This window comes from Hyla sarda, chromosome 11 (genome assembly GCF_029499605.1).
Source record: "Hyla sarda isolate aHylSar1 chromosome 11, aHylSar1.hap1, whole genome shotgun sequence".
NCBI lineage: Eukaryota > Metazoa > Chordata > Amphibia > Anura > Hylidae > Hyla > Hyla sarda.
The window spans coordinates 29,386,113-29,840,173 of record NC_079199.1 but is presented as its reverse complement, the minus strand read 5'-3'; the positions used below and the strand labels follow the sequence as shown (position 1 = coordinate 29,840,173).

Below are 454,061 nucleotides of genomic sequence, written 5' to 3'. Positions count from 1 at the left end.
TCTAAGTGCTCTCTGTTGACACGTGTCTCGGGAATAGCTCAGTTTAAAAGCAAATCCCCATAGCAAACCTCTTCTACTCTGTGCAGTTCCCGAGACAAGCAGAGATGTCAGCAGAGAGCACTGTTGCCAGACAGAAAACAACAACTCAACTTCAACAGCTGATAATTATTGAAAGGATTAAGATTTTTCAATTAAAGTAATTTAACTTTTGACATGTTCTTGGGAGATGTCAAAAGTCTTGATCAGTCAGGATCTAGAAATGGAAGCATAGAAATGTGTTGTCAGATAAGAACCATTTGGTCCATCTAGTCTGCCCAATAATCTTAATCCTATCAATAGTCCCTGGCCCTATCTTATATGAAGTATAGCCTCATACCTATCTCTATCTTATATGAAGGATAGCCTCATACCGATCTCTATCTTGTATGAAGGATAGCCTCATACCTATCTCTATCTTATATGAAGGATAGCCTCATACCTATCTCTATCTTATATGAAGGATAGCCTCATACCTATCTCTATCTTGTATGAAGGATAGCATTATACCTATCTCTATCTTATATGAAGGATAGCATTATACCTATCTCTATCTTATATGAAGGATAGCCTCATACCGATCTCTATCTTGTATGAAGGATAGCCTCATACCGATCTCTATCTTGTATGAAGGATAGCCTCATACCGATCTCTATCTTATATGAAGGATAGCCTCATACCTATCTCTATCTTATATGAAGGATAGCCTCATACCTATCTCTATCTTATATGAAGGATAGCCTCATACCTATCTCTATCTTGTATGAAGGATAGCATTATACCTATCTCTATCTTATATGAAGGATAGCCTCATACCGATCTCTATCTTATATGAAGGATAGCCTTATGCCTATCTCTATCTTATATGAAGGATAGCCTCATACCGATCTCTATCTTGTATGAAGGATAGCCTCATACCTATCTCTATCTTATATGAAGGATAGCCTCATACCTATCTCTATCTTATATGAAGGATAGCCTCATACCTATCTCTATCTTGTATGAAGGATAGCATTATACCTATCTCTATCTTATATGAAGGATAGCATTATACCTATCTCTATCTTATATGAAGGATAGCCTCATACCGATCTCTATCTTGTATGAAGGATAGCCTTATACCGATCTCTATCTTGTATGAAGGATAGCCTCATACCGATCTCTATCTTATATGAAGGATAGCCTCATACCTATCTCTATCTTATATGAAGGATAGCCTCATACCTATCTCTATCTTATATGAAGGATAGCCTCATATCTATCTCTATCTTGTATGAAGGATAGCATTATACCTATCTCTATCTTATATGAAGGATAGCCTCATACCGATCTCTATCTTGTATGAAGGATAGCCTCATACCGATCTCTATCTTGTATGAAGGATAGCCTCATACCGATCTCTATCTTATATGAAGGATAGCCTCATACCTATCTCTATCTTGTATGAAGGATAGCATTATACCTATCTCTATCTTATATGAAGGATAGCCTCATACCGATCTCTATCTTGTATGAAGGATAGCCTCATACCGATCTCTATCTTGTATGAAGGATAGCCTCATACCGATCTCTATCTTATATGAAGGATAGCCTCATACCTATCTCTATCTTATATGAAGGATAGCCTCATACCTATCTCTATCTTATATGAAGGATAGCATTATACCTATCTCTATCTTATATGAAGGATAGCCTCATACCGATCTCTATCTTATATGAAGGATAGCCTCATACCTATCTCTATCTTATATGAAGGATAGCCTCATACCTATCTCTATCTTATATGAAGGATAGCATTATACCGATCTCTATCTTGTATGAAGGATAGCCTTATGCCTTTCCCATGCATGCTTAAACTCCTTCACTGTATTTACAGCTATCCCTTCTGATTCTACTGCAGAAACCTTACCCCTCTAATATAAAACAATGTCCTCTTGTGGTAGTTTTTCTTCTTTTAAATATCCTCTCATCCTTTAGTATTGATTCCCTTTATGTATTTAAAAGTTTCTATCATATCCCCATCTGTCTCTTCTTTCTTCCAAGCTATACATGTTAAGGCCCTTTAACCTTCCTGGTGAGTTTAGTAGCTCTTCTCTGAACTCTCTTCAAAGTATCTATATCCTTCTAGAGATATGGTGGGGGGGGGGGGATTTATCAAGGTTTTTTGTGTATATTTGTCACAAAAATGTTGCATGTGCGACTCTCAGTGGTATGTAAAAAACCCACACTAGAACAGACCTGGTTTACTAAACTGGCTTTCAAAAAGTTGCACAAAAATTGCACGGGTCGCAGAGATTGCGATAATACAAAGTGGTGTTCTGAAGTGAAATTTCACAAAAATGTCTACTAGCCCCACATTTATCACAGGCCCTGCACCATTTAATAAATTTGGTGCATGTACACTCCAACTACACCATCAAAACCTGTGTATAAAATCAGTGCACCTACACTGACTTTGATAAATCTCCCCTATGGTCTCTAGTACTGCACACAATATCCAAGTGATTGTACAGTGTTCAGTAAAGCAGCATGAGCACTTCCCTCACTACTCTACCCTATACACCCATGAGCACTTCCCTCACTACTCTACCCTATACACCCATGAGCACTTCCCTCACTACTCTACCCTATACACCCATGAGCACTTCCCTCACTACTCTACCCTATACACCCATGAGCACTTCCCTCATACTCTACCCTATACACCCATGAGCACGTCCCTCAATACTCTACCCTATACACCCATGAGCACTTCCCTCACTACTCTACCCTATACACCCATGAGCACTTCCCTCACTACTCTACCCTATACCCCCATGAGCACTTCCCTCACTACTCTACCCTATACCCCCATGAGCACTTCCCTCACTACTCTACCCTATACACCCATGAGCACTTCCCTCACTACTCTACCCTATACACCCATGAGCACTTCCCTCATACTCTACCCTATACACCCATGAGCACTTCCCTCGCTACTCTACCCTATACACCCATGAGCACTTCCCTCACTACTCTACCCTATACACCCATGAGCACTTCCCTCACTACTCTACCCTATACACCCATGAGCCATTCCCTCACTACTCTACCCTATACACCCATGAGCACTTCCCTCACTACCCTACCCTATACACCCATGAGCACTTCCCTCACTACTCTACCCTATACACCCATGAGCCATTCCCTCACTACTCTACCCTATACACCCATGAGCACTTCCCTCACTACCCTACCCTATACACCCATGAGCACTTCCCTCATACTCTACCCTATACACCCATGAGCACTTCCCTCACTACTCTACCCTATACACCCATGAGCACTTCCCTCACTACTCTACCCTATACACCCATGAGCACGTCCCTCACTACTCTACCCTATACACCCATGAGCACTTCCCTCACTACTCTACCCTATACACCCATGAGCACGTCCCTCACTACTCTACCCTATACACCCATGAGCACTTGCCTCACTACTCTACCCTATGCACTCATGAGCACTTCCCTCACTACTCTACCCTATACACTCATGAGCACTTCCCTCACTACTCTACCCTATACACCCATGAGCACTTCCCTCACTACTCTACCCTATACACTCATGAGCACTTCCCTCACTACTCTACCCTATACACCCATGAGCACTTCCCTCTTTCTACTGCTAATACCTCTACCTATACACCGATTAAGCACTTCCCTTTTTCTACTGCTAATACCTCTCCCTATAACATTGCCTACCTATCCTTTTCTGAAATATTTACCTCTAAATCCCTTTCCTCAGATACTGAGGTTAAGACTGTATCACATATTCTATACTCTGCCCTCAGGTTTTTACGCCAATGTGCATTATCTTGTGCTTATCCACATTAAACTTTAGTTTCCAGAGTTCTGACTATTCTTCTAGTTTACCCAAAACCTTTTCCATTTGCGTTTCTCTCCAGGAACATCAACCCTGTTACAAATTTTGTAACATCCTGATAATTGCTATAATGAGTGCAGAGGGTGCTTCTGTACAGTCCTCGACATGTTGAATTTGCAGTATATCTGTGGCTTACATGCCGTAGAGCAGGAGGTGTTTAGCAGACTGATAGAACCTTATATTGTAAAAGGCTCAGTATAACTTGTAATTTATTCATTTTAACTTCTGCATGTCCTAGGCTTAGGAGTCCAGTGGCCAGTCCAGTCAGTGATTGACAGCTAGCTCTGTACGAGTGTGCATAAAGAGATAGCAGGTGCTGATAAGAACCATCCACTATACTCTGAAGCCCAGGACATTCAGAATTTTAATCCTTTGCTTCAAATCGCTGTTTATAAATGGCGCAGCGGCACAGCAGGGGTATGAAGTGAGCTCATACCCGCTTGGTTCCGGCTGCTATCGGCAGCCAAGAACCGTGGTTAATGCCAGACATCGCCGATCAGTCCGATGGTCAGCATTAACCCTTTAGATGCTGTGATCAAAGTTAATTACTGCTTCTAACAAAGCACAAGGTAGCTGATCGGGACATCACGGGGAAATCGTGATGTCCCGATCAGCTGTACGGACAGAGGGAAGTTCCCTGCCATCCGATTGGTGCGCCAATGCTGCAGCCAGCCATTGCAGGCTGTAGCAATCAAGCACCAATAACGCAGATCAATGCTCTCCTAAGGAGAGGCATTGATCAGTGTATGCAGTCTGGAGATTGCATGTAATAGTCTCCTATGGGGACTAAAAAAGTTAAATAAAGCATAACATTTTTTTTTTATAAATATGAATTAATCCCTTCTCTAATTAAAGTTTGACTTACCCCTCCCCCCCATTCCCATTATTAAAATAAAATTATGTAAACAAAAATAAACATGTGGTATCGCTGCGTGATTAAATGTTCGAACTATTTAAATATAAAGTTAGTTTAACCGCACGGTCCAATAAAGTAAACCTAAAAAAAAAAATATTCAAGAATTAAGAAATATTTAAGTATTTTGGGTCGGTTGTTTTTTTATACCAAAAAAAAGTGCAGAAATACTCCCATGTCCTTTAAAGGGGTACTCCACCCCAAGACGTCTTATCCCCTATCTAAAGGATAGGGGATAACATGTCTGATCGCGGGAACCCGCCACTGGGATCCTCGCGATCTCTCCTGCAGCACCCCCCATTCATGAGCTGCACAGAGCGATCTTCTCTCCGTGGTTGATGACGGGCGATACAGGGGCGTCACACCCCCTCCCGTAGGCTTGCACTTAGGGGGGGGGGCTGTGACATCACAATACCCTGGCCCCTGTATCGCCCATCATCATCCATCGAGCGATCTTCGCCCCGTGCAGCTCATGAATGGGGGTGCTGCTGGAGAGATCGCGGGGGGGTCCCCAGTGGAGTTTCTCCTGCTGTATATTGTGGCTAGTTCCCTTTAAAGTTCTCCACATAATCCAGCCCTGTGAAAGGCATTTTGAACTTGTTGCCAGGTCTTTTATGATGTTCATTTTTTTTGCTTGGAAAGGGAAAATGTTAACAATATATGTATAGTCCAGAATTTTTATGAATTTAGAACCAGTGCCAATGTTCTGATCTTATGTGGTGTGTTTATTTTTTCCTTGTTAAGGGCATGTTCACACTGCCGTCAGGCTCCGTTATGTGGAGCTCCTTCAGCAGTTCCTTCAAGGTTAGTGGAGAAAAAAAAAGTGCAAGTACTATCTATTTTTCTCCGCTTAACTGCTTTAAAATGACTGGATCACCGACAGAACACATGCAAGTGAATGGGGTCTGCCTGGACCCGGCAGTAGCCATTTGCATCCAGACTGTTTCAGGGTCTGTTCAGCACGAGAAAAGAAGGATAATAAAACCCGAGCGAACCCTGTACGGGTCGGATGCAAATGCCAATGTGAACCTAGCCTTGGTTAGTAGTCTTGTTTTGTTTTGGTAAAAAATATTAATTGATGGGGAGAAAATAATTATGATTTGTATTATTATTGAACTATTTTTAATAAAACTACTACTATTGTATAAAAATAAGATACAAGTTGAATATTAATCTGTAATCTGAGTAATACAAAGAGTTAAGTAACAAAGGTCGTGGATTCGTGAAGTACCTAATGGTATCTCTGATATATCAAAAGGATGCGACAGGAGAGAATGTAAACTTGGTGGGGGCTCAGAACAAATTTATATGACCGGCTTTACTTCTGTTTTCTTCAATTTGCTTATTTCACCTTAAAATATTGGTTCTTTTTTTTGGCCTTGAATGAGGTATAGCCTTTACAAAAAAAATACAAAACAAAAACACAGATCTTGTGTCTTCTTCCTGTTTCTGAGTGGCTGATTCGCCAGGTCCTGCTCTGAGCTTGTCTTGGAAGAAGAAAAATCGGGAGCTGTGAGGTACCAGGGCTTGGCAAGTTTTTGTTTTTTTCCTCCAATCCCCCCACCCCCTCTTCCACCCTATCTTTAAGGGGGCAGCACTGTTATTTTTTATTTTTTTTATTTCTTCCTTCCAAATGCCTTAACATTTTTATTTTTTCATCAACATAGTTGTGTAAGGGCCTTTGTTTTGCAGCATGGCTGTTTTCACATTATATACCACTTAGAAGATCAATGCTGAAGATGTGCTTCCTACTTCTTAGCACAATCTTGTCAATGGCCTGTACAACAATCCCATCACTGAAGGGAAAAACTAGAGCATTCGCGTTGTTTGGACGTGTCTGGTCAAATGTCCTTCCATGTGTAGTGGTTTTTAATGATGATTGCTAAGGGAAATGTCTTGGTCACATACACGTCTATCAACAGCAATGTTCAGACAAGACCCCCAATATTTTTCTATTGGCCAAGCTTGACTAAAACTTTATTGGGGATTAGCTGTAGAGTTTATTGGTGCCATTTTGGTGTACATATGTCTTTTTATTCTATTTTTTGAAAGGGCAATTTTAGTTTAGTGTTTTGTGGGGTTTTAGTTTTTTAGTTTTTCCCAATATGCAAGATAAAAAATGCATTAGTTAAATAGTACCAATTATGTGTAATATATATATATATATATATATATATATATATATATATATATATATTTTATATTTCTTAACCAAAGGAATTTTTACTAGTAAAAAAAGTTGATTTATTTTTGTAATTTAAATTTATATATATATATATATATATATATATATATATATATATATGAATGAGAGAGATAGTGTGTACAGTATATGTAACATGGTGTATTAAATGGACATGCAACTACTTGATCAATTAATACACTGCAATACTTCTATATTGCAGTGTATTATACTTGCCAGCATAATGGATTCTAATATGCCCCCCAGCTTCCATGACAAGCCATCCACACCCCACAATGACATTGTGTCTTTTCCAACCTATTAGATACCATGGCCAAGTCTATGGAGGATGGAAGTAGAAGTGCCTAGACAGACAGGCTTCAGAGAAAAAAAGGACAGCTAAGAGACTACTGTAAGTAAGATTTCAACCCAGGGCTTTATCCAGTTTAGACTGCACACTACTGCTTTATCATGCCTTTCTTCCTGCTGCTGCTTTTTAGATTATGCTTAGAGACACAAGTGCATGATCCCCTCCTGTGTGTGTGCAGTATATAGCATACACTATAGAGCAGTGATCTTCAACCTGCGGACCTCCAGATGTTGCAAAACTACAACTCCCAGCATGCACGGACAGCCAACGGCTGTCCGTGCATGCTGGGAGTTGTAGTTTTGCAACATCTGGAGGTCCGCAGGTTGAAGACCACTGCTATAGAGGTTAGGTTCTGACCACCATCTCTGGGAAAACTAAAAATTACAATTGAAACTTACTGAAAAATGCCATGTACAAGTTATATAATGGTCGGACATAGTGCCATTATATAACTTGTATATGGTATTTTCAGGAAGTTTCAATTGTAATTTTGTGATCACCAAGAATACTTAGCGAATGGCGTCTCATATGCTTTGCAATGCTCATGGTAAAAGAAGTATGCAAAGTAGCTTGAAATACTTTCTTCTCACTGCCACCGATTGGAGGTAGCATCCCTTTATATAAATTGTCTATACTTAAAGGAGTACTCTGGGATATGAAAACTTATCCTAAGCATAGGGGATAAGTTTCAGATCGCAGGGGTCTGACCGCTGGGACCCCCCACAATTTCCCGTACGGGGCCCCAGTAGTCCGAGGGAAGAAGCATGTTCGATCACTGCACGAAGCATCGGCCGTCACTTCCCCCTCAATGTAGAGAGCTGGAAATTGCCGAATGCAGCGATCTGGCTCTCCCATAGAGTTGTATTGAGGGGGGGGGGGGGGTGTCAGCCGCTGCTTTGTGCGGTGGTCAAACAAGCCCCCTTCCCTCTGATGGACGGAGCCCTGTACGGGTGATCACGGGGGGTCCCAGTGGTCGGACCCCCTGCTATCTGAAACTTATCCCCTATCCTTAGGATGGGGATAAGTTTTCATATCCCGGAGTACTCCTTTAAAGAGCCTTGAAACATGACTGCGGATTACATGCCAGAATCTTTTCCAGAAGAGAGGGTTACTCCTATATTGAGGTATAATAAAAAAAATTATAATAATAATGTGTGGAGGGAAAAGGGACAGAAAGGAACAGATCGTGCCTGCTTAATAAAGATGTGGAGAATGTTTATGATTCTGCTTGGTGTCAGATTGGGTTAAAAAAAAAAAAATCTATCCTGGAAAAAATAATAATTTCTTGAAAAGTAAATTATATTGTACTGTTGACATTTGCATCAAAACAGCATTATTAAATCTAATTAATTAAATTACAAGTTTACTATTTAGTTATGTTCAGCTAAAATGTATTTAAAGAAATAATTATTATAGTGGAGCGATAATTCATTAAATGTCTTCTGCATCTCTGTATTGAGCTACATGTGTAGCAGTCAGCATGAGGCTCAAATCCTTATGGATTATTCCACTGTGAGTGGAGGATGGAGATTATCTAGGAAAAGCAGCTTAGTGATGATGTAAAACACAGAGAGCACAGACTGTATAAATTATGGTTTTAACAGAAACGATTTGATAGCTGAGCATATATCGCCTTGCAAGTTTGCAGTTGCCTTGAGCTTGCTCTTTGAAAAACCAAAGCACCATGTCTAAAGAGAAGCTGGATTCACTTGTGAAGACCATGGAAGCCATGCTGTCTGAGGTTGAGCAGCTAAAAGTGCACTGTACCAAGCAAACAGAGGAGGTCAACCAACTGGTGCACGACCTTCGGAAAGAGAACAAGGACCTAGCTCAAAAGTACAGTCAAATTACTAAAGACATGCAGGAAGCCAAGGAAGCCATTGGCCAACTTCAAGACACCAAGTTTGCCTTTGAGGCCAAGGAGAGACAAGCTCAGAAACTAAGCAGACAACTCTAAGGAACTAAAGTTCCTACAAGGTGGAAATTACTCCAGTGTTAATGAGCAAGTGGATGTCCCTATGGCCAATATAAAGGTCTGTTGAAATATCTGAAGATGTGAAGAATGGAGTAAAGTGTATTGCAAGTCCTGCTTTGCCAATAGCCTACACTTCCAGTTGTTCAAATGTGAAATATTCCATTCTGGATGCAAGGTTATATGAACCCCTGTTTTTATGAATGGACTGTGGCTTGTGAAGAAGCGAAGAGTCTAACCTGTATGAGTTTTACATTGTTTTCTCCAGAAACTTGTTTAATTAAAGTTCGGATAGTACTGAAGGACTACACAATGGCTGAACAACCTGGGGCTTCACTGTTTAAGGTGTTGAAGAATCTTGACGTGAATACATACAATGATAGGGAAAACTTTGGGGACCATTATCTTAAAGCCAAGGGTGCTGTCTGACACAACTAAGCTCCTTTGTCCATTTGATGCTTAGTATTAGAAATAAAATATTTTGTATTCTATTTACAATTATTCCGTGATGCCCCCATTGCTTATGTAATATTAGTCTTACATATTGAGTATTACAGTACAGACCTTTTGTTATCCATAATCTACTGCACATTTTTTCTCCCATATTTGTTTTCCTTTTTAGTATACTTTTATATACATATTTATCATTGTCAGTGCATCTGAATAATGTCTTTTATTGTTTGTGTAGAAAAAAAAAATGATGATTAAACTGATGTATGTCATTGTATTTTTCATTGGCAGCTACCTTTATATTGCTCTTTTGTATTGTGGGAAGACTTGTTTTAGGTGCTTTGTTTTATTTTTTTATTTTTTTGCTGAATTTATAAAGCCACCTTTTCATATTTAACTAACAGATTTTTGCATCAGGAATTATTTTAATGGGCAGACTAGCAGCAAAGTCAAATGCATCATTCATGTGCCTAGTATCTTAGGGTGATGGTAGACATTTCCATCAATGGTCAGTAACCTGTGATTTAGTATGTAAATTTTACAATTCAGAATACACAGCCACAACCTTTGCTCATTGGAATATCTCAAGACATTCAGTCAGACATCTCTGGACAGTGTGAGGGATAGAAGAGAAGTTGATGGGCTGGAGGGTGTAGATTTTAGGCTTTGACCTTGGCCTGGAAGATGGGTAGGAGCTAATGTGATTGACAAGAAGTGACTTTATATTGTATCTGAATTGAAAGGCTGAAGTCTGGAATCCCTTCTGAGCCAACAAGAAAAGGATTGCATGTAGCAATACGTAAGGGTACAGTCAAGTTTCCCTTATTGGTTGAAGTCTTTTAGTTTATGCCACTGCTAATTGTGTAATATTGTAACACATTACAAGAATGTGGAGGTACATGTAGCACATATTTTGAGGAAATTCAGATATGTAGATTATGCAATAAAGACACATTATAAGGCTGGTTTCTCGCAAGGTGTTTTCCTCCAAAAATGCCAAAGGTGATACATGCCTTTTTTTTAATTTTTTTTTATATTTTTTTTTTTTTATTGAACAGTTACCACATCCGAATGATGATGCTGGTGGTGGGGGTGGTGATTGGGAGTCCATAAAAAAAGGAAAATAAAAAAAACACCATACATAGAATGCTTAATTTCTGTATTTTTTATTTTATTTATTTTTTGTTCTTGAGTATAATTTTTTTTGTGCCAATTGCAGTTTTTTGAAAGCAGCATACTCTGCCTATTGCTTTTTTTTTCATCCAGTTTGTGCCATTCAACTATAAGCTGGAAAAAAAACTCATGTGTAAGGGTGCGTTCACATGTTCATATTTTTGCTGCTGATTTGCTGCTGCAGATTTTGCTACCCATTGACTTTAATAGCAAAATCCGCTACAACAAATCTGCAGCAGAAAATACGCAAATGTGAACTCACTCTAAATGTGTTTTTTATTCTGAAAATGTCCATCACGTTCTTCAATAAAAAATCCTAAAATCACAATATAAAAAAAAAATCACATAACTTCTGATTTAAAAAAATAATAATAATGACACTAATACACACTGGCCCAGATTTACTATTGCAAAAGTAAGCGAATTCTAGTACAATTTGATTTGTGGCAAACCCTCCACTTTATAGGCTTTTTTCCAATGTGCGTGAAAAAGGGGTGTGGTCTTGGCCAAAGGGGTGTTACTAATTTAAAGAGGCGTGGCATAAGATTCACCACGATGTGCAAAAATTCTGGCGCAAAATCCAGGTACAGCTTAAGCCAATTTATAGTTGGTCTAACCTCAACAGTATAAAGAATGCAGCAGATTTATCAAACAGCCTGAGCCACTGTGATAAATCTACAGAACTCTTAGGGTCTGTTCACACTGAGTAATTCTTCTTGAATTCTCCGCTCAGAAATAATTAACATCTGTTTTTGCCATTGACTTCAATGTATTTTACTCTGCACTGTTCACAATTCCATTCCGCTAGAAGAAAGAACATGTTCTTTCTTTCTTGCGGAATACGTGAGCAGAAGTTAATTGAAATCAATGGTAAAAATTTTCCGCTTTAAATCATTTTCGCGTAGGACTCGTGCAGAATTCCGCACAAAATCTTTACATAGTCAGCCGCCTCCTTCATTTTGTCATTTTCCGTGAAAATTTTTCAGCTGGACTTCCTCAAGAATTCCTCAGTGTGAACAAATCCTTAGACTGTGCAGTCTAAACTTACACTTTATGAGGTCAGTAAATCTGGCTCACTATTTTGGTAAATAAAAAACAAACAAACTGGGAGACACAGTTAGTTGTTTTGTGGTGTTTTACCAGCCCAAAATAAAATGCAATGAAATACCTTTGTCTGAAGAATCCCAATTCAACTGAATTGAGTTAATACTTTAACACCTTTTAACACTTTTTTCTTATAGCTTTAAAATATATTTAAATCAGAAAATACACTGCATGCCTAAAATGTTCTGATAGTTGCCCTAGATTGACCCCATAGCAAAATTCATAACGTGCCCATTTTGGTGCTAATTTTTACAATGTGTGTAAACCCAGCCTATTGTATGTTCTGATCATTTTTCCATGAAACACATTGTTTCTTTGTTTTATTTTCATTTTCCTTTGTCACTTTAATTTCTATTTGTTCTTTTGTAAATTAATGAAAAACAAGTCACAACAAACAAAAATAAGTTAATAAAAATAGTGTCTGCAGACATTATATACAGGCATCTTGTTAGAATGGTGCCACACACTTTCAATTTCATGTAGATCAAAGGTCAAATGTCTTTGTTTTTCAAATAATAATGAATTTAATGGCAATGAACAACACATTTATAAAACATAGAAAAGGCATTGGCCCTCATTTACTATTGCAAGCCCGACGTGTTTTGTCGGGTTGTGTGCCAGATTCTGTCTACGCCAGATTTTACGCCAGAATTGAAAAAACCCCGACTAACTCTCCATTTTGCTGAGAGAACCCGAAAAGGGGGCATGGCCATTGGGAAAAGGGGCGTGGTCCTGAAATTTTCACACAAAGACAACATATTTACTAAGGTTTCCACAGAAAATGTGGTGGATTTGAGCTGAGGAGAACCCTACAGATCAGAGCAGGTGTAAAAAAAAAAAAAAAAAAAAGCAAAGTGTAGGGAAAGTGGAAAATGTAGGGAAACCTTAGTAAATACCGTGGAAAAAAATTTTTAGGGAATTAACACCCACAAAGAAACCTACACAACACTCTTAGTAAATGAGAGCCATTGTGTGTTTGTGTATGTGTGTTTATAGATAGATATAATTTCTTAAGAAATTTAACTCTGTTTATTCGCAGAATTCCGCGAGCGGAGATTCCGTCTGGTGGCTGTCTTCACCATTGACTGCTATGCAGTGCTCACGGACTTCTGCGCAAAGAATGAACATGTTACTTCTTTGCGCAGAACAATTTCAGCTGCGAAATTCCTCAGTGTGAATGATCTCGCGGAAGACCCATTTACACTGATGGTAATGCTCACTGTGTGGAATTCCACTCGCGGAATTCCGCAGTGTGAACATATCATTAAACTTCTGACATGCCAGATATTGGGATCTTTGGGGGGAAGGGGTGTCTATGTGCTGAGACCCCTACCGACTTGTTATAATAAATAGGCGGCAGCAGCAAAGGGGATGAGGGATGAGCATAAATGAACAGGCACAGCACTCAACTAAGCACTGTTGCCTGTCTGTTTTATTGATTTGGAAGGGGTCTTAGTGCCTAGACCCCCACTGATCAAAACTTCTTGGGTGTTACTATAACATGTCTAATTTTTTTTTTTTTTTTTTTTTTTTTTAGTTGGATACCCTTGAAAATGTTTGTCCACCTCTAAGGATCATGCTTTTATAGCAAACATCTAGCCACTGAGTTTTTATGTTTGGAGCATTACCAAGCATATCCATACCTTCTCAATAGAGTAAAATGTCTCTAATCACAAGTCTGAGAACCATGTTAGGGAGGAAAAAACTGGAACCAAGGTCTGTCCAACAAAAAGTAGTCCAGGTGGAGCCGAAGATCACCCCTTTTTCCTTATTTTCCCACCACCTTGTTACAATGTAGCCTATAACCCTAAATAGTATGTAATCTGCATTTATTTTCAACAGCATAAAGTGAAGAGCGTGTACTCAAATTTTTGTTAGACCTTTATCGGTATGAACAACTTACACATTGGTTTATAAGCTTTAAAACCATTTCCAATGTAATACATTTTTTAAATCTTTCCCTCGCTCCCTGGAGCCCTTGACAGCCCATTATATTAATGTTATACATCATTAATCGAGTGTTATACATTCAATATGTAACATTTTTATGACTTGTTTCAAACTTAATTTGTAACTTTTGGCAGCAAACAGTATTTCCCCCCTCTCATGAGTTGCTATTTTCATTCCAACAGTATGTTCCAGAATATGTATTAACTGTTTGGTGGGGGTGATCTATTATGCAAAAAAAAATCCTAAACAGGCAAATCAGAACTGCAGCAAATGTATTAATTACATAAGGAATACAGATGAGTGAGCCAAGTCAAAGGAACCCAGTTTTGCTCAGAACTTTGGGGAAAAAGCAGCTCTCTGAAAACTTGAACTTTGCCAGGCTGGGTTTGCCCGGGTCTGGCAATTCCATTATTATAGGAGAAGGGATGAGGAACACATGACATTTTGGTGCCTGAATGCATAATAGGATGATGTAGTAGGAACACTGAGATGACATCAAGTAGTAGTAGCAGCATCAGCAAGCAAAATTTGTCCATGTCCAGGGGTTGTAGGTTTTTGGAAAATTATACGTCCGTTGTGCACTGGTTGATGTATTAGGAAATACGGCTCTATGTAAGTAGCTATCCATTGGCTTCTGCAGCAACCACTAGTCTGCCACTGTCTGCTGGTTACTACAACTACCACTAGTCTGCCACTGTCTGCTGGTTACTACAACTACCACTAGTCCGCCACTGTTTACTGGTTACTACAACTACCACTAGTCCGCCACTGTCTGCTGGTTACTACAACTACCACTAGTCCGCCACTGTCTGCTGGTTACTACAACTACCACTAGTCCGCCACTGTCTGCTGGTTACTACAACTACTTCTAGTCCACCACTGTCTGCTGGTTACTACAACTACCACTAGTCCGCCACTGTCTGCTGGTTACTACAACTACCACTAGTCCGCCACTGTCTGCTGGTTACTACAACTACCACTAGTCCGCCACTGTCTGCTTTTTACTACAACTACTTCTAGTCCACCACTGTCTGCTGGCTACTCCAACTACAACCAGTCCACCACCCTTGCTGCTACCAGCCAGACCTGGTAAGAAAAAGGGATTTTTTTTTTTTGGCTTTTCTTACAAAAGCTATTTCTTCTTCCCATTTTGGGGCACCTATCCTGTTGCAACTTCCAAAAGGGAGAATTTTTGAAACATTTGTAAAAACCCATTGTGCCTTCACTTGCCTGCCCAAATTTTTAAGTAATTTCTCCAACTTTTCAATGTTGAAAAAATTCTAACTCTCTCTGCAACATTTTGCAAACAGCGGGAGCCGGCATAACATGCCAGCACTAAGACCATTTTGAAATGTGCATTTTCATGGGGTCTCCGCAGAAACATTGAACATGTTCAATGTTTTTGCAGATGCCGGAATCAGGAAATTCTGCAGCCGGCACCGTGCAGTGGAATCTCATTGAAATCAATGGACCATACAGAATTCCGCACAGAAATTCTGCTGTGTGATCATGGCCTCAGGCTCCAGGGGAACTAAGCCTGACTAAACTATTAAATCCCAACTGTTTATCTGGGTGATAAAATAAAATCTTGATTAAGCCTATTTGTGTCTACAGTGTATGCTAAGTGCATTAAAGTTATTTTAACAATAATAATTGTTTAGGCCTTTTTGCTTATATGTCAACAGCTCATGTACATAGTCATAATACAGTGCATTTGGAAAGATTTCAGACCTTTTCACTTTTTTTTTTTTTTCTTTTTTCAAAACTTTATTTATCAGGTTTTACAGGTATATAAGTCACAAGTAAGCATAACATGCGGTCGGGTGACCTCACAGATTACAGTACAACCTATCAAATTTAGGTAAGGGAGAGAGGGAGAGGAGAGAAACAAACAGGGGATACCGACATGGAGAGGAAGGGAGGAGGGAGGAGAAGGAGCACAACCCTTAGATTAAATGTTTTGTCACAAATGTCAACATGAACCGTAGGTAAGTGGTAGCCGACAATGTCGAACCCAGGAGCATGTTTAGTGATCAACTAACTAAGAGGGTCCTTAGTAAGAGAACACGACCTAGTAAAAGAAAAATAGGGATAAAAGGAACAAAGTAAATAAGATAAAATCATAAAGCAAGGCGGAAATTGGGTATTTCTTCATCGGGCTGCTGATTGGTTACGGGCAATATATCGCAGCCATCTGTCCCACAAATGAATAAAGGACTGTTCCTTGCCCTGTCTGACCTTTTCACTTTTTTATATTTTATGTATATATATATATATATATATATATAGATAGATAGATAGATAGATATATGCATACATCGGAGGATGAGACAGCATCAGGAATGGACCTCTGTGCAAGTGGTTACCCAGGCTGCCAGCCCGGGGATAAAGTACACAAACTGCAGAATTCACTGCACCAGTCAGGTCTTTGATTATGAAGAAAGCTGGAAAATTTTATTCCCAAATAAAGTGCAACGATTCGGCAGCAGTAGTCTTTGTCAAGCATGGTGAATACAGAAAAAGTGCACATTGATTGAGAGATATATATATATATATCTCAATCAATCAAACAAATTTCATTGGTTACAGCACAAGTGTTGTGGATATAAAATCAATTCTAAATACACCTCCAAAGTGCATACATTGGTGTTAAAGGCTGTCAATCAGCATGATGTCAGATTGACATAGCAACCAAATATACAAAGTGAATCACTGATATAAAGTGTTCCATGCAGTTAATACTCCAGTATAGTCATCCCAACTTCATCATAATTGTGTGAGTGGCTAAAAAATAAACAAGATAATACCACAATTCAAATCAAGTTCCTAACAAAAGTGCAATTTCATGAACAAGATGCTGCAAAAAATAAAATATATATAAAATACATATATATTTCCCCATCATTCTGCACCAAATACTTCATAATGAGGAATTGGAAAAAAAAAAAAAAAGGATTTTAGGATTTGTTTGCAAATATATTAAAAATTAAAAATACAAGTTAGCATGGACATAAGTATTCCGTGCTATGACACTTTTTTTTTCACTAGGGCCTCCTATTTCTATTGAACATATTCAAGATATTTCTACACCTTGATCTGGGATCAAGATCAAACTTTCTGGCCTCAATTTTAAAGGGGCACTCCGCCCCTAGACATCTTATCCCCTATCCTAAGGATAGGGGATAAGATGTCAGATCGCCGCGGTGCTGCTGCTGGGGAGCCCTGGGATCCCCGCTGTGGCACTGCGCTATCATTACAGCACAGAGCGAGTGCGCTCTGTGCTTAATGACGGGCGATACAGGGGACGGAGCCGCGTGACATCATAGCTCCGCCCCTCGTGACATCACGGCCCGTCCCCTTAATGCAAGTCTATGGCAGGCGGCGTTACGACCGCCGCGCCCCCTCCCATAGACTTGTATTGAAAGGGGCGGGCTGTGACGTCACGAGGGGCGGAGCCGTGACGTAACGATGCTCCGGCCCCTGTATTGCGCGTCATTACATGCAGAGCGAACTCGCTCTGTGCTAAAATGATAGCGCAGTGCCGCAGCGGGGATCCTGGGGATCCCCAGCAGCGGCACCGCGGCGATCTGACATCTTATCCCCTATCCTTTGGATAGGGGATAAGATGTCTAGGGGCGGAGTACCCCTTTAAGTGTCATGTCTGGAGGGCATCTTTCAGTGGCTGGGACAGGGAAAATAGAAAGCTGGAAGGGTCAAGAGAAAACTGAATGAAACAGAATACAGAGGTATTCTTAATGAAAACCCTAATGCTCTTGGCCAAAGATTTCCCTTCTAACATGATAATGACCCTAAGCACACAGGCAAGATAACACAGTTAGGGACAACTCTGTAAATGTTTTTGTGTGGCCCTGACTTGAACCCAATGGAGAGACCTGAAAATGACTTCCACCGATAGTCCCCACTCAACCTGATAGAGTATAAGAGGATCTGCAGAAAAGAACGGCAGAAAATCCCCAAATCCAGGTGTATAAAGTTTGTGGCCTTATTCCCAAGAAGACTGGAGGCTGTAATTACTGCCAAAGGGGCTTTAAGTCCTAAGTAAAGGGTCTGAATACTTATGTCACTGCCATGTTTAGGTTTTTGCTTTTTTAATAAATTATCAAAAATTTCTACCATTCTGTTTTCACTTTGTCATTATGGAGTACTGAGTGCAAAATGATGGGGGCAAAATATAACAAAATTATGATTGGGGGGGGGGGGGGAATATAACAAAATTTAAGAAAAAAGTTATACACTTTCTGAATTTTCTGTATGTAATTGAAGACTCTGCTATAACGTTTAGACAGCAATGTCAGACATCATTCATAAAGGTATAATTTCCCATAAATACAATGCTACTGATTATATGTTACTTTAAGGCTGCAGTTTTAATCACTGCTCGTTGAGCTCTGATGCAGATCTTGCGTAAAAGGATTGAAATCGGCTTCTAAGAGATCTCCCGTCACGTTTAATAAGGATTATTTGCCTTTCATCCAAGCTTCCTTCCCTCACCAGATGTCCACATGTCCCATATATTAGATTTATGCCTATGAGGGTTCAGTTATAGAGGAAAAAAACTCCTCTAATGAAAAGGTCCCTTAAGGACAATTGCTCCTAGTCATGTTTAGTTTTTGCTAGCTAAGAAGCAAGAAAAAGAATGAAATACCCTAAATAGGTTTACGTTGCTAGTGTGTTTTTTTTTTTTCTTTCTATCTGTGTGGTCCCTCAAGTTACAATATTAATTGGTTCTGGGACGACCATTGTATGTTGAAACCATTGTATGTTGAGACCATAACTCTATGGAAACCTGGTAATTGGTTCTAAAGGCACCAAAATTTCATCCAAAAATAGGAAAAGGTGAGGATTAAAGAAAAATAAGTAGATAACTAATACAGATAATGCAAATCCTTACATATAAAAGTAAGAAAGATCTGCTGGGAGCTGTAATCACTGTCTATGTCAGTGTTTCCCAAGCAGGGAGCCTCCAGCTGTTGCAAAACTACAACTCCCAGCATGCCCGGACAGCCAAAGGCTGTCCGGGCATGTTGGGAGTTGTAGTTTTGCAACAGCTGGGGGTACCCTGCTTGGGAAAACACTGGTCTATGTAGAGGACAGGGGCTTCTTCAGGGTCCTGTACAGTACACAGTGTCCCAAAAAAGTAATATAGAGTCGCCCTCACCTGGTGTCCAAAGGAGCAGGTAACTGTGGCACAGGTAAAGAGTACAGAACATGTAATACCTTCCTGTACTGTAGGGGGGCACTACCAGACATCAGTCAGTGCATACGCTTCAGTAATACAGGGGTTTTACCAGTGAATGCCCATTCTGATTGGTCGGTTCTTCCAGTCATTGACACGTTTCACAGATCTGGACTGTCTGTAGCATTGTATGTTGAGTCTGGTTTGAAGGTACAATGGTCCAGAATAGACCATTGTATGTTGAAACTATTGTATGTTGAGGCCATTGTAAGTTGAGGGATCACTATAGTATAATGTGTAATTGAAATGCACAGTATGAAAAATGTTAAGTGAACTATATTATTTGCAAATATTACAGATGAATGCCAAATATTCACCTTCATTACCTTACAACAGGACTACATGAGTGTGATGCAAACAGGATGGGCTTCTCATCCAGCATCATCACAAGCTGCAGATTTTTCAGGAATGCAAATACCATACTAAACAAATCTCACCAGAATAGGTGTAAATCGCTAACAACTAATCTGCCTGCCCAATGGATCCACATGAGGCACAATAAAAAGTCAAATAAAAATACAGTATATAACCTTCAAGGCTATGAAGATAGATCCATAACTTTTAATGTGAAGTTAATTATATTGGGAGGCACAGTGTAGCATTCATTTAATAGCCAGCATTCCTATGTATCCTGTCTGTATTTGTGATATATAATAAGCAGTTTTTAAAATCAATTTACCCTGAATATCTATGTCAGGATTAAAATAAAGGAATTAAGTGGAGAACCTCCAATACATTTTAAAATGAAAGTCTATATTCCATTAACTCCTTTTAATAAAGTAAGAAAATTAAAGCACAGTAAATATTAAAACCACATGGCACCTATGGTCTCTTGTTCGACCCTTTAAACTTGGAACAGCAAGACAAATATTACTTAGAAGCGGGGAGTAAAGCATGCTGCCAGGGGCTTAAAGGGATGCTCCATTGGCCAGTGTTCCGGCTGCGTTTGGAACATTTAGTTCCGACCGCTGTGCGCGCGCTGCGGGGGTCGGCCATGCCCTCTCAATGCAAGTCTATGGGAGGGGGTGTGACGGCCGTCACACCCCCTCCCATAGACTTGCATTAAGGGGGGCGTGGCTGACTTCCGCAGTGCTCACACAGCGTTCAGAACTAAATGTTCTGAACAAAGCCGAAACACTGGCCAGTGGAGCATCCCTTTAATCTCTGTTGTTCTTCCCGACCAATAAAAACTTTTGATATGTCAAAAGGGGCAAAAAATATTAGCAATCATTAGGGGGAAAAAACAGATCCAAAGTCTTGGCCACTACCCTGAAAAATACCGTTCACTGACTGTTGTTAGAGGAATTCTATGTCTTTATGGAAGAGACGAGTTGAGGATGTAGCAATTGCTATGTAGGGAAGTGAAAGAGACTGTGTGCATGCAATATCTGTCTGTCTTCTTCCTCCAGTTGGTCCACACTGTGAAAGGTTAATCTAGGTTTGCTCATTATCTCTTGCCACCAATTAGGGGACTACTTGGGCTGAAGCCCCAGGTCTGACTGGCCATCACTTCCAGGATGCTGCTGCCACTTTAAGACAAGTAGTGGCTGCATCCCTTCTGGTATCAGATGTGCAGTCTGGTGTCAGCCAATGTGTCTCATTGTAGATTGGTGAGGATGGTGCTTGAGAACGGAGCCTAAAATGTTTGGCAGATTCTGTGCAAGACAATAATCGTCAGGAGAAGTCTTCATGAAGGTCTGGGCTGGATAGAGAAGAAAAGAAAAAGTAAACAACTCTTATCAGAGAAGACGTCCCTGTGAGTCACTAAATATAACTGTATATGTTTTTATTATATATTTTAAGTTGACAAATAAGTAGGTGTACTAAGTTTCATCATCGTTTCATCATTTGGACCAGGGGTCTCAAACTGTTGGCCCTACAGATGTTGCAAAACTTCAACTCCCAGCATGCCTGGACATGCATAGACAGCAATTGGCTGCAGCTAACGGCTGTCGGGCATGCTGGGAGTTGAAGTTTTGCAACATCTCAAGGGCCACCAGTTTGAGGCCCCTGATTTGGATGTATTGAGATTATTGGGAATATTGGTTTCAGTATGGTAGTAGTAATCCTTGTTGTATGGTGGTATTATTAGTATTATTGGTCTCAGTATACTATATTTGGTCAGTAACAGTATGATGGTAATATGTATGGTGACAATATTCCTCCTTGTATACTGGTATTATTGGTAATATTTGTCTCAGTATACTGGATTTGGTCAGTAACAGTATGATGAGAATATAAATGGTGATAATATTCCTCCTTTTATAGTGGTATTTTTGATCTCAGTTTACAGGATTTGGTCAGTAACAGTATGGTGGTAACATTTATAGTGATATTTGCTCCTTATATGCTCTTGTTATTTAGTAACTGTATGACTTTCAGAGGTACTATCTCATGCATAGGAAATTGTCTTATTTATTTATGTAAGTATCTGTGAGCACCAGAACCAGCCCCAGAATGCCCTAGTACAACTGCCCCCTCCATGCAGCATCCATCCTACATCAGTGAGAGAGACTAGATCACTGATAAGAACAGATACTACACTTGATCTTTGCCAACTCTTAACTGTTGCAACTACATTGTATGGTTACCCACTTGCATTAGTGAGAATATTATAGGAGGAAGCTGGGTATGCTTGGGCATGGTTGGGGGCGAGACTGGGGCTTGTGGGTCTTTTGGAGACCAACAACACCCGTGTTTTACCTTCTGTTAATTGCTGCTTTTAAAGGGGTACTCCAGTGGAAAACATTTTTCTTTTTTAAATCAACTGGTGCCAGAAAGTTAAACAGATTTGTAAATGACTTCTATTTAAAAATCTTAATCCTTCCAGTACTTATCAGAGAAAGTTATTTTCTGTCTGTCCACAATGCTCTCTACTGACACCTCTGTTCATGTCAGGAACTGTCCAATGTAGGAGAGGTTTGCTATGAGAAATTGTTCCTGCTCTGGACAGTTCCTGACATGAACAGAGGTGTCAGCAGAGAGCACCGTGGACAGACAGAAAATAAATTCAAAAATAAATGAATTTCCTCTGTATTATACATCATCTGATAAGTACTGGAAGGATAACGATGTTTAAATAGAAGTAATTTACAAATTTGTTTCACTTTCTGGCACCAGTTGATTTAAAAAAAAAAGTTTTCCACCGGAGTACCCCTTCAAATATTGTTGATCCATGTTTAGTGATGGCAGCTGTAAAAGTTAACATGGACAGAGATTAGGGAACCACTGTCACCCTAGGCGATGTAAGGATTCATCTCCCCTCATTCTGTGTCTGAGCAATAAGGCTTTTAGGTTCCTCTGAAGTGCTAACATGTTCTACAGTTCAGACTAAGGCTGGGTTCACATCACGTTTTCTCCCATACGGGAGCGCATACGGCAGGGGGGAGCTAAAAGCTCGCGCTCCCGTATGTCACCGTATGCGCTCCCGTATGTCATTCATTTCAATGAGCCGACCGGAGTGAAACGTTCCGTCCGATCGGCTCATTTTTGCGCCGTATGCGCTTTTACAACCGGACCTAAAACTGTGGTCAACCACGGTTTTAGGTCCGGTTGTAAAAGCGCATACGGCGCAAAAATGAGCCGACCGGACCGAACGTTTCACTCCGGTCGGCTCATTGAAATGAATGACATACGGGAGCGCATACGGTGACATACGGGAGCGCGAGCTTTTAGCTCCCCCCTGCCGTATGCGCTCCCGTATGGGAGAAAACGTAGTGTGAACCCAGCCTAAGGCTGGGTTCACATCACGTTTTTGCCATACTGTTTTCAATCCGTTTTTCTAAAGAAAACCGTATGGCAAAAAAACGGATGGAACAGTATGGGAAAAAGTAAACCATATGCGTTTTTAAACAGTATACTGTTTTTAAAAGTGCATACAGTTCCGTCAGTTTTTATAGAAAAAAACCCATACGTTTTTGAAAAATTTGTGCATTTTTAATGGGAGGGGTCTTGGGTGGGGACTTTAGCATTCAAATGCGCATGTGCAAAGTAAAAACGTATACGTTTTCCCCGTATGGAACCGTATACATGTGCGTTTCCCATTGACGTCCATGTTAAAAAAAAAAAACGTATGCGGTTGTAGTATGGTTTTTAAACCGGAGACAAAATCGTGGTCAACCACCAAAATTTTAAAAAACTTATGTTTTTTTTTGTTTTTTTTAATAAAAATGGACGGAACCGTATGCACTTTTAAAAACAGTATACTGTTTAAAAACGCATACGGTTTACTTTTTCCCATACTGTTCCATCCGTTTTTTTCCCATACGGTTTTTGATAGAAAACGTATGCGGGAACCGTAGTTGAAAAACGTAGTGTGAACCCAGCCTAACCAGTTTTTGACCCAGCTTGTGTCCTGACCTTGACTGTCTGTTGCCTGTCCTGACCTACTGACCATGAACAATCATAGAATATAGAATTCCTTCTGCCCTGACATTCTGTCAACTCTTACTATGAACTATTACTGTGATAACTCTGCTTGCCCCGACTTCAACCTGTCTGACTGTGCTTCTATTTTTCTGTATTAAAATTGTGCTTTGGATGTCCAGACATTGACTGTTGCTAATGGACACTAAGGTTAGAGACTCATAACTCCCATTATAGGCGTTAAAGGGTGAAGACCTAGTAATCATTTAGACACCTCCTTTTTAAACATTCTCTTTGGTTGAGCAGATATGTTTCATTTGTAAAAAAAAAAAAAAAATTATCCACTATTGTACCCTTTATTCTTTGACAAGTTATGATTATGCATGTAAGGCCATTCTTACACATAGCGATAAGAGCCTGTGCCGAGCACACACACTCTTTGCAGCTTGCACCTGGAGTTGCCGCTGTGAGTGCACAGTCTGTGAAGCGAGCGCAGAAGGAATGCTGGTTAGGACATAAATATACATCATTGTGCCCTGGTACTTAAAGGGGTACTCCGCCCCTAGACATCTTATCCCCTATCCAATGGATAGGGGATAAGATGTCAGATCGCCACGGTGCCGCTGCTGGGGAGCCCCGGGATCCCCGCTGCGGCACTGCGCTATCATTACAGCACAGAGCGAGTTCGCTCTGTGAGTAATGACGGGCGATACAGGGGACGGAGCCGCGTGACGTCATGGCTCCGCCCCTCGTGACATCACGGCCCGTCCCCTTAATGCAAGTCTATGGCAGGGGGCGTGACGACCGCCGCGCCCCCTCCCATAGACTTGTATTGAAAGGGGTGGGCCGTGATGTCACGAGGGGCGGAGCCATGACGTAACAATGCTCCGGCCCCTGTATTGCGCGTCATTACGTGCAGAGCGAACTCGCTCTGTACTGTAATGATAGCGGGGTGCTGCAGCGGAGATCGCGGGGATCCCCAGCAGCGGCACCGCGGCGATCTGACATCTTATCCCCTATCCTTTGGATAGGGGAAAAGATGTCTAGAGGCAGAATACCCCTTTAACACACCTTGATGTACATTTATATCTGATGTCCTTAAGGGGTTAAAGCTATTTTAGTATTAGCAGTTTAAGCACAAAGTATTTTTGATCAAATATATATACATTATACCTGAATAAACATAAATAATATATGAATATTATACATGTATATATCACTATTATAAACTACCACAATTACATCAAAACATTCAGCTGCACTGGAAGTCCCCAAGAGCACAGTGGCCTCCATAGTTCTTAAATGGAAAAAGTTTCTAACAATTAGAAGTCTTTCTAGAGCTGGCTGCCCTACCAAACTACCGTAAGTAATCGGGGGAGAAGGGCCTTGGTAAAAGAGGTGACAAAGAAACCAATTGTCATTATCCCTACAGTGAAGCATGGTAGTAGCGGCATTATGCTGTGGGGGTGTTTTTAGGGGCTGGGACAGGGAGACTGGTCAGGGTTGAGGGAAAGCTGAATACAGTGGTCCCTCAAGTTACAATATTAAAGGGGTATTCCAGGCAAAACCTTTTTTTAATATATATATCAACTGGCTCCGGAAAGTTAAACAGATTTGTAAATTACTTCAATTAAAAAATCTTAATCCTTCCAATAGTTATTAGCTTCTGAAGTTTTCTGTCTAACTGCTCAATGATGATGTCACGTCCCGGGAGCTGTGCATGATGGGAGAATATCCCCATAGGAACTGCACAGCTCCCGGGACGTGAGTCATCAGAAAGCAGTTAGACAGAAAACAACAACTCAACTTCAGAAGCTAATAACTATTGGAAGGATTAACATTTTTTAATAGAAGTAATTTACAAATCTTTTTAACTTTCCGGAGCCTGTTGATACTGTATATAAAAAAAAGTTTTGGCCTGGAATACCCCTTTAATTGGTTCCAGGATGACCATTGTATGTTGAAACCATCGTATGTTGAGACCATAACTCTATGGAAACCTGGTAATTGGTTCTGAAGCCCCCAAAATGTCATCCAAAAAATAGGAAAAAGTGAGGATTAAAGAAAAATAAATATATAACTAATATAGATAAAGCAAGTCCTTACATATAAAAGTAAGAAAGATCTGCTGGGAGCTGTAATCACTGTCTATGTCAGTGTTTCCCAACCAGGGTGCCTCCCATGCTGGGAGTTGTAGTTTTGCAACAGCTGGAGGCACCCTGGTTGGGAAAGAATGGTTTATGTAGAGGACAAATGGAGCCGCCCTTACTTGGTGTCCAAAAGGAGCAGCTACAGAACTTGTAGTTCCTCCGTGTACTGTAGGGGGCGCTACCAGCCAGCCAGCCAGCCAGCCAGTGCATGCACTTCAGTAATAGAGGTGATTTACCAGTAAATGCCCATTCTGATTGGTCAGTTCCTCCAGTTGTGACAGGTATCACAAATCTGGACTGTCTGTACATTGTATGTTGAGTCTGGTTTCAAGTTACAATGGTCCAGAAAAGACCATTGTATGTTGAAACTATTGTATGTTGAGGCCATTGTAAGTTGAGGGATCACTGTAGAGTTAAGATATTTTTTTATGAAAACCAGATCCAGAGTGCTCTGGACCTCAGACTGGGCCAAAGATTCACCTTTCAACAAGAAAATGATCCTAAACAAATGGAATGTAAACATTGTGGCCTCATCCCCAAGAATACCGAAGACTATAATCACTGCCAAAGATGTTTCGCCTCTACGTACCGAGTAAAGGGTCTGAATACTTATGTCGCTGCAAGATTCTAGTTTTTCCTTTTCAATTAATTAGCAAAGATTTACATAATTCTGTTTTGTCATTGAGTATTAAGTCGAGAATAATGGGGACTATTTTTTTTTTTTGCACGATTCTGCAACACCACAAACTGCATAAAATGAAGGGGTCTGAAAACTTTCTGAATGCACTGTATGTGACAGAAGATCTATTAATCACTGGTATGACAGATTTACATTTGTGAAGAAGAAACCAGTTTTGTTGCAGTTTTAAAATTTTAAACATATTTGAAAAAGGGCAGGGTGTGGGAAAGATTAGATAGAAATCTAATGATATTGGAATTTTAGATGACTGTGCAAATAGCAATTTATTTCAGATAAGTAAAAAATGTGTACATCACCTCCTTCACCCCATTATCCAGACTTCCCTTCTGTCTGCTGACTTGCTTTCTGACCCTCTCCTGGTAGTGACCTGGTATTGTATCTGATTTTGTTTCTTGTGCCATCTCCTGATTTTGACTTTGTTGCTGCTTTTTGACTTTGTTGCTGACTTGCCTGTTTGCTGACCATACCTCCCTCTGCATTTATGAACTTACTGTTGCTCAGTTGATGCCACAACCTCTTAGGACAAAGGGAACTCCAAGTAGGAAGGGAAAGGGGTTCAGGTAAGAATAATGCTACATTTTACTGTCCCCTACCATTCCAGAACAGAGGGGTGCTTAGAGAATAAGAGTGACCCCTTATACCTTTCGAAATGACTTGACTTTTGAACATTAGCTAAGTAGTAATAACAACAAAACAAAATTGAAAAAAAAAGCAAACTAAGAATGTATTATGCAATATCTGGCACAGTGTCTGGTCAATTGTGTTGTTGACATTGGTGGTGGGCCTAAACACTGGTACCATATCTATAATGACATGAATGATATTTTGGAATTAATGTTTTGAAATCAATAATTGAAGATATTACGGCTGGCTTATCCCCTTAAAGAGTACCTCTCATGATCTTGGTAAATTTTATAATCCTCCCAGTTCACTGCCCCCATCATGATAAACCACCCCCTGCCTTTATTTTTATTATTTGTTAGTTTTCTACCTTGATATTGCTCTGTATTTTCTGCTCAGTCTCAGTCAGATTCACAGACTGGGAAGGGGCGTTTCCCAGCAGGCGTGACATCATCTGAAGCCATACAGGGGAGAACTTCCTCCCTCACTCTGCTACACACAGCCCAGAGCAGTTCAGTGTGTGAGATGAGCTATGATTGGCTAAGGCTGCAACCCCTCCCCATAGCATTTCTTGCTTTTGGACTTCTGCCAGGCCAGCAGGAGTCCAAAGTCTGTGCAAGAGATGGGGGGAAAATGTGCTCTGGACAAGTAGGGAGACACCTAGTGGCAGCTTTTTTTAAACACAAATAAAACATAGAAAACTTTAAACTTTTAAACAAAGTACATTAGAAAGATTTTTTTATTTACCATAAGGAGTGCAATAGCACAAAATTGCTTAAATAAGAGTGCCCATTTAACCCATTAAGGACCCAGGGTACGTACCCGTATGGGTACGCCCTGGCTCCCTGGTGCTTAAGGACCCAGGGCGTATCTGTTTCAGGAAAAAAAAAGCCCCCCCAAAAAACATAGCCCATATGTGGATGTAAAGTGCTCTGCGGGCAAACTACAATGCTCATAAGAGAGGGAGCGCCATTGGGCTTTTGGCAAGAAAATTTGTCCGGAATTGAAGGCTACGTGTGTTTACAAACACATGGACCCGCAACATGTGACACCTTGTTACGTTCCTTGAGGGGTGTAGTTTCCAAAATAGTATTTTTTTTTTTTTGGCTGTTCTGGCACCATAGGGACTTCCTAAATGTGACATGCCCCCCAAACACCATTTCAGCAAAATTTGCTTTCCAAAAGCTAAATATGACTCCTCTTCTGAGCATTGTAGTGCGCTTACAGTGCACTTGATGTCCACACATGGGGTATTTCCATAGTCAGAAGAGATGGGGTTACAAATTTTGGGGGACATTTTCTCTTATTACCCCTTGTAAAAATGTAAAATTTTGGGGGGGAAACTGCATTTTAGTGAAAAAAAAAAATCATTTACACATCCAACTTTAACGAAAAGTTGTCAAACACCTGTGGGGTGTTAAGGCTCACTGTACCCCTTGTTACATTGCCTGAGGGGTGTAGTTTCCAAAATAATATGCCATATTTTTTTTTTTTTTTTTATAATATTTTTTGGGTTTTGCTATACAATTTATAGTAAAATGAATTATGTAATTACAAAGTACAATTGTTGTGCCAAAAAAGCCTGAAAATGGAAACAATGTCTGAAAAAAAGTCAAAAAAGGTCTGAAGTTATGGCTCATAGAAGGCGAGGAGGAAAAAGCGAAAATCCAAACTTAAACTGGCTATGTCTTTAAAGGGGTACTCTGGTGCTTACACATCTTATCCCCTATCCAAAGGATAGGGGATAAGATGCCTGATCGCGGGAGTCCCACCACTGGGGACGCCCGAGATCATGCACGCGGCACCCCGTTTGTAATCAGTCCCCGGAGCGTGTTCGCTCCGGGTTTGATTACGGGCGGCCACCGGGCCGGCGGCGTGTGACGTCACGCTCCGCCCCTCAATGCAAACCTACGGCTTATAATAATAGCTATCACGCCCCCTCCCATAGGCTTGCATTGAGGGGCGGAGTGTGACGTAACACGGGGGCGGAGGTGTGACGTCACATGCCGCCGGCCCGGTGGTCGCCCGTAATCAAACTGACTGATTACAAACGGGGTGCCGCGTGCATGATCACGGGCGTCCCCAGCGACGGGAGTCCCGCGATCAGGCATCTTATCCCCTATCCTTTGGATAGGGGATAAGATGTGTAAGCACCGGAGAACCCCTTTAAGGCCCAAAAGGCATTAAACAACAAAGCAAACAAATAATAACAAAATATAATGATATTGCTGCACGTTCAAAAAAATAATTGTTGATTTTTGGTCACATAACAAACCAGAAAAAATCTATATAAATAAACGATCAAGAAGCCCCATTTTTACCAAAATAGTACTGACAGATCATGGTCCTCACACAGCTCCATTGGTGAAAAAAAATAAAATTGTTATAGGGGTCAGAACATGGCAATGCAAATACAGTGATCCCTCAACTTACAAAGGGCCTCAGGGTACAATATTTTCAACATATAATAGTTTTTTTTCTGGACCATTGTAATTAAGATCATACTCACCAAACAATGCTACGGAGAGTCCAGATCTGCAGAACGTGTCAATGGCCGGACAATCTGACCAGTCAGAATGGGCCTGTATTACTAAAGTGCATGTCTGGTAGCGCCCCCCACAGTACAGGGAAGTACTACATGTTTTGTACTACTCTTTACCTGTACCAGAGTTAGCTGCTCCTTTGGACACCAGGTTGGGGTTTGCTCCATTTTACTTTTTTAGGACATTGTGTGTACTGTACAGGACCCTAAAGAAGCTCCTGTCCTCTACATAAACAGTGATTTACAGCTTCCAGCAGCTCTTACTTATTTTATTTTTAAGGACTTCCTTTATCTGTATATCTATCTACTTATTTTTGTTTAATCATCACTTTTTCCTATTTTTGTGTGCCATTTTGGGGCTTCAGAACCTATTACCAGATTTCCATAGAGTAATAGTCTCCACATACTATGGTCAATGAGGGGTTATTGGTGGGCATCAGTGTGATGTCCGCCAGTATCGGTGAGTCCCCAGCTGCTGATAGCAGCCAGAGCTCACCTGCTATGGAGCAAGCGCTGTTTGTGCGCTTACTTCATAGCCACACAGTAAATGTAAGGCACTGTGCGCGAAGTTACTCACTGCAGTGCTGTACATTTATAGCACATGTCCATGAGGGGTTAAGTCAGCCAGAGTAAGAGATCCCATTCCATCCTTTCATAAGCTGCAGACCTGAAGTATTCAAGCGCATCTGCATCTGGAGGATGCAGATACAGTTGAAGGATGTGGTTGTCTGGAGATATGGGGCCGTATACCCAATACACATACTGGATTATTCTACGCCGATAATACCATTGTCAAAGATTGGCAAGTATGCTATGATCCCTAAAGCATCAGGCAGAAGCTTAGATTCAAGGAGAATCTCCTGGGGTTCTATTATTCTTCTGTCATGAAGCATTGTTTATCTTCAATTCTACCAGCATGGAAAATAAAACAGACATCATCGTTACAAAGGAAATGTTTTATTAGTCACCAGATGAATGTTCGTCTACTAGTTAATTATATACACATGATCTCAGGACAGAGTACTACAGAAAATGTTGCAATGTCTGTTTATGAAATGGAGCGTAAGAACTGATTCTTTGCTCCACCATAGTCTTCAACTCCATCCATGTGCAGATACGGTTGAGAGTAGCATCCGCCATCAATGGACCCCCTTCCCTCCTTGTCACTCAGCATAATATGTCACAGCAGATGAGGGTCAACACAGAAGAGGAGGTGTTGCAATGAAGGCCCAGGTCGGATGTCACCATGCGCCACAAGCTCAGGAATGCCAAGCCCCCCTTGTGCACCAAGCTCCACATTTGAATAAACTGTAGACACGGAGCAAGGAGCTATAGATAGGATTTCCATCACTGTCACCTGCACTACAAGCTTGTACCAACAGGTTAGTGCAGGCAATACTGATGACAGATTCCCTTTATCTATCATTATTCTGACCCTGAAACTGAAGAAAGCCTTAATAGATTTTTTGTTTTACGTCCAAGTAAGCAAGACGGGCTCTTTTATTGTCCAACAAGTAGACACCACCAACGTCTTACTCTAAAAGAACTGATAAAACAATTTCTTGCTTACAGTTAAGTGCAGAGGATACTTTTGGCAAAAGTCCTAACATGATTCTTAGAAAAACTTCAGAATCCTCAAATAAGGGTCTTTACAAGACAGGCCCTCTCCGAGTAACTCTCCGAATTCCCAAACAGATTTAATAGCTACAAAAACAGGACCGAAAATTTTAACTGGAGTCATACAGAAGCTCAAAGGGAGAAAGGGGCAGATGTTTTAAAACAAAAGTTAAATCCCAAGATTGAAGACCATAATATTAAGAAGGGCTGAGCTTTTTAATATCTCAGAAAATTTAGTTTCAAATGTTTCCCAATAAATGACATTTTTACTCATTAAAGTCAATAGGTAGCAAAATCAGCGTGTACACATACCCTTATAGGGGTACTCCTCTGAAAAAAAATATATATTTTTAATCAACTGGTGTCAGAAAGTTAAACAGATTTATAAATTACTTCTATTTAAAAATCTTAATCCTTCCAGTACTTATCAGCTTCTGTATGTTGCACAGGAAGTTCTTTTCTTTTTCCTTTTTGTCTGACCACAGTGCTCTCTGCTGACACCTCTGTCCATTTTATTAACTGTCCAGAGTAGGAGCAAATCCCCATAGCAAACCTATCCAGCTCTGGACAGTTCCTAAAATGGACAAAGGTGTCAGCAGAGAGCACTGTGGTCAGACAGAAAGGAAATTCAAAAAGGAAAGAACTTCCTGTGCAACATATAGAAGCTGATAAGTACTGAAAGGATTAAGAATAATTTACAAATCTGTTTAACTTTCTGGCACCAGTTGTTTTAAAAAAAATAATGTTTTCCAGAGGAGTACCCCTTTAAAGTTTTAGGTTTGAGGCCTGGTAGAGACCTCTTCAGTAGAGGTTTTGTTAGCTTGAAACCGACTGGAGAGGATGTCCAGCACCGTTACTGTGTGAACGCGTCTTAGCTTGATGGCTGCGGCTTCACCTATTGTATAGAACTTGCATGGGAGTACCGTTCTGAAAGGGAGTATAAGTGTCCAATAGTATAAAGAGAGTGAAAAGAACACACTTAGCCATGTTGAACTTGCTAGTAGAACTTTATTCTATAAAAGCAAACATGGTACATAAGGTCGAAACAGAGGAGCAACTTCACAGCAACAGTTCCGGCGGCTCTTGCCGCGAGGTTGCTCCTCTGTTTGAGTCAAAAGTGAGAAAGACAGAACGTGGCGTGCAGCCTGTGCGCACTTGCTAGTAGGCATAAACCATAGTTAATTCCATGCCTTTTTTGTGCAAACTCATGCCCACTCAGCAAGCGCAGTGGAGAAAGGTGCATATTTTTGGAGCAAAGCGAGTGCTTGTGCAAAAATGATGCAACTTTAAGACCTTTTTCACCCCAAAAAAGGGCGAAGGCTAGGTTTAGCTCCGGTCCGTTCGGGTCTTTTTTTTTCTTGAGCAGAACACAACGGACACTGCTGGGTCACTTGAATGGGGTCCGTTGGGGATCCGATAGTTTAGTGGAGAGAAGAATTAGTGAAACACTTGTTGTTCTGACGGAATTGCTGACAGAACTCCAAATAACAAAGCCCTGAAACTGCAATGTGAACGAGGCCTAAAGAGGGCTCCAAAAACATTTCAGATGCCAAAAAAGTCAGCAAATTTTAGATTAATTCTGCTTCAGCTGTTTTTTTTTTTTTTGCAGCCTGTGAACATAGCCTTACCATAATTGTTGTAAAATAGTAAAAAAAAAAAAAAAAGAAAAATCCTGCACATTTCCACCCTATGTGAAGGTAAAGAAAAACACTCAAAGCCCTAATAAAAGTGTGTCTGATAGCTCTAATGGTATAATCCAAAAACAGCACCACTCTTGTCCGCAGGCTGTGTGTGGTTTTGCAGTTCTGTTCTATTTTAAAGGGGTACTCCGCCCCTAGAGATCTTATCCCCTCTCGAAAGGATAGGGGATAAGATGTCAGATCGCGGGGGTCCCGCCGCTAGGAACCCCCGGGATCTCACTGCAGCACCCACCTGTTGCGACTTCCGGCAGCGCTGGAGCCTCTCGTCCTAACGCCTCACGACCACGGTGACGGGAGATCGTGACGTCACGACTCCGCCCCCGTGTGACGCCACGCCCCGCCCCCTCAATGCAAGTCTATGGGAAGGGGCGTGACGACAGTCACGCCCCCTCCCATAGACTTGCATTGAGGGGCGGGGTGTGACGTCACACATGGGCGGAGTCGTGACGTCACGATCTCACATCACCATGGTCGGGAGCCAAAGCCTCCAGCGTTTCCGGAAGCCGCAACAGGTGGGTGCTGCAGCCGAGATCCCGAGGGTCCCCAGCGACAGGACCCCCGCGATCTGACATCTTATCCCCTATCCTTTGGATAGGGGGATAAGATGTCTAGGTGGCGGAGTTCCATTTAATGGTTTGGAGCTGAGTTGTAATCCCACACACAAACTGAGGGCAGGAGTGATGCTGTTTTTGGAACAAATTAGCTCTGTTTTTCTAATCCTGGCTAACCGTTTAATGTATTGTTCGGTTTGATATATAAATTAAAGTTCTATAAATATTTTATTATATAGTTTATTATAGTCTGTTGGAGTGAATTGTTGCATCTCCTCAGATGGTGCTAATAATCACAACACGGCAGTAGTCCTGCGATTCCTTTGTTTTGTTAGTCCCTGGGATGAGGACAGTGTTCCTCTCTGTAGTAATACTTCCTCATTCTCCTGTGTACTCTGTATAGCGCTGCCTCCAGTCCCATCTGTCTAAAGTTTCACTGTGATTTCTTTTTTCACCCTGGGCTACAATAAAACTAGTGCAGTGGGTCCCACCCAGAAAGGAACCTTGTGAGCTGCTGGGAAAAAGGCAAAACCAAACTAGGGGGTGAAAACACCTTTTTTCGGAATCCACTCTCCAGCGAAGCCCTGAGCGAGCCGGCTGCCTCCCATATCTGTGCTCTATACACTTGGCTCTTACTGGAAAAGAAGAAACGCAACAGATCTCTGGCGTGGAACATAAGCAAAAAAACATCTTAATACTGGTGGACGCTTGGATTTAAGCAGCAACAGGAGCCGGAGAAGTTTGGAATCGGTGGAAACTTAACAGCTGCTTTTCAGAACTCTTCCCCCCCCCCCCCCAGGCAGGCCCAAGGTAAGACGCTTACTATGTGAATACCAATGTCAAAAGTGTTACTGGGGTGCGAGACTTGTGCGTGGAGACTCAGAGAAGTAAATGAGTTGTATAAGCAAATACAGTGGTCCCTCAAGTTACAATATTAATTGGTTCCGGGACGACCATTGTATGTTGAAACCATTGTATGTTGAGACCAGAACTCTATGGAAACCTGGTAATTGGTTCTGTAGCCACCAAAATGTCATCCGAAAAAAAGGAAAAAGTGAGGATTAAAGAAAAATAAGTAGATGAGTAATATAGATTAAGCAAATCCTTACATATAAAAGTAAGAAAGATCTGCTGGGAGCTGTAAATCACTGTCTATGTCAGTGTTTCCCAACCAGGGTGCCTCCAGCTATTGCAAAACTACAACTCCCAGCATGCCCGGACAGCCGTTGGCTGTCCGGGCATGCTGGGAGTTGTAGTTTTGCAACAGCTGGAGACACCCTGGTTGGGAAACAATGGTTTATGTAGAGGACAGGAGCTTCTTCAGGGTCCTATACAGTACACACAGTGTCCCAAATGGAGCCACCTTTACTTGGTGTCCAAAGGAGCAGCTAACCCTGGCACGGGTAAAGAGTACAGAACTTGTAGTTCCCCCCTGTACTGTAGGGGGCGCTACCAGACACCAGTCAGTGCATGCGCTTCAGTAATACAGGTGATTTACCAGTAAAATGCCCATTCTGATTGGTCAGTTCCTCCAGTTGTGACACATTTCACAGATCTGGACTGTCTGGACATTGTATGTTGAGTCTGGTTTCAAGTTACAATGGTCCAGAGAATACCACTGTATGTTGAAACTATTTGTATGTTGAGGCCATTGTAAGTTGAGGGATCACTGTATCTCATTAATATAATTATAGGAGGATCAATATGAAATAATAAGCTCTATCATCTTTTTTGGTTCTCGGTGATGCCAATGCTGTGAGTGAATCGCCGCTTTAAGGCCAGGTTCACACACAGTATTTTGGTCAGTATTTTTTAGCCAAAACCAGGAGTGCAACTGATTTCTGTCCAGCTACTCTGGACATCCCCATAGACTTATTATTAAGCTGCAAGTGAGAGGTCGACGTGAGACTGGGAGTGAAGCACCTTAAGGGTCTGTTCAAACGGCAGGATTTCCACTTGCGGAATTCCACCTCAAATTAAATCCCATAGACTTCTATGGGATTCCGCGCTCCCATTCACACTTTTGAATTTCCGCTTGCAGAATTCTGCCTCAAATTAACCTCTTAAGGACATGGGGCATATGCATACGCCCTGCATCACGAATCCTTAAGGACGTATGGCGTATGCATACGCCCGTGGGAACTCCGGTTCCCGCCGCTAGCCGGTTGGGGACCGGGATGCCTGCTGGAATAATTCAGCAGCCCCCCCCCCCCCCCATGTCGGCGATCGCAGAAAATCTCATGTCAATTCAGACATGCGATTTTCTGCTATTCTGGGCTGATCGGGTCTCTGGTGATCATCCTGAGGGATAGGCACAAGGTTGCAGTGCTGCGATCTCCTCCTATCCCCTGCCATTGGTCAGAAATGAATTCTGACCAATGGCAGCGCATGACAGGGGGTTACCATGGAAACCCCCCCGCTCTGCCCACCCCTTGATGTCGGGCAGAACGGGGGGAAAAGATGGCGGTCTGTACCTGAAAAGAAGATGGCGTGGGGACCTCTGATCTCCGGAGACTTCCAGTGGAGATCACGGGGCAGGTAGGGAGCCGACGGTGGGGGGGGGGGGGGGGGAGTTAGGCAGCAGTAAAGCGATCTTTACTGCTGCCCTCCTAGTGGTTGCCAAATTGCAACTCCCAGCATGCCCAGACAGCCAAAGGCTGTCTGGGCATGCTGGGAGTTGTAGTTTTGCAACATCTGGAGGGTCACAGCTTGGAGACCACTATATACAGTGGTGACCAAACGGTGGCCCTCCAGATGTTGCAAAACCACAACTCTCAGCATGCCTAGACTGCCCAGGCATGCTGGGAGTTTTATTTCTGTAACATCTGTCCCTTCAGATTTTGCAATTTTCATGAAAATTTTGAAACTTGCTGCTCTACTTTGAAGCCCTCTAATTTTTTCAAAAAGTTTTTTTTATGATGCCAACATAAAGTAGACATATTGTATTTGCGAATCAATATAAAATTTATTTGGAATATCCATTTTCCTTACAAGCAGAGAGCTTCAAAGTTAGAAAAATGCTACATTTTCAAAATTTTCATGAAATTTTGGGATTTTTCACCAAGAAAGGATGAAAGTAACGATGAAAATTTACCACCAAAATATAGTGGAATATGTCACGAAAAAACAATCTCAGAATCAGAATATTCGGTAAAAGCATCCCAGAGTTATTAATGCTTAAAGTGACAGTGGTGAAAAAGAGCTGCGTCCTTAAGGTGAAAAAGAGCTGCGTCCTTAAGGTAAAAAAGGGCTGCGTCCTTAAGGGGTTAAAGCCCATATACTTCTATGGGATTCTTCACTCCCATTCACACTTCTGAATTTCCGCTTGGGGAAACCATGTTCACTTACAAATTTAAAGACATTTCAAGCCTTGAGCTGATCTCTTACCAGACCTTAGAGGTGAAGCAAAGAAATTAAAGACGGAATTTAAAGAAATAGTGTTTTCAAGGCAAGTGTCATCCTGTTTTTACCTTTGCTAGCAGTTTACTGTCTATATTCGTGTTACATTCCACTGCTCTGTGGTCAGTTTACATTGTTACTTTGAGTATGATAAATGTTTATTTGATTGATCTATTCAGAATCCTCAGAATTTTGTCAGTGTATTAAAGGGGTACTCCGGTGGAAAACCTTTTTGTTTAAATCATCTAGTGCCATAAAGTTAAAGATTTTTTTATTACTTCTATTTAAAAAATCTTATCAGCTGCTGTTATGCTCCACAGGAAGTTCTTTTCTTTTTAAATTTCCTTTCTGTCTGACCACAGTGCTCTCTGCTGACTCCTTTGTCCATTTTAGGAACTGTCCAGAGTAGGAGCAAATCCCCATAGCAAACCTCTCCTGCTCTGGACAGTTCCTGACATGGGCAGAGGTGTCAGCAGAGAGCACTGTGGTCAGACAGCATACAGCAGCTGATAAGTACTGGAAGGATTAAGCTTTTTAATAGAAGTAATTTACAAATCTGTTTAACTTTCTGGCACCAGTTGATTTAATAAAAAAAAACAATTTCCCACCGGAGTACCCCTTTAAGTGTAAGATTAGCCTAATCCTACTGACCTATAGCAGTTTCTCTCTGTTCAGTTGCTATATGTACCTATCTGTCCTTACTTGGTGCACTATTTCTATGGCAGAACATCTCCGTACACTTGGCTACTAGTGGAGTAAGCCACAATTTTAGCATATAGAGGTACACGACATGGAATGGCCATTAATTTGTACTTGTAAGACACACCTTGGCAGCTAGGGACCACATTACAAACCTGTAGCAATTCACAGTAAAACACATGGTAGTCGTCACTTACAGGAGGACATGGTGTAAATTTCCACACATTTGTACATTTCACAGATTTGAACATTTGTTGCAGAAATTTTTTACAAATGAAGATCAGTTCCATATATCTGGCAGAAAGTACATGGATTTCTGTAAGCCTTGTTTAGATGAATGGGACGGTCACAGTAATGTCTGGAAAAAATCCAATATATGTGAATTCACCTGGCGTATACGCAATGTACGCAAAATTTACGGCAGCGGGAAATACGCTGCGTATTCCTTGCTCACTATACACTATAATATACAATATAATACGCTGCGTATTCCTTGCTCACTATACACTATAATATACAATATAATACGCTGCGTATTCCTTGCTCACTATACACTATAATATACAATATAATACGCTGTGTATTCCTTGCTCACTATACACACAGGGCTTTACGGCGGCAGCCCTGTGTGTGCAATGAGTTTTGGAGGCAGAGCCGCGCTTCACAGACACGCCGGCACATGGCCCCGCCTCCAAAACACACTACACACATAGGGCTGCCGCCAGAAAGCCCTGTGTGTATAGTGAGCAAGGAATACGCAGCGTATTTCCCGCTGCTGCCGAAAATTTAGTCTACATTCAGACGAGTGGATCCACAGCGTATTTTACGCTGCAGATCCGCCGATGGACCCTACAGTGCTGTTTCAGATGTGCCTGCTCAGAGCGGCAATACGATGCTACGATCAGACACACTGCTGTGAGTCGCCGCTCATGCGCGGTGTACACACACACACACACGCATTCCTCCGAACAGGTACATCCAAGACACACTGTAGGGGTCCATCATCGGCGGATTTGCAACGTAAAATACGCTGTGTATCCGTCCGTGTGAATGAGCCTTTAGGCTATGTTCACGTGGCAGAATCCACATTGAAATCTGCATGGAAATTCTGTACGTGTTTCATACAGTGGGATTCTGCAGTCCAATTCACACAGCATCATTTTTCCTGCAGATGTTCTGCAGCTAAAATTACACATTCTGCAAAAATATAAGTCATGTCTTATATTTTTTGAGGAATTTGGTTTTGGAAGCCCATTGAAGTCAATTGGCCTTTTTTTTCCTCCATTAAATGCAAATTTTGGGCGGAATTTAACTTTAGCAATGAATCAAGGCACTTTTTTACGTGCACTGTGGATTAATGCGGAAATTCAGCATGAATTCTGCTCAAATTTCACATAGATTCTGAAAGATGCAGAATTTCAGCCAAATTAATGAAGCCGTGGAGTTCACAAATCTATGCATAATTTCTGCCATCTGATCATAGCCTTAGGGTATGTCCATCTGTAGTTGAAAAGCTGTGGACTTGTGCACGGAAAATCCTCAGCAGTTTACATAACAGGGGGATGAGATTTTAGCAAATGGCATCCACGTGCAGCAGGAAACTTCCATGCGCAAATAATCCTGCAGTGTGGATCCTTAAATCTATATCTTTTCAGGTTCTCCTAAAGACAATGCATGGATTTGTTTTGAATTTTTAAATTCAATAAGGAAAAAGAAATAAAACATCAATTTGCTGTAAATTAACTGTAAATTTGGCTTTGTTTGGTGAGGATTTGCCCCTATAAATTAAAGGGGTATTCCAGGAAAAAACTTTAGTTTTTATATCAACTGGATCCAGAAAGTTAAACAGATTTGTAAATTACTTCTATTAAAAATCTTAATCCTTTCAATAATTATCAGCTGCTGAAGTTGAGTTGTTGTTTTTCTGTCTGGCAACAGTGCTCTCTGCTGACATCTCTGCTTGTCTCAGTAGTAGAAGAGGTTTGCTATGGGAATTTGCTTCTAAACTGGGCGGTTCCTGAGACACGTGTCATCAGAGAGCAATTAGATAGAAAAGAACAACTCAACTTAAGCAGCTCATAAGTACTGAAAGGATTAAGATTTTTTAATAGAAGTAATTTACAAATCTGTTTAAAGGGGTACTCCGCCCCTAGACATTTTATCCCCTATCCAAAGGATAGGGGATAAGATGTCAGATCGCCGCGGTCCCGCTGCTGGGGATCCCCGGGATCCCCGCTGCGGCACCGCGCTATCATTACAGCACAGAGCGAGTTCGCTCTGTGCGTAATGACGGGTGATACAGGGGCCGGAGCATCGTTACGTCATGGCGCCGCCCCTCGTGACATCACGGCCCGTCCCCTTAATGCAAGTCTATGGGAGGGGGCGTGACGACTGCCACGCCCCCTCCCATAGACTTGTATTGAAAGGGGCGGGCCATGACATCACGAGGGGCGGAGCCGTGACGTAACGATGCTCCGGCCCCTGTACTGCCCGTCATTACGTGCAGAGCGAACTCGCTCTGTGCTGTAATGAGAGCAGGGTGCCGCAGCGGGGATCCCGGGGGTCCCCAGCAGCGGGACCGCGGCAATCTGACATCTTATCCCCTATCCTTTGGATAGGGGATAAGATGTCTAGGGGCGGAGTACCCCTTTAACTTTCTGGAGCCAGTTGAGATATATATATGGTGTATATATATTTAAAAAAAAAATTTCCTGGATAACCTCTTTAACCTGCTGCTCTTTGTATTTGTGGAAATTCACTTGCATGGCTCAGCTCTTCTTCATACTGACTTCCCACAATGCATTGTTTTCAGCATTATGGTATATGCTATAGGGGAAGTATAACATTACACATTGAGGACACCTATTTTCAGGATAACAAACAGGTGCTGGCTTTGTTCTTTGTATGGAAAATGACTACTGTGGTTTTAGATTTCTTAAGAATTTTGACCTTTTGTGTGAAGATTCTAGGAACACCTTTTTGTTTTTAGTATCCTGCTTTATGTGGTATCTAGTTTTAATGACATTCAATATTTATATATTTTTAAGAAATTTCAGAAGATTGCTTATTGTCTAAAAGGGGTATTCTTGCGGAATGTTTTGTTTATTCAAATCAACTGGTGCCAGAAAGTTATACAGATTTTTAAATTAAAAAATAATTAAAAAAATAATAAAAAGATGCCACCAAATACCATGCAAGAACAAAAATATATATCACTGCAGCAATAGTATTAAAACGTCATTTTTAATCTATTAAATGAATTACCCCTGTGAAAGGGCTTATTCATTTTATAGTTAGATTAAAAGTTACGTTTTAATACTTTTGCTGCAGTGATATATAGATTTGTAAATTACTTCTATTTAACAATCTTAATCCTTTTAGTTCTTATCAGCTGCTGTATGCTCCAGAGGAAGTTGTGTAGTTTTTTCTAGCCTGACCAGAGGGCTCTCTGTTGCCATTTGTCTGTGTCAGGAACTGTCCAGAGTACAAGCAAATCCCCATAGTGAACCTCTCCTGCTCTGGACAGGTCTTGACTTGTACAGAGGTGGCAGCAGAGAGCACTGTGGTCAAACTGGAAAGAACTACACAACTTCCTCTGGTGCATACAGCAGCTTATAAGTACTGGAGGGATTGAGATTTTTAAATAAAAGTTATTTAAAAATCTGTTTAACTTTTTTTTTTTTTTTTTTTTATTCTTTATTTTCATTTCATTTCCAGCATCATGTAACAATTCACACCAAATCAAATAACCCACACAATTATTAATCTACTTCTTCAAACCTGCTGAGAACTCCCAAAGTAAATTAAATTAACAGAGTGCCGCTTTCCCTCTGCCTGTTCCCTTTAACATTACTGCATGCTCATTTAAAAGGGACTCCCTTTCACACCTTTCATACCTTTAACTTTCTGGCACCAGTTGATATGAAAATATTTTAAAAATTCTGCAGAAATTAACGTATATACTCAAGTATAAGCCAAGTTTTTTTCAGCACGATTTTTCGTGCTCAAAACGCCCTCTTATACTCAAGTGAACAAAAAAAAATTGCTTCAGGCATACCGGTGGGGGTGGTGAGGGGATGGGCCAGGTCATCCATCGTCGCCTATCTACGCTGCAGAGACCATCCGAATTCCAGTTGGGAGGTTGAGCCGGTCCGGGCCGTCCATCTTGATTGGGAGGGCTCTCTTCTCCGCTCCGGGCCGGCCCTGGACTAGTGACGCTGCATTGACGACGACGTGCCGGGACATCCGTGCGCAGCAGATGTCCGTGACGTCAGGGGTGTCCCTGCATAGCGGCGTCAATGCAGCATCACTAGTCCGGGGCCGACCTGGAGCAGAGAAGAGGGCCCTCCCAATCAAGATGGATGGCCTGGACCGGCTCACCTTCCCCACTGGAATCCCGACTGTCCCTGCAGCGTAGATAGGCAACGATGGACGGCTGTTAGGCAATAGGGAAGGATTGACAGAGCTACAACTGGGGAGGTGAGTAGACAACAAGAGAGGAGGTCTGTATAATGATGGAGGGGGATGAGGGGAGGGTCTGGATGATGACAGGGGAGAGGGGGGATGATGGATGATGACATTGGGGATTTTCCACCCTAGGCTTATGTTCGAGTCAATAAGTTTTCCCAGGTTTTTGGGGTGAAATTAGGAGCCTCATCTTATATTTGGGTCGGCTTATACTCGAGTATATAGGGTAATTGCCCATTTACTTCAATAGAATTCCTGCAGCGGAAATTCTGGAGCAGAAATTCTACTGTGTAAATGGGACAGTGGAATCCAACTAAAATGTATTGGCTATAAATTCATGCAAAATTTAATGCAGAATTCCATGCAGAAATTCTGGTGTGTGAACATAGCCTTTAAGGTTTTCCACTGCAGAATTCTGCAAAAGGAATTTCAGCAATGGAAAATCCGCAATCAGGTTTTCTTGCTACCCATTAAAGTCAAGGGGGTGACCCTACAGTTAAATGGGTACTCCGGCGCTTAGACATCTTATCGTCTATCCAAAGGATAGGGGATAAGATGCCTGATCGCAGGGGTCCCACACCCCCGTGATCTTGAACGCCGCACCCCATTAAAATCAATCCCAGGAGCGTGTTCGCTCCGGCTATGATTACTGACGATCTCAATGCAAGCCTATGGGAGGGGCTTGACAGCTTTTTATCAACTTTAAAGGAGTACTGCAGCCATAGGGATAGGGAATAAATGTCTGATCGTGGGGACCAGACACGACCCCCCCCCCCCCTCAATCTCCCGCACTGGGACCAGCACTACCGCGGCTCTGCGCAGCTAAAGATTGTCGACCTCCATTCAGCCCTATGGGAGAAGCGGGGATGCACAAATGCTGCAAATAAATAGTGTATAATGATTGCCTTTTAGTGCTGCCTAGTATAGAATTTGTAAACTCCAAATTGGACAACAAAAAAAACTATCTGATAATGTTTTAACACTTTTTATACTCTAAGTAAAAGGTTAAGTAACTTTTGTATTGTTTTGCTTCTATTGATGTTCCATCACATATTTCAGACATCTTTGGAGGCACTGCTCATGACCAAAGTATACAGCCCAAAGGTATAGAAGAAAAAATGCCAAAAGGCACTGTATTTATCTGCTTCCAATAACGTGTTTCGGAGGGTATCTCCTCCTTCATCAGATTGGCATACCATATGTCAATCTGATGAAGGAGGAGATACCCTCCGCAACGCGTTATTGGAAGCAAATAAATACAGTGCCTTTTGGCATTTTTTCTTCTATACCTTTGTGCTGTATACTTTGGTCGTGAGCAGCGCCTCCATAGGGTCCATCTTTTTTCTGTTCTCTTTTCTACATGTTTATGGGAGAAGATTCCATCCTGTCCCATCTGGACCTTGGGCTTGCAGCTTGCTACTACCCACCACCTTCGCCTTAGTAAGCTTAAGGGGTTGATATGCCTGTTTTCTTCGATTTCTGGTGAGCGACCACCCTATGGAGTCTACGTCATTATTGTCCTGCCTTGGACTTTCTGGTGCTAAGGGTAATGCACGAGGCGCTGTCCTCTGTCTCCCTGTTTTTTTTTCTCCCTCTGCATATATTTCAGACATGTCTGATGTTTTCGTGATCTCATATACTCATTGTATGTTCAAACTACAGTGTGTGAACGGAATCTCCGCTCGCTGAATTCAGCGAGCGGAGATTCAGCCTGGCAGCCGGCGGTGGCAGTAGGACCCCGCGGCACTGAGCTGTCACCATTGATGGCTATGCAGTGCTCGTAGACTTCAGCGCAAAGAATGAACACGTTCATTCACTGTGCGGAGTAATTTCAGCGGCGGAATTGTCCGCCGCTGAAATTCCACAATGTGCACAGGTCTCGCAGAGACCCATTCACACTAATGTTAAGTTCACACCGCGGAATTCTACCGGGAATTCCGTAGTGTGAACATACCCTAAGATACACGGCAGATCTGCAGACATGTATGTGATTGTATCTAAATGGGACATGACAAAAACCAGGTGCTTAGTTTAAGATTAATGGTCTATTCACACTTAGAGTATTCTGTGCAGATTTGATGCGCAGGATTTTCTGCTGCAGATTTCAATGTAAACTGAACACAGCTTGATATCCTGCGCATCAAATCTGCGCAGAATACTGTACGTGTGAATAGACCCGAAAGGTTGTTTATATAGCTCTAGTAGCCCATAGATCCTCCTGGGGGTATTTTTGTTAGTTATAGACCCGAAAGGAACTGATTTTTTGAAATATCTACAACAAATCTTCCATTTGTGAGTATACCCCCAAGAGTAATGAGTTCTGTGGACTACTAAGGCCCGTACACTATAGCTCTGTGTATATCAAACTTGGACACAGGGCTCTTATTAGGCTAGAAGCTTAGCCAATAAAAACAAGTAATAAAGCTGTATAGATATAACTCACCACCTTCTTAATTTGCTTAATTGATGAAATATTTCCTTATAAAATATAAATATTTAGCTTGATAAGAGCCACTTTATAGTCCTGGCGCTCCGTGTCAGCCCCCCCCCCCTAGTCATGCCAAACAAAATAAATGGTCTACTGAGGGTGTTGTGTTATGGCTATATGGCTTTATTACCTGTTTGTTTGTTTATTGTAACATCCATAGCCTGAGGAAGACCCCTGTTTGGGCTAGAAACAGTGTTTTTATAACTTTTTTTATTTTTTTGTGTAAATAGTCCTTTACACACTCTTGAGATAACCCTCTTTTAATTTTTTATTTGTCTCTGGTTTTCTACTCCCCCAGATGCAATAGCTAATTTATCATTAGTGCCTTGCGTCAGCTTATTTTCTATTGTATGGAAGTTGTGTTAACTCTAAGGCGAGGTTCACACTGTAGAATTTCTGCCGGAGATCAAGCCGGCGGCACTAGGACCACACGGACTGCATTGCGGTCCCCATAGAGGTCAATGCATTTCTGAGCAGATCTCTCAAAAGATCCATCCAGAAATGCATTGCCTTCTATGGGGACGGCAATGCAGTCCGTGCGGTCTTAGTGCCGCCGGCTAAATCTCCGGCAGAAATTCTGCCCAGAGATTCCGTAGTATGAACCTAGTCTAAGGGTCTATTCCCACGGCAGAATTTCCGCTTGCAGAAATCCACCTCCAATTAAAGCCCATAGACTTCTATGGGATTCCGCACTCCCACTCTCACTTCTGAATTTCCGCAAGCGGAAATTCAGAAGTGGGAGTGGGAGTGCGGAATCCCATAGAAGTCTATGGGCTTTAATTTGAGAGAGAATTCCGCACCGTGTGAATAGACCCTAAAGCATTTTGCAGAGAGCCTCTCCTGATCACAGCCAAGCATTTTGTCATTGCTTCTGATAAGTTGCTGTGCCAATGTAATGCCCAAATGTCCTGCCGTTCAGAATGAACCTATTTGTCCTGCACCATCAAGGGGTTGAAGATCTGAAGACGTTGCCAAGTTCCCTTTTGGAGTAAATTCACATGTGCATAGATTTGTGAAATTCCCATTTAGATCGGTAGGACAGTTTCTGCATTAATCTGCATCTCGCTCTTATAATGGAAGACGGACTACGTAGCCGACACTAGTCTATAGTTAGGATCGTTGTTTTTATAGACGGCAGTAAGATAAGAGACAATAAAAGGAAATTCTGTTTCTATTAGAGAGTAAAAAGCTTTTCAACACTTGTATGATTTTCAATAGGTGTTGACATGTAAAAAGCTCCAAATGTTCTCTTGTGGTTAGTAAATCTAGTGTTAAAGGATACATTTCAGACTGACAGATCCTGTATGTGCAAACCTATAGAAAAAGCTCTTACCACATGATATATAGCCCGGCAAATGGTGTGTGTGTGAATACAATTTACCATTACTCCCAGTGCTTAAAGTTGCCTTTGAATCTCCGAGCCTTGTGTTTCATGTCCTGATTTGTATTTTTTGTGCAGATGTTAGAAAAGAAAATTACGTGTTTGTCCTAAGGGCAATTTTGTCTTCAGAGTAAGCAGATAAATGGCTGGGATTTTTAGTTTTATTTTTAGAAACCACAAAATAATTCAACATTTTTTTTCTTTTTTTTTGCTTGGGTCACATAATGGATATCTTTGGTGGTGGGGGGGGGGTTCTCTTGTTCTTTTTCCTCTCTAACATGGAAACTAGAGGATCTACACATAGGGTTGTCCACCTCATCCTCTGTATATAAATACTTGTAAAGTAGAACAGGAACCTACAGAAAGCATGAGGTCAAGGTAGATGATGGCACCAAGCAGATGATGTGGGTGTCATGATCTATATTGCAAATAGCAGGGGGTACCAACCAAAGAAAAAAGGGTCTTGGAAGCGCTGCTGTATAATCAGTACATGAATGACCATGAACGATGTACAGGATGAATCGGCTGTATTATCCTTATCAAAAGGACATTGAGTTTTGGAACAATATTTTGCCTTCCTCGGGTCCACCAGATTAAAACTATGGGATAATTCCTGCCTGAAACTACAGCGTGTGCATCTGTGATGCTTGGCCTTATTATCTAGATTGGTGGTTGTAAAACTTCTATGGGAGAAGAAAACCCAAACCAGCTAAAGATTTCTCTGCAAAACTCCACCCTGTTGTCTGTTTGGACTGTACGTTAAAAGACGTGTTGCGTTGTGTTGCGTTGTGTTATCCATAGTGACGGCGTATCTGTGGGTTGCAGTGAACCATCATGGGCAAATAAGATGTATCATTATGGAAAACACATTAACATTGGGCCAAAAATCATAGATGACCCAAATTGTTTACAGACTTTTTCTATGTCCAGTTATATAAGTCATAAACCCCACAAAGTCACCAATTCCTCAGACTCCACATGTCAGACTCCAATATATTGGTGCACTTGTTATCTGTTTTTCTGCTCTATTCAGTGTATTGTACAAGTTGCCATATGCTGTTTCTTCCACCCATTGTTTCCATAAATCAGTCAACAGATCTTTATATATTCCAATGACTCTCCCAGCAGATCGTTTCACGGGAAAGAAGGATCAGACATGTTGGATTTTAGATGCCCAATACTTTTGTTGTTTGGGAGATAAGCTGCCAGAGGGGTCTGGCAGCAGCCTACACCACCTTCTTTCATTAAGAACACATGCATGCTCTGCTAACCATTCATGTGTATGGCAAGATCAGGAAAAAGAGTTGTTTAAAAAAAAAAAAAAAAAAAAAAAAAAAATTTTATAGCCCATATAATACAGGGTGGGCCATTTATATGGATGCACCTTAATAAAATGGGAATGGTTGGTGATATTAACTTCCTGTTTGTGGCACATTAGTATATGTGAGGGGGGAAACTTTTCAAGATGGGTGGTGACCATGGCGGCCATTTTGAATCCAACTTTTGTTTTTTCAATAGGAAGAGGGTCATGGGACACATCAAACATCAGAAAAACAATGATGTGCTTGGTTTTAACGTAACTTTATTATTTCATGAGTTATTTACAAGTTTCTGACCACTTATAAAATGTGTTCAATGTGCTGCCCATTGTGTTGGATTGTCAATGCAACCCTCTTCTCCCACTCTTCACACACTGATAGCAACACCGCAGGGGAAATGCTAGCACAGGCTTCCAGTATCTGTATACACTGCTATATACTACTATATACACCGCAGGAGAAATGCTAGCACAGGCTTCCAGTATCCGTATGCACTGCTATATACTACTATATACACCGCAGGAGAAATGCTAGCACAGGCTTCCAGTATCTGTAGTTTCAGGTGCTGCACATCTCGTATCTTCACAGCATAGACAATTGCCTTCAGATGACCCCAAAGATAAAAGTCTAAGGGGGTCAGATTGGGAGACCTTGGGGGCCATTCAACTGGCCCACGACGACCAATCCACTTTCCAGGAAACTGTTCATCTAGGAATGCTCGGACCTGACACCCATAATGTGGTGGTCACCATCTTGCTGGAAAAACTCAGGGAATGTGCCAGCTTCAGTGCATAAAGAGGGAAACACATCATCATGTAGCAATTTCACATATCCAGTGGCCTTGAGGTTTCCATTGATGAAGAATGGCCCCACTATCTTTGTACTTCATATACCACACCATATCATCAATTTTCGTGTTCCAACAGTCTTGGTGGGATCTATCCAATAGACCAATAGCGTTGGTTTTGTTTGTTAACCACAAAAGTTTGCCTCATCTCCTTCAAGCACATCATTGTTTTTCTTGTGAAATTCCCAATAAGTTTGTGTCACATGACCTTCTTCCTATTGAAAAAACAAAAGTTGGATTCAAAATGTCCAACTTCAAAATGGCCGCCATGGTCACCACCCATCTTGAAACGTCCCCCCCTCACATATACTAATGTGCCACCAACAGGAAGTTAATATCACCAACCATTCCCATTTTATTAAGGTGTATCCATATAAATGGCCCACCCTGTAGTATGAATAAGTTAGCATTAGCAGTGTTTAATGTACACTGAATAATAGGGATAATCACAATAGCACATAAAACTTCTCTATACAATAAACATTACTAACAAATCTATATGTTATTTTCATACAAAAGGCCCACTATATAAAGTAAATAGTTTACAAACCTATTTGAAAAATTGTGAGTTCATGAAAAAGTCCTGAAAAAACCCTTTTAATTGTAATGTTGTTTTTAATATTACTTTATTTATCTAGTCTTCCCGCTGTTCAGCTACCAAGTAGTGCAAAGACTATTTTGCTTTCACAATTCATTGCAATCTTGGAGACTGACTGTTTATAAACACAGATCCTTGTTTGTCTATGGAAATAGATCACTGCATCTGGGGCCCTGAAATTTTTATTTAATGGGAGTTCAAGTTAAACAGCGGAAGCGTCTAAGACAGATCAAGCACCATTAAGATCATTTTGTAAATGCTGATTATATATGTGTGTGTGTGTATATATATATATATATATATATATATATATATATATATATATATATATATATATATATATATATATTATATAAATAAAATAGGCATCTTGAATGACCTTTTGGTCCGGCTTCAGGTATATTTTGGCCCTTGAGTCCCAGAAAGGGTAAAACAGACCATTGGCTTGTGAAACATCGAGCAGGTTTAATAGATTACTTTGGGGGTCCAGTGGGGCCCATGTAGGAACAAGGTTGCTCAAAAGCCGTTGATTTCAGTGATTTTGTGGCAGTAGTTATAAGGCTTTGTTTACATAGTACAGTTTTTGACAGCTATTTCCAGTAAAGAGAGAATATTTCTATTCTAGATGTTCTTTAGAATCCACTCCTAAGTAATCAAAAACTGGACCCCGTAGAGTATACCACATGGTATATGGTTTTTACCTGGATCTAGCTCAATTGAACGTAAGTCTGCCAAGCCCTGATGGATACCACCAGAAGGGGGCCTTTCCCGAAGCTTACGTTAAATGCACACTGCTTTAAGGAGTACAGTGGTCCCTCAACATATTATGGTAATCCGTTCCAAACGGACCATCGTTTGTTGAAACCATCGTATGTTGAGGGATCCATGCAATGTAAAGTATAGGACAGTGGTCTACAACCTGCGGACCTCCAGATGTTGCAAAACTACAACACCCAGCATGTTGGCGGTCCAGGCATGCTGGGAGTTGTAGTTTTGCAATATCTGGAGGTCCGCAGGTTGAAGACCACTGGTATAGGAAGTTGTACTCACCTGTCCCCGCCGCTCTGGACTGTCACCGCTGCCCTGGATGTCGCCTTCTATCGCCGTCCCCGACGCTTCGGCAAGGCCTTTACTTCCCCGGCATCCTCGCTCTCCGTCGCCGCCATCACGTCGCTACGCACGCTGCTCCTATTGGATGACGGGACGGCGTGCGCGCGACGTGATGACGACGATGGAGAGCGCCGGAGATGGAAAAGATCACGCCGGAGTTCCGAGGACAGGTAAGTGATCGTCAGCGGACCACACGGGGCACCGTAAACGGCTATCTGGTGGCAGCTGAAGCAGTCTGCGCTGCCGGATAGCCGTTTATGCGATGGCCCCGACATACAAAAGCATCGTATGTTGATGCTGCCTCTGAGAGGCCATCGTATGTTGAAATGATCATATGTCGGGGCCATCGTAGGTCGGGGGTCACTGTACTGTGATGTAGAACGATATATCACCAAAGGATAGGGGATAAGTGTCTGATCTGCCCGGCACTCTCTCCTCATGCACAAAGTGATCCATGCAAGGACACTGTTGCCCCCCGCACGAAGCTCAACACAGCACCGTTCATGCAGAGAGCCGTGCGCCGTGCAGGAGGTTGCGGTTGCCCCCACCCCCCCGTCCTCGGAGAATTTTCCTACACTACAATACTCCTTTAATGTAGTGTGAAACCAGCCTAACTTTCACAAACTGGAATAAAGAGAGCAATTGACATGGCCAACCACTGTTTCAAAGTCTACCAGTATGAAGCTGCCCCCTCACCTGCTGACAATGGGGTCAGAAGGCGCCATCATCCTGATTCACTTATCACTTAGTGGTCGAAAAACTCAAGACTTATTTGGGCTATGGAAATGTTAGGCTGTATTTTTGCACATAATGACTCCTCATTAAATGAATATTGCCTGTATTGTGCAGGTTCCATTCATTGACTACTAGGCGGGGCCCCTATTTGTATTGGACCCTTGGCTGCAGTACCAACCTGAACCATCTTATTAAGGTATATGGCAGGAAACCCCTTTAATCTTCTGTAAACCAAATAGCTAAAGAGAAAATCTTGGACTGAAGTTTGTTGAACTTGTGTAAAGTCAACAAAATCCTATTTGTTTTGGGATCTTTGTGTTTTTGTACAGGGACTATCTATGCTTGTTTGAGTTCAGTCTTTTTACTTGTGCCAGCATATGTTGTTTTATCTCTTTAATATCTCTTTATAAAGCTGTATCTTGGTAACTTTGATGCTCTTGTTTATATATTCTATATTGCAAAGCAGAGACGTCTTTCTACGCCAAGCTGTGATTTCCATATTTTGCACTGATGATAACAAACCATAAACAGATGTATGGGAATTGGATATATGGCTCTGCAGTTTTACATCATGTTGGGCTAAATTGTAATAAACCAGATCTGCCCCGAAAAACTATAATCAGCGCCTATTAAATTCATTATAAACTTTTACATTGTGGCTTCCAGATATTTGGTTTGTACATGTTTGAGGGTTCGATCAGCATGTGAATCAATAGCTGAATGCAAAAGTATTTTTATTTAGTTTTATGGTTTAGCCCCCTCCCCCCCTAAAAAAAAAAAAAAAGTAATATTCATGTATTTTATTATTATAATTCCTCACTGTTCCTTGGATGATACCAATATTTAAGGCCTGTGTAAACGGTAAGGTTGGGTATTGAGAATTTAGGAAAGTGGACTTTGTAAAATGTATTTGGTGGATTCAGTTTTAGGGTACGTTCCGTTCACACGTGTATTTTGCTGCAGATTTTCTTGATTTTGTTGACTTCAATGAGTAGCAAATCGGCTGTGGGAAATCTTTAGCAAAACGTATACAGGTGTGAACGCACGTCTAACAAGGTTTTTCTACAAACAACCTTTATCAACTACTTGGACCCCACCAATCACCAATTTGTTCCCAAATTAAATGGACTGGTGGTCAGACGTGAGCGCTACCCATCCATTCAGCTCTACGGAGGAAGTGGCAGAATATAGTGCCTGGCTATGTCGATCAGTCCCATAGAGGTAGATGGGGAGGAAGTACACACATGCTTGACCCCTTCTCCAATTTATTGGGGGAACATGGGACCAATGCTCTTGTTGGGGTTCCATGGACTGATCCTGCACCGATCAGACACTTATTGCTTTCTTTGTGGATAGGAGATAAATATTGGTGAAGAAGCCCCTTTAAGATGCCTTAGACATGTTGTAGTGTTTAGTAAGTAGCACAGATTTTATGCTCTTGTTGATGTTTTTATTTTTTTATTCCTTTATCAAGGATATGTTCAGGAAATTGTGTGTATGTATCCTGTCTGTAATCTTCCTCTATATGTAAATATAAGCATGTCTCTGTTCATAGCCTTGCCAACAACATCCATTGCTGCTAGCTACATTCAGAGAACTGAAAAACATTGAACAAGAGGACTATGTAACTCCATTGTGCTACTTATCTCCGAGGCTGTGGATCTGGTCAGACAAACTTCCAACATTTTATTTTTATATAATATTTAATACTTTTGTGTTGAATTTGGTACATTTACACCACCTCCACCCAAAACTGACACCATGACAACAACTTCACAGCTGCCATATCTCGCACTGAACCTGATTTTCAGCCTACTTTATAGAGCAGGTTTCCCAACCAGTGTGCCTCCAGCTGTTGCAAAACTACAACTCCCCACATGCTTGGACAGCCAAGGCACCCTGGTTGGGAAAACACTGGTCTAGAGCTACAGCCTTCATTCTGCAGGCTCTAAAGCTGAAATCTCAACTGGTTCCAGAAAGTTAAACAGACTTGTAAATTACTTCTTTTAAAAAATCTTAATCCTTTCAGTACTTATGAGCTGCTGAAGTTGAGTTGTTCTTTTCTGTCTAAGTGCTCTCTGATGACACATGTCTCGGGAACTGTCCAGAGTAGAAGCAAATCCCCATAGCAAACCTCTTCTACTCTGTGCAGTTCCCGAGAGAAGCAGAGATGTCAGCAGAGAGCACTGTTGCCAGACAGAAAAGAACAACTCAACTTCAGCAGCTGATAATTATTGGAAGGATTAAGATTTTTTAATAGAAATAATTTACAAATCTGTTTAACTTTCTGGAGCCAGTTGATATATAAAACAAAAAGTTTTTTCCTGGAATACCCCTTTAAGTGTAAACCTCTTATGACGACTAACAGAACAGTGATTGCAGCTCTAGACCATTATCCAGGCTCTACCTTTTTTCATTATATATATATATATATATATATATATATATATATATATATATATATATATATATATATATATATATATGATCCTTCGCCTAGGACGACATGGCCACACTGCCACTCCACTTCTGGGCCGGAGTGCTTTGACTTTTGGTTGTGTGACCTCGGTCACTGCTAAAATCGCCATTTTTCTTCTAGCCTTAGAAATTCTAATGTGATATTGTATATATCCTGTGTGTGATATATGGGATCAATGTACATGCAGTGGTACAGCATGGGTTGTCTGTTCCCAGGAGCAAAAGCAAGTGTTTCACTCCCAAGCAGTGCACTAGTGATGGTTGTGACAGTGAAAGGCTGTCAGGATAGGAGATCGAGATAGGAGGATGGGATAGGATGTCGAAATAGGAGGTCGGGATAGGAGGTCGGGATAGGAGGTTGGGATAGGAGGTCGGGATAGGAGGTCGGGATAGGAGGTCGGGATAGGAGGTCGGGATAGGAGGTCGGGATAGGAGGTCGGGATAGGAGGTCGGGATAGGAGGTGGAGATAGAAGGACGGGATAGGGGGTTGAGATAGGAGGACGGGATAGGGGGTTGAGATAGGAGGACGGGATAGGGGGTTGAGATAGGAGGACGGGATAGGAGGACGGGATAGGAGGACGGGATAGGAGGTTGGGATATGATGACGGGATAGGAGGTCTGGATATGAGGACAGGATATGGGGTTGGGATATGACAACAATATATGATGACGGGATAGGAGGTCTGGATATGAGGATGGGATATGGGGTTGGGATATGACAAAAATATATGAGGACGGGATATGAAGTCAAAAGCTTCCTCCTTTGTTTATTTTCCTCCCCAACAAGGATTAGGAAGGAAAAACCGGGCAACGCCGGGTACTCAGCTAGTATTTCAATAACAATACACTTGCTATAAATATAAAAATCCTACTTCATGTGTTACTTTTAGTGATGAATGGCATTGCCCATATTGGAATTCGCGATATTCGCAATAAAAATTCGAAATGTGAATATTTGCTCCCAACACTAGTTACTTTAGCTTTTCTTTGGCTGTATGGCTTTATCCTGTATTAGAGTTTTGAGCTCAGACAGGATACCCAGATGTTGTGACCACCATAATGATTGGTGGCATGGCTCTTTGTTTCCGTGGCATGGTTCTTTGTTTCCGTGGCATGCTTTGCTATCTCTGTAGCATACCATACGTAATTATTTACAGGAAAAGTGACTCCTGGCGTCAATGGACTCCCTGCTCCTATATAGTAGTAAACAGCGATGTATACACTGTATAGTGGGAAGGCTGGCTTATGCATGGGATGGGTCTGCTGACATCATGACAACAGAGCTCTCTGCTGACATCATGACCACAGTGCTCTCTGCTGACATCATGACCACAGTGCTCTCTGCTGACATCTGCTGTCCATTTTAAGAACTGTCCAGAGTAGAAGAAAATCCCCATAGCAAACACATGCTGCTCTGGACAGTTCCTAAAATGGACAGAGATGTCAGCAGAGAGCGCTGTGCTCATGATGTCAGCAGAGAGCTTTGTGTTCCAAAAAGAAAATAATTTCCTTGTAGTATTCAGCAGCTAATAATTACTGGAAGGATTAAGATTATTTAATGGAAGTCATTTGCTAATCTGTTAAACTTTCTGGCACCAGTTGATTTAAAAAAAAAAAAAAAAAAGATTTCCACAGGAGCACCCCTTTAATATGCATGAACCTTTCTTTCCATAGGATAAACTGGTTCCTCTATCCACTGACAAAAACATTAATTCTGGACTCACCTTTATATTTTCCTTTTCTTTTTTTTTTCTTTTTTTTTTTAGAGAATTGAAAGGTTTGGTAAATTTTTGAAAATAAAGAATTCCCCTAACATTGCTCCTTTAAAGGGGTACTCCAGTGGAAAACTTTAACTTTCTGGCACCAGTTGATTTAAAAAAAACAAAAAAAAAAAACATTTCCACGGTAGTACCCCTTTAAAGGAGCAATGTTCCTCTGATGTTAGGGGAATTCTTTATTTTAAAAATCTATAAAAAAAAAAAAAAAAAAAGTCAAAAATTTACCAAACCTTTCAATTCTATAAAAAAAGAAAAAAGGGAAAATATAAAGGTGAGTCCAGAATTAATGTTTTTGTCAGTGGATAGAAGAAGCAGTTTATCTTATGGAAAGAAAGGTTCATGCATATTAAAGGGGTACTCCGGTGGAAATATTAAATTTTTTTTTATTTTTTTTTAAATCAACTGGTGCCAGAAAGTTAAACAGATTTATAAATTACTTCTATTAAAAAATCTTAATCCTTCCAGTACTTTTGGGGGGCTGTATACTACAGACGAAATGCTTTACTTTTTAGATTTCTCTGATGTTATGACCACAGTGCTCTCTGCTGACATCTGCTGTCCATTTTAGGAACTGTCCAGAGCAGCATATGTTTGCTATGGGTATTTTCTCCTGCTCTGGACAGTTTCTAAAATGGACAGCAGATGTCAGCAGAGAGCACTGTGGTCATGACATCAGAGAAATCTAAAAAGAAAAGCATTTCTTCTGTAGAATATAGGTAGTATATAGCCCCTAAAAAGTACTGGAAGGATTAAGATTTTTTTATTGAAGTAATTTACAAATCTGTTTAACTTTCTGGCACCAGTTGATTAAAAAATGTTTTTTCCTCGGGAGTACCCCTTTAAAGTTAGTTAAAAACTACCCAAAGAAGCCAGAAAAATACTGGAAGAATTACTGGAAAAGATTCCTCTGGGTTGATTTGTTGACCATAGTGGCACCCTTGTGTCACCCTATATGTTTGAGACAACGTATGTGCCATGTCTCATAATGGTTATGGCAGGAAAGGGGCATGGTTGAACTAAAGGGGGCATAGCTTGAAAAGTAACAAATCTGGTACATTATAGCTTGTCTAGTCTATGTGTACTAAGTATGAGACAACATTAGTAAATTGCCCCTATAGGTTATGACTAAATAATGTGTTTGAACACAACAACCAAATATATATGGCGTTGTTTATAATATGGCTTGAAACTAGTTGACTGAAAAGAGATCAGGATAAATTGCCATCATTGGAAAGTTTGAAAGTCAATAAAAATGTTGTGAAAGATGTAAAATTTTTGCAGAAATTGAGAAACTCCTTCCTAACCCATTCCTAAACACTGCATTTGAATATATACCGGTAATCGTGTATACAGGGTGGGCCATTTATATGGATACACCTTAATAAAATGGGAATGGTTGGTGATATTAACTTCTTGTTTGTGGCACATTAGTAAATGTGAGGGGGGGAAACTTTTCAAGATGGGTGGTGACCATGGCGGCCATTTTGAAGTCGGCCATTTTGAATCCAACTTTTGTTTTTTCAATAGGAAGAGGGTCATGGGACACATCAAACTTATTGTGAATTTCACAAGAAAAACAATGATGTGCTTGGTTTCATGAGTTATTTGCAAGTTTCTGACCACTTATAAAATGTGTTCAATGTGCTGCCCATTGTGTTGGATTGTCAATGCAACCCTCTTCTCCCTCTCTTCACACACTGATAGCAACACCGCAGGAGAAATGCTAGCACAGGCTTCCAGTATCCGTATACACTGCTATATACTACTATATACACTGCAGGAGAAATGCTAGCACAGGCTTCCAGTATCCGTATACACTGCTATATACACCGCAGGAGAAATGCTAGCACAGGCTTCCAGTATCCGTATACACTGCTATATACTACTATATACACTGCAGGAGAAATGCTAGCACAGGCTTCCAGTATCCGTATATACTACTATATACTACTATATACACCGCAGGAGAAATGCTAGCACAGGCTTCCAGTATCCATATATACTACTATATACTACTATATACACCGCAGGAGAAATGCTGGCACAGGCTTCCAGTATCCGTATACACTACTATATACTACTATATACACCGCAGGAGAAATGCTAGCACAGGCTTCCAGTATCCGTATACACTGCTATATACTACTATATACACCGCAGGAGAAATGCTAGCAAAGGCTTCCAGTATCTGTATACACTGCTATATACTACTATATACACCGCAGGAGAAATGCTAGCACAGGCTTCCAGTATCCGGAGTTTCAGGTGCTGCAGAATGGGCAAAACAAAAATTGGAACAGGACCCTCAATTTATGCAGAAGATTTTGTTCAGTGATGAGGCAAACTTTTATGTGAATGGTGAAGTTAACAAACAAAACCACCACTATTGGTCTGACACTAACCCACATTGGATAGATCCATAGTGGCACCCTTGTGTCACCCTATATGTTTGAGACAATGTATGTGCCATGTCTCATAATGGTTATGGCAGGAAAGGGGCATGGTTGAACTAAAGGGGGCATAGCTTGAAAAGTAACAAATCTGGTACATTATAGCTTGTCTAGTCTGTGTGTACTAAGTATGAGACAACATTAGTAAATCCCTTCATGACTGATGGAACACACAAATTGATAGTATGGTATGGTATATGGGGTACAAAGATAGTGGGGCCATTCTTCATCAATGGAAACCTCAAGGCCACTGGATATGTGAAATTACTACATGATGACGTGTTTCCCTCTTTATGCACTGAAGCTGCACGTTCCCTGAGTTTTTCCAGCAAGATGGTGACCACCACATTATGGGTGTCAGGTCCGAGCATTCCTAGATGAACAGTTTCCTGGAAAGTGGATTGGTCATCGTGGGATAGTTGAATGGCCCCCAAGGTCTCCCAATCTGACCCCCTTAGACTTTTATCTTTGGAGTCATCTGAAGGCAATTGTCTATGCTGTGAAGATACGAGATGTGCAGCACCTGAAACTAAGGATACTGGAAGCCTGTGCTAGCATTTCTCCTGCGGTGTATATAGTAGTATATAGTAGTATATACGGATACTGGAAGCCTGTGCTAGCATTTCTCCTGCGGTGTATATAGTAGTATATAGCAGTGTGTACGGATACTGGAAGCCTGTGCTAGCATTTCTCCTGCGGTGTATATAGTAGTATATAGCAGTGCATACGGATACTGGAAGCCTGTGCTAGCATTTCTCCTGTGGTGTATATAGTAGTATATAGCAGTGTGTACGGATACTGGAAGCCTGTGCTGGCATTTCTCCTGTGGTGTATATAGTAGTATATAGCAGTGTGTACGGATACTGGAAGCCTGTGCTGGCATTTCTCCTGCGGTGTATATAGTAGTATATAGCAGTGCATACGGATACTGGAAGCCTGTGCTAGCATTTCTCCTGTGGTGTATATAGTAGTATATAGCAGTGTGTACGGATACTGGAAGCCTGTGCTAGCATTTCTCCTGCGGTGTTGCTATCAGTGTGTGAAGAGTGGGAGAAGAGGGTTGCATTGACAATCCAACACAATGGGCAGCACATTGAACACATTTTATACGTGGTCAGAAACTTGTAAATAACTCATCAAAGAATAAAGTTACGTTAAAACCAAGCATATCATTGTTTTTCTTGTGAAAAGTTTGATGTGTCACATGACCCTCTTCCTATTGAAAAAACAAAAGTTGGATTCAAAACGGCCATCTTCAAAATGGCCGCCATGGTCACCATCCACCTTGAAAAGTTTCCCCCCTCACATATACTAATGGGCCACAAACAGGAAGTTAATATCACCAACCATTCCCATTTTATTAAGGTGTATCCATATAAATGGCCCAACCTGTATATTAGAAGATTTTAGAAGCTCCTGTTCTTTCGCTCTGACCTGTCCACACCACTGGGAAGCAGCCAACGTTCTGTATTTCTTGGGCAGGTAAGACATTTACCATGTTCTTGTGGTGTCTACACAAACAAAATAGCTGTGCGTTCGCATTTGTCAAACATTTGCAAAGATGCCACATTATAAAAGAAATATAATGGGGGAGATTTATCAAAACCTGTGCAGAGGAAAAGTTATCCAGTTGCCCAAAGCAACCAATCAGATCGCTTCTTTCATTTTTCACAGGCCTTCATTAAAATGAAAGAAGCAAGCTGATTGGTTGCTATGGGCAACTGGACAACTTTTCCTCTGCTCAGGTTTTGATAAATCTCCCCCATTGTCTGCTGAACCGTGAGGTGCTGCAACAGGGGTTACAGAGGCACCGTGCGCACCAGATTATATATTTGATCATATAGGAAAGAAAACTGAATCTAACTTTTCTTGTTTCTTGTCACATTAATAAAATCTCGCTAAATAAGTATCTACCCGTTGCAGATCCCTATGTCCAGAGCCTGTATGGCAGCAAACAGAAGTTGTATCGCTCTCTAGTATATAGATGTTTGTCCTTCATGCATTGGTATAAAGCGGTGGTCTTCAACCGGCGGACCTCCAGATGTTGCAAAACTACAACCCCCAGCATGCCCGGACAGCCGTTGGCTGTCCGGGCATGCTGGGGGTTGTAGTTCTGCAACATCTGGAGGTCCGCAGGTTGAAGACCACTGGTGTAAAGGCTTATCAGGTGCTGTATGTATGGAGCTATCTTTTAGAAAAGCACAACTCGTTCTATTAAAAAAAAATCTTAATCCTTTCAGTACTTATGAGCTGCTGAAGTTGAGTTGTTCTTTTCCATCTAAGTGCTCTCTGATGACCCGTGTCTCGGGAACTGTCCAGAGTAGAAGCAAATCCCCATAGCAAACCTTCTTCTACTCTGTGCAGTTCCCGAGACAAGCAGAGATGTCAGCAGAGAGCACTGTTGCCAGACAGAAAAGAACAACTCGACTTCAGCAGCTGATAATTATTGGAAGGATTAAGATTTTTTAATAGAAGTAATTTACAAGTCTGTTTAACTTTCTGGAGCCAGTTGATATATATATTAAAAAAAAGTTTTTTTCCTGGAATACCCCTTTAAGTGTAAATCTCTCTCTCTAATGATGACTAACAGAACAGTGATTGCAGTTCTGGACCAATATCCAGGCTGTACCTTTTTTTTTATTATATATATATATATGATCCTTAGCCTAGGACGACATGTCCACACTGCCACTTCTGGGCCGGAGTGCTTTGACTTTTGGTTGTGTGACCTCTGTCGCTGCTAAAATCGCTATTTTTCTTCTTGCCTAAGAAATTGTATCGCTCTCTAGTATATAGATGTATGTCCTTCATGCATTGGTATAAAGCAGTGGTCTTCAACCTGCGGACCTCCAGATATTGCAAAACTACAACTCCCAGCATGCCCGGACAGCCGTTGGCTGTCCGGGCATGCTGGGAGTTGTAGTTTTGCAACATCTGGAGGTCCGCAGGTTGAAGACCACTGGTATAAAGGCTTCTCAGGTGCTGTATGTATGGAGCTATCTTTTAGAAAAGCATAACCTCTGTATGGACTCTGAGCTATACAGAGGTACAGAAAAGGCTACATGCACTAAAATGGAGTTATAAAGAGCCATTTGCATGAGACGGTATAATTGAAGGTATGACATCATTTTCTCATTTGAAGGAGACAAAACTTAAAGGGGTACTCCGGTAAAAGAAAAACATTTTTTTTTTCTTTTTTTTTTTTTAATCAACTGATGCCAGAAAGTTAAAGGGGTTATCCAGGAAAAAACTTTTTTTTTATATATATCAACTGGCTCCGGAATGTTAAACAGATTTATAAATTAATTCTATTAAAAAAATCTTAATCCTTTCAGTACTTATGAGCTTCTGAAGTTGAGTTTTTCTTTTCTGTCTAAGTGCTCTCTGATGACACGTGTCTCGGGAACCGCCCAGTTTAGAAGCAAATTCCCATAGCAAACCTCTTCTACTCTGTGCAGTTCCCGAGACAAGCAGAGATGTCAGCAGAGAGCACTGTTGCCAGACAGAAAAAAACAACTCAACTTCAGCAGCTGATAATTATTGAAAGGTTTAAGATTTTTTTAATAGAAGCAATTTACAAATTTGTTTAACTTTCTGGAGCCAGTTGATATAAAGAAAAAGTTTTTTCCTGGAATTCCCCTTTTAAGCAGATTTGTAAATTACTTATATTTAAAAATCTTAATCCTTCCAGTACTTATCAGCTGCTGTATACTACAGAGGAAGTTCTTTTCTTTTTAAATTTTATTTCTGTCTGACCACAGTGCTCTCTGCTGACACCTCTGTCCGTATCAGGAACTGAGCAGGAGCAAATCCCCATAGCAAACCTCTCCTACTCTGGACAGTTCCTGACATGGACAAAGGTGTCAGCAGAGAGCACTGTGGTCAGACTGAAAATAAATTTAAAAAGAAAAGAACTTCCTGTGGAGCATACAGCAGCTGATAAGTACTGGAAGGGTTAAGATTTTTAAATAAAAGTAATTTACAAATCTGTTTAACTTTCTGGCACCAGTTGATTTTTTAAAAAAAAAGACATTTTCCCCGGAATACCCCTTTAATGTGTATTTCATAACTCCTGTTAACTTCACTGTAATGCTCAGTATTCTGTGGATACATTTGGAAGTAATTTTAAGAACAAAAACAATGATTGTTCCCTAAGAAAATCTTTTCTTTTTTTTCTTTTTTGTGCTGTGGAAATTAGTTTAGGGGCAAAGCTGTAAATGAATGAATCGGAACGGAGAATTGTGCTTTTTATTAAGTGACTGCATTTTAGGGTCCGAGATGTGAACACAATGTTCGCCCCTGTGGGTCCTTGCTTGGTACAATGTGTATTGTTTATGTCCTTAAAATACCAAAAAAAAAAATTAACAAACCCAGAACAGTGTAATAACATTTGTGATTCCAGCATTGTAATGCAACATTCCCCCCCCCAAGATCTGTACTGATATCAAATCCTCTGCATATACTTATTCATCATGTAAATGCTTAAAGGGGTTATCCAGGAATATATATATATATATATCAACTGGCTCCAGAAAGTTAAGCAGATTTGTAAATTACTTCTATTAAAAAATCTTAATCCTTTCAGTACTTTTTAGCTGCTGAAGTTGAGTTGTTCTTTTTTTTTTTTTTATATACTTTATTCACGGATCCAGAGCATGTACAAAGCATATATGACAAAGGTGCATTGAAATCAGTCAGAATCTGGAACAACAATACAATGTCAGGATAATAGGTCAGAAAGTATCGTCTAGATCCATTTTTGTAATACGGAGGATTACCCCCAAAATATAGGAAATAACAAGTAACAACTGTGAAACAAAACCTCAAATCTCCCAAGGAAAGCTGCACCATCCCCACCCCGAGTACAGTGTCGTGCCCATGTAGGATACTGGCCACCTGAGGTCAGACTATATATTATGCATACAGAGAGTTCTAAGAGTGGGATCCCATAGAAAACCAAGGATGTAGAGGATCATACAACATTAAGATGATAGTTCTAGATTACCAAGAGTGCCCCTGAGAGCCTCAGTTAAATACCATGTAGTATGTTTAAAATATGTCATTATCCTGTGACGTTCGCCGGCATCAGGTAAGTATTGCAAATATCGTTTCCATTTATTAAAAAAGGTCTTTGCATGCAACTCTGAGCATCTTATGGACAACAACATCTCTCTATGTAGTACAGAATGATATTCCTTTAAGATTTCTGTGATTGTCGGCACGGTAGGTTGGAGCCAATGTCTAAGCAAGCACAATTTAGTAATCAAGATAAGTAAGTGTGCACCTTTGGGCATTTTGCCCCTATCAGGAGGGTTCGATTCTCTAACAGGTAGATAGTGAAAGAGGTATGGTTCTGGGGAGAACGGTAAATGTCTATCCCAAATAGTCAGTATAAAAGAGGATAGGTCAGACCACAATTTCGACACCTGCGGGCATTCCCATAAACAATGCCATAGGTCCGCACCCTGTAGTTGACATGTCGGACAATGCGTGAGGAACGGAGACGGGGGTGGTGCGCCCCTCCATTTAAATGCATACGTAGCCTTGTGTAGAATACGCCAATGAATTTCTCTTAGTTGTGCACTGGGGGTAGAGCCATTGACAGCCAATAAGCCCTCTAATAAACAGGGGGCGATATCAGAGTCACCAAGTTTAGAGGACCATTTGGCAAGAGCTGTGGCCCCCCCCGTACCTTTAACGCTATATCCCTGATGGTTGCGTAGATCAGCGAAAGGGAACGGTGGGACTGTGTGTTCCCCAACAATTTGTCAAAATCATTAGGTTTCTCTACCGTCGCATAACCTCTCACCACAGTTGAGTTGTTCTTTTCTGTCTAAGTGCTCTCTGATGACACCTATCTCGGGAACTCCTGCTCCGGACAGTTCCTAAAATGGACATCAGAGGTCAGCAGAGAGCACTGTGGTCATCACATCAGAGAAATCCAAAAATAAAAGAATTTCCTCTGTAGTATACAGCCCCTAAAAAGTACTGAAAGGATTAAGATTTTTTTAATAGAAGTAATTTACAAATCTGCTGGGAGTTTCAGCTACCGCAGCTCAAGCTAGACCCGGGTTACTCACCGTATACCCCCTCCCTTGTGAGTGTACCCTGTACATTCACTGGGGGGGAGGGGGGGTGGCAAACCTCCATCTGTTGCAAAACAACAACTCCCAGCATGCACTGACAGACCATGCATGCTGGGAGTTGTAGTTACACTATAGCTGGAGGCACACTGGTTGGGAAACACTGAGTTAGGTAACAGACTACCACAGTGTTTCTGCACCAGTGTACCTCCAGCTGTTGCAAAACTACAACTCCCAGCATGCATGGTCTATCAGTGCATGCTGGGAGTTGTTGTTTTGCAACATCTGGAGGCACACGAGTTTGGAAACACTGAGTTAGGAAACAGACAGTGTTTCCACTAGTTGTTGCAAAACTACAACTCCCAGCATGCCTGGACATCCGAAGGGCAAGCTGGCAGTTGTAGTTTTGCAACAATTGGAGGAGAACAGTTTGAAGACCACTGTGTAGTGGTCAACAACTCCAAGAATGCTTCAACTCCAAGAATGCTACAACTCCAAGAATGCTACAACTCCAAGAATGCCGTGACTGTCCAGGCATGCTGCGAGTTGTAGTTCTGCAACATCTGGCCCTTCAGATGTTGATGAACTACAACGCTCAGCATGCCTGGACTGTCTGGGCATGCTGGGAGTTGTAGTTTTGCAACATGCTGGGAGTTGTAGTTTTGCAACATCTGGAGGGCCACAGTTTGAAGACCACTGCTCTACTTTATTCCCATACAAGATTCTGTACGTCAGTGAAGTAGGGACTGGGAGTTGGGGGCAGGGGAGGAGGTGCCAGGCTGAGGCACTTGAACAGCTCAGCTCCGCCTCCTTGACCCAAACATGATTTCGCCTCCAGACTTAGGGAAATAAAAAGTCAATGTTAAAGGGGTGTTCCGCCCCTAGACATTTTATCCCCTATCCAAAGGATAGGGGATAAGATGTCAGATCGCCGCTGTCCCGCTGCTGGGGACCCCTGGGATCCCCGCTGCGGCACCGCGCTATCATTACAGCACAGAGCGAATTCGCTTTGCACGTAATGATGGGTGGTACAGGGGCCGGAGCATCGTTACGTCACGGCCCCGCCCCTCGTGATGTCACGCGGCTCCATCCCCTGTATCGCCCGTCATTACGCACAGAGCGAACTCGCTCTGTGCTATGATGATAGCGCGGTGCCGCAGCGGGGATCCCGGGGGTCCCCAGCAGCGGGACCGCGGCGATCTGACATCTTATCCCCTATCTTTTGGATAGGGGATAAAATGTCTAGGGGCGGAATACCCCTTTAAGAGGTTGGCAGCCACCATCCCCTTCAGGAGAGGTACAGCTTGCTTTTATATCCTAACAATGGTGTCTGTAGCAAATACAGCTGACAGATTCCCTTTAAAGATCTATGAAGAAATGAGTGTTCTACCATCATTGTCTGCTTTATACAACCTCTTTAGGTTGGTTTCATACTTACTTTTGTATCTTTATTATAGCCGCAAGACCCAGCCCGACTGAATGTCTAGTGACCCGGACTGACAGCCCATTTGATCAGTCAATATGCTATATAAAGTAGGGTTAAAGCTATGCAAAATTTTCCATAATACAACAGAAACAAGCGTATATAGATCATATAATCTCAATGTTTATTGATATATATACAAAAACATGCATTTAAAAACATTAAGACACAGAAATAATGGAGAAATAGTGGTTCAATGTGATGAACATATATGACTCAAGGGATAACCCAATAGAGAAAGGGAGGCCTAAGTAATATGCAGCATAAATAAGCCTAATTGTAAACTGATATATATTTAAACATCAGAAAGTGCAATGCTACATGGATTGTAATAGCACCATGCATGGGTCGCTTAGTGCTTCAATACGCAAAATAGCTGTCCAGGCCTGAGGCTGACATCACAAGATAACATAGAATATACACATACCCCGGAAGAAGTCTGGTGACGAAATGTCGGGTGCTGGAGGCCTGCTACCCCTAGCCACTAGGCAAGTTACTATGTGTATATTCTATGTTATCTTGTAATGTCAGCCTCAGGCCTGGACAGCTATTTTGCGTATTGAAGCACTAAGCGACCCATGCATGGTGCTATTACAATCCATGTAGCATTGCACTTTAACTTCTGATGTTTAAATATATATCAGTTTACAATTAGGCTTATTTATGCTGCATATTACTTCTCTATTGGGTTATCCCTTGAGTCATATATGTTCATCACATTGAACCACTATTTCTGCATTATTTCTCTGTTTCAATGTTTTTAAATGTACCGTATATACTCGAATATAAGCCGAGGCCCCTAATTTCACCCCCAAAAACCCAGGAAAAGTTATTGACTCGATTATAAGCCTAGGGTGGGAAATACATCCCCCCCCCCATGTCATCATCCAGACCCCCCCCCCTTTCATCATCAAGACCCCCACCCCCTTCATCATCACCGCCTGTCAATCCCTTCATCAGTGGTCTTCAACCTGCGGACCTCCAGATGTTGCAAAATTACAACTCCCAGCATGCCCGGACAGCCATTGGCTGTCCGGGCATGCTGGGAGTTGTAGTTTTGAAACCTCTGGAGGTCCGTAGGTTGAAGACCACTGCGGCCTTTGTCATCATCCAGACCCCCCTTTAGTTTTCTACTCACCTCCCCTCAGTGGGAAAGAAGGGTGAGCTGGTCCAGGCCATCTATTCTACAGGGCCCATCCGATGGGGAGGGTTAGTCGTTCCGGACGGTCCATCTTCCCCGGGGGGGGGGGCCCTCTTCTCAGGCCCCAGACTAGTGACATTGCCTTGAGGACGACGCACAGGGACACACATGAACGTCCTTGTGCGTCGTCATCAAGGCAACATCACTAGTCCTGGGCTGGGCCCGGAGATGAGGGCCCCCCCCCCCCCCCCCCGGTGAAAATGGACAGCCCGGAACGACTAACCCTCCCCACCGGACGGTCCCTGCAGCATAGATGGCCCGGACCAGCTCACCCTTCTTTCCCATCGAGGGGAGGTGAGTAGAAAACTAAAGGGGGTGTCTGGATGATGACGAAGGCCGCAGTGGTCTTCAACCTGCGGACCTCCAGAGGTTTCAAAACTACAAATCCCAGCATGCTGGGAGTTGTAGTTTTGCAACATCTGGAGGTCCGCAGGTTGAAGACCACTGAGAAGGGATTGACAGGTGGAGAGTTCACTCGAGTATAAGCCGAGGGGGGGGGGGGCGTTTTCACTACGAAAAATCGTGCTTAAAAACTTGGCTTATACTCGAGTACATACGGTATATTTTTGCATATATGTCAATAAACTTTGAGATTATTTGATCTATATACGCTTTTCTCTGTTGTATTACGTATTTAAATGCGTATGATCTTACACCATTGGCGTTTTTTGTATATTAAAAGTTTCCATAATAATCAAAGTTTTTGCTTTAGAAGACTTTAAAATATACAATCCTGAAATTTTAGGTCTCAACAATATACATTATTTAGGTGAGAGATTGCACTTTTACTAGAAGTACATTTTTTCAAGTTTAGGCATATTCCTTCCGACATGTGGGAATAATTACTACAGGAAGGATGTGTTGTGGAGGTTAGACTGTAGCATTGTTGGTAGATAATTACATCACCATGGAGCTACTGGGACTGCCATTAATGTAATTACAATATGAGTTACATTCCACTAAAGTTATAGGTTTATATGATATAATGGACACGTTGAAACGTCGTACACATCCCAACACTTTACTAAGGCCTGCAAATGATGATGGTGCACGATCACACAGAAAGCTTAATGAAGCTATGAAACATGTTTTATTAGGATGTATTTCCATGTTTTATTGGCTAAATGTTCTCTTGTTGTATAAGTGGGTTATAAATTGTTATATAAATAATAGAATAAATGTATTTAAAGGGGTACTCCGGTGCTTATACATCTTATCCCCTATCCAAAGGATAGGGGATAAGATGCCTGATCGCGGGAGACCCGCCGCTGGGGACCCCCGTGATCTTGCACGCGACACCCCGTTTATAATCAGTCCCCAGAGCGCGATCGCTCCGGGTCTGATTACCGGCGACCACAGGGCCGACGGCGTGTGACGTCACACCTCCGCCCCCCGTGTGACGTCACGCTCCGCCCCTAAATGCAAGCCTATGGGAGGGGGCGTGACAGCTGGGGACACGCTCTGGGGACTGATTATAAACGGGGTGTTGCGTGCAAGATCACGGGGGTCCCCAGCGGTGGGACTCCCGCGATCAGGCATCTTATCCCCTATCCTTTGGATAGGGGATAAGATGTCTAAGCACTGGAGTACCCCTTTAATAACTGGGGGCTCATCCCTACTTCCATAACAGCCATGGTACAGTGCACATAGACTTCTTTGGGACTTTACTGTATTACTTTGTGTCTGCAATTTCAGATGTTTATTCTGTTTATATGAATCCATGCTACATTTAAAGAGTACCTGTCATCAAACCATATTTTTCCAAACAAACTCAGATTATATTCCCGAACTACTCCGAACACCCCTCCTGCCCTTAAAAAAAAATTCCGAGCTTTAAAAGCTCTGTATTATACCTTTCCTCTTGCTCATATTGTGTGAGCTCCCGGCAGGAGAAAGTGGGTGTTCCCCAGCAGGCGTGACATCACTGAAGCCTGTGAGAGCTCTGCCTCACTATGACCCGCACGCACTTCCTGAGTTTGGTCTCCTGCCAGGACGGGAGGAGACCAAACTAACTGTTTGACTTGCAGCAGGGAACAGAACAGAACCACCTAGTGGCAGTTTTCTGAATCACATTAAAAACATATAAAGGTTGAAAATGTTTACAGCAAGTAAATAGCAAATATATTAAAGGAACAATATATTAAATGTTTAGTTTGGTGACAGATACTCTTTGAAGCTTTATTAGAGAAGCAAGAAGAGTTGTGTTCTATATACTTTGTGTGCTTCCATAAAAGCTCCACCACGCGCTTGAGACAATATTTAGAAATATGTATTATGTCTAAACATATGTCACTAAACACCTTATATGTGGGACTGCAGCCAGGGTTGTACATGTCATGTCTATATACATGGTTTACACACAAACACTTGTAAAAGCTAAGTTTAATGTCATCTGATGACCTTCATTTCATGATAACCTTTCCAATATAGTCCGTTTTAGTATGTTCTTCAAAAACATATCCGTTAGACATTGTGGATGATTAGAATGAGTAAGGTTACAATCATTGCATTTAAATTTCTTTTTTATCATCTATATATATTAAAGGGGTAGTCCCGTCTTGAAATGTCATGGATGTGTGTCACTAGGATATAGCATGCAACTCTTATCAGTGGGGGTACAGTCTCCAGGACGTCTTCTAATAGCACAGCTGAAATTAACAGCATGTATTTATTGTCACATATCCATTAATTAACATAACTACTAATTACACATACACATTCATTTACATAATAATACATCTTAGAGTGAATAATTTCCATGTTTGTTTTTTTAATACTAAATTGTACCTACCTGTCAGATCCTGCAATAAAAGAAAAAAATAATTGATATGTTACTCAGTACCTAATCCTGACTATGTACATCTAATATTTATGCCTCTATTACCTATATTTATTATTTAAAAAAAATACCTCTTTCCATTAGCCTAAAGTGTTAGAAATCCTCTCAGGGGAAGGGGGAGTGTCCCTCCCTTGTGGTGGTGGTTGGTGTGTGCTGGGAGTAGGCATGTCCCTCATGGTGATGGGAGGTGATTGGTGTGTGCTGGGAGTGGGCATGTCCCTCATGGTGGTGGGAGGTGATTGGTGTGTGCTGGGAGTGGGCATGTCCCTCATGGTGGTGGGAGGTGATTGGTGTGTGCTGGGAGTGGGCATGTCCCTCATGGTGGTAGGAGGTGATTGGTGTGTGCTGGGAGTGGGCATGTCCCTCATGGTGCTGGGAGGTGATTGGTGTGTGCTGGGAGTGGGCATGTCCCTCATGGTGGTGGGAGGTGATTGGTGTGTGCTGGGAGTAGGTATGTCCCTCGTGGTGGTGGGAGGTGATTGGTGTGTGATGGTAGTGGGCATGTCCCTCGTGGTGGGAGGTGATTGGTGTGTGCTGGGAGTGGGCATGTCCCTCATGGTGCTGGGAGGTGATTGGTGCACCTGCTCATGCAGCCTTGTCCATGAGGCATTTCTTGGCCATGACTCATGGACAAGCCTGATGCTGCTACAGGACTGGTTAGTATCCCAGTAGGTATGGTGACCCCTTGTGGTGGAATTTTCAGGATGCGTTTTCTTTTTTAAATATTAAAAAAACATTACAAAAGGTCTTTAATTTTCATCAGTAACAATCAAAAAGTTTTTGGATCTGACAGTGCCCATTTAACATAATATAGAATGTGGAATGAACCTGTAACAGTTCACAGGCAATAATCAGGTAAGTGTTAAAGCGAAGTCTATAACAAGATGTGTAATATGGCCCCAAACTTGATAATGAAGATCTACAAACCGCTCAAAAGGTGTATACCACTGTAAAGTTGTAGTTCTTTAAGTAATTCAAGCAAGTAATAGTTGTATACCACTGTAATGTAGTAGCGTCATGCCCCCTCCCATAGACTTGCATTGAGGGGGCGGGGTGGGATGTCATGAGGGCGGGGCTATAACGTCACGAGCTTCCAGCTCCAACGCTCTGAACAGTTTGTTCCAAACGCTGAGCAGCAGAGTACCCCTTTAATTTTAAGAAACCAGATGTATGTTTTCTTGTTTTCCCATGAAAGTTCTTCTTTCAGCTTTGATGTTGCTAGCGCTTACTGTATATACCCTGGAGGGAGGATTTGTCATAGTTCTCAATTATTTTAATAGGCCAAACAAAATGTCAAAGAACAACTAAAGTGTGGGCTGTGAATACGTAATCCATCGTAACTAACAATAACTTAGATAAAAGGCGTCCTATTTCCTGCCATTGTGATTCCCATGTTCATTGCTCAGTTCTGTCAGAAACTACAAATAGCAGAGATTGTTAGGGATTAGTTGTGACATTATTAAGTCGTTTACAGTTCTTTGTTATTTTAAAAGTAGTTGATTTTTACATTAGGCACCGTACATTGAAATCTAGAGTAAATTCATGTAAGAAAACCTCGTACTATTCCTCAGGGATTAGTAGGGAGCTGTTCCCGTACTTAACACTTTAAGCCTTAAATAATTCTTATAAGGGTGAATTTAAATTAATTTTTATAGAAAAATTTAGTTATTGTAAATGTAGTAAATCCAGCAGTAAATAAACCTGCAATTTGGACTAGTTTAGAAATTGTGTGTAAATAAATATATATATATATATATATATATATATATATATATATATATCTCTTATACACACACACACTATATGGACTGGTAAAATGTATTTTTATGAATGCTACTAGCAGCCAGAGAGTGTTTGGATCATGTATTCATATGAAGAACCTGGTTTTGATCATCTTCTTCCTTGTCTGGACTGTGTTGCTTTTGGTTCTGTATCTCTTCAGCCTATTGTTGTTGAGTTGCATCTCCCATTTGTTTTGCCAATGTATAATTGTAGAAGTGTCCGGATCGCTGCAGAAATTCTTTAAATGACTTTTTGTGTCTTTATGTTCTATAGAAAAATGCAAAAATGCAGCGTTCAATAGCATAGAAGTCACATCAAAGAGAGTGCATGTAACCGACACAACTCTACCATTTAGTTCCGAACGCTGGGTGCAGGAGTCGTGACGTCACGGCCACGCCCCCTCCCATAGACTTGCATTGAGGGGGCGTGGTGTGACATCACAAGGGGCGTGGTCGTGACATCACTACTCCCGCACCCATCGTTTGGAACGAAATGGTCCAGATGTTGGGGCAGTGGAGTACCCCTTTAATATAGTACAGAAGATGAAAACTGCAACAAATGGTGAAGTCAAGGCTGGATCCTTCATATACAGAATTGTATTCTTCTGTTTATTTGATACATGCTATTTTTTTCGGATTGGAAAGGGAGGGTAGCCTTTTCAGGCCCCCCAAAAAAAAAGCATAAAAAAAGGCATGTACAAGGGCCACTGCTCTGAGACCAGGCTACTGTGTCTGCCTCTAAATGAAAATACATTTTTTACGATTTTTTTTTCTGCCTATGAGCGACCCATGAAGCTTCTTCTATAAAATGTAATTTTCAATTGGGTGTCCCACAGCACATAGCCTTTGTTGATAGTGACCATATACAGTGAAACCTCTTATCTCTTTGAGAAAACCACCCACACCAAATGTCCTGTAACATATTTGAGTCCTATGTGTATTATGTATTCTCTAACGCTGCACTCACACCTCATTTTCAGCCTACTGTTGCCGAATCCGGCTGTGGTAGGGGAAAACCTGGTGCTACCGTACCCCAGCCGGACCGGTGCTGAAATCCATTTACTTTAATGAGCCGACTGGAGTCAAACGGTGACTCTGGTTGGCTCATTTTTGATCCATGGGCGCTTTCCTGACCAGACCTAAAACCATAGTATACTACGGTTTTAGGTCCGGTCACAAAACTGAATACGGGTTAAAAATGAGCCGACCGGAGTCACCGTTTGACTCCAGTCGGCTCATTAAAGTAAATGGATTTCAGCACCGGTCCGGCTGGGGTAAGGGAGCGTCCGTTTTTCCCCCCTCCCGGTTTTCTCCTCCCCCAGCTGGATCCGGCAACTGTAGGCTGAAAACGAGGTGTGAATGCATCCTAAGAAGACCACCTTGCAATTATGAGTGGTCCTGATGGGGCAGAGACTTCATAAAGAATTATGGTGAAGGCCTTAGGGCATTTGCACCTTTGGTGTAACCTAAACCTAATCTACGTCCTTCAGTACCGAGCCCTTGCCTTGTGTGGTAAGGTGTTTTTGACTACACAACCATTTATTTTCATTCTATTCAGCGTATGGTTCCTGATCAATCTCTAATTGTAACCTTATACTTAGAACATTATCTTTTTCTTTTTTAGACTCAGCTCGACAGTTTAACGAACATCTGGGACTATTTGTTGGAGAAGACTTTCTGTATAACCAAATAATTCAGACACAAGCCAAAAAAAAGCAATGTTCCTGAACCTGGCAGGCCTGTAAAACTAGGATTTTGCTCATAGCTTGGCATGAAACGACCTGCCAATCTGCATGTTGGCGCATACACGGAGCCAAAGGCAAACGTTTGGGAAGAGCAGGTAAGGAGCTTGCACCTACGTGTCAGTGGGTTTCTTCTTCTGAGAACAATAGTGCTGGTTAAGTATATCTATGAATGACCTCAATGAGCAGTCTGAGCCTCTCTGTATAAATACTGTCAATACCTCATATACACACAGTCTGTGCGCCCACTACATCTGCTTACAATTATTATGCATCGCCAGTCTATGGCTTTTGTTTTGTCTGCAGAATGAAATAATTAAAGGATTTTTCTAATGGTATTTATAGGTTTTGTTATTTAGAATTTATAGCATTTTGCAGTGATCTCACATTTGCTTACATTAAACATTGATTCCTAAGCTACACAAACACTGCAATGTATATGTTCTCATACAAACTCATTGGACGGTTATCATAGTCCACATATTAAAGGGGTATTCGGGGCAAAAACATTTTATAAGATGTCTGATCGCGTGGGGCCCGCTACTTAGACCCCCCCGCAATCTCCCTGCAGCGGGTGCTGAATCTCCAGTTTTGGAAACCTCCGGGACTGGGGACGTGACGTCACGCCACGCCCCCTCCATTTATGTCTATGGGAGGGGGCGTGACGGCAGTCACGCCCCCGCCCATAGACATGAATGGAGGGGGCGTGGCGTGACGTCACGTCCCCAGAGGTTTCCAAAACTGGAGATTCAGCACCTGCAGGAAGATCGTGGGGGGTCTCAGCAGTGTGCCCCCCGCGATCAGACATCTTATCCCCTTTGGATAGGGGATAAAATGTTTTTGCCCCGAATACCCCTTTAATACTACTGAATATTTTTAGGACTTTATGGGAAATGGGTTAGCTGTCTCAGTAAGGTTCCACTCTTTTTTTTCTTTTTTCTTTTTTTTTCTTTTTTCTTTTTTTTTTTTTCTTTTTTTTCTGGACACCTTTGTGCTTCTAGTGCAGCTTTCTCCTAATATTGAGGGAGATTTATCAAAATTAGCAGCTAAATAGATTCCAGCTTTGATTTCCTGGAATGTAATTTGTTGCTATGGACAACTGCTCCACTGTTTCTCTGCACAAGTTTTAATATATCTCCTCCTATTTGAGTCAATTATTTAACTGTTAAACCGAAATCTTTATAATTTGACAGGTAAAATGAAGAATCCATTATCGCTTCTTACCTTTGCTTTGGTACTGCAATCTGTTTACTCGGTAAGTGTGACTTAAATTTATGTTGTGATAATTACTAAAGAGTTATATTGTCATTCCCTCCCCCCCCCCCCCTACAGTGCAATACATTTACACTATTATGGGGGCAGCCATATTGCTTCTGATCAGCCCGGTAATAGCATTTAAATGCTGTATACCATTCTGTATACTGCTTGAATGTTTTCTCTACATGACAGGAAGTGTCCTCTTACTATTAGTCTTGTTGCCAGATTGATATTTGCAAGATCTTATGATACAGTGGTTCCTCAAGTTACAATATGAATCGGTTCCAGGACGACCATTGTATGTTGAAACCATTGTATGTTGAGACCATAACTCTATGGAAACCTGGTAATTGGTTCTGAAGCCTCCAAAATATCGTCCAAAAATAGGAAAAGAGTGAGGATTAAAGATAAATAAGTAGATAACTAATATAGATAAAGCTAATCTTTACATATAAAAGTAAGAAAGATCTGCTGGGAGCTGTAATCACTGTCTTTTTCAGTGTTTCCCAACCAGGGTGGCTCCAGCTGTTGCAAAACTACAACTCCCAGCATGCCCGGACAGCCTTCGGCTGTCCGGGCATGCTGGAAGTTGTAGTTTTGCAACAGCTGGAGGCACCCTCATTGGGAAACACTGGTCTATGTAGAGGACAGGAGCTTCTTCAGGGTCCTGTACAGTACACGCAATGTCCTAAAAAAGTAACATGGAGCCGCCCTCACCTGGTGTCCAAAGGAGCAGCTAACCGTGGCATAGGTTAAAAGTAGTACAGAACATGTATTACCTCCCTGTACTGTAGGGGGCGCTACCAGACACCAGTCAGTGCATGCACTTTAGGAATACAGGGGTTTTACCAGTGAATGTCCATTCTGATTGGTCGGTTCTTCAAGCCATTGACATGTTTCGCAGATTCCATAGCATTGTATGTTGAGTCTGATTTCAAGTTACAATGGTCCAGAAAAGACCATTGTATGTTGAGACTATTGTATGTTGAGGCCATTGTAAGTTGAGGGATCACTGTATATGGAGCCAAAAGAGAACGAGAAGAAGAAGCGGTGCACTCACCAATCCAATGCTGTGCTGTTTATTCGTAGTTACATAGGCAACATGCGGTCAGATGGAACGGCAGGGCAAGAGGTGTAGCGGAGCCCTGTCCGTTAACTTCGGACGGGGCTCCGCTACACCTCTTGCCCTGCCGTTCCATTTGACCGCATGTTGCCTATGTAACTACGAATAAACAGCACAGCATTGGATTGGTGAGTGAACCGCTTCTTCTTCTCGTTCTCTTTTGGATACATTATATACCTGTACTCGTACAGCATGAGCACCACCATATATCCAGCGTGAGTGAATGGAGCGCTACATTACTGACAGAGTTAGTCCCTGAGAGCAGTGCCAGGTTGCTCTTGTTTTAGAAGTTACTGTATATGGAGCATTGAGAGAAAACTGCAAGGATATAGGGATGTTCTATCGCTCACTATACAGCAGTACAGGGTCCGCCACTGTGGTTGGGGGTCATCCTATTAAAATGGTTGGTACCCTAAAAGGCAGGGACAGAAGGGAATAGAATAGAGAAAAAAAAAGCTATGAAAACACTAATGCCTAAATGCAGTGTGTGTGTTGTGTGTGTGTGTGTGTGGTGTGTGTGTGTGGTGTGTGTTGTGTTGTGTGTGTGTGTTGTGTGTGTGTGTGTTGTGTGTGTGTTGTGTGTGTTGTGTGTGTGTGTGTTGTGTGTGTGTGTTGTGTGTGTTGTGTGTGTGTGTGTATTGAGTACTAATGTTGTAAAGTTGCCAAATTTTTGCTAGTTCTTCCAGTGTTTTTTTTCCCCACCTACTGCTCTGAACTCCCACGATGTAATATCATTTTATTCCAGTAGTTCAGGTAATTGCTTTGCAGTTACATGTTTTGCCAAAACGTGAGATCATTTAGCCTGTGGACAACATGTATACATTCCCACAGGTGTTTCAACTGTAAATGCTAATCTATGGGGGTGTGCAGCAGCCTCTCATCTATTACTGTCTGTGCTTGAGGCACATTGTGGCGGATTTGTTGAGAAACCAAATTTGCGTATGTGTGTATATACACACATTGGGGGAGATTTATCATAGATTGTGCAGAGGAAAAGTTGACCAGTTTCCCATAGAAACCAATCAGATGGCTTCTTTCATTTTTCAGAAGCCTTTTCAAAAATGAAAGAAGTGATCTGATTGGTTGCTATGGGCAAATGGTCAACTTTTCCTCTGCGCAGATTTTGATAAATCTCCACCATTATCTTAATTTGAGCTGGAAGGAGTACTCCACTGTGGATAAACTTCTTCCCTATCCTACCTATCTTAAGTGTCTGATCTTGGGGAGGCTGACCTCTGTCACCCAGCCCCTATTCCCGATTTATGCACACCCGTGTAAATGCCCTTAGTGCTTTGTGTATTTTTACAGAAATAAGGTAACACTCACCTAACTGCAATATATTTTACAGGCTAGAAGGCATAAAAGACAGAGCGATTTCTGGGACAACTGGAGTGACTGGGGAGAATGCAGTCGGTCCTGTGGTGGAGGAGTAAGTTTCCGAGAGCGTCAATGTTACTCTCGCAGGTAGGTTACCATTTCCAACTGTTTTGCGTTCTTCCTCTTGTCTAACCTTTATTGCGATATTGAAATAAATATAGGTAAGACGAGTTTGAGTTCTCAAATGATTTCATTACTGTACTTTCCTAGTTCTGTTGTAGAGGGCTATGGACAAAAAAGATAAGCAGAGCTTCCCATAGAGTAGTATTGTATTGGAAGGTGTTGCAAGTGTTATTACATTGAATAATCTGCTCACCTTTGGCTGTTATGTTTTCCAAGACACAACAACTTATGGTGTATTGGGGTGTATGGATATTAGTGGTGCTGCCTCCCGGTAGTCGGCGTAACGGATCCTCCGGGCCGGAATGTAGACTGTAGGTAGAGGAGTGTAGAAATAATCCCGGGTACCTGGCGCGATCCCCTGTAGAAGGACAAGCATGCGATATTAAAAGGTAATATTTCTGGCTAATAAATATTACCTTTTTAATACCACCTGCTTGGATTAAGTCCTTCTACAGTGGATCGCGCCAGGTACCCGGGATTGTTTCTACACTCCTCTACCTATAGTTCTATTGTAGGCGGAGGACCCAAGTCATGTGATCTGCTGTCAATACCCAATACACAACGCTGGGTATAAAAGTCGACCCAACAGGTCTTACTGTTTGCGTATAGCTTTTTCTAGTACTGTTGACTCTTGTTCTTCAGTACTGCACGTGGGAATCTCCTTTTGGGACAATCGCTACTTTTAGATGTGACCCTAAAAATAAGCAGATCACAAAGCACCTCACTACCCCCTAATAGAGACCTCAGCTGTTATCTAAACACCTACTGCCAGATTTCCTCACAACTGCCCAGCAGCACCAGCCTAGGAGAAGGGATACATAGCATAGAGCCCATTCACATCAATGGGAGCTGAGCTGCAGTAACCCAGCACTGCCACTTCCCCAGCTTCTGGCTCCATACTTTATTATGTACATTTGAGCGCACAGCACACCTATACAGCTGATTGCACAGGTGCTAGGTTTTGACACCCCACCAATCCACTACTTATTGCCATTAATTAATTTTGCCAGAAAACCCCTTTAATTTTGGAGCTTTAACCATATACTGTATCTAGGTATTCTGACTAAGGCAGATTATTTTGATGCCCCCTCTCTGCCTCGAAATAAAGGTGGGCTAAAACAATAAAGCCATCATAATATGGAGCCATTTTAAATAAAGGTGGAATTCCATAAATGGTTATTGAAAATGGTTCCTTTATATGACCTTTTACATCAAGAAAGAGTTCCTGGGAAATCTCAAATATTATAATTTTGCCTTATAGACCAGTCAGTAGACCACAGTAGAATTTTATGTTCCTACTCCAAAATCTGCATTAATACTAGATTATAGATTTCTCATTTTTTTTGCTAATTCCTGATGTGTTCTTGAAATATAATCCAAAAGTGAAGGTTTGCAAAAAAGTCCCCAATAAAGGACCGTCCTAAAAGTTTTTAAAACTTGTCTCTTTTATGTTTTAAAGAGCCACACAATAGTGCTAGAACACTCAAGATAGCCTATGCCATTGTTCAGTGTGCGAGTCATGTTATTCAGTTTCGACAGCACGCCCAGGTGTCCCCATACACCTCAGAGGATCTTCTAAAAGGGGTACTTCAGTGGAAAACTTTTATTTTTTTTAAATCAACTGGTGCCAGAAAGATTTGTAAATCACTTCTATTAAAAAATCTTAATCCTTCCAGTACTTTTTAGGGGCTGTATACTAAAGAGAAATCCAAAAAAGAAATGCATTTCCTCTGATGTCATGACCACAGTGCTCTCTGCTGACCTCTGCTGTCCATTTTAGGAACTGTCCAGAGTAGAAGAAAATCCCCATAGCAAACATATGCTGTTCTGGACAGTTCCTAAAATGGACATCAGAGGTCAGCAGAGAGCACTGTGGTCATGACATCAGAGGAAATGCATTTCTTTTTTGGATTTCTCTTTAGTATACAGCCCCTAAAAAGTACTGGAAGGATTGAGATTTTTTTTTAATAGAAGTGATTTACAAATCTGTTTAACTTTCTGGCACCAGTTGATTTAAAAAAAAAAGAAAAGTTTTCCAGGGGAGTACCCCTTTAATTGGAAGCCTAGTTAGCTCTAATTCCAGCACTTGAATATACTCCATGTACCACTGTACCAATAACATTTCTGTGCCTGAGCTCCCTTGAGGCTTCATTCCCAAAGTAGCCTTGTCATGGAATGCGTGCTGTCTTCTCAGCTATAAGCCTTGTAAATCCATGTTTTGTATGGCTGGCTGAGGCTTGGGGGGAATGAGCTGTTATTACTGGGTACAGTTCTTGAATAGGCAGTGGCTATGCTTCACTAAACTTGGGCTTATCTGTACCCAACAGCGTGGCAATAATAAAAAATATATCAATAATCACATTGCTTCTCGTGTTGTATGGTCACACATGTCCTATAGGATGCCAGAAAGAAGAACATGCTGCATGTTTCTGGACCCCGGCAAATGATAGTGTATCACAATGTATAGTAGTCAAAGGGTTAATGGTAATCTCCTTAGATCAGTGTTTCCCAACCAGGGTGCCTCCAGCTGTGGCCAAACTACAACTCCCAGCATGCCCGGACAGCCTTCGGCTGTCCGGGCATGCTGGGTGTTGTAGTTTGGCCACAGCTGGAGGCACCCTGGTTGGGAAACACTGCCTTAGATGTCCAGGGCAGTAAAAAATCTACTTTAAAGAATCTTGTGTTATTGCTACCGCTGTAACGTCTAGCCTTACAGTCTTATGGCCTTCCATCTGTCCGACACTTTTATCTAGCCTACCAATTGTATGTCCATTATATGTCTGAGTCAGATGGAATCAGACTACACAGTGAGTTTAAAGGGGTTATCCAGGAAAAAAAAACTTATATATATATATATATATATATATATATATCAACTGGCTCCAGAAAGTTAAACAGATTTGTAAATGACTTCTATTAAAAAATCTTAATCCTTTCAGTACTTATGAGCTTCTGAAGTTGAGTTGTTCTTTTCTGTCTAAGTGCTCTCTGATGACACGTGTCTCGGGAAATGCCCAGTTTAAAAGCAAAACCCCATAGCAAACCTCTTCTACTCTGTGCAGTTCCCGAGACAAGCAGAGATGTCAGCAGAGAGCACTGTTGCCAGACAGAAAACAACAACTCGACTTCAGCAGCTGATAATTATTGAAAGGATTAAGATTTTTTAATAGAAGTAATTTACAAATCTGTTTAACTTTCTGGAGCCAGTTGATATAAAAAAAAGTTTTTTCCTGGAATACCCCTTTAAAGTCTGCAACCAAGGTTATTATCACTATATACAAATATTTTTTTTGTCATTCCAATCCGATACACACACACATATATATATATATATATATATATATATATATATATATATATATATATATCCAGTGTATATATATCCAGTGTATATATATCCAGTATATATATATCCAGTATATATATATCCAGTATATATATATATATATATATATGTCTCTATCTGAGATTTGCAAAGGTGTGCATATGCTTTACTATACCATAGAATATGCTTTCCTTCTCATTACATTAGGAGCCTTTTTCTTTACAAGTTCTTCTGTGTATGTGTCACATATGAACATAACTATTTTCTATTTTTTTTTTATTAACCATTTTACATTTTGTGTAGCTTTTAGCTGAAACTTGCAGCTGTAACATAGGAATTGACATACACTCAAGTCCTTACTTGCTGTCTTCTTAAAGCCAGGGCTACTAAATATACTTGTAAAGGACATCATATCTACTCTTCACTACTCTTTTTATGTGTGTGTGTGTGTGTGTATATATATATATATATATATATATATATATATATATATATATATATATATATATAAATATATATGTAATTTTAAAGTTTCCTATGTTTACTTGTACTGTTGATTTAATAGACTACATTATGGCATAGTTACAAGGCAACATACTTTTCCTTGTGCAACTACTTTGGGAATGATACACATTATATAGATATATACCGTAGATAACTTTCATCCAGCAACTATTTCTTCCAACTCTTCATTTCCCATGTAAACATGCATGATTGGCTTGGCGGAGAGTGCATGTATTAAAGGGGTATTCCAGGAAAAAACTTTTTTTATATATATCAACTGGCTCCAGAAAGTTAAACAGATTTGTAAATTACTTCTATTAAAAAATCTTAATCCTTTCAGTACTTATGAGCTTCTGAAGTTAAGGTTGTTCTTTTCTGTCTAAGTAATCTCTGATGACACGTGTCTCGGGAAACGCCCAGTTTAGAAGCAAATTCCCATAGCAAACCTCTTCTAAACTGGGTGTTTCCCGAGACAGGTGTCATCAGAGATTACTTAGACAGAAAAGAACAACCTAAACTTCAGAAGCTCATAAGTACTGAAAGGATTAAGATTTTTTAATAGAAGTAATTTACAAATCTGTTTAACTTTCTGGAGCCAGTTGAGATATATATATAAAAAGTTTTTTCCTGGATAACCCCTTTAATGAATGGAGAGAGAGAAATTAGGGCTCGTTCACACTGGCAGTGTGTTCCGCTAAAGGGAGCTCTACAATACCGGACACTCAACAGACCCCATTCAAGTCAATGGGATCCATCGGAGAACCCAGCAGTGTCAGTTGTGCTTCGACCCTTTCAGGCTCCGATTAACGCAAAAAAAGAAAAAAAAAATACAAACGAACGGACCCAGAACAGGGTGGAGCCCAACAGCATTGTGAACTTAGCTTTAGCTGTTTAACCATAGGCATCAGAAAATGATGTGCTATAGCCTTCCCTTAATGCAGTGTTTCCTAACCAGCTGTTGCAAAACTACAACTCCCAGCAGAAAGGCTGTTCGGACATTCTGGCAGTTGTAGTTTTGCAACAGCTGGAGGAACCCTGGTTGGGAAAACACTTCCCTAATTCAACAAACTTTGCCAGTTGCTACAGGGATTAGTCCCCAGAAAAGCCTTTTTATTTTTTCCTTTAGGCTGCCTTTTCATTATTATTATATACTTAAAGACAAACATGCAAGTCAAGCAATATGTTCTGTTTAGAAAAGTCTTTGGCTCTGTTCACACTGTATATACCATAGACACATCAGCCAAAGGTTTTTGGCATATAATCCTCTAATAGGTAGTATGTTTGATTTAAGTGTTTAAATGTGGAAAGCTCAATAAACCTTAGTAACAGTGAGAGGAATCTGCTATAGATGTTATGTGCTGCCCCCAAGTGGTTCACTATTTGCTGTTTATATAAATAAAATTCTTCTTCCTCTTCTATACTGGTATCATTATTCTATATTCTTCTATTTTGTTGTTAATAATATTCATAATAATATTATTAATAATAATAATGAATTATAATGATTATCAAAAATATTTGATTATTATTCTATACTGTTGTCATTATTCTATATTTTTATTTATTATTATTAATATTATTATTCTGTTACATTGTTAATACATTATTAATACAAAATAACATGAATTATTATTATTCTTAATCTGTATTCTAACTGTGTACTAGTGATTGCATGACCATGGTTGCACCCATATAGTACATTTAGATTGCTTAATTTTGTGCAGTGTTTTGATTATAATTTGTAATTTTCTTCTTCCTTAGGCCAGATGGGGGATCCAATTGTATTGGACCATCTAGAAACTATCGTTCATGCAATGTGCAGGTAAGAAGTCCTTTGCATGATTTGCTAATGATTTTGTGCATTTCACATACACTTTTTATACTCTTATAAATTATTGAAACATATTAACATAAACATTGATAGTGCAACATAGACAAACCTATTGTTTCACTGGTTTCATGATTTTATTTAGGTTTTTTTTTTTTTTTCTGTGCCGTAAAGTATGATGTAGTAGTTACTGCCTTCAGCGACAAGATTAATCCATCCATTTAATGTATACATTTTAATCCTTTTTAAGAATGTGCACGCTAAATGTAAACACAAACATAGTTTGAACTTATCCTTAAAGGGAAACTAACAGGCTTTTCACATGCACCAAACACAATACACTTGGATATAGTGCGGGTGAACAACAATAAGACAAGGGGTCACTTACATATATTAGTCCAGTGAATTAAAAGTTCTACCTCCCTGTATCTGCATTGCTACATCGTGCTGTGCTCAGTGGAGGCGGGAAGCCAGCTTGCCAAGCTCCCCTGCCTCCTCTATACACAGCTCTATGCCTGCCCATATGATCCTAATTCCAATTTCTTCACTCTCTTGTCCTAGTGACATGAGAGCCTGTGTACATGTGAGCGCTCTTCTCTTGTAGCAGATCTCAGGTTCCGCTCCCATAGGTATGAACAAAATTCCTATCCTGAGGGAGGGGTCTGTAAAAAATACATTTTCCTTACCCTAAGCCCACAAATGAGTGCTGCCAGTGTGGCATTACTGATCAATATACATGTAGAGAGCCACGTGACCCATCAGTGACATGGAGTCTTCTGTATTTCTTTTCTGTTGTAGATTTTACAAAAGAAAATTTAAGTTAAATTGAATTTTAAAATTAAGTTGAATCATGTCTCTTAATGGGTTTTCCATTTGTGTTTTTGGGGGATAGGCTATATCCCATTTTCTTAATAGACATTTTGATTATACCTTGGAGACTCTGTATCTATCTCCGATCCTCCTTTATACTATGCAGAGCGGATTGTAGTGTTTTTTTTTTATTCCTCTTCACAGGAATGCCCTGAAGGGTCCCGAGATTTTCGTGCTGAACAGTGTTCAGAATATGATGGGATGGAATTCCAGGGGAAAAGGTACAAGTGGCTGCCTTATTATGGAGGTAAAGAAATGGTTAAACCACATTTAGTTTGTTTTATTATGAATTGTATCTTAATATTGATGAGTGACTTTTAATGCAGCCTATACCCAGAATGGTAAATCTTATTCCAGAGGAATAATATCAGTCACTGAATACATTATGGAGAATACTTCTCTAAGATGTGCAACACACATAGAGAACAATTATTTAATGATAAATTATACCAAAATATGTGTGAGTAATATTGTAAAATGTAAGACAATGTCTCCTGTAAAATAGCTTGACTTGTACGTATGCATGTTCTTTAATAAACCCTTATCTTTCAGTAGGAACACGGGTATAAATAAGCCCCTGGCCAGATAAGGCTCCTCAATAGGATTCTGGAAAAACCTTTTTTTTTTATTTTTTTTTTAGATCTTCACAGTCCTTTCCAACCCTGATATATAAGCCTTTTTGTTATTTTACAAATTAGGCTGGAGTTCCCATGGATGTTTCCCAGGTCAACAAGAGCCCAGGGTTCTCCAGACCATCTTCTTATACTTGCCGTCTCAATGTCGTTTGCATATGCCTGACCTATCTGGGCACAGAGGCAGTGAATAAGAGGAGATGGCCTGGGTAATTCTGTGCTATTTCTGTGCTGGGTAACACCCCCTGGGCACTTGAGCCTCATTTACATATTAACAAAAAGGCTCAGTGCTGGCAAGGACTATGGTGATAAAAAAAAAAGGTATGTCCAGAATCATAATGCTAGCCACTTGCCTATTTACACCCTGATCCGCTTTAAGAATTAAACAAAAAATGAGGCAAGTGTAAGTTTACTGGTATATCTTAGTCAGCCGCGCATTTTCCCCACTCACTCTAACAATTGGTCGAGGTCTGAACACTCAGACCCTTACCATGTCTCTATGACATTTCAAAAGTTTTTAAAATGACAGAATGAGAAGTATGAGAATGGAAACAGCTTACACAAGGGTAACTCAGCAGTGTACTGTTGTGTGCCAAGTGGGTGGTTACCGTATATACTCGAGTATTAGCCGACCCGAATATAAGCCGAGGCCCCTACTTTCACCCCCAAAACCTGGGAAAACTTATTGACTCAAGTATAAGCCTAGGGAGGAAAATACATCATCCCCCCCCCTGTCATCATCCAGACCCCCGTCATCATCACCCCCTGTCAAACCCTCCCCTGTCATCATCACCCCCAGTCTATATCCCCCCTGCCATCATCCAGACCGCCCCCTCTGTCATCATATAGGCCCTCCTCGTTGTCTACTGACCTCCCCAGTTCTCTCGGTCCTGTTGCTTAGTAGCTGCATGGACCGTCCGCATTCCGGTGGGGAGGGTGAGCCGGTCTGGGCCATCCATCTATACCGGAAGGCCCTCTTCTCTGCTCCGGGCCGGCCCCAGACTAGTGACACTGCATTGCCGCTGCCGCGCTGGGACGTCCGTGCGCAGAGATGCCCCTGACGTCACGGACGTCTTCTGCGCACGGACGTCCCTGTGCGTCATCGTCAATGCAGTGTCACTAGTCGGATGGTCCCTGCAGCGAAGATGGATGGCCCGGCCAACCCCTCCTCACCCCCACTATTTTTTTTTCCCACTAGAGTATAAGCAGAGGGGGGCATTTTCAGCACGAAAAATTGTGCTGAAAAACTCGGCTTATACTCAAGTATATACGGTAAGTGGCTAGATCCAGTCCTCCGTTACATCTTGATGCAAATTTCTATTCCAAATGTCAGTAGGATTAACCATGTGGAGCAGAACTTCAGGTGAAATACTGTATTGCTTATGTACGTAGAGATGAATGTTTACAATTTAATACTAATAGGTAAATTGACAATTATTTAATCATAAATATATTATGTGATCTAAATTATTGTACAAGAACATAAAACATGATCTATATATTTTGTTTTCCAAAGCATCCAATAAGTGTGAGTTAAATTGCATACCCAAAGGAGAGAATTTTTACTATCGGCACAAGATGGCTGTGCTGGATGGAACTCCATGTGAACCAGGCAGACGAGACATCTGTGTAGAGGGTGTGTGCAAGGTAGGACACAATTTTCCATTTGTCCTTGCACTTTTTTGTTTAACCTGCCCACAGGTTGCGTGTGGTCTTATACCTCATGAACTGGTGTGACACCATTATTGGATGAAAGCAGCCATGTTTTTTAATCTTTAACAACTCCTTTTAGTTTCTAACATAATGAGAGTGCAAAAGGGGGTGGTGTATTTGTATGTCATTTTAATGAAGGTTTTGACTAAAATCAAATATCCAATTTGTTCATTTTTTACCCCACCATATTATATTGTATGGACCAATGAAATAGACGGTTGGTTGCGATAACGTAATGGATTCATCCAAGAGAGAGGACCGTTGTTTGGTATGTGGAGGGGATGGAAGCTCGTGCTATGAAGTCAAAGGTTCATACGACTCTCCTACACTATCCAAAGGTATGTTGGGCTATATCCCGGTGCCTCAGGCCTTATTGAAATTAACTTTTACCTGTAATGGAGGTGGCTGTATATTATGTCATTATACACTGTAGTTGGCTTTAGTAGTAAAACGTGTCAAAAGACATGTGAAAAGTTTAACTGGCTGGGGTCAGTGCTGAGATCCCTAATGAACTTAGGATTTGGCGAAGCACCAAGCTGCGCTCTTCTTCTGTGTTCTCAGTCTGCCTGATTATAGGATATGGGCCTTACATGGAGTCCATTTGCTTTAATCAGACTGCGCGCCCATTTGGGAAGTGGAGCTCACAGCTACGTGATTCTCATGGCTATATCCCAACATTGATGAGGAATCAGAAGAGACCCTGATCAATCTAAACTTTTGCCATTTAGTTGAAGTTTATTTAAATGACAATAATGCTGGGTTCACACTGTGGAATTGCTGTTAGCGGGATTCTGCTGCACAGTATGAAATACCGCACTGAATACATTGCGGTCTATAGGGATGACAATGTCCAGGCGGTCCTAGCACCAGAGTCTAAAGCCAGCCTAAATCTTTTAACTGAAATCCTAGGTTTGTTGTTCCTTTAAATATACAGTGGTCCCTCCAAGTTACAATATTAATTGGTTCCAGGACGACCATTGTATGTTGAGACCATAACTCTATGGAAACCTGGTAATTGGTTCTGAAGCCACCAAAATGTCATCTAAAAATAGGAAAAAGTGAGGATTAAAGATAAATAAGTAGATAACTAATACAGATAAAGCAAATTCTTACATATAAAAGTAATAAAGATCTGCTGGGAGCTGTAAATCACTGTCTATGTCAGTGTTTCCCAACCAGGGTGCCTCCAGATGTTGCAAAACTACAACTCCCAGCATGCCCGGACAGCCAAAGGCTGTCCGGGCATGCTGGGAGTTGTAGTTTTGCAACAGCTGGAGGCACCCTCTTTGGGAAACACTGGTCTATGTAGAGTACAGGAGCTTCTTCAGGGTCCTGTACAGAACACACAATGTCCTAAAAAATGTAAAATGGAGCCGCCCTCACCTGGTGTCCACAGGAGCAGCTAACCCTGGCACAGGTAAAGAGTACAGAACATGTAATACCTCCCTGTAATGTAGGGGGTGCTACCAGACACCAGTCAGTGCATGCACTTCAGTAATACAGGTAAAGAATAGTATAGAACATGTAATACCTCCCTGTACTGTAGGGGGTGCTACCAGACACCAGTCAGTGCATACACTTTAGGAATACAGGAGTTTTACCAGTGAAATATCCATTCTGATTGGTCGGTTCCTCCAGCCATTGACACATTTCACAGATTCCGTAGCACTGTATGTTGAGTCTGGTTTCAAGTTACAATGTTCCAGAAAAGACCATTGTATGTTGAAACTATTGTATGTTGAGGCCATTGTAAGTTGAGGGATCACTGTAGAGGGGAGAGGAGGGGTATGCAGTTGCAGCATCTCTCCCTCTTTGTGATGCTTCTACTGTGAGAGGGAAAGTGGAGCAGCAGGGAAGACAGTCAGTACACGGCACCGCTCTATATCACGTAATGAGGAGTCTGCTCACTTGGCAAGCATAAAAATAAAGACATTTTACAGATGAAGCTATATGTTTTTATGATTGGCATGTTATAAATGTTATTACAATTACCGATATTAAGACTTCGTCTCTGATCTTTCAGGGTATAGCCAGCTCTTCACCATCCCAAAAGGTGCCATCAATATTCAAATTAAGGAAGTTTCACCTACAAGGAACTTTATAGGTAACAAAAAATACCACCTAAAATTGAACATTGTATTGACAAAGTAGATACATTCCAAATGTGTTCAGTGAAGCGTTTCACTGTGAATAATAAGGCAGTCGTTTATCAGGCCTTTTAACCTATTATAACAATCTTTGCAGCTGTAAAGAATGCACGTGGAGAATATTACCTGAACGGACACTGGACTATTGAATACGGTCGTGCCCTGCATGTAGCCAACACTGTTCTTCATTACTATCGAGGCACCGAAGGAGATGTGGCACCGGAAGTACTGACAGCCAGAGGACCAACTACTGAGCCTCTAGTTATTGAGGTACGTCGCCTCTACACGTAAAATAGGTGCAGTTCTGGATAAACAATCAACTAATAGCTGGAGCTACACAAAATAGAGGACTGCTAAAAGTCTTGATGAGCTCTTGTCCTAGGATGTTAATTACATAATCCTGATCTCGATGGTTTGCTAACAAGACTGCTCTTGACTTGTTATTGTCTTTTCTATATTTTTATTGTTTTGTATCTTACAAAAACCTGATGAAAACAATAAATAAAACAGTTATAAAAAAAAAAAAAAAATAAACAGCAACATATGTTGATTAGGTCTCGAAGGGGTTTTCCAGGACTCTTTCTTTCTTTGCCTATATTCACAGTAGCAGAAGCAGACAGCGCCGTACATTGTGTAGTGGTCATGCTTGGTTACTGCAGCTCAGTTCCTAATCACGTCAATGGGAGCTGAGCTGAGGTAACCAGCATCTGTTTCTGTCTGAACTTGTTGTTTATGCTTAAAGGGCTACTCCGCCCCTAGACATCTTATCCCCTATCCAAAGAATAGGGCATAAGATGCCTGATCTCCCTGCTGCACCCGGCATTCGTTTAGAGCATTGGGTGCAGAGCCAGAGGCTCGTGACATCACGACCGCGACCCACTTGTGACACCGCGGCCACGCCCCCTCAATGCAAGTCTATGGGAGGGGATGTGACAGCTGTCACGCCTCCTCCCATAGACTTGTATTGAGCAGGGCATGACCTTGACGTCACGCGCCTCCGCCCGGCATCACCAGTCATCCGGCACGGAGCGAACTTCGCTCTGTGCACCGGATGTCTGGTCTGCCGCTGGGGACCCCTGCAATCAGACATCTTCTCCCCTATCCTTTAGATAGGGGATACAATGTCTTGGGGTGCAGAGTACACCTTTAAGAAAAGTGGTTCCTTTGTCATCTTTAACTGCTCTTAGCACACATTACATTGTTAACTTATTGCATTTCTTTTCCAATCTCAGCTTATTGGGCAGGAACCTAACAGAGGAGTACATTATGAATACTATCTGCCTAATGGAATTGAAGGAGATGACTATCAGTGGAGCTATGGATCCTGGACAGAGTGCAGTGCAGAATGTGGTGGAGGTATGACCAATCAGAAATAATTTATTTAGGGTCCTAGGTAAACCCAGATCTTACATACTGCTGCTATAACTTCATGGTTTTCCATCTTGGCAGGTTACCAGTCCCGCTTGGTGTTCTGCACTATAGATAATGAAGGCTATCCGGATTATATGTGTTCAGGGAGACCTGCTCCACCAAGCAACAGGACCTGTAGCACACATTCGTGCCCACAGACAAAAAGGTAGTCATTCCTGCTAAACCTTAAATAATATTTTGATACAAAAAAAATGGTTTAATAACTTGACATTTTATTAAATATTAAATTTAGAATGTTTTTAGAAAAAACAAACGGCACCAGTCTTGTCCAAGTGAATGTGGCGGAGCTACAATACCATGTAAAGCCGAACATGAGTGGTGCTGTTTCTGGCAGGAAATTAACCCTGTACAATAATTGGCTTTTGACCATTCAGTGTTTTTCTACTTTACTATTTTTCTGATATCTCATATCCATGCCCCAGCTCCCAAGATTGTCCCTTGGCATTCTACTCCCAACCTAACTTTTAACAAAACACTTTTTTTTGACCATTGGGATCTTATACTTTTGTCTTTAAATGGTCCAAGGATTCCAAACAGAGGTCAAAATGTGGTTAAAAGCGTGGTCTAAGATTTCAAAAACATGGCTCCTTTCTAGCATAAGCAGCCCCACATCTGTTCGGAGGTTGTGTGTTTGCAGTTCGGCCTCCTTTACTTCAGCATTGCTGAGCTACAATACCAGACACAACCCACGGACAGGTGTAGAGCTGTTTTTGGAAGAAAGTAGCCGTGTCTAGTGCTGGCCGGTATACCGTTCATACCGAATTTCTTTCTTTTCCTGCACAATATGAGTTTTTCCCATACCGCAATACCGGTTAGGCCCCCCCTACCTCGAATGAATGAATTATCAGCCGCAGTGCACTGTCACCACATCGGGGAACTAATCATATCTGACCCGCGGGCGCTATTCTCCTTCTCCCCCCCCCCAATGAATTATCAAACCAGCACTGTGCTGTACCCCACATCAGGGAACTAATCATATGTCACCCATTAGCGCTGCTCTCCTCATCCTCCTGTGAGTTGCGTGCTCCGGCGCTGGAACTCTGTACTGTACTACATATTCCTGTGCCCGGGCTGCAAAAATAAACAAAATTAAACTTTAACTCACCTTCCTACGGTCCCCCGTTTCTCCGGTATCGGCCCCACGCTGGGGATGGGAACGTCACAAACCCGCCAGCCTATCACCGGCTGCAGCGATGTCCCGCCTCTGTCGGTGATAGGCGAGTGCACTGTCATGTAAGAAGCCGGCCGACTCCTTACAATACAGTGCGCTCAGCTTATCACCAGCCGAGGCGGGACATCGCTGCGGCCAGTGATAGGCTGACTGCTCTGTGACCTTCCCAACCCTGGCGTGAGGCTGATACCGGAGCAACGGGGGAACGTAGGAAGATGAGTTAAAGTTTCTTTAGTTTATTTTTGCAGCCCGGGCACAGGAATATGTAGTACAGTACAGAGTTCCAGCGCCGGCGGCCCGCAACTCACAGGAGAACAAGGAGAGCAGCGCTTGCGGATAACATGATTAGTTCCTCAATGTTGGGGACAGCTCAGTGCTGGGCTGATAAACTGGGGGGGGCGGGGGAGAGAAGCAGCGCCCACGGGTCACATGATTGGGGGTGGTGGTGGAAAATACCGTTAAATACCATGGAACCGCCATAACTTACAAAAATACCATACATTTTTCGTCCTACCGCCCAGCTCTAGCCATGTCTCATAATAATGTAGTGGAAAATCGGTATGGCTTCAAGGTAAACTCCGGCTCCACGAGGCGCAGGATAAAATCAACAAAAAGTTTGATTTCCTCCTGCGCCTCATGCAGCCGGCATTTACCTTGAAGCCATACCGATTATCCACTATTGTTCAGCCGGAGGACAGCGGATACCTTTTGTTACCTGATGTGCTTACCATTGTTGTGTATGCTGTTACACAACTACTTGGGGTGTGCGGCTTTCATGCCTACATTTTATATTGACATTTGTCTCTTTTATTACACCAAGGAGCGCTCTTCCCCTTTTTTATTTTCAGATCATAATAATGTAGGACAATTTAAGTTACACTGTAGACTTATGTTGTATTGTAAGATAGCTACAGATGTATTGCATTATGCATTTTTATTGATATCTGCTTATTCTGTGCAAAAGGATGTCTTACTTATATCAGCCGACAATGTGGAGTCGTATAGTGAACACAAAAATGACCAGGTAACTAGGAGAGTCGGGCTACTATTTGGTTCTGCTTTGGATTAACTAACTGGTTTCTCAAATGTCTTCTGAAGGATTATACTAAAAACGTAAGATATTCGGGTGCCAATTGGTTTTCTTGCTAGCAATAGGGGATTTCTGGAACCTCAAATTTCTTAGACCTAGACCTCCTACCTTTTTATGTTTTTTTGAATCTTTTTGATAATTTTCTTTTTGGATCTTTCTGGCTTACATATAAACATTTCAATTTAAATAAGACAATGCTGGCTTTTCCAGAATATACATTTCAGTAAACATTTCATGAAGACAACTAGAGATGAGCGAACTTACAGTAAATTCGATTCGTCACGAACTTCTCGGCTCGGCAGTTGATGACTTATTCTGCAAAAAATTAGTTCAGCCTTCAGGTGCTCCGGTGGGCTGGAAAAGGTGGATACATTCCTAGGAGAGAGACTTTCCTAGGACTGTATCCACCTTTTCCAGCCCACGGGAGCACCGGAAAGCTGAAATAATTTATGCAGGATAAGTCATCAACTGCCGAGCCGAGAAGTTCGTGACGAATCGAATTTACTGTAAGTTCGCTCATCTCTAATGACAACCTTTTTGTCGCTTAAAAAATAGCTAACCACCAATAGTCCATGCATTTCTCATGTAGACGCCACTACAAAGGGAAATCAATGGCCATACGTGTAGTACATGGATAGCCTGGGTGTACCAGAGCATGTATTGCCCTTTTTAATGGTTCTAGCTAATAAACTGGGGTTTCAGGTGGGGGCATTTTGTTATATCTATTTATGCCAGTATAGGTATTATGGAAAAGGATAATTTTTGGGACAACTGCTGGAACCTATCATGTGTGACTGTTGGTAAAAAGTTGCAAAAAAAATCACAAAAGCCCTCAAAGATCATTGTTTTCCAACCAGGGTGCCTCCAGCTGTTGCAAAACTACAACTCCCAGCATGCCCAGACAGCCGAAGGCTGTCTGGGCATGCTGGGAGTTGTAGTTTTGCAACAGCTGGAGACACCCTGGTTGGAAAACAATGATCTAAGATGTACACCAGTCCTGACCTGGCTTATAAAAAGTGGCTGTGGACAGCTGTAGTAGAATTCACAATTATCACAGAGAAAGTACCATACAAAGTGGTGCACTGAAGTTAAATTTCAAAAAGAGGAGTGCTAGCACCATATTTTTCACATGCTGTGCGACCATTTTAAGAAATATGGTGCACGTACACGTTGGGAAAAAGAAAAAAAAAAGTTTGTACTTTCCGCTCACCATTTGCCAGAATATAAAGGGAGAAGATGTCCATTTGCAGGGAGCACAGCAAACAACAGCCAAGCCATATCATTGGTTGATAAAATCCAATACGAAAAGACAGGGGTTCCAGCTCCACCAAAAAAATAGTTAAAAATAGGTAACTTTAATTCATATCATATTTAAAAAAAATTATGAAAGGAAAACACACATAACAAAAAAAGTGATCTACTGAGTTAAAGAATGTGTTGATTAAGAACATATTTGTTCGAAACGCGTCGGTGCACATAACTTTACTACCACACAAATCATAGGTATAGAAAAATACTTCACCTACACCACCCTTGTATGTTTCATATCACAGCCCGGAAGAATTATACAGATACTAAGCTTGATATCATGGAATATGCTGCAGATTAATATTTTCATTGCGAATTATGATCTTTGGCTTTGACTGGGTGATTCTGCATAATGCTGATTATTGGCGGTGGGTCCTGGTGCAGCTGGTGCTTTATTTGGTGGAATGGGAATGTTTTTTGTGGACTATAAAAATAACTGAACAGAGCATGTAGCAGTAAAGTGACCAAATATGTCATCATACTGTACTGTATACAATTACCCAGGTCTCAAGTCGTGCAGGAACGCATGGGAACTGAGTTCCTGCACTTTTCTCTCTCTCGCAGGAACACTATTCCCATTAGCGGGAGTCCTGCAGGACCAGCCCTTGAGTGGAAATCTTGGATAAGTTCCCTCAATTTTTTTTTTCCCATTACTTGATCCCTGCAATTACCATAATGTGGGCGTACAAACCACAGCAGCCACACAATGGGAATACCTTTACTCCTTCTCTTATGTTAATTTTAAGTCCATTGATGAAATACACCTCCCTTTTGTCCATTTTACAGTCTTGCCATGTTATATGTTTATTTGTACTGACGTTCCCACTTTAGTGCTACACGCTCTGTGTCAGGAATCCTGGTGCTGTGAATATGTCCATATTACTCTTTACATTCTGATGCAATTTCAGCTGGAAGGTTGGAGAGTGGGGACCATGCACAACTACATGTGGGGGAGGCACTCAGACCCGTTCAGTATACTGTGTTACATATGAAGGCAGAGCTTCCCAGCAGGCGGTGAATGACGCAGAGTGCACTGCATTCACAGAAAAACCCGCTACTCAACAAGTCTGCAACCTCCGGGCTTGTGCTAAATGGAACACCGGGTCCTGGACACAAGTGAGTAGCATGAAGGCATCATTCTCTATAACCTTTAATGCAGTGTTTCCCAACCTTTTTCGGCTCGGGGAACCCCTCGGAAAAAAAAAATTAGCGGGGAACCCCATACCGAAACTGACGAGCAGAAAAAAAAAAAGGGGGGGGGGGGGGGGAGAGAAATAGCCGCAATGCAACGCTCAACATCAATTTATCTGTGGGTATGTAGATTGCAGTCCTGCTTTATACAGCAACTCACAAGTGACGTCTTCTAAAATGAGCGTCGTTCCCTTCTCTTCTCCATCTGGTCCGGGCCATCATGATGAGTTCTTCCAGCCACAATTCTTCACTGTTAAACCTGCAAAACAAACCTATTAAGTTTCACACTTTTCCAGCATCAGCCTCCAGATTCCTTTTTTACAAGGGAGGAGGAATACAGGGGCGTATAGGTGTGAAGGGGTAACAGAGGGGTGCAGAAAGGTGTACATGGGTGACAGGTGTGTGGAGAAGTGTACATGGGTGCAAGGGGTGTACATGGGTAACAGAGGGGTGTTGGGGTGTAGAGGAGTGTACATGGGTGACAGATGGGTGTAGAAGAGTATACTTGTTTGACAGTGGGCATAGGAGGTGACAGAGGGGTGTACATGGGTGTAGAAGAGTGTACATGGGTGACGGGGGCGTAGGAGGTGAAAGGGGTGGACAGGGGTGACAAGGTGGTAACAGGGGTGGACAGGGGTGACAAAGTGAAAGAGGGGGTGAATAGTGGGGGTTGGACATTGGTGATAGGGGGGGTAGACTGGGGATGGTCAGAGGGTGGTGAACATGGGTGACAGGGGGTGGACAAGGGTGAAAGGGAGTAACAGAGGGGTGACGGTGGGTGACAGGGCCGGACAAGGTGTACATGGATGGCAGGAAAGTGGACAAGGTTGAAAGGGGGTAACAGAGGGGTGGCAAAGGGGGGTGTACAGGGGACAGGGTGCAGTACCTTAATTAAGCTGCTGGGGGCCAGGAAGAATCTGGCACACCATCCCCATTGCATTTCTCCCCTTCCCAGCCTGCGCGGATGTGACTCACTCACAGGACCGCAGGGGGGAGGGGGAAGCTGTATGCGCATGCAGGCTCCCCCCCCCCCCTTGAACCTGCTTGGGAATCAATGCTTTAATAGAGATATATATCCCCCCCCCCTCTCTCTCCCCCACCTGCCACTGAAGATGTGCAGTGTTTCTTCACCAAAACAAAGTATTTAAAATCAGCTGCTGAAACTCCTTTGGATACATTTCCAAATACCATTATAAAAACGGATATGGGATATTATAACTCTGTAAATGATCTTCTACTTTCTTACAATCCTGTATATTTGTGCCACAATTTTCTAAAGAATTATTATCCATGAGGTTAATAGAATACATTTAGAAGCTGAAGGGATTTCTCTTTTTCCCATGTAAGTTTAACAAAGGATTATTTGGTTTTAGTGTTCAACAGAGTGTGGAGAAGGAATTCAGAAACGAACAGTAACTTGCAAAACGGACACTGGCGCCATTGTTCAGGAAACAGCCTGCATGCACCAAGTAAAACCAGCCGATAACCAGCTATGCTACGGCGAGAACTGCGTTCAGGAAATTGGCTGGCATATCGGAGAATGGGGCCTGGTAGGAAAATATTTTAGGCTTTATTTACTTAATGATTGTTTATTACGCTACTGTTACTCTTGGAGTGCCCCTTAAATGCCCCTTCTGTGTTTTAAAGGGGTTTCCAGAACTTCTTATAGATTTCTGGCACCACTGCAGATCACCTGTTTGGCAGAGCTCTGGTGCCCAAAGCAGATGGTTCCGGCCATGATGGGTTACCGCAGCTCAGCTTCCAATAAAGTGAATTGGAATTGAGAAGACGTAACCCAGCATGGCCACTACAAAATGCCGAGTACATGGTGTGTGAGTACAGACATAAGTTCCATAATGAAGGGACCACAGGTGTTAAAAAATTGTTAAAATATTATATAAAGTGCCCTAAGTTCCTCCAATATGGGGAAGACTTAGAAACAGTAGCGCCGGAAAGAAGTGGAGCAGCAGCCCATAAGGACATAAGGACCACTCATGGTGTAACTGTTATTTCCAATGGGTTTCTGACAGATAAGATCTGAAATATTGGTGGATAATATGGAACGTGCACTAAATCTCTCCGGAGAAAAGTTCATTTGATTTCTATTTTGCATGATAGCACTTAAGAGCAGATTCAGACTGAACTGTGCTCCGCTTGCTCTAGTATCCATAATTTTAGCTGGTTCTTTAACTTTCAGTGCTCCAAAAGCTGTAACAATGGTATCAGAAAACGTCAGGTGATCTGTGCGGACAACGATCGAAACTTCTATGAACCGGAGACGTGTGAAGCCTATGAGCCTGATAAGCCGGCTGTGATTGAGAGTTGTAATATGCAGCCATGTTACCTGCCACAGCGTAAGTGATGATATTCTACATTCATAGAATCAAGCATTAACATCAATTCACTTTTTGTCATTTTTTGGGCCAATGTTCTGCACAGATACATTTTTCTAAATATATCTTTATAATGCTCATTGCTTGATTTTTCTGATAAACAGTTCCAAATGATTTATCATAGATATAGAATTTAAGGGGTATTCTAGACAATAATACATATCCCATGGATAATTGTATGATTGGGGGGGGGGGGGGGGGGGTTCACCCCCCCCCCCCCCCCCCCAATCATACAATTATCCTTGGGATATGGACGATGGTGTGAAGGTGGGACCCTATTCTGAAGAATGCTGGGTGTCTTAAAAACTGGACCCTTCACGATCATACAGCTCTGTGTTAATAGCTGGAATGCTCTTTTAAAGTGTACCTGTCGCTTCAAAAAAATTTTGATAAGCCTGCATGGCGTTGCTACTTTAACCCTTCACAGTGGCATAGTATGGGTTATTATTAGCAGAGAGGTGATGCATACATGTTGGAGTTTATCAAGTGAAAAAAATACTTCCACACCAGCACCACATAATACTACTGCATCAAATTAAATATCATCATACTGTTATTAAAGGGTACCTCTCATCAAAAAAACTTTTGATATATTATAGATTAATGTATGCAGATTAACTTTACAGTTGCATGTTATTAAAAAATATGCTTCTTTCTATTTAATTTTCCACTTTGAAGAAATGACCACTAGGGGTCTCCCTACCAGTCCTGGCAGCAAGCATTTCAGACTCATTCTGGAGTCCTAAACGCTACGAGCTGCCAGTCTGCTTTGTTCACAAAGGAGAACACTCAGAGCTGCCAGCCTGCTTTGTTCACAGCCTGTTTGGCTGTGAACAAAGCAGGCTGGCAGCTCTGAGTGTTTAGGACTCCAGCATGAGTCAGAAATGCTTGCTGACAGGACTGATCGGGAAAAATACAATAGAAAGAAGCATATTTTTCATTAACATGCTATTGGAAAGTTATTCAACATTCATTAATCTAAAATATATCAAAAGTTTATTTGATGAGAGGTACCCTTTAAATAAAATCCACTATACAAGGGTCAAATAATTCCACCCCTACCATTATCAATACACAGAGACTGGATAATTCCACCATAATGTTATTGAAAAAAAAACAACTGTACACAGCCCAATATCCCCCTATGCAGGGACTATATAGTGCTCATTCCAGCTCCTCACAGGCTCTGCAAACTGTGTAAGTGATTACAGTGCAGTTAGATCTAGCGACTCACAGGAAGAGTCTTCCTGCTTTCCTTTTCTTATCTAATCTAACTGTCTCAGACCGCCAGAGACTTCTTGCAACCATTACTTGTCCATGTTTCCAGTACATGCCCCACCTTTTTCCTACTCTGTCTCCTAAATAGTGCCTCCCTTGAGGGTAATCCCCGTCTCACCCCCCCCCCAATTAAGTAGTAGCCCCTGCTAGGTAGATATTCCCCACCTTATGAAGTAGATGCCCCCCCAGTAGGTAACTTCCACTCCCAGGGTGCCTCCCAGTAGGTAATTTCACCTTATAGCTCTCGACCAACATGCAATATAATAAAAATCCCACTTATCACCCCTCTGCCCAAATCCTAAAGCCAGACTCTCCTTGCGAATAAATGAGGTCATAACACGCAGCCAAGAGCTAGAAGCCCCGAGCCGTTCTAGTACAGGAGCAACAAACATAACATAAAGAAACAAGGTTATCAACATTTTATTGTAAACATGGTCTTTCTTAAAGGGGTATTCCAGGCCAAAAACTTTTATTTATATATATATATATATATATATATATATATATATATATCAACTGGCTCCGGAAAGTTAAACAGATTTGTAAATTACTTCTATTAAAAAATATTAATCCTTCCAATAGTTATTGGCTTCTGAAGTTGAGTTGTTGTTTTCTGTCTAACTGCTCTCTGATGACTCACGTCCCGGGTGCTGTGCAGTTCCTATGGGGATATTCTCCCATCATCCACAGCTCCCGGGATGTGACATCATCATTGAGCAGTTAGACAGAAAACTTCAGAAGCTAATAACTATTGGAAGGATTAAGATTTTTTAATAGAAGTAATTTACAAATCTGTTTAACTTTCCAGAGCCAGTTGATATATATATAAAAAAAAGGTTTTGCCTGGAATACCCCTTTAAGGGCTTCCAGCTGCTGACAACATTTTCCATTCCTTTTTATTAGCACATAATGTACAGGCAAGTAAAGACAATATCACAGTTGTCTTTTGTAGCATCGCTGATCACTTTTTTAAATGGTTTCTCATCCGTTGATGTTAGGATTACCGCATTTGTATTATACATTCTGCTCCACACAATCCTCTATAACAGTGGTCTCCAACCTGCGGACCTCCAGATGTTGCAAAACTACAACTCCCAGCATGCCCGGACAGCCAACGGCTGTCCGGGCATGCTGGGAGTTGTAGTTTTGCAACATCTGGAGGTCCGCAGGTTGGAGACCACTGCTCTATAAGATGAAATATATACATATGGAAAATCAGCCAGTATTATAGAAATACCCTTTATTCCCCAAAGCTCCTATTACTTCCTTTTCAGTTCTGTTACTTGCTGCTTCTTAATAACCCAAAAAAATAGGGTTTAATTGCAAAAATAAAGGAAAGGTTCAGTGTCCAATATCAACAATTTAAAACCCTAACAATAGACACCGAAACACATGTAGTAGAAAAAATGACAAATTTTATTAGATATAATTAGAGATGAGCGAACTTACAGTAAATTCGATGCGTCACAAACTTCTCGGCTCGGCAGTTGATGACTTTTCCTGCATAAATTAGTTCAGCTTTCAGGTGCTCCCGTGGGCTGGAAAAGGTGGATACAGTCCTAGGAGACTTTTTCCTAGGACTGTATCCACCTTTTCCTGCCCACCGGAGCACCTGAAAGCTGAACTAATTTACGCAGGAAAAGTCATCAACTGCCGAGCCGAGAAGTTCGTGACGAATCGAATTTACTGTAAGTTCGCTCATCTCTAGATATAATAAAGATACATTGAAAACAGTCAGACTAAAAACTCGCTGCTGAAAATTTCCATAGAGCAATAAAGGAAACAATATATGGCCGGTTCATTGTAAACCAATATATGGGGGCATAAAGTGCACATATAAGCAGCACATATACAAAATGGAAATAAATGATCAAGTAGGAATAATAGGAAAGGAGATACCCTGAGCATAGAAAATGCACATAGAATGCCATATGTGGGAATAGTTCAGGAAGGACCAGAGTAAGACCAGGTTGAAAACCAGTATAAAACCAGTATAAAACCAGTATAAAACCAGTATATACTCATCTCTGGATCCTTAAGGAAAAATCCGTATAACCTGAAACAGTCCCACATGCAGCATGCCTAACCGTATGGAGTCTATGGAGTCTATGGAGTCTTGCCATACGGTTAGGCATGCTGCATGTGGGACTGTTTCAGGTTATACGGATTTTTCCTTAAGGATCCAGAGATGAGTATATACTGGTTTTATACTGGTTTTATACTGGTTTTCAACCTGGTCTTACTCTGATGGTCCCTCCTGAACTATTCCCACATATGGCATTCTATGTGCATTTTCTATGCTCAGGGTATCTCCTTTCCTGTTATTCCTACTTGATTATTTATTTCCATTTTGTATATGTGCTGCTTATATGTGCACTTTATGCCCCCATATATTGGTTTACAATGTGATGGATACCTGCGTGCAATATATTACGAACCATCCATATACTGTTTCCTTTATTGCTCTATGGAAATCTGCTACTTCTTAACCCTGAATATTGCCATTAGAGATGAGCGAACTTACAGTAAATTCGATTCGTCACGAACTTCTCGGCTCGGCAGTTGATGGCTTATCTTGCGTAAATTAGTTCAGCCTTCAGGTGCTCCGGTGGGCTGGAAAAGGTGGATACAGTCCTAGGAAAGAGTCTCCTAGGACTGTATCCACCTTTTCCAGCCCACCGGAGCACCTGAAGGCTGAACTAATTTACGCAGGAAAAGTCATCAACTGCCGAGCCGAGAAGTTCGTGACGAATCGAATTTACTGTAAGTTCGCTCATCTCTAATTGCCATATTAAAGTGGTACTCCCATGGAAAACTTTTTTTTTTTTTTTTTTTATCAACTGGTGCCAGAAAGTTAAACAGATTTGTAAATTACTTTTATAAAAAAAAATCTTAATCCTTCCATTACTTATTAGCTGCTGAATACTACAGAGGAAATTTATTTTCTTTTTGGAACACAGAGCTCTCTGCTGACATCACGAGCACAGTGCTCTCTTTTAAGAACTGCAGCAAAGACAGATTTCTCCAAAGACAGCACAGGATAGAGCTGGCGCACAAGGCTTCAAAGGTAAAAACTGATTTATTTTACACCGGCATGCAACGCGTTTCGCTGGATAACCAGCTTCATCAGGCATCAGTTGCCTGATGAAGCTGGTTATCCAGCTAAACGCGTTGCATGCCGGGTAAAATAAATCGATTTTTACCTTTTAAAGCCTTGTGCGCCAGCTCTATCCTGTGCTGTCTTTGGAGGGATCTGTCTTTGCTTCACTTTGTGTTGCCAGGAGCGGCTGCCGAGTCTCGCTCGTCCAGAGTTTTATGCCTACACCATAGTTGTACTTGGTCGCAGTACAACCAGCATCGGTGAGCAATTTTGCTTTAGCTTTACCTTATAATTTAACGGTATCACACTAGGAGCGCTGTCTCCCTTTGTCTATAGTTTTCATTTTAAGAACTGTCCAGAGTAGGAGAAAATCCCCATAGCAAACATATGCTGCTCTGGACAGTTCCTAAAATGGACAGAGATGTCAGCAGAGAGCACTGTGCTCATGATGTCAGCAGACAGATCGGTGTTCCAAAAAGAAAACCATTTCCTCTGTAGTATACAGCCCCTAAAAAGTACTGGAAAGTTAATTTTTTTTAATAGAAGTAATTTACAAATCTGTTTAACTTTCTGCCACCAAAAAAAAAAGTTTTCCACGGGAGTACCCCTTTAATGCTTCTTTACGGTGTTCTTACAATGTTCTTGTGTCAACACCAGGAACTTCCAAGGTTCAACTAAACAAAACTTGGTTATATGGGTATTTTAAGTCTGGTTATTGTGTACGTACTACAGACAAAAAAAAAAATTGTACATGTCGCAACAGTGTGAACCTAGCCTTAATCGTATTATTTTGTGTTTTAGAGGTTCCAAGTATGCAAGACACATGGGGCTATGACAATTCAGATCAGTTCTCACTTACACGTTACAAACAGCCCAGTAAGTATGTGTTTTTTTTCATCAATACATTAACCTAAAGTGAAAAAAATATATATAAACAACCCAACATGCACATAGAACACCAAAACATTGTTTGCTGCTTTTCTTTCATGACACATGGCTGTTTGTGTTCATATTTTATTATAAAAATGTTTTCCTTTTTTTAATTAGAGGTAATGTGTACAAAAAGTAAACATTTTTTTTTTTACATTTTATAATACTTTATTCTTTAAATTAGCTAATTCAAATTCTCTTCTTTGTTTCAGTAATTTTGATACATTTGTAGTATTGTAGTGAATAGAGCGGCTATGGTTGAAATCTTCAGCGAAAAAGAAGGTCTGATTAATTGATGCATAATGAGAAAAACTACAGCTTGAACAAAAGAACTAATGTTATGTTAACATGATGCACAACATAGTTTTTTTCTGCTGAAATTTAATATACTTTTTCTATTATAATTTTCACGTCTTTACATTTCAGCCCCCTCCCCTTCTCCTAGAAGAGAAGATAATTTTATCCCCACAAATTCTGGAGACTGCAGGTACAGCAGGTAAGCATGTCACTAGTCTTCTTCCTTCGCTCAGTTACAGCCTTGTTGGACCAGGGAGGTTTGAGCAAAACACTGTATTTACACTGAATATATATATATATATATATATGTATATATATATATATATATATATATTAATATACGGGTTCAGTATTTTCCTCAGGGAGAGGACGTCACTTCTGGCGTAGGATGGAGATTCAAGTAGGCCATTTAGCACTCTGCGGGCTCCTGGGTACATAAACATGCAAATTAGCTCACCACACCACCTACACAGGTAGTGCATCCTGCAAAACAGCTCAGGCTCCATTTAAGAAGTCTCAGAACTGATTGGGATTTATGCCAATTGTACCCAGGAGCCCGCGGAGTGCTAAATGGCCTACTTAAATCTCCGTCCTACGCCAGAAGTGACGTCCTCTCCCTGAGGAAAGTACTGAACCTGTTTAACTAGTCACAGGCCTCTCACCTCAGCCAAGCCAGATAACCCTGCTCAGTACTGACGAGGGGCAAACACCCCAAAACAGCTGTCTGCCCCACAGCCCATGCCCCTACCCCGATTACAGATTGTATTGTTTTGTTATTCGATCTCTTGTGCTTTTCTATTACAGGATTGAGCGGAGTGTTAGAGTAGCATGATGTGCGATGTATAGCTTAGGGAACCTTTGCTGTGTACTGTACTGTCATGCTTTGTGTGATTGTAATTTATTGTATGACTTGTAATGACTGAACGGACAATAAAGCTCTTTCAATAAACCCCGAAACAGCTGTCTGCAGATGGGTCCTCTTTCCTTCTGGAGAGAGTTCTGGCTTGGCATAAATCCCAATCAGTTCTGAGACTTCTTAAATGGAGCCTGAGCTGTTTTGCAGGACGCACTACCTGTGGAGGTGGTGTGGTGAGCTAATTTATATATATATATATATATATATATATATATATATATATATATATATATATATATATTTATATATTGCTTGCTGACAAGTCCATCTATCAACAAAAGCTTTTTCGTTACTGCTGACATATTCTGGCTTTGATGCATATGTCTGTGCCCATGAGATGGAAATAAGACTGTAAATTAGAGTCCTGCGCAGGACTGTTTTTCTTAATCCCGTTTCAGCCCACTCCCACTGGATTTCTGACCATTACTGCCCACACCTGCAAGGAGTTCTGCTCCTTCTACATGTGTGTCCAATCCTGCCCGCTCCCATAAACATTTAGTCACAGCTTACCCGTAATATTAACCACATGCCATTTTATTACCCCTTGTGCCATTTAATCAGCCCCCTGTAGCATTTGCAGGACTGCGCAGGACCCACTGTATGTTCTGTGATAGCCTGCAACAACCTCATTACCGCCCACGCCCGCACATTTGTTTTATTGGGTCCTGCGGGATCCTAATGCAGGGCTCTACTGAAAACCATATACAGTGGTCCCTCAACATACGATGGTAATCCGTTCCAAATGGACCATCGTTTGTTGAAACCATCGTATGTTGAGGGATCTGTGCAATGTAAAGTATAGGACAGTGGTCTACAACCTGCGGACCTCCTGATGTTGCAAAACTACAACACCCAGCATGCCCGGACAGCCAACGGCTGTCCGTGCATGCTGGGAGTTGTAGCTTTGCAACATTTGGAGGTCCGCAGGTTGAAGACCACTGATATTGGAGGTTATATCCACGTGTCCCCGCCGCTCCGGACCGTCACCGCTCGTCACCGCTGCCCTGGATGTCGCCTTCCATTGCTGTCGCCGCGTCCCCGGGGTGTCCCTGATGCTCCGGCAAGGCCTCTGATTCCCTGGCATCCTCGCTCTCCGTTGCCGCCATCACGTCGTTACGCACGCCGCTCCTATTGGATGACGGGACGGCGTGCGCAGCAACGTGATGACGACGATGGAGAGCACCGACGATGCAGGGGATCCCGAAGAGGACGCGCTGGAGCCCCGAGGACCGGTAAGTGATCATCAGCGGACCACACGGGGCACCATAAACGGCTATCCGGTGGCAGCTGAAGCAGTCTGCGCTGCCGGATAGCCGTTTATGCGATGGCCCCGACATACAAAAGCATCGCAAGTTGATGCTGCCTCTGAGAGGCCATCGTATGTTGAAATGATCGTAGGTCGGGGGGGGGGGGGGGGTCACTGTAGTCTAAAAGTTTACAGTACCATGTTGAAAAAGTATCTATTTAAATTATATAAAGCAGGTTACAAAACATTCACAACCAGAACCAGGCTCTATAAGAAGATTATAGACTTGCATTGAGGGGGCGGGACATGACGTGACATGACGGGGTGTGATGTCACGAGGGGGCGGGCGTGAACACGGAAGCCCGCACACAGTGTTCAGGAACTCAATGTTCTGGACGCTGGGGAGCGGAGTAACCCTATAACATGCATAAATTGTGATTTTTTTTTTCTGTAGGTATGGGTGCTGCCCTGATGGCGTAACAGCTGCCGAAGGTCGCAACAATGAAGGATGTCCTAGTGAAAGAAACACAAGAGCTGACACTTTAGTATGTTGAAATAGGTCTCAAAACTGTTTCCAGTATGTTATTCAGCACCTAACTGTAGATAACACACTGTCCCTGTTTTTTGTTTTTTCTTGTATATTTTGGGCCGGGTTCACATTACCTTTAGACAGTACGTTAGAGGTATATGTCAGCAGACTGGTAAAAATGAATGTCCACATATACTGCTGCATAGTCACAACAGTTCTATTGAGTTTAATGGACTGTCCATAGTCTTCAGGTGACTATGTTCTGTCCATTTCCTGAACATATACTTTTTATTCTATATTGTTTTGTGATCCCTTTTATTGTTGAACAGTTTTATTTTAGATCTCTGCTGTATTCAAAAAAAATGTGCATCCACCGAATTTCTCTCTTATGACCATCTGTCGAAATTATTTTCCAGCATGTTGCAAAAACCTGGATGAAAACAGTAATTATTGCTCATATAATTATATAGAGAAATTTATACAAGTATGTGTCTATCAAAAGTTGATCCTTTGCTTGAGAGAAGATATCCAGTGGAAAATAACTCCTCCCCCCCCCCCCCCCCCCCGGTTCTGCTCCTGTAATGACGTGTTGCACCCAGTGGAAACACAGCCTCTCCCATAGAAATGAATGGAGGGGCCGAGAAGCAAACGTTGTGTCTCCACCTCTCACATCGAGATGAATGGAGGGGGCGAGAAGCAAATGTTGTGTCTCCACCTCTCACATCGAGATGAATGGAGGGGGCGTGTTTCGACAAGCTTCCATGCTTACAACATGAGTACAACACGCACATTAGAGAAGCAAAGCCAGGGCCGAGCTGGGGTCCCAGTGGCCGGACCCCCACGATCAGACACTTATCTCCTATCTGCAGGATATCTTCTTTAAGTTTCAAAACACAAAATAACAAAATATGTTGTTCTGCACATTGACTGGGATACCTTCTATAATTGTAGATGCCTTCAGATGAATGCAGAACCTCTCAATATGGATGCTGCTTTGATAACGTCAATAAAGCCTCTGGTCCTGTTGGTGAAGGATGTCACAGTAAACCCGGTTATGGTATGTGTGTCTCCTTGTCTGTAATTTTTTTTCTTTTTTAGACGGTTCCTTCTAGAGATGAGCGAACTTACAATAAATTCGATTCATCACGAACTTCTCAGCACGGCAGTTGATGACTTTTCCTGCATAAATTAGCTCAGCTTTCAGGTGCTCCCGTGGGCTGGAAAAGGTGGATACAGTCCTAAGAGACTCTTTCCTAGGACTGTATCCAGCTTTTCCAGCCCACCAGAGCACCGGAAAGCTGAACTAATTTATGCAGGAAAAGTCAGCAACCGCCGAGCTGAGAAGTTCGTGACGAATCTAATTTACTGTAAGTTCGCTCATCTCTAGTTCCTTCATGTGCATTCACACCACAATTTGGGCATAAAGGCAGCCAGATCCGGACGGAGAATTTAAAAACCGGGTTGCTGCCGTATCCTGGGCCTGGCAGGGATAAAGCAGCAGCCTGTTTTTAAATGCTCCCCAGGATGCCGTATGCCTAAATCATGGTGTGAATGCACCCGAATACTGGTTTTGACCACAAAATTGAAACACATTGTCTGTAGATAAAGGTGAATTATATACCTTTTACCTATTTGCCTGGTATTTACCTTTTTTGGTTGGAACCAAATTAAAAAAGCCAGCAGCACCCATAACAAAGAGATACTTACCCTAGGCTTAGGTATTGCCAATTTGAATACATTTAATAAATATATGGATTTGGGGCTCAAGGTCATGGATATTATATATATATTTCAATAAAATAAAATTGGTATGTACCATACAAGTAAATAAGTATACAATAGATTTGCTTCTCAAATTAAGCCAGATATTTATTATAGGAATATGATATAGTAAAATTCCCTTGGGTATGTCCCAGGGCCCTTGTGACCACCCTCCGGCTACTTACAGTAAAATAATTAAAATAATAATAAAGAATATAACAATACTGCTGCTAGTGATCAAAAGTGCATAGTGATATTCACAGATGATTAGAAAGGCATTATGCGCCTTGTAGTTAGTTGAAAGTAAATGTTTTTCTTTATAAGGCAGTATGGGACTTGTAGTAGTTGTGTAGTTAATTATTCATATGCATATTAACATATGAGTGATTATACGAATATCACTATGCACGTTTGATCACTAGCAGCAGTATTGTTATATTCTTTATTATTATTTTAATTATTTTACTGTAAGTAGCCGGAGGGTGGTCACAAGGGCCCTGGGACATACCCAAGGGAATTTTACTATAATAAATATCTGGCTTTAATTTGAGAAGCAAATCTATTGTATTTTATACTGTATAGCTCTCCTTATTTACTTGTATGTTACATACCAATATTATTTTATTGAAATATATATATAACATCCATGACCTTGAGCCCCAAATCCATATATTTAAAGGGGTACTCCGGCGCTAAGACACCTTATCCCCTATCCAAAGGATAGGGGATAAGATGCCTGATCGCGGGGGTCCCGCCGCTGGGGACACCCGTGATCTTCCACGCCGCTCCCCGTTAGAATCAGCCCCCGGAGCGTGTTCGCTCTGGTCTGATTATTGGCGATCACAGGGACGGAGCATAGTGATGTCACGGCTCCGCCCCCGTGTGACAAGCTCCGCCCCCTCAATGCAAGCTTATGGAGGGGCCCCTTTGGATAGGTGATAAGATGTCTTAGCGCCGGAGTACCCCTTTAATTCTATAGTTTCTGGACATAGGTGCCAGTTGGGCGTCTCAGGTCTTTGTGGTGACTGACAAGAGCCTCTCCGATTTTTCTATATTAGAATCCATTTACACTGGGCAGGCTCTGTAGAAGCAGCACTTTTCTTTTCTTGTGACAGACATGGAAATAACATATGATTTCCTGCTTCTTTTTCTATTAATATTTTGAATGGGAGGAGGGCTGATAATTTAGTTTTCTCTACTTCATTTAATACAACATGTTTACTTGCCTATTTCAATAGGTTTTCCAACAATGTGCTTGCTCCCGAGCGCCCTAGGGTCATGCAGTGACTGGACCACTCGCTGGTACTTCGTGCCAGATGTTGGGAAGTGCAATCGGTTCTGGTACGGTGGCTGCCATGGTAACAAAAACAATTTTGAAACTGAAGAAGAATGTATGAGCTCCTGCCAGAAGATTCCAGGAAGGACAACCGGTACCATAGAGTACCGGTACCGCAAGCGTGGAATGAAATGGGATCGCATGTCACATGAACGTCCAGGGATTGAGGATGGTACAGCTTTTGGAAATGAACCTTTGCAACGCCCTCAGGCCACAATTAGAACCCTAGACCAAGACCCTGAAGGACGACATATTGCTGGATATGGGGTGGATAGAAGCAATACTGGTTATGGAGTATCTCAACCATCCACAGAACTTACAAGATATGGGCCAACCGCAGAAGAAGGTTCTTCAAATCGTCAGTCGTCTGTCTACCGGTAATGCTTCTTGATCATTTGCGATTATTAAAGGCTTAAAGGGGTACTCCCGTGGAAAACTTTTTTTTTTTTTATCAACTGGTGCCAGAAAGTTAAACAGGTTTGTAAAATACTTCTATTAAAAAAAATCTTAATCCTTCCAGTACTTTTTAGGGGCTGTATACTACAGAGGAAATGCTTTTACTTTTTAGATTTCTCTGATGTCATGACCACAGTGCTCTCTGCTGACCTCTGCTGACCATTTTAGGAACTGTCCAGAGCAGCATATGTTTGCTATGGGGATTTTCTCCTGCTCTGGACAGTTCCTAAAATGGACAGCAGAGGTCAGCAGAGAGCACTGTGGTCATGACATCAGAGAAATCTAAAAAGTAAAGCATTTCCTCTGTACTATATAGCCCCTAAAAAGTACTGGAAGGATTAAGATTTTTTAATAGAAGTAATTTACAAATCTGTTTAACTTTCTGGCACCAGTTGATTAAAAAAAAAAAAAAAAAAAACAATTTTCCACAGGAGTACCCCCTTAATGCTTCTTTACTTTAATTTAAGGTTTTCTAAGGGTATTTAGAAATTATTTTTTTAAACCAATATTAAAATCCTCAACTAATAGAAGAAGGGCCAACTGTTCAACACCATTGCCTATTTGTTAAGCTCCATATACTTTTTCCTTCTGACTTTTCCCTGATTTTATCATTTTGGTTTTCACCTGACTAGCTATCTGGCAACAGCTTACCCCTCCTCTTATTCACAAGACATAAATGTTCTGCTGAGTCGGATGTTCACATGTAAGGGGTGAATGAGAGAGACAGTGATCGGCCAAACAAACATTTGGCTGACATCTATTAAAGGTGTATGGTCACCTTTTAGGGTTTGAAGGATCTACAAAGAGAGTCTCCAGGTGTCACATGTCTATATATTACACAGACAGCTTAGGTGTAATTAACTAGTACAGAAATCAATTTTCTGTATGAGTAAAATTTCACCTATGGAGATGGAAAATACCAAGGACTAAACACTTGTCCGTGGGTAATAGCTGATCGCTGAGAATTCCAGGTCGGAAAAGCCCTTTAAAAGGGATGAGACAAACTGGTTAAATCACAAACCTATTTAAAGTAACTTTTTGTTTTGTCTTTTCTTCATCATAGATTTATTTTGGATAAAGCAGAATCTTCAGCGATGGAGGCACCAATTGGACAAACTATCCGACTTCTCTGCAGGGTCAGTGATTACCCTTACCCAAGAGTGGAGTGGCAAAAAGATGGAAGTCCTGTATCCTCCACCAGGTCAGGAGCCATAAGATTATTTGTGAGATATAGTAACTGGATATTTTGAAAGCGTATACATTATATTCGATATGACTTTTCACCATCCTAGTGCTCTGTATTAAAAGGACTATAATGCTATTTCAATCATGATACCCTATAAATGAATTTTATGATACATCTAAATAACAATTTTATAAATTGGTGGCGATTCTGCAGGCAATACATGGTCTCTCTGATTGAAATAAATAGGAATTGTATTACATAAGGATACAAGGGTGCTTCTAGGGAACTTATCAGATTTTACCCCATATAACAGGTGGCAATGCATTATATAGGGTAAAATGTGCTCAGGTCCCGCTGCCGGTCCTAAGTGACTTTTAAGCTTTTCGTGTGCTGTATTCCAATGCTCCTTAAGTAGTCCCAGGGACATGCAGTCCGGTAGTAGTCAATGCCACTATGGACTGTAACCGCTCCTACTAGGCATGATTGACAGCCCGAGCACCTTTGACATCACTGCTCTGCTTCCTTAAAGGGGTACTCCCGTGGAAAACGTTTTTTTTTTTTTTTTAATCAACTGGTGCCAGAAAGTTAAACAGATTTGTAAATCACTTCTATTAAAAAAAATCTTAATCCTTCCAGTACTTCTTAGGGGTTGTATACTAATGAGAAATCCAAAAAAGTAATGCATTTCCTCTGATGTCATGACCACAGTGCTCTCTGCTGACCTCTGCTGTCCATTTTAGGAACTGTCCAGAGCAGGAGAAAATCCCCATAGCAAACATATGCTGCTCTGGACAGTTCCTAAAATGGACAGCAGAGGTCAGCAGAGAGCACTGTGGTCATGACATCAGAGGAAATGCATTTCTTTTTCGGATTTCTCTTTAGTATACAACCCCTAAAAAGTACTGGAAGGATTAAGATTTTTTAATAGAAGTGATTTACAAATCTGTTTAACTTTCTGGCACCAGTTGATTTAAAAAAAAAAATAAAAGAAAAAAAGAACCCCTTTAACCCCTTAACGACGCAGGACGTATATTTACGTCCTGCGACCGGCTCCCGCGATATGAAGCGGGATCGCGCCGCGATCCCGCATCATATCGCGTAGGTCCCGGCGCTCATCAACGGCCGGGACCCGTGGCTAATACCACACATCGCCGATCGCGGCAATGTGCGGTATTAACCCTTTAGAAGCGGCGGTCAAAGCTGACCGCCGCTTCTAAAGTGAAAGTGAAAGTGACCCGGCTGCTCAGTCGGGCTGTTCGGGACCACCGCGGCGTCGCGAACAGCTGACCGGACACCGGGAGGGACCTTACCTGCCTCCTCGGTGTCCAATCGACGAATGACTGCTCCGTGCCTGAGATCCAGGCAGGAGCAGTCAAGCGCCGATAACACTGATCACAGGCATGTTAATACACGCCTGTGATCAGGATGAGAGATCAGCTTGTGCAGTGTTATAGGTCCCTATGGGATCTATAACACTGCAAAAAAAATGTAAAAAAAAAGTGTTAATAAAGGTCATTTAACCCCTTCCCTAATAAAAGTTTGAATCACCCCCCTTTTCCCATAAAAAAATAAAACAGTGTAAAAAAATAAATAAATAAACATATGTGGTATCGCCGCGTGCGTAAATGTCCGAACTATAAAAATATATCATTAATTAAACCGCACGGTCAATGGCGTACGCGCAAACAAATTCCAAAGTCCAAAAAAGCGTATTTTGGTCACTTTCTATACCATTAAAAAATGAATAAAAAGTGATCAAAAAGTCCGATCAAAACAAAAATCATACCGATAAAAACTTCAGATCACGGCGCAAAAAATGAGTCCTCATACCGCCCTGTACATTGAAAAATAAAGTTATAGGGGTCAGAAGATGACATTTTTAAACGTATAAATTTTCCTGCATGTAGTTATGATTTTTTCCAGAAGTGCGACGAAATCAAACCTATATAAGTAGGGTATCATTTTAACCGTATGGACCTACAGAATAATGATAAGGTGTAGTTTTTACCGAAATATGCACTGCGTAGAAACGGAAGCCTCCAAAAGTTACAAAATAGCGTTTTTTATTTTATTTTGTCGCACAATGAATCTTTTTTCCGTTTCGCCGTGCATTTTTGGGTAAAATGACTAATGTCACTGCAAAGTAGAATTGGCGACGCAAAAAATAAGCCATAATATGGATTTCTAGGTGGAAAATTGAAAGGGTTATGATTTTTAAAAGGTAAGGAGGAAAAAACGAAAGTGCAAAAACGGAAAAACCCTGAGTCCTTAAGGGGTTAAAAGAGGGAGCACAGTGGGGACCAAAGTCAAGGCTGTCTAAGTAGGATGTGCAAGTAATGTGGTTAACACATTTGTATATAAGCAGAAAAAATATCTTTTTTTTTTTTTTTTTTAATACATTTTTGCAATTTTTAACCCATCTTCTGTCAACTGGTCATAGTTGACCTAACATTTTTAACCAGTACGCACTAATTTTGGATAACATTTTCTGGGCACATGGCATATAGATTTCTCCAATGTCCTCTTTAATGGTCTATTCTGTGCAAATTTGACACGCAGGATTTTCTGCTGCAGATTTCAATGGAAACTGAACACAGCTTGAAATCCTGCGCATCAAATCTGTTCGTCAAATCTGCAAAGAATACTGTACATGTGAATAGACCCTAAAGAAGCATACCTGCAATTTTTTTTTAGCTAACTCACTAGTCATATTTTACACGTGTCATCAGAGAGCACTTAGACAGAAAAGAACAACTCAACTTCAGAAGCTCATAAGTACTGAAAGGATGAAGATTTTTTTAATAGAAGTAATTTATAAATCTGTTTGTTTAACTTTCCGGAGCCAGTTGATATATATATATATATATATATATATATATATATATATATATATATATAAAAATATTTTTTTTTTCCTGGATAACCCCTTTAAGTTGTTTTATCATAGCTCCGTTTTATTAATATATTTAAACCCTGTCAATATGGCAGCAGGGTGTGATCACCACTCGTACCCCCAGTACATTATACATTACATGCTTTACTGTGTGATCAGGAGATCCGTTTTCCCCAAGTGGCGGATTTACTGTGAACCAAAGGATTATATCACCACCTTAAAGGGGTACTCCGGTGAAAACCTTTTTTCTTTTAAATCAACTGGTGGCAGAAAGTTAAACATATTTGTAAATTACTTCTATGAAAAAATCTTAATCCTTCCTGTACTTGTTAGCTGCTGAATACTACAGAGGTAATCCTTTTCTTTTTGGAATGCTCTCTGATGACATCACGAGCACAGTTCTCTCTGCTGACGTTATTATAATAATAATAACGCTTTATTTATTGTTGTCCTTAGTGGGATTTGAACCCAAGTCCCCAGCACTGCAAGGCATCAGTGCTAACCACTGAGCCACCATGCTGCCCTTAGCATACATCTGCTATGCATGGTTGCTAAAATGGACAGAGATGTCAGCAGAGAGCACTGTGCTCGTGATGTCATCAGTGTTCCAAAAAGAAAGGAATTTCCTCTGTAGCATTCAGCAGCTAATAAGTACTGGAAGGATTTAGATTTTTTAATTGAAGTAATTTACAAATATGTTTAACTTTCTGCCACCAGTTGATTTAAAAGAAAAAAGGTTTTCACCAGAGTACCCCTTTAAACTAGCTTTCAGATCCCTCCCTACCAAGTTTTGCCATTCTTTTTCCTATACACACACATATATATATATATATATATATATATATATATATATATATACACTGCTGAAAATATCATTGATGTCCTATTCTTGCAAGGGAGAGTGCAGTGCTATAATAGTAACCAGTGTTTCCCAACCACTGTGCCTCCAGCTGTTCCAAAACTACAACTCCCAGCATGCCCGGACAGCCAAAGGCTGTCCGGGCATGCTGAGAGTTGTAGTTTTGAAACAGCTGGAGGCACGGTGGTTGTGAAGCACATAGTTAGACACTGAATAATTTTACAAAAAAGTGGCCATTTTTTATTGTCCCCAATATTAACATTTTGCCTTTATACATTTTAATAAAAAATATAAATTTTTATTTAACAGACACACATATCAGTCAGACAGTTCTTTAGTAATCAACAATGTCCGTCCTGAAGATGCTGGCACGTACACATGTATGGTTTCAAGCGGAAATCGTAGAGAGACACACAGAGTGCGGCTTCAAGTGACAGGTTTGTTCATGACAGATGTACTACAATGTACACTACTACTATAATACATTATATGTAATGTATATCAAAATATGCCTTTTATATATCGGAGTTTGTATTTTTATTATATCTGACTACCTAAATCTGGATGAGGAAGGAGACCACTGGTGAGGGTAGAGATGAGCGAACTTACAGTAAATTCGATTCGTCACGAACTTCTCGGCTCGGCAGTTGATGACTTATCCTGCATAAATTAGTTCAGCTTTCAGGTGCTCCGGTGGGCTGGAAAAGGTGGATACAGTCCTAGGAAAGAGTCTCCTAGGACTGTATCCACCTTTTCCAGCCCACCGGAGCACCTGAAAGCTGAACTCCTTCATGCAGGATAAGTCATCAACTGCCGAGCCGAGAAGTTCGTGACAAATCGAATTTACTGTAAGTTCGCTCATCTCTAGGTGAGGGTACTGCTGGGGGGGGGGGGGGGGGGTAGAAATCTAACCTAGAAGTCTACCCGGATAAGGTTTTAGAAAAACCTGTTTTTGTTTACCGACTCGAGACATGTATTTTTCTCTCTTTGATTTAATCTATATAGGATTGGAGATACGTGAGCATCAAAGACCACACGCCAGTGGTCACAAGAGTGGCCCTCGTGAAGATATGAGAAGAGACCCTCTTGCTGCACAGACATCAAGAGACAACTCGCAGAACAATCGCAGTGCCCATTCGGGGAGAAGGTACTCAAAAAACATAAATGTGCTTTTCTATTCCTACTAGAGATGAGCGAATTTACAGTAAATTCGATTCGTCACGTACTTCTCGGCTCCGCAGTTGATGACTTTTCCTGCATAAATTAGTTCAGCTTTCCGGTGCTCCCGTGGGCTGGAAAAGGTGGATACAGTCTTAGGAGACTCTTTCCTAGGACTGTATCCACCTTTTCCAGCCCACCGGAGCACCGGAAAGCTGAACTCATTTATGCAGGATAAAGTCAGCAACCGCCGAGCCGAGAAGTTTGTGACGAATCGAATTTACTGTAAGTTCGCTCATCTCTAGTTTGTACCTTGGATATGATTTATGGGGGTCTGACCCTTGGGACCTGAAAATCTACTGCTTGCAGTCTCATTTGCCCACTTACGTGCTTCTATAGTTAAAGGGGTATTCCGGGCAAAAACATCTTATCCCCTATCGAAAGGATAGGGGAAAAGATGTCTGATCGCGGGGCGGGCCTGCCGCTGGGACTCCCCGCGATCTCCCTGCAGCAGCCCGCATTCTATGCGTAGCTGCGTCTGCAGTTTCGGAAACCGCCGGGCTTCCGAGACAGGGATGTGATGCCCCGCCCCACCCCCTCCATTCATTTCTATCCTTTCGATAGGGGATAAGATGTTTTTGCCCGGAATACCCCTTTAAGGACAATAAATAAACCTTGTATGCTGTTCATGCAGTCCCCATTCCTTCCATCTATCCATTATGTCGTACTAATTCACCTGAGGTATGTTGGGAAGAAAAAGTGGAAGCACGATCTGACTATGCGAGGTTTGTTTGTAGTCTGTAACCATGACAACAAAGGTAGATTCATTGGAGCAAAGTTTAATTGAAATGATATATAAGTAGTACTAAAATATACGTAAGATTATAATAGTAAAAAATGTTATGATTTCTGTAGGACAATTGTAACAGGACCTGTGGCGGTGGAAGCAAATCTTGGCCATCGAACAAGACTATCTTGCCATCTTGAAATATCTCCCAGCACTACAGTAGAATGGCAAAAAGATGGGAGGCCATTGCCTTCTCCTAGGTAGGACATCTTGTGCTACGAATGTGTGTATTGTATAAATGGGTTATTAACAGAAACAGTAATAACCTGCTTTGCCAGGAGGCAGCAGGTGCCAGTGTTAATAAGGTGGTTCAGAAAAGCAGAAGGTTGGTTGCATGTAACTCAGCAGAGAAAAACTGCTGCTTTTTGTGAGAGTTTTTGTACTTACAAATCCCTTATCAACCAATTGTGCATGTTTACTGCCTTACATCTCTAATGATTTTATGACTGTAGAGCTCTATTAAGGCAGGTGGGTCATGGAAAAGCCACTGGGGTCCACCCCATTGACTTGTGGTTCAAGGAGCATGAAAAGGATGGCAGGTTCCCCTTTCAGGGCTATTTCAGCAATACAAACTTCAACCTATCCCAGTCAGAAGACCAGGGATCAAACGCTTCACGTTGAATGGATTCCTGTGCACCCATCCAACCCCTCCATTCATTCTCTATGGAGCTGCTGGAGAAAGCATAGCGCTCTCTGGTGGCTCCATGGAGAATTATTGGAGAGCATGCTGTTCTGGAAAATGCAGAGAGGTCCCTGTCCTGTGGATTTTCACTGGAACACCCCATAAATCCTGGTCTAAATACACTTTTCCAGAATGCAAAGTAACAGAGCAAGCCCTGTGCAGACATTGGGCCAGCAAGGAATGCTGGGAGATTTTAGTACCCAAGCTAACAAATTCTCATTTAGGGCTATAATACAGACTTAGATTAAATTCATAAAGAAAGGCGTCAAACAGGACATAAATATCACAAAGTATACTTTATTAACATGAATCCAAAATGACAAGACATTTAAAATAATTTAAAAGAATACATATATAGTAATAATAATGAATCCAAAAAATGCTGAGAGAGAAACGAGACCCACATGGTATCATTACACATTGCCATTTTGTTGCCTAGCATTACATCATAGTCCCGGGTATGCTGCCCTTTTTCTGATGCCCATTTCCTCCTTTTTAATGAATTTTATATGAACCCGTATTTTTCACCGTATAAGACACACTTTTTCTTCCCCAAAACTGGGGGGGAAAAGTCGGTGCGTCTTATACGGCGAATACACACCTATAGCGGCGGTCCCTGCGACCATCAACGGCCGGGACCCACGGCTAATACAGGATATCACCGATCGCGGTGATGCCCTGTATTAACCCTTCAGACGCGGCGATCAAAGCTGACCGCCGCGTCTGAAGGGAAAGTGACACTAACCCGGCTGTTCAGTCGGGCTGTTTGGGACCGTCGCAATTTCACCGCGGCGGTCCAAAACAGCCCGACTGAATAGCCGGGTTAGTGCTTACAGGACACCGGGAAGGACCTTACCTGCCTCCTCGGTGTCTTCTCCGTTCAGGGATCCCCTGTATGGCCGGCGCTCTCCTTCCTTGTCATCACGCCGGCGCGTACGTGCGTCGGCATGCGTAACGACGTGATGGCGGCGACAGAAAGCGAGGATACCCGGCCGGCAGCAGAGATGTTCCGGAGCGACGGGGACACAGCAACAGCGATGGAGCGACATCCAGGGCAGCGGTGACGGGTCTGGAGCGGCGGGGACACGTGAGTATTACCTCCTATGCAGTGGTCTTCAATCTGCGGACCTCCAGATGTTGCAAAACTACAACTCCCAGCATGCCCGGACAGCCAACGGCTGTCCGGGCATGATGGGAGTTGTAGTTTTGCAACATCTGGAGGTCCGCAGATTGAAGACCACTATTGGGTTAAATTTTTTAGATTTTGCACCTAAAAATAGGGTGCGTCTTATACGCCGGTGCGTCCTATAGGGTGAAAAATACGGTATGTTGTAATTTCAATATAGACATTGTCATTTGTTTTACCTCCATGAGTAGCTCCGGTTTTTAATTTTACCGTTTTCCATCTTGTACGGTTTTGTCCATTTGTTTCTCGTACCCAAAACTGTAGCCTACCACGGTTTTTGGTTCAGGTGAAAAAACGTATGGAAACCATATACGTTTGTTTGTTTTTTTTAACATGGGAGTTAATGGGAACCGTACAGAACCGTAAATGCATATGGTTCCATCTGTTTTTCACCATCCGTCTCTTGACACCGAAAGTTATTTTTTTCTTGGAATTTTAATCAAACAAGTGAAACTTTATTCATAATGGAGTGAAAAGTTAAAAAACGTATACGTTTTTTTTTCTTAAAAACTGATGCAACCAGACATCATTTTTTCAAACCATATATGGTTTTCAACTGTATACGGTTTAAAATTTGTACACATTTTGATACAGTTTAGTCAGGTTTTGAGTTATCCGTTTTTCATCAAAAACCTGAAACGGGAACTGTATTGCAAAAACCTGGTGTGAACCCAATATAAGTAAATAATGAATAGACCAGCTCACCGCCTTGTAGACACTGTGGATAGGAGGAACTCCTGGTAATTAGGAAGCACGGAATAAGGATCCAAACTGCATACCAAGGTCCATAAAGAAAACTTGCAGGTTCCAGCTCCCAAAATATTAAAAGTCCAAAATTTATTTCACATGGTAAAAAGGATGAAAACCAAATATAGATGGTTTAAAAGCATAGCAGAAACGCTGACTCGTTTCGAACCATCATTAAGAACCATGATGGCTTGAAACGCATCAGCGTTTCTGCTATGCTTTTAAACCATCTATATTTGGTTTTCATCCTTTTAACCATGTGAAATAAATGTTGGACTTTTAATATTTTGGGAACTGGAACCTGTTTCGTGGTGTGAACCCAGCCTAACTCATGATCAATACAAGAAAAGTAAATCCAATGTATGTTACAAAGGTGCATACAACTTTATATTGCTTATATCTAGAGATGAGTGAATTTACAGTAAATTCGATTCGTCACTAACTTCTCGGCTCGGCAGTTGATGACTTTTCCTGCGTAAATTAGTTCAGCTTTCAGGTGCTCCGGTGGGCTGGAAAAGGTGGATACAGTCCTAGGAGACTCTTTCTTAGGACTGCATCCACCTTTTCCAGCCCACTGGAGCGCCTGAAGGCTGAACTAATTTACGCAGGATGTTATCAACTGCCGAGCTGAGAAGTTCGTGACGAATCGAATTTACTGTAAGTTCGCTCATCTCTACTTATATCTCTATATAATCTGTATTATTCATAATGGAACATAGGATTCAGACACCAATGAGCAACCAGTAGTAATTACGATATATCTGGACTCACCGTATTTTGCAGGTACAGGAAGCACGCGGATGGTTCCCTTGTCATAAGTCGTGTGAACTCAGAGGATGATGGACTTTACACATGTGCGACAACTACTGGATCCCGAAGGGAGTTCAAACAAATACAACTTAAAATTAAAGGTTAGTTGGCGTCGTACTGACGTGACATCTTGCCTCACAACACATGCTTTTTGGTTGGTAAATTTTTCCATTCACAGACATTTGACTTTACGCCATTTTCCTCAAATAAATGACCAAGGGTAATATTTTTGTTTGATTTTGTTCTCTTTATCTAATTTTGGGACTTGGGTCATGCAACAAGACAATGGCGGAGATTTATCAAAACCCGTGTCCCGAGGAAAAGTTTCCCAGTTGCCCATAGCAACCAATCAGATCGCCGCTTCTTACATTTTTAACAAGGCCTCTGCAAAGTGAAAGAAGCAATCTGATTGGTTGCTATGGGCAACAGGGCAACTTTTTCTCTGCACAGGTTTTCGATAAATCTCCCCCAATGACCCTAAGCACACAAGTATGATGTAGTTTGGGGTCAAATTTATACAACAATATAAAAACTCTAAATGGGTCACAAACTTTCAAGCATTACTGAAGTGGGGGGAAAAAAACGTATCACTTTCTCTTTGTACAGGGGAGCTGAAAATCACTGAGCCGCCCAGCAGCGTTACTGTGTCAGAAGGAGAAGATGCCTCTCTGCGCTGTGGGGTGAGAGGTGACAATGCCAATGTTCAGTGGTCAAGGTGAATACAATTTAATTTTTATTTTTTTGCAATATATACAAGTTTCTAATTTACAATTGTAATTTAATATCATGGGGTTAGGGCTATGCATATGGATCACAGAGGTATCATGTTGTGGCAAATGCCTAAGGCTAGGTTCACACCGCGGAATCTCCGAGCCGAAAAATTTCCGTCCGGAGATTCCGAGTGCGGCCAGGACCAACTTAATCAGTCGGTGCTAGGACCGCGTGGACACTGCAGTCTCCAATAGACCGCAATGTGTTCCGCGAGTATTTCCGCCTGAAGAATGAGCAACGCCATTCTTCAGGCGGGAATTTTCAAGCGAATTTTCCGTTCACAAATTCCGCTTCACAGAATCCGAAGTGTGAATTTGTGAACGGAAAACCCATATTATACATTTTAGTAAGCGGAATTTCTGCCTGAAATTTCGAATTCCGTAGTGTGAACCTAGCCTAAGGCTTCATAATCCAGAACCATAGGGACTTTATGCAAACTGCTTCGTCGTGTGCATAAGGCAGTGTTTCCCAACCAGGGTGCCTCCAGCTGTTGCAAAACTACAACTCCCGGCATGCCTGGACAGCCTTCGGCTGTCCAGGCATGCTGGGAGTTGTAGTTTTGCAACAGCTGGAGGCACCCTGGTTAGGAAACATAGGCTTAAGGCCTAGACAAATTGTATCACCTTGCCATGTGACAAAGCAAAAAGAATGACCGACCCTTATGGAGGAAAGATTTCATAAAGAAACAAGCATGGGCTACAGGGTATCATAATCGGTACTACTACTCTCAGCATACTTACAGCCTACAAGTTGGGTTTCATAGAAAAGAGAGAGTTTCGGTGCATTTATAGTTACATTTGATGTACACAATCCTGTATGTATGCAGATTTAAAATAGGGTCAAATTCATACTATTGTTATGCCAAGCGCTCCAGGTTCCTGCTCCTCCCCGGAGCGCTCGCGGCGTTCTCCTGTCTGCAGCGCCCCGGTCAGACCCGCTGACCGGGAGCACTGCACTGTTACTGCCGGCGGGGATGCGATCCGCGTGGCGGGACGCGCCCACCCGCGGGTCTCATCCCAATCGTCTCACCTGTCCCGTTCCCCTGCTGTCATGTCCCGGCGCGCGCGCTGACTCTCTGAAATTTAAAGGGCCAGTGCACCACTAATTGGTGCCTGGTCCAATCAGTTGTTAATCACTCCCATTCCATAAAAACCCACTTCCCCTTCCTGTCCTTGCCGGATCTTGTTGCCCTAGTGCCCTGAGAAAGCGTTTTGTGTATCCCAAGCCTGTGTATCCAGACCCTTGCCGTTGCCCCTGACTACGACCCATTGCTGCCTGCCCTGACCTTCTGCTATGTCCGACCTTGCTCTTGCCTTGTCCCTGTGTACCGCGCCTGTCTCAGCTGTCAGTGGGGTTGAGTTGCCATCGGGTGGAACGACCTGGGGGTTACCTGCCGCTGCAAGTTCATCCTGCTTTGCGGCGGGCTCTGGTGAAAACCAGTAACCCCTTAGATTCTGTTCCCCTGTTACGGCCCACGCCATCACCCCACTGACACAGAGGATCCACCTCCAGTGTCCTCGCTGTATACCAGTCCGGATCCTGACAACTATCAGAACTCCACATCAGATCTTTAGATTAGTTTCCAGATTATGTCTCAGATCTACACATCTAAGTGATTAAAATGTTTAGGTGGTCTTTTCAAGCATTATTAGGACATATACACATCATACACTGGGTCCCATATGGGGAACACTGTACCTCTTCTTCAGCTCCCACTCTGGGGCCCATATATTTCATGAGTACCAATGAATTACAATAGACTCTATGGAACTGAACATTTCCTCTGTGTTTATGCTGCGAAATTTGGATGTGTTGGCACTGGATAAAAACGATGGTTCTAGTAGATGAACCCATAAGAGTCATCTTACAATTGCTACACTATACAGCATGATTTCTATGTCTTCATGCATAAAAAATATTAGGTGCCATTGTTTTTTTTTTTATTGAAAAACAAACAAGTCTATTTTTGCTAAAGTCAAATTTTTTTTACTAATTTATCCATTTTATTGGTGTACTTCAAATATAAAGGCCAATTTTACTACACTTTCTGATACGTCATGGTTACAATTGATAATGTTTCCTTGTAGGAATGGTGTCCCAGTGCAACCAGATGGACAACATACCTATGTATCCCATGATGGCAACCTGTTTATAAGGAACACCAAAGCAGCAGATGAGGGATCCTATACATGCAATGCTTATAGCGGCACACATTCTGTCAGCGCTAGTGCAGAAGTCCGAGTAAACAAGCAAAAAGCAGCAAGTAAGTCATATGTATTCATCAAAATAGGTTTATTCATTCTGGATTTGGTTGCCAGCAAAAGGAAGGTAAGGAGGGGACATTGCGGGAGATTTATTAAAACCTGTCTAGAGGAAAAGTCGCTGAGTTGCCCATAGCAACCAATTAGATTGCTTCTTTCATTTTTGAAAAGGCCTGTGAAAAATGAAAGAAGCAATCTGATTGGTCGCTATGGGCAACTCAGCAACGTTTCCTCTAGACAGGTTTTGATAAATCTCCCCCATTAAGTTTGTGTGAGAGCCAGGGTCTCCAGTTGCAAGACAGCATACATTCTGGACCTAAAGCAGACCAGCTTAGGAGAAGACCGGCAACCTACTTGGGTAGGTGCATCCCCTAAACAAGAAAAGGGGTAACTAGGCACATAGTGGGATATTTATCAATAGGGATATCCCGATACGGATACTAGTATCGGTATCGGGGCCGATACTCAGCATTTGCATGGTATCGGGGACTTGTTTAATGTCCCCGATACCATGTCCGATACCTGCTGCTGTCCCCGCTCCACTGTCCCGTTCTCCTGATCGCATCATGGCGTCCTATGGAGGAGCATGTGACATACACGTCACTCCTCCTCCTTCCCTGCGCCCAGCGTAATGCCACGGAGGAAGCAGAGTGACGTGTATGTCACATGCTCCACCATAGGACGCCATGATGCTATCGGGAGAACGGTACATCGGAGCGGCAACACCCGAGGACAGTTGCAGTGAGCACTGTCTACAAGAGGGGGGGGGCTTCTGTCTATAAGGGGGGACCCTGCTGTCTACAAGGGGGACAAGAGGAAGTGCTGTCTGGGGGGGGGGCTGCTGTCTATAAGGGGGGGGGGGTTCTGTCTACAAGGGTGGGTCCCTGTCTACAAGGAGGGGGCCCACTGTCTGTAAGGGGGACAAGAGGGAGCACTGTCTACAAGGAGGGGGGGAGGCCTGTTCTCTACACGGGGGACACGGGTCGGGCGCTGTCTACAAGGGGGGGCTGCGGTCTACGGGGGGGCTGCAGTCTACAGGGGGGCTGCTACTAATTTCTGTATCTATCTATACTACCTACAAGGGGATACGACCTACTATTAAAGGCAATCTTACAGCAGAGTCACCTGCACCAACTTGAATTTATAGGTAGATAGCGCAGGTGACCCGGTTTCGACCGCTGTTCACCATGTAAAACATCAGCGCAATCGCTCCGGAGACATAGGTCTCGCCGCCAATGCAAATTCCCTGTTCTGTCCATTGTACACAACAAGGAACCCACATATCATACAGTAAGCAGCGCCAGAAACCGCGTCACCCTGGTGTCAGATTCCCTTTAAAATATAAGTACTCGTACTTGGTATCGGCGAGTACTAAAATTAAAGTATCGGTACTCGTACTCGGTCTTAAAAAAATGGTATCGGGACATCCCTATTTATCAAAACCTGTTCAAAGGAAAAGTTGCCCATAGCAACCAATAAGATTGCTTCCTTCATTTTGCAGAGGCCTTGTTAAAAATGAAAGAAGCGATCTGATTGGTTGCTATGGGCAACTTTTCCTCTGGACAGGTCACCCCCATAATGTATGAGCTGTTTAGGTATGTAGAATTTCATAAAAAGCTAGTCTGTTTCCAAATAGGTAAGGTTTGTTCAAGCATTTGAACATTAATGCATAAAGTGATGTAAAAATGCTATACAAAAAAACTAAACAATAACATTTATTTTAACTTATTTGGCAGCCCAACATCCAGAACTGTCCAAACTAACAAACGTTTTACAATACATAAATATACAGTAACAGAATTGCTGTCACTGTGCCTTCCCAAAAATGTTGAATGGTAGATTTGTAAGCTTTCTATTTACTAATAAAAAGTAGACACATTTGGGGAGATTTATCAAAACCTGTGCAGAGGAAAAGTTTTCCAGTTGCCCATAGCAACCAATCAGATCGCTCCTTTCATTTTTAACAAGGCCTCTGCAAAATTGAAAGAAGCAAGCTGATTGGTTGCTATGGGCAACTGGGCAACTTTTCCTTTGAATAGGTTTTCATAAATCTCCCCCATTAAAATTAAAAGGTTTATAGGCAAAGTATATTGGAACATACTTATATATATTGGAATATACTTTTTTTTCCCCCCTAAAAGGAACGATTTGTTTAAACTGTAAAGCCATTTTAAATGTATTATACAAATGTTACTCTATTACCATATTAAAAACTTCACAAAACAATATTGGGGGAGATTTATCAAAACCTGTGCAGAGGAAGAGTGGTGCAGTTGCCCATAGCAACCAATCAGATTGCTTCTTTCATTTTCCACAGGCCTCTAAAGAGGCCTGTGGAAAATGAAAGAAGCAATCTGATTGGTTGCTATGGGCAACTGCACCACTCTTCCTCTGCACAGGTTTTGATAAATCTCCCCCATTGTTTTCAAACACAAAACGTAGGCAATTTTGAAGTATTTGCCACAAAAATGTTTTTTCCAAATACAAAGCTGACAATTTTTGGTTTCTCTCCCCAACCTCATCCACAGATCCCAATAGCGAGTGCATTGACCACCCTGAATTAGCCAACTGTGACCTTATTGTTTACGCCCAGCTTTGTGCCAACGAGTACTATGGCAGCTTCTGTTGTGCCAGCTGCTCTAGACATCGGCGGGAACACAGTCAAAGACACCAAGGCTGAAAGACTTTTCTGAAACACATCCATGCTTAAATGATGGCGAACAACCTGGAGCCACCTTGTCCGCCTCAATGCCCTTGGATGTGTGAATTACAAAAAAGGCGATACGACATAAGCTTGGAGGTTGCTCCTGGAGGCATCACTTACATGTGTATATGCATCGACCATGCTGGATTGACACTCTACCATAAACCTTGCTGTACTGTAGCATTTGTTTCTTTCTAAACCTCCCCCCTCCCTTTCCTAAAATTTTCACCTGTTAAGATTTGTAAAAGTTTTATTGTGTCACATTTTCTCATAAGATATAGAATGGTAAAATGTGTAAAACGTTTTAAAGTGTTGTGATAGATGTGAACTTTACAAGATAACGAAGAGGCGAGTCATGAGGTCAAGTTCTCTGACATCCATCTTTCTTTCTCTCGTTTGGTGTAGTATATAGGATATTTTGTATAATTTCTGTGTCTGTTTTTCCTATTTCACAACATAAAATGAATCATTTGTGACAGCACCAACAGGACTGAATGATCAATTGTGCCATGTGACAAGAGAACCATTGAAGTCAAAGGGAAAAAGTGCACTACCCTTTGTTGCATGGCTGACTGCAACTTTTGTAAGGCCTCATTTCATCGTGAATGAAGCTTAAAAGAGAACTCCAGAATAGAAAAATTGTCCTCCATACTGCTGGCAGTAAAAAAAAAAAAAAATAGATACATACCTTCGCTCCTCGCTCCTCCACTCCAGTCTCCAGCGATCCTCTTCCTGGTTGCCGGTGGTCGGCGAGTCATACTGCACTCAGCCAATCACCGGTCGGGACTTCGCTGCGGCCGGTGATTGGCTGAGTGCAGTATGACTCGCCGACCAGCGGCAACCAGGAAGAGGATCGCTGGAGACTGGATAGGCCGGTGATAGGCTGAGCGGTAGTGTGACGTTTTCGGCCCTGACACCTGCTGCTGGGACCAAAAACATCAGACTGCTGCTCAGCCTATCGCTGGCCAAGTCGGGACTTCGCTGCGGCCGGTGATTGGCTGAGTGCAGTATGACTCACCGGCAACCAGGAAGAGGATCGCTGCGGAGACTGGAGTGGAGGAGCGAAGTTATGTATCTATTTTTTTTATTTACTGCCAGCAGTATGGAGGACAAGTTTTCTATTCTGGAGTTCTCCTTTTATGGCTCTGTACACATTAGGCACCTTAATGTGGGGTCTGTCACCTTTGACAACAAGAATAGTGCAGTATTCAGAACTGTTCTAGCTGTCAAAATGACAAAACCCCACTGGTTCCAATGATATGTTAATAGGGTGGACTAGTTGTTGCTGAGATTAGACACACCACTAATCTGAGACAGCGTCTTGGCTTTTGTTATAAACAGAACCTAAAGTTTCCTTAAGTCAGTGACACCAAATGCATATCTGTAAAGCAGTGTTTCCCAACCAGGGTGCCTCCAGCTGTTGCAAAACTACAACTCCAGGCATGCTGGGAGTTGTAGTTTTGCAACAGCTGGAGGCACCCTGGTTGGGAAACACTGCTTAAAGAGTCACTGATAAACAGCTACCAAGGCACAAGTCAGAATCTAGCTTAAGACCTGGTAGAATATGTGGTCTAACACTCCATAATGTATACATGGAACCCCTAAGGTCCCACTAAAACAAACCTACAGCACCATAACTTCATTGGATACAGTACACTCAGGTCTGAATGTTGCATCAGGAACACAGACTGTAAAACCCACGTATAATAAGCCCATTATTAATAACGAGCTATAACGAGTTAAAGGGGTTGTGCGCTGCCCTGGCTTTCGGAGCTCCGCACGCAGCGTCCGGAAGTTCATTACTCCGAACGCTGTGTGCGGGCTTCCGTGTTCGCGGCCGCTGGGCGTGACGTCACGCCCGCCCCCTCAACGAAAGTCTATGGGAAGGGGGCGCGACCGCTGTCACGCCTCCTTCCCATAGACTTTGGTAAAGGGGGCGGGCGTCACGGCTGGCGGCCACGAACACGGAAGGCCGCACACAGCGTTCGGAGTAATGAACTTCCAGACACTGCGTGCGGAGCTCCGAAAGCCAGGGCAGCGCACAACCCCTTTAAATCGGATAATGTAAAAATCCCATAGACTATAATGGGATTTTCTAACGGCCGTATGGGATTTTGTAATGGACGATTTTCAGGTTTTTTATAACTGAATATTGAATGAATCTTTAAAACAGATAGATTTAGCTTAGGCTGCTTTCACACTATAAAATGTAAGAATTTAAAGGAATCTGTGAGCACCTTTGAGGACCCCCCCGCCAAATAAGTTTAAAGTGTACCTAAACTTACAGCAAATTTCAGACATTGCATGTGACTTGTCAGAAAATGTGATTGTGGGGCTCGGGGTGCTGACACCCTCACTGATCTCAAGAGCATTTAGCGAAATGGTATTTGCCTCCTAGTTTCTGCTTAGCACTTATTGGAGAGCAGACAACGCAATGTACAGATTCACTGAATGTCTACGAGACTACACTACTTGCTCCGTACACCACGCACTTAAAGGGGTACTCCGGTGGAAAACTTTATTATATAGTTTATTATTTTTTTAAATCAACTGGTGCCAGAAAGTTAAACAGATTTGTAAATTACTTCTATTAAAAAAATCTTAATCCTTCCAGTACTTATTAGCTGCTGAATATTAAAGAAGAAATTATTTTCTTTTTGGAACCCAGCTCTCTGCTGACATCATGACCACAGTGCTCTCTGCTGACATCTCTGTCCATTTTAAGAACTGTCCAGAGTAGGAGAAAATCCCTATAGCAAACATATGCTGCTCTGGACAGTTCCTAAAATGGACAGAGATGTCAGCAGAGAGCTCTGTGTTCCAAAAAGAAAAGAATTTCCTCTGTAGCATTCAGCAGCTTATAAGTACTGGAAGGATTAAGATTATTTTTTTTTTTTTATAGAAGTTATTTACAAATCTGCTTAACTTTCTGGCACCAGTTGATTAAAAAAAAGTTTTCCGGGAGAGCAAAATCAAAAGGGGACAGCGCTCAGTTGAGCACTTCTGTCCTGCCTTTGTCCTAAAGATTGGTTGGGTTCTCACCATCCAGACTCCCACCTATGATGTGACCTATGACATGTCAGAGTCTGTTAAAAGGTTAGGTACACTTTAAACCTACCTATGTTCATAAAGGTTACATAATTAAGACCAAGTTTAAATTACTCGTACATCATTTACCAAGTGTCGGCTGGACATTCCATAACCAGGCAAGTGCCTTGTGATACAAGGGGAACGCTAAAGCAGTCACTCAAGAGGAGTTGTGTAGAAGTTACAGCTGACACACTGCACGAGTGTTCTAGCAGCATTGGCTCTTTGGGGGAGGGACCAGAAGTGCTGATGGCTTTCATTTAAGTGTTTCTATATGTAAGTATTTAAATTGATAAATTCAGGGCAGGAGTTTAACCTAATGAGTAAATATGATTTACCATGAAGGATAAAGATGTTATCGCTCCTCCCTGCTTAGTGTGTATTAATTCTTAAAACTTTTACAAGGTGTTTTACTAAATCTTTATTATGTTATTTTTCTGTGTATAATTGCAGAGCAGGGGGTATTGTACAGGGTGAACTTAATCCAAAGATACAATTTAGCCAATACTCATAAGCCAGATACTCTGCATCTGGGGTGAGACAGTTTGTTTTCAACAAATTAATATTCTGTAAGCTTATAACCTTTGGGCTGTGTGCGCACAGAGCTTTTAGGGCTGTTTTCCTATCCTGAAAAAAAAAAAAAAAAGGTCAATTTTAATGGCAAAAAAAAAAAAAGTCTTAAAAAAGGTATAATAACCCAGGAATACAAAAACGGTGCTAATTTCTTCCCAAAACAGCACCACACCTTTCCCCAGGTTGTGTGTGGTATTACAACTTGGCTCCAATCACTGCAATGGAATTGAGCTGCAATAACGCACACAACCTAATCGGGATCGACTAATATTGATTTTTTAGGGCCGATAATATGTGAACTTTGAGGGCGATCACTTATACCGATGTTCCGGAGAGACCGCCGCAGCCACCCACTTCTCTCCCCCTGCCTTTTCTGGGGTCCTCCCTAGTCCAACCACCGCCGCTGCCCCATTGCCTCCCCCATCCCCGGTTTTATAATTACTTGTTCCAGGGGTCCGCGCTACTTCTGGCTCCAGCGGCATCCTGAGCTGTCACTGTGCGCACTGACTGTGACGTCGCGTTGAGGACGTCACTCGTCATTGCGCAGCGCACAGCAATAGCGCAGGACGCCGCAGGAGCCAGAAGTAGCGCGGACCCTGGGAACAGGTAATTATAAAACCGGGGATGGGGGAGGCAATGGGGGAGGCAGCGGGGCGGGGGTATGTTGCATTATCGGTATATCGGCAAGGTAATTGCCGATACCGATAATGTCAAAAATCGTGAACATCGGTCGATCCCTACAACCTAATAACAGATGTGGTGCAGTTTTTATATATTTTTAAAGAAATTAGCTTTATAGGTGCGTTCACACCCACCGGATCCAACAACTTTAAATCCGCGGCATATCCAGTGTGTGAATGCACTCTTAAGAGGTTTTATTTTTTTTTGCCCTCAGAAACACTTTTTTTCAGCCTGTTTCCATTTTGATGTTTTAAGTCCCATAAAGCAACCCAAAAACCAGTGTGCGCACATAGCCTCAGCGGACTTCTGTAATATGTATGGCTGTAGGCCAAAATGACAATTCTGTTCCAACTGTACTAAAATATTTTCTGTGTATAGTGTTATTGGATGATTTGTTCAGACTTTAAATAAGAGATTTTAATGACAGGATTTTTTTTTTTTAACTCTGTACCTACCTTAAAGTGAATCTTCACCTTTTATGATCCAGATTTCTGTGCGGATTAGTTTCTTTTATCATTTTACTGAGCCAGAGCTCAACATCCCCTGCATAGACTAAATGCAACATTCTGCTTGTAGTCACCACCAGGGGGAGATTATTGCGTACTGTGTTTTCATACAATTTATAAAAAGGTATGATGCAGTGTTTCCCAACCAGGGTGCCTCCAGCTGTTGCAAAACTACAACTTCCAGCATGCCCGGACAGCCTTTGGCTGTCCGGGCATGCTGGGAGTTGTAGTTGTGCAACAGCTGGAGGCACCCTGGTTGGGAAACACTGGTATGCTGGGTATCAGTCAATGCAGGCAGGTAAAATGTAATTCTTTAAAAAGACACAGGCTGTAAACACCCTTTTTTTTGTTTTTTGTTTTTATCATCAATAGTCAGCAGTGGATCATAATTATATAAAGGAAAGACCAAAGTATCCGATCTCTTATATATCCACTCTTGTGATTCCAACTTTAAAGGGATACTCCGGTGGAAAACGATTTTTTTAAATCAACTGGTGCCAGAAAGTTAAACAGATTTGTAAATTACTTCTATTAAAAAAATCTTAATCCTTCCAGTACTTATTAGCTGCTGAATACTACAGAGGAAATTATTTTCTTTTTGGAACACAGAGCTTTCTGCTGACATCATGATTCATGACCACAGTGCTCTCTGCTGACATCTCTGTCCATTTTAGGAACTGTCCAGAGCAACATATGTTTGCTATGGGGATTTTCTCCTACTCTGGACAGTTCTCAAAATGGACAGCAGAGAGCACTGCTGTCAGCAGAGAGCACTGTGGTCATGATGTCAGCAGAGAGCTCTGTGTTCCAAAAAGAAAATAATTTCCTCTTTAGTATTCAGCAGCTAATAAGTTCTGGAAGGATTAAGATTTTTTAATAGAAGTCATTTACAAATCTGTTTAACTTTCTGGCACCAGTTGATTAAAAAAAAAAATAAAAAAAAAGATTTGTAAATTACTTCTATTAAAATTAATCCTTAAGATTAATCCTTCCAGAATTTATTAGCTGCTGAATACTAAAGAGGAAATTATTTTCTTTTTGGAACACAGAGCTTTCTGCTGACATCATGACCACAGTGCTCTCTGCTGACATCTCTGTCCATTTTGAGAACTGTCCAGAGTAGGAGAAAATCCCCATAGCAAACATATGTTGCTCTGGACAGTTCCTAAAATGGACAGAGATGTCAGCAGAGAGCACTGTGGTCATGATGTCAGCAGAAAGCTCTGTGTTCCAAAAAGAAAATTTCCTCTGTAGTATTCATCAGCTCATAAGTACTGGAAGGATTAAGATTTTTTAATAGAAGTAATTTAAAAAATAGTTTTCCACCGGAGTACCCCTTTAAGAAACTGATCAGCACAGAAACTGAGAATGGGAAAATCTTAGCATAAGGATTCTTAAGATTAAAAATACATATATATATATATATATCAACCTGTAAACTACAACATGTGAATAAGGAATTAAATAAAGTTGATCTCCAGAGAGAGACGTCTTAAATATTAATGTTGTGCTAGTTTTGTGGATAAATATATAATCAACGATCTCAAGATACAACTTGTAAGGGAACATTTTCAGGAGAATAAAAATTTAACACAGATCAATGGACAAACTGCAGGTTTTGTCAGTAATTTGATGTTCGACATTGTTCCTTAACCTAAAAGCCGAACTCCACTTGTATATGACCAATGAAGTGCAGAACCACATACGATTATTCTTTTTCAAAATGATCTTGGTTACCAATTTGGCTTCTAAATTCCTCAAGGAGGCTCCTTGCGCTGTCAGCAGTGAAGACGATATCCTGAGTGAGACCAAGTGAACTTCGCTCAGCTATTAAAAGTAGCCAAATTGGTAACAAAGATAACTTGGGTTCTGCATGATAGTAATCTGTCATATAAAAGCGGAGCAGCGCCTTACAGAAAACCAGAAACCTCTTCTGCTGGCCGAACCACGAGTCAAAGGTGGTCAATGGTGGCTTCTCCCCACCCTACCAGCCTTAAATAATAAATCTTTTTTCCTTTTTGGGTATTGGAAAAGCTCTATCACTTGAGGAAAGCAGGGTGGGCGGAAGCCACCATAGACTTCACCATGGGGGGGGGGGGGGGGGGGGAGGGGGGGCGGAGGCGTGACATCACACGCCCCTGGCCCTGTGGTTGCCAGTAATCAGACCCGGAGCGAACACGCTCCGGGGACTGATTACAAACGGGGTGCCACGTGCAAGATCACGGGGGTCCCCAGCGGCGGGACTTCCGCGATCAGGCATCCTATCCCCTATCCTAAGCACCGGAGAACCCCTTTAATCCAGAGACATGGATAACTCAGTTAAAGGGGTTGTCCAATTATAACCTAAAATTTTCATAGTGTGGTAAAAAAACAAAAACATTAAATGTACTGAACGCCCCCGACACTGATCCCACCATAAGTACAAATACCCACTGCTAAGGTTTTCCTGTTCTCTGTCACAACACATAGGAAGTGCCAGCTCAGACAATCACTAGCCAACAAAAAGACGGACTGCCAGCTCCTCCAAATGGTGTGGGTAACAACACAGCTAAAACTTTTACTGTGATCATTAAAATTCCATGGAGGTGAACACAAAAATAAAGATAAAAACACTACATAACCAACGCGTTTCGAGCTGTATACAGCTCTTGGTCGATCAGTCATATTAGAGAGCGATAGACTGAAATCATCAGCATATAGGCCCACTTTCTGGAAACCAGTGATAGAATTTTTCTGGCGAAGATGAAGGGTCAGAGGCTCAATTGCCAATGCAAATAACTGTGACAGTGGGCAGCCTTGCCTTACCCCTTATGCAAATCAAATAAGGCTGACCAAACAGAAGCCTGATTAAGTATCGCCACCCACTGGAGAAAAACGGGCAAAGCCAAATTCAAGAAGTATAGGTCGTAGATCATTCCATTCCATAAAAAGTCAAAAGCCTTGGCAGTATCAAAAAAGGCTAAAGGCCCACTCCTAAAGCTGCACAGAGCCCAGTTATTCCAGCCTCTGAGTATGCCTGATATTGTCAGCTTTTGTGAGTCCTGACATAAAGCCTCCCTGGTCCCCGTGTACCAAAATAACTTTATTCAAAGCAGGTCGCCAAAATCTTAGCAAGGATTTTTTAGGGCCAATACCGATAATCTGTGAACTTTCAGGCCGATAGCCAATAACTTATACAGATATTCCGGTATAAGTTATTGGCTATTTCTCCCCCCCCGGCCCCACAGAAGCAGCTGCAGATCAATGATTCAAAGCGGGCGCTTTAAATCAATGAACTGTAGCGGCTTTCGCAGGGCCAGAGACCGCCGCCGCCACCCGCTACTCTCCCCCTGCCTGTCCTGGGGTCCTCCTGAGTCCAACCACCACCGCCTGCCACCCCCCCCCCCCCTGCCTATCCTCTGGCCAGAGACTGCCGCCGCCCACTTCTCTCCCCCTGCCGGTCCTGAGTCCAACCACCGCTGCTGCCCCATTGCCTCCCCATCCCCGGTTTTATAATTTCCTGTTCCCAGGGTCCGCGCTACTTCTGGCTCCGGCGGCGTCCATAGCTGTCACTGTGCGCACTGCCGGTGACATGGGGACGTCATTAGTCATTGCGCAGTGGACAGCAATAGCGCAGGACGCTGCAGGAGCCAGAAGTAGCGCAGACCCTGGGAACAGGAAATTATAAAACCGGGGATGGGGAGTCAATACGGCGGCGGTGGTCTCTGGACAGGGGGGCGGGGCATTATCGGCAAGGTAATTGCCGATACCGATATCGTCCAAAATCGTGAATATCGGCCAAACCAATAATCGGTCGACCCCTAGTCTGTATGCTGGACATTTTGTTATGTTGCATCCTTGTGCAAAACATATTTTTTCCTGATAGTTGTACACTCAATTTCCTGATCTTATTAAACCAAAATAGAACTTTCTGGAGCATCATATCTGGAGTAAACCTAAACCAAGCACTGCGCTTCACCTGACCAATACCATCCCTACAGTAAAGCTTGGTGAAGGGGTTTAAGGGGTCAGTGTTTGGGACAATGATACTGGTCAGGGTTGAGGGAAAGCGGAACAGAACAAAGTACAGAGAGTTATCCTTTATAAAACCCTGATCCAGAGTGCTCTGGACCTCAGACTGGGCTGAAGATTCACCTTCCATAAAGACAATTTTGGAGGGAGAGTTGTTACAACTCCTTGTAGAGGAAGTAGTGCAGTTACCCAAAGCAACCATTTTGCCTCTTTAATTTTTAAAGGGGTACTCCAATGCTTAGACATCTTATCCCCTATCCAAAGGATAGGGGATAAGATGCCTGATCGTGGGAGTCCTGCCGCTGGGGACCCCCGGGATCTTGCACGCAGCACCCCGTTTGTAATCAGTCCCCGGAGCGTGTTCGCTCCGGGTCTGATTACCGGCGACCACACGACCGGCGGCGTGTGATGTCACGCTACCGCCTGACGTCACGCTCTGCCCCTCAATGCAAGCCTACGGGAGGGGGCGTGATAGCTGTCACTAGCTGGGGACTGATTAAAAACGGGGTGCCGAGTGCAAGATCCCGGGGGTCCCCAGCGGCGGGACTCCCGTGATCAGGCATCTTATCCCCTATCCTTTGGATAGGGGATAAGATGTCTAAGCACCGGAGTACCCCTTTAAAAAGGCCTCTGAAAAATGAAAGAACCGATCTGATTGGTTACTATGGGCAACTGCACCACTCTTCCTGTACACAGGTTTTAATAAATCTCCCCCAATGACCCTAAGCACACAGCCAAGACAACACAGTAGTGGATTAGGAACAACTCTGTGAATGTCCTTGAGTGTCCAGACTTGAATCCAACCTAATGGAGCTTAAGAAGATCTGCAGAGAAAAATAGCTGAAAATCCCCAAATCCAGGTGTGTAAATCTTGCAGCCTCACCCCCCAAGACTGGAGGTTGAAATTACTGCCAAAAGGAGCATCAATTAAGTACAAAGGTAAAAGGGTCTGAATATTTCTGTCTATTTAAAAAAAAAAAACAAAAAAAAAAAAACATGTATATACAAAAAGCGTCAATGGCACTGTGGCTAATACGTACATCAAAAAGCAACTTCTGAACAAAAGAGCCTTTCTTTTTCACTGGGGTGCATGCATGTATTACCAAGATAAAATCCATAAAAGGAAGCAAAAAATAAAAAATTATGTGCACTCACCAGGAAATATAGTAGTGGATACTTTGTTGACATGCAGTCCGTATATGCTGTAGAAGGAAGGACTTTGGAGCCGGGCGGCTATGATGGAACAGCAGCGGGTGAACCACAAACACCTGCTTTGCAGGTGTTTGTGGTTCACCCGCTGCTGTTTCATCATAGCTGCCCGGCTCCAAAGTCCTTCCTTCAACAGTATACAGTGACCCCCCCGACCTACGATAATTTCAACATGCGATGGCCTCTCCGAGGCCATCGCATGTTGAAGGCAGCATCAACATACAATGCTTTTTATGTTGGGGCCATCGCATAAACTGCTATACGGCAGCACAGACTGCTTCAGCTGCCACCGGATAGCCGTATACGGTGCCCCGTGAGCTCCGGTGATGTCTCTTACCTGTCCTCGGGGCTCCGGCGCGTCCTCTTCGGGATCCCCTCCATCATCGGCCCTCTACATAGTCGTCATCACGTCGCTGCGCACGCCGTCCCGTCATCCAATAGGAGCGGCGTGCGTAGCAACGTGATCGCCGCAACGGAGAGCGCGGTTGCCGGGGAAGCAGAGGCCTTGCCGGAGCATCGGGGACACCACGGGGACGCGGCGACAGCGATGGACGGCGACATCCCAGGCAGCGGTGACGGTCCGGAGCGGCGGGGACAGGTGAGTACAACTTTCTCTAACAGTGGTCTTCAACCTGGGGACCTCCAGATGTTGCAAAACTACAACACCCAGCATGCCTGGACAGCCAACGGCTGTCCGGGCATGCTGGGTGTTGTAGTTTTGCAACATCTGGAGGTCCGCAGGTTGTAGACCCCTGTCCTATACTTTACATTGCACGGATCCCTCAACATACGATGGTTTCAACAAACGATGGACCGTTTGGAACGGATTACCATCGTATGTTGAGGGACCAATGCATACGGACTAAAATGTCAACAAAGTATCCACTACTATATTTCCTGGTGAGTGCATCGATCTCTTTTTTACTTTGTTAAAAAGAAAATGGTTTTCATTATGGGGGTATTGAGTGCACATTAATGGGGGGGAAACTTTAGTTTTGTTGATTTTAGCTCATGGTCGCAACATGACAAATTGTGAACAAAGTGAGAGACTGAAGAATTTTCGAATGCATTGTATAGTATAGAAAATTTGTGTTTTGCATTGCAAATGAAACTTGCCCGCTCAAGAAAGGGCTAAAAACAGGAAGACACAAAGTAGCAAAAGAGAAAGTCATCATTTCCACCACCAATGTTTATTCTGTTAAAGTAAATTGGTACAAATATACACGACTGTAAGATCAAAACCTACAGATAAAAGATGAATCTCTGTGAATTGAGGTATACAAGAAGCGATGAACAAAAACAGGAACACGGAAATAGTGAATAAAAGTCAAAGAACATTAAAAAAAAAAGCTGTATAAGTCAATAGATATACTGTGCATAACAGTGGTATTAAAACTCTAAACTGTATATATTAATATATATATATGAGAAAATATATATTAATATATAAAATATATAAAACATAAAACAAAAAAAACAGCAGTTTGTCAAAGGAAACAACATTTATATAGATACATATATATATATATATATTATATTAGGCAATATTGAGTTGTGTAAGAAGGGAAAAAAAATTGAGACAAGTTGCGATGGCTTTTATGCCACACAAATACTGTTCTTTAATTTGTTTTTGTTTTTATATAGAGATATTTCACTGCTCGTGACAATTTAAGCAATGACTACTTACATCTGAATGCGACGTACGGCATGGAGATAAAACCACAGGCGGTCCAGTTCAAATAAGAATTAGCAGCTAAATCAAATCATATATACATTACTAGCAACTGAACCCTCTTTTTTTGTTTTAACCTTTGGCAAGATTACTTACAAACTTATACAACCATTAACCCAAAACTATTTAAAATATCTGCATAAAAATAAAGATTTTGGCTTTATTCCCTTGGCTGCCAGTAGGAGGCAGCAACTCAGTGCTGAGAAGTGCACTGCGGCCCCATGCACCTGGCAGCACCGGGTTCATAACGTCCGCCATATAACACCCTAGATCTGTATACAGTATATACATATATATTTTCTTCTTATATTAATTTGGAAGCTCAGGCACTACTACATTGCTTTGCAGAGAGTCATATCTCCGGGTGTGTAGCCATGTTTCTTTCAATGAATATAGGTCCATCCTTAAATCTTCCCATGACCACAGTACAGAATCTTCTCTGATCTGCGTTGCGAGGGAAGCCAATGAAAGATTTGCAGAACACTGATGATTTCATGTGGTTTCATATAATATAGGTTTTTCTTTCTGTTTTTTGGTGAACTTTGCAGCTTCCATCCCCCCTCGTTGGTCCATTTCTAAAATATCCTATAGAGAATTTATGAGAAAAATTATTCTTATACCAGTCCCCACTCTGCAGACCCACATCCATTGTGGCTTTAAAGTTCTATTTCAAATGTCTTCTGGAGGTCACTGGAGAAGGGATTGGTTGGAGACGGGTTACCACGAGCTTTTGACTTGCTTTCTAATGCTGCCCACTGGGCTTCAAAAGGGTCTACAGCAGCTGATGAAGTCTGCCCTTGTTGGTGCTTGGCACCCAAATCCCAACCGCTGCTGTCTAACCCGTTAAATGCCACGGAACCGTTTTGCTGCTGAGGAGACGGTTTGAAGAATGGACTGCTGGTGGTGCTATTAGTCTCGTAGGTTGGGAATGTCTGTTGCTTGACCAGACCTGGTGACGGCTTCGGTTGATAGACCGGTGGGTGACCCGCCGCTCCAAACACATTAGCAACCATCTGTGAGGGTGTAATGCCAACAACCGGGACACTAGGAGCTGGGTAGTTCATACCATTTGCTACAGGGTAAGGTTGCTGCACAGGTATAAATGCAGGTGGTATAGTTGGGACTATGGCGACTGGCACAGGTGGTGGTGCTATAAAAGTGTTTGTTGGGTAAGGCTGAGTGGGATTTGGTGCCGCAGCAACAACAGGCTGAATAAGAGGCGGCGCTTGAATGACCGGAGCAGGAACTGGGGATTGTCTTTGCTGAGACTTAACAGTTTTGGACACTTCTTCGAGCCATCGATCTGCCTCTGAGGGAGTCCGCTTGTGATTGGACTGGACCGCAGTAGGCGTGGATACAAACTCAGAGCCTGAGGAGAAAAAAAAATATGGATCAAAATCATCTTAATATGTAGATCCACTTAACCTTTTTAATTCTACCCTACAAGCTCTTGAAACAAACTAAATGAAGTCTTTGTATATTTGTGTAAATTGGAAACATTTATCATCATGTCATCATCACATAACAAACGGTAAGTGCGTATACAATCGCAAATACAGGGGCTCAAAATGTAAAATGTACCTGAAAAAGATTTTGACAGGTGGTCGACAGAGTTCAGACCCTGACCAATCACTAGAACAAGTGGGGACAGAGGCGTGTGGCTGAGCTCACTGTGCACGCGACTATGACAGTACCCTAGACCTGTGTGCTTTCAGCTGCTGCAAAACTACAACTCCCAGCATGCCCGGACAGCCGTTGGTTGTCTGGGCATGCTGAGAGTTTTAGATTTGCAGCAGCTGGAGGCACACTGGTCGGGAAACACTGCCCTAGACTTACATTGATCCAACACAATTTCCTCCAATATAGGCAGTCAGAGAGGCGCTTGAAGGTAAAACTTCTACTTTATTCCCATAATGCAACGCGTTTCGCGTTTCGCTTCATCATGCCTGGCACGGAAGTAAAAGAACTAGCTTAGCTGTGCACTTGTCCTGGCTTGTTCAAGGGATCGGTCAGGCTTTGAACCCTCAGTCACTGACCAATCAAAACTGTCCTGAAATAGGTGAGGGTCCAAGCAGTTGAAGAACGCCCCCCTCTTACCTTCATTGACAGAAAATAACTTAATTTTGGCATAACCCTTTAAGCTACAGATCAGATGACAGGGATAGGAACTCTGCCGTATAGCTTTTTTATGTAGCATTGCCTCTGTCTGCATATGCCAAACGTGAGGATGGTATGCAATTACAGAAGATACGGAGCACTCACCTGATGTGTAGAAGATCCGACTGGCGTATTCGGTCTCTTCAGACTTGAGCGGGGGAGACGGTAGATGGAACCGGGGGAGTTTCAGATGCTGGCTACCATCTACCGTCTCCCCTGCTCTGAAGAGACGGAATAAGCCAGTCAGGATCTTCTACACATTGGGTGAGTGCTCCGTGTCTTCTGTAATTGCATACCTTTTGGACTGTATACTATTTATACGTGAGCACCACCTGCCCTAGCCTGAATTTTTTCCTCATCCATTGTTTCCTCCTCCATTCCCCTCATTGTCAGATCCACATTATACGCACAGCTACAGTGCCGGCATTCCCTTTCTTTCCTTGGCTTTTTTTTGTATCAAACATGAGGATGGACCCAACAGAGGAAAATAACGAAAACGGTCCTTGTGTATAGCAAGAAATATGTAGTCATGTGAATGAACCGGTGCAGTCTATCTATTGTGGGCTTACCAACAACAGTGGCCACAGGTGGTGCTCCAGTGTTAACCACTTGCTGGGCAGATGCTGTTGGAGCATTTGCCCATGGATTGGTCTCACGAACAGGTGCTGCTGTGGGAGCCACAGAGACTTGTGCAGGCCTGGCAGCAGGCAGTGTGAATGCAGAGGTAGTGCCATTCACTGAAACATGACAATGAAGAGGTTAGTTCATGCACGGACATGCAAAAAGCAGAAATCTTTACATTAACAGCTAATGCAAAGGAGTTGTCCCACCGACATCACATATTCTTGCTTTGCCAGATGGGGAATAAGGCCTGATTGCTGGGAGCCCCAAAATCCCGGGAACAGGGGTGATGACTGTTGTTTAGGATTAGAGCAGTGGTCATGTGTGCACTGTCACGGAATCCACTGTCTAGGAGACTGCCAAAGATATAGCAGAATACAGTGTTCAACTATATTTATCAGTCACTCACACAAAAAAAAAAAAAAAAACCCTGAGCAATGCCTGGGGTACAGAAATCCCTCTAGGAAGATAGCCCCAAAACATAACTTTTATTTATTTATAAAATTAGTATAAAATATTATTAGTATAAAATATAAAACAGTGCTCAAAAATAGTGATTAAAATACATGTCACTATGCCTCAGTTGGACCAGTATGCAAGTGGACACACACCTATCTCATGTTCTAGTTAGTGGGAATGTGTACATGAACCCACAGCTCATAAGGCAGACACTGACGATCAGAGCGCCCTCTGATGACTATCCTAAAAACACATTTGCAATGCCCCCTCTACATGTTTCATCATGTGTCATCAGGAGGTATATAGGCAGCACAGCTTACCTCGTGCTGTTCCCCAGTATTTATAGATTAATGCCAGGATATTAAGATTAACGCCAACTATCATATAAAATGAATGTAGCAGTGGATAGGGGATAAGTGTTAGTGGGACAACCCCTTTAACCCCTTAAGGAAACGCGCCGTAAATGCACGGAGCCGCAGAGAGATATTTCGTGCACAGCACCGTACATTTACGGCTGTGAAGAGAGCACAAGAGCTGCACTCACTTCATGCACGGCGGGCCCCGGTGGCTGTAAGCCCCTCCCCAAATAAAGTTCTAAATCACCCTTTTTCCCCATTTTAATATAAAAAATGATAAATAATAAACATATTTGGTATCGTCAAGTGCGTAAATGTCCAAACTCTAAAATATAATGTTAATGATCCCGTACAGCAAACTGGGTAAAAAAAAAAAAAAAAAAAAAGTTCAGCTTTTTGGGCACATCACACAGCTAAGTTTTTTTTAAATTTTTATAAAAAGCAATCAAAAAGTCACCTATACGCAAAAGTAGTACTAATACAAACTACAGATCATGGTGCAAAAAATGAGACCGCACACATCCCTGAATACGGAAAAATGAGTAAGTTAGAGGTGGTCAAAATAGGGCAATTTAAACGTACTGATTTTGTAAAAAAAAAAAAAAAGAATTTGAGATTTTCTCAAAGCAGTACAATAATAGAAATGTATGTAAACATGGGTATTATTTTAATTGTATTGACCCAGAGAATAAAGAAAACATGTAATTTTTACCGTAAAGTGTACAGCGTGAAAACGAAAGCCCCCCCCCCAATTTTCTAAATTGTGATTTTCATTTTAATTTCCTTACACAAAAACATTTTTTGGGGGTTTGCCATACATTTTAGGGTAACATGAGTGATGTCATTACAAAGAACAATTAGTCACGCAGAAAACAAGCCCTCATATGGGTTTGTGAATGGGAATATAAAAAAAGAGTTATGGATTTAAGAAGGCGAGGAGGAAAAAACGAAAACGCAAAAATAAAATTGGCTGTGTCCTTAAGGGGTTAAAGTGTCCTTATCACTTGAAAAAACTTGTGACGTGTTAAAAGTTTTGCTGGGTTGTGGCCTGGGTATTCAGACCCCCCCCAATGATCATTAGAACAAGCCAGGAAAAAGGGCCCCAGTTGAGCGCTTCTCTCCACGGCTTGTTGCAGGATACGGCTTCATATACTTATAATAGAATCAGTTTCCTGCAGTGAGTCGGCAGCAAGCCAAGGAGAGAAGCACTCGACTGCATACTCCTTCCCCACTCATTCTTACAATCGGTGGGGGTCTGAGCACTGAGACCCCCAAATGGCAGGGATGCTTTAAAGGAGATATCCAGTGGTGAAAAACGTATCCCTACCGCTGGGGCCCCCCCCTCGATCTCCTGTACAGGGCCCCAGCATCCCACGGAAAGGGGGCGTGTTGACCACTGGACAAAGTGGCGGCTGACACGCCCCCTCAATACAACTCTATGGCAGAGCCTGAGCGCTGCCTTTGGCAATCTCCGGCTCTGCCATAGCGATTTATTGAGGGGGCGTGTCGGCTGCCAATTTGTGCGGTGGTCAACACGCGATATCTGGCGAGCGAGCCCAGCGGTCGGACCCCCCTGCAATCTGAAACTTATCCCCTATCCTTAGGGGATAGGGGATAAGTTTTTCACCACTGGATATCTCCTTTAAGCCCAAAACCACAAAAAGAAAGTGTGTTAACACAGCAAAAGCTTTTTGTATTACAATACTCAAGGTGTACAACAGCAAAAGAAATGCATTAAAGGGGTACTCCACTGGCCAACGTTCGGAACTAAATGTTCTCAATGCCGTTTTCTCCCAAGCACGCCCCCTCAATGAAAGTCTATGGGAGGGGGCATGACTGCAGTCCCGCCCCCTCCCATTGATTTGCATTGAGGGGGCATGGCCATGATGTCATGAAGGGTGTCGCTGATCCCTGCAGCGTGAAAACAGAGTTTGGAACATTTAGTTCTGAATGCTGGCCAGTGGAGTACCCCTTTAAAGCCTAAATTTGTATGTGTATCCTTAGGTATGTTGCATTTCAATCTCTTCTTTTATCCCAAATGGCAGACATTGGGGGTAGACAAGCTCCATAATGTGTTATTCTACATACGATTAATTATTAATGTGCACAAGCCTTCAATGTATAGATAAATTGCCAAAGTCAATGAAAAGCTTATACAGTACAAACCTTCAAATGGAGGGGACTGTGGTGTAGTGGGCTTGGGCATAGGTGCAGATATGAAGGGGTCCTCAGGGGGCCCACTGAAGGTGTTGGTAATCTGTGAACATAAGGCGCTGATGCTATCTGTCTCTGCTTCCATCTCGGGAACTGTAATACAAGACAAAGATTACGAAAAAGAAAAAAAAAAACGCATAGGAAAGAAGTTATAAAAATATATTCTAAATTTTAATATAGATGATGAAATAAAATTAAGCCAATTAGAAAATATATGCATTCGGTTTATAAGCTTTAGCTCTCTAAACATGCAGAACAAGATGAAATGGGCACCAAATGTAACACCAACCAGATACACTGCATCAATAAAACAGAATTAATAGGATTTATCTAAAAGTGCACATTACTCCATCAAAATAAACGGGTTTGGCCTAATAACAGGGCTGGCATTACATATAATGGGGCTATTGGCCAAAAGCAAAGTAGCAGCCATTTTTACTTCTCTCACCATTTTTAGAGAGTTTTGTCATAAGCTGCCTATATATACCACTATATGGTACCGAATACTACTACCATATAGTTACTATCATAAAGTGCCTTACCAATTCTACCTTAAAGTGCTACACTGCTTTCTAAAATTTGACATCTCATACAGTTATGTCAAACGTTCTGACTGGTAGAGGTCACTGATCCCTAGATAGAGCCATGAAAAGAAATGACAGAAATGCTTTAAAAAGGGGTACTCCGCGCAGTTGGATTGTGACGTCACGCCACGCCCCCTCCATGCATGTCTATGAAGGGGGCGTGACGACCGTCACGCCCCCTCCCATAGCCATGCATGGAGGGGTGTGGCGTGACCTCACAACCACTACCGCTGGAACCCAGCGTTCGTGACATGTCGCACCAAGCACGGAAGCTGGTCGAAACATGCCCCCCTCCATTCATCTCTGACAAAACGAACGCCATTTCCATAGAAATAAATGGAGGGGGAGTGTGTCGACCAGCTTGCATGCTGGGTACGACACGCACCTTAGTGGAGCAGAGTCGAGGGATACCTTTTTTCCACCACATATCTCCTTAATGGTCTAGTCACACACAGTATTCTGCGCAGATTTGATGCGCAGGATTTTCTGCTGCAGATTTCAATGTAAACTGAACACAGCTTGATATCCTGCGCATCAAATCTGCACAGAATACTGTACGTGTGAATAGACCCTTAAGGAGGTACTCCGCCCCTAGACATTTTATCCCCTATCTAAAGGATAGGGGATAAGATGTGATCGCGGGGGGCCTGCTGCTGCACCCCTCTATCATTATTGCACAGAGCTAACTTGCTCTATGCGTAATGACGGGCAATACAGGGGCCGGAGCATTGTGACATCACGGCTCTGCCCCTCGTGATGTCACGGCCCGCCCCCTCAATACAAATCCATGGGAGGGGGCGTGGTGGCCACCACGCCCCCTCTCACAGACTTGCATTAAGGGGGCGGGTCGTGACTTCATGATGCTTCGGCCCCTGTATCGCCCGTCATTACTGCAGAGCGAGTTAGCTCTGTGCAGTAATGACAGCGGGGTGCTGCAGCAGCAGGACCCCCACAATCAGACTTCTTATCCCCTATCCTTTGGATAGGGGATAAGAGGTATAGGGGCGGAGTACCCCTTTAAGGTACTGTTGCACACATGAAAAATATAGGAACATCATTCCTCGTCTTACCTGGGTTGGTTATTTGGAAATCAGACTTCCTCTGCACAGTGGATGGTAATTCATTAATTCTTAGAGAAAGCTGCCGTTTAAAAGGTGACATCTTCTGGCTGAGTGCAGGAAATCCTCTGAACGAGCCTTGCCTTGCCAACTGCTCTACAGGTGCATGTCTACGTGGGATCATGTGAGGATTGCTTCCATCTTTGACCTCATGGAAGGCTTGGTGTTCAATAGTTGGTGAAGGTGGCAGGGCTGGTGGAGCTGTCAAGGTTACTGTGGCAGATGTGGTGACAGCGGGTATTACAGGCTTTGGTTCAAAATCGGCAACTAAACGCAGAAAATGAGAAAATAAGGGCTAGTTTAGGTAACTATACTTGTGTTTATATTGTCTTTTTATCGGCTTTAAAATAGAGTGCATCCTTGGAAAGTGGGAAGGGAGGTATTTGTTCAATTTGGGAATTCTGAGTTAACGGGGATGGTGGGGGTTTGACCAGTTTAGGACCCCTCATCTATTGAAGAGCATCTCTCGCTCTGGGGTACCCAGCATAACCACAAATTACACAGCTCATTAATTTCAAAGACAATTGTGTAATGACTCATTTCTTAAGGGGTAGCACTACTGGGACATTTAAAACATTATATTGTGACTGAATATTGGGGATCCTAGACGTGGGAAAGTTTCTTCTTGGGAATCAATAAAAAGGGATTGTGCAAAGTGGACTAACTCTTTTAAAAAGGTGAAAATCTGTCCACATAACTTCAGCACCCCATGGATGGAGCAGAAGTGAAGTATGCCTGCTGCTCTATTCAGATTGAAGCTCTGAGTCCCATTCCTAAGATTGCAGGGGGTCCCAGCACTCAAGCCCCAGTGATCATTTATTCCCTACCCCTTTTAATTATCGGAAAATAGTGAAAATAATTTGAAAACATTAGGGCACCTTTCTTGGAATCTTGTATCTGTTTCATAACTTCTTCCCTCTCCGCCTGTTCCGTAGCAGTGGTTACTCTGAAGGAGCCCTCCCTTGTAAAGGTGGTTCTGCTGGCATCAAAGGTGGCAGTGACTCCGCATTCCTTTTCACGCTTCTGCTTTCTTTCCAGGCAGGCAGCGAAAGCGCACCCAACAGCATGGCTCAGCCTCTCGCCCTGTATTTGTAAGACATCAAAAAATAATCGGTAACCATCTGTGGCTGCTGAAACAGAACAAGGTGAAAACGAAATAAATAAATTAGTGCATCATCAAGACCCAAAAAGGGCCTTCTCATATAGGAGTTAAAACAGGCTAGAACTCAACACAAGACAATAAAAGCAAAGCATTTACAAAATGGCTCAGTGTTTCTGCAGATATGTAAGCTGTAAAGGTGAACATGTGCTCTAGGCTAGGATCACATTGGTGTTCTTCGTATCCGTTTTTCTCATTCATTTGAGCAGAACAACTAAAACACAGACGTGCCAGACCCACTGCACACTCTATAACAATTGAACCCATTGGTTACCATTACAGTGCCCAGTATTTTAAACTATTTTGTTAGGACCCTTTATTTCAAATTAAGAGAACCTCCAGCACAGATGTGTAAGGAGCGTTACACCATTAAAGGGGTACTCTGCCCCTAGACATCTTATCCCCTAGCCAAAGGATAGGGGATAAGATGTCTGATCGCAGGAGACCCGCAGCTGGGGACCCCGGCAATATCTCCTGCAGCACCCCTCATCTGGTGCATGGAGCGAGCTTCACTCCGTGCCCGATGACTGGTGATGCAGGGGCCAGAGGATTGTGACGTCACGGCCCCGCCATTGCAAGTCTATGGGAGGGGCGTGACGTCATGATCCTCCAGCCCCTGCATTGCCAGTCATCAGGCACGGTGTGAAGCTAGCTACGTGCACCAGATGACAGGGGTGTTGCAGGAGGGATCATAGGGGTCTCCAGCAGCGGGACCCCCGTGATCAGACATCTTATCCCCTACTTTTTGGATAGGGGTTAAGCTGTCTAGGGTAGTGGTGGAGTTTGATACCAAATACATATAAACCCCAAAGTAAACACGGCATAATAAATCAGCATAGAATAACTCTATAAAATACAGACCGTGTCTTTCACAGCCATAAAGCAATGACAGATCCATCTCCTTGTTGTTCCATCACGACATATGTAAGAAAATGCCCGGTCAAAATTTCTATCTGGAGCACAGAAGGACACTTTTTCTATTGTTTGGTCTACCAGAAGATCCTACAGGAGAATAAATAAAAAAAAAAAAAAAAAAAGTTGCTATACAGATAGTTTAGTAACATTTTAGGACCTACATACAAATACTGTAAAATCGGGAAAACAGAAAATATTGACTTCAGAAGACCACTTTACATAACCTCTCTAGCACTATTTTAGCTGGTCAGTGGGCCATGCATCGGCCATTTCCCAGTAGGCCAATTGTGGTCTATAAAGCTCAATGTGTGATGGCAATGAAGGGATTATTCCAAGCCTTATCTCAGGTAGGCTGGTCCAACCAAAATAGTAGAGTTAGGCCAAAACATATCTAATGTGTACGGGGGCTTTTTGACCTGAATAAGTAATTTTAGGACAAAGGCTCAATTTTACCCACAGTGATTCTGCTTTAGTACAAATAGTGCAGTACACGCAAATGTATTCAGTAAGATGATAAACAAGCAACCAAGACTTCATACCTTTGTTTTCTCGTCCACAACTCGAAGTCCATCTGCTGAAACCCACAGGACCGCCTTGATTGCTTTCTTGCCACTCTTTAAGATGTTGGAAAGAAAAAGAAATCTTAAAAGATTGTATGACTGTAAACTTATGTATTATTTGCTGTGGACCTGTAATGAAAGAGTTAAGCAAAGTAAACCTAGAAAAACCTCAAAAAGACTACGTATCCAAGATGCCAATTCATTCACCAAAGCAGAAGAGAGGTTCATAAAAGCACTGCAAAGAAGGTGAAGAGCTGCCGTTCAACAGGAACATACACGAATACGAAAACTACAACATATACTTGAGAGCGCAAAGAATTCTGCAGCAAAATTCTTTACCTGGATGGGAGAATCTACCAAGACTTAGGAAACTGGCACACATGAATAAGGAGTTACTGCACTGGCACCTTTATATAAAAAAAATATCTTGGTACCACACTGTAAAAATGGCATTTAGGCAAAAACAAACTTTGAACCATGCAGAAACCTTGTTTAAAAAAATAAAAATAAATAAATAAATAAAAAGGCCTAAGAACTTAACATAATTTTTAAAGAAAAATATGGAGATTTTTTATTTTTAATTATAGCACACGGCCTTCACGTAACTAAAATGTAAAAAAAAAAGTAAAAAGGGAATAGGACTTTACAAATGCATTGTAAGTCAATGGGAAAAATCCACAATTAATCTGCAGCAGATCCAACACTACAACTGGCATGTTGTGGAGCGCAGATCAATTTCTGCACAGATTTGTGAGGATTTTTGCCTTTGCATCTGGGTAAGAATTTTTGAAATCTTATTCACTTTGCTGCTACTGAAAACATTGCAGACTTTTTGCACAGATTTAAAATCTGCAGCAAGTTTGCGTTGTGTGGCCTGACCCTTAGCTTTGTTTGAGTACAGGTTTGGGAAATACTATACTAGACAATTAAAGTGTAAAATTAACACTTTTTACATCATTTTAAAGTTACATTTTAGTATAATCTACATTTTCCTTTGAGCAACTCTGCAAACACATGACTTATCTTGTACTAATTCTGAGTTACAGTCTGCATTACAGTTCAACAGAGTAACTTTAAATGGGCACAGAAATGGGCCAAAAAAGTTTTTTAAATGTTGTTACTGATGAAAATTAAAGACCTTTAGAAATGTGGTTGTTTAATTTTTTTTTTTATATTTAATATAGAAAACAGATCCTTAGAATCCCACCACTAGGGGTCCCCATACCTAATGGGACACTACCCAGTCCTCAGCAGCATCAGCTTGTCCATGGGTCATGGACAGTAGATGACTCATGGACAAGGCTGCACCAATCACTTCGCACCACCACAAGGAGGGACACGCCCCCTTCCCCTGAGAGGATTTCTAACACTGTGAGCTAATGGAAAGAAGTATTTTTATAGTAAATATAAGTGATAGCGGCGTAAAAATTAGATGTACGTGGTCAGGATTAGGTACAGAGTAACATTAATTTATTCCAGGATTTTTTATTTGACTAAGCTACAGGGGCTGTAAAGAATATATTGTCTGTATCTGTGTGTGACGGTGGTCTCCCAATTAGTCTTTGAATATCACCCCAATATTTATTTTTAACAGCATTCAAAACTATTCATGTCTCGGAATTTCCCAGGTTGCAGTGTGTCGAGACCTGACATCACTAGTCAGGGGATCAGAGGGAGTCTGTCCTGCTTCAATGGGTGGAGTGAGCGCTGGGTGGGAGAGACATCATTTTGCAACAGCTGTAGGCACCTTGATTAGAAAACTCTGGTGCATTGCATTGAAGGGATCACAGAAGTGTTTCAATGGGTGGGGTGACTGATGTGTGGGAGGGAGAAAAGTGACCTCATACTTACAAACTATGGAACTATGCGACGTGTAGTTTATGGAACGCAATTTAAGAGGAAATACACAGTTCTGGCAGGTACGTACTACTTAAATCACCTTATGGTGGATAACCCCTATAAGGACTCTGCAAGGTTGAAGACTGAATCTTAATAGTGTTGTTTACCGTGGTTATTTGCATTTTGGGAAGTGCTGTCTTTACACTATGTACTTTACAAAAAGGCAAGGTAGGAAGCACTGTTGCCCTACAGTATAACATCTCACCTAAGCAGTTAGGGATCTTTAGAAAGAACAGGATTGTCGACAGTTTGCAATGACAACAAAGAGATAAGCGATTACAGGTGTTGATTAGAATACAGGCTTTACGTCACAATCAGTGTAAGTATTGTGATGTATTTACTAAGTTACATAGCAAATTGCACTTGTATATAAACTATGAAGTGATTTTTCATTGCGGATAGCAGAATTTTGTAAAAATAAATTGAAAAAACAAATAAATATACCTAGATGCCATTTTGACAGTGAAAAAAAAAGACCCATCACCATAGCTGTAGTATGATGTCCTGCACTGGAATTCCTGCAGACACACAGTGATCTCATACTATGTAGACGAAATTCCAGAATTTGTACCCAGCAGGTATAATCTTATTACTCTCTCAATCATCATAGGAGAAATTAATTGTAAATTATTGTAGCTCCAGGATAGACTAATAGGCAAGAATCCAGGCTGATTTGATTTATTTTCCAATTATGGCAGATAAAGATTAGAAGAAACTGGATTGATCATACAGTGGGGCAAAAAAGTATTTAGTCAGCCACCAATTGTGCAAGTTCTCCCACTTAAAAAGATGAGAGGCTGTAATTTTCATCATAGGTAAACCTCAACTATGAGAGACATAATGAGAAAAAAAATCCATAAAATCACATTGTCTGATTTTTAAAGAATTTGCTAATTATGGTGGAGTATTTGGTCAATAAAAAAAAGTTCATCTCAAAACTTTGTTATATACCCTTTGTTGGCAATGACAGAGGTCAAATGTTTTTCTGTAAGTCCTCACAAGGTTTTCACACACTGTTGCTGGTAGTTTGGCCCATTCCTCCATGCAGATCTCCTCTAGAGCAGTGATATTTTGGGGTCTGTCGCTGGGAAACACAGACTTTCAACTCCCTCCAAAGGTTTTCTATGGGGTTGAGATCTGGAGACTGGCTAGGCCACTCCAGGACCTTGAAATGCTTCTTACGAAGCCACTCCTTCGTTGCCCAGGCTGTGCGTTTGGGATCACTGTCATGCTGAAAAAACCCAGCCACGTTTCATCTTCAATGTCCTTGCTGATGGAAGGAGGTTGTCACTCAAAATATCACAATACATGGCCCCATTCATTCTTTCCTTTACACGGATCAGTCGTCCTGGTCCCTTGGCAGAAAAACAGCCCCAAAGCATGATGTTTCCACCCCAATGATTGACAGTAGGTATGATGTTCTTTGGAGACAACTCAGCATTCCTTCACCTCCAAACACTACGAGTTGAGTTTTACCAAAAAGTTCTACTTTAGTTTCATCTGACCATATGACATTCTCCCAATCCTCTTCTGGATCATCCAAATGGTCTCTAGCAAACTTCAGCCGGGCCAGGACATGTACTGGCTTAAGCAGGGGGGGGGGGGGGGGGGGACACGTCTGGCACTGCATGATTTGAGTCCCTGGCGGCGTAACGTGTTACTGATGGTAGCCTTTGTTACTTTTGTCTCAGCTCTCTGCAGGTCATTCACTAGGTCCCCCCGTGTGGTTCTGGGATTTTTGCTCACCATTCTTGTGATCATTTTGATACCACGGGGTGAGATGTTGCGTGGAACCCCAGATTAGGGAGATAATCAGTGGTCTTGTATGTCTTCCATTTTCTAATAATTGCTCCCACAGTTGATTTCTTCACACCAAGCTGCTTGCCTATCGCAGATTCAGTCTTCCCAGCCTGGTGCAGGTCTACAATTTTGTTTCTGGTGTCCTTCAACAGCTCTTTGGTCTTGGCCATAGTGGAGTTTGGAGTGTGACTGTTTGAGGTTGTGGACAGGTGTCTTTTATACTGATAAGTTCAAACAGATAATATAGGTAACGAGTGGAGGACAAAGGAGACTTTTAAAGAAGTTACAGGTCTGTGAGAGCCAGAAATCTTGCTTGTTTGTAGGTGACCAAATACTTATTTTACACCATTATTTGCAAATAAATTCTTAAAAAATCAGACAGTGATTTTATGGATTTTTTTTTCTCATCATGTCTCTCATAGTTGAGGTATACCTATGAGGAAAATTAAAGGCCTTTCATCTTTTTAAGTAGGAGAACTTGCACAATTGGCTGACTAAATACATTTTTGCCCCACTGTATCCATCACCATGTAAAGAACTACAGCTAGCTAATGTAATGAATGAGCAGTGATGGATACTCAACAACTATTACAGTGTGCTCTGAGAACAGGGAAAATAATTTATTGGTTTAATGAACTAGATAAATAAAAATAAAAAAAAATCCCAAATGTAAACCTACATATTCTGTCATTTAAAAAGGCCACTGACCGCTTCAAATGCATTTTTATAAGGAAATCTGTCATCAGTGTCACCAGCACTAACTTGTCAGTACAGACAGGTAGTGCAGATGACACTGATGTCAACCATACTTACCTGATGCCACTCTGTGCCCCGGTTCTCCCACTACCTTCCTCTGTATCTCTCACTCTGGGGCCTACTTGGGGTATGGGCGGAGATTCTTGACATCCCCCTACTTCTCTGCTGGGTCCTACTGCTAGCAAATAGCAGCGGTGACGTCAGGAAGCTCTGCCCATGCTCAAAGTCGCCCTCGGAACGCAAGATATGGAGGAAGATAGCGGGAGAATAGGGGCACAGAATGGCATCAGGTAAGTATGGTTATCACTAGAGATGAGCGAACTTACAGTAAATTCGATTCGTCACAAACTTCTCGGCTCGGCAGTTGATGCCTTATCCTGCATAAATTAGTTCAGCTTTCCGGTGCTCCGGAAAAGGTGGATACTGTCCTAGGAGACTCTTTCCTAGGACTGTATCCACCTTTTCCAGCCCACCGGAGCACCTGAAAGCTGAACTCATTTATGCAGGATAAGTCATCAACTGCCGAGCCGAGAAGTTTGTGACGAATCGAATTTACTGTAAGTTCGCTCATCTCTAGTTATCACCAGTAATGACAGGTTAGTGCAGGTGAAACTGATGACAGATTTTCTTTAAAAAAAAAAAAATGCTTTGTTCTTACTATGGTAGCAGTTTCTCTTATACTGCTTCCTTATTTACACATAGTGCTGGCTGCTGTCTCCTTTACAGCAAAGTTGCATCAAGGCACAGCATTTAAATCAACTGGTGCCAGAACGTTAACATTTTTAAATAGAAGTAATTTACAAATCTGTTTAACCCTTCCAGTACTTAGCTGCTGTATGCTCCAGATGAAGTTATTTTCTTTATAAATTTCTTTCTGTCTGACCACAGTGCTCTCTGCTGACACCTCTGTCCATTTTAGGAACTGTCCAGAACAGGAGCAAATCCCCTTAGCAAACCTATACTGTTCTTGACAGTTCCTGAGACAGAAAGAGGTGTCAGCAGAGAGCACTGTGGTCAGACAGAAAAATTTAAAAAGAAAAGAACTTCCTGTGGAGCATACAGAAGCTGATAAGTACTGGAAGGATTAAAGGAGTACTCCGGCGTGCACTTTTTTCCTTTTATCCCGTCCGGGCTGCAAAATAAAAGAAAACGATGGCCGGACATCGCTGCGGCCGGTGATAGGCTGAAGCTCCGTGTGATGTGCCGGGCTAACAGGAAGTAAGAAGAATACAGCCCGGGGACCGAACGCCTGTACCGGAGCTCCGGGGGCTCGTTGGCAGGTAAGAGAAAGTGCGTTTTCTTTTATTTTGCAGCCCGGACGGGATAAAAGGAAAAAAGTGCACGCCGGAGTACTCCTTTAAGATTTTTATATAGAAGTAATTTACAAATCTGTAACTTTCTGGCACCAGTTGATTAAAAAAAAAAAAATGGTTTTTCACTGGAGTATCCCTTTAAAGGGGTACTCCACCCCTAGACATCTTATCCCCTATCCAAAGGATAGGGGATAAGATGTCTGATCGCGGGGGTCCCGCCGCTGGGGACCCCCGCAATATAGCATACGGCATGCCGTCACGCCCCCTCCCATAGACTTGCATTGAGGGGACGGGGCATGACGTCACACGGGGGCGGAGTCGTGATATCACGGCCTTCCGTTCCCGTGGTCGGGACCCAGACCCTCCAGCGCTTCCGGAGCAGAAACAGGTGGGTGCCACATGCTATATTGCGGGAGACCCCAGCGGCGGGAGACCCCAGCGATCAGACATCTTATCCCCTATCCTTTGGATAGGGATAAGATGTCTAGGGGTGGAGTACCCCTTTAAGTTCACTGTGATCATAAATCAGCTTAAAAGTCTGTTCAAGAGAAAAGAGATGAGGGCTGCAGACTGAGCTGTCAGGCTGTACTCTTGATACAATTTCACTTTGAATGAGATTGCAAAAAAAGGAGGCAGTAAAGGAGAAACAAAGCAAAAATTACATTTTTCAACCAAAAGAAATACAAAGCAAGAATTAAAAAAAAAGGAATCTACAGCCCTTAAATGGGCACTGTCATTTAACAAAAACTTTTCCTATGTGGCAGCACAATAAGCCATGAGAAGTGTGCACTTAATGTGCTGTCTCCTGGCTCTGTCACATGACCTAGATGGTCTCATAATGCAAGTCTATGGCAGTCTTGCTCCCAAAAACACAGAGCGGGGAGAGAAATGCACAGCAGCATGCAGATGTTGAAAACAAAGCCAGGAACAGATTATGATTGGATGACATGTATGACGAGGCAGACTTATTTACGTATCAATTTCAGGTTTTATATTCAAAAATTGCAATTTAAAAAACCTGAAAATATGAACACACCCTAATGCATAGGTTATCCTTAAATGGGTGACAGATGATAGACAGCGATTAAGCACCCTAGCACATGACACAAGGTACATAGAAAGTTCTGGGAGGCAAAAACCAGTGTTGACAACCCACAAGCGGCACTGCTCAATAAATACGTTTGCCCAAAAGTTAAGCAAAGTATAGGATTAATTTGGGCTCTGTACACACAGGCTAGCACATGTACAGCGGTGCATGCTTGCTAGTGCACTGGATCCATCAAGGTGCCATGTCCGGAGAGGAGTGAATGAAATGGATCATGACGGAATGTACACCACTAAATGGCTGATCCTTGCCCATCCTTTTAGGTCAACATATTTTAGAAAATTATAGTAAGAGAAACTAGGCCTATGGATGTTTACATTATAGGAATTACAAAGTGCCCGTTTACTACCAGTGTGTAACTCCTTATAAATTTAACCACAAATGGCATTGGACTTACTTTTGTAAAGAAGCCTTTGAAGAATTTCCTTTCCTGGAGGAACAGGGGAGGGGACAAGTCGAGCACTATTATTGCTGGAAGCTACAAATCTCTTAAGGTTGTAAAATCATCATGCATCAAAACAGCACAGCGAGTGTTAGTAAGCACTATACAAGCAAGCAGGTGCCATCGCTCCCCAAGTCCATGCTCGAGAAAGAAGGGGTTAAAAAGGTGTCAGCCAGAAGAAAAAAAAAAAAAAACCCTAATAAATGTCACCCTGTTATTTCCTATACCAAAAGGAAAAACAAACAAACAATCTCAGAATGTATTCCTTTACAATTAGCAACTTGGCATTTAGGCATTTCCTCAATTAGGTCAGTATTTTTAGGCAAAACTAGGAGTGGGTCAAAAACAAAGAAAAAGGTGAAAGGGTCTTTCCATTCTAATATTTCTTTGTGTGGCAGCTCCACTCTTGGTTTTGGCTAATAACACACACAAAAATAAGGACCAAACCCTGACCAAAATGTAATGTGTGAACCCAGTCTAAGGGGACAGCCAAATGTTGTGGATTTACAGTACAGTACAGTACAAGTGCGCTGGGTACATAGCGATAAAGTTCCATGTGGTGAACCTGGCATCCTGCAGATTGTTTGCCCCACAATTTTTTATTCTGTTGTGAAATGCTGCAGATTTTTAGCCCTTCATAAAGGTGTTAAATCTGCCAAGCCAAATGTGCATGTTGAAGGAGTACTCACTTTTTTTTTTTTTTTTTTTAAATCAACTGTTGCCAGAAAGTTAAAACATATTTGTAAATTACTTCTATTAAAAAATCTTAATCCTTTCAGTACTTTTTAGCAGCTGTATGCTACAGAGGAAAATCTTTATTTTTTTAATTTCTTTTTTGTGTTGTCCACAGTGCTCTCTGCTGACACCTGATGCCCGTATCGGGAACTGTCCAGAGCAGGAGAAAATCCCTATAGCAAACCTATGCTGCTATGGACAGTTCCTGACACGGACAGAGGTGTCAGCAGGGAGCACTGTGGACAACACAAAACAGAAATTCAAAAAGTAAAGAATTTACTCTGTAGCATACAGCTGCTAAAAAGTACCAAAAGGATTAAGATTTTTTAATAGAAGTAATTTACTAATATGTTTAACTTTTTGGGAACAGTTCATTTAAAAAAAAGTTTTCCAAGGGAGTACCCCTTTAATGGGAGAATTATTTGGGGGGGGGGGGGGGGGGTGTTGCAGAGCGCTTAGCCAAAAGTTTATATGTATGGCCAACTTACGATGCGGCCAGGGTTTCTCCAACATTGTGAAATTAAATAGTATTACCAAGTTACTGGTTGAAAGGAATCGAAAAACAGGAGGATTTAACCAACCACACGGTGAAACAAGGCAGCAGAGGGATGGTCAATCGGGATTGTGGACTGGGTATTCATGAATAATGACCCTTGTTTGCTTCAACCTGGGAACAGAAGAAACTGTAGAAAGGGGTGTGATCAGGACACCCTAAGGTATTTAATGATACTGCTATCTCTTTTTTTGGGCTGGCCAAAAGTCCACTAAACTTGTTTTTGCCTGAAAATTCAATTTTATGTTCTTCTCTAGGGTTATTGGTGTCACCACAACTCTTTGGGAAAAGACTACTGTCCAGAAGGGACAAAAAGGAACTAATTATCCACAGAGATAAAGTACTATAAGTGATCAGGTGCTGCCCCCTCCAATGGCCCTTTGTCTGATTCAAGAGGTTTACAGGACCTTCTGCAAAGTTTAGTGATTTGAACTAGTTTGTCATTTGTACAAGAAAATACTTCCTTTTCTAGTTTGGCTGTTACTATGGAGTTATTATGACTCGGGTACTTTTGTTCACGGCGCCTTTTAACCGAACACTATGAAAATGAAGTGTTTTTTTAGGAAAACCAATTTGATCATTAAGGCTTTGGTCTGCATTGTTATGGAGGTAGGGAAAACTTGTTACTCATTTAGACTTTATAAAGTTTCCAAGATTCCAAAGGGGGCTTTAAAGGGGTATTCCGGGCAAACATTTTTTATCACTATCCAAAGGATAGGGCATAAGATGTCTGATCGCGGGGGGGGGGGGGGGGCGCTGCTATCTATGCGGGTGCTGAATCTCCAGTTTCGGAAACCTCTGGGTTTACGGAACTGGGGACGTGATGTGAAGCCCCCTCCATGTATGTTGCATTAGAAACTTTGTTAGATTTATAGTGACCGTGTCATGAAAAAAAATAAATAAATAAATAGTAATAGATAAACTGCGCTACTTTTATTTTTATTTTATTTTTTTATTGTTCTACTCCAATGACTGTTTAAACAAAAAAATGAATGCAGGTGTGAACCTAGCCATAGGAATTCACATTTAGACCTTCTGTTTTAAGCAGTAAATTGCCTTTTGGAGATGCCTTATCAATAGCCATTCCTGCAGCTGATGAAAGGTAACACAGAGCAACAGCGGCCCTGCACCTTATTATGTGAACATCCCTGCAGATCAATGGAAGCAACTGCAATAAGGACACTAGAAAAAGTGACCTCTCTTTCAAGTCATCACTTTCTATATCAATAGACTAAATGCTTCTATATATAAATATGGAGAAAGCACAGCGGCCATTACTGAAGTCCGCCGGTGATGCAGTTCAGAACTGTTTTCAGGAAATCATGCGGTGATCTTTCAGTTTTTTTTTTTTTTCAAAGGATTAATTCATTTTGCTGCTTGGATGGCATTTAACATATCTGTATGTGAAGGGCTCTGAAAGGAGTGGTTACTATATATATGCCAGAGGATATAATGTATGTCATGAATCAGTGTGAGGCCGAAGACTAATGAGAAAGGACGAGCCTTCTGCTGCCAAGTTCAACAACCCTCCAATTCATCACGCGCCTCCAGTGTCAGCCCTGCAGCGAGCAGACGGTTAAGGACATTTCACCACACATTCCTGATCTCAGGGTGACAATAAAACGTTAATATTACTCCAAGAACAGCCAAATGTTAAAAGGTAAATGCACGTCCACATCACTCCAGCAGAGGTGAGAAGAGACAAGGGCTCATGCAAGGCTGATTATCTCCAAAGGAGGAACTACACTTGTTAATTGTTTAATATGTCAAAAAAAAACACTTTATATATAAGTTAATTCTGATTCTTTCTATACATTTTTTAAACCTGCTAAAAGAAGAAAATATATTAAACATATCAAGCATTTGTAAGGACAAAAAGACATGAACATGATAAGAATTACTGGAAGCTGTTAAAGTCATCGAAACATGTGTAAGTGATGCCGGACTTGGATGATAACTATAGTGCGTAAAAAGCTAAACAATCCGTCACCGAGAATCCCCTCCGCTGACAATCTCTATATGCCCTATATTGTCTTGTGATCGCTGTAACATTTAACCAACCATAAACGGAGAATATACAAGAACTAGACTTGTGACAACTAAATCATTTACATTGTACTAAATATTCTCCCATGGCCAGGGTAAAAAAAATAAAAGCATAAATTGCATCTGGGTTTAGGATTTACCTTGCAAACTATATATATATATATATATATATATATATATATATATATATATATATTATATATATATATATATATAATATATATAATATATAAATATAAATAATATATATAATATATAAATATAAATAATATATATATATATAAATATAAATAATATATAAATATAAATAATATATATATATATAAATATAAATAATATATAAATATAAATAATATATAAATATAAATTGATATATATATATATATATATATATATATATATATATATATATATATATATATACATACATACATACATATACACACACAAATTTAGGGTAGGGCTGAGGTACAGCTGGGCGGTATGACCAAAAATGTGTATCACGGTATTTTTGTAACTTATGGCGGTTCCACGGTAGAGAACATCATTTCTTTCAACCCCCCCAAATCATGTGACCCGCCAGCGCTGTTCTGCTCCCCCCCAATTAATTGTCAGCCCAGCGGGGTACTACTCACATGTCGCCCGCAAGCACTGCCCTGGAACTCTATACTGTACGCCAGTGGTCTCCAACCTGCAGACCTCCAGATGTTGCAAAACTACAACTCCCAGCATGCCCGGACAGCAAACAGGTATCCAGGCATGCTGGGAGTTGTATTTATGCAACAGCTGGAGGTCCGCAGGTTTGAGACCACTGCTGTACGCTGTATCCCTATGCCCGGGCTGCAAAAGATAAGCAAAATAAACTTTAACTTGCCTACGTCAGCCTCACGCTGTTCCTGGGGACTGGGACGTCGGACAGCCGTCAGCCTATCACCGGCCGCAGCGATGTCCCGCCCTGGCCAGTGATAGGCTGAGCCCACTGTTGCGTAAGAAGCCGGCCAGAGCTCCTTACATGACAGTGCGCTCAGCCTATCACTTACCAGGGCGGGACATCGCTGCGGCCGGTGATAGGCTGACGGCTGTCCGACGTTCCCGTCCCCAGCGTGAGGCCGACGTAGGCAAGTTAAAGTTTATTTTATCTTTTGCAGCCCGGGCATAGGGATACAGCATCCAGCAGTGGTCGCAAACCTGCGGACCTCCAGCTGTTGCAAAAATACAACTCCCAGCATGCCCGGACAGCCGTTGGCTGTCCGGGCATGCTGGGAGTTGTAGTTTTGCAACATATGGAGGTCAGCAGGTTGGAGACCACTGGTGTACAGTATAGAGTTCCAGCACCAGTGGCCCCCAACAAACAGGAGGAGGGCAGTGCTTGTGGGTGACATATGTGAGTAGTACCCCGCTGGGCTGATAATTAATTGGGGGGGAAGCAGAACAGCACTAGCGGATAACATGATTGGGGGGGGGGGAGCAGAACACCGCGCGCGGGTCACAAATGATTAGTTGGGGACAGCGCAGCGCTGATCATTCATTCCCGAGGGGGAGGGGCCAAACCGGTATTGCGGTATGGGGAAAAATTCATATCGTGCAGCACAACAATTTCGGTATTCGGTATGAACCGGTATACCGCCCAGCCCTAAGCTGAGGGAGGTAGTCCTGTGTGTCTGCTCGTGGCATAATCCACATATTTCCTTCTATGTGAAACACTGTTCTATGTATTACTATTCATCTCATGTGAATCGGCGGAGGAGAAAAAGAAAAACACACTTACACATAAAAAGCAGAATTACATGACGGGAAGAAAACGGTGCGGGGAGGAAGAAAGTTTTCAAGGTTCAAATTTTTTGAATTTCATACAGTAGAAAATACATGTTAAAAATATTCCTGTAATGTGCTGTAAGTACCATTCAAAATGTATGGAGAACTGCTGAAGCCAGCATTCCTTAATCTGTTATAAGTGGAATCACTCTATGGCGAATAAAAAATCAGTTCTATACAACTGACTGGAGGGGGCCCTAGACTTCCCCTGGCTGCAACCTGTATTATTCATATACACTCCTCAACATCTGGACTGCAACGTCAGAAGAAAAGGTCTTGGAATTATGGGACCAGGACCTGATGAAGGAGGGGGAGTCCTCAGAAACGCATTGTTCTAACCTGCATCTCTGTAATATATTATATTATATTATATTATATTATATATATATATATATATATATATATATATATATATATATATATATATATATATATATATATATATATATATGTTAATAATAATTAAAAAAACATAGAGGGAGATTTATCAAAACTTGTCCAGAGGGAAGGTTGCCGAGTTGCGCATAGCAACCAATCAGATCGCTTCTTACATTTTTGAAAAGGCCTCAGAAAAATGAAAGAAGCGATCTGATTGGTTGCTATGGGCAACTCGGTAACTTTTCCTCTAGACAGGTTTTAAAAAATCTCCCCCATAGACTTTACATCTGACTACCGCGTCATCCTATCTGTGAAGCGCTTCGGCTAGAAGTCAGACTTTTTGAAGGAAAGGAACCCCTGCCGGGATACCCACAGCTCCGCACCTACTCTTGTAGAATTATGGGAATAACATGATCAACCAACCGCTAGCGTACCTGGAATAAAGAGGGGTATGGCTACCATGCATTATGCCACCCCACATCATAGTACCAGGAGTGGAATCGATGTGACACTTGTGAAGGCCTACTGATGGCATTGCCCACTTGGTCTACAGATGAATCACTGGTTACCAATGCATTATGTAAGTGTCTTCTGATGGTTTGTGCAGACATTGACACCCTAAGGTTAGTATGGGACATCAACATTTTACTCTTAGTGCAATATGGATCGCTATGCGTCTTTCTTCTAATGCGAGAGGTTCGCCTCTGTACACCCTCTTGCTGTCCTTCAATTATGTTGTTAATCTGTCTACAACTGAATGACATCTTAACAAACCAAGGTGTCTCCGACCAAGGGGATAACTGGTATAGTGATGAACAGGAGGCATTGCACAATCGTACTGTACTGACTTGATGAGGTTTCATGTGGCAGAAAAAAATATATATAGCTTTTATACCATTTAAGCCCTTCCCACGTGCCACGGATTGGAGCTGGGTGCTGAAATTTTTTTTTCTCATTTGCAGATCTTGGTAACACCTGCCATTGCCTCCATTTGTTTAATCGTAAGGCTTTTCCTTATGGTCTCAATTTCAATGTTGAGGAGTGTATATTACAGGGCTATTCCGTAAATATATTCTAAAACATTCTGGGAAGTATTAGATTTTATATGCTATCTTAGGTTTTTAAATACTTTTATTTTTAAGTTTTTCTTTTTGCCTGAAAAAATATCAATCTAGTAGGAAGTCCCTCAGTTTAAGCCTGTGTTTTCCAAACCGTGTGTCCACAGCTGTTGCAAAACTCCCTGCATTTGGCTGTCTGGGCATGCTAGGAGTTGTAGTTTTGCAACAGCTGGAGACACACTGTTTGGAAAACACTGGTTCAAGCAATTCCTGGATCTCCCTATACTACACACACGCTGCACAGTAAATTTCACATTACATTTACAGATCCCAGCAGTTCTATATGAATATCTAGACACACCATCTACTTTATACATATTTATATGTAGACACATATGTGCAGAGCAATAAGAATACATACGGATTTTAGTCTTTTAACTGCATCTTCACAGATGTGCATGCCTCGAGACTCATCCACCTCCACGTGTCCCAGGTACTAAGAAGAGAAAAAGAAGTGGAAGAAAAATAAACATTTCGGAAAGTCAGTTCAGGAAATTATATATAAAAAAAAAAATATCCAGCACTGCATATGGTGTAAACAATACTTTACAGGCCCACTGTTTCTCCCCTCCCCCAATCACCACCACCACTGAAAATGCAGCTATTCATCCGGCATTTCACTTTCGGAGGGAAGATAGCAGAAATTTTGTGGCAAATTAAATGTATTTTATTTTTTCCTACATTGATTCTAGATTACATTAAAACTTAAAAATATTTAATTTAAAACAAAACAAAAAACACTTTTTTGGCTGTACTCCAGTCAATATTTTCGATTTATCATGACAACTAGGCAGATATGAAGCACTTCGGATAAGCAAAGTATTAAGTAAACATAACATTTAGAGATTTTGCAGAATGTTTACTAGAAAAGAAAACCGAACCGCCTGGCAAGAAAAGGTTGAGTCATTTTACAATCTATCACCACCCCGAAGAGTGTGCAGAGCAAGGGCCCTCCAGAAAGGTTGGATCGGTCTTCAGCCCCAAGGCGGACACTTATTTCACAAATCATCAGATGCACTCACAATAGGCAACATGTAATGGATATAGGAAAGCTCAATACTCAAATATATATATTAATAGACCGAGCTGGCTAATCTGACATGTATACCCCACGTTCCGAAAAAAGAAAAATATACTAAAATATGAGTGCTCTAAGGTCAATTGCATTTAGTGACACGCAAAAAAGTAAATTTAATTAGTTTTATGAATTTATTTAATTTTATAAAATTTTTATTGGTTATAAAATGTATTATTATCCACACAACAGGCTGGACAAAATTATTGGCACCCTTAACTTAATATTTGGTTGCACACCCTTTGGAACAAATAACTGAAATCGGTCGCTTCCTATAACCATCAATAAGCTTCTTACACCTCTCAGACGGAATGTTGGACCACTCTTCCCTTGCAAACTGCTCCAGGTCTCTCTTATTGGAAGGCGCCTTTTCCCAACAGCAATTTTAAGATCTCTCCACAGGTGATCAATGGGATTTGGACTCATTGCTGACACTTCAGAACTCTCCAGCGCTTTGTTTCCATCCATCTCTGGGTGCTTTTTGATGTATGTTTGGGGTCATTGTCCTGTCTGTAAACGGTAGAATGATCTGATTTACCAAAGGCTCTATCTTGGTCTCATCTGTCCACAAGACATTTTTCCGGAAGGATTTTAGCTTACTCAAGTTCATTTTGGCAAAATGTAGTCTTGCTTTTTTAGGTCTCTGTGTCAGCAGTGGGGTCCTCCTGGGTCTCCTGCCATAGCGTTTCATTTCTTTTAAATGTCTACAGACAGTTCGCGCTGACACTGATGCTCCCTGAGCCTGCAGGACAGCTTGAACATCTTTGGAACTTGTTTGGGGCTGCTTATCCACCATCCGGACTATCCTGCGTTGACACCTTTTATACATTTTCCCTTCCGTCCACGCCCAGGGAGATTAGCTACATCTTCTTCATAATATTGCACACTGTGGACAAAGGCAAATCTAGATCTCTGGAGATGGACTTGAGAACCAAAATTGTGGACAAATACAATCTCAAGGTTACAAGTCCTCAGACAGTTCTCTTTCTGTTGTCCATGCTTAGTGTGGCACATACAGGCACACAATGCAAAGACTAAGTGAACTTCTCTCCTTTTTATCTGCTTTCAGGTCTGATTTTTTTTTATATTGCCTACACTTGTTATTTGCCCCAGGCGAGTTTAAAGGAGCATCACATGCGCTTGAAACAATCTTATTTTTTTACAATTTAGAAAGGGTGCCAATAATTTTGTCCAGACCATTTTTGGAGTTTGGTGACATTATGTCCAATTAGCTTTTTTTCCTCCCTTTTTTGGTTTTGTTCCAATACACACAAAGGGAATAAACATGTGTATAGCAAAACATGTGTTACTGCAATCCTTTTCTGTGAGAAATACTCCATCTTCTTGAAAAATTTCAAGGGTGCCAACATTTACGGCCATGACTATTTCATAAGATTAGTTCATTCATTCAGATCTAAGATGTGTTATCTTTGGGTTTCATTTATTTTTTTGATAATACTGTGAAAAACAAACCTCTAGCTGCCTGTTTGAGATGAAATTAGCACAGATGTCCACAAGATGGCAACAGAATTGGGTACTATTTACAGACATTCAAAAATGCAATGTTAAAGGGGTACTCTGGCCCCAAGACATCTTAGGCCCCCTGCCATAGGCTTGCATTGAGGGAGCAGAGCGTGACGTCACACGGGGGTGGAGCCGTGATGTCACTATACTCCGGCCCCGTGATCATGATTACTCACACCCGGAGCGATGTTCGCTCCGGAGGCTGATAGCAGTGGGGTGCTGCATGAAAGATTGCGGGGGTCCCCAACGGCTGGGCCCCCACGATCAGGCATCTTATCCCCTATTCTTTGGATAGAGGATAAGATGTCTTAGGGCTGGAGTACCCCTTTAAGCTAGGATCCTCCACACCTATTATGTATACGTGCTCTATTAGGTCATTCAGTAAGGAAATGTTTTCCAACCAGGGTGCCTCCAACTGTTGCAAAACTACAACTCCCAGCATGCCCGGACAGCCTTCGGCTGTCCGGGCATGCTGGGAGTCATAGTTTTGCAACAGCTGGAGGCACCCAGGTTGGGAAACAGCGCCCTAAAGAGGCTGATAGCAGTGGGGTGCTGCATATCCGGAGGCGGATAGCAGTGGGGTGCTCCGGAGGCTAATAGCAGTGGGGTGCTGCATGAAAGATTGCGGGGGTCCCCAACGGCGGGACCCCCGCGATCAGGCATCTTATCCCCTATTCTTTGGATAGAGGATAAGATGTCTTAGGGCTGGAGTACCCCTTTAAGCTAGGATCCTCCACACCTATTATGTATACGTGCTCTATTAGGTCATTCAGTAAGGAAATGTTTTCCAACCAGGGTGCCTCCAACTGTTGCAAAACTACAACTCCCAGCATGCCCGGACAGCCTTCGGCTGTCCGGGCATGCTGGGAGTCATAGTTTTGCAACAGCTGGAGGCACCCAGGTTGGGAAACAGCGCCCTAAAGAGTTCATATGAGTTTTTTTTTTTTTTTTTTTTTTTTAATGGAGCTTTTGAAGTGTGCACTATAGTTCTTACAGAACGGCAGAACGGAGATAGAGAGAAAAGCAGTGACATGTCAACTACTAATGCAGAATAGACACCATAGGGTTAATCTGTGTGCAAATCCATGTCACGCTAAAGCTGAACAGTGGCCCTAATGCCATCTTACATCTGGTAGCCGTGTCTTCTCACCTCATGGTATCTAAGCGAGTGACCCACAATAAGACCTGGGGGATTACTCCTACACGTTTTGCCGTATGGTTGGTGCACATATGGTTCAAATGAACTGGTAGAGATAATGAAATACCGGCACAGCTCCACTTTCACTTTTATCCCTCATGTAGTCCACAAAAGCACAAAAAGCCTGGAGCGTGGGGCAACAGTGTACCAGACGGATCCCGAATCGGGTGCTCAATCCCAACAGGTACAGTTCATGCAAATCAAACTTATATAGAAATTCAGGAGGCACTCACCACGGGAATATGTGCAAAGAAAGGATTTTCTTTATTGCATCGTGCAGTAACAACGGTAAAAATGGACCAGTGTGGACGCTACACACCGGAGGCAGGTAACCGCTATTTTACTCCCAGTGTTAGCACCAACACTGGGCGTGAAATAGCGGTTACCTGCCTCCGGTGTGTAGCGTCCACACTGGTCCGTTTTTACTGCCCGATGCAATAAAGAAAACCCTCTCTTTGCACATATGGTTCACCCAGCCAGCATAGCAATATTACTCAGTGTTCTTTGGTCCTCTGAAGAACCCCAATAACAACATAATTGGGGGGGGGGGGGGAAGAGACATGTTGGGACGGAGTTTTCTAATTATTTTATTATCAGAAATTATAGGGGTCGTAATCATTTTTAAGGTGGGCTAACTTTGGTACACTTTATGATATGGGATTACAATTGTGGCATCCACACAGATTTTTGCACCATGTGATTTATCTTCTCACGTTTTGATAATATTTATATCTATTGTGCCTGGATGACCCTCTTTTTGAAGGTTTTAATGCATTCTCAAATCCTAAGTTTTAGATTGCTGTAATAGTTGTTTAAGCAAGCTCCAGATATATTTCTATCAAAATTGTATATCGAGAGCCATGCAAATCCGTGCCATAGAGAACTGCAAAACTACAGCAGAAATCCAAGAAGCCACCTTGGTTTCTACTTCAAATAAGTATTAAAATGTATTTATAAATATAATATTATATATATATATATATATATATATATATATATATATATATATATATATATATATATATAGTAGAGATGGTAGCACTACTACGTGTGTGCAAGGGTGCCTCCAGCTGTTGATCCTGCTTAGGGATCCAAAATGTTTATGTTTATATTATATATATATATATATATATATATATATATATATATATATATATATATAAAATCCCATTTATGTTTATATACATACATATATATATATATATATATATATATATATATATAATCCCAAAATAAAGCAGCACTACTTATCCAGTCCAACCAAAAAATTGGTGCCAGCGTCCCAAAGGACTTGATCAGAGTCCATCCAAGATAAAAACCAGATACAGGCGCAGCACTCCAACAAAATAAGTGATTTAATATCTCATGTCAGCATTACAACGTTTCAGCTCCTCCTGGAGCCTTTTTCAAGCTTGAAAAAGGCTCCAGGAGGAGCTGAAACGTTGTAATGCTGACATGAGATATTAAATCACTTATTTTGTTGGAGTGCTGCGCCTGTATCTGGTTTTTATATATATATATATATATATATATATATACACACACACACACACACACACACACACATATACACATACACACACACACACACACACACACATATACACATACACACACACATACACACACACACACACACATTACACATTTTTATCTATACATATAGACAGCCCTAGAAGTTTGATCAGCTTCTGGGTGACAACCAATATGGCTCCTGTCACCGCTACCGCAGGTCTGCCATGAATATTTTCATCTATTCAGTAATAGCTCTGACCATTCTACTGCACAAACTTATCTCCTCCCTTTAACACTAACAATTTTAAATTAAGTGGATACACCCATTAGCACTTCACTTCCACCTCCTACATCAGTGTTTCCCAACCAGGATGCCTCCAGCTGTTGCAAAGCTACAACAACCAGCATGCCCAGACAGCCTTTGGCTGTCTGGGCATGCTGGTAGTTATAGTCTTGCAACAGCTGGAGGCACCCTGGTTGGGAAACACTGTCCCACATGCTCTGGTGAATATATATAGCTCTAGTATATGAAGCAAAGGTATGGGCGGCACTTCTAACTTTCACCCACATGACGTTTGCCATTGTGAAATCTATTGATGTAATAAAAGGCAGGAAACTGTGAATACAGTAGATTACACGGTCTTACTGTGCCAACACACAAATGCCTTTAATTCAAAAAACACAAGTATTCTTGCCATAAAAGAAATCGTAATTCAAGAGCGAATTCCAGCAGTGATTTTCAGTGGAAATATATTATCGCAGGCGGCTGGAGACCTACTTAAAGTGGCAGTGAAAATTAACTTGTCGTAATGTAACAAATCACAATGTACAGTTACAAAAGTGCTTATTTCTGTAAGGAATACATGTTTTATCCAGTTATAAACAGGGGAGCTCATCTAAGGATATCACATTAACCAATTCCCTATAGCAGCAATGTCAAGAAAGAGGTAGAAAGACTAAACACAAGAAAATACAATGGCAACTGCTATCAATAGTCAATATACTGGAAGGAGAAGACAGATGGGGTGTTCAGTAAAGCTGGATATACATATTGGGGGACAAGGATCAAAGATTTTACCCCTGTTTTGTGTGTATTTTTTTGCGCAAAATTTAGCGCAAGCCCTTTTTTTGAGCATTTTTTTGCGCACGTTTTGGTAGAGCATGTCCTCCAGATGTGGCCGAATCAGGGTACCTTGGAGTGCCAAATATAGTACGCATGGATTTATTAACTGCGTACTTTTCCTTTACACCAAAAATTTGTCCGCAAGAGCTGTTTTTTCTTTGCGCAAATATAAGCCATCTTGGACTTAACGTAGCAAGATGCTCTAAATCATCGATTCTATTTTCTAAAGAGTGGATTGAGGAGATGACTATATTTACCCGCAATTTATGAAGCTCATTGCGCTTGATTGATAAATTTAGCGCTTCTGCGCATAATCTAGAATTCGGGAAAAGGGGTAAACTGCTTCTACCATACACAAATAATGATACATGTCCCCCATTGGGTTTTTCAGTACACAAACATTGATGGACTAAATGCAAGATATATAGTAACTGTTTAAAGGCTACAAAAAGTGATCTACAAAAATGGTAAAAAATTTTTTTTTAAAACACCCATTAAGGTGGAAGTTTTCCCCATCTTAAGCCACTATTACATGGGATGATTTTCTGTCAAACAGTAAGATTTTTTTCTTTTTTAAAGAATAGCTATTATCAAGTTGCTTTGTTTTTTATTTTACAGTACCAACCTACGGATGCATTTTTTCTACTTTAAAGCGTACCTGTCATAGTGCAAATAAAAACTAATATGCTACTCAGTACCTAATCCTGATCATGTACATAACATTTTTATGTGTCTAGGACGTATATATCCCTTACAAAGAGCCTTTATATGTTGATCACTTGCTTTTTGTCCTTTTCTTCAGAGGGGCGTGTCCATCTCTGTCCCTCACTGTGATAACTCATCTGCTCTGAGTCTGGGAGTAGCCTGGCAGTCTACAAATCACTGCACAGTAGTTTTTAGGCATACATTTCTATCTGTTCCTAGTAAAGCTGGATGCTAATCAACATAGCTATCATTATGTGTGTGTCATTCAGCTTTCACAGACTCCTGAATGTCTGATCAGCTTCTTTTTATCATCCAGGAGTCAGAAAGCTTTGGCTGTTCAAGCATGCTGGGAGTTGTAGTTTTGCATTGCAACAGCTGGAGCTGCAGTGTTTAGAGCAGTGTTGCCTTTAGCTGTTGCAAAACTACAACTCCCAGCATGCCCACACATCCTTTGTCTGTAGTTTTGGAGGCACACAGCTGGAGAATACACAGCTCTAAAACAGAGTTTGACAAAGATTGTACCCCGAACTGTTGTAAAACTACAACTCCCATCATGGGAGTTGTAGTTTAGGAACAGCTAAAGGCTGTAGTGATGCATTGGTGATCTCCTATACTGGATACCAACATGCTTTACAGCCGGTATCCAGAATGCTGCAAAATACAGAGTAGTCTCTCTGCATAAAGACAGATGAGCCGTAGTGAAGTCCTTAGCCTCTAAGACACAAAACGGAGGCAAACCACTTTAGAACAACAGAGAAAGTCAATGTAGAACACTGTTTGGTTATGGCTAGGCTTACTAAACTTGATTTTCCACTTCCTTCTTTGCAGGCTCTCTGTGCTATTACAATGCAAGCAGAAGAGACTGGAGGACAAGATCCAAGCCTCCCATAAAGAGCTGTAAAAGTAAATATTTTATAAATATTATAATATACTCCAAGCCATAATATTATGCACCGTGTTATTTGACAGCAGAAAGTGTCAATAGATTTTGTATTTCTAAATATTTATGATACAGGATTATCTGAGGTAACTGGTGTTACTGGTAACAAGCAATGCAATACTATACAGGACAAATTTTTCAAGTGAAAGAAACTAAACAAACACTTCCTGCCTGTAGAACTTCGATAGATGCCCCATCTGACTACTCCATACAGATTCACTATTAGCTGAGCGTACTTCTCCTTTCATTAGGAAGAAGGGAATGAGCCACTGCAAGATGTTGGAACCTAACCTCAAAACTAGATCATGGAACCACTGGGACCCCCACCAAATGCGAGATCAGCGCTCAAAAATATTCTGATGACCTATAAACAGAGTACAGATGAAGAATACCACTATCCAATCTGGGGACAATTGACTTCCATCCTCGTGATCCTGTGGGGGGGGGTCACCAACTAGTTATCACCTATACTGTGGATAAGGGATAACTTTTAATCTTGGGATAACAATTTTAAATCAGGGGCAGCAGAGATTGGGCCCTGAGGTCCCTGTCACATAAGACACCAGTATTACAAAAGTCACATGACAAGTGGGGGCTTTGTTATAGAGTTTGCATTGAGGCTCAGAACGTTCAAGTTGGGCCTCTGTCTTTAAAGCACACCTCCAGGGATGGCTAAGGCGGCTGGATATACGTATCTACCATAGATTGAACACTGTAGTCTCGGAGGACAGTACAACAATGTAAGCAAATATCCTGCCACCCAAGCCATCATTGGAGATGTGCTTTTATCTCCCTATTTTCTAACATCTACGGTTTGGGGTCGGTGCTAATCTGGTGACCCCCATTCATTAGATGGCCATGAAGGTCTGCATCTAAGTATCTAAATATTTTTAAAATAGATTTCTTGAGCAGAAGACAGGACACCTCAAAAACTATTTGTTTTAAAAACATTGAGGCATTACCTTAACCGGAAAGCTACATTTTCCAGTCCGCACAGATTCTTCATCCGTTTGCCACTGGTGGGGTCGGCTGGCCTCCGGGACATACACATCTTTCTTCCGCCTGAAACTTTGACGAAGTTTGTTCATTTTTTGCCCTCACAATCTGAAAATATAAAAAAAAAAAAAAAATTGTAGAATAGGCATATTACTGAATTTAAATACAGGATCCCAATAACACATTGATAAAACTATGAACATTATTAGAATTGTTGGGACATAAGGTGAACCTGTACCCACTATTTAGGATATGACACTATTCCATTAACATTCATGCATCTGGGTCTAACAGCCCAAGTATGGACAACTCAGTTTACAGAAAGACGCTCAGCTCCCAGCCAGAATGAATAACAGCTCTGGTTTTGGAGGCACATGGCCATATTTTATACAGCAAATATATTGATTCCAAAATGTAATGCTTAATTTCCCCTGTGGGGGTGCTGCAGGGTTATTGAAGACTTGCTTCCCAGAGATTACAGCTGATGAGTGACGAGTAGAAGTGACGGCCCACTTAGCCAATCACCGTCTTGGAAGCACAGCAGACACCACTTGGGGGAGCATGTGATCTGGGCTGACCTATGGGGGAATGGGGCTAGGTTTCAAATCATTATTATTACTTTTTTTATACATCCCCTGTGCCCAAGCACCATACTAAGGGGCATGGCCATGAAATGGGGGGGGGGGGGGGGGTCAGATGTTAAACTGGGGGGGTATTGGACATGACAGTGATATTAAACAAATGGTAAAATCCCCTATCGCATATTGAAATATTTACTTCCATAACTGAATGGCCATTTGACATTTTCCCCAAATCATGCAGCCCTAGTATTCCGAATATTGGGCCAAATTTTTTATCTGCCAACACATTCTGTGTTTTTTTTTCTTATTATAAACAACCCCTTTAATTCTTTTCTTTAGGATATTCTGTTGTGGACAAAAAGCAAAGTCATCTGTTGTCATATGTCAGCAAATATCTAAAACCACAGAAAAAAAAAAGCTAGCTAGAATCTGATGGGAGAGCACATATAGTAGTCGGCCAAGTCAACACTTAGCTAATCGAAAAACTATGCTTCCCAATCTGGTAATATTTTCCACATTATTTATGGATTGAGTCACAGAGCACAATCTGAGCTCACTTCATGTTCTATCAGAACATGAAGTGTATGAACTAAATAATGAGAAGAAATTATAGTTATGGTTATTAAATGTATGTCAAAAGTAAAAGGGATTACACTAAGATTTAAATGGGCACTGTCAGATTCATAAACTTTTTATGTACATCTTAATGCAAAACATTAACCTTTCTAATATACTTCGTAAGAACATTTTATTTCCTTTTTATAGAAATCATAACTTATAAAATCATGGCTTTGTCCAAGCTGAAGCATAGACATGGACAAAGTCCAGTAAGTTAGGGTGGGCTAGGACTCCTCTGTGCTCTCTCCTGTCTGATTGTACTCAGACAAGAGAGAGCACAGAGGAGTGCTATCAGACAGGAGAGAGCACAGAGGAGTGCTATCAGACAGGAGAGAGCACAAAGGAGTGCTATCAGACAGGAGAGAGCACAGGGGAGTCCTATCAGACAGGAGAGAGCACAAAGGAGTCCTATCAGACAGGAGAGAGCAGAGAGGAGTCCTATCAGACAGGAGAGAGCACAGAGGAGTGCTATCAGACAGGAGAGAGCACAGAGGAGTGCTATCAGACAGGAGAGAGCACAGAGGAGTGCTATCAGACAGGAGAGAGCACAGAGGAGTGCTATCAGACAGGAGAGAGCACAGAGGAGTGCTATCAGACAGGAGAGAGCACAGAGGAGTGCTATCAGACAGGAGAGGGCACAGAGGAGTGCCATCAGACAGGAGAGGGCACAGAGGAGTGCTATAAGACAGGAGAGAGCACAGAGGAGAGCTATAAGACAGGAGAGAGCACAGAGGAGTGCTATCAGGCAGGAGAGAGCACAAAGGAGTGCTATCAGGCAGGAGAGAGCACAGATGAGTCCTATCAGGCAGGAGAGAGCACAGAGGTGTCCTATCAGACAGGAGAGAGCACAGAGGAATACTATCAGACAGGAGAGAGAGAGCACAGAGGAGTGCTATCAGGCAGGAGAGAGCACAAAGGAGTACTATCAGACAGGAGAGAGCACAGAGGAATACTATCAGACAGGAGAGAGAGAGCACAGAGGAGTGCTATCAGGCAGGAGAGAGCACAGAGGAGTGCTAACCCACCCTTACTTACTGGACTTTGTCCATGCTTCTGCTTGGACAAAGCCATGACTTCTATAAAAAGGAAATAACATTTTCTGATTAAGTATATTAATCAAGGACAACATATTTCATATGCAAATATATTTATTCAAGTCAAACATAAGTTTAGGGGATAGGGGATAAGATGCCTGATCGCAGGAGTCCTGCAGCTGGGGACGCCCGCGATCATGCATGCGGCACCCCGTTTGTAATCAGTCCACGGAGCATGTTCGCTCCAGGACTGATTACCAGCGACCGCGGGGCCGGCGGCGTGTGACGTCACGCCCCCGCCCCCGTGTGACGTCACGCTCCACCCCTCAATGCAAGCCTACGGGAGGTGGCGTGACAGCCATCACGCCCCCTCCCGTAGGCTTGCATTGAGGGGCGGAGCATGACGTCACACGGGGGCGGGGGCGTGACGTCACACGCCGCCGGCCCCGCGGTCGCTGGTAATCAGTCCTGGAGCGAACATGCTCCGTGGACTGATTACAAACGGGGTGCCGCATGCATGATCGCGGGCGTCCCCAGCTGCGGGACTCCCGCGATCAGGCATCTTATCCCCTATCCTTTGGATAGGGGATAAGATGTGTAAGCACCGGAGTACCCCTTTAAAAGCTGCCTGGACCAGGGCATTCCCAATGGCTTTCAAACCTAGGATTAGTTTAAAACACTGGGGTGTTAAAGCCTAAGGTCACTGTTATCCATACATGTCAAAAGTTTAGATCAGGATCGTGAGTTATAGGGCAGTGAAGTGTTCACCCCCTGGTCATCTGCCCGATCAGCCTATTTTACTCCATAGACCAGTTTTTCCCCAACCAGAATGACTCCAGCTGTTGCAAAACTACAACTTCCATCATGCAGGGAGATGTAGTTTTGCAACAGCGGGAGTTCTAGTTTTGCAATACTGCCATAGACTAAAGCAGTTTAAGAGTCGGATCTGATTGACAGCCAGAGAGTGAAAGACTTCTAACTTGTGACTTCTAACTAGTAATTGTAGCGGGTCTCAGGACTGTGTGATCTAAACTTTTAGCATATCTGAATAAAGTTTTCTTTTCAAATGACAGTAACGTATTAAAAAGAGTAACTGACGTGCGGAAACTTTTTTAAATATACACTACTTTCCATTATACAATGCTTAGAGGTTTTCACAGCACAGACATTGATGGAAGATTGCTAGGCATCAAAAGGCAACCATGAGACTTCTGCAGGAAGAAGGATGGATCCATCAGGGGCATTTCTAGTTCTATTTCAACTTCGTTTTAGCGATTACCAGGGGCCAGCCATTACAACCTGTTGGAACTTACTAGCAATATCACATCAATGTAATAGGAGGTGTTACCTGAGGGCCCGCACACATGCCAAACAGGCTCCATACGGCTCAGATTGACCACCAAAAAAGATTTTGTAAAAAACACCAGAAGCTCCCAAAGTTTCTTGTCCACCATCCAGACACAGGAGGCATCTTCTTTACATTTCTCTATCTCTGCCCGAACCATTTCCAGGCGCTTAGCAGAAGGAAATGTGTCACAGTGCCCACAACATGTAAATAAGGAATCAGAACTGCTAATGACTGGAAGGGCTATATGGGCTTCAGCATCAAATCCTGGTTCTGTTTAGGATCAGACAATGGTTGGCCTGGTGTTCATGCTTTATCCTGCCTTTGCTATGGATCCACACACACTGGCTCAACTGCTGATGATCTAAGGAACCATCGCATACGACAGTCAGTCACCCAAAGTAGTGATAGGAGGGACGCTAACCGTGCAGCGTTCTGTACAGGACATACAGCCACAAGTGTTGTCTCTCATGGCTTCCAACTAGTTGTTTTTGTAGCAGGATAATGGTCACCAACGAGCAAGGGTTTCCGAGGAGCGACTTGTGAGATTGCAGCACTTCCTTGGCCAGCCTGGTCACAAATCAAACATTTATATCATGTCAGCTTCAGCAACCTACGACAAAAGCTTTAGCATCTGTATACAAATGTGCCACAGGATGCCATACAGAATCGGTATTCCTCCAAGTCCAACCACGTCATCTTGTATCCAAGTTGCCCAACAGGGTACTAAAGGCTGTACAGTTTTTCCACAACAGACGTATAATTTCCCTCTAACATTGTAATCACTTCAATAGGTCGTCATTACGTTTACACATATAAAGTTTAGTTCGATTTCAACAACAACTTCTTGGTCATTTTTCTGTCAATGTGTATTGGGGAGGCGGTACATGTCAAAATAGAATCACATAAATACCCATCAATACCCAAAGCTTCACTGCCTGTGCCAGTTCACAGTCTTCCTTCCATGGTACATCCTTGTGCCGTCTCTTCCAGATAAGACACACACACACACATCCACATAAAAATGTTATTCTTTAGACCAGTTCACAGTCTTCCTTTTAATCCGTGGTCCAATTTCGATGTAGGATAGGTCATCAATATCAGATCAGTGGGGTCTGATAACCTGATGAGCCATTTGCTGCTGCGTCTATTCAGCATGTGGGAGACATGGCTTTGGCAAACAATACAGTACATTGTGTAGTGGTCGTGCATTCACTTAAAGGGGTACTCCGCAGCCGAGCGTTTGGAAAAAACTGTTCCGAACGCTGGAGTCGGGAGCTCGTGACATAATAGCCCCGCCATGATGTCACACCCTGCCCCCTCAATGCAAGTCTATGGGAGGGGGTGGCAGTCACGCCCCCTCCCAAAGACTTGTATTGAGGGGGCGGGGCGTGACATCATGAGGGGGCGTAAACATGACATCACGAACTCCCGACGCCGGCTCCAGCGTTCGGATCAGTTTGTTCCGAACGCTGAGCAGCAGAGTATCCCTTTAATTGGAAGTTGAGCTGCAGTAACCCAGCACAGCCACTACACAACTTATGGAGCTCTCTGCTTACAGTGTTGTGTCATGTTCCTGGTTCAATCTGAAAGGCTCAGCTGTTTTTGGTACAGTAAGCCAAACCCCTAATTCCTACCCCCTACTCATGTATTTAGCACTAGGTAGAGATGAGCGAACTTACAGTAAATTCGATTCGTCACAAACTTCTCGGCTCGGCAGTTGATGACTTTTCCTGCATAAATTAGTTCAGCTTTCAGGTGCTCCGGTGGGCTGGAAAAGGAGGATACAGTCCTAGGAGACTCTTTCCACCTGAACTCATTTACGCAGGATAAGTCATCAACTGCCGAGCTGAGAAGTTTGTGACGAATCGAATTTACTGTAAGTTCGCTCATCTCTACTAGGTAGGAAAGAGAAGCACTTGTGCAGCAAAAATTTAATAAAAATCAAACTTCTGCTCGTCGTGCTTTTGCTCAAAGTGAGGATGGGCGTGTGTGTAGTACCAGAAACACCGGAGCTCATACCACCGGAAGTAATGCCTGTGCGGATTTCTGATGGGTCGGGGGAAAATTACACATGACCATCTCTGCGTATGCGGCTTTTTTCATTCTGGTAAAATGTTGATCAGGGTGCTTGTGTCTGCACCCTACCAATCTGATATTAAAGACCTATCCTCAGGATAAGCCATTAACCCCTTAACCGAGCTAATTTTGGCCTTAAGGACCCGAGCATTTCTTGCACATCTGACCACTGTCACTTTAACCATTAAAGGGGTACTCCGCCCCTAGACATCTTATCCCCTATCCAAAGGATAGGGGATAAGATGTCAGATCACCGGGGTCCTGCTGCTGGGGACCCCGGGGATCGCTGCTGCAGCACCCAGCTATCATTACAGCACAGAGCGAGATCGCTCTGCACATAATGACAGGCAATACAGGGGCCGGAGCATAGTTACGTCACGGCTCCGCCCCTAGTGGCGTCACGGCCCGCCCCCGTCAATAAAAGTCGCGCCCCCTACCATAGACTTGCATTAAGGGGACGGGCCGTGATGTCATGAGGGGTGGAGCCATGACGTCACGCTGCTCCGTCCCCTGTATCGCCCATCATTACGCACAGAGCGAACTCGCTCTGTGCAGTAATGATGGCGGGGTGCCGCAGCGGCGATCCCCGGGGTCCCCAGCAGCGGGACCGCGGCGATCTAACATCTTATCCCCTATCCTTTGGATAGGGGATAAGATGGCAGGGGCGGAGTACTCCTTTAATAACTCTGGGATGCTTTTACTTATGAAATTGATTCAGAGTTTGTTTTTCGTGACATATTCTACTTTATCATAGTGGTACATTTGTGTTGATACTTGCATCATTTCATGAAAAATTTAGCATTTTGTTTTTTTACTTTGAAGCTCTTTGCTTGTGAGTAAAATAGACATACCAAATAAATTATATATTGATTTCCATATACAATATGTCTACTTTGTGTTTGCATCATAAAGTTGACATGTTTTTACTTATGAAAGACACCAGAGGGCTTCAAAGTTTAGCAGCAATTTTCCAATTTTTCACCAAATTTTCTAAATTGGAAATTTCTAAATACCCCATAAATTACCCCATTATAAAAACTGCACCCATCAAAGTATTCAAAATGATATCCAGAATGTGTGTTTACCCTTTAGGTGTTTCACAGGAATAGCAGCAAATTGAAGGAGAAAATTCAAATTTTCTACACTAACATGTTCTTGTAGACCCAGTTTTCGAATTTTTACAAGGGGTAAAAGGAGAAAATGCCCCCAAAATGTGTAACCCAATTTCTCTTGAGTAAGGAAATACCTCATGTGTATGTTAAGTGTTCGGAGGGCGCAGTAGAGGGCTCAGAAGGGAAGGAGCAACAATGGGATTTTGGAGAGTGAATTTAGCTGAAATGGTTTTAGGGGGACATGTCAAATTTATGAAGTCCCTATGGTTCCATAACTGCAAAAAAAGAAAATCTACCCCCCCCCCCCAAGACAGGAGGAGTACAATGAGCCTTAACACCTCACAGGTGTTTTACAACGTTTCGTTAAATTCGTATGTGTAAATAAAAAATTAAAAAAATGTTTCATTAAAATGCTGTTTTTCCCCCAAATTTACCATTTTTTACAAGAGGTAATAGGAGAAAATGTCCCCCACTACTTAGCAGTCTCCAAACTGTTCTCCTCCATGTTGTTGCAAAACTACAATTCCCAACATGCCCTTCAGCTGTCTGGGCATGCTGGGAGTTGTAGTTTTGCAACAACTGGAGGCACACTGGTTGGGAAACATTGTTTCCTAACTCAGTGTTTCCCAACCCGTGTGCCTCCAGCTGTTGCAAAACTATAACTCCCAGCATGCCTGGACTGTCTGGGCATGCTGAGTGTTGTAGTTTTGCAACATCTGGAAGGGCACAGATTGGAGACCACTGCACAGTGGTCTCCAAACTGTGGCCCTCCAGATGTTGCAAAACTACAACTCCCAGCATGCCCAGACAGCCAAAGGCTGACCAATAACAGTGATCGCTGACCAGGACCATCCACAGATGGTCCTGTTGAAGCTTGCAGAAGTTGTCCCCCGCTAGTAACAGCGGGACTTCTGCCAGTTAACCCATGCGATGCTGCGCATTACTGGGTTAACTGAATGACTTATATAAACGTCATGATGCGTGAACTACCGGCACATCATGACGTTTATATAAGTCATTATGTGGGAAGGGGTTTAAGGGGTACTCGACTGGAAAAATTTTTTTTTTTTTTTTTTTATAATCAACTGGTGCCAGAAAGTTAAACAGATTTGTAAGTTACTTCTATTAAAAAATCTTCATCCTTCCAGTACTTTTTAGGGGCTGTATACTAAAGAGAAATCTTAATCCTTCCAGTACTTAGCAGCTGTATGCTCCACAGGAAATTCTTTTTGAATTTCCTTTCTGTCTGACCACAGTGCTCTCTGCTGACACCTCTGTCCATGTTAGGAACTGTCCAGAGTAGGAGCAAATCCCTATAGCAAACCTATCCTGCTCTGGACAGTTCCTAAAATGGACAGAGGTGTCAGCAGAGAGCACTGTGGTCAGACAGAAAGGCAATTCAAAAAGAAAAGAACTTCCTCTGGAACATACAACAGCTGATAAGTACTGGAAGGAATAAGATTTGTAAACATAAGTAACTTTCTGGCACCAGTTAATAAAAAAAAAAAAGGTTTTCCAGGGGAGTACCCCTTTAATTAGAAGGCCCCTAAGAGCCCACTTTTAATATATGCTAACCAAAGCACACCCTAAACAACTCACAAGACCTGCTGTTTTGGTGATGCTCTGACCAGTCGGTCGTCTAACCCATCATTTTGCCACTGTTGTAGTCACTGACTGGATGGGACAATGTTGCACCTTTCACCGCTGCTCCTAAATGTAAGGCAGGTACAATGCATCACAGCCCCTTCAAATAGCAAAGCTGACGGACGTTGGAGCCCCCCTAAACACCTTGCGAAGGAATATGGCTTCTCCAGTCAGTCCCATTATCTCCAGTATCTATTGATCAGCAGGTGGAAATATAAGTAGCATGATAGCAATACTGTACGTAGAAAAACTAAAATCTTATCGCAACTGGACAAAGTCTTCATTTATGGTCTGTTTCCAAAGCTTATTGAACTGCGATAGAACATTGCATTTGTACTGATCAGGAATTCCCAATAGGGACTGTCGGCACGCTGACCTTGTGCACAGAATCCGGTCCTCACAGAACATTTTCCATGTTGTGATCATTAACTGGGTCAGTTATTTGCTCCAGTGCTTCTTCCCTCCTATTACCATATCTAAAAAAGCTCTAGTCTGTGTACGACCGGCATTGTTAATATGTACATGGCTCATGTGCCCCAAGCATTGGAGAAATGACTAAACGTTCTGGAGCTAAGAAGAGATCACTGTATCACAGCATTTACTATTCACAAGGACTCAGAACTGGCTGCTCTATTATGTAAATTATGGATGAACAGAAGATTTGTGTTCCCAAATTCAGAAGCCACTGTAGATAAAAGTGAAACCCCCGTCAATGTCACATAATCATGGAATGCAGGCGTACATGTGGGTAATTCTGGAATCATTATTATTTTGGGCATGAATCATAATGGTAAAATACTGTATAGATTTAGCGTTTATGTCTGTTCGGTCACAGATGAACAAAGATGAAGGGGCATAAAAGAGCTTGTCCAGAGCTTGTCCAAAACAGTGCCACAGCTATCCACAGGTTGTGTGTGGTATAGCAGGTCAGCCCCATTTACTTCAATGAATTCAAGTTCTAATACAATGGACAGATGTGGTGCTGTTTTTGGAAGAAAGCAGCTATGTTTTTTCGCTCTAGATAACTTTTTAAACCTCTCAGTAATCAGGTCTCAAGATTTTAATACTCCATCCCTAGACATCTTATCCCCTATCTAAAGGATAGAGGAAAAGATGTCCGCCGCTGGGACCCCCGTGATCTCTGTGCAGCACCCAGCCTTCATTTAGAAAGCTGGGTGCGGGTGGTCGTGATGTCACGGCCACACACCCTCAATGCAAGTCTATGGGAGGTGGCATGTCAGCCACGCCCCCTCCCATAGCCTTGCATTGAGGGGGCAGTGTGTGACATCATGAGGGGGCGGGGCTATGTCACAAGCTCCCGGCGCTGGCTCCAGCATTCAAAACCATTTGTTCCAAACGCTGAGCAGCGGAGTACCCCTTTAATGTTTGACTGGCAGGGCCATTTCACATTGTGACAATTTCTGCAATGTTCTGTCTGTTTTCGTGCTTCTGGTCAGTCCATCTAAGAGTAAAAAATAAATTCATGAGTTAGGCTAGGTTCACACGGCCATTGTCTCCTGTCCCGCTATTCTCCCATCATTGCTGCTAAATGGACCATACTAATAAAACGGATGCAAGTTGATGCAAAGGGTTGCCATTAAGTGGCATCCTGTCGCATCAGTTTTTAAACCGTCTGTATCCTTCTATTGTCCGTTTTTATTTCGTCTGTTTGCTCACACCTCTTCTGAGCATGCTCAAAAGTAATAATGGATCAAAAACAGATTGGAAAAAAGGGATGACCTTAAAAAAGGGGTATTCCAGGGGACAAAAAATTATTTTATATCAACTGGCTCCAGAAAGTTAAACAGATTTGTAAATGACTTCTATTAAAAAATCTTAATCCTTCCAATAATAATCAGCTGCTGAAGTTGAGTTGTTGTTTTCTGTCTGGCAATAGTGCTCTCTGCTGACATCTCTGCTTGTCTCGGGAACTGCACAGAGTAGAAGAGGTTTGCTATGCGGATTTGCTTCTACTCTGGACAGTTCCCGAGACACGTGTCATCAGAGAGCACTTAGACAGAAAAGAACAACTCAACTACAGCAGCTCATAACTACTGAAAGGATTAAGATTTTTTAATAGTAGTAATTTACAAATCTGTTTAACTTTCTGGAGCCAGTAGATATATAAAAAAAAAAAAGTTTTTTCCTGGATAACCCATTTGAGGCTCATCCGTTTGCTATAGACTTCAATGTTAAATATCATATATATCCGTTTCGAATCCGTTATTTTTGACGGAGAAAAAAAAAAAATACTGAATGCAATGTCTATTCTCCGCTAAAAATAACAGGATAGGAACCAAAAAAGTGCAAACGGGCGACAGTAAAAAAAAAAATCCCATTGACATCAATGGGATTTATTAACAGCCGTTTATTTAAGGCTTGAACAGACTTGAGAACGGACATGAATTAACAGGGACTGACATTAATGTGAACGAGCCCTTACAGTGCACAACCTAGAACGCATTGCCCTGATTTATCAATGTGTCAGAGACAAAACCGGACAACAACCAATCACAGCTCAGTTTTCACATCTTACAAAGCTCCGGTGAGATCAAAGCTGAGCTGTGATTGGATGTTGTGGCCAAATCGTTCCAGATTTGGTCTTTGACAGATTCCTGTTAATTTAATTTACTTCACATCCAACTGGATTCAGTTTGTGTCCTATCAGGAGTAATACAGGGACAAATAGAAGCAATACAAAGCTCTTTATTACAAAGTACATGATCAGTATTTCTGCCAGAGGGGAAATGTGCTCAGGGGAGGGGGGGACAGAACATTTTGTAAGTGGTTATAGGACACCATTAATGACAGCTCAGTGCTCTGCGAGCCTGACAACAAACTAAGCCAGGAAAGCACTCAGTCGGTTCAAGAAAAATATTTACCTTGTCAAAATTTCAGTGACCTGCTAAGAGCTCTAGGGGCAATGGCTGCAGGCCAATAGTATCCGCAGACTCCAGGAACAGAGCAAAACCTGGAACAGTGCCCAATTTCCCCCCCCCCCCCCCCCAAAATCCTCATGCATATTTTATATTATGCTAAACCTGTATATTTATCTATTTATGAAAAAATTAAATCGCAACTACAATCTCTGGATCCCCTGTAGTTACCCTTTAGGGTGGTAGGGGGAGCTGTCACAATGAAAATACAGTCCAATCTAACTAACTCGTCATTTATCCATGTGAATCCCAGCTCATTCTGGGCTAAGTTGTCATGTCGGAGGTCGTACTCCGTGACCGACAGCTCTCTTCATGAACAGAGACACACAGACAGCTGTCAGTCACTAAGTAGGACCATCCACATGACGATGTAAACCAAAATGAGCAAAAAAGACAATTGGTTCATCCAACTCCCGAAGCTCTTTATATGCACATAAATAGCTGTTGAGTCGGAACGCCCACTTGACTATTTTGCTCATTCTGGGTTAAAAAGGGTACTCCGCTGCTCAGTGTTTGGAACAAACTGTTCCGAATGCTGGAGCTCGTGACATAATAGCCCCGCCCCCTCATTACATAACGCCCCGCCCCCTCAATGCAAGTCTATGGGAGGGGGCGTGACGGCTGTCACGCCCCCTCCCATAGACTTGCATTGAGGGGGCGGGGCGTGACGTCATGAGTGGCGGGACTATGACGTCACCAGCTCCCGATGCCGGCTCCAGCGTTCAGAACTGTTTGTTCCAAACACTAAGCAGAAGAGTACCCCTTTAAGAAGACATGTGGGCATCCAACTCGATGATCGACAGCTCTTTATATGCACATAAATAGCTGTCAATGTTACAATCACTTAATAGGACTGACCAGAGTTATACTAGAAATGACCCCATAAAAGTATATATCAATCTACTAACCTGCATTTTCAATGTGACAGATTTCTCTTAAAAGGAATTTTATCTCCGCAATGTTTGTTTTAAAACTTTGAAAATGCAAAAATAAACAAAAACTTAAAAGGGGTTGAGATTTTTTTTAAATTGCCTATTGATGTCTATCCTCCGTAATGACCATCTCTATCTGATTTGGTGGGTGTGTGAGAGCCACAGCGGCAATTCTAAAACATTGGGTGCTGAGCTGCAGTAACCCAGCATGGCCACTACACATTGTACGGAGCTGTCTACCTCTGTCTCTTTTTTATGGTAAATGAAGGCTGTATGGTCCTTTAAAGGGGTACTCCACTGGAAAAAAAACTGGTGTCAGAAAGTAAAACAGATTTGAAAATTACTTCTATTAAAAAAATCTTAATCCTTCCAGTACTCATCAGCTGCTGTATGATCCACGGGAAGTTTTTTTCTTTTTGAATTTCCTTTCTGTCTGATCACAGTGCTCACTGCTGACACTTCTGTCCATTTTAGGAATTGTCCAGAGTAGGAGCAAATCCTCATAGAAAGCTTATCTTGCTCTGGACAGTTCCTGACATGTGACATGGACAGAGGTGTCAGCAGAGAGCACTGTGGTCAGACAGAAAGGACATTTTAAAAAGAACTTCCTGTGGATCATACACCAGCTGATAAGTACTGTAAGGATTAAGATTTTATAATAGAAGTAATTTACAAATCTTTTTAACTTTCCGGCACTAGTGGATTTAAAAAAAAAAAAAATAAATGTTTTCCAGTGGAGTACCCCTTTAAAGGGGTTGTGCGCTGCCCTGCCTTTCGGAGCTCCGCTCGCAGCGTCCGGAAGTTCATTACTCCGAACGCTGTGCGCGGGCTTCCGTGTTCGTGGCCGCCGGGCGTGACGTCACGCCCGGCCCCTCGTGACGTCACGCCCGCCCCCTCTACCAAAGTCTATGGGAAGGGAGCATGACAGCGGTCGCGCCCCCTTCCCATAGACTTTCGTTAAGGGGGCGGGTGTGACGTCACGAGGGGGCGGCCGCAAACACGGAAGCCCGCACACAGCGTTCGGAGTAATGAACTTCCGGACGCTGCGAGCGGAGCTCCGAAAGGCAGGGCAGTGCACAACCCCATTTACATAGGCTGATGGGGGGCACCATAATGAGTGCAGATTTCTCTCATCGGAATTCGTTTTAGGAGCCTTCACATGTCTCAATCACTGGCCGAGCCACACGAATGTTTGCTGGACCTATTCACAAGGCCATTGTTTTCTAAATCCCGCTACAGCTGAATTTTGACCATTACCGCCCGCTCTCGCAAGGTGTGTGTTCCACTCCTGCAACTTGTGTGTCCAATTCCTCCCGCTCCCGCACACATTATGTCATAGATTTTAGAAATAGTACCCCTTGTGCCATTTCATTACCCCCCTTGTGCCATTTCAGAGGTTTGCGGGACCACTGTATGTTCTGTTACCATCCCCCACCACAACCTCATTACTGCTTGCAAGTCTTCTCTAGAGTCCTACGGGATTCCAACCCCGATGTAGGGTTCTAGTACACAGGGCCAATAACTATGATAGGCCGACGTCAAAGCGTTTTCTCGTTCACCAGCTGATCACTGGCCCCGCTGAGTTCCATAAAATGATGTTCCAGAATTGATATTTTATGTGAATGTCAACATTTTTTTAAATTAAAAACAAGAGGAAAAAAAAAAAAAAAGTACCAACGCCAGCATTAATAAATGCACAGTCCTGTGTGTGTATTGGGAAAGAGTCTTTGGAGACCATTTGTAATTATAGCAAAGTGAAACCCAAGCCTTCCCTCACGCAAGTGATGACACCACGTTCAATAACAGCTTACGGATTCCTCCCTATCAGCAGCGCTAATCTGACACAGACAAACCCACTTAAGTGGTGTACAAGAAGCCCAGTACTATTAGGAAGCACAAGTCATTATTCAGCTGAAGACAATAACAGTATCACTTCTTCTAGGTCTAATACAATGAAAAACACTAAATAGATCAGCTGTCCAGCAAGGTCTCTGACAAGATGAGGTTATGGGTGCCGTCAATCTGAACAACATTTAGAGCTTAGACCAGAGTTTCCCAACCAGGGTGCCCCCAGCTGTTGCAAAACCACAACTCCCAGCATGCCCGAACAGCATTTGGCTGTCCGAGCATGCTGGGAGTTGTAGTTTTTTAACAGCTGGAGGCAGCCCGGTTGGGAAGCAGCAGTTTAGACAATTGATTTTTCCACTTCTCACTAACATTGTATCAATGGGCTAGGATTGAATGCTGATAAACCAATAATATACAGTCGCAAGAAAAAGTATGTGAACCCTTTGGAATTATATGGATTTCTGCACAAATTGGTCATTAACCCCTTAAGGACTCAGGATTTTTCCGTTTTTTGCACTTTCGTTTTTCCTCCTTATCTTTTAAAATTCATAACCCTTTAAATTTTCCACCTAAAAATCCATATTATGGCTTATTTTTTGCGTCGCCAGTTCTACTTTGCAGTGACATTAGTTATTTTACCCAAAAATGCACGGCGAAACGGAAAAAAAAAATCATTGTGCGACAAAATCGAAGAAAAAAACGCCATTTTGTAACTTTTGGGGGCTTCCGTTTCTACGCAGTACATATTTCGGTAAAAATTACACCTTATTATTCCGTAGGTCCATACGGTTAAAATGATCCCCTACTTATATAGGTTTGATTTTGTCGCACTTCTGGAAAAAATCATAACTACATGCAGGAAAATTTATACGTTTAAAAATGTCATCTTCTGACCCCTATAACTTTTTTATTTTTCCACGTACAGGGCGGTATGAGGACTCATTTTTTGCGCCGTGATCTGAAGTTTTTATCGGTATGATTTTTGTTTTGATCGGACTTTTTGATCAATTTTTATTCATTTTTTAATGGTATAAAAAGTGACCAAAAATGCGCTTGTAAAAATTTACAAGGCTCTGAGACGTCCCAACACCAGGAAGCAGCAAGAGCAGCGGAGAACAGCGAGGCCGGTTCCTTAGCAACGGGGGAACGGAGGACGAAGGTAAGTTAAAATGTGTTTTTTTAATATTTGCAGCCCGGGCATTGCCTAGGTCAGTGGTCTTAAACCTGCGGACCTCCAGATGTTGCAAAACTCCAACTCCCAACATGCCCGGACAGCCAACGGCTGTCCGGGCATGCTGGGAGTTGGAGTTTTGCAACATCTGGAGGTCCGCAGGTTTAAGACCACTGGCCTAGGTCTTATTTTTGGGGTAGGGCTTATATTGCAGCCAACCCCGATAATACAACTAGGGCTTATTTTCGGGGTAGGATGTATTTTCGGGGAAACAGGGTAGCATTTGTGGACCTCAACTAAAATTGTGCTTTAACTAGAAAGCAACAAACTCCGCTAAAAGACGTCCCAGGAGCAAACCAAGTGCACACCATATGCCGTCCACTCAGCATTGCCATCTATTACTACAAGTACAACATAAAAAAGAACTAACGTATAAAATAGAACAACAAATGTATTTATAGCATGTGATTTTTGCTTAGGAAGTATTTGTTCCTTTACCTTTGTTTTTTGGTTTTTTTCTTGCCGATATCACACTTTTTATCCCTGTAAGAAAAAGAAAAAACATTAGCTGTATATAAAGAATGTTGAATATTAACATCAAGTAATGAGAGTTTTTAGCCATAATGAAAAGGTTAAAAGGGTAAAATACTTTTGGAAAAGATACATAATGTTCAAATGCTCCAAAACACTTGCAGAAAAAAAAAAATTAACACTTACTGGAAGCTTAAAGGGGAAGAGAAAAGGTTTTTAAATCAACTGGTGATAGAAAGTTATACATATTTGTAAATAAATTTTATTAAACAAAATCTTAATACTTCCAGTACTTATCAGCTGCAGTTGTGTAGTTATTTTCTGTCTGACCACAGTGCTCTCTGCTGACACATCTGTCCATGTCAGGAACTGTCCAGAGCAGGATAGGTCTGCTATGGGGATTTGCTCCTACTCTGGACAGTTCCTGTCATTAAAGGGGTACTCCGGTGAAAATCTTTTTTTTTATTTTTATTTTTTTTAATCAATCAACTGGTGCCAGAAAGTTAAGCAGATCTGTAAATTACTTCTATTAAAAATATCTTAATTCTTCCTGTACTTATTAGCTGCTGAATACTACAGCGGAAATTCTTTTCTTTTTGGAACACAGAGCTCTCTGCTGACATCATCAGCACAGTGCTCTCCGCTGACATCTGCTGTCCATTTTAGGAACTGTCCGGAACAGCATATGTTTGCTATGGGGGATTACCTTTTACTCAGAACAGTTCCTAAAATGGACAAAGATGTCAGCAGAGAGCACTGTGCTCATGATGTCAGCAGAGAGCTCTGTGTTTCAAACGGAAAAGAATTTCCACTGTAGTATTCAGCCGCTAATAAGTACAGGAAGGATTAAGATTTTTTAATAGAAGTAATTTACAAATTTGTTTAACTTTCCGGCACCAGTTGATAAAAAAAAAAAAAAAAATTTTCACCGGAGTACCCCTTTAACAGAGGTGTCTGCAGAGAGCACTGTGGTCAGACAGAAAAGAATAAAATCTACACTGATCTGCGGTTACAGAGATAGACCCATTATTAGCCTCCATTACTGATATGTTCGTCAACAGAGATAGCATCCGGAAAACACAGGCAGACATCCCGCAAATGTCATGTTCTGCCATCGCTACGGCGGCCCAGATGTGACATCTTCATAAATGCCAATGCATTTCTGGGCAGATTCTGTTGAATGATTATGTTCAATCTTTTAGCAGAAAGCAGAATCTGAATTTCTGCAGTGGAAATTCAGCGGTGTGCATGGGGCAGCAAAATCCAACTGGAGACTACAACTTTCAGCATGCCCGAGTAGTTTAGCAACAGCTGGAGGCACACAGCTTGAGAAACACAGATTTTATAAAATACAGTACTCCTAAAATCATGCAGTTTTTATTCAGATGTCTAGGCCTACAACTAAGCTGAGACTTGCGGTCTATTCACACGGCAGAATTTCCAGCTGTGGAATTCTGCCTCAAATTAAATCCCATAGACTTCTATGGGATTCCACACTCCCATTCACACTTCTGAATGGACCTACAAGCTGAGACGGTCTATTCACATGGCATAATTTCCGCTTGCGGAATTCCACCTCAAATGAAAGCCCATAGATTTCTATGGGTTTCCGCACTCCCATTCACACTTCTGAATTTCCGCAAGCGGAAATTCAGAAGTGTGAATGAGAGTGCGGAATCCCATAGAAGTCTATGGGTTTTCATTTGAGGCGGAATTCCGCAAGCAGAAATTCTACCGTGTGATTGGACCCTTAGGCTTAGGTTCACACTACGGAATCTCTGGGCAGAATTTCTGCCGGAGATCGAGCCGGCGGCACTAGGACCACGCGGACTACATTGCCGTCCCCATAGATGGCAATGCATTTCTGAGCAGATCTCCCAAAAGATCCACCCGGAAATGCATTGCAGTCTATGGGGGCAGCAATGCAGTCCGCTCGGTCCTAGCACCGCTGGTTCGATCTCCGGCAGAGATTCTGCAGTGTGAACCCAGCCTAACTGTTCTGTACAGATCACTTTCCAGCAGTGTCCTCCTTATCACAGACAGGATTACAGTATAAGGGGACACTAATGTATAGATAACAGATGTACACACAATAGCTGTTGCTCACAGATCAGTCTCCCCCTCACTTTAGAATGACCTCTGTAAAGGGGAGAGAAAAAAAAAAAAAAAAAAAAAGGTCACCAAGCTGAGCTTAGGACATGCTTCCATTCATGCCAGTGGGATAGCTTCAGTCTATTGCTGTTGATATCCATGCTGTAAAACACATTTCTAGATGCTGTTAAAAGACAGCTGAGGCAACATAATAATTAGAGATGAGCGAATTTACAGTAAATTCGATTCGTCACGAACTTCTCGGCTCGACAGTTGATGCCTTTTCCTGCATAAATTAGTTCAGCTTTCAGGTGCTCCGGTGGGCTGGAAAAGGTGGATACAGTCCTAGGAGACTCTTTCCTAGAAATGTATCCACCTTTTCCAGCCCACGGGAGCACCTGAAAGCTGAACTAATTTATGCAGGATAAGTCAGCAACCGCCGAGCCGAGAAGTTCGTGACGAATCAAATTTACTGTAAATTCGCTCATCTCTAATAATAATAGTGTGCAAAAAAATGAAATAAAAGGAATACAAATCAGAAAAGAAACAAAATTAGAAAGGAACATGTTTCGGTATTTAGCTCTTCAAAACAAAACAAAAAGTTCAATTAAATCCTTGGCGATACAATTCCAATGGTAATGCTAATATTGAAGCAACAATTTCCATAGATCATTATCTGTAGGGTATTGAGGTGCTTTTAGGACACCTACATACAAGTAAATCATGCCAAGAGCCTGAACAAATGACTGTGTGGAAGGAAAACAGAAATCACTCTGTAAAAGCAAAGCAACAAGGGAGCAAATAATCAGATCAAAACATTTCCTTAAAAGAAAACTAAACACGTTAGAGACGCTCCAAACAAACCTCTCTGCCTGGTTAAACACAGTGCACACTCCTGATCTTAGATGTCTGTGCAAACCAGTGCGCTGCAAAACTTTACGTCAAGAAGTCATGATTCAGCAGACGCGGCCGCAAACCGATACGGCGCAACAAACCTGTCACTTCCTGTGTTTAGGCTCAGAGACGTTTAACATGCTGTGAACAAAGTGTGAGACAAATTTGCAGACGTGTCGAGTCTTACAAAACCTGTTACTGTATCCTTCCCCTGTGGGCCAAAGGTCAAGGTGTTAACCCTGGTGACATCAAATGAACCCTATTCTAAAAACTCAACACTACTACTTAAAACTACATCTAAAGAGATCACAAATAAGTTCATCTGCAATAACGTTGTAATTGGAATACCCTTTAAAGGGGTACTCCGGGGGAAATTATTATTATTATTTTTTTTTTAAATCAACTGGTGCCAGAAAGTTAAACAGATTTGTAAATTACTTCTGTTAAAAAATCTTAATCCTTCCAGTACTTATTAGCTGCTGAATACTACAGAGGAAATTATTTTCTTTTTGGAACACAGTGCTCTCTGCTGACATCATGACCACAGTGCTCTCTGCTGACATCTCTGTCCATTTTAGGAACTGTCCAGAGCAGCATATGTTTACTATGGGGGATTTTCTCCTACTCTGGACAGTTCCTAAAATGGACAGAGATGTCAGCAGAGAGCACTGTGGTCATGATGTCAGCAGAGAGCACTGTGTTCCAAAAAGAAAAGAATTTCCTCTGTAGTATTCAGCAGCTAATAAGTATTGGAAGGATTAAGATTTTTTTTTTATAGAAGTAATTTACAAACCTGTTTAACTTTCTGGTACCAGTTGATTGAGAAAAAAAATAAAATAAAAAGGGTTTTCCACCAGAGTACCCCTTTAAGCCAGGGCTTGACAAGGTCAGGTCGCCACAGTGACTGAGAATTTTGTGGTGGTTCCCAGGTTATTCTCAGCCCTTTTCAATAAGGGTTGTCTATCCAAAAAGAAAAAAACATACAAAAACATACAAAAAAATAAAAAAAAAAACTTTTGCCAAAGTTCCTGCGCTGATCCCCCATTCTGACTTGAATTGGTCCATCAGGTGTCCGGTATTTTACAGGAGTTGAACAGAGTAAAAAAAAAAAGGACATGTCGTTTTTCCAAAGGACTGGCTGACGGAGCACACTGCCCATGTGAACGAGAACTAAAACACTTTTTTTTGCTTTGTTTTATTTTAAACATGAGAGGACACTATTGACTGTGACACGCAAGGTAGAGATAAGGGGCAGAAATAACTGACATGGGAAGTTGAGGGGACAGTAACCACTGTGACACAGGAAGATGAGGACAGTAGTGACTGACACAGTGGGGAGATAAGGGGATAGTGATGACTTCAACACATGGGGATGAGGAGAAGAGGGGACAGAAAGGACTGACGCACAGGGGGGAGATGAGGGGACTGTAAGGACTGTAACACAGGGAGATGAAGGGACACTAATGACTGATCATATGGTCTCCTAGCTTTTTTTTTTTTGCCGGCTCCTAGATTCATAAATTCGTCAAGCCCTACTTCAGCAATAATCTACCTACATCACACCCTTGTGTACAGAGCTTTAAAAAACCATAAAACCAGCATCTGCAGTATTGGAGCTCATGCACACTAATCTAGCAAGGAAATTCCCGTTCACACGGAGGAAAACGATAAGGAAAATGTGAAACACTCTACTTCTCCACTTAGAAACCAGTGCACGAGGGCCCAAATTCCGGGTGAACAGTGAGCAGTTGGCGCTACCAACTGCACTGGGTTGTTATTTATTTTAATTTTAGGGTAGGGTCACACACGGCATATGCAGCCTATTTCACACTACCAGAAATCAGTAAGAAATACGATGCACATTATGCTATGAGCAGACACACAGGACTTCCCCCAACGCAGCCCTGTGTGTGCAGTAATGTTTACTACACACAAAGGGCTGCGTCGGGGATAGCCCTGTGTGTCTGCTCATAGCAAAAAGTACATCGTATTTCCTACTGCCCGACAGATTTCTTGCAGCTGTGTGTGACCCTACGGGGTAGGTTCACCAGAGAGAAGTTTATTGCAGAAAGGTCTACGACTGTCCTGTATAGGGTTTGTAGAAATCAATGCATAATTTGCAATAAATCTGACTCCTGTAAACAGAGCCCAAGGGTGAACTCACAAATAACAGATCTGCTCAAATTTTTAAGTGGAGATGGTACTGAAAAAAGTCCTTGACAGGCAAATCCACGCTTTAGGTAACCAAGTCTGCGGAGGATCACTCACACCTACAACTGATATAGCTCCACTCTCACTCCTACTCAGGGTGATCCCTGGGGTGTAGACAGACTAAAACAGTATTTTCTCAAACTTTTTCCAGCTATTGCAAAACTACCACCCCCAGCATGCCCGGACAGCCTTCGGCTGTCCGGGCATGCTGGGGTTTGTAGTTTTGCAACAGCTGGAGACACACCGGTTGAGAAAACACTGGACTAGAAGTATACTAAAAATCAAGCTCAATCTTTTCAAGAACAGAACTTGTGATATTAAAACCAAACAACCTGGGAAGAATAACGAATAAAGATTATGACTCCTTTACTGAAATTTGGTATGGCTGGGATGAGTTCCCTTTCGTACTATTAGCGCAACCTTGTATTGTGGAAGGACTCTTGCAATTTGTCTATCAATAAGATTTCCTCATACCCATTACCCTAATAAATTACTCCACATCACAGATGTACTATGTTACCTGGTGAAAGTCTGATCATTGGCTGGACTGAAGACGTACAAGCCAGTCAACACAGAACCTTCCTGGCACGTCTTAAGCGTTAGGGGGGTATTACAGGACTTATTTTTCTATTTGACAACTACAGGGGCTGTAAATTTAGTGTAGTTCATAATAAAGTGTCTGTACTCCTGTTTGATGGTTGGTCTCGCAATTCTTTTGTGATCATTGCTCCGCATGCGATGGAGTGACCGCTGGGTGGGAGGAAGCTCATTCTCCACAGGGCTGCAGGGAATTGTAGTTTACAGCACAGCACAACATGCAAGGCAGCTCAGCTGTACTGCAATGGAGTGGATGGCTTGTGTATGGGAGGGAGAAAAGTAATGTCACACTTACAAACAATAGATCCTGGGACTTGTAGTTGGAAGCTAGGAACTCCAACAGGAAATAGCCATTTCACAAAAAGAAAGCAGCATTATGATGGACACCCAACATAGCCATTTAGCCCCAAGACAAGTGCGGTTCCCTCCTAAACAGGTTCATTACTGTCTAGAAGGTAAGTACTAAAGTCACCTTATGGTGGATAACCCCTTTAAAGGGGTATTCCGGGCAAAAACATTAAACATTAGGGGTATTCCGGTCCAAAGGATAGGGGATAAGATGTCTGATTGCGGGAGGCCCGCTGCTGAGACCCCCCGCGATCTCCCTGCAGCACCTGCATTCTATCCGGGTGCTGAATCTCCAGTTTCGGAAACTTCCGGGTTTCCGAGATGGAGACGTGATGCCACACCCCCTCCATTCATGTCTATGGGAGGGGGCATGACCCCTCCCATAGACATGAATTAAGGGGGCGTTGCGTGATGTCTCCGAAATTGGAGAAGGGAGATCGCGGGGGGGTCTCAGCAGCGTAATCAGACATGTTATCCCCTATCCTTTGGATAGGGGATAAAATGTTTTTGCCCGGAATACCCCTTTGAAGGCTACGCCTATGACCGAATATAGTCTATAGAAAACAAGTCACGACAGATCCACGTCAACCCATTTACCACTTTATTATGCATTTCACTACGATCACATATTCGCTCTGCAAGCATGTTCCAATGTTCATGGATTAAGTAGAGTCACAAAGATGGCAGAAAATAGTTACTCGGTACCTAATACTGATCATGTACATATTGTATAATTGTGTCTAGCACCTATATTTCTCTCACAAATACCTACTTTCTCTTGCTTACTTGGTTTGTCATTGCCCATTTAAGCTAGTCTCCTTTTGACTTAAAAGGAAAAAATAAAAAACAAAAAACCCACACATCACACAGCTTCACAGTCACAGAAGGCCGTACAAAGGGAAGCGGAGCAGATTTTGTGTTCTTCGAGGTTAAAGAACAGACAGTATCACAGGAAATTTTGTGCAGTCTAAAAAAAAGGATGGATCCAACAAAAATATCAACAAATGCTACATGATGAAGTACTAAAGCTCAGAGAGTGAAGCTAAAAAGAACACGGCTTACAGGAAAAAGATGAAGGGGTTTGGAAAATATCCCCTCTCTAGACAGAATATCAAATATGTAGAGCAAGTAAAGAAGAAGTCAGGGAAAGCAGAGAAGATCTAAAAACAAGGAAAGAAAAAGACTGGGAGGAAGGGGCACACATAACCATCTACACCAAGGGTCTAAAACTAGAGGCCCTCCAGATGTTGCAAAAATGTAACTCCTAGCATGCTCAAACAGCTGTTGGCTGCAGTTAACTAGGCATGCTGGGAGTTGAAGTTTTGCAACATCTGGAGGGCCACCAGTTGGAGACCCCTGATCTATACAAAATGCTACAGTTTCTAATGTGTATGAATGGTATCGCAGAAAACCTCTTTAAGAGTAGGGTCACACGTGCCGTATTCTCCTCCGTATTTTTTTTGCAACCGATTTTGCTACCCATTAACTTCAATGGGTAGGAAAATACACAGCAGCAAAATAGAGCAAGTGTGACCCCACCCTAAGTGAGCATTCACATCTAAGATTTTAAAACAGTCTCCTGCTTTATCAATGCCGTACCCCAGTGTTTACCAATGGCCAATGGCTGTCAGGGCATGCTGGGAGTTGTAGTTTTGCAACAGCTGGAGGCACCCTGGTTGGGAAACCCTGCCTACCCCATTGAATCAAATGAGCCACACGGACCCAGCGAGTGTCTCCGAATGGCTCATTTTCTGACCGTATCAGGTTTCCTAACTGGACTGAAAACAGTGGTCTGTCTCGCTTTTCAATCCGGTTAAAAATACGGACACGAGCAAAAAAATAAAAAAAAAATAAAAAAAAATTAGCCGACCGGAGACACTTTCTGACCCCAGGCTTCTCATGAAAATCAATGAGGTACAGGTGCACCCTTACATGCATGGGATTTCGAATTGACTGACACCGAATACTGGATTTAAAGGGGTACTCCAGTGGAAAACTATTTTTTTTTTTTTTATTAAATCAACTGGTGCCAGAAAGTTAAACAGATTTGTAAATTACTTCTATTAAAAAATCTTTACCCTTCCAGTACTTATTAGCAGCTGTATGCTACAGAGGAAATTATTTTCTTTTTGAATTTCTTTTTTCTAGCTGCTAATAAGTACTGGAAGGGTAAAGATTTTTAATAGACGTAATTTATAAATCTGTAACTTTCTGGCACCAGTTGATTAAAATAAAAAAAATAAAAAAAGTTTTTCCACCGGAGTACCCCTTTAAGATGTTACATTAAACATATACAAATTTGATGGTGCCGAAAGCATACAGAAAGAACGTGATATGAATTTCCCCACTGCTAGATTCCTTCTACATTATGTAACCAGTCCTTGAAACTATTAAATGATCTGTATTTTTTGTTTATTATAAAATGCTGATACATACCTCCTGTGCCTCCAACAGTTATGATACATTTCGGTTACATTAGGCAACATAAGTGCAACCACATTAATTAAGTAACCGTTCACAACAACATGAAACCGAGAGGCAGGTGAAGCGGTATGAAACATGACACAGAACATATTAAAGTTGTGTTAATATCTTGTTTTCTGTTTAATTTTGTTGTATAAAACAATGAACTTTAGGAAGAAAAAGTTTGATCAACTCAGAAGCCCTTAACAATATAAAATGGGATAATGTCCTCAAAAACAAAAATACTGACACTAAGGCTGGGTTCACACCACGTTTGGAGGAGGGGGCGGGGCTTAATAGCAGCGCCCGCACTCAGCCGTATTCGGGAACCGTATTTAATGCAAGTCTATGAGCCGACCGGAGTGAACCGCAGCCTCCGGTCGGCTTCGTTTTCGGCCGTATGCGGTTTCCCGACCGCAGGCAAAAACGTGGTGTAAATGCACCCTAAGAGGTATAAAACCTCATGGGAATAAAAGGGTCAGGAATAAAAGAAAACCAATGTAGATGAATAAAAATGTTAAAGGGGCAATAAATGACAAAAATAAAGCATTTAAACTACTAAAACAGGACGGCAGTAAAGAAGCATTAAAAAGCTAAAGAGAAAAATGTAAAATATGTAAAAAAATAAAAAAAAACTGAACAGATTTAAACAAATACTTCTCCACTGTATTCACCAAGGAAAATGAAATGCCAGGTGAAATACACGGAGATAAGGTAAACTCCCCAGTACAGGTTACCTGTCTAAACCAGGAAGAAGTACAGGTCACCTGTCTAACCCGGGAAGAAGTACAGTGCCGCCTACAAAAAATCTAAATAGACAAATCGCCAGGTCCAGATGGCATTCACCCCCGTGTTCTAAAGGAATGAAGTAATGTAATAGACTGAACCTCTATTTTTAATATCCAGGGACTCTATAGTGACAGGGACTTCTCCCCAGGACTGCCGCATAGAAAATGTGGTGCCAATATTTAAAAAGGGGTCAAAAGGTGACCCCGTGAATTATAGGCCTGTTAGTTTAACCTCTGTTGTATGTAAATTGTTTGAGGGTTTTCTAAGAGATGCTATTTTTGAGTATCTTGATAAAAATAAATGTATGACTCCATATCAGCATGGCTTTATGAGGGATCGGTCCTGTCAAACCTGATCAGCTTTTATGAGGAGGTGAGCTCCAGACTGGACCAAGGGGAATCGCTGGATGTCATATATCTGGATTTTTCCAAAGCATTTGATACGGTTCCACATAAAAGGTTGGTACATAAAATTAGAAGGATTGGGCTGGGGGAGAATGAGTGTAAGTTGTTAAGTAATAGGAAACAGAGGGTGGTTAATAATGGAACTTATTCTGCTTGGGTGACTTAATAGTGGGGTCCACAGGGGTCCGTCTTGGGTCCTGTTCTATTTAATATATTTATTAATGACCTTGTAGAGGGGTTGAATAGTAAAGTAGCAATCTTTGCAGATAACACTAAACTCTGTAAAGCGGTAAACACTATAGAGGACAGTGCACTGTTACAAATGGATCTGGATAGGTTGGAGGTTTGGGCTGGGAAGTGGCAGATGAGGTTCAACACTGATAAATTTAAGATAATGCACATGGGGAGGAAAAATCTGGGCTGGGATTATGTATTAAATGGGAGAACACTTGGGACGACTGACGTGGAAAAGGACTTGGGAGTCTTAGTTAACAGTAAATTTAGCTGTAGTGACCAGTGTCGGGCAGCTGCTGCCAAGGCAAATAAAATCATGGGGTGCATCAATAGGGGCATAGATGCCCACGACAAGGAAATAATTCTACCGCTATACAAATCACTAGTCAGACCACACATAGAATACTGTGTACAGTACTGGGCTCCAGTGTACAAGAAAGATATAGTGGAGCTGGAGAGGGTTCAAAGACGGGCAACCAGGGTAATACGGGGAATGGGAGGACTACAGTACCCAGAAAGATTATCAGAATTAGGGTTATTTAGTTTAGAAAAAAGACGACTTAGGGGCGACCTTATAACTATGTATAAATATATCAGGGGGCAGTACAGAGATCTCTCCCATGATCTATTTATACCCAGGACTGTATCTATAACAAGGGGGCATCCTCTACGTAGAGGAAAGAAGGTTTCTACACCAGCACAGATAGGGGTTCTTTACTGTAAGAGCAGTGAGACTGGAATTCTCTGCCAGTAGAGGTGGTCATGGAGAACTCTCCAAAAATGCATCCAAGCCCTTTTTGAACTTTTGCAGAGTAATAGCATCGCTGGTTACGTATACTAGATTTATAGGGACAGAACGTTGATCCAGGGATTTATTCTGATGCCATATTTGGAGTCGGGAAGGAATTTTTACCTCTAGTATGAGGGTTTTTTGCCTTCCTCTGGATCAACTCAGTAGGGACTCATTAGGGTTGAACTTGTGGACTCTGGTCTTTTTTCAACCTTAGGAACTATGTTACTATATATACGCCTAGGAAATCTTGCAATATATGATCCAACTATAAATGAATGGTCTCGTTTACATAGACAAGAGTGCTTCTCTCCCCATTCATTCTAGTGATTAAATCGGGGTCTGAACACCCAGACCCCAACAGATCAACACTTTTGATATGTAGGACATGTCAAAAGTTTTTTGATAACTCAAATACCTTCTATTGTGTTGATGTAGACCAGCGTTTTCCACCCAGTGTGCCTCCAGCTGTTGCAAAACTACAGCTCCCAGCATGTACGGACAGCCTTTGGCTGTCCGGGCATGCCGGAAGTTGTAGTTTTGCAACAGCTGGAGGCACCCTAGTTGGGAAACACTGATGTAGAAACTTAATCTCCTCTAGATTTAATAGTTATCCTGTCATTATAGATTTCTATTTATATTTCCTTAGGCCCTATTCACACAGCGAAATATCTGCTGGGAAAAATTCTGGGTGGACACTTCACAAGAGGCTTGTTCTGCCTGCGGTGGACTGCTTGTAAATGCACCGCCTCCATAGATAGCAATGTATTTCTGCATTAGATTCCGCAGAAAGAATTGACAAGTTCATTGTTTTTGCGGAGTATGGAATTTAAATTTATGCCGCAAAAATTCTGCCATATGCAGAATGCAGCAGAATCCTATTGAAAAATCGGGCTGAAAAATTCAGCTTGGTCTGTGTTTCCCAACCAGGGTGCCTCCAGCTGTTGCTAAACTACAACTCCCAGCATGCCCGGGAGTTGTAATTTTGCAACAGCTGGAGGCACCCTGGTTGGGAAAGTCTTAGGTCTACTACTTTCATCCCCCAAATCTAAATAATCCCCATCTTTGATAAGCTAAGCTTTCAGGGTGCATTTATATTTAATTAAAGGGGTACTCCGGTGAAAAAGTTTATTTTTATTTTTTATTTTTATTTTTTTTATCAACTGGTGCCAGAAAGTTAAGCAGATTTGTAAATTACTTCTATTAAAAAATCTTAATCCTTCCTGTACTTATTAGCTGCTGAATACTACAGTGGAAATTCTTTTCCGCTTGAAACACAGAGCTGTCTGCTGACATCACCAGCACAGTGCTCTCTGCTGACATCTCTGTCCATTTTTAGGAACTGTCCAGGGTAAAAGGAAATCCCCATAGCAAACATATGCTCTTCTGGACAGTTCCTAAAATGGACAGAGATGTCAGCAGAGAGCACTGTGGTCATGAATAAAAGAATTTCCGCTGTAGTATTCAGCAGCTAATAAGTACAGGAAGGATTAAGATTTTTTTAATAGAAGTAATTTACTAATCTGTTAAACTTTCTGCCACCAGTTGATTAAAAAAAAAAAAGTTTTTCACTGGAGTACCCCTTTAAGTCCATTGAAGCATCTTATACATGTTCTTGTAGATGTTTTAGGCATATTGAATGGCCTCAAGACCTGCAGTAAGAGTGAGTTTCAAGGGTTTTTATGCACCAAATCTCTACTACATATCCAGGATCCCCCCCCCCCCCCCCCCCCCGTGAGAAGAAGGAATTTGGAAAAGAGAAAAAGACTCCAATAGAGCTCGAAGGGGTTTGCAGTATCGGGGAGCATGCACGCAGAGACCACACAAGGATTCTGATGGGCAAGTTCCTACCATATGAGAAAATAGCGAAAAGCGGATGGCATGGATAAAGCTACTGATAGTACGACTCCTAAAGGTGAGTACAACTCCTAAAGGTGAGTACAACTCCTAAAGGTGAGTGCTCTTCATTGCATTCTGTGGCGGTATCCCCCTAGTCCATTGTTTCCCAACCAGGGTGCCTCCAGCTGTTGCAAAACTACAACTCCCAGCACAGCATGCCCGGAGAAGCCTTTGCTTTATTTATTTATTTTTATTTTTTTTTATTTTATTTTTTTTGTAGTTTCGCCACATCTGGAGGCACCCTGGTTGGGAAATACTCCCCTAGTCTGTGCAGTTCTCCCCTAGTTTTTGCTTCTTCTGTAGGATTACCGGCCAATGCTGTTTGCCATGTTTTGTTTGCCATCTACAAAAGCATCATTATCCAGCTGTCTCCCTTTTCCAGCTCATACACAGATTTTTATCCCTAACACGGTGCATAAAATGTTAGTGTCGGCTGTAAAAGCCATGAAGGGACTTTTACAACACATACAATTCAGAAATGGTTATGGCGTTCCATCTGTATGTTTAAAGGGGTACTCTGTTGAAATTTTTTTTATTTTATTTTTTTATCAAATGGTGCCAGAAAGTTAAACAGATTTGTAAATGACTTCTATAAAAAAAAAAAAAAAAAAAAAAAAAAAAAAAATATTATATATATATATATATATATATATATATATATATATATATATATATATATTTGCCCTTCCAGTACATTTTAGCAGCTGTATGCTACAGAGGAAATTCTTTTCTTTTTGAATTTCTTTTTTGTCTTGTCCACCGTGCTCTCTGCCGACACCTGATGCCCGTATCAAGAACTGTCCAGAGCAGGAGAAAATCCCCATTGCAAACCTATGCTGCTCTGGACAGTTCCTGATATGGTCAGAGGTGTCAGCAGAGAGCACGGTGGACAAGAAAGAAAAAAAAAAAAAAAAAAAAAAAAAGAAATTCAAAAAGAAAAGAATTTTCTCTGCAGCATACAGCTGCTAACAAGTACTGGAAGGGTAAAGATTTTTTAACAGCTGTCATTTACAAATCTGTTTAAAATGTTTTCCACCGGAGTACCCCTCATGTCTCATCAAAATAAAAAATGCCAACGGATGTGAAGACCAACAAGACATTTGTTTAAGTATTTTGGTAAAACTTTATAACGCTATATCCCAAACCGAGCAGCTGCTCCACGGGCACTGAAAGCGTGACATTAAATGCATGAATGAAACTTCGGAGTTCCCTGCCAGTATGTGTTCTCACAATGGTGGGACTCTACGACAAGGAACAGAAAATGGCTGGAAGGGAAATCCCCTGGGATCAATTAAAAACCACTAAAGGAATCCCTGCAATTCAGATTACATGAAACTGAGAAGCTAAGCCCTTAAGTAATAAGGATTTATAACAGCGGAGCGGCCCCAGGTAATGCCCGGCCCACCAGACACAACATTCTCCAGCTGCTCTGTCATATAGAGCTGGGACTCCCACCAGGGCGTAGGGGTCAGCCTGGTACAGCAATTGCCACCACTCCAGAGAAGATCCTTTTGTGTAGCCATTAGATCCAATGTCAGCTTAAAGGGGTATTCCGGTGGGAAAAAAAAAATAATTTTCATATCAACTGGCTCCAGAAAGTTATACAGATTTGTAAATTACTTTAAATTAAAAATCTTAATCCTTCCAGTACATAGCTGCTGTATGCTGCACAGGAAGTGGAGTTATTCTTTTCAGTATGATCACAGTGCTCTCTGCTGACAACTCTGTACGTGTCAGGAAATTCTGCCGTGTGCACGACGTAACAGAATCCTACTAAAAACAACGGGACTCTGCCTCAACAGAATTTCTGAGCAGAATTTAGCCGCCGGATTACGTTTGGACAATACGGCGAAAGAGGCCTAATAGTGGAATAAATAGGAAATAGGGTGAAGGGTTGTCTTTATGATATAGGGGGAGATGCAATGAGTAAAAGTTAAACCAGTTGTCCATAGCAACCAGATTGCGTCTTTTATTTTTAGAGGCCTTTAAAAAAAAAAAAAATAATAATAATAATTTATGAAAGAAGTGATCTGATTGGTTGCTATGGGCTTCTGGTCGACATTCCCTCAGCACAAGTTTTGATGAATCTCCCCCATAATCCCTTTCAGCGGAAGAGGACATCATATTTTATAATTATAATATTTTAAATACAGAATCTGTGATACCTGCGAGTTCCGCATATTAAGTAAAAAACATATGAGAAACTAAAAATATGCAACAGCAAACCATGGACAATCTTCTAGATCAGTGTTTCACAACCAGGGTGCCTCCAGCTGTTGCAAAACTACAACTCCCAGCCTTTGGCTGTCCAGGCATGCTGGGAGTTGTAGTTTTGAAACAGCTGAAGGCACCCTGGTTGGGATGTTCACACTCTAAACTTTTTTTCTCCCCTCGCCAAAATGCTCTTAAAATTTCTCACCAAAAATTCTCAAATAAATAAATAAAAATATTTTGTCAATTTCTAATTTGATACATCTCCCTCATAATTCCAAAAGTTGTCAAAGAACCGGATGTGAAGCAGAATTCCAGGTGCATTTTGTGGCAACTGTGGGCAGGAAATGCCAAAAAAAATTCTTGATTTTCTCTGCGCAAAACAGGCAAATGTAGTGAGGTAAACCCATACATTTTTGGGAACGTGCATATCTGATCTAATCTTTTACCTCTGTACATTAATCCTAAAGACTTCTTCGATCTGAATAGGAAGCGGGCACTGTGTTAGGTGCAGTATGTGGGCACAGACTATTAAACGACAGCCCACCCACATACAGGGAAGCTGTGGAATATACTGCAGTGCCGCCATCCACACATACCAACTGGAAAAACCAGAATCATCCGTGCGGTTAGGTTTCCTCGTGTCTACCATATGGAACATTTCGAAATCATTAAACCTATAAAATTCCTTTAAAAGTTGTAACCCTGTAATTCCCTTCCATCCCAAAACTGGTTATAAGGAGGAGGAGACCGGCACTGTTTATATCTGATCTTGGGAACCTGTTTAACAGCAAACAGAATGCAGAGCACCACCCACAACAAGGTTTGTTCATAATGTCATTTGGGGTGTACGGGAGATTAGCTCCATAGAGTCAGACACATAGCGGCAAATAGAGACAAGGACGTGGAAGTGGAGTTTAAACCAGGCTTCTCTTGTTCTTATTTCTCAGCAAACAAACAAAAAAAATACAGCCTAAATACATAATAAATCCTGCTTTTTTCAGTGGCTACTATACAGAAACCCAGCTATCAGACCCCCCAATGATCAGACACTTATGCCCTATCCTGAGGATAGGGGATAAGAAGTTAGAGGGGTTATCCAGCATAAGGTGATTTTAGTACGTACCTGGCAGACAGTAATGGACATGCTTAGGAAGGATGTGCACTTGTCTTGGGGCTAAATGGCTATGCTGTGAGATTACCATAACACTGTGGTTGCTTTTTGTGAACTTGTATTTCCTGTTTGACTTTTCTTTTTTTGACTACAAATCCCACAATTCCATTTTCCTCCCTCCCACACATCAGCCACTCCACCCATTGAAACAAAAGACGTGTGGTTTTCAATCAGGGTGCCTACAGATGTTGCATTAGTTGCAGATTGATCCCTCCACCCATTGAAGCAGACGGGTTCCCTGTCATCAGCTGACTAGTTAATCAGGTCTCGGCCGCATTGCAAGCTGGGAAAAATCAGTAATTTTGTATGCTGGAAAAAATAAATATTGGGGTGAAAATCACAGAAGAATTGTGAGAAAACCGTCACACACAGGTACAGACACTATATTATGAACTACACTAACTTTACAGCCCCTGTAGCATAGTCAAATAAAAACAATTCCTGGAATACCCTTTTAAGTACCAAAGTTTCCCTTCAAAGACCAATAACCAGCTGTCTTCAGCACCTATGCTGATCTGGGGCACAATGAAAACCTGGACTGGACCAGAAAGGGGATGATAGGCCCCACTACCAACCTGTCTTTCATCCCATAAAAGATCCAGGCCCGAAAGTAGGCAATACCGAAGCCAAGTCTTGCAAGAGATTTTAACCATTTCTGATTTTTTCATATCTCTACCACAGCTTTCCCTGGATGAGATATGCGTTTATGGAAACCTGGTATTCACATACGACAGGTACCCCCCCACCCTGGGGGAAATAATTCAATCCCCGACCACCATGTCTGCCACGGTCTCACAGAGGTAAGATGAAAAAAAAAAAAAAAAGTCTTCCAAAGCCACCGTCTGAATATTTTCCCCTCCACGAAGGCATCCATGGTCAAAGTCTCAACCTATACCTCCATTTTGCTGCTGTTAAATCATTTTATTAGCCGGCCGTACGGTCATACAATTTTTTTTTTCTCTTAACATTTGCACAGGTCTGACTCATCTCTGGCTCCTTGAGACGTGACCTGAATTATAACCTGTATCTCCACGTTGGAGATCAATTGTACACATGTTCTCTTGTAAGATCCTAATATTCCACAGCAGGCCTGAAAGGAAGACTCCTGTTCTTAAGCTGATTAAAAGGGAAACTCATGCAAATAGCAATTACTTTTCTTTCTTTCCTTCCACAAAAGCAATTAATCCACTCACACATTGCACAATGGCGCAGCGGCAGGAAATTTTTAAAGGTGTTTTTTTCTTCTTCTTTCTGTATTTTATTAAATAGGAATGGTATGCAATTATTAGTATGCACCTATATCTCTGTAAACTCCTCCGGTATACCTGCTCACGAACAAAAACTTATGTAACAGATACAAAGTGTCAAGTAACACTGCAGGAATTTTACGCTCCACCTAATGCAGCGTTTTTCCAAACAGTGTGCCTCCAGCTGTTGCAAAACTACAAATCCGAGTGTTTTTCCAAACAGTGTGCCTCCTGCTGTTGCAAAGCTGCAACTCCCGGACAGCCGACGGCTGTCCGGGCATGCTGGGAGTTGTAGTTTTGCAACAGCAGGAGGCACACTGTTTGAAAAGCACTGCCGTAAGGCGTATGTCAATCAAATGACATCACTTTCGGTCTTAGCACCCTCCTAACAGACCTGTAGATAAGGACGGGGCTTGGCCGCTAGTATTGAGGCCCTATCAGGCTGATATCACCCTGTGCAATAGGGCCAGAAAACAGCCTTTAGTTATAATAAAAAATGTTATATTATATATATATATAAAATAAATAAAACACACACACACACACACACACACATACAGTGACCCCCCGACTAATGATGGCCCCGACATATGATCATTTCAACATATGATGGCCTCTCAGAGCCCATCGTATGTTGAAGGCAGCATCGACATATGATGCTGCTGTGTGTCGGGTCCATCGTACAAACAGCTATCTGACAGCGCTGACAACTTCAGCAACTGACAGATAGTTGTTTAATGTACCCCGTTCTGCCTCCTGTTAAGCTGGGTTCACACTACGTTTTTCAACTACGGTTCTCGCATTCGTTTTCTATCAAAAACCGTATTGGGAAAAAAACGGATGGAACAGTATGGGAAAAAGTAAGGCTGGGTTCACACTACGTTTTCTCCCATACGGGAGCGCATACGGCAGGGGGGAGCTAAAACCTCGCGCTCCCGTATGCCTTCATATGCGCTCCCGTATGTAATTCATTTCAATGAGCCGGCCGGAGTGAAACGTTCGGTCCGGTCGGCTCATTTTTGCGCCATATGCGCTTTTACAACCGGACCTCAAACCGTGGTTGACCACAGTTTTTGGTCCGGGGGAAAAGCACATACGGCGCAAAAATGAGCCGACCGGACCGAACGTTTCACTCCGGCCGGCTCATTGAAATGAATGACATACGGGAGCGCATACGAAGGCATACGGGAGCGCAAGGTTTTAGCTCCCCCCTGCCGTATGCGCTCCCGTATGGGAGAAAACTTAGTGTGAACCCAGCCTAAACCGTATGCGTTTTTAAACAGTATACCGTTTTTAAAAGTGCATACAGTTCCGTCAGTTTTTATAGAAAAAAAACCCATACATTTTTGAAAATTGTGTCCATTTTTAATGGGAGGGGTCTTGGGTGGGGACTTTAGGATTCAAATGCGCATGTGCAAAGTAAAAACATATACGTTTTTCCCGTATGGAACCGTATACATGTGCGTTTCCCATTGACGTCCATGTTTTAAAAAAATGTATGCGGTTGCAGTATGATTTTTAAACCGGAGTCAAAACTGTGGTTGACCACGATTTTGTCTCCGGTTTAAAAACCGTACTGCAACCGCATACGTTTTTTTAAAACATGGACGTCAATAGGAAACGCACATGTATACGGTTCCATACGGGATAAACGTATACGTTTTTACTTTGCACATGCGCATTTGAATCCTAAAGTCCCCACCCAAGACCCTTCCCATTAAAAATGGACAACATTTTCAAAAACGTAAGGTTTATTTTTCTACAAAAACGGACGGAACAGTATGCACTTTTAAAAACAGTATACAGTTTAAAAACCCATACGGTTTGCTTTTTCCCATACTGTTCCATCCGTTTTTTTCCCCATACGGTTTTTGATAGAAAACGTATGCGGGAACCGTAGTTGAAAAACGTAGTGTGAACCCAGCCTTACTCACATGCTGTCCTGCTAACTCACGCAGGCTTCCACTGTGAGCTCCGTGTAAGCCCCGCCCCCCTAGTGCAGCTATAGCCAATAGCCTGCAGCATCTTGCTGCAGGCATCCAATGAGCTGCTGGCTGCCCTCCCCTTCCTTTCCTATAGAGCTGTAGTCGGCAGGATGGTAATGGAGGACATTCTGTCCCCCCTGAAGGTATTTAAAGAACTGTACAGTACTGTATGCGATGTCACACATCACATACAATACATATACACACTATACACCCCATACATCAATGTTTCCCTATCAGTGTGCCTCCAGCTGTTGCAAAACTATAACTCCCAGCATGCCCAGACAGTCAATGGCTGTACATGCATGCTGGGAGTTGTAGTTGTGCAACAGCTGGAGGCACCCTGGTTTGTTAAACACTCCCCATACAATGGTCATCCAAGAACCAATTAGCAGTTTTCCATAGAGATATGTATTCAACATACAATGGTTCCGAGGCCCCAGAACCAATTACCATTTTTACATAGACATATGTACTCGACATATGATTGTTTCAACATATGATGGTTCTCCTGGAACCAATTAATATATGTTGAGGGACCACTGTGTATATATATATATATATATATATATATATATATATATATTTATATATAAAATATGATAAAAATATTAAAAATCATTTTATGTAGAATGCAATTCTTTCTGTGTAAGAGGATTTGCGGCTGACAAAAGATGAAAGCAAAGTGCTGTATGGACTATCATGAGGTCCTTTCTGCGCAATGGCCGAGCCTTGTAAAAGGCTAATTAAACAAGCGCCAGGCTGCCAGATCGTGCATCAGCACACGTCATCGGGCCCTTGGGGGGGAAAAACTTGCTTGAACTAAGATATGGAATGTAATTGAAGACTAGAACGGTGCTTATACGTATAGAACTAGAGGTTTGTTTCTATGGTAAATGCAGAGGCTTTACATTTTCAAGGGATCATTCCCAAATTTAAAGGGGTACTCCGGTGGAAAACTTTAGTTTTCAAATGAAGAAACCGGAGGCACTCGATACTTCTGCGGGTGTTTATTCCAAGACCGGTACATAGGTGTGCTGCGTCGACGAATCGTTTCGCGCACCTGCGCTTAATCAATGACCACACTGATTAAAGGGGTATTCCAGGAAAAGATATATATATATATATATATATATATATTATATCTCAACTGGCTCCAGAAAGTTAAACAGATTTGTAAATTACTTCTATTAACAAATCTTAATCCTTTCATTACTTATGAGCTTCTGAAGTTAAGGTTGTTCTTTTCTAAGTGCTCTCTGATGACACCTGTCTCGGGAAACGCCCAGTTTAGAAGCAAATTCCCATAGCAAGCCTCTTCTAAACTGGGCGTTTCCCGAGACAGGTGTCATCAGAGAGGATTTAGACAGAAAAGAACAACCTTACCTTCAGAAGCTCATAAGTACTGAAAGGATTAAGATTTTTTAATAGAAGTAATTTACAAATCTGTTTAACTTTCTGTTTAACTTTCTAACCCCTTTAATGTGTGATCATTGTGGTCATTGATTAAGCGCAGGTGCGCGAAACGATTCGTCGACGCAGCACAACTTTATACCTGTCTTGGAATAAACACCCGCAGAAGTATCGAGTGCCTCCGGTTTCTTCTTTTGAACATTTACCTCTGGTTTTCCTGGAGCTGCACCTACAGTCGGGGGTCCGTGAGTAGTGAAGTGCACAGACACATTGAGGTGTTTCCTCCGATAAGGCACCTAGTGGCAGTGCCAACATTGAACTGTATCTTTATTTGGATTAAACAGATTTGTAAATTGCTTCTGGCACCAGTTAATTTAAAAAAATAAATAAAAATAAAAAATGTTTTCCACCGGAGTACCCCTTCAAAATTTCTCAGCTATCAATAGAATATGGAATTGGTGGAGACCCGACTGATTGGACCCCCACAGACAGGGGACAAAGGACTTCTGTTCTCATGGAGTGAATAAAGTAGCAGCATGCATGCTCGGCCATTGCCCCATTTACTTGCTAGAGAAATCAGAAGACAGCCAAATATGGCAATTAGTAATGTTTAGAATTCATCGAGTCCACGTTCACACCGCATATTTTTAGCGGAATGTCTGCCGGAAAACTTACAGCGGACATTCCGCTAACAGTGCGTGACGGCAGAATACGCCGGAGCTAGGAACGCATGGAAATGCTCTGTCTCCATAAACGGCAATGCATTTCCAATCAGATTCTGCAAAAAGAATTATGGTTGTGCTGTGTGCACAGTGCAGCAGAAGTAGAAACTAGGGATCGACCGATTATCGGTTTGGCCAATATTATCGGCAGATATTCACGATTTTGGACGTTACCGGTATCGGCAATTACCTTTTATTTTTGAATTTCTTTTTTATCTGGTCCACAGTGCTCTCTGCTGACACCTCTGTCTGTGTCAGGAACTGTCCAGAGCAGCACAGGTTTGTTAGGGGGATTTTCTCCTGTTCTGGACAGTTCCTGACACGGACAGAGGTGTCAGCAGAGAGCACTGTGGACAAGACCAAAAAGAAATTAAAAAAAGAAAAGGATCTCCTCTGTAGCATACAGCTGCTAAAAAGTTCTGGAAAGTAAAGATTTTTATTTAATAGAAGTAATTTAAAAATCAATTTAACTTTCTGGCACCAGATGATTTAAAAAATAAAAATAAAATGTTTTCCACCAGAGTATCCCTTTAACTTGGGGGACAAGAGACCCCTGTTCATGTGATCAGCGTGTTGGATGCCCACCAGTTGCTTATAACCTATCCTTCGGACAAGCAATAAGTTTAAATCTTGGGATTACTCCTTTAAATGAATAAAATGCACTTCCACACATTTCTTCTTCAGGATTTGATGCATGCAGCTAATCACAATGTCCTATATTTACAGATTAGGGTCACCAGCTTGTAAGATAGTCAAGTTACCCAGTGCTGAAGAATGGATCCTTTTTGGAATAGGACATTGAGGTACTAAAAAGGTGCATGTCATTTTGCATTCATTTTTGTTAAAGTCTGTGATCATGCTTTACGACAAAGTGCCAAATGAGCTTCCCACACATCAGCTGCCAAAACTAGATTTAAGTTCTCGGCACCATCTTAAATAACGTAATAAAAAAATAAAAAATAAATGTTATTCTGTAGACGACTTAACAATGAAACCGTTTCTATCTTCTTACAAAAATAAGACACTGATAACATTCACAAACACAAGTGAAAAGTGAGGACAATGTAACAGACTAGAATTCTAGATGTTGCGCGTATTTACTCTGGCTCTATTGCTCCACGCAACCCATTGTTCTATATCAGCTACGTCATTCAGCAGACTGTATCCCTTCAGGTGGCCAAACAAAGCCCAGTTCAGCAGCTACTACATACCGAGCAACTGGATCAATACCCAAAGGCTCCCATTTCACCCAACTAAGTCCTTTCGGTCTCCATTGGGCTGGTAACTGTTGATACTTTTAGGGTACATTCACACGCTAGTAACTAGTAACGGGTTTCAAGCTGTGAGTTACGCTACCATTCATTTGAATGGGTCCGCGGACAGTCCGCAAATCTGACACTATTGCAGACCGTCTGTGGACCCATTTAAATCAATGGTAGCGTAACTCACAGAGGGCAACCCGCTGCTAGTAATAGCGCATGAACGCATCCTTATACACTAAGAACTATGGGCAACAAATGTCACTGTATGCCTATGTCAGTGTTTCCCCAACAGGGCGACTCCATCTACCATCATGGAAGAAATGGGTAGTCCTCATACTCATTGGTGCAGATGGTTACCTGATTTACATGACCAGTTTAAAAGGGGTATTCTCATACAGACATTTAGGACACATCCTAACTTACCAAACCAGTATAACTAGTTGTGTTGCACTGTTTAGGTCACTTCCACTCTATAGGAGTTAGTAAACTTTGTAGAACAGACAATTTTTAGATGTTTTTGGTTTTCCGGCCATAAGCAAACAGGTTATGGATATATTACGGAGATTGCTTTCTCACTAAGAGAAGAAGGCGCTCTCAAGTACAGGACTCAAGATCAACCCGCGGAGGGGAGGAGGAGAAAGGAAGACCGACGCTTACCAAAACTTACTTGTGTAACAAACACAATAATGTGGAACATGTTTTCAACCGAGTCATACGCAGCCTTCCCATGAGTAGGTATAGAGATCAGAAAGGATTTTGGAGGTACACAGGATCACCGGGCGCTGAGTGGGACAGAGGAGTCAGGACAACGGAACCTTCAGGTGAGTAGTTTTATTCGACCAGCATGCAACGCGTTTCGACGGGTGATCCTGTGTACCTCCAAAATCATTACTGATTCCTTTCTCCGTAAGGGCATGTTCATACAAACTGGATTTGAGGTACCCCTTCATTCTCAGGATCGTTGGTGGACGCAGGGGTCCTATCCACACCAATAGCACATATGCAGGTCGTGAGAATTTCTTTGGATCCCAAGAAAGAAAAAAATAGAAAATAAAGAGCGATGCAACAGTGGTGTCTAAGGCCCCTTTCACATATAGGTATCATCCTGTAAAAAAACCTCTGTTATTTACTCCCAGCAAAAAGTCCTGAAAATGGCCAGCAAAAAAAAAATCCCATTCATGTCAATGGGATTTTTTTGAACATCCTTTTGCATCAGGTATGTCCGCTTTTTACTAATAGAAAGTAATGGATATGATCCAGGAAAACAGGAATTACCATGTGGCGCTTCTCCTCCTGTCAACCCTCCCTCGATATCTATCTGCCAGAGTGCGTCTGCGGCCTACAGTGTGTGGGACGGACCATTCAGCCACTCAGGAATCATTGTATTAGGCGGGAGGTATTGAACAGTCCTTGGACAACCTGACGAGACTGGCGCTCTGTGGGGGTCGCATCGTCAGGTTCTCCAAGGACTGTTCAATACCTCCCACCTAATACAACGATTCCCGAGTGGCTGAATGGTCCGTCCCACATACTGTAGAGCCGATGGCACCCCATGTGTAATTGTATGTTGCTTATATACTGCCAACATATTCTGCATCCATATCCATCAGTCCCCATTACTAATGGGGCTCTCAACGAACCCAGGATGGCACCAAAGCCAACAACTAATTCAACAATTATAGATTAAATTCTCCCACTCCTTCCTGGGAGGATCTACCTAATAGAATATTCAATGGAGCATTTTTTTCCCCCTGACAGAGGTACAGTATGGCCCCTACCCCCACAGACTGCTATGAACACCATGTTATGTGCAGAGAACAAATGCATAGGTTATGCTAGCTATTCGAAACCCATTTCAAATGTCTTAGACCCTACTGGTGGGAAACAATTTTGTTATCATCATCTGTAGCCCGTCAGGTAAACAGATTTGTAAATTACTTCTATTAAAAAAATCTTAATCCTTCCAATAATTATCAGCTGCTGAAGTTGAGTTGTTCTTCTCTGTCTGGAAACAGTGCTCTCTGCTGACACCTCTGCTTGTCTCAGGAACTGCACAGAGTAGAAGAGGTTTGCTATGGAAATTTGCTTCTGCTCTGGACAGTTCCTAAGACAGGTGTAATCAGAGAGCACTTAGAAAGGAACAACTCAACTTCAGCAGTTGATAATTATTGGAAGGATTAAGATTTTTTTAATGGAAGTAATTTACAAATCTGTTTAACCTTCTGGAGCCAGTTGATATATATATATATAAAAAAAAATAGTTTTTTCCTGGATAACCCCTTTAATCCTTCCAGTACTTATCAGTTGCTGTATACTACAGAGGAAGTTATTTTCTTTTTGAATTTCTTTTCTGTCTGACCACAGTGCTCTCTGCTGATACCACTGTCCATGTCAGGAACTGTCCAGAGGAGGAGAGATTTGCTATGGGGATTTGCGCCATCTCTGGACAGTTCCTGACATGAACAGAGGAGTCAGCAGAGAGCACTGCGGTCAGACCGAAAATTCAAAAAGAAAAGAACTTCCTCTGTAGTACACAGCAGCTGATAAGTACTGGAAGTATTAAGATTTTTAAATAGAATTAATTTACAAATCTGTACAACTTTCTGGCACCAGTTGATTTAAAAACTTTTTTTTCCCACCGGAGTACCCCTTTAACTCCCAACCAGTGTGCCTCCAGCTGTTGCAAAATCCACAACTCCCAGCCAAAGGCTGTCCTGGAAGTTGTAGTTTTACAACTGCTGGAGGCATACTGGTTGGAAAATACTGTTGGGAAAGAAGAGCGTAAGGCCTTGTCGAAATGGTCATAAAATCTGTAATACAGAGCCTGCAGTCGGCCATTACAGTACCTTCACATGAGGATGGTTATTTCTATTTTAAATTAACAATCACATTGTGACAAATCAATACATGTTGCCTAGCATGATTTTATTACGAAGTTATCCCTCTGAAAGAGCCATTGTTCATAGAGAAGAATATGGTGCCTCGCTTGGCAAGGACACCATGTGTCACCATACAGGAAGCAGGCACGCGGCTCTGCCGCAAGACACTTCTATTACCCCCCCTTAGCCCACAACTCAGCGGCGCGCGTGTCGGTTCTCAGCAGTGTCATAGTCTCAATCCTCTCAACAAGTAAAAAGCATGTGCCAGAAATAACTACTAACATTTGTAGCCGCTGCTAAACTGGGTCACTCAAAATACAAAAAAAAAAAAAAAAAGAAAAAAAAAAAAAAAAAAAAAAAAAAGAAGAAGACCATACCCAGCAATAGAGGATTTCTTATAGAAGAACTCTTTAAATAGAAAGAGCATGGAACGTGCCCAGAAATTCGTCAATGAATTAATCACAACGACATGAATAGTAGAGGCTGAAGTGCACCCGATAAGCCTGGCATCAGCACACAGCATCATGAATAAATTATACAGTGACAAAGGCGTTCATCATGCAGGTCAGTGTTTCCCAGCCAGGGTGCCTCCAGCTGTTGCAAAACTACAACTCCCAGCATGCCCGGACAGCCTTCGGCTGTCCAGGCATGCTGAGAGTTGTAGTTTTGCAACAGCTGGAGGCACCCTGGCTGGGAAACACTGATGCAGTTACTAGACAATAAGGGTGCATGCACACCACATTTTTGCGTATATGTATAGAAAACCGCATGCATTGACTTAAAGGGGTTATCCATTTTATTTATTTAGAGATATATATATATATATATATATATATATATATATATATTTAGATATATATATCTCAACTGGCTCGAGAAAGTTAAACAGATTTGTAAATTACTTCTATTAAAACAACTTAATCCTTTCAGTACTTATGAGCTTCTGAAGTTAAGGTTGTTCTTTTCTGTCTAAGTGCTCTCTGATGAAACCTGTCTCGGGAAATGCCCAGTTTAGAAGAGGCTTGCTATGGGAATTTGCTTCTAAACTGGGCGTTTCCCGAGACAGGTGTCATCAGAGAGCACTTAGATAGAAAAGAACAACCTTAACTTCAGAAGCTCATAAGTACTGAAAGGATTAAGATTTTTTAATAGAAGTAATTTACAAATCTGTTTAACTTTCTGGAGCCAGTTGAATATATATATATATATATATATATATATATATATATATATATAAATAAAAAGTTTTTCCTGGAATACCCCTTTAACATTGTAAACCGTATATCAAGCACATCATCCGGTTTAGTCAGTTTTGCCTCTTATACGGATTTGTCCGTTTTTGTTTTACCCGGGTGAAAAAATGTGTTAAACCGTATATGTATATATATTTATTTATTTTTTTTACATGGGAGTCAATGGGTACCGTACAGAACCGTATGTGCGTACAGTTCCATACGGTTTTTGACTTTCGCAAAAAAAAAAAATTCTTTGAATTTCAATCAAACAAGTGAAACTTTATTCAATCTGGAGTGAAAAGTTAAAGTATACGTTTTTTTTCTTAAAAAACGGATGCGATCGGACATCATTTTTGAAACAGTATACGGGTTGAAATTTGTACGCACGTTTTGATACAGTTTAGTCCGGTTTTCAGGAATCAGTTTTTCCCATCAAAAATCTGATACGGGAACTGTATTGCAAAAACGTGGTGTGAATGCAGCCTTACCAATAAATGGAGGACATTGAACCTCGCATCACCGTAACGCTGGTCATCTTATGGCCTATAATGAAGAAGGGTCAGGACAAACCCCAATGGATCTGCGGGGAGGGGGGGGGGGGGCTGGCTCCTTACTTGTCCAATCTATTGTCTAATGGCCGCAGGGCCGAAATGCGTCACGTTACATGAACCCTTGTTGTATCCCATGGCAGCCTTGATAGTCTTTATAAAGCAGTTCCTTGATCAACAGTCAGCGCTGGACATTCTTCTTCAGATCTTTCTTACAATGTATCACTCATCCCATTCCGAGCAGCCATTGCGGAGATATAAAGGAAAATGTATAGATACTAATTCACAGAAACTATCAATGGGACGTGCTGGGAGTTGTAGTTTTGCAACAGCTGGAGGCACACTGGTTGGGAAAGACTTATAGATAGATAGAGCTATATCTATATCTATAGATATCTATATCTATATCTATATCTATATCTATATCTATCTATATCTATCTATCTATCTATCTATATATATATATATATATATATATATATATATATATATATATAGACACAAACACACACACACACACACATACACACACACACACACACACACAGTGATCCCTCAACTTACAATGGCCTCAACATACAATAGTTTCAACATACAATGGTCTTTTCTGGACCATCGTAACTTGAAACCAGACTCAACATACAATCCTTTGGAATCTGCGAAACGTGTCAATGGCTGGAAGAACCGACCAATCAGAATGGATATTTCACTGGTAAAACCCCTGTGCATGCACTGACTGGTGTCTGATAGCGCCCCCTACAGTACAGGGAGGTATTACATGTTCTGTACTCCTTACCTGTGCCAGGATTGGCTTCTCCTTTGGGCATCAGGTGAGGGCGGCTCCATTTTCCTTTTTTTTAGGACATTGTGTGTTCTGTACAGGACCCTGAAGAAGCTCCTGTCCTCTACATAGACCAGTGTTTCCCAAAGAGGTTGCCTCCAGCTGTTGCAAAACTACAACTCCCAGCATGCCTGGACAGCCTTTGGCTGTCCGGGCATGCTGGGAGTTGTAATTTTGCAACAGCTGGAGGCACCCTGGTTGAGAAACACTGACATAGACAGTGATTTACAGCTTCCAGCAGATTTTTCTTACTTTTATATGTAAGGATTTGCTTTATCTATATTACTTATCTACTTATTTTTCTTTAATCCTCACTTTTTCCTATTTTTGGATGACACTTTTGTGGCTTCAGAACCAATTACCAGGTTTCCATAGAGTTATGGTCTCAACATACGATGGTTTCAACATACAATGGTCGTCCTGGAACCGATTAATATTGTAACTTGAGGGACCACTGTATTTATTTAATTTACTACCATTTGCTACCATCACTGCCTTACATTTGGTTTGGTTTTGGTAGTAAAACGCTACTTGCAGCTGCACGCCTGCTATGAGAGCGGAGCGTAGGACTGACCCTGACCTTTTGGGCTGGGGGGGGGGGGGGGGGGGGGGGCAGGCGGCCTGTGTTGCTGGCACATCTTTCTAAAGTAAACACGTCAGACATATCATCCTGTGCTAAGATATCGCCTGGCAGAGACTTTCATCAGGGTTTTCTCATCTTGCGTCTGAGAGACTGTGACAGCTATTGCCTTTCACACACACACACACTCTATGGTGATGCCCCACCAGTCCCTGCCAGCCATTCCCTAGAAAAGGTGCAGACAGAGTTCATGTCATATCACCCCCTGGCACCAAGGAATTCTGGGTACAGGACTCCACATTCCAGGGCAGCAGAAGAATGTAACTAATACATCAACCCCCAGACAAGATAACCCCGGAGGGAAACAACTGGAACACCTTAAACCTTTATTATGGATTCTACAGTAGTTTCAGAACAGCTACTGGAACAAGTTTTTCTTGGGAGAGATTTATCAAAACCTGTGGACAGAAAAGTTGCCGAGTTGCCCATAGCAACCAGATTGCTGCTTTCATTTTTTACAGGCCTTTTCAGAAATGAAAGAAGCGATCTGATTGGTTGCTATGGGCAACTCAGCAACATTCCCTCTAGACAGGTTTTAATAAATCTCCCCCATTATTTTTAATATAAATATATATGTATAAATATATATATATATATATATATATATATATATATATATATAATTATTTTTATTATTATTATTTTTATTATACATTTTTTTAATTATTTTTATTTTTTTATAATTTTTTATTAAAAATAAAAATATAGTATTTTTTATTATTATTTATTATTATATATTTTTTTATTATTTTGTATTATCATTTTTATTATTATATTTAGAGATGAGCGAACTTGCAGTAAATTCGATTCGTCACGAACTTCTCGGCTCGGCAGTTGATGGCTTATCCTGCGTAAATTAGTTCAGCCTTCAGGTGCTCCGGTGGGCTGGAAAAGGTGGATACATTCCTAGGAAAGAGTCTCCTAGGACTGTATCCACCTTTTCCAGCCCACCGGAGCACCTGAAAGCTGAACTCCTTTATGCAGGATAAGTCATCAACTGCCGAGCCGAGAAGTTCGTGACAAATCGAATTTACTGTAAGTTCGCTCATCTCTAAATATATTAGCTACCATCACCTCCTAAGCTAATTTCTTACCAATCTTTCCTTTTTGGTATAGGTTTTCGTTCCCCATGCTGCAGCCATATTAACAAGTTTTTCTTGGGATCTGTTTTAATTACTTTATTTTTTATTTTTATTTTTTATTTTTTATTGCTTTTATATTTATTTATTATTCATCCTGCATCAAAATGTTTATTTTCCATACAGTTACCACCACATCAGTGATTCCCAACCGATGTGCACCCAGCTGTTGCAAAACTACAACTCCCAGGGCATGTGGGAGTTGTAGTTTTTAAACAGCAGAAGGCACACTGGTTGGGAAACACTGCATTATATGTTGGCCATTGAAACTTAGCAGGCTGTTCATTTATTGCACTGATGTTCCAGGTTCTCCAGAAAAAGATGCCCTTTAGACCAGGTTCAGACTACGGAATTTTCGCCCACAATTCCGCTTTGAAATTGCAGACAGAAATTCCGCTTGCAAAAATGTATAGTGTAGTGAATGGGTTTACGTTCACAAATTCACACTTCGGAATTTGTGAAGCGGAATTTGTGAATGGAAAATCCGCTTGGAAATTTCCACCTGAAGAATGGCGTTGCTCATTCTTCAGGCGGAAATACTTGTGGAACACATTGCAGTCCATTGGAGACTGCAGTGTCCGCGCGGTCCTAGCGCCGCACTTATAATCTCCAGGCGGAAATTTTCTGCCCGGAGATTCCGCAGTGTGAACCTAGCCTTAGTGCTGCTTTCTATCCCAGACAATTGATGGGGGTGCCAAAAGGTGATGATACCGATTGGCATAGGTCATCAATATATGATTGGTGAGGGTCCGACCCCTAGTAACACCCACCAATCAGCAGCCTGAAGGGGTTGTGTGAACAGGGCAACACTGTACCTTTCACCCCTGCTACAAATAGTCCGTTAGTAAACACTGAAGAGGATCTCCCCCTCTCTCCTACACATACCAATAGCTAAGCCCCACCACAGCTTCCTGTGTTCTGTCTGGGTCTCTCTGTTGCTAAAGACAGAGAGAGCCTAACAACAGGCAGTAAACAGCGAATGGCAGCAAAGTGAGACACCTAGTGGTCAAGACTTTAGGATTCTTTCCCGGCCGAACAAATTTTGGTAAATGAAGTGTTAAACAAATATGTTACAGATCACATAGGTCAGTGGTCTCCAAACTGTGGTCCTCCAGATGTTGCAAAACTACAACTCTGAGCATGCTGGGAGTTGTTTTGCAACATCTGAGACAACAGTGGCAATTTTTTTATGTTGCAAATGTACAATATAGGAGAGGCTCCTATCTGCTAGTAACCTTTGGTCCAAGCAACTCAAATGGCCCCTATACCCACGGTGTCGAAAAGGTTAAAGTAGTAATAAAGCAAATTGAGGCTCAGGATCCAGTATTCTAGATCCTTTATTACTAATTTTTTTTATGTTATATATCTTGACAAAACATTAACCTTTCAAATATACTTCATTAAAAAAAAAATGTATTTCTTTTTTATAGAAATCATAGCTTTATTAGCTTATTTAAAAAAAAAACACACACACACACACTATGGGTTCTCTATACCATCCAAACACCACTAGGGGTCACCACACAAACATAATCCTGTCCGGCTGCAGCATCATCTTTGTCCCAGCTGAAGCACAGGCTGGGACAAAGTCCAGTAAGTGAGGGCAGGACTAACACTGTGCTCACTCCTGTCCTATCAGACTGCAGAATGAAAACAGAGAGGAGGGGTTACAGAGCAGCCTGCAGTGATTGGATGAAGAGACCCAGCACAGCAGACTCAGTGAGGAAGTGAATACATGCTGAGTGAGTGAGGCTCAGCATTTGCCTTGACACAGCCCTTCCTGAGAAGTGGATGTCAGAATAAATAAGAGGCAGAACAGAGGAATTTGTGAACCAAATGCAGAAGCTAGACACAAAAAAAAATTAAAATAAAATAAAAAAAATATATACATTTTAAATTCTGCATGACCCAGTGAGTAACATACAGAAGCAATGGCCGGCATTTATCATTGTAGGTGTAAGTGAAGCATTTTTCTACACCCTTTTTTTGGGTGCTGGTAATGTGTAGGAGCACCAGATTTATTAAATGGTCGCTGGGTATTTGATAAATTTTGTGCAGGTCACATTTTCTGAATTTTCACTCTTCACATACACCAAAAAGCTAAGCAAAGTCTGGGCTGGTGTAGTTTTAGAGCCGTTTTGGTGGTTTTGCGCCTTTTTTGCACCTTTTCAAAAAAAGGCACAGTTCATAAAACCCTTCCATATCATGTGTATTGCCAAAATCAGTGGATTGCTACTTAAAATTAGCAGAAATGTGTAAACCAAAAGGAGCAAAAAAAAGGGGCAAATAAACCCTGCTTGCTCCTTTTTTGCACCTTTTCTAGAGACAATGGGGGAGATTTATCAAAATCTGTGCGGAGGAAAAGCTGCCCAGTTGCCCATAGCAACCAATCAGATCTCTTTCATTTTTAGGAAGGCCTATGAAAAATGAAAGAAGCGATCTGATTGGTTGCTATGGGCAACTGGGCAGCTTTTCCTCTGCACAGGTTTTGATAAATCTCCCCCTATGATAAATGTCGACCATTATTTATTTTCTGTGATACGAGAGGTACGCGTTAAGTTTGGACTTTTCTGTAGTTTTTCAGTAGGGGGATCTAAAGCCCATTTTAAGTGCATTGTATTTGTCTTTAAAGGGGTACTTCGGTGGAAAACATTTTTTTTAAATCAACTGGTGCCAGAAAGTTAAACAGATTAGTAAATGACTTCTATTAAAAAAAATCTTTACCCTTCCAGTACTTTTTAGCAGCTATATGCTACAGAGGAAATTATTTTCTTTTTTAATTTCTTTTTTGTCTTGTCCACAGTTCTCTATGCTGACACCTTTGTCCGTGTCAGGAACTGTCCAGAGCAGCATAGATTTGCTATGGGGATTTTCTCCTGCTCTGGACAGTTCCTGATAGGGGCATCAGGTGTCAGCAGAGAGCACTGTGGACTAGACAAAAAAAAATTCAAAAAGAAAAAAGAATTTCCTCTGTAGCAAACAGCTGCTAAAAAGTACTGGAAGGATTAAAGGGGTATTCCAGGAAAAAACATATATATATCTCAACTGGCTCCAGAAAGTTAAACAGATTTGTAAATTACTTCTATTCAAAAAATCTTAATCCTTTCAATAATTATCAGCTGCTGAAGTTGAGTTGTTGTTTTCTGTCTGGCAACAGTGCTCTCTGCTGACATCTCTGCTTGTCTCAGGAACTGCACAGAGTAGAAGAGGTTTGCTATGGGGATTTGCTTCTAAACTGGGTGGTTCCCGAGACACGTGTCATCAGAGAGCACTTAGACAGAAAAGAACAACCTTAACTTCAGAAGCTCATAAGTACTGAAAGGATTAAGATTTTTTAATAGAAGTAATTTACAAATCTGTTTAACTTTCTGGAGCCAGTTGATTTAGAAAATAATGTTTTCTACCGGAGTACCCCTTTAAGAAGTAGAGAGTGTCTGGCAGCCATTTCCTCATCTTTTTCGTCTATGGCTAGTGGTCTATAATAAGTCTGATAGTATATGAAAGCCATGGTTATCAGAACACTTATTGATTGGAAATTTTTTCAGCTGACCTAAGAGAATTATTTTGCACATTCACATATCTACAAGCCAATATGCATTAATCGCATACCGTAGCAGTTTGCATTTAGTTACATGACACAATTAGCTATAGAATTTCCATAGCATTGCACACAAGAGCGGCTCAGATCACACAGTTGTGCCTATGTGCACAGAAGCTGCAAAAGCAGATCAGGAAAAGCCTTAACCGTTTGCACACCGAGCCAGAGATTAAGATCCCCAAAGGACTCATTACCTGCAGAGATAAGGAACATGGGAATCACTTACAAGGCACCAAGAATGCAGAACAAACAAGGCCAAGGAGGATCATACCGCCAATTATTGTGTTGCTATTTAAAGAAAGTGAAAAGACAGCTCCCGGTCAAGAAATATTCGGCAGAATATAACAAGTTGAGACAGATAAAAGTGTCATGTGCAAGATTGGGATCTTCCGAAGATGTAAGTGCACAACGGATTCATCTGCCATTTATAAAACAACATGTTCCTGATCTGGTTCACATTTACTGTGATCCTTTAGGGCAGTGTTTCCCAACCAGGGTGCCTCCAGCTGTTGAAAAATTACAACTCCCAGCATGCCCGGACAGCCGTTGGCTGTCCGGGCATGCTGGGAGTTGTAGTTTTTCAACAGCTGGAGGCACCCTGGTTGGGAAACACTGCTTTAGGGTAAGGTCTGATGGTGCAGTTATAGCAGATTGAGGAAACCCAACCCAAATGCAATGGTGCAGGGAGAGGAAGAAACACACAGAGCCGGCGATCCAACGGTGAAGATCCAACGGTGAAGATCCAACGGTGAAGATCCAACGGTGAAGATCCAACGGTGAAGATCCAACGGTGAAGATCCAATATTTTAGGGAGAATTGAAATAATGCTCACCTTGATGTGTTGTGCGGGCAGGCACAACACTGTTTGGCGCTTTGAATGGAAGTATGTCGTCCCGCTTTGCTAGCGGTCAGGAACAGGTAGACAGATGTGGAATCTGGGTAGCCTGCCAGGGATAGCCAGATGTCTGAGGAAAATCTGACTTGTAGCTGGATAGGCACACACCCGAGGATGGATACAGAGCCAAAATGTTTAATAAAGGCTTTATTTTTGGTGTGGAACAACACGTTTCGAGGGGGCACTCCTCTTCGTCAGGTTCATGGTTACGAACCATGGCTAGTGTTATTGCACTTGGACTGAACACCGGCAATATGCAATGGCCTATGGCTGCACAACTTTGCCGGCAAGGTTGTGCTGCAGTCTACCTGGCCACTGCATGTTGCCGGTGTTCAGTCCAAGTGCAATAAAAGCACTGCAAGAGCGTACAGTGTTCATGTATTTATTTCTTAGGCTGCGTTCACATCACGATTTTTCCATCTGACTTGAGTACACGATTTTCTAACTTAAAATCGTATGAAATCGTATATAAAGTCGGATCCATTGACCTCCATAAAAAAAAAATCGAATCCATTACACACATGCGATTTGATCCACATCCGATTTCACTCATGTTCAGCTCTGAAATCGTGGTCAAACCAGATTTCAGACCCGAACAAAAACGTGTGAAATCAGATGCGGATCAAATCGGATGTGTGTAATGGATCCGATTTTTTAATGGAGGTCAATGGATCCGACTTGGTATACGATTTCAAATTAGAAAATCGTGTACTCAAGTCGGATGGAGAAATCGTGATGTGAACGCAGCCTTAGGGCTCATTCACACTGCTGCTGTGCACCAGGGTGTGTTCAGCGTCAAACGAAAGCCAAACTGACCCTTTTCCCAACAGACACCGCTGGGTCGTATTGACTTGAATGGAGCACGTCAGGAATCCAGTATTTGGGCACGTTCACACGAGCGGATCCACAGCATATTTTACGCTGCGGATCCGCCGCTGAAGCCCCACTACATGGTGCCTTTAGATATGCTTGCTCTGAGCGGCAATACGCCGCTACGAGCAGACACACTGTGATGTGAGAGTCGCCGCGCGCATGCGCAGTATAAGCTCATATCACGGCTGCTCTTTGACTAGCTCAGGGAGCAGGGGGAGCAGCTGCGGTGTGCCAGTACACCGCGCATGCGCGGTGACTTGCACATCGCAGCAGTGTGTCTGCTCGTAGCGGCATGGTGCAGCTCTTAGCAGGCACATCTTAGGGCATCCTGTAGAGGTCCTTCGGCAGCGGGTCCGCAGTGTAAAATACACTGTGGATCCGCTCGTCTGATTGTACCCTTAGGCTAGGACTTCGCACAGGGTTTTTATTTTTTGGGGGGGATATCTGCCACTGCAGTTTTTGAGCAGTCATATGTGGATCCATAAGGGAGGAGAAGTCTAAGTCCTTCCATTATATTTCCTATTCCTTTTGAATACACTTCTGGCTTTGGCTCAAAAACTGCAGTGGAAGCTATCCAAAAAATGCCAGAAAAAAACCTGTGTGGAAACCTGGCCTTATGGAGGAGTTGAGAGGGGAAAAAGAAAATAGGACGTGTAGTATTTTGTTCTCATCTTGCTGCATTCCCCGGTTTATGAATGCTGGATCCTAAACAACTGACTCGCTTTTGTTATCAGTTGTGGCATCCATTGCAGCAGGTCTTGGCTGTGTTCACTGAACCGGAGGAGACACAAATGTGAACTCCGCCTTAAAAGGAGTACTCCGGGAAAGGAAAACCTACCCCCTATCCTTAGAAGTATTCTAATAAGTTTCAGATCGCGAGGGTTTCTACCGCTGGGGCCCCTCCTCATCTCCCATCGGAGCCCCCAGCTCTTTGCCGAAATAGCGTGTTTAGACCACTGCATGACGTGGCGGCCAATAAGCCCCCTCCATTCATCTCTATGGCAGAGCCGCTGTGAGGTGAGATTTCCGAACCCATGCAAAAGTCGAACCGCTCCTCCCCTCAGCTCTCCGAAGTTGAAACTCTCCCATAGAGATGTACTGAGGGGGTGTGTCAGCAGCAGAGTCATGCGGTGGTCAGACACTCCCCCTTGCCGCTGACTGACGGGACCTTGTACGGGAGATCGCGGGGGGCCCAGCAGTCACACCTCCTTAGGATAGAGGATACGTTTTCATATCCCAGAGTACTCCCTTAAACAGGCTGACGGGTCGCAGATAACTAGCACTAATCCTGGCGATTGGCAATCATTTCCTGAACCTTAAACTTCGGTCAATCGTGGGCACTACTGTTGCATTGTTCCTGTGGCCCTTTAAAGACATCATTATCAGCCTGACATTATCTGTTTACGCAGGATGACGTGCGGCCAATAAAAACAATTTTATCAGCAGCGCAAAAGATGCGTTCGGTCAACGAACGAGCAATTGCTTGTTCCTCAGCTAATCGCCGGCCCTTTTACACAGCTAAATTATAGGGAACGAGAGAGTTCCTAATTATAGGAAATAATCGCCACGTGTAAAAGGACCTGAAGAGGTATTTCAACCTAAAAGTGATAGCATCTTAATGACCGCCCAAACATTAAAGGGCCATTCCCATAAGGAATTAACCGGCGCTAATTCATTACACTCATTTTAGTGTAAATGCCTGTGAGCAGTGGAAATGACGTCAGCCACGCTGCTGTTCTGGACAACACCCTGATAAGACCGGCTGAATCCAAACCAAAATGTGCAGAGTGTCTTCTATTTACACTAGATACAACACTGTAACAATATTCACCAGTGAAACCGCAAGAAAAACAAAAAAAACATATATATCTGCACACTATCCTCTTAGTCACGAGCCCGCATGGCGCCAACATCCCAGCCTGCAGGCCCTGTACCTGCACAGAGGACACTGAAGAAAACCTTGTGTAATACCCTCATGAAGACATTTCCTTGTGAGAAATACACACCATCGGTTTTCTAAGATTCTAGGAAGAGCTCACATGACTTAGGGCTGCGTTCACACGGCCGTCTAGACCCGTCCCATTCTTCTCCCGTCAAACATAAAAACTGACAAAAAAATTAATTAAAAAAACGACGATAATGGATGCAAACGGATGTTATCCATTTGTATCCCTTTGGATCCATAATTGTTCAGTTAATAAACCCCCCCCCAAAAAAATTTTGGGGCTCTGAGCATGCTCAGAAGTAAAAACAGATAAACAAAAAAACTGATTGAAAAAAACGGACACAAACGGATGACATTAACCCCTTAAAGGGGAACTCCGGTGGAATTTTTATTTTTTATTTTTTTTAAATCAACTGGTGCCAGAAAGTTAAAACAGATTTGTAAATGACTTCTATTAAAAAATCTTAAACCTTCCAGTACTTATTAGCTGCTGAATACTACAGAGGAAATTTCTTTTCTTTTTGGAACACAGAGCTCTCTGCTGACATCTCTGTCCATAGTAGGAGAAAATCCCCATAGCAAACATATGCTGCTCTGGACAGTTCCTAGAATGGACAGAGATGTCAGCAGAGAGCACTGTGGTCATGATGTCAGCAGAGAGCTCTGTGTTCCAAAAAGAAAACCATTTCCTCTGTAGTATTCAGCAGCTAATAACTACTGGAAGGATTAAGATTTTTTTTTTATAGAAATCATTTACTAATCTGTTTAACTTTCAGGCACCAGTTGATTTAAAAAATAAAAAAAGTTTTCCACCGGAGTACCCCTTTAAAAGGCTCATCCGTTTTCCATAGACTTCAGTGTTAAAATTTACTGCATCTGTTTTTTCTTCCGTTTTTTTTTTAAAGAAGAAAAAATACTGCATGTGCCATTTTTTTCTGCCATTAAAAGAACAGAAATGTGTGCAGACGGTTACAAACGGATGTAAACGTATGGTAAAAAAAATCTGCAGATTTTTTAGCGGATTTTCCACTACGTTTTTTTTAAAGGGGGCGGGCTCTTCTCAGCTATCCGCAGCCGATTTTCCGTGGCGGAATGTACACTGCGGAAAATCCGCCGCAAGCCCCATTGAAGTTAGTAGGGACTGTGGCGGATTTTCCGCAGCGTAAATTCCGCCGCGGAAAATCTGCTGCGGACCGCCGAGAAGAGCCCGCCCACTTTCAAATACGCAGCGGAAAACCCGCTAAAAAATCTGCGCGTGTGAATGTACCCTAAGAGTACCAAATACTTCACAACAGAAGAAAGAATAAATGGTGCACTCACCCTTAAAGGGGTTCTCAGGTGACAGCTATCACACCCCCTCCCATAGGCTTGCATTGAGGGGCGGAGCGTGAAGTCACACGGGGGCGGAGGCGTGACGTCACACGCCGTCTGCCCTGTGGTCGCCGGTAATCAGAGCCGGAGCGAACAGGCTCCGGGGACTGATTACAAACGGGGTGCCGCGTGCAAGATCCCGGGGATCCCCAGCTGCGGGACTCCCGCGATCAGGCATCTTATCCCCTATCCTTTGGGTATCCTTTTTAATTAACTGATGCCAGAAAGTTATACAGATCTGTAAATTACTTCTATTTAAAAAATGTTATCCTTCCAGTACTTATCAGCTGCTGTATGCCCCACAGGAAGTTCATTTCTTTTTGAATTTCATTTCTGTCTGACCCCAGTGCTCTCTGCTGACACCTCTGTCCATGTCAGGAACTGTCCAGAGCAGGAGAGGTTTGCTATTGGGATTTGCTCCTGCTCTGGACAGTTCCTAAAATGGACAGAGGTGTCAACAGAGAGCACTGTGGTCAGACAGGAAATTAATAAAGAAAATAATTTCCTGTGGAGCATACAGCAGCTGGTAAGTACTGGAAAGGTTAAGATTTTTAAATAGAAGTAATTTACAAATCTGTTTAACTTTCTGTCAAAAGTTGATTTAAAAACAAAATGTTTTCCGGGGGAGTACCCCTTTAAGTGACAATATTCTGAGAATAGAGGTAAGGTAAGGATACCAGAACAGTGATGTGTAGGTTTTGCTCAGTGTTCACCTTTAACCTCCAAAAAGGTCTACAGGTATAAAGGGTGACTGCTGGATATTACCTTTTTCCAGTGTCTCCCAACCAGCGTGCCTCCAGCTGTTGCAAAACTACAGGTCCCAGCATGCCCAGACAGCCTTCGGCTGTCTGGGCATGCTGGGACCTGTAGTTTTGCAACAGCTGGAGGCACGCTGGTTGGGAAAACATTGCCCATACACTGCTTTCCTTGATATTCTATATAAAAATTAAAAAAAATTGGGAGAAGTGGATTAAAAAAAAATAAAATAAATAAAATACACCCTAACCACTGCATTTCATCATACACATGTATAGGTGTATGTAAACATAAAATATTAGTTATTTTAATCGCAATATCTCCAAGCACAGACAGTCTATGCATCAGCTCCGGAGGATTAGCGTTGCAGTAATTACCACTCACTAGGTAAGCTCTACAAAAGCCGATTATCATTACTTTCTATGCTACTTCTACTTGGTCATTAAAGGGGTACTCCGCTGCCCTAGCGTTCGGAACATTTAGCGGCCAGGGGGGGCGTGTGACTTCACTGCCACGCCCCTGGTGAGGTCACACCACGCCCCCTCAATGGAAGTCTATGGGAGGGGGCGTGGCAGTTGCCACACCCCCTCCCATAGACTTGCAATGAGGGGGGTGGCGTGACCATGATGTCAGGACCCCTGCCGCTCACACCCAGCGTTCTAAACAAATGCCGGGTGCTGCACTGAGATTGCAGGGGTCCCAGCGGCAGGACCCCTCGCGATGAGACATTTTATCCCCTATCCTTTGGATAAGGGATAAGATGTCTAAGGGCGGAGTACCCCTTTAAAGGAGAAAAATGCCTTTAGCTAAGCAATCGCTTTCACAATACTTTAAAGGGGTACTCCGGTGGAAAACTTTTTTTTTATTTTTTACATCAACTGGTGCCAGAAAATTAAACAGAATTGTAAATTACTTCTATTTAAAAATCTTAACCCTTCCAATATTTATTTGCGGCTGTATGCTACAGAGAAAATTATTTTGTTTTTAGAACACAGAGCTCTCTGCTGACATCACGAGCACCGTGCTCTCTGCTGACATCTCTGTTCATTTTAGGAACTGTCCAGAGCAGCATATGTTTTTAAAATGGACTGAGATATCAGCAGAGAGCACTGTGGTCATGATGTCAGCTGAGAGCTCTGTGTTCCAAAAAGAAAAGAAATTTCCTCTGCAGTATTCAGCAGCTAATAAGTACTGGAAGGATTAAGTATTTTTAATAGAAGTAATTTACAAATCTCTACCTTTCTGGCACCAGTTGATTTAAAAAAAAAATAAAAATAAATAAAGTTTTCCACCGGAGTACCCCTTTAATGACAGAATATACATGAAAACGTGTTACCCATGGAAAAAAAGTAAGTTCCCGTATTACAACTTTGAAGATTTTCCGTGCGGGTTTGTAATAGGAAATCCATAGCTAATGCCAGACTACAACACGACAACCCATCATAAGGTAGAAATGGTCCCCAAAATTTCCCATCCTAGATGGTTCCAGCCCTCAGAGCCTCTGCCATTGTTTCCCAACCAAATGAGAGATGGTAGCTACCAAATATGCAGTGAATTTATGGGGGGGGGGGTTATGTGGGTTGAAGGGGTCCTACTAAAGTATCCCAGAGAGCACATAACCCTACTGACCCCGGCTGCTTTACTGTATTTTCTTCTTACGGGCAAGGTTACCCTCTCTTCATTGCTTAGACTTTGCAAGGTCGACCAGATCTTCTGCTTATTGGTAAAAATTTCATGATCATACAAATATTTAACAAATGCAGCACTTGGGATCAACTCAGTGACTGGAGTGGTGCTATTTGTAGAAAAATAATAGAAAAAAAGCAGCCATGTTTTCCTAAATGGGCATCAGCGGTGGCGCTGCCTCTTGGAGATCGGTATTAAAATCAAAGTCCAGATAAAAAAGTAACAACATATTTTATTAACACATGAAACTTTAAAGGGGTACTCCACTGCTCAGTGTTTGGAACAAACTGTTCCGAACGCTGGAGCCGGCAGCTCGTGACGTCATAGCCCCAACCCTCATGACGTCACGCCCCGCACCCTCAATGCAAATCTATAGGAGGGGGCGTGACTGCTGTCACGCCCCCTCCCATAGACTTGCATTGAGGGGGCGGGGCGTGACATAATGATGGGCGGGACTATGACGTCACAAGCTCCCGATGCCGGTTCCAGCGTTCAGAACAGTTTGTACCTCTTTAAGACAGGGTACAAGACACGTTTTGAGGGAAAGTTCCCCCTTTTTCAATTGCTAGAACATCATGTTCTAGCAATTGAAAAAGGGGAATTTACCCTCGGAACTTGTTTTGCTGAATACCAACCCCCTTCGAGGAGACCGGTCCGATGCTGCAGCCCGAGATCATCCATCTGTACCCCACACGGAGGGGTGACACGCATGAACAAAGGTTCACTTAGGGTGAGCACATTTCCACTTTTAGGGCGATTTTGGGATCCTAGCCCACAGAATTACGCGAGGCACTGTCCTCCCCATTTTTTTCTTTATACCTACTCTTAAAGGAAAATGACAACATTTTCAATAAGTCGTAGAGACATGTCAACATTTTTGGTCTATTCAGACCCCAACCAATCATGGGAAGTTTATCGTCCTTGTTTCAGACACTGCGCACATCTCTCCCACCTCGCTGTTGTGATTGGTAGGGGTCTGTACACTGAGCCCCTTACCGGTCTAAACTTTTCACATGTCCCTAAGGCTACTTTCACACTACCATTGTCACACAATAGTCTGATGGCCGTCGGGGAGAATAGCAAGAGGAAAAGAAAAAAATAAATACTGCTTGCGCTGTCTTTCTCCTGCTACTCCAGCTTATAACAGCGGCGCCCCATGGACCACATTGACTTTAATGGGCTCCACTGGGACCCGCTGTTGCCTGTTGCGCCCCGTCAAACTTAAAAAAAATTTAAATAAAAAAAAAGTTTGATGGCCGTTCTGTACAGGGCACAACAGCAGTGTGAAAGTATGCTTTAAATTTGAGATGTGTTTTAACCAGGGGTCAAAAAGAGTGTGGGTAGTGTGGGTAGGGGTAGTAAACATCTTATACCCTCAAAAGGATAGGGGATAAGATGTCTGATCCCAGGGGTCCTGTCGCTGGGAACCCCACGTTCATTTAAAGCGTTGGGTGCAGCAACAAAGGCTCATGACGTCACAGTAATGCCCCCCTCAATGCAAGTCTATGGGAGGGGGCGTGACGGCCGTCACGCCCCCTCCCATAGACTTGCATTGAGGGGGCATTACTGTGATGTCACGAGCCTCCGCCCTGCATCACCAGTCATCCGGCAGGGAGCGAAGTTCGCTCCGTGTACCGGATGTCTGGGGTGCCGCAGCCGAGACCCCCGCGATCAGACATCTTATGCCCTATCCTATGGATAGGGGATAAGATGTCTAGAGGCGGAGTAACCCTTTAAGGGCTAGTCCTGCAGGACTCCTGCTAATGGGAACTGCGTTCCTGCTGTGGAAAAGGTGCAGGAACTCCGTTCCTACGAGTTCCTGCAGGACTTAAGCCCTGGTTTTAACACAAAATGTATCTGTGTTTGATCCAACAGCAGAGAAACAGATTGAAATAACTTGTGACAACGTTCAACATGTCATGCCCAGGCCCGGTTGCCCTTAGTGGGCAGAAAGCCCTGTATTTTACAGGGGAACTGACTACCCTGGAGTGATAGCTGGCACCGAGCCCCTTCTCTGCTTCTGAACTACTTTTGGCTGGAGGCTGTGCAGTAAAAGAAAGCGGGCAAACTTTACAGTGTCAAAGTCTGTACAGAGAGTTTGCAGGTGTGAGGGGGGTTTTCTGTACCATCACAGTTTGCCTTCATGTATTCCCAACTCCGAGACCCCTTGGCTGCCAAGGCCATTTCACAAATTAGCGGGTAGTAAAATACCAAGAGGAAGTTATACAAGGAGGAAGAAAAAACAAAGTAATGATACATATTACATGTCTACTCATATCATGTGCGCTGCCAAACTCCGAAACAAAATAACTGTGAGGACAGGGATACTTTTAGGAAATGTTCACACAGGATAGAAATGCTGTGAATCTGCAGGGTTTGCACAGATAAATCCACAACAATACCGGCAGATCCTGGGGCGGCGGACTGAAAGACTGAACATGTGAATCGGTGATATCCTGTAAAAAGTGGTAAAAGAAAAACCTAAATAAGATTAAAAATAAATCTTAGCAGGCCACATGGTTAGAGAAGCAGTGAATATAGATGAGGGATGTGTGTGCGCCTCAGCCAATCAGGGACAACTACACAATGAAGCTTTCTTGTAGCTGGAAATGAGGGAATGTGATGTTACAAAGTGAGGTGTCCTCTACACACAGCAAAGTGTAGACACCAGTCATCATGTGTGCTAAGAACCACTGGACTTACTGCCTGAAGGAAAAGCTGAGAGAAACAAACAAACACAATGTATGCACTCAGCTAAGATTACACTTGTTAAAGTTATTGGCCCAGATTTTTCAAACTGTGAGAAAAACTGGAGTGATTTTTCCACAGCAACCAATCACAGCTCAGCTAACGAGCTGTTCTTCAGTTAAAGCTGAGCTGTGATTGGTTGCTGTGGGAAAATCGCTCCAGTTTTTCTCTCACACAGCTTGATAAATCTGCGCCGTTAACTTTAAATGGGCACTGTCAGATTCAAAAACTTTTTATATACGGTATGTTGTACATCTTAGCAAAACATTAACCTGTCTATATACTCCATAAGAAAATGTTCTCTTTTTTTTATAGAAAGTATGTCTTATAAAAGAAAAAAAATACAAGGGGTTCACACACCATCCAGAACAGGGGTCTCAAAATGGTGGCCCTCCAGATGTTGCAAAACTTCAACTCCCAGCGAGGGAGTTGAAGTTTTGCAACATATGGAAGGCCACCAGTTTGAGACCCCTGATCCAGAACATAATCCTGTCCAGCTGCAACATCATCTTGGTCCCAGCTGAAGCACATGCTGGGACTAAGTCCAGTAAGCAAGGGCGGGACTGGCACTCGACTGTGCTCACTCCTGTCCTATCAGACTACAGTATGAAAACAGAGGAAGGGGTTACAGAGCACCCTGCAGGGATGGATGAAGAGACCCAACACAGTAGACTCAGGGAGGAAGAGGAGTCATGCAGGGTGAGAAATGACCTCTGCAAAGTACAGAATGACATACCAAGTGAGCAACAGATCCAAGGTATTTGTGAGAGAAATATAGGTGCTAAATACATAAAATTATAAGTAAATGATCAGGTTTTAGGCACTAAGTAACATTAGATTTTTTTGTAAGACATTTCAGGTACTCTAACATGTGCAGCTATATAAAAAGGTAATTTTCTTTACCTTTATATGCAATCAAAATTGTAATATCCCCATTAAAGTCAATGGGGAAAATCCACAACATACCAGCAAAATAGACTGACAAGCTGCAGATTTAAAATTAGCACTGAATGTTAATTTTCACATGGATCAGGCATCATTTCTTTCTTTTGCCCATGGATGGGATGTAAAATGTTATCTACTTCTACAATAAATTCTGCGGGTGTAGAAAATCCACAGCATATCCATCATGTACCCACATACACTATGGCCCTTATTTACTAAGTGTTGTGTAGGTTTCTATTCCCTACAATTTATTTTCCATGGTATTTACTAAGATTTCCCGACTTTTTTATTTTTGTAATTTTTTTTAACATATGCTCTGATCTGTCTGGTTTTCCTCAGCTCAAATCCACCACATTTTATGTGGAAACCTTAGTAAATATGTTTTAGTATGCTTAGTAAATTATGTTTTTTGTGAAAATGTAGGGACACGGCAATTTTTCAGAGATCACGCCCATTTTCCCGACAGCCACGCCCCTTTTACGGGTTTTCTTAGCAAAATGGAGAGTTAGTTGGGGTTTTTTCAATTCTGGCGCAAAATCTGGTGTAGACAAAATTTCTGGCACAATGCGACAGAATCTGGCGCACAACCCGGCAAAACATGTTGGGTTTGCAATAGTAAATGAGGACCCATGAGTACAGTTTACTTGAGCCAGAGCCAGAAGCACGTCTGAAAGGGAAATGTGAATGTGCACTTCTGGATAGATAGATATATATATATATATATATATATATATATATATATATATACACACACATATATATATATATATATGTATGTGCCTCATTATAAACGTAAATATATGTCGCACTTACAAACGGTAGATTTCGTTGTGTCCTCTAACTAGCACAATGGAGCTACATCCTTCCTAAATATAGGAATGAGCCTAGAACCAAATATCCACAGGGATCAATTACAACAATTCTCTGCTAATTATTGGCTTGAATGCAAAAGCAGAACAAACATTAATCTGTTCAACTCTATATAGATTACATATATATTTTTTTTAAATATGTGCAGAATAATAGAGCCCTATAGGAAACATGAAACAGTTGAATAATATTACATTTTATACACTATAGATATAAAAAAACAGGGATAAGCACTTTATACACAGTTGAGCGCAGGGGAGCAATGTATCATTTAAAAGCTGATAAAAGGTAAGGACACATGTAACGGAAGTGTTCCGGATTGTAGAGTTATACATAAATGATGTGCTGCAATAAACCCAAATATCACACAGAGGAGGTATGCACACACCAGCACTTTTGTTAAAATATAGTTACACCTAGATGCTGTGCTAGGGCTTGACACATTTGTTGTGAAGCTGGGAGCCAGCCAAAAAACGTTACGAGCCAGGATGCTGCACGTCACAGAACGTCACGCAACGTAACATCATATAATCAGTCATTACTGTCCTCTCATCTCCTCCTGTGTGTCAGTCATTACTGTCCTCTCATCACCTCCTGTGTGTCACAGTCATTACTGTCCTCTCATCTCCTCCTTTGTGTCACAGTCATTACTGTCCTCTCATCTCTCCTGTGTGTCACAGTCATTACTGTCCTCTCATCTCTCCTGTGTGTCACAGTCATTACTGTCCTCTCATCTCTCCTGTGTGTCACAGTCATTACTGTCCTCTCATCTCCTCCTGTGTGTCACAGTCATTACTGTCCTCTCATCTCCTCCTGTGTGTCACAGTCATTACTGTCCTCTCATCTCCTCCTTTGTGTCACAGTCATTACTGTCCTCTCATCTCCTCCTGTGTGTCACAGTCATTACTGTCCTCTCATCTCTCCTGTGTGTCACAGTCATTACTGTCCTCTCATCTCTCCTGTGTGTCACAGTCATTACTGTCCTCTCATCTCCTCCTGTGTGTCACAGTCATTACTGTCCTCTCATCTCCTCCTGTGTGTCACAGTCATTACTGTCCTCTCATCTCCTCCTGTGTGTCACAGTCATTACTGTCCTCTCATCTCTCCTGTGTGTCACAGTCATTACTGTCCTCTCATCTCTCCTGTGTGTCACAGTCATTACTGTCCTCTCATCTCTCCTGTGTGTCACAGTCATTACTGTCCTCTCATCTCTCCTGTGTGTCACAGTCATTACTGTCCTCTCATCTCTCCTGTGTGTCACAGTCATTACTGTCCTCTCATCTCTCCTGTGTGTCACAGTCATTACTGTCCTCTCATCTCCTCCTGTGTGTCACAGTCATTACAGTCCTCTCATCTCCTCCTGTGTGTCACAGTCATTACTGTCCTCTCCTCCTGTGTGTCACAGTCCTTACTGTCCTCTCATCTCTCCTGTGTGTCACAGTCATTACTGTCCTCTCATCTCTCCTGTGTGTCACAGTCATTACTGTCCTCTCATCACCTCCTGTGTGTCACAGTCATTACTGTCCTCTCCTCCTGTGTGTCACAGTCCTTACTGTCCTCTCATCTCCTCCTGTGTGTCACAGTCATTACTGTCCCCTCACCTATCCCAGTGTCACAGTCATTAGTGTTCCCTCATCGTCCCTCTGTGTCACAGTAGTCTCCCCTTAAGTGGGCACTCATTAAAATTAATTTTTGCTATTGCACTCCTTATGCAGTGCAGTGCAGCCTGGAGTACTGAGGGGGGGGGGGGGGGTGTCCAGCCTCATCCAATCATAGCTCCTCTCACACTTAACTGCCATATGCTGTTGGTTGGACCCCCCCCCCCCCCCCCTCAGCACTCCAGGCTGCACTTCCTGTGTGTGGGCTTCAGCCCTAAGTCTGTGTATAAGATGGGGGAAAATGTGCTCTTGAGCTTTTTTAAGCACAAATAAAACTTTTTTTTTATTTTTTTTTTTAAACAAAGTATATTAGAAATCTTTATTTACTTACCATAAGAAGTGCAATGGCAAAAATTAGTTTTAATGAGAGTGACCATTTAACATAAAAATAAATAAATAAATCTGTCTCCACCTCCGTTCCCGCACTAATCCCCCATTATCCCGGCTGTGGTGGTCACTTGACATTCCCTGTTCATGAAACCCCGACCTTAGGCAGTACAGGGTATCCGAGTGTGAATGGAGGAGGAGGATTACTTTGTATGCTGATAAGTCTACGTGTATACTGAGTTCCTCGGAGGCCCTGAATCTTGTGGGCTGTTTATATACGGCATTTGTCCTCTTTTTACTATTGTTTTGTATGTATACGGTACCTTTGTACAAAAATTTTAAAAAAAACTATTGAAACACAATGGAGGAGGAGGTAAGTGAAACTGTCTGGTTTTTATTTAAAGATGGACAACCTCTATTGGAACGGGCTGACAACCTAGTCGCTACCACGCAAATCATAGTCGCCATGAGGACCTGGCACCTGGAGATGGTCAAGCCCTGTGCTCTGCGCCTGTATTTCCATCGAGGATCATGGAGTGCAGCTTTTATTTCAAAACTATTTGGAAGGACTTGGAAGAAAACCTTTTAGCCCACACAAGAATGCATGAATAATACATGCTGTAGATATTGAAGCATCGCCTTCCTAGCCAAACCAATAATCTCAGGCCAGAAATATCCTGTAAAAAAGTTCTGCGACACCATAAAAGCCCAGGCAGACAGGACTTCACAGTAAAAAAAAAAAAATAAATAATAATAACAAAAAAGTCATATGCACTACAGGCAAGAGGACAGAGAAAAAAAAGGATTTTATATTTAATTTTTTAACTCTTAAAAATCTGTTTAATACAAAAAAAAAAAAAAAAAGAACATACCTGGGCCTCATAATACAGCCCCATTACTGCTCAACAAAAGCCCCACTAGCCGTCACAATTGGACCCCAATCCCTGACATTAACTGTTTCAGGGGCTGCAACACAGAGATTTTTCCCAAACGGCCAAAGCCACGGTGTAACCCTAACCTTACAGCAGAACAGGAATGAAGTAAAGGTTTATTATGTGATACTATTGTTGATCTTCTGAACATCATATTTTAAGGCAAATTTATTATTGTTAGTTAACTAGTGGTTGCGCTAAACTACATGAGCCACTGAGATATATCAGGTACATTCCTATATGACTACGCCTGCACAGTAAGGATAGGTTCACACTGTGGAATTTCTGCCAGAGATCGAGCCAGCGGCACTAGGACCGCGCGGACTACATTGCCGTCCCCATAGATGGCAATGCATTTCTCAGCAGATCTCCCAAAAGATCCACCCAGAAATGCATTGCAGTCTATGGGGGCAGCAATGCAGTCCGCGGGGTCCTAGCGCCGCCAGCTCGATCTCCGGCAGAAATTCTGCAGTGTGAACCCAGCCTAAGAATTAGGCAGAATAAGAAAAATCTCCCTGAATATGCAGTAAGCAATCAGAATATTAAATGGAGTTATTTGTCCCAATATTAAAAGTTATCCCCTATCTGCAGGACCCCATCTGATCACAAGAACAGAGGGTAATAGTCCCCCAAGTGAATAGGGTGGCAGCAGCACATGCTTGCACATCCCTTCAATCACTCTCTAAGAGGTTTCCGAAATGCGTCAAGTACCAAATTCATATATCCAAATTCCCCAAGAGTTTCCCAGGGGTTTTAACAAATCATCAATTCCCATCCGAGCCAAAGTCCAGATGGGACTAATTCCCAACACTAGGGATCCCCTCTAAAATATAGCTTTTATTTATTTTATGAAAATACTTTAGATATCCTTGGTGCTCATATATACAGATATTGTGATTAATTTATTGTTCCCACTCTCGATTTGTGGGATCTTGTAATCCTATGTGGCAAATTTATAGGTATAATACCCTTATTTTTCTACAGAAGCCCTATGTATTGCAGTATGTCCCTATTTGTGGTCTGTCCCTGTGCCGTTAAAATACAACACACATGTACCCACCCAACGTTTCGCTGGATACAACCAGCTTTGTCAAGGGTCGGGGTAACACTCACTGTGTTACCCAGACTCTAGACAAAGCTGGTTGTATCCAGAGAAACGTTCGGGGGTGTGGGGGGATGGGGGATACATGTGTGTTGTATTTTCCCTTAACATTTTCCCTTGCACATCCCTTCAATCACTCTCTAAGTGGTTTCCAAAATGCGTCAAGTACTGAATTCAGGACAAACGCCGCTGCTGCTCAAATCACTGGGGCAGTGTTTCCCAACCAGGGTGCCTCCAGATGCTGCAAAACTACAACTCCCAGCATGCCCGGGCAGCCTTTGGCTGTCCAGGCATGGTGGGAGTTGTAGTTTTGCAGCATCTGGAGGCACACTGGTTGGGAAACACTGCACTGGGGGATAACTGACCTCCGTTCTCATGTCCTGTAGGGGTCTTAGTGGTCAGGCCCCCTCCCTCACCCATTGGCTAGGTAACTTCTTTAATGTGGATATGGAATAACCTTTAATTTTGGGATAAACCCTTTAGGGTGTAATCACACGTACAGTATTTCACTGAAGTCAATGGGTAGTAAATGGGTAGCAGAATACGGCACACATGACCCTACATTTAAAGTGAGCCTACCACCAGTTCCCCACAAATAAAACCACCAACCATATAGAAGACCTGACCGTGTAACAGACCAGACCTTTGTTTAGTGTGTACAGAACTAGAATTTAACACAGTTATGGGTCAGATACACGGTTCTTCTATATATCTCAGCTTGACACATTAGTCATGGAGCTAACAAAAAAAATAAAAACATTTGGATTCCGCATGTAACGTTACGTCACTACACAATGTGATGTCATCTCATCTCCTGTCCCCTCATCTCCTGTGTCAGTCAGTAGTATCCCCTCATCTCTCCCTGTGTCACAGTCATTAGTATCCCCTCATCTCCCCGTATGTCACAGTCATTAGTATCCCCTCATCTCCCCGTGTGTCACAGTCATTAGTGTCCCCTCATCTCCCCGTGTGTCACAGTCATTAGTGTCCCCTCATCTCTCCCTGTGTCACAGTCATTAGTGTCCCCTCATCTCCCCATGTGTCACAGTCATTAGTGTCCCCTCATCTCCCCGTATGTCGCAATCAAATGTCCCCTCACCTCTCCCCATGTGTGTCAGTCATTAGTATCCCCTCATCTCCCGTGTGTTAGTCAGCAGTGTTCCCTCATCTCCACCCAAGTCACAGTCATCAGTGTCCTTTCATCTCTCCCTATATGTCACAGTCATTATTATCCCCTCATCTCCCCTGTGTGTCACAATCAGTAGTGTCCCCTTATCTCCTGGTATGTCACAGTCATCAATGTCCCCTCATCTCCCCCTGTGTGTCAGTCATTGGTATCCCCTCATCTCTCCCAGTCATTAGTATCCCCTCATCTCCCGTGTGTCACAGTCATCAGTGTCCCCTCATCTCCCCGTGTCACAGTCATCAGTGTCCCCTCATCTCTCCCCGTGTCACAGTCATCAGTGTCCCCTCATCTCTCCCCGTGTCAGTCATCAGTGTCCCCTCATCTCTCCCCGTGTCACAGTCAGTAGTGTCCCCTCATCTCCCCCCGTGTCACAGTCATCAGTGTCCCCTCACCTCTCCCTGTATGTCACAGTAATAAGTGTCCCCCCACCTCTCCCTGTATGTCACAGTCATCAGTGTCCGCTCATCTCTTCCATGTGTGTCACAGTCATCAGTGCCCCCTCATCTCTTCCATGTGTGTCACAGTCATCAGTGCCCCCTCATCTCTTCCATGTGTGTCACAGTCATCAGTGCCCCCTCATCTCTCCCCTGTGTGTCACAGTCATCAGTGCCCCCTCATCTCTCCCCTGTGTGTCACAGTCATCAGTGCCCCCTCATCTCTCCCCTGTGTGTCACAGTCATCAGTGCCCCCTCATCTCTCCCCTGTGTGTCACAGTCATCAGTGCCCCCTCATCTCTCCCCGTGTCACAGTCATCAGTGTCCCCTCATCTCTCCCCGTGTCACAGTCATCAGTGTCCCCTCATCTCTCCCCATGTCACAGTCATCAGTGTCCCCTCATCTCTCCCCGTGTCACAGTCATCAGTGTCCCCTCATCTCTCCCCGTGTCACAGTCATCAGTGTCCCCTCATCTCTCCCCGTGTCACAGTCATCAGTGTCCCCTCATCTCTCCCTGTGTCACAGTCAGTGTCCCCTCATCTCTCCCTGTATGTCACAGTCAGTAGTGTCCCCTCACCTCCCTGTATGTCACAGTAATCAGTGTCCCCTCATCTCTTCCATGTGTGTCACAGTCATCAGTGTCCCCTCATCTCCCCATGTGTGTCACAGTCATCAGTGTCCCCTCATCTCCCCCCGTGTCACAGTCATCAGTGTCCCCTCACCTCTCCCTGTATGTCACAGTCAGTGTCCCCCCACCTCTCCCTGTATGTCACAGTCATCAGTGTCCGCTCATCTCTTCCATGTGTGTCACAGTCATCAGTGCCCCCTCATCTCTTCCATGTGTGTCACAGTCATCAGTGCCCCCTCATCTCTTCCATGTGTGTCACAGTCATCAGTGCCCCCTCATCTCTCCCCTGTGTGTCACAGTCATCAGTGCCCCCTCATCTCTCCCCTGTGTGTCACAGTCATCAGTGCCCCCTCATCTCTCCCCTGTGTGTCACAGTCATCAGTGTCCCCTCATCTCTCCCCGTGTCACAGTCATCAGTGTCCCCTCATCTCTCCCCGTGTCACAGTCATCAGTGTCCCCTCATCTCCCCCGTGTCACAGTCATCAGTGTCCCCTCATCTCTCCCTGTGTCACAGTCAGTGTCCCCTCATCTCTCCCTGTATGTCACAGTCAGTAGTGTCCCCTCACCTCCATGTATGTCACAGTAATCAGTGTCCCCTCATCTCTTCCATGTGTGTCACAGTCATCAGTGTCCCCTCATCTCCCCATGTGTGTCACAGTCATCAGTGTCCCCTCATCTCCCCATGTGTGTCACAGTCATCAGTGTCCCCTCATCTCCCAGTATGTCACAGTCATCAGTGTCCCCTCATCTCCCCGTATGTCACAGTCATCAGTGTCCCCTCATCTCCCAGTATGTCACAGTCATCAGTGTCCCCTCATCTCCCCGTGTGTCACAGTCATCAGTGTCCCCTCATCTCCCCGTGTGTCACAGTCATCAGTGTCCCCTCATCTCCCCGTATGTCACAGTCATCCGTGTCCCCGCATCTCCCAGTATGTCACAGTCATCAGTGTCCCCTCATCTCCCAGTATGTCACAGTCATCAGTGTCCCCTCATCTCCCAGTATGTCACAGTCATCAGTGTCCCCTCATCTCCCCGTGTGTCACAGTCATCAGTGTCCCCTCATCTCCCCGTGTGTCACAGTCATCAGTGTCCCCTCATCTCCCCGTATGTCACAGTCATCCGTGTCCCCTCATCTCCCCGTATGTCACAGTCATCAGTGTCCCCTCATCTCCCCATGTGTGTCACAGTCATCAGTGTCCCCTCATCTCCCTGTATGTCACAGTCATCAGTGTCCCCTCATCTCCCCATGTGTGTCACAGTCATCAGTGTCCCCTCATCTCCCAGTATGTCACAGTCATCAGTGTCCCCTCATCTCCCCATGTGTGTCACAGTCATCAGTGTCCCCGCATCTCCCAGTATGTCACAGTCATCAGTGTCCCCGCATCTCCCAGTATGTCACAGTCATCAGTGTCCCCTCATCTCCCCATGTGTGTCACAGTCATCAGTGTCCCCGCATCTCCCAGTATGTCACAGTCATCAGTGTCCCCTCATCTCCCCGTATGTCACAGTCATCCGTGTCCCCGCATCTCCCCATGTGTGTCACAGTCATCAGTGTCCCCTCATCTCCCAGTATGTCACAGTCATCAGTGTCCCCTCACAGTCAAGACAACATCGATTCTCTCATGGAATTCAGGTAGAATAGTGAAAAGAAGAATGAGAGAGGAAATAGAACAATTCATTGACCGCTCAGCACCTCTAGGTTTTGCTGGCATTGTACATCTGTAAGGGGTTAAAGTCCGAAGGTTATAAACTAAACACCTTGTAAGCACATTGCAGAGATAGACTGCGGCCAGACACCAGCGTGAAACCCAGGAACCAGAGACAGGAAGACTTTAGACCCTGGAGATGTTCTACAAACCTCATCCTCACCAGAGACACCACAAAAACACCACTCCATACATCGTAAGTCAGTGTTTCCCAACCAGGGTACCTCCAGCTGTTGCAAACCAAAGGCTATCTGGGCATACTGGGAGTTGTAGTTTTGCAACAGCTGGAGGCACACTGGTTGGGAAATGCTGTCAAATATTACAACAATATCAACATACCATAAGGGTGACCATAAATAAAAAATCTGTGCAATCTAACATTTCCCATATAGCAGTGATTTCCCACCAGGGTGCCTCCAGCTGTTGCAAAACTACAACTCCAAGCATGCCCAGACAGCCTTCGGCTGTCTGGGCATGCTGGGAGTTGTAGTTTTGCAACAGCTGGAGGCATCCTGGTTGGAAAACACTGCCACATACGGTCAGAAATTTGTCTCACCAAAGCAAAAATATTAAAAGGGGTACTCCGGTGGAAATGTTTTTTTATTTATTTTTTTTAAATGGACTCGTGCCAGAAATTTAAAACAGATTTGTAAGTTACTTCTATTAAAAAATCTTTACCCTTCCAGTACTTTTTAGCAGCTGTATGTTACAGAGTACATTTTTTTTCTTTTTGAATTTCTTTTTTGTGTTGCCCACAGTGCTCTCTGCTGACACCTCTGTCCATGTCAGGAACTGTCCAGAGTAACATAGGTTGGTTTGCTATGGGGATTTTCTCCTGCTCTGGACAGTTCCTGATATGAGCATAAGGTGTCAGCAGAGAGCACTGTGGACAAGACAAAAAAGAAATTCAAAAAAATAAAGAATTTCCTCTGTAGCAAACAGCTGCTAAAGAGTACCAAAAAGTACCGAAAATATTTTCCACCAGAGTACCCCTTTAAGCCCAGACCAATTAAAGGTGTACATATTAGAGTTTATAAATGCCCACAGGTATGTACATTAATCTGCACAGCTCCTCGTGCTCTATAACTTGCTACCTACATCTTGGGCTGCAACTTTAACATTAAAAAAAGGTTCTTATAAAGTCTAAAGCCCCCATTACACAGGGCAATTATCAGCCAAATATCCTGTGTGAGGCCATGTTCACAGGGCGGTATTTCCGTGCAAACTTCTGCAGAAAAATTCCACACAGACATTCCCATGCAGCAGAGTCCCTTTGATTTCAATGGGATTCTGCTGCACTGTTCATGCGGCAGATTTTCTCCACCAGTTGTTAGGGTGCGTTCCCACAGGGCAGATACGCAGCGTATTTGACGCTGCGCAAAATTTATGGCAGCAGCAGCAGTTTTGGAGGCGGGGCAGTGTGCCGGCGTGTCTGAAGCGCGGCTCCGCCTCCAAAACTCACTACACGCATAGGGCTGCCGCCGGAAAGCCCTGTGTGTATAGTGAGCAAGTAATACGCAGCGTATTTCCCGCTGCTGCCGTAAATTTTGCGCAGCATCAAATATGCTGCGTATACGCCCTGTGGGAACGCACCCTTATGCCGCCGAAATTCCGATTCTGGTGCCCGCAGAAAAAATAGACGCGTCTATGCTTTCTGTGGGTTCCGCAAGGAAATGCACAGCAGTCTATAAGATCGTGCATTACAGAGTGGTCCGCTGTCTAAGAAATGTCCACACAGAGATTTTCCCTACGGACATTCCACCGTATGAACATAGCCTAATAGGATTAGCAAAAAGCCAACAAGCAAAAAAATTATAATTTAAAAAATATTAAATAAAAAAAATAATCATTAGAGATGAGCGAACTTACAGTAAATTCGATTCGTCACGAACTTCTCGGCTCGGCAGTTGATGACTTTTCCTGCATAAATTAGTTCAGCTTTCCGGTGGGCTGGAAAAGGTGGATATAGTCCTTGGAGACTCTTTTCTAGGAATGTATCCACCTTTTCCAGCCCACCGGAGCACCTGAAGGCTGAACTAATTAATGCAGGATAAGACATCAACTGCCGAGCCGAGAAGTTCGTGACGAATCGAATTTACTGTAAGTTCTCTCATCTCTAATAATCATCATTGGCTTTCGGCTGCACATCTCCCTGTGTAATATGCTACAGATCCTACCGGCCGTCCTCCCCGCACAATAGACCTATCACCAATAAAATGAACATATGCCGACCTACCACACTATGCAGCGGGGGGGATCCAGTAATCACTTTTTGGTGCTGGAATACGCCTTTATTGCAATCATAATAAACTGGATACTGCTTTGGAGATTTGACCAACTCCCTATAAAGCAGAAACTCTTCTGACAAATATCCCTCACATTTGCAGGTAGAAATCTACATTGAAATCTGAGTAACCTAGTATAACACATGTAAATAAAGGTATGCAGACATTTTGAGCCATTTGCCACTTCTACAAATTTGTACAGTGACCCCCCGACCTACGATGGCCCCGACATACGATCATTTCAAGATAGGATGGTCTCTCAGGGGCAGCATCAACATACGATGCTTTTGTATGTCGGGACCATCGCATAAACGGCTATCCGGCAGCGCAGACTGCTTCAGCTACCACCGGATAGCCTTTTACGGTGCCCCGTGTGGTCCGCTGATGATCACTTACCTGTCCTCGGGGCTCCGGCGCGTCCTCTTCGGGATCCCCTGCATCATCGGCGCTCTCCATCGTCGGCGTCACGTCGCTGCGAACGCCGTCCCGTCATCCAATAGGAGCGGCGCGCGTAGCGACGTGATGACGGCGACGGAGAGCGAGGATGCTGGGGAAGCAGAGGCCTTGCCGGAGCGTCGGGGACGCGGTGACAGCGATGGAAGGCGACATCCAGGGCAGCGGTGACGGTCCGGAGCGGCAGGGACACGCGAGTATAACCTCCAATACCAGTGGTCTTCAACCTGCGGACCTCCAGATGTTGCAAAACTACAACTCCCAGCATGCCCGGACAGCCGTTGGCTGTCCGGGCATGCTGGGTGTTGTAGTTTTGCAACATCTGGAGGTCCGCAGGTTGAAGACCACTGTCCTATACTTTCCATTGCACGGATCCCTCAACATACGATGGTTTCAACAAACGATGGTCCATTTGGAACGGATTACCATCGTATATAGAGGGACCACTGTATATGGATGATCTGGACTCATTATATGTGATATTATAGAGACACGTCTGTCACCAAAGTCCCCACAATACACTGCTTTCTGGTCATAGGAAATCAGAAGAATTTAGGGTTTTGTCTGAACTTTGCTGCCCTGTTAATGATTATGGGGTTCCTGAGATGAACAGAGGTGTCAGCAGAGAGCACTGTGGTCAGACAGAAAAGAAATACAAAAAGAAAAGAACTTCCTGTGGAACATACAGCCGCTGAAGGATTAAGATTTTTAAATAAAAGTAATTTATAAATCTATTTAACTTTGTGGCACAAGTTGATTTAAAAAAAAAAATAAAATAAAATAAAATTAATATAATATAATAATAAATAACAATAATAGTTTTCCACCAGAGTACCCCTTTAACGACCACGGACGTAAATGTACGTCTACGTTCTGTACATTTAAGTCCTGTGTATGATCGTAAGCATCAGAGCGGTGCTCGCGTCATACACAGCAGGTTCCGGTTGCTAGCAGCAGCCGGGGACCCACCGGTAATGGCCGACATCCACTATCGCACACTTGTCCATCATTAACCCCTCAGGTGCCGTGATCAGTGCAGATCACTGCATCTGCGGCAATGCGCATGTTAAAATAGATGATCGGATCGCCCACAGCTCTGCCACGGGGATCCGATCATCTGTAATGGTGGACGGAGGTCCCCTCACCTGCCTCCGTCCGTCTCCGGGGGTCTTCTGCTCTGGTCTGAGATCGAGCAGACCAGTGCAGAAGATCACCGACAATACTGATCAGTGCTGTGTCCTATACATAGCACTGAACAGTATTAGCAATCAAAGGATTACTATAGATAGTCCCCTATGGGGGCATAAAAAGTGTTAAAAATCCCCTCCCCCAATAAAAATGAAAATTGTCAGTTTTTCCCATTTTACCCTTAAAAAGCGCCAAAAAAAGTTTTATAAACATATTTGGTATCGTTAGCGTGCGTAAATGTCCAAATGATCAAAATATAATGTTAATGATCCCGTATGGTGAACGGCGTACACGTAAAAAATAGAAAAAAATCAAGTCCAAAAAATGCTGTGTAAATTATTGCCGCCCTGAATGAAACAAAAACAAAAAAGAAAAGTCTGCCAAAGATATAAGTGACATGTCACATATTACGAAGAGAAACGCTGAGGAATTGCCCTACTAAGTGACAACGGGGTTAACCCTGGTGAAAATCGGCTACATGTTCACAGCAGACATCCAAGGCTCTTCGGTTGTGTTCACATGCTGTATATGATCCGTATTTTTAGCCAAAAACTGTTTCACACGGGGGAATTAATTCCAAACTACGAAGTCCATTTGATAATCAGAACTGGCGGGTGTCAAGTCATCAGACACATGGTCAGGTCCGGACTATGCCCCCATGTGAACCTGGCCTAATGGAAAGATCTGCAAGGTCGGCCCTTTCAGCTAAACATACTGATCGAAATACTCCATGTGAACTATTGATGTTCCAAAACTATTTTCAAGTACTGATACTTTTTCTTCATTATGTGATGGCAGAGGTGGTTCTAGACTGTTTGAAGCCTTAAGCAAAAGTCAAACACGAGGCCCTCATTTACACTCATAATTAAGTTATGCCCCTAGTAGATAGGTAGGAAATCCCCCTATTACGCAGAAGCCCCTAGTAGATAGGAAGAAAAGCCCCCCTATTAGGTAGAATCCCCCAGTAGTTAGGAAGGGAATTCCCAATATTAGGCAGAAGAAGCCCCCAGTAGGTAGGTAATCCCACCTTATTAGGTAGAAGCCCCCAGTAGGTAGGTAAGGAATCCCCCTATTCGGTAAAAGCCCCCAGTAGGCAGGAAGGGAATTCCTCCTATTAGTAAGAAGCCCCCAGTAAGTAGGAAGGCAATCCCCCCTATTAGGTAGAATCCCCCAGTAGTTAGGAAGGGAATTCCCAATATTAGGCAGAAGAAGCCCCCAGTAGGTAGGTAATCCCAGCTTATTAGGTAGAAGCCCCCCAGTAGGTAGGTAGGGAATCCCCCTATTAGGTAAAAGCCCCCAGTAGGCAGGAAGGGAATTCCTCCTATTAGTAAGAAGCCCCCAGTAAGTAGGAAGGCAATCCCCCCTATTAGGTAGAAGCCCCTAGTAAGTAGAAAGGCAATACCACTCTATTAGGTAGAAGCCCCCAGTAGGTAGGTAGGGAATCCCCCTATTAAAAGTACCACCAATAGGTAGTAAATCCCCCTATTCGGTATAAGGCTCCATTAGGCAGGTGTTGGGTATTCAAGATGTGGTGACCCAGTATAGAATCATGTGTTGTTCTGTACTCCTGCCCATCCTGTGTGGCAGATGCTGCTCTATGTCCATCATGGGTCCCCTCTAGGGATCGACAGATATCGATTTTTTAGGGCAGATACCGATAATCGGTCACCTTTCAGGCTGATTACTTATACCAGAATATCGGTATAAGTTATCGACTATTTCAACAACCCCCGGTGGGGCAGAAGCCGTTGCAGATCAAGGATTTAAAGCGGGTGCTTTAAATCAATGAACTGAAGCGGCTTTTGCCGGGCCAGAGATCGCCGCCGCCACAGTCACCCGCTTCTCCCCCCCCTGTCTGTCCTGAGTGTAACCACCACAGTTGCCCCATCGCCTCCCCCCCATCCCTCTGCCCACATACCGCCGCCCCCCCATCCTCTGCCCACATACCGACCCGCCCCCCCATCCCTCTGCCCACATACCGCCGCCGCCCCCCATCCTCTGCCCACATACCGCCCCGCTCCCCCCCCCCATCCTCTGCCCACATACCGATGCCGCCCCATCGCCTCCCCCCATCCCCGGTGTTATAATTACCTGTTCCTGGGGTCCGCGATACTTCTGGCAGCGGTGGCGGTATGTGGGTAGAGGATGGGGGGAGGCAATGGGGCACCGGCGGCGGTATGTGAGCAGAGGATGGGGGGAGGCAATGGGGCAGCGGTATGTGGGCAGAGGATGGGGGGAGGCAATGGGGCAGCAGCGGCGGTATGTGGCCAGAGGATGGGGAAGCAACGGGGAGGCGACGGTCGTCTCTGTCCGTGGGGCGGGGCATTATCAGCATGGTAACTGCCGATACCGATAATGTCCAAAATCATGATCATCAGCCGATAATATCGGCCAAACCGATAATCAGTCGATCCCTAGTCCCCTCTGTTCAGAACTCTCTATAATGCACTATATAAGGGTTAATATATTCGTATTATCAATGTACTTGTTGCCTTAAATCTATTTCTGTCAAGGACCTTGTTGTTAAGGGGAGTATGCAGTGGTGAACATGTGACTTATCCGGCCAATGGGTTCTCTCTAAATTCTCCCCATATATAGTGAGGTCAGGGTTCAGCTCCCTCTTAGTGCTGAGATACAGTTTGGTGAGGAGTGAAGTCTGTGAGGTGGATCTGATAGGAGGCCCCAGCAACCATCTACTACAAGTCAGCCCCACTACCGAGGTGGTAGTCAAAGCCTTGCGGTAAGGCTACTGTCTCGGCGATTACTTCAGTCAAGTCCCTAAAGTATAGCGTGGGCTGCATACCAGTCAAGTCCATTATATACAGCACAATCAACTATAAGTCCCAGCAAACTGATAAGCTTCCCTATGTTCACCCTGCAACTCCTTCATGCTGATCTGAGCTGTAACGGATTGAACCATCTTTCCAACCTCAGTAAAGCAAGCCAGTTTACCGTAACCTTGCGTCGGAGGGATTATTTGCCCCCGTACCTGGCACAGGTAAAGCTGGCCTACCTCGGGTGGTGTATAGGTCAACCATGCCCTGGCGTCACGATAAGGTGAATTACACATTACCCCGTCCGACACCACAAAGACATCCCTAGCATAAACCCAGCCTCCCCAGATTTCTGCAACGGAAACACATCAGATTTCAAAATGGGTTTTCCCACCAACAATCGGCCGCCCCCCCCCCCCCCCTTAATCATGGGTTCCCACGTCTCCTATCGGAATTGACACTCCATTTAGCAATCTTCATTAGGTCAATAGAGAAGCAGTGCACCTGTCTATCGGTCCCTTCAAACAGGGGTACATAGGACCCCACATTCATGATCTAGGGGTGTCCCTAAGTTCAAACAGCATCTGCAGAGTCTTGTTGGTAGAAAACATGTGAACAGCGCCTTATAAAAACCACTGGGTGACCCCCTGCTGGGGTAATTTATAAACGGATACATCATATAAACCAACCTTTCCCTGAAGTTGGCACTTCAGAGGGTGCGGATGAAGGGAACACACAACCAGTGGCTCTCCAGCTGTTGCAAAACTACAATTCCCATCATGCCGTGACAGCCGAAGGCTGTCACGGCATGATGGGAATTGTAGTTTTGCATGATGGAAGTTGTAGTTTTACAACAGGTTAGCGTAACACTGACATGAATTACGAGCAACTTGTCATACCACCACTGGATTATGGGAATTGTAGTTTTGCATGATGGGAATTGTAGTTTTGCATGATGGGAATTGCAGTTTTGCATGATGGGAATTGCAGTTTTGCAACAGGTTAGCGTAACACTGACATGAATTACGCGCAACTTGTCATACCACCACTGGATTATGGGAATTGTAGTTTTGCATGATGGGAATTGTAGTTTTGCATGATGGGAATTGTAGTTTTGCATGATGGGAATTGTGGTTTTGCAACAGGTTAGCATAACACTGACATGAATTACGCGCAACTTGTCATACCACCACTGGATTATCCACGAGAGGGCATCTATCACATGATCGCAACATGCCATGAATTCAAAAAAAAATACACATTGGCGGTGTCAACCCATCATTATCACCTGTAATGTGCCCACCAGGCAAAATGGTGGCACAACTAGTCAAACTCCAGGCCAGAGTATGATAACAGCAAGAGTTTACACTTTGCCAACTTAATACAATTATGTACAGATACCAGCCTTGATAGTATTGACCGGCTACGGCTGTGCCCTACAGATCGGGGCACAGGGCAGAGCCAGCTCAGGTCACATCACGTGACAAGGATGGGGAAAACCTTTAGCACAGAAGTGCGTCGCTCGCTCTCACCCCCCCCCCCCCTGTGTAGGTGATAGAGCAGTCCTCCCGGCTGTACAGAATGGGCCACAAAATGACGTAAAAGAAGAGAACGTAAACGTCACTAACTCACCTGAGAAGAAGAAGAAGCGGCGGCGGCGGCGCTCTGGTCCTCCCAAGTCTGCAAATCCCCCCAGCTCTCAGGTCTCCCCTTACCTGCCCGGGAACAACCTAACCCAACAGCTAAACGCTGCTCACAGCCGCTTCAGGCACCACCCAATCAAAGCACCGCCTCTGACTGAAAGCACAAACGTGATTGGTTCATCACCCCGTCCTTCTACCGCTCGAACCCGCCCACGACACGCCTCTCCGAAGGTCCCGCCCACCCGGCATAACCACACTCTTTGGCTTATTTGACCCGCCCCCTTTGCCTTCTGATTGGCCGTTTTAGCCGTTGCCGAAAGCTGATTGCCTCGCGGTCTAATTCTGAGCGCTATCCGGGGGGAAAGACCGTCGAAAAAAAGTTGGAGGGAAGGGAGGGCATTTCCGCTGTGTTGTGTCGGGTTTGGTTGAGCGGTGGTTATGATACACCCGCATGAGGGCGGGGACTCGGCTGGAGAGACTCATGCTGGGTGTGAAATCTTTGCGAAATATTTGGTGGTGTCTGGCGTGGAAACCGCATAACCTCACAGATTGCAGCTGTATCATAGTGACGTGCAGGACTAGTTTTTGCAGCAGCTGGAGGCACCCTGGTTGGGAAACACTGCTATCCACTCTACAACTACCAGCATGCCAGTAGTTGTAGTTTTGGAACAGCTGGAGGCACCCTGTATGGGAAACACCGGCTTATAGAACCCAGGCTTCCTTTAAGTTGTTTGTTCCTTCAAAGTGACTAAAACAGTGGTCTTCAAACTGTGGACCCCCAGATGTTGCAAAACTACAACTCCCAGCATGCCCGGACAGCCGATGGCTGTCCGGGCATGCTGTAAGTTGTAGTTTTGCACCATCTGGAGGGCCATAGTTTGAAGACCACTGTTTTAGTTACTGTAAGTTGTAGTTTTGCACCATCTGGAGGGCCACAGTTTGAAGACCACTGTTTTAGTTACTGTAAGTTGTAGTTTTGCACCATCTGGAGGGCCACAGTTTGAAGACCACTGTTTTAGTTACTGTAAGTTGTAGTTTTGCACCATCTGGAGGGCCACAGTTTGAAGACCACTGTTTTAGTTACTGTAAGTTGTAGTTTTGCACCATCTGGAGGGCCACAGTTTGAAGACCACTGTTTTAGTTACTGTAAGTTGTAGTTTTGCACCATCTGGAGGGACACAGTTTGAAGACCACTGTTTTAGTTACTGTAAGTTGTAGTTTTGCACCATCTGGAGGGCCACAGTTTGAAGACCACTGTTTTAGTTACTGTAAGTTGTAGTTTTGCACCATCTGGAGGGCCACAGTTTGGAGACCACTGTTTGTTACTGTAAGTTGTAGTTTTGCACCATCTGGAGGGCCACAGTTTGAAGACCACTGTTTGTTACTGTAAGTTGTAGTTTTGCACCATCTGGAGGGCCATAGTTTGAAGACCACTGTTTTAGTTACTGTAAGTTGTAGTTTTGCACCATCTGCAGGGCCACAGTTTGAAGACCACTGTTTTAGTTACTGTAAGTTGTAGTTTTGCACCATCTGGAGGGCCACAGTTTGGAGACCACTGTTTGTTACTGTAAGTTGTAGTTTTGCACCATCTGGAGGGCCACAGTTTGAAGACCACTGTTTGTTACTGTAAGTTGTAGTTTTGCACCATCTGGAGGGCCATAGTTTGAAGACCACTGTTTTAGTTACTGTAAGTTGTAGTTTTGCACCATCTGCAGGGCCACAGTTTGAAGACCACTGTTTTAGTTACTGTAAGTTGTAGTTTTGCACCATCTGGAGGGCCACAGTTTGAAGACCACAGTTTTAGTTACTGTAAGTTGTAGTTTTGCACCATCTGGAGGGCCACAGTTTGAAGACCACTGTTTTAGTTACTGTAAGTTGTAGTTTTGCACCATCTGGAGGGCCACAGTTTGAAGACCACTGTTTTAGTTACTGTAAGTTGTAGTTTTGCACCATCTGGAGGGCCACAGTTTGAAGACCACTGTTTTAGTTACTGTAAGTTGTAGTTTTGCACCATCTGGAGGGACACAGTTTGAAGACCACTGTTTTAGTTACTGTAAGTTGTAGTTTTGCACCATCTGGAGGGCCACAGTTTGAAGACCACTGTTTTAGTTACTGTAAGTTGTAGTTTTGCACCATCTGGAGGGCCACAGTTTGAAGACCACTGTTTTAGTTACTGTAAGTTGTAGTTTTGCACCATCTGGAGGGCCACAGTTTGGAGACCACTGTTTGTTACTGTAAGTTGTAGTTTTGCACCATCTGGAGGGCCACAGTTTGAAGACCACTGTTTGTTACTGTAAGTTGTAGTTTTGCACCATCTGGAGGGCCATAGTTTGAAGACCACTGTTTTAGTTACTGTAAGTTGTAGTTTTGCACCATCTGCAGGGCCACAGTTTGAAGACCACTGTTTTAGTTACTGTAAGTTGTAGTTTTGCACCATCTGCAGGGCCACAGTTTGAAGACCACTGTTTTAGTTACTGTAAGTTGTAGTTTTGCACCATCTGGAGGGCCACAGTTTGAAGACCACAGTTTTAGTTACTGTAAGTTGTAGTTTTGCACCATCTGGAGGGCCACAGTTTGAAGACCACTGTTTTAGTTACTGTAAGTTGTAGTTTTGCACCATCTGGAGGGCCACAGTTTGGAGACCACTGTTTTAGTTACTGTAAGTTGTAGTTTTGCACCATCTGGAGGGCCACAGTTTGAAGACCACTGTTTTAGTTACTGTAAGTTGTAGTTTTGCACCATCTGGAGGGCCACAGTTTGAAGACCACTGTTTTAGTTACTGTAAGTTGTAGTTGTGCACCATCTGGAGGGCCACAGTTTGAAGACCACTGTTTTAGTTACTGTAAGTTGTAGTTTTGCACCATCTGGAGGTCCACAGTTTGAAGACCACTGAATTATAGCAATTAAATATTTACATCATTCTACATTGCGGGAAGTTGAAGTTTTGCAACATCTGGGGGCTAATTTTTTTTTCTACCCTAGAGTACCACTTTAAAAAAAATGTATCTCTCTGCATTATATAAAAAGCTTTTGTAATCAACACTTTAAAACTACCTGCTTAACCCCTTAAGGATGCAGCGTTTTTCCGTTTTTCCATTTTCATTTTTCCTCATCACCTTCTAAAAATCATAACGCTTTAAATTTTGCACCTAAAAACCCATATTATGGCTTATTTTTTGCGCCACCAATTCTACTTTGCAGTGACATTAGTCATTTTGCCAAAAAATCCACGGCGAAACGGAAAAAAAAATAATCATTGTGCAACAGAATTGAAGAAAAAAATTCATTTAGTAACTTCTGGGGGCTTTCGTTTCTACGCAGTGCATATTTCGGTAAAAATGACACCTTATCTTTATTCTGTAGGTCCATACGGTTAAAATGATACCCTACTTATATAGGTTGGATATTGTCGTACTTCTGAAAAAAATCATAACTACATGCAGGAAAATGTATACGTTAAAAATTCTCATTTTCTAACCCCTATAACTTTTTTTATTTTTCCGCGTACGGGCCGGTATGAGCGCTAATTTTTTGCGCCGTGTTCTGAGGTTTTTATTGGTACCATATTTGTATTGATCTGACTTTTTGATCGCTTTTTATAAATTTTTTCATGATATAAAAAGTGACCAAAAATGCACTATTTTGGACTTTGGAATTTTTTTGCGCGTACGCCATTGACTGTGCAATTTAATTAATGATATATTTTTATAGTTCGGACATTTTCGCACGCGGCGATACCACATATGTTTTATTTTTATTTACACAGTTTTTTTTTTAATGGGAAAAGGGGGGTGATTCAAACTTTTATTAGGGAAGGGGTTAAATGACCTTTGTTAACTTTTTTTTTTTCACTTTTTTTTGCAGTGTTATAGCTCCCATAGGGACCTATAACACTCTACACACTGATCTCCTATGCTGATCCCTGCAAAGCCATAGCTTTGCAGGGATCAGTCAGATAGGCGGTCGATTGCTCAAGCCTGTAGCTCGGGCTTGGAGCAATCAATCCCCGATCGGACGCCGCGGAGACAGGTAAGGAGACCTCCGCCTGCGTCCTAACTGATCGGAACATCGCGATTTTTTTTTTTTTATATCCTTTTTGTTAGGTTTCAAAATAAATTTTGGTTATACAACATAGACAGGAGACTTGTCTCCTGATAGGAAAAGTCACATAATACAACATAACATCACATAGAAGTACATCAGATTACATCTTTACATAACATCCCACTCGAGTCAAGTGCCCTCAGCAGCAGTTCCACATCAAAGTCACCAACATTAGCAAGAACAATAACAAGCCCTGTAGGCCATGAAGCCGCCACACAGTAGCCGAACATCAGCATCTAGCATAAATAACGATCACGTAATTTGTAATTTACCTAGCGTCCCCGCTATGGCCTTCCGCAGATACCATTCTGTATCTTTGAAGGGTAGCACAGTTAGTTGGATGTCCGAGTCAGACAGGAAATGGGTTATGAACGTGGGCCACTTTAAAAAAAAAAAAAAAAAAACCTTAGCTGACTTGTTAGCAGTACGACCGCAGATCAATTTATCTCGCAAGAGGTATAACTTGACCTGGAGCAAGACGTCCTGTATCGTAGGCATCTCTGCCACCAACCATCTTGCCAGCAGACATCTTTTACCTACTAGCAAAAAAATGTGCAAAAGTAAGGGAACCACTATGTCATCCTTGGGTATATTAAACAATATCAGTAAGGGGTCAATGGGTAGTCGTAGTTTTAACTTTATCAGCTAAATAAAGGAACAAAGAACCCCAAAACAGTCGCGTTTTAGGACAAGTCACTAATCCATGCAACAGGTCAGTTCTCGGTGCGCCACAATTGGGGCACGCTGCCAAACGATCCGGTCTGTCCACAGTCCTAGGGAAATTAAAGCCATATAATGCATGGTTCATGATTTTGTAGTGCGTTTCCCTCCATAGCTCACTTACTACTGCCTTACGTACCTTGGCCCAGCCTTCTAAAATAGGCTTAGCGAGGTCCGGCACCACCAATTTATGTTCCCAATAAGTAAACATCTTGGCTGAGACGGAGTCGCTACCTTTCCTACGAATTCTCCAATACAGGTAAGACAGAGAATGGATCGTAGTCCCTGCAGACAGAAAACTATCAAAGGAAGTGAAACCTGCTATAGCAGAAACATCATTCAACCGTGGTCGTAAAATCGCCAGCACTTGCGAGAACTGTAAAAAATGGTCTCTACCAATAGAGTAGCAGTCCCCCAATTCCTCTAACGTGTAATATCTCCTTTCAGTCGGGTGTAATAAGTGTTTAACTCTCGTTATGCCCTGTCTCGACCACCTTTGAAACAATCGGTTCTGTAATCCCATCCGAAATTCCGGGTGCGACCACAGAGGCATCTCTTTACTAATAAGAAAAGGTAGGCCCATGACCCCCCTGCATGCCCTCCACGCAGCAATTGTGTTGCGTAGCAGGAGACTATTCTTCACCATTCTTGGTAGCAAAGCGTATCTCGTATGGAGTAACGCCGATAGCGACCAGGGTGACACCATACCCTCTTCCAAGGACAACATAGTGAAAGCCGACGTCCCTTTGACCCAGTCTATACCATGCCTAAGGAGACAGGCCAGATTATAGTGCCGTATGTCCGGAAAATTCAGCCCTCCCTGTTCCCTCGGCAACATGAGCTTCCTGAGTGATATCCTGGGCCTTCTGCCTGCCCAGATAAAATGCGGAATTAAGACGGGACACATCCGAGTGCTTCAGTAGCACTGGGATCGTCTGCATTGGATAGAGGAGTTTCAAAAAACTCACCATCTTCAGAAGGTGACACCTTGCCAAAAAGGGAAGAGGGAGAGATTGCCAACGATGTAGTTCATCCTCTATTTTACAAAACAGGGGAGTGTAATTTAAAGTATACAATGAACTAAGCTGTGTACCAATAAGAATCCCCAAATATTTGATATGAGTACGAGAGACCGGTACCGGAAAACACATACCACCCTACCCCCCGATCACTCCTTTAACATCCAAAAGAGCACTCCCCTGCCGTATGCGCTCCCGTATGGAAGAAAACGTTGTGTGAACCCACCCTAATATAGCATAGATACATGGACTCTGCAAGACCTCTAAAGGTGTCTTGTGGTATCTGACAAGATGTTAGCCGCAGATGCATTCCTACACCTTTCAAGGTGGGACCACCACAAATCTCACTTCCTTTTCTAGCACATCCGCAAGATGCTCCATTCAGTTAAATGGGCACTCTCATAAAAAAATTTTTTTGCTATTGCACTCCTTATGGTAAATAAAAAAATCTTTCTAATGTACTTTGTTTAAAAAAAATAATAATTTAGTTTTCTATGTTTTATTTGTGTTTAAAAAAGCTGTCACTAGGTGTCTCCCTACTTGTCTAGAGCACATTTCCCCCCATTTCTTGCACAGACTTTGGACTCCTAATGGCCTGGCAGAAGTCCAAAATCAGGAAATGCAGCCTGGAGTGCTGAGAGAGGGGGTTGTGCTGCCTTAGCCAATCATAGCTCATCTCACACTGAACTGCTCTGAACTGTGTGTAGCAGAGTGAGGGAGGAAGTTCTCCCCTGTATGGCTTCAGATGATGTCACACCTGCTGGGTAACGCCCCTTCCCAGTCTGGAATCTGACTGAGCAGAAAATACAGAGCAATATCAAGGTAGAAAACTAACAAATAAAAAAATAAAAATATAGGGGGTGGTTTATCATGATGGGGCAGTGAACTGGGAGGATTATAAAATTGAATAAGATCATGACAGGTAGTCTTTAAGATCTGGGAAATTTGGCAGCCAAGTCAGCACCTTGACCTGCTTGTCATGTCCGCTTCCATGTGTTGCAATGCTGGAGAGGCCTGTGATCACTATGGGGGAGATTTATCAAAACTTGCGCAGAGGAAAAGTTGACTAGTTGCCCATAGTAACCAATCAGATTGCTTCTTTCATTTTTTTACAGGCATCTTTAAAAACTAGGGAAGTGGTTTGATTGGTTGCTATGGGCAACTAGTCAACGTTTCCTCTGCGCAAGTTTTGATAAATCTCCCCCTATATGCACAGATTGGACTGGATACTGTCAGTGGCAACATTGATCTTCATGCATTCACCACAAGGTGGAAGCACCTGGCTGTGAACTGTGTGCATTGGTATCAGTGATTGACCTAGGTCAGTGGTCTTCAACCTGCGGACCTCCAGATGTTTCAAAACTACAACTCCCAGCATGCCCGGACAGCCATCGGCTGTCCGGGCATGCTGGAAGTTGTAGTTTTGAAACATCTGGAGGTCCGCAGGTTGAAGACCACTGACCTAGGTTATTCACACATTTACAGGAGGAGTAATACAGAAATGGCACAATGCAAATTTTCACTCTACGTTTTTGGCATACGGCTGCTGGATCTGGTGGGGAAATTTATAAACTGGCTGCTGCCGTATCCCCCCCGCCTGACCCACGCCGCATTCCATACATTTGAATGAGTCGGCCAGATTCAGATAGTGAGTCCGGTCGGCTCATTTTTGCACCGTATCCGGTTTTGCTGCCGAACTGAAAACCGTGGTCTGCTGCATTTTTCACTCCAGCAATAAAACTAAGACGGTGCAAAATGAGCCAATTGGAGTCACTATCTGACTCTGGCCGGCTCATTCAAATGAATGGGATGCAGCGTGGGTCCGGCAGGTATACCGAGTGGACACAAAGCCATGGTAGACTGCAGTTTTTTGTACGGCAAAAAAACACACAAAACCATACAAGAACCAAAACACAACAGGATACATCCTACGTTTTTGTATGGGAGGTCAATGTAACGGTTCTCTATATGGTTGTTTACGTTTTTTAAATACAAAACCGCATATGGGAACCGTATAGCAAAATTGTGACGTGAATGCACAAAAGGCTGCGGCCAGATGTTAGTTGGGAGTAAATAGGGAAATACGTATCCCCAAACCAACTTGGCATTTTTACTTTTGATGTTTTTTTCACTCTTCATTGGCATTTCTTGACTCATTCTGAGAATATGGTGTTTTTTTTTTCTCCCATAGACTTCTATGGTATAAAAAAAAAAAATGACGAGAAAAATGCAAGTTTAACATTGGCGTTTCAATGTCTTTTTACCCCCAATTTTTCAATAAAAATGAACATGTTCATTCTTTGTGCAGAGTCCGCATGGAATGCATGTATTTTACTACTCATTGACTTCAGTGGATAGGAAAATACGGAGCAGCAAATATGCAGCATAATGTGTGATCCTGCCGTTAGGGTACGTATGTGCTTATTTTTGCTGCAGATCTGCTGCCCAATGACTTGAATGGGTAACAATATCTGCTTCAGCAAATCTGCAGCTAAAAATATGCACATGTGAACATACCCTAACAGCATTAGATTGGATGATACCACTGCCACCAGGGCCGTCTTTAACGCGGGGCAAAAGGGGCAGCTGTCCTGGACCCTGTCGTCGTTCCTGGGGGCCCAAAGCAGCTAGCCCTTTAGCCCCACGCTAAAGCAGCTAGCCGTCGCCGCCAGCCCTACCGTGGGACCAACTTCCTCACCGACGTTCCTCTCTCCTGCTGCATCTGCGATGTTCCTGACCCGCGCAAGAGGACTTCACTGATGTCACACGTCAGTCGTGGCCGCCGCAGTGGAGAAGGCGCGCACACTGTGGACACAGTGCACCACCTGAGCCTGCTGGACTCGCAGGCCAGGTGTGTGTGTGTGTGTGTAAGTGTGTGTGTGTGTAAGTGTGTGTAAGTGTGTGTAAAAAGGGTACTCCACTGGAAAACATTTTTATTTTTTTTATTTTATTTTTTAAATCAACTGGTGCCAGAAAGTTAAACTGATTTGTAAATTACTTCTATAAAAACATTTTTTATCCTTCCAATACTTATCAGCTGCTGTTCTGATCCACAGGAAGTTCTTTTCTTTTTTAATTTCCTTTCTGCCTAACCACAGTGCTCTCTGCTGACACCTCTGTCCATTTTAGGAACTGTCCAGAGTAGGAGCAAATCCCCATAGAAAACCTATCCTGCTCTGCACAGTTCCTGACATGGACAGAGGTGTCAGCAGAGAGAACTGTGGTCAGACAGAAAGGAAATTCAAAAAGAAAATAACTTCCTGTGGAGCATAACAGCAGCTGATAATTACTGGAAGGATTAAGATTTTTTTAATAGAAGTAATATACAAATCTGTTTAACTTTCTGTCACCAGTTAATTAAACAATTTTTTTTTTCCAGTGGAGAACCCCTTTTAAAGTGAGACAGCAGCGGTGGGGGGGTTTAATGAATTGGCACAGGGAGGGGGGGTAATGAAATGGCACAGCGGGGAGAAGGGAAGGTTAATGAAATGGCACAGGGGATGAGAGGAAAGGCTATGGTGATGAAATGGCTAAGGTGATGGACTGGTTAATGAAATGGCACAGGGGGATGGGGGTTAATTAAAATGGCTCAGGGGAGGGGGGGGGTTGTGAAATAAATGGCATAGGGGTGATCAAAATTGCACAGGGGAATCAGAGGGGCCACCTCAATTCCCCACCCCCTTCTGATCTCCTCTGTGCCATTTCACCCCCTCTCCCCATCATACAGAGGGGATCAGAGGGAGGAATTTAAATGGTACAGAAAGGGGGGGGTTGGGAATAGAAATGGCAAAGGGGGGATCGGCAATGGAGAGCGCTGGAAACATTTAGACCAAATCCAAGGAAAGGGTGAGGGAGGGGGAGGAGGAAGGGGAAACTCCAGCTCCGCTTGGAAGTAGAAAAATTCCTTTATTAGCGATCCATAAAAATAGAAAAAAGGTAAAAAAGTGCAAGCAAAAATCAAACGTGCATGGTGAGTTAAAATCTCACGTCCACCGACGCGTTTCGGGCTGTCAAAAGTCCTTAATCCTGGTGCATGAACTATCTACCTCGGGCTGCTTATATACACTGGCAACCTATCAATAGGTCACATGATCTAGGACCACGTGACCCTACACATCTGATGCTTAATTAGACTCTAAATCACCATAAGCCACAAAACACACAGAACCATTAAGAAATTGTTCCTCAATCCCTCATATGAACAGAGAACATTGTTATCAATAGATATATGCCAGGTCATTTCTGTAATTCATCCCTGCTGGAAATCTAGTTTCCAGCATGAGAATCCAGTAAGCCTCACGTTTTAACAGTAAACGGGACCAGTCTCCACCTCGTTGGGGAGGGGAAACCCTTTCAATGCTGTATACTTCAATAGAGTCCGGATTGCCCTGATGGACCTCAGCTATGTGCTTGGACAAACTGGACATTGAGCGTGAGTTGAATACCGCAATGTGTGCATTATGCATATGTTCATATATGCATTTTTTCAACTTTCTAGTTGTACAGTCAACGTATTGTTTTTTGCAATCTCTGCAGGTAGCCACATATATGACATGTGTAGTATCACAGTTAAGAAATGATTTTATCGAATATTTCTTACCATTTGCCATGGAAGTAAAAGTATTGGATTTGGTGGCATATCGGCAGAGATTGCAACTATTTTTGGCACACTGAAAGAATCCCTTGAGGTGCAACCACGTGTTGTCTCGAGATTTATTTAAAAAGTCACTAGGGGACAATTGGTTGCGCAGGATGCGACCTCTTTTTGCCACAATATTAACACCTTCCTGGAGAATAGTATACAATATTTCATCTTCATAAAGAACAGGTAAGTGTTTCAGCAAGATGGATTTAATCTGTGAAAACTGCATGCTGTGCTGTGTGGAAAAAGTTACTTTATCAGCAACTGGTGACTCTTTTTCTGACTGTCACATAATAACATGTTCCTGTCTTTATGTTGAGCTATACGTAAAAAATTTTGACCCCATGGGGCATCCTGTAACCTGCAGGTAAAAATCTTTGTCAAACCTGAAAAAGTTATTTATAAGTAAGAGTCTAACATGTTTGTCCCGCAGATGCTGAAGAGATTACGTTTTGGCTGAAAGAAGACATCATGGCGGTCTGAGCCGGATGGAGAAGAAAAGAAAAGAGGACGACGCTGATCAGAAAACATGTAATTGTGAGTCCCTAAATGTAATTGTAATCATTTATATGGTACACAGATCTTTATACAGCTGGTATATACCTCTATATGGTCCTGTATATAATCACTTATATGGTATACAGAACCTGTGTACAGCTGGTATATCAACACAGTAAAGGAGGAGAGCATATTTAAAAGAAAAACTACCACAAGAGGACATAGGGGGATATTTATTAATACCTGTCCAGAGGAAAAGTTGCCCATAGCAACCAATCAGATCGCTTCTTTCATTTTGCAGAGGCCTTGTTAAAAATGAAAGAAGAAATCTGATTGGTTGCTATGGGCAACTGGGCAACTTTTCCTCTGCACAGGTTTTGATAAATCTCCCCCATAGTTTTAAATTAGAGGGGAAAAGGTTTCTGCAGTAATATCACTAAATATTACCGTATTTATCGGGGTATACCACGCACCGGCCTATAACACACACCCTCATTTTACCAAGGATATTTGGGTAAAAAAAGTTTTTTACCCAAATATCCATGATAAAATGAGGGTGCGTGTGTGCGCGTGTATACCCCAATATACCCCCAGGAAAGGCAGGGGGAGAGAGGCCGTCGCTGCCCGCTTCTCTCCCCCTGCCTTTCCTGGGGTCTAGAGCGCTGCTGTCGGCCCTTTTCACCCCCGGGTCCGCGCTGCTCCAGGCCTCCGTCGTGCGTCCCCAGCGTCGTTGCTATGCACGGCGCGGCGCTCTGACGTAATGCGCCGCGCCGTTCAGCGCATAGCAATGACGCCGGGGACGCACGACGGAGGCCTGGAGCAGCGCGGACCCGACTCAGGTAATTATGCCACCGGGGATGGGGGGAGGCAACGGGGCAGCGGCGCCGGCAATGGGTGCCGCTGCCCCTTCTCTCCCCCTGGCTGTCGGCGCCGCTTCTCTCTCCCTGGCTATCGGCGCCGGCACCGATAGTCAGGGGGACAGAACGGGCAGCGGCGCCGATAACCAGGGGGTGAAAAGGGCCGACAACAGCGCTCTAGACCCCAGGAAAGGCAGGGGGAGAGAAGCGGGCAGCGACGGCCTCTCTCCCCCTGCCTTTCCTGGGGGTGTATCGGCGTATAACACGCACACAGACTTTAGGCTAAAAATTTTAGCCTAAAAAGTGCGTGTTATACGCCGATAAATACGGTACTTTACTGAGAGAGTAGTGGATGCATGGAATAGCCTTCCTGCAGAAGTGGTCGCTGCAGATAGAGGGAAGGAGTTTAAACATGCATGGGATAAGCATAAGGCTATCCTTCATATAAGATAGGGCCAGGGACTATTGATAGGATTCAGGATATTGGGAAGCTTAGATGGGCCAAATGGTTCTTATCTGCCGACACATTCTATGTTTCTATATACCTCTATATGGTCCTGTCAATAATCACTTATATGGTATACAGAACCTGTGTACAGCTGGTATATAGCAAAATATGGTCCTGTATATAATCACTTATATGATATACAGATCCTGTATATACCACTATATGGTCACTGTATTGGGGGGGGGGGGTGAGGAAGTTGGGGAATATTAGTTTGTATATAGTGGATTTTATTTAATAACAGTACAGTGGAATTATCCAGTCACTAGTCTCTTTGTGGTGTAATGGTCCTTGTGTGGCGGTATTATGTGTCCCTTTTGATAGGTGTAATATTGGTAATATTTATCTTGGTATACTATACCGGTATTATTGGTATTGTTGGTCTCAGTATGCCCGATCTGGTCAGGTTACAATAATGTAAGGTAATATTTGCACCTTGTATAGTGGTATCAATTGGTAACTGCACAACTAGTATATTTAGGTATACAGTATTGTCATGTGAACTATATATATGCGCACGTGTATTTGTGTTTTTCTTTTTTGTTTTCTTTTTTTTTTTTAGGGGGGGGGGCAGCATTTCGTTCTTGGACCCAGGCAGTACAATGTCTTGGGCCAGCTCTTCTGTTCTAAAGCGGCGCTGTGGCCTTTAAAACAGTGAGCCTGTGGCCAGGACTGGCAGGGGACGTCGCGCAAGTGATGTTCCTCTCCAGATCCGCACAGTGATGTTGCATGTCAGTCCCGGCCGCCGCAGGAAAGAAGAAGGCGCAGACGACCAGGTGAGTGTGTAAAAAAATTAAAAAAATGTACTATTGCAAGGATTAAGATTTTTTAATCGAAGTAATTTACAAATCTGTTTAACTTTCCGGAGCCAGTTGATATATAAAAAAAAGTTTTGGCCTGGAATACCCCTTTAATTCTCATGATCCTGGTGTCCCAGTGGGCATTCTAAGGTAATATTAGTGTAGGTATTTCCATTTTCCTATGATCGTACATCTTCATTAGAAGTAAACAATGAAAATGTATTGAAAACTTCTCATGGTGCACATGCAGAGGATGCACTGCAAAATGTAATAATGTAGTAGACACCTGAACAAATTGTGTAGTGGATTTTACCAGTGACTGAACACTTCTGAAGTGGTAATCTGGCCTCAAGCAAATTAACTTGCAATGAGTAAATTGGAAGCAAGTTTTGGTAATAGAGGGTGTGGGCCGATATTCCTCTTGTTATGCTTATGTAAATATCTGAATTGGCAACTGGACACTTCTAGCATGTGAACCTGATTATTGTCAGTAATAACTAAATCGCTGTCAGTTGTTACAAATGCTTATACAACCACTTTGTGAATATTACATAACTTTTTCCTTGCACATCTTTTTTTTTTTTTTAAGTATTTATTTAAGTTTTGCAAATTTCAATAACAAACATCATCAACGTGGCGCAATAGATACAAGCCCAAACAGCAGCACTCCCGAGAGGTCCCAGCAGCCAACGACAGCATTCCTTGCACATCTTTTAAATGATGTCACCTTCTAGTTTTCATTTTTTATTCAGAGTATGAGGAAAGTAATGAATATACTTTCCTTAAAACGTACCTGTCAGATCTCACAAAAACATTTTTTTTAATATATCACTATAATCCTGACCATGTACATCTAATTTGTATGTGTATAGCACCTTTATTTATTTAATACACTTTTAATTTAGTTCACTAGTCTGAATTCCTCTCAAAAGGAGAGGGCGTGGCCTCACTGTGCAGGTCTCCGCCCCCTCCCTCAGTATGCTGTCTGCTCACATCTCCCCTAGCATTAGCAAAACTACAACTCCCAGCTTCTCCTCACTGACAGTAGTGGGACACAAACTGACAGTGGGAGGATTTTTCCTCCAGCTGTGAGCCATGAACTCACAGCTGTCAATCAAGGAAGTGTGTCCATGACATAGGTGATGATGCATGGACACAGCAGGACTAGTATGTGTCCAAGCAGGCAGGGGGGACAGTTGTTTGACTGGCTTTTTCAGTATGAAAAACACAAAATGTTCTAATGAAAGCAATTGCAAAACCTATTGGTTATACATGCTTTACATCAAAAGTTTTTGTATCTGACAGTGCCCAATTAAAGGATATGTACACTTTTGAATGCATATTTCCATGTTGCTTAGTACTTCTTTTTGTATAAAACCATTTTCATTATAGGTTTTAAAAAAAAAAAAAATTTTTCTTAGTTTAACTTCTGCAGTCTTTATATTTTGACATACATATTGTCGTATCCTGCATCCAGTGTCCTTGGGCTTAGTTTCCATACTTAACTTCAGTATGTGTCCTGGTGCTTTTTATTATCATGTCTTTTGTCATGTTATTCTATAAGTATGTCCAATAAAGATTGATTTTTCTTTATGGGATTTGTTTAGTGCATAGTTTTTGTTTTGTATTGGTGCAGCATATGGCGCTATCAGCCTTGTCCTGTTTTGTCAGAGAAGTAGTCTGTTGGATTGTTTCCAGCCCTCTCCTCTCACGTCCTGAATGGTCTTCTAAGCTTATGGTAACATTCCGATGTGTGTGGATCCCTACCCGTACCAGTTTCACTTTGGGCAACATAGACTTCTGCTGCTAGTTCAGTGTTTCCCAACCAGGGTGCCCCCAGCTGTTGCAAAACTACAGCTTCCAGCATGCCCGGAAAGCCTTTGGATGTCTAAGCATGCTGGGAGGTGTAGTTTTGCATCAGTCCTCTGCATTTTGTAGTCCACAGTCAGGTTGACCCAGCAGTGCCAGTGTGCCCTGACTATTCGCATAAGGATCAGGCAGAATGATTATACAGCCCTCTGCTTGATCACTGAGATAACTGTGAAGCCATTCACAGATGTGTGGAAATTTATCAAAACCTGTGCAGAGGAACAGTGGAACAGTTGCCTATAGCAACCAATCAAATTGCTTTTTTCATTTTCAAAATGGCCTCTGAAAAATGTAAGAAGCGATCCAACCATTCTACCTCTACACAAGATTTGATTTACCACATAATAAATACTCTCATCATCTGCTGTTGGAAACAAGATTGGGCTATGTGTGTTTTTTATTGCTCACACATGTTACAGTATCTGCCGGGATTGATTTGAGTGAAATTCACTATCATCAAGAATATTGGGGCAGATTTATCAAAACTTGTGCAAAGGAACAGTGAAGCAATTGCCCATTGCAACCCATCAGATGGCTTAAAAAGGCCTCTGAAAAATAAAAGCTGGAATCTGATTGGTTGCTATGGGAAACTGTAGGGAATTGTGTCCAGAAAAGTGTAATGTGCGTCTACCGTGGCGCTGAAAAAGTAGAGAGGGGGTGAAGAAGACTGCACTGTTAATTGTGTAGAAGTCTGCAAAAGTTAAATTGACGATGTGCAAAATCAGGACTGAAGCCATGTTACATGCCAAAATGTCTGCCGTACCTGAAAGGGTTAATCTGATGGTCGAGAAGCACGCAAAAGGTTCCCGCCAAAGCCAGCATCCCGCCCCCGGGCGTGGAGATCGTGTTGATGTGTCTAGTCTGAGGTGGAACTTGAAAGGTCCACCCCTTGATGCCAGGGGTCAGACAGAGAGGATGCACCGCTGAGTCGCTTCCGTTTCCAGGCCCTGCTGATGACATTCTTCCAGCCAGCGGCCATCTTGTCAGAGACCAGTATAAGAAGCGACGCGGAGCCTGGCCTCTTCAGTTCACCGGAAGCGCTGGCCGAGAGTGAAAAGATGGCGGAGTCGCAGCAATCCACGTGTGCTGAGAGTCCCAAGATTGAACCGGAGGATCGGCTGGCTGATTGTCGCGACCGCGGCACGGGTGTTTCAAGAGTTATCGGATTGCCTGTACGAGCTGTCCATTTGGGCCGACAACGCCCACCTGAAGGTGCCTTTGCCAGAGGACGATGGAGAGTGGGCCGCAACCCCGGCTGAAGGTACGCCAGAATGATCACGAGAGCCGTCGCCGGTGAGGTTGTCACGTGATGTGAACACAGCCTTTAACTTATTTTTTTACACTTTATTAGTCCCTTAGGGGACTCTAAGGGTACGTTCACACATACGCAGATTTGATGCGCAGGATTTGATGCGCAGGATTTTCTGCTGCAGATTTCAATGTAAACTAAATTACTGAGCACAGCTTCTAATTGGCAGTTACAAATCCTGTGCATCAAATCTGCACAGGATCCTGTATGTGTGAACGTACCCTAAGTAGGAATCATTAGATTCCTCATGCAGGTCAATGTAGTTCCATAGAACTCTATTGATCTGTGTGCTCTGTGCTCGAGTGATAAAGCCTGGTCCAGCCATGCTCTATCAATCTCAGAGCCACAGACCGCACTGCAGGAGAGGTAAGCCCTCCGGCTATCAAAGCAATGGATTGCCCCTCTGCGATCGCGCTGCGGGGCGGGGGGAGATGGTCGATCCACTCCACTGGACCACCAGGGACTGTTTAAAGGTCTCTTTAGACACTGCTGTGTAAAGGGTTAATAGTCGGCCACAGCAGTCGCCGTATATCAGCCATTGACGGTAGACCTTAGCTACAGTAATCAGCTGTACAAAACTACGTGTTTGTGCCGTTAACTGTGTATGGCACAGGCTCCCGAATCGAGCCTGCGCCATACACAGTTAACGGCACAAACACGTAGTTTTTGACCAGTCAAAAAAATTGGAAGTGTGTGTGTGTGGGGGGGGAATTCCACAATGGGATTCTGCTGCATTATGCACATGGTGGAAATTAGGGGGTCTGCAGGAAAAATGGAAATGTCCATTCTTTCTGGGAACACCGCAGGGAATGCATTGCTGCCTATGAGACGGAGCATTCCCGTGCAGTCCTAGCGTTGGCAGGTGAGAAAGTTCCTTTCCCTGCAATAGGTACTCAATGGATATACACCAGAATAGAGGATGGAGGGGGGCTATTTATAAAAAGCTGTGAATAAAAATGTATCTAGGAGGTGGCTGGCCGGATTGGAACACGCACTTTGCGGGAGTGGGCAGTAATGATCAGAAATCCAGCAGGAGCGGGATTAAAGGAGAACTGTAGTGCAGGAAGCCATGGCAGACACACCCCCTCCATGTATCTCTATGGGATACATGGAGGGGGCATGTTGGCCGCCGTGTCATGCAGGGACGGAACACCCCCTAACAGCATACTGCCGCGGCCCTGTACAGGAGATTGTGGGGAGTCCCAACGGTCGGACCTCCAGCAATCCTTCGGATAGAGGATAAGTTATATTGCACTACAGTTCTCCTTTAAGGAAACAGGGCGCAGGGCTCTACTCTGAAGCACCATGTTGTCTTCTGACATTTTCCGTGCACAGTATCGCTGATATTCACAAAATGCTTTAACACAAGCATATTTTGGAACCATAGTACATCCTCTTCTTTTGCATTTATTAATCTGGAGCAAATATTAGAGATTTTGGGGCAATTGAAACTGGCATATGAAATTTACACTGAGCTAGTGGTTCAATCACAGTTCCCGATATTGTGTAACAGGGCCAGTGATCATCTATCCAATGAGCAAACGATTACCTATTAGCTGATTACCTATTACCTCTAATAAGCTTTGTTAACGAATGCTGATCTGTGAGATCGCCGCTCTTTCACAGCGCAACACATGTAATAAACTTCTTAATCACAGGTTCTCTTTAACCCCTTAACGACCACGGACATATATTTACGTCCGTGGCTGGCTCTTGATCTATGAAGCACGCTCAGAAGCTGAGCGCACTTCGTAACTGCTTGGTCCCGGTTGCTACCAGCAACCAGGACCCGCGGATAATACCGGACATTGACGATCGGGCTGATGTCCGGTAATAACCCTTTAGACACCACAATCAAAGTTGATTGTGGCGTCTAAAACCAGAGAAATCCACACCGGCTAGCTCAGCGGAGCTGTTTAGGACCGCCGCGGTGAAATCGCAGAGTCCCGAACAGCTGAGAGGACAGCGGGAGGTGCCTTACCTTCTTCCCAGCTGTCCGATCCAGGCTTGAGCAATCAAGCACAGGAAACAATGATCAATGCACTCCTATGGCAATGCATTGAACAGTGCCTGCAATCAGTGTATGCAATGCTTTAGCCCATAGAGGGGGCTATAACACTGCATAAAAAAAGTAATTTAAAAAAAAGTTAATAAATATGATTTAACCCCTTCCCTAATAAAAATTAGAATTAGCCCCCTTTTCCCATTTAAAAAAAACAAAAACTGTGTAAGTAAAAATAAACATATGTGGTATTGCCACGTGTGTAAAATGTCCGAACTATAAAAAAAAATATTGTTAATTAAACCACACGGTCAATGGAGAATGTGCAAAAAAATTCCAAAGTCCAAAATAGCGTATTTTTGGTGACTTTTTGTACCATTAAAAAATTTATAAAAAGCGATCAAAAAGTCCAATCAAAACAAAATGGTACTGATAAAAACTTCAGATCACGGCGCAAAAAAATTAGCCCTCATACCGCCCCGTACGCGTAAAAATAAAAAAGTTATAGGGGTCCGAAGATGACCATTTTAAACGTATTCATTTTCATGCATGTAGTTATGATTTTTTCCAGAAGTCCAACAAAATCAAAGCTATATTAGTAGGGTATCATTTTAATCGTATGGACCTACAGAATAAAGATCAGGTGTCATTTTTACCGCAAAATGTACTGTGTAGAAACGGAAGCCATTGTAAGTCATTACAAAGTAGAATTGGTGGTGCAAAAAAAAAAAAAAACATCATATGGATTTTTAGGTGCAAAATGGAAAGGGTTATGGCTTTTAAAATGTAAGGAGGAAAAAAACAAAAGTGTAAAAAATGGAAAAACGCTTGGTACTTAAGGGGTTAAACATACAATAGCTGGTGCAATTTTCTACTGAATATTTAAAAAATGCAATATTTTGAGCAGCTGTATCCTTTCATGCATTTATCTTTTTAGCTGATTATGTTAACACGGGAATTGCTAACGTTATCTGTACTTGTATGTGATGAGTAAGCAGTATGCAAAAGCAATCATCTGAACTGTAACCCTGTGATAATCTTTGGGTTGAACTGCTGTATCTGCTCTTGTAAGCTAAGACACGTTTAAAGGGGTATTCCGCCCCTGGCATCTTATCCCCTATCCAAAGGATAGGGGATAAGATATTAGATTGCCGCCGCAGTCCCGCTGCTGGGGACCCCGGGGATCGCTGCTGCGGCACCCCGCCATCATTACTGCACAGAGCGATTTCGCTCTGCATGTAATGACGGGCGATACAGGGGCCAGAGCATCGTTACGTCACGGCTCCGCCCCTCATGACATCACGGCCCGTCCCCTTAATGCAAGTCTATGGCAGGGGGCGTGACGACCGCCACGCCCCCTTCCCATAGACTTGTATTGACGGGGCGGGCCGTGACGTCACGAGGGGCGGAGCCGTGACGTAACGATGCTCTGGCCCCTGTATCGCCCGTCATTACATGCAGAGCGATCTCGCTCTGCGCAGTAATGATAGCGCGGTGCTGCAGCGGCGATCCCCGGGGTCCCCAGCAGCGGGACCCCAGCGATCTGACATCTTATCCCCTATCCTTTGGATAGGGGATAAGATGTCTAGGGGCGGAATACCCCTTTAATGATGTCAGTTCCTCCTTCCTATTCTCTAGTGGCCTTACGAATGTAATTCCCAGGGTATCATTACTAGTATTAGGATGGATATGTGATGTCAATATTTGTTTTAGCATCTCATACAGCTGTGTTTCACAACCAGGGTGCCTCCAGCTGTTGCAACACTACAACTCCCAGCATGCCCGGATAGCCGAAGGCTGTCCGGGCTTGCTGGGAGTTGTAGTGTTGCAACAGCTGGAGGAACACTGGTTGGGAAACACTTTCATAGAGATTCATATCACCAAGTCCTTATGTGACATTCAACTTGTGATAGCCTGGGGGGTGTAGGGTATGGGGAGAGTAGCTGTGCAGTAGTTAAAGGGTGCTTTTTAACCCTTGATATTCGTGATGCCAGGGTGAGGGCTCCTCAGTAATGCTTGTCCTACTGCCACCCTTCGATAGAGAGGTAGATAATAATGGAATGTCCACAACCGGAGAGTTTTCTGAAACAGGTGTAACTTTTACTGAAGATTTTCTGCAAACTTCATAAACGGAACAGTCTCTATGCATACAACTGTTTTCTTTGGAGATTGACAAAGGTTGGGACTTTAGCAATTTAGAGTCTTTAAGGTATTATGCGCTGTTCCACTGGATTTAAGGAATTAGTTGCGGTCTAGTAGTCAGGCTAGCTTTAGCGGGGGTAGATTAGAACTCACGGTTTTAGTTCTGCTGAGGCCGGTAGGTTTTTCAGGCCCAGCGTGTCTTTGCAAGTTGCGCAGATCCGTCCTGCTAGTCCAGCATCCACGAGAGCAGCAACCCAAGAGAGCGATAATTGGACGCAGCTCCCTTATATGGGCAGGGGCTGGACTAGTGCTAATTGGTCCATACTTGTGTCAATCACCATTACAAAGATTTGTGGGCAACACGTGACCCAAGGACCTCCTAAGGTCCTCCAACATACCATAGAGGATATTAACATAGTCATATGACCGAAGGTCCTGCGACGCTAAACAAGGTAGGTACTATACATTATCTTAGATATATACTATTATTAAATATATACATATATTAACATTAGACAATTAGACTTGAGAAGAGGTGACTAGGGGCCCACCTGAGGGACCCTACCTGAGCGTAGTTACTCTGACTTTGGGGACCTCTACACTAGGTACGGTATGTAATACGGTACCGGGACACCACAAACTCATAGCAGAATGATGGAGAGTAACCAGATTCTACAGAAATTTAGAAAATAAGGTGTTTGGTGATCAATTGGCTTACATGAGTTTCCTGGAATCTGCTTTGTTCTCTATTTCAAATGTGTGAAATCTTGAAGTAGTATGTCATTTCGTAACATCCTGTCATAATTCTCCCGAATATAATCTGCTTTGTCTTCTGGGTTATCCTTGTTTATGCAAGAAGAGATAAGCTAAGAAACATGGCAATATTTTATCACTTTAAATGGCATCACTGCTATCTGCTATGCTTTTACATTTATGAGCAAAGTGTGTGAGCTCATCTATGATGACACAGTAGCTTAAAGGGAATGCATTGCCTAGATTTTTTTTTTACTGATTATCCCCTTAAAGGGGTACTCTGGTGCCCTGTGTCGGAAGCTCCGCTCCCCAGCGTCCGGGAGTTTATTTTTCCGGACGCTGTGTGCTTCCGTGTTCAGGGCCGCCCCTCGTGACGTCACGCCCGCCCACTTCATGACGTCACGCCCGCCCCCTCAGCAAAAGTCTATGGGAAGGGGGCGCGATGGCCGTTACGCCCCCTTCCCATAGACTTTCGTTGAGGGGGCGGGCATCACGTCACGAGGGGCAGCCCTGAACACAGAAGCACACAGCGTCCGGAATAATAAACTTCCGGACGCTGGGGAGCGGAGCTTCCAACACAAGGCAGCGGAGTACCCCTTTAAAGGGGGTATTCAGGGCATAGACATTTTATCCCCTATCCAAAGGATAGGAGATAAGATGACTGATCTTGGGGGGGGCACGCCGGTGGGATCATCCACGATCTCCGTGCAGCACCCGGCGTTCTGTGTCGGGCTTCTGCTCCAGTCTCGGAAACCTCTGTTGTTTCCGGGACTGGAGACGTGACGTCACAACACACCCTCTCGTGATGGTAAAATAGCTGATTCCCGATCAGCTGCCTCCTCACCATCCAATCGGGGCTCCAATGCTCCAGTAAGCCATGGCAGGCTGGAGCAATAGAGCGCCGATAACACTGATCAATGCTGTGCAATGGCATAGTATTGAACAGTGTATGCAAAATGAGGATTGCATGTAAAAGTCCCTTGTGGGGACTAAAGAAAGTTAAAAAAAAAGTTAATAAATGTGAATTAAGCCATTCCCTTATAAAAGTTTAAATCATCCCTTTTCCTATTTTTTAAATAAAATAATGTAAACAAAAATAAACATATGTGGTGTGGCCACGTGTATTAATGTCCGAACTATTAAAATACAATGTTAATTAAACTGCATGGTGAAAGGCATACTTGTAAAAAAATTACCAAAGTCTACAATTGCGTATTTTTGGTCACTTTATGTATCATAAAAAAAATAAAAAATGAATAAAAAGAGATGAAAAATAGTCCCATCACAACAAAAATGGTACTGATATAAACTACAGTTCAGGGCACAAAAAAAAACAGCCCTAATACATCCTCATATATGGAAATATAAGGAACAATTTTAAGTAATTTAAAGGAGTACTCCGGGATGGAAAAATTGTCCTCCATACTGCCGGCATTAAAAAAAATAAAGAGATACATACCTTCCTTCCCTCCTCTGGTAACCCACTCCGGTCTCCGCCGCGATCCTCTTCCTGGTTGCCGGTGATTCATTCTGCACTCACAGTGGCAGTGTGACGTTTTTGGCCCCGGCACCTGTGCAAAAATGAAAAACTCAGAAAAATATCAGAAGGTAATTTCATTCTGTGCAATTTCTTTCATAACACATGCACTCAACTTACTCTTGCCATTCCTATGTTAGGCTGGGTTCACACTACGTTTTTCAAATACGGTAACTGTATACGGTTTTCCGCTAAAAAACGTATGGCAAAAACCGTATGCAACCGTATACAACTGTATGACTCCAAATACGGTTTTCCCCTGTATATGGTTCCAAAACGTATGTACGGTTCTATCCGTTTGCATCCGTTTTTACCAACGGTTTTGCTATTTTGTTGGAATTAGTTTTCAAGCAATTTAATAAAGTTACTATTGTTCTATTGAAATTCCTTCTGCGCATGTGTCAACTCCAAAAACGGATTAGAAAAACCGTGTGCAGCCGTGTTCTGAAATTCTGTGTACGGTTCTCATAGACAACAATGTTAAAAGAACCGCATACGGTTCGCATATGGTTTTCCAACCGGAGGCAAAAACGTGGTCGGCAGCGTTTTTGCCTACGGTTGAAAAATCGGCAAAACCGTATCCGAGGCAAAACGGATGCAACCGTACACAACATTTGGAAAACGGTTTACAATGCATTCTCTTGCATACGGTTTCGGATATGGTCGTATGCATTTTTTTGCGGAAAACCATATACGGTTACCGTATTTGAAAATCGTAGTGTGAACCCAGCCTAAGGGTTCACACCACGTTTTTGCAGTACAGTTCCCGTATCAGGTTTTTGATGAAAAATTGATTCCTCAAAACCTGACTAAACTGTATCAAAACGTGTACAAATTTTAACTCATTTACGGTTGAAAACCGTATGCGGTTTGAAAAATTATGTCCGGTTGCATCCGCTTTTTAAGAAAAAAACTTATACGTTTTTACCTTTTCATTCAATTTTGAATAACCCTTCACTTGTTTGACTGAAATTCTAAGAAAAAAAAACTGTGCACTGTCAAAAACCGTATGGTGAAAACCGGATGGAACCGTACGCACATACGGTTCTATACGGTTCCCATTGACTCCCATGTTAAAAAAAACGTATACGGTTTAATACAGTTTTTCATCCGGACCAAAAAACATGGTAGACTACAGTTTTGGATACGGGTAAAAAAAACGGACAAAACCGTATAAGATGCAAAACGGACTAAACTGGATGATGCGTTTTACATACAGTTTACAATGTTAAGTCAATGCATACAGTTTTCTATACAGTTCCATACGGTTTTTAACTTAAAACCGTATACGGGAACTCTATAGCAAAAACGTGGTGTGCATGCACCGTAAGCTATGTAGGATCAGTTCTGAATTCACATCACACTGGGCTTATACTGACAGCTAGTGGCAATGTTTGGTACTTTTGTGGTTCAGATTGTAGCAGAAGATGTCTTTGTTCAGTCTGCTCCTCATGTCTTGTTGAAACAAAAATGATATTGCTTCACTAACAAAAAGTAGAAACCAGTAAAACATGCCACACTTTCATTGGACACCAGTAAAACATGCCACACTTTCATTGGAAACCAGTAAAACATGCCACACTTTCATTGGAAACCAGTAAAACATGCCACACTTTCATTGGAAACCAGTAAAACATGCCACACTTTCATTGGACACCAGTAAAACATGCCACACTTTCATTGGAAACCAGTAAAACCAGCCACACTTTCATTGGACACCAGTAAAACATGCCACACTTTCATTGGACACCAGTAAAACATGCCACACTTTCATTGGAAACCAGTAAAACATGCCACACTTTCATTGGACACCAGTAAAACATGCCACACTTTCATTGGACACCAGTAAAACATGCCACACTTTCATTGGAAACCAGTAAAACATGCCACACTTTCATTGGAAACCAGTAAAATATGCCACACTTTCATTGGACACCAGTAAAACATGCCACACTTTCATTGGAAACCAGTAAAACATGCCACACTTTCATTGGAAACCAGTAAAACATGCCACACTTTCATTGCTACAATGTATGTACCACACATACGTTACCTAAACAATGGTTAGTTCTATATTAAAGAGGTTTCAAACTGTAAAATAATGATGATAATAATAAAAACAATTTAGGCACTCCAGCCCTGCTGCGTCAGTCATCCCTGCTTGTTTTCCTTGCTGCAGTGGTAATGTGCCCCTATACCCTTGTGGCTACTGCAGACAGTCTCAGGCCTAAGCTGTGAATTGCAGGAGACCACTGAGGCCAGTGATGGCAGCAGTCACCTAGGTATACACTGGGAGGACCACCAGAGTAGTCAGAAGGGGATTTATCTGGTAAGGATAGGTTCCTTTTTTGCCATTTTACCTATCCAGGCTGTCGCACTCAGTTTTTTGTCTTTTTCTTTTTGTTGTAGTTTTTGTTTTTTAACTGCCATTACAATTTTTGAACCAACACCCTAGAATGTAGGCCTCACAGGCCTCGACCTGACACCATCACAGGGATCTCTGATACTTTCACTTCTAGTCATTGGATCCACAGTTAGGCCGTATATACAGCCATACTACAGGCACAAAATGCATGGAGACGTGTGATAGTAGCCTTCAACAACTACAACTCCCAGAATACCCTGAAGGTATGTAGCTCACATTGCATGCTGGGATTTGTAGTTTCCAAACAAGTGAAAAAGGACAACCCCTTTTATGAATGCCCAGAATATCTTCAGTGCAGCAGAGCTAAAAGACCTGCTGGGTATTGGAAGTTATGAAAACGACAACTCCCACCAAGTGCTAAACATCTGGGAGTTGTAGTTCACAGGCATGTCCCATTAAGACTCAGTGTCTGATACTGGTAGGAGTTTAAATCTGGCTCTAAAAATGTATTTATTGTGTCATATGCATTGTGCGGTATAAATAACAAATCACCCCCTTTATTCTCCAGGTCATTTATTATAGCAAAGTCATATACAGTGGTCCCTCAAGTTACAATATTAATTGGTTCTGGGACGACCATTGTATGTTGAAACCATTGTATGTTGAGACCAGAACTCTATGGAAACCTGGTAATTGGTTCTAAAGGCACCAAAATGTCATCCAAAAATAGGAAAAAGTGAGGATTAAAGAAAAATAAGTAGATAACTAATATAGATAAAGCAAATCCTTACATATAAAAGTAAGAAAGATCTGCTGGGAGCTGTAAATCACTGTCTATGCCAGTGTTTCCCAAGCAGGGAGCCTCCAGCTGTTGCAATACTACAACTCCCAGCATGCCCAGACAGCCAAAGGCTGTCCGGGCATGCTGGGAGTTGTAGTTTTGCAACAGCTGGGGCCACCCTGCTTGGAAAACACTGATCTATGTAGAGGACAGGAGCTTCTTCAGGGTCCTGTAAGTAAAAAAGTAATGGAGTCGCCCTCACCTGGTGTCCAAAGGAGCAGCTAACCCTGGTACAGGTAAAGTGTACAGAACATGTAGTACCGCCCTGTGCTGTAGGGGGAGCTACCAGACACCAGTCAGTGCATATGCTTCAGTAATATAGGGGTTTTACCAGTGAATGCCCATTTTGATTGGTCGGTTCTTCCATCCATTTACATATTTCACAGATCTGAACTGTCCGTACATTGTATGTTGAGTCTGGTTTCAACTTACGATGGTCCAGAAAAGACCATTGTATGTTGAAACTATTGTATGTTGAGGCCATTGTAAGTTGAGGGATCACTGTATATAGTTTATTTCTAGCTGAAGGCAGGATAGGGGGATGAGTGTCAGTGGGGCAGATAAGAGGACTGTTAGTTCCGGAGTGGCACTGCTGTAGAGACATTTCCTGTGACATCTAGGGGGGGTCTCAGGGTGGAATTTCTGTGCTTCCTTTCTTCAGATTCCTTTTTGCCAGGCTGACAGCAGATTTTTTGCAGTTTTGCAGATTCCGTGCAGAAAGTGTGTGGAATTTGTGCTGAATTTATGCAGAATTTCTTGCGCACAACACACAAATCCTAGATGCAGCTCAGAATTCCACTGACTTCCAATGGACTCTGCTGAGGAATTCTGCAAAAACTATTGACAGGTGGAAATTCTTCTGTGTGAATGGAACGTCAGCAATTCCATTGATCACAATGTAAACTTCATGTAGCAGAATTTCCGAGCTGAATTTGTCCTCTGGATTCTGCATGGACATTCTGCTGTGTGAACCTAGTCTAAAGAGTGGAAGAGAAGAACAGGGCAGCCAGACAAGTACTGAAAGTGAATACTTCATTTTTAGGGGAACAGGCAGGCATCTGTGGCCTGTATACATTTCTGTGGCCTATATGTATTATAAGTTATGGTAACTATATTCTGAGGAAGACCCGTTGATCCAGGGATTCATTCTGATATATGCCATATTTGGAGTCAGGAAGGGTTTTTGTCCCTAAAACGAGTAAAATCTGCTTTGATTTCATGGGGATTTTTGCCTTCCTCTGGATCAACACTGTAGGGTGTAATCTGAGTTGAATAGACGTATGCAGGTTTTTTTTTTTTTTTTTTTTGGCTTTAACCCCTTAAGGACACATGACGTTCTCATACGTCTCCATTTCCGAGTCCTTAAGGACACATGACGTATGAGAACGTCATGTGTTTTACCGGCCCCCCGCAACCATCTGGAGCGGAGCCGGTGCCCGATGCCTGCTGAAATCGTTCAGCAGGCATAGGGGCATATCGCCCAGGGGGGTCATTATGACCCCCCATGTCGGCGATGGCCGCAGATCGCTGGACAATTCAGTCCAGCGATCTGCGGCGGATTCCGGGTCAATCGGGTCTCCAGTGACCCGGTGACCCGGAATTATTGGCTGATCGGGGCCGTCAGAGACGGCCCCGAACAGCCAGAGCCAGCAGGGGTGAGGTGGCACTGGTGCCACCTCACGATCGCCCTGATTCGTCGGCCGGATTACCGGCCGACCAATCAGGGAGCCTGCTGCGGGTGTCACTCCCGCAACCCGCTCAGCCCCTCTTCTGAAGGACGTGAGTGGGTGCGGGACGTGCACCCCGGGTTCTGGGGACCCCGATCCCCGGCGCCCCTGTTGGGATCGGGGCCCCAGGAGCAGCGGCGGCGGCGGAGACGACGAGGGACTGACCTGGTGCAGCGAGGATCGTTGGAGGTGAGTGACACATGCAAAAAGGGCATGCTGGGAGCTGTAGTTATGCAACAGCAGGAGGCAGACCACCACAACTCCCAGCATGCCCTTATGGGCATGCTGGGACTTGTAGTTTTGCAACAGCTGGAGGCACATTCTTTCTATGGAAAAGTGTACCTTCAGCTGTTGTGTAACTACAACTCCCAGCTTGCACAATCAGCTAAAGTGCATGCTGGGAGTTGTAGTGGTGCATCTGGTGGTTGCATAACTACAACTCCCAGCATGCCCGTTGGCTGTCGGTGACTGCTGAGAGTTGTAGTTTTGCAACAGCTGAAGGCACACTGAGTTAAGTAGCAAACCAGTGTGTCTCCAGCTGTTGCATAACTACAATCCCCAGCATCCCCAGCCAAAGTAGTATGCCTCCAGCTGTTGCATAACTACAACACCCAGCATGCCCTTCCGCTGTCCGTACATGCTGGGGGTTGTAGCTTTTGCAACAGCTGAAGGCACACTGGTTGCAAAACACTGAGTTTGTTACCAAACTCGGTGTTTCACAACCAGTGTGCCTCCAGCTGTTGCAAAACTACAACTCCCAGCATGCACTGATAGACCGTACATGCTGGGAGTTGTAGTTTTGCAACAGCTGGATGTTCCCCCCCCCCAATGTGAACGTACAGGGTACACTCACATGGGCGGAGGATTACGGTTAGTATCCGGCTGCAAGTTTGAGGTGCGGCAAAATTTCTGCCGCAGCTCAAACTGCCAGCGAGAAACTACTGTGAACCCCCGCCCGTGCGACTGTACCCTAAAAACACTACACTACACTAACACACAATAAAATAAAAAGTAAAAAACACTACATATACACATACCCCTACACAGCCCCCCTCCCCTCCCCAAAAAAAATGAAAAACGTCTGGTACGCCACTGTTTCCAAAACGGAGCCTCCAGCGGTTGCAAAACTACAACTCCCAGCATGCACTGATAGACCGTACATGCTGGGAGTTGTAGTTTTGCAACAGCTGGATTCCCCCCCCCCCCCCAATGTGAACGTACAGGGTACACTCACATGGGCGGAGGATTACAGTAAGTATCCGGCTGCAAGTTTGAGCTGCGTCAAATTTTCTGCCGTAGCTCAAACTGCCAGCGAGAAACTACTGTGAACCCCCGCCCGTGCGACTGTACCCTAAAAACACTACACTACACTAACACAAAATAAAATAAAAAGTAAAAAACACTACATATACACATAAAAATGAAAAACGTCTGGTACGCCACTGTTTCCAAAACGGAGCCTCCAGCTGTTGCAAAACAACTACTCCCAGTATTGCCAGATAGCCGTTGACTGTCCAGGCATGCTGGGAGTTTTACAACAGCTGGAGGCACCCTGTTTGGGAATCACTGGCGTAGAATACCCCTATGTCCACCCCTATGCAAGTCCCTAATTTAGGCCTCAAATGCGCATGGCGCTCTCACTTTGGAGCCCTGTCGTATTTCAAGGCAACAGTTTAGGGCCACATATGGGGTATCGCCGTATTCGGGAGAAATTGGGCTTCAAATTTTGGGGGGTATTTTCTGCTATTACCCTTTTAAAAAATGTAAAATTTTTGGGAAAACAAGCATTTTAGGTAAAAAAAATATATATTTTTTTACATATGCAAAAGTCGTGAAACACCTGTAGGGTATTAAGGTTCAAATTACCCCTTGTTACGTTCCCCGAGGGGTCTAGTTTCCAAAATGGTATGCCATGTGTTTTTTTTTGCTGTCCTGGCACCATAGGGGCTTCCTAAATGCGGCATGCCCCCAGAGCAAAATTCGCTTTCAAAAAGCCAAATGTGACTCCTTCTCTTCTGAGACCTGTAGTGCGCCAGCAGAGCACTTTTCACCCCCATATGGGGTGTTTTCTGAATCGGGAGAAATTGGGCTTCAAATTTTGGGGGGTATTTTCTGCTATTACCCTTTTTAAAATTTAAAAAATTTTGGGAAACCAAGCATTTTAGGTAAAAAAACTATATATTTTTTTACATATGCAAAAGTCGTGAAACACCTGTAGGGTATTAAGGTTCACATTACCCCTTGTTACGTTCCCTGAGGGGTCTAGTTTCCAAAATGGTATGCCATGTGTTTTTTTTTTGCTGTTCTGGCACCATAGGGGCTTCCTAAATGCGGCATGCCCCCAGAGCAAAATTTGCTTTCAAAAAGTGAAATGTTACTCCTTCTCTTCTGAGACCTGTAGTGCGCCAGCAGAGCACTTTTCACCCCCATATGGGGTGTTTTCTGAATCGGGAGAAATTGGGCTTCAAATTTTGGGGGGTATTTTCCGCTATTACCCTTTTTAAAAATGTAAACATTTTGGGAAAACAAGCATTTTAGGTAAAAAAAAATTTTTTTTTTTTACATATGCAAAAGTCGTGAAACACCTGTAGGGCATTAAGGTTCACGTTACCCCTTGTTACGTTCCCCGAGGGGTCTAGTTTCCAAAATGGTATGCCATGTGGTTTCTTTTTGCTGTTCTGGCACCATAGGGGCTTCCTAAATGCGGCATGCCCCCAGAGCAAAATTTGCTTTCAAAAAGCCAAATGTGACTCCTTCTCTTCTGAGACCTGTAGTGCACCAGCAGAGCACTTTTCACCCCCATGCGAGGTGTTTTCTGTATCGGGAGAAATTGGGCTTCAAATTTTGGGGGGTATTTTCTGCTATTACCCTTTTTAAAAATGTAAAATTTTTGGGAAACCAAGCATTTTAGGTAAAAAAAATATATATTTTTTTTACATATGCAAAAGTCGTGAATCACCTGTAGGGTATTAAGGTTCACTTTACCCCTTGTTACGTTCCCTGAGGGGTCTAGTTTCCAAAATGGTATGCCATGTGTTTTTTTTTGCTGTCCTGGCACCATAGGGGCCTTCCTAAATGCGGCATGCCCCCCAAAAACCATTTGTCGCTCCTTCCCTTCTGAGCCCTCTACTGCGCCCGCCGAACAATTAACATAGACATATGAGGTTTGTGCTTACTCGAGAGAAATTAGGTTTAAAATACAAGTAAAAATTTTCTCCTTTTTACCCCTTGCAAAAATTCAAAAATTGGGTCTACAAGAACATGCGAGTGTAAAAAAATGAAGATTTTGAATTTTCTCCTTCACTTTGCTACTATTCCTGTGAAACACCTAAAGGGTTAATACACTTACTGAATGTTTTTTTGAATACTTTAGGGGGTGTAGTTTTTATAATGGGGTCTTTTATGGGGTATTTCTAATATGAAGACCCTTCAAATCCACTTCAAAACTCAACTGGTCCCTGAAAAATAGTGAGTTTGAAAATTTTGTGAAAAATTTCTAAATTGCTGCTGAACTTTGAAGCCCTATGGTGTCTTCCAAAAGTAAAAACTCATAAATTTTATGATGCAAACATAAAGTAGACATATTGTATATGTGAACCCAAAAAAAATATATTTTGAATATCCATTTTCCTTACAAGCAGAGAGCTTCAAAGTTAGAAAAATGCAAAATTTTCATTTTTTTCATTAAATTTTGGGATTTTTCACCAAGAAAGGATGCAAGTTACCATAAAATTTTACCACTATGTTAAAGTAGAATATGTCACGAAAAAACAAACTCGGAATCAGAATGATAACTAAAAGCATTCCAGAGTTATTAATGTTTAAAGTGACCGTGGTCAGAATTGCAAAAAACGCTCCGGTCCTTAAGGTATAAAATGGCCTGGTCCTTAAGGGGTTAAGGACTTACTATGTTACTATAAAGGACAGGAGTTAGGGTCCATGTTAAAGACTGGGGTGGTGTGCAGGATGGGAAGTGTGCAGGGAGGGTCCTTGTTAGGGGGTGGTGAGGTGGGCAATATGGGAATGGTGCAGGGAGGTTCCGTGTTAGGGGGTAGAGTGGTGTGTGGGATGGGAAGGGTGCAGGTAGGTTCCGGATAAAGGGGGGGGGGGGCGGTGTGCGGGATGAGAAGGGCACAGGGAGAGTCCACATTAGTGGGTTGGGCAGTGTGCGGGATGAGAAGGGCGCAGGGAGGGTCCGCATTAGGAGGTGGTGCAGTGTGTGGGATGAGAAGGGTGCAGGGAGGGTCCGCAATAGGAGGTGGGGCAGTGTGCGGGATGGGAAGGGCACAGAGAGGGTCTGCTTTAAGGAGTTTGGGCAGTGTGTGGGATGGTTAGGGTGCAAGGTGGGTCTGCGTTAGGGGTTGGGGCGATGTTAGGGATGGGAAAGGTTCAGGGATGGTTCACGTTAGAAGGGGTGTGGTGTTCGGGATGGGAGGGTCCACATTAGGGGGTGGGGTGAGGCACTTGTTTGGAAAGGTAAAAAAGAATTGAAGGTTTTGAAGGGTGAGGTGAGTTTTAGTTCAAAATAAGGTTTGTGCAGGGCTAAAGTGTGTATTAAGGACAGGAATTGTATGGCTAGGACGGGTGAGGAATTCTTCAGAAAAGCTAGAGGTTAGGAAGGTTGAGTTTGTTAGAATAGATTGGTGCCTTCACCTTGACATGGTGAGGGAGCTTGTGAGCCTTGTTGATCCTATGAGCTAAACTGGCTGGTGGGGTCACCCGTGCCAGACAGGTCAAAGGGTAGAGGCCAGCCTAATTAAGGCACCCATAAAGAAGGGCTTACAATCCAATTCCTTTCCCTGTTATAGAAACTTTATGGATATGCACCAGAATAGAGATTCCAGTGCAGCGCTGGCGGAGGAGTTACTCATGGGTCAAGGAAGGGGTTTGTGCTTTATATTTTACTTTATTCATACATGTAGGCTCAATTTCTGCAGAAGCTTTAATACAATTCTTATCAGTCTGGTCAGGGTGCAGAGTGAACTGGGAGATGTTCTGTCCAGAGTGCAGGATAATTCACACAGATGAGAGGGGTGAGTAGCGGGCTGACTGAGAGCCACAGCACACCGTGAGTAGCGGGCTGACTGAGAGGCACAGCACACCATGAGTAGCGGGCTGACTGAGAGCCACAGCACACCATGAGTAGCGGGCTGACTGATAGGCACAGCACACCGTGAGTAGCGGGCTGACTGAGAGGCACAGCACACCGTGAGTAGCGGGCTGACTGAGAGGCACAGCACACCGTGAGTAGCGGGCTGACTGAGAGGCACAGCACACCGTGAGTAGCGGGCTGACTGAGAGGCACAGCACACCATGAGTAGCGGGCTGACTGAGAGGCACAGCACACCGTGAGTAGCGGGCTGACTGAGAGGCACAGCACACCGTGAGTAGCGGGCTGACTGAGAGGCACAGCACACCGTGAGTAGCGGGCTGACTGAGAGGCACAGCACACCGTGAGTAGCGGGCTGACTGAGAGGCACAGCACACCGTGAGTAGCGGGCTGACTGAGAGGCACAGCACACCTCCACAGCCTGAGCAGCTCTCTGCCCGGCTGTTTATGGTTACTAGAACTACTGCTCTAGTCCACAAAATGCTGTGGTGTCGGACGGGGTAATGTATAATTATCCTTATCGTGACGCCAGGGGGCCACCCGAGGTAGGCCAGCTTTACCTGTGCCAGGCATGGGGCAAATAATCACTCCGATGTAAGGTTACAGTTAACTGATTTGCTTTACTGAGGTTGGAAAGATGGTACAATCTGTTAAAAGTCAGATCAGCATGAAGGAGTTGCAGGGTGAACTTAGGGAATCTTATTGGCTTGCTGGGACTTATAGTTGATTGTGCTGTATATGAGTGATTGAGCCCATGCTACACTTTAGAGGCTTGGACATGACTAACTTGCTGACTTGACTTGTATAATATCCCCATGACTGTAGGCTTACCGCAAGGCTTTGACTTTCACATGGGTAGTGGGGTTAAAGGGGTACTCCTGTGGAAAACTTGTTTTTTTTTTAAATCAACTGGTGCCAGAAAGTTAAACAGATTTGTAAATTAGAAAAAAAGGGTAGATGCCAGCGAGTAGAAAACTTCACCTTTATTTCGTCATATTAAAACCATTGACATGAAGAATCTTCAATACAGAACAAGGATAAAATCTTTGGAAAAGGCGCCTGGCATGACACGTTTCAGGTCATGTGACCTTAGCATCTGATGAAAGGTCACATTACCTGAAACGCATCATGCAAAGCGCCTTTTCCAAAGATTTATCCTTGTTCTGTACTGAAGATTCTTCATGTCAATGGTTTTAATATGACAAAATAAAGGTGAAGTTTTCTACTCGCTGGCATCTACCCTTTTTTTCTATCTGGCTTGGAGGATTTTTTGCCGTGCGGTGGATTGGTGAGCTGATTTTTCGTTGCTGTGTAGATTTGTAAATTACTTCTATTAAACAATCTTAATTTTGGGGGCCATTTCTACCTTGTTATGATGGGTTGTCGTGTAGTAGTCTGGCATTAGATGTGGATTTCCTTTATACAAACCCTCACGGAAAATCTTCAAAGTTGTAATACGGGAACTTACTTTTTTTCCATGGGTAACACGTTTTCATGTATATTCTGTCATTAAAGGGGTACTCCGGTGGAAAACTTTTTTTTTTTTTTTTTTTAAATCAACTGGTGCCAGAAAGGTAGAGATTTGTAAATTACTTCTATTAAAAATTCTTAATCCTTCCAGTACTTATTAGCTGCTGAATACTACAGAGGAAATGGTTTTCTATTTGGAACACAGAGGTTTCTGCTGACATCATAACCACAGTGCTCTCTGCTGACATCTCTGTCCATTTTAGGAACTGTCCAGAGTAGGAGAAAATCCCCATAGCAAACATATGCTGCTCTGTACAGATCCTAAAATGGACAGAGATGTCAGCAGAGAGCTCTGTGTTCCAAAAAGAAAACTATTTCCTCTGTAGTATACATACCCTAAAGAGTACTGGAAAGATTACGATTTTTTAATAGAAGTAATTTACAAATATTATAAATATATACAAGGAATGTCAGCTCACCCGATCCTCCACACGGCAAATGGAAGCCTCCAACTCAGGACGAAAAATGCAGGAGCCAGCGGTATGAAAACTTCACCTTTTATTGTAATCAAAGTAAAAAATTCAACATGGACGTCTCAAATACAAACGATTAAACCTCCTGGACAAGCAACATGACGCGTTTCAGGCCATGTGACCCTTCATCAGATGCATGATGGGATTAGGAGAAGTAGAATGTTTTATAACCAGCAGAGTGAATCAGGTGATAAACATTTGTTAATCCCTAATTGCTTAGTGAAAAGAACTCTTCCCAGTCCCAACTGTGCACATAGTAACAAATACACATTATACGTTTATTTTGTTACATAAGAACAAACAAAATTAAATAAATGAAAAAAGAACAAAGATTACATGAGAAACCTTTCCAATTGTGAGTGTGCTACAAAGATAAAACAGACTTAGTCGTGCAAAATGATGTCCGACTTTAAATTAAGGCCATAAGGCTGGAATGTGCATCTGATGAAGGGTCACATGACCTGAAACGCGTCATGTTGATTGTCCAGGAGGTTTTATTGTTTGTATTTGAGACGCCCATGTCAAATTTTTAACTTGGATTACAATAAAAGGGAAGTTTTCATACCGCTGGGTCTTGCATTTTTCGCCCTAATTTACAAATCTGTTTAACTTTCTGGCACCAGTTGATTTAAAAAAAAAAAATAAGATTTCCACGGGAGTACCCCTTTAACTTGTAGTTGATGCATGGTTGCTGGATTAAGGCCTCAGGCCTCCTTTCAGATCCACCTCACAGACAGACTTCACTCTTCACCAAATTGTATCTCATCAAAGACTCAAGAGAGAGAGCTGAACCCTGACCTCACTATATATGGGAGGAATTTAGAGAGATCCCATTGGCCGGATAAGTCACATGTTCACCACTGCATAATCCCCTTGACAACAATATATTTAAGGCAACAGGTACATAGATAGTACGATTACATTAACCCTTATATGGCAGTACATTAGACTATGAAATATAGAGAGTTCTGAGGAGAGGGGACCCATGACTGACATTGAACAGCATCTGCCACACAGGATAGGCAGGAGTACAGGAGAACATGTGATTCTGTACTGGGTCACCACACTGCCACGGAGTGCCCGCCCACATTTAAACTTGCATCGGGAAACATGCTGTGATCACGCAATACAACAAACCCGTGTAAACAAGCCCCAAGACTGATAACCTTTTTATATCTCACAATATTTTCCAGCAGCATAAGCGCCTGTACACCTGGACTTATAGGACCAAATATAGTGTATAGGAATCAGAGCATCAAAGACAAAGCCAGCAGCTTATTCTGGCTGATAGCTACATGCGGTGGTCGACACTGCTCCGTGCAGGGAGCGGTCGTCATTCTGGACAGATAAGAAGTTAAAGGAGAACGCCGGTGGAAAACAAATGTTTTCATATTACCTGGTGCCACAAAGTTATACGGATTTGTAAATTAGTTCTATATAAAAATCTTAATCCTTCCAGTACTTATCAGCTGCTGTATACTACAAAGAAAGTTGTATAGTTTTTTCCAGTCTGACCCCAGTACTCTCTGGAGCAAATCCCCATAGCAAACCACTCCTGTTCCTAACACGGACAGAGGAGTCAGCAGAGAGCACTGTGGTCAGACTGGAAAGAACTACACAATTTTCTCTGCAGCATACAGCAGCTAATAAGTACTGGAAGATTTTTTAATAGTAGTCATTTACAAATCTGTTTAACTTTCTGGCACCAGTTGATTTGAAATTTTTCCCCCTGGAGTACTCCTTTAAGTACCAGAGTTCCATTAAACTGCTTAAACAGCTATCACGCCCCCTCCCATAGGCTTGCATTGAGGGGTGGAGCGTGTCGTCACACAGGGGCGGAGGCGTGACGTCACACGCCGCCGGCCCGGTGATCGCCCGTAATCAGACCCGGAGCGACCACGCCCCGGGACTGATTACAAACGGGGTGCCACGTGCAAGATCCCGGGGGTCCCCAGCGGTGGGACTCCCGCGATCAGGCATCTTATCCCCTATCCTTTGGATAGGGGAAAAGATGTGTAAGCACCGGAGAACCCCTTTAAAGGGGTTGTGCGCTGCCCTGCAGTTCGGAGCTCCGCTCACAGCGTCCGGAAGTTCATTACTCCGAACGCTGTGTGCGGGCTTCCGTCACGCCCGGCCCCTTCATGACGTCTCGCCCGCCCCCTCGTGACGTCACGCCCGCCCCCTCTACCAAAGTCTATGGGAAGGGGGCGTGACAGCGGTCGCGCCCCCTTCCCTTAGACTTTCGTTGAGGGGGCGGGCGAGACATCACGAAGGGGCCGGGCGAGACATCACGAAGGGGCCGGGCGAGACGTCACGAAGGGGCCGGGCGTGACGTCACGCCCGGCGGCTGCGAACACGGAAGCCCGCACACTGTGAGCTGTGAGCGGACCTCCGAAGTGCAGGGCAGCGCACAACCCCTTTAACTGCACTGGGGCCCAACCCAATTTTAAAGAAGTAGTGACATTGCCCTAGAAACTCAAACAATAGTGTGTATTCCCTAGACACCAGGTAGGCAAGGTACAATTATCTAGATAGTCTTCATTATTGTTTCAAAAGAACCGTCTGCTGTATACAGGTGAAACTTGAAAAATGTGAATATCGTGCAAAGCTCATTTATTTCAGTAATGCAACTTAAAACGTGAAACTAATATATGAGAGAGACTCATTACATGCAAAGCAAGATAGTTCAAGCCGTCACTTGTCATAATTGTGATAATTATGGAGATTTTGGAGCACTTCATGCTTCCTTTCCTCTTAAGTTGCATTAAATACAATGGACTTTTGCACAATATTCAAATTTTTCCAGTTTCACCTGTATGTCCATATCAGAGCCTGACCCAGGGATTTGGAAAAAGCCAGAAAAGTGCTCGCTGTGCATGTCATAGGTCAGTGGTCCCCAAACTGTGGCCCTCCAGATGTTGCAAAACTACAACTCCCAGCATGCCTGGACAGCCAACGGCTGTCCAGGCATGCAGGGAATTGTAGTTTTGCAACATCTGGAGGGCCACAGTTTGGGGACCACTGTCATAGGTAATTCACTTGAAGTGTATAATTCTGAAACTGTACCACAAGAGGGTGCTGTAAAATTGTTCAAAATATAATTTTCACACTAAATGCATTTATTTAGCGCAGCGAGCTAGCATTTTATTTTAGATTTTGTGTTATCTTTAGATTATAGGCCTGTGCGTGTATTTAAATGTGGTCACATAGCATGTGCTGTTTCTGTTGTTGTTGTTAATGTTTATAACAAATGGATAAACTAAAGCAAATGTTGAAATAATGATTGTGTGTGTGTGTGAATTTTTCTGCAAGGAAAATTAGACAAGATCGTATGTAAAACAAGCAACATACTTTTTCTTTTTCAAGCACTGAGTTGAAAAAGCTCTTAAAGGGGTAGTCCAGTGGTGAAAAACGTATCCCCTATCCTAAGGATAGGGGATAAGTATGAGATCGCGGGGGATCAGACCGCTGGGACCCCCTGCGATCTCTCTGTACGGGGGCCAGGCTCTCCGGCCAGATAGCGGGTGTCGACCTTCGCATGAAGCGGCGGCCGACACGCCCCCTCAATACATCTCTATGGCAGAGCCGGAGATTGCCGAAGGCAGCGCTTCGGCTCTGATATAGAGTTGTATTCAGGGGGCGTGTCGGCCGCCGCTTCGTGCGGAGGTCGACACGCCCCCTTCCCGTGGGCTGTCGGGGCTCCGTACAGGAGATCGCAGGGGGCCCCAGCGGTCGGATCTCAAACTTATCCCCTATCCTTAGGATAGGGGATAAGTTGTTCACCACTGGACTACTCCTTTAAACCTGCTGTGGCAAAGCAGGTACAATATTGCAGTATATTTACAGATTACATGCAGTAGCAGGCAGAGGCGTAGCTTCAGGGCCCCAATGCAAAATCTGCAACAGGGCCCCATTTGCCAATTAATGTACTGCTGTCTTATGAGGCAGATGTGCTTTGGGGCCCCCTTAGGCCCCCTTCTGCTACCTCTATAACTACACCCCTGGTAGCAGGAATTATTTAGTTGTGAACACATTTTGCCCAACTTCCTCTTTGCTAGAAAAAACGCCAGCAAAAACGCCAGAAAAACTGGCACAGGTGTTTCCTACGTTTTGGCAGTTTTTCTGGTGTTTTTTTCTGGAGTTTTTTGTTTTGCCTTTGAGTGGAAATTGCATTTTTGGCCCCTTTGGTGTTTTTTTCTAAATTTGTTGGGTATAAAAAAAAAAAAAAAAAAAAGATGCAGTAGGGATAGGAAAACATTTATTTAACAACATTTTTATTTTTTATAGCAAAATGTTAATTATTTTTTAATAAAGTGTGCTCACTTTTTTTTCTCTATTCTTTATTTATTTTTTTAGCTAGTACTACTACTCCCAGCATGGAACAGACTGTTCCATGATGGGAGTAGTAGTCCCTGTACTAATAAAAAGATCGGCCCGGTTGTCACTCCTGACACCCAATGCGATCGTCCTATCTATTGCAGAGATGCGGAACGGCTCAATACATCGCTCGCATCTCTGCTCTGTACTCCGGCCAGTGATGTGAATAGATATTCACCTTACTCATTGATATTTTCCGCCCAGAGTGGGGATTGGCCGGATGGTTTTAGCCAATCACCACTCTCAGAGGGAATATGAATCAGTGATGTTCTATTCATATCACTGGCCAGCCAGAGTACAGTGCAGAGATGCGAACGATGTACAGAGCCGCTCCGCATCTCTGCAATAGATAGGACGATCACATCGGGTGCCAGGAGTGACACCTGCTGTGATCTGTCTTTAACTACAGGTGCTACTACTCCCAACATGGAGCACAATCTTCTCCATGTTGGGAGCTGTAGTACCTGCATTAATAGACAGATCACAGCGAGTGTCACTTCTGACACCCAATGCGATCCTCCTGTATAACGTATAGATGCGGGCGGCCACTCTTCTATGGTCCCCTACCCTGCCGTATGTACACACTTATTCATATTTCCCACAGAGAGTTGTGATTGGCTGGAACCATCTGGCCAATCACAGCTCTCTGCGGGAAATATGAATAGGCATGTATATATATATATATATATATATATATATATATATACAGCAGTGCAGGGGACCATAGAAGAGCGGCTGGCCGCTTCTATAAATTATACAGAAGGATCGCACCAGACCCGGGGCGATCTGTCGATTAGTACAGGTACTACTACTTCCATCATGGAACAGTGTGTTCCATGCTGGGAGTAATAGTACTACTACAATACAGGAATTTAGGTGCACATCCACACTGTCTATCTGGTGTAGGATTCTATTGTGGCACTTGTAGTCCGCTGCAGGCATCCTCCATTGTATGCATTTTTATGCTGGGGATCGCCCCTAGCAACGGACTACAAGGGCAGGATCTGCTCCCCCAGTATAAATGCACAACCGCATTTGGGGTTGAGCACCTCCAGCCATTTGAGACCATGTTTTTTTGTTGTTGTTTACATTTTATACTTGGAGGTGTGTAAACTCCATATGTAATGCGCCTTGAACATTTTCCAGGCAGCATTACAGGGGTACTCCGGTGAAAGACTTTTTTTTTTTTTTTTTTTTAAATCAACTGGTGCCAGAAAGTTAAACAGATTTGTAAATTACTTCTATTAAAAAATCTTATACTACAGCGGAAATCCTTTTCTTTTTGAAACACAGTGCTCTCTGCTGACATCTCTGTCCATTTTAGGAACTATCCAGAACAGCATATGTTTGCTATGGGGATTCCCTTTTACTCTGGACAGTTCCTAAAATGGACAGAGATGTCAGCAGAGAGCACTGTGCTTGTGATGTCAGCAGACAGCTCTGTGTTTCAAATGGAAAAGAATTTCCACTGTAGTATTCAGCAGCTAATAAGTACAGGAAGGATTAAGATTTTTATCACCGGAGTACCCCTTTAAGGTAGCACATTTGAAGCCATGCACCTATATTAGCACCAAAAACGCCAAAGTTAAAACCCACATGGTGTTTTTTCACTCCCATAGACTTCTATGGAAGGAAAACGCCAAGATTTTCCTTAAAAACGCCAAAGTCCCAACAAGTCCGCCGCTGTGCCCCAACCCATTCCCCCCCCCCCCCAGATGTTTATGGCCGGAGTACCCCTTTAAAGGTGTAAAAAAAAAAAAAAAAAAAAACTCCTGCAATCTCCTGCTCAGTGCCCCGGCTCTCCCTATGAAAGTAGCTGTGACAACCACAGCAAGAAGCGATGGCCAACACGCCCCCTCCATGCATCTCTATAAAAGAGCAGCTTTCGTGTATCTCCAGCTCTCTCTTAGAGATGCATGGAGGTCGACACAGCTTCATTTATGGGAGGAGCAGGGTGCAGGGCAGGAGATAGCGGGGTATCCTAACAGTCGGACCCCCTGCGATCTGACACTTATTCCCTATCATATGCGATACTATAGTGAAGTGTCAGTAAAGTGACGGCAGTCTGGGCTCCAGTACTTGAGAGTGGCGCAGAAAGTGCCATGGAGGAAAGAAGAGATGCCCATGGAGTGGAACCCTGAAGACAGTCACCAACACCATTAAAAAATGCCAGAAAAAAACACAAACGCAAAACCACTGGAAAAACCACTGGTGTTTTTTCAGGTAAAAAAAAATGCCAAAAAAAGCAAAGTGATAACCTAAGCTCATGGTACTTTTACACAGGTGCATTTACTGTAGATTTTTCCTTAGAAAATCAGCAACAGTGGCAAATTTGCGCATTTTCCGCTGACTGATCGCAGTCAATTGTAGCAGCATCCAGTGTGGAAAATACGCAGGAAAGATGCCCATGTGAACATACCTTTAATTGTTACTTTACACATTACGGGATTTGTGCTGGTAAAATCCACAACGTATACAATTAAGTCCTAGTGTTTCTAATTTTTCATTGGATAAATTATGGATCCACCTCAAAATCTGCAGGTGTGGAAAAATATTAATAATAATGATAAAAAAAAATAAAAAAAAAATAAAAAAAAGCAGTGCACTGACCTCACCTATGCCCTGGCACTCCGCTGGTGACATTTCCTTGGTCCCTGTTGACCCCTGTTTACAGGCCGACAATGATGATGTTCAGTGGGAGACCAGCCCGGGCACAGGGGAAGTAAAACCTATATAAATCAGGTATCCTTGTAATCGTATGGACATAAATAATAAAGAAAACGTCATTTTTACCGAAATGTGCACTCAGTATAAGCGAAAGCCCCCAAAAGTTACAAAATTGTGCTGTTTCTTTCTACTTTCTCCTCACAAATAACTTTTTTTTGTTTCACCTTATATTTTGTTATAAAATGATTGACGTCATTACAAAGTACAATTGGTGGCGCAAAAAACAAGCCCTTATATGGGTCTGTAGGGGGAAAATTGAAAGCGTTATGATTATTAGAAGGTAGGAGGAAAAAACGAACGTCTACATTAAAGGGGTATTCCAGGCAAAACCTTTTTTATATATATCAACTGGCTCCGGAAAGTTAAACAGATTTGTAAATTACTTCTATTAAAAAATCTTAATCCTTCCAATAGTTATTAGCTTCTAAAGTTTTCTGTCTAACTGCTCAATGATGATGCCACGTCCCGGGAGCTGTGCATGATGGGAGAATATCCCCATAGGAACTGCACAGCTCCCGGGACGTGAGTCATCAGAGAGCAGTTAGACAGAAAACAACAACTCAACTTCAGAAGCTAATAACTATTGGAAGGATTAAGATTTTTTAATAGAAGTAATTTACAAATCTGTTTAACTTTCCGGAGCCAGTTGATATATATATAAAAAAAAAGTTTTGGCCTGGAATACCCCTTTAAGGCTATGTTTATACTATGGAATGTCCGTAGACAAAAATCTTTCTGCAGACTGCAGGCGCTGGCACAATATGCAGGCACTAGGACCGCACAGGAATGCGCCATCTCATAGTTGGCTTTGTATTCCATGCGGAGTCCATAGAAAGAATGAACTGGTTCATTCTTTCTGCGGACACGGAATTCAGATTTTCTGTAGTGTGCACAGTGCAGAAGAATCGGTAGTCCAGTGCTGAAAAACTCGTACCCTATCCTAAGGATAGGGGATATGTTTCAGATTGCGGGGGTCCAACCGCTGGACCAGATAGCGGGTGTCACCACCGCACGAACCGGCGGCCGACACGCCCCCTCAATACTGCGCTATGGCAGAGTCGGAGATTGCCGAAGGCCCTTCCCGCGGGCTGCCGGGGCCCCGTACAGAAGATCACGGGGGCCCCAGCGGTCGGACCCCCCGCAATCTAAAACGTATCCCCTGTCCTTAGGATAGGGGATACGTTTTTCACTACTGGATATCTCCTTTAAATTCAAACGGATTCTGCTGCAGTGGAATTTCTGTGCGGAATTCCGAGGTGTGAACATGGCCTAAATGTTGCAATCCCATCTCCAAAATGGAGTTCATAAATTAGGCCCCATTCTGGCATAAAAGTTGCCAGAACTATCTTTCAAACGTGCTCGAGACTTCTTTTTAATTTTTCTGTTCATAAAGGAGACATTTTTTTAGACATTTCATACTCTTTCATGGAAAGTACAACTAAGTCTTCAACTTCACAGAACATGAGGAAACCCCTGGTGACAGGACACAGAAGAGGACGCAGCAGTCTCTTGGTTACGACTGATTACAATCCTCCTCATGCAAATACCAGAAACGCCCCTTTATCTGCTGGAAAGTGGCAGCTCCCTAATGGGCTGGACCGAACCAAACGCAGAAGAGAGGGGGGGGGCGTGGTCTGAGGACGGGGCTGTGGATTGTTATTGTAATATTCCACGCCCCTGGACTGTGGAGAATCACACCCCGTAACTCCGAGCGGAGGAGAACGACTCCTGTACCGGGGGCCATGGCGAGGACCGGAGGCTGGAGCAGGACATGAGGCTCAATAGTTACCACAATGGCCAATGTCAGGGTAGCGCTGCGGGTGAGACCGCTCAGCAAGAGGTAAGTTGCGTTTATGCTGCGGTTCTGTGCGTTATGTGACACACGACCCGGCTCTGTGTTCTAGAAACTTTGTACCTCTCACTTTGGGGGGCACAATATTTATCAGGGCTCAAGTCGTTCAGGAACGGAGTTCCTGCACTTTTTCCAGAGCAGGAGAACGGTTCCCATTAGCAGGAGTCCTGTAGGACTAGCCCTTGAGTGGAAATCATGGGTGAGTTCCCACACTTTTTTCCCCCAAGACTTGACTCCTGCCGGGCACTAGTTACAATGCCAGTGTTTTCCAAGCAGTGTGCCTCCAGCTGTTGCAAAACTACAACTCCCAGCATGCCCGGACAGCCGAAGGCTGTCCGGGCATGCTGGGAGTTGTAGTTTTGCAACAGCTTGAGGCACACTGTTTGGAAAACACTGCTCTGTGCTGTTGCCCAAAGTGCAGTGCACCACACAATGTACATACAGTAGCGGGGACTCCTGTCTATTTTTTTTTTTTTCTGGACTCCCTGCTCCCTTCCTATGTTTGTTTTGCGTACAAGTTTTGGCACATGCTCTACTGTAGACAATGCACCAGAATTTGCGCCACTTTTGGTCCAACCTGTTATTTTGGGCTGAACGCACGATTCACTGATAAGTAACTCAATGAGGTATTTAAAAAAAATAAAAATTCACCAGTCATTTTTTTTTTGATATTTTTTTTTTGCACACATTTTGCCCCGTTCTATACCGAATGTGACTTGACAGATTGACAGCTTTTGGCGCAGATGCACCAGATGTATATAGACGTTTGCCACGTTCATGTGAGAAGCCACATATATGTGGGGCTGACACCCAGGCCGCCAGACATTTTAAAATGTTTTCGCCCCCCGTATGCCTTGCTACTTAGGCTAAGTACACACTTCGAGGGACATTTATCAATGTTCGCTTATGTCTTCTTTTTTTTTGTAATTTTTTCCTTACTTTTTTTTTTGCTTATGTGCGACGTATTTATCAACTGCTTTCAGCCTGTTGATAATTTTCTTTCACGTAAGCAATTTTTCCTTTTTTACTTTGGTAGTAGCTTTTTCTGCTCCATGTTTGAGCTGGAGTAAATTTAGTCAATTTTTAACGCTGTTGCGACTTTTTTTTGCGCAGTTGCGACTGTCGCAGTTAATAAATACCTGACTACCCGTAGTCCATTTTAAAATTATTACTACATAGTAAATTTTAGGAAAACTTGCTTTTCTCGCTTTCCAGTCAAAATGTCGCACGAAAAATCGTGTAGTCGCAGTTGCGACAATTTTGCGACAATTATAGTAAAGAAAACCTGACTAAACCCGTTGATAAATGTCCATATTTGTGCTTCCACCAATTCAGGGTCCTTTTTTTTTTTTTTCTGTTTTTCTTTGCTCTGAGAGGCTCGGATCTCCGGGGGGTCCTGACAGATCCCCTTGACTGGAATGGGGTCCGTCGGGGATCTGGTATTTTATAGAAGCTGAGAGGGAAAAAAAGGACATACAGTATTTTTTTTTTTGTCTCCGCTCAACTCCTGTCCTTGTGACGGACTGACCGAAGCGCCCTTTACCGGAGCATGGCGGCAGTGTGAACAAGATCTTACCTGACACTTGTTAGGCTGGGTATGAGAGCACCTGATTCGACAGATGCACACTTAGGGTGCTTTCACACCACGTTTTGTACTTACGGTTCCCGAATACGACTGGGAGGAGGGGGGGCGGGGCTTAATCGCGGCGCCCACACTCAGCCGTATTCGGGAACCGTATTTAATGTATGTCTATGAGCCGACCGGAGGGAACCGCAGCCTCCGGTCGGCTGCGTTTTCGGTCGCATGCAGTTTCCCGACCGCAGGCAAAAACGTGGTCAACCCTCCGGTCGGCTCATAGACATGCATTAAATACGGTTCCCGAATGCGGCTGAGTGCGGGCGCCGTGATTAAGCCCCGCCCCCCTCCTCCCAACCGTATTCGGGAACCGTAAGTACATAACGTGGTGTTGAAAGCACCCTTAGGCTGGGTTCACACCATGTTTTTGCAATACAGTTCCCATACACGTTTCAGTTTGGAAACCGTACGGAACCGTATTGAAAACAGTATGCCTTGACTCTCCATTGAAAACCGTATGCCAAACGATCATCAGGTTCTGTCCGTTTTGCATCCTGTAAGGTTTTGTTAGTTTTTTTTTCCCGTACCCAAAACTGTAGTCTACCATGGTTTTTGGTCCGGGTAAAAAACCGCATTGAAACGTATACATTATTTTTAAACAAGGGAGTCAATCGGAACCGTACAGAACTGCATGTCCGTACGGTTCCATCCGTTTTTTTACCATACGGTTTTTGACTTTGCACAGTTTTTTTCTTGGAATTTCAATCAAACAAGTGAAACTTTATTCATAATGGAATGAAAAGTTAAAAACGTATACGTTTTTTTTTTCTTTAAAAACGGATGCAACCGGACATCATTTTTCAAACCGTATACGGATTAAAATTTGTACACATGTTTTGATATACAGTTTAGTCCGGTTTTGAGGAATAAGTTTTTTATTTTAAAAAAATTATACGGGAACTGTTTTGCAAAAACGTGGTGTGAACCCGGCCTTACTTTATCCAGCAGCAATGCATATACTGTATCTCATATGCTGTATGCACTGCTGCTCACATTACGTTTTCTAGGCTGGATGCAAAAGTAATCGCCATGGCAGGTGTACAGTGTACAGTACTGAGCGGCATTGTGTGCATTGTGTGCATTGCCGCTCACTTCACATTCACCAGACCGGTTGTTAGATCATTAGTCCCACTGAGTGTACACATACTGTAGCAACCCATGTATATATTGCTGCTCACTTTATATTGTCCAGGCTGGGTAAGGCAACATAATACTTGGCAGATTTTGCTTTTAGTGCCGCCATCTCGATGCTGGGCCACTCCACACTTTGTAACATTATCATATAGAAAATGACCCATCAGCCTCTGCTGTGAAAAGTGCACAGTAGGGATTGTCTGATTATCGGTTTGGCCGATATTATCGATTTTGGACATTATCGGTATCAGCAATTACCTTGCCAATAATCCGATAATGCCCGGCCCCCCGCACTGCACCCCCCACCACCGCGCCGCACTGCACCCCCCCACCACAGTGCCGCACTGCACCCCCCACCACCGCGCCGCACTCCCCACCGCACCGCCCCGGCCAGAGACCGCCGCCACCGCTGCCCCATTGCCTCCCCCATCCCCGGTTTTATAATTACCTGTTCCCGGGGTCCGCGCTATTTCTGGCTCCTGCCCGGTCCTGTGTTACGCTGTGTGCTGCGCGATGTCACCGTCAGTGCGCACAGTGACAGCTCAGGAGGATGGTGCCGGAGCCAGAAGTAGCGTTCACCCTGGGAACAGGTAATTATAAAACCAAGGATGGGGGAGGCAATGGGGCAGCGGTGGCAGTGGTCTCTGACTGGAGCTGTGCGGTGATGGTCCGGTTGCATCCGTTTTTTTAAGAAAAAAAAACATATACGTTTTTAACTTTTCACTCCATTTTGAATAAAGTTTCACTTGTTTGATTGAAATTCCAATAAAAAAAACTGTGCAAAGTCAAAAACCTCATGGTGAAAACCGGATGGAACCATGCGCACATACAGTTCCCATTGACTCCCATGTTTAAAAAAAACGTATACGGTTTAATTTTTCACCCGGACGAAAAAACGTGGTAGACTACGGTTTTGGGTACAGGTAAAAAAACGGACAAAACCATATGGGGTGCAAAACAGACTAAACCAGATGATGCGTTTGACATACGGTTTACAATGTTAAGTCAATGCATAAAGTTTTCTATACGGTTTCGTACAGTTTTTAACTTGAAACCGTATATGGGAACTGTGTAGCAAAAAACGTGGTGTGCATGCACCCTAATTCTGCAGTGAAACCAAACATATTTTACCATGAATTGCAGTGGATTTGCAATGTTGTCATTGGCTCTGCAGGTTTAGCAAGGGAAAAAATACAGGTTTTTACATTCATAAAGTGCTGGAACGCCGAAGATGTGTACCAAACAGTGCACACAAAAACATGAAATCATTATAAATCCATATACTTTATTAAATACAAAAAGTTAAAAATATACATAGAAAGGTGCAGAATACATAAAAAGGGCACTGAATTACCATGGAAGGGTAGGTATAAGTCATAAAGCAGAAAAATAACATAAATAAATGGCAATACGGGTTATGAATGCAAGGGAACCTCGGTATAAGACTATGACAAACATAAGTCAATTGGAAGAAAACAGAGCCCAATGCCTTATCAAAAATGCCAGACCATACCTACCAACCCCAACGATCGTTTCGCTTCGCTTCAAAGATCGTTTTGCTTCTAAAGTGCTTCCTCAGGGGGTGTCACCCCCTGAGGAAGCACTTTAGAAGCGAAACGATCGTTGGGGTTGGTAGGTATGGTCTGGCATTCTTGATTAGGCATTGGGCTCTGTTTTCTTCCAATTGACTTATGTTTGTCATAGTCTTATACCGAGGTTCCCTTGCATTCATAACCCGTATTGCCATTTATTTATGTTATTTTTCTGCTTTATGACTTATACCTACCCTTCCATGGTGATTCAGTGCCCTTTTTATGTATTCTGCACCTTTCTATGTATATTTTTAACTTTTTGTATTTAATAAAGTATATGGATTTATAATGATTTCATGTTTTTGTGTGCACTGTTTGGTACACATCTTCGGCGTTCCTATTTAGTTGGTGCACTCCCACTTGCTTGTTACAGTAGGTTGGTTTTTCTCTTTTTTGGTGTTAATTCATAAAGTGCTGCTAAAAATAACCTGCAAAGCCGAGTCCGTTTGTGGTAAAACAGAAGCGGGTTTGCCATGTACTAAATCTGTTTTGGTCATAGAGAGAAATATCTGTTTATTTAGGATTGATCGCCATTAGAGATGAGTGAACTTACAGTAAATTCGATTCGTCACGAACTTCTCGGCTCGGCAGTTGATGACTTATCCTACATAAATGAGTTCAGCTTTCAGGTGCTCCCGTGGGCTGGAAAAGGTGGATACAGTCCTAGTAGACTCTTTCCTAGGACTGTATCCTTTTCCAGCCCACCGGAGCCCCGGAAAACTGAACTAATTTATGCAGGATAAAGTCATCAACTGCCGAGCCGAGAAGTTCGTGACAAATCGAATTTACTGTAAGTTCGCTCATCTCGAATCGCCATGAATGCTCTGTTATTAAAATAATTATAATCCTCAACTATATATTTGTCTATGGTCACCATAATAATTCCTCCATCAGGACTATGTAGGTGGATACATGGCGAGTTTGATCTGTTCTATTTAAGGATATTTTTCTACAAAACATGTCTAGTGTAGAATCAGAGAACGAGGCATACTTCCTTAAAATCCATTTCCTGTTGCATTCTCAGTCCCCCTTGTCTGGGTTTTAAATTGCGATGAGATGAGAGCCGCTGGGACTGTAGAGATCATGTGACCCCCAAACTACTCCTACAATCTGGAGAGAACTGTGCAAGACGGTTGGCGAGGAAAGAGCCACATTTCCTGAAGACGAGAGATATGATGACTGTGATAAGAACGTCTGGTCGCTTCTGACTTGTTATACTTTATATTTTAGCTCTTAAACACACACATAGTAGAACAAAGCTAAAGTGACGCTGCACAGGATTATGTCGTTTATTCGCTGTAGTCAGCGAGGAGAAGTGGTTGTATAGAGATCTCCTAGGATTCCTTTATACAGTGGGAAAGATTTATTATTGCAAAAGCGCAAAAATGTAAAAAAAAAAAGGCTCTTTTTAGATACTTCCCAACATGGCTTGTGTTTGACTCTGTTCACCAAATTTATTAAAGGGTACCTTTCATCAAATTTTTTTTAAAATATATTATAGATTAATGTATGCAGAATAACTTTCCATTATTAAAAAATATGTTTCTTTCTATTTAATTTTCCACTTTGACAAAATGACCACTAGGGGTCTCCCTACCAGTCCTTTTTTTATAGATTTCAGACTTATGCTGGAGTCCTAAATCTCAGACTGCAGCCGGGACACAGACAAACTCAGCACTGCTCCCTGCCAGGGAGTTTGTCTGTGTCCCGACTGCAGTCTGAGATTTAGGACTCCAGCATGAGTCTGAAATCTATAAAAAAGGACTGGTAGGGAGACCCCTAGTGGTCATTTTTTCAAAGTGGAAAATTGAATAGAAAGAAGCATTTTTTAATAACATGCAATTGTAAAGTTATTCTGCATACATTAATTTATAATATATCAAAAGTTTTTTTGACGAAAGGTACCCTTTAAACAGCCTAAACCACTGTGATAAATCTGGTTCATTAAAGGGGTACTCCACTGGAAAACATTTTCTTTTAAATCAACTGGTGCCAGAAAGTTAAACCGATTTGTAAATTACTACTATTAAAAAATCTTAATCCTTCTAGTACTTATCATCTGCTGTTATGATCCACAGGAAGTTCTTTTCTTTTTGAATTCCCTTTCTGCCTGACCACAGTGCTCTCTTCTGACACCTCTGTCCATTTTAGGAACTGTCCAGAGCAGGAGAGGTTTGCTATGGGGATTTGCTCCTACTCTGGACAGTTCCTAAAAAAAAGACAGTGGTGTCAGCAGAGAGCACTGTGGTCATGCAGAAAGGAAATTCAGAAATAAAAGAACTTCCTGTGGATCATAACAGCAGTTGATAAGTACTGGAAGGATTAAGATTTTTAATAGAAGTAATTTACAAATCTGTTTTACTTTTTGGCACCAGTTGATTTAAAAAATTTTTTTTTCCAGTGGAGTACCCCTTTAAAATATTTTCCACCTAAGTTTGTGTTTTCTGATGATAAGAATATGTTCACATGTATCGTATACACTGCGGATTTCACGCAGGTATATCTGCATAAAGGGTTACTTTGGCATTAAACTTTATTTTTTATTTATTTGTTTTTAAATGCTGCCCTGGCTCCTGGCATTAAAACAAAAAACCTGAACTTACCTCCCGCTGCTCCCCCCCAGTGTCTTTGGTAGGGATGCCCCTATCTTGGCTGCAATGTGACGTGTTGGTCCCTGGCACCAGGAAGAAGACTGGGGCTCAATACATCACACTGTCCTGCGGCGGACATGTCAATCCCCAGCAATCAGGATCACAGCATGAAATACATAGATCCACAGATTTGGGGGTAAATTTTATGCAGAGAAACACACAAAAAATACATACATACAACATACCCATAGACAATTTTAGTAAATCTGGGTGTTTTATTAAATTTTTGGGGTGCTGACACCCTGAACCCCCTGCTGATAAGCTGTTTGGGCCAGCTTTGGTACTGGGAGCCAACAATGTATGGGAGTTCTGTACATGACCTATTCACTTTAATGGGAGTGGTGCTGGAGTAACCTAATGCCACCACTACCACAATTGTTGATATTAGCAGTGCGACAAAATGAAAATTGTGGACTGAAAGTTAAAGGGGTACTCCGGTGGAAAACTTTTTTTTTTTTTTTTTAAATCAACTGGTGCCAGAAAGTTAAACAGATTTTTAAATGACTTCTATTAAAAAAAATCTTTACCCTTCCAGTACTTGTCAGCAGCTGTATGCTACAGAGGTAATTCTTTTCTTTTTGAATTTATTTTTTGTCTTGACACCTGATGTCCGGAGCAGGATAAAATCCCCATAGCAAACCTGTGCTGCTCTGGACAGTTCCTGACACAGACAGAGGTGTTAGCAGAGAGCACTGTGGACAAGACAAAAAAAATAAATTAAAGAATAGAATTTCCTCTGTAGCATACAGCTGCTAATAAGTACTGGAAGGATAAAGATTTTTTTAATAGAAGTAATTTACAAATCTCTTTAACTTTCTGGCACCAGTTCATTTTTTAAAAAAAGTTTTCCACCGGAGTACCCCTTTAAGGATGTACTTTGTCAAAAATGAAAACTGAAAATGACCCAAAATTTAAACTTCCATGCATGTTGTGCTATTGATCAATGATCTACAATCTGTGGCTCTGTGTGGTGTAGAAGTACAACTCCCACTATGTCCTGACAGTCTTTGGCTTTCAGGGCATTCTGGTATTTTTACTTTCACAATTTAAAGAATGCGAAAAAGTCCATGATGTGTTGTGTAACAGATCTGTGCTGTGTGAGTCCTCCGGATGTATGAGTGAGTATTCCACACAATGACTCTCTTGAGGAGCTGTTTTATCTGTCCGTCCTTTAATGCTAAATCTCTCTACGGTCATTCTCCATTCTCCGCTACATAGATTACAGGAAGAATGTGAAAGCTCATATTGTGACACAGAAGTCAGGGAATGCTTGTAACATGCAGTCAAGAAATGTTATCCATGTGTGCACTGCTAGAGATGTACATGATCCTTTTAAAGGGGTATTTCAGCCTTTGTCTGTCCAGGCATGCTGGGAGTTGTAGTTTTGCAACACCTGGAAGCACCCTGGTTGGGAAACACTGATCTAGACTACAGAACCCTTATCCAGGAAAAAAATATTTTTTAATATCAATTAGCTCCAGAAAGTTAAACAGATTTTGTAAATTACTTCTATTAAACAATCTTAATCCTTCCAATAATTATCAGCTGCTGAGGCTGAGTTGTTCTTTTCTGTCTGGCAACAGTGCTCTCTGCTGACATCTCTGCTTGTCTCGGGAACTGCACAGAGTTGGGGGATTTGCTTCTACTCTGGACAGTTCCTGAGGCAGGTGTCATCAGAGAGCACTTAGGCTGGGTTCACACCACGTTTTGTTAAATACGGTTCCCGTATACGGCTGGGAGGATGGGTGGGCGGGGCTTAATCGTGGCGCCCGCACTCAGCCGTATTCGGGAACCGTATTTAATGTATGTCTATGAGCCGACCGGAGTGAACCGCAGCCTGCTGTCGACTTCGTTTTCGGCCGTATGCGGTTTCCCGTCCGCAGGCAAAAACGTGGTCGACCAAGTTTTTGCCTGCGGTTGGGAAATCGCATACGGCCGAAAAAGCAGCCGACCGGAGGCTGCGGTTCACTCCGGTCGGCTCATAGACATACATTAAATACGGTTCCCGAATACGGCTGAGTGCGGGCGCCGCGATTAAGCCCCGCCCCCTCCTCCCAGCCGTATACGGGAACCGTATTTAACAAAACGTGGTGTGAACCCAGCCTTAGACAGAAAAGAACAACTCAACTTCAACAGATCATAAGTACTGAAAGGATTAAGATTTTTCTAATAGAAGTAATTTACAAATCTGTTTAACTTTGTGGAGCCAGTTGAGATAGATATAGATATATATATATATATATATATAAGTTTTTTTTAAACCCTTTAAAAGGGTTCTGTAGTCTAGATCAGTGTTTCCCAGCCAGGATGCCTCCAGGTGTTGCAAAACTACAACTCCCAGCATGCCTGGACAGCCGAAGGCTGTCCAGGCATGCTGGGAGTTGTAGTTTTGCAACATCTGGAGGCACCCTGGTTGGGAAACACTGGTCTAGATGTTTTTGCTGGGCCTAACACATATTATAGGGGCACTTTTACTGAATTTATTTTTCCTTTTTTTTTTTTTATTCTTGGTGCAGATTTTATCAACCTTATTCTAGAAAATGTTGCATGGACCTAAAAATTAAGCTAAGTGCTGTATGTAAATAGTTAGGCTACATGCACATGTTTTAAGATGTATCGATTGGGGAAATTTATGTCAATCTTGATGTGATGAGATGCAATTGGCTGTGATGCGGCATATAAGGCCAGTGAGAAGGTAGGATAGCCACACCCCCTGAGGAAGCCATTTAGTGGTGAAACGATCGTTGGGGTTGGTAGGTAAGGTCTGGCATACTTGTTCCCTCTGGTCCTTGGGTTTGATCCCTTTTGTTTATTCTCTCCCTGCCCTCGTGCTTGCGTTCAGCAGCCATTTGGTGCGTCTCCACCTCTGACTTATACTTTGATTGCCCTTTGACCTCGTATTTATATTTATATTTATTACTTCTCTATACTCAGTTCCAGTCCTCACCTACCCATCTGTAGTATTTTCCGGTGCCTTGTTTTTATTATGTATTTGTGCTATCGTTTTTTAATTAATGATATACTTTAATAAAGATTTTGTTAACTTTCTTTCATTTCTTGTTTAGTTATTTATTTGTGCATAATTTTTTCTGTATTTTTGGTGGTGCTTCTATCTTGCACATTACTTACCTCTTTGAGGTATAGTCTCTTATGTAGGTGTTTACATGCACATGTGTCTTTTTGCTCTATATTTCACTTGTATGTTCTGAAAGGTCCATCGTCAGGTGGACTGTCCTTTTGGTTTCCATAAGCTTTTGGCATACATAAGTTTTCCATTCCTTGGCATCATTTTAAAGGAACACAGCCATTAAAGGGGTTTTGCTACATTGGTTACTTATTCCCTATTCACGTGATAGGGAATAAGGGGGTGATTTATCAAAGCCTGTGCAAAGGGAAAGTCGTCCAGTTGCCCATAGCAACCAATCAGATCGCTTCTTTCATTATGCAGAGGCCTTTTTAAAAATGAAAGAAGTGATCTGATTGGTTGCTATGGGCAACTGGATAACTTTTCCTCTGCACAGGTTTTGATAAATCTCCCCCTAAGTGTATAATCGTGGGGGTCCAATTGCTGGGCACCGCAGCGATCAAGAGAACGGGACTCCACTCAGCTATCCTCTACCCCCAATTACAATAAATGGAGTTTGTGCACTGTTACTCCATTCAGACAGGAGCTTCCGAAGTCCAATTCTTGAGATCATAGGGGAGCCCCGATACGCCCCTACAACGCGATCCTACACACATCCACTAACATGTCAGATGGCTGTCCATTTTACTGCTCTGCAGGGAGCTGGGAAAGAGGAGTGGAAAACTAATAGTCTTCCTCAAGGATGCTCTGTTGATATAACCTCCTTATATGGCCAGTTACATCATTGGAGCTTCCTTGGGGCTGTAGGTAGTATACATTGGGAGTAGGGCTGGGCGGTATACTGGTTCATACCGAATACCCAAATTTTTGTCCTGCACGATAATAATTTTTCCCCATACCGCAATACCGGTTTGGCCCCTCCCCCTCGGGAATGAATTATCAGCCCAGCGCTGTGCTGTCCCAACATCAGGGAACTAATCATATGTGACCCGCCCAATTAATTATCAGCCCAGCACAGCGCTGTCCCCATCAGGGTAAATACTCACATATCACCCGCAAGCGCTGCCCTCCTCGTCCTCCTGTTTGTTGCGGCCCACCGGCGCTAACACTCTATACTGTACGCTGTATCTCTATGCCCGGGCTGCAAAAGATAAACAAAATAAACTTCAACTCCCCTTCGGTCCGGACCTGCTTCCTTGGGTCGGGAACGTCGGACAGCCGTCAGCCTATCACCAGCCGCACCGATGTTCCGCCTCGGCCGGTAATAGGTTGAGCGCACTGTCATGTAAGAAGCCAGCTGGCTTCTTACATGACAGTGGGCTCAGCCTATCACAGGCCGAGTCGGAACATTGATGCGGCCGGTGATAGGATGACAGCTGTCCGACGTTCACGTCCCCAGGAAGAGCGAAAGGCCGACGTAGCGTTAAAGTTTATTTTGTTTACCTTTTGCAGCCCGGGCAGAGGGATACAGCGTACAGTATAGAGTGTTAGCGCCGGTGGGCCGCAACAAACAGGAGGACAAGGAGGGCAGCGCTTGCGGGTGATATGTGAGTATTTACCCCGATGGGGACAGTGCAGTGCTGATAATTAATTTGGGGGGGGGGGGGGGGGAGTACAGTTATATACCGTGGAACCGCCATAAGTTACAAAAATACCGTGATACACATATTTTGTCATACCGCCCAGCCCTAATTGGGAGGACTCTAACAGAAGGCAACAACATGATGTAAATAGACCATCAAACATTGACTTCTACTATAAATAAGAGACTATTAAAAAAGTTGCAGTATCAAGCAGAGCTATCAAAAATTGTTCAAGCAAGTATAATAGGTGTTTGTGGACATTTCATTAAAACATATTTACCAAGACAAATAAAATTCCTGTGGAATCGTGCACATGGCCAAATGAAGGATCTGTTCTGGAAGAAACCATAATCATAATAATAAGGCTTAAACAGAGGTGCATGAGGTAATAATAATGTTTAGCGGCAACAGATTTCGCAGCCCCTTACAATTTTGGGGATACAAATAAAGACAAGTATCAGACATTACAATATTACACTATAATATGGAAAAAGGAGGAGTGAAGGCTCTGGTCTTAAGACACAAATGGTGGATGTGCGGCTATGTTTTTCTATTTTTGTTGTACCTCTGCTTTTAAAGGGGTACTCCGCCCCTAGACATCTTATCCCCTGTCCAAAGGATAGGGGATAAGATGTCTAGTCGCGGTAGTCCCACTGCTGGGAAACCCCGCAATCTCTCCTGCAGCACCCCTATCATCTGGTGCACAGAGCGATGCAGGGGCCGGAGGATCGTGCCGTCAAGCCCCGCCCCCTCAGTGCAAGTCTATGGGAGGGGGCGTGACAGCTGCCACGACCCCTCCCGTAGACTTGCATTGAGGGGGCGGGGCGTGAATCACGAGGAATGGGGCCGTGGTGTCCCGATCCTCCAGTCCCCGCATCGCCAGTCATCAGGCACGGAGCGAAGCTTGCTCCGTGCACCAGATGACACGGGGTGCTGCAGAAGAGATTGCGGGAGGTTCCCAGTTGCGGGATCCCCGCGATCAGACATCTTATTCCCTATCCTTTTGGATAGGGGATGAGATGTCCTAGGAGCGGAGTACCCCTTTAAGATTTTACAGTCTAAGAATACAGTCTAAGAATAAGATACAAAACAATATTCTAAAACAATCATACTAAAAAGGTAGATCACAAGGTCCTTGTGGTCACCTTAATTAGTTTATTATATAAATAGATTAACAACAATTTATCACCAGAATTAATGCATTAATAAATGATCAGAGAGGAACTCTCCCCTGCATATAACTGTAGGGGTTGATTTTCAATGGGACGTGAAAGCGTACAGAGACAGTGGGCATGCTAGATACGGTAGTTCCACAAGGATGGAAGTGTCAGGTTAAGGGTGTATTTACACCACGTTTCAGATGCAGCCGTATCCCTGCCAGACCTGCGCTGCATCTAATTTATTTAAATGCACCGACCGGAGTCAGATAGTGACTCTGATCAGCTCCTTTTTACACCATATCTGGTTTTGTGGCCAGACTGAAAACCACAGTATGCCGCGATTTTCAGTCCGGCCACAAAACCTGATACGGTGCAAAAAGGAGCCGACTGAAGTCACTATCTGACTCCATTCGGCGCATTTAAATGAATGAGATACAGCACGGGGATGCAGCCAGTTTTGAAATTTCCCCCCCCCCCCCCCCAGATCCGGCTGAAACATGCTGTGAATGCACCCTAAGGTAGATTAGTCAATGGAGAAATTACAAGACGTTTAGACTGATCCCTGAGGAACCCCAACACCTAGGGGAAGAGCACAAGTAAGGGCTCTCCAGTGTATTGCTATATACTTCCAGTATTCATATGTAGCATACATAGGATTTTTTTTTCTGTCAGACTGTGAATTCGGCTGGAAAAAAATGGAGGAACTTTCTAGGAGAGAATATCAATGAATGGTGTATAACTCTTTACTGAAGAGTCATAAAGGCTTCATGCACAAGGCTCCATTGTGTGCTCGAGCCCTAAGGTGATATAAGTTAATTTCAGCTAAACCTCGAAAGGTCAGGGTGTTGTGGCCAAAACACAAACTGTTAAAATGTGCCCATATTACAGCCATTTTAAAATGACCTTAGTAAAATGACCTTAGTATGAAATAATTTAGTCAGGCCAAAGTGTTAGGCCAGGTTCTCACTGCGGAATCTTCGGGCAGAAAGTTTTTTCGGAGATTCGGAATGCGGCCAGCACCGACTGAATCAGTCGTCGCTAGGACCGCGCGGACACTGCAGTCTCCAATAGACTGCAATGTGTTCCGCGAGTATTTCCGCCTGAAGAATGAGCAACGCCGTTCTTCAGGCGGAAATTTCCAAGTGGATTTTCCATTCACAAATTCCGCTTCACAAATTCCGAAGTGTGAATTTATGAACGGAAAACCATTGACTATACTGTACATTTTAGCAAGCAGAATTTCTACCTGCAATTTCAAAGCGGAATTGCAGGCAGAAATTCCGTAGTGTGAACCTAGCCTTACCATACTAAAAAAAAAGAACAAATTGACCTGCTAAAAACAAGGCCTCAGGCAGCGACATTTATAGGAAATTAGCTCTGGTAGCTGCGAAGGCACCATTGGATAGCTGTTAGGTTATAAAAGAAAACTGTACCTTTTCTGATGCTGATGGTGGTTGCCAAACTTATAAAATCACCTTTATATTTCTCAGCCAAGGAGGCGGGGCTGACCTGCTCAAGTGCCACAGCCCGGCATGCCTTCTTGCTCGCTCTCTACTCATAGCCCCTCTTCGATTGACGTACAGGGTCCTGTATGTAAGTCAAGGAGGAGCTGTGAGGTGAGATACATAAAGGCATGCCAGGCTGTGGCACTTAAGCAGTAAAGCCCCGCCTCCTTGACACTCAGCTCAGAAGTAAAAAGGCAACTTTATAAGTCTGTCAACAAAGCTGAATGAAATATCAGAAGAGGGTGTTCTGAACAGCATTTATGTGGTTTTGTGCTCTAATAGATGTAGAAATGATGAGATTACTTTAAATGGGCACTGTCAGATACAAAAACTTTGATATGTTGTAAAGCTGGCAAGACCAATAGGTTTTGAAATTGCTTTCATTAGAAAATTTTCAGTATTTCATACTGAAAAAGCCAGTCAAACAACTGCCCCCCCCCCTGCCTGCTTGGACACATACTAGTCCTGCTGTGTCCATGAGTCATCACCTATGTCATGGACACACTTCCTTGATTGACAGCTGTGAGTGCAGGGGAAAAATCCTCCCACTGTCAGCTTGTGTCCCGCTACTGTCAGTGAGGACAAGCTGGGAGTTGTAGTTTTGCTAATGCTAGGGGACATGTGAGCAGACAGCATACTGAGGGAGGGGGCGGAGACCTGCACAGTGAGGCCACACCCCCTCCCTTTGAGAGGAATTCAGACTAGTGAGCTAAATTAAAAGTGTAATAAAAAAATAAATAAGGGGGTTGACACACAAAAAATTGATGTACATGGTCAGGATTAGGTACTGAGTGATAGATTTAAAAAAATTGTTTTTTTGTTGGATCTGACGGGTACGCTTTAATGACGAAAAGCCTAATCCCATTCAGTGTGTAATGTGCACATACAAGTTGTGTGCATTTCCTTTGTGAAATCTTTGTCTTGGTCAGTGTAAGAAACTAAGGAAGTTGTTGTACCTGGTTGTTCAGTCTCATGTTGTATGTGCAGTGTTGTTATGACAGCGTTGTGTATGTATGTACCTTTGCGCGCACACACTGTCACGCTGTCATCTATCAGCCCAGTGACTACAGTCGAAATGCAAAAAGCAACATGTTCCTTATAACCCTTCATTGTTGTGTTTATCGTGTGGAATTTTAATACCTTTTTACAAGTTTAAACTTGTGTTGTTAGAAAATTAGCAGCAGAAATACAGAAGATTAGGTATACAGATGGGTCTGCCAGTGTGGGGCTGAGAATGCCCTGGCAGCCGGATTGGGTATATACAACTATTACCTTCCCTCTTATTGAAAGGAAATGTCCGTATACTGCAGTGTTTCCAACCACGGTGCCTCCAGCTGTTGCAAAACTACAACTCCCACCATGCCCGGACAGCCAAAGGCTGTCCGGGCATGGTGGGAGTTGTAGTGTTGCAACAGCTGGAGGCACCCTGGTTGGGAAATGCTGCTATACATTCTGACACTGTACTATAGGATGGTGAGTGTGTAGTGACACTTCCTATTGACCAGTTCTATGGGAATGCCTATTTATCAATACATTTATCATGTTTCCAGGATGAATAACAGAGGAACTGCACAACAGTTTTAAAGGGTACCTCTCATCAAAAAAACTTTTGATATATTATAGATTAATGTATGCAGAATAACTTTACAATTGCATGTTATTAAAAAATATGCTTCTTTCTATTTAATTTTCCACTTTGAAGAAATGACCACTAGGGGTCTCCCTACCAGTCCTGGCAGCAAGCATTTCAGACTCATGCTGGAGTCCTAAACACTACGAGCTGCCAGTCTGCTTTGTTCACAAAGGAGAACACTCATAGCTGCCAGCCTGCTTTGTTCACAGCCTGTTTGGCTGTGAACAAAGCAGGCTGGCAGCTCTGAGTGTTTAGGACTCCAGCATGTGTCAGAAATGCTTGCTGACAGGACTGATCGGGAAAAATACAATAGAAAGAAGCATATTTTTCATTAACATGCTATTGGAAAGTTATTCAACATTCATTCATCTAAAATATATCAAAAGTTTATTTGATGAGAGGTACCCTTTAATATTAATATTTTATAGGGAAGTCAAGTGTAAAGAAAACTTTGTGGTATATTTTTCTTCTTGCTCTAAAGGGGGGCAGCTTTCACTCCTGCCATTACCAAGTGTTAAATTTATCGATAAACCTGTATACCGTAATACGGTAATTAATAATAATAATTAAAAAAAACACATTATAATCTGCACAATTTTTTTTCAATACATATTTTGCTTTGGATTCTTTGCAGTAAATTTGCCCTCTGTGAAGACGTCCATATGAAATTTTTAATTCTACGTGTAAATGTTTCTATATTTCACGCCTTTCCAAACCCTGTTATGGAATTCTCAGTTAATAGAGGGGAGTCCTCTGGTCGGAATTCTCATCTCTTGGCCAGAATGTGTTTCTCATGCAGTAGTTATGTAGATCTTTGCTGGTTATAAATGATATGTGATTTCTCTTGGTGTTCCTGAATAGCAGAGAAGTATGACTAAGGGGTGACCCCATCACTGCTTTCAATAACACCCAGGAAAAAACTTTTTATATATATATATATATATATATATATATATCAACTGGCTCCAAAAAGTTAAACAGAGTTGTAAATTACTTCTATTAAAAAATCTTAATCCTTTCAGTACTTATGAGCTTCTGAAGTTAAGGTTGTTCTTAACCAGAGTGCTCTCTGATGACATGTGTCTCGGGAACCACCCAGTTTAGAAGAGGTTTGCTATGGGGATTTGCTTCTAAACTGGGCAGTTCCCGAGACACGTGTCATCAGAGAGCACTTAGACAGAAAAGAACAACCTTAACTTCAGAAGCTCATAAGTACTGAAAGGATTAAGATTTTTTAATAGTATTTTACAAATCTGTTTAACTTTCTGGAGCCGGTTGATATATATAAAAAAAAGTTTATTCCTGGATAACCCATTTAAGGGTAGGGATCGAACGATTATCGGTTTGGCCGATATTCACGTTTTTGGACGTTATCGGTATTGGCAATTACCTTGCAGATAATGCCCCGTCCCCCTGGCCAGCGGTGGTGGTAGTTGGACTCAGGAGGACCCCAGGACAGGCAGGGGGAGAGAATTTTTTTATATTGTGCACAGACTTTAATTTACCTTCCGCTGTTTCTCTCTGTGCGCTGATATTGGCCTCTTGGTTCTTCTTCTGCATTTCATCGCCAGCCGCAGTGATGTCCTGCTTTGGCTGGTCATATGTTGAGCAGCAATGTGCCTTAAAGGGGTACTTCGGTGGAAAACAATTTATTTTAAATCAACTGGTGCCAGAAAGTTAAACAGATTTGTAAATTACTTCTATTAAAAAAAAAAATTGTAATCCTTCCAGTACTTATCAGCTGCTGTTTACTACAGAGAAAGTTATTTTCTATTTAAATTTATTTTCTGTCTGACCACAGTGCTCTCTGCTAACACCTCTGTCCGTGTCAGGAACTGTCCAGAATAGGAGAGGTTTGCTATGGGGATTTGCTCCTATTCTGGACAGTTCCTGACATGGACAGAGGTGTCAGCAGAGAGCACTGTGGTCAGACAGAAGGGAAATTCAAAAAGTATACAGCAGCTGATAAGTACTGGAAGGATTAAGATTTTTAACAGAAGTAATTTACAAATCTGTATAACTTCCTGGCACCAGTTGATTTAAAATAAATTGTTTTCCACCGGAGTACCCCTTTAACAGGCCTGGGCACCAGGAAGAAGACTGGGCCCAGGCCCAATACATGAAATTGCCCATCATGCGTATTGCTGGCCGAGACGGGACATCGCTGCGGCTGGCGTAAAACTCAGTCCAGGGTGATGTGTAAGGTACGAAAATGCACAGGCACATGTGAGCGCCTTCCTCAAATCCTGTGAAATTGTGGTGGCTCAAGAATCTGTGTGTGTCCTAAAACTGTGGTGCTCCACCGAGGCCCTATTTTACTTTTTGCTCACTCCTATATTATGCTAGTGATAGGTCATAGGATACTTATTGTGGGTGCCGTTCCTCCCAATTTTTTAAAGGGTACCTCTCATCAAATACACTTTTGATCTATTTTAGATTAATGAATGTTGAATAACTTTCCAATAGCATGTTAATGAAAAATATGCTTCTTTCTATTGTATTTTTCCCGATCAGTCCTGTCAGCAAGCATTTCTGACTCATGCTGGAGTCCTAAACACTCAGAGCTGCCAGCCTGCTTTGTTCACAGCCAAACAGGCTGTGAACAAAGCAGGCTGGCAGCTCTGAGTGTTCTCCTTTGTGAACAAAGCAGACTGGCAGCTCGTAGTGTTTAGGACTCCAGCATGAGTCTGAAATGCTTGCTGCCAGGACTGGTAGGGAGACCCCTAGTGGTCATTTCTTCAAAATGGAAAATTAAATAGAAAGAAGCATATTTTTTAATAACATGCAATTGTAAAGTTATTCTGCATACATTAATCTATAATATATCAAAAGTTTTTTTTGATGAGAGGTACCCTTTAACAATATTAATGGGCTGCGTCTTCATCAAACCATTTGGCAATTTCCCCATTTTCCCTGCCAGGCACTAACCCTGTAGGGATCGCTTTACAAGCTCCTCCAGTTCTGGTTATTCCTGTTTGCTCTACTTGACTGAAAGCTTTGCTTTGGCTACTGTATTAATATCAAAGTAATAGTTTACTGTGACCAGGGTCATTGTTTGCAATTGTTCAGTGATTGGTATGTTGTAGCTGTCCTTTCTGTGTTTGCATGCTGTCGTGTTGCAGCCATTATTCTTGTACTGAACGTCACTTTTGGCATAGTGAACTGAACACAACATAAAAGTGTAATTTGTAATAATATGGTCTCAGAATCTGTGTTCTACAATGGTAGTATCAGTCCCTGTAATACCAATAATACAGTCCCTGTAATACCAATACTCTTTGTCCCTTTATCTCCTTCCCTATGTGATAAACATTGAAATTACTTCCATCACCTATACAAATATGCCTTGCAGATAATCTGCTTTAGGCTAAGTTTCCAGTTAAAAATTTTTTTTAGGCAAAAACGCAAAGAAAAACGCCAAATATTTTTTCTGTGAAAAACGCTGCGGCCAGATGTTACGGTAGCTGCAAGTCAGTAGGAAGACACAAAATGACTTTTCCATCTTGTATTTTTCAGTTTGGCGTTCTTCAGCTCTTTGCCAGTTTTTCAAAATCGCAGCTTGTTGAGTCTATGGGGTTTTCTTTACTGAAATATTGGTGTTTTTTCTCCCATAGGAGTCTATGGGAGTGAAATAAATGACAAAAAATACCATGTGGGTTTTAACTTTTGCGTTTTTTGCAGGCGAGATACCTTTTTTTAAAAATAAAATTTCGTAGGGTACCTTTAAAAAAAATAAAATAAAAAAAATACAGTAGGGATGGGAAATATTGTATTTAATGAAATTTAAAGAGGTAAGGGGAGTGAATAAAACTTAATATAGCACTAAAAGGTAATTAACATATAGGTGATCATATTGTGGAAAGAAGCTAATGTTGTCTCTCCATTGTAAAGACACAAAACAAAGACTCTTAGGCTAGGTTCAGACTACGGAATTTCTGCTTTGAAATTGCAGGCGGAAATTCCACTTGCTAAAATGTATAGTGAATGGGTTTCCATTCACAAATTCACACTTCGGAATTTGTGAAGCGGAATTTGTGAACGGAAAATGCGCTGGCCACACTCGGAATCTCCTGGCGGAAATTTTTTGCCCGTAGATTCCGTAGTTTGAACTTTGCCTTACTGTTAAATGAGTTATATGTCACAGTGTGTCAGAGTAATTAAAGGGGTATTCCAGGAAAAAACTTACTTCTATTAAAAAAATCTTAATCCTTCCAATAATTATCAGCTGCTGAAGTTGAGTTGTTCTTTTCTGTCTGGCAACAGTGCTCTCTGCTGACATCTCTGCTTGTCTCGGGAACTGCACAGAGCAGAAGAGGTTTGCTATGGGGATTTGCTTCTACTCTGAACAGTTCCCGAGACGGGTCATCAGAGAGCACTTACACAGAAAAGAACAACTCAGCTTCAGTAGCTCATAAGTACTGAAAGGATTAAGATTTTTTAATAGAAGTAATTTACAAATCTGTTAAATTTTCTGGAACCAGTTGATATATATATATATATATATAAGTTTTTTTCCTGGATAACCCCTTTAAATACTACCCCACGATAGCCGACATGTATCGGCCACTATGTTTGACCTCCTCAGTGACTAAATGAGATATATCATATCATAGTATATCAACAAGAAACGTCTGTTCCTGCAGAGAAAAAAAACACACTTCATACAAAGATAGGAGCTAGCGATACAGTGCCAGCCCCCATTGCATATGTGACTTCAATACCACTGTCTCCCCAAATCTAGGGGCACACAATAAGTGGATGCATGTAAGCCTTACTCCAGATCTGAATCACTTAGATACAAGCAGGTTCCGCTTTAATAATAAAGAGGGGGGGTGCTGCTTTGTGTACAAAATTGCACAACCAAAACAAGAAGAAAAAATACATCATATAGTGCACACTCAATCAAATATAACAATCTTTATTAGAATCAGTACAAAAAACACACATATACAACATGTCTAATCAGACAAAATCCCATTAAAAACATTTAAAAAGGCACAAAAGTGCCCTCCCAGAATAGGGAGAAGCCCCTAGGACCCCTCCCAGGACACCTGTGTATCTCTATATCCAGCACTGCCTCCGCACACATTTAAAAAGGCTCTATGCAATTGTGTAAATACCTGAATAAATGAGAATAGTGCTGACCCAGTCCCACTATCAAGAAACAGTTTTCAATTTACAACCTGATAATCAGTGGCCCCACAATATATATCAGATAGGGAACTGGGAAATGCAAGAACCAGAGGCAGTGGGTCAGTATAAGTCCATCAGGTGTCCTCCTGAAGCCCACATGTTCCGTGTCCGCATCTATAGCTTATAGAGGAGGATCACAGTAGGTTTCAGGAGTGACAAAGGCAAAAACGCCAGGAAAAATGCCAAACACAGGAAAATGCCGTGGCTTTTTTTTTTTTGGCCAGAATAAAGTGGAAACTTAGCCTAAAGAAGCTGAAGACAAAGGTGATGGACTGACCAAGCATGTCTCCAGACCTAAACCCTCTGGAGCATCTGTGGGGCATCGTCAATGGGAAGGTGGGGGATCTCTTACATCCACCAGCTCCGTGATGTGGTCATGGAGGAGTGGAAGAAGACTTACCTTGGCAACCTATGAAGCTCTGGTGAACTCCAAATAATGGTGGCCACACAAAATATTGACACTTTGGACCCAATTTGGACATTTTCACTTCCTTCTCCATTTTGTTGAATAATTTTGAGGGGACTCAATATAAAACACTGTTACACCGGCTGTGCACTCACTATATTGTAGCAGATGGTTATTTCTTCAGTGTTGTTACATTAAAATATTACAGTAGAATCTCCCAATAGCGGACTCTCACGGGGAATCAAAGTGTCCGCTATTGAGAGATGTGTCCCCTATTGGGAAAAAAGGCTCAAAAACCTTTCTTAATTTCTGAATACTGTCATGTACTCACTCCAGAGTGTAACATGATAAAAAGCAATATTACAGTACAATCTCCCAGTGCCGTTTAATCGCCCCTTATCCCTCATCATCATCCTGTGCCACTTTATGCCTTGTGCCAAATTATCCCCCCTCACCCCCTGGGCCACAACATTTCTTCTTGATCCCCACTGTGCCATTTCCACCATGATAACCCTCTGTGTAAATCCTTCACCCCCTTTTTAGGGGGATAAAGGGGGAGTGAAATAGCATGGGGGGGGGGGGGTTTCAAGCGGAAATTATGTGGCACAGAGGGTAATAAAGGGGGGGGGGATGATTTGACACAGGGGGAATAAAGTGGCATGGGGGGGGGATCAGGGAAGGAAGGGGTGAATGATGTGGCGAATGATGTGGCCGGCGGATGTACAGAAGTATGAGACCTCTGATGTCTTCTGCTTCTGTGCTGGGGCTACTGTAGGGCTTCAGCGGGGGCCTGGGCCCCTTCTGGGGTATTGGCTGTACCCCCTGACTGTGACCCTGTGAATAAGTAGGGCCGACACATAAGCATGGTTTTCCTCTATTGGGAGTGTTTTTGTTCCCTATTGGGAGTGTTTTTGTTCCCTATTGGGAGTATTTTGTCCCCTTTTGGGAGTGCTTTGTCCCCTATTGGGTGTGTCCGTGTCCACTATTGGGAATGTCCCCTATTTGGAAGGTGCAAATACATTGTCTTATGGGACTCTGCCGGGGAATTCAAAACTGTCCACTATTGGGAGGTGTCCCCTAAGGGAGTTTTCACTGTATAAGAAAATATTTACAAAAATGTGGGGGGTGAAATACTGTATATGTGTGAGCTCAGCACCTCCCCTCCATTCTATGCTAGGGTAACATAGGAGAACTGACAGATCAACTTTGGTCTTAAATGGCATAGAAAGGCGTCAGTCATACCCACCAATTTCAGTGGGACAAGATACCAATATATGAGGGGACTCCCAACTCTTCCCCCAACATCAGATATCAGGGGAAGAAGGAGTCTGATAGCGGCTTCTCCCCTCTTGTTTATTGCGTATTGGGGGGATCGGAAAAGGTAACTAACTTATGTGTATGCCTTTAATTTGCACCACAACTGTGCAATCTGCATGAGAATATATACTTTATTTTATTTTTGTATGTCATATGGACAGAAATCGGCACACAAAGGCCGAGGTTTTCTTCAGCATTTCCCAGTATTTAAAGTGAATTCATAAAATGCAGAATCCTAAGTCAACAATGTTTTGCAGCTGTGCAGTGAGATCTCCAGAAGACAGCACAACTGGAGGCTCCGCAACCGTTACTTGTGCGGAAATACCAGTGTTTTCATGCTGTATGACCAGATGTTTCTCTGGATGAATGCCAACAGAAATAGAAGAGCATCTCAGTCCTAGCCTCACTGCCACTGACTTCTTGCCAAGCTTTTTTGTTTCTATTATTTCCATATAATCTAAAGCGTTTGTTTTTGTGTTTGGATTCCCTATTTCCGTCTTTCTAATACTATATAAGGCAGGATGATTTAGAAATGAACATGGAGAGATGAAGTTCCCAGTAGATTAAATCTCATTACTTTATCTAACAATGTATTATGTCTATGTCCATTGGCCGCTCTATCACCTGCTTTTGACCTCCATATTTCACGAGAGAGTTATAAATACATAATATTATTAAAGGGGTTATCCAGGAAAAAACTTTTTTTTATATATATATATATATATATCAACTGGCTCCAGAAAGTTAAACAGATTTGTAAATTACTTCTATTAAAAAATCTTAATCCTTTCAGTACTTATGAGCTTCTGAAGTTAAGGTTGTTCTTTTCTGTCTAAGTGCTCTCTGATGACACGTGTCTCGGGAAACGCCCAGTTTAGAAGCAAATCCCCATAGCAAACCTCTTCTAAACTGGGCGTTTCCCGATACAGGTGTCATCGGAGAGGATTTAGACAGAAAACAACAACCTTAACTTCAGAATCTCATAAGTGCTGAAAGGATTAAGATTTTTTATTAGAAGTAATTTACAAATCTGTTTAACTTTCTGGAGCCAGTTGATATATATAAAAAAAAGTTTTTTCCTGGAATACCCCTTTAAAGGTTATGTCCTTTTTAAAATAAATAAAAGTGAAAACGTGAAAAAAAGTTCTGCTCATCTTCTGTTACATTTTTTTTCACGTCTTATTGAAGTATATAACTTTTAAAGGGGTACTCCGCTGTTTAGCGTTTGAAACAAACTGTTCCGAACACTGGAGTCGGCGCCGTGAGCTAGTGATGTCATAGCCCCGCCCCCTCATGCCGTCACGCCCCACCTCCTCAATGCAAGTCTATGGGAGGGGGCGTGACAGCCGTCACGCCCCCTCCCATAGACTTGCATTGAGGGGGTGGGGCGTGACATCATGAGAGGGTGGGACTATGATGCCATGAGCTTCCGACTCCAGCGTTCGGAACAGTTTGTTCCAAATTCTGAGCAGCGGAGTACCCCTTTAATGCACATTTTCCACGTTCTGTCTTTTTTGTGAGGGCTCCATGTCAGTGGAGATCCTGATCGTATAACTTAGCCATGTGGCTTCTCCAGTCCCTCATCTTTGTAATGAAACAAATATGGACATACAATTAGAGACAAATCTGTACCTATGTTCAATGCTGAAGGAGGTTCAGGTTGTGCATCATGAATCTTGAAGTATTCAAAAGCTTTTATTGTACATACATCACATGGTTACCATCTGTTTTGCACATTTTGAGTGTTTTTAATTTCTATTATACAAGGAAACACAGCATTGGAGGGCAGGGACTGTTAGATTGTTCACAGGTTTTTTAACACGTATATGGTACTTATATGTGGGGTGTGGGGCTTCCATTACTGAACACTTTACTAGATAGAAGATAATTCTATCCACATAGAGGCACCACATGAGCTGCAATTATATTCCATACAGCGGAACTTTGTTCAGGCGTCATTAGTAGAGATGAGCGAACTTACAGTAAATTCGATTCGTCACGAACTTCTCAGCTCGGCGGTTGATGACTTTTCCTGCATAAATTAGTTCAGCTTTCCGGTGCTCCCGTGGGCTGGAAAAGCTGGATACAGTCCTAGGAGACTCTTTCCTAGGACTGTATCCACCTTTTCCAGCCCACCGGAGCACCGGAAAGCTGAACTAATTTATGCAGGAAAAGTCAGCAACCGCCGAGCTGAGAAGTTCGTGACGAATCGAATTTACTGTAAGTTCGCTCATCTCTAGTCATTAGGGTAATGAAAGGTCACCAATCTTTCTAAAACTTTGCATGAATGACTTAATCCTTCCAGTACTTATTAGCTGCTGAATACTACAGAGGAAATTATTTTCTTTTTGGAACACAGAGCTCTCTGCTGACATCATGACCACAGTGCTCTCTGCTGACATCTCTGTCCATTTTAGGAACTGTCCAGAGCAGCATATGTTTGCTATGGGGATTTTCTCCTACTCTGGACAGTTCTTAAAATGGACAGAGATGTCAGCAGAGAGCACTGTGCTCGTGATGTCAGCAGAGAGCTCTGTGTTCCAAAAAGAAAATAATTTCTTCTGTAGTATTCAGCAGCTGATAAGTACTGGAAGGATTAAGATTTTTTTATTAGAAGTAATTTACAAATCTGCTTAACTTTCTGGCACCAGTTGATTAAAAAATAAAAAAAATAAAGTTTTCCACCGGAGTACCCCTTTAATTCACAGAAAAACACTTCTCAATACTGGTTTATAATGTTCTCCATGCCATTGCTGCTTCTGAGGGTGTTTTGTAAGGATACGCATAGAAGTGGGGGATCCTGCTTCCTGTGTGTACAGTGATCCCTCAACTTACAATGGCCTCAACATACAACAGTTTCAACATACAATGGTCTTTTCTGAACCATTGTAACTTGAAACCAGACTCAACATACAATGTTACGGAATGTCCAGATCTGTGAAACGTGTCACAACTGGAGGAACTGACCAATCAGAATGGGCATTTTACTGGTATATCACCTGTATTACTGAAGTGCATGCACTGACTGGCTGTCTGGTAGCACCTCCTATGGTACAGGGAGGGACTACAAGTTATGTATGCTCCTTACCTGTGCCAGGGTTAGCTGTTCCTTTGGACACCAAGTAAAGGTGTCTCCATTTGGGACATTGCGTGTTCTGTACAGGACCCTGAAGAAGCTCCTGTTCTCTACATAAACCATTGTTTCCCAACCAGGGTGCCTCCAGCTGTTGAAAAACTACAACTCCCAGCATGCCCGGACAGCCAACGGCTGTCCGGGCATGCTGGGAGTTGTAGTTTTGCAACAGCTGGAGGCACCCTGGTTGGGAAACACTGACATAGACCATGATTTACAGCTCCCAGCAGATCTTTCTTACTTTTATATGTAAGGATTTGCTTTATCTGTATTAGTTATCTACTTATTTTTCTTTAATCCTCCCTTTTTCCTATTTTTGGATGACATTTTGGTGGCTTCAGAACCAATTCCCAGGTTTCCATAGAGTTATGGTCTCAACATACAATGGTTTCAACATACAATGGTCGTCCTGGAACCAATTAATATTGTAACTTGAGGGACCACTGTACAGTGAAAATTATATTTGGAGCCTGCAGAGGAAGAAAAATGTCATATAATGGTCAGAAATAGTTCCACCTGACATTAAATTGACATTAAATACACTTTAGATTATACCAGTAGGTTCTGTTCACACATCACAGTATTAGCCACATTTTATGCAAGAACCATCATGTAACTGCTGTGCATGAACACTACCTTATGGGTTTTCTAATGCATCACTATCCTCCTCTAGAATAGAAAAGGATTTTTTGACCAATATTTATTGTGAGTCGGAAATTCTTTATTTCTGAGAGAAACAACAGCAATTCTGTGAGAAGTGCCACCTCTGGAGAAGGTTAGCTGCATAGTTCATTGTAACACTGTGTCTATTATATTTGTGCCAGATACATTGGGATAGAGATTCCCAAGAATTCCTTCCCCAGAGATTCATCAGCTGCTTGTCATTATTTGCTGTAGAATTACTTATGTGATTTAAAAGACTTTATTGAAACATATGACACGGAAGACACTCCCTAACATACAGCGTGTTGTTTTCTGTTAACGGAGAGTTATTAACCACTTAACAACCCTCAGTTATCACTAAGGACTGTGGGGGAAATTTATCAATGTTGGTGTAGGTAGAAGATTTTTTGCAGATCGTTTTGGTTGGTCTAAATTTGGTGCACCAAATTTACCATACTTGTTGCAAGCCACATGATAAATTTTGTGCAAAGTTCTAAATCTCCATACAGTTCTATTTGTACACCTACGCTGCACCTCACGGGAAAAGTGGATATAGGGATTTTGTTCTATTGCTTGGAGGCTCTGGATTCCATTGAGGTTTTTTGTCCATCAGCAAAAACACCAGAAAAACTGTCACAGCTTTTTCCTGCGTTTCGTCAGTTTTTCTTGCATTTTTTTCTTGTGTTTTTGCTGGTGTGTGGAAATTTTTGGACCCTGTGGCAATTTTTTCACTGCCTTCAGGGTACCACTCTGTGGGTCGGATGCAGAGCGCCCCATCCACAGAGTGTAAGGAGTGATGTATAGCATATATGTATACAGGGTGCAGAGCACCACTTCATACCTCCGCCAGCTGTACAGTATACAGGGGTGCATAGTGTACCCATATATACTATACAGGAGCCCAGCAAGGAAAGAGTTAGCCCACACTGCTTCTGAGCAGTTCTGGGTTAAGTCTTTGTGTGCTATCCTGTATATACAGCTGTCTATAGAGGATTGTATATACAGGATACAGTAGACAGACATCAACAAATGGAGGATCCCTGTTTAGGAACACCCCAAAGGAGAGCGCCAAAACTGTACTAACCTTTTTGTTTTTGGTTTTTCTTTGGTTTCTCATTTCAGATACGTGAATGCGGAGGACTACGTCAGATTTGGTGGATTGCGATGATGACCAGTGGTTTTTTAAATGGTAATAAAAGGGTTAACGAGGGCTGTGGGGGAGTGTTTTTTTTTTTTTTTTAATAAAATTTTTTTTCAATGTGTTGTGTTTTTTATAATAGAATTTTCAGGCTTAGTAGTGGAAGCCGTCTTGTAGACAGAATCCATTACTAATCCGGGGTTCAGCGTTAGCCCCAAAATCAGATATCGCTAACCCCAATTATTACCCCAGTACCAGCTGGTACCAACAGGCCCGGAGCATCAAAAATGGCGCTTCTGGGCCTAGGCGGTAACAGGCTTATTTAGGCATTATTTAGGCTGGGGAGAGCAGTAAAAATCATCATTGCCCACCCTGGTAACATCAGGCTGTTGCTGCTTGGTTGGTATCTGGCTGATGCTGAAAATAGGGGGAAAAACAAATTTTTTTATGAAAAAAAAAAAAAAGCATAGGGTTTCCTCTATTTTTAGTAACAGCCAGATACCAACCAAGCAATAACAGCCTGATGTTACCGGGGTGGGCAAAGACCATTGTTACTGGCTCTCCCCAGCCTAAATAACGCCAGCCTGTTACCGCCTAGCCCAGGAGTGCTATTTTGGACGCTCCGGGCCTGTTGGTACTGGCTCTTCCCGGCACCCCTGTGGTGGTGGGTACTAGGGTAATAATTTGGGGTTAGAGCTACCTGTTTTTGGGGCTAACGCTAAGCCCCGACTTAGTAATGGATTCTGTCTACAAGACGGCTTCCACTACTAAGCCTGAAAATTCAATTATAAAAAACACGACACATTGAAAAAAATAATTTATTTACAAAAAGCACTCCCCCACAGCCCTCGTTAACCATTTTATTGAAATAAAAAAAACGCTGGTCATCGTCGAAGTCCACCGAATCTGACGTAGTCCTCCGTATTCACGTATCTGAAATGAGAAAAAAAAGAAAAACAAGAAATATGGGATAGTACATTTTTTGCGCTCTCCCCTGGGGAGAGCGCACATAATGCAGCGTGTTCCTACACAGGAAGCCTCCAATTGTTGCTAAACTAAAGTCTCCCTGTTTGGGAACACACTGCCAGAAAGGCTCTGTTCCCATAATGCAAAATGCATAATGGGAACTTTTAGGCCTGGACGGTGTAGCTCTGCCCCCTAATGACATCATCACTAGGGGGCGGAGCAGTAAAGGTTGCAGGGGGTCTCAGGAGGAAGACCCCCTTTCGATCTGTCCCTCTACCCTTGGACTACTACTACTCCCATCATGGGACAGAGTCTGTCCCATGATGGGAGTAGTTGTAGTACCGCAGCGCTGAGGAGTGGCACTTGCATATCCCCTGGCTGCGGGACTCTTTTTGGACAGTTAGGACTACTACTCCCGCTGTTCATCTAGGAATGCTCGGACCTGACACCCATAATGTGGTGGTGCCCCATCTTGCTGGAAAAACTCAGGGAATGTGCCAGGTCCGAGCATTCCTAGATGAACAGTTTCCTGGAAAGTGGATTGGTCTTCGTGGGCCAGTCGAATGGCCCCCAAGGTCTCCCGATCTGACCCCCTTAGACTTTTATCTTTGGGGTAATCTGAAGGCAATTGTCTATTCTGTGAAGATACGAGATGTGCAGCACCTGAAACTACGGATACTGGAAGCCTGTGCTAGCATTTCCCCTGTGGTGTTGCTATCAGTGTGTGAAGACTGGGAGAAGAGGGTTGCATTGACAATCCAACACAATGGGCAGCACATTGAACACATTTTATAAGTGGTCAGAAACTTGTAAATAACTCATGAAAGAATAAAGTTATGTTAAAACCAAGCACATCAATGTTTTTCTTGTGAAATTCCCAATAAGTTTGATGTGTCACATGACCATCTTCCTATTGAAAAAACAAAAGTTGGATTCAAAATGGCCGCCATGGTCGCCACCCCTCTTGAAAAGTTTCCCCCCTCACATATACTAATGTGCCACAAACAGGAAGTTAATATCACCAACCATTCCCATTTTATTAAGGTGTATCCATATAAATGTCCCACCCTGTACAATACCAGTTAGCATATGAACAAGTGTGGTACTGTGTGTGGGAAAAATAAATCCTTTCCTTATTCTGGACAACCCCCTTTAATCTAGCTCAGGACGATCTTTGCCCCTTATGTCTTAACTTTCATGTTTCTATTTATTGAGGGACTGTTGCAAGCTGGAGGATTTCTGGGCTCAGATCCTAAAAGTTGAAAAGTAATTTCACTAATTATATGTTTGATAGAACTTTCTTTTTACAGTCAGCCTTTTTAATATTTTCTTTCTATTGCTATACATTAATTACTCAGGGTATTATGGACTGGGACTGTAGTTGTCATCTTGGCTTGGGAAGAAAGCTAATTTAAGAAATGTACATATTGTGGTCAGAAGTTGTTATACTTTCCAGCCAAAAACAGACATGCTATAAAAACTATCAGCTAAATATAATCCGCCTCTAAGCAAGTTAAATAGCAAACAATAGTACAGGGCTGAACATAGCAAGTTGCTTTGGCAACCAGAAGATTCATCCTGTTTAGGGCTCATTCACACTGCTGTAGTGCTCCGGTAAAGAGAGCTCCATCGGCCAGTCTGTCGGAAGGATGGGAATTAAAGGAGAACTCCGGAATATAAAAATTGTCCCCCCATACTGCCGGCAGTAAAAAAATAAAGATGTACATACCTTCCTCCGCTCCCCCGGGGCCTCTGGTAACCGGCTCAGGTCTCTGCCACGATCCTCTTCCTGGTTGCCGGTGGTCGGAAAGTCTTACTGTGCTCAGCCAATCACTGGCCGCAGCGAAGTGCCGACTCGGCCGGCGATAGGCTTAGCGGCAGTGTGACGTTTTCGGCCCCGGCAGCAGGTGCCGGTGTAGTGAAGAATTTTGTGTCCCGAAGCGTTCTCACACTGCCGCTCAGCCTATCGCCGGCCGAGTTGGACTTCACTGCGGCTGGTGATTGGCTGAGCGCAGTATGATTCTCCGACCACGGGCAATCAGGAAGAGGATCACGGCGGAGACCGGAGACGGTTACCGGAGGCGCGGAGGAAGGTATGTACATCTTTACTTTTTTGCAATCACAAAAGAACAAACAGATCTGGCACAGCCCTATGTACCGGTCAATTTAAATCCTTCTTAACATGAAACTTGATGTTGCAGGTGTATGATCTCCTGTGGGTGGTGCTCTATGCTAATGATACAAGCAAAATCAATGTCCACAATAGAAAAAATAGCGGAGCAACTCACCCGGTATTGCTGGAGTCAATTCAGACGATCGGTATTGCGATCAACCTCGCGGTCAGGCGGGGGTGCAGCGGGAGGCGGAAGATGTTACGGGGGGAAGTCAGGCCACAGCCGTATCGCACCTTTTGGTGCTTCGTCAGGCCCCTGCCCCTGTAATACAGATCCCGGTTAGGGGCAATACATGACAGACATAGCTACAAGGTTTTTAATAACCAATTTCATTCGATTTTTTTTTTTTCCAGTTAGCTTTTTCATAATGTTCACAATCAAAAACAATCCAAAGGTTTCCACCATAACAGGTTTCACCCACCTCTCTTACTGTTTCCCTGGTCCAGCATTTAAAGGGGTTATCCAGGAAAAAACTTTTTTTTTTTATATATATCAACTGGCTCCAGAAAGTTAAACTATAAATGTAACTGTAAATTATAAACTTTATTGTAATACTATATTAGTATCCAACAAGCGCTGAAATAGGGAAATGTGAATATGGTAGCTGCAGTACTGAAGTATGAGATCCTGTTACTCATACAATGCAAAGATACTCGGGGATGTATATATGTGTATAATGCACATATATGTTACAGAACGCGCTTACATTAATGGTTACACATACCTGGCTGAGATAGAAGAAGTCGGACCATAGGTATGGTATATTGGTTTTGTGCAGGGTTATTCTTTTGCGTTGTGCTCTAGTTTGGAAAGAATGTATATATGTTAGTTCTATTAATGGATTTCTGATTTTAGAATGAATGGAATTAAAATGAGATATATGTACCAATATGAATATTGTGTATACCTGTATTATTCGTGAATGGCGTTTCTATGTCTATGTTTCTATAGATGTCAGAGTGTGTGAATTGTTCTATTTCTTTCCTTGTTGAAGATAGTGGTGAATATCTATTGCTTTGCTTGTGGCACTGTAAGTCAAAGAATGTCCATTAGATTATTCTATACGGAGAGCTGTTTGACTAAGCAAGTTGAACGAGCTTCTACTTAGTGGTTGTGCACACACCTGTAGCTACGCATGATGATGATAATACAGTGCAGATTTATCAAAGATTTTACTTGATGGTTCTTCTATGTTCTGTGATGTAATGGAGAATGCGTATCCTTTTTGCTGAAGATCCAATTGGGGATTGCGGGAGTACTCCCCGGCCGGTGGCGTTCTCTACCGTGATATCCCCGGTTCGCGGTTTGACGGAGACCAGTTAGTGACGTCACAACGGTACGTGGTCAGATCCAAGATACCTCCAACGCGTTTCAGAAGCGCGGCTTCAGCAAAAAGGATACGCATTCTCCGTTACATCACAGAACATAGAAGAACCATCAAGGAAAATCAGCTTAAGCAACCGCAAGTAAAATCTTTGATAAATCTGCACTGTATTATCATCATCAAGCGTAGCTACAGGTGTGTGCAAAACCACTAAGTAGAAGCTCGTTCAACTTGCTTAGTCAAACAGCTCTCCGTATAGAATAATCTAATGGACATTCTTTGACTTACAGTGCCACAAGCAAAGCAATAGATATTCACCACTATCTTCAACAAGGAAAGAAATAGAACAATTCCCACACTCTGACATCTATAGAAACATAGACATAGAAACGCCATTCACGAATAATACAGGTATACACAATATTCATATTGGTACATATATCTAATTTTAATTCCATTCATTCTAAAATCAGAAATCCATTAATAGAACTAACATATATACATTCTTTCCAAACTAGAGCACAACGCAAAAGAATAACCCTGCACAAAACCAATATACCATACCTATGGTCCGACTTCTTCTATCTCAGCCAGGTATGTGTAACCATTAATGTAAGCGCGTACTGTAACATATATGTGCATTATACACATATATACATCCCCGAGATTTGTAAATTACTTCTATTAAAAAAATCTTAATCCTTTCAGTACTTATGAGCTTTTGAATTTAAGGTTGTTCTTTTCTGTCTAAGTGCTCTCTGATGACACGTGTCTCGGGAACTGTCCAAAGTAGAAGCAAATCCCCATAGCAATCCTCTTCTAAACTGGGCGGTTCCCGAGACATGTGTCATCAGAGAGCACTTAGACAGAAAAGAACAACCTTAACTTCAGAAGCTCATAAGTACTGAAAGGATTAAGATTTTTTAATAGAAATAATTTACAAATCTGTTTAACTTTCTGGAGCCAATTGATTATATATATATAAAAAAAGAAGAAAAGTTTTTTCCTGGATAACCCCTTTAATACAATGCATGCAGGTATCCTTGATACAGTGAATATGATCAATATGAAATAATTCTGACCTAAAATTAAAAGTAGATATTAAAGTACATCTTTCTAATACACAACAAATGTACCAGTAAAAAAGACGTGGAGAGGATGTGCCACCTAATAGTGCAGGGAACTAAGAAGTTCAAGGTCTCTTTCATTCATGCTTTCCAGTAACAATGTGTAATGTGCCATATGCCATTGTTTTCTGTTCATGTGACAGTATTTTTACATTTTACTTGAATTCTTTGAATATTAAAAAGTCATACCCACTTCTTTCTGCTGATCATCAGGAGTCCTGGGGAATCATATGAATTGATGGTGACCTATACTATCATATGCCATTCAATTTTACTATTATTTAAAGAAAAAACATTTGACATGTCATAGAAACATGTTAAGTTTTGATTGCTTGAGGTCTTGGTGATGAGACCCCCATTGATCTCTACAATGAGAAAGGAGAAGTGGTCAGGTAAGCACTTCTCTTCACCTTCTATAGCAGTGGTCTTCAACCTGCGGACCTCCAGATGTTGCAAAACTACAATTCCCACCATGCCCGGACAGCCAACGGCTGTCCGGGCATGCTGGGAGTTGTAGTTTTGCATCATCTGGAGGTCCGCAGGTTGAAGACCACTGTTCTATAGTATTGTCTCTGGCAGAGAGATAGGAAGGAAAGTGCTTAGCTCCTGGCTCAAACTAGCAATGGGCAGGTTCTCGGCACCCAGACTCTGACCCATCAAAACTAGCCACAAAAATTATTACAAATACATGAAAAAGGCACAAGATTATAGCACACTCACAAGAAAAAATATAATACGGTATGGAACGCAAAAGAATCACAAGTACTTCCAAGTAAGGAAAGAAATAAAAATAATCTAAAATATCCTTAATTCAGGTTACATGTAATAAATACATTCACAATTAGTAGATTTTAAGCCCTTGCGGCCAGGGCCCTCCGTCCCTCTATGTCAGTCCACAAGTTACTCTGTGTAATGCTCAACGGTCCCATGTTAGTCTTATGTACTTTTACCTTATCATATGTAACATACCCTGGAACCAAGGGCGCTATATAAATAAATAAGAATAATTATAGCAATTAAAAACAGCCTAAATAATCAAAACTAAACAGAGAGAAAAACCTATTGGAAAGCAAAAAACTATAAATGCCATACACACCGTGGTGCAGAGACCCCAGCACAGGTTTTACGTTGCGCTTCATCTGGGGGAGTCTGTGCGTCATGTTAAAAAACAGTAACGCTGTAAAGTATGGGGATGTAGGGACGAGTGATGATAAACATTCAAGTTTTTTCAATACAGCTGATTGTCAGGAATTCTGGGAGTTGGACCCCAGTCCTGTCCTCTGCATGCTTCTTTTAAAACATATTAAAGGGGTACTCCGGTGCTTACACATCTTATCCCCTATCCAAAGGATAGGGGATAAGATGCCTGATCGCGGGAGTCCCGCTGCTGGGGACCCCCGGGATCTTGCACGCGGCACCCCGTTTGTAATCAGCCCCCGGAGCGTTTTCGCTCCGGGTCTGATTACAGACGACCACAAGGCCGGCGGCGTGTGACATCACGCCTCCGCCCCCATGTGACGTCACGCTCCGCCCCTCAATGCAAGCCTACGGGAGGGGGCGTGATATCTGTCACGCCCCCTCCCGTAGTGACGTCACACGGGGGGCGGAGGCGTGACGTCACACGCCGCCGGCCTTGTGGTCGTCTGTAATCAGACCCGGAGCGAAAACGCTCCGGGGACTGATTACAAACGGGGTGCCGCGTGCAAGATCCCGGGGGTCCCCAGCGGCAGGACTCCCGCGATCAGGCATCTAATCCCCTATCCTTTGGATAGGGGATAAGATGTGTAAGCACCGGAGAACCAGGAAAAAACTTCAACTGGCTCCAGAAAGTTAAACAGATTTGTAAATTACTTCTATTAAAAAAATCTTAATCCTTTCAATAATTATCAGCTGCTGAAGTTGAATTGTTGTTTTCTGTCTGGCAACAGTGCTCTCTGCTGACATCTCTGCTTGTCTCCGGAACTGCACAGAGTAGAAGAGGTTTGCTATGGGGATTTGCTTCTAAACTGGGCGGTTCCCGAGACACGTGTCATCAGAGAGCACTTAGACAGAAAAGAACAACTCAACTTCAGAAGCTCATAAGTACTGAAAGGATTAAGATTTTTTTATAGTAGTAATTTACAAATCTGTTTAACTTTCTGGAGCCAGTTGATATATAAAAAAAAGTTTTTTTCCTGGATAACCCCTTTAATGTCATGAGGATAGCAATGATTCTCTTTAAAAATATTCTACTTTCCTTATGCATCCTGTACAAGGTCCTGGTTACAGACTACAAACAAACCCTCTGTAGTCTGATCCTACACTAATGCTCCCTTATATGTGTCTTCTAAATATTGCTACCCTTTTGAGTGTATGTATGCATAGCCTTTAGTTGTCAGTTTATTCATACATTGCCAGTAGGAATAACCGAGGAACGCAACATACTAAGAAAAGATGCTTCAGAATAGTTTTTTTGGTAGGGATTACAAATCTTTACAAAATCCGTCCTCATCTAATTCAACTTGACCAACTTGACTTGTTGTAAGGCCATGTTCACATCTGCCCTGTGGCTTCCCTTTTTATTAGTGAACAAAGCCTAAGGCTTACACACATGTTACTGCATATTTGAAGGATGGCATATTTAATAGTAATAAAAATAAACATTCTTTCCTTTGCTAACATTTTTATTAAAATTTTCTTCTTCAGAGAGAATGCCGAAGAAGCAAGGATCATAATGAGTGTCGATGAGAAGGTAGCACGGATTAGAAACATAAAGGTAATATTATTCTTCCAATCTACTTGTTTATATATCTGTTGCTTTAAATCCTTAACCCGTCCAGGACGAAGGGTGTACAGGTATGCCCTTGAGTCCTGGTACTTAAGGACCAGGTTTAAACCTTTCTCACGAGTGGAGAACGCTTTAAACCCAGTGGATCCTGGTTGCTATGGGCAGCCAGGACCCACGGTTAATGCTGGGCACTGCTGATGGGGCCGATGCCAGTCATTAACCCTTTAGACCCTGTGATCAAAGTTGATTGCAGCGTCTAAAATGCGGGTTAACTGTGTCGGTTAGCTCAGTGGAGCTGATCGGGACATCCGTGGTGACATTTTTAGTCCCGATCAGCTAAGTGGACGGCCCTTACCTGCCTCCTCGCCTTCCAATCGGTCTTCTGTTGCTCCCAGCCAGCCATGCAGTCTCTATGGGGACTTTAAAAAATAAAATAAAAAAAAAGGCACTCTCAATAAAAAAAAAAAAGCCATCAGAGGTTTGTATTGGTGATACCTCAACTTTTGACCACTGCAGTTGATAGTTCATCATGACCATAATGTAATAGGAGCTGAGGGGAATTGGAGCAAGTGAGTGTGGTTTGTTTGTTATAGTAAAATCACCCCCCCCACCCCCTTTTAAAATAACCTTTTCTAATGTCAGAATACCTATTAAATACAAATATTTTTATAATGTTCACAAAGAAGAACGCAGCAGCACTCACCAGTGGATTTATTGTAATATTATGTTCACATGTAAATAATCTGCTGAGGCTTACCGCAGCTGAAATCCATCCGCTGCCTTACATACATTACTTCACAATTGTGTTTATTAAAGGGTAATGTGACATTTTGATCTCTGTATTATTATGTAGGTTACTACATGATCCTTTTAAATTATTCCTTGGATGTTTTATAGCTCTCCGTTTCCTTTAATTCTGTTTTGCATTTTGGTTAGCCAACTCCCCACTGAAATCTGGAAACAAGAGATTATTGAATTGTAAACATATGTGGGTCTTCACAGTCCCCATAGTCCAAACTTTTCTGCAACTATTGGAGTTGTTTGCTGGGCATTGTTCAGTTCTTCTGTAGGCAAAGTGTTCATCTATACTAACCCAATACAGTGGTCCCTCAAGTTACAATATTAATTGGTTCCAGAACGACCATTGGATGTTGAAACTATTGTATGTTGAGATCATAACTCTATGGAAACCTGGTAATTGGTTCTGAAGCCACCAAAATGTCATCCAGAAATAGGAAAAAGTGAGGATAAAAAAAAAAGTAGATAACTAATATAGATAAAGCAAATCCTTACATATAAAAGTAATAAAGATCTGCTGGGAGCTGTAATCACTGTCTATGTAGAGGACAGGAGCTTCTTCAGGGTCCTGTACAGAACACGCAATGTCCTAAAGAGTAAAATGGAGCCTCCCTCACCTGGTGCCCAAAGGAGCAGCTAACTGTGGCACAGGTAAAGAGTACAGAACATGTAATACCACCCTGTACTGTAGGGAGGCGCTATCAGACAGGAATTCAGTGCATGCAATTCAGTAATACAGATGTTTTACCAGTGAATGTCCATTCTGATTGGTCGGATCTTCCGGCCATTGACACCATTCACAGATCTGGACTGTCTGTAGCATTGTATGTTGAGTCTGGTTTCAAGTTACAATGGTCCAGAAAAGACCAATGTATGTTGAAACTATTGTATGTTGAGGCCATTGTAAGTTGAGGGATCACTTGTACAGAGAAACTTCTCCAAAAAATCACATCCTTGAGTACACCATGACATATTTAGTCCAGATTTTTCAGCAATGGATTTTCAGTTCCTAATCGATCAACCAAGTCCAGAGCGGTGGGCAGAAGCCAGTTTGGACCGCCTTGGTGACATTTTGCCCTATTCCTGGTTGTTTTTTAGACTAGGATTTATCGTAAATGCTGCAATGCTTCACAGTAAATCTTAGATGGTTGTGATATGGGAGCCTGTCAGGTTGACCTTTATCTACTTCTGTCGGTGATTGTCTGTCATGAAGATCCAAAGGGGATCCACCCTGTCATTTAATCTAGAACAAAAAACCTAGAGAAGTCTACAACAATCTAAAATGGGACTGTGATTAAAACAAACTTTTGACATGTTAGAGAGATGTCACACATTTTGTTCAGTCAGGGACTTACTGTTGAGACCCCCACCAGTTGCTAGAACGAGGAGGGGAAGAGCTCAGCTAAGAGCTTCTCTCCCCGTCTCTCTCCTCACTGCAGGAGATGTAACCTATAGAAAGTCTGTGAATCCTTCTCATACAGCAAGAAAATAGAATGGGAGAGAAACGCTTAAACAAGCACTTCTCCCGGCTCGTTCTAGCAGACATTTTTGCATGTTATTATGACTTCTCAAAAGTTTATTTAATGACCATAATGAGGGTGACCTTGTGTTACCAGTTCTCTGGTTGTATTTTATAATTTGTCAGTTCCAGCATTTGAGTCGAATGGAACTTGTCTTTCCTGAAGGTATCTGCTAGTGAAAATATTTATAGTTTGCATTTTTTACATGCTTAAAATGTTCTCATTACAATCAATAGTATCCGCATAACTGAGTAAGAAGGTCTGAAATCTCTCTCTCTCTCTATACAACAAGCAGGTGGAGCAGCACTAAGAGTAAGTAGAAGATGGGTGCACGCTGCGGTCAGGCTTTGGTCAAAGGCCCCTCTACATGCAGCATGTGGATACACGGCAGCACTCCAGATTAGTGTTCAAAAAAGTGGTGGCTTTTATTGAATCACCAAATAATGTTACAGGCGACATTTTGGCCAACTCACTTGGCCATCATCAAGCCAACGGCTTGGGGCCCCCTGGGATCTCCTGGACGGGGCCGCAGCAGTATGCTGGAAAGGGGGTGTTCCGTCCCCACATGACGCGGTGGCCGACACGCCCCCTCTATGTACCCCATAGAGATACATGGAGGGGGCGTGTCTGCCACGGCTTTCTGCTGGGGATGAAACTTCACTTCCTGCAGACTGCTGCGGCCCCGTTCAGGAGATCCTGGGGGCCCCAGTGCTCGGACCCCCCGCAATCTATAACTTATCCCCTATCCTTTGGATAGGGGATAAATTATTTTGTGCTGGAATACTCCTTTTAAAGGTGTTTTTTTTTTTCATCAACTTCCGTGTAACTCCACCTTGTATCATGCTGCATCACATACTGTACTACAGAGGTGTTGGGGCACAATATTGCTGCACATGGAGTGTCAAGAGGTTTGTAATACAAGGAGTTCTTTTGAGGGGGTTTTCCCCATCCTGCAAAGTGATTGGTCTGACCACAATGGTGACCCATCTCTCCTGATTTGGTGTTTGGTTATCTCTGGCAGGTCCCATAGAGAATGAAGGGATTAGCGGCGCATATACATGACTCGCTCCTTCGTTCTGATAGCTGACACAGGCCTCCTTTCTCAATATTGCAGGGGACCCAGCGGTCAAGCATCCCTCTTTTGTATTACAGACCTGTTGACACTTTATGTGCAGCTGTATGGCGCCCCAGTACCTCTGTAGTACAGTATGTTGTGCAGATGGAGGTTGTACAATGGTACAAGATGGAGGAACAATACAGTGCTGTAAAAAAAAGCGTTTGCTTCTTCTACATTTTCCTTCATTTTTGCATTTTTGTCACATTTTGTAGTTTGATGAAAAAACATAGACTTTCTCTATATCAGGTGACTTAGGGTCAGGATAAACTTCTGCAACTTCTGCATTTTAATTATCATGTATTCAGGAAATGTGTGGACTGTCCATTAATTGTTGCTACATTTTAAAGTCTGGGACAGTCTGTCAAAGATTTGGGAACTACAAAACTTGAATGTACTTGGAAGCTGTAGCCAGTTCTGAAAATGACTGGAATGTGTAACAAGTCACCTCCATAAATTTGATCTTCCATTGTTGCAGTAGAGAAGGGGTCAGCAGCCTCTTTAGCTGGCATGCTACATTTCTGGCTTCTGAGTTCACCTTGCCGTATAATCTGATCGGAAGATTTTTTTTTCCTACGGTGCAGTGCCTCTGTCTACAATGTTCAGTCATACAACATTTCAGTAGATTATTTTTAAAATGTTTCCAAATACCGTATTTTTCGTCCTATAGGACTCACCGGCGTATAAGACGCACCCAATTTTTAGGGGCAAAATCTTAAAAAATAAAGATTTTGAACCCAATAGTGGTCTTCAACCTGCGGACCTCCAGATGTTGCAAAACTACAACTCCCAGCATGCCCGGACAGCCGTTGGCTGTCCGGGCATGCTGGGAGTTGTAGTTTTGCAACATCTGGAGGTCCGCAGATTGAAGACCACTGCAGGAGGAGGTAATACTCACGTGTCCCCGTTAGTGTCACTTTCCCTTCAGATGCAGCGGTCAGCTTTGATCACCGCGTCTGAAGGGTTAATACAGAGCATCACCGCGTACGGTGATGTCCTGTATAAGCCGCGGGTCCCGGCCGTTGATGGCCGCAGGGACCGCCGCGATAGGGGTGTATTCGCCGTATAAGACGCACCGACTTTTTCCCCCCAGTTTTGGGGAAGAAAAAGTGCGTCTTATACGGCGAAAAATACGGTAACTTCACTGCCCTAAAACTCTGACTTATATGACAATTCTTTTCTCCATTATTTAAAGGGGTACTCCGGTGGAAAAACATTTTTTTTCTTTTCTTTTTTTAATCAACTGGTGCCAGAAAGTTAAACATATTTGTAAATTACTTCTATTAAAAAATCTTAATCCTTCCAGTACTTATTAGCTGCTGAATGCTACAGAGGAAATTCCTTTCTTTTTGGAACACTGATGACATCACAAGCACAGTGCTCTCTGCTGACATCTCTGTCCATTTTAGCAACCGTGCATAGCAGATTTATGCAAAGGGCAGCATGGTGGCTTAGTGGTTAGCACTGCTGCCTTGCAGTGCTGGGGCCTTGGGTTCAAATCCCACTAAGGACAGCAATAAATAAAGACTTATTATTATTATAATGACGTCAGCAGAGAGCAGTGTGTTCTTAATGTCATCAGAGAGCATTCCAAAAAGAAAATAATTTCCTCTGTAGTATTCAGCAGCTAATAAATACAGGAAGGATTAAGATTTTTTAATAGAAGTTAAAAAGATTTGTAAATTACTTCTATTAAAAAATCTTAATCCTTCCAGTACTTATCAACTGCTGTTTTATTCACAGGAAGTTCTTTTCTTTTTTTAATTTCCTTTCTGTATGACCACAGTGCTCTCTGCTAACACCTCTGTCCGTTTTAGGAACTGTAGGAGCAAATCCCCATAGAAAACCTATCCTGCTATGGACAGAGGTGTCACTGTGAGCACTATGGTCAGACAGAAAGGAAATTCAAAAAGTAAAGAACTTCCTGTGGATTATAACAGCAGCTGATAAGTACTTGAAGGATTAACATTTTTTTTAATAGAAGTCATTTACAAATCTGTTTGACCTTCTGGCGCCAGTTGATTTAAAAAAAAAAAAAAAAAGAGTGTTTCAGTGGAGTACCCTTTGAGGGTCCAGTTCACATTTATTATTTTCGCACACACCAAAATGAGCACCAAAAAATGCTTCTATGCATGTCCTATTGTTTTCAATGGGAATTCATACTCCACTGTGAATTAAAGGGGTACTCCGGTGAAAAACTTTTTTTTTTTTTTAATCAACTGGTGCCAGAAAGTTAAACGGATTTGTAAATTACTTCTATTAAAAAATCTTAATCCTTCCTGTACTTATTAGCTGCTGAATACTACAGCGGAAATTCTTTTCTTTTTGAAACACAGAGCTTTCTGCTGACATCACGAGCACAGTGCTCTCTGCTGACATCTCTGTCCATTTTAGGAACTGTTAAACTTTCTGGTACCAGTTGATTTAAAAAAAAAAAAAAAAAAGGCCCTGATCTTTGCTGACCGGGAAAGAGCAGGCCGGACTTCCCAAGAAACTGGAGTTATAGGTGCCAGGATCGTCCCAGGCCAACACTTTCCAGGTGAGGTCTCCCACAATGGAAAGAGGGGACGATCCCAGAAAAAATGCAGTGTGTGTCACAGGAGGGGGATACGGAAGGACACCACCACTCAGTGTGACACTTGCCCCGATCATCCGGGCCTCTGCATTAAGGACTGCTTCAGGGAGTATCACACTTCCATGCAGTACAAAATTTTCCCTCTTCATTAAAATTTTCCATAATTTGACCCCAATGTACCAAGTCCAGAGTACATTCCAAATTTTAACCCCATAAAACCACTAAATTGCCCCAAAAAACTATTTCATAAAAAAAAAAAATGATATTCTTTCCAAAAATCGGTCATGGGTCACTGAGTCACTATCATTGGGGACTTTTTATGTTGCCTTAAATGCGCAGCGCTCTCTCTCTCTTCACCTGAGCGGGTGCGCATTTGAGGCAACAGGTTAGGAACGGCCACACACGTCACATTCCCAGAATGATGATTCAGAGCATAGGGTTTGGCGTGGGCATATTTTTTAGTTTTGGCTATGCTCTGGGTCATCATTCTGGGAACATAATCTGTTTTATAATTTTATGTCCCACTGTACCCCTTGTTAGTTATTAGTGTACCCCATATAATGCCCCTTGAGGGGGGGGGGTCCCACTGTTCTGGCTCCATAGGCAGCTGTCTAGAAGCTCCAGGCCCCTGACTGCCCTCCTGTTCCTCCGTGACCAGTGAGCAGAGCCGATCTACGCCCAGATGAGGTATGTCCTTACGCCAAAGAAATGTATTTACAATTTTTTTTTTTGTGCTGTTCTGGCACAAAATGTGCCAAAATGTGCCATTTCAGCAAAATGTGACTCCTTCTCTTCTGAGCATTGTAGTGCACCAGCAGAACCCTTGACATCCACACATGGGGTACTTCCATACTCAGAAAAAATGGGGTTACACATTTTGGGGGACGTTTTCTCCTATTACACCTTGTAAAAATGTAAAATTTTAGGAAAAACAGCATTTTAGTAAAAAAAAAAAAAAAAAATTTCACTTACACATCCAAAGTCGTCAAACACCTGTGGGGTGTTAAGGCTCACTGTACCCCTTGTTACTTTCCTTGAGGGGTGTAGTTTCCAAAATAGTATACCATGTGTTTCTTTTTGCTGTCCTAGCACCATAGGGGCTTCCTAAATGGGACATGCCCCCCCCAAATCCATTTCAGCAAAATTTGATTTGAAAATGCCAAATATGACCCCTTCTCTTCTGAGCATTGTAGTGCGTCCGCAGTGCACTTGACCTCCACATATGTGGTGTTTCCATACTCAGAAGAGATGGGGTTACAAATTTTGGGGGGCATTTTCTCCTATTAACCCTTGTTAAAATTTGGGGGAAAACTAGAATTTTAGTGGAAAAAAAAAAAGAAAATCATTTACACGTCCTACTTTAACGAAAAGTCGTGAAACCCCTGTGGGGTGTTAAGGCTCACTGGACCCCTTGTTACGTTCCTTGAGGGGTGTAGTTTCCAAAATAGTATGCCATGTGTTTTGTTTTTTTTGCTGTCCTGACACCATAGGGGCTTCCTAAATGCAACATGCCCCCAAAAACCATTTCAGAAAAACTCTCTCTCCAAAATCCCTCTGTCGCTCCTTCCCTTCTGAGCCCTCTAGTGCACCCGCCGAACACTTGACATACACATATGAGGTATTTCCTTACTCTAGAGAAATTGCGTTACACATTTTAGGAAGATTTCTCTCCTTTTACCCCTTGTAAAAATTAAAAAAATGGGTCTACAAGAACATGCGAAGATTCTGAATTTTCTCCTTCAATTTGCTGCTATTCCTGTGAAACACCTAAAGGGTTAACAAACCTTTCGAATGTCATTTTGAATACTTTGAGAGGTGCAGTTTTTATAATGGGGTCATTTGTGGGGCATTTATAATATAAAGGCCCTTCAAATCCACTTCAAAACAGAACTGGTCCCTGAAAAATTTCGATTTTGAAAATTTTGTGGAAAATTGCTGCTGAACTTTGAAGCCCTCTGGTGTCTTCCAAAAGTAAAATATGTCAACTTTATGATGCAAACATAAAGTAGACATGTTGTATATGTGAATCAATACAGTATATAATTTATTTGAAATATTCATTTTCCTTATAAGCAGAGAGCTTCAAAGTTAAAAAAATGCAAAATTTTAAATTTTTTCATCAAATTTTGGAATTTTTCACCAAGAAACGATGCAAGTATCGACAAAATTTTACCACTAACATAAAGTAGAATATGTCACGACAAAACAATCTTGGAATCAGAATGAAAGGTAAAAGCATCCCAGAGTTATTAATGCTTGAAGTGACAGTGGTCAGATGTGCAAAAAATGGCCGGGTCCTACAGTGAAAATTGGCTGGGTCCTTAAGGGGTTAAGGTGCATACCTTTTACCTCATGATTGATCCGCACAGTCTGTTTTTTTAATCCTCTCCATTGATTTATAATGGCTATTTCAGGTTTCCATCAGGTATTTTTTTTCTTGATACAATACCATTATCAAAAAGCACAAAAACTACTAATGTTTGTAAATAGGGCCTTATAAAACAAGGGAACAAAAGGGAATCCTACTAATAACCTATCATTACATGAAATTGGTAGGTCCACAGCATTAGCACAATGAATACTAGTATTTAGGTAGGTAAAGTCCCATAATTAGATATTTGTAAATGAGCAAATGAATAAGTAAGGAGAGGTCTAAAGTAACATATAGGAAGCACACATAGAAGTAGGTGTGTAAGAGATAAGACGTGTGGTTTCTGGAGTAACAGGATGCATACAAAATTACTGAACAAACTTACAAACTTTTTACCCGTTCACCTGTACCTTTTTTTTTTGTACAAGCAAATGAAGAAAATAAAAAAAAATTAAACAAATTAAAGATTTAAAAATAAAATTAAACAAAAAAAAGTTCTCAATTTCAGGTCAGGTCATTTCCTGGACCACTGATTGAGTCACACCAGGACACTTTTGTGGTACATATACATTTCATTAATATTAGATATTGCGGAAAAAGGTCTAGAAAATATTTATTTATAACACTGTTATTTTGTATTGTATAGTAACACACATCTCTAAGATATGTTACTGTCAGGTTGGCTTCAGTAGCAGTAACTCTTCATTTCAATGTCTCAGCAGACTGCACAGAGTGTAGTGAAAAGGTGATCACAAGGTTTCATGAAATGAGAGACCATGGTAGTAAACCACAACTATAGGAAAGGGCCGCTTTAGTCTGAGTGCACAAGTATGTTTTCCTCATATCATGGTAATAAAGAGAACAAAGAGGTTATGTAATGGAAACATCTGGATAAGATTAAAGTCTGCAGGCACCCAGCGCGTATTGGTGAGGCAGCAGATCTACTATACAGATTTACAACAGAAATTGAAGGATTTAAACACATAGTGGAAAATCTCCATATTCTTCTATATTTTTTGCAGACTTTTTCCCATTCCAACTAAAAGACCTGCTGAGATGTAATATCAGGTTATTTTGGGTAAAAACATTGTATGTGGTCTTAAAGGAGTTCTGTAGTGAAACTTGCCATCACCGCCATACCATACCAGAACAGAACAATATCCCCATACAATGACTGAATATCACCGCCATACCAGAACAGAACAATATCCCCATACAATGACTAAATATCACCGCCATACCATACCAGAACAGAACAATATCCCCATACAATGACTAAATATCACCGCCATACCATACCAGAACAGAACAATATCCCCATACAATGACTAAATATCACCGCCATACCATACCAGAACAGAATAATATCCCCATACAATGACTGAATATCACCGCCATACCAGAACACTATCCCCATACAATGACTGAATATTACCGCCATACCAGAACAGAATAATATCCCCATACAATGACTGAATATCACCGCCATACCAGAACAATATCCCCATACAATGACTGAATATCACCACCATACCAGAACAGAACAATACCCCCATAAAATGACTGAATATCACCGCCATACCAGAACAGAACAATACCCCCATACAATGACTGAATATCACCGCCATACCAGAACAGAATAATATCCCCATACAATGACTGAATATCACCACCATACCAGAACAGAACAATACCACGATACCAGAACAATACCACTATACCAGAACAGAACAATACCACTATACCAGAACAGAACAATACCACTATACATATATATATATATATATATATATACACACGCGCGCACACGCACATATAAATATATATAAATATATATATATATATATATATATATATCATATACCAGGACAAGACCGCCATACCATGACTGAATATCAACATTTTAACACAACGATACCGCCATGCCGTGATTGAATAACACCACCATACCAGAACAGAACAATACCACTATACCAGAGCAATACCACTATACCAGAGCAATACCACTATACCAGAGCAATACCACTATACCAGAGCAATACCACTATACCAGAACAGAACAATACCACCATACCAGAGCAATACCACTATACCAGAACAGAACAATACCACCATACCAGAACAGAACAATACCACTATACCAGAACAGAACAATACCACCATACCAGAACAATACCACTATACCAGAACAGAACAATACCACTATACCAAAACAGAACAATACCACCATACCAGAACAGAACAATACCACCATACCAGAACAGAACAATACCACCATACCAGAACAGAACAATACCACTATACCAGAGCAATACCACTATACCAGAACAGAACAATACCACCATACCAGAACAATACCACTATACCAGAACAGAACAATACCACTATACCAGAACAGAACAATACCACCGTACCAGAACAATACCACTATACCAGAACAGAACAATACCACCATACCAGAACAAAACCACTATACCAGAACAGAACAATACCACTATACCAGAACAGAACAATACCACCATACCAGAACAGAACAATACCACTATACCAGAACAGAACAATACCACTATACCAGAGCAATACCACTATACCAGAACAGAACAATACCACTATACCAGAACAGAACAATACCACCATACCAGAACAGAACAATACCACTATACCGGAACAGAACAATACCACTATACCGGAACAGAACAATACCACTATACCGGAACAGAACAATACCACTATACCGGAACAGAACAATACCACCATACCGGAACAGAACAATACCACCATACCAGAGCAATACCACTATACCAGAACAGAATAATACCACTATACCAGAACAGAACAATACCACCATACCAGAACAATACAACTATACCAGAACAGAACAATACCACTATACCAGAACAGAACAATACCACTATACCAGAACAGAACAATACCACTATACCAGAACAGAACAATACCACCAGAACAGAACAATACCACTATACCAGAACAGAACAATACCACCATACCAGAACAATACCACTATACCAGAGCAATACCACTATACCAGAACAGAACAATACCACTATACCAGAACAGAACAATACCACCATACCAGAACAGAACAATACCACTATACCAGAGCAATACCACTATACCAGAACAGAACAATACCACTATACCAGAACAGAACAATACCACCATACCAGAGCAATACCACTATACCAGAACAGAACAATACCACTATACCAGAACAGAACAATACCACCATACCAGAACAATACCACTATACCAGAACAGAACAATACCACTATACCAGAACAGAACAATACCACCATACCAGAACAATACCACTATACCAGAACAGAACAATACCACCATACCAGAACAAAACCACTATACCAGAACAGAACAATATCACTATACCAGAACAGAACAATACCACCATACCAGAACAGAACAATACCACTATACCAGAACAGAACAATACCACTATACCAGAGCAATACCACTATACCAGAACAGAACAATACCACTATACCAGAACAGAACAATACCACCATACCAGAACAGAACAATACCACCATACCGGAACAGAACAATACCACTATACCGGAACAGAACAATACCACCATACCGGAACAGAACAATACCACTATACCGGAACAGAACAATACCACCATACCGGAACAGAACAATACCACCATACCGGAACAGAACAATACCACCATACCGGAACAGAACAATACCACCATACCGGAACAGAACAATACCACCATACCGGAACAGAACAATACCACTATACCGGAACAGGAACAGAACAATACCACCATACCAGAACAGAACAATACCACTATACCAGAACAGAACAGTACAACTATACCAGAACAGAACAGTACCACCATACCAGAACAGAACAATACCACTATACCGGAACAGAACAATACCACTATACCGGAACAGAACAATACCACCATATAATGACTGAATAACAGTTTTCCAGTTTTTACCCTGCTGTAATATTGTAATGATTCCCATCTACAACTCCCAGCATGCCCATTTGTAGTTTTACAACAGCTGGAGGCACCCTGGTTGGTAAACAAAGATACATTTTTTATATCTACATATATTCCCCATGGATGGATGGGCGGGGGGGGGGTTTACATATATATACCCTGTGTGTGTGTGTGTGTATGTAGAGATATATATGTGTATGTATGTGTGTGTGTATATATATATATATATATATATATATATATATATATATATAATCAGCATTTCCCAACCAACTATAAATAACTCCCAGCATGCCCAATTGTAGTTTTCCAGCTGGAGGCACCCTGGAAAACACTGGTGTATGTATATGCACACACACAAATCCCCACCCTTCCCTTACATTGTTGGCACTGTGCTTGTGAATAGGTCTGGACCATCACTAGCAGTAGTGGAGTGTGGGGGATGTTGTACTGTGATCCTGTATAGGGTAAGGGCTGCACCATCACTAACAGTGGTGGGGTTATCAGGAAGCAGGACCCAATTGAGGAGCGCTCTTATACCAGCCAGGACGGATGGATGTCTTGCGTACGCCATCATGAAGAAGAGGAGCGAGACCTGAGTGAGATAGCGCTGCGCTCTTCTACCAGCCTAGTATCTTTTTTGCAGCAGACAAAGCGCCGCCCCCATCAAGAGGGCGCTATAGGCGCCCTTGCCTATAGGTCCCTTCTTATCCCCTATCCCCCTATCACGGGGGGGTCCGACCGCTGGGACCCCCGTAATCTATAACTTATCCCCTATCCTTTGTTAAGGGGATAAGTTATGTTTCACTGCATTACTCCTTTAAGGCTGTCTAGTGTAGCCTCCTAAAGCTGGCCACAGGGGCAAAGATTTACCAATGATCAGATAAATTGGATCAAAACTTCCATCTTATGTCACTAACATCTAAAAAAAAAAATTGAGAAATGTCAAATTTTTTATCAGTCTGCGTGCTGAGCCTCCCAATAAGCAGGGAGATGGGCTCAGCTAAGTGCTACTCTCCCAGTCTCTCCACTTGCTGCAGTAGATGGGCTCCATAGACTTACTATAGAATCCGTCTCCTGCAACAAAAAGAGTGATGGGCAAGGAAGCACTTTGTTGAGCTCTTCTCTCTATTTGTTGTACCTTTTGGTGAGGGTCTCAACTTTATACTATGTCATTCCTCTGTTATTCTGCCTGAAAATATGTGAGAGTGTTTTCATAAGAGTATACATTTTAATAGTGTGGAATTAGTGGTTATTGAGTGAAGACACTTCCTATTGACCAGAGGGATTGTCCGATTTGCACAAAGATTACAGCTGATCGCTGAGAGTCTGGACACCTCTGATCGTAAAATGATGACATATGGCAACCATATGTGAATATATACTCTGAGAAATGCTAATGTTTTACTATAAGGATAAGATCATGTGGCTTATTTTTCGCACTAATTCTGCAAGTGAAAAGAGACCGGGTGAGCTAGGAGGCAGGTGATTGGTAAAGGGATTATTTTGTTATTTTATAGCATTGAAGCCATTTAAAAAAAATAAAATAAAAAATAAATCACTTCAAATTGAAATATAGAAAAACAATAAAAAACTGAACACTGAACTGAATAGAAAAAATGGGCAAAAATATATCTAATATCCTCATTGTATTTTGCGTTTCCCTTTTCAGTTGGATTATAAACCGGAAAGCTGTGGTGACACCAGAGAGCGGCTGCTTGACTTTGGCTTTGACTACTGCTATTGGTCAGTTGATCCAGAAGATCCTAAATATGCATCTCAGGAAGTGGTAAGTTATTGTTGTTTTCTGAAAAGCTTTAAAGGGGTACTCCACTGCCCCAGCATTTGGAACATTTTGTTCGTGACGCTGGGTGCGGGCTGCGGTGGTCGTGACGTCATGGCCATGCCCCCTCAATGCAAGTCTATGGGAGGGGGCGTGGCAGCAGCCACGCCCCCTCCCATAGACTTGCATTGTGGGGGCGTGGCCAATATGTCACGACCCCCGCAGCCCGCACCCAGCGTTACGAACAAAATGTTCTGAATACCGGGGCAGTGGAATACCCCTTTAAGTTCACCCTCAGACCACTGTAAGGGACTCGGCTTGGGCATTGCATAAATAGCAGTTCTGTGATCTCGTCAGTTTCTGAAAAATGGCAGGAAGAGACTGTAAAAAAAATTATTTACTCAAACCCCACACAGTGTAGTGTCATAAACTAAAACTGAAATCACCCTAATAATCGATTAAACTTTTAGTGTGGTTTTACACACATGCTTTTTTGTATGTGCCATATTTTCTTACTTGGGATACTTAGGGGTTACACTAAGCACTGAACTGCTGCTGCTGATAATAAACTAAAGGTAGGTGGAGATGGGATTACGTTCAGGTGGGGGAATTGTGTAGATACATTAGTTGGTACACAGGTCTTAATTTACAGGTCAGGTCTTGATTTACTGTTCAGGTACAACATGGATAATTTGGAGGAGACTGACCGGCTGCATATACACGTTTTAGGCTTTCTCCAGGACACAGCACTAGCTAAGCCTCACTACCTCTTCCTGTGTTCTGTCTTGTTGTCTCTGTTACTAGAGACATAATTAATCTGATAACTGGCAGTGAACAGCAAAAAGAGACACTTAGTGGCCAAGACTTCAAGGTTTTTTTGTGTCGTAAGTAGTCATTTATAGGAAATGAAGTGATTAAAGGAGTCCTATTAAGGATAGGAGATAAGTCTCAGATCGCGGGGGGGTCTGACCACTGGGGCCCTCGGCTCTTTGCCGAAATAGTGCGTTTCGATCATCGCATGATGCGGCGGCTGACACGCCCCCTCAATACATTTCCATGGCCGAGGCGGAGACTGCCGAATGCATCGCTCTGCATACCTCTTCCATATAGCTAAGACCAGATAGATACAGGAGCAGAGGTCTGTACTATTCCTCCAAGCAGAAAAACACAAACCCCACTAGAAATCACCCAAACAGCCAATAAGCCAATATGACTCTTTTATGGCCTCTGTCTGCGGGTCTATTTGCTGTATGTATCAGGAGACTTCAAGATACATACAACAAATGGGCACTAGTGGGGCGGTTTGCAATTATCCTTATACATATATTAGGAATCAAATGGATAAAACTTGTCTAAGGCCGGGTTCACACCACGTTTTTCCAATACACTTCACATATACGTTTTCAATTTGAACAGCGTACAGAAACGTATTGAAAACCGTATGCATTGACTCTCCAATGAAAACCGTATGCATTGACTCTCCAATGAAAACCGTATGCATTGACTCTCCAATGAAAACCGTATGCATTGACTCTCCATTGAAAACCGTATGCCAAACAATGCACCAGGTTGTGTCTGTTTTGCATCATGTACGGTTTTGTCAGTTTTTTCCCATACCCAAAACTGTAGTCTACCACGGTTTTTGGTTGGGGTGAAAAACCGTATTGAAACGTATACATTTCTTTTTAATATGAGAGTCAGTGGGAACCATAGAGAACCGTATGTGTGTACGGTTCCATACGGTTTTCACCATACGGTTTTTCACATTACACAGTTTTTTTTTCTTGGAATTTCAATCAAACAAGTGAAACTTTATTCATAATGGAGTGAAGAGTTAAAAATGTATATGTTTTTTCTTAAAAAAACGGATACAGCCGGACATCATTTTTCAAACCATATAAGGTTTTCAACCGTATACGGATTAAATGTTGTACACATGTTTTGAGACAGTTTAGTAAGGTTTTGCGGAATCCGTTTTTTAAATTTTTTATTTTTTTTAATAAAAAACCTGATACGGGAACTGTATTGCAAAAACGTGGTGTGAATCCAGCCTAAAACAAAAGTGAGCATTTACGAGTTTCCAGTTTCAGTCCCGGCTGGAAACAAGTTATTTACATCTCACTCTTCATTCCAAACCTTTGTTTTTTACTGACTCTGTCTGTTTACATTCTGATAAAATAAGTCCTGTCCTTTTGTAGAATTGCAGTAGAGATTAGAAGAGTGATTTGGCTCACAAAGCTGTGTACAGAACAAGGCAAGCCGAGGCATGCTGTGTGACCTCCTACTTTTGTCTTGACTTTACTGTCCCATTGAAGCGCTACCTGGTACTGGATTGTTCTATGTTTAATTTGGTACATGAGAACAGAATAGTGGAGATGTATAATCATTGTTTACACAAAGGTTAGAAGTCGACACATAGTGAACAATAAGCTTGGAGAGTAGCTTTTGTAACATTATACAAGTTGAAAATATTCATTGACGCTGTTGTAAATGTAGATTGGATAACTTTACTGTTCTTTAATAACTTAGATCTTCCTTTATAAATTTTACTCTACCTTTAGTCGACAAAGCTCTTTGCCGGGAGTGGTGGCCGCTCTGTGCATGGGGAGAACCAGGGCACTGGGCCGGAGACATGTTAAGAATCACTTAGTCTATCACATAGAGAGAAGTTGTTTGACATAACAGTGATCATTTAAAGGCGTTATCCAGGAAAAACTTTTTTTTATATATCAACTGGCTCCAGAAAGTTAAACAGATTTGTAAATGACTTCTATTAAAAAATCTTAATCCTTTCAGTACTTATGAGCTTCTGAAGTTAAGGTTGTTCTTTTCTGTCTAAGTGCTCTTTGATGACACGTGTCTCAGGAACCGCCCAGTTTAGAAGCAAATCCCCATAGCAAACCTCTTCTAAACTGGGCAGTTCCCGAGACACGTGTCAACAGAGAGCACTTAGACAGAAAATAACAACCTCAACTTCAGACGCTCATAAGTACTGAAAGGATTAAGGTTTTTTAATAGAAGTAATTTACAAATCTGTTTAAATGGGCACTGTCACCAACTTTATTTTTTGATATGTTGTAGTATTTATGTACTACAACATATCTCTAATATACTTTTATTATTATTTTTTTCATTAAAAAGGTTTAATTTACATTTAAAAACCGGCCACTGAAAAAGGACTGATTTTGGAGCGGCAATCAGTCCTTTTTCAGTTAGGCTGCACTCGCTCCCTGCCTGTCAATCAGACAGGCGGGAGCGAGCACATTGGCTCCCCGGCCACTGGCTGGGAGGCCACTCCTCCCGCACATCGCCGGGAGGAGGGGAACGGGCTACTGCCGTAGCGGTGGGGGAAACGGACTAGCAAAAAAAAAAAAAAAAAAATAGGATGGTGAGAGCTACCCTTTAACTTTCTGGAGCCAGTTGATATATATATATATATAAAAAAAAGTTTTTTCCTGGAATACCCCTTTAACACAAATTTTGATTTTTAAAAAGAATTTCATATGTAATGATGTGTATGATCTAGATTTTTAACTGTTCCATTTCCCAAGCACATAAGGAGTATATTATTGCTGTGTGAAAAAAGGAACTGCTCTGCTTTTAAAATGTGGCGTTTGTTTGAGAAATGGGGAGACATGCCGAGACTCTCCCCCTCCATCTGTGCCAATAGCACAGCTGCTCTGCACAATAGCTTTTCAAATGGCCTGAATTTCACAGGGATAACATCACTTACTTGGCTTCTTCAATGGTCATAGTTGTTGTTTGTGTTTTTCTGCAGCCAGATTTCTTTTATTTATTTCGTAAAGCTTTGAAGTTGAATTCATCCCCCAGAGACTGAAAACCCTAAGTTGTGTTGTAGAATAACTGAGATTCACCAAGTATTTCTACGTGTTTATCTATCTATCTGTCTGTCTATCTATATAGAATATATATATATATATATATTTTTTATAGTGTTTAGAATTATAGAATTTAAAGGTATCAAACAAGTCTTGTAAAGATCTAGTGAAAGGTTCAATTTTTTTTCATTTTTTTATATGTAGATTTGAAAGCTACAAAGTTTTCTCTTGATCGGGTATTCATATAATTGTTGTGTTTTTTTTCCCCATGCTTTTATTTTAGTACTTTTTTTTTTATATAAGAGGTAAATGTAAAAGACAGATGAGTATAAACATAAAGGAGTTATCAAGCAGGTGAGGTGGGATATTAAAACTTTGCCCATTCTGCGGGATATAACAAAATAAACCTGTACTTACCTCCAGCGCTTCCTCAATGCTTTTGGTGTCCTGCTGCGGTCCCCGATGTGATTTGTCTTCTGAGCTGCGGCGTGACATGTCATCCCTGGGAAGCACCCGGGCCCAATGTGTCGTACTGCACCTCAGAGATCGCCTCGGCCAGCGATTTGCTGAGCGTCAGTCTGACACATTGCTTCCCGGGAAAGACGTCACGGAGCAGCTCAGAAGACAATCACATCAGGAACTAGAGTAGGACACCAGAGGCAACGAAGGAGCGCTGGAGGTAAGTACAAGTAAGTATAGCTTTGAACCCCCCCACTCGCTGGATAACCACTTTAATTTTAGAAATGAGTGTGAATATCAGGTGATGAGTGGGATCAGGGGTGTGTGTATTAGACATACAGGACAGATTAACTAGCAAATGCTCAATTTCTCAGCCGATTGGATCTTTTGTCAAGCCATTTAAGTCATCGCTATTGGCCGCACCGTACGCCACCCAATGTAAACAGGTGATGTGTGGCCAACAGCGATACATTTAACAGGCCGAACTGGATGTTCTGCTAACTTTTTGATACAGGTACCTCAGGACACCTTTTGAGGTCTTGTGGAGTCCAGACCTTGGTGGGCCAGATCTGTTTTGGCAGCACAAGGAGCGTCCTACACAAGATTGGGTTTCAGTGTTATGACTGACTGATCTATATCTTGTAGGTAGATATGCTATGTATACAGTAATCCCTCAAATTACAATGGCCTCAACATACAATAGTTTCAACATACAATGGTCTTTTCTGGTCCATTGTAGCTTGAAACCAGACTCAACATACAATGTACAGACAGTCCAGATCTGTGAAATGTGTCAATGGCTGGAAGAACTGACCAATGAGAATGGGCATTCACTGGTAAAACCCCTGTATTACTGAAGTGCATGCAATGACTGGTGTCTGGTAGCGCCTCCTACAGTACAGGGCGGTACTACATGCTCTGTTCTACTCTTTACCTGTACCAGGGTTACCTGCTCCTTTGGACACCAGATGAGGGCGGCTCCATTACTTCTTTAGGACATTGTGTACTGTACAGGACCCTGAAGAAGCTCCTGTCCTCTACATAGACAGTGATTACAGCTCCCAGCAGATCTTTCTTACTTTTATATGTAAGGACTTGCTTTATTAGTTATCTACTTTTTCTTTAATCCTCACTTTTTCCTATTTTTGGATGATATTTTGGTGGCTTCAGAACCAATTACCAGGTTTCCATAGAGTTATGGTCTCAACATACAATGGCTTCAACATACAATGGTCGTCCTGGAACCAATTAATATTGTAACTTAAGGGACCACAGTGTAATGAGCAAAAATAGATAGTTTAGCATTTTTCCAAGTAAGTCATAGTGGGCTCGGTGCATTTACTTTCTCAATGTATACATTTTGGCCAGAAAATATCCCACTTACTAACTATGTTCAGGCCTCCTGATATGGTGACTTTTTTCCTTGCCAGTGTTGCAGAATATTAATGTAATTGTATATGTTAATGCACCTCATTTGCCCCTTCTTTCACAATTTCTAGCTTCTCAGATATAATGCTGTGATTGTGCTCTAAACGCCTACTTTCTCTTATTTTAACGCTACTAATGCGAAGTGCACAATGACTTTCTTTATTATGACAGAACAGATGACGCATGTGTTGCCAATGAAATCCCTTTCCTTCTAGACCCCAGACTATGAATCTTTTCTAGAAGTTATTAGCATATTCATTGTTCCCTTTTGAATATTGATCATTCTCAACATTTATGGGTGGAATGCCTTATCATTTGGTTAATGTAACTACTCAGAGAGAGAAATTCGATTTCTAAAATGTTGTCTTTGTGGGTGTTTTTTCTTGCTATACCTTGTATGCATTATCAAGGTGTGTAAAGGCATCCATAGGCATCTACAAATACATTTATTGTTAAATAATATTTGCTGCTGGCTATGAAAAAAAAAATCAAACAACATCAGGCATTGCATTCACATAGTTATTGGCAGATAATATTATTACAGTTTTTAGGCATCCAAAGCTGCTAGGTATCTGCGCTGCTCCCTATCTTGGTGTGTGAATTAACCTTTAGGTCGTCTTAGTGAGCTAAAGAATTTTTGGTATTGTTGCACTATGGAATACAAAATGTAGAGCAAAATATAAAACCTCCTGTGATTTGGTGACTGCCTGGCAGGGAGTTCAAAGTCCCTACATAGAGAATTTATAATGTAAAAATACCTAAATATGTTGTCTCTGTAGTTTGTGTTGTGTTTAGTCAGTATGATTCTAATTTTAAAGGTATTTTACTCAAAACACAATTTATGACTATTATGACAATTTATGTAATAACTTCATTAAATAGCTCTTAAAGGGGTTCTCCACCATAAATTGATTTTAGTACGTACCTGGCAGACAGTTATGGACATGCTTAGGAAGGATCTGCGCTTGTCTTGGGGCTAAATGGCTATGTTGTGAGATTCCCATAACACTGTGTTTAGCTTTTTGTGAACTGGTATTTCCTGTTTGACTTTTCTTCTTTTGCCTACAAATCTCATAATTCCATCTTCCTCCCTCCCACACATCAGCCACCCCACCTATTGAAACATAAATGAGCTGTATCCGTTCAAAAGACCTGTGGTTTTCAATCAGGGTGCCTACAGCTGTTGCATTAGTTGCAGATTGATCTCTCTCCCACCAAGTGATCCCTCCACCCATTGAAGCAGACAGGCTCCCTGTCATCAGCTGACTAGTGATGTCATGTCTCGGCCGCATTGCAACCTGGGAATAATCTGAGACAACAGTCATTTTAAATGCTGTTTAAAAATAAATATTTGGGTGAAAATCACATAAGAATTGTGAGAAAACACACAGATTGGAGAGACATGCCACTCACACCAGGCTGCCCCCCCCCCCCCCCCATGAATACTTACCTGGGTCCCAGCAGCATATTTAAACGGAGTTCTCCGAAATTCCTGGAAGTTTAAGAGTAAGTTATAGTGTGTTGGGATTGCACGGTTTGCTCCCGTTATATGCAGCCTGTGCTTTGGGAAGCATATAACTGGTGACACAGAATTATTTCTTTATTTGACTGTCTATTTTCTAAGTATAGGCCATTTTGAGGGTATAGGGACACATTTTAGTATCTGTAGGCTACACAGAGATCTCTTGAGCCAAACCTTGTTCAATGTGACCACAGGAGATCTCAGTATTACTGTCATGATAAATGTGCTAAACTGGGCCCATGTTACAGCAGTTTGAAAGTTTAATAAAGGCAACACCTGTCTATATGCTGTATTGGGACATATAAACGTCATACTATAGCCTTCTTAGGCATATGGAATTCCCATCTGGACTCCCCTCTGTTCTGCTGTTCTGTAGGAGCCCCTCACAGACATAACCCCTATGAAGATAAATATAAATGTGATGAATATGTATACTGTCATTAAAAGAATAACTTTTTTCTAGATTACAATAATGTACATTTTATATAAATTAAGTATCTGATCTAATGGTAGGTGTAAACATAAGTCTTCTGACCTATCTCCTGGTTCACTCATACATTTGAATGATGGGCTTTACTGAATGTTCACGTATTTGGGAATTTCAAGTTTACTACAGATCTAACTTCAGGGACTACCGTATATACTCGAGTATAAGCTTAGTTTTTCAACACGATTTTTCGTGCTGAAAACGCCCCCCTCGGCTTATACTCGAGTGATCTCTCCGCCTGTCAATCCCTTCATCAATGGTCTTCAACCTACGGACCTCCAGATGTTGCAAAACTACAACTCCCAGTATGCCCGGACAGCCATCGGCTGTCCAGGCATGCTGGGAGTTGTAGTTTTGAAACACCTGGAGGTCCGTAGGTTGAAGACCGTTGCGGCCTTCGTCATCATCCAGACCCCCCCCCCTTTAGTCTTCTACTCACCTCCCCTCGGTGGGAAGGAAGGGTGAGCTGTTCCGGGCCATCTATGCTGCAGGGACCATCTGGTGGGGAGGGTTAGTCGTTCCGGGTTGTCCATTTTCACCGGGAGGCCCTCTTCTCCGCTCCGAGCCCGGCCCCGGACTAGTGACGTTGCCTTGATGACGACTCACAAGGATGTCCGTCCCTGCGCTTGAACGTACCTACAGCTCACCCTTCCTTCCCACAGAGGGGAGGTGAGTAGAAAACTAAAGGGGGGGTGGGGGGGTCTGGATGATGAAGGCTGCAGTTATCTTCAACCTGCGGACCTCCAGGTGTTTCAAAACTACAACTCCCAGCATGCCCGGACAGCCGATGGCTGTCTGGGCGTGCTGGGAGTTGTAGTTTTGCAACATCTGGAGGTCCGCAGGTTGAAGACCACTGATGAAGGGATTGACAGGCGGTGAAGATGAAGGGGGGGGGGGTAATGATGACAGGCGGTGATGATGAAGGGGGGATGATGACAGGGGTCTGGATGATGACGGGGGTCTGGATAATGATATGGGGGGGGGGATGTATTTCCCACCCTAGGCTTATAGTCGAGTCAATAACTTTTCCTGGGTTTTTGGGGTGAAATTAGGGGCCTCGGCTTATATTCGGGTCGGCTTATACTCGAGTATATACGGTAAGTTGTCACTGATTGTATGTGTTAGAAACTAAGGGCCATTTTGAAGCTCCAGCTAGGGCATATTGTGGTTATTGATAACATTAAACAATTGACAGTTGAAACAAATAACATTAATAATGTCAATGGTCGAAATGTCTTAGTAAGCAAATGAACAGTCTGTTCTAGAGATGATATTGGAAGCAGGAAAGATTGGCAAACATAAGAGTCTAATCGATGTCGATTGTGGCCAAATTGTAATGCCCCGACTAGATGAGTCAGGGCATCTTCTAAATAGCAGGTCTTGTGGGGTGTCCCTGGTATGCAGTGGTTACAACCTACCAAGAAAACTAACAAGTGTCCAATGCTTATTGATGTGTTTGGAGAGTGTCGCTAGATTGTGTAAGTACGGGTGTGTAGCAAATTATAGGGCCCAAAGGTAAGTAAGGGATTTGATTACATTTACAAAACCCTGCATAAAATGTATCTGCTCATGCAGGGCCACTGAAATTACTTTTCCCTTATTTATTGTTCGTATTTCCATAGCACTCAGGAAGCAGATAAGCAAATGAAAAAGGCTGAGAAAAAAATTAATAGGTCGTTGAAAATAATAATTTTTTTTCCAAAACAAATGTGGTCTGGCCTGCAGCTCTTTAAAAGTCCTCGCTATTTAAAATCCTATGACCACATATAAAGGGAAATCCTCAGGGAGAAGGTATTTTTATGTTGCATTGTTTTGGACTTCCTGTCTCCGGCTTTGCCATACGAGGGAAGTGTCGGATAAGCACGTGGCGGCTGTGTCATAACAAGTAAATTGTGTTTTTTTTCTGTTGTTCTGCTATTCTTTACTATCACACTAATTGATAAAACAAAAGAGATCACATGTTCTATCTAGGTATAATAACGGTCCAGGTACACTATGAAATTTCTGCTCTAAATTATTCCGAGCAGAATTCTGCTTGCAGCAGCCTCTAGCAAAATTAGCGCTTAAAGGGGGTACTCCGCTGCTCAGCGTTTGGAACAAACTGTTCCGAACGCTGGAGCCGGTGTCGGGAGCTTGTGACGTCATAGGCCCGCCCCCTCATGATGTCACGCCCCGCCCCCTCAATACAAGTCTATGGACTTGCATTGAGTGGGTGGGTCATGACATCATGAGGGGGCGAGGCTATGACATCACAAGGCGTCGGCTCCAGCGTTCGGAACAGTTTGTTCCAAACGCTGAGCAGTGGAGTACCCCTTTAATGGTTGTGCGGGCATTAAGTGCCATCTCATTGACTGTAGTGCAGTACTGGGTGGAATGACGGCGAAAAAAATGAACATTTTCATTCTTTCGGCAGGATCCGTATCTGCCCCAGAAGTCCCTCTATGGAAGTTCTTTAGTGTGCACATTGCAGCAGAGTCCCATTGAGATCACTAGGATTCTGCTGACAGCAAAATTTCACTTGGAATAATTCACAGCAGAATACTGCAGTGTGTATGGGCACTATGGGGGAGATTTTTCAAAACCTGTGCAGAGGAAGAGTGGTGCAGTTGCCCATAGCAACCAATCAGATTGCTTCTTTCATTTTCCACAGGCCTCTAAAGAGGCCTGTGGAAAATGAAAGAAGCAATCTGATTGGTTGCTATGGGCAACTACACCACTCTTCCTCTGCACAGGTTTTGATAAATCTCCCCCTATGTGTCTATCTATATATATCATAGAGTGTGGATTTTTTACGATAACATATTTGATAACTTTTTGCTCAAAATTGAGAAATCTGTAACTTTTGCCCACACATATATACGAATTCCACTCTGTTCCCCTGATGCTGGTCATACTGTTCCCCACACCTCCTTGTCCCTATTGTATGCTGGGGACATTAATGACAGCACATCGCTGATGCTTACTTGTTATAGTGACAGTACTTTAGCCCGCAGAGAGGGACAACTTGGGGGAGTACCACAAGATCATAAACAGGGTACATGGACGGAATCAGTATTAAAAGTATATGTATTGCTGAGTTTGTGCTTTTAACATTTTAGGACCAAAATTAGCCCAATTTTTGGTTTTCCTTTTTTTTTTTTTTCTTTTTAAACTAAAACAAAAAACTCTTTATACTATTAGAAACATGTTTATTGATATGCATGGTTGATTTGGGTGATACCTAAACTGTGTATCTGTGATAAGAAAACAGCTGGACTGGTGTAAACTCCATTATGTGCTGATGGCCATTGTTTACAAGTTTAGCAATTGTTAAACCATAGATATTTCCCATTGCATGGAATTATAAATCTGGGATCTAATTGTTCTCTAGAAACAACATATCTTTTTAATATACGGCATTTTGGTATCTTGCTAGCTCCCCCCATCGTTTTTTTTTTTTCTCCCTTATTTCCACACACGTCTCCTACTCTCTTAAATCTTACAACTTGTGGGCCTTAATATGGCAAATGGAGGAAAGTCCAGCTTTTCAGGACTGCCCTCAATAAACCAAAATAGGGACCATCTTCTTCTCCTGGAGACCCAGCTTGTCCATGCATTTGGATGCATATGGTTGTTTACTCATCTTTTTTGCTATCCTGTAATCCTACATGTCCCCTGCAGTAGATTCTGCCAGAAGCAGCCTCTCCAGGGAAAACAGCTGAGTGCTTGAAGGTTTTCCATCCAGGTTGTATTTTTTTATAAATGTTTTTAACTAATTTTTATTAAGCTATTTTTCATAAATAACAATCCGAGACAATACAAAAAAGGAAACACGCGTTCAACATCATAGAGGGCCAAGGCCCTGTAGCCAACATAAGATCACAAAAGAGTAAAAGAAACATCAGTAACTTTTGAGCGGGCTAAGAAAGGCCAATGAGGCTGTGAAACCAAGGCACGAGCCTTTAGATCGGTAAATACATAAACAGCTGGAAACCATAATGCTAACTGTGGGGCAATGCACATCCAGGTTGTATTTAAAGGGTTACTATTGGTAAGAAAATAAAAACTTTTGACATGGTGCCCAGACATGTCAAAAGTTTTGACCGCAACAGGTCTCACCCCCGACAATCGCTACTTTTAACCAGGGAAGTACACGGTATCCTGCACCACTTGCCCACCGGCAGAGCTGACGTTTTCTCTGCATAAGACTATATAAGAAGTCCATTTCGATTGACAGCCAGGGAGTGAGTGTCGCCTTGCTGCAAATTTCCTCAGGGGTAGACCCACTTTTATTTCATGATTTTAACCCTTTAAAAAGTGGCCTGTCTTAGTGAGACAAGATTATTTAAGGATCTTATTTTTTGGGGGAGGAGAATGCACCTTAAAGTCAAATTGATAGGATTGACTATCAATAACTGAGTGGTGGGGTGTTGACAGCAGGTGCCATCTTGATGATAGGTCATCAGTCAGTTTTGCCTAAAAATTAAAATTTTAAGCTTACACATGCATTAGCTGTCCGACAAGCAATCTGCCGACTCCACCATCTCTGCAGCTGCTAAGGTATACATTGGGTGTAGCTTTCCAAAACTCATCAACCCATTTAATGCCTGTGGGCACTGAAAATAAACCACTGCTCACATGATCAAACAAAATCTGTGATAAAGCATATGCTGTGTATTTCCTGTTTATAAAAGGCGTTTGCATTGTGTAGTGCATTTGCACGTCTGTCATTAACAGTGTAGAATAAATTAGGAAAACATCTTCTGTGGTACAGCTAAGAAGCACTTAATCTGTAAGATCAGCTGTCACTAACCATTGTTCACATATCTTAAAACATGGCGCTTGCTGATAATGTAGTTTAGTTGATGGATGGTTGAAGTAGTAACTTGACTGGGCAGATTTCCAAGTCATTGCCTCATGCCATTGTTGAAAGTGTTGGGTTTCTTCTCTTACAAATACACATTTTTTAGAACCTTCTATGAAAGGAGGATTGGAGGAGGAATCCTAATTAGTTTAAAAAAAAGGGTATTCCACTGTTTTATAAACAATAAATATTCAGCTAGGGCAGGGGGAAATCGATCTTCTGCAGCTCCTGTTTGCCTCCGTCCGATCCCTGATCTCTCTTTTTCCTGAGAAGCGTGCTGAGGACCAGACCTGCCATGTCAGTCAGTCTTGTGTCAGCAGTGTCTTGGCCATTGACTGGCTGAGCGGGCGGGTTACTGAGCACTCATCTCCGAAGGAGAATGAAGATTGGGGAACCACGGAGATGTGAATAGAGCTGCGGGGGACAGGACGTCCATATGTCTGACCATTATATAACTCTTTCTGAGGCTCCATTTCTATTAGTTTTTCCTAAACTCTGTTCCAGAGAGCCAGAAACTATCAGCTATGTTTTCCTTACACAGCACCCAGGGAGGAGATGCTCCTCCTTTATGTCTGTAAGAAATCCTCAGAAGCAGCACAAAGGACATTAAGCAGCAATAATAAGCAGTGTTGCTGTGTGAATGAGGTTGTAGTCCTCCTGCTTATGGCTTCATATCTTCCTCCAGTCTGAGACGCTTGCTTCCCATTATAGGAACTTCTTATGCGAGTATACTGATATTTTTACTATATTGGATATATGCGGTTGCTATTGGTACTGTACTCTTTATTATTATTTTCGTGGTGACTTCTAACGGTATCAGATCAGGCACTTGCCACTTTATTCAATGCTGTATTAATCACCTTATTACCTTAGCTCCTTATAGCGTATATCCAATAACTGTGTGGTATACTTTACCTTTATTGGAGTGAGTTAATACTGTTTACATCATCATTTACATAGGATTTGCAGAGGACGGGTGTCAGTATCAGGGGAGTGGGTTCATGGCCCCTCTCCTGGGTTGTGCTTAAGGCTCTTGTGAGCCATTATTTTAATTGGTTTTACTGTGTCCGTGTTATCATCTATTGTGTGTCAATTGGATTTCTATGTACTTTTTTTTGTTAATAAAGAATTGATAGAATATTAATTGGTGTGCTACTGTATTTCAGTGTTGCTTTTTGGTCTTAAACAATTAAGTAGGCAGGTAGTCCGCTCAGATTAGCCTCCCCCCGAAGTAGGCAGGTAGTCATCCCACATTAGCCCCCTCAAGTAGGCAGGTAGTCATCCCACATTAGCCCCCTCAAGTAGGCGGGTAGTCGTCCCACATTAGCTCCCCAAGTAGGCAGGTAGTACCCTAAGATTAAACCCCCACCCCAGTAGTCAGGTAGTGCCCTCAGATTTCTTTATTCAGCCCCCCCCCCCTTTGCTGCAGCTTAGTACAGTGACCCTCGACCTACGATGGCCCCGACATACGATAATTTCAACATACGATCGCATAAACAGCTATCCGGCAGTGCAGACTGCTTCAGCTGCTGCCGGATAGCTGTTTAAGGTGCCCCGTGTGGTCCGGTGATGATTACTCCGGACTGTTCTCTTCAGGATCCCCTGCATCGCCATCGCTCTCCGTCTCCATCATGTCGCCCAGGCAGCAGGTCCGTAGAGGTGGGGACACCCCGTGGGATGCGGCGACAGTGATGGAGGGCGACATCCAGGGCAGCGGTGACGGTCCGGAGTGGTGGGGACAGGTGAGTATAACTTCCTATACTTTTCATTGCACGGATCCCTCAACATACGATGGTTTCAACTAATGATGGTTCATTTGGAATTAATTACCATCGTATGTTGAGGTACCACTGTATAGTGAAGTGGCAGGGGGGCCCGGTCACGATTGCGACCCTTGCGACCTCTATAGCTACGCCACTGCCAATCATAGCTCAGCTTTCATTTCTCAGATTGCTCTGGTAAAATGAAAGCTGAGCTGTGATTACAATGTTCAAATAAGACTTTTCTTTTTGTCTCAGGCAGATTGATAAATCAGCCCCATAGTGCATTAAAGTCACTAGTGCTCTGTTGACTTAATAACTACAGTCCAAACATTATCTGGCTTTAAAATTGGCACCAAAACTGTGCCTTTCCAGGAGTTTCATGGGTCTACGAGCAGCTGCATGCAAGCTGCACAATGCCAGGGGTCAGATAAAGTGGTGTAATGTACGCCACCACATGTTCTGTGCAGAGACTGATCAGGCTTCTTTGTGGCATCTGATGGACAAACCTGGGTGGGACAAAGGCCAGGATGATAATACCTGCTTGACTGCATTGTGCCAGCTGTAAATTTTGGTAAGGGAGGTATAATTAGGTTGTTTTCTGGGGTCGGACTAGTTCCAGTGAAGGGAAATCTTGAAATTGTATGAAAGTGAAGGGCACAGCCGCATGCTTCTCCTGGCTATATCTAGTGATCAGTTATGTCTGTTAAACATGTTGAAAGTTTTTTTTAAAGTGACAGTGACACTTTAAAATGTAGGTAGTGTTCATAAACACAGTTTTATTTGTTATATTAGAATACCTTTCTATTTCTGCTTGACCTTGTTCTCAAATTCTTTGTTACCCGGAGACTATGGAACATCAAACATGTCCTCAGTGTAGAAGTCACAGATTACTGGACCTGTTTTGCTAATATTGACCCAGGGCTCCTCAGTCACCTCCTTCATACACATAGGTGAAATCCTCAAGACATGTATTGTTATGGAGTTTCTTATTGTGTAATAATAACACAAGGGTCATCTGCGAGTTTCTAGAATCAAGGATTAAAGTAAATAGGACTTGTGTATACAGATAGAAGGATAAACCAGTCCACCCTTTTCTTCTCAGCTAGATAAAGACATTGAACAGGCTATGTCTTATTCCCAGTTGATCAGGGTGTAGTTGATTTTCATTGGAACCAGTCCTAGTAAACTAACATGCTGAAAAGATTTTGCTATAGTTGTTATATATACAAAATATTCTTGCATAACTGTTATATTCCATGTTTTATTCATGTTAAAGGTTATTTTTTATTATCAATTCAGCTGCTTATGTTAATATTTTAATGGGTCTTAAAGGGGTACTCCGGTGAAAAACAAATGTTTTCAAATCAGCTGGTGCCAGAAAGTTATACACATTTGTAAATTACTTCTATTTAAAAATCTTAATCCTTCCAGTACTTATCAGCTGCTGTATATTACAGAGAATGTTGTGTGGTTCTTTCCAGTCTGACCACAGTGCTCTCTGCTGCCACCTCTGTCTGTCAGAAACTGTCCAGAGTAGGGCAATTAATAATTGATATTATCAATTAAAATTGATAATGGAAATCGTTGTCAACGACTTCAATAACCGGTTAATTGGTAATTGAGGGGCGTGGCCTCAGAGACGGACAGAAGCTTTTCTTTTAAAATTTGAAATCCTAAGGCTTGTCATGACGAAAAGGAAAAGCATACATATGAGAAGTACTGGGAAAATGTTAATATTACGTCACATGTAGCTTTCTGGGCCAATAATAAACTAAACTCTAGAATTTGTAGCATTTAAAGAATACCTATCTTTTATAGCAATCTTCTGACATGTCAAAATGTTCGACCAGATGGGGTCTAGGTGCTGAGAACCACATTTAAAGTCGTAGACTTTCTAAAAACCCATAATTCAGTCAAAATTAGAGGCTTTGATAATTAATGCAATTTAGTAGCGATAGAGATCATGTTGGAGATTCATCAAGACCTGTGCTGTGGAAAAATTGACCAGTTGCCCATAGCAACCAATCAGATGGCTTCTTTTATTTTTCAGAGGCCTTTTAAAAAATGAAATAAGCGATCTGATTGGTTGCTTTGGGCAACTGGTCGACTTTTCCTCTGCACAAGTTTTTGAATCTCCCCCATAAGTATATACAGGGTGTAATCACGTGATCAGCTAGTCAGCAGCTATGAAATCAGTCATATGATGCAGTCCTAATAGTTCCTAATACACTCAAATATTATTTAATTTGTAAATATTGGGGGAGATTATTCAAAATCTGGTAAAAAAAAGAGTGGAGTAATTGCCCATAACAACCAATCAGATTGCTTCTTACTTTTTTCTGTGGCCTTGAAAGACGCAATGTGGTTGCTATGGGTAACTGCACTACTCTTCCTCCACACAAGGTTTGACAAATCTCCTCCATTGTCTTTGCTGCAATTTCTTGTTTTAGTTTTTGTAAAATATAAGCCTGTTATCATGGTGTTTCTTGGTTTTGCATGTTTCTACTATTAAACTGTTGATATCTTGTACTTGTCTTTTCAGGTATTCCAAGACCTTGGCACCACAGTCCTTTCAGAAGCCATTAAGGGCTATAATGTATGTCTGTTTGCCTATGGACAGACTGGCTCAGGGAAGACATATACGATGATGGGTACACCGGTAAGTGATGAGATCCCCTTTATGTACGAAGGTGCAGGAGGCTGCATTACTGCTGTATAAAACTCAAGCTTCTTCTTGGAGGTCCTTATTAAGGCCTAGTATTGTGTGACACATTGTGCTCTCTTAGCAACAATATGGGGAATGTATCAAGGCTTGCATGACACTTTTTTTTATACAAAAAAACGTGCTAATTATTGCACAAGCCGCAAAGTTTCTTTATTTATTGATAAATTACCCCAACGTATCTAGAAGCGCATAGTATGACATAACATGGAGTATGCTGCAGTTTTCTTAATTTACTACTGATGTGGAACCTGTAGGTAATGTATTTGTTTGTTCTTTTCTTTAAAGGGTACCTCTCATCACATAAACTTTTGATATATTTTAGATTAATGAATGTTGAATAACTTTCCAATAGCATGTTAATGAAAAATATGCTTCTTTCTATTGTATTTTTCCCGATCAGTCCTGTCAGCAAGCATTTCTGACTCATGCTGGAGTCCTAAACACTCAGAGCTGCCAGCCTGCTTTGTTCACAGCCAAACAGGCTGTGAACAAAGCAGGCTGGCAGCTCTGAGTGTTCTCCTTTGTGAACAAAGCAGACTGGCAGCTCGTAGTGTTTAGGACTCCAGCATGAGTCTGAAATGCTTGCTGCCAGGACTGGTAGGGAGACCCCTAGTGGTCATTTCTTCAAAGTGGAAAATTAAATAGAAAGAAGCATATTTTTTAATAACATGCAATTGTAAAGTTATTCTGCATACATTAATCTATAATATATCAAAAGTTTTTTTGATGAGAGGTACCCTTTAACCAAGTGTGCAATTTTAATGAAACAATAGATTTTTTTTTTTAATTATTATTTTATGTTAATGTTTTTTTATTTATTTATTTTTTACAGGCATCATTTGGATTAACACCACGCATTTGTGAGGTAAATACATTTGACTTATTTCACACACACACACACACACATCCACACACACAGTAAATGCAGCCGTGTGCATGTAGTATATACAAGCACTCACATACACAAAACTGTACAGGCAATAGATAACACCCATAGGGATCCTTCTAGAAAAACTTGTCTATATAGAACTGAACTATAGACATTAAGGCTATGTTCACACTACGTAATTCCAGCGGAATTCCACGAACGGAATTACGCGCTGAGAACATAAGCATCAGTGTGAATGGGTTTCCGTGAGACACGTTCACACTGAGCAATTTCAGCGGCGGACAATTCCGCCGCTGAAATAGTTCCGCGCAAAGAAAGAACATGTTCATTCTTTGCATGGAAGTCCGTGGACACTGCATAGCCGTCATTGGTGACGGCGCAGTGCTGCGCGTTCCTACATCCAAAGGTTATCGGTGGCAGCCGCCAGAATGGAATCTCCACTCGCGGAATTCTGCAAGCGGAGATTCCATTCACAATCTGTAATGTGTCTCTTACACTTCCATTTTTTTTGCATATTTCTTACATTAAAGGGGTTCTCTGGTGAAAAAACTAATTATTTCTGATCAACTGGTTCCAGAATGTTAAACAGATTTGTAAATTATCAAGAACTGTCCAGAGCAGGAGAGGTTTGCTATGGGGATTTGCTCCTGCTCTGCACAGTTCCTGATATGGACAGAGGTGTCAGCAGAGAGCACTGTCTTTAGACAGAAAAGAACTATACAACTTCCTCTGTAGTATACAGCAGCAGTGGAGAAGGATTAAGATTTTTAAATAGAAGTAATTTACAAATCTGTTTAACTTTTTGGCACCAGTGAATAAAAAAAAAAAAAATATAAAAAAAAAAAAAAAGTTTTCCACTGGAGTACCAGTTTAACCATATAAGGATGCAGGACGTCCTGGTGAGCTGGTACTTAACGTAACCAGGATGTACATTTACGTCCTAAGCATAACCGCGAGCATCAGAGCGATGCCTGGATCATGCGCGGCAGGTCCTGGCTGCTGATTGCAGCCAGGGACCCGCCGGTAATGGTGGACATCTGCGATCCCGTGGATGTCCGCCATTAACCCCTCAGATGCCGTGATCAATACAGATCACGGCATCAGCAGCATCGCGGTTACTAAAATGGATGATCGGATCGCAGGCAGCGCTGCCGAGGCGATCCGATCCTCCAGCACGGCAGACGGAGGTCCCCTCACCTGCCTCTGCTACCTTCCAGGCGTCTTCTGCTCTGATCTGCCTTCTCGCAGACCAGAGCAGAAGATGACCGATAACACTGATCAGTGCTATGTCCTATACATAGCACTGAACAGTATTAGCAATTGAATGATTGTTATAAATAGTCCCCTATGGGGACTACTAAAGTGTAAAAATAAAAGTTAAAAAAATTAAGTAAAAAAAAGTGAAAACCCCCCTCCCCCAATAAAAACGTAAATTGTCCCATTTTCCCTATTTCACCCCCCAAAAATGTTAAAAAATATATTTTATATACATATTTGGTATCGCCGCATGCGTAAATATCTGAACTATTAAAATAAAATGTTAATGATACCGTACGCTGAACGGCGTGAACGTAAAAAAAAAAATTCCAAAATAGCTGCTTTTTTATAACATTTTATTCCCAAAAAAAATATTTAAAAAAATGGATTAAAAGTTTTATATAAGCAAATATGGTATCAATAAAAAGTACAGATCACGGTGCAAAAAATGAGCCCTCATAACGCCGCTTATACAGAAAAATGATAAATTTATAGGTCTTCAAAATAGATGGATTTTAAACGTACTAATTTGGTTAAAAAGTTTGCGATTTTTTTTTTTAAGCGCAACAGTAATAGAAAAGTGTATAATCATGGGTATCATTTTAATCATATTGACCCAAAGAATAAAGAACACAAGTCATTTTTACCATAAATTGTATGGCGTGAAAACGAAACCTTCCAAAATCTGCAAAATTGTGGTTTTCTTTTTAATTTCCCCACACAAATAGTATTTTTTTGGTTGCGCCATACATTTTATGGTAAAGTGAGTGAGGACATTACAACGGACAACTGGTCGTGCAAAAAACAAGCCCTCATACTAGTCTGTGGATGAAAATATAAAAGAGTTATTATTTTTTGAAGGCGAGGAGGAAAAAACAAAAACGTAAAAATAAAATTGTCCTTAAGGCCCAAATGGGCTGAGTCCTTAAGGTGTTAAAGACTTGAATAGCTTTAGACTGTACTCATGTATGCTCATTTCACCTTTTTAAAGGGTCTCTTCAGTTATAATGATGGTTCTCCAGGCACTCCGTCCTCAAGCCGGATTGAAGTGAGGTAAGTCATGCTCAATATACAAATGATGTAAAATGCTGCAGGTGATTTCTTGCTTTGATGTCAATAGCAATATTTGAAGTCAATAACAATATTAGCTTTGTAAAGACACTAAAGAAATGTGTGGAAGAAGTTGCTCTATACAGGGGAGCTGTAGGTATTCTGACCCCCACCCTATGATGTCCTCACAGGAAAAGTCTCTGTTCTTCTGTATGTAATAGAAGATATTGTAGTGCACCATAGACATCTTTGGATACTATATTATGGCTCCATACAACGGTGAAGATTCAGTGCCGTAATATGGTTGTAAGCAGGGAGCTTAAAGGGGTACTCCGCTGCTCAACGTTTGGAACAAACTGTTCCGAACGCTGGAGTCGGCAGCTTGTGACGTCATAGCCCCACCACTCATGTCACGCCCCGCCCCGCCCCCTCAATGCAAGTCTATGGGAGGGGGTGTGACATCATGAGGGGTGGGGCTATGAAGTCACGAGCTGCCGCTTTAGCGTTCGGAACGGTTTGTTCCAAACGCTGAGCAGCGGAGTACCCCTTTAAGGCATATAAAGTATATATCTAAAGATCATTACTGGTGATGGACTGTAAATAGTGCTTTCTGGTGCTAGTGACAAGGACTCATTTAAATTTTTATTTTTTTATTTGTATAATTCAATAACCCATGGATGCATTACATATAAGGGGGTTTATACTGAGTTATACTGGTATCTGTCAGCATATGGTGAAAAAAGGGATGTCAATGTATGCTGTGGTATTCTGCAGCAGGCCCTATTCATTTCAGTAGCCCAACGTAATTACCTGGGGACTACGTGTGGACAATTTTCCATTGGTATATTGGGATAGCTCCCACCATCCTATTTTTTTTTTCTGTCCCTGCCTATTGCCCATCTATCCCTAACCCCCTCCCTGCTTTTAATTTTAATTTTTACTATATTAAAAATAACTTTTTTTCTGCCTGGTAGTGTGCTCACTACCAGGCAGACTTCCCCAGCAGGCACCACGTCACTGATGCCTGCTGGGGGGGGGGGACTTCCGCCCTTAGTTTATCTACACAGGGTGCCTCCAGCTGTTTCACCACTACAACTCCCAGCTTGTCCTGACATCTATTGGCTGTCAGGGCATGCTGGGAGTTGTAGTAGTGAAACAGCTGGAGGCACCCTGTGTAGATAAACTATAAGTTAATGCCATGCGGTGCTACGGCGCTAGCCCGTTCCTTCCGTCAAACCCCCTCCCCACCATACCCCGTTCACTCCATCACAACCCCCCCCGCCCGCATAAACCCCGTTCCCTCCGTTATACTTACCGGCAGCGGGCATGCAGGGACAGCGGCGGGGACGAGGCGGTGGCGATGTGCGGGAGGAGTGGCCTCCCAGCCAGTGGCCGGGGAGCCAATGCGCTCGCTCCTGCCTGTCTGACAGGCAGGGAGCTAGAGCAGCCTAAATGAAAAAGGACTGATTGCCAACATGATTGAACAACATGTTCAAAAAAATTAAATAAAAGAGGGGTTAGAAAACACAATGTGTACTCGAGTAGAAAACAGACATGGTGCACATCTACAATCTTGCACAATGATCCAATTGCTTCTCAACATAATTTCAAAAACTAACAGGTTGTTAGTATATACGTTTTGATCAAAAAGTACGAAGCCCACTCGCCACGTCAAGGCCACCTATTTAGAGTGGGTCCCTATTAATTAATAGGCAGAGCGGCCCCAACGCCACTCAAACCAGTCCATGGGTCGCACCTCCCCGCAGACAAGGCGCCACGGCAGCAATGGACGCCGCACAGCACCACACCAATGTGAACAGGATGTTATAGCTCACTTACCATGCTCTCCTAGTCAGATTGGGAGGCTGCCAGGAAAGAAAAGGCCCATGTGTAGCTAACTACTACTTATATAGGGTTGGGCTGAGGGGGTGGGGAAGAGTGCAGACAACATGTTCAAACCAAAAAAAAAAAAAGAGGGGATAGAAAACACAATGTGTACTCAAGTAGAAAACAGACATGGTGCACATCTACAATCTTGCACAATGATCCAATTGCTTCTCAGCATAATTTCAAAAACTAACAGGTTGTTAGTATATACGTTTTGATCAAAAAGTACGAAGCCGACTCGCCACGTCAAGGCCACCTATTTAGTAATAATAATATGGTATGCTGGTGCTGTAGAATATCCCAATGGGATACTAACAGCACCATTGATTTATTGCATACATATGGCCTGAACCCTCTCTAAGCTATAGGCTTGTATGCTGGAATCATTTCTCAGCCACAAAAGAAACAGCTTTTTGCTACTGACACATATAAAACAATGTAGTCTTTGGGAAACCAAAGCCTGTGTGCAATTAATAGGTCAGTCTTGATGGTTCCATGATGTGAAAATGTTACCCACTAGCTAATATACCCACCTTGTTAAGAAACTTTAACATTTATATTGTTTGAAGACCATGGATGTATTTATTATTTTTGTCAATGGACATAATAAAGACATTAAACATTGTAAGTGCGAGTTCTATATGGTGTAACCCTTTTAAATATGTTTGCTTAAGCTTTCTAGAAATTTATAATGAGCGTGTCCGGGATTTACTCCACCAATCTGAAGAGAAGAAACCCTATACCCTGCGGGTACGGGAGCACCCAGAAAAAGGGCCATATGTGCAAGGTATGATAGGAAAAAATACATCCTGTGCATTACACTTACGTTTACTGATTGAAGGGCTGCAATGGCTTTTAGTCTCCTGTCAACCCCCCCCCCCCCAGCTTTATTCAGAAGGGATGTAGTTTATTCATAGACTATAATAGAGCAACAGTGTCTCTTCCAAGAAAAGCTGTTCTGTAGTGTCTTAAAACAAATAAGAAAAATTATTGTGTCTCATGCTAATTTTCAGAATGCATATTAACTGTAATACACTACTTACAAAGTTAAATGTCTGTAGATTTTAGATGGGAAACGTGTTTTTATGGATAAATAAATAATAAAGGAATAATTAATCAAGACTGATGAATACAGAATTAGTCTACCTTGCGCTGTGTGGGTACACACCGTATACTACTAAACCATGCAGACTTGTACTTGATGTTGCATGCTGCTCTTCACTCTATAAATAAGTGTAAGGCTGCTTTCACACTATAAAATTCATCCGTTAAAAGATTCGTTATAAATGTCCGTTAGAAAAGCTTTAAAAACGGATGTTAAATGTCCGTTACAAAGTCCCATTCAAGTCTATGGGATTTTTTGATTATCCATTAAGACCCGTTATGGCCCGTCATGAATAACGGACGTTAATTGTGACGGAAGAAAAAACGGCACATGCACAATTTTATCTCCCGTCACAAGAAACGGGTAAATTAACGGCCGTTATTTTTAACATTGAAGTCTATGGCAAACGGATGACCCTTTATGTCATCCGTTTGCACCTGGTTTATAATATCTGTTATTACTTCTGAGCATGCTCAGAAGAGGTGAGATCAGCAGACTCCTGCAGTGCTGAGGGGCTACTACTACTCCCATCGTGGAACAGACTTGTTTCCATGATGGGAGTAGTAATTCTCCGGCTGCGGGAGTCTGCCGGTGGCTGGGGAGGCTACATTAGTGTTTATACTACAACCACCATCATGGAACAGACCCTGTAGTTGTAGTACAGGGGCTGAGGGATTGATTGCACCGGGTCTCAATTCTGAGACCCGATGCAATTAGAAGTTATTAAACAGGGGAACAGGAGGCATGCTGCGCTGCCCTGCGATGTACGATGTATTTACTCTACTTTCATTTTTAAATTCCCCGCCGGTAGCCCTGAATGGCCGGTACTGAGGAGCCATTCAGGGCTCCCGCCGGGGTTTTCAAATAGAAGCGCTACGGTGGGGTATATATCTGGCCCCCACAGTGCTTCTATATACCTTGTCCCCCCCCCCACAGCGCATTTATATGTGTTCCCCCCGCAGCGCATATATATATATATATATTGTCCCCCGCAGCGCATTTATATATTGTCCCCCCCCCGCAGCGCATATATATGTTACCCCCGCAGCTCTATCATAAGCCCCTGGCAGCGCTATAAATGAAAAGTATTCTACAGCACCGCATCTGGCTGGGGCGATGCGCTGCTGAAAAAATACTTGTCATTCATAGCACTGCAGCGGCATCTGTATATAGATGCGCTGCAGGGGTCAGACATATATCCATATGTCTGGCCCCACAGCGCTTCTATAATCAAATGCCTACGCAGCGCTATGAATGAAAAGTGTTCTACAGCAGCGCATCTGGCCGGCCAGATGCACTGTTGTAGAATCCTTTTCATTATTAGCGCTTCCAAGGCATTTCATTATAGAAGCGCTGTGGTGGCCAGACATATGGATATATGTCTGCCAGGGGCTTATTATAGCGCTGTGGGGGGAACATATATATGCACTGCGGGGGGGGACACTATATATAAGTGCGTTGCGGGGGACAATATATAAATGCGTTGCGGGGGACAATATATTTAGAAGCACTGTGGGAGCCAGATATAACCCCCTCCAGGGATTCTATATATCTTTCCCCACCGCAGCGCTTCTATTTGAAAACTCCGCCGGGAGCCCTGAATGGCTCCTCAGTACCGGCCATTCAGGGCTCCAGGGATGTTAGAACGGGTCTTAACGGATGAATATTTATTCAGCCTTTTGCACCCTTTATTTCATCCGTTATTATACAGTGGGGATCAAAAGTTTGGGCACCCCAGGTAAAAATTTGTATTAATGTGCATAAAGAAGCCAAGGAAAGATGGAAAAATCTCCAAAAGGCATCAAATTACAGATTAGACATTCTTATAATATGTCAACAAAAGTTAGATTTTATTTCCATAATTCACACTTATAATAACAGAAAACAAAAAAATGGCGTCTGCAAAAGATTGGGCACCCTGCAGAGTTAATATCTTGTACTGCCCCCTTTGGCAAGTATCACAGCTTGTAAATGCATTTTGTAGCCAGCCAAGAGTCTTTCAATTCTTGTTTGAGATAACTTTGCCCATTCTTCCTTACAAAAGTCTTCCAGTTCTTTGAGATTTCTGGGCTGTCTGTCACGCACTGCTCTTGGTCTATCCATAGATTTTTACGCCTCTTGATGTAATCCCCCGTGGATTTCGAGGTGTGTTTAGGATCATTATCCATTTGTAGAAGCCATCCTCTCTTTAACTTCAGCTTTTTCACAGATGGCATCAAGTTAGCATCCAAAATTTGCTGAAATTTTATTGAATCTATTTTTCCTTCTACTCGTGAGATGTTCCCTGTGCCACTGGCTGCAATACAACCCCAAAGCATGATTGATCCACCCCCATTCTTAACAGTTGGACAGAGGTTCTTTTCATTAAATTCTGTTCCCCTTCTTCTCCAAATGTACCTTTGCTCATTCTGGCCGAAAAGTTAAATTTAACCTCATCGGTCCACAGAACTTGTTTCAAAAATGCATCAGGCTTGTCTATATGTTCATTTGCAAACTTAAAACGCTGATTTTTGTGGTGAGGACGTAGAAGAGGTTTTCTTCTGATGACTTTTCCATGAAGACCATATTTGTACAAGTATCTCTTTATAGTGGAATAGTGTACACAACTCCAGTGTCTGCCAGATCTTTCTGGAGGGATTGTGCAGTCAAACATGGGGTTTGAACTGTTTTTCTCACAATCCTGCAAACTGTTCTGTCTGATATTTTTCTTGAACTTCCAGATCTTGCTTTAACTTCCACTGTTCCTGATGATTGCCATTTCTTAATTACATTCCGAACAGAGGATATTGACATCTGAAAACATTTTGCTATCTTCTTATAGCCTTCTCCAGCTTTGTGAGTGTCAATTATTTTCAGGTTCAGATTTCTAGTCAACTGCTTAGAAGAACCCATGGTGCTGATTGTTGGGGCAAGGTCAGATGAGTGTGTGATATTTCTACTGTATGATGTAAAACAGTAACATTTTACGCATTCAGCGCATGACAGTGTGGTAAACATTTGGATGAATAGAAGTATTTGTGAAACATCTTCTTCTCCTAAAGGCTTTTTGCTAATACTAAGAATTAGAAGCACATGGACTTGCCGTCATTTTTGTACACAGCCTTGTTCATCTGAAAACTAAAAATAATGTACATAAAGGAACATTGTGAATAGGTAATAAAAAAATATTTGAAAAAGTTGTGATGCTGAACTGGTGCACAAGCCAGATAGGAGAAAGGAAAATGCTGCAGTAGACTACATGGTTCTGACACTTAGTACAAAGTGTTGGAAAAGCATCATGATGTTGATGCATTTCTGCATCAGTCGGGGCACCAGTTTTTGCATCAGTTGTGTTGTCCCTTTTTGCTTAAAAAAAAAAGTGATCCTGATGGATCTAATACATGGGAACCCAACCTTACATGCCACAATCTTTAGAGGGTCCTACTAAGGGAACAAGAAAGGATTGCAGAAGCAAGGGCCCCAAACCTCAGGCTCCTGGGGTCCCTGGGGTGAATTATAAGCTGTATACGGGGGGCTTTCCTAAGTCCCTCAGCTGTCCCCCCCCCCCCCCCTTGTTGTGGCCAGTTACCTGGGGCTTGCCTGGTGTTGGGTCAGCTTACTTGCCTCCCCTGATGTTCGCAGCAGAAGGTATGGTGTCTCGCGCTGAGGAGTCACCTTGTGAAGATCGTGTGCACTCGCGTGTGGAGCGCGGCTATGTCTTGTAAGTTCTAGCTTGCTGTGGAACGCTGGGTGCAGCAATATGGCGGAGGGAGGTTGTGCGCAGCCTCGGTGTCAGCCGCAGTGCTCAGGCGCATGCGCAATAGCTGGGCGGGGATAAAAGCCTGCACTGCCACTGAGAAACTGCGCTCAGCAAGCGCAGCAGGTTTCTCAGTCGGCAAAGGTACATTTCTGTGGTGTAATTAGTGCTTCTGAGTGAACTCCCTATATGTCTGATTTATTATGAATAGGTTTTTAATGAAACCTTTAATATTTGTTCTTCCTTAGATTCTTGAAGGAAATATAGAAAAGGCGGGGTTCTGTATCCCAAGTTTGTGGCGTCCTGTGTTGAGGTTCCTGTGTACTGCGGCATCATCATCATGCCACCAGTACACAGGAACCTCCACACAGGACGCCACAAACTTTATATTGTGGACCTGAAGAAGGCGTGAGAGCACTCTGAAACGCGTTGTCCAGTTGTACCTTTTATGTACGAATAAAAATCATCCTGTGTACCTTCTGGCCTATCGGTTTCATTTAACAGTAGCGCTTGGGATACAGAACCCCCGCCTTTTCTGTACTTCCCTTCCTATATAGCCTTGCCGTTGCCCTGCCCTGGGCACAACAGACAAGGGGGTACCAAGCAAAAGAAAACAGATCAGGAGCCAGACTGCGTTCCACCCCTTCAGCTTTCGAGGATTGGGAAAATCCCCCTGAGGTGAATTTGGCAGCAGCCTGCCTGGCCATGAAAGCTATATTTCCATCTGGGGAGTCTACTATGCTAGCAGACCAAATGGAAAGAAAGGCGGATCTGCTGTGTAAGAAAACGTACGGGTCAGCGGTCAGAGCAGAAGACCTGAGGAAGGTGGAGGAGGCAGGTGAAGGGACCTCTGTCCACCATTCTGGATGATCGGATCCCCGCGGCAGCGCTGCAGGCGTTCCGATCATCCATTTTAGTGACTGCACTGCTGCAGATGCCGTGATCTGTATTGATTACGGCATCTGAGGAGTTAATGGCAAACATCAGCGCGATCGCAAGGAGGAGCACTGCCAGTGCCCTGCAAAATGACCTCCAGCAGGCCACAAATGTGTATGTGTCCACTCAAACGATCAGAAACAGACTCCATGAGGCTGGAATTAGGGCCGACGTCCACAGGTGGGGGTTGTGCCTACAGCCCAACACCGTGCAGAATGTTTGGAATTTGCCAGAGAACACCAACATTTGCAAATTCGCCACTGGCGCCCTGTGCTCTTCACAGATGAAAGCAGGTTCACACTAAGCACATGTGACAGACGTGACGGAGCCTGGAGATGCCGTGAATGTTCTGCTGCCTGCAACATCCTCCAGCATGACCGGTTTGGCGGTGGGTCAGTAATGGTGTGGGGTGGCATTTCTTTGGGGGGCCGCACAGCCCTCCATGTGCTTTCTAGAGGTAGCCTGACTGACATTAGGTACCGAGATGAGATCCTCAGACCCCTTGTGGTGCAGTTTGCCCTGGGTTCCTCCCAATGCAAGACAATGCTAGACCTCATGTGGCTGGAGTGTGTCAGCAGTGTGTTAGCATTGATGCTATGGACTGGCCCGTCCGTTCCCCAGAACTGAATCCGATTGAGCACATCTGGGACATCATGTCTCGCTCCATCCACCAATGCAAAGTTGCACCATAGACTGTCCAGGAGTTGGCAGATGCTTTAGTCCAGGTCTGGGAGGACATCCCTCAGGAGACCATCCGCCACCTCATCAGGAGCATGCCCAGGCATTGTAGGGAGGTCATACGGGCACGTGGAGGCCACACACACTACTGAGCCTCATTTTGACTTGTTTTAAAGGGTAGCTCCCACCATCCCTTTTTTTCCCTCTCTGTCCCTGCCTATTTCCCATCTATCCCTAACCTCCTCCCTGCCTATTTTTATTTTTTTTTACTATATAAAAAATGCAGTTTTGTCTGCCTGGTAGTGTGCTCACTACCAGACAGACTTCCCCAGCAGGCGTGACGGCACTGATGCCTGCTGGGGCTGACTTCCGCCCTTAGTTCATCTACAGCTGTTTCACCACTTCAACTCCCAGCTTGCCCTGACATCTATTGGCTGTCAGGGCATGCTGGGAGTTGTAGTGGGGAAAAACTGGAGGCACCCTGTGTTAAAAACAATACATGGCCCCGACGCAACCCAAATCCCGCTACCCCTCCCCTTAACCCCGCTACCCGAACACCCCCCCCCCAACTAACCACCCCACCCCCCAGACATACCAGGACAGAGCAGCGACGGGATTCCGGGAGGCGGGGCCGGCGTGCAAGGCCAGGGAGCAGGGGAGCCAATGCGCGCTTCTTCTGTTCTCAGTGCTCGCTCCCGCCTGTTTGATTGACAGGTGGGAGCAGGCACCACAGTGAGGGAATTCCGACTCATTCCCAGGCTTCAATGAGTCGAAATTCACTAGTGACGTCACTGCCGAATGCATTCGGCCACTAGGAGGTGATTTTAAACTGTTTTAAAATCACTTTTTTTTAATTAAAGTATATTAGAGATATGTTGTAGTACTTAAATACTACAACATATCAATTTTTTTATTTCTTGACAGTGCCCATTTAAGGACATTACATAAAGTTGGATCAGCCTGTAGTGGGGTTTTCCACTTTGATTTTGAGTGTGACTCCATATCCAGACCTCCATGGGTTGATAAATTTGATTTCCATTGATAATTTTTGTGTGATTTTGTTGTCAGCGCATTCAACTATGTAAAGAAGAAAGTATTTCATACGATTAGTTCATTCATTCAGATCTAGGGTGTTTTATCTTAGTGTTCCCTTTATTTTTTTGAGCAGTGTATATATATATATATATATATATATATATATATATATATAAAAACCAGATACAGGCGCAGCACTCCAACAAAATAAGTGATTTAATGTCTCACGTCAGCATTACAACGTTTCAGCTCCTCCTGGAGCCTTTTTCAAGCATGCTTGAAAAAGGCTCCAGGAGGAGCTGAAACGTTGTAATGCTGACATGAGACATTAAATCACTTATTTTGTTGGAGTGCTGCGCCTGTATCTGGTTTTTATCTTGGATGGACTCTGATCAAGTCCTTTGGGACGCTGGCACCAATTTTTTGGTTGGACTGGATAAGTAGTGCTGCTTTATTTTGGGATTATATATATATATATATATTATATATATGTAAAAGAACAAAGTTGCTGCGACACACAAGGCATAGTGTTTTTATTCCAACTGCTACATTTCAGCCGCCCATGCGGCCTTTTTCAAACACTTTTCACAAGTGCTTGAAAAAGGCCGCATGGGTGGCTGAAACTTAGCAATTGGAATAAAAACCGCTTGATACTACGCCTTGTGTGCCGCAGCAACTTTGCTCTTTTGTATAGCCTTGTGGACCCCGGACCTGGCACCTTTTGGCTGCGTGCACCTATCTACTATATTTTGAGGTGCGGCCCACCCTTCTTCTTTTATATATATATATATATATATATATATATATATATGTAAAGAAACATGCGCAAAATTCAGATTAAGTAAAAAAATTAACATTCTGGGTAAAATTGCGCAAATATACAGTAAGATTTGCCGCTCCTGTATCTAATGAACCGGCTGTTAATTTACTTAGACTTGTAAAAGTCGTTCCATTTTCCAAGTGTTTCAATTACCCAAAAAAGTCTGGAACGAGGCAGTCTAGAGTGTCATTCCAGACATCTCTAGGGAATTGAAACACCTGGAGAATGAAACGACTTTTACGAGACTAAGGGAATTTGCTCAGCGATGTCAGGCACCGTGTAGAGATGGTGCTTGGATATTAAGTGTCCTGTGCAAAAGCTATACTGGGCCCTCAACCTAACTCAGTGTTTCACAACCAGGGTGCTTCAAAACTACCTTTGGCTGTCTAGGCAGGCTGGGAGTTGTAGTTTTGCAACAAACAGAGGCACCCTGGTTGAAAAAAGCTGACCTAACTGTATAACTTCACAACCACTGTAGCTTAAAAGATAGGCTAAAGAGAATTTATATACTTTCAAATATATCCATCCTGCATGATTGCATTGTTGTGAATTAAGAGCCAGTTATTTTTCCACCCATTTATACAGCTGGTACTGTGGCCATCTCTAGGATTGACACTGTATGTGAATATAGGAATACAACAAAATACAGTGACCCCCCCCGACAAATGATAATTTCAACATGCGATGGCCTCTCAGAGGCCATCGCATGTTGAAGGCAGCATCAACATATGAAGCTTTTGTATGTCGGGGCCATCGCATAAACGGCTATCTGGCAGCGCTGACTGCTTCAGCTGCCGCCGGATAGCCGTTTACCGTGCCCCGTGTGGTCCGCTGACGATCACTTACCTGTCCTCGGGGCTCCAGCGCGTTCTCTTCAGGATCCCCTCCATCGTCGGCGCTCTCCATCGTCGTCATCACGATATCAAGGATGCTGGGGAAGCAGAGGCCTTGCTGGAGTGTCAGGGACACCCGGGGGACGCAGTGACAGCGATGGAAGGCGACATCCAGGGCAGAGTTGACAGTCCGGAGCGGCGGGGACAGGGGACTACAACTTCCTATAACAGTGGTCTTCAACCTGCGGACCTCCAGATGTTGTAAAACTACAACTCCCAGCATGCCCGGACAGCCAACGGCTGTCCGGGCATGCTGAGTGTTGTAGTTTTGCAACATCTGGAGGTCTGCAGGTTGTAGACCACTGTCCTATACTTTACATTGCACGGATCCCTCAACATACGATGGTTTCAACAAACGATGGTCCATTTGGAACGGATTACCATCGTATGTTGAGGGTATATGGGGCTATTTGTTCCCCACACTATATAAATGTCTAAATACTTGTAATAGTACGAAGGCTACAGTTTACCTGTGTAAAGGCTCTGATTGTGATAGCATACTGCCCCCTAGTGGGAAAAAAATATCTGAAACAACTGAACTAAAGCAGAAGTGTAGGTGGCCCCTATTAGTATTACTCCTTTTATGTTTTATATATGTAGAGATGGAAAAAAAAATTTTTACAATGTTTATGTTTTACATTAACCAATGGATGACTTTCTTTCTTTTCGAATGAATAATTTTGTGTCCTATCATTGCTGTTCTCTGTAATCTGGTAATATCTTAATCAATCATTTTTCTTTTTGTTATATAAAATAGGACTATCACAGCATGTAGTTACTGAATATGAACAAGTTGTTGCTCTTCTAGAGCAAGGCATGGAAAACAGGTAACATCTCAATAAACAATTCATGTTTATTTTTCTTTATCATAACTCTTACAGGTTTATTAACATTCTAGTGCAGTGAGTATGAGTTTATTGACTTTCTTGTTTTTTTCATCAGACTGTCTGGATTGCTTGTTGTATATTTCATTTATTTTTTTTGTAGGCTTTGTTATACTTTTTGTCCTTTTGATGTTTCAGGATTATTTTCTATACTACTGTTTTGCTGTAAAAGCATTCAATAATTTTATTAAACATAAAGGGGTTCTGTGGCATGAACATTTAATAAAAATATTTAAATGTTAATTAAAAATTAAAACACTTTGACAGAATGTAAAAGTATTTATATAGATCTTTGTTTTATACACTGGTCTTAAAGAGCTGTTCCGCATGATAAAGTTATTGTAAAACAAAAAGAATAAAAATCCTGTACTCACTTGTCACTGATCACCTGCCATTGCTGTCTCATAATGCATGCAATGTCAGGCTGCTGCTTCCAAAGCCGGCAGGATATTGTCATGTATCAAAAGAGGCATGGACTCAAGGGACAGGGACATAATACTCCCCCTTTATAAAACATTGGTACGGCCTTACCTGGAATATGCTGTTCAGTTTTGGGCACCAGTCCATAAAAGGGACACTGCGGAGTTGGAAAGGGTGCAGAGACGCGCGACTAAACTAATATGGGGCATGGAACATCTTAGCTATGAGGAGCGATTAAAGGAGTTACAATTGTTTAGTCTTGAGAAGAGACGTTTAAGGGGGGATATGATAAACGTATATAAGTATATTAATGGCCCATACAAAAAATATGGAGAAAAACTGTTCCAGGTTAAACCCCCCCAAAGGACGAGGGGGCACTCCCTCCGTCTGGAGAAGAAAAAGTTTAGTCTCAAGGGGCGACACGCCTTCTTTACCGTGAGGACTGTGAATTTATGGAACGGTCTACCTCAGGAACTGGTCACAGCAGGAACAATTAACAGCTTTAAAACAGGATTAGATACATTCCTGGAACAAAATAAGATTAATGCTTATGAAGAAATATAAAATCTCATCCCTTCCCCAATATCGCGCCACACCCCTACCCCTTAATTCCCTGGTTGAACTTGATGGACATATGTCTTTTTTCAACCGTACTAACTATGTAACTATGTAACTATAATTGCCTGTATCCACTGCTGAGCACTGCATTGTCTCCTCTTTTCTTACATAGGAATTGCCTGCTCAGTCAATCAGAGGCTCAGACAGGTCACAACTACAGCCAGTATTTGGCTGAGTGGACATTTCCTATGTGGCAAGAGTAGAGCAAGAATACTTAGCAGCAGGGAATGGCACTAGCTTGGGATCAGCAGCAGGGGAGTACAGGTTTTTTTAAATCTCTTTTTGAGTGTAAAACGTTACAAGACTTAGATGCACTAAAATATGTTAGAAGGTAAATGTCTCTTAATACAAATGAAACGTCTGTGGCTGGCTGTCTGCCTTTGGACTGAAAGGTACATCAACTTTTAGGGTACGTTCCCACACGGCGTATTTTGCTGCGTATTTGCTGCGTATTTGGTGCTGCGTATTTTCCTACCCATTGACTTTAACAGAGAAAATTTAAATACGCAGCAGCAAATATGCAGCAAATACGCCGTGTGGGAATGTACCCTTAGAGTAGATTTCAACTGTAATTCATGACAATTTCTAGGGTACCGTATATACTCGAGTATAAGCAGAGTTTTTCAGCACGATTTTTGCTGAAAACTCCCCCCTCGGCTTATACTCGAGTGAACTCTCCAACTGTCAATCCTTTCTCAGTGTTCTTCAACCTGCGGACCTCCAGATGTTGCAAAACTACAACTCCCAGCATGCCCGGACAGCCATCGGCTGGAGTTGTAGTTTTGAAACCTCTGGAGGTCCGCAGGTTGAAGACCACTGGCCTTCGTCATCATCCAGACCCGCCATTTAGTTTTCTACTCACCTCCCCTCGGTGGGAAGGAAGGGTGAGATGGTCCAGGCCATCTATGCTGCAGGGACCGGGGAGGGTTAGTCGTTCCGGGCTGTACATTTTCTCAGGGAGGGCCCTCTTCTCCGCGCTCCGGTCCTGCCCCGGACTAGTGACGTTACCTTGATGCCGCCGCACAGGGACATTCATTTGCAGCCTGCGCATGAACGTCCCTGTGCGTTGTCGTCATGACAACGTCACTAGTCCGGGGCAGGCGTGGAGAAGAGGGCCCCCCCCGGTGAAAATGGACAGCCCGGAACGACTAACCCTCCCCACCGGACGGTCCATGCAGTATAGATGGCCTGGACCAGCTCACCCTTCCTTCCCACCGAGGGGAGGTGAGTAGAAAACTAAAGGGGGGGGGGGTCTGGATGATGACGAAGGCCGCAGAGGTATTCAACCTGCGGACCTCCAGAGGTTTCAAAACAACAACTCCCAGCATGCCCGGACAGCCGATGGCTGTCCGGGCATGCTGGGAGTTGTAGTTTAGCAATGTCTGGAGGTCCGCAGGTTGAAGACCACTGATGAAGGGATTGACAGGCGGTGATGATGAAGGGGGGGGGGGGATGATGACGGGGGTCTGGATGATGACATGGGGGGATGATGTATTTCCCACCCTAGGCTTATAGTTGAGTCAATAACTCTTCCTGGGTTTTTGGGGTGAAATTAGGGGCCTCGGCTTATATTCGGGTCAGCTTATACTCAAGTATATACGGTAAATAATACTGTGTGTGTGTCAGGCTGTAGAAGGCCCAACTACTTCTAAGAACTCCACTTTTAATAAGTATGAACAGCAGAGAAAACAGACAGAAAATTGCATATTTGTGCACAGATGAAGCTTCCCCAACAATTAGCAACTTTTGTATGCCAGAAAACTGGCATGTGTGTCAAAATATAGCTATACCCATACTTTACCTTTATATCTTGTTGTAAATCCATAGTTAGAGCAATGTCCATAGACGTCTATGTGTTTGTGTAATCAATACATAAAATTGTCTCAATAGTACCAAATAGGTATACTTTTTGGATAATTGTTTTTAAAATGAGTAGTGAATGTTCAAATCACATTTATACGTTCAAGTGTTGGATAATTGTGATTGTTGTCTTTTACTGTAGAATAACAGCAGCTACCCATATCCATGATGCCAGCAGCCGTTCTCATGCCATCTTTACCATCCAGTACACACAGGTAAGTGCTGCAAAATGCAAATTACATAATGGTTTTTGTAAAACTTTCTACTCCTTTGGTTGTATAAATCTTTTCACTACAGACAGTATACCCCTGTACATTTGTCTTGATCACAGAAGGGGATGATCATTGTTTGCCTAAATCAAGACATTCTAAGATCCTGATGTTTAGTTCTGTTGTAAAATTATTCATTAAACTTGTCTGCACATTGTATACATATGCATAGGTATGTGCTGTATGTAAATATAGCTTCCTTCCTGTGAATAGTGATGGTCAAATCTACTGCTAGTCAAATGAAGCCACAGAGGAGGAAATAATGTAATTTTATATGCCAGCTAGTCAAATGAATGGTTGACCACATGATACACAAGTGGTCAGGGTCCACCACATCATGTACCGCTCTCTACTGACTTATAGCAAGGGAACCCCATCTATGATGTCCATGTGCCCCTATAAGAAATTTTGAAGGGATTAACTCCCTAAACAAATTTTGCAATAACTTCTCTTTTATTACACAGGCTATGTTAGAAGATAATTTACCATCGGAAATTGCCAGCAAAATCAACCTGGTAGACTTGGCAGGAAGGTATAACGAAGATATTTTATTAAGGGTTGGCACATGTTCAATAAAGCATTGTTTACATTCACAGTTTTCTTGTAGTGAAAGAGCTTCTCCAAATTACTGCAAAGACCGCCTCACCGAAGGCTCAAACATAAACCGGTCCTTGGTGACTCTTGGGATTGTCATCTCTGCATTAGGTATGGGATTTTGTGTTTTTGAAAGGGAAAATCTGTTTGAGAAAAATGCCAGACATGGGTCATGCTTTGTAGTAGTAGAAATATAACTAAAACTTTTTTTTTGTTTGTTTTTGGGTATCTTTAACGCTTATATTTCCTTTTATTGTTGATTTTGTTTTCTGTATGAATAAAGTAATTGTTTAAATAGTCTTAGAAATTTGTAGATTTGAGATACTAGCATGGAGGAAGTCACACACAGAGGCTGTTGATAGGGAGGCGAGCACACAGAAGGCAATTTTCAGGGGATTATCACATGGTCAGCATATGTAGAATGCAGAGCAGAGACTGGAAAAGAAAAGAAAAGCTATCTTTTTAATAAAGATCTGTGAAAACATTTTTATTTATTTTTGTAACATAATAAGTACTAAAGTTTTTCACAGTTGTTCGTAACCTTTTAAAATGATCTGTTTTATAATTAGTATTCTCTGAAACAGTTTATTTTTTATTTTAATCCCACTTGGTCTGAAATGATTTGTGCCAGGATAAGCGAGCCGTGTGTGTCAATTAAAGCAGCATGACATAGTGCAGAGAGGTGTTGTGGCCCATTGGGCACATTGGACCCTCTGCATCGTCTCTCTGACACGGTGGGCCATCGAATAAACTATTATTTTTTTAAGAATAAAGAATTCTGTCTGGGACTTGCTCCTGTGGCTACTTGGAGTATGTTTTTATTTTGTTCTACTTTATTCTTTTCTTGCTTTGAAAATTAGAAAAATAAATACTTTTAAAAAATACATAAAACCGAAGAAATACAATCAACCCCTGCTCGGCGATGGGGGTGTTTTCATGTGATGAATTTACGTGACAGATGCCCTTTTAAGTTTAGATATTTGTGTCATATCCTAATTTTTCGGGAGAGCAGGCACACTCTCCATTTACTTTAATGGGGATATGACCCACTTCTGTATGGCCCTCTCTTTTAGTCTATTAGCCAGCAGACTTTGTTTCTTTCTGTATTTCCTATAGATTTCAGTACAAAAAGCTTTGCACAAGCAGGGCCACCTATACATTAAGAGCACTATTGCCAGCAATCAGTGAACTAGACCTCTGAGCTCAAGATAGGCTAAAGTCTAGATAGGTGATACGCCATAAATACCTAACTTGGGGGTACGACTGATAATTTTCCACTGGTGTAATGTAATCCAGTTATAATACATACATTGTTGTACAGACTCCTGCAGACATTTTAACCATACTGCTGGAAGATTTCTTTAAAGGACCAAAAAACTTAACAAACCATCTCTGCATTATAAATTCCTTATATGGCCAAACATTGTATATTTATGTTAAGGGGTTCCTGTGATTAGGACAAAAATTGTGCTTGTTTTTCCCCATAAACAGCACTACTCTTCTCCGCAGACTGTGTTTGGTATTGTAACTCATCTCCATTCTCTCCAGTGAAGCAGAGCTGCAGTATCAGTCACAGCCCCCCCCTTTTTTTTTTTTTTATCTTGCATAAACTCAAAAAATTCTCTGATGCTAATATCTAAAATTATTGTTGATTTATAGCTCAAAATTCTCAGATGAGTAGTAGCTGTCAAAGTATCAACAGTATCCTTAGTGAAGGGGATAGCGGCATCCCAGGCAGCCCCTCAGGAAGCAGCTCAACTGGATCTAGACGTCAGCCATTTGTGCCTTATAGAGATTCCATTCTGACTTGGCTCTTAAAGGACAGTCTTGGAGGCAACTCAAAAACAATCATGATAGCCAGTAAGTTACTTATTTACTTTCCTTGTTTTTTTAAGTGTTGAAACAGTGCAAGCAGATTTTTCCCCTTCTTGTTTCCTAGATGAATGACGCAATATTTAGTGAAATAATATATAAACGAGGAATAAAAATGTCCACCAACTTTGAACAAATGGCGTCTTATTATTTTTGCAAACACATGACTTTTCAACCCATGCAGTGGTCTTTTTAAGCGTTTTTGAAAAAAGACTCCTGAAACTGCATGTGTTATATGTGAGTGACAATAAGGTTACATTCACACTATGGAATTAATGGGCGGAATTCCGCTTGGAAATTCTGCTGCATAACGAAAATATTGGTGTGGATGGGTTTTCCATTGACCCATTCACACTGCTGAATTTCATTGGCAGAAATTCTGTACTTCAGACCCACAGCCTGGCAGTGGTGAGAGCCCAGGTCTGCATTGGCCTAGCACCAATAAATTTCAGTAAGGCCCGCTACAGAAGGAATCTCTGCCTAGGATATCTAAAAAAAATAAATAAATAAAAAAGCCCCAAATGGTGAATGCTGGTGTACTTTTTGTTTTACTTCTACCGATGGTACAATAGGACCGGATGCTAAGTTTACAGAATAATATTTTTAGTCATTGAACTATGTGTCAAAGAAGATTTTTTTTTCCCCTCTTAAATATGGATTGTAATGAAGAATCTAAAATGTTATCCTAAACTGACTGCCCATTTGTAAACACAATTTGTTTTAGTTTTTTTTTTTATATAATGGGTCCATAAATCTGTATATTTTTTTGTTATATCTTGTAGCATTAGGTGCTTTATTTTCTCACTTAGGTCTACAAATATTGCATACTGTTTTATTCTGTACTGTTATATCTTCTTTTTCATTGTATTTGGTTTTGTAGAAGGCTTATACATTCCATATTTCTATGCAATCAATAACGTTTGTTTCTTTGACAATAAATATTTGCATACTGTTGAGCTCATTCTGCTGACTTTAATATTTATTCACTATGTAGTAAAGACCCCATTTACATTAGTCAAAGGTCAGCCGACCCTCCAATTTTAGCATGAGTGGCCTACCGGCTAATGTATATGGAGCCTCTTGACTCTCCCCCCGATAGATGAAAAGGATCTGACATTGGATTTAATCTGACAGAATTTTATCATGGCAAGGATATGCTCAGTAACTGCATTTATTACCCACAGAATAGGCGATTAAGTATATGTTACCAATGAATTGTAGGCTTTTATCTGTTCAGCACTTACTGTTTATTACATTAGTTTGCTTTCTATTACAATTTATTTTGGTTATTTCAGCTGTGTCTCCAGCACAGAGTAGTTACAACGAAACCATGAGCACCTTACGCTATGCTTCAAATGCCAAAAACATCATCAATAAACCCAGAGTAAATGAGGCAAGTATTGCTAAGTATTACTTTTCTCCGCATATATCAATTTGATCTTGAGCAGAGATTTTTACTTTCTGTCTGCTGCTGTTACTACTGAATGTCAGGGTTTAGGATCAGTTCTGTCATTGTTTCACTTGACCATGGATAAATATGTTGAAATAAAAAGTTCTTTTGTCCCTGTGCCCTGGATTGGAATTAAAGCATTGACCGCAGAAGGGAACCATTGTGTTTGAAACAATGTAGAAGTGTATGAAAGACAGTCTTGTAAAAGGATCTTGAAACCTTTTATATAGGTTTATATTTGATACACCCCACACAACTGATCCATTTGAACTTGCTTTTTAAATTAGTTGCTTTGAGTAGTGTACAAATAGCAACCTTTAAAGCGTTACTGTGTTGCAGGGACATGTCAAAGGTTTCGATCGGTCGAGGTCTCAGTGCTGAGACCTCCACCAGTCCGAAGATATAGCTGAATGAAGTCTGATTGCAGGTAAAGGCATCATCTTTAATTAGATGGGCCGAGCGCTGAGCTGGGAATAAGGCACGCTACTACTGCACACTTCACTTTGCTAAAGCACTGAGACCCTGTCTGATCGAAACTTTTCACATGTCCATGTGGCTTTAAAAAGAAATTGCACCAAAGTTTTCTTGCTAAATAATGTTGTAAAAAAAAGTCAACCAAAAAATAGAGTTAAGTTAGACAACCGTGTCAAAATATGTACCAAATATATCATACAGTAGGATTATAGTGATGGTGATAAATGTGGTGCCTCTCCAGACTGCCTGGTCTGAATTTTGACTAAATGTTATAGATTTGTAAATCTTTTTCCTAATATGCGCAGTTTTAGAAATGTAGTCCCCCATGTAAAAGAAGATTGATTTCAGCATAAGGCATAGTCTGATATCCAACACAATAAAGTTGTCAAAGATTGTTTGTGCTTTCCTTACTATGGGAAACTTTGCTTTGGTTATTCTGTCTAATAGGAGCTTTACAGACAGTGAATAGTTATACTTTATGATGTTTTTAATGTGATTTATTCACATATACCGTATTTTTCGCCCTATAGGACGCACCGGCATATAAGACGCACCCAATTTTAAAGATGCAAAATCTAGAAAAAAAAGATTCTGCACCCAACAGTGATCTTCAACCTGCGGACCTCCAGATGTTGCAAAACTACAACTCGCAGCATGCCCGGACAGCCAACGGCTGTCCAGGCATGCTGGGAGTTGTAGTTTTGCAACATCTGGAGGTCCGCAGGTTGAAGACCACTGGATAGGAGGTAATACTCACGTGTCCCCGCCGTTCCAGACCCATCACTGCTGCCCTGGATGTCGCTCCATCGCTGTCACCGCGTCCCCGGGGTTTCCCTGACGCTCCGGACGTCTTCTTCCCCAGAATCCATGCTCTCCGTCGCCGTCATCACGTCACTACGCACGCCGCTCCTATTGGATGACGGGACGGCGTGCGCGACGACTTGATGACGTCGAAGGAGAGCTCCGGCCATGCAGGGGATCCCGGCACGGAGCAGACACAGAGGAGGCAGGTAAGGTCCCTCCCGGTGTCCTGTAAGCTGTTCAGGATGCCGCGTTTTCACCGCGGCGGTCCGGAACAGCCCGACTTTCGCTTCAGACGCGGCGGTCAGCTTTGATCGCAGCGTCTGAAGGGTTAATACAGGGCATCACCGCGATCGGTGATATCCTGTATTAGCCGCGGGTCCCGGCCGTTGATGGCCGCAGGGACCGACCCGAGTTTTGGGGAAGAAAAAGTGCGTCTTATACGGCGAAAAATACATTATATATCTTTTAATAGTTACATACTCATTCATTCATTTGTTGAATGTTTCATACATACTAACTAACATTAAATTGACAATATATTCTTAAATCTTTCATTGATTTTTTTTCCCAGGATGCAAATGTAAAACTGATCAGAGAGCTCAGGGAAGAAATTAACAGATTAAAGGCCATGTTGAGAAATTTCGAAATGGTACGTTCTTCTCATTTATCCAGTTGGAGTGTCAGTGTGTGGCAAATATCTGTAGACTTTGTATGAGTTTTAAAATGTTGTTGTTTTTCTGTTCTGCTCTGTTTTGGAGCAAAACAATGAAAATACTGCAGCAGGGGGATCTAAGGCACTAATGGGGCCCGACAGATCCCATTGACTGTAATGGGGCCTGTGGATTTCAGTCATGGTGTGTGTCATTTTTAGACAATAAAATACTAAATGCTGCATTTTTGTCTGCTCTACGATGCAGATGTGAACCCAGTCTTACTATCTGTGATAATGATAATTATCATTAATGTTTCTATTTTATGTCTATACCGTACATATTTGTAAGATATGTTGTCACACTTTATCTATGCAGAGAACAATCAGTCCTTCTTTCAGTGAGGAGCGAGATGGAAACCTTACAGAACTGGTGCTACAGAATGAACTAAAGGTGAATGTAAAATCTTACGTAGTCAGTCATGCATTACACACCCAGGATTCTAGGTTTTCTGTATGATTGCATTCCAAATACTTACTACTAATGTAATCCACGACTGGTTGTTTTTCAAGTTTATCTCATTAGTCCTTATACTTCTAATGCCACTATACAAGATCTTTTTAAAGGCATTAGTATATTATATGTTACATAGACTATTACATTAATCTGAACTTACCTGAAGCTGAACTTACCTGCCTCCGCATTATGCTTCTGGTTTTGAGAAATATCATGTTGTAGTGAAGTTGTCAGATGAAGACAAGTTCTGGATTACCAGACTTTATCTAATATATAATGCTGAATTAAAGGGGTATTCTCACACATAAGTTATCCCCTATCCACAGGATAGGGGATAATTAGCTGAACTGTGGGGTCTGACCACTTGTATGACCAGAACAAAGAATAAAATGTCCCCAGAAATGAATATGTTACACATGATGGGCCTCATTCACTCATAAGAGTCCGGTTTAGTTTTCTTTCAGGCATTTTTTCATGGTATTTACTATTGTTTCTTGTATTTGGTGATTTTTCCCTACGTTTTGCTCTTTTTAGTCATGCTCTGAGCTGTCGAGTTTTCCAGGACTTAAATCCACCACATTTTATGTGGAAGGATTAGTAAATTTGTAGGTTTCTTTAGAAAATGTAGGGTTTTTGGAGACACGCCCCTTTTCCCTGATGGCCACACCCCTTTATAGTGTTTTCTGAGTAAAGTATAGAGTTAGTAGGGTTTTCTTTTTTTGATCTTTTGTCGGAAATTCTGTCACACAACACATGCGACACAAAAAAAAAAACTACAAAATCTACTCGGAAAAGCCTTAATAAATGAGGCCCGATGTGCATCCAGCAATGTATTCATTTTCTCTGAGCAGCGCTCCGCAATGGTTTGCTTTAGAAAACTGAGGAATACTCCGGGATATAGAATTACTAGTGCGCTGCATTCCTGGTGCGCCTCATTGGTTGCAGGGGATGTTTTTTTCCCTTATTCTGCGGGTAAGTATAGGGAATAAATTTAATTTGAAGCAATACCAATTTAAAGCTATTAATCTCTTACAAGGAAGACATTTCCCAATGTTTCATATTTTATAAGGTTGAAAAAAAGACAAGACTCTATCAAGTTCAACCTAAAGCCCTATTGTGTTGATCCAGAGTTAGGCAGAAAAAAAAAAACAATGAGAGGAAAAAATTCCTTCCTGACTCAAATATGGCGATCAGAATGAATCCATGGATTAAAGTTCTAACCACATAAATCTAGTATCGATAACCTGTAATATTATTACCCTCCATCACTGGCATTATGGTGAGTATCATACATTCACCATGTGCTACCAATACTTCACTTTTCTCTCGCTCATAATGGGCATTAATTGGGGGGTCTCTCACACCCTCAAGTGTACACCTCCAATGCTATCACTCACAATAGGCATTAATTGGGGGTCTCTCACACCCTCCAATATTCACCTCCAGTGCTATACTCTGCAGAGAAGTTTTATTTGGCTCAGTTCATTTTGGTTTATCAGCTGCTGCCAAGGATCTCTGTGTAAAATGTTACCAGCCTCCCCAACGTTTCGCCAGAGTACTGGCTTTGTCAAGGGCAATAGGCTTATGGCGAAAATCTCGCATGCTTCCTTATTTTCGTTTAACGCTTCCTTCTTTTCCTTATATTCGTCATGCGCATTCTCGCGTTATTTCTGCTGTTCGCTCATGCACACGGACTTAATCTTTCCATTCTTTCCTTTGGATAGGGGATAAGATGTATTGGGGCCAGAGTACCCCTTCAAAGAAGCACTATTATTGTGTGGGGCAATATAGCATTGGAGGTGTACACTGGAGGGTGTGAGAGACCCCCAATTAATGCCCATTGTGAGCGAAAGCAAAGTGAAATATTGGTAGCACATGGTGAATGTATGATACTCACCATAGTGCCAGTGATGGAGGGTAGATCCCTCCATCTTTAATATTATGTTATGTTATCATCCTCTGTGGTGATCACCCTACCCAGTTTAGTGTCATCTGCAAATATAGAAATTCTACTCTGTAATCCCTCTACAAGGTCATTAATAAATATATTAAAAAGTACCGTGGAACACTCCCTGTCATAATAGAATCTTTAAATATAAGGAATAAGGGTCTGTCTAACACGGTACTTAATTCCTTTGGTGATTTGCGTGTTTTAGGCTTCTTTCACACTGTCCCTATGACACGGCAATGTGATGACCGTCGGGGGAGCTGGGAAGAATAGCGGGAGAAAAAAGTATTTTTCTCCTGCTATTCCCTTCAAAAAACACACACAAAAAAAGAGAGACTTTAACAGCCATTCTTGATGGGGAGCAACAGCAGTGTGAAAGGGGCCTTAATGTTGTTAAGGCGATGTTGCACTTGTTGGGTTAAACAGATGAAATTATCAGTAGAATTTACATTATCCCTACTTATGTCATCCATCATTGCATTTTCTTGTGTGAATACATTAGAGAAGAAGGCATTTAGCAGATTGGCCTTTTCCTCATCTTCCTCCACTATTACACCCAGATTATTTTTCAGGGTGCCAACAGTCTCAGTTTTTAGTTTTTCATTATTTATGTAGGTGATGAATATTTTGGGGTTCTTTTTACTTTCTATGGCAATCCTTCTCTCTGTTTCAATTTTTGCTAATTTTATTTCTTGTTTGCAGAATTTATTCTTCTCTTTATAACAGTTTTAAGGCCTCCCCACTACCTTCTTGTTTTAGTTGTCCAAATGCTTTCCTCCTATCCTTTATCACATCCCTAATTGTTTTGGTTACCCACATTGGTCTTCTCCTATTATACGTTTGTCTCCATAGGGTATATGTCATTCACAAGATCTATTTAGGATGCTCTTAAAAATGTAACATTTAGCCTGTGAACCTTTATTACTTAGGGCACGTTCCCAATCTATGGTGGGGGGGTTCCTTTTAATGTTGGAGTAACCCTTTCCTTTCACACTGTATTTTCATGATTGAAAATGATTGTTTTGACTGGTGTGTTGCACAAAATGATCACAAGGTGGCAGAATGATCATAATGTGGACAATAGAACAAGCACATAAGCAGTATATAGTTGCGCTAACATTAAATCTCATTATTTCCTTTATTAGTAAGAAGTAAAACAATATATAGGTCTTTAAAAAAAATGTAATGTGTATAGCATAACTGTGATATTATAATACATTTACCTAGTTATGTGCTTATAAATATTTCAAACTGCAAATTTAGTGTGAAATACATTACCCTTCTGGGAAAAGTAAAGATAATATTAAAGGAAAAGGCTTTCTATTGCCCTGCAGCACCACCACATTTCTTATTCAGTCTGTACAATATGTGGAATCCAGACTGAGAGGGGTTCTGCCGAATAGTTGTGGACCCCGATTGGGGGAATTGGTTTTAAAAACTTAGAATTCCCTATTTATTGGGTCAGAAAACATATCTTCAAGTTCCTGAATGTTTCTTTTCAATTTTTGTCATTGATCTGGTGGCCTCTCCTGACCTGTTTGTTTTTGTAAATATATAAGTATTCCCAATATATTTACTAAAAATAGACATGTTTAGAAAGGCCACGGGTCCTTTTTTTTGCACGGCCCCCTATGCAGTTTGCATGTAAGTTTAACCCCTTAACGACGCAGGACGCAGGATCCCGCATCATATCACGTCGGTCCCGGCGCTAATCAACGGCCGGGACCCGCGGCTAATACCACACATCGCCGATCGCGGCGATGTGCGGTATTAACCCTTTAGAAGCAGCGGTCAAAGCTGACCGCCACTTCTAAAGTGAAACTGAAAGAATCCCGGCTGCTCAGTCGGGCTGTTCGGGACCGCCGCGTTGAAATCGCGGCGTCCCGAACAGCTGATCGGACACCGGGAGGGCTCTTACCTGCCTCCTCGGTGTCCGATCGACGAATGACTGCTCCGTGCCTGAGATCCAGGCAGGAGCAGTCAAGCGCCGATAATGCTGATCACAGGCGTGTTAATACACGCCTGTGATCAGGATGAGTGATCAGTGTGTGCAGTGTTATAGGTCCCTATGGGACCTATAACACTGCAAAAAAAAGTGTTAATAAAGGTCATTTAACCCCTTCCCTAATAAAAGTTTGAATCACCCCCCTTTTCCCATAAAAAAAATAAAACAGTGTAAAAAAATAAATAAATAAACATCTGTGGTATCGCCGCGTGCGTAAATGTCCGAACTATAAAAATATATCATTAATTAAGCCGAACGGTCAATGGCGTACGCGCAAAAAAATTCCAAAGTCCAAAAAAGTGTATTTTGGTCACTTTTTATAACATTAAAAAATGAATAAAAAGTGATCAAAAAGTCCGATCAAAACAAAAATCATACCGATAAAAACTTCAGATCACGGCGCAAACATGAGTCCTCATACCGCCCCATACGTGGAAAAAAAAAAAAGTTATAGGGGTCAGAAGATGACATTTTTAAACGTATAAATTTTCCTGCATGTAGTTATGATTTTTTCCAGAAGTGCCACAAAATCAAACCTATATAAGTAGGGGATCATTTTAACCGTATGGACCTACAGAATAATGATAAGGTGTAATTTTTACCGAAATATGCACTGCGTAGAAACGGAAGCCCCCAAAAGTTACAAAATGGCGTTTTTTTTCCGATTTTGTCGCACAATGATTTTTTTTTTCCGTTTCGCTGTGCATTTTTGGGTAAAATGACTAATGTCACTGCAAAGTAGAATTGGCGACGCAAGAAATAAGCCATAATATGGATTTTTAGGTGGAAAATTGAAAGGGTTATGATTTTTAAAAGGTAAGGAGGAAAAAACGAAAGTGCAAAAACGGAAAAACCCTGAGTCCTTAAGGGGTTAAAAACATTTTTTTTTTACTTGCATTCTTGTACATTTAAACTTTTATGTGCTTTACAGATTGAGCAGCTCACCAAAGACTGGACAGATAAGTGGACAGATAAGGCCACGCTTATGGAGCAGTACAATGTGGATATTAATGAGGGCAAAGCCAGGGTGACCATAGGAGACTCTGGCTTACCTCACCTCATTGCAGTGGATGATGATATTCTCAGCACTGGTGTGGTGATCTATTACCTTAAGGTTTGTATTGGTATATAATTATCTTTATGGTTAGGGTGACCAAGTGAAAAAACACGGGACACCCATTAACGATACTGATTCCATCCCCCCAAAAAAACATAAATAAAAATTAACCAATATTGCCACATGCAATTAGCATACAGTTACCAGCTGTACAGGTCCTGCCTCCCATATATACGTGATTACAGTTATATCCAGTGAATCACAGGTGATGTTTTTGATTTTACATTTTTCTTTTTCTTCACTATCTCCATAAAATCTGCCAGACAAACAGTTTAGGCTCCTTTCACTAGCAAGATGCCCGCCTCTTTACAAACTCCCCATGTTTATTGCCCCCCACAGTAATAGTGTCCACCTTGTGCCCCATATATAGTTGTTGGCCCTTTCTGTGCCCCCATATGTAGCTGTATGCCCCCTCTGTACCTCCATATAGCTGTAGGCCCCCTCTGTCTTTGGTTGTGCCCCCACAGACATACTGTATATGGCTGTTGGCCCACTTCTATGCCCACTGCTACTCTGGTCCATGGTCAGGACCTACTGCTATGACTCCAGTAATTCCCCAGACCGGAGGAGCAGTGGTTGGAGCTCCGAAGCTGATGAGGTGGCATACTTGTTAATTACCATCCCAAGCCGGCCCGTGTGTCCTCTTGTTCTGCTTCTCTGCTCCTCCAGTCTGGGTGCATAGTATGTCGGTGCGTGCTACTTTCTGGCAGGCTGCTGAATAAAAGAATAATGGCGGTCTAGTCACTGGCATTTTAATTGCATTTTAGTGAATTGCTATCTATATAGTTCCCTAACATTAGGGTGTGGACCCATTTAAACTGAACCCACACTATAGCCTGCTGTATATTTCTTGTACTAAGGAAAATGTTGCAGTTTGGCTTATGGTCAAATAATTTTTCAAACATCTGTAGTAATAGGAATGGGGAGTGTAATTGTTACAGTGCTCTGATTATACATTGACCTCCCTCTGGTGTTTGTCCACTGTACAGTATGTAGAATGTGTCTGTTTACATACTTATATGGGTGATTATTGCATATTCTGTATGGTCCATGTTGAGGCTGACTCGTGTACATGCTCTGTGAATAAACATTTCTTCCAAATATATCCCAAATCCCTGACTTCATTGCCACTAATTCCCTTAGTACCATCATTAATGGTAAAAGCTTCTCCAGAAAACTGATTACGTACACTAACACTCTCTCTCTCTCTCTTTCCCTTTCTCTCTTTCCCTTTCTCTCGCTCTCTGCATTTCCTCTTCCCTTGGCTCGTAGATGAAGCTTTTCTTGTCATTTCTGCTTAGCATTCATTAGACTCTGCTGTCTGCCGTTACCAAGAAGGTAAAATGGATTGCCTTGTGTTCCACATTGTGTGTGCTCAGACAAAGGCTCCTCGTCTATTCTGCTTTGTGAGGTTTCTGCATTCTGAGGTGCAAATCTGCCTGCAAATCCCTTGTCTTCATCTTCATTGACAGCTTTGGTTTTTTCTCTTTTTTTTTTCTGTCATCATCTAGGAGGGGACAACAAATATTGGGAGCGGTGATCACGATATAGGTAAGAGGGAAGGAAAAAGCCATTCGTGTTTATATGATTGTAAGAAAATGACATTGGTGTTTCTGGGTATGACTAATGGTTTATCTATCCTATCCATCTATCTATCTATCTATCTTTCTATCTATCTATCTATCTATCTATCTATCTGTCTGTCTGTCTGTCTGTCTATCTATCCTAATGCCGAGTAGGTACTAAAAAGAAATACCAATCAACTGATTTGGAAAGGATAGTGTAGATATACAAAAGGATATAAATATACATAGTCTACAAGTACAACAGTAACAGTAATTATTTTGTATAATTTGTTCCATAAATGCTTTAATATTGATATTGTCATTCGTTGCATATGGAACCTCATATTGCTTTGTCATCTGACATCTTGTGACAGCCGCAATCCAAAAGATTACAAACAAGTTAATAGTCCCATCTTTGTATCTGTAATAGCTGTAGCTCAGTGGTTAAAAACATTCATTAATGCTATAAACAATCTTTGTATATAGCCCAGGCCTTACTTGGCCTATATCTTTGTATATCTATTGTGATTCAGCATTATTTGCTGTAACATAAAACCTAAGTTGGCAGAGGGGAGCTGTTTCTGAAAGAAAGCAGCTATGTTTTTCTGAATTAACCCCCTATAAGGATTTATGGTACGCCATCCTTACTTTGAGATCAGGTAGTACCGTGGTCCCTCAAGTTACAATATTAACTGGTTCCTGGACGGCCATTGTATGTTGAATCCATTTTATATTGAGACCATAACTCTATAGAAACCTCATAATTGGTTCTGAAGCCCCAATATGTCATCCCAAAATAGGAAAAAATTAGGATTAAAGAAAAATAAGTGGATAACTAATACAGAAAAAAAGCCCTTACATATAGTCCTTAGATAAAGTCCTTACAGATAAAAGTAAGAAAATGCTGGTGCAAAATTTAAATCACTGTCTATGTAGAGGATAGGAGCACAGTCCCAAAAAAATAAAATGGAGGCGCCCTCACGTGGTATCCACAGGAGCAGTTAACCCTGGCACGGGTAAAGAGTAGTACAGAAACATGTAATACCTCCCTGTACTGTAGGGGGCACTACCAGACAGCCAGTCAGTGCATACGCTTCAGTAATACAGGAGTTTTACTTGTGAATGTGCATTCTGATTGGTCAGGTCTTCCAGACATTGACAAGTTTTGCTAATCTGGACTGTCTGTAGCATTGTATTGTGTATGGTTTGAAGGGACCATTGTATGTCAACAATATTGTAACTTGAGCCCATTGTAAGTTAAGGGATCACTGCAATGTATTTACCTTGTATATCTACATAAAAACTTAAAGAGTATGTCTAGATGATAGATATATTGTTTCTCTGCATCGGAAATCCTAGGGCACTGTTTCCCAACCAGTGTGCCTCCAGCTGTTGCAAAACTACATCTCCCAGCATGCCTGGACATTGGTTCCAGGACGACCATTGTATGTTGAAACCATTGTATGTTGAGACCATAACTCTATGGAAACCTGGTAATTGGTTCTGAAGCCACCAAAATGTCATCCAAAAATAGGAAAAGGTGAGGATTAAAGAAAAATAAGTAGATACAGATAAAGCAAATCCTTACATATAAAAGTAAGAAAGATCTGCTGGGAGCTGTAATCCCTGTCTATGTCAGTGTTTCCCAACCAGGGTGCCTCCAGCTGTTGCAAAACTACAACTTTCAGCATGCCCAGACATGCTGGGAGTTGTAGTTTTGCAACAGCTGGAGGCACCCTGGTTGGGATACAATGGTTTATCTAGAGGACAGGAGCTTCTTCAGGGTCCTATACAGTACACACAGTGTCCCAAATGGAGCCACCCTTACTTGGTGTCCAAAAGAGCAGCTAACCCTGGCACATGTAAGGAGCATACAGAACTTCTAGTTCCTCCCTGTACTGTAAGGGGCGCTACCAGACACCAGTCAGTGCAGGCACTTAAGTAATAGAGGTGATTTACCAGTAAAATGCCCATTCTGATTGGTCAGTTCCTACAGTTGACATGTTTCACAGATCTGGACTGTCTGGACATTGTATGTTGAGTCTGGTTTCAAGTTACGATGGTCCAGAAAAAAACATTGTATGTTGAAACTATTGTATGTTGAGGCCATTGTAAGTTGAGGGATCACTGTATATGTATATATGAGAGAGGGAGAGTATGCTTTCCTTCTGCACTAATTATGTTATCTTTTAGTTAGTGTAAATATTTGATTACTGTTTTGAAGAACAAAGAACTTTTGATCTTGTTCCTTCTCATTGTGGTTTCATTATGTCAGTGTTACAGAGTGAGAACATTCAGCGGGATCACTGTGTAATTGAGAATAAGTTTGGAGTAGTAGAACTGAAGCCATCCCTCGGAGCGCTCTGCTCGGTCAATGGGCAAGAAGTCAAAGACGGCTGTCGTTTGTTTCAAGGTGAGTCATTTGTGAGTCTATTGGGTAATGGACCAGTACAGAGGATGTATAGTATCTATGGGGGAGACTTATCAATACCCGTCCAGAGGAAAAGTTGCTGAGTTGCCCATAGCAACCAATCAGATCGCTTCTTTCATTTTTGAAAAGGCCTCTGAAAAATGAAAGCAGCGAGCTGATTGGTTGCTATGGGCAACTCAGCAACTTTTACTCTGCACAGGTTTTGATAAATCTCCCCCTATGTTTGTATTGTCATTTGAAAGAAAGTTATTATTTTTTTGTTCTTTTAAATGTCATGTATAGGTAATCACATGAAATTCCTCTATGGAAACTCTATAAATGAGAGGGAGGGGAATAAGTTTACCAGTCCTAAATGAACAAATAAAAAATAGTGACCTCACTCAAAAGGGCTAAGGATTTTCTGGACTGCAGGCTGTTGTTATTATCTAGATATATTTAGAGGATCAAGCAGCAATAATGTTTATTACAAATTCCCTACAATGGGGGCATTGTTTACCGTTAGGTAGCTAAGGGCCTGCGTCTAAACCAGCAGGGTTTAAGGGTGGGGGGCAGCATTCAAATGGATGAATTTTTTTTTATAAATACTTGTGATGTAGCTGCTGCTTCCATGCTTGGCCTGGGAAAAAATCTCCCTTTGGTTGAATTAAAGGGGTACTACCGTGCTGACAACTTATCCCCTATCTAAAGGATAGGGGATAAGTTGCCTGATCACGCGGGGTCCCGCCGCTGGGGACCCCCACGATCTGGCACGCAGCACCCCGCTCTCATCAGGCCACAGAGCGAACATCACTCCGATTCTGATGACTGCCGATCACGGGGCCGGAGTATCGTGACGTCACAGCTCCGCCCCCATGTGACGTCACGCTCCGCCCCCTCAATGTAAGTCTATGGCAGGGGGCGAGACAGCTGTCCACCAGCATTTTGCAGCTTCAACATACTTATCATGTTGTGGGTTTGTGATTAATTTTACCACTTTGTATTGGTGATATCCATGGTTAATTGACAACAAAACCAGTGTGTACTGCATGCGTTTTGCTTGCCACATGCTGTATGAAAATTCTCCTGCTTTCCTGGGGTATATTTAGGGCCCTGCCTAACATTTAAAGGGGTACTCCAGTAGAAAACTTTTTTTTTTATTAACTGGTGCCAGAAAGTTAAACAGATTTTCAAATTACTTCTATTTAAAAACCTTAATCCTTCTAGTACTTATCATCTGCTGTATACTACAGAGGAAGTTCTTTTTTTTTAATTTATTTTCTGTCTGACCACAGTGCTCTCTGCTGATACCTCTGTCCATGTCAGGAACTGTCCAGAGCAGGAACAAATCCCCAGAGCAAAGCTCTCCTGCTATGGACCGTTCCTGACAAGGACAGAGGTGTCAGCAGAGAGCTCTGTGGTCAGGCAGAAAAGAAATTCAAAAAGAAAAGAACTTCCTATGGAGCATACAGCAGCTGATAAGTACTGGAAGGATTGATATGTTTATATAGAAGTCATTTACAAATCTGTTTAACTTTCTGGCACCAGTTAATTTTAAAAAGATTGTTTTCCACCGGAGTACCCCTTTAAGGCCCTAATACACAGTAGTCAAAAATTGGTGTGACTAATTGACTGTCTCTGGTATATGATGATGTTGGGGGAGTCGTCTGGCATGTTGGATTTCAACATCCCAACCCTTTAGTTCTCCGAGAGATACTTGAGAAGTCTGGCGGCTTCATTCCCCTCCTTTCTTCCTTGTGACTGAGCTAAAAGTTTGTGTCTTAAAAATAGGTTTGGCTGATAGCTATTGAAAGTGTATGGGCACCTTTAGCTACTATAAGATAAGCCAGTCAGATGGACTTTGTGCTCTCTCAGTGTTAAAAGTAGCACATAAATATAATACAAGTCAATTAGCAACTTGTGTAACTATATGGTATACAGTTTCATATGCCAAGGCTATACAGTGGTCCCTCAAGTTACAATATTAATTGGTTCCAGGACGACCATTGTATGTTGAAACCATTGTATGTTGAGACTAGAACTCTATGGAAACCTGGTAATTGGTTTTGAAGCCCCAAAATGTCATCCGAAAAAAAGAAAAAGTGAGGATTAAAGAAAAATAAGTAGATAACTAATAGAGATAAAGCAAACCCTTACATATAAAAGTAATAAAGATCTGCTGGGAGCTGTAATCACTGTCTATGTCAGTGTTTCCCAACCAGGGTGCCTCCAGCTATTGCAAAACTACAACTCCCAGCATGCCCGGACAGCCGTTGGCTGTCCGGGCATGCTGGGAGTTGTAGTTTTGCAACAGCTGGAGACACCCTGGTTGGGAAACAATGTAGAGGACAGGAGCTTCTTCAGGGTCCTATACAGTACACACAGTGTCCCAAATGGAGCCGACCTTACTTGGTGTCCAAAGGAGCAGCTAACCCTGGCCCAGGTAAATAGTAGTACAGAACTTGTAGTTCCTCCCTGTACTGTAGGTGGCGCTACCAGACAGCCAGTCAGTGCATGCACTTCAGTAATACAGGTGATTTACCAGTAAAATGCCCATTCTGATTGGTCAGTTCCTCCAGTTGTGACAGGTATCACAAATCTGGACTGTCCGTAGCATTGTATGTTGAGTCTGGTTTCAAGTTACAATGGTCCAGAGAATACCATTGTATGTTGAAACTATTGTATGTTGAGGCCATTGTAAGTTGAGGGATCACTGTACATGTCAGCATACACCCTAAGGGTACATTCCCACACGGCGTATTTGCTGCGTATTTGCTGCTGCGTATTTTGTTTTCTCTGTTGAAGTCAATGGGTAGGAAAATACGCAGCACCAAATACGCAGCAAATACGCAGCAAAATATGCCGTGTGGGAACGTACCCTTAATGTAAGGAAAAGGGGGATGCAAACAGAGCCAGTCATTTTGGTTGCCTCTGTTGCCTGTCACCAAGGAATTAGAAATTTAAATGCAAACTGAAAAAGAAAATACTTTATTCATTTAGCTTGTTCAGATGTTTCCCTCGGGAGCAAACTCTGCTGCCTCCCCTACAATTTGTCAGAGGACAGAAATCACAGCAGTAATTGGTGCAGACATTCTTCATTATTCCGAGCTTAGCGTGCACTCCAGGAATTACTACCAGCCTCAATGCTGCCAAGTATAGCAGCTTGTGCCAAAGAAGTGGGAAGAGGAACATATTAGCACCGTAAACTAATTATGGTGTAGGTTTTATAGGGGCACTACCAGTAATATTGTGTGAGCTCCGCTAATTTCATTTGACGTCTGCACAGTGCATACCTTACAATGCAACAGCACACAAAGGCTGGGATTATATAGAATGCATAGTTAAAGGGGTATTCCAGCCAAAGACATCTTATCCCCTATCCAAAAGATAGGGGATAAGATGTCTAATCGCGGGTGGCCTGCCGCTGGGACCCCCCGTGATCACTGTATATATACAAGCGGGTGAAATAAATATTAAAGGGGTACTACCGTGGAAAACTCTTTTTTTATTTTTTATTTATTTTTATTTTTTAAATCAACTGGTGCCAGAAAGTTAAACAGATTTGTATATCACTTCTATTAAAAAATCTTAATCCTTCCAGTACTTTTTAGGGGCTGTATACTAAAGAGAAATCCAAAAAAACAAATGCATTTCCTGTGAGGTCCTGACCACAGTGCTCTCTGCTGACCTCTGCTGTCCATTTTAGGAACTGGAGAAAATCCCCATAGCAAACGTATGCTTTTCTGGGCAGTTCCTAAAATGGACAGCAGAGGTCAGCAGAGAGCACTGTGGTCAGGACATCACAGGAAATGCATTTCTTTTTGAATTTCTCTTTAGTATACAGCCCCTAAAAAGTACTGGAAGGATTAAGATTTTTTTTTAATAGAAGTGATTTACAAATCTGTTTAACTTTCTGGCACCAGTTGATTAAAAAAATAAAAAAATAAAAAAGTTTTCCACGGTAGTACCCCTTTAAACACATCACAGTTTTTCTCACTAAATACTCTTTCTTTGAGACAAAAGCACCTGCTACCTTTTGAAGCTTTTTATGGTCCTTGGCTATTGAACAACTCTTCTATATATTCTTTTCACTCCTCTGTCAGAAAGCTTGTGAGGAGCAGCAGTTCAAGGCAAATTGGAACATTAAGGAATTTACAAATGCACCTGTACCCAATGCCATTATTATGTTTTGCAACAATTAGGTTGTGAAGGTCTTGAGACAGATCTTTGCTTTTACCCATCATGAGATGTGTTTTGTGTGACAACTCAGCAATGAGACCTTTTTGTAGCCATCATTTGGAACTGAACCAGCTAATATCAATTTGCACTGACAAGGGGCTGGATTGCCTTTTAATTACTGATAGATTTCAGCTGTTGTCTTGGCTTTCCCTGCCTTTTTCAACCTCCATTTCCTCTGTTCAATACTTTTTCCCTTTGTCATTTCACATTATTACAAATAACTTAATTTGAGCTTATTTGTTTTGGTTTCTTTGTATATATGAATTACTTGGGTTGTTACTAACATCTGCTGAAAAAATGTCACGCCAATAGCACCTTTGGTGTCCCACCTCAGCCATTGATTTGTAAGCTGCACTGTCAGTTCCCCCGGGTGTAGACCCTACACTCTGCAACTCGGGGGAAAAGCAGATCCACCTACCATGGACCAGGATGCCCTGATACTGGAACATACTGGAGTGTTTATTTTCGTAGGCAGCCTGGGGACAATAACAATTTAACAAATTACATTAACAAATAATCTTATTCTGCTGGATAACCCCTTTAATAAATGTACTATGTATTGTGCATCTTTGTTCACTTTTACCTGCCCAGTGGAGCTTACAGTGGGTTTTTTCTCTGTTACAAGTGAACATCAACACACACCAACAAAAGTCTGTCCTTTGTAAGATATAATATACAAGACACATGCTAGTGTACATAAAAAGGGAAAGTGCTAGTAACCAATAAAATATTGAAAATACATCATTACGTAATTGTAGTCCTTTAAATCTCTTAAACTGTTCACCCCAGGGTTATTGAGTAATGATTCCATGCACAGTACAATCAAACCCTACCAATCCCATGCAATTGGAATCTTGGTCAAAACGGATCACATAAAATTATTAAAGGGGTACTTTGGTGGAAAATAAATGTTTTCAAATCAACTGGTGCCAGAAAGTTAAACAGATTTGTAAATTACTTTTTATTTTATTTTTTTAAATCTTAATCCTTCCAGTACTTATCAGCTGCTGTATACTACAGAGGGAGTTGTTTAGTTCTTTTCTGTCTGACCAAAGTGCTCACTACTGACACCTCTGTCTATATCAGGAACTGTACAAATCCCCATAGCAAACCTCTCCTGCTCTGGACAGTTCCTGACATGAACAGAGGTGTCAGCAGAAAGCACTGTGGTCAGACTGAAAAGAACTTGACTTCAGCAGCTGATAAGTACTGGAAGGGTTAAGATTTTTTTTTTTTAAATAGAAGTAATCTACAAATCTTTCTGGCACCAGTTAATTTGAAAACATTTGTTTTCCACCGGAGTACCCCTTTAAAGTCGGCCATACACAATGACTAACATTCACGCTAGCTGCAGATGTGTATGTGGGCCTTCGGCCTCTCCCCAGACAGGAGATGTCATGGGTAAGGTTCTGTTCACATAATGTTTTTACTACTGTTTCCCAGAGCATACATCAAGCATATCCATAGGGCCCCAATTGTCCTGACGTATGCTACAATAGCATTTTTTGTGAGATGTTAAAAGGGTTATCCAGGGTTAAAATGGTTATCCAGAATAAAAAAAAAAAAAACATAGCTGCGTTCTGTTAGAAACACGCCGCATCTATTACAACTAAGCTCACTTTAATGGAACTGAGCTGCAATACCACACATAAACTTAAGAGCGAGTGGCGCTGTTTCTGGAAGAAAGCAGCTATGTTTTTTCTAATTTGGGGTAACCAATTTAAACTGTAGTGTAGTAAATAACACTAAACAGAGACAAGTCCTGCAAAGAAAAACCAAACAAACTATACTACACTACGAGAAAATCGGCCACACTGGATGGGAACATTTGTATAATGGCCAAGTATCCATCCAACGCTCAGGCAAATGTTACAGTAATAAATAAATATCTAAAAGTTTGTCAGTTTAGGGGAACTATTAACCTAAAAAGCAGTATACAACTAATAGTATTTCTGTCATCAGTAAAATACTGAACAATATGTTCTTTTGCAGGAGCCATCGTTGTTTTAGGAAAATCTCATAGATTTCGATTCAACCATCCAGCAGAAGCGGCTTTGCTGAGGCAGATGAGATCTGTAAGTTTTCAGTAGACCTTATAAAATGTCGTAGTCTCTCACAGTTGTTTGAATATCCATCACAGAGGCATTGCCCTACTTGGTGTTGAGGTTTTTCTTAATAAAGAAACCCTTTACATGGCCTTCTGAGGGTATGTTCACATGGCGTCAAATTAGTGGAATGTTGTTAAAACTTTGCAAAAAGCCATCAGCTATAAGGCAGGTACCATTTATATCTTGCTAACTGCTATTTGCTCATGTCTGCAGCTCTGAGCAGGATATAGAACCGACAGATTCCCTTTAATTTAGCTCCTTTACTTTACTAAGACTTCACTTCTTAATGGATGGCATTAAAATGAGTTTATGATAGGAATGACATCACTCCTATGATTTAAATGTTGTTTTAGGTTGTCAAATTTCTGAAGTCATTTCTAATGTCCTTTATTTGATGATGTCAGTCTTGTTATCAATGAACCTATTGTTAACATTGGGCCTCCTTTACTAAGGGTGTAGTTTTTTTTGCGCACAAGGTTTTAATTTTGTCCACATCGGAAGGGACAAAAAAAAGTGAATAAACAACAGTGGCTCTTCTGGTCTTTGAGCAACTGAGGAAAGAGACCACACCACAACAACCAGACAGAGGTGTCAGCAGAGAGCACTGTGGTCAGACTAAAAAAAAGAACAACTTCACTTCCTTTGTAGCATAGAACAGCTGATAAGTCCTGGAATGATTATGATTATTTAATAGAAGTAATTTACAAATCTGTTTAACTTTATGGAGCCAGTTGATATCAAAAATAAAATTGTACACCTTTAAATTTGGGTGCCAAATGTGCTCTTTGAACCATGGTGATTTTATTTAAGAAATAACACATTTGAACGCAAAATTTTTGAAAAATGTTTACACATTCATTTGGACACTGAGGCTGCAAGCCATAGTGACAATATTCTACATACCAGAAGAAAGAAAAGGATAAACATGGATTATGTTAGCAATGCAACAAATAAAGTTCTGCAATAGATATTGAATAAATCACTGATAAAATTTAAAAGTACTACCATGAAACAATGCGAACATCAAAGTAAACTGTATTTTAAAAAAACATTTATTTAAAATCTCAACACATTTAATAAAAATATTTGTCCATATATCTTATCAAGTCAGGAATATAAGTCCCGATGTAAGGCGAGTTAAAGGGGTATTCCAGAAAGTTAAACAGATTTGTAAATGACTTCTATTAAAAAATCTTAATCCTTTCAGTACTTATGAGCTTCTGAAGTTAAGGTTGTTCTTTTCTGTCTAAGTAATCTCTGATGACACCTGTCTCGGGAACCGCCCAGTTTAGAAGAGGTTTGCTATGGGGATTTGCTTCTAAACTGGGCGGTTCCCGAGACACGTGTCATCAGAGAGCACTTAGACAGAAAAGAACAACCTTAACTTCAGAAGCTCTGAAGGGATTAAGATTTTTTAATAGAAGTAATTTACAAATCTGTTTAACTTTCTGGAGCCAATTGATATATATAAAAAAAAAGTTTTTTCCTGGAATACCCCTTTAAGTGAACCAGTCTTTTTAATTTTGGTTTACCTAGTTAATGCATATTGCCCATAATGCTTGGTGAAAAACCGACCATTTTACCTGTTTTTGCACTTCACTCTTCTCCGCTTTTTCATTGGGTTTTGGACAAAAAAAGAGTTATTTTTGAAAAATGTCAGGTTACACCGATTTTTTGATATGCCACGCCCTTTTGTGGGGTTTTTTCAAACTCTCCCAAGTGATTTTTGAGAATGTAGTTTTTTTTTGTTTGTCCAAACATGTTGAAAACACTGTAGCACAGACATGTGCCTAAATTTAGTCCCCAAAACCCGATAAAAACTGTCAGGTTCGGCTAAGTAAATGAGGGCAATTGTCTTCAAAGAAAATAATTTAAAAATGCTGTCTTCTTTCGTTACTTTAGCCATTATAAAAAGCTTTGTGGGGTCACAGTAATGATGTCATCAACACTTTACCATAAGTGATAAGTGATGCAGATAGTGCTGCTTGATATAAAGATTTATTTATATTGTTGTTTTGGTAATAATACTTCTTATAAATTAATTCTAATTTATATCTCCCACAGTACCACCACTATTAGCCGCACTCATTTTTATTGTCTGTGTTACCTACTGGCAATGCATAAGTTTGTCATGTATGTTGATGTATGTTTTTCTCTATTTAACTGCACCCTTAGTACAAAAAACGTGGTCACTTAAAGGGGTACTCCAGTGGAAAACATTTTTTTTTTAAATGAACTGGTGCCAGAAAGTTAAACAGATTTGTAAATTACTTCTATAAAAAAAAATCTTTACCCTTCCAGTACTTTTTAGCAGCTGTAGGCTACAGAGGAAATTCTTTCTTTTTGAATTTATTTTTTGTCTTGTCCGCAGTGCTCTCTGCTGACACCTGATGCCCGTATCAGGAACTGTCCAGAGCAGGAGAAAATAACCATAGCAAACCAATGCTGCTCTGGACAGTTCCTGACACCGGACAGAGGTGTCAGCAGAGAGCACTGTGGACAAGACAAAAAAAAAATAAAAAAAATAAAGAATTTCCTCTGTAGCATACAGCTGCTAAAATGTACTGGAAGGATTAAGATTTTTTAATAGAAGTCATTGACAAATCTGTTTTTACTTTCTGGCATCAGTTCATTTAAAAAAAAAAGTTTTCCACCGGAGTACCCCTTTAATTTAATTTTCTAGTTCATAAAGTGATGGCATATCCCAATCATATTCCATTACTTTATGAAAGATGAAGTCTGAACACTGAGACTCACACCAGTGATGGGCTTTTCCCTCTACAGCGCCATTTTCCGTTTCCTGCCCAGTGGGTGACAAAGTGCCACTGTGCATGGGAGAACACTGAAGGGACTCAGCTACACCAGCACTATGACCCCTTTATTTACAGGATCAGTAGAGTTCCAGGAAGTGAAACGTGAAGTGATGACATACCCTAGGGCAGTGTTTCCCAACCAGGTTGTCTCCAGCTGTTGCAAAACTACAACTCCCAACATGCCCGGACAGCCTTCGGCTGTCCGGGCATGCTGGGAGTTGTAGTTTTGCAACAGCTGGAGGCACCCTGGTTGGGAAACACTGCCCTAGAGATATGCTGTCACTGTATAAAGTAGAAATACCCTTTTAACCTTTATATAGCTGCACATGGGCTGATGTGTGTGCCTTATCCAGTTTAGTCTGAGCAGGGTCGCGCAGGCACAGTGACAGTGCAGCACAGGGAAATACATAGTAAGGATCCTGCTGCAACTGCTGGGAATAGAGACCGTTCCCAGCTGTTTAACCCGTTGCATGCTGTGGTTAGCAGTAGTCACAGCATGTAATGGTTATGTGAGAAAGCTCCCTTTGCCATGATCAGCATGCAGTGATTGTGGCATGCTGATGGTTGCTATTAGAGATGAGCGAACTTACAGTAAATTCGATTCGTCACGAACTTCTCGGCTCGGCAGTTGATGACTTATCCTGCGTAAATTAGTTCAGCCTTTAAGTGCTCCAGTGGGCTGGAAAAGGTGGATACATTCCTAGGAAAGAGTCTCCTAGGACTGTATCCACTTTTTCCAGCCCACCGGAGCACCTGAAAGCTGAACTAATTTTTGCAGGAAAAGTCATCAACTGCCGAGCCGAGAAGTTCGTGACGAATCAAATTTACTGTAAGTTCGCTCATCTCTAGTTGCTATGGCAGATAGGGGCCTGACAAAGGCTGTGCCCCACTGTAATAGTACATTGTCATGTTAGTGTAACACTAACCGGTAATAACAGGCTCTCTGTTTAAAAAAAAAAAAAGTTTTTGGGTGTTTAGAAAGAAAAAAATTGTTGCATACCGACAAGAAGTGGGATGAAAAATAAAAATCCTTGCTGCCACTTTGCTGTGATGACATCCCTGAACATTGAGAACATGACACTGCAGCCTTTTACTGGCCTCAGTGGTGTCTTACTGCATGTACTGGGGGGCATTGGCTGGCTGCAGCATCACGTCCACAAAGGAGGGGATGTCATTACAGAACTTCAACAGCACCACTCCTGTGCACAGGTTGTGTGTGGTATTGCAGCTCAGCTCCATTTAATGGGCTACTCCGCCCCTTGACATCTTATCCCCTATGCAAAGGATAGGGGATAAGATGTCAGATCGCCGTGGTGCCGCTGCTGGGGATCCCCGCTGCGGCATCGCGCTATCATTACAGCACAGAGCGAGTTCGCTCTGCACGTAATGACGCGCAATACAGGGGCCGGAGCATCGTTACGTCACGGCTCCGCCCCTCGTGACGTCACGGCTCCGCCCCTCGTGACGTCACGGCCCGCCCCTTTCAATACAAGTCTATGGGAGGGGGCGTGGCGGTCGTCACGCCCCCTGCCATAGACTTGCATTAAGGGGACGGGCTGTGATGTCACGAGGGGCGGAGCCATTACGTCACGCTGCTCCGTCCCCTGTATCGCCCGTCATTACGCACAGAGCGAACTCGCTCTGTGCTGTAATGATAGCGCGGTGCCGCAGCGGGGATCCCGGGGCTCCCCAGCAGCGGCACCGCGGCGATCTAACATCTTAATCCTTTGGATAGGGGATAAGATGTCTAGGGGCGGAGTACCCCTTTAAGTAAATGCATGGACAACAAATACTGGACTACCCCTTTAAAGAGGTGATCCGGTGGAAACTTTTTTTTTAATGCTAAATACTACAGAGAAAATTCTTTTCTTTTTGGAACACAGAGCTAACATCATGACCACAGTGCTCTCTCTGCTGACACCTCTGTCCATTTTAATAACTGTCCAGAGTAGGAGAAAATCCCCATAGAAACCATATGCTGCTCTGGACAGTTCCCAAAATGGACAGAGATGTCAGCAGAGAGCACTGTGCTCGTGATGTCAGCAGAGAGCACTGTGTCCAAAAAAAGAAAAGAATTTCCTCCTGTAGTATTCAGCAGCTAATAAGTACTGGAAGGATTAAAGATTTTTTATTAGAAGTAATTTACAAATCTGTTTAACTTTTAACTTTCTGGCACCAGTTGATAAAAAATTTTTTTCCACCGGAGTACCCCTTTAAGTTACATGTTGATTCATCTCAATGTGACGCGACTATACTATGCACTAATCGTAATACATGTAACTACTCCAGTGACCTCTAACGCTGGTTGTTGTTTCTATAGGACAGTCAGGCATCTTTTGTAAGTGATTGTTCTCTGGACTGGCTGGACCTGTCCGGAGAGTTATCCTCATCTTCTAAAGAGAACTCTTTCATCTTAAACACAAGGTACTTTCAACATTTTCTATGCCAAAATGTAATATTGCTACTGCTGCTATTATCATTATTATAACATAGTAATTAAAGGGGTATTCCAGCCACTTCAAAAAAAAATAACTCCTAGCCATAGGATAGGGGATAAGTGTCTGATGGCAGGGGGTCCCAGAGGTCAGTCTTCCCACTATCAGACACTCATTCCCTATCCTGTGCAGAGGGGATCATTTTTTTAGGGGCTGAAATACCCCTTTTAATAAGAATGCTTATAGTTTTTAAATTTACTGCATTTTTTTTTTTTTATTAATTAATAGAGATGAGCGAACTTACAGTAAATTCGATTCATCACGAACTTCTCGGCTCGGCAGTTGATGACTTTTCCTGCATAAATTAGATCAGCTTTCAGGTTCTCCGGTGGGCTGGAAAAGGTGGAAACAGTCCTAGGAAAGAGTCTCCTAGGACTGTTTCCACCTTTTCCAGCCCACCGGAGCACCTGTAAGCTGAACTAATTTATGCAGGATAAGTCATCAACTGCCGAGCCGAGAAGTTCGTGACGAATCGAATTTACAGTAAGTTCGCTCATCTCTATTAATTACCATAAACATTTATTTACAGTGTGGTGATGACACGCTGCATTTTTTCAGCTTGTCATCTTTGTTATATGACGTTGTACCTTATGGTGAGACGTAATGCATTCTCCCAGTGCTTCAGGACAGAGTCATCCCATTTTACTGAGCTGCTATAGTAACTGAGAGCTGCATTATGCTATGTGAGACTATAGTCTGCCAAACCTCTGCACTAGCCTGGGTGGTCCCCGGCATGAGAGGTGGAGCATAGCCTGACGGTGTAGTCTCCTTGCTGCGAATGGTTTGTATGGGGATGTTTCCTCTACGCAAGCCTCCATAGGATATATCTTCTACAGGGTGATAAAGCAGATGTATTATGTTATCATTTCTCTTTTCCCCTGCAAACATGGAAGAGGCATATAACACAGAATAAGGTAAGATCAATTTATCTCTGCATTTTACATTGCACTGCAGAATCATGGATTGTAAAGTTTGCCCGTCGGTTTCCTTAAAAGAGGAAATTCTGAGCTGGTACCTGGTCACTGTTATAGTCGTCATGTTCTGCTGACAGAGTAAATGTGTTCATTACTGAAGCTAAGCCGCAAAGCGTGCATGATCATTTCTGAGTCATTGTTATTGAGCTGACTGTAATCCGTACAATATATGCACTGTAATCCTGTCTAGAATAATAAGTACATTTGGAGTATACTACATGTACTAGAGCAGTGGTCTTCAACCTGCGGACCTCCACATGTTGCAAAACTACAACTTCCAGCATGCCCGGACAGCCGTTGGCTGTCCGGGCATGCTGGGAGTTGTAGTTTTGCAACATCTGGAGGTCCGCAGGTTGGAGACCACTGCACTAGAGTATTGGGACACCTACACATTACACCTACAGTAACATTTATGACATGCCATTTTTAATCCATATGCATTAAATCCATATGCATCCAGTTATAAAAGCTTCTGATCTTTTGGAGGTGTCTGTGGAAATTTTCGCCTAGTCGTCCAGAAGAGCATTTATGAGGTCAGACACTGATGTTGGCCAAGAGATCCTGGCTCACAATCTACAGTTTGTAGTGTGTGCTCTGTTTCGGTCTTCAGTTGCATGTGATTCTCCCCATGCAAACTGCCTTGTGTATGGTATCTACAGCCTATGTGAGCTGCCCTCCATGTATGCTCTCCCAACTCTCCACACCCTAAGTTGCTGCATTAGAGCCTGAGACTACAGCGGTCGGATTTATTTGCCGGGAGCTCCATGCAAGTAAATGTGACTTCTGGCAACTCTGCCTCCTGATCACTTTAGTTTTAAACAAGAAAGAAGAGCGCTCCATAGCGTAAAACCGCCACTCCAGGGTCCAATTTAAAGTGGTAAAAAACCCTTACCGAAGGCGGTTGTGTGAACTCACACACAACAATGGTCTGCGTGGATGAGAGAGTATACCTGGTCTGCAGCCTCCCCGACCTGGGCAATATTCAACAGGTGAGGACTTCCAAGGGGCGGTGGGGGGTATTGTCTCTGGCCAAGATCGGACACGTTCGGTGAGTAAAAGATTTTTTATTCAAATGCAACGCGTTTCACCGCACTTAGGCGGCTTCATCAGGCATTTGAATAAAAAATCTTTTACTCACTGGACGTGTCCGATCTTGGCCAGCGCCAATACCCCCCACCGCCCCTTCGAAGTCCTCACCTGTTTAGTGTAAGGCTTTGAAGTTGCCGGGAAATTTTAACAGATATCCTGCAGCCAGAGCCATTATCAGAAGTATGCTTCAATATGTATTATTTATTAAAATAACACAATAGCAAAGTAAATAAAGGCATTTATATAAATATCTAAAGTATTTTTAGCAGTAATATGTTTTTTAACGTTAACCTCAGACTCCTATTCTGAATGCAACTTGACATAGCTTTGGTTTCTGTTTCCTACTTGGATTTACAGTAAACAGTCAAGGCCATAAATGTTGGCACCCCTGAAATTTTTCTAGAAAATGAAGTATTTCTCACAGAAAAGGATTGCAGTAACACGTTTTGCTATACACATGTTTATTCCCTTTGTGTGTATTGAAACTAAAGCGAAAAAAGGGAGGGAAAAAAGCAAATTGGATATAATGTCACATCAAACTCCAAAAATGGGCTGGACAAAATTATTGGCACCCTTTCAAAATTTTGGAAAAATAAGATTGTTTCAAGCATGTGATGCTCCTTTAAACTCACCTGGGGCAAGTAACAGGTGTGGGCAATATAAAAATCAAACCTGAAAGCAGATAAAAAGGAGAGAAGTTCACTTAGTCTTTGCATTGTGTGTCTGTGTGTGCCACACTAAGCATGGACAACAGAAAGAGGAGAAGAGAACTGTCTGAGGACCAGAGATCTAGATTTGCTTTTGTCCACAGTGCGCAGCATTATCAAGTTTGCAACCCATGGCACTGTAGCTAATCTCCCTGGGTGTGGACGGAAGAGAAAAATTGATGAAAGGAGTCAACGCAGGATTGTCCGGAAGGTGGATAAGCAGCCCCAAACAAGTTCCAAAGATATTCAAGCTGTCCTGCAGGCTCAGGGAGCATCAGTGTCAGCGCGAACTATCCGTCGACATTTAAATGAAATGAAACGCTATGGCAGGAGATCCAGGAGGACCCTACTGCTGACACAGAGACATAAAAAAGCAAGACTACATTTTGCCAAAATGAACTTGAGTAAGCCAAAATCCTTTTGGGAAAATGTCTTGTGGACAGATGAGACCAAGCTAGAGTTTTTTGGTAGAGCACATCATTCTACTGTTTACCAAAAATGGCCTACAAAGAAAAGAACACAGTACCTACAGTGAAATAGGGTGGAGGTTCAGTAATGTTCTGGGGTTGTTTTGCTGCCTCTGGCACTGGGTGCCATCATGAAATCTGAGGATTACCAATGGATTTTGGTTCGCACTGTACAGCCCAGTGTCAGAAAGCTGGGTTTGTGTCTGAGATCTTCGGTCTTCCAGCAGGACAATGACCCCAAACATACGTCAAAAAGCCCCCAGAAATGGACGGCAACAAAGCACTGGAGAGTTCTGAAGTGGCCAACAATGAGTCCAGATCTAAATCCCATTGAACATCTGTGGAGAGATCTTAAAATTGCTGTTGGGAAAAGGCGCCTTCCAATAAGAGAGACCTGGAGCAGTTTGCATAAGAAGAGTGGTCCAACATTCCGGCTGAGAGGTGTAAGAAGCTTATTGATGGTTATAGGAAGCGGCTGATTTCAGTTATTTTTTCCAAATTGTGGCAACCAAATATTAAGTTAAGGGGGGCAATAATTTTGTCCAGCCCATTTTTGGAATTTGGTGTGACATTATGTCCAATTAGCTTTTTTCCCACCCTTTTTTGGTTTATTTCCAATACACACAATGGGAATAAGCATGTGTGTAGCAAAACATGTGTTACTGCAATCTTTTTCTGTGAGAAATACATTATTTTCTAGAAAAAATTCAGGGGTGCCAACATTTGCGGCCATGACTGTAACTTTGAATGTTGTTTTTTTTTTGTATACGCCAATGACACTTATTGTACAGTCATCTTCTTAATGTTTATTTTTTTTCATCTAGTAATTCAGAGTTTCCATCTGAGGAGCACAAGCAAAGATTGAGAGAGATAGAAGCCACTTACAGGAAACAGATAGAAGAACAGAAGAAATACGTGGAGGACTTGAAAAGTCAGATCCAGACAGCCCAGGTTAAGGGCGAGAAGGAGCTAGAACACGAGCAGTCTCTCATCACTCAGCAGATACAAGAGAGTAAGTAGTTATACTGAATTATGTCACTTATCACTGAGCCAGTAAGACTTTGCCCATACAGGTTACACTTTTTGCATGCATTGTTTTGTTTTAGATTTAGTTTTACTTATTTTTTGTACACATTATGCCTCCATAAAGTAAAAAAAGACCTCTGGGTCTATTTTAAAATTACAGTATATTGTTGTTTTTCATTGCTGATCTCTTGTGTAATTGGGGCTCTGATATTAGCCCCATCTATAGAGAACTTATAGCCCCTAATACTCACTCTGTGTGTGTGTGTGTGTGTGTGTGTGCATGCATTGCCTTGACAAAAGCAGGAGATATCGTGGCCAATTCCTGCTCATTGATTGCTGTGTATACAGCAGAGACAGTAATAAACCATCTCTTACCTTCTCTCTCTTTCTGGAGATTTTTCTTGCCAACTCTTCCCTTTTGCAACTGCTCAATATTTTGTTGTCCACAGTCTGCAAGTAGTTAACAAGGTTATCACAAGATTAACTAGCTAGCTTAGCAGTGGGGATTTGACCACTAGGACCCCCACTAATCCAACAAACAGAGGTCAGATATCTCCTTGATAGATAGGAGCAGAAGAACCCATGCTCGGCCACCACTACATTCACTCTATGGTTGAGAGCCTCACAGACAGTGAATTAAGCAGTGGCCAAGCATGTGCTTTACCACTCCATTTACGCAGGGAACATTTTCGTGATCTTCGGGTGTCCCATCAGTCTGTTGGACCCCCCACTGATCAGCTACTTATCCCTTATCCTGTGGATAAAGGATAGTTTTAATCTTAGGATAACCCCATTAAAAAAAAATTTAAAAAAAAAAAAAAAGGTAGTGGTTTCCTAAAGGAGTTTTCTGATTAGGATATTTTATGAGAAGAATCTCCTCATGATTAACTTAACAGGGGTGTCCTTCTAAGACTTCCAGGGGCACCACCTCAGGGAAAATTGGTGAATTATTGTATGACTGACAGCTCCGTTGCCAAATTGCCCCATACCCATGCATGCTCTGCCAGCAAGAAATACTCTGCCACGTCTTGGCAGAGTATTATCAATTTTCCTGAGAACAAAAAATAGTGCAGTTAAAATTTAAGACTTCTGATGTTAGGGTTGAGTAGATAGGCCACCATACTCATTATATTTTGACCAGTCCACCCAAAATCATTTGGTTTGGTTCATAATTGTCTAATGTTTATGACCAACTTAGGACCAGACTTTGGTCACCAACACGACAGAAAGTTACGTAAATTGATTAGCATATGTAGATAGGCCATCACTTAAAGTGTACCTGTCGTCAACAAATACTTTAATATAATGTAGATGATAAAATTATATGTATATTTGTAATATAGATTGGTTAAAAAATGTGTATATTTATGGGTGAAAAAGTGCTGTCCCTGCAGCTATTGTCTGAGAGGAGTCCAAATACAGGAACTGAGGACAGGACACCCTCACTTCCTGTATTTGGACTCCTCAAAGAGACACACAGGCAATAGCTGCAGGGATAATAAATATACATATTTTTTAACCAATGTATATTACAAATATACATAAAATGGTATTATCTACGTTATATATAAAGTTTTTGTTGATGACAGGTACACTTTAAATAAGGGGAGAAAAAACAGATACATGATGATTGCAACTGCTATTTAACTTAACTTATTTTTTAGTATCAAACGGAGTAAGTTTATTCAAACTTAGGAATGAAACACCATATACAGCAAAGTATGCTTAAAGCAACAGAACAGACAGGGTAACATAAGGGCGAATGCCCCAAATATTTCAAGGAGAAACAGAATCCTAGAGGGAGGGAGGGGAAGGGAAAGGGTGCGAGAAACAGGCATGTAAAGGAATAACAGTAGGCCATAAAGCATCCAATAACAAGAGTCCAACTGTCTAGTACACAGTAAATAGGAGTATACATTAGTAATTTCCAATTTTTTAGAGGAAAATGAAAAAGTGGTGGTGAGGAGGTAACACTAGGGAGAAAATGTATACATATGAGATATTGCAGGGAGACATAGTAAGATACATCCATACCATATGAGGAGTTAATCCAGGGATCCCACACTTTGTCAAAATGCAGCATCTCATCCCCTCTAATAGCATTCAAACGTTCAGACAGCATGATATCATTAATTTTCGCTATAACCATAGTCAGGGTTAACTTATTTTTTAAAGGAAAACGGTCATCTGTTCACCAACACTAAACCCAATACACTGGGTTAACAGGAGACAGATGAGAGAATAATGGGTTAAATACATAACTGCACTCCGGAGATCTGTCCCTCTGAAGATCGGCATCCATTTTTTGTGAATTGTGCGCTGGAGGCGGGCTTGCCGGCTCAATTTGAATGTTCATTGTCATGGGTCACATGTGCGCTCAGTCGGCACAGCACTCACATGACCCGTGACAAGGAATATTCATGTTGAGCTGGCGCGCCCTCCTCCGGCGCGCAATTCACTGAAAATGGATGCCGATCTTCGGAAGGACAGATCGGCGGAGTGCAGGTATGTATTTAACCCATTAGCCCCTCATCAGTCTTCTGTTCACCCACACTATAACCCAGTGTATTGGGTTTAGTGTGGGTGAACATATGACAGTTTTCCTTTTTGGTTTTGGTTATTATATATATATATATATATGCTTTCACAAATATGTAAACTATATGCATGTATTTTCTTAGATGACCAGTGGCTTCTAAAAGAGAAGGAGCGTCTAAGTGCTTTGTGTCAACAGAAACGAGAATCGTCATCTCAGACTGAACCAAAGACATATGTGGAGGCTGAGGTTCAGAACTGTGTACAGACTGACATCCAGCCATCACTGGAAGAACAAGAGGGGAAGAAACTGGTGCAGCTGGAGCTGCTTAGAAAATGCTCCCTACGTAGGGCCGAGCGAAGCATCCGGAGAAAAAGAGTTAAACTTCAGCTTGAAAGAATTGTCAAGAAACAAAAACTTTTAGAAGCTAAGAAAACCCTCCAGCAGCTGCAGGCAGCTTGTTGGCTTAGTGATGACTTAGTGAAGCCAACTCTTCTCCATGTCCCAAAGGTACAAGAGACTTCTCTTAAAACCACAAGCCTGCATAGGAGCAGTAGTTCTCCTTCAGGATTTTCATTCTACAGAAGATGCTCATTACCTTGGCCCTTACAGACACTTCCTAATTCCTATAGGTAGGTCTTCATTTCATTTAGTATAAACTTCTCTTTTTTGGTTGGTTTTAGTTGAATTATTAATTCAATGTTGTGAAAAGATATTTTCTTTTTGATGTGTCTCATGTTTTATGGATCTGTTACACCACTTGCTTTCTGATGCTTTCACAAAAAGTAATGTTTCAAATGACCATACCATTTATTTGGAAATATAGTCACTCGATTAACCCCTTAAGGACATGTGCCGTAATTGTACGGCTCTGCTAAGAGTAACTTAGGCCTCCTTCACATTGCCATTCGCATCTGACCCGTTAAGGGTCCGATCAGCTTTGAGCCGGTTGGACCCTAAAACGGGTTGTATGCAAACGGCTACTATCGGGTCCCGACGGACCCCATTCACTTGCATGGGATCCGTCGGGGATCCGGTAATTTTACAGGAATTTAGCGGAGAAAAAATAGTGCTTGCACTATTTTTTTCTCTGCCAAATTCCCGTCCTTCTTCCCATATTACCGACGGATTTCCAAATATTGGAGTCCGACAGTAATGTGAACTAGGCGCACAGCACTGCACATTTACGGTACGGCGTCTTTATGTGGTGATCAGGCCGAGATGGCCACTGTTATCTAACAGCAGCCACCCCGGCATAACACCCAGAGGGGTCCTGAGACCCCCCTCTTCAGCGATCACTTCACTGGTCAATTCTGACTGGCGAATTGCGGCTTTTCTGGGCCAATGGGATCTATGGTGATCTGGTGGCCCAGAAAAAAGGGTGCCACCTCACATCACAGCTCTTGCTGAGCGGGTGCACTTCGGGGCTGTTGGGGTCACCAGAGAGCTGCGGCGAGGAGGGGATCCAGGACCGGCTGCTTGACCTGGAGGTAGCAGCAGGAGGTTAGGCCTATGTGCCTCCTGCTGTTGCATAAGTACAACTCCCAGCATGCACAGCCAAATGGCATGCTGGGAGTTGTAGTTATGCAACAGCTGAAGGCACACAACTACAACTCCCAGCATGTCATTTGGCTGTCTGTGCATGCTGGGAGTTGTAGTTATGCAACAGTTAGTGGCACTTTTTTCCCCCTCTGGCTGTTGCAGAACTACAGTACCAAACATGCACCAACAGACAAAGGGCATGCTGGGAGTTATAGTTGTGTGTTTCCAGCTGATTCATAACTACAACTCCCAGCATGCCCTGACAGACAAAGATCATGCTGGCATTTATAGTTGTGTGTCTCCAGCTGTGGCATAACTACAACTCCCAACATGCACCAAGAGACAAAGGGCATGCTGGGAGTTATAGTTGTGTGTCTCCAGCTGTTGCATAACTACAACTCCCAGCATGCCATTGGGCTGTCCGTGCATGCTAGAAGTTGTGGTTATGCAACAGCAGTAGGGACACTTTTTGATACTACATATACACACCCTTACACAGCCCCCCTCCCATAAAAAATTTAAAAAAAGCTCGTACGGCACTGTTTTCTAAACGGAGCATCCAGCTGTGGCAAAACAACTCCCAGCATGACCTGACAGCCATTGACTGTTGAGGCATGCTGGGAGCTGTAGTTTTCCAGCAGCTGGAGGCACCCTGTTTGGGAAACACTGCCGTAGGGTAATTTTGGTGGAGGATGCAAACGCCATGTTTGCACCCGATTCTGCCCCTATGCAAATCCCTAATTTAGGCCTCAAATGCGCATGGAGCTCTTTCACTCCTGAGCTTTGTCGAATTTCAAGGCAACAGTTTAGGGCCACATATGGGGTATTTCCGCACTCAAGAGAAACTGTGTTACAAATTTTGGGGAGCTTTTGCTTCTTTTAGGGCTACACCAGCATGTTACAATTACACTTTTTTTTACACCAGCATGCTGGTGTTGCACCATACTTTCAATTTTAACAAGAGGTAAAAGGAGACAAAAGAGCCCCAAAATTTGTAACGCAATTTCTCCTGAATACAGAAATACCCCATATATGGATGTAAAGTTCTCTGCGGGGGCACAACATGACTCAGGAGTGAGAGCGCACAATGTACATTTTAGGCCTGAATTGGTGATTTGCATTGGAATGGCTGATAGTTGTGGCGGTTCTGACATAAACGCAAAAAAAAATTCCATTTTGGAAATACACCCCTCAAGGAACGTAACAAGGGTTGCAGAAAGCATTTAGACGTGGGGTGACAGATTTTTGGAACAGTGGTCAGTAAAAATGAAAAATTTTATTTTTCATATTAACAGCCCACTGTTCTAAAAATCTGTCAAACCCCAGTGGGGTGTATGTGATCACTGCACACCTTGTTACATTCCTTGAGGGGTGTAGTTTACAAAATGGGGTCACTTGTGGGAGGTTATCACTGTTCTGGCACCATGGGGGCTTTATAAACGCGACATGGCCCCCAATATCCATTACAGCCAAATGCACTCTCCAGAAGCCCAAGGGTGCTCTTTCACTTCTAAGCCCTGCTGTGCACCTGCAGAGCACTTTATGTCCACATATGGGGTATTTTCGTGCTTGGGAGAAATTCGGTCCCAAATTTTGTGGGGCTTATTCTCATTTTACCACTTGTAAATATGAAAACATTGGAGCTACACCAACATGTTAGTGTCAAAAATGATTAATTTTTTTTTACGGCCCTCTGTTCCAAAAACTTGTTAGACACCTGTGAATTCCAAATGCTCACTGCACCCCTTATTACATTCCATGAGAGGTGTAATTTCCAAAATGGTGTTGGTTTTGCACTTTGAGGGCCTTACAAATGTGACAGGGCCCGAAAACTATTCCAGCCAAATTCTCTGTCCAAAAGCCAAATGGCGCTTCTTTCCTCCTGAGCCCTGCTGTGCGCCCACTGAAAACTTTACGTCCACATATGGGATATTTCCATACTCGGGATTAATAGGGTTACAAATTTTGTGGGGCTTTTTCTCCTTTTACCCCTTGTAAAAATGAAAAATTAGGGGTTACACCAGCATTTTTGTGTAATAATTTTTTCACGACCCACTGTTCTAAAATTGTGTCAAACACCTGTGGGGTGTAAATGCTCACTGCACCCCTTATTACATTCCTTGAGGGGTGTAGTTTCCACAATGTTGTCACATGAAGGGGGTTTCCACTGTCCTAGCACCATGGGGGCTTTGTAAGTGCGACATGTCCCCCAAAAACTATTCCAGCCAAATTCTTTCTCCAAAAGCCAAATGGTGCTTCTTCCCTTCTGTGCCCCTTTGTGCACCTGCACAGTACTTTATGTACACATATGGGGTACTTCAATATTCGGGAGAAAAAGGGTTACAAATTTTGAGGGGCTTTTCTCCTTGTAGCCCCAATTTTTTAATTTTTACAACAACATGTAAGTGTAAAAAATTTACATTTTGACTTTTTACCTCCACTTTACTGCTATTCCTGTGAAACACCTGAAGGATTAACTCCATTGGAAACATATTATCCCCTATCCAAAGGATAGGGGATAAGAGGTTAGATTGTGGGAGTCCCACCGCGATCTCTGCGCCGACACCCCTGTCATTCGGTGCATGGAGTGAACTCCGCTCTGTGCCCGATGACTGGCGATGCAAGCCGCCATGCCCCCTCCATTCACTTCTTTGGGAGGAGGCGTGAGGGCTATGTACTAGCAGTAATGGTCCCTTCCATAGACCTGAATGCAGGGGACGTGGCATGACGTCATGAACATGGAACCAGCAAGCTTCCACATTCCGGACGCTGCCGCTGCTGGCCGGAGATTGCGGGGGTCCCCACGCCCAGGCAACATGTGTATTTTTTCTCTCTAAATGCTGGAATACTCTCCTTTAAAGTTTAACAGTAAACACAGAATAGTAACAAACATATATTAGACTGTTATATAACTTGGTACTACAGGCTCATACTTACATAAAAGTAAAAACCCTCCTAGCATCTCTCAGACCCCCCCCCCCCCCCCTTCTACCCAAATTCGCTATCCGTGTTCATCTCTTTGTATCCCTCTGCATAGAGTGCTGAAAAATCCGTTTTGCATTTTCTAAGAGACCAGGAGCAGTGATATAGTAGATGAGTCCATTCAGTGATTATCTGCAGAGTTATGAAACTTTCTTCACTCACACTTGCTGTCTCTGTTATTTGTTTGTGCAGCTATACACTGATTTTACCAGAAACCAAGGAGAAAAGAGATAAACTTAAAGAACAACTGCAGTGGTAAACATTTTTATAGGCCCGTGCCTGGGCCTAAAAAATAAACAAAATAAAATCATACATATCTTCCTACGAGTCCCCGTTGGTCCGGCACAGGCCTCACGGTCCGGCAGTGCTGACGTCATTCCACTTCCTGGGGACGGGGACGCCGCAGAGCCGTCGGCGTATCACCGGCCGTAGCGATGTCCCGCCCCGGTCGGTGATAGGCTGAGCCCACTGTCATGCAAGAAGCCGGCCAGAGCTCCTTACATAACAGTGGGCTCAGCCTATCACAGGCCGGGGTGTGACATCGCCACGGCCGGTGATACGCCAACAGCTCTGTGGCGTCCCCGTCCCCAGGAAGTGGAATGACGTCAGCACTGCCGGACCGTGAGGCCTGTGCCGGACCAACGGGGGCTCGTAGGAAGGTATGTATGAGTTTATTTTGTTTATTTTTGTGGCCGGGCGTGGGCATATATAAATGTTTACCACTGCAGTTGTCCTTTAAGTTGCATCACATAGGGATTAATACTCTGGAGATTCTGTAATGTGAGTTAGGAAATATTAGTTCTATGTCACTGGTCTGTCCATTTCCTGCCCTCAGTAAATGTTGGATGTATTAGGAAACCATATTGATATATTAGGTATACACAGGGCATACAGAAGAACCTCTACATTATTCTATTAGTCTATGCTGTACTAATATAAGCAAAAAAAATGTGTACTTTTTTATGTTATTGCAGTTTATATTGCCAGTACTCACTCAACTGTTTTATATCTTTCAGTGCTGTTCTGAAAAGAAAATGTAAATCTGAGCTGGCTCACATAACCAAGACTGACGAAGTTAGAAATCCTTTACGAAGTGTATCCATAGATTGTCTTCTTAATTCTTCTGGCAACCCCAGTAGCAATGGAGAGTTAGAGGGTAATCCTCCCAGCACTGATGCCAAAAATCAGCAGTCTGTTAAAAAACAAAGAATTGACTTGCTCATAAAACAGATCAATACAAGTCCTGCTCTTCTGTCAGGTGATCTACAAATGATCAAAAAACATCAAAAAATGGATAAACCTAGAGGTGGATCAAAAGGGTCTTCCACTAACTTCACAGCTGAACAACCAAAGAGAAGAATCATCCGGGCCACTGTATCTACAGGTCCAAAGGACACAAAACTGAAGCCATTAAAAAGTCCTTCTCCTTTGACTGTTGGTGGCCCTAAAAAGTGTGCAGTACAAGAAAAGAGCAAAATTAGTCCAAAAAATGATGCAGGAAAATTAGCACCACAAAAATCTGTAATGCATACACAAATACCACCTGGCCAAGTAAAGCCACCTGCTAGAGAGTCAACATTAAAAGGCAAACCAGCCAGGCACAACATGACTCCTCTTAAATCAAATACTCAAAGGAAGCCTGCTGAACAAACGACAAAGATTTCATCATCTATCGGCACAGTTCCTAAGAGACGTGGAGAAAACCAAACAAATGACTTGAACAGAATAAGCACAGAAAAACTTAGTAGGGAACTCCTGAAAGCTAATACTCAAACTCTGGGAGACTATAGGGAGGATGACCATACTGGTTCCTCAGATAGTGAAAGTTTCTATTCTATTGATTCTCTTTCTTCTGCTTATGCCAGTGCTTTAACTGAACATCTGAAAAGGGAGGAACGACACAGGCAGAGAAATAATATTGGGCATCAGGATTCAGACAGTGAAGACAGCCAGATGTCTCAAGACTCTCTTGCTGAGAAGGGCAAGAGAAAAGAGAGACCCAATAAAAGAAGATCTAACAAATACAAGACTATTGGGACATCATCCAAGACTGCCACCTCTTTTACTAGAGACCACAATTCTTTCCCTTTGGTTACAACTGGATCAGTCACCACTGGATTGACAAAAAGCTTCTCTCTAGATAGCCTAGCTGATGCAGAAGATGCGCTTGAGGCAGACTCATCTGAAGAACTTCCAGCTGAGATATTTTGGAAGCTTCAAAGCCCTAGAAATGGGATGTTGAATGAAGAAGATCAAAATAAGGAAAACGTTGTGGTAGCAAGAGAAGGTGATGGCTTGGATAATAGTAATTCCTTTTTTCTCAAGGATGGACTCCCTATTGAGCACTGTGATGTCACTTTACATAGAAAATCAGACTATTGCCCAGATACTGCAACAAGTACACATGTTGGAAAATCCCAGGCAATCTCTCTTGCTTTGAGTTCTTCTGGATTATCATCTAAAGCAGATACTTTGAAGCCAAATGGGAATACTGTGCATGAGGATGCATCGTCTCCGGCATGTGCCCCAACATTGGAACCTCAAGCGAATGAGATTAACTGTTTATGTGTTAATGATAATGTTTCTGAAAACGAAACTGCAGATACATGTACCGCTAAAGGAAAAGAAACTGTACAAGAAGGAAATGCTCATGAGTGTTGTCCATCTGATGTAACTGAATGCAATGAAAAAAAAACTAATTTGAAAAGTAAAGACAAAGATTCAACCTTTTTAGAAACACCTGTAACCTACATTAAAAATGTACCTTTTAGGAAGGACATTCAGAGAGAAGGTGGGCAGGTGAATGCTAACACTTTAAAGAGCCCAATATATTCCATAAGTACTAAGGAGCTGTGTGAAATTTCTGATGCAGATCAAGTGACGACACTTAAATGTAAAGAGATTCCAAGTTTGCGCTTATCCCAGGAAAATTTCCATCTTAATAATGCCACTACAAAAACCATCGGTGAGGATACAAATTATGCAATGCCAACATCTTTACCTTCGCAGCTTGACAACCTGAATACTCAACAACAGTCTTTTCCTCTTGTTTTTCAAGAATCTGTCATTTCTGGACCGCTGTCTTGTGAATCAGTCCAAAAAAGTATAGGTTATTTTAAAGAAGATGATCAACAAATGTATGAGTCTAACAGCATCCAAAGTGAAATGTCCACAGTAGAGCGAGATATTAATTGCAAGACTAAAAATGTAACCAATCCAGTACAAGAAACACAAAATATCCGTAAACATGATAATGAACAATGCTGTGTCCAAAAAAATGACAGCTTTGAACATGGGCAGGTTTGTAGTGCTGAAAATACTACCAGAAGACCATTTGATAGGACAGTGAACAAAAGTATTGGTGCACTAGAAAACCAAACTCATTGTGCATCAGCTAGCATTCCAATACCAGCCCAGCACAGATCCCTTTCTCAACAAGACAAGGTAAATGAGAGATCTGTACACTCTAAAAGTCAAGAATCTATACCTGACCCTTGTTATGAAGCACGTGCAATACCTAAACAGTTAGCACAGTCACTTTGCCACAAATCAGAAAAAGTTGTTGTGATGGCCGTAGACCCATCTCCAGTCACAGAGCTCAATAAACATCTGTTCAGTGATGACGACATCAATGTTGATGTGGCAGAATATAATAGCATTATCTCTGATAAAAATAGTAAGGAACTATGTTTTACTGTACATGATAGAACTTTGGATGAAAATTGTTACATGGATGACATAACAGAAAAACCTTCAAGCATGAAATCCGTAGCTGTCAGACCTTCTCCGTATCCAGACACAAAAATTTGCAGCATTAAAGTAACACAAGAACATCTTGATAAACCTGATGAAACTACAACCATAAATGATTACACACAGAAAGAGTGTTCACCTTCAAGGACTTTACAAGAAAATAGTATGTTTTACGAAAGTGATGATAAATCTCAATATGCACCAGCAAAGACTTGTTTAATTTCAAAACCTAAAGGATCTGCTGAAAGTACAAATACAATAGAAACAAGCTACCTGCTCTACTCTGAGTGTACCAGTAATAAAAGCCAGAGAAATAATGATAATTTACCTGAAGCTGATCCTAAAGAAATACAACATTTATGTGCAACAAATCAGACAGAAAGATTAGATGATATCAAGGCTGCACACAGTCATTTGCCTACTGCTTGTGAAGCTTCCAGACAGGACCACTTTTCCTCCACAGTTAATAGTCAATCTTCCAACAAGGATTTGGCTGCACATGACAGCACAAAATCTAAAATGATTTTGAATTTAAATCTAGAAAGTCCTGGAATGTCATTTTGCATTAACAAAAATATTACTTTAAAACCAAGTACACTTAAGGACATTGATAGCAATGACAAGGCTGTGGCTTTAAAGCATGGAAATGACTTCAGCAGCACAAAGGATGTTCTTTCTGAGAGTGATCATTGTAAACCTTTTAGTGGGCCTGAATATAGTATGGAGCTAAGATATTCTGCTGAGGGATCATCCAGTGGTACACAGAGAGATGATTCTGCCAATCACCATTTGTTAGAAGATATGAGTGGTACTTGTCCGCCCCTTCCATATTATGAGGCAAAGATGCAGAATAAACCTTTTTGTAAGGCAAAGGATCAGACTAAAAATCTTGATCAAGTTATGTTTTTTGATGATGTAGACAGTTCAGAAGAAATGTTTGCCACTAAACAAACTGGCATGAATATTAGTTTCCCAAGCTTGAGCAGAGTAAAAGATGCTGTGGTAATAGACAATGTTATGGAGGATGAAACTGTGCAGCATTCCAGAAGTAGTAATTCTACAGAGAAAGAAAGAATTGGATATAGCCTGCAAAGTGAAGACCCAGGACTTAGTAGTTTATACAGAACAAGAGATGGTAGTAGTGTTGGCCAGAGTACGGACTCATATTCTTTGATAATGCCAAAACAATATGATAGGTCTCAAGATAGCACAGAGGTAGACAGCACAACATCTTCCAAGAGTAACATTAGTAAGCATATTTACTTGCAAAGTAGACTTGAGAGCATTGGTGAACATCCTAATCATGATGACCGAACACAAGAAGAAAATTCAGTGCAACAAAACTATAATTTATTAAAAACCAATGAAGTTGCACATAATAAAGGTAGAATAAGAGATGCGTGCTTACAGCATACGTCTTCTCCCTGTACAACTGAGGAGGAATACACCATTTTGGAGTCCAAAGATTTTCATAGTACATCTACTGCTACATCATTCAATTCTTCTAAATGCAACATAAAGCCTGACACATTGCAGAATGCAACGGCTAACTATCTAAATGAAAATGATGGTTTTCAAAATATGAAAAAAGAGTCAGTACTGCATAGAGATGATTCATATTCTGAATGTAGCACTGTAGACAAAATGTATCAGCAAACTTGTAAGTCATCACTCTCTGATCCATTTATTAATGACATTAATGGGGAACATAGTGCGGACATGACCGCTGATTTATCTGATTGCATCACAAACAAAAAGGCTTGTGAAGTAGAATGTGAATTGAGTCAGTTATGTGACCAGAATATTCCACCGCTTACTTACAGCGACCAAGTGAATGATCGAGACACTTGCACTGTAGAAGATAACGATTATTCTATAGGCATGAGAGACAAAGAAAATGGTGGACATGAGGAAAATGGTAGGATGACTATGGAAGTCTGTGGAGAATATTCTTCAGATCTGAGTGAGTCCACAGACATTTCTTCCAGTGACACAGATACATCCAGATATTTGGTTTTTCAGAATTTCACTGGTTTGCAGAACAACTTAGTAGATGGGTTAAGTGAATGTGAATCATATTCCCCAGTGACTACAGAGGTTGCTAAAGATATTTCTCAGTCAGCTCATTTTGGAGAAGAAATGTCCCGATGCACTGACAGCATTGAAACTCCATCTCCTGATCATCCCAATATTCTAGAACAAATGGATTTGACAGAATCTAATGCGAATGAATTGTCTATTAAACTTCCTGCAGTATTAGTAAGTCCTTCCTATGTTGACAATTCACTGAGTAGATCAAGTTTTGATGGAAAATTTGAGGAACAAGCTAAAACAATGAAGTCAGAAGAATTTGCACAACATAATGTGACTGATCATTGTACGCAAACAGTTCAGTCACCTCATTCTACAACAAACAGCATTTTAATGGCAGGTGTAGGTGACAACGCTCATCTGATGCAAAAACTACCAGACGAACACCACAGCAACCTGATTCCCAAATCTTCATACCAAGCAGAGCAGTCAACAGATATGGTAGACAACACCGAAGGTCTTCACTTCTCCTCAAGTGACATCAATCCTTTTGTTCACTCTTGGCAGCAAGAAGATTGTCCCAAACCTGGATGGAGGAACTGCACGTTCAAAAGTGCCAGTGATGTATCCTGTGCTAAATTCAGAGAACAGGCAGATAAACTGATACGGTGCTCCAGCGTTGACGAAGGTCTCAACAGTCACAATTCTCCCTTTCATTCTCACCTCAGCTCCTATGCTAAAACTGTATCCAGCACCATAAGTAGTCTTGGAAGGAATGATTCAAGGCCAGATATAACTTCACTAGATGATTCTCAGGAACTTCTGTCTGATGAGTCTGCTGTCATGTGTACAGAGAACAAATTAGAATTTTCAGAAATTTCTGGGTTACAGAGAAAATTAGAAGACTACTCGCAGTTGGATGAGATAATATTTTTGTACACATCAGAATCAGAGACTTGTAATGAACCTGTAAAGCGAATATTTGGGGAACAGGGCACGCAAATTAAGCATAAGCATCGTAAGACTTATAAGCACCAGAGAAACCATACTGATGTGCCATCTTCAAGGCAGATGAGGAATAGGAATGTATGCCAGAGACCTGCGTCCTGGTCAAGTGTGCAGAGCATGTCCTTACATTTATCACAACTCCTGCAAGAAACTTCAGAATTGCTAGGAAATCTATCAAAACATAATCCTGAACATGTTGATAAAGATGCCTTAAGGGTGCAAATAGATGCTGAAGAGCCTATTCTGAAAAGATCAGTGAGAGACTCTTCCACTCAGACATCTGTGGACAAGGGTATTCAGACAGATTCACTAATGGTGAACAATGCACAAAATCTTACAAGGGAGCACAAACATTTCCTAAGCTCCCCAGGGATAAATGTTATAGTTAAAGTTCTTGGAACAGACTCCTTGACGCCCGTTCCTCAAAACATGGGTTTAATAGAACAAATCAACAGCAAAGGGACCAAAACACGAACACAGAGTCTACCAAACTTACACGAGTTTGAGCCTTGCAAACAATCTGACCATGTTTTTTATCATTCACCTCAAGTTCGAGCATCCACCCCATTCCTAACTGGCTTGCAGGACATGTCATCTATAGCTTTTCCATATTCTTCCTCAAAAAGTTCCTCTGTTTCCACAAATGTGAATAAATGTACAGAAGATACGGTAGTAAATAGTCCATCTTCAAGTGTGGTTGACTCCATGAGATACCACACAAGTTGTCATGAGATAGCTGCAATGGTTGATAGGGCCTCATCACCGATTTTAACAGTGAAAGCAAGTAAGAAATTTCACCATAAACTTGTACATGGCAATCCTTTAAATAATCAGAATTTTGCTAAAATCCTTCGTAGCAGAATGAGAAAAGAGCGTGAACTTCGTGGCCTGCAACTGAACAGTTCTCGAACAGAAACGGACAGTGAATCTAATGTAGGCAATATATTTGAAACTACACGGAGTAGCTCATTGAAAGAAACCACTCGAAAAAGAGCTTCATCTGCTAAATTCCAGAGATTTGTGAGTGAAGGTTGCATTTTACGAGATACATGTTCTTCACTTACCAACCATTCCAGTAGTAACTCAGAGATGACAGGTAGTGGAAAAAGTTGTAATGGCGTGAATTATTTCACCACTATGCAAAGTGAGAAGACACCCCATCCCTGGGAGCATTTGCAGTCACTTCAAAACCTCTCCTTAATGTCACAGCCTCTACCAAGCAAACATGGTCAGATTCCAAGACAAAGTCCAAAAGAATTCAGTAGTGATAAGAATGATCTTGGAAGTTTTACTATAACATCAGGTAACTCTTACATTAAAAATAGAGGCTATCCCTATTCACCTTCACAGATGAGCGGGTTTGGCCTGCAGTTACAAGATGATGAATTATCAGTTGTGGAAAGTGAGTGCAACACAGATATTCTTCTGGGTCAGGAGCCGGCCTTCAAAACCAGTCAGAAACCACAGAGTTATGCACTGCAGGATCTACCCATGCACAATAAATTTAGCAATTGGTCTGGAGTTCATTGTGGTGCAACTAAAAATGGAATGATGAGCAGCAGCCCTGATCTGTATATGAGAGAAAGTACTACTAAGACTGAAGCTTCTCAGGACGTACCTGAGAGCAGATCACAGGAGATCGAGAGGCTGAAGAGAGAACGGGCAGAGGTTTTGTCTGCAATGCACTTGGAGATGAATTCCCTGCCTCTTACCGTCCAACTTGCAGAAGCCAAACTGAGCTATGGCATTGGAGAAACAGATGCACTTCTGCGAGTTATACAGACAGGAAAGATGGATCTCCAAAATACAGTACCTATAAAGAAACAGCTATATGAACGGTAAGGATAAAAACACACTTATTGTAATGTGAACTTACTGACATTTACATAAACTCTTCCATATTCTAGCACGGCAGCAATGTATACACAGATTAAATTAAATATGATAACTGATACAATTCATATAAGACATTCAGCTCTGACTATACAGCTGATATGCAAAAAGAGAAGGTAGAAGGCGCTCCATGTGTAGAACCTCTCGGTCAGATAAAATAGGGGGGAAGGGAAGCAACTACAGCCGCTTACCAGATTAGGTTGTGTGAACTCACACACAACAATGGATAGCGTATGGAGGTAATAACCAAATCGTCCGCAGCCTTGCTAGGAGTGGAGAGACCTATGAAGTGATCGGGGAAGCAGGAACAATACTGGTGCCGTACGAACAACAGCAGGAGAGCGGCAGTTAAAACAACCAGGCGCTTTTTTTTTTTTTTAAGATGTAACGCGTTTCGCTGCGCATGCGCAGCTTCATCAGGCATGTCAGTTAGGGCCATCACACAGGTTATATAGCTGTAGCGATTAACCCTTTACAATACTAACTAAAAATACATAAAAAAATATATACTCTATAAAACAAAAGTTATATATAACAAAAGAAAAAGAATATATATATATATATGAATAGCAATCAATACAATAAATAAATTAATACAATGGATACAATAAATAGTACTTTGTTATCTGACAAGTCCGCACCAATGTGAACAGACCACAAAGACTATATTGCAAAAATACAAAAAAAGAGAAGCTTACAATCAATAAATAATGCTTTGTTATCGAACAGAACCGCATCAGTGTGTATGGGCATCAATAAAAGAACATTTTGTATTAGTCAGAGTAGAATAATTTAACAAGGGTTTTCTATAGATTCATTAAAACCATAAGGGGTATAAAGCCTAAAAAAACCTTTAAGGCTTGGTCCTTAAGGGGTTAATGTTGCGGTTCATTTATGTCCTTTCCATCCTTCCATAGAAAATTATCTCTGTATAACATTTCTGGAAACCGCTATAGTCTTGGACACTTTGCAGTGAATGTTTTTTGAAAAATCATTGGCGTTTATATAAATAATTCTCAGTGATATGTATAAACTGTAGGATAAATTAGTAAAGTTTTTTTTTTATTATAATGCAAAGTTTTATGTAAAACACATTTCCTAGAATCCATTCTACTTCAGTAGTATTCTGAACATTGTAGAATGGAAAGTATATATATTTCATATCACATATTAACCTCTTGGGAATGCAGGGCATGCGCGTACGCCCTGCACCCCCGATCCTTAAGGACTCCTTAAGGTTATATTATAAAATGAGCGATGTAATTACAAAGTACAATTGGTGACGCAAAAAAACAAGCCCTTATATGGGTCTCGTTATGATTTTTAGAAGGGAAGGAGGAAATAACTAAAATGCAAAAATGAAAATTTGCCGAGTCCTTAAGGTGAAAATAGGCCCTAAGGGGTTAATAGACATAACAATATAAAAAAAATACAAATAACATGTTCAAATCATGTGACTACAAAGAAATGTCCTAAAATATATTTTTTATTTTTTGCTCCCTTTAGACACATGAAAGTGATAGAAAATCTACGTAAGGAAAGAGAGGAAAGGCTTCAGATTTTTAGAAGAAGTCGAAGTCTCAGCCCCCAGAAACAGCTGAGTGCATCACAGGCCTCGCTGACATCCCTGAGGGAGTCTGAATTGCCCAGCCGGCGTAGAGAGTACCTGCAGCAGCTCAGGAGGGATGTGGTTGATAATACCAGGTAATCCAGGACATCCAGCTTATATGTTGTCAATAGTTTTTTTTGATGCTTCAATTTTTTTGTATTTACATACAGAAATACACTGGGAAACCAGTGTATACTGTATAGGCTCTCTACTAAAATGAAATATGAGAATATCTCGAGTCTACACATTGTTTCCGCAACTCCCAATTCCCATTATAGAAACAGTTGAACACAGCAAGCTGCTTCCATGTCTCCGCTTGCGGAATTCCGCCTGAAATTAAAGCACATAGACTTCTATGCGATTCCCCACTCCCATTCACACTTCTAAAATTATGCTTGCGGAATTACACAATTGGAAATTCAGAAGTGTGAATGGGAGTGTGGAATCCCATAGAAGTCTATGGGCTTTAATTTGAGGCGGAATTCTGCAAGCGGAAATTCTGCCGTGTGAATAGACCCTAATTCTAGCAAGAGTTTTGTTCAGTCTCAGCCTGAATTTGGAGGGCATGCTTCCAATGTTACATTCTTAGAGGTTTGTTTTGAATGATCCTGGATGTCAGCAGCATATTAGAATATACATTTTTATCCTTTAGGATTCAGGAACCAAAAATTAGAGCACCACAGTGTCCTTCTGAAATTGAAGTAATGCTAAAAGACTACCAGAAGGCTCGGGAAGAGGCTAAAACTGAGATTGCCAAAGCAAGGGACAAATTACGAGAGAGGGCCGAGATGGAGAGGAGACGGCTACAACAGGGTAGTCTAACTAAGGTAAAAATAAAAGAAAAATGGGTGATTCTTTCTACTTTTTTTAGTCTTTAGCCTTATTTTGAGGATTGTTTATCTTTACTTGCTTGCTCCTTACATTTTATATGGGATATTTTAATGGCAGCTGCATATTAATTTTTCATTGCGTCATTGTTAACAAGTAATTGTAATCTACCCCTTATTCCAATTCAAAGATGTATGGAATTTTCTTTCTCGCAAATGTTTATGTCTGAGAGATTAAGTATAGTGTACTTAACAAAATAGTTTCTTTTCCAATAGACTTTGTGTATTTACAAAAGAAAAAAAGGTCTGAACAACCTTAAGGGCTCATGCATACAACATATTGAAGTAGCTTTTGGGCTCTATATTCCCTGTCAAATAGTCCATATTATTTCTTGCCCTGAGTACTTTCAGTAGAAAATTTGGGGCATATAAGCAGCACAGATTGTTTTAAAAATATCTGAATTTTCAGGTCTTCCTGACTCGTCATCTATTTGGTATTGGGTAAATGAAGCTTTGCTGACTGACCCCACTGCATAGGTTACGTATTGCTGTGGTCCTTTCAGTTTCAGGATCAGTGGGAGTCTCGGTAGTGTTATAAGAAAATGATGGCTTGTTCAAGTAATATGCATTTGATTGCTGTGTTGGTATTAAAGGGGTACTCCAGCGAAAAACATCTTATCCCCTAAGATAAGATGTCTGATCATGGGGATAAGATGTCTGATCCTGGGGGTCCCACCGCTGGGGACCCCGCCGCTGGGGACCCCTGCGATCTCCGAGCCAGCAGCGGCAGGAACACAGAAGCTTGGAGTTTCTGTGTCGAGATGTCATGCCACACCCCCTCCATTCATGTCTATGGGAGGGGGCGTGACTGCTAGTACGTAGCCATCACGCCACCTTCCATAGACATGAATGGAGGGGGCGTGGTGGCTGTAGTCGCCAGTCATCCGGCATGGAGCAGAGTTCGCTCTGTGCACGGATGACCTGGGTGCCGCGCCTAATCTTTGGATAGGGGATAAGGAGATTTTTAGGAACTCACTGTAAAATATCTTTCTCGTAGCCTTGATTGGGGGACACCTATACTGATGGGTATATGCTCTTGCCACTAGGAGGCGCTGACACTAGGAAAAAAAAAGTCGGCTCCTCCCTGGCAGGATATACCCCCCGCCCACTGGAAGTGAGGTAATCAGTTTTGTCACCAAGCAGTAGGAGAAGCCAACAAAGAAATATGTCCGAAGGACCTCAGAAAGGTATCCCAGATAAAAAAACAAAAACCGGAAAAGAAAATCCGGACAAAGAATGAAGAAATGGGTGGGTGCGGTGTCCCCCAATGAAGGCTACGAGAAAGAGATTTTACAGTAAGTACAAAAAAAACCTCCTTTTCTCTGTCGCTCTTCATTGGGGGACACCTATACTGATGGGATGTAACAAAGCAGTCCCCTAGGGAGGGAAAAACAACCAACAGCAAAAGGGAAATCAGTCCAGAGACCGAACCCACTCGACCATAAAGCCTGCGGACGAGATCCAGGGCAGAGACAACCGAGGCCCACAAACTGAGATCCCGGAAGAACCCCCGTCCATGGAGAAGGACTAGGACGCCAAGGAAGAGACCGTCCTATGTAGACTCCAAAGCCACGGTCCATAAAGAGAGACAAAAAAAGGTTGATTAGGAAGTAGGGATCGACCGATATCTATTTTTAGGGCCGATACTGATAATCTGTCACCTTTGAGGCCGACAGCCGATAACTTATACCGATATTCTGGTATAAGTTATCGTCTATTTTAACCCCCCAGCGGGGCAGAAGCCGTTGCAGATGAATGATTTTGCGGTGCCAGAGACCGCCGCCCGCTTCTCTCCCCCTGCCTGTCCTGGGGTCCTGAGTCTAAACACCACAGTTGCCCCATCGCGCCCCCCCCCCCATCCTCTGCCCACATACCACTGCCGCCCCATCGCCTCCCCCCATCCTCGGTGTTATAATTACCTGATCCTGGGGGTCTGCGATCCTTCTGGCTCCGTGGCGTCCTGCGCTGTCACTGTGCGCACTGACGGTGATGTCGCGTTGGGGACGTCACTCGTCATTGCGCAGCGCACAGCAACAGCGCAGGAGCCAGAAGGATCGCGGACCCCGGGAACAGGTAATTATAACACCGGGGATGGGGGGAGGTGATGGGGCAGCGGCGGTATGTGGGCAGAGGATGGGGGGGAGGTGATGGGGCAGCGGCGGCGGTATGTGGGCAGAGGATGGGGGAGGCAATGGGGCAGCGGCGGCGACGGTCGTCTCTGGGCGGGGGGGTGTGACATTATCGGCATATCGGCAAGGTAATTGCCGATACTGATAATGTCCAAAATCATGATTATTGGCCGATAATATCGGCAAAACCGATAATCGGTCGATCCCTATTAGTAAGCCAGGAGGGCCAGAACCATCCCGGGAGGAGGTAGGAATCAACCCCAAGGAACACAGAACCAGACAGAGGGCTAACCCGGCTGGGGAAAAAAAAAATGGAAAATGGCACAAACAAGAGAACATGGTGGAAAAAAACGCCAGGGAGAGCAGCGTACGCCTGAGTAGAAGGAGAGTACGAAAGGAGGAGACCAGAAAATCTCTGGAAAAAAGAATCAAGGATGGAGACTGGCTGTGGAGAGGTTTGGTGCAGAAAATCGATGACCAAAACAGCTGCAGACCAAAAACCTCCGTCCCAGGGGCCCGCCGCGAGCACCTGGGAGACGAAATAAGCTTGAGTAGAGTAATCTGGATGACCGGAATGCCCACCGCCCTGGGAGTACATTAATCCATGAAGGAGGAGACGGAAAGAATAAGGCCAAAAAGGGAGCGGAATGCCCTGAAAAGGGGCATCCCGGAACACCGGACTATCCGACATGGGAACTGAAGGTACCCGGGTCACCTGGAAGACGTACAGGTAAAAATAAAAGGCCAAAAGGAGTTTCCCGGAACACTGGAGCAGCCAACATGGGCAACTGAGGTTCCTGAGTCGCTTGGAAGACGTACACCTGTAGAGTAAGTAAACCCAACGTCCGCAAAACGCTCCGGGTAACTAACTTCTACGTCTAGACAAGAAGAACTGAACCGACTGTGCCGCCCCATCATGCCCCATGCCAGAGCAGAGGAGTTCGACCGCCTAAACCTGTGGAAACAAGATCCCAGGAAGGCCCGAGGCACACCCCACAGAAAAAAAAGAAGGTGGACTCTACACATGCAGAGTGGCCTAGTGTATGTAGGGACACAGACGTGGTTATCACATGATAGTAGAGGGGTACCAAGACTGCAGACCTTCAAAAGTCCGGCAGCATGGTGTCACAACCATGCTCCTAGCAGACCAACCTTGCCCCTTAGAAAGTGGAACAGAGTGCTGTTCTTTTTGCAAAAGTCCATGGAACCTGCAGGAAACGCCCACACCCCAGCTCCAAATGGTGCCACACAACAGGACTGCTGTCGCAGGCGCAAGGGATGAAGGATGTATGTTGAGCAGGAAAATGCAGACACCGTCTGACCGGCAAGTATAAAAGATCCAATGAAACCCCGAGACACTCTGGAACTTCACCTGGAAATTGAGGCTCTCTCGCATGGGAACCATGGCCACACTGGTTGCAGTAGACAGAATCACACACTGAAAGTGTGTTACCAGCCTTCAGCCTAGAGAGCAGCAGGCATGTAGGGAGGAACCTGGTAAAGGAGGGAACCCCGCAAACCAGTATGTGGTGTATTGTATAGGGCATATATATAGAAATAGACATAGACTGGGAATTGCACTTAAAAAGTTCTTTATCTCCAAATTTATCCATGTACAAAACAGTAGAGAGATATACAGAACATAATCACCCGGTGCTCAATAGACTGCTCAGAGGTTATTCCACTCGGTGTCTTCAGAACCTTCCATCCCAGACTTGCTGCTTGCTGGACGGTGTGTTCCTGGCCATGTGGACGCTAATTCTGAGGGGGTGTGAAAACGCCCGCTGGCATGCGAGCTGCTGGACGTTTCAGGAGTCTCCTCCCTTTCTCAACATGGCCAGGAACACACTGTCCAGCAAGCAGCAAGTCTGGGATGGAAGGTCCTGAAGACACAGAGTGGAATAACCTCTGAGCAGTCTATTGAGCACCGGGTGATTGTTCTGTATATCTCTCTACTGTTTTGTACATGGATAAATTTGGAGATAAAGAACTTTTTAAGTGCAATTCCCAGTCTATGTCTATTTCTATATATATGGTTTAATACACTCAGGAGACGGAGCCCTGAGATAGACATAGGGAAGCCACCCATTACGTGCACACCTGTGGTCTGATTATGTTGAGAAGTGGATACGTGTATTGTATAGGGCCCATGGAGCAACATGGGGAGACTCACTCAAAACTACACCTTGGCAGTGGATAACCTGAACTAACCTCCTGAATGCTCAGGAACACTCCATCGAACCCCCCTACAGAGTACAAACTAACGAGGGACCTGGCGGTGTAAGAGACCCAGCAGATGAAAGTCTGGCTGACTGTCATCAGTCCAGACTACCGGCAGGGACCCTCAACTAGAGTCCTTATACCAGCAGGGAGGTTTCGGGAGATCTGACCAAGCCCACGGCAGCCCGGAGATGGGAGACCGACAGCGATGAAGACCATGCAGACAACAGTCTAGCTGAAGAAGTACACTTCCAGGTGCTGGATAAAAGGGGATAGCCAGATAGGTGATCACTGTGCCCCAGGGGGCCTTCCTGCTGCCTAGTGCCGTTACCAGTGGTAGGAAGGGGTTAAAAAATGCTGCTTATTCCCTACGTACCTGAGGATGTTGTGCTCAGAACTCTCAACATCTATGATCGCATGAAGTTAATGTGCGGGGCTGCCTCGAGGTCTGGATCCACCTGTGGAGGGTGTATTCTTGCTGGTAGTGGCTGGGCAGAGAGAGTGAAAAGCCGGATGATTCACGGGGGGCACACACCGCGGGTTACAGTAGACCAGGGATGCCGTGGATTAAACAAGGTTCTTTTATTTCACATAGGGGCATGAACGGGGCGCCGTCCACACAGCCATTACAGGAAGGGGGCTAGGGAACTGAGTGAAAGATGCGGCCGGTTCCTCCCCCACCAGGGAAACGCCCGGCCGCATGGGTAGCACTGAGGGCAGTCGGCCACGTGGGACTCTGAGACCCGCTGACTGCAGCTGTAGGTCTCCGGTCAGCCCATAAAGAACGCGGCCAGGACACTGTGCCTGGTCGCAAAGGATAGGAGTAAGCCTGGGACAGGAGACCCGCTGCTTGCAACTGTAAGTCTCAGGTCATCCTGTAAGAATGCAGCCAGGACATTGCGCGTGGCCACAGCAGATAGGAGTTAGCAGGCTGGTGTGCCTGCACTGAGAACGCAGTAAGCCAGGTGGGACCGGAGACCTGCTGCCTGCAGCTATAGGTCTCCGGTCAGCCTATAAATAATGCGGCCAGGACACTGCGCCTGGCCGCACAAGGTAGTAAGCGAGTAGATAACACCCCCACTGGGGCAGCGGACTGCCGTGCGGGACCGGAGACCTGCTGCCCCAGAGACTGAAACTGGGACAGCAGCATAGAGTCTCCGGCCGGTAGGAAGATAACGTGGCCAGGGCCCTGTGCCTGGCCGCAATACATTTGTAAGGATGAATGGCCCAAAGAGGGGGAAGGGAATGTTCACCGGACTGTCCACTCCAGAATGGCGCCAGAGGCCATGAGGGGTCCGGGCCAGCACAGCTATGTGTGTAATGGCCGCTGAGGAGCTGGGCACATGCGAGGAAGGGGACCCCTGGATGAGCAAGAGGGAGGGAGAGGGGGGAAGAGGGGTTGTAGTACATACTCACCAATGGCTCCATCTTCTTATAATCACCCTGAAGACTTCAACCAGCTTATGGCCACCCTGCATCATACCAGGCTAAGATAGCGGGGCGAGCAGTGGCAAGTGAGGGACACGGACCCAGGGTGCATCCTCCAGGCACTGGCCGTTGGCCATAAGGGGTTGATGGCCCATACTCTTATGCTCCATGCCCCTTTGTCGCATATGGGGGGGGGGGGAACCGGTATCGCCATGCTCCTAAACCCCCACCTGAAAAATTGAAACAAAAGGGAGATAAAAACCGAACTAAACAGCCCTTACTAGAAAATTATAAAAAAAAGACTAAGTCTGGGGAGCTCCCAGACCTGTGTCTTGCCTCCTACTGACACCAGCTAAAACTGATTATCTCACTCCCAGTTGTGGGGTATATTCTGCCAGGGAGGAGCAGACTTTTTTTTTCCTAGTGTCAACGCCTCCTAGTGGCAAGAGCACATACTCATCAGTAAGGTGTCCCCAATGAAGAGCGACTGAGAAAATATGTTTTTCACTTATCTGTTGTGTGGTGTACATCATTATATTTGTATTATACAAAATTTGTAAATTGCTAAGTTTTATAGAACATAGTAATGAAGCATTTTTCCACACTGCTTACCTTTTATAGGATGATACCAAAATGAAGACACTTGTAAGCACCAGCACTTTATTTACCAATTCCAGTCTTAGCCTGTCGTCAGGACCCACCTCTGGGTATAACAGTGGTATGACCGCAACAAATGGTCAGGGCAGCAAACTGAGCAGCCAGGAGGTGAGTACTCGCTGCACAATACTGTCCTGGTGCATAGAACTAATGCATGCAATGGTTGTCAGAATCAACCAGCAAGATTCCATGCCTCTTAAATTTTTATGGAAAGTTATTGTTCGAAAAAACTGTCTGCCTGGTGATTGGCCACCCTTTTTTTTTTTCTTTCTTAAATTAGATTTGTATTAACATTTTGGATATGTAGATACAATACAGTTTATGCAGCAAGAGAAACAGATGTATAGTCAAAATTTTCAGTTACACTGTATATATATCCGCCACCTTCCCTCCTCCGACCCTTGTGTGACTCCTCACAACTAAACATTCCATGCTAACCAGCACCTTGGCGGAGAAGACAACCAGTGCTGGCCAAAGAGAGGAGTATGGCATAGTTAGCAGCAGCCGGCCCACCTTCCGCACTGCTTATCCAACTTATAGGCGCCCGTTTTTTAGAATAGGCCTTCATTTCCATATAGTAGAATTAAGGGAAACAGTTACCTTAGTAATCTCTGGGACGACTTTTCTGTTTTAATGAATAATAATATAGTATGGGACTTTTTCAATGTCCTTTAGCATAGCTGTGCCCTGTTATGCATATTGAGGAAGATCCGCCCCTTTTATCACCTGTTTCCCGCCCATAAGATGACTGCATGTGAAGGAGCATGATTGTACGATATAAGTTCTATGACTTTTTTTTTACATACCTGGACACCAGCCACGTCTGAATGACCTTTCCTTGTGATTTATAGTTGTAAGGGTATGTTTACACTACGTAGTTTGGACGGAATATTCGCTCGCAGAATTCCGCGAGCAGAGATTCCATCTGGTGGCCGCCACCGAAATACTTTGGCATTGGGACCATGCGGCACTGCTCCATCACCATTGACGGCTATGCAGTACTCGTGAAATTAACTCTCGTTCTGAAATTCCGCAGTGTGAACGGGTCCGCGGAAGACCCATTCACGCTACTGTTAGTTCACACCGCAGAATTCCGACTCGCAATTCAATGTGAAGAATTACGCGCTAATTACGCAGTGTGAACATACCCTAATATGTGCTTTCCTGATTTGTTTTAGGGCATACTCTGCGGTACATTACCTTATGCCGATTCTGTTTCTTATTGAACCAGTTGGGACTTGGTCCAGTGACTTCTTACTCCGGCTCGTCACTGCTTGTTGCTATTAGCAAGATGAGCTGTCTCCACAGCACCTGCCACTTGGCCAATCACTGCCGGCTGTAGCATCATCCTAACTCAGTCAGGGACTTAGAGGGGCAGGTCCTGCTGAGTCATTTTGTCTTGGAAATAGCAACAAGCAGTGATGAGTGGGAAATCAGAAGTCATGGGACCAGAAGCTACAAGTGGCCATGGGAGTTGAATGTCAGGTTGTTGTTTTTTTTACCACTTCCCTGGCAAAATATAAACAATTTAAGGGTGCTGAAATACCTCTGTATTCTTTTGCTTTCATAGACATTGCCAAGAAATTTGGATCCAGCTCTGGGCTCTGGAAGAGGTCGCTCTGCAGTGAAAAATTGTGACCTTTTAACTCTTACCAACTTCTCAATATCAGGTATGTATATCCAGAGGGTACCAAGTGCCCTTTGCGTCCCTAGCGAGGTGCTGTATTTGTGCCCTAAACAGCTTAGACTCTGCATTTTCCCAGTGTTGTCTCTTTCTCCTCATAATTTCGCTATTTATAGGCCTTCAAACTGTAATACAGTGCTCCCTCAAGTTACAATATGAATTGGGTCCAGGATTGTATGTTGAAACCATAACTCTATGGAAATCTGGTAAATAGTTCTGAAGCCCCAAAATTAAATCTAAGAATTGGAAAAAGTGAGGATTAAAGAAAAAAAAGTAGATAACTACCGTATATATACTCGAGTATAAGCCGTGCGCAGCAGACGTCAGGGGCGTCCCTGCGCACGGACGTCGCTGCGTGTCGTCGTCAATGCAGCGTCATTAGTCCTTGGCCGGCCTGGAGCGGAGAAGAGGGCCTCCCGGTCAAGATGGACGGCCCGGACCGGCTCACCCTCCCCACTGGAAGTCAGACGGTCCCTGCAGCGTAGATGGACGACAATGGACGGCTGCTAGGCAACAGGGAAGGACCGACAGAGCTACAATTGGGGAGGTGAGTAGACAACAAGAGAGGGGGGTCTGTATGATGACGGAGGTCTGGATGATGACAGAGGGGATGAGGGGGGTCTGGATGATGACGGGGTGGATGACGGGGTCTGGATGATGATTGGGGGGATGAGGGGGTCTGGATGATGACTGAGAGGGGTCTGGATGATGACGGGGGATGAGGGGGTCTCTGATGTCGGAGGTGGGTCTGGATGATGACTGGGGGGGATGATGTATTTCCCACCCGAGACTTATACTTGAGTCACTAAGTTTTCCCCAGGTTTTTGGGGATAAATTAGGGGCCTCAGCTTATATTCAGGTTGGCTTATACTCGAGTATATACGGTAGCAGAGATGAAGATAAATGCCCAGATTTATGAAACTATGTGAGAGAAAAAATGTAGTGATTTTCCCACAGCGACCAATCACAGCTCAGCTAACGAACTCTGGTAAAGTGAAGCCTGAACTGTGATTGTTCGCTGTTGGAAAATCACTCAGTTTTTTCTCACACAGTTTGATAAATCTGGGCCAAAGTCCTTACATATAAAAGTAATAAAGATCTGCTGGGAGCTGTAAATCACTATCTATGTAGAGGACAGGAGCTTCTTCAGGGTCCTGTACAGTACAAACAGTGTCCTAAAAAAAGGAACACTGAGCCGCCCTCACTTGGTGTCCAAAGAAGTGGCTAACCCTGGCACAGGTAAAGAGTAGTATTGAACATGTAGTACCTCCCTGTACAGTAGGGGGGTGCTACCAGACAGCCAGTCAGTGCATGCTCTATAGTAATACAGGTGTTTTATCAGTGAAATGCCCATTCGGATTGGTCGGTTCTTCCGGCCATTGACATGTTTCACAGATCTGGACTGTCTGTAGCATTGTATGTTGAGTCTGATATCAAGTTACAGTGGTCCAGAAAACACCATTGTATGTTTAAAATATTGTAAGCTAAAGGACCTTGGTGCCCAACACAGTAAAAGTGGGTAGGGTAGCAGGTCCCCAATTAAATAGATATATCTCTTACAGTAGGCAGGTAGATTTCCTATTAGATAGGTATGTACCACAGTGGTTAGATGGTTCCTCCAGAGGCACACATGGCCTCAGGTAGGTAGTCACCCCCTCCCCAATTGGTAAATAAATCTCCAGTAGGTAAATACGTTGGTGGATTGGTAGGTTAGTAGCTGTGTAGGGAGGTAAGTAGCCAGGTAGGTAAGCTTAGCCCTCATTTGTGTATTTTGCACCAGTATCTGATTGTGGACAATTTTGATTATGTTCCCTATTACTGGAATGAATTGGTAGCAGTGCTAGGAGAGATTTGTGCCACTTCATCTTCCGTGAGTAGAGACAAAGACGGAGATTTATCAACACCTTGTGCACAGGGACAGTGGGACAGTTTCCCAATCAGGGTTTTTTTTTTTTTTTTTTTTTTTTTTTATAAAAACAACTCTGATCGGTTGCTATGGGCAATTGCTCCTTTGCACAAGATTTCATAAATCTCCCCCAAAATTTCCTGGCACTTGCCTTGACAGGCAGGCTATTTAGAATAGGTAGAATATGGGCATATAAATAACTTGTAAAAGTACATAAATGACCTGTACAAAAATATGGTAAAAAGCCATGGTAAAAATGTGTGAGGGGAAACTCAGTTGGCCAGCTGGCCATACACCAATGTATCCCAACCAGGGTGCTGCCGGCTGTTGTAAAACTACAACTCTTAGCATGCCTTTGGCTGTCCGGGCATGCTGCGGGTTGTAGTTTTGCAACAGCCGGTGGCACCCTGGTTGGGGAGCACTGCTATACACATTAGAGGGGAGGGAATTATTGGCTCAGAAATTTGACTTCTTGACAGGTTTATGATGCCATTGCCACTTTTGGGGGGGGGGGGGGAATGGGTGCATGCTCCACAGCCAGCTCAGCGTGCAAATGTACAAGTGGTTGAAGAGTAAGTACATTGCCAATAACTTTTTAAACTTTGAAATGTCATATTTATATATATATATATATATTATAAATTCATGAAACATATCTAAACTTAAAATGTTTTTTTTTTTTATTTAGACACAAAAAGAACAAGTTATATGTCTACTTTGAAATCGCCTGAAAATACAGTTGCCTGCACTTCCCTGTGGGATTCTCCCCTCCAGTCTCCTGTAATCTCCTACCAGGAGCTCGCCACTCAGGTCCAGGCCAGCGCCATGGCAGAGGTGAGCTCTTTTTGGAGTATAGTATTGCTCTGACCAAAGCAATGTGTATGGGTTTTTACAATGAATGTCTGGGTGAGAACAATATCACGTGGCAATATTAATAAACTTGGGTATATATAAAGGGGGGAGATTTATCAAAACCTGTGCAATAGAAAAATTTCCCAGTTGCCCATAGCAACCAATCAGATCGCTTCTTTCATTTTGCAGAGGCCTTGTTAAAAATAACAGTAACATAGTTCATAAGGTTGAAAAAAGACCAAAGTCCATCAAGTTCAACCTATAACCCTAATGAGTCCCTACTGAGTTGATCCAGAGGAAGGCAAAAAAAAAACTCATACTAGAGGTAAAAATTCCTTCCCGACTCCAAATATGGCATCAGAATAAATCCCTGGATCAACGTTCTGTCCCTATAAATCTAGAATCCATAGCCTGTAATGTTGTTATTCTCCAAAAATACATCCAGACCCCTTTTTGAAATCTTTTACAGAGTTCACCATGACCACCTCCTCCAGGAGAGAATTCCATAGTCTCACTGCTCTTACAGTAAAGAACCCCCGTCTGTGCTGGTGTAGAAACCTTCTTTCTTCTAAACGCAGAGGATGCCCCCTTGTTATAGATACAGTCCTGGGTATAAATAGATCATGGACAGGTCTTGATAAATCTCCCCCCCAAATATTTATTTCTGCCAATAGAAATGGGAGGGAGGTGCATGTAGCGTAGCCCTAAAGCAGGAGTTAAAGGGGTACTCCTCTGGAAAACTTTTTAATTTTTTTATTTTATTTTTTTTAATCAACTGGTGCCAGAAAGTTAAACAGATTTGTAAATTACTTCTATTTAAAAATCTTAATCCTTCCAGTACTTATCAGCTGCTGTATGTTCCACAGGAAGTTCTTTTCTTTTTGAATTTCCTTTCTGTCTTACCACAGTGCTCTCTGCTGCCACCTCTGTCCATTTTAGGAACTATCCGATGCAGGAGAGGTTTGCTATGGGGATTTACAACCTACTCTGGACAGTTCCTAAAATGGACAGAGGTGTCAGCAGAGAGCACTGTGGTCAATTTTAGGAACTGTCCAGAGTAGCAGAAAATCTCCATAGCAAACCTCTCCTGCATCGGACAGTTCCTAAAATGGACAGAGGTGGCAGCAGAGAGCACTGTGGTCAGACAGAAAGGAAATTAAAAAAGAAAAGAACTTCCTCTGGAACATACAGCAGCTGATAAGTACTGGAAGGATTAAGATTGTTAAATAGAAGTAATTTACAAATATGTTTACCTTTCTGGCACCAGTTGATTTAAAAGTTTTCCAGAGGAGTACCCCTTTAACAAGTTGTGGCCTGCGATGCTGTTCTGTGCCACCCCAGCAGGGACAGGTCAATACTAATGACTGTAGCAGAAACCGGTGGAAATGATGGGGGGCACTTGCTAGTTGCTCTTTAGGTCTCTGATATATGAATGGGGGTCTATGGATGAGACTTGTGTGCTCCTTCCCCCGAGTGCTTCTTTAAAAGGTTGTGATATCTGCAGTGATATATCTATATCCTAAATGCCTGTTAGGAGGGGGTCCTCTCTGTAACTTTAATATATAGGAAGAATAAGGCTATGTTCACACGCCAGAATTTCTGCATTAATTTATAGCCAATACACTTCAATGGGATTCCTCTGTCCCATTCACAGCAGAATTTCTGCTGCAGGGTTTCCATTGAAGGGGCGATTCATTTGTGCTGAATTTTCATGCAGAAATTCTGCCATGTGAAGATAGCCTAAAGCCCTTTGACTCAGAGAGGATTAATCATGGTGAATAGGTATCTGTGCATCTCTTTACAGCTGTTGCAGCTTCAATAAACTACACTAGATATAGCCACATGCATGCACTTCCTACTAGTCCCGGCAAACAGAGAGCAGGGAAAAAGTTTTAGGTAGAAATCCTAAAAATGTCCTTACCTATCACAAATTTATGGCATTTATTATTGATTGATGAAAACGGAGGTTCTCAGAGCAGATGTAGTTGTGTAACCCAACCTGAGAGGCACACAAGTGGCTGGCTGCGCGCACCATGATGCCATCACCACCCATTAGATGCCAAATTTCTAAAGCTGCCCATCTAATACTTGGCAGCTGAACTCTTGTTTGGCCAACATCAATCCCTTCTAGCTCTCCTGTATACATAACCAGGGCTGCATGTGATTTTATTTGGGAGAAAGGAATAAGTTGCTGCTAGAAACTTTTTTTTTTTCCTCTTGGAAACAAATGCCATCTGCTATAAGGGGAGTGTTTTATCCTGTACAAATTGGTGGTTTTGGCTGCCTTACATCTGATGTCTATCGGACCTTTGAAGTGTACCTGTCATCAACACAAATGTTTTTATATAATGTAGATAATACCATTATATGTATATTTGTGTCCCTGAGCTATTGCCTGTGTGTCTCTATGAGGAGACCAAATACAGGAAGTGAGGGCGGGACAAGCGGGGCCCTGTGCACCGAGGCCAAGCGGGGCCCTGTGCACCGAGGCCAAGCGGGGCCCTGTGCACCGAGGCCAAGCGGGGCCCTGTGCACCGAGGCCAAGCGGGGCCCTGTGCACCGAGGCCAAGCGGGGCCCTGTGCACCGAGGCCAAGCGGGGCCCTGTGCACCGAGGCCAAGCGGGGCCCTGTGCACCGAGGCCAAGCGGGGCCCTGTGCACTCAGGCTCTAGAACATACTCCCCGCTCATACATTAGGATGATTGACCAGCCAGGAGCCTGCCCAGATCCCTAATTCTCCTGCCCTCACTTCCTGTATTTGGTCTCCTCATAGAGACACAGACATTAGCTGTAGAGACAGCATTTTTTTTTCACCTAAAAATATACATATAATAATATCTACAGTATATAAAAAGTTTTTGTTGACGACAGGTACACTTTAAACTTTATTTACACAAACATATTGAGCTCAGTGTAAAAGCCATAATTTTACATCAAAAGCAGGCACCATGGTTTTCTCAATTTGTATTCAAACCTACCTAAAAATGTAATTGGCCTGGATATCCATATACAGATTAACCCATTTGTAATTCAATGGAACAAATCCGCTGCAATAATGAACATGCTATGGATTCCCAAATCTGTGGGCACACTCTTTATTCTGTGCCGATTTTCTGGATCTTGTACATTGCTGGTAGAAGGCAGTGTTCTCCAACCTGCGGACCTCCAGATGTTGCAAAACTACAAGTCCCAGCATGCCCGGACAGCCAACGGCTGTCCGGGCATGCTGGGAGTTGTAGTTTTGCAACATCTGGAGGTCCGCAGGTTGGAGAACACTGCCTTAGAGAATCCTCAGCATGACAAGTGCAGACTCTTACACAGAAATGACTTCACATGTATAAACCTTTACTCTCCGAGACAGAACAGAATATTGACAATTTAAGCTATTCTTTATATATTGTGTTTTGTTTTTTAAAGATAATGTCTGCTTGTTCCTACGATATAAAGAAGCTATATCATCGCCAAGCAGCCGCTGGATGGATGTAAGTTTCTAAATATATGTTACATACATGTTAGTGCATGCTGTATTAGTGGTCTGCAACGTGTGGGCCTTCTGCTGTTGAGAAAAAAAAATATATATATTTGTATTTTTATTGCAGATATCAGAGCACAGAGAAAGATGTCCTGGTGTACTATAAGGCCTTCTCATCACCAACAAAGCATGGCTTTATGGGAGCTGGCGTTATCAGGCGGCCACTGCAGGATGTCTGGTGTTTGGTGGAAGATGTTACCGCAAGGCGTTTGTATGACCAATCCATCCTTACAGCCTCTGTACACGAGAGAGTGAGCAGCAATATTCAGCTGGGTGAGTAAAAGATTATTTATTTATTTTTTTATTCCTTTTTTCACCAGTCATTAGGAAACATAGTAGGGAAGATATATCAATGTGCATTTCCTAAAACATTTATTATGCGCAGCAGACACTGTCTGATTCTCATTTAACAAGAGTTCCACCTGTTTAAGCTGCATGCCGCGGTGCCAGCTCACAAACAGCCGGGTGGCGACTACGGGGACGGAGTATGGTGATGTCACGACTCCGCCCCCGTGTGACGTCACGCCCCGCTATGCAAGTCTATGGGAGGGACCGTCCCGCCCCCTCCCATAGACTTGCATAGCGGGGGGGGGGGGGGGGGGATGACCTCACACGGGGCGGAGTCGTGACGTCACGATATTCCGTCCCTGTTTGTGAGCTGGCACCGCGGCATGCAGCTCAAACAGGTGGGTGGTGAACACAAGATTGCGGGGGTCCCCAGTGGCGGGACCCTCGCGGTGAGACATCTTATCCCCTATCCTTTGGATAGGGGATAAGATGTCTCAGGGCTGGAGTACCCCTTTAAAAATTTCAAACTTTGAAATCACGGCGGGTCTCAGTCCCGAAATCAGCGCCCACAGTGCAGCAGAATGCCATTGCAATCAATGGGACCCTGCTGCAGCGGAATGTCCAAGTGGAATATTACTGCACAATTTCGCACGGACATCCCGTCATGTGAACATATCCTAAGGCTGTACGAAATTCATGAGACAGCCTGAAGGTGCGTTCACACCACGTTTGCGAGATCCATCCGGCTGCTGAATCTCATTCATTTAAAAGGTGTTATCCAGGAAAAAAACATTGTTTTCTTTCCTGGATATTTTTTTTTATCAACTGGCTCTGGGAAGTTAAACAGATTTGTAAATGACTTCTATTAAAAAATCTTAATCCTTTCATACTTATGAGCTGCTGAAGTTGAGTTGTTCTTTTTTGTCTAAGTGCTTTCTGATGACCCCTATTTCGGGAATTGTCCAGAGTAGAAGCAAATCCCCATAGCAAACCTCTTCTACTCTGTGAAGTTCCCGAGACAAGCAGAGATGTCAGCAGAGAGCACTGTTGCCAGACCGATAAGAACAACTCAACTTCAGCAGCTAATAAATATTGGAAGGATTAAGATTTTTTTATAGAAGTAATTTACAAATCTTTTTAACTTTATGGAGCCAGTTGATATAAATCTTTTATTTTTCTTCCTGGAATACTCCTTTAAATGTGCCAGCTGGAGTCAAATTGTGACTCCAATCGGCTCATTTTTGTACCGTATCCCGTTTTGTGGCCAGACTGAAAACAGTAGCGTACCACAGTTTTCAGTCCACCACAAAACTCTGACTCCAGTCGGCGCATTTAAATGAATGAGATTCGACGCAATCCGGATCTGGCAAACATGGTGTGAATGCAGCCCGAGCCATGTTCCCCTCATTCATAGACTGCTTAGATTCACTTTATGATGTCGAGCGTCTAATCAGCTTTGATAAACTGGCCCACCGGGACTATAGATGAAAACTATGAAAATAAGGATTTACTAAGTAACTTCAGACTAATTCCAATCCTTTTAGTTTATAATGCAGCAGAACCAATATTTACGTGGGGATATATATGCCAAAGGAAATGGGATAGGTAATCATTGAGCATCACTATTACTAATAGCAGATTATTTCTTAACATTCTGCTTCAGTTTACTAAAAATATGAAAAGCAGAATTACAGGGTGTGGTTTACCCTTTAAACAAACGCCATAATTGTCATTATAAAACAGCGCCGAAAGGGCTTACAAATATAGCAGATAATACCCACAATCTGTTGAAAATACAATACTACATACCCCATAGTGATGGTATTACTATCATTTGTAGTAGCAGAAATAAAATCACAGGCGAAGTCTATACAAAACCGGTCATTTACTAGATTTTGGTACTTGTCATGGTGAGATATTTGGGAGCTTCTACTAATTTTAAGATATTTTCTTTCTCCCTAAAGTTCACGTGGTGACGGACACATCGCTTTGCTATCTTAAACAACCCAGGGACTTCTGTTGTATGGCTGTGGAATTTAAACAAGTGAGTAGATATCTACTTAAGTCTTTTAACCCCTTAAGGACCAAGCCCATTTTCACCTGAAGGACCAGGCCAATTTTATTTTAGCGTTTTCGTTTTTTCCTCCTCGCCTTCTAAAATCCATAACTCTTTTATATTTCCATCTACAGACCCATGTAAGGGCTTGTTTTTTGCGTGACCAATTATACTTTGTAATGAAACCTCTCATTTTACCATAAAATGTATGGCAATGTCCCCCAAAAAAGTTTTGGGGGAGGAAATTTTAACGAAAACCACAATTTTGGAGGATTTTGTTTTCACACTGTACCTTTACGGTAGAAATTACGTGTTCTTTACTCTGAGGGTCAATACAATTAAAATGATACCTATGGCTAGATACGTTTATATTTTTGTACCGCTTAAAAAAAATCTAAAACTTTTTGTACAAAATCAGTAATCTAAAATCGCCCTATTTTGACCACCTCTAACTTTTTCATTTTTCCGTATTTTGGGGTGATACCAGGGCTAATTTTTTGCGCAGTCATCTGTACTTTTTATCGATACCACATTTGCATATACTTTTAGATAATTATTTATAAAAAATTTTTTTATTAAAATGTGACAAAAAAGCTGAATTTTTTAACTTTTTTTACGGTTACGCCATTCACCGTATGTTATCATTAACATTATATTTTGATAGTTCGGACATTTACGCACGCAGCGATACCAAATATGTTTATAAAAAAACATTTTTTACGCTTTTTGAGGGTAAAATGGGAAAAACTGACACTTAATTTTAAACACTTTTTATGTCCCCATAGGGGACTATCTATAGCAATCATTTGATTGCTAATACTGATCAGTGCTATGCATAGGACATAGCACTGATCAGTGTTATCGGTCATCTTCTGCTCTGGTCTGCTCGATCTCAGACCAGAGCGGAAGACCCCGGGAGACAGCCGGAGCCTGGTGAGGGAACCTCCGGCCACCATGCTGGATGATCCGTTTTCTGCGGGCGATCCGATCATCCATTCAAAGTTCCGCACTGCCGCAGATGCAGTGATCTGTATTGATCACGGCATCTGAGGGGTTAATGGTGGACATCCGCGCGATCACGGATGTCAGCCATTACCGGCGGGTCCCCGGCTGCTGCTAGCAGCCGGAACCTGCCGTGTATGACTCAAGCACCGTTCCGATGCTCGAGGTCATACACAGGACGTAAATGTACGTCCTGGTGCGCGAAGTCCTGCCAAACCAGGACGTACATTTACGTCTGTAGTCGTTAAAGGACAACTGCAGCGGCATTACACTTATCCCCTATCCACAGGATAGGGGATAAGTGTTTGATCGCGGGGGGTCCGACCGCTGGGACCCCCCCTGCCGATCTCCCTAACGGGGCGCTGCCATTAGTGCTCATGGTGAGCGCTAAGGCGCGTAGCGTCGACCTAGAGGTCAACGGTGATGCCCCATCTCCTCCCCGTCCCCATACAGTTCTATGGGGGATGCGGGGGGGGGGAGCACGAATGCTGCCTCCCCGCCTCTCCCATAGAGATGTATGAAGGAGGTGTGCCGGCCGCAACGTCATGCTACGGCTGTCATGCTCCCTGCACGGGAGAGCCGCGGCCCCGTACAGGAGATCGCCGGGGGGCCCCAGAGTTCGGAACCCCCGCGATCAAACACTTATCCCCTATCTTGAGGATAGGGGATAAGTGTTTGTAACGCTGCAGATGTCCTTTAAGGGCTTAAAGAAGCCTCAGGTCCTCATTTATGTTAGAACACCGCTCCACAGATTCAGGGTGTCTCCAACTGTTGCAAAACTACAACTCCCAGCATGTCCAGACAGCCGAAGGCATGCTGGGAATTGTAGTTTTGCAACAGCTGGAGGCCCCTGGTTGGGAAACACGGGCCTAGGCCCTGCTAAGCCTGCAGCATTAACAGATGGAGCACATTTGTGCAAATGCTCTTTAGTGCCCCGTTTGACAATAAAAATATATTTACTCTAAAGTGCCATAGTTAAAATGGGTTGAAGGAGTGAAAGACTATTAGTAATCCCACCAGTATTTACATGGATCTGATCAAGTGCATTATAATATAATGTGTTTCCTGCTCACAGGAGAAGTGTTACAGCTTGTGCTTCCAGTCTGTGTATAATGAGTCCATGCCGCGTCCTACTAAAGACACTGTACGAGGAGAGCTCCTGCCCAGCGCATGGATTCTACAGCCTGATACCGTCAATGGAGAGGCCATCACGAGAGTCATTTACATGATACAGGTAGGAACCAGTATAGTTCATACTAAGGGAATAAAGCAAAGCTTCAAAGGGGGCTCCAGGATTATAATATTGATGGCTTTCCTTAGACCCTGACCAGTCTGAGAACGATTGCCTTCTTGACACCCCTGCCAGTCAGCTCCCATAAGGGGCCGCAGCATTCTAAATTAACAAAAGGGTCAGGCAGGGTATAATCTACCATGGACAATCTCTCTCTCCCCTTACATCATCTGTCAGGGAAAAGTTGGGAGACCCCCCCCCCATACACACTGGCCCTCATTTACTATTGCAAACCCCACATGTCCAGAAATTCTGTCTGCTCCAGAATTGAAAAAACCTGAGAAACTCTCCATTTTACTATATAAAAAAATAATAATAATAATAATAAAAACAAGGGGGCAAGGCTGTCAGGAAAAGGGGGCATGATCACCAAAAAGGGGCGTGTTCCCGACATTTTCACAAAAAAACAAACATATTTACTAAGGTTTCCACATAAAATGTGGTGGATTTGAGATGAGGAAAACCCAACAGATCAGAGCATGTGTAAAAAAAAGGAAAATGGAGGGAAAAGTGAAAAATGGAGGGAAACCTTTGTAAATACTGTGGAAAATAAATTGTAGGGAATTAAAACCCACAAAGAAACCTACACAACAGTCTTAGTAAATCAGGGCCATTGGGCGGTTTCACCATAAATATCTGGTTTAGCTTTTGTGGGAACAGCCCCAGCAAAGTTGAGAATTTCCCTGCAAAGCTCTTCTCTTGACCTCTTATCGTGTCTATTCACACATACATAATGAGCTGCCGAAAATCCACAAATCCTCCACTACTACTGCAGCAAACCTATTGAAGTAAATTGATAGCCAAACTCGGCTACAGACTTCACACACAGAAAATCTGCAGCAAATCTGCACATGTGAATGTACCCTTAAAAGTGTACCTGTCGTTAGAAAACAAACTTTTTATATAATGTAGATAACACCATTATGTACATTTGTAGTATACATTGTTTAAAAAATGTGTATATTTTTGGGTGAAAAAATGTTGTCCCTGCAGCTATTGCCTATGTTTCTGAGGAGACCAAATACAGGAAGTGAGGGCAGGAGAGCAGGGCTCTGTGCAGGCTCCTGGTTTGTCAATCTGCATGCTGTTTCAGTCTCAGTGCACAGATTCCTGCTTGTCCTCAGTGTACAGAGCCCTGCTTGTCCTCAGTGTACAGAGCCCCGCTTGTCCTCAGTGTACAGAGCCCCGCTTGTCCTCAGTGCACAGATTCCTGCTTGTCCTCACTGCACAGAGCCCTGCTTGTCCACCATCACTTCCTGTATTTGGACTCCTCATAGGGACACAAAGGAAATAGCTGCAGGGACAAATATATACATTTTTTAACCAATGTATATTACAAATATACATATAATGTAATTTTCTACATTATATAAAATGTTTTTGCTAAGGACAGGTACACTTTAAGGGTATGTTTACATGTTCCCCTGGAATATTCTGCATGGACATTCCCCTGCAGTAGAGTTTTCAATGGGATTCTGCTGCACTGTGCACATGGTGGAATTTCCATAGCAGCTGTTTGTCGCAGAAATCTCAATTCAGGCATCTGCAAATATATTTAGACATGTCTATTCTTTCTGTGGATTTCGCTTGGAAATACATTCTGTCTAGGAGATGGCACATGTGTGGAATGTCTGCCCTTGTTTTCCGGGCAGACACGCCCCACATTTTCCTACCGTGTGAACATACCCTAAATGAGAAAATCAGTAAAGAGACTGACCTCTAAAATCAAGAGCCCATGGCAATGGTTTAGTGCTCCAAACGCCCCCCCAAAGTGATGTGACGTCCTACCAATATGACTTCATTAAAGTGTTTTATTTCCACAACATTTAGTGCATATCCTTAGAATATACCATTATTGTCAGACATGTGGGGGTCCTTTAGCACATTACATATTTAATGAATGTGCATTCCCCCCTCTTAGGCTGCATTCACATCTCGTTTTTACATACGGGTGCCGGATCCGGCTTGGGGAGGGGAAAACCGGGTGCTCCTGTACCCCAGCTGGATCAGCCTGTAAATACATTTACTTTAAGGAGCCGACCGGGGTCAAACGGTGACTCCGGTTGGCTCAGTTTTGACCCGTATCCAGTTTTGTGACCGGACCTAGAACCATAGTGTGGCGGTCGGCTCATTAAAGTAAATGGATTTACGGGCTGATCCGGCTGGGGTACGGGAGCAACCGGTTTTCCCCTCCCCCAGCCGGATCCGGCACCCGTATGTAAAAAACGAGATGTGAATGCAGCCTAAGAGGTGGGAATGCACATTCTCCAAATATGTAATGTGCTAAAGGACCCCCACATGTCTGACAATGGTATATTCTAAGGATATGCACTAAATGTTGTGGAAATAAAACACTTTAATGAAGTCATATTGGTAGGACGTCTCCTGTATGTAAAAAACGAGATGTGAATTGGTAGATCCGGCTCCTGTATGTAAAAAACGAGATGTGAATGCAGCTTTATACTAGCAGAACCTGGCTGCAAAGGGAAACAGAAGAATAAACCATGAATGAATGTCTGTGCTGACTTAGTGTTGGATTATATTACAAAGAAACAGCTTAGTTATTATATATTTATATATATATGTATTTTTTTCCAGGTGGACCTTGGTGCACCCGCTATCTCTTCTAGGCTACTCAGCGTGATTAGCAAACGTCAGCCCCTGGTGATCGCCAACCTGGCTCACTATCTTTCTAGGTAATCTGGAGCAAGTGACGAACTACCAGCGAATTCTTGTATCACCGGGTCACAGTGAATTATGTAGCATTAGGCAGTTGTGAGACAATCGTCCCATTGCATGGTTTTATTCCCATGTAGATGCAATATTTTAAAGTAAAAAATGGAAACTATATGGAAACTGGGGCAATGGAAGGACCAATTCCCCAATATTGTTAGGATCACTCCTATTATTTTTTGTGTTTTCTGTTTACTCAGCGTTATTAGCTCTCCCCTGTACCTTTGAGTTGCATGCAAAGCCGACATTCAGCGTGTCAATCAAGCGTGTTACTACTAACAGGGCAGGTACTGTATGAATAAATGTGGTGGATCCATCCCCATATTGGTTTAAACTTATGCGCCAATACAGTCATGTTTGCAATAGGTGGATAGACGAAGATTATGGGTATAGAATACTGTACCCTGCATATAAAAAGGTACTGAGGAGAGCTAATAGGACTTAGGGAACCAAAGTAGTTCCTTTTAAAGGGCTTTTCCCATCTAGATGTGTGTTTTATGTAAACAGCTTAGCTCCGGAGACTATGCCGTTTGTATAACTCAAAATTACAGGGTTATGGTCATTAGACAAAAACTTTTGACATGTTGCCTACACATAACAATTGTTATCGCATCGCGTCTCCCTCCACAGCTGTCAGTCAAATCCGACCTTTTCTCTTTATAAGTCTATGCAGACTTGTACAGAAAAAAAAAAAAGTTGGATCTGCTCAGGAGACCTGGTGCAATTAAAACTTTTGACGTGTGGGCAACATGTCAAGTTTTGTGTTTATTTTAATTACCCATTAACAAGGAATTTCACAAATTGCATAAAAACTGCAGGTGACAGAGAGAGGACCCCCCCAATCTTTAGAAAGGTGGAACCGGCGTCCATCAGTCTATCAGAAATGTTTGGCGCATCCTGTGGATATATTATACAATGTCCCAGATGGGAATACCCTTTAACCTGATACAATCAAAAATGGGTGGGCTCCGCACCATTAATCCACAGGGGGTGCTACAATACGTATCAAATGACAAGCACTACACCAAAAGCAATACGTAACAGCGCACACCCACAAAATCTATATCTCAAAAAAATATCTTTATTTCACATATAATTTATACAAGAAGCAGACAATACAGTTAAAACCAATTAAAAAAAGGCCCAATGGCCACCTGAAGGTGGCCATTGGGCCTTTTTTAATTGGTTTTAACTGTATTGTCTGCTTCTTGTATAAATTATATGTGAAATAAAGATATTTTTTTGCGATATAGATTTTGTGGGTGTGCGCTGTGTTACGTATTTCTTTTGGTGTAGTACCCTTTAACCTGAAGCTAATGCAGGGATAAAGATACAATGGACAATGCAGCTTTCCTGCAGCACGGCTTAAACTTTATTTACTTATTAAGTGTTGATAAATACCAAAGGCTTCAGTGTATAAAATGTAAAATGAAAGTTTTCAATATAGAATTGAATGAATCCCCAAGCTCTGTACTTGGTACAAAGCCAACAGATTTCCCTAAGGGTACGTTCACACGCGCTGTTTTTTTTTTTTAGCGGGTTTTCCGCTGCGTATTTGAAAATGGGCGGGCTCTTCTCGGCTGTCCGCAGCAGATTTTCCGCGGCGGAATTTACGCTGCGGAAAATCCGCCACAGTCCCTACTGACTTCAATGGGGCTTGCGGCGGATTTTCCGCAGTGTTCATTCCACCGCGGAAAATCTGCTGCGGACATCCGAGAAGAGCCCGGCCACTTTCAAATACGCAGCGGAAAACCCGCTAAAAAATCCTCGCGTGTGAACGTACCCTAAAGAAGGACTGATCTGCACAGGCACATGGACATCATTCATATAAACAATGACTTGTGGTCATGGAGTGTAGGGCGATTACTGCTGATCTGCTGTCCTCTGAATAAGCTATGTGAATTACAGGCAAGAATTCTCACGCATGTCATAAAGTTACATTTCTAATTTTCCAAACAGACAAAATGTACTGTATTCCATTATTTTAGGGGCAAATTACATGAAATATATGATAAACATTAGCACATACACTTTGAAATATAGAAGGGTACCAATAAGTTATTCTGAGTTTACAGGACTAAATCTAAGATTGATGCAGGACATAGGGAGGTCCTATTATTTAGATTTAAGTCTTTTAGACTACTTAGGTTTTTCATGCCATTTACTATTAGGGTTTGTCACATTCTTCTTTACTATATGACAGGTTTTGAATTATTTACATAAATAAATAGCACAATAGAAAAAAAGAAGACTGCACTCACCATCCAGTGAACACTTCTTTACTGTAGATTAGGCATCAATACAATGTGCAAGGCAAACTTTAAAAAGAGTAGGAGGCAGAGGTGATGACACCACATTTTTGCAGTACAGTTCCCGTATATGTTTTCAATGTGAAAACCGTATGGAAACTTATTGAAAACCTTATGCATTGACTAAACCGTATGCCAAACGATGCATCAGGTTGTGTCTGTTTTGCATCCTGTACGGTTTTGTCTGTTTTTTTTTGCTGTACCCGAAACTGTAGCCTACCATGTTTTTTGGTGCGGGTGAAAAACCGTAAATGTTTTATTTTTTTTAAACATGGGAGTCAATGGGACCGTACAGAACTGTATGTGCGGATGGTTCCATCCGGTTTGCACCATCTAGTTTTTGACACCGAAAGTTTTTTTTCTTGGGATTTCAATCAAACCCCTTTAAAGGGAAACGTTTATCCTGTTCACCCACACTAAACCCAATACACTGGGGGTTACAGTGTGGGTGAACAGGAGACCGATGAGGGATCAGATACGTACCTTCAGTCCAGAGCTGTGTCCCTATAAAGATTCTCTGAATTGTGCACAGGAGGCGGACCCGCCGGGTGAATTTAAATATTCATTGGTGCTGGTCACGAGTGCTTTTGCCTACTGAGCGCTCACGTGACCAGCGCCTCATCGGACTCGTGTTCACACACACTATAATCCAGTGTATTGGGTCAGTGTATTGGGTTTAGTGTGGGTGAACAGGCCGACAGTTGTTCCTTTAATGACAAATCTAACTTACAAGAAGCAGAAAAACTCAGACTGAAACACAGTTAAATTCCATTAAGTCCTTGTTTCGATGACCATAATGTAACTACATTTTCGTTAGAATGTTAAATCCACTGTTGGAAGGGACTTGTGATTGTAATACATTTGCCTGAAGGAATTTATCATGGCATTGTTCTGGCATTAAAAAGGCAACTTACCTGTTGTAACCAGTTTTCTGGTATAAGCATTACTGAATTTCCCCTAAAAAATTTTTTTTCGGTTTCTATTTGCTGCAATGCTTTTTGTTGGTTTAGATTTTTGCTCTATGTTAACCTGTTTACCAGCTTTGATGCCATAAAATCTTGTGGAAATTTAAATGGCCCAGCACTTCCCATCTACTGCTCCGTGCAGGGAGGAGATCCGGGGCCCTGTTCTGGAGATGGGCACAGTCACACACACATCTCCTATCCTGATGTCATGAGAGTATATACAGGACAACATGAAGTGACAATGGAGAACAATGTAGGTTTTAATGGTTAGTATTTTTAAAATTTAGGAAACAAGTTTCTGGCCGCAAAAGCATAAGATAAAGAATAAAATACCTATATCCTATGCAATACACTTATCACTAGAAGACCCGCTTGTTTTGGGCACACAGCCAGAAGACAGATGATCCGCTGGTGAACCGACCCATTTTGTGCCTCCAGCTGTTCTGCCCCCCCCCCCCCCCCCCCGTTTCCCTGCCTAGCCCCATCCGCCGCTACGAGCAGCCACACAGGGGATGGGGCGAGGCAGGGAAATGAGGTGGCAATAGCTGGAGGCACAAAATGGGTGGGGTCACTGGCGGATCAGCAGCATAAAATACACTGGGGATCCATTATATGTGACCCTACCCTTATAGGGCTTTTACCATAATGACAACTTATGACCTACGTTCGGATGATCATTGGGGGGCCGACTGCTGGGATTGGTGAATAATTTGTCATTATGGGAAAACTTTTAAATTACTAAAATTATTTATTTAGCTCACCAAAAAAAGCTAAAAAATGTTAACAGTTGTTTGAGAAACAAACTAAACAAGTATGCAAGAAATAAAATGTTGTGAATGATCCTCCCCCCCAGCATCTCCTGGGACTGACCACTGGTCTAGATTCCTGGGGGGCAGTAACATTTAGTCACTTTTTACAAGATTGCACAATACATTGTTGTTAACGCATGTGAAATGACTTACTACAGATGTGGACGCTCCTGTGAGAATACTGAAGGATACAATTTTCTGTACAGTGAAAATAGTTTATTTTTATATATATAATGTATACAGTTTTATATGTTTACAATCTAAGTTATTTATATTTACATATTCGCTTGCATTGGATTTTCATTTGTAATTATTCCTGTATCAGAATGAAGAAAAATACAAATATTTGAAATATATCGGTCTCCTCTTTGTCTTTATTTAATGGTGAATGCATAAAATGAGTTATTTTTTTTTTTTATACACTCCTCTAAGGATCTTGGGCCTGACAAACCTGATCACGTAGAGTTAAGGTCTTAAAAGGTTTGTCCAGTGAAAGACATTTATCACCCTATGCACAGCTTAAGTGTCTGATCGCTGGGGGTCCAACTGCTGGACCCCCCTCACGAACGACCTCCTGGAAGGCACCCAGCTCTCCGAGAGGAGTACATGCTGCAGACGGCACGCGCTCCATTTATTTCTATGGGAGCACCGGAGATGCCAGAGTACAGCACTCAGGTTCCTTCCACACTCCCACAGAAAACCAGGGTCCCATGTTCCCGAATGCTGTTTTTGTGCTGCAGGGGTTGGTCACACCCCTCAATGCAAGTCTATGGGAGGGGGTGTGAGGGGCCAGTGGAGTACCCATTTAAAGTTTTGTTTTCCAGCAGCAGGTTGTTTAAATCTCTCGGCAACTTCATAACCTGAGAATACAGAAATCAGGATATGGATTTGTTTAAAGGGAAACTGACAGCTGGTTGTCCCGCACTAAACCCAATACACAGGGTTACAGCGCAGGTGAAACCAACAGCTGAAAGATACAGAACGCAACCGGCACTGCTTATCCACACGGAACACCGTCCGGGAAATGAGACTGCGGCAAGAAACACTTGTGGGGCTGCCACGGGGGTGCACTCCAAACTATGCAAATAGAAGCATACAGTTCGAAGAAAGAAATGGATGCACTCACCCGGGGGTCTTGGCAGATGAAATCTTTATCCAAAAGTCCATATAACGGTACAGTGGGTAGATGCAGAGGAGCAGCCTTGCAGCGACAGACTGTTTCCTGCACCCTGCCGAACGGCAGCCCGAGGAAGTGCGCTTAGGGTGCATGAAACAGGCTGTCGCTGCAAGGCTGCTCCTCTGCATCTACCCACTGTACCGTTATATGGACTTTTGAATAAAGATTTAATCTGCCAAGACCCCCGGGTGAGTTGTTTTCATAATTTATTTCTTTAGTTGATCAGCTATGTAACTACAAACAAAGCCTCAGAATTTGTGGGCTCACACCAGCGTTTTATTTTCTGAAACAGTGCTGGCAGATCTCTTAAATGCTGGGTATGAATAGTGCCCAATGCAGTGCAGCATTTTACTGGACATAATGGCACAGCATGCTCCACTATTTATTCCAATATCTCTGGTGAACCCTGCAACAGAGGCACAAAATGGAGCCACCATCACAGGTGTAAACACAGTCTCAGATAGTCGGCGAGTTCCACCGCATTCAGTGGGGTCCGGCCAATTTTGTCTAGTATGTATGACCCCCCATTAGTCTTTCTATGGTTAAACCTTGTAATACAACCTTCATTGAATTACTTGTAGATTTTCTGGCACATCTGGATACACAGATACATTTCACTGAATGTGTGAAATAGATGGCGCTGCGGCTCTTTCAGACAAAACGGAGTAGGACCAAGGCTTAGTTTAAAGTCCACAGCGGAACCAAATTTTATTTGGTAAACAAAATAAAATAATAATATAATAAAACATACAATCGCATGTTTTATTTTATTTTGTTTACCAAATAAAATTTGGTTACGCTGTGGACTTTAAACTAAGCCTTGGTCCTACTTCGTTTTGTCTGAAAGAGCCGCAGCGCCATCTACTAGGTGTATTGTTCTATGTTAACTATAATGAACTTTTGTCCTCATACGAAGGGGCTGACAAAATCCTGTAGACTTTGTAAGCCAGTTAATTTAAATTTCCAAATTTAAACAAAAAAATATGAAAAATATATGCAGTGAAACCTCTCCAAAAGACCACCCCTTTATCCAGACTAGATTTTCAGTCCACTATACATTGTGCATTCTTTGAGAAGACCACTCCCTTAAAGGATGACTTTTGGGTGTTGGTCTTATAGAGGTTTCTCTGTATATGAACATGTTGTTGATTACCTAGATTCAAGGTAAACTTGGTCTGGATAGTTTTTATCATCTTAAAGGAAATCAGTCATGAGTGTCACCTGCACTAACCTGTTGG

The 454,061-nt window shown here is 42.3% G+C and overlaps 3 protein-coding genes across 13 annotated transcripts; 2 read left to right on the top strand and 1 right to left on the bottom strand.

Annotated features, from left to right (window-relative positions):
• The first annotated feature begins 33,979 nt into the window (after window positions 1–33,979).
• Window positions 33,980–124,532, top strand: PAPLN (papilin, proteoglycan like sulfated glycoprotein). 6 transcript variants are annotated; one of them, XM_056547064.1, is made up of 29 exons: window positions 33,980–34,387; window positions 72,339–72,554; window positions 73,650–73,711; window positions 76,185–76,300; window positions 81,927–81,987; window positions 83,008–83,110; window positions 85,012–85,142; window positions 85,423–85,546; window positions 87,232–87,312; window positions 87,453–87,625; window positions 88,588–88,711; window positions 88,805–88,931; window positions 90,922–90,981; window positions 93,264–93,471; window positions 94,920–95,096; window positions 95,744–95,900; window positions 101,119–101,193; window positions 101,674–101,743; window positions 104,161–104,251; window positions 105,187–105,292; window positions 107,235–107,709; window positions 108,852–108,989; window positions 113,036–113,163; window positions 113,732–113,873; window positions 114,800–114,931; window positions 118,130–118,257; window positions 118,763–118,871; window positions 121,015–121,190; window positions 123,717–124,532. In XM_056547064.1, exons 3-29 carry the CDS (start codon window positions 73,655–73,657, stop codon window positions 123,866–123,868), a joined length of 3,621 nt encoding a protein of 1,206 aa, XP_056403039.1. In that variant the 5' UTR covers window positions 33,980–34,387; window positions 72,339–72,554; window positions 73,650–73,654; the 3' UTR covers window positions 123,869–124,532. The 6 variants fall into 6 exon arrangements, with proteins under 6 accessions (XP_056403039.1, XP_056403044.1, XP_056403040.1 ...); XM_056547065.1 differs by lacking the exon at window positions 33,980–34,387 and adding an exon at window positions 58,605–58,809; XM_056547068.1 differs by lacking the exon at window positions 33,980–34,387 and adding an exon at window positions 59,055–59,072.
• A 10,609-nt stretch (window positions 124,533–135,141) lies between these two features.
• Window positions 135,142–246,930, bottom strand: NUMB (NUMB endocytic adaptor protein). 3 transcript variants are annotated; one of them, XM_056547061.1, is made up of 12 exons: window positions 246,710–246,928; window positions 184,669–184,713; window positions 168,837–168,978; window positions 160,156–160,230; window positions 153,105–153,137; window positions 145,814–145,888; window positions 145,221–145,361; window positions 144,079–144,283; window positions 143,153–143,467; window positions 141,451–141,591; window positions 138,418–138,585; window positions 135,142–137,060 (listed from the first exon to the last, which is right to left on the bottom strand). In XM_056547061.1, exons 3-12 carry the CDS (start codon window positions 168,960–168,962, stop codon window positions 136,348–136,350), a joined length of 1,992 nt encoding a protein of 663 aa, XP_056403036.1. In that variant the 5' UTR covers window positions 168,963–168,978; window positions 184,669–184,713; window positions 246,710–246,928; the 3' UTR covers window positions 135,142–136,347. The 3 variants fall into 3 exon arrangements, with proteins under 3 accessions (XP_056403036.1, XP_056403038.1, XP_056403037.1); XM_056547063.1 differs by lacking the exon at window positions 138,418–138,585 and having other exon boundaries at window positions 246,710–246,930; XM_056547062.1 differs by lacking the exon at window positions 153,105–153,137 and having other exon boundaries at window positions 246,710–246,926.
• Window positions 246,931–251,479: 4,549 nt separating this feature from the next.
• On the top strand, window positions 251,480–447,732 carry STARD9 (StAR related lipid transfer domain containing 9). Of its 4 annotated transcripts, XM_056545834.1 has the most exons (34): window positions 251,480–251,803; window positions 257,639–257,742; window positions 326,585–326,654; window positions 340,712–340,828; window positions 357,706–357,822; window positions 358,721–358,753; window positions 361,026–361,087; window positions 363,646–363,758; window positions 372,932–373,001; window positions 376,099–376,171; window positions 376,690–376,757; window positions 376,833–376,930; window positions 378,479–378,679; window positions 379,987–380,084; window positions 381,991–382,068; window positions 382,448–382,522; window positions 387,470–387,652; window positions 389,167–389,206; window positions 391,496–391,633; window positions 397,859–397,941; window positions 403,108–403,211; window positions 407,344–407,531; window positions 410,227–410,713; window positions 415,622–423,235; window positions 424,797–424,994; window positions 425,552–425,726; window positions 432,185–432,328; window positions 433,791–433,890; window positions 436,499–436,644; window positions 440,079–440,143; window positions 440,261–440,466; window positions 442,446–442,525; window positions 444,615–444,773; window positions 447,429–447,732. In XM_056545834.1, exons 3-34 carry the CDS (start codon window positions 326,613–326,615, stop codon window positions 447,528–447,530), a joined length of 11,457 nt encoding a protein of 3,818 aa, XP_056401809.1. In that variant the 5' UTR covers window positions 251,480–251,803; window positions 257,639–257,742; window positions 326,585–326,612; the 3' UTR covers window positions 447,531–447,732. The 4 variants fall into 4 exon arrangements, with proteins under 4 accessions (XP_056401809.1, XP_056401808.1, XP_056401810.1 ...); XM_056545833.1 differs by lacking the exons at window positions 251,480–251,803; window positions 257,639–257,742 and adding an exon at window positions 290,320–290,467; XM_056545835.1 differs by lacking the exons at window positions 251,480–251,803; window positions 257,639–257,742; window positions 326,585–326,654; window positions 340,712–340,828 and adding an exon at window positions 355,900–355,914.
• Window positions 447,733–454,061: the final 6,329 nt, after the last annotated feature.

Coding starts and splice junctions, on each gene's coding strand:
- PAPLN (XM_056547064.1), top strand. CDS start 73,655: ATGAAGAATCCATTATCGCTTCTTACCTTTGCTTTGGTACTGCAATCT. Junction 107,710..108,851: donor CGTCAGTCGTCTGTCTACCG/GTAATGCTTCTT, acceptor TCTTCATCATAG/ATTTATTTTGGATAAAGCAG. Junction 108,990..113,035: donor AGTCCTGTATCCTCCACCAG/GTCAGGAGCCAT, acceptor TTTATTTAACAG/ACACACATATCAGTCAGACA.
- NUMB (XM_056547061.1), bottom strand. CDS start 168,962: ATGAACAAACTTCGTCAAAGTTTCAGGCGGAAGAAAGATGTGTATGTC. Junction 145,362..145,813: donor TTGTGGACGAGAAAACAAAG/GTATGAAGTCTT, acceptor ATTCTCCTGTAG/GATCTTCTGGTAGACCAAAC. Junction 141,592..143,152: donor TTTCCAAATAACCAACCCAG/GTAAGACGAGGA, acceptor CTTGTATTACAG/TTCCCGAGATGGAAGCAGAG.
- STARD9 (XM_056545833.1), top strand. CDS start 290,421: ATGGCCAATGTCAGGGTAGCGCTGCGGGTGAGACCGCTCAGCAAGAG. Junction 424,995..425,551: donor GATGTGGTTGATAATACCAG/GTAATCCAGGAC, acceptor TTTATCCTTTAG/GATTCAGGAACCAAAAATTA. Junction 442,526..444,614: donor TGGCTGTGGAATTTAAACAA/GTGAGTAGATAT, acceptor TCCTGCTCACAG/GAGAAGTGTTACAGCTTGTG.